This window comes from Centroberyx gerrardi, chromosome 17 (assembly GCF_048128805.1).
Source record: "Centroberyx gerrardi isolate f3 chromosome 17, fCenGer3.hap1.cur.20231027, whole genome shotgun sequence".
Lineage (NCBI taxonomy): Eukaryota > Metazoa > Chordata > Actinopteri > Beryciformes > Berycidae > Centroberyx > Centroberyx gerrardi.
Window position 1 is genome coordinate 6397095 of NC_136013.1, and position 473035 is coordinate 6870129.

A 473035-nucleotide genomic window follows, 5' to 3' on the forward strand; every position below is an offset into this window, starting at 1 on the left:
TGTTCAGAGGGTGAAACAACCCCGTTATCGCTCCCTGTCAGAGTGATATCTGGGGAGATTTATTGGGTGTTTTAAGAGGTCAGAAGCAGATTGCATGCTATGTAAAGCTTGGGCCTTTCATCCTGTCTTGCACTCATGAAATACATTTTATTCAGGGACCCACCGTTGCCTTTTTCCCCCCATTCAAACCATACTGGCACATGTTTCACTGCAAACTTCAGAGAAAAATGATAACCGCATTCAAATGGCTTTTCTGTTTTTCTGTGATGTATTACCGATGCACGGCGATGAAGACTGAAACAATGCAGATTGTTGAAGAACACCGAGTTCCTGAGTTTCATGCAGGTCTAATCGCACTCAGCTGGACGGTTCTTGCTTTACCTGAGTTCACACACACAGGATGGCAGATCTCTGATAGCAATTCACCTCCATTTTGAGCTGAGAGAAAGAGAAAACTACAAACAGATGGCAGTGCAAATCTGGATATTTTATCACGTCTTTAAAAAACAATATAACAAAAATGAAGCTCTTCACAGCAGGTGACCAGTGTCAGATGAGGAATCTTTTTTTTTCTGGGATAGAAGACTGTAATCTAAGCTTCTATACAGAACATGTTATTTTCACCCATCTTCCCATTCTCTGGCTGAAGTGCCTGCAGACCCATTTGGGGAGGATTCACGCCCCTGCTGAACAGACTGAAGCGAATATCACAGGTGCCCGAATTCCTGAACACCCAGGGGGGGAACTCCGGACCGTCTGGACCGTGAAATTCCTCTTGCAGCATGTGGAAGATTCATTTCCCCTGACTAAAGGGGCTCGCCTCCAGCCCCTCTGATGCCACAGCCAGCTCCTCAGCGGCGGGGCGGACAAGGGGTCGCCCAGCGGGTGAGAGGTCGAGTCCCAGCCAGCTGGGGTCAGGAGGGTTCAGGGCGACCGCAGCTCTCCTCCCTGACTGTCTGAGGGAGAGAGCGTCACATGGGAATTTCTTTCTAAGTTACAGCTTCTTCCCTTGGGCCTGATCTGTGCAATATGGACGATGTGTTCCTGATCTGATATCTGACTGGTCTACTTGATTAATTTCTATTTTTACTGTTTTTAAAGTTTTTAATTAACTGCTTTTAAGTTTTAAATTTACTGCTTTTAAGTTTTAAATTAACAGCTTTTAAGTTTTAATTAACTACTTTTAAGTTTTTTAATTAACTGCTCTTAAATTGACAATGCACTTTGCTCACAGTGTTTTTTGCTCACACTCAGTTTTCATTCATTCATTATTTAACTGTTTAGATTACGTTTATTATTGTTTAGTTTGTTATACATCATCGCAGGGAGCTGTGAACACAATTTCCTTGTATTTGTACAATGACAATAAAACAAAATCTAAATCTAAAATCTTCTACAGTCTGAGCAATGCTTTAAAGGCTGAATCTGTGGTTGTCAATGTGGAACCTTCTGGAAATGTATTGGATATTTCTTGTCATAATGAAATTCAAGTGTCTGAGCTTTGTTGATGTGATAGCTATACTTGAGTTTTGTATGGATTTTTGATGCTGTAGAAGGTTTGTTTGTATTTATAATGTTTGCGGAGCTAAACATGCCTGTTTTATGAGCTTATTTTCCAATTAGCGGTCAAATTCTCTGTGATTAAATGGCGACCCGTCTGCTGCCAAAAGTATGCTGGGACAGGCTCCAGCCCCCCGTGACCCAGAAGAGGAACAAGCAGTAAAGAAAATTAATGAATGAATTAAAGATTATGCGTATACGGCAAAAATTTTGTCCAATAATTCCCGGATTGAATCTTTAAGCAACATTAAGGGTCTTAACTCACATAGTGCTGTCTGCCTTCTCTTCTAACAGACCTATATTATTACTTAAAAACTTCAGTCGTAGATCTTGGTACAGAATAAACAAAATAAAGAGATTGGAAGCTTAGATGCTGAATACATGCAGTTAATACTGTACATAGATGCATATTACACAAGCCTATCCTGTGTTCGTGTTTTGCTGTTTTATGCACTTTTGTTTATTTTTGTTCTTATTCAGATGGGATAAATGTTCATCTTTTACATCTAAGGTGCATCTAAGGGTTTTTTTGTGTTTATTCTGGGCCATTTTTGGAAGTCTTTCCCCCCCCACTGTTTTTCTAAGTGGATACCTAAATCTTGGAATCACAAAGATCAAGAGTTTTTTTTTTAACATTTGAGCATCATTTTGAGTACTCGGAGCAGATAGCATAGCACAGATTTCACGCTCTATATAGAAACACATTCCTACATGTCAGATTAAATCCAGCCCTCTAAGTGCAGGACAGGCTTTAACCTGTTCACAGCTCTCCTGAGATCCCACTCCCTCCCTCAAAGCACTGTAATCCAATCAGGCACCTATATATTTCCTTTTGCTGGTCACAGTTAAACTGGCTTTGTTCCACAGAAATCAATTACAAAATCCACTGCATGTATACAAGAATATCCTGTTTTGAACTTTGACCTGCGATCTCTTTCCTTGACTAACTCTTCAGAATACCTCGGAGGCATTTTTCCTCTTTCGCAACTGTTTGTGAGGAAGAACCTGTAAGTACCAACAGGCTGTGTTGTGTATGGATGAAACAACACTAGGTAGCTTACAAAAAGGGTAAGCCACCACAGAAACAAAACCTCAGACTCCATTACAGCTTGGTAAGAATGCCTGTGTGTGTGTGTGTTTGTGTGTGTGTGTGTGTGTGTGTGTGAGGAGGAGGCAGCGTTCACTCCTTCAGTAAAAGTCCTCAGCAGGTTTGGACACGTTGAGCAGCATACAGGTTCAACAGAGTCAGAGTGCTGCGTTTGAAAGATGCCCTTCGACAACAGTGGAGTACTTGATGATAACTATCTACCTGCAGAGGTGGTAGAAGTACATAAATTCCTTTCTCAAGTAAACCTAAGTCGAAATATAAAAGGTCTTAAATTTATCTAAAGTATAAAAGTAAAAGTAGTCCTCTAAATAAGGCATTTCTAATGTACTAAACTGGTTCTCTGTTGAGCGTTCCTCTGAATCCCAGATGAGAAAGAGTCTGCACCTCAAATCAACTAACATTAATTCGCTGCTCTCTTGTTGATTCTCTCTTCTTCGTGTTGCTTCTCTCTCTCTCTCTCTGTCCCTCTCCCTCCTTTCTGGTGTCGCTTTGGTGTACAAGCATTTGCCAATCACATTTGGCACTTGATCAGCTGCTTCCGGGATGGAAGCTGTCTGATGCGAAAAAAACAAACAAAAAAACCAAAAAAAACCATGCGTAACGAGAGTAACAAGTCTGTTTTGAAAATGAAGTGAGTAGAAAGTCTAGATTTTTCTTTAGTGAGTAAAAGTAAAAAGTCTTAAGTGAAAGAAAAACTCAAGTAAAATACAGATACTTGAAAATCTTACTTAAGTATAGTAACAAAGTATTTTTTTTACTTTTGTTACTTCCCACCTCTGACCATGTGTTTCACTGTCCGTTTGCACTTTACTGCAGGCTCTCGTGTTTTTGCACCATGTTTGCAGTTAAGTGCACACAGAGAATTTTCCAGTATTAATAAGTGCTGATTTTTCAGTTATTTGTCCACTCATAGAGCTGGTATGGCTTTGGAGTGGATATTCATAACTATCTAAAAGAGCTAAATTAACTGATGGGTGTGGACTTATACTGAATGTGCAAAATATTAGGGACACTTCTCATGAAGTACACTGATGAGGTGAATCCAGGTAAAAGTCATTATCCTTTATTGATTTCTCTTATCATACCAATCACAAAGGAGCAGATGTGGATAAAGAGAACCAGACGAGTCAGAGAAGGATTTTGAGACAATTCAGTTTTCAGATTGTGCAAAAAGGGCTGCAACTCAATATCTAGAAGACGCCTCTAATATTTTGTGGCATAGTGTTGATTCTTACACTCTCAGAGTTAAATTAACACTGACAATTTTGCTGTGTGTGTACAGTATGTTGATGCACCAATACCAAGTTCCTGTACATTTATTTTACTTGGCGAACAAAGTGATTCTGATTCAGAGGAGCACAGATGCATGATGCTGTCTGCTATCCAGAGAGTTGGCGTTGTTTCATGAATTGCAACACTAATAGGGAGAGGAAAAGCTTCACATTCACTGTTCTGACCTGTCTGACTGATATTTCCCCTCTGTCACTGGGGTAATGGTTTATGCGCTGTTTCCCTACATTCCCACACTAAATAACGAGCGGGAAATTCCCACTTCTCACTCCTCACAAGAGAGTGCAACATTTAAACACATCATATACTTTAACAGCCAGTTATTTTGAGAAATGGAATCTGGTTTTCTTCTGTGTGCGATCCAGAAACTATCAAAGTCTCAGCATGCGCGACAGATGCATGAGATGTTTGGGCGCCAAATGACTCTGCTGTTATTTTTGTTGTTCTGCGGTCCGTGCCAACCCAGCGGAATGATAATAGTGGGTTATTTGAAGATTTGCATGCCGACCGGTTTAGGCCTTGGCTGAACTTGGAGCTTTTAATTGGAGCGCAGAGGGATTTGTGTGCGGCTAATTATTTGGCATCACTGTTACATTTTGGGAATTTAGCTGTTTCTCTCCGGGGTTTTCGGACGCTTTGACCACACACATGGCTGCTGATGGACACACTGGCTGTGGTGGGGATCAAACTTGTGACCGTCTGGTTCTGGGACGATGTACAGTATCTACCCGCACCCTGCCACAATATGTGCGGCCATATGTATTAACTTCAGAGTTGTCCCAAAACAATGAGGGGAAAGCATGACGAGGACAAACGGAGGACAGCGAGGAAACTGAGGAGGGCTTTCGTTCTTTTCTGCACTTCTAAGCTTGGCTCCTTCTCCTCTATTTGACACCAGACACGCCATCAAAAGCTTATTTCCCACAGTAACCATAACCACACTTTTTTCCTTCCAGTGATAAACTCCTCGCTTTCATTTCTTTGGTGTTGCCTTCACACTCTTAACAAATTTCACGTTTCCTGGAAACTTTTTAAAGCTACTGGATCTCATCATATGTCATCCACATGGCACTCCCACAACGGAAGTTATTGTGTGTTAGTCAAGTTACAGTACGTCAAGTCAATTTAAGTCAGTTGGGTCATGTCAAGTTAGATCAGGTCGAGTCAGGTTTGTTTTTAGAGCATTTTTAGCACAAAAAGGATTTTGTTACAAAGTGTTTTAGTGAAAACAAAGGAGAGAAAACAGGCAAAAACAAGGAGAATAAAAACAGAAGATAGAATAAGTGCATCACAAACTGCAAGAAACATGACCAGAGCTTGTGTGTGTGTGTGTGTGTGTGTGTGTGTGTGTGTGTACTGTAGGTTTCAACAGTGCTGATTCTTCACATGCATTTTCTATCATGACAAAGCTAAAAGGGTATTACTGTATCACTAAATGGCATTCTGTATTACAAGCACAATTCTGTGTATACTGTAAAACGAACTGCTTGACTTTGAGTCTAATAGATAGTCTGTGGTTCTGGAGGCTGGGGTCTGACCCGCGGAAAGTGCTGTGTATGTAGTTAACATCAGCATGAGAGGGCCGCTCTCCAACCCACCGGTTGTGTAACAGCAGGCCCGGAGCTGCGGCGAGTCTCTATTTGGATGGAATGGAAGCGGTTTCCTCCCAAACGAACGAGGGTGGATCCAGTCGAGTCCCGACGAACTGGATGCTCCGCTTGATTTCGATGCTCCATCCTGGGAACAGAAACAAAAAAAGAAAAAGAGAAAGGCAGATTCCACCCAAGAGGAAAATGTTTGCATCATCCAATAATGCAAGCCTGAAACCATAATGCCTGTCAGATGAATAAATGATGCTGCGGAATGTGAAAATCTGTTGTTTTCAGTGAAAATATACATGGACCATGGAGACTAATCCCGCAAAGTTGTTGCCTCTCCAAACTTCCCCAGCCTGAGTTTTGAGTTACAACAAAAGCATGTTTCCCCCCGCCAAGACAGCCATCAAGATTTTCATCTGAAAATTTAGGGGCTGTCATTGGTGTCTCAGGTTCGCGATCCAGTAAAATATCAAGGACCTTGTTTGTCTCCTTCCTTGCTGCTGAGAAATTGAGATATCGATGCATCAGGAATCTTGACCGCCCCTACTTTATTGTTTCTACTCCTCTGCAGCCCCCCTGCTTTTTGCTCTACAGTATTCCTCTACCTGTCCCTCAAAATTTGGACACACACTGTAACATCAGCCGGTCCACAGCAGAGTCCAAAAGTTTGAGGTTGCAGCTCGGGCCGCGCCGCCGCACAAGGGCTAACACACGTCGGATTACGCTAACACGCGCTTCTACTCCAGGAACAGACCTCACAGTCACCAGGTTGCTTCAAAGAGCGTTTAATAGCTTGTTTCAGTCATTCATAGCGTAAATTTCCTCCAAATGAAATGCACACACAGCCTCTCAGATAGGAATAGGCACAGGAAGAGAGCTGTTTTGCTAAAGGCCTAAAGCTGGAGCCGGTTTGCCTCGGTGACGCTGGGGATCGGCCCAACCCAGCGCGGGATCACACTGCTCTCTGGTTCCTAGCTGGAGGAACATCTGGTTCTGTTTAGGCGCAGTGTTTATTCCACGCTTCGTTCCAGGGACTGTTTGTAATGCGTTCCTGTGTCTGCAGAGCTGAGAGTCGAAGAGGTCCCAAAGACGGGAGTTCAGCCATGAGATAGCGAAGTTAATGCTCTCCCTATCCTCGGGACCGTCCCGGAGCCTCGGTTCAAATTGATTTAATCTTTCTTATCCTTGACCGTCAGATAAGATCTAGTCTCTTCCATCCTTCCTCTCCAGTTTCTCCTCATTGTCCTGTGGCTGTTTTTAGCATGGAGACAGGTTTTTAAGTTCTACATTTAGACGGCGGATTTTCTTCATTCACCCAAGCAATGGGAACCGCTACCGGATAACGCAACCATTTAAAAGCAGGCTTTTGTTTTAGGAGGGGAAAATTGCAGTGTTAAGGCCTTGAAATAGAAAAGTGGAGGGCATGACACATACTAATTTCCTTTGCTCACAACCTATTTTGTGTTGCTCCGAAAACCGAAGAAAGTGACAGAGCTATAGAGAGAGTTCAGAGCTATAAATTTTATTTTTAGGGAAGTGTTGTGACACCAAGTGTTGTGAGGGATGCAAGTGGAATACTGCAGCAGATATGTGACTGATGGACATCCTTCTTCATCAGGCCGAGTGCCAGCCTTAGCTTCAGCCCAAACCCAGATCCTGAACCGTTCCCATTCCAAACACAAACACAATTTATAGTCTATTCAGTGAGTCTATCCAGTCGATCCAAAGATTTTTTTGCAGTTGTCAATCCCCAAGGCGCGCACTGACTTTACGGTGTCGGCCCCTACTACATGGAACAGGCTGAAAAATGAAGACTCTCATCTCAATGAACAAATTTAATGTCTTTGTGAGAGATAATCGGACTCTGTTCTTGATTTTTATAGGTTGTTTCCTCTCTGCTCCTTGTCTCTGTGACTGTCTCTCTGGGTCAGAGGTATTATATGTTTTAACTCACTGTTTTGTTGTTTTTAGAATGTATCTGATTGTTTTGTTTTGTTTTATTGTCTTTTATAATGTTTAATTGCTTCTGTTACTACTCCTTATTTGCTGCTGTCTTGGCCAGGTCTTCCTCTCAAAAGACCATTCCCATTCCCATTCCCAGCTCCAGCCCGGACCCTCGCGTTATTCCCAGTCTGAGCCTAAACCTCCAGCTCCAGCTCCATTCAGCACTCCCAGTCTCCCAGTTTCCTGGCCCAGTTTTTTCAAGGCTACAATCTCCTTGACAATCAGCAGGATGTAGATGACCTCAGCCAGCCTTGGATCAGGCAGTGTGACCTGCAGGCCTATCAGGGACACAATATACCATGTTTTCAAGGAAAAGCCGTAAACATATCTACAGCCGAACAGAAGGCAAGGATTGTTTACTGAACCCTGCGGCCTCCAGCCTCGGTGCCAGACTGGCTGAAGCAGAAACAGGCAGACGCAGACTAGTAGCTTGAAACAATCAAACAATGCTCTTTACCACAAATTGGGCTGTGGTGATAGAAAGGCACCATTACAGACACAGCAGCAGGGCGTCAGTCGCAACATTACTGCGCACACAGTGCAAACAGGTGCAACCCCTTTGATAAACACAGCAGATCATGTGTTTATTCAAATTCACTTTGGGGGTTTTAAGCATCTCTTAAACAGACTGTTGAATAATTCAAATCTAAACTTCATGTTCTAAATGCTTAGAAAGAACTTAGTCATGGAAATTTGCTTTGTGTCAAAGATTATAAATATTTAGGGATACTCACCACTGTACGCAATGTAATATAAAGTAACTGAATAACATCTCTTAATTCTTGCCTCATTAAAATGAATGCATTTGTAGTTCTAACTGTGACCTAAGTAAAACAACAAGAAAAAAAAAGACAAGTTATCTCAAATATGTACCTGCTAGAGTTGCAGCAAGATTAACCAACTGTACATTTTTTTTTTTTGGGCTTCTATGCAACTTTTCCATCAAACTAAGTGAAACATACCATGAGGAAACTGCAGAGGAGAAATACATTTTTAGAAACTGTCTGCTGGTGTTAATCACTCAGGCATTGTAGTATCGAAGCCCCTGGAGGCTCATCACTACCAGACATCAAAGGTTTTCATTAATGCACACACACACACACACACACACACACACACACACGCACGCACACTAGTAGAAAATAAATCTGGCAACCAGTCAAGATTTAGTTTTCTGACAGGACAGAGAGCACTCAGGTAGAGGGGTCGGACCACAGGTGCTTTGAAGCAAGCTGTGTGTGTGTGTGTGTGTGTGTGTGTGTGTGTGTGCGTGCGGTGGGAAGGGGGCCGGCTGGGCTGGACTTGAGAGCACAGCATGAGATCACACAGTGAGGGCCGGAGGTGGATTGGCTCCCAGAGAGGAAACAGGTCACAGTTAATCATTCCCTAATGTGTTTTAAGAGGAGAAACTACAAGAGGCTCATTTTTTTTTTTTTTGAGTTTTCCAAAAATACTTGGACAAGAGTGACTAATCACAAATAAATATTGGAGTGTCTCCCCCGCCCCGCTCATGAGTAAGATCCCTCAGGTGTTTGGACCCACCCAGTGAAACTCTGGTTTACAAGTTGTATTTGCAGGTTAAATGTTAGAGTGTCACATAAAACTGGGAAAACTCAGGGCACAATTTACCAGAAAAACCCTTGAATTTATTTACTTTTGGGGGAAAAATGAATTAATGTTCAAATATCTCTAAACATCCATATTGGTACCCAGAAGATAACACATAAAACTGTGTGGTCCTCACTGGAAAACAAGTAACACATAATAGACATTATTATATATATTATATATATATATATATATATATTATATTATAGATAAACTCTGCAAAAATAAAGCATTTATCACTTAATTTATTCCATTTGTTTTGTCCAAATGGCTGGGACTGTTTTTACTTTATACTGTGAGTTCATTGTTCTTTGTGTTTTATTAGTCTGTGTCATTTGTTCGCTTTTATGTTTTTGTGAAGCACTTTGTAACTTTGTTTTGAAGAGTGCTATATAAATAATAAAGGTTACTGTTATTATTCTGAGATGATCTTTGTCAATTGGCTTACAATGAAACAAAAAATATCTGAGGACTAAGGTGTTTTTGGGACCCTGCCCAGCGGCTTTACATCATTAACATGAAAACAAAAATCTGTCTTTGAAGCAAAGGTCCTGCTACAGACAGCAGGTACAGTTTACAGTGTGGAGCGCACAAGGTGGGTGGCGCTCCCACGGGCTACTGTTCTCCCTAATTAGCCCATTACAGGATGATAGAGAAATAGACCGGCCTCTGGGGGATTAATAGCTCACAAAATTGCCTTTGTTGATCTTTATATCCCACCGATGACTATCCTGCCAGCTATCGTAAAGCACATTTACGGGGGGAAGGGCAACGCTATAAAAAATAAGCCTTTAAAAACAAATAAACAGTTACCAGGGCCGTAATTACAGCCTGTCACACATATATTGGGTTATATGGGATAGAAGTACGAGGATGGCTGTTTAGATTGGTGAAAAAGATATGATGATCAGCTGACAAGCACAAACAAGGAAGAGGCAGGTAAAAATCTTTAGACTATATTAACTATATTACTGCTTAATGATAGCCTTTCACAGGATGCTATACAAAAGAGTTACACAGGAGAAACCGAAGCAAAAAAAAAGGGGGAATGCCAGTGATTAGAGGAGGAGGAAGAATGCGTTGTCTCCTCTCATGTCTTGTCATGTCGGATGTAAGAGGAAGGACACTCAGGATATTCTGCGTCACTGGGACGGAAATTAAGGAGAGCCAATCAAAAGTCTAGAAATCCAGCTGTGTAATAAACACCTGACGAGCAGATGACACAACACCTCCCTCCCCATCACCAGGATGCTGTTTAATCACGTACTGGGAATGTGCCTTCAGGCATGTTGTTCTATTTTGAAACAGGGACCTTTCCTTGTTATTTTGCCCCATCACACCTCAGGTGTGTCATCGGCTCGTCAAGCTCTGTAGACTATCAGCTTCTTCATAGGAAATCAGGATTTTCAGAGGCATATCCAATGAGTCACGAATTAAGTCCATTTTCAGGTCATTCAAAGAGTTAATGTTTCTGAGAAACTGGCACCAGCCTCCAGCTCGCATTTGTTATGCTAGAGCAACTCAATAGACCTTATTCACCTGGCGGCCATTTTGAACACTCGGGGTGGGAAACTCTACCAGGAAGATTGTCATATATGTAAATTTAGCGTTACTTCAACAGATAAATGAGGACCTCAGATAGACCTAACAGTTATCAAATTACAACAAACTGGCAGGGAAGTTAGCTAGCTTACTAGTTAGCCAGCTTATTAGTTAGTAAGGTACTAGCTAGCTATGTAGGCTAGCAATCCAGCTAGCGATAATGGGCCAAATATATCAAAATGTGAATCTATCCTCCATATTCTTGAGATCCATTGCTTTCTAATATGTTTTTCATTGGGAATTTTTGAAATGCTAAACATTTGTATGTGCGAAAACGAGTGTTAAAATGAATGTGTGTGAATAAGGTCAATAGGGTGTGTAAGCAATTCCATCGCTATAGTAATAGCAAGAATACATAATAATACTGTTTGTGTTTTAAGAATAATAGATTCATACCTCACTGACTTACACTGTCATCGCTTACAAATGGTAACAGCTGCGTTGTCAGAAACAAAAACTCTGGCTTGAAAACTTTTTGACTGTCCTTAGAGGAGGCTTCGCTAATACCAAGGGGCTTCTAAAAATCCTGAGCTGATACATGTTTGATTTCAACATATTTGTGAAATGAATATGCAAATTACCCCATCAGTAGCCTACAGATCAAACCAATTGCCTGTCTCAGCAGTTATTAGAGGGTTGGGGATAATCTGCGGGGCGACAGTATGTGTTCCCAACTGATAGATTGAAAGACATAAGGATTTTGTCATTGATAAACAGTGTGTTGGGATGTGTTTAGATAGAGACGTGGCCAGCTGCTGCGCCGGGCGAGCCTCCTGCCGGCTCCGCAGAGGGAGGCAGAGCACAGCGTGAGTCACACAGCGCTCATTTCATTCACTTGGAGAATCATAATTCTTCAATTTGCTCATTATGTCTGACTAGGAGCCAGGAAACTTCCACTCAGAAGTTTGGTAATAGTGCTCCGTTGTCATGAACAGTCCCCCTCTCGTGTTTTTTTTGAAGCCTATTGCCCGTCCGTATGAAGTACAAAACACCTTGGATCACGCTGATCAATGCAAAGGTCTTTAGATGTGACGTGACATTGACTTTCTTTCAAACAGCCCTTTTGGGAATTTTGAGCAAATGAGGCGAAAAGGGAGCAGCCATCTTACGTAGTTTTGTGGAAAGTCAAGTCCAGTCAAGCCAAATTTATTTTTAAAGCACTTTGAACAAACATCACAAAGTTCTTTGCAAAGAACAAAGGACACAGATGAAGATGAAAACAAAAGATAAAAACACAAGAAAGAGCAGGCACATCACAAGCTCCAAAGCTTGTGCGTGTGTGTGTTTGTGTAGGCATGTGTGTGTGTGTGTGTGCGTGTGTGTGTGTGTGTTTGTGTGTGTATGTGAAGCATCTTAATGAATGAAGAGCCAATCTTTTCCAGCCATTAGCAGTAGGTTTGTTGTACTAATAGAGGCACCCAATGATGACAATGCAGATTAACCAGAGAATTCTATTTGTAAGGTTAATGACAGGTGAAATTACTGATGGAAAAGAATAGCGTGCTGGTTCTCTGCCTGTCTCTCATTAATGTCTCTTTCATATTGTTTTCCTATTCCAAAAGGCTTAGGAGGCTACGGAAAAACACTGTACTGAATATGAATAATTAATGAAGTGGATTTCATTTCCTGATTCTGATAAAGTTTTGTTGTCGGATGACATTTAAATGAACACAATTATCTGTCTACACTGAACCGTATAAAACAATTAGCAAGCAACATGAACTACCAACACCAGATGATAAATGGATTCATTTAAAGGCTCCGGCTTCAGAATGTCAAGCCACCAGACAGAGAATCATTGTGGAGAAAAAAAAAAAAAGATATGCAAAAGCCAGAAGATACGCGCTAGTAAGTGCCAGTGAATATCAATGAATGCAACGCTCAAATCTCCCCTCCACTCAAACAGACAAAGCCGTTGAACTGCTCAAAGCAGAATAATTTAGCCCTGCAATCTTGCAATTAGCAAGTGCAGCGTTTGGCTGCGGCGAACAGTGGATCGTTTCAAATGTGAGCCCCAGCCTGACTCATTGCATACAAAGTGGCTGTTTATGCTTCATTCTATTTCTACAATGTCCAAAATCACATTTTCACTATTTGGTGTGGAGTGTGGCTGTTGAGACAATAGCAGAGATGCCCTTACATTATCTGAGTAAAATAAAAACTGATGAAGCTTGAAGTCACATTTCCATTGTAAACACATGCACACTAATAAACACACGTATAGAGGCGGGGCTAAGCAGGAAGACCTGGGCTGCAGAGTCATCCCCCACTTGTAAATTTCCATGTATTTTTAGATCATTGGCGAACCAAATCTAAACAACGGTACTTTTTGTAGCGTGTCATGATGTTAACCATTATGTATGCTGTCTAGCAAGTCATCTATGACATATTTGGCTGTCTCGGATGTCAACAAACTGTAAAATGGTAAATACTGATAACACTAATAACTTTCTTACTAATAACTTTGTGATACTAACAAGCACAAAGAGTGACTGGTGCAATTGATGGCGAATAATGAGCCAGTCATGCTCAGATGGGCGGTGTGTTCCTATTGCGAAATGCTTTGGGAAACGATTTGAGCTTATGTAACACCCCACATCAGTAAAACCTTACCTGAGGGGTTAAAACAGCCTCAAAACGACGTGAGACACATGATCAAAGCTGAGCTGCTTTACTTCCCAGCATTGGCCACTCTTGTTTTTTATTGCCTCAGTCAATCTCGAGATTACTCTCTGCTTTCAAGGCGGGGCAGGGAGCCACAGAGCGAGCGGAGCCGTTACTTAGGACTTAACGCTCTGTGCAATTATGATGAATTATAACGCAGGGAGCAGGAGATACAGAGTGACAGAGAGACAGAGACAAGAGACAGAGAGAGAGAGAGAGGCAGAAAGACAGAGAGACAGAGAGAGAGAGAAAGAGAGAGAACGTGTATAATCCATTGCTGAGGTCTTTGCTGTTTTCACAATGGCTCTACAGTTCACATTTTATCCTAACAGTACCTTGGGCTGTGGTATATTGCTGAGAGCCAATCATGAGGCGACGCTGGGCTGTATCACCAGTCCCGGTCCCAGTGGGAGATGACGTAATCAGATGGTGATGTAATGGCCCAGCAGCGGGGGGGACCACAGTGTAAACATTAACCCCCACAACCCCCCTGATGTCAGACACGACCCTGCACTCTGTCAAAGTCAGGTCTCCCTATAATTACGGACGTGTGACGTGTCGGTACCAAACGAGCAAGTCCCCGTCTTTGTGCGCTCACTGTACTTAGTGGGCAGCAAGGTGGCCTCATGGTTAGAGAGACCGCACCGTCATGTGCTCTGGAGCAAGACACTGAACCACTATAAATATGAAATGTAAATGTTGAATAAAGGTGATTCTGATTCTGTAGTTGGTTGAGTCATGTACTGCAGACCGTTAAATGACTCTTGCCTCAATTGATGTATAAAAAAACCAAGAATGAAGCCCTTTAGTTGCCTTTGCTCCGCCTCTCCTCCATGGTAAAGCTGTCCTTTGACGACACTGTGTGCTTTACATTAGTGCTGTTGCATGCAACGTGAGTTAAGACCTTTAACAGTGAACACACAGCGGGACCAATGTGCCTCTCCCGCAGCCCTGAGGGGCCTCCAAACTTTTCATCCAAGCTGCTATTTTTAGCCCCTCTCTTGTCGACGTGGGACACATAAGAGGGACGCAGAAGATGCAAAGATCGAGCCTTTGTGCGAGCACATGATGCTCCGCGCTCCGCAGAGCAGGCAGAACAGGACGGTCCCATCACTCAATACGCCTCACAGCGCCTGAGGGTCCGACCTCTCTTAGCTGCCGTCCCCCAGCGCTAAACTCAAAGACTTGATACAACACACACACACACACACACTATCTATACGGCCCGTGTGAAGTGAGGGAAAGTAAGGTCAACTCACTTTGCCGCGCAAGGAGTGAAAGAGAGAATGCATGACACGATGAGACAAGAAATCTGGTCATTACAAAACCATGTTAAGTGCATGAGTGCTTGCTGAGAATTAGATTTTATACATGTGACAATATACTGTCTTTTCAAAAGTTCCTGGGAAAAACATCCATGATGCATAGCGTGCTGAACCCATTCAGATTTATATTAGCATCACTAAAAATAGCACCGAGTGGGAGGATTAAAAGCACAAACAAATATATTCCGTTTTTGATCCCATACATGACAAACAGGGCAGTTACATAAGTATGGCATGGTGGTATTAACATTAAGAATTAAGAGTTGTCTGTTATCAGTAATTACGCTGACTCATTGTCTAATCCTCGAAAACTTCACCCACCCACCCCATCTCAACACGTTTAATCTCAGCGCTGCAGTTTTCCTCCTCCAATCCCAGGCTCCATCACTATCTCCGCCTGTGGAGACACAACACACACACAGGGAGTCAAACATGTGGGAGGACAGTGGAGTTTGTCAGTATCGCCGTCTGACAGGGAGCGGTGGGGGAGCTTTCCCGGCCTGGACGACACACGTCAACGGGGCTTATAATCCTTGCAGAGACACACAGAGCGTCATATCTGTCATCCTGTCGTCCCAGCAACAAAAAAATGACACGTATGTAGGAATCCAGGGCCAAACAAAACCTCTGGGGTTGGTCTTTTGACTTGGGATTAGTGTCCTTTACAGCAGTGGTTCTCAACATGGGGTTCCGGGGACCATCGGGGGTCCTTGAGGGGGTTCCAGGGGGTCACCAGCAAATTGAGGAATTGTTAAACTTCACCTCTGTACAAGAAGTTAACTAGATTAATTAGAGAATGTAGAAGAATGACTATTTTGATCATAGTTTCACTGTTATCTCTCTACTTACGGTACAGATAGTCATGGAATTCTGGACAAAATCGCATCTAACAATAAAAATACTCTCAGATTTGCGTCTGAGAGACAAAATCTCATCAAATGGGGGTCTGTGGCCCTAATTGTACTAAATTAGGGGTCTTTGATATGAAAAAGGTTGAGAATCATTACTTTACAGGAGATGCAGCTCAGTGCCTGCGCCCAGTTTTCTCTCTCTGGCATCGCCTGTGTCGACTGTCAGGCAGAGTTTGAGGAAGTGGAGAGAGAGAGAGAGAGAGGGGCTCAGCGGCTTTCGCACCAGATTTTAGTTTCTGGACTTTGGACGAGGTACCGAAACCCAAACAGCTCTCCAGTAAAGCCAAATATTTACTTTCACCCCTTCTTTCCTTTTCCTTTCTCTACACATTCTCTCTCTATAGTGCCTCAGTCTGTTTTATCAGTCCTACCTGTCCTCTGTTTTGTCCTGTTGTCGCCATGTGGTGTAGATCGAGGTTTTAGTTTACAGAATACACTCAAGGACTCTGGGACTTTTGACTACAGTTAAGCCCGGACAGATAATAAACGCAAGGTTGCACAAGGATGTTGTGCCCTCACAGATATTGCTGTAGCCCGGCCTTGACCCGGCGCTGTCTGCTCGGCATACGAGAGTTATGATATGGAGAAGCCATGACAGGATTACAGCTTCTCGTTTGCCATTGTACATCATGTCTGCTTTGTTGGATGGTCTGCTGTGGAAAGTAACCGGACAGACGAGAGAGAGAAAGAGAGAGAGAGAGAGAGAGAGAGAGAGAGAGAGGGACTATGTTCACACTGCAGCTGAAAGTGTCAGACAGATCTATTGTTTTTACAACACATGGAATCTGAACTTTCTTTTCATTTCTGATTTGGACCTCATTCATATGTAGCGCTAAATCTGATATCTGTTCCAAAGCCATGTGACCGCAGTCTGAACTGTCGGATTGGAATTCATGTGGTTTTTCTCTCTCCATGGGACAGATCACTGTTGTCAACTCTACGTCCATTTGACTAGAAAAACATGGAGGACGACGACTCGAGTAGCCAGTGGAGAGACAGTGAGGCCACAAATTGAATTCGCATTTGGGGAGATGCCTCCATTCAAACAAAACTAGAGGGGGACTTGAAAAATGGCCAAAAGACTCCAATCAATGAAGTGACCATGGCTGCCTAACATGTCGTTTTTGGACCGCAATTTCGGCGGCTTCCATGAGAGACCGTCCAGATGTGACGTATTTTGTTGTTGTCCATTTGCGCATGCCAGTTATTTCAGGATGGAGGTTTGTTCAAACTGATATCGGCTATGGGTCATGTTCAAAAATGAATGCAAACAGTCAGACAAAAAAATCTAATGGAGCCTTAAGCCCTGCAGTGTAAACACAGCCAGAGAGAGATGTGTCGAGTCAGATTTGAGCCCACAATGTCACAAGGACACGTCACCTAGTCTGCTGAACCCTCCAGGATGTCCTGACAGCGGCACTTTCTTTCACTAGCTGCACACTTTCATGTATTCCCAGCACCCTGCAGCACATTTTCACATACACAGGTATTTTCATAAGCCTAAATATGAGTCATTTACGCCTCTGATCAAAATGTGCAAATATGGGGCGGAATTTTTGTCAATCAAAGATTTTTTCGGATTTTTAATTTCACTACCAGGACAGAAACACTGAAGCGTTTAAAGTGCAACATTCAGTGAAACCTGCCTCTGTCCATCAGGATTTCCACTCTTCCTTTGCACTCAGCCCCCAACTCCACATATTCAGAGAATGTTTTTATTGCAGTGAAGGGGGGGGGGGGGGGAGGGGGGAGGGAGTAGTGACAGGCTCAGCCTCACCGACAATACAGGGACCCAGCCTCAATATCCAGCAGATACTACGCTGCCATGATGACCCACCTGTGCTCAGTATGCACTATTGTTCACAACATGAAGCTGCATGCTTTGACAGTTATCCTTTGGGGTGATGAATTAGTTAATGCTGCAGTTGTGGTGCAGATACTGAGAGTTAACAATGGGGACTAGAGCAAACAAACATGCACATTCCACACATTGGGGGTGGGGAGGAGCTGCAGGAGAGGAGGGGGGGGGGGGGGGGGGGAGGGGGGTGTTTGTTTTGTTGCTCTCAAGCCTCCAGCCTTTCCATGGCCTCCGGCTCTGTGACCTGTGTGACCGGGAAGGATCAGCGATTACAATCAACACTAAACCCTGATACACACAAACACACATACAGCTGATATTCTAATCCCTGCTGTGGCGAACCTCTGCAGACCCAAACAGAGGCGCTGGACAAGGTTAGACCCGGTGATTTATGACTCAGGAACAACCGGTGACCTGTAGCGGGACAGACAATAACCCGCTGACTGAGAGCTGCTGCCGGGATTTCACCAAAAGGTAAACATCTTAATTCACGTTAATGAACTTCGGATGTGCTTTTGGGAAGTGACAATAAACTTCAGTCATTCAGAGCGCAGCTAATCACCCGTAACCTGGGTATCGGCTGCTGATAGACTCATCTCAGAGGGGGGAAAAGCTTCTCAAGGTGTCCTTCTGGAAATACCGTATGCCTGTGCATACAGCATCAGTCACAAGGCAACTGCTTGCTCAGTAACTTTTCACTGACACACTTTAACCTTGACTGCCAGACAACACACAATATTAATATATAGGAGATATTAATAGCGCACGTCACAGACTGTGTAGCAGCCCCAGGTGGCGGGATCTTGTCGTCCAGGAGAGTGCTATTTTTACTCCAGTATTCAATACATATTTACAATGCCTGCATGTCGCGAGGACTCGTATTGACATGGAAGAGATTTATTGTCAAGCTAGTAGTAAAGCAGAGGGCAAATATCTGGTTGTGACAGTAAAGGATGAATGACTAACCTTTGTTAAACCCAGATGGGACAAGGAGGTTGAATTTGGCTCAAGGGCAGCCTGCCATCCGTTCCCTCTCACTAACCTTGCCCAAAGGCAGAAAGGCCAGCAGTGACCAGCGTCAAGTACCAGTACAAGTACAAGTACCTCCATCCCTGGTTTTATCCTATGCAAGCACAGTAGAACGAGCACCGATAGACAGACACAATCAATAATTGTTTTCCCTTGTTATAAAAATGTCCATTAGCCATTTGTCTCAATAGTCTGTTCAATAGTCTCCTGTCCTGCTCTTTCAGTGGTCAGACAGGGCAGACATGGGCCGTGCACACATAAAATTTGCATCACACAATACAATTCAGCATGCATTCAATACATACAATGAATAATTTAGCACAACAGTCAGAGGTCTTTACAAAAAGAAGCCCGATGCTCCAGGGCGGCGCAATTTAGGAGTTTGGTTCCAAAATGAGATATCTGCCATTTGAAACATGACACCAATTTTATTGATGCAAATTGCTTTATTATTACTTTCTTTTGACTGTCTTGTTTAGGTGAGCTCCCCTCACAAGCCTCTAGGGGTTTGTGGATCTCACCCGCACAATTTTCTTCACACGTGTTTTCTGTCTTGTAGAATGATTGTTTCACTGTGCAAATAAATAACTACAAATAATACTCTGACAACATTATTGATGGTGCAAAACTGAAACAAATGACACAAAATGCACAAATGTACTTTTTAAAGGATAAGTAAGCACTGATATAACACAATTGTGATTCAACCTACACTGAAACCTTTTACACTTGCCACATTTACTGCTCTAAAATCCCAGTGTCTGGTAGGTCTTTCCAGGGAAAATCGTCTGGAAGTGATGCGTTTTAAGTTTCCAGCTGCAGCAACAGCCGTTTGTTTGTAATAAATTGAAACTTCATCAACAGAAAATCCAGCTAAGGAGACGTCACAGTACTGACCATAATGTTTGTGTGCAAGTGCAGTGCAAAAACGCCACAGCGATGACTGCTTATCAGTAAAGATGTCGCCAAAATGAATGACATTTTTCCCCAACATGGGTAGCGCGTTGGACCACAACTCCATTCTTCTAAATGGAGCCGACTGTATGAGGAATGCGGCGTCCGCTGAGCGCATGGCAGCGCTGACAAAGTGCCAGGTGGCCGCGAGACCCGGGGAACGGGGACAAGGCCAGGTACGACAGCTGGTGCTCAGATCAGGCCCGTATTGACACGCAGCCACCGGCGCGACCCCATGCTGCTACATCAGCCACGTGGATGCCATATCAAAACAACAACGTCCCTCTGTTCCCAAAACACACATAGCATGCATACTGTATATACCCCGGCTCGTTTTTCCAGAGGACGCTGCACAAACCGAGACAAAACATTCAGGTTGATTCTCAGTGATGACAGTCTGCAGAAGATAAGCAGGGATATAGCAGAGTAAACCGCTCATTTAATATCACTCATGAGAACTATTCAATTTTTTTGTTGATGTTTGAATTGAAAATTGTAATTAACAAGCACATTTTATATGCCTATATTATTTATTTGATGTGTTTTCTTATGGTATGCTCTGCGACTCTTGGCCTGGCAATGACATGTTTTCTTCTTCTTTTCTTCTTTTAAAAGAAGACCACATTGGAAATAAGTTTTGGAAACTCTATGTGTTATCCTCAGTGATTTTAATTAATGCATGACTGATGGCTGTGCATTATTTTTGATTATCAAATAAACAAACAAACAAAATTGTGATGCACATGGGTGGATGCTGAAATATTGTGTAGTTTTGAAATATTTTGCTCAAGTAGAAGTACTGCTCAATTTTTTAAAAGTCAGAGAAAGAGTGTTTGCCAAGAAGTAAAAGAGGGGTTCACTAAAATAATGCGACTTTTTGAACTGACCAAAACCGATTGTTTGCAGAAGATACCAGAAGCTGGTGCCTTGCCAATATAATGATGCCTTCTGTGTTCGAGCTGAGTATGTTGTGGCATAGGCTTACATAAGCACATTGAAAGAGGAGACCAGTATAGTGTTACCATTGTGTATTCTTTTCACTGTACCATCTGGTGCCTCTCACCCCCCCCACACCCCCTTTCTCTCTCACTTTCTTCCTCTTTGTTTACTTTTTCCTCTCTCTCTCTCTCTCTCTCTCTCTCTCTCCATGCTGTGCCATCCTCCAGTGAGAAGTGCGTCGAGAAAGGAGCTGGTGACTATGCAGATGTGAGTGTGACTTGAAAGTTTGGCCCTTTTGTCTCAGCAATACAGGAACAATTGTCTCGGCTAAACAATGAAATAATCAAGGTGCTGTTGGCTTTTGTGAATCGCTCTTTATTAACCATGAGAACAAACGACTCTTAGTTCAAATGTTCAAATCAGCACAAGGGTGGAAAAAACTTCTTAGAGAATTACTTGGCACTTACTATCAATAACTGCATCACAACACTTTGGTGTGTATAATAATTAGACAATATAACAGGCTGTCTAATCTCTGCAGCTCTTCTCCATCATTTCTATTTAGCTTTACAACGCCATTACTGGTGCTGGTGGAGGACTTAATGGTCTCTGAGACAGCGGCGGAGAAAAGCTTTGGCACAATAACTTAAATCAATGCCCTCATCCGTTCCTCTGCCTGCAGGGATCGCTGCACTATTCTGCTCTTCTCCGACTAACTTTACAACTCACCGGAGGCTCCTCTGTTCAGAATTACTGCTGCACTTTCTTCCCAACATTACGAGACGAGGAAGTTCATTCTAAAAAAAAAAAAAACTTACAGCGAATTGTATTACAATATTGCACTCCAGTAGAATTATTGCGCTCCAGAGTGCACCTACTACCCTTCCTTTCACCATAATAACACTTTTTGTTTTTTCTCCTTGCCAATACCCCTCCCCTATTTCCCTGATATTTCCCTAAGGGGTGAGAATATTGAATCAAGGCTCTCATCCAGCTGACCAGCCATCTGCCCCATCGCCTGAGAATAGATCTGTCTGCAAGAAGTTGTGAAATAAACATGGCCAACAATATCACACAGAGCAAGTCGAAAAGATAGCAATGCGTGACCCGGTATTCAAAGCAGGGAGGCCTTCCCCTCTCCTGACCCAACATTGCTCCATAAGCTTGGTACGCATCCTTACATAAGAGAACACCAAATGACCACAATTACAGAACATCTGCTGGGCTTTGATTTGACGCACGCCTTCTCAGATTCCAAAGTCAGCTCCAAGGAGTTTGGAGAACAGATGCTTGTTGTCAGATTTAAACAGCAGCAATTTAGAAGCATTCTTTCCGAGGCAAAGGGCAAAATGTTCAAGCAGTCAGCAAGTTCAAATATTGTTGTTGACATTCATAAGTGTGTAGTATGCAGACAGATTCAATTTCACGGCTAATTTGGGGAACGTATAGCTGTAACGCCTCAACATCTCCCAAAAATACAAAACCAAAAGGCTCACAGGTTTGCTAACCGCATAAATGTGTTTCTGCACTGCACTTCCAGAGATCACCTGTCAATCAAACAGTGTGTCCAGCACTGTGGCGTCTTTTTCCTTGGATTTTCTGTTGATGCAGTTTGAGTTTCTGTCGGTGTCGCTCTTTTCTTTGTCTGTTCAGCCATGGTGGCTATCTCTGCTCATGCTAACTACCCAGTTCTTCTTCTATTTATTCTAAACAAACTGCTGTTGCTGCCTCTGTTAACATAAAACGCATCACTTCCTATGCGCCAGAGGATTTTTCCTGGGAAAAGAGACCTACCAGATGCCGAGTGTTTAGAACAGCAAAATGTAACAGGTTTCATGAACTGGGTATAGGTTGAATCACTATTGTGTTATATGAATTGGTAATAGAGATATTAATGTATATGAAAATATCTCAGATTATTACTTTAAATATCTGACAAAGGCATAGGGAACGCTTGGAGGTGACAATAGCTGCGTGTGTCACATAAGCCGAGGGACGGGCTGTTGGCAAAGACTCTCCATGATGACTGGAGCCTGGGCCACTCATCTTCCCCTCGGGAGAGAGAAACGCAGGGGGAGTTATTTCAATTAGTCGGATACTGCCACAACAAAAAGCCCAACCCGCTCCCCGCTGCACTCCCAGCCTGGCCAGAGACGGCTAATCAAATCAAGACAGGGAAGAAACGCACACAAAGACTGGAAAGCACTCGCTGGATTGAGAGGGAGCGAGAGGAAGGACAGCAGCGGTGGTGAACATGACAAGTGTGTCACATTTGGAATAGCACTGCTGACAGCGTTTCTAGATCATATTTAGTGTAGGCTTTATAGAGGACAGAAAGTCTTTGCATGAGTGCAGGGCTGTGAGAAACTGGTGGAGAGAGTGGGAGAAAGGAGAGAAAAGTGTCTTGGACTGTGAATAAACATGAATGAAAGAGCTTTGAATATGGTGCTGTATAACTTAATGGGTAGAGAAAGGTACTAACACTGACCGGGTGAAGGGTTTGACTCTCACCTGTACGAAAAACTGAATCACTCATGCTACTGCACAGCACTCCCAATCCTCCAGAAAATGAGATATGTTATGTCAAATGTCAAGTCAAGCAAGATTACCATTTTTCGACTTGAATAAAACTTGAATAATCTGTTCTCAGCTCTGAACATTAGAGTAACCTGAGCGGTTTGGTGTCTGAGCCAGGGATTGGGGATTTGTGGTCTGCAGTTTTTCTGAAGTTAATGGTCTCTGTACGGCTTTGTTGTTCTCAGGTCCCTTTCTGATGTCACTTCAAAGCGGTGGGAGCCGGGCCAAAGGGGGTTTAGCCGGGCCTGACCAGGCACACTTCCGCGCCCCTTTTCATGTTTGGCACTCCATTTCTCTCTCTCTCTCTCTTTGACAGGCAGTCGGGGCAAGAGTCTGGGCCCCCGAGCGCTAATTACAGGTCAGCATGTCAACAAAGAGGGGCTCCCCTCCACTTTTTGTCCCAGGGTTGACATCATGAAGGGGGAGGAAGAATCTTTAGAAAAGGATTCAATAAAAGAGGAATTTATTTTAATAACCACTAGAGAAGAATCATGTTTATTTATTGCAGTTGTAGTCCACTGCATTATCTTAAGTGCCTTACCCATTTTCTCAACTTATGCAAAGGTGTTGGTGTTTTAATATCATAGCATCCCCTTGGCTTCCCACATTCTTGGCCTGTTTTGAATTGCATTTCAAGTGACATGATGATCTGCTTCAGACCTTGTAGGAACAATATGTCTCTTTTGTCAACAAAGGCTAGAGGACATCTTATTATCTAGTCCAACAATAATTCAACATATAGCAACACAGCAATTTGTGGTGGGAAAGTGATAGGTAATGCACCCCACTGTGGGATTTATTGTCTTTATTGCCACTAACTGAAGTCCTGTAGACGTAATAAATTATTCTAAGAAAAAAAAATCACTGTAATATTTATATAATATCCGTATAGGTTGTCTGTGGTACTCAATCATAACCTTTTCGTTCTTTATTATTTTTTTTATATCCTATGGTATTAGGATTTACTGTCTACATCCATTATAATATCCTTCTAAATTTGATCTCGGGGTTACTACAGTTGTTTTTCGCGAGGCCCCGCATCAGAAATGGCACAAAACAAAAACAGCTGCAGATGCAAGGCGCCGGTGATCCGGATGCAAAAAATAAACCGCCCTGCATCACAAACTTTTCTGAGGAGACGCCGTTACTATTTCTCCCCGCCGACTTCCAAAATTATGCGGCACTGCTTCAGCAGCGGAGTCGGGAGGAATGGAATGAGAGGCAGCCGTGGGCGATACCAAGTCCGGCTTCGATGGGGGGAGTTAGTACGTGCGTTACGGTTTTTCACGACATTAAAGTCCATAAAACGACACTAATACGGTCGTTTATAGTGTTGAAGTAAACACTAGTGAACTATTATTTTGTGTTTATGACCATTCGTTTATTAGTTGATGATTCAAGCAGTAGGAAATCGTCGTCGCCCTGTTTCGGCGGTTGGCTCTTCCACCAATTGCACATGTATTCCTGTCTGCTTGTTACGGTTCCAGCAGGACAGAATGTGGCTCTCGACGAAGGCGGCAGCCCAACGATCCTTCTCCTGAACTTACCCAAGTCTATTATAAGTTGGATTTCTCTCTCTTTTTTTTTTTAAGAACGTAAAATAAACCGGTTGGATTAACACTCTTAAAGGGAATAATTTGTTTTCTTATGAAAGGTGAGTTTTGCTGTCCTAGCTACATTCTTTGAATATCTTTATCCGTTTTTATTCGTTTTCTCCTGGGACCTAACGACTTTTCCTTCGTTTTCAACACCTTGAATCCTTCTTAAATGTGTGAAGAATGAAGTCAATTGTTGTTGCTATTTGAATAACATTTAATTGAGGGCATTTTGACCTCTTTAAACCAGTAATAAAGCAAAGTTAGAGCAGGCAAGTTGTCTCGGGAGAGTCTTGCTTTACCAACGGTGATGCTGCCAGAATATTTTTCAGGGAATGTTGCAACGATATTCCGCCACGCGTTTTTTTCCGTTTACTTCTCGCTTGCGTTTGGTATCTTGGTATCTCTGTTAAACTGCAGACTCATAGTTAGTCTTGGCAAATGACTGAATAAAGTCGTATAACCTATGGGAAGTTATCTCTTTAAATGTTTGAGCACTTTTCTACTGTCTTTTCTCTTCATCACGTTCCTTTCACTAACCACCCGCAGACGGACTTGATATGCTGTACAAAAACAAAGGAAGGATTATTATAGGAATAGTATATTGATTTATTTTTGTTGTGTAAGAGTAAATTATCAAACCCCTATAGAAACAATAGCCTAAATCCCCCCGTGTAATTGTGTAATCGTGTAATTACCACTATGCGACTAATGCCCCACGCATCCAACAATGTCAGCCTTGGCGTCCCGTGGAGAGTAATGCCTTATGAATGTCAAAGCTTGGAGGGTGTAAAATGATGTGTAACCCAGCTAATCTTCCTGTTTGGAAGTTGGGAACTCTCCTCTACTTTGCCATCAGTTTGAACAATCTGTTCAAAGTTGTTTCAGTACTCAGGAATGCCAACAATTTCCCCTCAGTTTAATATTAGACCAGAGAGCTATCAGGAACAAAAGGCAGTGGTGGGAATCCTCAGCTTTTCCTGCTAAGTTTTTGCTAATTATTATGGCTCTTCAGTTTGATATAGATATTCAGCCCCTTTTTCAGATTAGGTAATCTTTTTCAATCCTGTGGGGAAACGCTTGAGGTCAGAGGTCAGGGTCAGAAGGACAGCACCCCTGGAGCTGGGAGGGATTCAGTGTTTTGCTCAAGGGCACTGCAGCAGGGCAGATGCTTTCCAGTTCAGGGGTTTGAACCTGTGTCCTCTGGGTGAAGGATGGTCTCTCTAACCACCAGGTCACCCTGCCACCCATATGTCATCTACGAAGTAATAATGAGTGTATTACAGTGTGCATATCTGTTTATTTCAACTGAGTGACTTCTCAAATTTACATTTTACAACTGAAATCAAGACTCTTGGCTTGATCTCCTGACATCAGTACTATTTAGGGATGGGACGATATGCTTATCTCATGAGATGATTCGATACGTGATTTGAGGTCCGTGATTCGATACAACCACGATACGATGTGATAAATAAAAGTTCAGTGACAAAGTATGACTTATGGCTTATGTCTTTTCTGAGCCACAATGTCATTACAAATAAGTGCAAGTGCAGATAATATAATTTGGATGGAGAGCTTGAGAAATTGTGATGGTCAAACTCTCTCATTTGTGATTACTGCAGCGGAATGAAATGTAGCTAATACCGCGATTCATTTTTCTGCCCCACGATACCTGTAGTCACATTTTTGTATTACGAAAGGCGATATTGAATTTCGATATATCGACCCATCGCTGGTGCTATTACAGTCAGTCAGCCGGGATCCCATCTTGGGATCTGCAATGCTTGAGACTCGTCCTGTACACATGGCGGGCTAATCAGCTACCTTGTGCGGCCTATTCCTCAGCATACACAACACGCCAGGTCTCTGCTCCAGCTGTGGAGGAAAACGGAAGAAAAACAACTCGTGTTATTGAGATCGCGACAGAGTCCTGGCTGACTGGTGTAACAGAGGAATGAGAATGGGAGAGAGAGAGAGACAGAGAGTCAGAGAGAGAGAGAGAGAGAGAGAGATGGTGCAGGTGCTGTCTGCACAGGAAGACCACTGCTGGAGTGTAGGAAACAAAAAGGAAATGTGAACAAAGGTGGTTGGTGTGTGTCTGTGTGTGTGTGTTCATGACTCATTCTGTGTGTTTGTCTGTGTGTGTGTGTGTGTGTGTGTGTGTGTGTTGGATGGGATGACCCATAACTGCATGAGGCAACCCTTCTATAACTTCAATAAACACTTTTCTATCAGGATCTGATACGTTTTTCTATCAAGGTTTGTGGAACTCCTTACCTTCGCCTTTCTGTGTTATTTAGAAACCACATATGGCACTGCTTGTCACATACACAACTCAGTAAATGCTGGTTCAGTTGTTTAGCTGAAAGTAGCCTCAGTACCACATTTTGGCTACCAGTCGTTTCCTCTGTCTAAATCCTCAATGCCACTAGCTGAACCAAAACCATAGCCTCAGGCCTGGCTTTCTCCAGTGCTAAAACTCTGCAGCGAATACAAAAACTGGTAGATGCACTACCTGAGCTGAAGAAGAAGGCTTTTGTGGTGCTATACATAGGTAACTGGAATACATTACTGTCTCTCTACTGCTGTTTCCCTCTCTTTCTTCATCTCTCTTTCTGTTTCTATCGCTGTCTCTCCATCACTGCCTGCCTTTCTGTCTCTCTCGCTCTCTCATCGCCTTGTTTTCTCCCTCTCTGAGCTTCCACCCATGTCGCACTTCAACTGTTAGAGAGAGCAAAGGTGCCTGCGGCGAGTTGACTTTAATGTTTTAGTAACAGAGACACAGACAGAGAGAGAGAGAGAGAGAGGGCTCACGCAATTTGCATTTTCATTGACACTAGAGATAACCTGTTTTACACATTTTACATAATCGCATTCTAGCAATGCAAATTCCTCCAGGAAAGCCAGGTACGCTCCTGGGTTCGATCATCTGTGGAGCGGATTTTCATACCTTTTTGGGAGGTTGTTTATGAAACGCTTCCTCCTGAATTTATCAGTCAATCTACCTGTGACTTTGTCCTAGAGGATAAAGTGTAAGAAGAATCATATTTTGAGTCCGAAGACAATGCAAGTCAGGAGTATGGAAGCCATGAGAAAGGATGAGATTACCGTTATCGCCATAGAGGAGAAATCCTATCTCTCACCCCCCTTATTGCATGTGCTATCTCCACTGTGACTATGTGGGTGTGAATACAGTCAAACATCCTCCTTGGTGTAAGTTATACAGGTGCCCCCGGCTCTCCGCTCCTCTCCTGTCAGTCTACTCTGTCTAGCCCATATCGCTGCTTTTGGATGAAAACCTTGTGTCTTAGAAAAGGTTTAAGGAGCTGAGAACAACAGACTGACAACCGTACATAAAAAAAGAGTTTTGACTGGATTTCATGGGCGTGAGGGTCATGAAACTTGCTCTACGTATAGGGGACAACGGCAACCCAAAGACATGAAAACCACCAACATTGGAGTCCCGAGGATTTTCCGCAACTGCAGTGATATTCCTCACCCTGCGCCGTAGTATGACTCCTCATATCCATGTCTCAAGTGTGCCATGAGGACTGGAGACTGGAGAAGAAAATTGGGTCAGTTCTTCCTGCGTTTGTCTCCCTCTCTCCCTTTTCCTTGGATTGTGGTTTTTTTTTCCTCTGCTTGCTTTCTTGGCCTCCTTAGTGAAGCTTGAGTCCTTTCAAGGAAGTAAACCAGAGAGATTTAACCTGCCAGCATCCCCTGAGGGGCATCAGTGGCTTATCTCATGTGCCTCTCACTGCAGCAGGCAGTGTTTCCTGTGGAGTATTTTGTAGATTTTGGTCAGATTGGCAGGAGGTGGGCTTGTTACTGAGACCCAGGTTCACTCCTGGGCCAGTGACAGGACTGGTTCCACTAGGTGTTGCAGTTTAGGAATAGCTCTTAGCTGGATATTTATATCCTGATAAAACAGTTGTGCTGTAATTGCAGTTGTAATTCTTGTTTGTTTTTTGGGGCAGCCTGAGCATTAAGGCCAGATGATGAATTGGTATTGTCTTTACATACATTTTCTAGCCATGGGGGCAATTTTCCAGCTGTGGAGGACTAACGTAGCTAAATGATGATGCAAGGAAACACTGGCGCTTTACCAAAAACTGGGTGAGGTGCTTTCATGCAGCTATATATTCTTACACAATCTGGTAAGCCTCAAAAGCTTCCAACTATCTTTTACATTCCATAAAACATTGTAAACAACCTCCTGTACACTATGTTTTGTATGCAGTTAAAACATTTTATTGAGAAAAAAACGTGTGACTCTCCTCAGGTATGAAGTCGTAAACAATAGGAGATAATCGTATTACAAAAGCAGGAAACGATCAGATCACCTGCACAATCCGTGCCACAAAACGGAAGGCCTTTGTTTGAAACAAAACAACAGGGTTTGGTTGGGGTTAGTTATAATTGCAGTTCCTTTTTTAACCCTCTCCTTTAAGGCCGCTCGCTCTATTTCAAGCATATGTAATGGTCGGGTTGGCGTCTCCGCAGTGTATTGCGCTGCAGTTGCTAGTTTTGCGGGTTACTCATGCACGTCCCGGACCTGAATGCTGGGTGCCGTAAGCCTGCAGGGTGGGGAGCGAGGGGAGCAACTGCTGACTTTGTTCTAACATGTCTGGCAGCTCTGGCGGTTTGAGATGTGAGTGAGTGTGTGTGTGTGTGTGTGTGTGTGTGTATATGCACGCATGCTCACACTCCCTTGCTCAGAGCCACATGGACGCCAGATGTTATGAATGTTGAAATCATTTTTCCATAAAGGTAACTGAGCTTAAGTTGTACTTCACTGAGTTTTGAACTTTGTTACTTGAGCTCTTTGTTACTTTTTTGTTACTTGAGATGAAGGACCTGCATTTTCCACCTGCATATTGCTCCATAACAACAGGTTTATTCCTTAAATAATAAAGGAATGTGATTATTTTAACCTTAATCTATGCAGAGAGGGTTTTCTGAGAATGCATGCTGTTTTTCTTTGCACTCATACCCAGTACAACCAGTCTTTTACTGTTGGCCACTGAGCGGCGGAGTTCACTTTCCCCACCCAGATTTGTCACAACCGGTCTGGGGATTCGAACCAGCTTCCTTCCGGTCAAAAGCCTGTTTCTCTAAGGCCACCATTGTCCGTTTTATAATGATACCTGCTGCAAGAATGAGAATCATTCACCAACCAGGGAGGCGCTCCTGTTTCTTAATCCCAAGTGATGCCAAGACAAAGGATGCAAGGATGATAGAAGTCAAAAGCCAAATGATCCGGGAAGTCCTAAAAATTCCTTTCCAGTGAGGTAAACTCTACAGTGAATTCAGATGTTGTGACTTGAAATGTTGCAGCGGTGTTAGTATGAGTTGTATTGTAGCTTAGCCTAATGCTACACATTATCCATTCCTCCATTTTTCTCTCTGAATTATATAACAGCATGCATTACAGCACCATGCTGTGTACAGGCCTGACCTTTAGCCGTTAATGAGCATGACATTTGATCAAGGAAGACTCCCAAGCATTTACTCTTCCGATCTTGGTTTTGTGTCTATAAAGCAATATAATAAGATATGAATTCACAATTTTATTAGGTAACTCTGTCAAAGATCTCTCTCATTCATGAAATTCTTTATTCAGGAGCAAGGTTTGTCTGTATTGTGGATACTTGCTATAATTCAGATCCCTCATATCATTTGACCTGAGATATGTCGTTATAAATCCTGTTTAGGTTCTCAGACTTTTATTTTGACTCTGTGCCAGAAATGGATTGTTTATCCTCCCTGCTAGCTGGGTGGAAATAGAAGAAGAATTTTAACAGTCAACATACAGATATCTGCCAGATGATGTTATGGACTGGGGATCGTGGGAATCAAGGCCTTAGATAGTGCGGTGTATTTTCCTTCTGCCTGACTTTTTTTTTAGATTAGGCTTAAAGTCTATAAATGCACACAGGTCATCCAGGTGTGGGGTTGCAGCTAAAAGTGCTCCCAGCCTGACTTTATGACACTTAGCGTCACTCACAGTTATTTGTTTTTACCATCTCACAGTCTGTTGACAGCGGAGGCAGCCAAATATATAAAGGACGACATCACCAGAATCAGAATAACTTTATTGCCAAGTATAATACGTGAATGAAAATTTGTCGTCCCCTTGTTTCCTGTACGTAATGACAGGCATTTCCTGACATCATGACAGGCTAACAAGAATCCAGAATAGATGTTTAGATTTGGTTCGCTGACAATCTAAAATTAGTGGTTTGGGTGGTCAAGCGTGTCACCCACTAGTGTGTTTATTCCTGTTTTTTTCCCCCATGTAGGCCCGCCTAGTGTGTATGTATAGGTTAAACAAGGAAGGGAAGTCTCTTGGGTTGGCAAGCCTTACTGTGACGGCTAATGCCATCTTGTGACCAATGTGATTTAGAGCTACTTTTCAGCTCAGCAACATTTCTCATCAGCTGAATAAACAGATCTCTTGGCAGAAAACAGGGTAAAAAAAAATGACCCGTTCCCGCTCGGCTCCAGCCGTTGGCACTATTTATAAAAGCTGTGCCCTTTGAGGAGAGCCCTTTAAATATTCTAGCAAGGGCAATTTCTGTCTGCCTCTGCAGCTCATGCAACAGGCCTCCTGCATAAATTTAGGCTTTTCTTTATCTCTGTGCCATTCACACCCAGCCCATTGCAAGGTCCTTTTCCTTATTTACAACTGAATAGTTCAATTTCAAAATGCTATTTAACCATTTTGAAAATAAATAAATAAATCATTACTTGAAATGCATCATTTCATATCTCAATATCAAAATATAGAGGGTCCAGTCTGTGAAAGTTACCCACAACCTTGTTTTACCAAGTATCATAATTTGTTTAATTTTGTGCTATCCATAATTTTATTAGAGGAGTAACTTTTTCAAATGGAAATTTCAAGCTACATCCTTCTCTAGAGGCTACAGGTGTTTGTTTTGGCAATGGAAGTAGTTTGGTTGTTACATCCATTAGTTGGCATCAGGTATCCCTACCGAGACCTGAGCCAAACAGTATTTGTAGTATTTTTAAAGGTTGTTTTACCCTATTGTGGTGCCTTATCATATTTACAGCTAAATGTTACCAAGACAAAAGAAATGGTCATCACAAACCCCAGTTCACACCATACAGTCCATAACCCCACATGCATCAATAATGAAACTGTTGAACTGGTTAACTCCTTCAAATATCTTGGACTCACTCTGGACAATAAACTCAGTTTTGATCAACACACCACTGACATCCATAAACGCAGCCAGCAAAGACTTTCTGCCATACGAAAGCTTAAGAGCACTTTCTGTCGCACCTCACCTTCTGTCACTACTGTACAAAAGCATCATCCAGCCCATCTTACTCTAATGTTCACCCTGTTTCTTCACCATGCTAACTGCCACAAACAAGAACAAACTCACCCGCATCACACATAACGCCTCAAAAATCAGTGGACTCCCCACCCAAAACTTCTCAGACCTCAACAACAGAGCCCTAACACACAGAGCACTCACCATAGCGCACGACCCCACACACCCCCTCAATCCACTCTTCTCACTCCTCCCATCAGGTCGCAGGTACAGGTCTCTGACCTGGAAATGGTCCCGTTTTAAAAAGAGCTTTGTCCCCTCTGCTATTGAGGCACTGAACAAACTGCCACGCTGAATGTTATGTGTGTTATATGTATATATGTATCTATGTATTTATGTGAGGCCTGTAAAGCTGTGAAAGCAAATTTCCCTTTGAGGGACAATAAAGTATTGTACTGTATTGTAGGTTTGCCATAAAGGATGACACAATGAGTGCCAGAAAGTTTAGACCACAGGGAAATATTTGAAAGTGAATTTATTAAACTTTTCTGGAACTGACAGCCTACACTACCTGAATGGCCCCGATGCAGTAAACCCCACCCATCTGGCACTGCAAGCAGCTTAAACCAAACACAAAGAATTATTTGCAAACACTGTTCGACCCAGGTCGGTCCCTAATATCCCAGGGATTATGGTTGATGTGTGCTAGTCCAGGTCTCAGGATGCTGTCAGGGGGTGTAGAGCGCGCTGGCAGAGTCGGGGCGGGACATGGAGACGGTGGTGGTGCTGCTAGTTGTGTGCATCAGGAATCAAAGGCCTCCATTGTTGGAATGAGAAGCAGATGTTAGTGAGGAATTCTCCTGACTGCAGCAGTTTTCGTTTTTTTTCATGCCTGCGCGCTTTGAGTGTTCCCTCACTCCATCTCCCTCCCTCTGCCTCTTTTCCTATATATCCCTCCTGTGCTCTCCTCTCCTCCTATTTTTTTAGCTTGACACATGCTGTACCTGAAGCTATTCTTATGTCAGCGCGGTGACAAGTCAAGCTTGTCAGTCGCTGCTTCAGCCTCCATCTCTGCCGAGCCTATCCCTCCTTCTCCAACCAAGGGGGAGTTTGCTTTGGCTCAGCCGTCATCTTCAGTCCTGGAACAGTTAGACTTAGAGGCACTCCACCCTTCTGATGTCAAACAAGGAGGGAGAGAGCGAGAAAGAGAGAGACTTGGTTGTGACAGAGGCCCTGTCTCTATATCCCTGTGTGGGATTTGGTGTCATGCCTGCCTCCGAGGCTTGCCACGTTGACAGAATCCCTTAGTCCCGCTGTTTCAGGCTGAAAGGCAGGAGGAAGCAGACCTCGGTTGGCTGCTGTGTGTGTGTGTGTGTGTGTGTTGCTCTGGACGGACGCTGGTGTTGCATCCCTCTTTGCAAGGCAGTGAATAGGGGATGGAAGGCAGCAGTAATTTCATTATCCAACCCTCTCTCCCGCACACAAAGTGTTCCCGGTGCAGCATGTGTAAGGGAATCCACCCTTTCATTTCAGGGAGACTGCGGACATTCCCCTCTGTGGTGATGCCTCATGAGTCGACTAGACGTGACACAATAGGCCTTTAAAACCATCAGTAATGACTGCACCCAGTTATGTCTGAATTACCCCCCCCACTCGCCATGCCAAAGCAACGCAGGCATCCGCTTTCACCATTAACATGCAACAATGTAATAAACAGGCGCAAATTGTAATGTTACTCTGGAAGTCAGGAATCATATTTCTACCTGAAAGCGAAATATGATTCTGACTTCAATATAGAGACGGCTTCAAGGGCCGTTAACTTTTCTACATCGGAAAGCGACCAAGCCGGATGTGTAGCGCTCTCTCCACCCTGTTCTGTTCACACATCTCAAACATACGAAGGCGAAATCAAGATATCATTTTTCACTGGCACTCCTGGAACAATAGGGGAATCAAATAACTAATCGACGTGATGCTGTTAATTAATTTTCCCAGTTGCCACATCTTCAATAATAGATGGTGTAGGCAGGCAGTGTTGTGGACCGACTTGGGTTAAATTGGTTTTGAAAATAATTTGTAAATTTGTTTTAACCCGCTTAGCATAGGAGATGAGTGGGCTTTACTGCATCAGGACAAGCCAGATAGCATCAATTAAGTAGATTAAGTAGTAAATTTTTTGTGGGATACCTCACCAATCTGGCGGCCCAAGCAGGTTAAAACTAACGCTAAGAATTATTTGCAAATACGACCTGTCCTGGCTCTGGTTGTAGCTCCGCTGGAATCACTCTCAGTCTCCACAGGGGAGGAGAGCGAGGGAAGGAAGTGATCCAATTAGATGGATCTCACTTCTAATTAACCCCGGTGCCATCACACAGATCAGCTGTTCTGTAGTAGAGCCTGACATATGGTGGTGGCAAGAGAGCAGGAAGAGAGCAGAGTGTGTGTGTGTGTGTGTGTGTGTGTGTGTGTGTGTGTGTGTGTGTGTGTGTGTGTGTGTGTGTGTGCTTGCTTGTGTATGCATCTGATGTGCGTCTGCATTTTTGTGTGCATGGACATATGCGTACATGTGCGTATGTGTGTGTTTACATGTGCATGTGTGTATGCATCTGATGTATGTATTGTTTTGTATGCATGGATGTTTCCCTGTGTGTGTGTGTGTACGTGCGTGTGTGTGTGCGTGTGTGTGTGTGTGTGTGTGTGTGTGTGTACAGTGCAGCAGTGGTGTGTTTACTGAAGGTCAGCAGCAGCACAGGGAGCCTTCCTGGTCATGGCTCATCAATAAACTTTGCTGAGTGGGTTGTTGTCCGCCACACTGCACATCCAATGACCAGCTTTAATGAGAACGGACGCTATATGTCAACAATATATGTATTTATACCTGCTTAGTCCAAAGTACTCTCTGTCTTTGCCGCAACAAACCAGTGTTACGTGCTGACAGCTTGTGTACTGAATGGCTAAAGCATTTTATGACTTTGCAGCAAAAGACCAGTCCTGCAATATTACCATTGTTTATTGCTATCACACTGGTTTACCCTGTCGCCCCACTACTGGCTTTGTTTACATAACAATTTATTGATTTTAAGACCAATATTTTGATATAATAATTTTGATAGAAGGACTTATTGTATGTGACTTTTAACTAATTGTTTCTGGTGTCTTTTGAGGCTTGTTTGCATTTGCAAACACTGGAGTGAAACCTGAGTTTTGAGGTACGATGGTTTAAGAAACCTCCAAAAAGAGTATCCACATACAAGTCAGACTCCTCAAGAGTGTATGTAGTGAATAAACCCCTAATTTAAATAGTCCCATACATTTCCTGATTGTACCTTTTCAAATGTTAATTGTTATTCACAGTGTGAATAACAATTAACATGTTATACCAGCCCAGTATCTGTCCTATCTGTTTTCAATGACAACATGGCTTGAAGGTGAGACACTTTTAACAGGAAGAAGTGATGATCAGGATTGATTGCTCTGTAACGTTCTTTTGTCTGGTCTGAGACTTTTCACACCTTCTGAAGGTGTCACCCGGCCCCGGGCACAAACCCTGCTGGGTTACTTGCTACTCACAGTAGCACTGTTAATGCTGTAGGTGTGTCTGTGTGTGTGTTTCTCCCTCTCTCTTTGTGTGTGTGTGTGAGAGACAGAGAAAGAAAGAAAGAGATAGTTGTTGGAGGGAAAACAATGCCGTTGCCCTTTGATAACAACAGATTCTATTTTGTGTAAGTTAGTTTTAACAATCTTGCTCCTCCCATCAAATAGAAATCCCTCTCCCTGATATCCCATTGGTTTACACTGTTGAATGATCCCTGCCCACGTTATGTCTCGCCCCAATATCCTGTTTCAACAGGAAATAAGCAAGCTGTTCTCAAAAAATCCTGTTTCATTGTCACTTTAATACTTTCACCAAATGTGTTTTGCAAGTTGATATTCCATTTGAGTGTCACCTCCGGAGGGCCGATTCATGCAGAGTGGAAAAGTTTAAAGAAGGTGAAGAAGAGGGGTTGGAATAGACGGAGCTGCAGTCTGGCTCGTGACAGCGGACTGTCACGTTCCAGAAGTCAAACAGCTTAAAGCGTGACAGCAGTGTCAAACAAAACTAAACTACAAAACAAAACAAAACTGGTGCCAGGGGCAAAATATGGAACTTTTTTGCTGTTAGACGGCCAACGCCCAACCGACATCAAAACCCCTGTGCAAAAGTTGCTAAGAAACTGTCCAAGTGCTCGATGGCTTTCCTTGTTTGCCGCGGTATCGCAGTTGCATCAGACTTTCAGATATTAAACTTAGTATTGAAGTCAAAATTCTGGTATTGTGACAAAGTTTAAAGTTCAGAGCTAGTTTTGTTGTGTTAAATAGGGAATCAATCAATTTCAGGTGCGAGTCACTGGCTCGACATGCCTCATTTTATCTCTCTCTCTCTCTCTATTTCTCTCTCTCTCTTTGCTTCCTTCATTCCATCATTTCTTTTCATCAGCTCCTCTCCAGACAGATGTTCACATGTTCCCCGGGAGTCACTCACATTCCCCTGTCATGATGTCACATATTCATGGACACTAGAGCAACATCAATAGGAATGCTGTCCCCTCTCTCTCTCTCTCTCTCTCTCTCTCTCTCTCTCTGTCTTGCTCTTTATTTGTCTGACTACTTCTTTGTCTCTCTCTCTCTGCCTCTGTCTCGCTCTTTCTCTTACAAACACGCATACACACACACACACACACACACACACACACAACACACATAATCAAAAGTCCTCTGTGTTTCTTTGTAGCTCAGGTCTTTTTCAGCGGCAGCATATCTTCTGCAGTTTTGGTCTTTTCAAGTCTTAATTGCAACAAAATCTCCACAATAGCTCACAAATATTCAACATTTTCATCTCAGCCATGCAGCCACCGCCTACCTCTTCATACCTCTTAATACTTCGTACCTCCTCATACTACTGAAACATGCTTATCGCACACAGAAACACAAGACTAATGTGAAATCCTGCTTGTGTCTCCACAGTGGCCGGCTGCAGCTCGTGTCCCCATGCCCCGTCTTGTGAGTGCTGTTCGGCCTGCTGAGCCCATAGGTGCTGGTGTGTCTGTACTAGGCTGCAGCTGAAGCAGGGCTACAGCTACTGCTGGTGGTGGTGGTGTCGGTGCTTGCGGTGGTGGAGGCGGGTCGTCCGAGGGCCCGGAGCCCGGTCGCAGGCGGAGGGGCCTGTCCTGTCCCAGCCACACGAAGATGAACAAACTGAACTTCCACAACAACAAAGCCATGCAGGACCGCCGCTGTGTCTGTGTCTTTCTGCCCAACGACGACACGCTCAACGTCATAGTCAATGTGAGTAGAGATGTAAACACTGTGCAGGGCTCTAAATTAACTTTTTACTTACTTCCAAAACTTAAGCACCAGCAAAAATTTAAGGAGCATCTTTTTTAAGATTGAAAAATAGACAATTTAGTAAAGTCATTGCAATTTTATATCCTGGATGTACTCTATGTCTAGAAAGTAGAAACATATTTCAACACTGATTATTGACATAGAATACCACACAATAACATATAATATTAATAATAATGCACATCACATTTCGGTTCATCAGTTGTTGACATGGCTTCCATGCTCTTTGCCCTCAAAGTCACATCTCCACATCTCAGCTATCATAGAAAATCCTGACTGTCAAGCTGAAACAAACTGGCCAGTGGGGAAATGCTGTCTGTGAGTGGCACTGCACTCATGTTCACTGAGTGTTGGACAATTTTACACATCTCTGACAACTACAAAGTGTCAAGTTACTGTCCAGCATACACTGTTACAAACACATGCACACACTTTGGAGAATAGAATAAGCTTCACTTACATTTTGATAACAGATAGGCCTAGTAGTGAGTGTCTTTTGGCCAACAGTGGATACTTGAGAAACACTGTTTCTTATGAGAGGAAACTTCGGGAAGGGGATGTAATTTTGGCCAATTAACAGCTTTGAGGTAAATAAAATGAAGTTGGTGTTTGTTTGTCTAGAACAGAACAGACAGCAGGAGAGAGTATGTGTAGGCGCAGCAGTGTCCCCAAATTTTATTTCCAGGTCACATAATGTCAATGTTGAGCACATTTGCAACCAAAATGGTCGCACCTTAGAGCCCTGCTATTGTACGCTTGCATGTGTGTGGGTGTGTGTGCTTTACTTTCTGCTGCAATGTAGAAATACACCTGTGTTATCAGCCTAAATCACCAAGTTGGGATGAAACAGAGAAGGGTGTAACTGAGACCCTTCTCCACCCACAAGAAGTGACAAATAAAAATGTAAGAGGGAAATACAAACTGTCCTCTAAACAGCAGCGAGTGAGCGCTCCATCTAGAGAAAGATGAATTCACCAACATCAGAGCTGTTGCCTCTTTTATCTTTGGTATCTTTTGGTATAAAGACAGATTGTCTGGATTGGGAAAACATGGGCATGCTGTGTGCAGTTTACTGACATCACATTACAGGATTTCTGGGTTGCCTAGTGCAGCTTTAACCTTTCTACTGTTTATAAAGTATAATTACACAGTTTTAACAGTTTGGATAGTCTAACTTTAACTTTAACTTTGAACTCATTAGGTATAATTAAGTACAGTAACAAGTAGTAACACTTTTGACAGTTTAACAGTGTAAGTTAAAAAGCTGAAAGAGAGCTTCCTCTAATCTCCTCCTCATCCTCAGGTGAAGACCTTGTGCCAGGAGCTGTTGGTCCAAGTGTGTGACCTCCTGAGACTGAAGGACTGTCACCTGTTTGGACTCAGCGTCATTCAGAGTAAGACTTCTCCTCCACTTCCATGGGGAATTCATTCTTCAAAAACAAGTGATTCATTTGGGGGAAAAAGAATGTCTCCTACCTCTGTTGGTTAGCCTACATATGTCATTTTTGTGGTGTGTTGCATGCAAACTATCTTCAGTGTTCCCACGGGCCTTGGAAATCCTGGAAAGTTTGTGGATTTGATAAAAATAAAAGTAGAACGCTTTTGAACCTTGAAAGCTTTTGAAAATGAGTGGATGACGTTGAAAATACTTGATTTTTCATGAATATGCCTCAGCTCTCTGGACCTCTCTTCGTTCCGGCATCGCCACTTCACATCCAGAGGAAAACCCTATGATGGATATTTGTGTTGATATAACAGTAGTGTTCAGTTTTGAAATTACTGATTTCACCATGATTTCTTGACTTGACAAGATCATGAGTAAAAAATGAGACCTGTGATGTCTAATTGTCATGTCTTTCCTTCGAAACATTTTCACTTTTCACCAAACAAGACGTCGAAAGTCATTGGAAAGTAATTGAATTTGATGTCCAAGTGAGTGTGGGAACCTTGTATCTTGTATCTTGTTTGCCCTTTTCCAAGCGAACAAAACAGCCATTGTTTTCTGTGATTGTCCACTTCACACCTCCCTACCTTTCAAATCTATTGGAGTCTGTCCATTCAGTTGTGTGGAAGAAGGGTAATTTTACTCTTAAACTACACAGATTTCCCAGTGATTGGACAACATGTGGTTGCTCACGTCACACATCTTATGGCGTACTTGTGAATGCATGTCACAAAAAACTACCACGGCAACATACGAACAGTTGAACCAGGCGAACCCTGTTGTTTTTCCTCAGACCAATAACTTGGCTGGGGAGCCTGAATCTGCCCTAAACGCAGCATCTCTCACCTATCTGTCATGGCTGTCTCCCAGGGGTCTGGGCCACCTCAGCCTGACTGGATTCCATTGTGCTGCGAGACTAAAGCTGTTTTACGGTGACGACGGGGCTCGGCGAGGGTCATATGTATGGAATGAGTCACCGCGTCTGTCCCATGGCGGAGCAGACAGTGGGTGACAGTTGGAGGCAACTGCAAAAGGAGAGCAAATTGCAAGGGCAGTGTTTTCAGACAGCTGGCCTCCAGATGAGCCAATGACAGCCCAGCAGGTCAATTGAGCAGGAGCCAATGGGTCTGATTGTGGGACATTCCTGAACTGCTTGTCTGAACAGCGTGAAATCCCCTAGGCAAACAGAGGCCGCCCACCCCCTCTGTCTCACTCGCTGTCCCTCTGACCAATGCATCCACAGCCAGGCCCGCACACTAGACACTGCGGCACATAGCATTCAAAAATACTTCTTTGTTTGTTTGCCTCAACCTCTTTGGAGTGCTGGAAAGATGGGATTTGCACAGTGGAAAATACAATTAATGCCCAAAAGCTTTGACAACCACAGGAATGTTTGAAAGTCCATTCAGTGTACTTTTCTATGATAGCTTAACTGACGCTATCTGAATTGCCCTGATGTAGTAAACCCCGCTCACCTGATAGTCCTAGCAGGTTAAAACAAATGCCAAGTTAGTGCCATTTCTCCACATTTCTACACATTGTATTTGAGCAACTCGATCATATCCTGATTAAGGTCTTATCCAGGATAAGCTGTCTTTGCCTCCTCATAGGCCTGTCACAAATAATATCCATGTGTACAAACTAAAAGTGACATAATATTCTGAATATTACCACAAAAACAGAACTTGGACCACAAAAACCTACAGTTAGGTGTTTCTTTGCCCAAGTATCCAAGATAAGCGTATCCTAGTCATCATATTCATGTTTCTAGTCATCAGAATATGAGCATTACATGCCCAAACACTTAAGTGGAATATACTGTATAAGTCTCCTGAAAACGAGTATGTGCTTGTAAACACACTCACTCTTCCGGACAACACTCACATACCAGTCATCTACTCTTCATTACAGTCACCGCATTTGACAACAAAAACACGCCGTAACATACTGCCAAAGAGGACCTGTTCCTCCTCTCCGGTTGCCTTTGCTTTTCACCCTGCGTTTTTTATTTGTATAGAAACTCCAGAGTTGTAAGATCAGCAGGGCTGCAGCTCATGAAAGGCGTCACTTAAAGACCAGATTAAGACGTGACAGAGAGAGGTGAAGAAAGGAGAAGGAACACCAGAGGGACTCGGTACAATAGAAAATGCCGAGGCTGTCTGATGTGATCGCTCTGAGGCAGCCTTTGAACTAAGCTCATTCAGTGGGGATTTCTCTGTGCATCGGGGCTACACATACACGCGCACACACGCCCGTACGCACACACACACACACACACACTCACACACACTCTGATGACACAGAGGATGAGTGTGTCTTCTAAACCTGTGCCTCTCCTCCTCCAGACAATGAGCATATCTATATGGAGCTGGGCCAGAAGCTATCCAAGTACTGCCCCAAAGAATGGAAGAGAGAGGCGAGCAAGGTAAGAAATCTTGTGGTGCAGCTCTTGTATTATTTACTTAAAGTCACAAGTTTAAAAGTGAGCAGTGGACAGTGAGTCTCTGTTTTAAAGCTACTCTAGGCAGCTACACTAGATTTTTATTATGTAAAAATACACCCATTTTATCTGCCTAGCTCTTGAAGTGGGGTTGCAACAGAGAACAGCATCCCATCCCCACTAATTGATACCATGTAGATTTGTCCAAATAAAATTTGAGACGCCATCATGGAGGCTAATAAAGAGCTTTAATCAAAAACTGACACTTTGATCTTTTGCCTCATCTATTTATCCATCTATCTTTAGATGTGGAATCCTTATTTCACTGTACATGAGTCGACAGTGAAAAAGACCTTTAACCTTCAGCTCATCGCCCAAATATTTGACATACTAATACATCAGTTGTAACTATTGCTTGTGTAGTTTGACATCTATGGTGGACTCTGCATGCAGTAGAAAATAAATAATAACAATGACTTCCCCTTGTGTGTTTTCCAGGGCATTGACCAGTTTGGGCCTCCGATGATAATACACTTCAGGGCTCAGTATTATGTTGAGAATGGGAGATTGATAAGGTAAGTAAAGCCCTTGGACTGATGATACACATTTTGAGCGAATGTGCAGTAGTTAAAAGTAATGTTGGAAAGCAAGAATGGCAGTAACAGAGGGCAAGAATGACCTAATAACTCTGTGTAGATATAAGCTATGTTGTTGTTTATGCATATTTAGTGTCAGTATTAGACAAAATTGGCACCTTCCAATGTTTGAATTCTAGATATAGTTTGCAGACAAATGTTGGTTAGTATTTTTACTTAAAGGGTATTTAGAATTATGAGAGAAAAGCCTTAAAACAAGAGCTCTACCTGAAAGTCCCTGGATGGGCTGCATGTATCTGTCATCACTCAGTTACTGATGCACCAATTAACAGTTAAGTTCATTCTGCTTCATTCTGTCTTCCCTGCAGTGACCGGTCGGCCAGGTACTACTACTACTGGCACCTGAGGAAACAGGTGCTGCTCTCCCAGTGTATCCAAAGGGAGGAGGCCTACTTCCTCCTGGCAGCCTTTGCGCTCCAGGCCGACCTGGGCAACTTCAAACGCAACAAGCACTTTGGGAAGTACTTTGAACCCGAGGCCTACTTCCCCCCGTGGGTGAGTATGTCTAACGCGTCCCGTATGTGGCCTGTATGAGCCCCTGTGTGTCGAGCTTGTCAGAGGAGAAGAAGGGAAGATTTAAGATCACTGACCAATGCCCTGCTCTCTTTCCTACCTTCATTTTCCCTCTAATTCACATCCCCCTCTTCCTTGTCCTTGTCCCTCTACTTGCACCTGATCACGCTCCTATCTTGTCTTAATAGTACAAAAAAATCCTATATTTTCTCTGTGACTCTTACACCGAATACCTTTTCTATCATACATGATCATTTTAGGAACACAGGAATATTTGTAATAGCTTTTGTTTGTAGCTTTTTCTGCGGTTACATTCACTCCAAATTGTTCAGGAGAAGACGGCTAGATGCCTAAAATGTAAATTGAATTCATGATGTCATGAGAAAAAAACTTTTATTCTACAATGACAGTGTCTCTCACTGGTTTTTAGATTATTGTGTGCTGGTGGGAGGAGCAGAAAAGACCGTTAATGAAATGTGAGAAAGACTGTAAAGACTTTATTGTATTGTATTGTTGGTCTGTCTGATACTGCAGTGGGTCATAACAAATGTCCTTGCAAAAGACATCAATTATTTCAATGAGTCTAAGCTGTAAGGGATAATTCAAGAAAAAATAAATCAGTGTATGGGGAACACTGAATAATGTCTAGATGGATCAGCATCGCTAAACTGAGAAGCTTAACCATTCAGTGCAGCTCTGGTCCAGACCGTCCAGCCAGGCAGCGTTCAGCCTGGCCTTCAGTCTGTATGTGGGTCTGTAGCCACCTTCAATTAATCATACCGGCCAAACACTTTGCGACAGCTCCACATCTGAGCATGTGGGATAATGAGAACTGGGACACTAAGTTTATTTTTGTCCCTGGAAGTGGCACACACACACCGTTTTTTTTTAATCTTGAGAAATGCTACGGCTTAGCTGACTATTCTGGCAACACCCGCTTCTCTCACCACCATCCACCCCCACCCCCACCTCTGGTCAGGACAGCCCCACCCGTCTGATTGCCCTTCACTTCCTGCGATTAAACTTCTGCCTCCTTATCACCACTTGAAAGCGGCAGTGACAGGAAATTGTTGTTTGATCACGAGCGGTGAACACTATCCTACAGTAAATCTCCCAAAGATTTAGGTGCTTACAAAGCTTACATACAAAGTCGTACAAAAGCCACACGCGAAGCCTAGCGAGTGTGTTTCCGGTTCCTGCCTCTGGCTCTTGCTCAGATCTCAGTCTCTCCAGGTTGGGACATCTGTTTGCCCTGTGGCGGGGTGCTTCATTAACCTCACTGGCAACCTGGGCTGCCAATCTGCCACCGAGCTGCATGGGCTGTAATGAGTCTGTGCGACCCGAGGCCTTTGCTCCGCAGCAAGCGAAGAGAACTCAGTTTGTTGTCAGAGGGAGCCTCACGTTTCCCTCCCTCTCTCTTTCCCCCTCAGGTGATCGCCAAGCGTGGCCGTGAATACATCCTGAGACACATCCCCAACATGCACAAAGACCAGTTCGCCCTCACTGCGTCCGAGGCACATCTCAAATACATCAAGGAGTGCGCCCAGCTCGATGACGTCACTGTCCACTACTACAGGCTCTACAAGGTGAGAGATGTGACATTTAGGACACAGGATCTATCCTTTGTGCTAATAAATTAGTCTTTTCCAACACAGATGACACTGGGTGATTCATTTCTATCCAAGTTAAGCAAAATTTCTATGTGCAGATAACAATACCAGCATACTAATTCTATTGCTTTGCTATTTTTTTCAATTATTTGGCCATGGTAGCATGTGATACATCGACTTGACTCATTGGATTTGAGGCTGCTAGTAATATGAAATGATTCTGTATTTTACTTTATTAGATTCAGCTTGAGTTTCTCCTCATCTGCATCATCTCATTTTTTTAACAGGACAAGAAGGAAGTAGAGGCATCTCTTACATTGGGACTGACTTTACGTGGTATCCAGATATTCCAGGTACTGTTTCTTACTTGGCATTGTAATGAGGATTGCCTTTTCCCTGATTTTTGTATTCCTGATTTCTGAAAGGAAGTGGTGTAGCAGGGCCAAGCTGCAGTTGATCCTTCCTGTCATCCTGACATTTTAATTGGCTGAAAAGCACTTATTAACGTTTGATCTCAGACTTATGATGTGTGTGGTCCTGTGTTGCAGAACGTGGGGTCTGTGAGACAACTGTTGTACGACTTCCCCTGGACCAACGTGGGCAAACTGGTATTTGTGGTAAGTAAAACATTCTTAAATACGTCGTCACAAGTTTTTTTTTTTTGCCCCCGGAGAGACATTTTTCAGAGATGCCATGTTTCTTCGCTCATTCCAGCAGTGACGAAATCCAAGCATGCCCCGGCTTATGGCCGTGTTTGTGAAAGCCTCGCTCTTGCTCTTGCTCAGGGTCGTGGAAATTTTTACGCAGGGCTTCTCTTCTCCACACTGCCGTTTTATCTTAGCCCTGCAACAGCCCTCTGGAACTAATCAGGGATTTAGAAAGACTTTCCCTGCATGTGCACACACACACACACACACACTCACACATACACACATACTGTGCATACTGTATGCATGTGTCAGTGTAATCAAAGGCGGTATCTTCACATGATCTGCATGCCTCTTAATGTATATATTATATCAATTATCATCTGTGTCGCTGTGCCCTCAAAAGGAAAGCCTGTTAAATCTTCTCATCTCTGCTCTCTGAGTCAGCCTGTCGTTAAGCTGAGCGCAGCAGTCGGTTAATTTGCTTTCATAGGGTTTCTGTTATCGCAGGAAGGCAGAGAAGCTTACTATATATCTGTTTCACTCTGACGGATTCACGTTTACTGCCAGTATTAATCACAATCCAGAGAGGAGGCCATTATCGCTTATCACTGCTAAAAAAAAAAAAACCTTGTAACTGTAATTTTGGAGATTTTTCTGTTTTTTATAGGCAAGTTTCATAACTATAAGACGCCTTGCAGTGAAATTTCAAAAATGCTCGGTTGTCCCAAAAAGTTAGACTTTTTCAAAATAGAAGGTTTTCATCCGGCAGTGGTGAGCTTTGCTTTGGCCTATTTCGGTGCAAATGACCGACGCATCTGCCGCTCCATTCACGATAAAGACATCCTGTTTTGCTCATTCTGTTTTTCGGCGGTTTAGCTGTTGGCGTCGCGAGAGTGAAACAGCAGTGTGCGCGGCTGTGGTTCCTCTGTGGACGCGAAGGGCCTCTCATGGCTCCGTCCCACCCTTCTGCTGAATAACAGGCTTTCTCCTCTCTACTCCACCCATGAGCGCGTCATCCAGCACCGCTGCCACCACGGCTGCAGCTACGGGCGAGCGAGCCAGAGAGCGAGGCGGGGCGGAGGGGCGTGTGGGTCAATAAACACCAGATGTTGGGATGGTTTCGGGGGGATTCTGGGTTTGTGCTGTTGGCGGGGCTGACTTCGGCTCTTCCTGGGTGTCCAGTCATGGGTGTAGACTTTCAGGAGAGACAGTTGAACTTGTCCCTTTCAATATAAGGAGATGGAAGAATTCCCCCAATTATTTCTGCCACAAATGTGTATACTGTACTGTATTACTACTCGCTCTGTGTTTTTAGAAGCATAGTTGGCTTCGGTCACAAGCACAAATACCTGTTCCTCTTTAAAACAATGGAGCCCTTCTCCTAGTTGTTTGCAAAGGCTTTTAAATTTACTGCCATGTTTTGATTAAGGTTTGATTTTGATTAAGAATGAAGGTTTGCCCCTCGGATCAGGTGATAAGTTTAGCGATGTCTTACTGTATTTCACATCGACCAGTAATTCTCCTCACTCTCTCTCTTATCTGCATATTTTTCTCATGTAAATATGCATCTTTTGTTTCAATCTTGTACATGAAGCAAGGGAAAACAGAGTTGCGTTTAGGCTCCTATGATGGCCATAGCATGTCAGTGTGATTTGCTGCCTAGACTTTGATCCAGAGTGTGTGTGTGTCCCTCCCAAAGCTGAAATGAAACCTACGCCTTTGTGTCCAGCGGTGTTGGATCTGAGGCTGGAGAGGAACTGAGGGGGCGTTTGTCTGGACCTTGCCTGCTCTCTGGTTGATGCTGGTCTCTTTTATGATTGTTGGATAGAAAGGAAGCAGGGCAGGGCTTTCTTTTTTTTTTCCGATGTGTGTGGGCTGTTAGGGAGGTCTTGGAGAAAGGGGGAGAAAAGAGGACTTGACTCCCAGCTGTCATACTCAGAGGTTAGATGGACTGACCATGTGTACTGCATGAAATAAGAAACTTTTCTGAGGAGTGGCTGGACACCTTTTAATAACCTGCAATCTGACACCACTCTACTCCTGTGTGTGTTTGGTCTGGAGTAGAGTTACTACCAGTAGGGGAGCCGTAGATTCTATGTGTGTGTGGTTTTTGGGTTGTGTTTACCTGTTTTTCAGTGTATACTTAGATGATTAATATCACCGAGGAGTTTGTCTGCGAGAGAATAGAGAGGGGATACTGAGTGGCGACATCTGAGTCATTAAACTGTTTCCTTACTGTATTATTATTCTTTAACTTCTCAGAAGTAACGTTATATATCATCATGATTTAGATCATAATTATCTATACACAACCACTAGTTACATATACACGTAGGAGCTGAGTACGCAGTAACGTAGACCCACCACTAAAGAGATACTGACACACACACACTCATAAACATACACTAATACATTGGGAAAACAGTGATTGTTACATTTACTGTTTCACTTCAATTACTGTTTTATCAATTACCAACTGTAATTGAAGCTTTGGCAACAGCTGAACTGGACTGAATAGCTCAAGCTCATAGTATGTTGTCTCTATTTTTTAATTTGTTCATCCTTGGTAGATTTGCGGCTGCTTACTCATTCAGTTGCACACACCCTCACACTGCCCAGTACAACTACAGTGTGTTTTACTGGTGGCCACTGGGAGAAGTTTGAGGTTTACTGCAATGCTAATGCTGTTGAGGGAAAGGAGAGCATTACTCTACTCTACCCAGCCGGTCCAGGGATTTGAACTGGCAACCTTCCAGTCGCAAGGCCACCACTGCTCTGAGAATATTATCTTATGCGTGAAAGCGACTGTCAAAAAACTGCCAATGGGTTTTTTTTTTAAGAACTCATTTCCCTATAGTATAAAGCTGAATACTCAACTGCCTTTTATGTGCTTCTATACCCGTGCGTAGGCTTAAAACCTACTTGCATTCCGATAGTTTCTTTATAAATGTCTGGATAAATAAAGTGAAAGCTCAATTCTGCGGACAGAAAAGCGCAGTTGAGTGCATTTTCACGGGGCTTTAAACCCACCCATTGCCTTTGAAAGTCCAAGCCCCTGCAGAAATGTTTATAGGTCTGTATTGAAAACACCCCCGCTGACACTAAAGACAGCTGTTATTGGGTCGAGCCTCTGCCAAAGGCTCGGGAGAAAGCACAAGCCCACCATTTTATTCAGGGTTTTTCCGTGCATTCAGCCAACATGTCCTCTCCTTGGAAAATCATCAAAACCGGTCGAAAATGGTCTGTTCCGTTCTCTGTATGAAGAAATGAAGAACAGATATGTGAACTCATTGTCGTTTCGTTGTGTTTGGCTATAAGAGCGGCTGCAAAATATTTTTCAAGAAGAGACAGACATCCCTCCTCTGTGGTTTTTCCTGCAGGCCTTTCTGGCACTTAATCAAAGATTGTAAATTCACATTCCTTTTTGATAATTTTATATTATTAACTGCTGCTCAACTGTATTAAACTCGTTTTTTTCCCTCCTTCCACTTTCTCAGGGGAAGAAGTTTGAGATCCTTCCCGACGGTCTCCCCTCGGCTCGTAAACTCATCTACTACACAGGTTGTCCCCTGCGCTCCCGCCACCTCCTGCAGCTGCTCAGCAACAGCCACCGCCTCTACATGAACCTGCAGCCTGTTCTCAAACAGGTCCGCCGATTGGAGGAGAACGAAGGTATTTTCTACTGCGTTTCCTACGTTCTTCGTTTTATTTCCCTTTTGTTTACCCAAGGAATGTTTGCCGAACACATGGACTCCGTTTCAGTAATGCCCTGCATTACTGAAACGGCATCTGAAAGCTGCCCAGCGTACTTTGATCGTTCGCCACTGAAACATTTGGGGGTTAAAGGCATGTTAATTTCAAACATGTTTGGAGTGATTTCTTTGAACTCTGGAGCGCTTAGTCCTTTAGTTCAAGTAATTGGGCAAGTAAGATTCGAACAGAGAACGCCTGAAAAAGCGGATCTCAGTCTTGTTCCAAGTGAACTGCAGTGCGGTTGAGCGGAGAAACAGGAGGAAAAATATACAGAAGTTTAGTCACTACCACTTTGGGTAGAGCAGTGTAACAGGTAGCCAATCAACAGCCTGTTTGATAGAGTCATTGTTTTGCTTTGATTTAATTTGCTCACAGTCAGAGAGTGTAGGTTAGTCAGCACAGGAGGCAAATTTTGAGAACAGGCAAATACCAAAGACTGTATATAACTGGGATATTCAAATGTTATTGCCTCAAAATGTTATCCGCCAGAGTGTTGAGTAATTTTAAGACAAATGTTACCAGATTTTGCACTTGGAAGGTGTTAGAAGTTGGACCATATGCAGTGTGTTGAATTTATTACAATATTTATTTGAATTCCTCTGTCTGATCCCTTGCAGAGAAGAAGCAGTACAGGGAGTCGTACATCAGCGATGCTCTGGAGCTGGACATGGAGCAGCTGGACAAGCGTTCCCGGGCCAGCGGCAGCAGCGCGGGGAGCATGTCTCATCACAAACGCCTGTCCCGCCACTCAACCACCAGCCACGGCAGCTCTCACACCTCCGGCATCGAGACGGACAGCTTCAGGGCCCCGGGCCAGGCCCCCCACAGGCCGCTGCGCACCTGCAGCTCCTCCACGACCAGCCATGGGAGCTCACACACCTCCGGCATCGAGAGCAGCGGCAAGGAGCGCATACTGGATGACGACGGTAAGAGGGAAAAAGAGTTGATGTGTTTGATTGTAAAATCGTGAGCTTAGAATTATAAGGTTCTATCTGCCTTCAGGATAGTTCTGAGATATTGAGCTTCAAAGTTTTCAGCATCCATTGAGTTAAATGGAGATGGGTCCTTTTGTTTTAGAAATTACAGACTCAAAAATCATTATTTTCAAAAAATAACACCACACATATGTCAACAGGCACTCATAGAATAGGTTCATGCGACTAACTCAGTTTTGAATGAGTCCATCCTCAAGGCATTTAGATGGTAGCCAAAGATTTTAAAACAGTGAATAACAAGCTTGTCTTTTTTCTCAAATGGTCACAGTCTCATTTAGTAGTCTTTAAACCCAATCTTAAATTTCCTTTACGGTAATAATTTGCATAATCATATAAACTTGTAAACACAGGGTGTCTGGTAGGTCTCCTTTCCCAGGAAAAATCTGAATAGGATAGGAACCTGTGGATTACCACTTTAAAGCTTTAGTTATCATAGGGATTTCGTAGTGTATTTTAATAATTTTAACACAATCTCATCTTCGTTACCGTAGAGATTGAGATGCTGGTGGATGACCCCAAAGACTATGAGGAGCTTCATGAGATGGCTCTGGAGCTCAACCAGGATCTGTGTATCCACATCACTGAGGACATGCTGACTATGTCTCCTGACCAGACCAACGGATACTCAGGTACAGACACTCTCTCACTGCCCCTGCCCTATCTACACTTATATTTACACTTCAGGTATTTAGCTGACGCACTCATACAGATTGACTTGCAAAGAGTGCAACAGTAAAATAAGCTTTAATTCCTAGCTTGCCAACATTACAAGCAGCCAACAATAACGAGTGCAAGGGTCAAAGCCACAGCACCCAGACAGTAGATGTAACAAATGTCACTGAGAAGAGCTTTTGCTGTGAAATAATGTGACATTTGTGCTGTGAAATTTGTCATAATTCAATTCAAAGTTAAATAGCTGCCTCCTAGCTAGTGCACACACTCACAGCATTCCTTCTTTTGTGAAATGCTGATGTTGATCAAGAGTTGTCACGTAGCTGAATGTGTTTCTATCCTCTGTTCCTCAGGACTTATAGTGAAAGATGTCAGCTCCTCCACCTCCAGCTCGTCTGAGACTGTGGTCAAGATGAGAGGCCAGAGCATCGAGTCTCTTCCGCAGGTAATTCACAGTTAGAATTCAAGGAGTTTCAAGGCACTGTTTGCTCTGTTGTTAAAGACTATTCAGCAAGGAGAGGAACAGATGTGGGCTACAACACACTCCTATAAATCTCACTACTACTACAGTGAGTGAATAAAACTATAATAGAGGATACAGAAAGAACCAATACAAACACAATACACAGCAACATCCAGACACAGCAAATAACTACCGTGTTGTGGAGAAGTATTTGTTTGTGTGGAGAAATGTGTTAAAGGAAAAATCCACCCAAAAACGCTAAAACACTGTTAAAAAACAGCTATTGGCGATGTTCCTCGCATTTCTGGGCCCACTGTGGATTACTGGCCAAACATAGATACACATAACATCACACTGAGATATTTCCAGTGCAACTACAATGGAGTTTGATAGCAGATAGCACCTAAAACATCAACAGCAAACATCAGGTTTTGGTGTCAGTCCCTAAGAATCAAACAGCAAGGGCTTCTTTCTAGACTCACCGTTTAGCACCGACATTCAACAATCAAACAAGGAGAAATCCATCGTAAAAGAAGCAGAGAGACCAATTTCTCCACTGACAGTAGCCTCAATAAACCAATAATCCATAATGCAGCTGCAGCCACAGCTTGCACCTTTGTGGATCTGTTGTCAATCGTGTGTGAAATACAGCACCGTCTTCGACAGCTTTTTTTCTAGTTTGGACAACTGGGCAGGGCATTGTTCCCTCTCCAGTCTCACTTTTTGCTTGACTGGAAGTTCTGGAAACGTACTACACTATTGCTATCACTCTCTCCACCTACATATATACAGCAGGTTGTCTAAAGTCATTCTGTGAAACAAAGGAAATCACTAGCTGAAGTAGAAGTAGATGAAGCAGGTTGAGGGAAAGTTGGTACATCATACTTTTTCATAACGCTTGCTTTGCTACTTTCCACCCACAGACATCTGCGTGCAGGAAACCTCAGTCGTCGACGGACCGGCACAGCCAGTCACTCGACGACATCCGGCTCTACCAGAAGGGCTGCCTGCAGTGGGCGGAGCTCTGCCAGGACACCGCCCACAGCTACACGTTCGGCTGCGCCCAGGAGCTCAGCGACGGCTGCGGCTACCAGGGCCTGGCCGATCAGTGCGCCGGGATGCGCGGAGAACAACACCCCTTCCCCATCAAGAGAGCCAACAAGTACTTCTCCCTGGACCTGACCAGCGACGAGGTCCCGGAGTTCGTGGTGTGAGGGGAGGGGGGCGAGGCGGAAACGGGCGACCTTCGGGGTGATCTTCTGCTCCTCCCCGTCAGCACCTCAGGGAACTGGGAGGGAGAGGAGCGTTGGAGAGGATGATACATGGTGGTTTCCATACTTGGCAGTGAAAAGCACCGATGAGTAAACTGGCCTTAAGTTGTCTTAACTCGGCCCTCCCTTCGCTTACCACTTGAGATGCATAACACTTAATAAACGAACAGACACCGAGAAGCCCGTGGAGGAATCTCGCCGGAATGGGAATTTCAAGAATGAACGCCGGGGTTCGAGAGAAGCTGCGTCTTCGAAAAACGCGGCCCGTGCTGCTCGCCTGCGACACTTCTGCTTGGGAATGGAGTGTGAAAGGAAACGTAAGGGATCGTCTCATCTTCAGAGAGAGATGGAAAAAAATCTTCATTATTATTCAAACAAAACTTTGCCTGCATTCAAAGAGCATGTCTTCTCCAAAGCGGTTTGAAGATCTACATGTTGTGTGTGCCTACTTTGACTAATAACCTGTATAAGGTCACAAACAGACTGCGCAGACACATGCACGTGCCCACACACACACACACACACACACATAAAGAGCATATTAATGTTTTGCTGTGCAGGATATCCATATGTCACACAAAGGACAAGATAATTATGAGCTATGAACCAAAGACAAGCAAACGCTGAAATGGAAATACCTGAAATTTCAACTGTTTTCATGTCCACCTTATTCTCGTAGTGTACAGCCAATAAAATGACTTCACCATACGAGCCCGTGACAGAACACTACACGGTCATTGCGGGAGTGAAACTTGACCGGGACGATGAACATTGGGTTGACCTTTAACCCTTTGAGAAAGAGCGGCGAAGTCTCCCTCCCTCTGCCGGTTTTCCTTCTGCGCAGCGTTGCCACTTCATTTTACCTCACCAGGAAGTGCAGTGTGCCAACTGTCCCGTCACAGACTGGATTCTCAATAACACTCATGTGAACACACACCCAACGTGCCTTCATCACCCTACTATGCAGGTGTCAAACCTTTGCCTTGACAATCACACACCCTCACCTTAGTCACGGGGATGATTCGAAAAGATCCAAGCCATTTTAACTGAAAGCTGTCCTTAGTCGGTGCTCAGTTTGTGTCTCATTGTGGTTAAAACGTTGTACACACACCTTCAGCAGAAGAACCTGGGATTTGCTCTCAAGATGATTTTAGCTATTCAGCATCTTAAATATCAAAAGATCCGATCATGATTTCAGATTGTGCTTCATGTCCTGTGAAACGTCGCTCGACACAGCAGAGTTTCCTAAGAGGAATGAGGCTGAGTAAGTCTCTACATGTCCTTACTCGTGTCGAGCTTGTGGCGAGGAAAGCTTCCCTGTAATATAGATACAAAATGGAGCCCGGTTGGCCACTGGCCAAAAAGAAAACTGACATTTTGACTTTGTTCCACGCATATATATATTCCTTTTTGCTCAGTTGTCTCGATTATCGTTACTTCACATCTGTTTTGTTTCGTCTATTATTTCGAACTGGAATTTGTTGCATTTTTATTTTTCATCCCATCATTTTACCCGATTGAAACCTTGTATGTGTTGTATTTTTGTATGGATTGTTCATGACTTGTATATGTTGAAAAGTTATTCTGTGTGCGGTTGATGTCATTCAGTATTATAAGCAATGTATGTGACAGTATTATGGACGTGTGATGTCAGATTCACATCTTTTATATCGTGGCTCTTTGTACCGAACAAGAAAGACTGGTTTTAGCATTTTATCTCACAGAAGATGCAACTGAGAACTCAACATTGTTCTAGTTGACACACTTATTAGTTACATCGCTTTTCACCCAGGTGTTTTTACTCATAAATCACACAGCTCATATTTAACGTACTACAGAAGGTGTAACTGAGGACAGAAGGTTGTTGTAGTTTACGACAGATAACAGTTAATTGTTTTTCACACTGTTTTTACTTATAAATCACACACAGCTCATCCTTAAATATGCCGCGATTTCAGCTTTAAGATTTTCTCTGATTCAAATAATTTAATGGCTTTGTCTGGAACACTAAGTGATTTGAAGAAGATGAAAAAACACTGTTATACTTCTGTTGGAATGAGCTGGAAGAGACATGAACATTATCCTGACCGCAGAATTATAAGGTTCCACTTGACATTTTGATTAAAAATGAGTGATAAAAGTAATGTAGTTCTACAAACAGGCCTTTACATGTGGTGGAAGAGATCATTCAAGTGGGTAAAAAAACACAAATTGAAAAAAAGGCCACATTAATTACACATTATGGGATGCTAAACCTTTAATGTCCGCTCATGTTAAACCTTTAATGTCCACTCATCGAAACTCATGTGCAGGTCGGACCTTATAATTCAAAGCTCAAGAGTTTGTGTGTGTGTTTGTGTGTGTGTGTGTGTGTGTGTGTGTGTGTGTGTGTGTGTGTGTTGGTAAGCAGATAGCATGAGCTGAACCGAGGCCAACAGTCTTTTAGAAGAAGTCTGTAGATCAGCAAGGAAACGGAACATTTTCCCCTTTTTCCACACAGCCGACAGTGTCTGTTGGGATGATTAGAGTCGGGGTTCTCAAACTATTTTGGGTAGCTGACCCCATGATGAGGTCAGAAAATTCCTGTGACCCCAAGATTTAAAAACACATGAAATTCATATTGTACTGATATGTAAAGTAGGCCCACAGAGCAAAAAATTGTTTAGTTTATCATTACGACAGAAGTCCAGTTCTAAGCTTGTCAGCTGTGTAAAGACAAGCAGTACGGCTTTTACGTTTGTCTCTGCACACTCCAAAAGCTTTTATTTTTGGCTGTAATTTTTCACTTCAAAACAATTACAAGACAATATTGAAATCTTTTTAGATGACTGATTTTTCAACTGATCCCAGGTCAGTATCAGTGAACCCCATGTAGGCAATACAGCATTTCAAACAAGGTTTAAAGAGACAAAATACGTTTATGAATTTGATACTGTTATGTAATTAAAAACAAAAAGATAAGGTTCTATATTTCTTACAGGTTGTTGCTTCCACTGTTTTCAACTTCTAATTATTTCTACTCATAATGGATATTTTCTAAAAACTCATTTTGATGAATAACGATGTTTCTTCTATATTAAAACAGTATGTGTCAAGGTACATAGCCATACACCCACAACCCACATCCTTAGTCTTCATAATTTGTTCTAACTTCTTTCTCTGACTTAAATACATGGTCATACTTACACTATGGAAGAGTCTGTATGTCTGCACTATGTGTCCATAATCCTTTCTGTGAAAGGATCTCCCTTCAGGAAAAAATGAATGATTTTTTTTGTCACCCTATAGTGAAAAATGATTTGTTATTATGAAGTCTGGTCCGTGCCTTCTTGGTACTAATGCCCTCAATATTCAATAAAAAGGTACATTTATTTGCCAAAGTTCTGCTGTTCTTCTCTGGTGATTTCAAAGTTGTTGTGGCAAGTTGCAATACGTTTTTAGCTTATTTATTTAACCTTTATTTAACCAGGTAGTGGGTGGGATTAAGAGTCTCTTTGAAGAAAGACCTGGCCAAAAAGCAGTATAGTATAACATATATATAATAGTATAACAGAAAAGAATACAAACAGAAAAAATAGAACATGCACATCGATGAAGGCTATTTTTCAGGTGATGGACAGAAAAAAGTAATAAAAAGAAATAGAGTCTGCACTCTTAAGTTCTTGCTCCTTGGTAAATTTGTTGTGACGTTTCAACTCCCTGGCCTTAAACCTGCCAAGGAGCAAAAACTTCAATGTGCGGACTCTGTTTCTCTTCAAAATGGCAGAAAAACATTCATGAAAGCTGCAGACAAACAACAACTAAACTGCAATAATTCTGGTTATCGGGTAAAACTGTTTGAACATTAGTCGTCAGTGAGTTGTCTCTTGTTATATTAGGATGTGCTGCCCTCTAGTGTAGAACAACAGTTACTTCCCTCCAGATGTCAGGCTGGCCAGATGGAGGCAGTGTTGTCTGACAGTGGAGCGGAGACACAAGCAGGGGAGCTGCTGGTGCCTCCTTTCCACAGCAAGGCAAGGGCCAAATAAGAGATTAAAAACCCTTTATTAAATTTGATGCATAAGCGCAAACAACAACAACAAACAAAAAGAACAACAACAAAAAGCAAAAAAAAAGTCTCATAAATTGATTTTGTAAGAAATTTAGTAACTTAGATAAAGAGTAATTGTGTGCAGAGTGCAGTGGAAACCATAATGAGGCTCTGCTATAGGTGTGTGTATTTAGAGGCCTGCTATGTGTTTAGGGCTATGTGAGAGAGAAATGCATATTTACACTGTGTGTTCTTCAAACATGGAGTATGTGTACATTTTACATTGTTTGAAGAGATGATAACAGCTTGACAGACTGCACTTGTCTTTTATCAATCCTCTGTGTAGATATTCCTTTTTTTTTTTAGACACAAAGACAGCGCTGACTGCTTTTCTTCCAGGCTTCTGACCTTTTAATGTTTAACAGAAGGCCATCTATGATAAAAAACAAAGAGTCAATATATAAAAAAAAAAAAAAATCAATGGTCTTTTTATACTCTGTCCATGTCCAAGCCTGCCTTGTTGAGAAATGTTGATCAGATCACCAACAGAGGGATCGATTTGAAATCTAAGAGTAAAAAACATGGATGCTTTCTCCAGCAGGCTCCGCCCCCTTCCTCTGACATAGATAGTCTCTCTCTCTCTCTCTCTCTTCCTCTCTCCATCGCTCTCTCTTTCCTCTCTCTCTCTCTCTCTCTCTCTCTCTCTCTCTCTCTCTCTCTCGCTGCCCCTCCTTTGCTCTTGCTTTCCCTCCAAGCTACACAGCTGTACAGGAAATCAGTCATCCACCATCCACTGCTGTCGCCATGGCAACACAGAGGGGAAATCCATTCTCTCTCTCTCTCTCTCTCTCTCTCTCTCTCCCCCACCCCTCCTCTCTCTCTCTTGCTCTCTCTCTCTCTCTTCTTTTGTCTTGTTGAATAAGGTGTAGCTTGGTTCAGTCCACATCCATGTGTTGTTTATTTTTACATCCCAAACCAAGTGAGGTCATCTTGTGCCGACCTTTACAAAGCTTTTAATGTTAGACTCAGATGTTGTCGTGGTGGGAGGGCGACGTGATGATCAGATTTGCTCCATCAAGATCTATTTTTTTTTTATTCTCGCTTTTACATCATGGTGGTGTGACATTCTGGGAGCAGAGACAGATGCCAGCTGAAGCTCTGACGCTCGGCTGTGTCTCTTTTCTAGAATTTTCTCCTCCCGTTTGCGTCCTCTACTTCCTGGTTCCTGCATCGTCGCTCAGCATGCAGCTCCCTACATCTGCACCTTATCTCCTCATCTGTAGCAGCACAACCCAACAGTGTGTGTGTGTGTGTGTGTGTGCGTGCGTGCGTGTGTGTGTGTGTGTGTGTGTGTGTGTGGGCGATCATTGGAGACACGTGTTGGAGGCGTGTGCACATGCAGCAGGGTATTAGGTGACAGTGTCTCCAGCGGTGGTGACCTCTCGGTAATCCCATGGGGCATTGGGGCAGGACAGGCCCGGCCGGGCCAGCAGCTGCTGGAGGAGCCAGATGGTCACAAATCACAAATCAGAATTGAAATCCCCCCCACCCCCCCTCCCTCCCCACCAGCGTTCACTCAAACTAACCCCACCCACCCCGCACACACACACACACACACACACACACACACACACACACACTGCTCATACAGAACCATTAAAGCATCCTCAGGCCTTCATCCCCCTTTCCCTCAGCCTAAATATCACTGAAAACCTTGTAATTAGAATTTTGGCGATTTTCATATTTTGATATTTCCATGTTTTTTGTTCCTCTCTGTGTTGAGAAAATTCTACGACCCCTCAGGCTCATGAAACCCTTTCAAAACCCACTGGATAAACTCAAAAATGCATGCAAAAGTTGACATTTGGGAGATAAGATGTGATATTCAGAATTTCACCCTGTTATCTCTGCCTCTCCACTTCCACCCTAATGCATAACAGCCCTATATGTGCAGCAGTGGTAATGGTATTTTTTTGCGATAATGATGGAGAATATGGTCAAACTTTAAAGCCACAGTATCTGCCCATGGCCTCTTTAAGGTGGATTAACTGCAGCACTTAATAAACCGGCCTATTAGCTAAAACAGCCACACTGACACCACAACAAGGTTCAGAGATGATCCGCTGAGCCGATAATAAAACACAGTAATCAGATTACAAATAAACAAATCTCTCGATTTATCTGGTCCCCGGCGATGGAGGGAGGGGCCTCGCCACCGCCGCCGCCGCCGCCGCCGCCGGCAGCGCTCAGTCGGCTGTGCCAAGAAAGCCAGAACCGAGCTTAACGCACCCAGGAAGGGCTATCACACTTCACTGTCACATCCTGGAGAGAGAGAGAGAGAGAGAGAGCCTTCCTGTGTTCAACTCTACCGGAACTATGACTCACTAATTCTCTCTCTTCCTTCTTTCTCTCTCTCCCTCCCTCTCTCTCTCTCTCTCTCTCTCTCTGTGTGTGTGCTGTAACTTCACGCTGAATAACATCTGCATGAATGGAGCTGAGGAAAATGTGATTCACAGAAAACGTGATGTTCAGGCAGTAGGGCGAAGATGAGTAACATTGCCCAGCTTACCTGCGTACATGAAACACACACACACACACACACACACACACACACACAACAAAGCAGATGCATGGACACACAAACACAGAAAACACACAAACATGAGCGCACAACGTACACAAACAACCCTGACACGCCCACCTGCATCAACATGCACAAACACACACACATGGACACACATGCACCCCCCCCACTCCCTCACACACACACGCCACCACCCCTTGCCTTGCACACACACTCACAAACGCATGAAAACAGATGCATGCACCACACACACACTTGATCTCGCCTAATTGAGTGTATCCTGTACGTGCAGAAAATCCTCTGCATGTAAACACCCAGCTGTGAATGAGTATACGGGCACATACACTGTGTGTGTGTGTGTGTGTGTGTGTGTTTACACGTGTTGTTGTGCTTTGGGGTATGGTCGCTGGGAATTTCTTTCTTTCTTTTTTTTTGGTTTTTAATCTTCCGTGGCTTTAATATACGAGCGGTCTGAAGATTAAAGCCTTTGATTACAGGAGCTCAACTCTGACAGGGGCCATGTGTGTGCAAGAGAACAGGGTTTGGGTTCGATGGTGTGTGTGTGTGTGTGTGTGTGTGTGTGTGTGTAGGGGTTGGAATCATCGAACTATAGCCCTTATCTGTCAGGCTGAAACTCCGCCTCAGCTGCTAACTCAAAACAGAGTTACTGTAAGAATGGAGGGGGGGGGAAATGAGTGTCAGAAATACATGAAGGGAACCGGTGTGAATATCCATGAAGAAATGAGATCCAGCCAGGCGGAGGTATCATGATGAGAGAGGGCCGGGGGGGTGTCAGCCGTCCTGGTATGCGTTTGTTTACTGTAGGTGTTTAGAAAAGACAGTCCCGGCTTTTCCTGTGGAGCCCGGGGAGACAGAGGAGCGAGTTCTGATAGCAGAGTAGGAAAGGAGAGAAAAAGAAAAAGAGAGAGGGAGGGAGGGAGGAGGGTAGTAGCTTCTCGTAGCCGGAGCGTTTGTGCTGGCTGAAGGGTGGAGACTCAGAGCAGCAGTGGGGAGGGAGGGCGTCTCTCAGCTGGAGCAGAGAGAGAGAGAGAGAGAGAGAGAGAGAGAGAGAGAGAGGGGAGTGTGTGTGCATGCGCTCGCCTGACTGCCTGCCTGCCTGCTTGCCTCACTGACTGGCTGACTGTGTGTGTGTGTGTATGTGTGTGAGAGACAGAGAACGGGCGAGGGGAGAACGCGTGGATACTACTCCACAAGACTGGATGTGTTTGGCGTCACCGGAGGAGAACACACACACACACACACAAAGGTAAGCCTCAGATAGATATATATATATAACCAAAATTTTGTCTTTTTTTTTAGCATTTTTTGGCTTTTTTTTTTCCTCCTGTGGCGTCCGGGATAATGGGATCCAATACAGGGTGTGTTTCAGAGGAGGGGGTGTTTTATGTCATTTTGTCAGACTGATGCCACAAGCTGGTTTACATCATGGAATCCCCTCCTCCCTTTAAAATCTGAGGCTAAAACCTCCTCGCTCTGAGGTGTGCTGGACTCTCCTGCTTTATTTTCCTCCCCATTTCTGTTTCATATATGTGTGTGTGTGTGTGTGTGTGTGTGTGTGTGTGTGTGGGTAAGAGAGGGGGAATAAGAGAATGGAATCCCTTCCTCCTTCCCAAAGCGTTGGGCAGATCTTATAATATGGAGCCAAAGGAATTAAGGGCATCTGTTTCGGGGGGGATATTTGCATGAGTGGGGGATGAGAGACGAGAGGAGAGAGAGAGAGAGATGGAAAGAGACAGAGAGAGAGAGAGAGAGGCTGGGGGAGGGAGAGGAAAAGAGAGATAGATGCTGGAGGGAGACAGGAGGGAACAGAGACGGCAGAAAAATCAGAGAGAGGAATCCCACAAGGCTCCTGTGAGGGTTTTTTTTTTTCCGGCCCGTTCCCGAAACCTCCTGCTTCTCCGGGCCGCGAGGAGAAAGCAGTCGACCCGACCACACAAGCTCCTTCACCTGGGGTTGTACTGGCCGTATCAGGCAGATGGCCGGGGGCGGAGGGGGGGGGGGTGGAGGGGAGGGGAGGGGGGGGATGTTTTTATGTTGCTCACAGACAGATACAGTCATGCATTTGCAAGGGAGATGGAGAAGACTCAACCGGCCGTGTTACATGTGTGTTTTTTTTTACGGTGCCTGGTACTGGCATGTTCATCAAAATTCAATCGTCTCCGCGCGGCACTGTGTCACACACACACCGGCCACAGTCACACACACACACACACACACACACACACACGCGCGGCGAGTCGGGCGTCACAATTTTTTTACACAGGAGCTCAGGTCCGGGCGGCTCGCAGCTCTCATGACACGGAGCAGGAGCTGCTGCAAGGCCACATATTGTTTTACACACAGCGATGTTGAGGCTAGAACAATGATACACAAAGTATTAACAGAGCAGAAAGAAAAACAACCTAAACCTTGAGACTTTGGAGCACAATGGAAAGTGTTTGTTTTTTTTTTGTGTTTTTTTTCTCCATCAAGGCGAAAGGTATACAGAGAGAGTGTGGGAGAGGGAGGTAGTAGTAGGAAGGAAAGGGAGCGAGGGAGTGAGACAGAATGATGGAGGAGTGAGGAAGAATGAGCATCCACGCCTTATTGACTACTTTGACCTCTCCACTCCCTTCTCTGCCTTCAACCAAAAATCCATTCCTTATTTCCTTCCAAGTCGGGCCAAGACATGTGGAAGTCTCCAAACCCGGGGCTGGGCTTCCCGAAAGCATCTTTTTGGCTAAAGTCATCTTTGTTCCATTGTGAAACCCATTGCAGTAACATGGTTTTACTGCAAAGACTAACTTGTTACTCAGTGATCTAATGGACACATCAGAGAGAGGGGAAGATAAGGCAGAGGGGGATAAATACTCTATAATGTGTGTTATTGCACCAAGGGCTTTGACCTTTGTACTCCTCAACATTGTTTTTATTGTATTTAAGCTTATTCTACTGTACTAAACGCCTAAAAAGTAAATCTAAGTTTCTGTCTTGTCTGACAGCTAAATGACAGCTATAATGTATCTACGATGCCAAAACAAATTCACTTCCATTACTTCTCCCCCGTACGCACGTACAGTCTGAGCATGACGGGGTTTGTGTGCCGAAAAAGTCCGAGCAGCTCGCTCTGCTAGAATCTAAACAAGTCCGGATGTTTGTAATATTGTTAACAGCCCAGGAGTCTGGCGGTGTTATTCTTGGCATGCTGATTGATTCCAGAGGAAAAGTATGTTCATGACTCCTCACTCTCACAGTTCGGGCGCAGTAAGAGTAAGTCCCACTAATTTCCCCCAAGTTAAAGCCTGTGCAAGAGAGCTTAATGTACAGAAATGTGTAGAAACCAAAGAGTTGAACCCATCACACATCACACACAGGACAGGAACTTTTTTTATCCACCGAACCACAGCGGCCGATGCCAAAATACACCAACCACTTGCGCTGTTTAACCAGCCAAATATGATTTTCAGAATGGAAACGAACCTCCAGACGATGGCTGGTTACCTGCCAAAGTGGCTGGTGGAATTTAAAAACCTCCCAGTCAGTCACGGCCAAAATTCACCAACATTTGGCCGGTGGCTGGTGTTAATTTTCCACCCCGGTCGCGCCACACATGCGGTTATTCTTATGTTTCTATTACGCCGTAATCATTCGTGTGACAGCGGTGTGATACATTGTTTCTACCCTAGTGACTGTGCTGCTGTTGCGAAACACATATCAAAGTCAAAGGTTTTCAACGTGATTCTTTTAAACGCTTGGGGAAAAAAACCAACTTCCTCATTGCTTCAATCTCCACTAACAAAAAAAAAAAAAAGAGCCCACGCTGAGCCTCGGTCGTTTGATTTAATAAACATAATAGAGCACCATTTGTGTTCCCCGGAGCAAAAGGCCTCCTCCCTGCTGCCTCCTTGACTCCCGTGGGAGGCATCATTTCCTGGGCCACTGCCCCTCCCCCCCCACCTTGGAGACCTAGATCTACCCCCCCACCCCTCCCAATCCCTCAAATGGCAGGATGGGCAAGGCATACTGTGTGTGTGTGGGGGGGGGGGGGTGGCACAGATGTCTGGGCTAATCGAATGATCATGGGCGGTGGTGGTCCGGCCGAGAGGCAGCAGTGGGACTCAGTGGTTCAAAACCCCAATGTTCAGCTGGCAGCAGAGGGAGAGAGAGAGAGAGAGATAGACAGAAAGAGTGAGAGAAAGAGAGAGAGAGAGGAAGAGGTGGACAGAGCGAGACAGAGGTAGGGTTATTGTATTATTCTATGATTTGATGCAAAAACTCTCAACATTATAGCACGCTGTCTAGTTGTAATAACAGCTGATACATCAGTTGATGGGTTTTGTAACCATATCTACTTTGGAAAGAAATGTTCCCTGATGTTCATTGCTCAATATTTAAGAAACACAAATGATTACATGTTCTAAATTGTTTGTATTTTATAAGAAATGGGCTCAACTTCAGTAATACTTACTTTCACACGTAGATTTTCTTTTGCATTCAATTTTTCAAAAGCTGGACATCATGAATGAAACAAATGTGAACCACAAAACATACGAACCCCAACCAACACAAGGGTAGACACAGCAGCATTATATTGCTGTATCATTAGCACAACAGAGGGAGTCAATGTTGTCTGAACGTCCCAAAATCCGTTTCTTCCTGTCATCACTGTTCACACAGCAGGGTCAGAGTCAATACACTTTCAGCTCAGGCAACTCCAAATGTAAACAGGAAAGCTGTTGTTTGATTATAGTACATCTTGAAAATCGACATACAAATAATTTCTCACTATTGTTATTATTAGTATTACTATTATTATTGTTGTTGTTGTTGTTGTTGTTGTTAGTAGTAGGAGTAGTAGTAGTAGCAGTAGTAGTATTAGTAGTAATAGTGGCAGTGGTAGTAGTAGAAATAGCAGTAGTATTGATAGTAGAAATAGCAGTAGTAGTAGTGGTAGCATTAGTAGCAGTAGTAGTAGCAGTAGTAGTAGTAGTAGTAGTAGTAGTAGCAGTAGTAGTAGCAGTAGTAGTAGTAGCAGTAGTAATAGTGGTAGTATTAGTAGTAGTAGTAGCAGTAGTAGTAGCAGTAGTAGTAGTAGCAGTAGTAATAGTGGTAGTATTAGTAGTAGTAGTAGCAGTAGTAGTAGCAGTAGTAGTAGTAGCAGTAGTAATAGTGGTAGTATTAGTAGTAGTAGTAGCAGTAGTAGTAGCAGTAGTAGTAGCAGTAGTAGTAGTAGCAGTAGTAATAGTGGTAGTATTAGTAGTAGTAGTAGCAGTAGTAGTAGTAGCATTAGTAGTAGTGGTAGTATTATTATTAGTAGTAGCAGTAGTAGTAGTAGCAGTAGTAGTAGTGGTAGTGGCAGTAGTATTGGTAGTAGAAATAGCATTAGTAGTAGTGGTAGTATTATTAGTAGTAGTAGCAGTAGTAGTAGTGGTAGTGGCAGTAGTATTGGTAGTAGAAATAGTGCTAACATTACAAGCATCCAAAAAGGAGTGCAATGGTAAAGCCAGTGTCCAGAAAATATATTTAAGACAGCACAGAACCGTTCATATCCAAAATGCTATTATTCGATATCTTGAAAGTACAGTGGATCTAGTCTGTGAAAGTGTTTTTTGAGCTGTCAGTCATTTTCTAAGAATAGATTCCCACTTTTTTCCAAATGGTGGATACCTCATTTTGGAACGAAACTCTTCAAACGTTGGCTGTGTCCCTGACATGTTCATGTATAATGGGGAACAGAGCGCTGCAGGCTGAGTGATGTGAGCCAGAGGCCAGCTTCAGGTTTGAGTCCAGCTTCAGGTTTGAGTCCAGCTCCAGGTCTGAGTCCAGCTCCAGGTCTGAGTCCAGCTCCAGGTCTGGGTCCAGTCTGAGCTGAGAGCTGAATAGTGATGGAGAAGGAGGCTCAGCTGTCAGACTCAGCATCGCGTCCCCAGACAATTACGGCCTGACAGCAGGCTCTCTCTCTCTCTCTCCCGCTCTTTCTCTATGTGTGTTTGTGCGATGGGAGGAGTGTCCTTTCTCATATTCAAGGGCAGAGACCCGTGCTCTATTACATTCAACAGTCAATATCCTCTTGATCACGTTCATTAATAACTCCAGCGGTCAGTTTCACGTTACTTCTCCCCGCTGCGGTCACAGGAAAAGACGCTCAGGAAGATATTACCGTTGCATCTTGGTCTCTTTCCTCCATCTCTTCCTGATAAGCTTCTCTTCTTCTTCTTCTTATTTTAGCTTCTTTTTTTTTTTCCATTCTGCATATCCCTTCCCATCGATTTAAGATGGTTAAATCTGTGTTTAGCCAAGCGTGCCCTTCACCACCCGTTGTTTCGCAGAGACATCGCAGGCTGTACCTCATTGTCCTATGACACACTGAGGATGGCACAGTCACTCAGTCAGGCCTCGCAATGTTGTGGACTGTAAGGGAAGCATTCTGCGTGTGTGTGTGTGTGTGTGTGTGTGTGTGTGTGTGTGTATATACCACTGCCATCTCATGAAAACCTCACAAAAGTTCAACTTTTTTTTCAGAAATAATGAAAGGCAGCCTTGTTTTCAGATTGATGCCTGTGCATTTTTGAATATCCACAATGGGGTTTTGGATCAGTTTCCTGGGTCTGAAAGTCAAAAGAAAAGAACCCACTCAGCTCATAAAGCACCGTGTCAGCGTTTAACAAAAATGAAAAACACAAAAATTGAGTTAGGAGGTTTTTGTGTGATAAAGAGGATAGTATCCCCCTTCCTCACAATAGTTACGACATGCATAACCCTTATCTTAGAGAAAAACAGAGATAAGTCAATTCCTTACCTCCCTTTACTAATTCTAAACAAGGCAACAGTAAACATCTCGTCCCCCACATATGATTGAGTCCCCATCTGGGCCAATCAGTAACAAATATGTCACCTTATTTAGAGCTGTAACTGTAGTTCACCCTTGGGCCAAATAGTGTCATTGTGAATGCTGGATGCAGTGGTGAGATGCATCATTTCCCCAAGTTTCGGCAAAATCTAAAGTATACAAATGTTGTAGCGCCCCCCCCAATTCAGCCAATTAGTGCAATTTTTAAAATGCCAGAACGGAGCCAAGAGACGCATCATTCCCCGAAGTTTCATCAAAATCCGATAGGGGGCGTCCGTGATATTGTGCGTGACATACAGACAATTAAACAAACATTATAGCTCCCCTCCCTTTGGCCAATCAGTGTAGTTTTGAAAATGCCAGAATGGAGCTTCGGCAAAATCCGATAAGTGGATAACTGGATTTTGTGTGTGATGGACAGACCGAACGGAACCAATCCATCATCCCTCCTCCGATTTTATTATGGGGGACAATAAACAATACACCAATGTTTGCTCGTATGCGAGTACGTACTGTATATACGTGGCCTCCAAAACGAAGCCAGCTCCATTGGTCCCAGTTATCTCTGAGCAGGGGCCCCGTTCTGCCTCCCCGCCGTCCCTGCAGACCCTCCCAGGTTAATCACTCGCTCTCCGGGGTCCAGATGGCTGAGCCAGGGACAGATTTTTAATTACCACGCTCTGATTTCACACCCTGGGCATCGCAGAGGACAGAACACTCCCTGCCTGGCCGCCTTAATTTCTCTCCTCGGACGCCGTAAAGAAGAAAAAAAAACCACACACAAAACAGAATAATGGGTGGAGAGGCTGGTAGGCCACTGTGACAGTGGTAGCAATTGCCATTATGTGGGCGTGTGTGCACTACAGAAAGAGAGAGAGAGAGAAAGAGGGGGGGGGGGAGAGTGAAAGCGAGAGAAAGGGAAGAGAGGCAGAGAGAGAAAACGAGAGTGAGAATGAGGCAGCGTGTGTGGGAGTGCGCGAGAGATCGTCACTCTCGACAGGCTAGGAATTATATTTTCCTCACCAGGATGTTTCCTGCGGTGCTTAATCACCCTTTAAGTCAACGACACCCAGAGTCAAGCAGCAGCTATAATCACATCTGTGGAGGGCCTCGTCACGAACACACACTCCCTGAAAACCAGAGGAGGAGAGGAGGGGTGGTGGTGGTGGTGGTGGTGGTGGTGGTGGGAGGGGGGGGGATTGGGGACGTGAATCTCCAAAAAGGCAAGGGAAGAAGAAGGAGAGGCAGACAGGCTGGCAGAGGGAGGCCAGATGCCCCGGGCGGAGGCAGATGATGGCGGCGTTAGCGGTAGGATGGAGCGTGCCGGGGGTCTTTCTGTCATCGCTAAACACCCGTCTGCGTCGGAGGGAGGAGCGGGGAGCAGAAGGTTGGAGCGCGGGAGAGAATCGGATCACCGCTCACGTCCCATATTCCATCTCTCTGCCTTTCGTCCTCTCCGTACAGTTCAGTTCAATGTGCTTTACTGGCACAAAAGTAGAGAGCAATATTGCCAAAGCATCAAGATTAAAAAAAAATGTGTTTGTACATTCATCAGTCTCTCTCTCGTCCCCTGATCTTGCTGCTCTGGAACATAATTCAAATATGATGACACTAACAGTTCACAGGGAAATCAAATTCAGCAACAATATTTTCTTTTTTTTTTTTTTAAGAGGAGTCGGCAGTCTTGCCTCCTCAAACACTTTAGTTTTTTGCAGCAGTATACAGTATACTGTTCTAATGGTGGAGAAAAAGCAAGAAAGTAGATAGTGAGAGATGTAACAGCGGAGTCAGGACTTGGAGCCATTACTTGCAGATTCAAACAATGGACTTGAGACTGGAAAGTCGCCAGTCCGAATCCCCGGACCAGCAAGGAAGATCTGGGATGAGCGAGCAACACGCTTCCCACACATAGGCATAGATTTTGGGGGGAGACAGGGGAACATGTCCCCCGGTTTCCCAATTATTTCTGCCTCAATCATATATACTAGATTCTTACTTGTTCTACAGTTTTAGAAGCACAGTTGAGTTTTACTGAAGCACATTTTGTGATTGTCTTTGGTCACAGACGCAAACACTCCTTCCCTATAAAAAATGTAACCCTTCCCCTAGTTGTTTGAATCTCCTTGTAATGCTTTTAAAGTCATCAGAGGTTTAGTTTAGCAATGTCTTACTGCATTTCCCAATCTCTCTCTTCTTCACACACTTTGTATATTTTGTTTCAATCTTGCCGATAAAGTGAGGGAAAACAGATGCATTTAGGCTCCTACTACGCCCATATTGTGTGTGTGTGTGTGTGTGTGTGTGTGTGTGTGTGTGTCCCAAAACTGAATAAAACTTAGGCCCTTGCTCCTGTATCTCCACTGCCTCCAAGGTTCCCTTGGGCAAGGTGCTTAACCCTTAATTTCTCCAGTGGAGCAGCTCAGTAGACGACAGTAGAGGCCTGTAGTTGCACTGGGCGACTCCCAGGTGTTAATGTGTGTGTCACTTAATGAGTGAAGAGCAGGATGTCTCTGTGAAAAAGCATGTGTTCTTCCCTGGGTAAATAAAGCGTGTAACGAAGCAGTCACAAGTTCAGATCATGCTTATGAGCAGATGAAGTCACCAGGATGTCATCAGAGAAACTGTTTGTCAGCTGTGCTACACTGTCACCACTGTTATAATCTGAGAAGATGATGTTAATAATGGTCATCAGTCGTAACTGGGTTATACTAAGTAAGTTTCCAGATTTTACTGTCTCTGATTATACTCCTGATAAGCCTTACGTGTCTAACTATTAAAATATACAAGCACTGACGCACGAGTTTGGGTGAGTTTACTATTAAAATACAGAGTATAGAGTTACAGCTGAGATACACAGTTGCAGGATGCATGTAACACGGGATTGATGGAGGATCGCAGAGGAAAAGATTTTCCATCTTTCCCAAACTGGACATGAAACAGTGTATACTCACAAAACGACATAACTCTTAGACAGAAGGGTTCTTCAACTTTTTCAGCCTGAGACCCAAATGAGAAATTGACTTCCCCATCCAAGAGTCAGATTTATGAAAATATATTAGTTTTGTTATGTGAAGATCCACTAAACAGTCCTGTCCTTCTACCCACTGGACTATCCCAAAGTTTAAGAGTCACTGCTCTAATAAAATTATTACACAGCTTGCATAACGCAGTGTAACAGCGTGGATTAATGACCCCAGTGAATCTGGAATGGAGGCACCACACTACAGCAGAATAGCCTGCTCACTGTTTTGTTTTTTACTCTAAGTAGTCCCAACGTTGCTTGAATATTCTGGCTCGGGACCGCGCCGCTTTTCGCAAGGTTGCGTTAACGGATGCTTTAGCATTGCTTTAACGTTGCGCGCTGCCATGATTTACGGCGGTGGAATTCCCTTCCTCTGCAGATCTGCTCTTGCAGAGTAATTGGCCCATTTATCAGAAGCAGCAGAAAACCGAGCCACAGAGTCACAGATGCATTAAGAATGAATCTGTTGGACCAGAGAGGCACACATACAGAAAGAGAGAGAAAGGGAGAGATAGAGGGGAAGAGAGAGAGAGAGGTGAACGGGTCAAGTGCTTGAATATTTCGAGTATCAACAGAAGCTCAACGTGAAACCATAAACTAATATTTCCCTTGCAAAGTCACGCCTTGCGTCTCCCTCTGTAGCGTGTGTGTGTGTGTGGTGTGTGTTCGTCGGGTCTCTCTCCGCTCCCGAGCCCCTGAGTGTGTTTTGTAAGAGCGAGCTGTGACATTCTGACACACAGTGATCAGAGGCGACAGGCTGCACAGGCCTCGTTGTAATTTAGCTGGAATGCAGGAATGGAAGCGTGCAGAGCTTGTGCCTGTGTTCACCAACGGCCCGCCCTCTGAATCCCACTCTCTTTCTACCCCTCTCTCTCTCGCTCTTTCTCTCTCTCTCCCTTCCCAGAGAGTGGGGCGGACACAAACTGCTGACTGAACTGCAGGCAGACACCGGGGCAGAGTGCGGGGGAGTAAGCAGACAAGGTAAGTCAAGACAGAGAAGAGTGGGCTGTGTGTGTGTGTGTGAGAGCGTGCACCATAGCACAGTCAGGGTAAGGGCGGGACCCAGTATGAGAACAGATACATGCAAGCATCAGCCGTTTCTCATAACGTTACCGCATGAAATTGGGGCGAGATTTCACACATTTTGAAATAGTGATGGCACAGCGTACTTTTCTTCTTTTTTGTGTGTGTGTGATTGCATTTTACTTGGAAAGTGCTGCAAAATTGTGCAACAGCGAGAGAGATGGTTATCTGCTCTGAATGAATCGTGACAGCTTCCGCAAAGTTGTTGACAGCTGACACAGTGGAGGCCTGTGCGTGTCCATCCGAATGCATTATTTATCAGCGCCTGTTTAAAATGTCACACTTATCAGCATGTTGACACCATGTGCAACATCTCAGGACGGTATTTCGGGCAGCTGTCGGATAGGACAGGGAGCACAAGAGGTTTTCGTGACGCAGATGAGCGGAGTGGCAGATTCATGCGTTCGTGAGGAGTGAATTTTTTATCCTGAAACAGAATTCACATGTATTTGTCGTATAACCTCGGACTGCCTCATCTAGATTGGCGAAGCATCTCCCAAAGCTAAAAGCCACACAGGCACCAGTCCAGTCTGGTTATTGTGTATTTGAAACCTCATTAGTTGCCTCCAAGGTAGCAGCTATTCTTCCTGGAGTCCACACAGTCATGGGCAGACAATACATGCCACCATCCCCTCACCCCTCCCTCTCAAGATAGGAAAATGTCAGTGTGGCATTTTTGCATGCCCCGCTGACAATAAACAGGAAAAAAATACTTTGTGGGCACGGTGACAGTGCCCTCAGAATGATTTCATCTATCCTAAATGGCAAGTAACCGCTTTGTATTTCGTTGTTTTGCATATTTTGCACAGCCAAGTATGCTTGTTTTGACAATTCAAGTTTAGTGACAAGCTATCAGAAACACAAAATCGATTTAGATGTCGTTTAGATGCACCAGTGATCTGAAAACCGCTTTCTTTCATGATAGTTTTCTGGATGTGTTAGAGTGTGTGAAAGGTGACCGTCTCTGCATGTATCGCTGCCTTGCCATGTATTTACGGAGCAGCATCATGAAGTGTCTCCTGATGGCATCATACAGTAAAGCCTTGACTCTCTGGAGGAAGAGTGGTTTTATGTTCACAAGTACTGATTAAACTGTCCAGCGGCAGGAGAAACATTATGTGAAACCTGTTTTGGGTGTTCTTCATCCTCACACCCCTTTGCTCCTTTGAAAGGAGTAAGCCACAGTTTCCCATCAGCTAGTAAACTAATTACTACAAAATGATCTCCTGTCAATTCTACACAAAGTAGGCTACTGTACCACAGTGTCTGATTATTTTCTGTAAAGAGCGAAGGCCTACTTTTCCGTAGACATCCCAGAAACCTTAAAGAGTGACATCCATCCCTATCAATAGGCTGGTGATACGCTGGCCTGTTTTGACGTCTCCCATGAGTGTTGAAACAATATTATGGCCTCGATACGAAACAAGCTAAAGACTCATTTCTGCTTGGAGGTGTCAACCATGCCCTTGTAGTTAGTCCCTGCCCTATTTCGGTGAGGGACAAAACTTAGTTTTCCACGCAAGAACCTCAAGAAATTTGCGTTATACTTCAAGTCTCATACATTGAAGTCACACATTCAATTTCAAACATGACAAAATAAAAATTACACTGAACGCTCCGCCCTTCACAGTAGGATATTGGAGGAAAGTTGGCATATGGCCTCCACAGAGGGGCACCAGATTATAGTATTTTCACCCCACACAAATATCAATACATTGGACCCAGCAATCTGTTTGAAGGAATTATCAATCCAAAAATCCACTCCAGCTGCATCACACCAGTTGGTCTAATCTCCAACAAGGTCGAAGATCCCTTAATACTCGGGCTATCATTGGAACAGATACTGGTGCTGCTACTTCTGATTGCATACTATCTCTATAATGACACTTCCCTCAATATCTCTTCTTGTTGAATGAAAGCTCTTTAATTAATCAAGTAATTTATTTTCTGTGTAACATCTGCTTTTCTAAATCAAACCATGTTCCACTGATTTCTTCGGTACAAAAAAGAAGAAAACTTGACTTCTCATTTGAAGAATCCAACATTTTGAAGCTTTTCGATAACTTTCCATTCCGTTTGATGCCTTTAAAATCAGTACTGATACCGTTTCAGTACCGACAGCGATTGCTTTTCGATACCCAGCCCACTTTAAAACAGATGCCACTATGACCCTATAAGGTGACGCACTCCTGAGTGTGAGAACAACCAGGATCCCTGAGCTGCAGCGACTGTAACACTTGTGTTTATGTTACGCTGTTAATACCACGTAGTCTGCTGCATGTAGTGCTCATCAATCCTCTTCAGATTGTCATTTGGCTCGCACTGACATGGGATCAAGGTTTCCCAGCTTGGTCCTGAAGACGTCTTTCAGTTCTAACAATGATGGGAAATGGATTTTCCTTCAAACCTGTATTTTAAAACAACGCTCTTTTTCCAGCAGCTTAAATGACTCCCAAAATGACTTGGAATAATATACAGTACAAGCCTTTTAGCTCCCGTAAGTAGACACACGCACCACATCTACATTCGCATAGTGCTCCTTCCAATGCTTGGAAAAACTTTGTCTTTTAAATCATGAAGGGAATCTCAGGTGTCCAGTGCATAGCCAGACTAATAAATAAAGTGAAACCAGGCGTAAATACAGGGTGAGGCATGGTGAGACACTGCAAGAAGCAAAACCTTCTGTTCAGGAAAACCATACGACTGTTAGCTGACTTACTCTACCTACCTGCACGCAATCCTTTATCAACTGCAACCACATCAGTGTCCCAATATTAATCCCATTAAAGTGACTATGTGACACTGACCTCAACAAACAAAGCAACAAAGCAACGTGATCTCATATAAATTCGTGAAATGAGCACGAAGTGAATGCAGATTATAGTGGACACGAATTACGTGAAGATTACATTCTTCCACCACAAATTGGATTCTGTGACAATAACACAAATTAACGTTTAGGCAAGTAAAACAACTTTGCTTAAGGTTTGGGTTCAGGTTATGGTTAAGCAACTAAAATAACTTGGTTAAGATAAAGGAATGGCTTTGGTCCTGGTTAAATAAGAAAAAGCTTAGCTAAAAATTAAAACTTGACTCACAGTAGAAATCTCCTTGGTAAGAAGCTGGGAATTGAACAGTAAATGCATCCGCCCATCCACCACTCCTCTGACACGGCATGATGGGAATTTAACATGAGCTTCCAGCCGGAAATGCAGGTCAATTTTAGCTATGGCTGGTACGTTTGTCTACCCTACCAACCACTTTGGCATGTAGTCAAATATTATTAAATCTAATTAGCTGGTGAAACAGAGAGACTCTAACTGGTGGGTAAAAAAGTTAGTTTCCTCCTGTGTATTGAGGTTATAGTTGCTGAAGCACATCAGGCTAATGACAGCAGCAGCAGCAGCTCCTGGCCTCATGTCACGCTCTCCCTGTGCGGGCGCTGCGTGGACAGGTGTGCCACCGTGGGCCATCGATATTTCTGCTCCAGCGCCTCACTGAGATCAGTCTTAACCCCACGCCGACTCCAACCGGCGTGCATACGGACGAGCGGCGGGGGGGGCGCAGGGAGGACTGATCAGGCACCGGGGATGATGCTGTTTTAGATATTATATTATTACGTTTATCAAAGAGGGTACAAAACACAGACAGAGGAGGGAAGGAAACTGTGTATCCACAGTGACCAAGGCAGCAGTTGTATCTCAAATTTCAAATGTTATTTTCACTATTTCATCAGCCAACAGGATTATTAGAATAAAGTAGGACCTGCAAATGATGGTCAATGTGGCTGTTAGAGTAGACTAACCTAGAGTAAAAGTAAAAACCTCTATCGAATGAAAAAGTTGAACATACTGTAGTTTTGGATACATGGATACACTGGCATCCTCTACTGGTGAGTCTACTAGTTCTCCAAAGTGAGTATCACTCAGTATATGATAATAATAAGAAAGCAGTATTTCTGAAATAAGACTTGTATTGATACCTAAAGCTAATGAAGACAGCCTGTTCACATTACAGCTTCCCTATAGACTCTGCATAGACGCCAAAGATATTGATAAAGATGAACAATGATGTGTGTGTGTTACAGTGACACACACACACACACACACACACACACACATAAGGCATTGTTGAGGCTATTTTTTACATGTGCTGCCTGCTCCCTTACCTTGCATCAAAGACAAACTACATCAATTTATTGATTTATCGTCCTTGACACTAAGACACTCTAAATAAGAACAATCTCTACGACCTTGTGGCATTCAGAAAATCGCTACAATCAGCGCAAAGCAACTGTTTTTTTTTTTTGTGTGAAACCGATAATGTTATTTTTCCGTCGATATATCTAGTTTTAAATATAGTGATGGATAAAGCGCGGCCCCCTCAGTCTCGCTTCCCACTTTCTCTCCCTCCCCCTCACTGTCACGGGCTGCCTAGCAACTGACACCATAAATAATATGCCTGTGGTTTGTAAGTGTGTGTGTTTGTGTATGTGTGCGTGTGTGTGTGTGTGTGTGTGTGTGTGTGCATATACACAGGCATGTGATAATGAACAGGGTATCTGTTACTAGCACTCCTATTTGCATGCTTGCCATTTTGCAGTGCTTTCCCATCAATGGCACACTGTGTCTGAATTTAAATGTTTGGGATATTAAAATGTGTTTCTCCTCTGTGTAGACAGCGAACACAAGACCTAACTGATTAGGCCCATGGCGAGCAATAACACAGCCAGCATCGCACAAGCCAGGAAACTGGTGGAACAGCTGAAGATGGAGGCCAACATTGACAGGATAAAAGTGAGTTCAACTGACACAACATGTCCATATAGTGACGATGGAGTCACTTAAAGGGAAGGTTCAGCGATTTTATAAGCCCAACCTATTAATCAATAATTTATTTATTTATTTTGGTTTTTTTTTTAGCACAAAAGAGTAATTCAAACAAAATATCCATAATGTATACCAACATCATAAAGAGCATGTGCAAGGAAGACCAAAGAAACCCCGAGGGGCTTATGGAGTGTCTCCCTTAATAACAATCATACATAATTACAATATAGTGTAATGAAACCCACAAAAAGTTTAGAAAGAAAAAAACAATATAAACAAATCAATAGGTAAAGTAATACTGTTAAATAAATAGAAAAAAGTAAAAGAATATTAAAAGAAACCGAAAAGAAAAGGAAAAGCAGAGTAAAGGAATAAAGAGAGAAAACAAAAAAAATAAATAATAATATCATCATCACTAATCTTAGAATGTGCCAAAAGTTTTTACATTAGAGCTTGCATTTCTGTGAAATCACCTCCTATTATCATTTGTTAGCAATGCTAGCACAAGTCAATGGGGTATGAAACCATAACTCTTAAAATCACTTGCAAGCCATTCCATAATACCTCCATAGCTGTAGTAATAGTAAAAATATGCAGTAGAACTTGCTCAAAGCACTTGAATGGGATTTTGAAAGCAATGGTTTCATACCCTGTTGTTCTGCACTAGCATTGCTACTAAATACTAACAGGAGGGGGTGAGTAAATAATGACTGAATCTTCATTTTTGGGTGAACTATTCCTTTAATTAGAGGCGGGTAGGGACATTCTTCTCTGTTGCAGCCCCACTTTATGATTTTGGACTATTTCAGAAAGGTTATATTACGTAACAGTCTTGCCTAGTGCAGCTTTAAATATTTATAAAGACAGGGGGATGAGTTATCCGGTGCCTAACTTCACATTTACTGTTTTTATGCATAATGTGTGTCTTAAATGAATGTTTTTCTGTCTGCCGTGAGAGATACCCTGCAGGAGTAAACAGAGTTCATTAAAGCCCATGAAAACGGCATCTTTACTTCCTTAATTTGATATATTTGCTGGATGTTGGGGCGGGACATAACGCAGTGAGGGATCATTCAGAAGTGTAAACCAATGGAATATCAGTCAGGGAGAGAAAGGCAGTTTTATTTATATATGGGAGGGGTGGAGGGGCGGGACTGTTCAAAAATCTGTGATGTTTTATTGGTTGGAATTTATATTAACGCCTACTGGTACAGCATGATGTCACCATTAAAGATACTCTGTTTTCTAGGAAGTAAAAGTAATAGGAGTGAATTTTAAAGTGAATTGAATTGAATTCACTTCGTCTGTATTATTGATACGTGTGTGTGTGTGTGTGTGTATTCACAGGTGTCAAAAGCAGCAGCAGACTTAATGTCGTACTGCGAAGCCCACGCCAAAGAGGACCCACTGTTATCACCGGTGCCAGCGTCGGAGAACCCCTTCAGGGAGAAGAAGTTCTTCTGTGCCATCCTGTAAAACGCTGCATGGCCCTTCAGCAGTCTGCTCATTGTGGGACTTGAACGCGGACGTTCAAAATACGTAGAAATCTTCTAGTAGGAGGAGGAGGGCACGGCCATTATTGCCCACCCCCTCCCCCCCCTTTCTCGAACGGCACCTAAAGAGTGCAATTTAAAAACCGCAGAGTTAACATGTAACCATTTAAGGGGTTGTGATTGCTTTTTTTTGAGGGGTGTGCAGCATGTTGAAGGGGGTCTGTGCTTTTAGATGACACACGGGGGGAAATGTGGCGTGTGATGATAACCCAGAGACGTGACGGACAACCAATCAACCAACCAATCGAGTCTTCAGGTTGTGATGTGTACAAAAAAACAAAAAAGACAAAATGAAAATAAAAATATTTTGTGGTTCTTTTGGAACTTCCAAATGTTCTGTTAAATGGTTTGTTGGTGGGTCGAACACTGTAGGACAGCAAGCAAAAATACGCCTACCACTAGACGCCACCCGATTATTGGAATGTTTTTTTTTTTTGAGTTGTTGTTTATTTTATGTTCATTTCAACTTTACCTATTACTTAGATAGCTTTCTATAACTGTATGTGATTACTGAAAACGGCTCTGTTCACTTTTTTTTACACCAACAGATTAGTGAAAGCTTTTTTAATGGGAAGTTTGAAACATTCGACTCTGTGATTCTCTTTACAAATACCTTTCTGCAAATCAGTCTCTGTGTATCGACATCTATCTGGCAAATGTGATACAGTTTGTCTCCTTCAGATACAAACCCTCTTTCTACTATTTGTATAAAATGACTAGCAAGTAAACTGTGCTGTGCTGTGAGTTCTGAATGTTTGTGTTTGTATCATTAACTATTGCATGAAATGGACAAACAAGCTCTTCTCTATTTCTTTTCATGTGGAGATTGTATGGAAAAGGGCAGCCTCCATCTGGAAGTGCCAAAAATATTAAAATAATGATTCAATATGGACTCAACAAGGACATCTCTCAAATGCAAGGCTTTGACTGGTGACTACTGTAAGCTCTCTGCAACGCAGCCTGTTAGGCGAAACAAGTTGGAGCAGCAATTTCACTGACTTAGTTGGTTAATTAGGTAGTTAAATCAGTGTTAATGAAATAATCAGAACCATAAATAATCAGAACCTCACCTAGAATTGACAGCATCAGCTGTTTCAATTGGTTTGGTAAGGATTGAATAAGATATTTTAGATCTATTTATTAATCAATGAACTATATAATATCTCTGTTTCAATCATCTACAAACAACATTTTCACGGCCTCCATGTGACACCATTTTGCTGCAGGGGATGTTGCGCCCCCTGCAGGTGTTCAAGTGCAAAGGCAAGGACATTATAGTTGCCAGTTTACCTGACATGATTTGATTCCATGTCATTTTAAGTGTAATGGTATTAAAAATATGATAACCACGTTTTTGGAGGTAAGGTCATTTTCATGAGGACTGTTTCTGGTCCTGAGATGAAATTATTTCACTGAATAACTCACCTGGGATGAGACAGTAACTGCATTTGCGGTTTGTCTTGCAATATTACTGCTGATACTACACCTCGACTGACAGCAAAACTGAAGGAGTATACATACCCAATTACACAGCTGTGATATAATTATTGGAGTGTAAAAAGGTTTCTGTCAGAAGTGGGATTCGAACCCACGCCTCCAGGGGAGACTACGACCTGAACGTAGCGCCTTAGACCGCTCGGCCATCCTGACTTAATAAACACTGACTCTAAAAAGCTATTTATCCTAAAATGTCTACATTATGAATCTGACATAATTGTATACTTTTTATAAATGTTTTATATTAAATATAATAAGTATAAGAACACCGTTAAACAATGCGTATGGTTACACGGCCGCTAAAAGCATGACTTTGCCTTATAAAACTGCTGTTCTGAGATCAGCAAACCGATCCCACATTGCCAAATCCATTCACATACTGTAAGTTAAAGACGGCCCCATATTTTTCGACACTTCAAAACTGATTCAGAATCGGCAGCTGTTCGCTACCTACAGATGCGACATAGGGAAGCACTGCCCGGAAGCTATAGGTTACTGCTCTAGCTAGCACCTAACTTAGCTTAGTTAACTAGCTTAGTAGGTAGCAGCAGTTAGCTAGCGTAACGTTCATTCCACACCGAGGTTGGAAACTGTAAGTTTACAGCTAACTACTGTCAGGGAAACAATGATTTGCCTCTGTTCCATACGCAACAGGGTTATTAGCATAAGTTAAGTTAGCAGTTAACGTTAGCAATGTCATTAACAACAGCCTAATCGAGTTAAGTATCGTGGTTAACTAACTGGGAGGTGGTCTGAATCTGAGTCTGGTTCCCACCGCTAGCTAGTTTACGGGGGCACTACCGTTACTCCATGCATTGGACTACGCTTGCGAGATTGGCTCTACCTTTTTGGCTATCTTTTCTTATCTTTCCTAAAACTAGGTGGAGTCTGGAGAGGCCTGGATAGTGTGCTTCAACTTTAGGCCTGTCTCTGTTATTGCTGGAATAGGCCTACAGTGCTGTTGTCAAATTAATATCTACGTTAGCCTAGCCAGTATGCTAACGTTAACTAGTAAAAGAGTATGAAGCTGCCAAATATTGTTTGGAGTAACATCGCTAAATGTTGAATTGGCTTACACTGGCCCACGTGTAGTAAACCTGTATTACTCTGAATCTTATACTTTTATTTGCTGGGACAAAATCTAAAGACCAGGTTCAAATGATTTTTATGTTGCATGTCTCTGGCCGCACCCTTATGGTTCATGGTGCTGTCGACTAACCTGGACACACTGCCTCCCTGTAGTGCTGATGGACTGACAACAGTTTTCGACCGCATTTCTTTAAATGTCAGTTGTTAAATTTGGGGATAAGGTATTGGGCCGCGGGAAGTTAGATGAAGCACCAATCTCTCTCTCTCTCTCTCTCTCTCTCTCTCTCTCTCTCTCTCTCTCTCTCTCTCTCTCTCTCTCTCTGTCTCTCTGTGTCTCTCTCTCTCTCTCCAAAATGCAGAAATTTCTCTGCTTAACTCAGAAAAAGTTTAGATAATGTTTAGTGTAACAAAAGAAGTGAACATGTCAGAAACTAGGGTGTGATTATAGATGTTGATTTGAACTTCCGAGGCTGTATTTATTAACAGCTTTTTGTCGTGTAAAAACATTTCTAAAGTCAGAGGTTTTCTGACTTTAGAAATGTATGAAAAACTTTTGCATGCCTTTATTGCAAGTAGATTGCTCTCTTTTCCATCTTTATGGGAAAAACAACACGAGTGGCTGCATCTAAATGTTTGAAGAATCTGGAGTAGGACAAGAAAAGCTGAACACATCACATCTGTTCTTTGATCGCTGCACTACATTACAGTTGACTTTTAAGAGTCTGCTGCTTGTCTACAAAGCCCTTAATGGACTGGCTCTGCAGTGCATTTCTGACTCGCTTACTAGATATGAGCCGACTAGGACTCTCAGGTTTTCTGGTCAGGATTAAATCAAAATATGGCAAAGCCCATTTTAGCTCTTAGGCTCACAGTTATTAGAACAGCCTGCCAGAGGAGCTGAGGTTCGCCCCAACATTCACCTCTCTAAAACTTTTCCATAAAGCCTTTGACTAGGTTTTATCCCTGTGTGTGAGAGACAAAGTGAGAGAGAGAGAGAGAGAGTGTGTGTGTGTGTGCGTGTTCTTGGGGGAGAGAGAGGGTTGCTTTTATTATTATGTAAAGCACATTGAGTTTCTTTGTGTGGTAAAGTGCTTTACAAATAAAATTTGACTTGACTTGTCTCTCTCTTTCATCCTTTCTTTCTCCCTCTCTCTCCTCTCTTCAGCTTGACGAAGTGCAAAATGGCGTCCGCTCCACCACACAACTTCTCCTGGGTCGAACCAGGCAAGCTGGCTGGGTTGGCGCTTCCCAGAATGCCGGCCGACTACCGGTATCTGCTGGACAACGGCATCAAACACCTGGTCTGCCTGTGTGAGAGGAAACCACCTCACCATGACACATGCCCGGAGTTGCAGCTGCACCACATCAAGATAACTGACTTCACTCCTCCATCACCAACCCAGATTGATAGATTCCTGTCCATCGTGGATGAGGCTAACTCCAAGGGTGAGGTAAGGATCTCACACTGTACTGGATGGCGGTGCTTGTAAAATAGTTTCTGGAGACTGTAGGGTTTAATCTAGGACAGAAAATGTTCTGTTCTCTAGTTTCCAGTTTGCTCTGACTGATCCAGTGAGCCAGGAGTCCAACTGGCAAAGGACAAAAAAAAAATATTTTGCAACCTTGCAGCTCCTCCAAGGTGCATGAATCAAAAGGAACCAAAGGAATGGAAAAATCTCTTTCATAGCCTTTGTCAGGGTTACAGGATTGCATACTATACATGCAGTTTTGTTACCCTGACAAAGGCTGTTACAGCTGAAATGCATTGGTTTTTATAGCTTAGTCAATTGTTCTCCAAGAGTAGCTTAATTTTTTCATACAGTGTTTCATCAATTAGGGCTGGGCGATAATTCAATATCATTGTTTATCGTCTTTCAGTGGAATCATATTGTGGTGAGATGGTGACTTTTGGAATATCATGACACAATTCTGCTGTCTAAATTGATGATGACAAGCACATTTTATTTAAAAACTCTGACAAAATGAAGTATGGTAGGAATATTATTTGAACATTTCAGTTTTGTTTGACATCACACCTAACATTACCATTTGGTTCAATGCAATGAACATTAGATTATTTAACATGTTATTTTGTGTACACAAGCCATATTGTGATATACTGTATATCGATAATCGAAAAAAAAAATCCTTATGATTATCATGATATTGATTTCAACCATATCACCCAGCCCTAATACCAGTGCTTAAAAATAATAGGCAAATACCCGTCTCATAACAGAACCTGCAACACACCGTAATGCTAATTTGGGAGGTGTGTGGTATGATAGAAGATTTAACAAGTGAACTGATGGTGTTGTCCCTCTTCAGGGTGTAGCAGTTCACTGCATGCACGGCCACGGCAGGACAGGCACCATGCTGGCCTGCTACCTGGTGAAGAAGAGGAAGATCGCGGGTGTGGACGCCATCAACGAGATCCGGAGAATACGCCACGGCTCCATCGAAACTCACGAGCAAGAGAAGGCAGTGGTGCAGTTTCATCAGCGCACCAAATAACTAATTTTTACACAGGAAATAACAGTTCTGCACTTGTTAGGAAACGGAAGTGGCAATGATTATTACAGTTCAATGTGCAATAAGATTTATTTTTAAAACAAGCATATAATAAGTGGAGGAATATTTTTAAGTGCCTCAACGATGCTAATTATAAAGGATTATTTTTCTTATCCATCCGCTAAAATAAAGCAAACAATAGAAAATTACGAAAAATGGTACAGTAAGTGTTTAGAAAAAAAAAATTACAAGTTTTGCACAATAGTACTAAACTAAAACATTAAAATCTAAGATAAACACATTCATAGTTCAGTCAAAACACTACAATACACTGCTTTTTCTACATGACATACTGTCGTTTTGCTAGCACATCATTCTTCTTCTTTATATAAAGATTGTCTTCATCTTTTGAGGTTTCTGTTTACAAGGTTTGAAGCTTAATCTAGGCACTGGACGCCGGGGGAGAAGAGTCGTTGACGCTCCTTGAACGTGAGGTTTTCAGGAGCCGGTGCTCTCTTGATTTTCCCCTGCTGGTTTCTGTAAATAAGTATTGATAATAGCAGAAATACTTGAATTTTATTACTTGTCGAGAATCGTTTCTGTTGACGTAAAATGCTAGCCTGTGCTATTTTAAAACAAAATATATTTATAGAATGTAGTCTATAGATTTATATTTTGTTTTACTCAGGGAAGTGTTTAGAATCGAATTAATTGCACCAATGTCTCGCATAATTTTAAATAACGGAATAAGCTAATGTAGTAAGATAGTTGTGATGGTACACTACTGTGCATGGACATTTCTGTAATATTAAGTGATCATGAGAAAAATGCTGTATAAATACCACAATTGCCGTTTTAATTTGATTCAATTCCAACATTATGCTTAAACACAAACAAAAAGTTAAAACTCACTCTTTTGATGCCATGTGGTGAAAGTCTTGAGCAGGTCCATTTGATCTTTGATCTGGAAACATTATAATTTAAATCAAAAGGATGTCTGATGAACACAGCCTCTTTTGAAAGGATCAGACTAACAGCGAAATGCCTTTTCAGTAATGTTTGCTTCTCTGTCATGCATTTGTCATTTACCAATACACAGGACCTGATGTTGCAATCCTTTGTGCCATAATTGTGAAGGATTGTGTTCTTCTGGTTATCATACCTGTGGTTGTCTTTGCCTCGTCGTCCCTTTGGGAGAGATGAGTTCTCGCCTGCTCTTCCTTCAATTCACTGTTTTCTTTTCCTCCAGAGCTCCTCTTGTTCTGTATGTGGACAAATGAAATTATTAAAGAAATGGCCAAAAATATAAATTATTCTGACTTTTTGAGTGTCTGCTTTACTGTATATTTACATAGATAAAGCATTATATGAAGTGCATGTTTTATAGGACATAAGTGTAGTTGTAATTGACTAGAAACACGTTTGTCTTGTGACACTAAGCACCTATAGTGATTTATAAGTGTAATGATGCTTATTTATAATATTTTATAAATATTTGCATACAATAGCTTATAGAATATGTTTATAATGTATTTCAGCAACCCCCATCTAGGTTGGGAAATGCTTGGAGTGGATCACTTTATTTAAAGCAAACAAAAAGTGGTTTATAAAGCAGAGCAAACATCTAATTTTATTTAAAGCAAGCAGAAACACATGAATAGTCGTTCATAAAGCTCTACAATACAGTACAATCGTGGAGTCATAATGTCACATAGGGAGGGTTGTAATAAATATATACATAAATGTAACCCATTATGAAAAAATACTTCTAAAACATTAAAAGTGAGCTTTATAACCACTTATAAATCACTACAGGTTCTTATAGATAATGTCATAAGACATTATAAACATGCTTATAGTGTGTTATAGCTTCAATTATAATCTCCTTTAAACATGTACTTAATAGAAAGTGTTATCATGTTGTCATGTGAAAGCCTCATAACTCCAGTTTTGGTTTAGTTTTAACTCCAACTGAAGGATTACATGTTCCTCTATGGGTTGAGAAAATTCTACGACCCTTGGGTTTATGAAACCCTTTAAAAAACCCAGAGGATAAACTAATAAATGCATGGTGTTGGATCTAAAAACAAGCCTGTTTTTCTTAGAGATAGGATTCTCTCATCCAACAGTGACAATATGTAGTGATGTTAAGAACACAGTGTTGATCTCATCTTCACCTGTGCTCTGTTATCCAGTTGCTGTAGCGTCAGCATCATGCCCATATCCTCATCTTCCTCCTCCTCCTCCTCATCATCACCTCCATTCTGCTGGAACTCCTGCAGCCTCTTCTGGAACTGCCACTCCAGGCTGAGCTTGCGGAGTCTGTCGTTCTCCTCGGCCGTGCGAACGGCTTTGGCCTGCAGCTCCTGCACCTCCTGCTGCAGCAGATCCACCGCCTGGAGCCTCTGCTGCTTCTCCAGCTGCTCCCGGGCCTCCCTCCTCCACGGATCCATCGGCAGGCCGCCGCCATCGGAGAACTCCTTACTCATGGCGAAATACTGAGGGTCTTTTTGTCTCATGGGACCGGCACCTGGCTTCTGTTGAGCAGGAAGATGCTGGAAGGAGACGTGTTTTGTTGGAGTGATGCTCGATTGGGGTTTTGCTGTTTGTTCCCTGCGTGTGATGGGTTTTTGCTGAGGCAGCTTCTTGATTGCAGAAGTGGGACATGCGTAAATATGATTGGCTTGGATTTGGGAACTCTGCTTTTGGCTTCCTTGAGTTGCATGTCCGTGTGGCTTCAGATTTTGGGTCAACTTCACTGTCAGCAAAGAAGAAGAACTCTGCTGGAAGGTGATGAACGGAGGATTTGATTTTGCGTCGACCGCTCTGGATAAAGGGATGTCTATGCGAATCGGCTGGATTGAAGGTGTTGGATTTTGTGACAGAGGGGTTCTCCACAGGCCAGTGCCACTTTGGCGCCCACTCTGCTGGTGTTTTGTGGGAGAGCTGTAATCGGAAAGGATGTCTTGAGTAGAGGCGCTCTGGCGAATTGGGAAAGAAGAGTAGAGGCCGATGGTTTGATTTGGACTCTGCTGCTCCAGTACATGATGTCTCTTGTCCAGCAGAGGGCCTCCGCTGTCCACACACAAGTTCTCCTGTGAGACGGCTTGACGCTAAGGGGAGAGAAATATTTAGATTTTTTGTAGCATTTTGTAATTATGCATCATTTTATTAACACAAGTGTAATTGGAGAGTTTGTTCCAAATTGCTGTATATCCATTGGAGGTAAAAAATGTTTACTGCTTAATAAGAAATCTGTATGATCAGTGATACATTAGTGGCACATTAAAAGGTGGTTAAACTATGACCACCGGTTGGTGATCACCATCATCCTCAAACCAAACAATGCAAACAAACAAGGTAACCTGTATTCCACAAATGAAAAGGTGAGTTTAGATGGGTTTACCCTCCATATAACTGCATTGTGTGCAATCTCTTTTGTAAGCAAGGGATCCAAGAGAGTTAATAGATTTAATAATACTCATAAACATTTTGTAAGTGTAGATGTCACATTTTTCCAAAAGTGGATATCTCAATTTGAAATACAACTCATCAATTACAACACAGTACAAACATTAGATGAAGCAATGCACATTCAAAGCAAGATTAATATACTTTACAGTAGTTTTGTTGGTTGTACTGTTTGCTCCAAAAGAGTTCCTGAAACATACCATATAGGTCCTCTTGTTGCTCTGTCCATCTAAAGGCCTCAGTGACACTTTGAAGGTTTGCACTGGTTGACTGGATACAGATGGTATCTTCTTGTCCTGGGATCTAGGGGTTGGTAGCGTCAAGTATTCCCTCTGATATGTCTGGGTATAAAAAACAACAACAGGATTGCTCCTTTTGTGACAAAAAAACATTTAATAACACAAGTTTTCAAACTAGTTTTAGTATTTAGCTGACACTGTTGTGTAGAGTGACTTGATTGCAACAGTAGAATAAGCTTTCATTCCTAAATCACAAACATTACAAGAAATTAGATTAAGAAAACTAGAAAAATCTCACATCGGTGCAAAGGTTGATGGAGGAGACGGCAGAGATTTGGGTTCCTGTCACAATTGGGTCGACAGGTTCTTCTCCATCCTCAGGGACAGAGTCTGGTGAAGTACAGACAGAGGAAAAACCCTAGAGTTGTTTGTTATATGACTTACCCTCAAGCACTCTTTTAAGCAATTTATGAGCCCAGCGGCAAGAAGCGATCAAAACAGTGAGTACACCCACTTGTCATATTTGGGTTGGACCGATAAAGCTGCCTGTTCCTCTGCATCATCTGCTCTTTCTTTTTTCTGCAGGTTCCATGCTGGTTCTCCCAATGTTCTGCAGGACTTTGATCCACACCACTGTACAGCAGGAGCGCTTTACCATTTGGCTTAGCGTGGCTGTGGCTTTTACCGCCTTGTAAAACAACAAAGATTTTAATCAGATAATGTAGAATACAATGTGAAGAAACAATGTTTTAATTCGTAAGGGATAAGGTCAGCGATTTTGGACCTAATTTGTCTCATACATACCTGTAGTACTTGGACCCACAGACAATATTGGCTCCCAAGTCAGCTGTCGGTTGAAACGGTGAGCTCCTGTTGCTAGCATCTTGCAGCTAACAATGAGTCCAAATGCTAATTTTATCAGCACTCATTTTAATTTATGTTCTTTGCAACTTTTCCATTTACTCTCAACTCCCCTGTGGAGCCTATAAATAGCTTTTTGGAGATATTTTGATAAACCCCATTTGGACTCATTGTTAGCAGCAAGATGCTAGCAACAGGAGTTTGTTGTTTCAACCAACAGCTGACTCCGGAGCCAGTATTGTCTGTGGGTCCAAGTACTACAGGTATGTAAGAGACAAATTATATACAGGTCCAAAACTCGCTGAACTTTCCCTTTAATCTGTTCATACCTGTGTTCCTTACTGAGGTTGGTTCAGTTAGCAGAGCCTCCAGGCCGTTGTAGCTCGCTCCGAGCTTCGCAACCTGCAGGGTCACAACTGGGCCGGTCTGCATCATGATGGCTGCTGCCCTACAGCAAGACAGGGTCAGCATGGGTCAGTACTGGACTAATCTTCCATTTCATGCTTTCATATTGTCATAGAAGTATATACACTTTTTTATCAAATGCTTCAATTTTGCTTTATCTGTCCATTACCTCCAAACTTTGTCATATAAGAATAGTTTTGGGACTCTGGATAAGACAGTTATACAGTTACTCGCTTACTGTTTCATCAGTTAATTTAAGTGCTTTTCCTTACATTATCTGGGTCTTAATAAAACACAGCTTTTTCATGTAAGATGAGTTTTCGAACTATAGATTTGGCTGTTATCTAGCTACTCACTGTTTTATCAATTTATTTAGGCGTACTTATGTGTAGCTGTACTCATTAGGTGTACTCATGTATGGTGAGTTTTGAAACTTTGGATTAGACTTTTATTTGGACACTAGTTTCATCACTTAATTTATTCTATTCATTACATTATCTGGGACTTGATAAAACATATAAAGTTGTTCATGCAAGACGAGTGTTTTGAACTAGAGGTTCGGCTGTTATCTAGCTACCTTTCTTGGTTGAGGCCGACCAGACTCTGACCATCCACACTCAGCAGCTGGTCCCCAGCAGTCAACCTGCCATTCTGCATACAGTAGAAACATGTAAGACATGTTATCTTATTTTGAGCTTTCCTTTGATAATTGCAGTGAAATTATTGCATATTTTTCACATATCAAGGTCAGCTGAATCAAAAATGTGTTAGAGCTCACCATCTCTGCTGGTCCTCCCTTGACAATAGATTTGACATAAATCCCAAGGTTACCTTGCCCTGCTCCCTGTGGCAAAACATGGAGGGAAAGACAAATTAGTTGAGACATTTAGCAGATAGTTTTGGTGTTTGAATAGTTTCAGCTAATGAAGGCATCAGAGTAAGAAAAACACATCTTGTCAGAGTTGAGGCAGTAATCCACTTCACCTTGGCAGCCACAATGCTGACTCCCATTCCACTGTTCAAAGGTTTATTCAGTGTGATCGTCACAGTCTCCGGCTCTCTGCATGCTGCCTGATGGAAGAAAGAAACTACAGTATGTTACTGCAGTAGAAATGTTTTTTTGTTTTTTTATCTTGAGTATAAATATCTAATTTCTTATTGGGTAAAAGAAACTGCAGTTATACACTGTAACACATTTGGGACCACAACCCAACAGAAGTATGTGTGTTTGTTTACCAAGTGTGAGCTCTCTGCAGGAGAAGTTGCTTCACTGAAGAACACGGTCCAGTTGCCTTTGAAGTTGGGCTGAGATATTAAAGAGCAGAGACCTGGAAGAGCAGGACATCATACAATACAAATAGCATGTAAATAAAAGCAAAACATTTTCGGAATAGTGTAAATTTAAGCTTTACTCTCTTTAAAAGATCCTATTTTCATGTACCTTACATCAGTCTGACACTGCTATAATATACACTATAAATGTAAATCATAATGATTTAACTATATCAGTTTAAATCAGTTTGTTTTTTTTACAAATGCAATGGCGGGTAAACACTATTTTAGGTGGGTTTACCCCAGCTACATCCCTGAATATTAGGATTTCCAAACTTTATATGACTGAATATTCAGAATCTCATACCTTTGAAGCAGATTGGCTCCAAGAATTCCCTAAACCCCGGAGGGATTCCTCTCACAGTGTCACAGGAGTATCCTCCCTCAGGCAGCAGGAAGGGCAAGTGGAGGTGAAGGCTCTCCTCCAGCAGGACGTCCCGCCCCTCACTGCGAACCAGGTTATCTGCCGAGGCCTCTGCCGCCGTCACTACAGCGTTGATCAGATCCTGGAGGGCAGATGACAAATGTGTCATTCTAACATCTAGATCGGCATTTTTCAGAGACATATAGCCTACTCTGGTTGCTGTGACCTTGAGCAAAACACTGAAGTGTTGTTCTGTAGCTGACCCTGACCTCTGACCTCTCTGGAGGAGGGAAAGAGAACAGAGAACTTGCTTACAGGGACCAATAAAGTATAGCATTAGTAGTGGTAATAGCAGTAGTAATAGCATTAGTAGCAGTAGTAGTAGTGGTAGCAGTACTGTTATTATTAGTAGTATTAATCTTTATTTCTCCAGGTTATTCCCCTTCAGATCAAAGATCTCTTTCACAAGAGAGAACTGGCCTAGAAAGCAGCAGCATATTTAGTTACAAACAGAAAAACAACAGGAGCATGAGAGGAATAGAAGAAGAAGAAGAAAGAGGGCGAGGGGACTCACAGGGGGGATGTGAGGCTCACTGGCTGCATACAGGTAGCTGGTTAGCAACGTCTGCAGCTGCAGTGAATTCAGCTTGAAGCAGGTATTCAGGATGTCCTTCACATCTTGCATGGAGTACTTATTCATGGTCAGGAGCATCGTTGCCTAGAAACAGCCAGCCAATGTGATTTTAGCACCTTTTGCCACCTTAAATACTGTATTTTGTGACACTGTAAATAAAATATGTGATAGAAACTGCAAAGCACCAAGACGTTCAGAAATGTATTATCTCACAAAACAAATTCATAGACAAACCGAAGAAAACAATCAAATGCCTTCTTGCCATTAATGATGTGTGTTCAACTGATATGGGTTTTTGAAGGCTGATACCAATACTGATATTTTAGTATTGAAGATTCTGATAGGCTTTAAATTTTACCATTTTTATGCCCCAAAAGTGACAAGTACTCAGTGTTTACCCCATAATTTTATTCTTGCAATGGTGGAAAATTCTCTGAAACAGCATTTAGACCATCATGGGACTCAAAAACTCTCCATTGAAACCCAGACTAATTAAATTTATTTAGGTGGGTTAGTAGCTGTTTAAGGCAGGGTGACTCCCCACACCTATTTGATTGTAGGTGAAATTCAATGCCTTTAAATGAAGAATTAACAATTGAACAATACTTAAAAAATGATCAAAAATGATGAAAAACTGCAGGTTTTTATAGACTGTTTTAACATAACTGTGGTCAGGGAGGAACCTGACACTAACTGGCCGATATCTGATATTTCATAAAAGCCCAATATCTGTCAGATAAATTGGCAAACTGATATAAAACCCTAGTTTTTACCAGTACCAGACCTGGATAATGTGTCCCAGGTGGCAGTCCGCAGCGAGCTCCAGGCCCTGCCTCTCTGCCCAGGCCTCGATCGCAGTGAGCCTCTGGCGGAGGGCCGCTCCCCAGTAGTGGGAGCACAGGCCCAAGCCGCCGGCCTCCGGACCCATCAGCTGGTTGAAGAGCCAGGCGCTGATGAAATGGAAGAGCTGGGAGAAGAGCTGGATGGTGAGGGCAGGGTTGACCCGGCAGCGGCGCAGCAGAGACATGGTGTTCATCAAGGTGTTCAGTACCATCTCTGCAACAGATGCCAAAACTTCACATTACTAAATACTATTTCATAAAGGAAACAAAATCTGTCACAACATTGCAGCTCTCCCACGGTTCTTGAATCAAGTGGTGAACTGAATAAAATGAAAAAAAGATGAATTATTATTTTTCTGTATTTAATTTGAAAAGTGCAGGTTTACCGATGCCAGCAGGCAGTCGACCATGTTGCTCAGGATCAATCAAAAAAGTCGGTAAGTGCTTCCTGAGCTCATTCTGTAGACACTGTATCAGACACCTTGGGGAATAAAATGCACATATATCAGATATAGTCACCAATATTATACATAGGCTAATACATTACAATCAGTGTGACTCTTTTCCTTCTTGAGGCCTCCAGACAAAGAGCCACATAAACCTGTTTTGAATTTGTTTGACTATAGCCAACATACTTACTTACAACATACGAATCCAAATACTTTAGCGTGTGAATGCTTCACATCACCTGAATGTACACAAAACTGTAACTTCCAGCGTTTAGATAATGACATTTGAAAACATCACTCATCTGAAAATGTAAAATTGACTGAATATGCACCATTGTCTGAAGGCTTCAATATGTTTACAGTCAGGTTCAGCACAGCAGTGTGGTTGTCTTACTTGTAGGCTTTGTGCACCAGGTGGGACAGATCCGCCTGAGCTTGCTGCGTGAGCGGGCTGAGATCCTGGTCATGCTTGAGGAAGTTTAACAGCTCAGAGGAGTTGGCCATCCAGAAGGCAAGAGCACCGGCGATGGCCTGCTGCTTCTGAAAGGACACACACACACACACACACACACACACACCAAGCAAGAGTGTAATGTAAGCTCAGAGTAAATGCAACTACAACATCTGACAGATGTGCATTTGAAGTGTTAGCATTTCTAAAATACATCACCTGAAGTTTATGATAGAGAATCCTGTCTGTAAAGGTGTTATAATTTTGTCACTCATAGACTTAAGTTACATGATGTCCTTTTAAACATAATAAATTGCCTTGAAGTTTCTGTTAGGAGTCATTTTAGGTGACAATAAGTGACACCCACTCCTTATTTCACAGGATGGGTGTCTCAGTTTGGACCAAAACTCTTTTTATATGCTCTGTATCATTTATTCAGTTTCATCTGCTGCTCAGTCTACACAAATGTAACAAAGTGCGAGGTTTCCTGGACTTGCCTGAATGACCTTCTCTGTCAGGCCCACCATTTTGTTTGTGATAGAGGAGACTCTGTGTGCCTGTCTTGGGGGGAGGGAGCCTTGGCTGTAATGGCGTTGGAGAGCAAAGCGCCCCACTGCATAGAGGCTGTATGCAGGTGAGAGCTGGAAATGAACTGTGGAGCTGTTGGTGTAATTTATGACTGCGGACAAGAAGGCTTCCTCCGCTGAAATGGAGAAGACGCCAACAGGGGGCAGGAGAGGATAACGGGAAGAGGAAGGCAGTGAGCTCACAACTAAGTATTTAACATGAAAAAGACACTGTGAAAGAAACCCTTTTTTATTTCATACTTACAGTTATCACAGAATTTAATTCCAACTGGTAATCCAGGTTGATCTAAGAAGTTAGGCCGAAGACTTCCAGTGTTTATTATTCCTGCATTTTTGCACAAAACATGGCTAGTCAAGCAAGGAATCCCTTGATTATGTACAAATAATACAGCTTACAGTCATCATGATTTTGTTATATAACACAGTGCTCACAGACTCTTGATTGGTCCCCTCATGGCATCAAATTAAATATGCACATTTGTGTGGAAGCACAGCGCTTGTTATGCACAAGGTCATGCTTACGCACCCCACTGCACTGTTTCATTATAATATCTATTTTCCCACAATTTGCAGATTACTCACCCGGGTCAGACTGCCTCCGCTCTTGCTGTTTGTTTTCTGTGCACCGCTGGTCACGCTTTTTTGTCTCAGGGTTAGAGACGCGGATGCTGCTGCTGCTGCTGCTGTTGTTCAGTGGCTTTTCAGTTGACCTGGATATTTGTTTAAAAGGGTAGGATGTTGTTCTGTCGGTTAGGTGTGGCTCGAGGCCAGAAATCTGAACAAAAATGTGAAGAGTGAACAGGCGGGGGGAGATCTTACCCGTTCTCGTCCCCCGCAGCCTTGTCAGGAGACTTAGTTTTATTCTTCTCTTTCTTCTTTTCCTTTCTCGACAGTGTCCTCTTGAAGTTTTGGATCACACCTCCTTTTTCCTTCTTGTCATGACAGTTGTCCTTTATTGTTCAAGAATATACAGACACATGCAAAGAACAGAGGCACGAGATAAGAGTGAGCTACAGTACTTAAAGCACAGACTAAATTATCAAATAACATGTTCTGAATTGTCAAATAACACTAATAATTTATGCATGCAGATGAGCAGGTTGATAGGCAGCCTACCTCCAAAGTCTGCTTGTCATTCCTGAGGACAAAACGTCCGTCTCTGTTGTCTGAGTTCCAGTTTAATTGTACAACCAAAGGTTTCTCATCGAGACCCAATCTATGTTCTTATTCCACACATAAAAAACAGAAAAATGGTTACTGGACACTAGACAGCTGAATAAATTAAATAACTCAACACAGTATGCAGTGCTAAAACCTGAACAGTTTTACTTTACACTATGCAGTGCTAAAAAACTCAACATTTATAACTGAACAGTTGTATTGATTGTTTGTGTTGTATTGTTCGACCAGCTGGCATCAAATGAACAGCCTGAATGAGCAGTGGCTTGTCCAGGACACTTTGAAAGGGGATCAGAGCATGTTGTTGGTACAGTTTTAAGGATTTGTCATTTTAGATGCATCTGTGTGTCTAGTTTGGGACAACACACACTTATGTTTCTCCTCACATCCTTTCCAGGGAGGGTATGAATCCTGGCTGAATCCTCTAAAGGTGAACAAGACATGTTCAACCTGACCGGCATCTTCATTGACGGATAATGACAGAGACGCTTAAAAGGCCATTGTAAAGTTATTAAACCAAATTAGTCTGGTCAGCGGCATTGTCCCTCTGGCCCATGAGTCTCTGCAGTCACTGAAAACCTGGATAAGACGTGGAATTTGTATTTTCCAGGCCTGGAGACATTTTGGAAAGCACCAAGCTTGGCTGATGGTAGATCTACAGTAGATGCTTTGAATAACAACCCAAGTAACATTTCCTGATTAGATAAGTCTCAGGTGATCGCTGTAGCTCGCCAAAATGAGACCTGGGATATTCAAATCAGGCATTCAACAATAAAGGGAATATTTGAACAGACAGGAACAAATATTTGCCTTGTAATTTATACTGCACGTGATGGAAGTCATGAAAAAGAATGCACATGAAAACCATGTACCAAAACCATTGTGGTTTCAAATCACAGTAACACACACAGACGTGTTGAAAATGATACATCCCTATTAAGAACATATGATGATCGTAGTTCCCCCCCCCCCGGACACGCAGCTGTCAAAGAGGCAGCCAAAGAGTCTCCAGTCAGTTGAGTTCTTACCCTCGTTGGTGTGAACTTCATAAAGGGAATAGCAAGTGGTCAGCATCTTCATATCAGGCCTGAATTTCTCTGACAGAGTTTCAATAACCTCTCGAGTTGAAGAGCTGCTACAGACACGCAGGCACTTGGTGGCAACGTTGCCCGCAACAAGATCCTCAAAGTAGAACCGCATCACACCGTGGAACTCCTGGTTCTGCAGGGAAGAAGAAACCAGTAAACCTCTCTTATGTGTTTTTCTGTCCTGTGTTGCCTTTTCCTTTCTTGTGTTTATTTTCTCTTTTAACTGAACTTCTTTCTTTAACCTTTGTAAAGTGAGATCATGTTGTTAAATGCACTTCAAAGTCACAATGAAACCATATTTTGTGACGTATTTCCTGGGTCAGGATATAAGGGGCGGGATCATTCAAAAGTGTAAACCAATGGGATGTCAGTTAGGGAGAGAAATGCAGTTTTATTTGATGGGAAGGGCAGAGGGGCGGGATTATTAAAAAATTCTGTGATGTTTTTATTGGTTGGAAATCTTTACGTACACCTCCTGGTACACGGTGATGTCACCACTAAAGATTTTCTGTTTTCCAGGAAGTAAAAGCAATATGAGATTTTGAAAAATAGAAGAATTTACATATTTTTTCTCATATTTTTAGCATAAATTGTCAAACAGGTGTGGCCTATGGCTTGAATGAGCGAAAAAGTAATTTTTCATTTCATTGTGACTTTAAGACAAATCCTCCGTCAATTAAATGCTGTTTTGAATTTTAGATTTGCTTTCCTGTGTGACTTTTCCAAGACCCACTTTCTGGACAAACTAGTGTTGTTAGGAAATAGGACTTATAATCATATCAACCTCATCAAATTGATGGCTTGTTGGCTCTCCCAAACATTCAAAAATCCACTGGCCTTTCAAGTATTAAACCAGCCAAAAAAAACATCCAATGAACTTGAAACTTGAGCTTGAAAACAGATATTGATACTGTAATATCAAAACAGTTTCATGAGATCTGCAGTTGGGGCTAGACAGGAAACATGATACTATACATACCATTTGGTTGACACTTTAACCTCAGAGCATTACAGTACCATGCATCTTTATGGGAATTAAACCCCTAAGGCCTGGCAGTGTTTGTGCCACACTCTACACATTGAACTGTACAGGAACAAAAGCCAAAATCAAACACACTCAGTCACATTACAGTCTACTCAATCGCTGATGCTTGCCTTTCCCCACACATTATATGTTCCTCTGTCAAACCCCAATCACACACAATTGGCATACAGTCCCATTAATCTAACAGCAATAGATTTCCAGCACCAAACACAGCTATAGTGATCAGAGCCTCTCATCTCTTGAAAAAAAAGATCAGCCTGTTCATCATGATAAGTGTGTTTTTGACCCTTATGTGTGTGGTAACCTTTCATTAATGAACTAAATAGAGCGGGCTTATTTCCTACTTCAAAAACTTTGCTATTAACAGCCGTGCAGAATAAAGGTCAGTCCAAACAAAAACAGAGATTTCTTTTTTTTCATCATGCAGTTGACGTATGAACGCTCCCCCCCGTCTGTATGAGGTCCACTCACCTTATCAGGTTGGCTGATTTCGAACAAGTCCAGTCTGTTGTTGTTCCACTGTCTGATGACATTGGATAAATTCTCTCGTCCTTCTTCCTCTGGCATTTTCGCACATTAACCTCCGAATTTCTGTTCGACTGGCTCCTGCGGCTCTCCAGAGAACGAGGAATAGAGGAAGAGGAAGAGAGGAATAGAGGAAGAGAGGAATATCCCCTAACGGACCTCTTTGTTGTCCTGTGTATTGTAACCTATTGGGACCCCACCCCTTCTTCAATATACTCCCCATTAGTCATCAGCCATCAACTCATTCTACTGTGTAGTGAGGTCTTAAACATAATTGCCTACTCCATCCTCTGCACCCCAACCCCCCCTCCACCCCTTGCCCTCATTTAACGGGTCAGTGGATCCTTGTTATGCGAGGCAAACTGTGTCCTAATCATATATCAGTCACAGCGAGGCAAATGAGTCCCATCTTTATAAATACACCACCAACTTTAACCTTTCATTTTCTCTTTATTCAAGTAGAATTATTGCAGCATTTCCATGAGTGACACCTGGATCTTGACCTATAAAACTGTTTGCTTGTGCATCTATCTATCTATCTATCTATCTATCTATCTATCTATCCATAATGAAGCATTTTCAACTGTACTGCAGAAATAATCATGTGCTGCTGTCCCAGAGTCATTTTCACACTCTGCCCAAGTCCGCCGTGAAAGCTTTCCATCCTCCTCTCTCTGCGACACGGATGTTTAACGCTCCAGCGAGTCCCACTTCTCATGCATACCAGTGAATTTCAACACAATTTATGGTTACAGGTCTCCCCATTCAGTCAGCACTATGTATGTGGGGCAGCTTTTGTTGATCGCTCCCAAGCTTTCTGGGTAAACTTACAATGGAACAAAAGCCTTAACTTACGCACCCCACCACAATTAGATATACAGTGTACAATATAAAAAACACAAGGACAATCAAGGCTATTGTTGTCTGGATGTTAGAAAATGCAGAGAGGACAACTTTCAATATGAAAAACACATTCTCTTGTAGTTTCTCCCATGATCCATTTGAGTAAACAGGTACTAGGCTAATGCAAATGCCCCTTAGCAAAATCCTGTGTGTTATTCATTTTAATTAATTATTATTTAAGTCTGAATACTGCTGCTGTTCTGTGAAACATCTGTAACTCAAATTTCTGTGATATTTTTGTGATTTTTAAGTTTCATGGCTTCAGGGAAGGACATACAAAACAGTCTGTAGACTTTAAAATAATGTACAATCCTCAATCTGAAAACACTTAATTACTTAATTCCTGAAAATGTGACCTTTTTGAGATGTGGGGTTTTCATCCAGCAGTAAAGATAGCGTTGTTGTCGTGTGAAAACCTTGTGGAAGTTCTACAACCGTTGGGCTCATGAAAACCTTTCAAAACCCATTGGATAAACTCTAAAACAAATGGTCGTCGAGCTGAAAAAAATAAAGCAGTTTTTCTTAGTTCCTGAACCGCTGACCATTTGGAGATATAAAGTTTTCACCCGTCAATGATGATATGCAACTTTTTGTGTTTTCATCGCCTAATGTCTCCTGTGTTGCATCCCCCTTAGAGCACAGTCATCTATTTAACACCTTTAAGGCCTCAGAATATAATAAGTCTGCATCACTAAGAGTTGTTAACCAACTGAGAAAAACAGGTGATAACGAACAGTGCAGTAGTATCACAATAGAGCAAATATAATGATGATGATAATGATAATGATTGTGGTACAGTAGGACATTATGTGCATTGTAAACGCAGTACATGTGTAGATTTTCACAGTATGCGGACAGGATAATGACGACAGACTGAACTCTAAAAGTCTCATCAAGTCTTTGTTCTCCCATCATATAATCGAGCTGCTTCCCTCTGCAGCCTTTGACTTGCATTTCCCCCTGTCAGAAAGAAACAACGTACAAGAAAGACAAATTAGAGGCACAAGCATGAATCTGCCTTGCAAATCTGACATTAATAGTTAGTCTGGGTTTACACGCATATTTTTGTCTCTCAGATATCGCAGACTGTCACCTTCTCCCACACCTTGCCTGCTAACACCCATCCGCCCACACTTCCACCCACGCTTCCTCATCTACTTGTACCTGATCTTGTTCCTCTCTTGTTAAAAAAAACAAAACACTTTCCTGCCTCATTTATTTAGCTCTCTCTTCTCTGTTTTAAATGAACAATTTAGCTACACAGGAATATCTGTTCGATTCGATTTCTGCTGTTGTTTTGACCCTGTCATTCTTTAGTATTAGTTGCTTTTAATGTTGCAATCTATGAATCTAAGCTTCTTAAAACATGCAATCATATAAGTCGCTCTGGATAAGAGTGTTACCTAAATAAATAAATCTAATGATGTAACTGTGATAAAATCCCTTACCCGCCTAGATTCTCCACTTCTTCTATGGTTTCTGGCAGGGCAACGCCTCTCATCTCAGGCAACAGCATTACCAATCCACTGTACAGGACCGACATCACACCTTAAATACATGAAATACATTTTTTTCAGGGCAAGGACAAAAGATATCTTGAACATAATTATATTTGCTGTATAAGAATGTGGGGTAAATAAACTGATTTTCCAAGAACATGGTGGCAGATAAAAGAAGCCTAAATCTCTTTAAAATTACCATAAAGAAAAAGAGGGAGCTCCTGCCAGATACTGGCCAGCCTGTAGAGCAGGAACGGGGCAACGATTGCTCCCATGTCACTGGCTGATGAACACACTGACACTCCCAGGTTTCTGTGAGATAGCAGAAAGGAAGTCAAGCCAAAATCAAGTAAGACATTTTAGTCATTTTGTACATTGTTATTGTTTAGTTCCCAGTTCCCAGTATCTTAGCAAACCTTCCACACTAAATTCAGTTTAAGAAAAAATGAATGGAAATTGGAAAATATCCATGGGAAGTGAATTTTAGAGGTCAAACAGTTCATCTGTGATACGAAAAAACTGTATTTGTCCATTTGACCTATAGTTCCACTGAAACCCATCAAGATATCACAAAAACACAAAATAAGAGTATCCAAAAAGAGGTCAATCTCTTCAGCTTCAAGTTCAGCCATTTTTCAAAAGCCTTTTCCCTCGTTGATTTGAATTTTCCTTTAAAATATGTTCTGGCAAAAAAACACTTTTCAGGTCTTCCTCTGGGTATTTTCCTGATAGTCTGATACAACCACCGAATTCAACTTGTTTAGCACCTTGCATAGCACATAATTAAAAAAAACAGCCTTCCTTATGTACCAAGGCTCACTGGTTCCATACCTGAGAGGTGTTGGATACATCTCTGTGTTGGCAAAGTTCACTGTCTCAAATCCAATTGCAACAGCAAGCCTCCCAATGATTGCAATTGATTTCTTCAACCAGGCAAAATCTTTAGGGACAACACAGAAGACAGGATGCATTAACATGGGAACTCCCCAAAATACCATGTTGTATATTTTGAGATGTTTTTGAACTTAAACTAGACATTTTTAAAAGTACAACTGATGTAAATCACAAAAATATCATATTAGTTCTATGAATGATGAGTTTTCCAAAATATTCGATTTTTTGGAAAAAAGAATCATTACCTGAAGTTCATAAGTCAATATCTCTAAAATAGAGTATCTGAGCATTAGAAGCATTATCATCTTACCAACCACAGACTTAAGTTACTTACTATCCTTCAAAAATGATCACAATGCATTTTCATTCATCATTTTGTAAGGAAACTCCTCATATCTTCCCTCATGTGTTGCCACGGTTACACCTACCCATGGAGACGAAGGGGACGACGAGGCAGGCGACGCCCCCGGTGAAGTTGGCGGCCGCCATGAGGGAGCGGCGTCCGACCCGGTCCACCAGCAGGTAGAAGATGAGGCCGGTGGGAAGCTCCGCCACGGCAGAGATGAAGAAGTCCAAGAAGAGGTTGTCACCTGTGATGCCCAGGCGCAGGACCAGGCCTTGGAACACAACAGTACTTGTAAACCTGGATAAGGAGAGAGAAATAGTGAATATGTTCATATCCAGGTATATCAATTATTGAAAGAAATCATTACCTGAAGTTAATCATTCAATAATACATATCAGAAATTCAGAGTATCTTGTTGTTGATGTGGGTTTGTCAGGGATATCTCAAGAATATCTCAATTTCAAATGAAACACTTCAAGTACTGTTGAAAACAACAGAGGTGGACATCATATCCCAGAAGCAGTGGTTCTCAACCTAGGGGTCGGGACCCCCCAGGGGGTCGCAAGATCATTTGGGTGGTCGTGATTTGATTATGGGATAGGAAAAAACATATATCTACCATACAGATTTACTATCATGTCTATTTTTGGGGATTTTTCTCTAATTTTCACTTTTTTCTTGTCAAATACTGAATAGTTTTAAGCCTCTAGGCCTCTGGTAATTAATCAAATGAAACAACCTGGAAAAGGGAAAAGCATTCTTTGGTTGAAATGCAAATGCACATGTGGGCATTGCTTCATTTTAAGGGGTCACAAGCCAAAAAGGCTGAGAACCACTGTCCTAGAGGAATGGCAAACATGTTATTTTTTCTACTATAAACCAGAAGAGGATTTGTAATAAAAGAGCATGTAGTTGCCACAGACTCACTTACCAGGCGTAGGTTAAAATGAGCGTGTTTTTCCTCATATTTGGTGTCCTAAACAAATCCATAACTGACACAGGAGTCACCTCTCTCTTTTCCTCCACAAGACCGATCTGAAAAAGATGACATTTAAAGGTAAATCCGATTTACATTCTGAAAGCGCTTTCACTTTTTTGACACTTATCAAGCGTCCCTTTTAGTCCAGAAAATGTGCTTGTTTCTAGGTACGGCTATCAGCAAGTCACATAATCACATATTTAGAGATACTGTCACCTCAGTTTACCTCTCGGAAATTCTCCGGTAGAGGCCTTCCGTTGCTTCTGGCAATGTTTTCAGCAATCCTCATGGCCTCTGTTGTTCGTTTTTGTGATAATAGCCAGCGGGGAGATTCAGGAATAATCCTTTAAAGGAAGATAACCCACTGCATTTGAGTCAATAACAGACAACATTAATTAAAGCTCACAGAAAAAATTAACAAAATGTGGCATCAGTGATAAGATCAGCATAAACTATTACATATTCATGCATTTAGTGACTATGATTGGCAAAAACTAGAAATGACCAGTAGCACTTTAGTAATCCCACTTATCCTGGGATGAGAAAGACACACTATATATACAGGATGTGTGAGTATGACATGTAGAGTATGACATATTTCTCTCTATGTATTGTGCTCTCTGATTCTGATCAGTGTATTCTCTTGCATGTGTTTATGTGTCCCAGTACCAGCAGTATGAGAGGAACAGGAAGCAGGGCAGACTCATGGCCAGCTGCAGGCTCTTCCAGGAGGACAGGGAGTAGGCCAGACCAGGCAGGATGACCATGCCGATGGAGTAGAAAGTCCGACACATAACAGATACAAACTTCCTGTTGTCTGATCCAAAGAACTCAATCACTACATGAAAAAAAAAGAGATGTTTTAGCTGACAAACAAACCTCTGGTGTATATATTCAACTACACAGATGATCAACAGACCTGAGTTAAAGCTACAATATGCAACTTTTCAGATATTAAAATATCAATAAATAAATAGAATATACATTATCAGGCTGTGTCTGTCTGTGACTCTATGTGTACATGTCTAAATCCCCATGAAACTGGCTTTTCAATGATGTTTGGGATGTTTTTGCCATTCGCTGTGGGTGTGGCCAACGGTGAGCTGGGTTACGGCTGTCAAGGTGAGGCTGGCCGCCACCGCAGCACAGTCAAGTTATAACAACAACAATGGCAGAAAGCAATAACTAAAGGTTTTCTTGAATCTTAAACGTGTAGCAAACAAGACTCAATCAAAAACACGGTGAACATTGACGTTGTTTTTTAATTGCAGATTGCTTGCATTTGTCTGCTTCTTCAGTGCCTGTTAGCTTTATGGATCCTGGTTATGTGTTGAGGTGTGAACTTGACCAGCTGAGGGGGAGGAGGGCAGGACTCACTATACACTTCCTACCTGAAGGCAAAAAGTTGCATATTGTAGCTTTAAAATAGTATTTGCAAAAAATTCCTTGCATTTGTTTTAACCTGCTTAGAGCACCACATGGGTGGTTTTTGCCACGTAACTGTCCTGATTTGCTAAATTCCACACACCCGGTGCTCTGAGCAGGTTAAAGCTGCACTTCAATACCCTGAGAACATGTAGCATGACGTCAGTAAACTGCACACAGCACGCTTACTTATTAAGCAGTGTGTGTGATGCTTTATACCAAAGGGACGAGAGAGACAAGAGATCTAATGTTGGTGAGTCCAGTTTTCTCTGGACAGAGTGCTGCTCGCTGCTATTAAGGAGACAGTTTGGATTTCACTGTGAAGTGTCCATACCAACACCAGAATTTCATTTAGGCAAATAGGGCGAATCCACTACCACTCAATTATGCGAGATGGGACACTCTTCTCTACTGCAGCCCCACTTTGTGATTTGTGACTTTAAGAGAATGGGTCTATTTTTAGATAAAAATCTTTCCTAGTGCAGTCTTAAAGAAGGCGCTAAGAATTATTTTCATTTCCACTATTGGACCGAGGTCTGATGGTTGAACGTACCCAGCACATAGGTGGCCGTCCACGCTCCCTTTCCACAAAACCCTTGCAGAAATCGAAAGAGGAGCATCAGCGGGTACCATGGCGACAGCATAACTCCGACTCCTGACACGCCAAGGCCGAGCATCGATGCAATGAAACATGGCTTTCTGCCAAACCTGCGAGAAGAGCAAGCAAATGGTTAACTATTTCAGAATCAGTTCAGGAGGGTAAATGCACAAAGAATTTCAGGTTAATCACAGAACTATTCAGAATACAGTGAGATGTACACAGGGCAGTGGGTAAAGGGAGGTGAAAATAATGATGTTTTCTCTGTTCTACTTTGTGTAGAAAATATATAAAACTAATTGCTGCATCACATACCTGTCTGCCAGGTATCCAGTGACAAAAGCTCCAATAAAAAATCCACATGCGAGGAAAACTTGATTCAGATCAGCCAGCCAGGAATTCTCACAGACTAATGAAAACTAGAAGAAGAAAAACAATAAGGACAATTTCACCCAAAACCAGAATTCATGTATGCTTTTTCTTGTAATCTTGGACAGTGACCAGTAATTATGATCTGTTTCCCAAAACTAAAACAAAAATGACTAAATGTGACAAAGAACAAAAGGCTGAACTTGTGGACTTGTAGAATGATGAATTTCAAATCAGTGCTAACTTTTCTGACAAAGAAATAACATCAACAGTCTTGGCTGACTTGTTTCAGGCTGCTTCGTGTGCACAAAGTTATTAAACATCACATGAACATTACATGTGAATTATGTGGTGAGGTGATTTTTCTCTTAGATAATCAATTTAGGGATGATAATCATCATGCAGGAGCAATAGAAGACACCATTGACATAATTTAGCAGATCTGGACACTGCTTTTATTATTATAGCTGGATCTTTCTTGTTTGTAAAGACATGACCAGATGAATTTTGCCTAGACATGGTAAGCTGCCACATATTTCAGATTTCTATCATCACATGACATGTTCCTAGAAAGAGAATATACCTACCTCAGAAACAATAGTGCTGTGAGTTTTATCAAACACCCATCCGCTGTCACAAGACACTAGCTGGGTCACATTAGAAGTCACCAGCCAGTCAAGCTCACTGCATTTGTTTTGGTTTTTGCTCCAGTCCACGTCGAACCTCTCACAGCAGCTGAAGGATCCCGACTGCTCGGAGCGGGGAACAGAGACTTCCCGCGCCTCAGCCTCCGTCCAGCCGCACTGCTGCTGCAGCTGCTCAGATCCAGGACTCCGGCACCAGTGAGCCGGAGTGTGGCCTAAGAAAACAACCCCAACCAGGACAAAAGCAAAAAGCACCAGCGGCAAGGAACCGAGCACAGTGATTCTCTTTTGAAAAGGCCCAAAATCTCCGATGTGCACAAACAGTTCATCCACACCTGCCATCTCTGCTGATTATCTCCAGTCTGACATGATAAGTCTAGATATGATGCCAGGTCTGTCTAAGCATCTAAGTAAGTCTAAGGAGAGACAAGTCTTTAAAGAGAAGAGGTGGGGCTAAAGTGCTGATCAAAGTCTCACTCTTATCGTGAACCCTGGGCATTATGGCGCTGAACTCCACTCAAAACTCATTAGCCTACTTCTTTTCCAGACTAATGCAAACCGTAGCAGTTACCAGTCATCTTTTCTCTGAACAGAGTAAGCTTATCATACCATAAAAGGTATGTTACAGCACAGGAGCAGGGGTGTAGCTATAGGATTTATGGGCCCTAAGCACAGGACGGGACTGTGCCTCCCCCACACACACTTTAGGGGCCCTCCCTCCTCAGTTTGGGGTACTGGGTCGTCAGCACCCCTATCCCCCCACTATGGCACCCCAGCACAGGAATGCCATTCAAACATTATAGCACACATTTGCATAGACTGCATCAGACTGGGACATCAATATAAACATTAACGAAAGATGGGCAGTTCAAAGACATAATCTGCCACTCAGTTCTCCTTTTCCAAATACCGAGAAAGAGCGACACAATGTCTTTCCATGGTATAGCTGACTTCATAACCGTTCTGTTATGCAATATTCTGAGAAATTCACTCAATTTATTTTCCTTGCTTGACCTTGAGCTGTGCGATGAGTATGAACACTGAAAAGACCACAGCATGCGCATGTGTCATTGCACAATGTTTTTATTTTTCCTCTCATTGAACACAGGTTTTTACAGGAGAAGCATTCCACACATGCCCTTGCTCTTCACTGAGAAAGTGTTATTAAAACCTCAACACTAAAGAAGTGAATTCACAATAATATAAAAATAATATTGCATCCACAACGCCCTTTACTATCATCATTAGAAACAGCATGAATTTCCTGAAACATCTGGATTCAATCCCCAGACTTCAGTCACAGTCCGTACATCTGTTCGCACAAAATATCATTCAAGTTTGAGATTAAATAAGTCATCAAGCATGCATCTTAAACTGGAAAACCTTTCAAAATGTTAGCATTGCAGTTATATATCCATATTTATTTATAGAACTCAGTTCGTAGAGAAAATGTAACTCAAGGTGCTTCACAGAGGGATGTAAAAGACCTTATAGTGAACACACATTGTTGATAATACTGCACAATGACATGTATAAACAGCTTCTCAGTGGGGATTCAATTCATATACAATGGATGTGATATCAATTTGAATTTCTTCTGGTCATATTAGAGAGAGTACCATGTTAACAAGGTGCTGTGACAGTGTGCCGCCCTTCATCTTTTACTAGAAAGCTTTTGCTGGTCAGTTATACAGGAAGCTATATGGTAATTGTAGCCTAGATATTAAAAATAAATGACATAGCATCTTAGTATTTTCATACGGTTTTAAGGTGCTGATATTAGACATTGATAAGATTCATTTGCTACCTTGCTGATAAGTCAGTTGTGATTCATCAATAGATCGCTGCATGTACTGTATAGGGCAGCCAAAAGAGGAGTGTCACTGGCAACTTTCCAAACATGGCTGTATGATTATGTTGAGCTATAAACTGCATACTGACTACAATGTAAACCAAAGAGAAATGATTTACTCCGGTGACGGGTAATCATGAACCGACAGTACATAACTGAATGTTATAACCAAACGACCATGCTCTACACAGAATTTTGATGCAATATAGTTTTACAATTGTGACGACAATCACAACCAATTTTAATTAAAGATTTATATTTTTTTTTAATCAAAGTTTCATTCCAAAGTGAGAAATTCATCACTTGAAAAAATGTAAAACCTACTCAGACAAAATGATTGCTGGCATGAAAGTAAAAGTCACTTTATGGTATAGTAACATTTTAGATGATCATCTGTGCTTTGAGTAAAAAGGTTGCCTTTTTATTTTCCAAATTGCTTATATAGTATTTTGTAATGAAACATTTCAATTAAACTTCTGTTCCTTAAAGCTCAATGCCAGTGTTGCCACTCTGGTCCTAACCTTGGTACAGAAAATGTCTCATCTGATGTTTCTATTTTCTTTTATTCATCTATATTGAAGGTATTTAACCTTCATCATGCAGCTAGTATGTCCTCCACTGAGGGTCGGTCTATGGGACTCTGACAGCAGTGAGAAAACAGCACCCTCCCATGTTCATCCAAAACAAAGTCTCCTCCCAGCTGAAACATACATGGAAAATGAAATCAACAAATTAATTAGAAATAAATCTTAATATCCTTTTTTTTCTCCGTACATGTAAAAATTGAAATGACCACTCAAAAAAGGCGTGGAGTGATGAACGTATTACATTTAAAAACAAAAACAAATTTAAAAACCCAATTTTAGGCGAGTGGGTATTTGAGTGTACATTGACATTTTATGTTTTTTAATAAAACCTTTACTTATCCAGGATAAATTGTCTGAGCGCACATGCTCTTTTTGAGCAAAGCCCTGCTTCAAATTCATACAGTTACACAAATTTACACCTGTGTTCTTCCCGCTCATACTTTACGAAAATCCTCTATGGAAGAGGATTAGGGCCACATGAAAAATGTATTTGAGTTATGAGATTAAAGTCAGAATTTTGAGAAATTCTGAGAACAAAGAATTCTCAAATAAAACTCAAATAAATCAGAATTCTGAGGTTAGAATTCTGACTTTATTCTCAGAATTCTGACTTTCATCTCAGGATTCTGACTTGACTTTCTGAGATTAAATTCAGAATTCTGACATTATTCTCAGAATTCTGACATTATTCTCAGAATTCTGACATTAATTTCAGAACAAATACATTTTTCACATGTAGCCCAAATTCTCTTCCGTATTTCCCAGCTGGTCCTGGGATTCAAGCCGCCAGTTTCCCAGTCACAAGCCTCCCTCTCTAACCTCTTGCCTAACACTGACCCCAACTTCTCTGTTAGTACTCAAAGCTGTAAGCTTTATTTTACCTGGAACATGTCATCTTCAACAGATGGAAGCCCTCTTGGGAACTCCATATTGTCCACCACATATTCAGCATAGAGGAGCATGTTGCTGAAGTTTAACACTTTCTTCAGAGATGCTCCCAGGCCAAATATACTGTATATCTGCAATCCCCAAAACAATATTTATTACCACCAGGAAAACTATGAATTAGAATCTGCATTGCCTTCTGGTATTGGACCCTCACCTGTCTGTGTGGGTCCAGCAGCATGTCATACTGACAGCCGGTCTCCTGCAGCCAGTGTGAAGCTCCCTCCTGACAGCCAAACGACACGACCACCACTCGTATTGAATGTGCATCCAGGGATCTCTGCAAAACAAATTTAAAAAATGCATTTCAAATATATACACTATTAGTGAAAAGTTTGGACACACGCATTTTTCTTTATTTTTACTATTTTTCACATTTTAGAATAATAGTAAAGACCTCAAAACTATGAAATAACACAAATGGAATTATGCAGTGACCAAAAAAGTGTTAAACAAATCAAAACTATCTTATATTTTAGATTCTTTAAAGTAGCTGCCCTTTGCCTTGATGGAAAGGCAAAGGCTTTGGAAAGAAATTCATACATAGGCATCAACTTTACTATTTATATTTATCTAAGAAACACATTTCAAGCATTTAAGCATAAGCCTTCAGATCAAAATGGCTTTAAGAGAATGAAAAACATAGTACATTCAATCAGGTGTGTCCAAACGTTTGACTGGTAGAGTATATAAAAAGGTAAGTAAATAAGTAGCTAATTCATACAGTATCTAATTGGCACAGAGAAGTGTATCATATTGCCTTTAAAAATGTTCTTGTGATAGTCTAAATGATCTGGTGCTCATAGCAAACCACTCTGAGCAGGTCAAAACAAACAAAAACAAACGCTAAAAAATTATTTGCAAATACTGGCCCATATCTGGTGCTTACCTGATTGGTCTCCAGATGTTTCAGATGGAGACGGCAGAGAAGACAGGAGAACTGACGGATTAACACCAGCAGAATCTTTTCACCTTTCCCAAGGTATTTCTCCAGCGTCAATGTTCTGCCAAACAGAGAGAAACAGGCCAGGCCCAATAACAAGCTTGTATAGTGCAGGTGTTGTAGTTATGGTTTACAATATAGGTTATAATGATTTTTTGAGTTACTAAGCCTAATGAAACTCACTCTCCGGTCCTGGCATTAAGGAGCGGTGTGTCTGGTGAAATCCATCTTGCCTGCTGGCCCTGGTCCAGTATTTTAGCACTCAGATGTAACTCATCATCCAAATGCTGCAGGAAGGCATCCCACTGCACCTGTTTTAAATCCGGTACAATCAATAAATATAAAAACATGCCGGGAATGACCTTGTTGAGAATGTTTTTAATACTGACAATGTTCAATAACTCACTTCCAACTGCAGAAAGTCTTCCACAGCATCCCGCAACGCAGCACACCTGCAGAAGTCGTGCAACAACAGCTTTTATGGGTGTTTAGTTCAAAGGTCACGGGGCCTGTGAGTGTGACATCATGCTATTTGCTGAATAAAATGAATGTGTGCACATGGAGGCTTACTTTTGCCCTATTAGGGGTCTCTCAGCAGATTGAATTTTGGCAAGGTGAAATGAAACCAAATGTGATCCTCTCTAGTTTTTAGCATTATAATGGAGAGCTAAACAATAAAGCAAAATTGCCTGAAATGTAATTGGAAGCCATAAAAATAATTAAATAAACTAAAAAAAAATCACATCAGGGGAGAATTAAGGACCAATGTTTCCTCGAAGCATCTGTGCAAGATAGTTTGGTGACCTACTGCATGTCTAATAATTTATTACATTGATTAAAAAATGATGTCTTGTCAGTCATCAGTCATTTGTATTTGTACCCAGAAATTAAGCTTGGAAGTTTTGGTGGCAAATGCTAATAGATGCAAGCATTTGCCATACTTTAGAGGAGAAATATTGTTTTTATTTGTTCTTACTGAAAGCCTTTTCTCCATATGTCCTCTGCATCCCTTTTCCTCTTAACAGACAGACTGTGAAGTGAAAAAAGAGAAGTAAACAATTCCTCTCTGCATGCCTAACACTGTCAAACTGAATCTGTGTCACTGCTATGAAAGCTCATACATCCAGATTGTATTTACTAAAATATATTTTACATAATAATTTTACAGTAGGTCTTTTAATTAAATGATAAAAAAGCTTTATCAGTTGTAGGGTATTGATGGGGTTACTGCTGAAAACCTTCTGTATAAAGCTGCACCAGCTTCAATCAGACCCAACAGTGACTGATTTTGCTCAATGCGGATTTTCTTCCTGATGAATTCCTCAAGAGAGCCTGTGAGATAAAATACATGTTACTGCGTGAAAAAGTTACCGAACAGCAGTGTGTTTGGGCTCATTTTTCACGTTTAATGATTGACAGGACTGCTGCTCTCCACACATGGCCGGCCATAAATTGCTTGCCAACTGTTGAACATAGTGTCTATTTTTATGTGCACTTGTCCGGCCTGTCTGCAAAATGCAACCTACCTTCCTTGCTCTCCTTCATGGCGAGGTCCAGCAGAGCTTTTCCATTTTCAACAAAAGTAATAAGAGCTTTCACACAAGAAAGTGTAGTTTGGTCCACTCCCTCAGCCATTTCTTTGTTTGAGCAAAGATCTGTGATAATTACATGAGACATTCAACTTCTTATCAGCACGCCGTGTAGAAACAACCTCTGCTTTCTCTCGAAGTCCATCCTGGGCAGCTGCTGGAAACAATCAATAGTCTCAAATTTAATGTTGTAGCTCAAACTAAAAGGCAAATATGTCTTCTAACTAGTTTTGAAACCAGTTTATCCAATAATTTAAACCAGTAACCAGTAATTTACAGTTCTTTGCAGGTTTTTAACTAGGAATGGAAATGAAAATGGATAGGATTTGGTTCGTTCCTGATATCGCCATCATCATACAGAATGAATTATTTCAATTTAATCTGATCTTCCCTCCAGTATTTTATAATTGAGTGCAAATAATATTTTGATTAATTGGGTCAATATCTCACCTAGTGACTTATCTCTCTTTTCCAGCAGACATGAACGAACGAATAAGCATTTCAGCAGCTGTGTGTTTGGGTAAAGGCTAATTCAGTCTGTCTGGCCCATGATAGGGTGATGAGAGCATAGATGTTTTGACCTTTTGGGACTAGACACAAGGGATTTGATGCATTTAGATGCATCATTTGGCTTGGCCTCTTGGTCTATAGGTGGGGAGTGAGGGAAAGGATGTCGGCCTGTTGCTGGAAGATATAAAACAAGTCTTTAACCCTTTTTTTTAATCATTGGTTGTTTTGCACTTGACATATCAGGAGCAGAGACTGAACACCAGGCCAACATTTCTCTTTATTGCTATGAATCTCATATGAATCAGTTTCGATGACAATGTTTTCACAGTAGTTTCCACATTAATCAACTGACTCCATTTCCAAATCTCTCTGTTCTTGGGATCCGTCCGCCTCGGCTTCGTGATCGACGCCGTTCGCCGGGACGGAGACTTCCTGGGTTTGTTCGCCGCTGCTCTCCTCTGTGTGCTGCTCCTCTGGGTCCTGGGCGTCCTCAGTGAGTCCGTGTGATTGGCTAACACTCGTGTCTTGGGAAAGCAGCTCTGCAGGTATAACATGAGAGATTGTAAAAGAAGCGGCGATCTCTTGCAGTCGGGCCTGCTCAGATTTCAGCTTGGCCAGTTCCTTGGTCAGTGGAGTCTGGACGGTGGGAGTGGCTGTCGGGGTCTCAGGGGGGGCCACAGAGGGGGCTGCGGCGGGAGGGGCGGCCTGATCCGTTTTAGGTTCCTCAGCGGGGGTCTCCGGCACCTCAGGGCCCCCCTTCTCCGCTGGCTCAGATGTGTTGACATCCACATGACCGCCGGCCTCCTGCACCTTCTGAAAAAGACTCTTCCTCTCCTCCTGCAAAGCCCTGCACAGCTTCTCCAGCTTCTGGTTTTTAATGGTGAAAAGCTCAAACTCCTTCTCCTTCAGTGTTTTCTGGAAGGAAATGTATAGAACATATCAGTAAAATTGTAAATATCTAATGTATGTCATTTTGGATCCAAAGCACATTTTTAGCAGAGCATGTGTGGGAAACAAACCCTGTTGCTGCCCTCTACATATTGAGCTGTACAGGACCGTATAGTTTATGAATGGCTGAAAAACTGTTTCTTACATCTGCCACCATGTCAACGAGAGCCCTGTTGCAGCCGTCAAAGCGACTCTTCCATGACATGCACTCCTTCTCCAGCTTCTTCATCTTCTTGGACATCTACAACACACAAAATACACCATGTGTTACGCCATTCACAATCAAAGCCACTTCTAAAAATAGCTACCAAAATGAAATGTAGGATTATGTACTGTAGTTTGTTTGTCAAGATGACAAGAAAGTCCATATGGGTAAGAAAATAGACATAAAATAAGGCTTCTCTGGTGTTTCGGCTTAATTTAAGAACCAAAAAAAAGAGTTTGCCAAGCTGTATATTTATTATTTGAAACATGTCAAATAAATCAACCAAGATATGTTTTTGAGAGTGTTGATTTCCCTTCTTTCGGTTCTTTGTTTCCTTTGAAAGCCCCTTGGGATTTTTTAAAATCTCATCTGCAACACTATGTACATTTTGTTGTCTTATTTCAGTTTTGTTTTTTTTTTCTTATCATTTTTATATCTGCAACTAAATAAATAATCTAATTTATGGCTGTGAAACTCAGTGAATGATGTTATTTTAGTAATATAAGGGTAATTTCTTCCAATATTCTGCAGTGGATGCATGAGAGAGCAGCAGCTCTTACCTTGTCCATGTCTTGTTTGAAGCTTGCATACACTCCATTACTCTTTGATACTGTTCCCTGGAATTCATCAAACTTCTCGGAGTACACAACGAGCTGAAGAGAAATGGTGGAAAAAAAACATTATGCCTGTAGGCAGGTAGAAAAAAATGACTAACAATTTTGTCCATGATGCCCTCTTACTGTACCTGGGCCTTCATATCGATTTCTTGCTCCTTCATGACCTTCACTTGCAATTTAGACTCCGCAGTCTGTTTTAGCAGCTGTGGAATATTGAAATTTTCCGTGATTTTGAGCATTGAGAGATTAGAATTGCAAATGCGATATTAAAATGCCTGTAGCGCTCAACAAATGTGAAACACCAAACTTACATGCTCTTTTTCTAGCTTGCGCTTGTCCTCCGCCTCCTTCAGGAACAGGTTTGCCTGTGCAAGTTTGGTTTCCAGCAACTTTTCTTTCAGATCTCGGTGCTTGAAGACCTTTTCCAGGTTCTGAAAGACATTCACATGAATGAATGAATTTATGAGTCATTTTCACAGCCAATGGTGTTTCATAACTTGGGCTTCAGCTAGGTAAATGTTTGTTATTATAGGCAACATTTGCTATGTCAAATACTGTAACCAATCAATGTAAGACCTGGTCCAAATGGTATTTGCAAATAATTCATTTGTTTTAACCTGCATGGAGTACCAGATGTGTGTGCTTTACACTACCAGTCAAAAGTTTGGACACACCTGATTGAATGTACTATGTTTTTCATTATCTTAAAGCTGTTTTAAAGCTAAAATAAATAAAGGCTTATGCTTAAATGCTTGAAATTTGTTTCTTAGACCATTATAAATAGTGAAGTTGATGCATATGTAGGACTTTTTTCCAAGGCAAAGGGCAGCTACTTTAAAGAATACAAAATATAAGATAGTTTTGATTTGTTTAACACTTTTTTGGTCACTGCATGATTCCGTTTGTGTTATTTCATAGGTTTGATGTCTTTACTATTAGTCTAAAAATGCAAAAATAAAGAAAAATGTGGTGTGTGCGAACTTTTGACTGGTAGTGTACATAAGTACAATTCAGGCGGGTCAGGTAAGTTGTCAGGTTGGATGTGAATCACAGACAAACATACTAAATTCCCTTTCAAATACTTTCCTGTGATTGTAGTGTATTGTCCTGTGTAACAACAGCATCTACCTGATCTACACCTCCAAGCAGGTTAAATCAAAGCCTAAGAATTATTTGCATGTTATATTTTGAACCCATGTCTGCTCAATGTGTGGCAGGAGCCCATACCGCCTCTCTCTGGTCGTATTGTGAAATGAGCCCCTTCAGTTTCTCTGCCAAGGCGCTGTTCTCCTGGCAGAGCTTGGTGTTGCGGTTGCTGTGTTCCTCGATCTGGGCCTGAATTTCACTGAGCGTTCCCTGGAAGTGGGTGGTGATCTCCTTCCTCTTGAGGTCGTCCTCCCTGCATCTCTGGAGGGTTTCCTCCTGCATTCACATGATGGATGTTAGAACCCAAAACAACTGGATGCAGTGGAACTTGTACAAAATGCATTTGCAATTAAAGCCTGAGCAATAAACAAGGCAGTTTCAGAGTACTGCAGCATCCCATGTGCCAACCAATGCTTAAAGCTGCACTAGGCAAGATTTTTATGTAAAAATACAACAAACATATCAGCTTAAGTCACATAGTGGGGCTGCAGCAGAGAAGAGTGTGCCATCCCCCCTAAGAGATGATGTAGATTCAACCTATTTGCCCAGATGACAGTCAGGTGTCGGGTATGATCGCTGGTGGGAAGTGATTGTCTAATGCAGCTTTAAGCCCTTGAAATGAATAATACTACCTCAAATTATTAACAATTATAGATAATCCATGTCCACATGAATCAACAAAACCAAATGTTATAAATTTAATTGAACACATTTGTGATGAGCCCTCAGGAATGACTGGTAACACTTTACAATGAGGGTACATTAATTAAGGGTTAGTTAATGTTTAATAAGGGTTAGTTAATGTTTAATAAGCATTAATTAAATAAATTAATACCTTAGTTAACATGAACACCATTAGTAAATGATTACCAGACACATTAGTTAACTGTTAATTAAGGGTTAGTTAATGCTTATTAAGCATTAACTAACCCTTAATTAATGTACCCTTATTGTAAAGTGTTACCAATGACTATATAACAATGTTTTTGCAGAACATAAGAGCAGAAGTCACAGGATCCTGCAGAAGAAGTGAGGTACCTTTAGGGTCTTGTTGTGCCTCTGCAGCTCTCGGCACAGCCCCTCCAGTTTACTGCGAGCCAGGACGGCCCGGCTGTGTTCACTCTGCAGCTGGTCCTTCTCCTTCATCACCTGGAACAACTTCTTCTGCAGAACCTTCAGCTGCTTCTGATCGCTCCGATGCTCCTCCAGCTACAAAAACACATGTACTAGTCCACACACACACCAATACACACATGGGCGAAGACGTACCTAACCACTTCCCAGCACCTTTCCTTTCATTTTTTGTTACTTTTACATGTATCTGACATGTCTTCCACTCACCAGCTCAGCATGCTTCTTGATGATGGCTTCCAGTTTCTGTTCTGGAGTGCCGAGTTTGTTCAAACTTTGCATCAAAAGCATGGCCTCCTTCCCTGAATATCCAGCACACAGAGAATGTCACACATGTTAAACATCGGACCTCGGTCAAATAATTCACAATTTTGAGCTTAGTTTGTTTTAAACTCCTTAGAGTACCAGGCGGGTGGGGTTCACCACACATGGATAAGTAGATTATAAAGATAGTGTCAAGTAAGTATGCTAAAATGACTTTGGAATGCCCATCTGAGATTGTCTCACTGCAAAAAAAAAAAAGTCAATTTTAACAAGTCATTCAGCCATCAGATCTTATTTTATTCTTAATTAAACCAAGAGAAAAATTCTGGCAGTGAGGTGAGATTGTTTCCATTGTTTCCAATGTAGTTTCACTTATTTCAGTCATTTTCTAGAAATGAGTGTCAATATTTTGTCAGAATAAGGCAGATCACTGCACTGCTATCAAGAAAATGACTCTTCATTCTACAAAATTCTTTAAACAAATTGATTTGTATTGGAAACAAGTGAAATCTAACCACACTGGCAGATTTTTTCACTTATTTTAAGAAAATTACGATTTTAGGAGTCAATAACAGACTAAATGACTTGTTAAGATAAAGATTTTTTGCAACGCTTAAGTTAAATGTCCCATATGAAAAATATCTCCACCAATTTGGCACGGAAGTAACTGAAACCCAAGCCATAAAAAAGGTATTTGGAAATACTATTTCACCTGCAAGTCTGTTGCGGATGGATGCACTCACACACATTACAGCTCTGCTTACACACCTATCGGTTTCAGTACAACTTCGACTTGTGCTGACAGTGCTGAATCAAACCCACCTCGACCAAAATCGATAAAACATTATTAAAAAAAAAGAAAAAACACCTAGGTTTTTGAGCATCTTCTTCTCCAGTTTCTGGTCCTTGCGGGTGTCTGCCTCTTTGACGGCTGTGACCTCCTCGCCGTCCTCTGGCTCAGCGGGAATCTCAGCGGCCTGGTAGGTGCTAATGATGTCCTCCAGCTGCTGGCCCAGGTCTTCTGTCAGGTCAATGTGCCGACCCTCGGCCGGCTCCGCCTGGGGACCCACCGGCACCGGGCTGCTCTCCTGACAAGCCTCCATTATTCTGAGCTAGGACTGAGAGGAAAGCAGGCGGTTTTTGTGATGGACCTGAGAACAAAATTGTCTGTTTCACCTCATGCTGATATTGTTGTCCAAAGGGTTAGTCCCTCATGATGCACTCTGACATGTTAAAAAAAAACGTCCATCTTAACAAGTCATTTAGTCTCATATTCAGCCTTCAAATCTTATTTTTCTTAAACCAAGAGAACAATTCTGCCAATGAGGTGAGATAACTCCACTTGTTTGCAATGTAGTTTCACTTTTTTCAGGATTTTTTTAGAAATGAGTGTCAGTATCTTGAAACAAGTCAGAATAAGGCAGATCACTGCACTACTATCAAGAAAATGACACAGATTCTTGGAACAAATTCATTTGCATTGGAAACAAGTGAAATGATCTAACCCCATTAGCAGATTTTTTCACTTATTTTGAGAAAATAAGTGACAATACAATTTTAGGACTCAATAATAGACTAAATGACTTGTTAAGATTTTTTCAAGCAAACCCATGTGACAGGATGTAAGCAGCTCCTTGATCTGCTCGATGGCAGAGGTAGCCTGAAGTTTAGAAGAATGGATTTGTGACTGGAAGTTCGCCAGTTTGAATCCCCAAATATACTGGGAAAACATGGACAGGGGAAGTGGATGAGACACAGTCACCATGTGCCACCATGGTGCCTTCGAGCAAGGCACTTACTAACTCCTGAATGCTTAATTCCTGCAGTGAAGCAGCTCAGTCGACAACAGTAGAACCTTTTTTCATAATTGTAGTTGTTTGTTGGCGCTCCATAATACACATCGAATTTTCTTTGAAGCATTTCAAGCAATACAGTGCAATAATGTCATAGGATTGCATTTTTCCTTGATCTTGAGAGCTCATTACTCTAAACTCATGAGACAACTGAGAAAAATTTGGAGATGCTTAAGGAAAATGTCTACTTTTGAATCCCCTTTTAGGCAAAAATCTGAACACACCATTCACCACCAATCAGCACCAATCAAAGTCATTTCAAGGCTCATCGGTGTGCCATGCAGATTGGAAATAAGCGATATGTTCAATAAAACCTCAGTATATGAGAATCTCAGAGCCTGTTTGCCGCTTGTTTTTCTGGAGGCTCATAGCCGGAGCCCGTTTATGTGCATAAAATTAGTCTGCCTGTGCAGCCTTCACACTCCCTGCTTTCACAAGCAGAGCGCATGGCACCTGTTCCAGACCCACAGTCTATTTTAGGAACTTCTTAATATGGGCAAGTTATTTATTTATTTCTAATCCACTCTTATTGATGTCAATGTCAGTGGTTGTGTGCACAATAGCTGCACTTTCCAACTATTAATAGTCAATAAAAATCAATGTTGCATAACAGACCCCATCTATATTCAATATTTTAAAAGAAGACGGTTAGCTATTCAAATGGAAATTCAACTATAAATAAAAAAAACTATAAAGAAACAGGCAAGTGAAACCATGATTGATTTCTTCACGCTGTTCAAGGAACCAATACCGGCGGTGCATTCCCAGAGAAATCAAGCCATTATTAAAAAGGACAATGTTGTGTCTATTCCTAGAGACAATTATCCTCCCTGAGCACTTTCACACAAAGACATAGGCAAGTTACACCGAATTCAACTGCTATCTTATTTCTAATCTACCAAACTTGGCAAGCTTCAGAATTATAGAAGAAAACAACCAAATTCATTCCAAAACAAGCAAGCAATTAAATACATTTAAAGAATAAGAATAGGTTCGGAAACCATGTAAAGCATAGCATTACTGATTACTCTATTTATTTTTTTATATTATTTCAAGGTAAATGTCTCTGAACAAGCAGGGTAATGAGCAAACAGGGTCTTACCAGGACCAAGGGCTAGAGGGGAACAGGAAGAGTGGCGAGGGGCTCGGACAGGCTGCCACCACAGATACAACAGCTGTGATAAGACCACCTCAAAATAAACTAGAGGAGCACAGCTCACTCTAACAAGAGAGAGAGAGGGGATTGAGATATGTCTCTGTCTGTCTCTGCCTGTCTCTGCCTGTCTCTGCCTGTCTTTGTCTCTGTCCAGGACACACCACTAAAACACCTACATATCTCCTCCTCTGCTTGTGAAACTACCAGGAAATTACCCCATATTATAGCATACAGTAACATATAGTAGCTGTGTGAGTAAGTGGAGAAATGTGTGTAGTGCAAGAGTTCACAAACTGTTTTATCTTTATTATAACACCTTGCCTGGTAACATCTTAAGCGGCCATTTTATGCGATGCCTCTGCTGCTTTAAACCAACCCAGTACTAATTTTATTTTAAGCTGGGATGCTGTTAACAGCCATATAATTATTCTAACAAATGGGCCTGACAGGCCTAGTCACTGAGAAGGAGAGAAAAAAATGGACTGTCTCTCTGATTGGCCAGAATTAGCACAGCCCTCCTCCCCGGCCCTGAGCAGCGTGAAAGGAGGCAGTTTAATGCACTGTGTGATTAGAGTTACAGTCATTTCCTTGCTTAATGTATGCTTAACACACGCAGTATTTACTTACAGTACAGTATACTGCGTGTGCCGCTTGCTTGTAACCAATACACAGTAGGAATTATGCGGTTATGCCGAATTCGATGCAGACAAAAAAGACCTCAAATGGTTGAATATTATCCACAAGGTGATAAACTATTTTTGGAAGCATTCATTTATTTTCTTGTTCCATGTTATGACTGCAGTAATCATTTTTCACCAGAGGATGTCACTGGTATGAGTCTCTTGAATTTTTCACTCTGGAGATCTCTCCCCCCCCCCCCCCCCCCGCCTGCCTCCAAGATAAAATGGGAATGATTTCATCTGAGAAGCTTTCCTTGTGAGCTCTAATTTAAACAACTGTGAATTAGGCAAGGGGAAAGGTGTGGAAGCCATTTTGAAAAGTAGAGTTAAAAGACACGGAAGAGAGAGGAAGCGTGAAATAAGCTGCAACACACATTCTTGGGTTAGAAGTATATTCTTTTAAAACAATTTTGAATTTAATCTTAAAAAGTAGAGCACCAAACAATAAATTCCCCATAGCATAAAAGAGGCACTCCATCCTGACTATCCAGTTTTGATGCAAATAGCTAAACAAGGGATTGGCTACTGAGGTTTTTTCCTCAAAATCTTAGCTGAGAGGTAAATGATTTGTCCTCTGTGTTTTTACAGGGAATTTCTTAGACATGAGAGGCACAATGCAGTTCAGTAAATATGGATACACAATAAAACAAAACACAAACACAATCTGAATACATATGCAAAAGCAAATAAAAGGCTTCGCTTTCCCTTCACATTTTATGAACATTCTGCACCAGTATCACAACAAATAAAATTACATAACCATGAAATCATAGTCTCTTAATAAAGAAAACACAAAATTAAAGCAGTGCACCTGTAAATTTTTTTTTTTTTTATGTAAACATGAGTGAACAAAGTGTTTTCTGATTTTGAAATCCATTCTCAAACTGGTAACATAACCACTTGAAGATGTGAATACACTTTTTTTTTTTAAAAGATGACACACACGGTGTTAGCGATCAACACTGTGCTATTTTCTCCTCCATAAAACCTCCATTACGTCAATTGCAGACATTTTACCTCTTAAAGAGATATAAACAATCCACATAAAAAGTTTTCAGAATTCAACACTGCAAAAATAGTTTGAAATCATAAAAATACACGTATATATACAGAGAAGAAATAATGCATTTGGTGAATGATTAATTACATTTTGAGCTGAAGCACAGTAATAGTCGACCAACTCACGCTCGTTAACATCAATACTTTAGTATTAGCCTACTTACAGTAAGTGATAATGATTTATCCAGTTACACTTGAAATGCAGGAAAATGTACTATCGACTGATCATCGTAGCCCCTTGAATTTGTGTGCAACGTTTCACACAATGAGAAACTTGAAACTTGAAAATAACTGGAATGTTTCAACTCACAATAGAACATAATATGTTTTACTCCTCCCCCACTGACCTAGTCAGTTAGTTATCAAAGATGAAAGGATGAAAGTGCATCGTCAAAACTCATGAAATGCTTATGGTCGTCTGTATAAGAGAAAAAAAAGCTGTCTGTTTAGTAAAAGCAAAGACATGAGATCAAAAGCAATGCCAGCGTGGCTCACTGCATAACTGCATCACTGCTGCATAAGTACAGATATACCATATAAATAGTAGTCAAATATTTACCAGTATCAATAAGTGCTTACGTTCTAATATATAAATACATCTTACAGTATACATAATTACATATTAACTTCCTCTATTTTTGTGCAATAGCAAATCCCATGCATTTTATCAAGATAAAAACCACAACATTAAGAAAAATGCAACATAAGAAACATTTTAAGATTGGTTTACATAAATCAAGCTGCGTCTATCAGCGAAACCGGCCGAACGAATCGAAAGCTTTCCTTTGAGCGAACTCTCCGACGACGACACTCCACGTCTGACAGCTCTGAATAAAGTACCTCAACGTTTTTCCTTATTCAACAAGCTTTTGAAAACAAAATGATTAAAGCAAAATAAAGGCACAGACCCTTGCCGCTTGATCAGAAGCACCAAACCGCACAAGAAGCGTCTACTTAAAATTTGGTCAGACTGTTTTATAGTACACATACTTTCCCCCTTATAAATAGTCTTCATTTACTGCACTACTGCATCACACCTCGATATGATTACATTAAACAACAGTCTATTTTCAAAGTACACGTAAAATACACTGTTTGTATGCATCTAAGAAGGAGTATATGTTAGGGACATTTGTACAGAATTCATAAATATAATTTATGTGCAATTGTACGCAAACTACTATGTCAAACAAAGGCATATTAGCATAATATCTTTCCATATTGCACCTGCACCCAATAATGATTCAATGTTCTCCACCCTGCTGTCATCCTGCCGCTCATCCAATCATTTCATAAAGTCTCTGAAGAAAAGAGCACATCGGACCGGGCGCGTTGCTTCTTCACTGCGAAGGTTTGATCTCCACTCAGATTTAAAAACCGGCTGTCCGGGGGTATGTGCGAGACCAGAGGAAGTGTTATTAGAGTGCCTCTAATGGGATAAGGATGAGGTTATGTGCCTGAAGGGCTGAGGATGACAAGGTTGCAGGTGGGGGCTGCACTCCGGGAGCTGTCAGTTCCTGGATCTCTTCAGAGAAACACAGAGAAAGAGAGAGAGGGTCTTAGTGAGGCTCCTCTGTGGTGATCTTCAGCGAGGCGATGGCTTTCATGCAGGTCTGGACGTTCTCCTCCTGTCTGCTGTCCCTGACGCCGGGGTCAAGGCTTTTCTCCTGAGAGCGCTGAGCGGCCTGGTGGGAGGACAGCTGGTCCTGCTGCTGGCCTCTGAAGTCCTCCCCGCCCGCCTCGGGCCCGTGGACAGACCCCTCCCCGCTGCTGCACCGCTGGCCCTCGCTGCTCTGGGGGCTCGGCGCCGAGGAGGGGGTGACATCAGTGCCGGAGGAAGGCAGGGAGCGCAACATCTGGATGCCTCCGATAGGAACCATGGGGAGCAGACTCTGGGCCTGCTGCTGGGAGTGAAGTGGGAGGTGGCTCAGGATGTTCTGGTGATGAGAACTGGCAGCACTAGGCAGACTGGGAGCCAAGCTGCTCCTTTGATCCTGGAACAACATATTGGCAGCATTCAGAACGGTTTCAACATCGCCAAGCTAATTCCTCAAATGAAAATAAATTACAGTGTGAAAAAAATGCAGAAACATGAGAAATACGGCAAATTCAATTATCCAAAATAAACGTGCAATTGAACAAGGTGCAGAACACCGTCAAGGCACATACCAATTCCATTTCAAAGGCGCCGTGTTGTTGAGCCAAGTCGATCTTCGCCTGATGTCTGGTTTTATCGCCGGTGCCTCTGTGCGGGTGCGAGCCCCTGCGCGGCGAAACGGCCCTCAGCACGACCCTCTGCCTGCCTCGCACTGACGACTCTCGCTTTCCCACCAGCTCCGATCCAGGAGACAGGGGTCTTTCGATGGAGACCGGGGAGAGGTGCTGAATGGGGGTGAAGTTGGGGGAGCTGGGCCTCAGCGGGGAGGTGTCCCATCTGGGAGAGGAGCGACCACGCGGGGAGAGTTCTCTTCTCGGGGACGGGTAACGCAGGCGTGAAGGAGAGGGCTCCCTGATAGGAGACTCCCAGCCAGGAGAGAGGAGGCAGGAAGAGTAAGGGTCAAAAAGGAGGCAGCCTTGGTCTGGAGACAGCATAGTGAGAGAGTCTTCGTCCACGGACCGCTCTCTCTGCTCCGCCGCGAGGACGGCCCGCCTGCCGGAGGCCTGGTGCCGGCCTTCGACGCCCGGCAGAGAGGCGAGGGAGCAGCCGTGGATGGCGGCGGTGGCGGTGACCGACAGAGAAGTGACTCCGCACGGCTGAGGACTCGTGCTTCTGGAACGCAGCTTCGGAGTGGAGTCGCCCTCGTATTCGTCGTCGTCCTCGTCGTCTTCGTCGATTTCGTCCACGTCTTCGTCCATGCCGTCGGAGTCCTCCGCATCTGAGAACTGGTGTTTGGTCGTGCCTGCCACCCCTGTCTTGGACTCTTGCTGGATGTCATCTACTTTATTGATGAGAAGACAAACATCAATTTAGCAGAATTGATCACACTTTGATTCATGCATGCATAACATTAAGGAATCTCACAATATACACTACCAAGTTTGGACACACCTGATTGAATGCTTTTTCATTATCTTAATGCCATTCTGCTCTAAAGGCTTAAATGCTTGAAATTGTTTTTTTAGACAAATATAAATAGTGAAGTTGATCCTATGTATGAATTTCTTTCCAAAGCCTTTGCCTTTCCATCAAGGCAAAGGGCGGCTACTTTAAAGAATCTAAAATATAAGATAGTTTTGATTTGTTTAACACTTTTTTGGTCACTGTATAATTCCATTTGTGTTATTTCATAGTTTTGATGTCTTTACTAATATTCTAAAATGTGAAAAATAGTAAAAATAAAGAAAAATGCATGTGTCCAAACTTTTGAGTGGTAGTGTAGTTCGGTATCTTACCATGCTCCTGTATCTCGGTGTCATCCATTGTAACTGACACACCCAGCTCAAGACATTTCTTCATGTGCGCCTTTGACTTCATATGTTTAGTCAGGTTTCCTGCAGATGGATAAGTCATAAATAAGTAATAAATAATCATCCATAGATTCAGCATTGGTCATTTTAGTGTAGAAGACTTAGGGAATGCCCACCTTTAGTTTTAAAAGCAAAGTTGCAGACCCTGCAGATGTACGGTCTCACGTCTGTGTGGGTGCGGATGTGTTTTTTCAGCATGCTCGGCTTCTTACAGCGGATACCGCACTCCTCACAAATGTATTTCCCCCGGCCTCGACCTCTGACATACACATAGTCTTCGTTGGACTTGTACCTGAGGGATGGATACAATCTTTTTACCTCTAATGAAGAAAATAATAGTCCTGAAAACATATAAAGGGAAAATAGCATAGCCCTTCAAGCCCTTCCTTCATAAATCATTCACGAATATCATAATATAACTACTGTATTTGCTGTCAGGACAAATGACAAGTATCATGATAAGTAATAGCTTGACTGACCCTCCCTCGAAGATCTTAATGCGTGTTGGCACTGTTTGGGTTGTGGAAGCCTCCCTCTCTTTCCACTCCTCCTTGGCGGTTTTCACTCGGCAGCTGATGTCTTTCACCTTCTTCCCATAGGTGACGTCCACCTCTTTGAGCTCCGGTTTCCTCTGCAGCTGAGTCAGATGAACAAACATTTTGTTAACATCCAGTTTAAGCACAGGCGATATCGACAATGTAACGTGATGCTTCCAAGAGACTGTATGTTACACATGCAATTACACAGTGAGAATTGCACACATGCATAACTCTGCTGTTGTGGAAAAAGCTTGTGTCTCCAGTTTTGTGGATTTTCGTGTTTTTTTCTTGAAAGCTGCACTAGGCAAGATTTTAAAATACACCCATTTTATAAACCTAAATTGCAAATTGGGGCTGCAACAGAGAAGAGTGACCCATCCCCCCTAATTGAGACACCATAGATTCACCCTATTCGCCCAAATGAAATCCTGGTGTCTGGTATTTTCACTGCCAGGAAATCTTGGCGCACAGACAGCGATGAATCGAAATACAAAACTTTCTCGTAAACAGCAGTGAGAGAGCGCTCCGTCCAGAGAGAGCTGGACTCACCAACGATGGCTGAGCCTCCTGCCAAAACATTTGGAGTTTGCAGTTTGCTGACATGATGTTACATTATTTCTGGGTAATGAAGTCTATCAAAAACTATCAAACTATCAAAGATTCAAACAGTTATCTCTCGCTGCCACTGGGTGCCAAGGTGCAAAGTTGCCTAGTGCAGCTTGAACTAAAAGCTTTGCATGGTCCTTTATGGGCAGAGCAAGTTTCATGACACTAAAGCCTATGAAAACCACTCAAAGCCAATTAAAAAATGTCATAAATGCATGTTTATTAATCTGAAAATAAGGCTAAACTGACATTTTGAACATGTGAGGAAGTGGTATGCTTTAGAAACTACACAGACAGGGGATCATTTTCTCACCTGTTCCATTGTCTGCCTCCATAAGATTAAGGAGGAAACCAGTTTCCCCGTGCCAGGCTGACACATGGCAGCCACAGTGTATATAACCTTGTCTCCCCTCTGTTTCGACCGCAGGAGAGCCAGGGCGGCACTGGTGCTCAGATCGGGGGGGTTGGGGTTGTGGGGACTCACACACCAGGTGGCGTACACGGAGGAGAAAGGAGCGTTGCTGTGAGAGCTGCTTGGCTTGGTGTAGTTGAGATAACACCAGCTCACACCTGTCGTTGTGCGAAGACTTGGAAACTGAGATAACAGTCTTGAATGCTCGTCTGAGATCAGGATGTCTTGACTAGTAACCAGCTGCGCCACCATGTCCATCTGCACCCTTTTCTCCATGCCAACTTCTTTCACTTCACTGACTGATATCATGGAGTACGGCGGGGAGCTGGTTTCCAGAGAGCTGCTCTCCATAGCTGATTCAACGCCATGGTCAGTGGTCTCTGTCGCTTTTTGCTGAAGTGCGATGAATTTGCTTCTATGTGAGTCATCCTGAGCGTGAGGTGTGGATGTACCCTGCATCTCTGACCTGTGACCTTTCTCTTCAGCCAAATTACATTTCCCCAACTCCACGGCGCTCAACTCCTCCACAATCTGACCAAACATTTTTTCCTCTTTCACACGTTTTTGCTGTTTGACCTCCATGAAAATGTCCAGGCTGCTGGCTGGGGATAGCATGCGTTTGTTTGCGCCGCCGCTGGAGGCGTTAGTGGTTGAGATAGTTCTGGAGGTCAGAGACAGAGGGATGCCTGTCTTGAGCTTAGCGGATGACAAATCGAGGGCTTCGACACTGAGGGTGTGCGTCGAAGGTGTCCTTGTGTAACCTAATATGTTATGAGAATCAAGATTTCCAGACAGACGGGAGATTTGGTTCTGAGAGGTGACTGTAGTGGAGCTAACACCGTCATACTGATTGTCAAAAATCTGCGATACAGTAGTGTATGTAATGCTACCATAAGATGGCACGTGAGTCTGGATTCTAACAGGGACTAACAGGCTGGGATGGGACAGCTGGGGGCATGTATTCCCAGTGGCAAATATTGGCAAAGTCTGTGGCAGCAGCGCAGTTGCAGTGAATGGAAGGGTGTTGCTGAGGTACTGTGGAAACACATGTGATGGGACTTGTGTTAATTCAGCGTCCATATTCAGTGACTCCTGCCGCACCAAGTTGCCCCTCCTTCTCTCCTTCACAGCGGAGTGGCCAGTGCTGATGTCCGCGTGTCTAACTTTGGATGTTGGAGAAAGGCTGCCATAGTCAAATGATATGCTGCGTACCTCTGGGAACTCCTTGCGCAAGTTGCAAGGCGCCTGCTCCGAGGAGGAGCGTCTCATTTCATGTTGTTGACGCTGGTTGAGCACAGAGAGGGAGTGCCCGCTTCCCGGCACAGCTAAGAGCTCTAGCGGTTTGCCAAATTCATCCTGCCTGGCCGGGGAGACCGACTTAAAGCTCTCCTCCCTGTCGAAGGAGAAGGTAGAGCTATAAGATAAGTTGCTGTCTTGGCTCGGACTGCGGGAGAGACTGGTGCAGGCAGACTCGAAGCTAGATTCACCAGAGGAGTGCTCAATGTCAGCTAAGCGTAGCCTTTTCTTCTTTGGAGGGAGCTTTTCCGGGGGGAATTGTGCTAAAGTTTCGCTCCTTTGTGGCCACTGAAACTCCTCCACGTGCCTCTCAGGCTCCTTCACCTGCACCTCTGGAGCTTTTTCTGGACTGTCAGGCTCTACTGTGACCCTAATTTCTGGGACTTGTATGTTGGGCTGTCGCACTAGTTTGGGCCCCATTTGAAATGACTGGCCTAGTCTACTATCGCTTCTTTCCATCTCGTACGTTTCAGTCGGCTCCATAGATTGAAATGAAATATTTTCCTGCCTCTGCCCATGATACTTGTAAGATTCTGACTGTTCAGAGTGAGGCCTGTTTATTGAGTTTGTGTGTTGGATAACAGAAATTACATTCCCTAAGGTTTTTCTACCAGAAATTTCAGGGCTCATGGATATCTCCATGTCACATCTGTCCATCTGCGTTTGCATACTTGGAGAATGTCCTTTCGCTAGTGCTATAATGCCCAGGGCACCTTGGCTAACTTGTTTTGAATCATAGTCCTTGGTTGAGTCAAACATGTCCTCACACTGTTCATGATGGGCCTCATATTGACCTGGTAAATCCTCCTCTTCCCTCTTCTCTTTCCGACGCTTCCGTGTTGCCAGCTCCATTGCGTGTCTCTGATGGCTGATATTAGACGCCGCAGAGGGGTAATTTTCCATTTCCAGTCCTGAGGGTGAGATGCCACTCTCAGTCATCTTTCCATGGCTGTCAGTGTCTGTGTGTCCGTCATGTGCAGAGAGTTCGAAAGCAGCCTGCCTCCTGAGTCTCCTCATGCCCCCGGTGCTTGTCCTCTCGTCAAAAGAGTGGCTGCCTCTGAGGGCTTGGGGCATACTGAGACAGACTGCTGAGGATGTTGGCATCGAGTTGCTCCTGATCAGAGGCCCCATGTCAGAGCCGCTGTCTAACTGCGGCTCTTTTACCTCCTCCCTTGTGAATGACTTTGTGTTTATTTTAATCGATTCAACAATGTCTTTTTCTTGGGTGAAAACGCGGGAAACGCCTTTCTCCGACCGCTTCCCGGTGTAATCGCTCGAGTCCGTGCTGCAAGCCACAAAAGCCGTTGCCTGTTTAGGGCTCGGCCTGTAACACTTCCCAAACATAATTTCTTGATAGGACTTGGCGTTTGTATTGGGAGGGCCGGTCTGGTGCTCGGCACTCTCAGAGCGCGAGAAGTAGCCGGAGTCGGTGCTGCCCTTGCTGGACTGACTAGGGAGGGAGAGATTTTGGTCAGAGTCGCTGCTTCTTTTCTCGGAGAGCCGGAGTGCAAGCCTCTGTTTGATGGTGCAAGATTGAATTGCACGGCTAGCCTGAGCAACAGCAGGAGGTGCATTGATTTCTTGGAGCTGGGATGAACCATCCTGAGCTGACATCGATGTGACTCCCTTTTTCTGAGCAATGAGATTTAGTACTTTTACAGCAGTGTTATCTGATCCCTCAACTGGAGAGTCCAACAGCAGCAGCGGGTCATTGAGAGTGTCCTCGTCCGTGTCTGTGCTTTGCTCAGCATCAGAGTATAACTCTCCTTCCCCTTCAAAAGACCCCTGGTCTGTATTGGCATTGTAAGAACCAAGTTCTGAGAATGGCACTGTTCCAGCTTTGACCGAGTGAGCATGGGATTTTCTGTGTTTGTATAAATTACTCTTGGTTTTAAAGGAGAATCCGCAGGGGACACAGGGATAGGGCCGTTCCCCAGTGTGGGACCGAATATGTTTCTTAAGCACACTGGGTTTGGCACATGCCCTTCCACAATAATCACAAACATACTTCCCAGGCTTTTGTGGTTTCTGTTCCATCTTACACACAGTCTCTGATAACTGATCCATCCCTGAATGGGAACACTGTTGGAGGACCTCGGGCAAACTGGGGGACTTCCTGTGGGAGGCGGATCCACAGCCGCCTGGGGACTGAGCGCAAACCAAGTGACCTACAGCTTTCTGTCTGCCAATGGGAAACGGCTTCGCCCCCTGTAGCGGATATGAAGACAACTCATAGTCTTGATGGCTTGTGGCGTGGGGCTGGGAGTGCTGATCTTCTAATTGCTGTGATTTCCCTGAGTCAGACATTTCTTTGAAACCACATGTGTTTCTGCTCTGACCTTCTTGCAGTTGTCGGTGCCACCCCTTGCCCTCCAGCTCGACGGATGGGCTTCTCTTAGTCTGCGCAGCCGTTGGCTCTGCTGTGCATTTTTTCTGTGCAACATTTCTGTCCTGACCCTCTGTGGAGCTTTTCACCCCTGCAGTAGTTTCAAGTGACTCCATGAATCCAATGTCACCTTCTTTGGGATTGATTTTCAAGGACAATATCTGTTATGTAACTGTAGTAATATTATCATTCATGTGAATTGATTGCAGGGAAGGGTCATCTGAAAGAAATCACAGATAGACAGATTGAGAATTAGTGGACTCAAATATCTAATATGATGATAATCTGATATGTCTGTGCATTAGCATAGGCTTAGACAGTCCATGTAATAAAACAATAGTTTCTAAGTTTCAACAAAAGGAAAAATAACCATTATGGCATGCTTTGATGGATGAACAACAATGATCAAGATTGGGACCGCTGAACCACACATAAGGAGGTTATAAAGAAGGAAAATGAGGAAAAAAGTCAACCGTCAACAATTCCACAGTTAAAATTGAGTGTAAATCCACTCCCTGAGAGTGAGGGCTATTCAAGGCTGTTTCCCAAAAGTCCTCCTAATAAAATTGGAGTATAAAATTCATAATGAGCTCCATTCACAGCAGGAATGGAAAAATCAGTCTCTTTATACCAGCCTCTAAAATACCTACAGTACCTCATCTTACCCCTGGCAGATGCCCTACATTTACTGGAGCCTTGTGAGTGTGTATGTACGTGTGTATGTGTGTTTTTAGGCGCATGCACATGTGTATATCTGCGCATGTGTGTGTGCATTTGTTTTGTGTGTGTGTGTGTGTGTGTGTGCACAGATACTGTAGAGCTGACATGAATCTGATAGGGATCTAATCCATCCCCACAGCACCATCCTCTTTCAGCGAGCTTTGGAGAGACTCAAAATGAACTCCTTTTCCTTAAAGTGATATTTCACTTCTATTAGAACATTTACATTTTTAAGTGCAAATAGCTCTATATGAGTTAATAAATGGTCAACCATCAACATTGGTTTCTCTAGGAACCTCAGCACCACTTTCTTAGATTTTTTTGGAAAAACTAGTCCAAAAATACTGCTTTAACACATCTATGAATAAGTAAACTTGCATCCAGGTAATATTTCTTTATTCTTTGTCCTGGATCTAACTTTTCAATTTCAGTTTCACCTGTTTGCAGCTATCAATATTGAGAGCTATAGGGAAAAAATCTTCTACACTTCAATAGAGGTTTGAATGCTGAAAACTGAAAATGGTCTACCCAAGTAAAATACTTTACATTTTTTAAACACTGCAGAAGATGGAGGACTTGATACCAATTTTGTAATACTTGTGCTATAAAAACAACTGTTGTGTTAAAAACTAGAAGTGGCAGCAACACAATTTCAAAACATCCTACTCGCCCAGTGACCCTTAAAATGTCTGAGTGCCAAGTGAGCTAGAGTGTGTGTGTGTGTCTATGCATGCCAATGCACATAGGTGTCATTGTTTACAAACTAGACCCAGAACAGTCATGTTAACGAAATGTCAGATCATGAGCCTGTCGCTATCAAAGAAACTGTACTACCTGCACCCCACTTTAATGTCATACCTGCACAAAATGCTGAAATGTTCTTCTATAAACATATTCCATTCAGTCAACACTTTTATCCAAAGCAGCGTTTTCAGTATAGTTGGCTCCAGTGGGAGTCGAACCCCTTAACCTGTCTGTGTTAGTGCTATACAGTTTACACACTGAGCCACACAGGACCACATACTGTACATACCCATGCAGGACTCACAAAAGCAACAATAACACTCATCATTCCCTGGATAAAGTGGATTGGTGTGCCACTACACTTTACTTGCATACCATGGGGATGTGTCTCTGAGGGCATGTCATTTCCATCTTCTCAGTATCAAAGGCTGCGTCCTCCCTAACGAGGTTATGTAAGATTATCTGGTTCAAACCCTCTGAGTTCCCCTTAATTAGGACATCCTCCGACTCTCGCTCTCCCTGCCGCTCTTTCTTTGTTAGAACACCACACACTCCTCAGGCATAAACCAGAGGATATGAATCCAAGGTGACTCTCAAGATGCCGAGAGATGCATAAAAGCAGCTGTGAGCATGATAATCCCCTATTCGCATTTTGCGAATGGCAAAATGCCTCCTTGGCTCTTTACATATGGCTCAATAGCTACGCAGTCAGACGGATTTGAGGGCTTCTTCCTGAGGGGGATACAGGGGAAATAAGGCAGGCATATGAAGGATGGGGGGTGGGGGGGTGGGGGGGTGGGGGGGGGCGGCGGTGGGGCTGCCTCGGACTGGAGCGGTCCATGTTCCAGCGGGGAGGTTTACAGAGGTAAACTAAGTGGGGTGCCTGGGGGTAACAAAATTCGGAGGCCTGGTAGGGAGCTCCCTTTCAAGGTCGGTCTGACCTCATTGCTTAGTTTCCATCCTCTCCCGGCTGTGAGAGGAGGGAAGGGGAATATGGGTGCAGAGTGACAGAGAGATAAGACCCTCAGAAACAATGCATACCTTTGAACTAAGCTCGATAGAGAGGGAACAGAGCCGACACATTCAGCCCCTCTCCTGAGTCACACTGACAAGTCCACTCAACACGCTGGAGTTTTTCTATAGGAACTGTACCCACGGTCCCTTTATGGTGAATTTCCTCCTGCTCCTGGTAACAAACACTAATCTACACAAAAATATGTGACACAGCAGCAATGACGTGCCACAACAGGAGGCAGGTGGGTGGCAGTAGGTGTGTTTCTGGATGACTGTGGGCAGACTGTGGGTGATTATGTGGTACAGTATGTTCGCATGGATGGACAAACGACTTTACGGCTACATTCATGTGGACAGCGGACATCGGTGAAGCACATCCTTTACCGCTTTCCACATGCCAGAGGACAATGAGCAAACAAATGAAGGCTATGGAGAGCATCGTTATGCCACTGCATTACATCATTAGAAGCTAAGATGGCCATTAAAGGGAACAGGCATGAAGCCTTACACTGACAACAAATCCATAAATATCATCCGTAAATGACCGGCTTCAGAGGACCTGGATGGTCTAACCCCCTGTGATACTGTAACAGCGGCACACAGCACATAGCATGCAGAATGAATCAACAGTGCTCAGTATGACATAAAGCACACAGTCTGATGGGAAAAAGGCTCCGCTCATACAGCAGCTGACATTCAGATATCAAATATAATCCTCATACAAACCTGACATTTGAATAGTCCCCTGTCCCATATCGACAGTCACACGTGACATTCCTCATATTGCATAGTCCATTTTTCCATTCTCCTCATGTCTGGGTAACAATAATGAAATAAATTAGCAAGGTAAAGTCCCATCAGTCATGAAGCTGCTGGCTGACTGGGTGTACATTAGAAGATCTATTGATGCGAGCTAGTCACCAGAGAAAATACCCAACCGTGACGTGCGGACCCAGGCACAAAAATAGCAAAGGGGCCCTGGGAGGGATTACACAACAGCCCACGTTTAAGGACGCTTTTCCTCTCTCTGTGTTTCAAAGCACAGCAGCAGCTGCCTCACACTACACACAAAGCGGCGAGTCGGATATCACGAAGCAAAGGGCTAAACATCGCCGTCCTAGACAGCCACAATTCATTTCAAGAGTCAGTGATTTAGTTTAATATCAGCCAGAATTTGTGTCTGTGTGGTCTGGATGAAAACAGACACAAATTCCTTTAGGTACACAGACTCACACATCTTCCAATACCTATTTAAATATACAGTAATAAATACACAAACCAGTGGGACAGAAAGTGTGAATAATACTATATGGAGAGCACAAGAGGAATTCAAAAAGAGACAAGCGCTTTGAAAGAAACTAATGGCATGGTACAACTCTGAATATACATTTATCACAGAGCGATTATGTTCAATGTGTAGACTGACATGAATTAAATGAAAAGGCAGCATGGGGCTCGTGAGGATGCTGCAGAAATGAGACATGTTCTCTGAATTACAAGACACCCACAGCCTGTTTAGAGCCAGTTCCTCCCGTCACGACAGGATTCGCTTTGTGAATGGAGAGTCGTGATGAGGGTGTCATTAACATGGCAAAATTAGGACAATGCTGCAGATTATGTGCAGCTGCAAACCTCATCCTGTCAGTGAGATGTATGAGTTCAGTGTGAGATGGTGTTATTACAGCCTCGACATTAATGTAACAACTTTGCAGCAATCAGTACTTCCTGATTACATCATTTCACAAAAAAGGAAATAATATGCTACTATTATTATAAGCACAAAGCTGGAGACTCTGTTGTCTTATTCTACTGTATATTCAACAGTAAGTTTTTATTCACAAATTTAAATTCTCCTCTTGTAAACGCAAATGTATTATATTTAGGATTGTGATTAATTACTTAATTAAACCATTAAGACTTGTTAAACAATAGGAAAACAGACTTCTGCAATAGCCACTAACTCTTAACCTTTATATTCATTTCTTCTCCTTTTATTTATTAACTTTTTTTTTTCTACCTGTAATTTATTTTTTACTATATAATGCATCATATTTTTCATGGAAATTATTCATTTTATCTTCTTACTGTATTATTATTTCTTACATCTATGTTATGCCTACTGCTGCATCTGGAAAGCGTTTGATGAACTCTTCTGCAATAAAAAGAAAGGAAGAAAGAAATCCTTCCTGATCAACAAGCTATTTAACCAATTTGTATGGGTAACATTCAGAGGAAATGTGAGCAGGACAGGCAACTAACTCTCTGATCCACAGGTCAAAATGATCAGGTCGGGTCAGGATGATTCGAAAATTCAATAGCCAGACAAATAGCTTTTTAGATTAGAGGAGACTGGTTGTTTACCTGTCAGAGCATCTTGTAGAGTACAAGACAAACAGGCAAATTTGACATTTTGAATAGATTTTTAAATGATGTTTGGGTATCTGCCAAAGTGGCTGGAAGAGTAAACTACCTTACCTGCAACAATCTAAATTTAGCAGCGTTTGTCTGGCAGTTGTTGTTATTTTTTGCCCCTGAACACAACACAAACCAGGTCTTTTCCCAAATACAAACAATAACCAATATGGTCAGCGTCCACCTCTGTCATTTGTGTGAAACTTTGGCCTTTCAACACAATACAATTTACACAACTATAAATACTTGACCCGCTTTGACCATCCTCTTCAGTTTCACTATGTGCCTTTGGGTGAGAACAACTGGGTGCCTCTATGAATAGGAGTCCTTGGATATGGGTTTGCACCAGCTGTGCTTACTATGGTTAAGGGAAATTTAAGAGAGGCTTACTCGTAATGTAAAGCCTAACACAGCATGACAAAGGTTTTCCTGCTGAACCTTATGTAACAACTTAAAGTCGGACTTAACATCTTGAAAGAGTTCAAAATCCAAACTATAATTTCACAGCACATTTCCTTTAGAAAACAGCAACACAAACTGTGCCAAAAAGCAGTGAATGCAGAGCCTGTGTATCGGTGCAGTCCTTCCACAGTATGGAATTGCAGAGAGCTATTATTAGATATAGCCTATAACAAGCCAAAGATGAAGTTGAAGCTAACTAACTGCACTGCAGCTGAGATCCATTATGCTGTATTCAGTATCTAGAGGAGCTGCACTAAAATGGCTGATACTCAATGTGCAGTGAAGGTCAAGTCGCCCGTCTCTATAAATATAATGGTCTGTCCCCCAGGATGTTCCACACTGCTTGGCATTTCCACTATCTAAAGCACACGGCTCTGCTGACCGCTTCAAATCTGCCACAAATTTGCATGTGATTGAATGCCACACATGCACCCTACTACTAGCAAGCCTCTAATGATATTAGTGCTAAAACAGATGGGAGGGGAGAGTGAGAGTGAGGGGGGGGGGGGCAGGAGGGGGAGAGACAGAGAGAGAGAGAGAGAGAGTGAGAGAGAGAGAGAGAGAGAGTGAGAGAGAGAAATGTTTATGAATGGAAGGAATGAGGTTTTCCTCCCTGCTGGCTGTAGTGGCTGTCATATGTCTGACTGAGATATCAGTGACAAGCGATACTGAACACTGCGGACTGAATAAACGGGTCACACAGATGCCAATAAACACTGTATAAACAATATGTGTCATTAATCCATTCAGCTATTCGGTCACTTTTTCATTAATTACCCAGTGAATTCTTTCATTCATTCGTCTCTCCTGAAGTTAGCCTCCCAAAAATAAAGGCATGCTTGAGCCATTATCACAGCAATACCTGAAAATAATCTGACATAATTGTGTGTTTCCATAGCAACAATGCCAATGTCTGTAATGGTTTCCCAGTTCCTGACTACATAATTACTTACACAGTTTAATGGCACCGAGACTGCAAAATGACTGAAGAAACGGGGCTTAATTCATGTCAGCCGCTCAGTAGATCAATATGTGATAATGATTACTGCTTTAGAGTTGTAGGAAAATGCAATAACAGGTTAGGCCTTTAAGTAACCTGTTGTAATACTGAAATGAAAACAGTTGCAGTGCAGATAAGAATAAAGGAATTTGGGGTATAATAAAAAAAAAAATCAAACATCCTGTGGGTCTATAAAATAAATACTGCATTCATTGTTCTTTGTCTGTGGAGCAGCTTCAGATTTTACATTTTAATGATAGCTTCAAGGCATAGTTCTCTGGATTTGGGCTTTTAGTTTGAGAGTTTCTGGTGTTCACAAATACTGATTCAGCTGGTCGAGACAACAGGAATAATATGCATTCTTAACATTCAGAGGTTTCCACTTTCAGTCCCTTACTTTGTTATAATTTGGCAATCCCACTGTATGTGCAATCCATTGTGCATCTGGCCACATCACTACAGCTTCCCCCCCCCCTGTTGTTGTTGTTGTTGTCGTTGAGGGGATCAGTTTTCATATGCAGGTCCAGACTGGGGATAGCCTGCTGATGGGGGGAAACGCATGGACGTGAGAACCCCTTGCAAACCCCCCACCTTCACGTCATGGAACATTTGCAGAACAAGGACCTCCCACCTTTAAGGCGTGCAACAGAGAGCAGACACAACAGTGAGATCTGCCCTGCGCTGTGCTGCTGGACCCACAAGCTCAGGTGACAAATAGACCTCTAACTATAGGAGCGGTGCGGGAAGGAGCATAGTCACCTGGGAAAAAAAATAAATAAAAAAAAAAGTCATTTCCTCTGTCCAACCTGCAACGACGAGGCTTACCGGTCGTTTTTACAACATGCAGATACCTTCATTTGACCTACATTTTTCAGATGCATTGTCAGTGCAAAGGGGGGCCGGTCTCTTCCTGGGTCTGCAAACGCTGTCATCTCGTGGGCGCGCGGTCAGTGCGCCGTGGGCGTGCTTTAAAATGGCTTGCACGCCTGTGGTGTCATTATAGGTGTGGACAGCAGGGGGCGCTGTAAGGACACACAGACTGAGCTGACCAGTGCAAAATTAAACCTGACTGACAAAAATGTGATGAAAGCGTGATTCATTTTAGGATGAATGAGTTATAAATCCAGTAGGCATTCTCTTGACACCTTAATAATTTAATAGATTAGGTTAATAGATTATTTGAAAAGATGCTTCAGTTATTTTATTTCAATATTCAATCAGGTATAAAACATTCATCACATTTAACAGTGCTGCAGATTGCATAAAATCACATAAAAAAAAAATCTAGGATTAAAAATCAAGTATCTCTGAATTTAAAAAAAAGAAAAAAGAAAAAAAGTGCAGTTACACAGTGACAAAAATCACCTGAGGCGAAAAAGTTTCAAGGTTTCAAATCTTTCTGAATGTTGTTTTCACATCTAAAGTCCCATTTGTTACATTTATCCAGCAGGTTACTGACATACAGGTTAAGATACAGCATAACACTCTTTGATCATAATGGTAGTTTAATGCAAAACACTGATAATTTATAAAAGTTTATTCATCATTCCCTGCATGATTATTTAAAAAACACCATCCTTTAAAAAACTGAAATACATTTGAGTGCAAGTTAGATATAGTACATTTACATACATTTGGGTTTTGATTTTGCAACAATATCCTCAGGTTTTCAGTTGGACTGCAAACTGTCAGGATGGACACATCAGATTTATTTCGGGGGTTGCGCTCATTGATTAAAAGGTGTAAGCCCCGGCTCGTCCCGCTGCCCGCCGCTCCGTCCGTTCCTCTGCAGGTTCTCTGGTTTCCCTTTAAGTGGCAGCTGTCAGCCTGAGTGTCCAGGCCCACTGGCACGGCATCTGACTGCAGGACAGCTGAGGCAGGAGAACCCGCAGGCCGCCGGGCTTTACAGGCTCCCACCTCACAGACCCGTGACCCAGCAGCACCAGCTTTTATAGAACAACGAAAGCAACACACAAGCTGAGTTGACATGGGGAAAAATAAAGAAATTCTCCAAGAACTAGACAGTCAAAAAAACGTAATTCCCAAGATGGAACGTGGTTATTGGAATTTCTACTAGGGTAGACCAGTTTTCTGATATATCAGGCCGATATTGTCCTTTTATTATCATGTTGTCATATTTGACTTTCCCAGTGGTAGATACTAGGGTTAGACTGATATGTTGATATGCTGATATATTGGAACAATATTGGCTTTTTATTAAATATCAGATATCAGCCAGTCATGTGGTCATGTGAGGTGTCATCCACCTCCGATATGATAAAGGTTCCTCCCTGATGACAGCTACAGAAAAACAGCCTGTAAAAGCATGTGATGTGGTTAAGTCATGCCTCACCTGAGTCTCTCCTTCAGTAACCACAGGGTCATGCAGAATCACAGATCCGTCACTCGGCCACTCAAGCAAAATGGCAAAGATAGACTTTTCCTGCGGTCTGTACGTGTACCTGTAGAAAATGAATCCCATTTGTGAGCTTTCTATCTATTCAACAATATGTAGGCTGCTGTATGAGCATGCGGAAAATATAATTAATGATATCTGATCTTCTTATGATACTATCTTTTATAACAGGCATGAAGTTAACAGGATTTATAAAACTGAGGAAGCCTTGGTACATAAATTGTGTACACATGAATTAGTGATGTGCAATCGAGGTGTGAAGAATCAGTTGGTGGAAACCCCTCGAGCCACTAGATAGTAGTGACTTAAATCTTACTTTCCATCTAAAGGACCGTTTCTTCACTCTGTTCCAATGGAGGATCTTAAAAACAGGATATTTGGAATAAAGAGAAAATATATTTTGATGTATACTGTAAATTTCCTAACATCTAGAGGCTGGCGATGGAAACGAGTGTAAGCTACAATCATTGTGATACATCTCATGTGTTTGTCGCTCTGTTTGTATCTCCTCCGATCCAAGTAAACCAAACGTCGCTGCTGCAAAGTATCGATTCTTGCTGCACACCAAATCTCTAGAAAAAGTTCCTTTATTTTACATGAGATAAAAAAAAGAGTAAAATAAGGGAACTTTTTCTAGAGATTTGGTGTGTGGCAAGAATGTGCCACACACAGTGGCGCGGGGGCTTATCAATTTTTCATGATGTAATGTCGGCACAAACGCGAATGAGCACCCACCAGACGTTGGAGGTGACGGTGTCGTTCTGAACCCTCCAGGCCGTGGTGTTGTAGATCGCCTCCCCGTTCACCTTCAGCCACTGGCCCATCTGCCTCAGACGCTCCTCGAAGATCGGGGCAATCCTTCCATCGTGCGTGGGACCGATGTTCATCAGCAGGTTTCCCCCACAGGACACAGTCTCTACCAACATCTGGGACGCACAGGCAGCTCACAGTTAAAGGTGCTATACTGTATGTGTCGCATTTTCACATCAATAAATCATTACCACATTCATTTTGAGACATTAGTATCATTTATGTGAACAAACGAGACCATCGCTGAGAGGATTGGCAGCCTCTACTGGTTTCTACGCTGCATTTTATATTGTGTGCCACCGGGTTTGAATTTCGCGCAGAACTCCTGGACTGCAATTAATAATTTAATTTTCCAGTGCAAAATTGTGGCAAGTGGCAACATCCCCTTTATGAAAGGAAGCAATGAATGAAGTTTATAGGAAATCTTAATTTTGGGAAACACTAGCACTAACAATACCACTGGCATGAGATAGAGGCTTGACCATGATCTCATTTGTTTATGGTAATCATCACGTCATCAAGTCATCACAATTAATTTGACAGTGATATTATTAATGTAACACCTTTGACATGTGGAAAAGATTTCTTCTGTCTGTGTACGAGTTTCATATTAACACGAGAGAAACAACACACTCAATTGTAATGCTTAACTTAAATTTGATGCATGACTGCTAGATCCTCATAAACAGCGTAATAATAAAACTGTTGAATGTTGTAAAAAGATGAATGACATTCCTCATGCACAATGAGGAAGGGCTCTCCCTGAAACATCTGTACATTAAACATTTCACTAACAAGGTCATGGTGAGCAAAATATTCTTTTCTGTTATTAAGACTGTCTGATTCCATTTCACACTGAGAGGTAATAAAATACACTGAGCCATCATGTGGATTATTATTATGATCATTTTGAGTTCAATTTTCAGTTTATCTCAGTCATTTAATTACACTACATGAGTTGATTTAGATGGATCAGTTGAACATAAAACAGTTTACAGGTTAATCATATTTCCAGCTCTCACCGCCACAAGCTGCTCGATGGTGAGGTAATCTCTGAGTGGAGCGTTGCGTCTGTAGCCCCAGGACTTGGTGTCGATGGTCATGCAGTTTTCCCATTTGTGTTTGAGCAGGTGTCCAGGCTGGTAGCGATCAGCACAGGTGTAATATCCTCCGTGGGTGCAGATGGAGCCGTAGCCCCACCGATCATTTGTCACCACCGTCTCTCGCACCGGGCTGCAGGAGAACAAACACTTTTCATTCACAGTTTTTTATTTTATCAATGACGACAAACAGGTGAACATCATGCTGACCATGGAAGTGATGACGCAAAACAGTAGAATGAAAACAATCACCAATGAATTCAGCTGTTTTTTCATCACCTGTCATTATAGAGCCAGGCTAGGAACCCGGTGCTGTTCCAGTACTTGTCAGGTGCGTCTCCATCCCCGTCGGACCACAGCACCTCCGGTTTGTACTTGGTGACGATCTCGTAAAGCTCCGGCAGAGTTTTAGTGGTAGGAAAGTAGTCGGTGGTGAAGACGTTGGCGGCGTCCTGTTCGAAGAGCGGGTTGAACCACTCGAAGAGGGAGTGATACAGCCCCAGACGCAGGTCACTGTGAGCACGAAGGGCGCTCGCCATTTCCCCCACCAGGTCTCTCTTCGGCCCAACATCCACGGCGTTCCAGTTCCAGGAGTTTTTGGAGCCCCATAGTGTGAAACCTGAGAAAAACATAGAGAACACAATACAGATCCGGTGTGTCTCGATGGCTATGGCACTGCAAGGGTCAGGGATTTACAAATGCACTAGTATGCACAAGTATGCACTTATGGCACTGTCTGGCACTTTGAATAAGCATCCATCTTACTGGCAGTGTTATGTTGTACCAGGAAACTGCCAAAGATATAAAGGCTCATTCACATCTAGAACAATAACAATAAAGATAAATGTAAACTACAATGATACCTTGTTGAATTTGATTGGTTGAAAATGTTTTACCCAAAAAAATCGCTCTGAGATTAAACCAAAAATATAGTTATAGTTTTTTTTATAGTTTGTACTGGGAAAAACAGACACTGTATCTAATTAGAACGATTACATTTTTTCATTGGAAACAGTTATAGTTATCTTTATAGTTATTGTTCTAGATGTTAATGGGCCTTAAACTAATCCTGAGTCTCATTGCCAATAAAGTAACCAGGCCTGAAACAAGCAATACATGCATACTGAAAACGGAATGTAGGCCGAAACGCACTAAAGGGCATCTGCTCATACTGTACCTTCATGGTGTTTTGTGGTTAGGACGATATACTTTGCTCCTGATGAGGCGAAGATGTCTGTCCATTCCTCAGCGTCAAAGAACTCAGCGGTGAACTGTGGTGCAAAGTCTTGGTACGTGAAGTCTGGAGGATAATTCTTCTGCATGAAGTCGACATATGGCTTCATTTTTTGCTTCTGCCAGTACCACCTAGAACAGAAAAAAAAATGCAATATGGGGTAGGGGGAGAATGGGGTAAGATGAGCCAAATTTGTATGCTATTGCCTATGTATACTTAAGTTTGTTGAGAAAATGTAGGACCCACAACAACTATGCTCCACTACACCTTTATCAAGAAAGTATAAATAAAATAGACAACAGTCCTATGTTTTCTCTTTATGATCTTTTTTTAAAACCCAGCACCTGAAAACAGCATGTGCATATAATTACTACTGGTTATACTTAAGGTTGTTAGTCATCCAAAGGTAAGTAAATCATTTTCTGTAACTAATACAGTTTTAGAGTATGACACATAAATGAACGACCTTTTGGCTCTCATTACCCCAGGGTAGAGTAGGTTGAGAATAGGGACAGAGCCAGTTGAGCCCATTGGGGTAGATGATACACGTAATTTAATCAGTAATTTTCTGACCATATTGTACTTTATAAAGCCCCAAACTAATATATCATAGGCCAAATAATATCAAATATATGTACTTCCATTTAGATTCAAAAATCAGGACATCTTTAGTTTAATGAAATCACTAGATGAAGCAAACATTTGATTCTTTGACCTGGATCTCTTTCTACTTTCTCCAAACACTCTCCTCCATCACAGAATCGGTTAAATTAATTATTATGGGCTCAATTTACCCCGTTCTCCCCTATTCTGCACAGTTGAAATCACCTCATCAAAATGTTATGATCACTATGAATTTGTAAAAGTTTACCAAAACCACTCGCTGCCAAAGCTCGGCACAGAGAAGACTCCCCAGTGGATGAAGATGCCAAACTTGGCCTGGTCATACCACTCAGGCAACGGTCGGGAGTCGATGGATTGCCAGTTAGGTTCATATTGACATCTACCGGTGCTGATCATCAGTATCGATACGACTAGAGAAGCAGCGATTAAACCTCGCACCACCATTTTCCTTACGAAATCAACAAATGCATCAGAGGACGTGCAGGATATCACATGATGAAGCGAAAATGACACTAAAACATCAGGCACAAGACACAAGAGGGGACTATACAAAGGGAATACGGTGGGAGTGGACTTGACTTTATAAACAAGGAAGTTAACGGCTTCTTGGTTCGTTGGGAATGTTTGATTTTCGTTCTCATCGGGTGATTCGCTGGTAGAGTTAACCAATCAGACTGAAGAAAACTCCGCTCACCCGGGCTACGCTGCGTTCCAGATCTCGCGCTCCAACTTCACACATGCGCAGGACGCCCTTTCCCAACTGGCTAATGTTTTGAACCGCACATTTGTCCACATGCATGGCTACGTTGACTGCCACTGTCATATCTCTGCGGGGGATTTTGACAAGGTATGACCACACTTTATACGTATGCCTACAGGTAAGTATATTATCTTTGAAATAACGTATGTGGTGTAAACGTTTCTTCTTCTCTTTGTCAGGATATAGACGAGGTGATTGAGAATTCAAAAAAGGTAAGCTACGTTAGCTAGTAGTAGTAGTCACCATGCAGGCTAATGTTTACTACAGATGGTTAATTCCTTTGCTTCATTCCTTAGGCTGGACTGTTGGCTCTGTTAGCTGTGGCCGAGCATGCTGGGGAATTTGATAAGATCATTCAGTTGTCACAGAGGTAACTCTCAACTGGAATAGCCTGATTTGTGATCTGCTACATTACTTTTGTCAGCTTTAACCTACTTTTCACTTACTTGTCAGGTTTCCAGGTTTTATTTTCCCTTGTTTAGGAGTCCACCCTGTTCAAGAGGTATCCCCGGAGCAGCAGAGGGGGGCTTCTCTCCAGGTAGGGATGCTCTTTACAGTTCACTGGATTATTTATGGCTTCTGCAATGTTATAGTCTCATGAGCCAGTTCAGTTTTACACTATTACAGTCAGTTTACTGCAGAGGAATAAAGGACTGTTTCTTCTTTCTCTTATGCAGGATCTAGATGCTGCTTTACCCATCATAGAGAAATACAAGGAGCACCTTGTGGCTATCGGGGAGGTAAAGATTCACTATCACTGTCTGATGTGACTTTATCTGGGATTTCTTCTCTGCACACCCTGTTGTGAGGCTGAAGATCCCACGTCTGTTACATTTAGCTTGTTTGTTTCCCCATCTGTTAACAGGTGGGCTTGGATTTCACCCCCAGATATGTCAGCAACGAGACCGATAAAGAGAGCCAAAGGCAGGTGCTCATCCGTCAAGCAGAGATAGCCAAGCATCTGGATCTTCCACTGTGAGTCATATAACTGATATAAACTAGTATCCGAGGGTGGAAGTTATTTCTTTAATGTCACACTGCTGCTGCTGTAGAATGTTTACTGTGATTTATTATGAATGTTTTGTGGTTAATGTCAAAAAAAACAAAAACAGTTCCAAATCAAACGAGGCTGCAATTTTCCATCAGAGGATAATTTTTTGAACAGCGTCCTAAACAATGTATTCTGACATCATGCTGAATCCCTGTCCTACAAATCAAGCTGAACAATGGAAGAAATCCCTCATTAAATTCAAAATTCATAAATCTTAATATTTATAGTCTAAAAAGTATCTGGCATTTTTTCCAGTGCTTACAGAGACATTAAGCAGAAAAATAACTATGTCCACATGTATCACAATTGCAGCAAATATGTTTTTTTAAATCAATATGATGAAATCCTCCAAAGACATCGTTTACCCCCAAGCCAACAGAGTCCATAATATTTGTTTTGTGTGTTATTGTTAGAAATGTTCATTCAAGATCAGCAGGAAGACCCACCATCCACCTCCTGAAGGAGCAAGGTAAACCGCATGGATCACATTCACAATATGCCTATGGTCAAAAGCTGTTCACTTAAATATCTGAGAAGTAAACTGCAGTGCCTCTGAAACGACACTAGGGGTCGAGAAAGTCCTGCTTCATGCTTTTGACGGGAAACCCTCTGTTGCCATGGAGGGAGTGAAGGCCGGATATTTCTTTTCTATTCCACCATCCATCATAAGGAGTGAACAGGTACAGAAGACAGCTTAATGTTTTTTTAAATTTAGACTGTCTTATGAACCAAACTGCTTTAACCTTCCTCTCAGTAACACAACAAAGACAGTACATTCTCTCCATCCTTCACTTTTTCCATCTTTGAAACTACACACACTACCGCACCCTCACTTTCCCTATAATTTAATTTTCTGTCAGGAATTTATTTTACTCCTTTTTGTTGTAATTTATGCATTTTGTTGTTGTTGTACATGTTCTTCCCTGTTGAGTTTTGTTGTCATTTAACCTCCGTTATCCAATTCAGTTTTGGCTTTGTTATGTTATTTTTTCATTTTCTTTTTTACATTTTGGTTCGATGTTTTTATAACTGCTTTGGGTTTTTTTTATTTCCCCTACACAATTTGCAATTTTCTGTCTCCTCTTTCTATATTTGATCATTGATATGTGCAGCTAAATAGACAAACCAAAACTCTGTGATATGACAGTACCAACATAAGTTACAAAGCAGTATAGTATGAAATATCTTCTTTGTTTGTATGCAAGCATTTACAGTTCAACTAAAACTGTCAGGTCTCTTTAGACAGCACCAACATGTTGACTTTGTTTTCATTGGTTGGCATTATCAACATCAAATGTTAATGATTGATGATGATTTCTTTGTGTATTTTCCACTAAGAAGCAGAAACTTGTGAAACAGTTGCCGTTAGAGAATATCTGTCTCGAAACAGATTCACCTGCTCTGGGTCCAGAAAAACAGGTAAAGTGTTTTTTGTTTTTTTTTGTTGTTTGTTTTTTCATAAATCAAATAAATGTGCTGTTTTCTGGTGCTGTAGTCCATATGGATGATACAGAACTATATGGTTATGATAACTCATTATTCCATGTTTCTTTTCAGTTGTAGTTTTAGTTTGTCATCTCAGTGTTTTTTGTTTTTTGAGGTAGATGTTTGTGTAAGCTCCATGGGTTTTGGTTTTCTCTCGCCTGCACTTCTTTTGTTCTGTCTGTGTTATATAATTTTTTACATGAAACTAAAAAAAACGAATCTTACAAATCTCACAAGTTAGTGTCTTGAAAAATGCCTTTCATTCTATGCACACTCGCATCACACTCCTCTTCTGAATCCTAACCTGCAGGTCAGAAATGAGCCCAGAAACATCTCGGTCTCAGCTGAGTACATCAGTAAGATCAAAGGTCTGCCGCTGGAGAAGGTGATGGAGGCGACGACACAGAACGCTCTGCGACTCTTCCCCAAACTCAAGTCAGCCATCAGACCCTGACACAGACTTGGAAGACTGTCTCTTTCATCTTATAGTAGAGAATTATCTTTAATTATATGCCAAAACATTTCTGTAACCATGCTGTATTTTTTTATTAACTAAATATGTGACTCTGGTAGAGCCAGGATGCTCTAATACAGCTGAAAAGTCAATAGATAAGCCATATAATAAAAAGCTAAACCACCTGTACATTGAGGATATAAGTCTAATCGACCACTGAGGGACATTTCTTTTCCAACTACATTCAAGATATCTGAAATAAATAAAGATAATGAGATAATCATTAAAGACCTGTTGACAAATTGTAGTTAATTCCTTCATCTTTTCACAAACCTCTTGTCAAATGGAATGACAATGGTTTGGGGTTTTGTTTTATAACTTTCAAATTACAATCAATACAATGCCAAAGTCAGCCATGGTGACACCTAACTCATTAAATGTAGGCTACTTCGTTCGTAAATCGAGTAATCATTACCTTATTTACATTGTTTTCCATTTTATATAACCCATCCACTAATCTAAGCACAGATCTGATATCAGAGGTCGGTCCATTTCCTCTGATAGAGGAGTTTGTCCAGGTTGCAGTGTTTGGTTGCATGTTGCCGCCCTTTCTTTTGGAGTAAAAGGTGTTGGCTGCAGATATGTAATAAAGTTCCTCATGAATTTCCTATGTGGCGAGATGCCCAATAAAACAATCTCAAAAGATCAGCTGGCATAGATTCAAAGCAATGCCATCAAGTCATATCAAAGCATATCAGCCATAAAGCTGCCAGGACTAAGAGTCCTGGATCAATCACAGCTTCTTGGCTCACAGTGGTGTGGAGTGATGCTGCCTTCAGGTGCTCCTCATAAGCTCCAACTTCTGAGAATCCTCTCTTGTACAGCACCTAGTAACGTTGGTTTTGAAAGGCGCTATATAAATAAAGTTTACTTACTTACTAGTGCTGTAAATATGACTCGCTATTAACAAGATAAACCCTTAATTAATTTATCAGTCAAAAGTTGTTTTATGTGTGTGTCAAATATTAATCAGGGAGTGAAAATAGAAACATACAACAATACTAATTATTTACGAAGAAAAAGTATTACAGAAAAATATAAGAGTGAATGCAGTATATAAAAGTAAATATAATTACATATAACAATAAAATGCATCAATTTTACCGTCAGTTATTGACAGGCTTCCGTCATTTTTCCCTTCAAGACGCCCCCTCAGCGTCACATCAAGGCTACTCCTGTATCACATAAAATACCAACTTTCCCAGCGGTAGACATATTGATTATATATTGGTTCAGTCTTCATTCAAAGGTCTAAAATATCCCAGAGTTTCCCCATACTATTGAACAGGTGTGGTGTGTCACCCTGCCTTCAGGAGCTTCCAACCCACCTGAAAGAATTGCATTGGGTTTCAATGGCGTTTCAGAGGCTTTTCCACCCTGACAAGAATCAAATTCTGAGCCATTTTTTGGCATTAAAGTGGTCAGTTTTTATAAGATATTGACTATCAGCACAAAATACCAGCCTAAAAATATCGGCATCAGCCTTCCCAAAACAAACAAAAACACATATTGGTTGAACCCTAGTGGAAACAACTTTTGTTGGGTCGTTCATATGCGTTGTGATCGAAATTCCGCTATTACCTAAAGCACCTGAAGGCAGCATGTGTCCGGACGTCAGGCGTCACGCCATGTGGAGCGACTGACAGGCTCTGCAGCCACTGGGGAGGTTTGTTGATACTCGGTGGAGTCGCTGAACTTTGCTTCATTGGTCCGTGTTTATTAAACCCCCCGCGGGACGGGACGGCTCCGGGAGATTTGCATGTCCTTCACTCTGCTCCCTCTCTCCCTCTCTCTCTCTCTCTCTCTCTCTCTCTCTCTCTCTCTCTCTCTCTCTCTCTCTCTCTCTCTCGTAGTAGAAGAAGAGTTTGTAAGAAATCGTGTCAAGTCAAATCAAGGTGAACGTCTACTCGTGCTGCTGTTTGACAATGCGTGTGTTCACGGTCATCTGCAGGTCGGAGCTGAGAGGACTTCTGCTGTAAAGCCGTCCGTGTCATCGATGTTATAATTACTGGAGTTTCTGAGTGAGTAGAACTTCAATTTCCCTCTCTGTGTCACTTTAATGTTTTATTAGCAGACAGTGCAAACAATCATAAAATCATTTACTTAATTGTTTTTTCAGGGTGTTTTTTTCCAGTGTTACTTTTTCGTGCATGTTATTCCCCTTCTGCTCTCCTTATCACACAGCCAGCCAAGTTAATATTGCACTTTAATCTGTATTTGATCAGGCTGTTTTTTTAAGGCAAGCTACAGTGTGGCGCACATGCAGTAAAGCTCTAATCCCAGGTTTAAGACAAGCATGGGAACATAAACTGACGGTTCCTGTCACCTACATGAGGCTGAAATCCAACTTTGCACACTAAAACCATCACTGTACACCTCAAAATTTAAAACAATCTGTTGTGCAAAACAATCACCCCCCCCCCTCCCCTTTCTGTTATTCTGGGACAGGACAGCAGCATGACAGGTGACAGGGTGGTGCGGAGGGGGCTGGCCTGGGTGCAGCAGGTGGCCAGCAGGAGCCAAACAGGCAGAGGCCAGAGGCTGGTGAACTTCCATCACGCCGCCGGCTTGGCAAGGGTGAGCGTTCGACCGTGAGCCGGCCCCCGTCCCTCTCCGGCACGGGATCCAGTTTCACAAACACCTCAGATAACTTCTCTCTCTCTTCTGTCTCTCTGACATCCTGACCTCATCCACGCCACGACAGTAGTGTCTGTTTTGTGAGACGAATGATGTTCTTCCAGAAATCGCTGAGGAGTGGGGTTCAGTGGAGAGTTTTAGTGTCCCATGATGGTCTAAATGCTGTTTCAGACACTTTTCTGGGTTGGACACACTGAATCCTTGTAATTTTATGCCATGAAAGTGGTCAGTTTTAAAGATATTGACTAGGGTGTAGGGTTCGAGTGATACAGGTTTCTGAAGGCTGATACCAATATTTTGTGCCAGTTTTTTCTGGGGGCATTTTCGCTTTTGTAGCACAAAATGGAGAGAGACAGGAAAGAGAGGGGGAAAGATCCTGAGCTGAATTCGAACCCAGGATAACGCGGTTACATGGTATGCGCCTTAGACAAAATTTTGTGTTGTAAATTTATATTTTGCCATTTTAATGCCGAAAAAACTCCCTAAAATATTCAGTGTTTCCCACAGAATTGGAATCTTTGCAAGGTGTAAAAGCCTCCGAAACAACTTTTACACCATCATGGGACACTAAAACTCTATTAAAACTATTAAAACCCCCAAATTCTTAGATAGGTTTTCATGCTTCTTAAGGCAGGGCAAGTCAGGTTTAATTAATTTCCACGTTTTACAGACTGCCACACCTGAAACTGTTGAGTAAAATTATACGCTCACCTCCATCATATCAGAGATGGACGAAAATGACACACTCTGATTATAAGTTTTTTATTGAAAGTCCAATATCATCCCTAATTCAGTGCAGTAATCTGAGGCAACAGATCAAACGTATGAATCGTGTTTTGTTTTTTCATCCAGGAGGCGTTCAGGAAACAGCAAGATGTCTGCCTCCACAGAGCCACGACAGCTGCATCTTTTCACAGATACTCCACCATCGCGGCGTGTTTCACTGCCTCTGAAAACGTAAACGCCGGACGGGGGACCTGCGTCGGACGACCCGGTGCCAAGAGGCTCAAGTACCAAAGGGACTGGTCTAGTCGAATGTTTTCTGGACACACAAGGTTATTTAACCAGGACAATCCCACAGTAGGAAGGCTGACACCAGAGGATATCGATAAAGCGAGGAACGCCAAGAAAAATGACTCCAAGCAACATAAGCAAGTGGTAGCCGCTCTTAACACCTTTTATCAATATTTGATTAATATGAACAAATGCTCCATATTTGAGTACGTGGTTCCATCCAGCTTTTATACTAACCCTTCCTGTCTAATGCCAACATTGCACAGGAACAATTGTATTCGTCCTTTATGTATTATTTTGTGTGTTTCCTTTTGTTCCAGCTCAGTGAAAGAGCCAGAGAGCGGAAGGTGCCCGTCACACGGATAGGGAGACTGGTGAATTTTGGAGGTAGGAACGCTCATCTGTGAATATATTATCTGTCACGTTCCACTTCCTGTTTTAGATCACGATCAAACAAGTGTGAAAAATAATGTTTATTTATATAACTGTTTATCACAAGCATGTCTCAAAGGGCTTTACATACCATCATAAAATCAAACAAACACTTTTCTGAAAATGGTTTAGAAAGTGCTTTACAGACCAGCTTAAAATCAAACAAGACAATAGAGTGGCAATAAAAACAACAGTAAATAAAAGCAATCAGAACTGTAAGAACAGTAAAAAGAAACAAAATAAAATCAAGCAAAAGCACATTTATAGAGAAATGTTTTTAAAATGGACTTATTCATGTATGTCATATACATACTAAATCACTATACTGTATACCGTGCTACATCATATATACATACATACATATACAGTACATTATACACCATATACATACCATACTACACACTAGGGGCAATTTAGAGTCTTCAGTTCACCTGACTGTAGATCACTCTCATATTCCTCTTAGTGACTGTCAGGTTGCCGGTTTGAATCCCCAGACCTGCTGGGGGAGTCTAGGGAGGGAAAGTGAATGTGTAACCCTCTCCCCTCCGTCAACAGCTGCTGTCCATGTGCCCCTGAGCAAGGCACTTGACCCCCCCAGCTGCTCCGATCTGAGTGGCTCCATAGCCAACATTACAGTACAGTACAGTACAGTACAGTGTCTGTCCTGGGCGGCTGCCGGGTGTCAGTGTGTGTAACTGTGTGAATGTGAAGCAGAGCGGTGCTGAGAAAGAACATGCAGCCTCAGCAAAAAGAAAAAAACGCTCCCCAGACAAATAAAGGTTAAAAAACAGCATCTTCCATATTGCTTTAGTTGTGGATAGGAAGTTTCTCTCATCAGTTACCAATATAAATAAATATAAACTAATCAAAAAAAACTAAATAACTAACTAAATAACAAATAAAACTGTGTTTAGTAGTTTTAGTTTTGTTTGTTTTTTGTTTTTAACCAAATGTTTAGTTTTAGTTAAGTCATTTGATTTAGTTTCAGTTCTAGTCCAGTTCTAGTTCTAGATATAATGATAGAAGTGAAACTAGTGAAACTTACTAAATAGAAGTAAAATGTATTTACATTAATTTTTCAATACATCCTCAAATAACGTAAAGTTGGGATCTGTTTGGTTTCACAGATGAAATCACTAGCAGGTTCAACAGCAATCTGAACTCACACTATTAAATTCACAATAATCCCAAAAGAGAAACGCCTTTGCCTTGGGAATCTGCTTCCAGCGCCAGCGGGGTGGAGCGATGATGTCTAGTAAAAATAACCAAAAACTCTGCACCCAGAATTCATCTCTTTTTTTTTACCCTGCACATAAACAGCCAAAACATAAGACAACAACTGAAGTTTTATTTCATTTTAGTCAGTTTTACAAGCAGACAAGAAGGTTTTAGTTTAGTTTTTTTTCCTAATTTTTACAGTCAGTTCAGAATGAGTTTACCATCTTCTTTAACACCTAGTTTTTCTCGGTCATAACCTCGGTCACCAGTTTTCTGGTGCTGGCGGCAGGGTGTGGGAAGTGCTGACATGTTCTTCGCAGGAATGGAATTACAAAGTATCTGTAGCTGAGAAAATCTCTGAGAGACTTGTCTGACCGCCAGCTCCTGCCTGACCCGCCGGGGAACCCAACTAATATAAAATGTGTTGTCAACTGTCAGCGAAGGGCAGCACGCTTAGTACCAATCATTCCCCCCCCCCCACCCCACTTGGTGTAAATTTGCTCCTGATCTCTCATGGGCTGTTGTCCTGAGAGTTTAGAGCTGGTTACTGATTACTCTTATCTTCATCTTCTCCAGCGCTGAGCGAGGTTTGCTTGTGTTTTTCTGCTACTGTTATCAGATCTAAACAGCGATAAGAGCAGAGCTGTGGGTGTTCAGGTGCTAGGCTGTGCACGGCATTCGTAAAAAAAAAAAAATTAAAAAAGCCTGGCATTGCTTTGCTTTAGAGGTGGAGCAGTTGTATTTCGCTTTCAAAGATGTCAGTCTATTAAGAGAAATTTTGTGTATTGATGTTTTTGTTTTTTTTGTAATGTCTTTCTGCAGGTCTGGCAGTTGGACTCGGCATCGGAGCGATTGCTGAAGTGGCCAAGAAGAGTTTAAAGCCCCAACAGGAAGGTGGTAAAGTGGACGGTTTTGTTTATGAGGGGGGAGTGTGTGCGTGTGTGTGTGTGTGTGTGTATTATGAGTATCATGTATTATGAGTTATCAGTGGCCCAATATCTGATCTCACATTAGAAAGTGTTTTCCAGTGGTATTTGCTAATAACGATCAGAGCAGTAGCCAGTTCATCGTAGCATCCTTACTGAATGATGCATTTTTTTTTTCAGGAGATAAAAAAGCCATACTGGATTCAAGCGCCTTCCTCTCAGAAGCCAACGCTGAGAGAATTGTCCGGACACTGTGCAAAGTCCGAGGTGCTGCACTTAAACTGGGACAGATGCTCAGCATTCAAGGTGACGAATTATCCAAAAATGTACCGTGCAGATACTCGAATGGATCAGAATCGCTTTAATCGGGAAGAAAATGTACAGGAATTCATCTTTGGCGACACGTCTTCACAGTACATACCGACATAACATGGTACAACGACAACAAGACCTCACCTACAGTAGAAAGGCATACTGTGGACAGCAAACTACATACATTCCTCTCATTAGAAATAAACATTCATCGTTCATCAATGACCAAACACATACTGAGACAGTCAACCGGTGCTTCAACTTCCCAGCAAGCTACACTGCTTCACCCTCTCTCTCACCCGTGGCAAACAAAATCCCCGGACCAACAGGGAAATGTCATCACCTAAAATAAACCGCGGGCCAGCTGAACACAATAAGTGCCATACCAGTCGAGCTATTGTAGGCAGCCGGGCCTAAATTTGCTCTGTAGAAAATGACGGGCAGTTTAGGCTGCGGGACACCGAGGTCTGTTGTCTCTACACAACATACTTACAGTGCCGTGATGCAGTTTGACCTTCTTTGATGTCCGGCGCCATATTTTCCAGTTTTCAGCACTTTTAAAACTAATTCCCGATAGCTAGTATCAAGCTGGTTTGCTTATTTGCTTAGTATTTTATCCCGATACAGAACTGGTGTCTGTTTCACTCTGTTCCTCTACTATTTTCTTCCTTCTGCCCTCTCAGATGATGCATTTATCAACCCTCAGTTGGCCAAAATCTTTGAGCGTGTCCGACAGAGTGCGGACTTTATGCCCACTAAACAGATGATGGTACGGTATGGAGAGCTGTAGCCAATTAAGCAAAAGTCAGTAATCCATTTCATTCAGATAAGCCAAGTTTCTCTCCTCCTCTCCTCTTATTCTCCGCAGAAAGCCGTCAGCAGCGACCTCGGCCCAAACTGGAGGGACAAGGTGGCGTATTTTGAGGAGAAGCCGTTTGCGGCCGCATCTATCGGTCAGGTGCATTTAGCCAAGATGAAGGATGGCAGAGACGTCGCCATGAAGATTCAGGTGAGAATAGTTTAGTCTATTTCTGCAGCGATGGAACGTAGAAGCAGAGTGGAAAAAAACCTGTGATAAAATACAATGATGTAAAAAAAACTGCCTTTTCTTTTAGTACCCTGGAGTCGCCAAGAGTATCGACAGTGACGTGAATAATATCATGGCTGTTCTGAGTTTAAGCAATGCTCTGCCTGAAGGTAACATTGTTGTACAGTTTTTTTTTATCATTTTTATGATAACTGTTACTATTGTCTAAGTTTGATAACCTCTGCTACTGTCAATATGCTAAGCCATACATGCAGCTTGAATAGTTCTCAGACTGTCATGATTTAGATTTTATTCCCATTTGCTCTGCACTCTCTCTGTTCACAGGTCTGTTTCCCGAACACCTGATTGAGGTTATGAGCCGTGAGCTGGCGCTGGAGTGTGATTACATAAGAGAGGCCAAATGTGCCAGAAAATTCCAGTGAGTTGTTCACACTCAGTCTTTTTTTCTTAATTTTTATTTAAATTTTCAACACCATGAAATACAGCCTTTTACATTCATATAATATAAAATACAACATAAAATTGCTGCATTAACACAAAACAAAACAAAACAAAACAAAAAAAACAACAAGAATGCTCCTCCTGTTTTAACAAATGGTAATCTAAACAAAATGGAGTATATTAATTGCAATAGACACAAAATATAACAAGTATTTAGAAGAAAAATAATTTAAAAAATATTCTACAAGCTTAGAAACTGCATTGTCCACAAAAATTAGTCATTCACTCGATCATCTGTTAAATCTAAGTCCTTAACATAATTAATGAAGGGCATCCATATATTCTCAAATACACACTGTTTAGCCTTTGTTCACACTCAGTCTTACTATGCTGGCTGACTCCAGTCACCTTGTCTTAGTTAGGACTCCACAGTATGGGGCCATATACCAGTATCTATTATTTTGATGAGATATTGTGATTGCGATGACTTTCAGTATTTCAAATGAAAGTCATCGCATGTGTGCTTTTTATGTTTTGTTGACATCTTTGGTGCCAAGCGCTCGTTGCTGTGGTGTTTCTGCACATCCCAGAGATCACCTGTCAGTCAAACAGTGTGTTTCTGTAGGTGGCTTTTTTCTCTTTTCTTTGTCTGTTCAGCTGTGGTGGCTATCGCTGCTCATGCTAACTACCCAGTTCTTCTTCTATTTATTCTAAACAAACCGCTGTTGTTGCTGCCAGAAACACAAAATGCATCACTTCCTGTGCGCTAGAGGATTTTTCCCAGGAAAGAGCCACCAATATCCTCATGACGTATAGTATTTATGGGTTTAGATGAGGTGTGTCTCTTGTTTTACCATCCTTTGCCATCCTCTTTCATGCTGTGATATCAGTATGAAGATGTGCTCTGCTGGTGACAGATTTATCTCAGTTCTGGGGGTTTGTTTGTGCAGAAGTGCCCTTTAACTCCGTTGCTGTTTGTGTCCCAGGGAGCTGCTGAAGGATCACCCTTACTTCTACGTGCCTGATGTGGTTGAGGAGCTGAGCAGCCAGCATGTCCTCACCACAACACTGGTGCCCGGTTTCCCTCTGGACCAGGCCAACGACCTCTCTCAGGAGCTCAGGAACGAGGTACGGCCGGTTCGAAACACCACACCGCTTACAGTAGAGTTCACACCCGCGCACTGCCAAGACGCCGCCGGCTTTGGAAGTGTTCAAGGTGACGAGCCAACTGCTGAGACGCCACCTTTAAAACCCCGGAGTCATGTCAGCAAGTCGTAGCTTAACTTCCAGCAATCACCATTCTGCATATTCTACTTCTCAATATTTTAGTCATTTCACACAATTCATCAGTTCAACATAAATAATAATAAGAATAACTTAATAAGAGACAAAAAGAATAACAATTACAATAAAACAAAAATATACAGAATATATTGAAGAAAAGAGGCAAATAATAGTTAAGACCTTAAAAACAAAGATAAAACACAGGTAAATGGAGTAGATAAAAGAAAAAAATCTTCTAAAACTATGAGAAGGCCTTCATACTTTCGTTTTAAGAAGTGATTTAAAGGATGATACTGATTTTGCTTGCTACATAAAGTGACATATACCTTACATATACCAGGAGCACCATGTTTGAAAAATTAAATATTTAGTCATCATATTTTACTACATCTCAGTAATCCCTCCACTCTTTTCTCTCTCCTCTCCTCGGCTTCCACTAGATTTGTGAGCAAATCTTGATTTTGTGCCTGAGGGAGCTTTTTGAGTTCAGGTACATGCAGACTGATCCAAACTGGTCCAACTTCTTCTTTGATCCACAAGCTCACAAGGTAAGTTTGCCATGATCAATTAATATGCATATGTTGATGTGATAGTTCCCATTGCACTGAAGTCTGTTTAACCTCTTCTGTGTTTCAGGTTGCTCTGTTGGATTTTGGGGCAACGCGAGGATTTGATAAAAGTTTCACTGACACCTACATCGAGGTGAGATACTGAACCAACAAAAATCAAAGAAAAGATCAATTTAACTGTTACATTGGTTGGAAATTTGTCTAACTTCACAAGAAAGATTTTATTAGGACCATTAGGAAGGTAGTTGCTATCATGTTTATTTTGAAAAATCAACAATTCATAACCCCCAAGCATGCCTTCCATTCTGTTTCATTTAATTTATTATATGTCCATTTTGAAAAAAAATTGCCATCTAAAATTCATCAGTCAACATTTTCATATTATTATAAATAATTATAAAATTAGGTGTTTTTTCATTATCATTAGTTATTTTTTCTATTTTTTTCAAATAGTGTATAATTTATTTTGGAATGAAAGTTTGCATTGACCCTACACTTCTGTCATCAGGTTATCAAGTCAGCTGCAGAACAGGACAAAGAAGGTGTGCTGCAGAAATCCAGAGAAATGAAGTTCCTCACCGGCTACGAGTCGAAGGTGATGAGCAGAAACTTTACCTTTTTAAACTAGAATCCAAACTAATGTTTCATTACTATGAAAGTAATGAAAGTTTGACTATTAATGGATATTAATTAATTGCTGTGTATTGATGTAATATAAAGCAAAGAACAATACCAGCATAAACTTTACCTCTCTGAACTATACATTGTTTAATTGGTATTATATCAATTAATGTTTAATTACTATGATTTTAGTTGTTTATTATTTTCTGATGCTCTGTAAGGTGAAGAAGCAGATCAACAGAATCTTAACTTTCTAAACCAAACATTAACTTAGAGTTTGATTACTTTGAAATGTTTAGTTAGTATGAAACTAACATTTAAAGGGGCATTATGAGCTGTACTGACCCCTGTTGGCGACCAGTTGTAACAACATTGATAAAACTTTGACACAAGTCTCTGGCACAGTGTCCCTATCTGGTAAAGTAGTCAGTCACTCCATCAACCCCCCAAAGGCATATTGTGGTCATTCTGTAAAAAATCCTACTTACTGCCCCTTTAAAGATTGTTCATTAACTGCTGCTGTGCTGTCAGGCGATGGAGAACGCCCATGTGGATGCAGTGATGATCCTCGGCGAGGCTTTCTCCTCAGAACGGCCCTTCAACTTCGGAGCCCAAAGCACGACCGAGCGGATCCACAGCCTGATCCCCGTGATGCTGAGGGAGCGGCTCACCCCGCCTCCAGAGGAAACCTACTCCCTCCACCGCAAGATGGGCGGCTCCTTCCTCATCTGCTCCAAACTCGGAGCTAAAATAGCCTGCAAGAACATGTTCCAGGAGGCCTACGCCAAGTACTGGAAGGAGCCGGCCCACTAGAGATGGTCACCTTGTGAGAGTGGAGTAGCGACCGGTCTCCTGAAAGCATGTTAACACTAGGATCTTCTAGCATCCTTTGTTCATTGGTTAACGATTGAACTTAACATATCTTTATTAGTAAGATTTGGGAAACGCCGTCCAGATAAAGTCCAAAGGCCAAACCTGGGCCATCGGCCGTAGGAATGTATTATGCCAGGTTTTGTGTCGAGAGTTTATTGTGATCTGATCTACTGTATAATTTATAAAAGTATATGAAAAAATAGAAAGCCCCTATAAGGAAAAATGTCTGCCTATTAAGAGCAATTTCATATTTGTGTGCCTTATATTCCAGCGCTCATATTAACTCCTCTTTGTTTGGGTGTTGTCCAGCACTCATATCCAGATTACAAATATTGGATACACACAGCAGAACAGCATTGTTTTTCAATATTGTGTGAAGATTTTTTGAATGAATGTAAATCCCTACTGTAGTTAACCTATAGTTGTATATACTGTATGCCTAATAATTATGTGCCTGTACGGTTTGAGGAAATATATCCCATCTGACCATGATTGTCAATTGAAATAAATTGACAGTTGCAACAACAAAGCAGCTACACACCTTATCTTGTATTCCAGCGGCCAAGATCAAAAAACAAGTACATAAAACAAAATCTAAAAGACGATCTTCGGGCAGGACACTCCACAGTTTTAAAATATACAATTTAAAATATACAGTATACAATATATATAATTAATTTAATGTTTATTCAACAAGTCGTGCATTAAAAACAAATTCTTATTTACACTTCCAGCATATAAATATAACAAAATCACTTTTTTTTCTGCAGGTGTTGCAATTTTCTTTGTCTGTTCAGCCATGGTGTCTATCGCTGCTCATGCTAACCACCCAGTTCTTCTTCTATTAATTCCAAACAAACCGCTGTTGCTGCTGCTGGAAACAAGACGCAGCACTTCCTGTATCAGAGGGAAAGACATACCAGTCACCGGGTGTTTAGAACAGCAAATGTAAGAGAAAATGTCACAAATTATTACTTTAAAGCCACAGCAACGAACCTCAACCGGCTGAAATTCTGCTTCTAAGCTGTAAGAACAAACTTAACTGTTTGTTGATGAATGAAATGGAGGTGTGAGCTTTAGACATTTAAATAAAAACTGTTATTCTCTTAGAAAACTCAAGAGAAACAGCCAAATCTTTATGGTTCGCATGAGGTTGACTTTTGTCTATCTTGATAGAAAACTCAATATTGAATGAAACAGGAACTTTCAATGCCTGAACCCCATATATGGATTTTGGAAAGTCTGCTATTTGCTGGTACACACGTTTTTATATTGGCTGCATTTACACACACTCGTGATTTTGAACTCATCGCTGCACAGTTCAAATCATTTTATGGCTTTCTAGAGAGGGAGAAACCATATGGAATTCCTCTCTGTGTGTCACAAAAATATGACATCTGTGCCACTGGGGTTAAAAATAGATTGACTTCAGTGAACCTATCAATCTTCATCACTGTCTCGCCACACTCACTCGTTCAGTCTGCCAGGTCTTGGCACTGTGTGCAGTCGAGCATTTCTTCAGAGTAACGCTCCACTTGGATCGTGATGCTGGAGAAGCCGAACTCAGACCGGAGCAGCGTTGTTGCCTTCGTGAGGACAATCTGCGTATCGGCATCTTCCTCTGAGGAAAACAAGTCAAAAGCCATTTGTTAAAGTTAGGAACCAGCACAGTTAGGGTTTACAATTCTGTTAAGCAATGAATGTTGACTCAACTTGTTTTTTCCTCTCTAAAATATGAAAGAAAGGGTAATTTTTTTAATGTTTAGTTTATTTTCTTCTCAGCGCTGCCAACAATTTAAATGATTTAATCTAGAGAAACCTGTGTATGTTATGGATCTCAAACTCCTATGCATCAATTAGTTGGATGTTGAAGGGTTAAGTACATAAAGTACCATCCTTAAGAAACTCCTTAATTATTATTTTGACATTTGGAAAGACATGTACAGTGTTTATCGTCTATTTTGGTCTTGAAAAGGACTTGATTTGCTCTGGTCTCGGTCTTGATTTGGTCTCGACCCCTTTGGATCTGGTTTTGACTCAAACTCGACTGAACCTGGTCTTGGAATTGACTTGGATTCAACTAAGGTGGTCTTGACTACAGCCCCAGTTAAGTGGAGGGAAAAATGGAAAAGATATTGAATGTTAAGATAATACACAATACTGATAATGCTGTTAATCCTAAAGTCTCAAAACTCTGCTGTACATCTCAGCCTCTATACTTAGACTAGAACGAGGTGCAGTTGTGCTTAGTAGAGTTCTGCAAAAAATCTTCATCTTAACAAATCATTTAGTCTATTATTGAGTCCTAAAATCCTAATTTTACTTAAAATAAGTTAAAAAATCTGGCGATGGGGTTAGATAATTTCACTTGTTTCCAATGCAAATCAACTTGTTTCAAGATTTTTTTTGAATCAAGTGTCATTGTCCTGATAGTAGTGCAGTGATCTGCTTTATTCTGACTTGTTTCAAGATATAGACTCTTGTTTCTAGACAATTCCTGAAACAAGTGAAACTGCATTGGAAAAGTGGAGTTATCTCACCTCATTGGCAGATTTTTTCTCTTGGTTTAAGAAAAATAAGATCTGAAGGCTGAATATGAGACTAAATGACTGGTTAAGTTTGTTGTTGCAGCAGTGAGCCCACCTATGGCCACGTGGACAGAGAGCAAAGAGTGACTCATGCTGAGGCCCCACATGTGCAGATTGTGCGTAGCCTTGACGCCGCTCACAGACAGCAGCGTTTCTCTCACAGTGTTGAAGTTTAGGTCCTGAGGCGAGCCTGCGGAGACAAAGTGTCCGCTCAGCAACAAGAAGGCACTAATAGTAAACTGTATCGACTCATGATAATGTCACATAGTAAACAAAATGTGTATTTACCCTCCATGAGTATTCTCAACACATCCTTTGTGACTGTGAGTGTTGTCCCAAGAACAAGGACGGAGAACAGGAAGGTGCAAATAGGATCTGCTATTTTGAACTCCGGCTGTGGGTCATACAGAATTTAAACAACACATGTTAGTGTGGTAAATTATAAAATCGTGTGATGTCTTTTGAGGACTTGTCAACTAGGGCTAGATATACGAAAAATCAAATTAGGATTATTTAACAGAATATTGCAGCTTTTTTTGTCTTGTCATATATTTTTTAGAACTTTAAAATTGTTTAAAGAAAAGTGATTTTGTTAAAAAAAAATAGATGTTAGTGTGCAGGATTTACTGAGTTTGAGTCTGATTTTCACCAATATTACTTTCATGGACCAAACATTACCTGCAGCACTAAAACACCTTGTTCAGAAATCCAGTTTGCAGCCTCTACAATTTGGAAATTGCAGAAGTTCAGATTGTGATTTCAATTTTTTTTTTTTTGATTAATTGTTCAGCTCTATTGAAAGAGCTGGTTGTTAACCGGGTTTGCACCCCTGGGAGTGTTCCTGAGAGTTATGAAGGAAGTGAAACACTGAGGGTGCACAGTCATTCATATTACACCTTCAGTTTTTCAACTGCTTGAGTCAATAATCTTTAACTTTATAACAGAGATGATGACCCATCGCTAACTGCTGATGCCCCTTTAGTGGTTTTGTTCTGCAGCTGGTGCTGACACTGACCCAGAAGTGGATGATGGTGGCAGCCAGCAGGACCCCGATGCTCTGCAGCAGGTCCCCCACCACATGGATGAAGGCCGCCTTCACGCTGGCGTTGCCGTGGGAGTGGGAGTGGGAGTGGGAGTGGGAGTGGGAGTGGCCGTGACCCCGCTGCTCCTCATCCTTCTGCAGCCGGCTGTAGGGAAACCCGTGGCTGTGGCCGTGCGAGGAGCCGGACTGGTGGAGGATGAGGGCCATTCTAAATAAAACAAAGTCACGGCTATTTTTAGATGACCATTCAATCACTGCTGAACACCGTCACAATACACAATACACCAAACACTTGCAGGCTTAAGTAAACAATCCTGACAAACCAGAAAGGCAGCTCACACTCACAGGACGTTGGCACCCACAGCGCAGCCCGAGGTTATGAGCATGATGTGGCTCTGGATCTCGTAGTCGTCCTCAATGATCCTCTGTACGGCGATGAACACCAGCACCGCGGTCACAGCCCAGATAGACAGAACGGACAGCAACACACCCAGAATCTCTGTTTAACACAATAACTCAGTAAGTCTACCAACAGACAGGAAATAGTTATCTGTATACGACAAAAAGGAGAGGAAGAAGAGACATGTAGTTGAGTTTACAATCTGCTTTACGGGAGTGCATCTAAACAAGAATAGCAAAATATATAAGGAGATAAAAATAGGAAACATATTCAAAAGAAAATGGGGCAAAAGACAATAAACATAAAATGACTTTTAATGAGATTAAAAGTGGGAGAAATGAACAGCAATTCCATAAAAGCAAGTCTATGAAGATACATATTAGGAAGTCCTTTAAAAGATGACACTGAATTATTAGCCTAACTTTGTCATGCACAATCACCTTTACTGTTGAGTCTAGACTGAGGGACTTTAAACATGATCATTAAAATATTAAAATCAATTCTATATCTAACAGGTAATCCGTGGAGTGAGTATATATAGTGTCTTCATTTGGCACCAGTTTAAGTCCCATCTGCTGCTAGAAAACTGGGTAAATCAACCAAAATACAAAAATGAATAATGAAACTTGAATTTTAAAGGAAGGATACCAAGGCACTTGATTTACTGATGCAAACAAACCAACATATTGTGACCCACAGAGATCTTTACCAGTGTTGAAGGCCTCTGCATTTATTTTTACAAGTGGATAATGACATTTTTTGGGGGTAAATCAGTAAAACAAACTGATAGTTAAAGGTCTTGTGATCTAACCTGCACGATGCCACCCAAAGGTCATGGTTTTAGTGTGCGGTCTGGATGAGACCCACAGGGAGAAGATGCTCATCGCAATGCTGGCGAAATCAGTCAGAAGATGAGCTGCATCTGTCATTATCGCCAGACTGTGTGCAGCGTAGCCACCTGCGGAGGATTGGAGGATACAAATCCCTCACACACTTTATATAGAAGGCATGAAGTGAGGCGCTGGTGCTTCAGCCATACAGTAAAAAACCTTTTCAAACAGTCCAGGGAACTAAAACCAAGAATAAACGGGGAAAAAAGGTTCAGGATGGCAGAGAATAAAGATGGTTTAAGGGATCAAGTTTCATTAGCATTGAAGGGATTGAAGTTTCCTTGAAGTTTCATGTTTCGGAGCACTGAAACACATAAGCCACTAATGATGACTGAATGGATAAAGTTGCTGTCTTGAGCCTTTTTTCCCCCCATTTATTTAGGAGGAACTCAATAGCCATATTACACAGCGTGAAATTGCTTCTTTGCATGAGATATATGTACAAGAGTGTGCGGCACCACCATTTTTTTTACATTTATTTTCAGTGCAAACCACTAAAGAGCATAGATATTAAACCCACATATGAAAAGGGACTTTTAGCAGCTTGGCAGTACTTGCATTTTCAAATGGAAGGAATTAAAAACACGAGGAAATGAAAGGGGAGAGTTGTTTACCAAAGTGTGACCAATGTCACAATGACACTCATAACTCAATGCTGCAAATGAAAAGCAACAAAGGATGTATTATTTCTGAGAGATGTTGGAAATGAAATGTGTGAGGGAGCACGCAACACTTCAGAAAAACCCAAATATCAGACACTAATTTTGATGGATTTTGATTTACTGTCATTTTCCCAATGTTCTCCTATCATGAAGACCAGGCTGGCCGGTTCTGCAGCACATTATAAACTCCAATCAGACTCACAATCACTTTCCAAAGAATTTGTCTTTGGAATGTGACTTGACAACTTATCCTTATACTGACACACATGGTACAAGGACAAATTAAATGAACAGTGGAGGATATACTAGGGAACGTAAGCTGCCATATGTACGTACATATCACTCAAGATACTGTATTTACGTTCCACATGGGTTCACTTTGGGTGGTGTGGCCTACAGCATGGTTGCAGCTGTAGAGGGAAGTATAGTGAGTGAAACCACACGTAAAACTAATTTTGACCACTTTGATCTTACCAATCACCTCTCCTATCATGAAGACCAGGCTGACAGCGCAGGCGATGACGAGCTTCCTTCTGGCCAAGCGCCTCCCTTCACTGTCGGACCACGACACCGCGTCCCTCTCATGGCAGTGTCTGTCAGACTGCCACACGCCGTCAACACCGGACGCCACTTCACCAAACTCTGTTGCTGAGTCTGAATATTTTCCCTCCGGCACACCGTCATATGTCCTGAGAGAGAACGAAGGGTATCTCAGGCCCTCAGAAGTGACTGCATCTCTCCAAAATGTACAAATAAGTGATATACAGGAGATAGTTTAAGAGTAAAACCATGAAATGAAAACGATTTGTGCTGAATATGAGCATATAAGACAGCATAAACACAGGTAATGAAGTCATACCACAGAAGAGGCTCTGAGCAAGTTGAGGAATGGCCCTCAGAGTCTGTTGATAATTCGAGGGCCTTCATAGCATCATGTGACAATCCCTTTCCTTTCCATGAAGTCCACTTCAGTAAAGTCACTCACTTTGTGTTCAGCTGCAGCAAACTGAGGCTCAACAACCTGCCACCTGCTGTAACATGTGGAAGCGCACAGCGGCAACACTGATATTATCTGTAAGGGGCGGAGTGCAACAGCAGCCAATAGCAGGTCATTGGTAAAGGCTGGTAGGTGCTGCAGGTGCCACAGTAGCAATTTACAAGCATATAAACAGTCACTAACATCAAACTTCACAAATTCAAAACCCTGAAAAACAAAACACCTGATTGTCATTTGTAAAGTATTTCCAAATGGCATATAGAGACAGATATGAAATCAAATGTAAACTAATCTTGGAAGAAGGACACTTATGAGGCCACCGCATTTACAATATTACCCAAGTTTATTTGATCATACATTTTACAGTACCAAATTGGAAAAACTCTGAAAGGTTGAAAGGATGAAAGATAGCTGGGAATGTTCGGAATAACTCTTGAGAGAAAGAAGGGATCGTTATTCATTTAAATCTTTGATCGAAAGACTCAGAGCCTAAAAAGATTACACTTTATACCAATTAAATGTATTCACTGGCACTTAATACAGTTAACTGGAACAATGTCTTTATATTTTATACTATCCAGTAAATTAAAAAATGTTGAGTATTGTATGAGTTTCAGTCCAGTGCAAACTTAATAATAGTATTTACAAATTATTCTTATTCTATATCCTGCTTGAAGTTCCAGATGGGTGAGGTTTACTCCATCAGAACAATTCTGATGTCAAGTGCGATATCAGCCACAGAAAACTATAAGAAACTGACTTTCAAATACTTTTCTGTACTTATCTAAACTTTCTAAATGCATTGTCTTGACCTGTGTGGCAAACTCTCCAATCCAGTATTCCAAGAACAAAACAAATAGTAATAATTATGAGCAAATACAATTTGATCGAAGTCTGTACAGATCATGCATTTGGAATGCAAACAATCAACATTTCTACACACAGCGGAGAGAAAAACTGAAGGCCGCCATAACTTAAGGCTGTATCTTCATATATGCTAAACAGACCATTTGTAGTAAAACTTCCAATCAAAAATATATCTCTGAATGCACATAAAAATACAATTCCCGTATTTACCGTAATTTCACAAGACTGTAGTTACAGCCAATAAAACATCTGACACATTACAGAGAGTTGTCATTGTCTTTAAAAGAGTCCCACCACCAGGTCAAATAGGGCTAATCAGTATGATTTATGACAATAAAGTTCACACAGAACAAAGTTTCCATTATTGTTCTGTGTCTTATAGGCCCTGTTCACAAACATGGCTGCCCTACTTCCGCAGTAGTTCTCAGCATTGCCAGAAATGTTAAAAAGGGAACTTAACTCTGTCTGTGATCACTTATTTTGTGTTTCAACATAGTGTATAACACAATACAGGTGTTATCACTGACAGATCTTTCTGCTCCTGTTGTCAGACGACGGCACAACTATTAAAAAAACGGTTTGATTGAGGGTCACAAAGTGCTAACAGTACAGAAATTACCGTTAGCCTTGGTTAGCCAGTTAGCATGTTGTGACCCTCGATCACAGTTATTTGCGCAGTCGTCTGACAGCAGAAACAGAAAGATAACAGAGACCTTGAAACACAGAATAAGTGATCACAGACAGAGTTATTGGAGACAGAAAATTGGCTTTTTAACATTGCTGGCAATGGTGAGAACCGAGCTTTACCCTGCAGAAGTACGTCAGCCATGTTTGTGAAAAGGGCCTATTCCCAATCCCAACAGAGGCGATGTGCCAGCTTGGCTTTAGTGTCAAATGTAGGAGGAAGTTTGCTTTTAATAACATGTTAAGACAATAAGATACACACTATGGGCCATCTGGCAATGCCACCAGTCTCTCTTAATGCCTGTTAGCATTATGTTATTAATTCTCATCAGGCTGTTGACAGTGGAATCAGCCAAATATGCAAAAGAAGGCATGGTAAACATCATAAAACGCTAGCTAATTTCAGCATATACAGTACATTTTGCTATACTGATGATCTACAAATATGTGGTTTAGATTGGAAACTATGGGTGTGCACATATTTTCCTGGTTAATTCCTTTTTTGCCACTACATATGTATCTATACTAAATCTATATTACCACTCAGTCTCGCGGAAAAAGTGGCATAGACTCAAAAACCTGCACCAGCCCATATGTTGCCTTCAAGATACTATAACACTTCAGCCACCTTGTGTCTGGGCCAAAGTGTTGTGTCAGACCGTCATGGCAGCGGAAGCAGTTACAATGAGCTTGAGAGTTTAAAGTGCACATGAAAATCGAGCATTCAAGAACTCATCACAGGCATTGATCTGAATTTACTCAACAGGCTTTCGTCATTCGTCACGGCAGTGTGGATTTTGCCCGTAAGTGAAAAGAAGTAAAAAGTTAAAAAAATAAATATGTGATTGGATGAAAGCAAACACAAACCCTAAGCATTAGGAAAAAAAAAAATTGGCACTATAAAACAATGGCACAATCAAATCGGTGCTATATTCCTGTAAACAAACGCCCCCTCGATGACAAGTGCATTTTCTGCATGTCAGCCGCAGTCTTTTGGGGGGGGAAACAACCACATTTCAACAGAAACCGCATTTACAATCGTCACCGGCAACTTTCAGACTCATCACCATGGCAACTGATGCTGACATGGTTTGAGGACTGCGATACCGCCGCTCACTGGCCGGGCCCCGGGCTGCCGTTGGTCGCATGGGGCTGAATCATGATCGGCTCGTTGTCACCTGCATGGGGAAACACAGGCAGGTGTAAAAACAGTTGGTTTCGAATACAGTTTCTATAATTCTTAAAGCAATATTCCACTTAGATTTAACATGGGGGTGGATGCAGCTGGGAAGAGTTTGTAGCGTTTGGATTTTTACTCCCCATTCATTTGAATGAAGCCACAAAAATAACCTGAAAACTTACATTTAACATGTTTGTGAACAGATTCAACAACAGATCCTGCTACTGTGTTTTTTTTTAATTGACAGTTGGTGGAACATTTTAGAACATAATTTCGCCAAATAGCATTTTTATTGATAGAAGAGAACATAGCGGAGGAATACCATTTAGGAGAGATAGTTCCTGTTTGGGAGACTTTTATTTTTAAATACTAATTTTAGTGTAAACCAAGAATACAATTACAAAATAAGGACAGACCCAGGACTGCTTTATTGTCTTAAAATCGGGATCTGTTGTTGAATCTGTTGACAAACGTGTTAAATGTACATTTTCAGGCTATTTTCATGGCCTCATTAAAAACACTGCAAACGCTACAATCTCGTCCGAGCTGCATCTGATCTTAGTGAGTAGTTTTTATTCTGTTTTTCATGGCGGTCAAGTGCCAAATATCCCCCATGTTAAAACTAAGTGGAATATTGCTTTGAATTAAATCCTCAGGAAAATCAGCAAGAGGTAAATGTTAGTTTTTAAAATTATAACCAAGCTAAATTTCAAAGGGAGATTACTGCATGATATTCAATCCCATGGTAGAGTTTTCATATCTATAGCAAAGATTAATCTCAGTGGGAGAAAAGGATTAATTCATACTGAATCTAATATTAGCGTGGTTATAACATTGATGCCACAAGCTTGTAATGTTGTTAATACAGCGCATGATATCGGACGTTATAAGGCACGAGGAAGCATGAACAATACAAGAACGGAGCAAATGTTAAAACAGACCCGCAGACAGACGTACAGTATGTATTGTGCATGAGATCGACTTACACGATTTACAAAGCAGCACAATAAAAGCCTTGAATCAATATTTCACTTTGGCAGCAAGATTTCACTTCTGAGCACCTGCAGCCTCCATAAAGCGCAGGGATCTTTCACATCTGGCATCCCATGTTTTCCCTCTGTACTCAATATGATAATTGCAAGCCAGTAAAATTACTTACGTCACCTCAGTTAACTTTGCTTTTTATATGTGTACCAAGTAGGAAAGCAAATGACCTGTGGTGACTACAAATCCTCAGGGTCACCGGTATTGGAGGATGCCCAATCATGAACTCCTACAAAAAGGTATGGCAGCTAGAAAGTGAAGATGTTGTGCCAAAGTGAAACATCGCTTCATGTCCTGCCAGTTATGTAAAGTCAGGCAGCCCAGCACAGCCTACACTCAGGACAATGAGCTGCATCATGAGCTTCACCTGAAGGGTCGGTGGCGTCACTAGGGCTCGGCTGAATAACTATTACATCGTCACCTGTGGTGAAACAAGATGAAACACTGAGCAAACCCATGGCACTTACCAACAAAGAAAACAACTCACTGCATTGGATAAAAACACGTAAATCAAGCAATATCCCAAGTGAAGTATCCCCTACTTCTTGACTCTTTGGGTCAGATTAAGCCTCCATTAGGCTGCCATACAGTATAAGGCAGAGATGTGACCAAGTCAACTTTGCTTGAGCAAGTCAGTCTCAAGTCTTGAGGTACAAGTCTCAGGTCAAGTCCGAAGTCTAAATGTAGATTACCAAGTCAAGTCCAAGTCAAGTCCATGTCATTAATGTCAAGTCTCAAGTCTAAATGTAGAACAGCAAGTCAAGTCAGAACAAATCAAGAGTCCAGTATCAATTTAATATCTTAAAGAAAACTAAATATCTAGGACTTTTCAATGCAATATGGTTTTAATAGGATAAAAACTTGGTAAGAGCATCATGAGTTTGATTTCTATAATCAGTTTCAACTTAATCATAAATTCAATCATTCCATACAAATTCAGAAAACAGAATTTAAATTCAGTCGTCTGCTGGAACAAATCTCATCACTTTCAATCTAAGTCATTTACACAAATATAAGATCTTTTGTCAAGACTTTAGAAACCTTTTCAAGTCATCAAAGTACAAGTCAGAGTCAAGTCCCAAGTCACCAGAACCAAAGTCAAGTCTCAAGTCTTCTCTTCATGCATCAAGTCAAGTCTCAAGCAATTAAAACTGTGACTCGAGTCCAAGTCATGTAGCTCGAGTCCCCACCTCTGGTATCAGGCTTTCTTAGAGAGCCCCCGTCTTGAATATTGGGCCAGGGCAGCAACACTGATTGAGTTCAAGAAATCGCGCTGTATGTGTCCATCTTTGTTCACTTTCCAGCATAATGTTATTCCCAATGTTCATCACAATAAATACTTTTTTATTTAGTTAATGCTGCACTAGGCAGGATTTTACTGTGTAAATCCCATCCCTACTAACTGAGATACTGTAGATTCACCCTGTTTGTCAAAATGAAGTTCTAGTGTCGGGTGTGGACACTTCTCCACTCAAACTAAGAGACAAATCAAAACTTAAGGGTGAAATACAAACTGTCTCCTAAACAGCAGTGAGCAGCGCTCCGTCCAGAGAAAGCTGGACTCTCCAACATTAGATCTTTTTCCTCTCTCGTCTCTTTGGTTTCCTTTAAGCATCACAGACCAGCCAGCTTGGTAAACATGAGTGAGCTGTGTGCACTTTACTTTTGTCACCTTACAGGATTTCTGGGTATTAAAGTTAAATCAAACAGTGACATCTAGCTGCCATTTGGAGCCACCAACATCCAAAGTTGCCTGGTGCAGCTTTAACCTCTTTGTTACATTTAATTTAATATTTCAGCTAAGCAAGTATTCACAAGAACCATCATCTATTATAGAATATTTTTACTGTGCGATCCTGTCGTGATGCTGTAACATGTCGGTTTTGATTTTGATTGGATCAAAACGACGAACTCACTCACCTTCACCGTTCTCAGATCTGATCTGCGCCTCCAGGTCGTCAGGATCCATATAGACGCCGTCTGCCTCGTCCTCGGGAGTCTTGCACCTCCCACAGCAGAAGCAGCAGCAGCAGAAACAGCAGCAGCAGGTGAAAATGCTACAGCACACCACAAGCGTCTGGCACAGGGCAAAGGAAATGAACGTCAGTCAGAATGCACTTTTGTATCTCAAGTTTACCTACTCTTACAAAATATGAAATAGCACAAGGTTACACTAAATGTCAGTACTTTTTAAAGAATAGAATGTAACTTCAGTCCGTGGTTGACAAAGTGATATCACTTTTAGAGACAGGATACTCTACATTTTCATATATTGAATGAGGAACTTCAGGTAACTTCAGAGAACTTCTCAATATCAGTTCTCTTAAATCGTATTTTAGGATCATGATACAAAGCAATATTAGAAGATAATGGGAACAGGCATTTTTGACATTACTTCAGACCAATAGTATTTTCCATTACAGTTTTTTGTTCTTGTTTGTTTGTTCATTTGATAATCAAAAACAATGCACAGCCATCAGTCATGCATTCATTAAAATCATCGAGGATATCACGTGAAGTTCCTAAAACTTATTTCCAATGCGGTCCTCTTTTAAAAGACAAGAAGGCTAAGGCAACATGTCACTGGCTGGCCGAGAGTCGCAGTTCATTCCATAAGAAAACACATCAAATAAAAAATGATAAAAATCAGACATATAAAATGATATTGCTAATTACAATTTACAATATTTACAATTCTTTTTGAGGACACTATTTTATGTCAATTTTAATATATTAGCCTACATCTGCAAATTCCAATCACTGTCTAAAGGCAAAATCTCCATGTTCACAAAATGCTGCACATGTATCATCATCATCATCATCATCAGAGTGAATACAATAAACAACTGGATTTTGCTTTTAACACACATATAAACAGTCATTTGTTCCCGACACACCATCTAAACATAAGCATGCAAACATCCGCTCACTCTCTCCCTCTTTTCAAAAGCTTGGTCTTGAAAACCACTCCAGCCCAGCTCCCAGCATGCCTCTCACCTTGAACCAGCACTTGGACATGAGCGAGTAGTACTTGACGCTCTCGTCCCCAAACTGCTCGGCTATGTAGAGGCCCATGGATCCGTACTCGTTGTAGATCTTCCGCTTGTTCTCATCGCTGAGGATGGAGTTGGCGTTGTTGATCTCCTTAAACTTCTCAGCAGCTTCTGGATTGTCTGGGTTCTTATCGGGGTGATGCTTCAACGCCAGCTTCCTGCAAGCAGATGAGTGAGTGTTTCTGGGAATTGTAGGCAGGCGTAAATCCTGACAACATCCACTGCTGTCAAGTTGTGTCTTATAAAAGCAGGGTTCACTACACCAGTGATTCTCAACCTTTTTCATATCAAGGACCCATAATTTAGTCCACATTAGGGTCACGGACCCTCATTTGATGAGATTTTGTCTCTCGGACTCATATCTGACAATATTTTTATTGTTAGATATGATTTTGTCCAGAATTCCAGGACTATCTTTATTGTAGGCAGAGATAACAGTGAAACTCTGATCAAAATAGTCTTTCATCTACATTCTCTAATTGTGTTCACTTCTTGTAAATGAAATAATGGTGAAGTTCATCAATTCATCAATTTGCTGGGGACTCCTTGGAACCCCCTCAAGGACCCCTGGTGGTCCCCGGACCCCACGTTGAGAACCACTGCACTACACGATACATAAACTTTCCAGGAACAAAGTTATGTTTTAACTCCCTGCAGAAGTGCTTTAAAGGTTTTATGTAAACAGTTAAGCTTCATTAACCTGATTCTTAATATTGTTTAGTATATAAACATACCTGTATGCCTTCTTTATTTCCTCTGCAGATGCTCCCTTCTCCAAGCCGAGGATCTTGTACAAACTGTCCCCCACTGTGGACATTTTGCGCTGAGGTCTGTTCGGGTCTTCCATGTTTTAGGCTTTTGCTGTGACATTAAACAAGCGTGAAAGTAACTAATTACATTTACTCACGTTACTGTAATTGAGTAGCTTTTATGTGTACTTGTACTTTTTTGAGTAAAGTCAGTAATGTTACTTTTCCTTAAGTATGTTTTTGCTGAAGTATTGTACTTCGCTACATTTTAAATCACATCCATTACAGAGTACAGATTTTGGGGCTCTCATCATCAGAAAGTGGACCATCTTAAATTGACAAATTGTGGAGACACTCACAGTGAACGATCAGCCGGCAGAGAACAGAAGAATCTGGCTTTACTTTGTGCACTTTATTGTGTAATTTCCAAATTTCCCAAGTAAAAGAAACCAGTTTGAACTCGGTCCTCTCTTCCTTTTAGAGTTGCGTGGGAAAAATCACATCTAACATCTTTTCTAAAAAGTGACTCAGTAACTTTTACTACTCTTACTTACCGTTCATTTTACTTCTACTTCAGTAAAATATCAGCAAAGTAACAGTACTTCTACTTGAGTACGACATTTTAGTACTCTTTCCACCACTGATATTAATTATTGGCTACAGCAGCCTGTATAGTCAAACTACTAATGCAAGTTTGAGGCTAAATCAAAGAGTAATGTTAACTAAAAGAGAACAAACAGTAAAGTTAAGTCAAATGGGAGGAAACGAGAGTTAACGTTAACAACAGAGTACAGATTTGTAAGTTTTCGTCCATTCTTCTGTTCTGAAACAATTGTATTTACCTCAAACGATTTAACTGTTGATGAGTTAATTTGTTATTGTTCTGGACACTTTGACTACACTAGTCAAACATTACAGAGTCGTTCCACAACATATTAGCTACTTAGCCGGGATGCATGAGGAGGAAGTCTGACATTGACGTTACAAGTTAAAAGTTAGATCTTATACATACTGGATAGATAAATGTGGTTGGCAGAATCATAGACTTCGAAACTTGTCTGCTGGTTGTCTTAACGTTTGTCGCATGATCTGAAGCTGGCACAAGGTTTATCTGTTAAATTACTCTCACGACCGAAGAAAATGTTCACTTGCTCAAATCAGGGTAGAGAATGCAGGAAGTTTCAGAAAAGGAAGAGAAGAAGAAATCCTGTTTCGTCACTGGTAAATCTGGTGTGCGCGCTGCTGCGTTCAAAGGCCGCAGGCGAGGCGACGCATAACTCCAATAAAAACTGCACGAACATATAATATACATTACAAAAGTAGGTATACATTTTAATATATATTATTAATGCTCGGTGTATTATTCAATATTTTTCCTGTTTCCAGTTACACCTATTATTTTCAGACTATTGAATGTTGAATTATTTTGTAAAAAGGACTAAATAAGTTAGTCACACTGAAATGAAAAATGACCTTTTCTCATTTTTAGCTCATTCTATCATACCATACACCTATTTGACAATTTTTGCGCCTTCAAAAAATGACAAAAAATAATAATTTTATTGTATTTTTATATCAAAATCTCATTACGTTTACTTCCTGGAAAACAGAAAATATTTAGTGCTGACTTCATTGTGTACCAGGAGGTGTAAATAAAATTTACAACCAATAAAACCATCAGATTTTTTGAACATGAAATAAAACCTTCTCTTTCTAACTGATATCCCATTGGTTTACACTTTTGAATGATCCCTCCCAGTATTATGTCCCGACCCAACATCCTGTTTCAACAGGAAATATATCACACTAAGAAAGCAAGATGCTCTCAAAATGATACAGATTTGTTTTTCATTATTATTAAAAATTGTATACCTACTTTTGAAACACCGAGAAGTAACAGTGAAGTTGTCTAATATGACATGGCAGAAGAAAAGGCAGTGTAAAGTAATCTTCGGACAGTTTTATTTCATAAATTGTAACAATTTGCATGGTGCATATTTAAAATCATGCTCCATACTTGTGTGAGACATACTCTTCTAATACCACAGTGTATTGTAAGGCCATGTTACCTCCTGGAAGACACCTTAAAATAATAAATCAGTGATCAATCCAGTGATTAGGCTACATTTCTGTAAATATCAGTGAAGCTGTTAAATCACTGAGTTTCATGACTCTGTGGGATCACATTAATGACAATCTTCCCCATGTTTCTGTTGGCCTGCATGTACTGATGAGCTTCTGATGCGGTCCAGGCTGAATGTGCTGTCAACCAGCGGCCTCAGGGAGGCAGGCTGGGCCGAGAAGAGCGGCAAGACTCACTGTGACAAATCCCTCACCAGGTCCGCTTTATACCGTGAGGGGAAGATGCAAAGCGAGGATGAGTTTCAGGATAGCCGAGTGACAAAAATGTAAATACAAGAAATGTGTCGAAATGAACATGCAAATTTTGCCACATTTCAAAGAATGAGGCATAGAGTGAGCAGGGAAAGATGGAATTGTTGACATGAGTCAGCGTGTTTGCATGCAAACATGGCAAAGAATACTTACAGTTTTAAGAAGACACTCAAGAGTGAAATGATGAAATTGACCATGTAAACTTTGATTTTATTTAATTGCTATTATTGCTATTATTTTATATTTTTAAATAATACTTTCATCACTGGATTTAGTTTGAATTAATTTGTTTCCTTTACCACTTTTTTTTATTACTATTGTTATTTTCAGCATTCTGTTATCACTGATTATTTGTATTGTATTGCTTTTTTTGTGAGGACCCCAGGAAGACTAGCTGTCATTAATTTGGCAGATAATTGAGATCCTAATAAAACAATAAACAACAATAAACAATACAGATGAAGAAACAGCTGCTGTATGCTTCTGTATTGCTCTTGACGTCTCACCTGAAGGCTGCTGAGCAGGCGGCCTCGCTTGGACAGCAGCCTGCCCAGCAGATCTCCCTCCACTCTCTAGTCTCTTTCCCCCCATGGTGCCGTACAGCACCCACCTGCCATCGGTGGCTAAGCAGCTCAGATTCTTCTCCCAGGCGCTCCCACCAATGCAGTCAAGGATGACGTTCGCTCCCCTGCCTGTGAAGAGACAGCAGAGTTATTCAGCTGAAGTGAAATTAAAGCAAGAGACTGTCCTTCAACAAGGGAACCTGCGTTCAAGCCCCAATGTCAGCAAGCATCCGCCCTGCTGATGTCTCCATGGGCAAGACACTGAGTCCCTACCAGCTCCAGGGGGCGCTGTTCTGTAGCTGGCTCTGACCTTTGACCTCCCTGTGGAGGGAGCAGGCATAGACAGACTTTCCCAACAGGAATCGATAAAGCATCATTTGTTATCATTAAAGGGGTCACAGTAGTGAAGTGAAGTCATGGCCACTTTGCACCAAAGTTCGCCAAAAAAAATACAAGGAGTATCACTTTATAAGAAAATATTCATGCATTGCAAATGTCAGGAGTAAGGAGTTGAGCTGTCTTATGTTCTTACAGCCACACACCTTCAAAATCACAAACTCTCTCTGCAAAGTCTTCCTCTTTGTAGTTAAACCCGGCGGATGCTCCCAGTCTCTCAGCCATCTTCAGTTTCTCTGCGCACCAGCACTGCCTCGCCATCCTTCACCTGAGCTGCGGAGGAGAAGACGCATCATCCCCACCGTCAGTTGCGTGATGGGTGATGGGTCAATCAGTGGCTCACTTCAGCTTCTTATGAGCATGCTCAGAAGGCGATTTGAAAGTGAGGATGGCATGTCTCTTGTTAACAAGACATGTAGAATATAATCTTGTCCCCATGTTAATTATAGAAAAGGGAAAAATAACAGAAAACAATACTTTGTTTGCATTTAACCTGCTTGGAATACCAGATGGGTAGAGACTGTCATACAGAACAAAATAATGAGCACCAGAAAGTTCTCCTTTTTCTTTCTTTTGCTTTACTTTTCTGTGAATGACAACTAACATTACACTACACTACCAGTCAAAAGTTTGGACATTTCTCTTTATTTTTACTATTTTCCACATTTTAGAATAATAGTAAAGACATCAAAACTATGAAATAACACAAATGGAATTATGCAGAGACCAAAAAAAGTGTTAAACAAATCAAAACTATCTTATATTTTATATTATTTAAAGTAGCTGCCCTTTGCCTTGATGGAAAGGCAAAGGCTTTGGAAAGAAATTCATACATAGGCCTCAACTTCACTATTTATATTTGTCTAAGAAACACATTTCAAGCATTTAAGTGTAAGGCTTTAGATGAAAATGGCTTTAAGATAATGAAAAACGTAGTACATTCAATCAGGTGTGTCCAAACCTTTGACTGGTAGTGTACTTGAATTGTCCTGATGCTCTTCCATTTATGTAAGGTGGTTGCCAACACAATTTGGTGTGCATACGCATGGCTTTTTAAGGTGTCAATGCTAATCCCCTGCTGAAATATGAGTATTTTATGATAAATACCGAGCACAGTGGCTATACCTATGAGACGCAACAGCTGATATGCAGTGAGCCAAGCCTCTGGGGTTGCAGCCGCCTGGCAGAGAGTGAGCTGAGGGGAAACGGGCGTATCATCCTCCACAGAGCAAAGGCCATGACCCGGTCGCCCGGCTTCCAGCCTCCTCTCACCCCCGGGCCGACGGCAGCCACCCTACCCGCTACCTCCCTGGGGGCGGAGGGTAAAGGCCTTGCCTCTATGGAAAACAGAAAATAAGTATTGTTCAATAAAGTTCATATACGCTGTGTGTAGGGATGGGACGATATGTTTATTTTACGAAACGATATGATTCGATTCGCGAAATGGGGTTCACAATTCAATACAACCACGATACGATGGAATAAATAAAAGTTCACTGACAACAAAGTATGACTGTGCAGAATTATTTTTCTCTGAGCCACAAATCTTTCTAGCAATGGCATTGGCTTGCTAGAATGTAAACAACAATTTAAATATGTCATTACAAAGTGCAAATAATATAATTTGGATGGTGATCTTGTGAAACTGTGTGAAACTGTGATGGACAAGCCGTCTCATTTGTGATTACTACAGCTGAATAAAATGGAGCAAAAATCACAATTCATTTTTCTGCCCCACGATATGTATTGTCACATTTTCGTATTGCAATATATTGAATTTCGATATATCGTCCCATCCCTAGTTGTGTGTCGGAATCAGAATCAGAATCACTTTATTCGCCAAGTACAATAAATGTACATGAGCTTGTCTTGGTACATAATGAACAATTCAGAGACAACAGCCCATCACATTTAAAGGGGGACAGCACTGGACCCCAGTAATGTATCACTGTATCCTACCTGAAATATGTCGGCTGCCGCATGAACTTTAATTAGGACTTCTCCATCTTTAGGTTGAGGTCTGGGGACAGTCTGCAGTAGCATGTTTTCTGGACCTCCTGGTACATCAACACACACTGCCAGCATCATCTTGACGAACTAAAGCAGCAGCTGGACTACAGCAGGGCCACAAAATAAAGTAAATCGTATTTGTTATTGTGAAATTAAGGTGTCATGATTTGGTTACAGTGATGTATTTTCACCTCTTTGATATGCCAACAGTGAATGCTTGAAGACTAATTTTAGGCTTAAAGTAATAATCTGTGACATTTCCATATAAATTAGTTCCCATCTTGCCGCTCTCTGATGCTGATTAATGTAACACAATGGTGATTCAGCTCATTTCCAGTTCATGAATGCTCTTTCATTTGCTATTCAAATACCTGGCGTTGGGCAATCCCCTGCTGCACAGTAAGTGATGTGCTTTGCATTCATGGAAACAACAGCAGTTTGTTTTGGAAAACTTCATCAACATAAAAAAAGCACAAAATATGTCACCAAACCAAAAAAAGGAGAGAGGGTGGGTGCTTTTAGTGAGGCATCTGCCGTTCCTGTATTTGCTGCCAATCCGCTCCAGTGGCACTTTGGAAAAGAGCTGGCACCATTCTGGCATAAACCGTCAGATTGAATATGTAAATCACACAGATACACACATTTTTTTTATTACGCATTTTCATACACAAAGGCCTATTTGTATTAATTTTGCATTCTCACAACACATTCGAAGAAAGAAAAAATACACACGGATTGATGTTGAAGAGCATAAATTTGGTTCTTACTAATTTGCTATGTTGCACTTTCATTAGGCTATATTCTACTTTAATAAAAACATTTTTTTACATTGTTTGATGACAGCTGTTTTTTGTAAATCTAAGTGATATTTTTTGTTTTGTTTAGTTTTTAAGTACCTTTGTTGATAGAGGTAGATATATGAGACAGATCTATCTATCTATCTGGTTACGTCATGATTGTTTTTTTTTGGGGGGGGGGGGGATCAGAGCAGCAGATACAGTTTCGACAACACTCATTATGTAAAATATGTCCAAGTACTGAAAGAGAACTTACCAGCTGAATGCAAATAAGTCACTGTCTTATCCAGTTTCAGACAATTGCATGTCTTTATATAAAGCGATGCTGGCCCCGATAACTTTACTGATTTACCAGTCTGACAAGGCAGGAGGCTTGGAATTACCAGAGGACAGATTTTCTGTTAAAGGGATATTGCACCACAATTTGTAGTGTTTGCTTGTGAAAATCATGGTCATTGCCAGGAAGTCCCAGTGAAGGTTTTTGAAGACATCCTGAAATTGAATCTCTCTAAAGTTGTAAAAGAATGTGACAATGCACAAAGACCAACAGCACACTTGTAATTACCACCAAACCACACTGGCATTCAAACACAATAGGCTATTACATTACACATATTTAGACAGACACAGCAGCAAACACGTCTCTACAGCTCTGATGCCTCTGGGGGAAGGTGCATATCAGGTAAGAACATCCAATGATTTAATTTGAAAGGGTAATTTAACTGGAATAGCAAACTAAAAATAGGACAGACCTGGATAGTGAATTTGACTGAACACCCTTTCCTTCAACAGCCTCTAAACATAATGGATCAAAGCTACAGAAGACCTAGGTGTGGGCTGCAAAAACACTTGAGGCTGATGAACCACAAAGAGGACGTAGATCTCCAGCGTAAACTGCATCTTTTGGAAATAGAGTACAAGTACACTCGCAAAATGCTGCAGCAGAGAAGAGACTCGCTGATGTCGGAGCACAGAAGAGTACTGATGTTAAAAACGTGTGAACCGAAAGCCACAGTCAACAAAAATATGAAAGAGATAGCTGAGCACAAAAAAGCTGAGACTGACTTCAGGGGGATTCGCACGTCTGACGGCAGGAGATTTCATTCCAGTAAATCCCAAAACCATAACAGAGGATCTGAGCTACAGGGAGAAAGGCGGACTACATCAGCGCCACCAGCATCAGTCAAACCCACGGGCAGCGTCCAGTGGAGCCTCTCTCTCATGCAGCTGAAAAATATTGCAACTATTGACTCGATATCAAAAAGAGAACTGGCCAGCCAACAGCAGCGTGCCAGAGAGGAAATGGAGAGGCTCAAATCTTTTCAGAGGGAAGCTTCACACCAGAGGGTCAAAGCTTTCATCGAAAAGCTCAACGACACTCACAAAGTAGAATTACTTATGCAATCTCCATAGAGAAACCTGATAGTTTGGAGTTGGTGACACAACTGTGTTTCCTAGGGACAGTTTTGCAAACACGACTTAGAAAGAGTTTGCAAAATAAAGAAAAAGAAATAGATTAACAGATAGTGTTTTATTATTAATAATGAGAATAAAGTATGTACATTATTTTTTTTTATATAAGATGTAACAACAACGCTCAGTTTTGTACATATATGATGCATCATGTCCAATGAAATTAAACAATATTCTCCATCTTCCTCATGGTTACCAAGGCTTTGTGCACAGGAGTCTCCCTCAGCAGGGTGACATTTTTCTTCCATTGTGGAGAACCAGGAAGCTCCTTGTCTGCAAAAACAGCGCACATAGAAACAATTAATTTTTAATTAATACAAAGAAAATTAAGTTACAGGAGCCTATGCCTTTTGGCGTTGTTGTATTTTCTAGTTATCCATATATCTCAACTGATAAACTTATGTAGCAGCTAATTTAATAACTGACAAATAATGTAATAACTTGTCAGAATGTAATAAAATGAGTTGAAAATGTAATAAAACCTGTTATTGTAATAAATTCCTGGATAATGGATAAAATCTTATTATCACATTAAACTGGCATTAGACTTCATAAAGGGTGTAACATATTTTTAACTCATAATGTAATTATACTATTGACTAATAATATGACCGACTCGTAGGAATAATAAGAATGTAACAACTACACTTACTACATTACTAAACAATACTATTATATTAATATCCAGGAATTTGTCAAATTAACAAGTTTTATTACATTTTTCGACCCATTTAGAGGAACATTTTATTTCATTTTTATGCATTACTACATTATCAGCTGCTACAACTTGCTTAACCATAATCAATAATAACTACAGTACAAATAAAGGTGGTGGTTGACTGGCTTTACATATGTGAGTCTGAGTCTATGAGAGTTATGTTTATGTTTATAATGTATGTAAATAGTTAAGTAAAAGAGATTTATATATTGAGTTATGATGGATTAGAGCTCAAAATGGCACAGTCCCAGTGCAAAAGTCTGTTTTATTCTCCATTTTCTGGCATTGGCTACATCGTTGTATCTACAATACATGATTTTTAGGGTAAGACATCTCTTTTATTACAGATTATATATGCTACTGTGGCATAGCCCGCTGTTTGAGCTGGTAAACCGTCCTACAGCATATCAGTCCTACCTTCACATTCAATGCTGACCCGTGTGGGAAGGCATCTGGCGTGGTCGGTGTAGTCCAGCGTGCAGAGAACAGCAGTCTTCTCCCTCGGCACAGTGAACATCAGCACCAGTATGGAACACAACGCATTGCTCTCCATCACTTCAACAGACTTATGGAGCTCCTGTGAACAAACCAAAGGACAGGGCCAGTGTGTTATTCTTCCTGAACAAACAGCACACATACTATCCTGCTATTACTATCATAATAGTTTCACTTCTTATGAGAAATTATCACACATTTGAAATGGTACACCCAGACCAAATCAGTGGCCAGCAGTGTAGTCAAAAAGTTACAGGTACACAGAAGATACCCACATCCTCCACTGGTCATAATACAGTCAGACTTCCTACACATTTACAATTTCAAGTGTGCTTGTGTACTTTTTCAGTGTGTAACAAGTAACATTTTACTGATCCATAGAACAAAATAACCATCTGTGGGGGGTTAATAGGGTTGTTGACCAATACCAGTGATTCAACAATTGGCCAGATGCTGAGATTTCTGGTTTTAAAACTCACTGTCCAACCCAAACTCTCCATTTTGGAACAAAAACTCTCCATCCATTGGAAGTTAATGACACTCTAAATGAATGCCACTTTAACTTTACCAACAATTACCACAATTTGTGAAATGACAGCTGACCTACAGCTACACAAAATGTATAATCAAATGTGTATTTTGACTGAACAATAATATTTTTCTCTTCTTTTTTGCACAAATTTTACATTTTTCAAGACCTGCAAATCATCAATTTTCCTTTACATACTTTTCAAGGCTTTCTAGGCTTGTGTAGGAGCCACCTATAAGCCTAATTACCACTGCCTTATCGGAAGGTGGGGGTCACAGTACACCCAACTCCTCAACTACTGCTGTACCCCTGTCAGGGACCTTGTAAAATATTATTCAACTGCAAAAAACAAAGCCATGGCACCTTAACAAGCTTCAACTGTTGCTTGCGACCGGCAAAGGCATTGAGATGCTGGCTCAGGGCGTCCAGAAAAGCCCTAATGTCTGTCTGCATGTTGCTCTGTTCAGCGAGGCTGTTCAGGGGGATGAACAGGGGAATGTTATGGCGGCTGATCCTCAGCGTCGCCGTCAGGTCTATCTCCAGGTTGTAGGTGTCCAAGTAGACGCCCTCGTAGGCAGTGGCCAGTGAGACGCACACTCCTTTGCCTTGACGAGTCTTTATAATGTCGTACCCACCTAGGGACATCAGCGAATGAAAGAGAGGGAGGCAGGGAAAAGAGAGAGAGAAAGAAAAATTGAGAAATATAACCAAGTATGTATGAAAAGAACCTAGAAACAAGCAAAGTGATAACTATCTGGTGAAATGCCTCATTGTCAAATATATGATACATAATAAATAAGTGAATTAAATGAATAAACAAATAAATAAAATGGTTGGCAGTCAATACCAATGAGGTGATGAGCATGCAAAAGGTCTTTCAGTTGTATGTGTCTAGCCATCAACCGTAACAGCTGTGAGTTCTCTGAGCCATCATCCATTTCCTCCTCCTCTTCATGTGTATTTTGGTCCATAGAAGTCCTCAGTTTCTGGAGACACTGTGGCATAGAGGGGTAACAAGCATAGACAAAAACAGCCTCACCATCACTGCTTCAAACAACCAGGAAACATCATTTGTACATTTGATCATCATCATGAAATAAATGACAAATGTTCTTACTGTGTGAGCTTCTATGTTTGCCTTCAGTTGGTCTCTTTGAATGACGAGTGCCTTCATGGTTGCCTTCAGCTCCTTCAGTCGATTCTGCTGCTGAGGAGGTTTGGCGTTTCGGTTCCTCGCTTGCACTTCCAGCAGGCTCAGATGACTCAAAACACCTGGGGATAAAATACTTCTATCAAACCACAGATCACAGCAATAACCAACGGCAGCAGACTGACTGACTAAGCTGGCTAACGTTAACTTACATACTGTACGGTACCAACGCAGCTAGCTTTAGCTAACGGTTCCAACGGTTCCAACAAACTTTACAAGCTAACAGTTTGTGTAAGCTGGCTAGCCACGGGCAAAATCACCTTTCGTAGACTCTCCCTCCATGGTTTGAGAGTCACTTTCTTTATTTCGTGTCTGATACTGAGCCAGTGAGGTGAAAAGTTCCGCTATCGTGAATTTATTTTAATTTTGGCGGCTGCTGCAACGTCATTCGTGACGCTAAAGCTTCAACCCCGGAAGCAAAATCAAAACAACGCTGATCACATGGAGCCAGCGACCAAGCTTAGCCAACTGGTATTGGCTACATCGTGTATGGATCTGGACACAACAGGCGATGAGAAAATAGATAAAAGTTGATCGGATAGAAAAAGCATTCATATTATTGTCTGACGTTATTGTTTTCTTGTCGTCAGGATCACCAAACTAGTTTTTTTTAACGTGGCGCTCTTGAACGCGACCCAGTCAGCATGGTGCCAGTGACAGCCCCACTCACCTCGCTGACATGAGCGGTTAGTAAAGGTGAGGCTTCCTTATGAGTTTCCTCGCTCAGATCTTACTCACTACTCTAATCAGACCTCTTTCGGGCATGTTACATTGTTTTGTCCAAGTTTATTTTTTGTTAAAGGTAATGTGTTTTTTCCTTAATGAAGTAAGTAAGCTGTGTTGTCTAAGATTTGAGGTCACAGAGTGCACAGTAACATTTCCTACGCAGCTCACATTTGACTAACAGCATTAATACTGTGTGTTATACTGCTGTGCAACCGAACGAAAAATCACTGTAATATTCCTATAATATTCTCATAGTGACTTATAGTGTGGCTATGGTACTCAACAGTTAGTTTAAAGTGACCTTGCTGTACTTCATAGTATTTTGTCTCCTGCGGTGTCCCCAGGGGAATGTGGTATTTGCATAGTATCCTAAACGTATTATAGGATTAACAGATATTTTCCATACAGAGCAATAACGGCACAATAAGCGAATTTGAGAAAAGTGACTTCAAAACTTCCTGTCACTCAGAAACTATTGCTGGCAGCATTTATGGGTCTTATGGTTTTGAAATCTAAATCCAATCACGGCCTTTGACCTTAAAAACACACAGAAAGTAGTTGCTGTTTGTCTTTGCAGGGCAGCATGCACAAAGGCAGCAGGTGGCAGATTATATTGGAGAGCCTCCCTCTGTGCTTTTCCAAACCAGTTATTATTTTTGGATCACCACAAGCAGGGTAAAGTTGACAGAGGGGTTGTGTGACCTCGGTCTCTTATTCCAAAGATTGGAGCTTAATGTCTCATGCAATAATGTTTTTTCTGCAGCAAACCTTCAGGTTCAGATGACGGTAACGCAGTGATCTGATCTTTCTGGGAAGGAATGGACTCTGTAATAGCTGCTCAACTGGATGATGAGGGTATGTAGGGTGTGCAGGTTTGTTTTTGATACCGGTTGGTTGCAGTGATTTAGTTGTGATTGTGTTATAAAAAAGGCTAGATGTAGACTTATATAGCAGGCTGCAGCTTTTGGTGTGTGTGTGACGTATATGTCCGCAAAACATGCTCTCTCACGCACAGATATTTAATCAGTGTTTTCCTTGTTCAAGGCTGCATGGATCTCCTGACGGATGGGTGTGGACAAAGACACTTCTGATTCCTCTAAGCTGTGTAACTGGAGGAGAACTCGACTTTCTCCAACCGCAGCCAGCACTTGGAGACTATCAAGATGGACCCATCTGTCCAGAAGCACTTCACTGTTGTCGACTATGTAATATTTGCCATCCTGTTGGCCGCCTCCATGAGCATAGGGGTGTACTACGCGGTTTCGGGTGGCCGTCAGCGCACGACGCAGGAGTTCCTGATGGCGGACAGGAGCATGCGCTGTCTTCCTGTTTCCCTGTCGCTCATCGCCTCATTCCAGTCGGCTGTGGCCATCATAGGAGTTCCGGCAGAAATCTACACCCACGGTACTCAGTACTGGTTCATTGGCTGTGCCTATATTCTGGGCCTCCTCATTCCAGCCCGTGTTTTCATTCCAGTGTTGTACAGACTGCATCTCTCCAGTGCTTACCAGGTACGCCTGTGCTGATTTTTTGTGGCTGTCACTGCTTTGAATGAATGAGAAAGTATTTGGCTTCTGCATCTCCTTCAGATTTCACGTTGATGTGTTTCACAGTATCTTGAGCTGCGCTTCAGCAAAGCAGTGCGCATCTGTGGAACTCTGACCTTCATCTTTCAGATGGTGGGTGCTACACTAGACATAATAAAGCATTCAAATATAGTAAATACATCTATTATTTATTACCTTCATGTTTCTAGAAAGACTGATTTGTTTTATTGTGCCACAGGTTATCTATATGGGAATCTGTGTGTACACTCCTGCCTTTGCACTCAATGCAGGTATTCAAATTTCATATTTTGCATAGGCTCAGTAAATTTGAGTAGACAAGGTTTTGTTCAGTGTGTTTCTCTGTTTTCTATTTAGTTACAGGATTTAAATTATGGGCAGCAGTCTTGGCCACTGGACTAGTGTGCACATTGTATACAACTATGGTAAGTTATTTGGAATTATTTTCATAGTTCATACACTACATTTTTATTTAGTTATTTGAAAACTGAAACTATCATCATCACCACACACTCTGCCTCATCCAGACTGCAGTCACATCCATTCTCCCACTGCTTTAACTTCTCATCAGTCTCTTGGTATCAGATGTGTTTTTTTAGCATCCTATCACTCCCAACTCACATCAGTCTTCAGGGCCTTAGGGTGACTTCACCCTACTGCATGCAAGTCAAACTATTCTGCAAAAATGCAGCACTCATGATCCCATGGAATTACATTTCCAGATGGAAAGCTCTAACTTAATGGGAAATCGATCTGATAGATGTTAAATCTTCAAGGAGTTTTGAAAAATCTTGCAAAATGATTGATAGCACAAAATCTAAATGAGCTGTGGTACTTTTTACAGCATAGTGGCTACCTTTAGTCCTGGGTTATTACAGATATAGATTTTAGTAATGATTTTTACTTTACTTTATTTTCTGGAAGCCCTTCTGTTCTGTCAGATTCATCCCTGTGTGTTTTGTGTGTTGTGGACAGGGTGGGCTGAAGGCCGTTATCTGGACGGACGTCTTCCAGACTGTGGTGATGTTCACGGGACAGCTGGCTGTCATAGTGGTGGGAATACAGCAGACCGGAGGAGTGTCTGAGGTCTGGAGCAAAGTCTGGGAAGGGAGCCGCATCTCCGGCCTTGAGTGAGTCCAGAGTCCGTGTGTGGAAGACAAACATTAGGGCAAACATAATCATGTTTCACAATAGTAAAAAGTTAAACTGTGTATTTTGTATCAAATCACTGGAAATTCCTCTCATATATATACTCTCTATATTAGTACTGTGTGAAGTATTACATCGTATTGAATCACATCGTATCGAATCACACTGTAGCATGACCTATAGTATTGGTATTTTATCATGAGTTCCTCACCAACATCCAGACATTATTTTCTGCCATTTTGAGAGAGGTTTTTGTGGCACCCTGTTGCTTTTACAGTGAATCAATGCAGGACTGGACACTAAACCTCCCTTTAGACCTGCCATACTCTACGCCAGTGATTCTCAACCATGAGCCGTCGAGGCCCAAGAGTCTGCAGGTTTTTATTCCGATCAAACACTACAGCAGCCGACGTCACTGACTAACACACCTGCAACCAGAGAGAGGGAACTAATCAGCGAAACCAGCTGCTGTAGTGTTTAGCTGTAATGAAATCCTGCAGACTCTTGGGTGCCATGCTCCTCGAATGATAGATAGAATAGATATTATAAGATAAGATAGATAAGATATACTTTAATTGTCGCCTTAGGGACATTTGTCTTGGACTCTGTGCTGTAGTTCCACAGTGTGCAACATAGCGAAACAAACATAAAAAAAAAAAAAGATTGAATAGTGAGTGATGTATGTAGAGTGATACAGTATGTGTAATCCAAGTTGTCAGTATTTCTTTACACCAACGTTTTGACAAATTCCTGTACATCTATCAAGGTCCCCACGGGTCCTTGAAATCCTTGAAAGTTTGTGAATTTGAGAAAAAAAAATCCAAATCAAATTCAAAAACTTTTTGAAAATAGACATAAATAGACATGGGTCATTGAAAGTGCTTGAATTTAGAGAAGTTGTTGAGAAGTGTTTACACATTCAAGCCTCTCTCTTTTTAATTGTTGTCTGTGAGCTTCTGTAAAGCCTGCTAGTTCTCATTATAAAAATTCTCAGTGTTATAACAGTAATTAACCTTGATCCGTGTCTCAAACTATGCCATGTTGGGTCCTTGAATTTGAGGGAATTGGGCCTGGAAAGTCCTTGAAAAGTCCTTTGATGTTTAAGAAGGTGTGGGAACCCTGATCTATTTAACTTAGTAATTAAAGTGATTCTAATTCTGCTTCTGATAGATTGTATGTCTGTTCTAGGTCTGTTGTTCTAAAGTGTTAAAGTTTAGTCTTTGTCTCTCAGCCTAAACCCAGATCCTACAGAGAGACACACCTTCTGGACCCTGGGGGTGGGCGGAGTCTTCCTCATGCTGTCTCTGTACGGAGTGAACCAGGCCCAGGTGCAGCGATACCTCAGCGCCCGCTCAGAGAAAGACGCCGTCAGGTACTGCAAGATGCCCGCTAAACTGCAGGAGGTTCTCAGATTGTGTATAAAGCTTTCCAGAAGGGGTGAACGGGGTAAAATGAACCACTTTTTGCATTTTGTGCTGCTACGGCAAAATGTGTATTTATTTCAAACAGTAATTGCTGTGTATCGTAAAATTATGGTTTTTGGAACATTGAAACAGTTTCTGTAGCTAATATAGTTTTAGAAGTGTGACGCATAAAAAAAAAAAGGTGGTCTTTTGGCTCAACTTATCCCACAGTGGGGGTACGTTGAGCATAAGGTAAGGTAAGCATGAGAGCGTAAGTGATAGTTTCTCTTAGTTTAAAAAGGATAACAGCACAAGTTGGTTTAACACAACTGTCAACACAGTGTGTGTGTGTGTGTGTGTGCGTGTGTGTAGGTGTGTGTGTGTGTAGTGGTCAGATCAACTTTCCCTCAAACACTTCCTTCACTGCTCTTTTTAGATCATCCAATGAGGCTGAACCTCTGTTTTGCATCTGTAGTTTAGTGGCATAATGATATCTGCTCTGTAATATTAGAAACTACCACTTGAGCATATATATGTGTTTAAAACTACATTTTAAAACAATATAGCTGGTCCCGTGGCTGAACTTGCCCCAAATCTAGTGGCACATTTTACCCCACAGCCACCATTTTGACTAAACTGCTTCACACAGCCACTGAGGACTACAGTTATGCTAAGTTTATGATCTCATATTGTATCTTATGAAGCCTTAAAATAATATAAAGCTTCAAAGCTGCAAATCTTTTCCATATTATTACCAGTCAGTAAAGTCTTGCAGCTATATTACTATTCTTGTCTTTATGCCTTCCTATGAGCACAATGTAAACTTTGCTTTTAGATAAGCACAATATAAATATGTCAGAAGACTTGAGGAAGGGATTGATATATAATGCATGCTGCTCTTACAGTAGATCCGCAACATTTTCATATGAACGAATGTTTGTTTTGCAACTCTATTGCCAGTTGATATTACACAATAGTGATTCAACGTACTGGCAGTTCATAAAAGCTTTTATATTTGCTCTTCAAAACACCTGGCGGTCATTTCACAAAACAGGATGAGCAAGTCAGACAGATAACTTTAAAACGTGATATCAAGTGTCTTCTGAAATTTTGTTTATTATTGTCAGTTACCAACATGCACGGCTGAGTCATCTTCCTAAACCTGATATTCAAATTTCATTTTACAGATTCAAATCAGTATCATACAGTATGTAACACATTCCTGATTTGTGAAATAACCGCCTGCTCTCTGGTAGCTCTTTCCAGGGAAAAATCGAATTGATGAGTGTGTTTTTTTCCTGGAAGCAGCAACAGCGGTTTGTTTGGAATAAATACTGTAGAAGAAGAACTGGTAAAATCCAAGGAGAAAGACGTCACAGTACTGGACACACAGTTTGATTGACAGGTGATCTCTGGGATGTGCAGTGCAGAAACACCACAGCAATGAGCGCTGAGCACCAAAGATGGAGACCACATATAAGAGGAACTTGCGGATTACCACTTTAACTGCTGTTTCTTTTTCTGTCTCTCTCGCCGCAGGTCTTGCTACATGGCGTTTCCCTCGCTGCAGTTGGCTCTGGCGCTCAGCTGTGTGATGGGACTGGTCATGTTTGCGCGGTACTGTGGCGAGGACCACTCCGACAAGCTGGGCACCTCTTCAGGAGACGCGGTTAGTGGGGATGCTTCTTCCCGTTTCAGTGTCAAAAACCACTGAATAGTATAGATAAGAATGGCGTGATGTTTTCATTTGCCCCGCTCTATTTCTACGGGCAAAACAAAAAAATCAACACTTTCTGTGGCAGCTTTTTCTGTGCTCTTAAAATGTATGTGAAATGTAGTATATGGTGTAAATAATTTGTTGTTACCTTTTCACAGAACTGCATTATCATTAAAATGTTTATTTGAAGTCACAAAATGCTAACAAGCCAGCAAACTTCCGTAAAAACTTCTGTTCAAGAGAGGAGTCATGTTAGCATTTTGAGACTTTAAGAAAAAACATTTAAATGGTCATGCTGTTGTTTGACAACCGTGAAAAGGTAACGACAAATTATTTACACCATATACAGTAGATTTCATGTTAATTATTAGAACACAGAATATGTTGATTTATTCTTTTGCTCATAGAAATTGAATGGGGTTTCGCACTTGTACCGCACTTTGCAGGACGTGGCCTTTTTGCCATTCTTATCTATGTTTCATGTGCTGGGAATCAGGGATATGGTTTTTCTTTTTTCAGGGATTTCTTCTGTTTTTCCTATGTGTACGGGAGATTACTGGTTTCCTACTAATTTTTCCTGCTTTCCTGATCCTTAAGGATTAGTGTGAAGTATTAGACTCATGTTTATGCAGAGCTATGTAAAGACTCCTGACTCTCCACAGACCCACAGTAGAACTAAGATGCTGTTATGTCATCATGTTCAGTTACCATAGTGACAGCACGAGTAGATGCACACTTATATATAGTATGTATTTATTTATTTATATTATAGTATGTCCTTCCAGCATGTACTGTATGTACTGTATACTGCTGACTTTGGACTGGATGCTTGGTTTTCACATTGTCAAAGAGTTGTATTTTTGTTTAATTTTTCCATGGCTATTAAAAATGTTGCAACAACAGAAGTTAAAGTTGAAGCAAAGTGTGTATGTATTGTCCGTGTTTTCCACAGATGGTGTTGTACTTTGTGATGGATATGCTGCAAGGTCTTCCTGGACTGCCTGGACTTTTTGTTGCTTGTTTATTCAGTGCAGCTCTCAGGTATGGGACTTTCCTCAGTGTTAATCTGAAAGAATTACGTGAAGTTTTGTATTGAACCTAACACTAATACTTGGCTCACAATGTGCGTTCATGTGCTGGTGGGAAAGTCCGACATCCAGCGTTGCATTCATGTTACTTTGTCGGAAAATCAAACCCGGAAGACGTACAATAAACAAACACTGACATCCTGCAGCTTAACAAGTTAATAATATGTGTGTGTTTTCTTACTGTTGAGTTACACAAAATTGATTTTATCGGCTTGTTAAGAAGGTTAAAGGTCACCATTGCATCATAACTCAGAAACTCGGGTGGCAAAATTTTCGCTGAGTTTCCAACTTAATCATCCGACTTTGAAGTTGAAATTCATGTGAAATTTCCAACTAGCGGAAATTTGCTTTTCCGATATATCCGATAGCACATAAATGCACGAATACACTGTAAATACACAGCGTATAGTAACAATGCTGCCTTCTATGGCACAGAGCGGCTAATTCTGTTTAGGCAGGTTTAAGTGTCTCTAGTATTTAAAGGATGGCATTGCTTTTGCTCTGCAGCACCATCTCTTCTGCCTTTAACTCTTTGGCCACGGTGACGATGGAAGACCTCATCAAACCGCACTTCCCCGCCATGACAGAAGCGAGAGCAACGCTGCTATCCAAAGCCTTAGGTTAGCTCTTTGAAGGCTTTACTCTTTATATTTGTCTTGCAATTATTATCCAAAACAGTTATGCCCTGTCTGTGCAGATATTACAATTAACTGATATCTGCATGACATTGTGTGGGATACATCATATGGAGTAGCAAAATGATGAATACATTATCTAAAGTTCAAGCTTCTCTCTCCTCATTTAGCGATGTCCTATGGGCTGCTGTGCCTGGCCATGGCATATGTAACTCACTTGATGGGTGATTCAGTTTTACAGGTAAGCACACAGGATATATGATCAAATAATAACCAATATTTCTCACCACATTTGCATTGACTCTTGACATCTAGAGCTGAACAATTAATGAATGAATGTCAGCAATTTCCAAATTGCAGAGGCTGCAATTAATTTCTTAAGAGAAAGGCGTCCAAACTGGATTTCTGAACAAGGTGTTTCAGTACAATACAACTACAATATCGGTGAAAACCTTTCATCATACTCAAACTCAAAACTTTTTGCAAAATCACTTTTCTTTAAACAATTCTAAAGAAAAGAAAAAAAAAGAAAAAAAAATGATGTCAAGAAAGACTAATGACATGAATTTCAGTTTAAATCACAATTGCAGTATTCTGTGAAATAATCACAATTAGATGCTTTTTGTCGACATCGTTCAGCCCTACTCTTGATATGTTTGACCTCCAGGTGGCTTTGAAAATCTTTGGAATGGTTGGCGGTCCTCTTCTCGGCCTGTTTTGCCTTGGGATGTTCTTCCCGTGGGCCAACTCCACTGTAAGTTGAAGGCTTGTGTTTAATTGGTTGGCTAATGGGATCTGTCCTCCTGAAAGCTTTTGTTTTCCTGTTTTTGTTTTTTTTCCAGGGTGCGCTGGCAGGCCTCGGGGCGGGCCTGGCCATGGCTTTCTGGGTCGGCATCGGGAGCATCGTGACTCGAAGCTCCGGCTCCAGATCCCTGCCTCCGGACTGCAGAGCCATGCTGCTGTCGGCGAACGCAACTGCTGCCGTTCAGACTGCGCTCAGCACCGCTGTGCCTGCCGCTCTGAGGTGAGACACGCAGCGCTGCAGCTCATCATTCATCTTTGAACTGCGGTCGTTTAAGAGATATAAATCATCTCTGTTTGTTCTTTAGCAGGCCCACGGGGCTGCGAAGATTTTATTCGTTGTCCTACATGTGGTACAGCGGTCTCAACTGCTTCACAGTCGTGCTGATCGGCCTGATAATTAGTTTCCTCACAGGTAGGGGCTGAGTTCTGAGCAGATGAATAGACAATCCAATACTTTTTACAGTAGATTTGAATGTAACTTTATGCATTTATGAATTTTTTTTTGAGGCCCAATGAAAGAAGAGGATGTGACACCAGGAACCGTCTATCCCTTGTTGGGGAATCTGCTGTTTTTTCTACCTGAACACCTCAAACAGAAGCTGTGCTGTGTGACTCCGCTGGGGCAGAGAGTGAGTAAAACCACCCAAGAGATTCTTTCTAAACTGAGATATCCGCAGAAAGAAATGTGACACCTCCTCTGACAAAATGATCATTAAAAATAAAACCCATGATTGAATTTTAATGAAGTAGTCAGTTGTCTTGAGATCTCTTCTTACAAAATAGTAACATTAATTTAGAGGATGCAGTCAGTTTTTGTGTTTTTTTTAATGCTGAGCAATGTCATCAGGTAACTTTTTTTCCCAAAATGGATAAGTAGAGTTTTGGAACGAAACCATAAAATTAGTAGCAGCTGTCCACTATTGCAACAAACCGAGATCATACTCAACTGTGTTTTAATTAGTAAGTCCCATGTCAAGACTACTCAATATCTGAGGTAATTAATTCGTAGCCTGTTTTCTGCCTCTTCCCTGTTTTTAAGAGAGTTCACAAAGATCTGAAGTATTCAAGTCCTAGTTATGAATAGTTGCTGACATCAGTCAATTTGTCTACCTGTTCTTTTGCCTCTGTATTTATTAATTTGTTTGTTTGTTTATTACAGCCATCAACACAACAAAGGCAGCCTTCACAACACAAGCAAATCAATGGACTGTCCGTCCCAGAAGAGGACGGACCTTCACAGGAAGAGAGGGAGAGATTTCTTCCTAACTCTCACTCAGCTTTGGTGGAGCATGAAACAACTGTGTGATGTCATATTATCTGATGTCACACAATACTAAGCACTTGGACTAAAGAAAGATGAACATTTTTGGTTAATGTTTTTTTTTTTTTGTGTTGTCTTGCCTTTGTGATGATGACGTAATTTTGCATTTGCACTGTCACATGAAACATGCTGCAACAAGACCAAAGCTAAACAACTTATGTTTTCTGAAGTCAAAGGTCTATCGAGTTCATATTATTTTCCACGGCAGAGAGATTTTATTTTGCCGCCGACTGACATCTGCCATGCCCTTAAGACAAGCCACAGCTGAGCCTTGCGAGTCTATTACTGTATTGCTGATAGTCAGAGATTATCAGTGATGAGCGGTAGAACATGTTTGTTTTTATATATTCATATTTGTCAACTTTAGATGCATGACCACTCTGTACACAGTAAAGATGCTTAAAGGTCCAGTGCAATGAGAATTGCATTTCTCAGTTTCATGGTATAATTTAACAAAGGACCTGGTGTACCCAAATTATTATAGCTGTCAGCAGCGTGGAAATTTGACTAACACCCTAACACCCTAACACTAACACCCAACAGAATCAAACAATTTAGAATTCCACTTCCTGGAGCAAATGATGTCACCTACAGTTCACCCAGGTTTTAATGAATGCTCTGATTGGTCGACAGTATGCATACTTAATCAGGGGGCCCATAGTCTGTCAGACAGCCAGCCGTTACTTGCCAGACTAACCACAATCTCTGTGCCTCCATTGAAATTCCAACACTGGATATTTGTTCTCCAAAGATAGAAATATTGGCACAATCTTAGAGAAAGTTCGACTCTCACTCAGTTCTAAATGCTTTCTACCATCTAACCATCAAAAACTGAAAAAAAATGATGCTCCTTGTGTTAGAAATCAACATCAAACTTCTCCTGACTGAGTTGAAATCATTGCACTGGATCTTTAAGATTCAGTCAGGTACTTGCTAGCAGGACACTGCTGTATACACATATAAAGAATACATTGTTGTTGTTCGATGTGTTATTGTTGAACACACAGTCTACATGAGAGAGAATCAAGACGTTTTATACTCCCTATATACTTGATACTGTATACTAAGTGTTCAGCACTACTGCGGCTGTGTGTCATTTCCCCTGTGAGACGGTGCCTCGCTTTTTAAGAATGTATCCGAGTGAATTGTGTGTTCATGTCCAATGCCGTTCTATTTTCTAACAAGGATTAAAGAATGATTTTGTAGTAACTCATTTTGCATCGTTTCATCCTCTTATCCTTTTAGTTTTCTGCAGCTGGTAAAAATTGGTAGCCTATATGGTAAATGTCACATCCAAAGGGAGAGCCCCATATTTATAAGATATTTATTTATTTTTATGTGAGTGTTTACTATTGTGGTGTTTACCACTACCTCCTACTTAACACCTAAGGCTAGAAGACTGGGCAGTATTACAAAATCCATCCTATTAGTTGTCATTATAATTAGGGTTCAACGGATATGGTTTTACTGATACTGATATTTTTAGACTTAGAAGAAGTTGCCAATAGCCAGTATTTTGTACCAATATTCAATATCTTTAAATTTGACCATTTTATGCCAAAAATCTACAAGTATTTCAGTGTTTCCCCCAGAATTATACTCTTGTCAGGATGGAAAAGCCTTCATGGGACCATCATGGGACACTAAAACTCTCCACACCTATTCAATGGTATGGGGAAACTTTGGATACATCAGCCCTTTAAATGAAGAATGTATTTATATAACACATTATTGAACGATGAATGAATAAAATGTGCAGAAAATAAAATAGCAATTCACTGCAGGTTTTACAGACTGTTTTTATGTAACTTTTGTCAGGGAGAAACCTGACGAGATGCCGATATCTGATATTTAATAAAAGGCCAATATCGGCAGACAGATATGTATCGGTCTGACCCCAGTTGTAATTCTCTTTTATGATGTTTATATTAACCTGCCTGTGTGAATACAAAGCTAGATCAGTAACAGAATGATAGAATATTTAAATGAACAATGGCAGAATAATGGACTAGTGTTGTGGATCCCAGTTTATTGATACATACAGCATGTTTCAGGTTTTGAATATAGAAATAAATTCTTGTTTATTTGTAGATATCCAAATGGACTGATCCCTCACAGGCTCCTTTGTACCTCTAATAATTACGATAACAGAGAACAGTCTTACATGTTTCATACGCTTCGAAACAAATTTAATACCATATAATTAATAATATTACTGTGTTGTGCTGCCATTGTCGCCTACGTTATGTGTATATGAAATGTCAACTGGGGTCCTACTAAACCAAGAGGACAGTGCTCCACCCATACTGTACCCAGACAGTAATACCAGACAGTTATACCCATATTCTACCCATTTATAGTAACATAAACAAACAAAAGACTCTCTTAGTTATAGTATATCTAGGTAATGACTTATTGACTACTTTATAGACATACAGACTGCCTACACTTCATTCTGACGCCATATTCTGCAGCTGGGCAGGTTTTGCTTCACACTGTGTTCCTGCACAAGTCTGGGAAAGTATGGAAAATGAATTGGATAACTTCTCTGCTGGTACAGTTTCTGAATTTCAACCCAGCAGGATCAGCTGTCCCATTGGGGGCCATGTTATACTGTATGTCTACATGTAAGGGGGTACAGTTGTGATCAGTGTTGGGAATGAGCGTGGAGAGGGATCTGGCCCTGAGAAGCCAGATATTCACTGATGAGCTGACAAAAACAGAAGGGAAGGAGCGCTGCATCTGCTCCTTAATGTAGAATGGACAGGAGCTGTTTTAATGTAAGAAACAGCTGAGTCAGAACAGGCCAATGCATGGGAAGTTTTTGTAAATATACATTCAAATCAGTAGTTCCCTGCAAAAAATGAAAATGCCTTTATTTCACATGGCAGTCAACGCTTTGGTGCAGTGTTTTTAATATATCCTTGCCATGTGAAATAAAGGCATTTTAAGTATGAGCAATGAGACTGAGTGCCTTAGACATTAATACGACTTAATGACCCTAATGACATTCTTGCTCTTACACACCCATCCATTCATCCAAGCAAGGTTTCCACATATAGGCGTTCACCCAAACGGCACATGTTGGCAGCTTTGTCAGATCCTGTGTATTCTTATTTATCAGGTTTTAAAGTTTTAAGTTTGGGACTTGTGCAAAAAGTCTGGAAAAGTATAAGAAGTCCCAGCACACTCGAGGGCAGGTGTATGGTGTTTCATGGAGTCGCACACCCACTACCGTTTCACATTGCCATATTTGATCTGGTGAAGAATAATTTTCTGCTGTAAAGTGATATAGATTACAGTCGTTTTGCCCAGCCGCTATCCGCACACATCAACTCCAAACAAATTGTTGAAATCCATTCAAGACATTAAAGTCTGGAATATTATGAGGAATTGTTAAATGGGAAATGTGTGGAGATCCTGCCTGTGTCATGTTGGCATCACTTACAGTATCATGTTCAGTCTCCATAGCCTCCATTTTTGAAAGTCAAATTAGCACAAGGTAATGTCCATATTACTTTGCATGTGTAGCTACTCTAATCCGGACCATCATGCCAAAAATGCAAATAGAATATTTTCTGCAGACACTAGTCTACTGCAGACTTTTGGATGAGCTAGTTACTTTCAATATGGTTCTCTGGAAACTGTTTTTTTTTTGTTTTTGTTTTTTTCATTTCTATTTAAGCCACAACATCAGCTCCAGCGATCAGTTGTCAGTAGGATTCATTGGTGCAGAGAAGGACAAGTCCCTCTAGGATCACGAGAGGCACTGTGACAGTTCATTGATACGAATCAAGGAAGACAGGTTAGTGGATTTTTCTGAATTGCCTATTTTAATAAACTTCATAATCAGGGTGTCATATTTCCTACCATACACATATTAAACATAATACTTGAGTTCAACAGTTCCATTCCAAAATGAGATATCCATCATTTGGAAAAAAAAGTTTTTGCACTTTTCAAATGATAGTGGGTAAGTTAAGTCCTTCACTGACAAAATGCTAAACCTTTTATAGACTGGATATTTTAGAGATATTGAGATATTGAGTGATTGAATTGTATATTTAAGCTTTTGGAAATGTACTCTTCTGCCAGATTACGTTTTTTTGTTTTTACTTCAATCATTGAAACCACACCCTTACTAATAACACACAGTAATTCATTTGTCATACCTACTATCATGTCAAAAAGAAAGTTTTTTTTCCTGATTGGGGTTTTTGAGGGTGCTCAAATTTACACAAACATGTCCATGTTGATGTCCCCCCTCAGTTTGAATGTGCGTAATGCAGGTGACAATAACTAATCCTAATTTTTGGATTGATTTTGTTTTCATCAGTACTGTGTAGAGACACTGTCCCAGCAGCAGGCATGGAAACTGAGAAAATGAACTGAGCAGAAATCCTGTCTGCATGCCTCTTCAAAACAGTTTTTTGACTTCTTTTAAAAACGAATCTATTGTGACTTTTCAGTGAATATTAGGCTTTTTTTCCCCCCTAAGATTTGAATTTTTCTTTAAGTGCAGTCTTGTTTTTGCAGTTGCTCCCAAAATTATGGAAGGCAGCCTATGTGCTTCCCTTATTAAAGGGTGGAGATCCTTCAGATATGAACAATTACCGCCCAATTTCCAAGCTCTCTATTCTTGCTAAAATATTGGAAGCTCAAGTAAATTGTCAACTGAAACAATTTCTGGCAGATCAGAACATTCTAACAGATATACAGTCAGGTTTTAGAGCAGGGCACAGCACTGTTACATCAACTATACTGGTATTAAATGATATTGTTAATGCCCTGGACAAAAAGCAACATTGTGCTGCTTTATTTGTTGATCTGTCAAAAGCATTTGACTCTGTAGACCATGGACTATTGCTAAATAGACTAAGTGATACTGGAATAGGGGACTCAGCTATAAAATGGTTCAGGAATTATCTTACGTGTTTTTATAGATGGTCTTAAATCAGACTTTTTAGAGATTTCCAAGGGTGTCCCCCAAGGTTCGATTTTAGCTCCTATTTTATTTTCTATATTTATAAATAGCATTGGGACTTGGGCAAGGACTTGCAAACTGCTAAATTGCACCTTTACGCGGATGATACAGTGGCGTACTCAGTTGCCCCTTCTCTGAGCCAAGCCATTAATGAGCTTCAGATAGCATTTCAACAGCTTCAAGTCTCACTACATGGGCTGAAGTTAGTTCTTAATACTAAGAAAACCAAATTCATGACTTTTTCTAGGACTCGTTCCCAATCTACAGGTAACACAAATCTCTACATTCTAAATGGGGACTCAATTGAAAAAGTGTCATCATATAAGTATTTAGGTATTTGGTTGGATGACAAGCTTTCTTGCAAAGTACACATTGAAAATCTTGTGAAGAAGCTGAAACTAAGGATAGGTTTTTATTTTCGAAATAAGGCTTGTTTTGGCATGTCAGCCAGGAAAAAATTTGTGCAGGCTACCTTTTTAAGTGTTTTGGACTATGGTGATGTTGTCTACATGCATGCTGCCTCTTATACCTTTTAGATTCTATGTACCACAGTGCTCTACGATTTATAACCAATTCTGGTTCTCGTACTCATCATTGTACGCTTTATGATTTGGTTGACTGGCCGTCACTGAATCTATGTAGACAACTTCATTTGTAGATTTTTGTACAAGGCCATGCTGGGTAAACTCCCCTCATATTTATGTAATCTCCTGACGCAGACCTCCAGCAGTATTCAGCTTCGTTCCACCAGGTGGCTTCCTTACCAGGTTCCAAGGGTTTGCACTGAGCTGGGGAAAAAAGCCTTCTCCTACTTTGCTCCCTGGACTTGGAATAATCTGCAGAGCATACTACATCTTAATAAACTAGTCCCCTTGGAAAAATTTAAAGCCATGTTAAAAGTCCATGTAACTGAGAAATGCAACTGCCTTAATTGAGCTGGATATAGTCTCTTCCTTGTGTGTTTGATGTTTGTATTCCCTGTCTGTTGTGTTTTATTTCTATTTAAACTGTAACTGGTGTGCTGTGTTGGCCAGGTCTCCCTCGGAAAAGAGATTTCAATCTCAAGGGACTTCCTGGTTAAATAAAGGTTAAATAAAATAAAAAATATATATTATTCTGATTGTACAGTACATGCATTATGTGCTCTCTCACCTTACTTACTTAATCCTCTTCGTTCCCTGTGGAACATAAGGCTGCTCTCTCACCAGTCTAAGTTTATTTAACAAAATGACACTGGAGTTTGTCTAATCTGATGACCAGACTGGCGCTAAACTGCCAAACAGATCATAAATCTTCCTTTCTCTCAAAGGAGAAGGGATAAACTGTATTACACCCTGTGTGTTATGTGCTGTTTGTCCGTAACAACTTCCTTGTCAAGAATTGGCAGTTTTTTTTATTTTATTTTTTTTATCATAGGCCAACATAGATTACTCCTTACCCTCTGTCTTTATCCACAGGAGCAGAATGTGGACTTTTATATTTCTGTCTATTCTGGGACTAAACACCTGTCAGGTTAGTCAGTAACATAATGTAGCATTACACATTGGAAATATATGTTGAAATTCAAAATCGCAATATGTAGCTGTGTTAAATGTTGTGAATCTACTCTTGACTTTTTCAGGTGTCTGGACAAGGTAAATTGATTTGTATGATTTTTAAATGAATCTTTGAAAATTGCTTAGAATTTGAAATGTTCTACTGAGGGAGTAGAATATCCTGTTTGATGTTAGATACTTTAGGGTTTGTTTGTATGTATTGATATTGCACTGCATGACTCAGTTACTAACATAATATTGTTTGTAGATAGATATATTTGATACAATCTGTTATGCATATTTGACCTCTTGAAATGTATTGGATCTAATCTGATGTTTGCTTGTTTGGTTTGCACGTTTCAGGGCCTTCAACACAAATGCATTATGCCGTTCTGGCAGTAGAGGAAAGTGCCATCGAAAACATAACTAAACTACTGAATGATTTTATTGGGGGAGAGGAATCTGAACATGTGCAAGTTACGAGCATTAAAATGACAACAAGTAAACATCTATCTAATATTGCAAATTCTGCCTAGTCTGATTCATTTTGAATGAAAAAACAAATGAGTAAAATTCTTCTTTTTTTTTTCTTTTTTTTTATAATGAGAATGTGAGATTCTGCAGCATGAAGCTCAGTGTTCCTGCATGTCAGATCACAGCTGGAGCAAAGAGCTTTGTGAGTCTCAGCAGTGTTGTGACAATGAGACGTGTAGTTTCTCAAAAACACCACCTCCAACGTGTCATCCAAATACTAGAGGTACTGGGATATCTTTACTGTGTGTGTGTGTGTGTGTGTGCCAGTAGATGCATTCATGCATAATGTTTAAATAATAACATAGATTAACATAGATTCTTTCTCTTTACAGTTACGATCAATGGATCAGTTGTTCTGAATACAGTGCAGTATCTTGGCTGTCTGGGAAACAAATTGTCTGCCGATTTCAAAACATGTCATAACAAATTGTTAACAGAGGTATGTGTGGGGCAGGGCAGGTTATTTGGAAAATACGGTAAACTAATACAAACAATTAGGAATGAACGGCAATAACAATAATAATAATATGAATTTAGTTTCTTATCTAATTCTGTCTGCCTATTTGCCATAAAACAATGGCTATACAGCAGCATTAAAAGTGAAAGACACATCTTTTATTTCCTTTGTACACAAAAAACAAGAGATTGGCTCCTATCTGCAACTATAAGAACTTACCTTTTATTATCATTGGGATAATGTAGTTATTAACATAGGTATTGTCTTTTATCAGTAATATACCTATGTGTGATCAATGCCAGCCTTTAACATTAATGAGATGTTTTCTTTCAGATGAAAACAGTGTACAGCACTTTGACCGGATTTGTCAGTTTGACAATTATGGAGTTCAGGTACTTCTTTGTTTCCCCAATACACAAATCTCCAGTAGTTTTACTGAGAACTGTTTTGAATATGTGACCGAAATTTTGATTCTTATTTCACTGAAGGACTGGAAGTATCATTGCAGATTTTGAAATGACTATTGACGACAAAGTCTCAGCGAATGATCTGGTTCAAAGATCACAAACCTTGAGTCAAAAACTGAACTCAACATATTCCCTGGAGACTGCAGGTAAATCTGTTAAATGAGCAGTTTAGTGACTGATCGCTCAACAACGTTAGACATACAGAGCCAGAAAGTGCAAACCATTAACAGTAGCCTATTGTTTTCTCCATTCACACATATCACTGACTATGTAGACTCCATATATCAATGCTCAGTGACACTCAGAAGTGTATTCCATGCCACTGGGAGAGATGAGGGTTCACTTGACCAGTCTCATAGCAGGAAGACTGTTTTCTTCATGTAATTTTAAAACTCTTTTATCGCTGTCACAAGTGCAAGATGATCTGGGAAATGTCAGGCAGAGAAGTGTGTCACTTATTGTAAATCAAGTTATAGACGTCTAAACTCTACAGCATATCTTAGGGATGCAGCCTACTCAACAGAGGTGGGGACTCGAGTCACATGACTTGGCCTCGAGTCAGTTTTAATTGCTTGAGACTTGACTTGATGCATGAAGAGAAGACTTGAGACTTGACTTGACTTGTACTTTGATGACTTGAAAAGGTTTCTAAAGTCTTGACAAAAGATCTTGATTGAAAAGTGATGAGATTTGTTCCAGCAGACGACTGAATTTAAATTCTCTTTTCTGAATTTGTATGGAATGATTGAATTTATTGAAGTTGAAACTGATTATAGAAATCAAACTCATGATGCTCTTAGAAGTTTGTATCCTATTAAAACCATATTGCATTGAAATGTCTTAGATATTTAGTTTTCTTTAAGATATTAAATTGATACTGGACTCTTGATTTGTTCTGACTTGACTTGCTGTTCTACATTTAGACTTGGGGCTTGACTTGAGACTTGTGCTTCAAGACTTGAGACTGACTTGAGACACGAGCAAAGTTGACTTGGTCACAATGGTACGCTCTTATTTTTTCCACAGGTCTTGTCCATATAAATGTTCCACTTGGCCCCGTGCCTTTTAACAGTCGTGAAGTTTTAAAATGCACGCGACAAGACGACTTGAATGTAGATCCAGTGTGGCAGCTGACAAAAAAAGGTCGAGTATTTGACATAACTAACGGCACCGAGTCTCACCTGGCGTCAGTAGGAATGGATGCCACACTCACACTTAAAAACACCTCAGAAATCTGGGCAGGTATATTTGTTTCAGCTACTTTATTTACATTTGAAAATTTACTGTAGATATTTGTATTTCTTTTATTCTAATTAGGTATTTGATTCAAGCCACAAGTGTGAAGATATATGGCCTAAACTGTACCATTTTTTGCAAACCATTTACAATAATTAAATGGTTTGACACTAGATATCTTAATCACTGTATGTTTTGTGACTCTTACCCCTGTTTCATTTTAGGACTGTTTACATGTGCCTACAATCAAAAACCTATGTTTGGAAGCATAGTTCACAAAGCCACTGCAACACTGGATGTAGCGCACCTGCCAGATATTCACATTAGTAGTGAACCTCAGTTTCCACGCTGCAAAAGTTCAAAAAATTTAGTGGCTGTGAAAGTCATATGTGAGATAAAGCCTAGCAATGACAGTTACAAGGTGACATGGAGTGGTGACGGCCACAAATCAGACATAAAACCCTGTAAGTACGTTTCTGGCCTCATACTTTCTCATTGTGCAGTGAGTTGTGCAGTTTTGTTTAACTCTAGTGCATACTTGTCATTGCCACGCATGATAAATCATTTCAATTCTTGCAGATAACGACCCTATTGCAGCTGATACAAACGTTGGCTGTATCCAAGATGAGGAAAAAACAGAACCAGAAATAACATGCACGTTTACAAACAGGCGCCAGCAAAACCAAAGTGCTACAATTAAAATAAATGTCATATACGGTATGTTTTAGTATTATTTCAATGTTCAAATTTAGTTTTGATCACCACAGAAAACAATATATGATATTAAGATATGTTATGCCTCAATGATTTGCCATGTGCCAAAATTTGACATGAACCGATTTTGTAATAAATGATAAATCAAGGCATTCATGAATTTGTAACTTGAAGTTGATAATGTCGAGCTTTTCTTTTTCCAAACAGAAAATGATCTTTTTTGTGAAGCTGAAGGTGGGTGGGCAGACACTAAAGCTGGCTTTACTGCAGTGTTGAAATGCCAGAACAGGGCTGGGGACAGACAAAGGAAATGCTCAGATGAGGGAAAATGGAAAGATGAGGAATCATTCTGTGTGAACCGGGACCTGGACAGTATACTAGAAGAAACACGTGTAAGCCAAACTTCAAGCATCACTGACATTTTCACTCATTCATAACTGATGGCTTTTGTTCTAAAATGACATATCCATCATTTGATTAAAAATGACTCCTACTGTTAAAAAGTATTATTAGCACAGAATAAAAACAAATTAAGGTACTTATCAAAGGCTAACTAAAGTTCTTAGTTGGCAAAATGACAATAACAGGCAGGAATCTCTATATTTTAGATATATTGTATCGTAAACCTTAGGTTATGATTATTTTTGTTGAGTTGTTTGAGTTGAAATCCTCAGTTATAGCTCAGAGCTTAAATTTTGACATCCAATTAAAGAGGTTTAATAATTATCTCTGTCGTTACAGATTGTTGACATAGGACTTGGAACAATAGATAACAATGCTGCATCCGTATTTTCTCGTCTGAAGACTGCCACTAACAACACAGAGAGTATCAACACTTTTTCCAATGTGAATGCATCCATTTTCGTACTCTTCGGTATGAAAGACAAAATAAACCATATATTTAATGAATCAACGCTCGATGTAAGTACTGGAGAATCTTTGATAATCTTTATTCAGTGTTTTACTAGGGTTCGACCGATATGGATTTAAAGTCAAATACTGATATTGGACGATATATATTTACCAATATGGTAACACTTTACAATAAGGGTACATTAATTAAGGGTTAGTTAATGCTTAATAAGCATTAACTAACCCTTAATTAACAGTTAACTAATGTGTCTGGTAATCATTTACTAATGATGTTCATGTTAACTAAGGTATTAATTTATACATTATTTAAGTCATCTTTATAAACTATTAAATAATGTATAAATTAATACCTTAGTTAACATGAACACCATTAGTAAATTACACATTAGTTAACTGTTAATTAAGGGTTAGTTAATGCTTATTAAGCATTAATGAACCCTTATTAAGCATTAACTAACCCTTAACTTAGTGTACCCTTATTGTAAGTGCTACCACCAATATTTTGTGCCAATATTCAGTATCTTCAAATTAAACAATTTTTCTTGCCAAAAAAATCTCAAAAAGTACAAGTATTCAGTGATTTTCCCCAGAATTTGACTCTTGTCAGGGCGGAAAAGCCTCTGAAACAGTATTTAGACCATCATGGGACACTAAAACTCTCCACTGAAACGCTAATGAAATTCTTTTAGCTTAGCTGCTCCTTCAGGCAGGATGAGGTAGGTTTCACTGCAGGTTTTACAGTCTGCCATCCATGAAGCTGTTGAGTAAAATCATATCTTCACCTCCATCATATCGGCAAGGCCAATATTAGTTTTTTTATTAAAAGGCCATATATCCGTCTAACCCTAGTTATTACTTTGCTTATTATAGTCATATTGAATGCCACAACTACTAGGAAGGTTTTGCTTAACTTTAAGCACACAAGTTGTACTTAATTCAACTGCAAGTGAATTGCCCTCCTCTCTTTTCAGAACCTTCTGCTATCATCCAGCAATATCCTGGATAAATCTCTTGAAAAATCATGGAAGGATGACAAAGGCGGCAATTTGTCACTGGCTGAAAGATATTTGAGTTCAGTTGAGAAACTGATTGAGCTAACAGATGTTGCAAGTGCCGCTAAACATACATCAAATATAGAAGTAAACACATGTAATGGCACGCACAGGTCACATTGCTCAAATTCAGTGTTCAACGTCAACGTCTCTGTGGACGGCGCAGACTCTGGCAGTGTAAAGACAACAGGGTTTAAACAACTGGAGCAGTATTTTCCCCAGGGAGAAGAGTATGAGCCCAACAGCATCGTCGTGTCAACAACCACCGAAAAGATTCTATCAAGTCCCGTTGTTAAAATCGACTTCCCGTTGCTCAAGCCGAGACCTCGCAACCACATGATGGAGTGTGTGTCATGGAATGAAACCAGTAGAGAATGGTCAACACAAGGCTGCAAGTGGGAGCCTTCTAATGAACAACACTGTCATTGTGAGCATCTGTCCTCGTTCGCCATTCTCATGTCAAAGCAACCACTGGAAGTCAAATTTTCGAACCTGATAACCTACACTGGACTGTCTGTGTCCATCATCTCACTCATTATGTGTCTGGCAATAGAAATAATGGTCTGGAGTTCTGTAGTCAAGTCAAATGCTTTACATTTACGCCATACTGCCCACATAAATATTACTCTCTGTTTGCTGATTGCAGATATCGCTTTTTTAGCATCTGCTTTTCCCAAGAAGATTTCAGAAAGTTGGTGTCAGATTTTTGCGGTGTTGAAGCATTTCTGCTATCTGTCCATGTTCTTTTGGACACTGTGCCTGAGCTTGACGCTTCTTCATCAAACGGTTTTGGTTTTCCAGCATCTGAGCAAGAAGACCTACATTGTACTGTCAATTCTGCTGGGCTACCTGTGTCCCTTTCTGATTGTTGCGATCACCTTCATTACCAACGAAAGCGGTGCCAAAGACTCCTACTACTCCGATGAGTCCTGTTGGCTGATTTATGCTGGAACCCTAAAAGGGTCCATCTATACATTTCTCATACCACTTGGTGTAATTGTTTTAGTCAATTTGTTCAGCATGGTGGTGATAATCATGACGCTTTTGGAAAGACCTAAGACCACAGCCAACAGCTCTCAAAATGAACATAACGCTTCCAAAACTCTCCTGAGGTCAGTTGTTTTCTTGACTCCAATCTTCGGGGTGACGTGGATTTTTGGATTTGCTGTACTGGCTGTTGACCTCACCTATGGACACATAGCCTATGTTGTCAATTATGCCTTTACCCTACTGAATGCATTCCAGGTATGGTCCTGCAGTCAATAATATAATCTTCAGCCAAACACCTAGACATATGCAAGCAGTACTTGGTCAGTAACCTGTGTTATATAATTTGCAGGGCTTCTTCATTTTGTTGACCACATGCTTGGGTGAAAAAACGGTGAGGCACCTTTACTTCTTTAAAGGAGAAATCCATCCTAAAACACTTTAACGCTGTTAGAAAACAGCTGTTTGTGATGTACTTTGCATTTTTGTGCCCATTTTGTTGTCTGGTGGTATATTTTTCTTATTAACGGGCGAACATAGACAACGTGACGTGACACTGAGATATTTCCAGTGCAGTTACAATGGAGTGTAATAGCAGAAAATCTGTCAGCGATCTAAAACATCAACAATAAACGTCAGATTTTGGTGTCAGTCCCTCAGAATCAAAGAGCGAGGGCTTCATTCTAGACTCACCGTTTTGCACCGATATTCAATAATCATACAGGGAGAAATCCATCGTAGAAGAAGAGGAGATACCACTTTCTCCACTGACAGCAGCCTCAATACACCAGAATGCAATGCAGCTGCACAAGACATGTTGCGTTTTGAGTAAGGGGCGCTGGTCAAGTAGATGTGGCAGGCTGAGGGAAAGAGGGTTCACCAAAAAAAGTAAATTACAACACATTTTCACAAAATGACTCCTGGAATACACCGACAGCGTAAGAGAATCTGAGAGTGGATTTTTCCTTTGATAACTTGATAGAGTAATGGATTAGACCATTGACCACAGTACTACAGAATCAGTATAACCATTTTAATCCAATTTTAACAGGTACGTGATGCATGTCTGAAGAAGATGCATATCACCAAAAAAGTAAGTTAACAGTGCAGCGTGGCAGTGTGTTTTTCTTATATGTAAAACTACAGTGTGTGTTGACAGCTGACTTGATCTTGCACATCCCGCTCCTCTCCTCCGCAGGGTCCAACATCAATCAGCCAGAGCTCCACAAGCTCCACATTGAAGAAGTGAAAATTGTTTCAAATCTGTGTATCACTACTACTACTACTACTACTACTACTACTACTACTACTACTACTACTACTACTACTACGTCACTACAAGCTACATATTAGCTACATAAATACATCAATATGTAATGTAAATCATCATGCTGTCATGGGATGTTGGCTTATTCTGTCTGTGGTGGAGGTGAAAGCTCATCATACTATGTTGTAACATTTTATTTGTGCGATATAACTGTTTTTTGATTGGAGAAATGATCTACAGGACGCAGCTGGCAAACCTGTATTCTATGATTCTTTGATATTGTGTAATAAACTCCAGATTAATGATAAATATGGTGTGAGCAATATAGTGCATGTTTACCATTTTGTCCTAAAGCCTTGAAGTGTTGCAGAATCACTGCCAACTGAGACACTACACTACAAAATAATTTTAATAACAATAAGGCACTTAAACTTAAAAACATAAGTTTAATTGCTGCCGTAAAAAAATATAAGTTGACTAAAATAGTACTGGACAGTTGGGGCAAAGCTCATTTGTAAAACTCGCTGACTTAAGTTCAATCATCAAGTGCCAAGTCATATTGACAAATGAGTAGTAACTAACTGATGAACAATGAGGACAGTTTTAGTGTCAGTTTTCATGTGTAAAATCAAGATTATGCTATTTGTCAAGAAGCAAGCAGTACAGTCTGCACTAACATGTAATAGAGACAGATACGATTGTCTAACACACAATTGTAAACTTTTTGAAATATTGAGGGTTTCAATTTTTCATCATGATTATCATTATTTTATTTTTTATCAGAAACAGATGATTCACCTTACATCTATGTAGAGCAAGTCTATCCTTTAACTTTATTCAAATAAGAAAAAGGAGAGTTAAACCAAATGCAGTGCATGCTGGGAAATATGTTAATAGCTATAACCTTCCTGACTCAACTGTCATTATATGATCAGCTAGAGAATGCTTGGTAAAATGTTCCTTTAATTTTAAGTCATGAACTTGCACTATGAAGTTTTACAGTGCCTACAAGGATGTCTATCTTTGTCCTGTTGATGAAATTTCTTTGTGTAAAATCTTGTTTTTTTGTTTTTTTACTAGAGGTGTTGCTTCCTAGTGTTGCTTTTTGAGATCCTGTTTTCTTCATTTTCTTTGCCCTGTTCTGCCCACTCCTCATCTGTGTCATCCACGGAAATGCCTTTATGGGCTGCCATCTTGCGGTAGGCCTTGGACTCCATCTCTGCACTGCAACATGCAAAAAATAAAATGAAATAAAAAAGAATGAAAAAGAATGATAACTATTCAGGCAATTTAGATCCATAAGCTATTGAGCTATATATTTGAAAGAAAATGTAAACGTACAAGGTTATCACAATATTTTGAAGCAATGGGCCTACTGTGCAATAGTAGAATGGCATAAGCAAGACAATCTACAGTATTTTTCAGAATTACCATAGAGAGAAATGAGACAGAATATAAGCCTAAAATATCTAAAGAAAAAAAACACTAGTAGCCTATATTTTTAAATAACACAATGGGGTTTGTAGTGTGTCAGTGGTACTGTAGACTGCTGTCTGTGAGTTGAATGTAACTTTTAATCTGCTATGTATTTCTGTAGGATTTTAGGTCCAATCGTACCTGCATGTTATTTTACCGTTTTGCTGTCCTTCTAAAATGTATTATAGGATTATTAGGCTATAGGGATTCCATATAGTGTTTCATACTTCTTAAGGAAACGAACACAGTCTTCGTGTCCGTATATCTCGGCTATCCGTATGGGTTTGTCTCCGGAGCTGTCCTCCTTGTCTATGGGGGCATGGAGGGAGTGCAGTAGCCGCAGCACAGCCAGCCGGCCGGACTCCGCCGCGAAGTGGGCAGGAGTCCATCCATGATCCGTCCGCAGACACGGCCGGGCCCCGCTCTCTACGAGGAGCCTCACCGTTTCTGTGTGTCCTGCGAAAAAATGCATTAGGAGGCTACAGTAAAATGCGACACTACATTTGAGAACCCAATGTTTTTAGTGTTTTACCTTTATTTAACCAGGCAAGTCAATGAAGAAGAAATTGTTTTGCAATGATGGCCTGGCAAAAGGCAAAATGTGTCTTGATGGAGAATTGGAGTGAAAGGTTTTATTATTGTTATTATATCAGAGACAAGATGATGGCTAGTTTGCAGAAGGCAACTGAAAGCACAGTGAAAACACTAATGCAACATCATTAAAAGCAATTAAAACATGCGGCAAAAACATACGACAGCACCAATAGAGACATTATCATTTAGCAGAGAAATGTGTGCCTGTAAATGTCTGTGATAGAGGGAGATGACATTGTCCAAATTCAGAGCTTTTTGCAACTCATCCCAGTCACTGTTACAGTCAATAAGGGAGTATTCGAGACTTGAGAGGTGTAATTTGAAACTGATGATATTTAAGACCTGCAAGTGTGTCAGAGGAAAGCATGTATTTCCACTACAATGACCCCACGCACCAACTACCTTTAGCTGCAGCCCAGTGAAGAGGTGTCTTGTAGTTCCAGTCAACGTCTCTCTGATTGGGATTGCATTTATTTTGCCTCAGAATTTCCTCAACTTGGTCAAAATCCCCTGCTGCTGCTGCCTGGTGCAACTCTGTCATTTCTTTTAAGGCAGAAGGTTGCCAAGCAACATTCATCAACACAAGATGCAATAAAGTCCCAACCTGGAAAGTAGTAAATGGCACTGCTGCCACCTAGTGTACACATGTTGCGTTGCGAACCAAAGTGTTTTTATTTATGTATTCATTCTTTTTTTTTAAATTTGTAAATGGTACTAGGTACATTAGGAACAACTAATTTACAATAACATACAAACATAATATTGTGCAATATTTTGCCAGATGTTAGGAAGACAGTGGATTTACATCTCAAATCATCTGTTCATTTAAGAGTGAAAAGCTATCACCATTTTTTTCCTTCTTTATAAGGCTTTCAATGTTTGACCAGAATAGGCCTAATTCACTGTATGGGTATAATTGCAAAATAAATGGGCAATACATTCAACATGATTTTGGTGGAAATGCACAAAGGAGTAGTGTCAGTTTAGAATTTTGACAATGTTTTTGTTGTGGGATAGCATTATGTACAGTTTTAAAGAAAACCTCTTTTACCCTACAGTAGGAAATTGTTACACAGACTATACCTTCCCCCATTCTACAGAAGTTGCAAACCAACAATGTTTGATGCATTTATAGTATGTTGCTGCAAACTATTGTTTTACCCAATTTCTTGCCATCTCTGCAAGGTTTTTCTGATGAGTCAAAGTCGAAATGCAAATTTAAATCCCATATCATAATCCATAACCAAACTTGATCAGTGTCATCTCAATATGACTGGGCTATGGGATTCTTGTGTACAACCACACATAGTTTACGTTAATGGAATGCAAGAGCAGCAAGAAGCCTCTCATTCCTAAGGCCATAATGGAACACAGCCTCTATCAGCCAAACTTATAATCCATTTTAAAAACAAGCTACACTGTTTTATTTGTTTGTTTATAAGTATATTTATTAACAATGTGAGCATTAACAATATGGCAGAATTTTAATTTCATTGGTTTGACAATAACGAGTAAAAATCCATGTTCCAAAACATGTTTTATCAGTTGACAAGGTTCAGACTATATTGTCAACTCTGTTTTTCCTCATTGCCACTTATCAGGATCCAGTTCTGAAACAAACAATCATGAATTTAGATTACTTAAACAACTTAAACTTGAACACTGAAAACATGAAACTCATCCATTTCTATGTTCTAGGCATTGCATTGCATAACTCACTTGTGAAATAATAGAACTATACAGACTAATTAATCCTTCAATTGGTTGCCAATGAAATAACAAAAAAAAAAATGGTGTTACTGCAGTAGGTTTGTTGTCTTATTACATAGAGAAGCGCCCTCATGCCATTTTATTTTGTTGTTGTAGAATACATGTCACAGGATGGAGATAATGTTAAAAGTTAAGTCTCATACCATTCAGTCAAAATGGCTTTTGGTGATTGTGGGTCTAACACTCTTGTCCATGGCCTGGTCCAATGAAGATAAGACACCTAATGGAATGAAATAAATGAATGAATATGACATTTATTAAAGGCTGCAGTTTTTCTACAGTTTTAAAAAGCAACACAAAGTATAGTCTACTAACCTGATTGAGGGCTTTCTGCCATGGCATTCTCTGTGGCAAACCCTTTCCAGTATTTCTCCATCACTTTATTCACAACCATATTCCCATACTCAATTTTCACTTTATATTGAGGAACTGCAATCTCCAAATGATCCTCCATGTTAAACATTGTCATGTTGAGTGGTATATCAACCAGAAGATTGTAGAAGTCATCTAAAGCCCTGTCATCCCAGGTGCCTTTAGAGTCGTCAAATCCATCCAAAGAACACAAAAAGGCCTGAGGAGCCGTCTCAAACAGGCTGGGAGGAAGTGATCTCACATCCTTGATGTCAACATCAGACTCATTTCCATAGTCAATAAACAGAACAAAGAGACTATTGCCAGTTTTGCGAATGACCTGAGCTCGATACCACTGTTTGTCACTGGCAAAGAGAGCAAGACAGGGACTCCCAGGACCCAGTGTCTCCGGGAACATCGTGCGCTGCTCGGACTGTCCTAGTTCCTGAGCGAGCCTTGACACTTCGTTGAGGTCCTCCATGTTGGCAGGCTGACACCAGAAGTAGTGGGGTCCCACAATGCAGGATGCGTATACTTCCTCAGTCTTGTTTTGGGAAATGTTCGGCTTCTTGTAGCTGCAAATATTCATATTTCCTTGAGGGCAATTAAGTTGCGTCATATTTGACTCAGTTTGACCACCATTCAAGGTTTCTGATTGACAACTTTCTGCCATGGCACTCTCTGTGGCAAACCCTTTCCAGTATTTCTCCATCACTTTATTCACAACCATATTCCCACACTCAATTTTCACTTTATATTGAGGAACTGCAATCTCCAAATGATCCTCCATGTTAAACATTGTCATGTTGAGTGGTTTATCAACCAGAAGATTGTAGAAGTCATCTAAAGCCCTGTCATCCCAGGTGCCTTTAGAGTCGTCAAATCCATCCAAAGAACACAAAAAGGCCTGAGGAGCCGTCTCAAACAGGCTGGGAGGAAGTGATCTCACATCCTTGATGTCAACATCAGACTCATTTCCATAGTCAATAAACAGAACAAAGAGACTATTGCCAGTTTTACGAATAACCTGAGCTCGATACCACTGTTTGTCACTGGCAAAGAGAGCAAGACAAGGACTCCCAGGACCCAGTGTCTCCGGGAACATCGTGTGCTGCTCGGACTGTCCTACTTCCTGAGTGAGCCTTGACACTTTGTTGAGGTCCTCCGTGTTGGCAGGCTGACACCAGAAGTAGTGGGGTCCCACAATGCAGGATGCGTATACTTCCTCAGTCTTGTTTTGGGAAATGTTTGGCTTCTTGTAGCTGCAGATATTCATATTTCCCTCACTGCAATTAACTTGCGGCACAGTTGACTCCGTTTGACCACCTTTCGAGGTTTCAGATTCAGGACTTTCTGCCACAGGATTCTCTTTGGCAAACCCTTTCCAGTATTTCTCCATAACTTTATTCACAACCATATTCCCATACTCAATTTTCACTGTATACTGGGGAACTGCAATCTCCAAATGATCCTCCATGTCAAACACTGTCACATTGAGTGGTTTATCAACCAGAAGATTGTAGAAGTCATCAAAAGCGCTGTCATCCCAGGCGCCCTTGGACTCATCAAATCCATTCAAAGAACACAAAAAGGCCTGAGGAGCAATCTCAAACAGGCTGGGAGGAAGTGATGTCACATCTTTGATGTCGACTTCAGACTCATTTCCATAGTCAATAAACAGAACAAAGAGAGTATTGCCAGTTTTACGAATAACCTGAGCTCGATACCACTGTTTGTCACTGGCAAAGAGAGCAAGACAGGGACTCCCAGGATCCAGTGTCTCCGGGAACATTGTGCGCTGCTCGGACTGTCCTACTTTCTGAGCGAGCCTTGACACTTTGTTGAGGTCCTCCGTGTTGGCAGGCTGACACCAGAAGTAGTGGGGTCCCACAATGCAGGATGCGTATACTTCCTCAGTCTTGTTTTGGAAAATGTTTGGCTTCTTGTAGCTGCAGATATTCACACTTCCTTCAGGGCAATTAAGTTGCGTCACATTTGACTCAGTGTGACCACCTTGGAAAAATGTCTCTGCCAAAGATATGTCTTGGTCCTCTAGAATGACGTCCCAAACATTTTCTGTCTCCTGAGTGAAGATGCATGTAAAGGTCTTTTTAGGATTCTCTGCTGTGGCTCTTTTGAATATTAATGCTGCTTCCTCATCCAATTTGTCATGTTTGTTGTTCACACCTCCAAGACTACAAGGAATGCTGAACTTTGGACATGTTACCAACTCTTGGTCAAGGTAAGAGGTTTTGACACATGGGATTGTTGCTTCATTGCCAAAGTCTATGAATTCAACATGGACAGTGTTGTCCTCAAGTTTGTGTCTGACAACTGCACGATACCAGGAACTGTCATCAGGAAATTCTGCCTTCACCAAATCGCCAATCTGGAGGTCATCAAAATCAACTGGAACACAGAGTGATTGGGGTTCATTTAGCTTCTTCAAAAGAGAGTGCATTTCATTTTCTTCCTTTTGCAACTGAACAAAAACACTGAATGGATTGCTGAAATGTGAAATATACACCTCTGCTGACAATCCTTGTTTTATGAGCTTCGGTGGTAAATCTGTGATTCTGGCACTACTAGAAGTTTTTTTTCTTTCATCCAAAGTCTTTCCAAGTTCACCCTCTGGCACGGAGACATGAAGCATGGACTGTAGAGTCATCTCTTGTTCAGCTCCAACACACATTCCATTGCTGCTATGAACTTTATTTTGTTCTGTCATCTTCCTTAATGGTGACATATTCATGTGCTCCTGTGTTTGGCACTCCTCCCTTGGCACACTAAATGTCTGTTTTGAGCTCTCAGAAAGTTGCTGGTCAGTCAGCTGGACCAAGCCAGTCTCCTTTCTTTGTTGTACATTTGCTATCATCTCTCTCACTTTCACATTTACATTCAGGGATCCATCACAGAGTTCAACGATTAGCTTTTCCTTTGCGTCTTTCGCCACCACCGAAATAGTAAAATAATGGCCAAAGGCAAGATCTGCAAACCACTTGTTGACCTCCTGTGGTACATCTGCTGGAACATTGAACAGTCCAAGTGGAACCGCCTGCACAGGAACAGATCTGGCTGTACTAGCTTCAACAGGACAGGGACAAATATCAGATTTATTCACTGCAAGGGTATCACCATAGTCCACAAAGTGCACCTGAAGGTTTGGAGACATTGCTATTATTTGACCTCTATACCACTGATTATCTGTGTACTTAGCAAAGCAAACACTGTTGAGTCCTAGAGGGGGATCTGTGCACTGTGGCTGCCTCATTAGTTGCTTAACATTTTCCATCACTTTGTCAAACAAGTGGGAATTCCTGTCCAGCTGGCAATAGAAGTGATTAACACTCTCTGAATAGGTTATCCACACCTTTTCTTTTCCACCCACCTCAGTGTTATGCGTGGAGTAATTATATGCATCAGACGTGACCAGAGGAGGGACTTGCATGTGAGCTTCACCCTGTGTCCATTTCTGAGCCAGCATCGTGCAAGCACTCTCAAATGGTGTTTCAACATCTACCACGTGAAGCGACAGACCTTGTGAATCAGGCATCACAGCTTTTATAATGCATTTCAACCCAGAGTTTGAGGAAGCAACTGAACCTACAAACTTCTGAAACTCTGCTAAGGCAGCACTGCTCCAAGTAGCGGCAGCGGGATTGGTGGGATGCTTCAGACTGAATAAGCAACACTGAAAGGCCTGGGCATTTAGCTGTAAGAAACCTGGCTCAATCGGGCGCAGGTCTTGCATGGGGACCTTTCGAGTTTCACCATAGTCTACAAACCTCACATCTACAACAGGGGAGTGGTGATCTGCAATTATCCTTGCTCTGTACCACATGCCATTATCTGGATGACGGGCAACACAGATGGACTCAACCAGTGACTGACAGTGGGAAGAGGCATAATGGTTTTGCATGTCTTGCATGAGGAGTCTGAGAGAGTCACTGTTATCTGCTGTTTGACACCAAAACTTTTCTAGACTTTCAATGCAAGATATTTTGACATTGACAGCGCTTTCGATAGGGAACAAATGCTCATGAAGAACATTATGCGTCACAGAGGGGTAACGTAGAGAAAGATGCCCATTGCTCTGCATTACAGGGTCTGGGTGTTTTTTGATTTGTATTGCTTCAGATTGTTTGCCAAAACTGGCATCATCATCTTTCCTGACATTGACTGGTAGGTTCTTGGAGCATGGCAACATATTTTCTTGTAATCCATCAACATTTAAGTTGAAATCCAGGCCGTGTTCATCTCCAAGTGATTTGAGAAATGATGCGGTTATGGAATCAATGTGGACATTTGAATCCTGTTCAGTCTTTGAGTCCGGAGAAAATCCTGCCTTCTCTATAAAGCAACTGTTGATGCATGTATTATCAGCTGTATAGAGCGTGACATAATAGATATCTTGAGGTATATTATAGCGTTCAAATTTGGCCACGACTCTCTGATGCTGGAGCACCAATTTCAGGTTATCAATTTGGTCAGCAGTCCATTCCATGCCATTTTCTTTTACCCCATCAAGAGAACAGAGATATGTAACAACTGGCATTCGCAGGAATTTTTCATGCAGTGGTCTGATGTCTCCTACTGGGACAAATTCAGTCTTTCCATGATCCACATGCAACACTTCTACAGCACCATCGCTAGTAGCAACGTCTCGCTTTAATACAGAGCGATACCACTTGCCGTTTATCCCTCTTGCTGCACACGGGGTGCCGCAGGCCTGTGGTTGTGCCTTTCCAGAAGTTGAACTGTCTTCATAGTGCTGTTGGATCTGCTCTGATAACGTCTTCAGCGCCTTGGAAAAAATTGAGACTTGACAGAAAATGTGCAGTGGATCATTTACCTCTGTAATTTCAACTGTCTCAAATGTATCAGTTAGCAGTTCTGGGTACAAATATTGGCCAAATATCTGAAGTTCACTACCAACATCATGGTTCTGTTTCTGCTTTATACTGCAGGCCTCAGAAGCCTCTCCTTTTGGTAAATGTAGAGATGCAAGTACAAGGCATTTAAACTGGCCCATATGAATCTTCCTTGCAAATCCAACCTTACAAAGGTGCTTGGAAACAATTGGTATGTCAAGTAGAATTGTCCTGTCTGGCATCAGCACATCCTGAACCAATCCATTGAATGTCTTGCCAGGCAATGACTTCAAAAACTTTGTGGCTCTTTCAGACCAGTTATTCTCAAGGGACAGGACATTGGCAAGGATACAGGATTCAATTTCAGGAGGCAGGAGAAAACTGTCACTTTGGCCCCATGCTAAGATTTTACTTGTGGCGATATGGGATTGTCCCTGGTCGACAAGAAAAACATTGTACGTTTGACCGTGAATCGATACGATCCGAGCTCTGTGCCAGGTTTCATTGATGTGAACTAGACAGAGGTCCCCAGGATTTCCCTCTGATTCACAAAACGTCTGTTTGGGAATCTGATTTTCCTCTCTCATTTGTTCATAGACATGTTTCCGTCCATCATCAATGTTAACCCATAATTCCACAAGACCACAGCTGGGGTTTAAGTTTACCCTTGTGATGAGAACAGGTACTTCTGATCCAGGTGTTGGAAGTCCAGGAATCGAACACATTCTGAAGCCCAGGTGTAAAATTCACCTGCAAAAATTGAACAGATAAATGTATTAATGTTGGAGCAAAATACCATACAGACCATAACTAACTCCTGTAGAGGAATGTGCACTAAAAGCACTTAAGAAGAATGCTACCCACCCATTTTAAGAATTCATGTTATTTTTGTGCCCAGGGATAGTTCAGCCAATGTCTTTTCTTAAAAGTTAGAAATCCTTGAATTTGTGATGTCACTTGGAAAATCCGGCACTGCTCCATAGACAATGAATGGGGCGCTGACTTTGCTGACCTGTAAAATTTTTGTGCCAGTTCATGCACCCAAATGAGGTTTAAGTTCTGGTCTGGTAGCAATGCTAGAATGTAAACTTCAACTTCATAGCCATAAGATGCTAAGTTGAGTTGTCACACTAGCCTTGCTGGAAGTATGAACCAGAATTTGAACCTTATTTGGGTGCAAGAACTCACACAAAAATCTTACGGGTCAACAAAGTCAGCACCCCATTCATTGTCTATGGAGCAGTGCTAGATTTTACATCCCAGTGACATTACAAATTCAAGGGTTAGTTCTCAAGTTTCTAGCCATAGAAAAGAGTGGTGCATGTTCACAAGTGACTGAACTGTCCTGGGGCACAGGAATAATATAGTCCATATGATTTTTCTTTTATTGATGGGAGATCCCCTTTAATTGTAAGTGTCCCTTTAAAGGTGTGCAATCTGGGGTTTGCATGTGGCCACTAAAATTCACTTAAATGTCCTTGATTTGGGGAAATAACCTGTCAATTTGATAATGCAAGGCAGTAACCATAACTTCATTTTTGTGATTCCAAATTTGATGTTGTTGTATAGCAAATCCAACGCCCTCCATGCAAAATCGCCAATTTCAAAGCCATATCTTTAAATAAATATCAGCAATCGAGTAGCATTCAGGATTAATGTTATTATTATTAATGTCCCTAACTGACGCCCCTGGAACAAACCATAAGCATGGTTTTATTTAGATTTTTAAGGTGGAAAATTCGGTGTTTTACAGGAATGCATCGACAAATGTATTCATGTTTTAATATTGATCAACAACTTCCAGCTTGTTATGAAAGATTAAAGGCTGCTGGATCGCAAAACAATCGCTTTATCTTTTCTCACCGGGTTTGATGTGGACGACACATCTCGTGTTCTCCTCGTTAAATGTAATTGGGATTCAGTGGCAAGGGGGGGGCGGCAGTCTTCTCACATGGGCTTTTATCGTAATTGCACCCACCTTCCTCTGGGCGCTTAGGCCTACCTCTTTTTTTTTTTTTTTTGTAAAGCATAGCAAATTTGGCAAAATGTAGACAATATACAATATATCGGAGGCAGTATGTTAAATATATATAAATGAAATTGTTTAAAAAAAAAAAAAGTAAGAATCATACATACAGGCACGTTAAATTTCTTGATATTGCACAATGTACCTCTTAACTTTTTTTTTTTTTTTTTTTTAAGATTTGAAAATCGATGTGGTTTTATTTTGTAAAGCGCACACAGAAGTGACATTGCTTCCATAATACTAATACTTCCATGTGCCAGTGTTACACCAGTTCTTCATGTTTTCTGTTCCTTGTTTGAAAGCGAAGACACACCCACTAAAGTCACAACTGCAGTTACAACATGCTCACCAGGAAGTCTCAAACGGTGCGTATGACAATGTTATGTTTTTAGGCTACACAGGCAAGCGTAGAAGGCGAAGTCTATAAACTTGTCATATTTTTTTCAGTCAAATAGGGAAACTATGCCAAAAAGTTGAAGTGTTTTTATATTCATTAAGAGCTACATGCATTGTTGTTTTTTGTTCTAGATGCATTAACCTTACAACAAGGTTAGGTCTGCTTTGTTCAAATAAATCTTCATTTTGAGGTGAATCAGACAGAATACATTTGCAGAATACAAAATCAGGCATATATGTTCATCTACAGCTTTATGCCTTGAATTACACCTGTTGCTGCAGTGGTCTGCCGGTAGTTTGGCTTCCTGGATAGAAGACAAAGAGCCCACATCTCTTTCTCACAATGCTGACTCTGGGAAACTGTTTTATATATTGTTTCCCTGTTCAATTTCTTCAAATATTATTGTGTAGAAACTGTGTCACTGCAGAGGCCATCGGTTTAGAACAGGGAGGAACTGGGAGAACTTGTTTGGCATCAAGAGATGAAAACGAATAACAAAAGGCTGATGTTGCAAGAATACACTTAAATAATGCAAAAAGGTGCTCAGAGTTCATTTAGCGCGTTGTTTGGTGATTTAATGCCTGCAAATATTATTCTTGAGGATGTCCATCATAAAACTTACAGAACTAACTACGAAACTTCAGACTGATACTTGACCAATCATGAATGACCTAAAGAAAGGAAGTCTGATGTCTGCTTTCTGTGTCTCCGCTACCTTATTCTATTTTCAGCGACTTGTTTCAAAATGAGTAAGAGGCAAGGCAAAGTTATCAGTGATGTGACATCTGTCAAGAGCCGTAGAGTGGAGTCTGTGGTTACCCAAGATGCACCAGGCGATACAAACCATCAGGGCCCGTCCTTCAACGACCTCACTGTGTCTCCCACTGTAAGTCATGAAGTTCTTCATAACGTCCGTGCTGTGTCTGCGTCTTTGCTTGGCACCAGCGTATTTACCGTTGAATATTGCTTTGTTTATGTGTTTCCAGGGAGATATTGGCCTCATTGAAAGCGTCACTATAAAGAATTTCATGTGTCACCGCTTGCTTGGTCCGTTCCAGTTTGGGCCCAATGTGAATTTCATCGTCGGCAACAATGGGAGTAAGAAATGGATTTCTGATTATTGCCATGTAATGTACTGTTGGCTTGAAACTATTTGTAATTACCTCCCAACCCATCCAGGGCGATAAACCAAACCACCTGCCCTACAAAGTGAAAGAGCAGCAGCTGCATGAGTTGTGAAACTGAGAAACATGACAGTTTACATTAAAGTTTATCTGTCCCAACAATCATTTAGTTAAGGGTGTATTTGTTGTTGATTTGAAAGCTAAACCCTGGTCATGGCTTTGTATGGCAGTGTAGTCAACCTAATGCAGATGGATGGATGGATACTTAGTTTGTAACTTACTTATTTGCTTGCCTACTTACTTTTTTTTTTATCGCTGGAGGCAAATATACCACTCCTGGATATGATTCCTGGAGTTTTCCATGTAATTAAGTATTTCTTTGTTGTTGATGTTTTTCCTGAATGATTTAATTTCCAGGTGGAAAAAGTGCCATCCTGACTGCCTTAATTGTAGGCCTTGGTGGGAAGGCCACTATCACAAACAGAGGAGTGTCACTGAAGGATTTTGTGAGGAGCGGTGAAAAGTAAGTCAGAGTTTATAATGTCAGACAAAACCATATTATAGAAAGTACCAATACAGACCAAAATAGACATTTTTATTACTCAATGGAAAACCAGTGTGTGGCATTATTGTGTTGTTGGTAATGGTGTAATTACATTTTCGTTACCAATGGTATATTGGTGATAGAATACCATCTTCTACTCTATTCTGTAGTACTGCAGATGTAACAGTCAAGCTGAGAAACAGAGGAGCAGACGCCTATAAACGGGACGTTTATGGCGATTGCATCTCCATTGAGCATCGGATCTCAAGTGACGGCTGTCGGACCTGTAGGCTGAAGACCAAATCAGGTAAAGTTTCTGACTTTGTACAGCAATAAATGTTATAGATAATGTTCATGTCAGGGTTGATTATTGCCTCGTACCAGTGTGAGTCTCTTGGGAACACTTGGGAAGGAAGACAACCCGTTTTAATCAGACCTTTGTCCCCCAAGCTGTATACATTCTTGACTCTAGGTTAGGAATTTTCCTTTATGAACCTGAACGCATTTTACGTGCGTGGCACTGCTGCACATCGTACCATCTGTCTCATTTGTTTACGTTCACTGTTGGCACTGAAGGTTGTTATATCTTGTAAATGTCACAGCAATTTTTTATCTGCGCTTAAACAAATTCCTGGCTGTGTGGCAATAAAACGGACTTGAGCTTGAACTGTGCTTGCCAGTGCGTTGGAGTTACTGATTGTTGTTGAATTAGGGAAAGAGGACAGCTTTTCCTGGGAAGTGTGTTTAACCGTCCAACCGCTTCATCTCTGTTAGATAGACGCTGGCTGTATTCGGCATGACTGCTGTGCCAGGCTTTTGTCTTTCAGTTAGGTCACCGCTCTTTATGAATGTAATGCTTTGCTGCTGAAACATTATCTTTTTAATGCTTATCTCATATGTTTACAGTGGTTTGAATCTCCCCATTTGTCTTGTAACTTGTATTCCAGGGCAACTCATCTCCAACAAGAGGGAAGAACTGACCGCCATTTTGGACCACTTTAACATCCAGGTATTTATGTCTGTCAGGTCAAGTCATTTTTTCCGCAAAATATTTTCAACCTCCACTGGTTTTCATGTGGGCCAGTCGTGGGAAGATATATTGAGGTTGAAATGTTGCTAAATAAACTTGTTTCATCCGTTGGCCTTTTAAATCAAGCACATAGTCCTTCACTTCCTCTTTGCTGCAAATATTTTTTTCCATTCATTGTCATGATTGATTCCTTGAGGCCTCAGCAGTACATTTGCTCTGTGTGTTACAGCTGGATAACCCAGTCTCCATTCTCAACCAAGAAATGAGCAAACAGTTCCTGCATTCAAAAAGCGAATCAGACAAGTATAAGGTACAACACCACAATGTACATCACAAGCTTGGAATGATAACGTTGCAACTGTGTGTTCAGAGAAGCTTTCCATGTTGTAAATTTGCATTTTCACACATTTACACAAACTAAAATCTAACTGGAGCCACAGATGTAGATTTGTTTGTAGAGCAACATGGGACAGCGAACTCATTTTCCATCAACAAAACGCTCCATAGAAATGTCTCTTAACTCCATGCTCCCTACGTTCGATTTGTTTCTGCCCACTGTCCTAATAAACATTTTGATTTGACCGCCATTTTTAGTTCTTCATGAAAGCGACTCTACTCGAACAGATGAAGAGGGATTACATCCACATCAAGCACACTAAAACAGTTACAAGAGAGCAGGTTGAGAGACAAGAGGAGGTACTGTGTTTTCTCTTACTATTTGTTGCATTAGATGCAACAAAGGCAGTGGAAATTATTGATAATTTATCATAAAATTTAATGAGATTTCAGAATGATTTGTTCATTGTGTAGCGTTTATTTTCCGAGGACCACAATGGAAACTGCAAGTGTTTTCAGTGTGTCTATGCTTTTTGTGTGGATAATTGAACATGTATACTTCTTTTTGCCCAGAATAAATCAAATCAAATAAAACGTCACAAATGTTTGTGTTCAGTGCCTCAAGGACCTGAAGCAAGAGTTTCTCCAGAAAAAAGAGCGGTTTGAAAACTTGTCGTCCTTCAGTGAGATGAAGGTGGCTTTGGAGAATCTGAAGAAAAAGATGGCATGGTGTCTGGTAAGAGTTCATCTGTTACCCGCTGAAGGAGAATTCTCCCCAAAAAATGAATTGTAGTTTAGGGTTAGGTCATTCTGTCAAAACAGACATTTTCCTAAAATTTCCTAAGATTTTTATCTGCTGCTTTTTAAAATATGTGTATAAGTTCTCAAGAGCAAGCAAACTTTCATGTATGTCTAATAAGTATCTATAATTATGAAATATGTAACTGTTTAATATAGGAATGGGAGTATCCAATCCATAGCATTTTTATTTGTATAGCACCATTCTTGTCACTGTTACAAAGTGCTTCACAAAACAAATACAAAATACAGCAGTAAAACACAAAGAAGCATCAGACAACAGAATAAAAAAGTAGAATATAAGGAAAAGATATAAAAGAGGATGTAAAATCAACAAGTAGACAGTAGAGAGTGACAAAACGATTATACAGATTATACAACTGAGCCGCCAGGACACACAAAGACATCTACTTTTTAAAATTAACACCCTATAAGTCAGTTTTAGTGGAATTCCCCTTTAATCAAACACGCTAAGCTGTCTCCGCTAACGAACCAACAAGAGAACTGCATTTTAGTGAAGTCAAAGAAAAGAAAAGTGAAAGAATGCTTTATCTGAGATTTCCTTTGAGCGCGTACTTCTCAGTCAACTGCAGTATGTGCTGCACTTTCATGATCGTTTTCAATCACTTGCAGGTCAGAGAAAAGGAGCAGCTGGTGCAACAGATAAAGGAGGAGATTGAAAAGGAAGAGAGTAACTGCAAACACCAGGATAACCTTCAGCTCTGTCAGGTGAGACTGAAGTATTCCTCTTCTGGCGACCAGCATATATACTGTACTTACTTTACATGTTTAGATGTCTTCCACGGAAAAAGACTTGCAAGTACTTTGTTTTTCGGCATTGTCTTCAAAGGTTTATGTGCTTTCTCCCATTTTTTTTTTTCCACCCAGACGAGGGTCATACAAGTAGAGAAGAAGCTCCAGAATGTCAAATGCAAGATTGACAGTCTCAGAGAGGAGCAGGAGTCTCTATCGGAAGACAACCTCAAGCTGAAAGAGCAAGTGAAGGCCAACAGCAAAGCTCACAAAGAGCAGGAGGTACTGCAGGCTTACTTTAGCGTGAAGGGTCACACCTGGTTTTGTGTGTCCCTGTGTGCAACTCTTTGGCTATTCAGTTTGCACCTGAAAAGATGGGATTATTTCAAGTGTACGTGATTCGCATCGGTTGCTGTTGTTTTCCTTTTGCCGCAGCTTGTTTACTTCCGGGCTTTGAACAAACTGAAGCAGTCGGAGCAGGAGCAAAACCTTCTTCAGGGGAAAATTAACAAGGCAAAAACAAGGTGGGTTATTGTAAATTAAAAGAAAAAAAAAAAAGATTGTCAATGAAGTTTTCTTAGCGTTAATAATGGGATAAGATGTGCTGATAGAAATCTTAGGCATGCATTACATTGGGTAAGCAATTATAACATCAATTTATTAGTGAAACGCTATTAGAGATCATTTTGAAATCCTACTTTTTTCACTGTGTTTTAGTGGGAGCCTGAGCAGTGAGGGGGAGACGCAGTATACAAAACAGCAGCAGACCTTATCCGCTCTGAAAGAGCAGCTTGGAAATCTCGAGTGTGAGTGTGCAGAGCTGAATCAAGACATCAAGGACAAACAGCAGGCGCTCTTCAAAGGAAAGGAAGAATTGGACAAGCTGAGGTACAAAGAAAAGATATTTGCTTTCACACAAATGTATTATCAAGGAGCTCAGCGTGTGGTATGAGTGTAATTTGATCGAGAGAGATCATTACGCCGCGCCTCCAGTGAAATGTTGTGTTCAAGTTCTATTCATATCGACTAGGCTGGAAGAAAAGAATATCCAGGTTTCTTTTGAGGCCAAACTGAAGAGGAAGAATCAGCTGCTCGCCAGTCGATCAAACAAACTGAAGCGGTTCGGAGACAGCGTGCCCGACCTGCTGGGGGCCATCGACGAGGCTCATGCCACGGGACGCTTCCTCAAGAAACCTATTGGTCCAATAGGTGACAGATCTATTTATTTTTTACTCTTCTTTTTACGTGTTCGCTGCATTTCCTTTCTAGATTATTTAGAACAGTTCTGTTATTCTGCTCAATTTACCACACACCAAAATAAGTATTTGAAGAGTTCATTTCCAAAATGCTGTTTATCTGTTTTGGAAAATTAATCATTACTTGATCATTCAATATTTCTAAAGAGCAAGTGTCTCTACAGAGCATCTTATCTGCTCAAGTACTATCATTTTGTCAACCAAGAACTTAAATTTCCTCCTATCCTGTAATCGTATCCGTCATTTTATGAATTTGTAGTGAAGTGGCAAATTCAGTTTAAAGCAGGTGTTAAATGATATATATTATAGTTGATGGTTTAAGTCTTCATACAATGGGGCACATCTGCTTCAGGCTGCTTGTTGACTTTCCTCTCAGGAGCGTGCATCAACCTGAAGGACCCGACTCTAGCTGTTGCTGTGGAGTGCTGTTTGAGGAGCTTCATGAAGACGTTCTGCTGTGACAATTATAAAGACGAGACCGTCCTGCAGGAGCTGATGGCTCGTTACTACCAGAGGGGCGGCAGGCCACAGATCATCGTCAGCCCTTTCATTGAGAAAGTTTACAACATTCACAGACGGTCAGCAGCAGGATTTTTGTTTATTTTTATTTTTTTTTACGGTTTAAATTCAATCTCCTGGTTATTTTTTTGTCACATTTGCTTTTTGGGTGTTTTTTTCTATACTCGTGCAACTGAAAGACGCATTTTAAAGCTACAAACTCTTTGCTTTTCTGCTGTTGTGTTTTTTAGGAGAGCCTATCATCCAGAATACCCATCTGTGCTTGACATAATCAGCACAACCAGCCCAGTCATCACCAACTGCCTGATTGACATGAGAGGGATAGAATCAATTCTGATTATCAAAGTTAGTATCTCATGAAGAAACGTTGAATATTGCATGGCAGTACACTCTTTCTAGGAGTGATGTAGCAATTGCTGTTTATTCCCAGTTGCAGGACTGCATCGTGGCATTTGTATCTGAGCTGTTTTGGTGTTTAATCGTAGGAGAAAGAGACTGCGAGGAGGATCATGCAGCAAAACCGGCCTCCTAAAAGCTGCCGTGAGGCCTTCACTATGGAGGGCGATCAGGTGTACACAAACCGCTATTATACCTCGGACTTCAGCATGGCCAAGTATCTTGGCGGGGACCTGGAGACGGAAATATGGTAACTCAGCCCTTTTTATGTTACAGATGAGCTGTGAACAAATTTATGACAAAAGTGAGGGGAGAAAGATTCCTATAGGTTTGTGTGATGAGGCCTGGAGGGGAAGGAAAAATCCACCCTAAAACACTGATTAAAAACAGCTATTGGAAATGTAGCATGCATTAATGGACACATTCTGTTGTTTGGTGGTGCATTTTTCTTATTCCCGTGGATAACTGGCCAAGACGATGTGATGTGACGTCAAGATATTTCCAGCGCAGCTACAATGGAGTTTGATTGATCTAAAACAATAATGGTAAATCAAAGAGCAAGGGGCTTTTTTCTACACTCTCCATTTTGCACCGATTGCCAGAAATGTGTCAAATACAACGCACTCTTCGGCTGCTTTTTTGTCATGGCATTGTTCTCTTTCCACCCACTTTTTCTCGACTAGAAAAACGTATTACCCTATCGCTATTGGTCTCACCACATACATAGAGCACGGAGAAACCCGTTTTCTGTGCGTTGTCATTCTGAGAAACATAGGAAATCATTAACTGAAGTATTAGTCGATGAGGCAAGTTGAGGGAAAGGTACACCAAAACAGTAAATTACAACACTTTATTGCAAAAAACAACTCCTTGACTGCACTGAACATCTCAAATTGATGATATCTAACAGTGTAAGAGTATCCTTCGTTGGGTTTTTCCTTGAACACTTTGGCCTAATTACAGACAAGATCACTTTTGAACAACCGCAGTTGAAGTGGCGGTTGCTTGTGATTGATTTGGAAATGTGGTGTAATTGATGCTGACTGTTATTTTGAAATGTGGTAAAAATCAATACCATCTGTTCTTGGGAAGTGTGGTGAAATTGTTACTGTCTGTTTGGAAATGTGTAAAAATTCCACAGCATGTTGTTTGGAAATGTGGTCAAATTGCTACTGTGTGATGTTTGAAAATGTGTCAAATTTCTACAGCATGTTGTTTGGAAATGTGGTCAAATTGCTACTGTGTGATGTTTGGGATCGGGCTGAAATTGATGTTGTCTGCCGCAGTATGGTGGAGTCGGACCTGGAGAATTACAAGGCTCAGCTGTCCAGGTTTCAGCTCCACCTGAACTCTGTGACGGAGGACATCCAGTGCATGGAGAGCAAGCTGAACGGCACCATCATGACTCTGAAAAAGACTCTGGTTAGTGGGCAGGCTCGTGCACGGAGGGTGTGCATGAGAATGTGGTCAAGACTTAGAGTAGGCCTAATGCTGACTGTTCGGTTTCCACTCCCAGCTCTTTATCATGTCGGAACCTGAATCATGAAACTTCCAGTCAGAATCAGTCAGGAGTTTCCAAACCAACCCATACTCTCCCACACCCACCACACAAAATGAGGCCTCTAATCTTGGCTAAAGACTAAAGACAAATATACTGATAAAACACGGCAGTTTTGAGTCCTTGAGTTTCACCAAACAAGTCCTTGAATTTGGTGTCCAAGTGAGTGTGGGAATGAAAATTATTGATGAAAATGAATGAAAATTATTTTCCTCTTCTATCTTTTTTGTTTTCAATGCAGGCCTCTGGGAATCAGGTCAAGGCAACGATAACCGAGCTGGAGAATGTCGAGGAGGAACAAACTGATGACATCAGCTCCTTGGTGATCCTTCAGTTTTTATTTGTCCCCCCCACCTCCCAAAAAAGACATTAACCCCTTGCACCATGACTTTCCCCTTAGGTGTCCCCTTAAGTAGCTTCAAAGTTATAAAAACAATTTTTTCCAGACTGTATGACAATGTCACATGCATATTTTGCTCATTCCAACGCTTCAGTGAAGCTATAGCTGCTATAGTGAAATATTCAAACCCAAGATGCAATTTTTTTATGGCTGCACCATTACATCAAATAGAAAAATCTAGATGTTTGTGCACCATTTTATACCCATTTTCCTGCAGGACATATTTGGTATCTTTGGAAACCTTGGGATCTGGACTAGAATTTAAAATAAAGTTCTGTGGGTTTGAACAAAGCTTGGCTGCAGCACATGCGTTTGTAATGGTGATCCCGCTGGTGGGACTGGCAGGAGTGGAGGAAGGTAATCCCACCATGGATTATGTTAAGTGTAATGTTTTTAAATCCCCAAACACTGCAGGAAGAAGTGGCCCAAGAGAACCAACAGAAAATCGAGGCAGAAAACCAAACTGTTCATGAAGCGAAGAAAGAATTCGACAAGCACAGGAAGAAGGCAGAAGACATCGACTCCAAGTACTCCTGTGTTAGAGAGAGGATAGACCAGCTTTCTGAGGAGATGGAGCCGTTGAAGGTGCAGTATCAGTTTGTTCAGAGATCAAAAATAGTTTCAGATACCAAAAGATTGTAGACAGCTCTTCAGTTTTGGTGATTTTCATGTCTCTTTAACTGAAAGTGTACATGGTCCTTTTAGGATTTAGCTTTTTTTTTTTTTTTTTTTCACATTAGAGCCCATGAAATCTATTCATAACCCAGAATATAATTTTTTTTAAATGGTTGAAAGCTGTGTTTTTAATTCTTGAAATCTTGATGGTACACAGTTTTCATCCGACAGCAGCATTATTCTTTTGGATTATCCTCTCTGGTGTTCTGAATTAATCCCTAATGGCACAGTCTGAGGTCATGACAGCTTTTAAACTATCCTCCCTAACTAGTGATAAACAATTTTTTTTTGCTTGTTTGTTTTCCCCAATAGGACGAGCAGGTGAAGTTGGAGGCCGAGTGTGGAAAACATGAACGAAACCTGAAGATTTTAGAAAACAAGCTGAAGGTTCACGAAGACAACATCCAAGCTATGAAAAATGAACTTGCTCAAAAAGAAGAGGAGTTGCAGGTAACGATTTCCCTCCAGTGCTGAAGAGTAAAGTCTGACAAGAGCAGTGCTGAAAATTTGTATTTATTTATTAAACTCCCATTAGCTACTTCATGTGCAGTTCCACTCTTCCTGCTGTCTCCACAGGCAGATTGGAGTTTAGCAGTACAAACATTTCTCACAAATGGAATCATCTCATTGGTTGAGCTAAGTGGAGCCAAAGAACCACAGTTTTTCTGGCTATGTGACATCAGACTGAAGCTCAGTTATAAAAAAAGGCCAGGGGTAAGAGAGAAGGTACAATAATACAATAATACACAATATTATGAAGCCTATAGACATTTTTTATAACCAATTCTGTAAACCACTTTAGTACAAACCTGTTTTGTTTTTGAAGTGCTATATGAATAAACTTGAACTATAGCACTCTTGGTATTAACTGAAAAAAAATGCAATCTAGCCAAGTTAGCTAGTTAACATAGCGTAGCTGACCTTCCAAGTTCAAACTAGCCATACTAGTCTATAGCTATCTAGGTAAGCTAGTTAGCTAGCTGCTGACCTTCCAACATCATGAATGCCATGGTCATGAATGAATGAAAATAATAAGTCTTACCATTTATTTCTTTATATATTTTAACCGTAGTTCAAGTTTGCCAGTTAGGCTAACTTGCAGTCCAAGCACAAAACTGTTGATGTTTAGCTCCGCCCACTGAAGTTGAACTCAACCAATGAGATGATTTCTACCTCCAGAGTAGGCTAGATCTGTCTCCAAGAAATGTTTGTACAACTAAAATTCCAATCTGCTCCACATATAGATAATTCATCATCCATCACAACAGTGAGCTGATTTGTTAAAATTTTTGTGTGAGAATGAGATGTTAACCACAGTGTTGACATGGTGACAGGAGTACGTGTCCAAGGCCTCAGAGATTAGTCCTGAACGGCAGCAGGTGGACCGCAGCGCCAAGAGCGTGGACACAGAGATCACCAGGCTGAGGAGGAGGATCAGCGTGCAGGAGAGCAGCCACGGAGACCAGGAGCAGGTGGTCAGGTACAGCAGGCTCCCAAAAACACCTGGGACTGGTGCTATTTCACTTTACACCAAACATGTCCCAGAGGCAGAGCGGCTCTGGAGGCAGAACCTATTTTTATTGGTTACGAAACCAAACCCCTTCATTTTATCCCAGAAGTGTCCTTAATTTCTCCATTACATAAACATGAATTATCCATTAACCGCTTTAAAAAAGTAAGGTTAGTATCATGGGTTTTTAAGGGATTTATTCATGGGTTGATTCATGGAGACACTAGTAATTAAGGGATTTTTCATGGCTTTTATGCATGGTTTACAGGGTTATTAATGAGTTATTAATGGAACGTTCCTGTCTCCCTGAATTTTACATTAAATTAGAGCGTAAGCAGTCAAAAATTAAGGGGTGTTTAAGGTGGTTTTGATGGGATCTCCTCCATTAATAATAATTTTAAGGGATTACTGGTTCGTAGAGGTATCTCAGTGGGTGGAGCCAAAGGATCACAGTTTTTAGCAAACTGGCAAATGGCAAAAAAGGAACTATGGTCAAAATATAAACAAGAAATATAAAGATTGTCTCTAAATAGCTTGGATGGTCAGCTAGGCTAACTAGCTAACCTAAGATAACTTTTTTCAGGCAGTTGCAAGAGAGCTAGGCTTCAAAATATTAGCTACCTCTCTTACCCCTGTGTTTTTCACTCCTCATCCTAGTTACTTATAGCCAGAAAAACTGTGGTTCCGCCCATTGAGGTTTAACTCAACCAATGAGATGATTTCTGCCACTGAGAAATGTTGTATAACTAAAACTCCAATCTGCCCTTTGGCCATTGCTAAATCATTTGCTGGGCTCGTTTCACACATGCGCACTGACGGCTGAAATACCCCCCAAAAATTGAGGCTATGCCATTTCTTCCCTCTGCCCTCATTAGGGAATATGCCGAGGCCCTCGCCGTCTACAGAGACAAAACCAACCAAGTGAGAGATCTGAAGAGGTTCATTGATCGGCTCGATAACATCATGTCAGACAGGCAGAACCGATACAAAATAATGCGTAGGTAAATGACGGTTCAGTGACTTTCAAAAAACAACTTAGAAATACATTATTATAGTGTTTACTTGCCTTCCCTGCTTTTGTCTGATGCTCTCTTGTTCCTAAAGGTCCCTCTCTGTCAGGTGCAAGTTATACTTCAATAACTTCCTGATAAAGATGAACTGCTGTGGCTCTATGATGTTTGATCACAACAATGAGACACTCTCAATCTCGGTACGTCCATCTATCATCATTATTGTCTGTATAACATCATTATCATTAATGTTATTTTTATGAAATGCACACATAGAAAGTTTGCTCCTGCATTCGTTGGGACACATTTTTTGCAACATATATCCAGCTGTATGATTATTTTTTATGTAGCAGTTAACATAATGAAGAGGGAATAACTTATGACTTATATTACTTAGTGTTTTTTATTCTTCTGTTGTATTGTTTGCTTGTCAGTTTATGAGTTGATCATTTTAGAATTGCTGTTGTCATTGGCATAGAGGGTCATTCCTATGCTGGACTATTTTTGATTTTGAAATTTTAATGTAATGTAATGGTTTTCATCTATTTACGGTTTTTAATCCATTTATTGTTTTAATCAATTTATTTTATGTAAAGCACTTTTGAATTGCATTCTATGTATGAATGGTGCTATATATATAAATTTAATATTATTATTATTTGAATATAATACCAATTCAGTGAGTCTTGACTAACTAACAACGGATAGACACAGCAAAATGCAAAAGTGCCATATGAACAATACACAAGTCTATGTTGTGTCTCACACACACAGGTAAAGCCTCCAGGCAGGGAGAACGACGGTGTGAGTGACATGAGGTCTCTGTCTGGTGGCGAACGCTCCTTCTCCACTGTGTGTTTCATCCTCTCCCTGTGGGAGATCACCGAATCGCCCTTCAGGTGCCTCGACGAGTTTGACGTCTATATGGTAAGTCTGCATGATGATAGCGCATAAGGTGTCAAAAACACAGCGTGATCTGACACACACGATTTGTGTAAAACCAAGAGACAACCACCAAGGGATGTGTCCTGATTTAGATTTCACACACGCCTGGCTTTAACTCACTTTGATAAACTAATCCCCTTCATTTGCTATATAGGATATGCACAATCGGAGAATCTCATTGGATCTCCTGCTAGAGCTGTCGGAAAGGCAGCACCTTCGCCAGTTTATCTTCATTACACCCCTGACCACTAGGTGACCCTCTTCCTAAAGTCTTCCTCTGTGTTTACATGTTGTTCCTTCCATCACTTTAAATCTTTGTCTGTTGTGCATGTTTTTTCCAGTTCAGGTCCCCTCCTTTCTGTCTATTTGCTTGTATAAAGTCTTTAAAAGCAGTGTCTGTAGCATTTGATGATGTTCAAATGTTGCCCATGTTGTGTGTCTTTTCAGCCATCTACCCAAAAGCAGCCTCATCAAAATCCATCAGCTTCAGGATCCGGAAAGAGACAGGAGTCAAACAGGAGATGAAGACCAGTGACAGAAACTGCTACACATAAAAAAGTGTGTTTATATGCACATTTTATAATTCAGTATTATTGGGGATAGTCAGTTATTCTTTGCAAGAGTTGGAGGTGGTGTTAGTTTGTTTTCTGGGATAAGTTCAGGGCCTTGTTATTAGAAATCCAAGTATGATAGTTGGGATATGCTGGTATTGGCTGTAAATGTATTCAGTTTGTAGTTGTTGTTTTTTTGCAGACTGTGAATGCTCTGTTTTTATGTTCATACTCAGAATACTCTGTTCATTCATCTATACAGATAGATAGAGAGAGAGGAGATATGTGGTTGGAAAGATGCATGTAAACAGTTTATTGGATCTTAATCACTGGGATTTTATTCAATTATGAACTGAGTGAGTGAACTGATGAACTGATTGTAAAATGACATTAGTAGCATTTGTAGGCTTTTTTTTAACTGTATAATCTGCAGTATGGTGGCCTAATGGTCAAAGAGACTGTTCTGTAACTGGAGGGTCACAGGTTCAATTCCTGCAGGACAGTGAATCCCTACCTGGTCATGTAAGCTGCTCTGGATAGGAGTGTCAGCTAAATGACAAAATAATGGTCAGAAATGCATAAATTACTAACACAGAGGATTGTGTGTTGTATGAAACTTAAACTCATGTATTTTCAACCCAATTTTTAAGCTTCTGATGTTCTAATCTGACATTAATACGCAATAGGCAAGATATCCTGCTCAAATTTGCTTCAGGCATTTGTTGGTGCGTCATTTTCGACTTTTGTGTGTTTTTACAAAAACATTGTAGACAAAAGCATAGTGCTGATAGCGACTCAGTAATGGTTATGCAATTGCTGTTTAACTGGAGTTATGTTTGTTTTTTGGTTGTTAATTTTAGGACTGTAGCAACTCTAGAAAATTGCATTAATTTACTTATCATAATTGATATAATTACTTTGTAATTATATTTTGATGGTCTTGTGCAGTTGGTAATATGAATGGTCTATCTGTAATTTCTTACTTCTCTGCATGAGTTGCAACAAAAAGGATTGCATGTGAAAATGTTACAGTGGAAATGTTTTAATACATTTTGCGGAATTTCTTTTTTTTTTTACCTCATGAATTTGGTATTAGACAAGAAGACTCCACTCTGTGAACCCGTGACTCTACTCAACCTCACAGTGTTAATGTTTGTACAACAGGCAACTTGTCTCTTCATCAGTGAATTGGGTTGATCATGTAAGGGCTCTGTAGCATACAAGAAAGATGCCAGTTGACACTCATCTTATAGCTGTGAACTCAAGTGTTACTGTTGTTGCAATAAACTTTGAGTAGAAATCATGGCTGGCCTAAGCACTTTTGTACGGAACATACTTGATAGCAGTAATGCAAATCGCAGGGAAAATACATAGATCCAGGACTGTCCATCCATCCACGGCAACATACATAACTAAAATGTGCATCAGTCTCAACGCTGCACAAATAATTAAATGCCATCAGTCATCACTACCAGCTCCATTAACTGCACCTGCTAGACCATGTCTTTTGAAAAAGCCCATTGATGTTTTATTCATTTTAATCACTACAGAATTAATTTTGGGTGCAACACATGCCACATGTATAAAAGAACAAAAGAAATACAGTCACTTGTATGTTGATTTTTCATATTCGATATAAACATTTACTAGACAAAGATTTTGACATTGCCATTGGATTGGACTGTATAAATAATAAAGACATAACAACAATGTGGGGTTTGGTCTCAGTTATGCTGTGGATAGAACAGTGAAAAGCTCCTGCAACCTCCACTACTGTTAAGTGGACTACAAGCAGACACTCAGTCCATGCTTGCATAGCCTAGAAATGGGAAAAGCAAAAGTGTTGAAATGAAAGAGAATTTCCACAATAGCTTTAACCTACATAATCCAGTTGCCATCTTAACACTGAAACGCTCTTTCAGAGGCTTTATCAAGCACTTCACTCGAGGATCCTGCATCATTAATGATCGCTGAAAACTGAACAGATTAGAGAGATGAGACCTTCAATAAAAAGTTTTTCTTTACAAAAAGTTTTGTACGTAGGAATGCAGTGTGTCCAGTAAACATATGTGAGGCTTTTTCCTTTAGTTGCATTGGAAGTAGAGCCCCTCTCACAAGGCCCCCTAGAGGATGAGCTCCAAGCATTAAGGTCAAAAGCCAAAGATTGTATTCATTTTGCAGTGCTCTTCATTTCTGTAAACATGTTGATATGTACTGTGTGAAGTTATCTGAGTCTTAAATCATATAAGCAGTCTGAAAAATCCAGCCAATTTTGTATTATCTTGGGGAATACGCATGAGTACTGTGCCTAATAACGGTGGTGGTAAATTTGGCCTTTCCCTAGATTCGGCGGCAACAGTACGACAAATCATAAGGGGACGGCGCTCCGCAAATATATTTCTACTCATCCCAGAAGTCACTGAAGCAAAACTTAATTCAACGTTTACGTGACGGCTCTTCCTTGGAGATTAGCCCACAACCACAACCCAAATGTCTGTCCTTCAAAACTCAAGTGGCACACATACACATGTATCAATGGAGGGAAGCATGCTCCCACGTTAGGTGAACTAATGGGTCTAATGAGTCACATACTGTACATCCCATGCAACAATACTAAATGAATTCTGGAGGGTTTCTCTTTTTATACCCACCTAAGGATGCAAAAGGTAAGAGATTATATTTTTTGACACATAATATATGCATGCAAAGAACCTACTCTTCTTGGTTCCATCGTGTGAAAACATCTGGAACAGACAGGAGCCTCTCTATTCTCCAAGAGCTCAAGACGTCTGGATAGTAGAGACAGTTACAATTATCATAGGAATTATTGTTTCGTTACTATTATGTAAAGCATACAGTAGCTGCAGCAGTGAACATTGGGGATCCTAAATACTGCAGGAACATAATTTAATGCAGTGCTCCACTGATATACAAGCTAAGGTTGAATGAGAATGTATAGGGTTACTGTGCACAAATCACATCGGCATGTTTTGAAATATAAATGTATGATATCATATAGCTATATTCAAAATTATTCAGCATTTGACATTCTCATGCATACGACCACAAGAAGCGAGTCCATTGAAAAATAGTCCAAGCATTATTTTTTTTTCCTGTGGAAATGGCAGAGAACCTAATGAGACATTAAAACATGTGCTGCTGTCCAGAGTGTGTAGATACAGGCGGGAGAGGAGCGAGCTCACTTCTGCATGTCACACTGCAAGAGGAGCACGATGGACGGGTCGCTCTTCGCCGCCTCTTTGAACTCCTCCAACGAGATCTGGTCGTCGTTGTTCTTATCCATTTTGCTGAAGATCCTGTCCACCCTCTGCTCTGGTGTCAATCCGTCCTCATTCATCTTCATCATGATCACAGTGCCCACCATTTTGTAAATAGCCTGTGAACGTGGGTGAGGCACAGTGAGAAGTTAGCCAAGGGTTATGGCTTGTTATGCAAATCAGCAAAACCTACATTTGTTTATGCTGCCAAGGTTAGGTGTTTGATTCCTAACCACCCATGCTAAAAATGTATGGATGTAGTTTTTGTTTAGGATCTTTTGAAAAAAACTAATATATTTATGTCACTACACAAGAGTTGTCAATATACTCCTGCACCAATGACATACTCCTGTACATTTACTATACTGATTCTGTTTCCAATACTGAAATGTGATAATGTAATTCAATAGAGCTGCAGTTTGTCATTGGTGAACTGCCTCCTGTAATCAAGAAATTGTCAGTGCGGGTGAGACTGATAACAGGGTAACAGAGTGAGTCCTTCCCTAAATGAGGGCTTAATGATTTGATAATCCCTCACCTCAATTATCTCCAGCATCTCCACCCGGGTGATTTTGCCATCACCATCCAGGTCATACATGTTGAAGGCCCAGTTGAGTTTCTGCTCAAAGCTGCCGCGGGATGTGATGGACAGAGCGCAGATGAACTCTCGGAAATCGATGGTGCCGTCGCTGTTTTTGTCAAAGGTTCTGAAGGCGTGCTGTGCAAATTTTGATGCATCACCATAAGGGAAGAACTGCGAATCAGAGAGAGACGGCCTTGTTACTCTTCAATAATTCAGCAAAGGCTGAAAAAGCCTTCGCTCTTGTGATGGCAACAGTAAGAGTATAGCATCCACTTCAAGATACTTACACAAAATGGCAAATAGTAATGCACAATTAAACTTCAAAGCCTCAAAACTCTCAAGCCTTTATGACAGATGCACGAGAAGCAGAGGGTAAAGAGGGGTAGCGGTTCACACACCTTGACATAAAGCTGCTGGAACTCATCCAGATTGAGCCTGCCACTGGGGCAGTCTTTCAGGAAGCCTTTGTACCATTGCTTCAGCTCATGTTCATTAAACTCTGTGTTCTTCACCAGATCCTCCATCACCTCGGGAGTCAGCTTGCTGTTCTGTTTTCCCATGGTTCCTGTGGTGCAAGAACACGTGAATAATGCATTTATCTATGCTTCAGCGATGGCAGCATGAAAAGCTCTAGCACAGAGAGCGAACCGCACCTTTTAATTTTCACTCCAAACGCGGGAACGCTGAATGTGTGTGTGGGTTTTGATGGGCATCGAATGTTTCCCTGATGCTTGTGTTCTATTTCTGTTCCCTCAGCCTGTTTGTGCCAGTCTGTGGCCTGGGTACACACACTGACCTGGATCATCACTGTCAGCAGAACCAGTTCATCAAATGTTCGATCGGTGCTATCAAGTTTCCATTACAACCACTGTTGTATAACCTGACAATGACAACAAAGCATCTGCATGCCTGTAAGAGAAACACTGCTGCAGGACAATGTACAGTAACCCACAGAGCTGAGTGAGAACAACAGTTCCCACCAAGGAGCACACACTGTAGCACTACATCTGGACTGCTGGGGTAGCCAAGGCTGTTTCCTGCATAATTGATTGGTCAATCAATTTAGCCTAATGATTGAGTAATAAGCCTATGTCACCAAGCGACTTAGCTAATTGTGGCAATAAGGAATCCACAGACCAATCGGCCTGGATTCGTTTGTTATTCACACAGAAGGCCCACAGTAGCAATCATGAGAACTTCAGCAGCAACACCAAGGCAGCCTGTCAAAAGCCCTGAATGCATTAATTATTGACGTATGATGTGGCAAATGAGAGAAAGTGGCTCAGGATGCAGCAATTCTCAATACATAATGTAACAAATGAGACAGCAGAATCTTATTTGAACACATTAATTAATGCTGTTGTGAATGAAGAAGAATGTCCAGCACTTGAGACAAACATGGTCCACATCTCTTTGCAGCAGCATGACAGCAGGCTGGACAGCTCTAAGAGGACTGCATTGGCTTGGGCCTCTTACAACAAATAGCAGAAATGTGTGGTGCAGCCAAAATCAGTGCAAAGCACAGCTTTTAGGCTTCATCAGCTGCGTATGATATAACGAGTTCTGACGAGCCCGGTTGGTAATTATAAAACTGAACCTAGGTTTAATCTCTAAAATAGGCTGCAATGAATGACCTTGAGGACAAACATTTTGCAGGAAGATGACAAAACGAAATTGTTCATGATGGGCTGAGAATACGGCTCGTCGTGTCATCATGTAATTACCGTCTTTAGTGAAATATCCGCCATATATCACACAGGCCACAGGTATGAACGACTTGTTCTATCTAAATAAAGGTAACAGCTGCTATTTTATTCCATGCTTTGGGCAATGACATCTGAGTTATGCTGTTAATGCTAACCGCCTCTGTGAGAGCAAGAGAGACGCTGCTGCATTCCGATAGAAACGACGCAGTGAGAGTATTTTGAGATTAGATCCCACCATCCTGTTTCTAATGACATCTTTCCATGCGCATCGGCTGAAAAAAACATGTCAAAATTTCATAACCAAACAGGCCTATTTTTAAACACAAGACAGCTCTCTCGGAGCCACCAGAGAATCATGCGAGAGGAATAAAAGCCAATTAAATGAGCTAATTCTGATGACATTTCTTTAATTCGTCAAATTATTCCTCAAGGTTTTTTTTCTGGTTGTTTCCAGGAAAAACGCAATGCCTTTATTTTAAGGGATGCGCAGGTGCCAAAACCTCTCCCCGATAGCATGTCAGCCCTCTCCCCATTCCCATTCATTCAAATGGAGAAAAATGATTAAAAAATAAATAAATACGTGATACATTAACATAAGCCATTCATCGCTCACTCCCTGTATAATTTCAAATAGGCATTTGACAATCTGACATAGGTTAATACATCTGCAGGCAATTACTTCTTACCTTATTATAAATTTGGTGATATCGGAATAAATCTGCACCGGCTCCTGCAACCCCTTCCGATGAAATCGTTTGCCCAAAAGGGGATTTATTCTCACACTGCTCGCCTTCTTAAAAACGCTGGATGAATTTCTCGATTTCCCGACGTTATTCCAGATGAGGCGCAGCAGGGACCGATCCCACGCCAGTCTTTGGTTATGCGACTATAGGAGCACGGCGTCACCCGTGTGCATCACAGCCTGATCATAAGTTCACTGTTGCTCTGCTCAAAACCCTGCCCGCTGTAGGTTTAGGTGTAGCCCGCGTCGTTATAACCGCACGGTGGTATAATGACGCTTTTCACCATGAGGATTGCAAATCTTATTTACACCATCAGGGAATAAATGTCCTGGGTTATGAATGATTCCTCTAAACTGTGTGCGTCTATGCAACATACAGTACTTTGATGACATGCGTGTAATAATCTATCACATTGTCCAAATAATACATTGTCAGTGATGACTAATTGCTCCAGACATTTTAGCCTATATCTGTTTAAACCCTGTAAAATGTTTAATAATCCTAAAAAAAAAAAAAAAAAAAAGCCCCTGGCCAAAAATTCATGAGGCTTTTTTGTTTTTGGCAGACATATTGAACGCCTGATTGTGCCCAGTTTTACTTCTTGTTACATGAAATAGACTGCTGTGGGTGTCTAAATGATCCATGAAGGTGTCCTATAACCTGTCCACAGCAAAATAAAAATGATTTTATTAAGCACAATGATTATTTTATTATAGAATAATCATACCACTGGTTTCAGTCTTACCATTCATTTCACCCAAATGACATCCCCAAATGTTTTAATGCCAAGAAACCCCAAATAGATGTGCATTAGACCTCCATTTGATACGATTTTGTCCTAAGGAAGATTTTTGTGTGAATTTGTATATAATTATGTAACAGTCTATACTGTATTTGGGCTGATAACCACAGTGGGGAGAATGAAACCTATCATTAAAGCAGTTATCCTTATATTTTCTCTCACTGAGCGAAATTATAGAGGCAAACTACTCCTCGTTTTCACTGGGGACCTCCTGGGAGCCCCTCAAGCACCCCTGGAGGTCCCTGGGCCACAGTTTGGGAACCACTGATGTAGGTCACCATTCTGTGTTAAATCAGGCCTAAATGTGTGTTAAAGCACGCTCAGATGAAGTCCCCAGCCAAATAACTCTCAGATGCGTGGGCCCACGTCCAAATCTGGATCCGTTTAGGGGTTTTGGGTATGAAAACAAGTGATAATATTGTGTATTTCAATAAGCCGAAAACACACAAGCCTTGAACACAAAATGAAAATGGTTCATAAGACAGAGAAATAAATAGTCTTTCTCACACACACAAGCTCAGATTACTTGATTTCTTAATTTAATACTCACATACGGTACAGTATACACATAGGATTTCATTTACATCTCACAAACACAAAAGCAAACAGTTAAATACATAGATAACTTTAGCACCAGTATAGAGTACTGATCCACTCAGCTTTCTCTAAAACTCTTATTCATAATGATTTTCAAAATAAAACACCTTAGCTCGATCTCACTAGGCATGGCTTACATGTAATATTTTTACAGCAGCATTCACTTACAAAGGTTAATTGATTAAAAAAGGATGCATACTGTACACCAAAGTGGTATACAAAAGCAATACTATATTATATACCCATTTAGATAGCCATTTAGGTTTTCTCAGTGTAACATTTAAGTGTTTGGTGTATATTGACAACCTCTGTATCAACACTGATGCTTATTAAAAACATAGAAACATATGAATTAAAAACCAGTTCTTATGAGTATATATGAAGAGGCTATGGGGATAATTGGCATGTAACAATCTTGCATATTGAAACATAAATATTATATCACGTTCACAATGCTCTCATTTTTCTCATTATATGTAACAAGAGAGTCTCTGTCTTTCTATGTAGGCTATCATTTTGTTTTATTTAGATTATATTGTTTTGTATTAAAATTATATGAAAAAGAATGATTGTTTTACTAATCACATGGAACCATTACCTTGTTTTTATAAAGTAATGTGAAAAAATAGTATCAAAATGAATTTTTTTAATCTCTCAATCAAAACAGCGTAGCAGTTGATGCACTGTTTCTCAGTAAAGTCATATTATATTATGGATATGTTTTTGAAGATGCTTGTGAGTTTTGAGAAAGTGAGACTAGTCTTCAGGATATAAAGTGTTTTCTGTTATACATTTCTTATCAAATGACAAATCAGCAATTAAGCAGCCTGTGTTGTGCAGTTGGGAGACGAAGCTCTGTCACTGAAACTGCATTTTCCTTACGCTGGCCTTACTGATTACATTATGTTAACATGTGTATGGAGGATGCATTCCACAATCTGAGAGTTGTTAATTAAAAATCTGTGCCAAAACCAGACTATTAAATGAGAAAGGGGTGAATTTGCGATCGATCATCACTACATGACATCATGAAATGCAAAAACCATCAGCAAAATGTATTGTTGGATTCAGAAAGCTTTCAGAACTTGGTCTGCTTTAGTTTGTCGATGTGGTAGCAAAGCTTCAAGGCTGGCCCCAGCTTCAGTCCAAGGTATTTCATGATCATGTCACTCTTTAGAAGTAGCAAGGCATTTCCATCTATCTCCTGTGAAAAGCAGAAGTTCACGTCAAATCAACAAGAGACGGCTAACCGTACCACAGTACAGACTACATTTCTATTCACCCATATTCTGCTGGATGTTCATTCCAGCCAGTTAAATCAACAGTGAAATGAGGCAGGCTGTCAAGAACGCAGTGGAAAAAACAACCTACATGTTTCCTAAAGACGTCTGCGTGAGGGCCGAGGGCCTGGGGGTCCGCATCCCTGATGAACCAGACGACGTCTTCCACAGACCAGGTGGATGGGTCCTTATTGGGGGGGGCCTTGGACTCCTGGGACTCGGGAGATGCATTATAGCCTCCTGGAAGAATAGCGAGCAAGATAGAGAGGTAAGATGAAGGAGTTTCTAGATCTTGATGGTGAATCAAACAACGATAGATTGAGATACGATGAGCTTGAGTTGGTTTTGCCTCGGACGGCCTCTTACCTGTCCTGTTGCTCTCCAGGAATGTGTTGGGGCTGCTGGACGACTGCCTGCACATGCCCATGGGGGCGGAGCCGTTGGAGAACTGCTGTGACGAGCGGAACCCATAGGAGGACTTTGGCGAGTAGGAGGAGCTTATGGAGCTGAAAGCAGAGTCGCCGGGGTCCACGGAGTAGCGTTTGGCGTCTGACTGGTCTAGATGGTAATCCTCAGCCATAGATGTTTCAGCTGCGTTTGGCGGGACACAAAGACACGTTAAAGACAAGATGGAGGCTTCGGCGATGGGCAATCGATGGCAAACTCCCTCTAGATTCAGGTGTCAACCCTAGAATTTGGTTATATTTGTACTGTAGCTTCTATTACAGAGACAAAATGTAGAAAGTGGAATACCATCTGACTGGTAGGAGCCACCGCTGTGCTGGGTAATGGGCTGATCGCTGAAGAGGTTTTCACAGTGCAAGCTGCGGCAGAGCTTCTTCAGAAAACGTAGCACATAGCCGATGCTGTTCACCACAGGGAGACTCAAAAGGTGCTGCTTCCCATCAAATGTGGCTGAGAGAGCAAAACATAGAAACACTTGAAAAAACACATAACAGTTAAGATGCACTTGATTGCTAATTAGGTCATTTTTGCCCTGATAATGATTGGGATGATTCTCAAAGCCACCTTTAGTACAGTGGCGTAGCGCTAGTTGCAGAAGTGGTTATACTGGTATACTGTAATCCTATGGGAATTAGGCAAATGTGTGGGTGTAGAGGAAACTGTAGCCATCCTCCATAAACCTGTGCAAACCCTCAGCTACTTTGCTTATGTCCAAAGATGATCAATCAATAAATATCCTTTTAAATTTGCTATTTTGCCTGTGTATCAAAAAGTAAAGAAACTGATATGAGTGCATCTATCGACTAAACAGAAACACCTGAGGAGGAGGTTTGTAAGATACCTGATATTTTCTCTCCCCCATAGCCTTGTGTGAGCAGAGTGAACACTGCTTTCTGCTGGAAGGCGCTGTCGATGCAGCCTTGGACGGCCTGCTGCAGCACAACAGAGGGCCTGTCGGGCCCAAAGTGATCTGGGAGTTGCTGAACCTTCTTCCGGTCCAGGTTGGGGCCCGTGTTGGCCTGCTTGTTGATGTAGATACACACTGATACAGAGAGGCAGATAGGCAGAAATACAGGTAGGTGCAGTATGGGAGAGAGAGAGCGAGAAAGAGTGGGATAGAAGAGGAGAGAGTATGAGATGTTCACCTAAATTACCTTGTTTTTCCGTTTAATGTGTTTAAACAAATCAGTTTTAAGCTATTCAAATGCAGGCTGTGTTTAATGTCGCACCTGAGTTGGCCAAGACAAAAGGCCGTTAGTGCTCCTTATATTGGGTTTTGTGTCCTACCTGTGAGCACCTGGGGCGTGGCAGAGTGGGGGATGGTGGCGGCATCTTGAGGGATGGAGCTCATATCAGGCTCAGGAGTGCTGCTGGGCGGAGAGATAGCCAGCGGCGTCATCACCATCCTGGGTTTGAGCTGTGAACGAAGACATGTTTGCGTTCCTCTGTTTATTTTGGGCATATTGTTTATTTATGCATGCTAAATCCTGTAGAGGCGGACGCTGGATTTGTCTGCAAAGATGCTAAATTGAAACCTAATAGTAATGCCAAATCGAAAGCATAGTTTTGCGCTTCGTGCTGCAGATGATGACTGTGTCTCCACTGACAAGTAAAATGGAAATATTAACAGTAATGACTTCCCTGTCATAGCTGGTTTACATGTAGCAGCATTTCCATAATATTTGACTACAGCAGAACAAAGCCTAACAGATGTTGAGTCTCTCTCTGTAACACTGGGGTCTCACAAAATCTGAAGGGCATGAACACTGTGTCTGTGTCTGTGTGTGTGTGTGTGTGTGTGTGTGTACACATGCATTTTTAAACAAGCTGCATCCACAGACTATATCTCATCCCCATTCCCCCATCTGGCTGACCTTGAAGCCTGGCTTTCTCCCCCTCTTCTTTGGCACTTTCAGGGGAGGGAGGGATTCAGGGTAACGGTTGGGAAAATCCATTTTGGCGACATTGCGGAGTGGGGGTCTCCCTCTCTTCCTGCCCGGTATCTTCCCTGACTGGCTGGGAATGAAGGAGGGAGTCACTGCAGCTGATTGCATTTCACTGTTGCTGTCTGATTTCTGTGCTGTTGCTGCAGGTACACTCATTTGGAGCTGGAGGTATAGGGGGGGGGGGAACACAAAGGAGAGATAAACAACCATCGATCTCAAACAGACACGTAGAAAACCACAGCGGAAAGGCGTAAAACGTGTACATTTGCTTCTCATCGTTTCCCATCAAACCTAATCCACAACAACCGAATAGCACATTATCAGAGAGCACCATTAGCATCAATGCAGAGCAGAGAGAGTGGACGCATAATGGCTTGGTAGGGTATACAACAGCAACACAGTTAACATCAGGAGCTTGCAGAATACTCAGCTGGGCAATGCAGTGAGAGAAGCAGCATTTAGTAGAGCACCGTAATCAAACAACACAAAGGCAGCCATGCATGAGCTGTGGAGGAAACAGCACCTCCATCCTGCTATGATAACACCATACACCAAGGGGGCTTCTATTACCTGCTGTCTTCTATTGTGAATGCCTGAGAGCCAAGCCCTTTTGTCTTAGGTCCCAGAAGCCTAAAGGTGACTATAAAGCAAAAAAAAAAAAAACAACCCTCACAATGCAGTGAAAGCCATCTTGCTCTAGCTGTATCTGTTTTTCCCCCTGCTCTCCCCGTCCCTTTAGTTAATGCTGCTGCTGCTGCTGCTACTGCTGCTGCTGCTGCTGCTGCTGCTGCTGCTGCTGCTCGGCACACAGGCTGCAGACATCTCATTAGACTAATGCATTCAGCAGTGGCAGAGGGAGGGGGAAATTGACTTCACCATGGCTACCCAGCTATGAATTACCGTTACGATGACAGCTTCCACCCTAATCTTAAAAAAAAAAAAACAGCAGCCACAAGAAAAGAAACATGTGGCACATCTCCCATTCAGCAGAATGAGAGCTAACCGGAAAGAATGAACTGCATTTCGTACCCCCAAAATGATGACATACTGGTATGATTAATCTTATGTTAAGCAGATTTCTCATGCAAACACAAAGACCACGGGAGGATATGTAAACAAACCATTTTTGATCAATAGGCACTCACCATCCAAAACAGATATGGATTGGAGGAGTATCCCTTGTCCCTTGCTGTATTTCCTATATTTGCGTGCTTCCAATAGCAGAGCACGAATCTCAAAGCAAGGCGGATTCCACTGTAATACTATGTGTGTGTGTGTGTGTGTGTGTGTGTATGTGTGTGTGTGTGTACGAGAGAGACAGACAGAGAGAGAGCGAGTGAGAGAAAGAGAGTGTGTGCCTGCACGAGAGAGAGAGAGAGAGAGAGAGAGAGAGCGAGAGGGAGAGAGAGAGAACGGCTCCTCTGTTGTCATGGCAACAAGCCTGTAAGCCTGTAACACCCTGACGGTTATCTCTCATGTTTTGTCTGCAACTCAAGCTCAGTACTGGGGAAATCTAATTAGACTAAGGACAGCCTTGTGCTGCTAATTACAATGGAAACGTTCATTTGAAAGTATGAGAAAGTATAAATATTATATGGGAATTCTTTATCTGGTAACACTTGACTTTTCAATGGCCTTATTCCAGTGTATTAACCTGTGTATTAACCTATGGAAAAGTATTGTAAGTACACAATATTACTGTGTAGGTAGTTGATGAAAATCTCCCTAATACATAATGTACTTACAACAGTGTAACAACATGTTTTAATGAAGCCATTTGAATGGTGTGTATTGGGGAGATTTTCATCAAGTACCTACACAGTAATATTGTGTACTTACAATACTTTTCCATAGGTTAATACACAGGTTAATACACTGGAATAAGGCAATCTTTCTCTCTTTCTCTCTAGTTTGTGTGTGTATGTGTGCATATATTAGTGGATGTGTATTTATATATGTGCATTTGTATGCTATAAATTATTCTGTTCTATTTTAGTTTCCCTATTATAGTGCTTCTTATATACACTCCACTCTTTGTAGTTGTATCTAGCCTACATTAAGGTATGATTGCTAATATTCACAGTGCAACTATCTAATATTATAATAGATAATGATATGTCAAGCATATTTTAACACATTTCACATATAAATGGGGCATATCTGGCCAATATATTTTATCTGCTTTTATTTCTCTGTTTTGTATATATTTTTTCACATCAAAAACAATAGGTTATTGCAGTGTTTCCATTTTAGGTATTTCATAATTTTGATACAGGGTATATTTTGTAAATTTAGCCTAGTCTAACTCACTGTGCAACAACATAATTTATTTATAAGGTGATAAATTAGTCTACCATGTATCTTAGTATAGCAATAATATACCAGTAGGTAGGCTATGTTAACTACACTCACTAGTATTATGGCTTTTGTACGGTTGCCAAAGCAGATGTGAGTGGTGTATACGCTTATGATTAAATAATGACAAGAAACAAGAAAACATAAAACAATAAATCTCGGATTGGATTTATCAGCACGGTTGCAACGCATTTATTTTACCGTCACATTTCTTAGCTTAAATGTTGTATTACTATAATGTTATTACCGTAGGTTATTACACATAATTCTCCAAAAAATAGTGGATAATGTGAACGAAACGTTGCCCTCTGTTGGCGGATAGCGAGGTGCAAGTTTGTCTGTTTTGTTTGCTAATAAAGTTTTATCGACAGAATTTGAAACCAAGATGGCGGCGTGCATACCGCTGTCTGTAAAAATGTCACCCTTAGTTGGACCGGGCTTACGATATCTTTTGAGGGAGCAATACACCTCGCAAAAGTTTCTAAAGACTTTGACAGACCTTTCCAGACGAGGTGAGACTGTTATTTTGGTGAGTCGTTTTGTGGCCACAGTGTGAAACATGTTTACCTAGAGGTCTAATGATGTCGACTAGATAGTTCAGTGCTGACTGTAACTTAACGTTAACGGTAACTGCTATCTTCAGATCGTAAATCTAGTACATTAACTATACGGCTGTAAATGTTTGACCCGCTGGAAAAAAAAAACCTACCTTGTTGTTATCACCAGTCGTGTCTTTATCCTTAAAGGAAAGTGAGCTGTCCTCCCAGAATGACCTACCGGCAGTTCAAACTGTCACTAGTCTGACAAAATTAGCTTCTCACTTGGAATGAGCTAAGTTATCTTCAAAAATCAAGATAGCTCACCCTGTCAGGCAGGAAAAATCTATCCGAATGCACTTCTACCTCCATAAATGTGGCTAAAACATGGGTAACGCTTCCTGACAGGACGGGAAAATGAATCAAAATGCGCTACTACCAGACACTTATCATTTATCTTTGCTACTACCCACAGAAATGTGGCTAAAACATGGGAGAAAATGAATCAAAATGCGCTACTACCAGAGACTTTTAATTTATCTTTGCTACTACCCACATAAATGTGGTTAAAACATGGGAAGCACACCCGGACAGGAAGGGAGCATCTATCAAAAAGCGTTACTACAATAGACTTTTAATTTATCTCTGCTACTACCCACATAAATATGGTTAAAACATGAGTAGGATACCCAGACGAGAAGGGAACATCTATCAAAATGCTCTACCTACATATAGTACATGTGGTTAAAACATGGGCAGCGCATCCTGTCGGTCAGAAAATGTTTATCAAAATGCGCTTCTGCCCACACACATGTGGTTAAAGCGTGGGTAGACATCCTGTCGGCCAGGAAACTACTCTCAGAATGCGCTACTACCCACGTAATTGTGGTTAAAACACCTTTTCATCCCCCCTGAAAACGCTTGCGCATGCGCACATCGCACCGGTAGGTCATTCTGAGAGGCAGCTCAAGGCTGTCACTGTACTTGTCAGTAGCTAACCTTTGGACATGGTCCACAAGAGTAACATTAGCGTGGTCATATCAGTAAACTCTGGTATGTTAAGATTTGAGGGTTAAACAGTCGTTCAAGTCAGCCAGCTGATGTGTCTTTATTATCTGTGCTGTTGTTTCCAAGGCTACACTGCAAATGCACAGCAGGCAGTGGAGGACAGCAGTGCCAATGGCGGCTTCACTGGGCCACTGGAACACTACAACAGTCTTATTAGGGATGGCTCGCTGCGGGAGGATGAACATCAGAAAGCAGTGCTGCAGAAGCTGGAGCAGATGCACAAAACCCTGAGAGGATACAGCAACACGCCAACGTCTTTCTTTTCGAAGGTAGTTAGGTCTTTGCATGTTACCTGATGCTTTCATCCTATGACTAATGAATGAAAAAATTAATGAGAATCTATTTTATGATTCCCCCCCCCCCCCCCCCCCCCCTATATCTTTCAGTTTTTCACAAAGCCTAAGCCTCCTAAAGGTTACTACATCTACGGTGATGTCGGTAAGTATTGTAAATTTAAATTGAATTCCTCTGACAAAGTTGTCGATTATGTGTTGAACTGATACGTTCCTTAATTTGTTTGGTCTTTATTGTGTCCAGGCACAGGGAAAACTATGGTGATGGACATGTTTTATTCACATGTTGAGACTGAAAAGAAAAAGAGGGTTCATTTCCATGGCTTCATGTTGGATGTGCATAAAAGTGAGTACATTTTGATACCATCAAAATATTGTCAGTTAACCAAATCTAAACATCTATTTTGTGTATTTGTTAGCCTGTGTTAATGATAACTGTGTACATTTAATGTTTGGCTGTCTGCTTTATCAACGCTCCGCTGTAAAATGGTGCGAATACATTTATAATGCTAACAGGCTTTAAGAGTCTGGCAGATTTTGGTATCAATTTAGCTGTACTGTACAAATACTTGGATTGACGTAGCAATCCAAGTTAAATGTAGCAACTTTTCATCCTGAATGGCTCTCAGAATATTACAATAAAAAGTAAAATGGATGTTTGTTTAGTAGCGTGTATTTTCTTTAGCCAAGCAGCTTCCAGTGTTTATGTTTATGTTTCTTTGTTGTTTGTACTTCCTCTGAACAGAACATCCTTAACATCCTGAACAGCTTATAATACAGAACTAGAACAGAGATTGATTTTTTATTTTCACTTTTTGTTTTTTAGGGATCCATCGGCTGAAACAGAGCATGCCAAAGAGGAAAGCAGGGAAGATGGCCAAATCCTACGACCCCATTGCACCAGTGGCTGAGGAGATTAGTGAGGAGGCTTGCCTTTTGTGCTTTGATGAGTTTCAGGTAATTTGAATATTGACCCTTTGATGTTTTTTCTCAATGGAGCCATAGATTTTGAGATAAGCTGACATTTACAACATCATACATGTTCAGTGTCTGTGGCGTCAGTGGCAGTTGAACCTAATCTAACCTTGTCAGTGTTGGTGTCATGCTCTACTCACTGGACTACAGTAGGGCTGCAGCTATCGATTATTTTAGTAATCGAGTATTCTACCGATTATTCCATCGATTAATTGAGTAATCGGATAAGAAATACTTTTGCTTTATTAAAGAGCAATAGTAAATATACAAAAGAGAAAAGCTGTCCGCACGAAGCTGTCCATACGACATTGTGATTTACTGAAAACGAGGTGAAATAATAATTATTATTGATATTTATTACTAGGCCTAAATATCATACAAGTTCATAAGACTGGCTAATGTACATTTATTTACTATGTTGAAGGGTTGCCCTACACCTGCTGACCCTACTCACTGCAATCAAACTAAACTGAATATACCTGCTGTATTGGACTGGTGCATTTTAGGCTCCAATTGCTACTTACACCACCTGATATTTTGCTTTCTGGGGTATTTTATGCATCACTGTGAGGGGAGTAGGTGTGTGTGTGGGTGTGTGTGTGGGTGTGTGTGTGTGTGTGTGTGTGTGTGTGTGTGTGTGACTATCATAATAATAACATGAATGAAGCTCAGGCTTTCACAAATTGACTGCAGCATTTTATTTTCTGTGGTTATTTTCTTGAGCAAAACTTAGCTAACTTAGGGACATCATAACTAGCCACCATATTGATTTACGTTCTTAACTAGCCATTACATATAGCCATAATTAACGTGCATTCTTTACTAGCACTTCATCTCATCCCGTTTTAATATTAAGTGCTGACTCCGCCCACCCGGCCAGTTTCGGCGTACGCCGGTAGCAATTACAAGTGGACCCTATCCTACAGTCCCTGCTCTCAGCGGAGGGAGGGAGCTACGCTGTGTGTGGGAAGCGCTGTGACCGTCAGACCTCTCTGGATTAGACAAGCAAGTAGAGAAAACCGGCATCAGCCGAACCAATTTATTGCCAAATGCTTTGGGATTCAACACATTAACATTGCTTCCCATGGTCAGAAAAAGTCGGCAGATTTGTCGCTAGTCGCTTTTGAGAAATAAAGTCGCCAGGGGGGTCTGAAAAGTCGCTAAGTCTAGCGACAAAGTCGCCAAGTTGGCAACACTGGATCCGAAACTTTGGACACTTTCTGTCGTTTTCTCTGGCCTGTCTCTTCTCTTCGCCCCTCGCTATTTTCTCTCTCTTTCTCCAGCGCGTTGTGCAACAGTAATAATCATCCGTGCGAAACACTGAGTGTGTATATAGTTATATGGATTAAACGAAGCTTCGATGCAAAGAATTTGCATCGATGATTTTTAGTAATCGAGTTACTCGAGTTTCTCGAGGAATCGTTTCAGCCCTAGACTACAGTGACACAATTGATTTATTTGTAACACAATCTTCCAGGTCACTGATATCGCTGATGCCATGATTCTCAAGCAGCTTTTTGAGAACCTGTTCCTGAACGGTGTTGTTGTGGTAGCCACCTCTAATCGTCCCCCAGAAGGTGAGCAGCAAGTGGCGTGACATTTCCTCAATGCATTTTGTCTGCTGGAGTGCCTTCAGAAACTATTCAACCCCCCCTGACGTTTTCTGCATTTTGAGGCATTACATCCTGAATTCAAAATAGATTGAATTTGTTTTTTTTGGCACTGATCCCCACAATAACCCATAATGTCAAAGTAGATTTTTTGTTTACATTTTTTACAAATTAATTGAAAATGAAAAGCTGAGATGGTTTGAGTCAAGCATTCAACTCCTTTGCAGCAACACTACAAAATCCAAATTCCTTTGAATGTTCTTAAGATGTCTGTATAATTTGATTGGAGTCCATTTTTTATTATGTAGAATGTAACATATATGTCCCACAGATGACGGTGCATGTCAAGAGCAGAAACTCCAAAATGAAATCCAAGGAACTGTGTGTACAATTCAGGGACAGAAATGTAAGGAATCACAGATCTGGGGAATGGTATAAAACAATTTCTGAAGTTGTGGGAGTTGACTTGAGCACAGTAGGCTCCATCATTAAGAAATAGATCAAATATGGAACTACCCACACACTGTCTAGAGCTGGTTCCAACCAAACAGGACAAGAAAAACCTTGTTCAGGGAGGAGACAAGAACCTAACTGCAAAATACCACAAAATGCAGAAAAAGTTAAGGGGTGTTAATACTTTCTGAAGGCTCTGTACTTTTAAAGTTTAACTAGAATAATCAAAGCAAATGGGAAAACATCTTATGACCACCACTCTTTTTTCCTCAGACTTGTATAAAAATGGACTACAGAGAGTCAACTTCGTGCCTTTTATTGCCGTGTTGCAGGTAAGGAAAAGTAGAAGTAATTAAAGAGCTGTGGCTTTGACATGCCTCAAGCATATGTGCTGCAGTTAGAAATTAATGACAGCAGTTGCCATTTGTGATAAGCTTATTGAAACTTCTGTCATAATCTTTATATTTTAAAGGCATGTATTGGTAATCATTTTTCCCTCCCATGCAGCAATATTGCCAAACTCTTCGCCTGGATTCTGGGATAGATTACCGCAAAAGGAATAGGCCATCCGCTGGAAAACTCTACTTTCTGTAAGTAATGCATGACGCAAACCAATCAATAACTGTACTGGATTTATCTGGAATGTGTGTATTCAGGATTATTTTTGTTCACTGATCACTGCAAGCCAGTAGTATAAATGTTTGGTGTTTTTTTTAATGTTGCCTTATTACATTTTAATGCAGCTCAAGCGAGGCGGATGCAGAAGCTACACTAGACAAGATGTTCGATGATCTGGCGTTTAAACAGAACGACAGTAAGTGGATTTGCACATGAGCGTTTAACTTTGTAATGCTGTGGCTGATATTAGGGGATTTTCTTGTCCGTTTTGTTGCTATTGCCTCAGAAATTGAAACCTTTTGTATTGTGATGTGTTTTTACCATAATGCTTTTTCCCCACAGTAACACGACCAAGGGTGCTGAACGTACATAACAGGAAAGTGCGTCTGAACAAAGCATGTGGGACCATAGCAGACTGTACTTTTGAGGAGCTGTGTGACAGAGTAAGTGTCTCGGCCCTTTATTTTTTGTGAAATTCATGGAATCCACTGATGGCATAGGTCTACATTTATCATCCTTAAAAGAGTGCGACTGCTGATCTGGCTTCTTTTGGTCTTTCTGTGGCTGCACATTTTCAAATTTACTGTTTTGTTCCATTTATTGCTTTATTGGCAATATATTTTTAGCATCTGATTACCGACAGGACACACTGACAGATCTGGATGCACAAAAATCTGTTTTTTTCACATTTCTCTTTGTTTGTAGGTGGGCCACTGCGCTCAGACCAGTCAGTGCATTATTTTTGTATGAAATGTCCATTAATAAGAATGGAATCACACTCAATCAGTAAGGATATTTTTAAGCATAATTTATTTAATGATGGACAAAATGTTTTCGGCACTCTGGCCGTCATCAGTGTCCCAGGTTGTTCACATTGCTAACAGATCTTTAAAACCAGATGTGGAAGTCATCAGGCTTCTATTATGATTGGAATTATACATGGTGTTGACACAATCCAGCCATAATGCCCTAAAGAGCAATTTAAAGAGATGGAGAGGATGAGCAGGGACATGTATTTAAATGCATACACCCACAGGAATCTTATAACAGGCATTTTCAGGCCAAGTGTGGATGATCAAATCTAAAAAATCACATGGAAATGAAAAGTGTACAGTAACGTTAGCCAGTATAGAGTCCTGGCCATGGATACAAGTGATTCTAGATCAGAAATCCTACTCTTAATATGTTTATATTTATATTTTCCTACCTTTTAATATGTTTATCTTGTGTTGGTTTGGTTTTTACTGTCTGTCATTCAACTGCTGGCTACTACAACTAAGGTTCCCTTCCGTGAAAATTAAAGTTATTCTATCCTATTCTTGATAACTACAAGCCGTGGTACTGGTGACACCTAGTTGAATGGACCTGAGATAATTACTTAATGTGCTGTTTCAGCCTCTAGGGGCCAGTGACTACCTGGAGATGTCCAGGCTGTTTGACACCATCTTTATCCGACACATTCCTCTGCTGACGCTGAACAAGAAGACTCAAGCCAGGCGGCTCATAACGCTTATAGACACCCTCTATGACCATAAGGTACATCGCAGTTATTCATTTTCTTGAAGGCCTTCAGACACACTTGACCTATTGTAAATAACTGAATTTTAGCAGTGTTTTGTATGTTAATGGTTCATTTTGTCTTGATTGAGGTGCGGGTGGTGATTCTGGCAGATCACCCGCTGGAGGATATTTTTGTGCACGGTGGGGATCATGATCACGACGAGAGTCACATCCTCATGGACGACCTGGGGCTGAAAAGGGTAAGCGCTCCGACTTTGTTTTCTCAGCTAAACCTGTTTTTCATGTTCACTGCATACTCGGAAGTGGAAAATGTGGCTAATCAAACTGGCTGGAGTTGTTGGCTGTCAGTCAGTAGAACTTGCAACACAGGACTGAAAAGAAATCAGTCCACCAGATGTGTGGTGTGAATGGCCTTTTCTGTTGATTTGCATGACAGACTGAACTCCTTAAATATGCTGCTGTATATTAAAGTAGATGAGCGTATACTTAGTATTGAAACATCAAAGAAAAGAATCTAATGTACAAGGATTTTCTTTTTTTATTGTGTTTTTATTAGGAATTTGAAAGCAGATCTACATGAAAAGACAAATTCACAAACTTCCACTTTTTTTTTTTTTATTATAACAATCCCACCCTCTCTTAATTCCCCTCCCTCTCGAACAGTAAAATAATCATAATAAAATTACATTTAAAAAGAAAAACAAATGACAAGGCTGATATTGGAAAAAATATATTAATTAGAGCGAGCATCATATCCACAGTTGACATCTATACAAGGATTACAGAAAGACTACAATGATTTTCTATTTAATGAATTAATTTTAGGGAATACCATTAGGACTCTTTCATCTAAAGTAACATTTTAAGTATGGGTGGCCTCAGAGGGAATCGAACCCCTAACCCTGGCAGATGTAGTGCCATCCTGAGTTAACTCATTAATCTAATTATTACACTGTTGTTTTAACAGGACTCAGCCAGCGGCCTGTCCATCTTCACCGGAGAAGAGGAGGTGTTTGCCTTCCAGAGGACAGTGTCCCGTCTTACAGAGATGCAGACAGAGGAGTACTGGGTGGAGGGGGACAGAAGCACGAAATCGCAGGTGTAACATTCGGAAAAGTCACAGGCTGTACTCCACAAGTCTCCGATCTGCCAAAAATCAGCCAAGACAACACTACTCCTACTCATCTTATCCAGCTGGGCCCGCACAAACCGAACGGCACAGTCCAACATGATGTGTGCAAAACTTGTACATAGACTCGCTGCAAAGTATTTATTGACTTATTAAAGCCTTTTATCATTTTATTCTGCCATTGCACTTTACATAGTGTGTACAGATCATTTTTAAGATTAACCTTTGGGGGGTGTCATTGCTTTCAACTCTGTATTGTAACGGTCCAACTGTATTTACTTTTGTTTATCCCATGGGAAAGAGTTGGTGGACTTTTGGAAATGGAATCCCAAAGGACTTTTATGAGAATTTAAGAGGCATTTTAAGCTATCTCTATTGAGATGTGTTATGTTTTTGAAAAGTATGATGTATTTCAAGGAGGTGTATATGATTCTAACACTGTAAAATCTGAATACAGTGGCAACAGAATGGTCGGGGGTCTATTTCTGATTATTTATGGAAATGTTTTTTGTGAAATATTTATCTTAGAACATTTCACAGATGCATGGTACAATAACACTGGGTATTTTAATTTGTCTGGCATATAAAAGGGCACTGGAATCTCACTCAAAACATAGAAAGCAGGAGAGGAAGTGTTTTAGTTTAAAGGGCCATTAAATTTTTTTCTCTGTATCTAGTGTGATAAATGAGGCCAATAACAATTCAAGAGGTTCACATTACTGCAGTTGATTTATGTTTAGTTTGTTGCCAATGAGCATTACTCTTCTGCTTTATTAAAAAACAAAAATCACTTTAATACACACTGCCCTAAAAGGCAAAGAGCAGAACTGTGAGAGAAAAGTACTTAAGAGTTGTATCTCCTGTCCCAACAAAAGTATCAATAGTCCAGAAGTCGATTTATTTAGTAGAATTCGTGATTATCGTTTTTGTGGATATTAAATCTAAACCCTTTAAAGCACAAAATAAGTTACTGCTGTTTGCTATTTTAGAGCATTACTGTTTTCAACAACTGTGAACAGTGTGAAGGAGCTCAGATGTTTATTGAAGTTAGTAACAGTGTTGCAACTTTCAGCTTGCAACAACATAACATTGCACTGTAATAGTGATGCTGGCCTTATATCATTCCTGACCATATTTCATACCACAAAACACTCAAACAGTTAATGCTATGGTGACATGACAGTAAAGGTGCACACAACTGATGGCTATTATGTCATTGCTGTCAGGCGACATGTACATGCTGTCGCTTTAATTTCTGCCGGGGGGGGGGCAGGTCTTTTTCTCTCCACTTGGACACGGAGCGTTTGCGCCACCACAGCAATAGATTGAATGAACTGTTTCAGCAGACTGCTGGCCATAGGGGCTGCCATGCTGGACTATTCAAGATGCGAGAGATGAGCTGCCAGAATGCATCATTTTTAGCTCGGAGAGGCTGCTTTTGAGCTTCGACACACATTTCTCCAGCAGCTTTTCAGGAGCGGGGCCTATTGAAGCCAACCTCCGCTCCGCCTTGATGGTCTCCAGACAGCAGCACACTGGCAGCTCGCTGCACGGATGATAAAGAACTTGGGAAAGGAAACGGTCAAGATGGCAGCGGAATATACGGAATGATTAAGCTGATGTGGTGACACTAATGTTGTAATATTTTTGGCATGCATGTCGCAGGATCGCGATTCAGGACGGGCGCTTGTAAAGGAACGCCGTTTGGATTCCTTCAAGAGTCGCTGCTGACTCTTCCTAACTACACATTTCGCGAAATTGCAATGCATTTCCACAGGGGTGTGGGCTGTGCGCTGGAAATGGCAATATTTTGTTAATGCTGGTCATCCCGACCCGTTTGTCTGGGACGGATAAGCGTCTGCGAGAGGACAGACACGTGCTGGCCTGGGCTACAAGGTGGACATTTGCATATCGTGCATAGTAAATTGTTAACGAAGCCAACCGACAACATTGATGGAATGCGACCTGAGTGATTTTCTAACCCTTTGTGCAACGACCGAGATATTGCGATTAACATGGCCGAGGCATCGCACAATGAACCTCCCTTAAATGTTGAAATAGATCCAGATTTCGAGCCCCAGAAAAGGCCACGGTCCTGCACTTGGCCCCTGCCTCGTCCGGAGTCTGGTGCGGGCAAGCCCGGAACAAATGACACTGACGTAATCCCAGAAGAAGAGGATGATGAGAATGACACAGAGAGCGGCGTCGCTCAGAAAGCCAGTGTTAAACCCCGGGAGCTGAGCGGCACCTCGCAGCCCGTGGAGGTGCAGGGTGGCTCCTGCAAGGAGGAAGGCACCGACGGCTCCCCTTCATCCACACAAACCCCCGCCGCGGCTCTCAGCGGCTCCGCGTCCCAGCAGCTGAGGAAGTCCTCTGCCCGCAGGAATGCCTGGGGCAACTACTCCTATGCAGACCTCATTACCCAGGCCATTGAGAGCTCCCCCGAGAAAAGGCTCACATTGTCCCAAATCTATGACTGGATGGTGAGGTCTGTGCCATATTTCAAGGACAAAGGCGACAGCAATAGCTCTGCTGGCTGGAAGGTGAGTGGTGACATGGTTTCTGTCATCATAACAAAGAAAGACCATACTGTGGTGTGAAGGCACACAAAGCATCAGCCTCTCATTGAAGGAGCAAGGTGCAACACCAGGTTGTTGTTGTTTACAGTGGCATATGACTGATAACGATACCACCTCCATTTTCAGGGGTTTCTTGGTGTTATAAGGTTCCTTTTGACTCATATTTGGGTGTCACTCGTGATGATCTGATCGTGATCTGAAGTACTAGTGTTGTCTGCATTACAGATAATAAGTGGACAAATGTGTGGCTGCCTGATAGGCACAGGGCGAGTCTGTGCTTTACTGTCAAATGACATCTAACCCAGGCCAGGCCAGTGTCAAAACACAAGGGTACAAGGCTAGTAGTCTGTACATTATATTGCAAATATAATGTACAGACTCTTAGTTCTGCACCTACAAATCTAAGCACATACAAATCCAGTTCTGGACCTCAGTTAAAGGCAAGGTAGTTACTATAAAGCATGACAATTAGACTCAAAACATGTAGGCAATGCAAAGTGAATGTGACTTTCATCTGAGCTGTACACACTAGTGTAGTATTGGGGCTTCTTACAAGCTGCAGTAGGGTCCTGCTTCTGTTTGATTTTAAGGATTAGTTTGGCCTGGAAAACCAATTCATCTGTCATGGAATCAAGTCTGATGAAAGCTCTGAGCTTTGCAGGATTTAAATGGGGGGGAAAAACTCTGGAAATAGGTTTGTAATCCTGCACAACTGTAGATGTGAGATGCAGGCCTATTCTGGGGTTTCTTCAGTGAACTGAATAATCTGCACAATATTGTCAGTTTAGTTAGGTAATGTATTGGCTTGCTGGTTGTCAGTATCTCAATCCATTCAGGTTTGCATGCTCCTGTGCTACCAGAAACGTTCAGTGGCTGCAAACAAATATTGTCTCACACAGGAAAGGGTTAATGTTAGGGTTTCAGAAGTGCTGACATCAGCATTTCCTAGGAGATGCTTTGTAGCCGTGTGTGACATTCAGCAATTAGCTTAAGGTTGGTCATCTACACAAGGGTTGGGAGGGACAATATGCATAAAGTCCTAATCATATCCAGCTTGAGACTGAAGTACAGTAAATACAGACCCACCCCCCTCTCTCCCATTGGGATACCATGATAACACAATCCGTTTGATTCCAGAGTCCATGATGAGATTTGTGTGCAGCTTTATAGGTTAAATTTTCCATATTGTAATTGGATTGTCTTTAATTCAAGCTGAATATTCACTCCCTATGGATGTGTTTAGCACTGTATAATGTGCTGCTCTCTACACAAGCTCTCATATTAGAATACCAGCACTAGCATCATAGGCCAGCCAGTGGCACTGGCTGCTGGGTGCCACACCATCTTTCATGTGGCCAGGGCACGAGAATCAATCAGCCGACTATAAATTATGTAGGTCAATGTGTAGCAATGTGAGAGAAGTTCACTGTTTCACGTTGGATGTGGCTGTGGCTGAACTGGCATTGCTCCAGTCCCTGCTCAGAACGAGGCTTTGCTCAAAGGGTGCTGCAGCACTGCTGTGACTGTGTGGGGGAGGGGAAGGCAGGAGTTTGCTCTTTGTGATTTATCTTTTAAATGCTATACGGCTCATGCTGTATGTACCAGCACAGTATACAGGAAACAGACATTTCCCAGTAGCTGAACAAATACAATATGTCTAGCCCTTTCTTTTCAGTAGGCCTAGTAGTTACACAGCATACTGTCCTTTTACCACCCAGGAAATGACAGGAATGTTGTGTAGGTCATCAGGTTGTTATACATGCGGTCCTGGTTTACTGTATATCTTACCAAACCGTGGTGCAGCTGTTGCAGCCTTGATGGTGCTACTATTCGCTATAATGAAATGGTAAACATTATGTTGCGATATTTGTCTCGCTTTACTAATGTGTGTCAGTTTTGAAAGACAAAGGCTGCAGGAGACGTGTCAGCACATTAGGCTGTATAGTGTAGCATTTAATTGATACAGGCTAACACAGTTCAAGCCTAGTTGACAAATCTGATATCAGATATCATTGTTGTTGACAGTGCAAGACACTTCTTGGGGGGGAAATGTCTGAAATAGATATGCTCTACTCAATTTGATTACTTGGAACTTGTCTCTACTGAAAACAAGCTATTCTCACTCTCCCCATCCATATATCCAGCCTGACAACAGAAAGTCTTTGATGTTCCTAGAAGCAAAGAAAAGACAAAATGCAATTCAGGGGATTTGAAGGTCTTGTTCTTATTACTTGGTTGACCATAAGGAGCCAAAAGCACCCAGGGTCTTTTATTGTTAGATGCACCTAAACAAACATTTAAACAGCAGAAAGCTTAAATGAAATTGGACTGCACAGTTAATCATAAAACATTTGAAACTGCTGAAGGGCCAAGGGCTCAATCCATTTTACACGAGGCGGCATAGTTTGATTAGTGCACAGTGATTTTGCACTGGATGCCGTATTTCTTAGTACACAAACTCAGTGCAACCTCAAAACCAATTCTTAAATACCAAATACAAAATACAAGGAGATTGGTTAAGTGGTGGTGAAAGCACACATGTTCTGAAGGACCAGGGTTCTCACCATATAGAATAGGGACATCAATGCCTATAGTTTTGCTGTAGTTGGCCTAAGTCAATATTTCGCTAGAGTTAGTCAAAACTGTCAATTGTGGGTTGGAGGTGTACTTTCAGTATGCAAATAATGCATAACATTTCCCCTTATGTTTACTTGCCCATGTTTTCATCCAAATTCAAAAAGAGCAAATCTCATGAGCAAAATGTTTCCATCATATATCAACCCAGCCTATTGGTTATGAAAACGGAAATAGAACTAATGGAAATGGACAAGTTCCCTGAAGTTGCAGACCGGTCACTGATACTGTAGTGGAAGGAATGGGCATGGTTTTGTGAAAGCCACCAACACGCACACTAGTGAAAATGAGTTAAAGATTGGGTTAAGTGAGAAATCTAGCCCAACTAAATGACCATTGGTTTATTCTGAATGGTTGGCAAATCCCATCAACCTTGCCAGCTAACTTAGGTGAAGCAAAAAAAAAGAAATAAGCTAGGAGGCACCTGAGCATTAGGTCTAAGAGTCAGTCACATGTGTGTCGTAAGTGATGAAAGTGCTTGCTAGGTGACCTAATCCTGTAATTGGCTTTGAGCAAGGGCTTTGCTAGAAGTTTGATGTCAGCAGGCCATTGCCATTGACTCATAGTATACATGAGAAGACTGTGGCCAATGCTTGATCTCCCATTCATCACAAAGAGAGCGCCTCCCTTCAAAGCTGCGTTTAGGTTCCATGGTGTTTTTGTTTAGACTGTTTACATCCCTTTCTAATTGGAATGTGTATGTATTTGGTTGTTTAGTGTTTGACTAGTATAGTCTTCTGAGAGATGGACTATGGATTTAAATAGGACCTCGGTTCACTAAAGTTAATTCAAGCTTATGAGGATTATACTGGACCTCTCCCAGAACTGTCCTATGAAGTTGGCCTTTCCACTGCAGAGATCACTGCAGTTTCTCCTCTGTTACTGCAGTGTCATTTAGTGTGGGCTGAGCATACTGGCTCCAGCTGTTTAATTTTGTACATGGTTGGGAATATCTCCAGGGAAATCCTGTAGACCTTTCATAGCAGCCAGAAATAGGTCATGGTGTGAGGTGCAAGGAAGTCTCTCTTAGAAGACATTTTGATCACCTGCAGTGTTAGCATTGTTCACAATGCTTGGTGCTGATAGTTTGTTTAGTACCAAAAAATAAAGCCTGAAATAGGCCGACAGCATTGAATGTTGCCTGTTTATAGTCTTCAGTTTTACTCATAGTGGAACGTTGATCACAAACGCATTTCTTACCTTTATACAAAGTACATAGACCTATAAGCAAACTACTGTATATAAGACTTTCCAAACTTACATGAATAATAGCTGCACAGCAAGGCTGCTAATCTATGTAAAGGTTTAAAATGGTCCTGTAGGTGTGTACAATTCATATTTTCATAAGTGCTTTAAGAAATAATGCTATCATACATAAAAACATTTTTTATAAAACCTGAATATGTGCATTTCTAAGTCTGTCTTTATGCACTTTCGTTGCAGAACTCCATCCGACACAATCTATCCCTCCATAGTCGTTTTGTCAAGGTCCAGAATGAAGGAACAGGGAAAAGCTCCTGGTGGATGGTCAACCCAGAGGGTGGGAAAGGAGGCAAAGCTCCACGGCGACGGGCTGTATCCATGGACAACAGCAAGTACATCAAGGGTGCTAGAGGCCGTGCCACCAAGAAGAAAGCCTCGCTGCAGGCGGCCCAGGACGGCAGCTCAGAGAGCTCTTCAAGCCTCTCCAAATGGACGGGAAGCCCCACCTCCCGCAGCAGTGACGAGTTGGATGCCTGGACAGACTTCCGCTCCCGGACCAATTCCAACGCCAGCACACTGAGCGGCCGTCTCTCCCCCATCCTGGCCAACCTGGAGCTGGACGAGGTGCCTGACGATGACTCGCCCCTCTCCCCGATGCTCTACTCCAGCCCCAGCAGCATGTCGCCCTCCACGGGGCCCACGGGCCTCTCTGACCTGGCAGGTACCATGAACCTCAACGACGGGCTCTCTGACAACCTGATGGACGATCTCTTGGACAATATCAGCCTGACGGCATCCCAGCAGCCTCCTCCTGGAGAGGAAGAGAGTGGAGCCAATGGGCAGGGGAGCTCAGTGTTTACGTTCAGCTGCTCAGGAAGCAGTCTGGGTAGCCCCTCTGGCAGCTACGGGCCTAACTCTCTTTTTAGCCCTCCGTCCATCACAAGCCTGCGGCAATCACCCATGCAGACCATCCAGGAGAACAAGCAGACCACCTTCTCCTGCATCCCTCACTTCAGTGATCACCAGACCTTGCAGGATCTGCTCAGCCTGGAGTCCCACAGCCACAGCAATGTCATGCTCACCCAGTCCGACCCTCTGATGTCGCAGGCCAGCACCGCCATCGCTCTGCAGAACTCCCGCCGCAATGCCATGCTGCTCCGCAAAGACCCTATGTTGGTGAACCAGGCTGGTGCAGGTCAGGCCCAAAGTTCATCAGTGCCTGGTTGGCAAGCTGGCTTGTCAACCTCTGTCAATGGAGGTCTGGGGCTGAGCAGCGACGCTGGCCACGCTGATGCTAAGCAGCAGCACCTGAAGTCTCCCAGCAAGAACGCCTCTATGCAGCTTGGCCCGGGTCTGTCCGCTCAGGACCGCTTTCCTGCCGACCTGGACCTAGACGTGTTCAATGGCAGTCTTGAGTGTGACATGGACTCTATCATCCGCAATGAACTGATGGATGCAGATTGCCTGGACTTGAGCTTTGATTCTCACCTCACCTCTGCCCAGAATGCTAACAGGAATTCAGGAAGTTTCTCCAGCTCTAAACAGACCTCACCCCAGAGTTGGGTCCCAAGCTGAGAAGTTCTGTCAGCGCTCAGCGTGGTTTAAAAAAAAAAAAAAAGTGGGGAAAATGTATATTGGGGATCATTGTCCTGCATTGTGCAACTAGAGGGAAGAAAGAACATGTGAAAGTGTATTCATGTAGTGTGTTTTTTCCATTATTTTTAATGTCAGGCATTACGTTTGGTACTGTATTTTAAATGTCTAAGACACACAAATGGTGTCTTTGCAGTGGAGAAAAGATTTCTTTAAAAAGATCAATGTCTGGGCAGCGTGAACAATGGTATTATTGACTGGAATGGAATTGAAGGAGATTTTGTTAAAACAATATGAAAAACGTCAACTCTTGCTAGTCTCAGGGAATCACTCATATCACAAGGTGATACATGGAACTGATGATGAATTATGTTTTCACCCTGCTTTTTTTCCATTTTCACGCCCTTTCGTACCTAAACCAACACGTTTTTGCCAAACCAGCTGTCAGCCTATGGTGGGTGACAGCCTGTTTACAGAACAAGCTGCAGAGAATGTTACATTATTATGTTCCAGTGGAGGATACTTGATAAGCTTTAAGTTTCTTTGAGAGACGTAGCCTAAGTGGACTAAATGATTAAAAACAAAAGTGTTATTGCGAAGCTTTTTCCCCCCCCCCCATTGATGCACCGAGTCATGCACCAAATATCGATCTGTAGAGGTAAAATGTTATCAAGATGTGAAATGATCTACATTGTGTGGTTTTGTATGTAATGTTTTATTTTTATTTTGCGAATTTTACCCTGTGATTTTAGTGACATTACTGTGAATTCTGTTCCTTCTGAAGAGGTGCATCACTGAAGCTCTCGATAATACGGTGTTTCTGCTGCAGCTCCCTTTCCTTCACCTTGCCCCTCCTCTTCCACTTACTGCAATATTGGAAGTACTGCTCAGTATACAGAGTTTAGGACAGAAATAAGGACAGTGTTTAACATGAACATGATATTAGCTATAGTTGACACCATTTACCATTTAGTAAGCACTTAGGACTATTTGGTACTGGAATAAAATCACCACACTTGAGATTCCAGAGCACTCAAATACAATATTTCAGTGTTCGGTAATTCGAAGGAGTACTTGGTGCTATAAATAAGAAGATAGCAGGGAGTGGCTGCAAATGGAGCGGCATTAGTAGCCTCCCTTTGTTATCAGCACTATAGCAGGTGCTGGGTAATAGTGTTTTCAACCCTATGAGGACGTTGTGTAATATCTTGGCAGTTTGCCATTTTAGGTGAGAAAGAACAACCACAGTATTTTAAATATTGCCAAAATATTTCTGCATTTAAATAAGTGGAAATAAGGGGATACAGAGTGTATAAATATTAGGATCCAGTGCTAAGGGCAAACAAAATTACATCAGCACAGTTTTTGTAGGAACAGCAGGATTAATTTTTTTTGTTTACATTTTTGCCAGCTGGAAACAGCCAAAGGGCCTTTCAGTGAATTGGTGTGCTCATTAAATTGAACTTGACCATCCATGTTTCAGGGAACATATCTATTGAATTTTTTGTTTTGTTTTTTACACTGAGATAAAAGCATTTCCATTATGCATAGTGTGGTGAGACTAGGTATTGTGGGTAAGCACTTCTGTTTTGATGATCTATTCAACTAGACCTACATTTTGACCACCTAAAACAGGCATTGATTAACACAGGCAGACAATGGCAAGTGGTGCCTGAAACTGTTTAAATATTCCATTCAGCACTGTACACACCTTTAGGGTTGTGAAGAAAATCCAAATGTTATGCCCTGTCGAGTTAAACTGATGTTGGTGTGACAGAAATATTGATTTGTTTGATCTCATTGGCTTAGTTTTTGATTTTGCAGTGATATTCTGCACCATTATGCTTCCAAATATAGGGTTTTTTGTAGCTTCATATGGTGGATTTCAACCTAAAATGCAACATACTGAGTTGAATCATAATGGTTTTTTTCAAGGTCACTTTCTCTGATCGACAGTATTTTTGAGTAACACCCACTGCCAATGTCCATACATCGTTTCTTCCTATTGCTCCTACAAAAAAAGACATCAAGTTGACATTGCCAGGTGTATTTCCAATTCTTATCTTGGTTGTATCAGAGATGGTGCATGTAAATAAAGCTTGAAGAAGCACTGAATTTCTCGAGTTTTTGATATACCTTTTTTTTTTTTTTTTATCCCTAGTGGAATTACACAGCTGCAGACTTCACTCTGCAACCACAGTGGAGGTGATTTGCTATTGGATAATCACATCATGAGCTAAGAACCAATCATATGCTGTATCCAAGAAGACTGGACCTACTCTGACTCTGAAGTCAAGGTTTTTTGAATACGGGATGGAAGGTTGCTGAGATAAATGCTGCTCAACAATTGGTGCACCATGCATATTTATATATTCTAATAACAAATTACTGTCACAGCGCAGTACAGTCTAAAAAGCCCAAGAGCATGGACAACATACTGTATCAGCCTAACAGAGGAGGAAACCATGAAACGTCGGAGCCCTCTACAGATCAAATGCAGTCACTGTCTTGCTGCTGCGCTCCTGTGTCAGGATGGAGGACAGGGAATGGGAGAGGAAGCCCGGTTGCATGGAGGCTCGTCTCCATGGAAACCCCACAACAAGTCAGCATGGCAGCACAGAGATTTGGCAGCAGTGTTTGGATTAAAAGAAGCCGTATTTTTTGAGTGTTTGAAATGTTGAAGACATAACTTAGAACGGCTGGATCTCAGTTTCCCAGTTTCTAAACATCTTATAGTCTTAAATTTGCAGTTCTGCCATGTCGGATGTGTACAGAGTTTCCTCCACCGTTAGAGTGGAGCAGATGCAGGCAGAGTTGTCGGATCAACTCTCGGCACTCAGGGCAGAAATTGAAGTGAATGGATTTCCTCTGGGAGTAGCGCCTTCCAAATCTTACAGGTGTGGAAGCCTGGCTGAGTATATTATGTGTTTATATCAGTGGTTTCAAATCATTTTTAGTGTTTGTTTCAATCTGCCTGGAGTTCCAGATACAGTAGGTGGGATTTACCACATTAATCTCAGGTAAAATGTCAATTACAAAACAGTAAACAAAACTAAATTGACTTTTTAATACTTAATTGATTTTCTAAACCAATTGTTATTTGTCCTATCTGCTAAATCCCATATCCCTTAGGCACTTGTATATGCCAGAACAATCCATAAAACGTATTTGTAAAGGCTATTTGACCCAGGTCTCATGTATTTAATATGTTTATATTGATCCCTGTCTTGTTTACTCATTCTGAGCTTTATTTCAGTTCTGTTCCACCTCCAAAGGACATTTCCTTCTTCCGTGTGGAGAGAGAGCAGACACTTAGGAGGGGACTTCAGGTGAGAATGAAAATCTGTTCCTGCTGTTATTCTTATCAAGGTCACTACGCTGATCTAAAAAGTCTGGCGGGTATGGAAAATTAATTTAATTTCTAGGTCATGAAAACTTTTGGAGTTGCATGAAAACTCTGGGTAATGTGTTATATAATGGTTGACCCACTGTCACTTCACATATCGCCATGGAGTTGATAGACAAATGGAGGAATCAGGAATCTACAAGCTTATAAACGTACACTGCCTACACTGAGTTTCTCCTCTCCCTCTGGGTTTTAGGTGGCAGGAGCCTTGCCGGTTTTGTCCCAGTCCAGCATCATGCAGAAGGAGCTGGACAGCTGCCTGAGTATGGAGTACAGTCCTGACAGTCTGCCTCTTCTACTGCACCAGGTGATGACAGTAAAAACACTCGGTCAAGACACACAAATCCTAAATCGAGGACATGTAGAACAGAATGGAACTGAATAGAGCAGAAAATTGGTAGTAGCAATTTTGGAAAAACACTAGGTAAAAATCTGTTTTTAAAAGTGATTTAAACAGATTTACTTGTTGTATTTTGTTTTTTCTCTAGTTCTACACGGACAGATCATATCACTTGGCTCAGGTCAAATATCTGCTCATGCTGAGATGGAGGAGATTCTGCCGTCACACCGGCGTCATTGAGAAGCTTTATCCTCATTACAAGGTGACAACAAGACCCAAGCCAGCAGTTTAAAATTGACTAAGTCTCACAGGAGTTTTCTTCTGGTCCACCTTATGTGTGTGTGACGTCCCAGCTCATGCTCTGCTGCTGAATCTATCACTGCTGCAGGGGCGTCCAGTCCTTTTGACATGGAGGGTAAAGGACCAAAATATAACAAGGGCAGCCCCAAAGTAATTTCATTGGATATTAATTATTTAGAAATAAAATGAGCATAAAACTAGTTCTCAAATTCTCAATTCTCAAAATGCTTCTTAGATGGTGTTTGATTAAAATAGGTCAAATACAGAATATTTTTCACTGGAACATGATGATGGCCATTTTTAAAAAATATATTTATTCTGCACAGTCAAGATACAAAGAAGCCATACAGACATGGCATGAAATAGGACACAAACAGGTATACAAAAATAAAATACATTAACATAACAGGGGACATTACAAAACTTAAATACACTTTATAGCTGGAAGAAAATTCAATAAATATAAAATACTGTGGTTTCCTTGGCAAACAGAAGGGAGGTTTTCTCTTTGTTTTGTTGCTCTCATAAATATGAAATTTATCTAGGATAAAAATAGGATTCATTATAAAATATTGGTTTTCATATCTACTGTAGCAGGAAGCTGAACAAAGCATTTTTGAACAAAATAGAAATCTCCACAAACGTTGTCAGTTATTAACCTGGAGACATCTTTCCATTGCTTTTGCTATATTTATTAACATTTTTGTAAAAAGGAGGTCAGATTTACTCTATGGATCTCAATTTGTGAAACCCTGCTTTTATCCCTTTTCTATCTCTTTCCTCTCTTGCAAAGAATGAGTGTACTTGAGAAGGGCAGACAAACCACTCACCATTCACAACAAATAAAGGAACCATGATGACTGATTTCAGAGAGAAAGAGGCGTGACATTCATGATGAAACTTATCATCTTTTCATTGCCTATAAACACGACTCTTCAGCTCTGTCTGTCTTCACCGGATCCGATCCGTCTTGTTTCCCCTCAGGATCAGGTGTCGTATCTGATGCAGGAGTATGAGGATGCGGTTCAGAGAGCGCGCCGACTGGCAGTGACGAGGGAGAAGATCCTGACCGGGCGAGGAAACGCCATCAACCTCGTCACTCAGGATGATGTGGTCATTTACCTCAGATGGCTCGTCTGCCACCTGCACTCCGTTAAAACCATTCATAACTTCCTGAGGGTAAGCACCCGGGGGTGATGGACAGTTTTAATGTGTCATGTGCATGTTGTGATTCTTATCAATTAGAATCAGGAATCAGAATCAGGTTTATTTTCACCAGGTGCATTTTCACATACTAGGAATTTGACTTGGTGAGGTTGGTGCAGTGCAATATACAGACATTTAGACGGACAAACAAGCAGCAATTACAAATTAAATTTAAATATCAAATGTCAGAGACAAAGAAGTAAAGAAAGAAGAGAAGAGAAGAGATTCCTGAAAATATATACAGTATATACAATGCAGTAAGTGGGTCTTTTTACAAGGGCTCAGTAGTAAGTTGCATTTAGTGTTTGACAAAGAACCAAATATGAATATGAATAGGTAGTGTCACTATACAGGGAATACAAATATGATAGATATGACTATGTATTTACAGATGTACAATTTGTATGGAATTGTGCTCAGAGATTCAGTGAAATTAGTTTCTGTCATTCAATGCATTTGCAATCTTGATTTTTGTATATGTCTAAGTGTGTTTAATCATTTTGATATACTGAAAAAAATCAAAACCTCGCGCTCAGCCCCTGACTTGCAGATCCTTTGCACAACTGGTGAAGACTATCGGTAGGTCGTACACAAATCAATACATGATGCTTATCTTCTTTATTTTGTGCCAAAAAATAAAGATTTATCGTTTTGTGTGCGACCTACCTATATTACTCATCATTTTTATATATTCAAATAAATAAAAATGTGCCGTTCAAGTAGACTTATTCATTTAACAGGTGCTGCACTACATACCGGCTTGTGAAAGGAACAATAAGGAATCACAGGCGAACTTCACAAAGGATCGCACTACTTTACAAAAGGCTCAACATACTGATGGTGAGAGACAAACTAACACTATCCTTAACATCTAGATATAGAGACACTGACAGTAGTTAGAAGGAAAATCCAGTAACAGACAACTGCTGTAACAAAAAATAATGCACACAGTAAAAACCATGATGAAACAATAAAAACAATGGCATAATAATAGCAGTAAAAGTAGTAGAGGTACAATATAGCTATACGGGCATAAAGTTATGTTAAAAATAAATGTTTAAAATGAAGAAAGCAGGATAGATAGACATAATAGTATGCAGTGCACCAAGTAGAGATTTCATACAATAATTCATTACTCACTACATTCAACTGCAGGACTGGCAGATAATGTTCCCATGCACACTGTTAAACTGGAGGAGTTTCGTCCTGAACTGCAGTCCTTGGTCTCCTATTTCCACCTGCACTATGACGCTCTGAACATCAGGACCACTGCAGACGAGATGGAGTTATTCAGCATGGTAATACTGTTTGATCTACTACACCACTGATATATAAACACATAAAGTCCCTGCAGTAGTCGTGCCTGGGAGTACCACTGTACATCTGTCTGACATCAATCAGTGAAAGGATATACATATATATTATTAGATATCGAATGATATATTGAATGTTTGTATAGGTGTCAAGGGAGTTCAGAACGATCTTCAGAAAGCAGGAGCTGATGAAGACTTTCCTCCAGTACGATGGTACTGAGGTCAGAGAGAGCGAGTGGGGGAGGAAGAGCGGCAGCATGGCTCTGAAGAAGCAGGCCAGCTGGATTCCCTTCATTCAGGTCTGGATGGAGAAATCCAAAATCACAGTCAAATAATATTTCCAAATACTTTTAGTAGTTTATTTAGGCCTATCTAGGTGCCTGATGGGTTGGCTTTGTGAGTGACAGAAAGTTTAGACAATCACAGGGAAGTAGCTGAACGGCAATTTAGTATAATTTTCTGTGGTTTATAAATTAATCTATACTACCTTGATGCAGCAAATCCACCCTGTTTTTACTATATTTTTCACTATTTCTCAGGTTTCAAGTTGTGAAGGCCTTCCAATTGTATGTGCTCGAGAAAGGTTTGTAGGCTATATGTAATAAAAGTTTTGGAGGACAGAGGATATTTATACTGTTTTGATTCTGTCCTGTAGGTTAAGCCCAAGCGAGATCCATGGCAACAGAAGCTCATCACAAAACTGAAGGAAAAGAAATGTGTTGACGAGTTACTGAGGATGCACTGCAAGTTTCTTCAGGTAACAGTTCTTATAGCTTTCAATCAACATCATGTCTCCTTTAAAAGTGGAAATATCACAAGACAAGTATTGATGGGGTTGCAACTTCTGTATTACTATACTATAGCATATACTAATAGCATGTAATACATATACTAATACATACACATTACTAATACTTTATATATTTCTCTGTGTGTGATTGAATAGTTGCAATTTGCCAGTGTTTAATTATTTGCTTTGGTAACATATACTGAAGTATTTCATGCCAATAAAGCTAATTTGAATTTAATTGAATGAATTGAATTGTGACATATTATAATTGTTGTCTATATTATGATTAAGTGATGATACATTAATCGGATGTGGTTCAAATAGTATTTAAAATAATTGTTAGTTCTTTAATCTGCTTGAAGTACCAGAGTTGTGGGGTTCAGATTAAACCCCACCAATACAATAAGTACCAGAAATATTTATGCTATTTAAAAGTTAATTTTTTACACTTTTCTGTGATTGATAACATATCTGACACTATCTGGACTGTCTTGATGCAATAACCTCCACCCATCTGCTGCCCCAAATATTTTAAAACAAATACTAAAACTATTTCACCCAGACCTGCCACTGATACAGAATATAACTTAGATTTTTATCACATAGCTTTTGCCATATGTCTGGTTTTGAGTTCTCTCCATATTTTGATCTGTATCTGCTCTGCTCAGGTCCCTGATCTGCTGCATGTGGGCGAGGCTCTAAGAGAACATGCTGCTCATGTGTGCGACTCACAGGCCATAAGCTCCTCATCAGTCTCACACACCGGTAACACAAAACTACAGAAGACCTCCGAGATCTGGACCAGCATTTACAGCGCTGCCAGTCTCGCTCAGGCAAGTTTCCTGCTCAGAGAGGTGTGAAAACATTCTCAGCGTTTCTCAAGGTTGCCTGTGTTGGAGTTCATGTTAAAAGTGACAATTTTCTTGTTAGGATACACGCAATCATTCATCTAGATGTGGAGTCAAAGGAGGCCAGGATAAACAGAGTTTGAAGAGCAAAACCTCCAGCGCAAAAGATGAAAGGTGTGTAATATTTTTACAGAGAAAATTGCTTTGCTACAATATAATGTGGCAATATTCCATTTGCAGGACAGTCATGTCTTCAGTCAACAGCAAAGAATTGTGAGTAAGCTCAAGTTAGACTTTTTGGAAGTACGCAGTATGGATTTCACATCAAAAGATGAATAAGCAATTGTAGTGTCAGCTTTTAATAATCTTTGTTTTTATGCATTGGTTGCATTTTATTGTTTTTTTCTTGATCTCCTCATTAAACCATGTAAAAAATGACATCAGCCATTTCTTCAAAGACCAAATACTTATACCTCTTCCTGCATATTACACTAAGGCATCTTTTGGCATTTCAGCTTTCTGTGCCTCTGCTCCTTCTTGTAAACACAGCTGCTCTTACATGGACTGCATGCGGCTGCTGGGTCTGGATGACAGTCTGCAGGAAGGCACCTCAGATCCCGTCACAACCAGCGGTGCATACCTGTCCCTCATTTACCTGCGCCACCTCAAACTCAGAGAGCTCCAGGTGAGGCGAAGAGCTGCACATTCTGTTTTTTGGTTAGTTGAGGGTGCTTAGATGTGTATTGGATGATGTTGGCTTAAAATAATCATTAATATAAGTGATCTTGCTTCAGTGAGATTTAGTAAAAGAGCTGATTTAGATAAGTGTTCATTCTCTGAGATCCTGTTCTTATTCTCCCTGTCCGTAGCGTATCTCTCTTGGGATGCTGAACTACCTGCGCTCTGTAGAGAGGACCTTGACCTTTGACCTGGCCGGTCTGCGCCCGGAGGGAAGAGAGCTGTGCAGCACCGCAGAAGAAGCAGGCTGGATGAACGCAGCCAGGGGGGGCAGCGGGGGGGCAGGAGGTCTTGGCTCGCTCCACTTCAGCCACAACACTCCTGTTGACTACAAGGTGAGGACATGTCACAGTGTGTCACAACCTATTCGTGGGATTCAAGATAGTGAAAATAGTCCATGCATTTGGTGAACTGATGACTTCAGCTGCCTTACTGTCGCACAAACATATATATATGTGTATCTTCTAAGCATGTATGGGATATATGCTTAGAATATTAGAAAGAAATGCTTAGAAATGCTTGGAATAAACGCTGCACACTGCTTCTTATGATTCCACAATTTCTTAAAGCTGCAAGAGGCAAGATCTTTATGAAAAAACACACCCGTCTTATCATCTTAAATCATAATCGAGAAGAGCATCCCATCTCTCCTGAGTGAGAAGCTGTAGATTTGTCTTATTTTCCCAAATGAAAGTCCGGTGTCAGGAAAAGTTAGAAACAGTCTTCTAAACAGCAGTGAGCAGCGCTCTGTCCAGAGAAAGCTGGACTCACCAACTTCAGATCTTTTTCCTCTTTCGTCCCTTTGGTTTCCTTCGGTATAAAGCATCACAGACCGGCTGGTTGGTAAACATGAGTGTGCTGTGTGCAGTTTACTGACATCACTTTACATGATTTCTGGGTACTGAAGTTCAAATTTTTCAAACGGTTATCTCTCGATGCCATTTTGGGCAGCCAACGTGCAAACTGACCTATTGCAGCTTTAAATTATGTACAATGGTCCTTTATTTTATCCTGTGTGAGTAACTAACCTACAAAACCTGCCTTAAAGGTTTCATAGGGGTGTACAGGTATGTACTGTATATTCTCTCTTGTTGCATCAAAGTGCATATATGACTTCTTCATATTCCAGGTCCATTGCTCAGAGTTCATGGAGTTTGCAGAGGTGGAGAACCTTCATGATTTCTACAGCGCTGAGGAGAGTTTCATACACACCCAGGACCAGAGAGGGCTGTACATCGTGTATGATGCCGCTCTGAAGGACCTGCAGGAGCTGGAGAGCATGCTGGCTCTGGTTGGCTCCCACTACATCCAGAGAAACAGCAGCAAGCAAGTGGGAAAAGCTGAGGCTTCCTTCAGCCCGGCAGCAGACATCCGCTCCTGGGCCGGGGCGGATGCAGACCGCGCTGCAGTGCTTCTGGACTTGTGGACATGTGAGACGGAGTTTCTGGAGAGCAAAGTGCAGGTATAGTGATAATAATGAATACTGTAGATAGATGTGATCATTTAAGTCTCTTAGTTGGCTGTTTCCTCACTTGCTTACTAGCTACGATGAATCATTTCCCTTTGAGCATAGATGGAGATATCATTTACTTTTAACTAGGCCTGGGACAATTGCCGATATTACTATACTGTATATCGCGGTAAAAAACAATAACAGTTATGACACAGACACATTTTTATGACCCTGACCACTGCGGTCATCATTGATGTTTTATTTTTCCCAAAAGAGGGAGCGCTCTAATAAATTGTTATATTTATGTTGTTGTTAAAGTGGATGCAGGCCAGTAGTAATTTATTTGAGATACTTTTGACTTTATTTTAGATGCTGCTATTTCGATCTTTATTTGTGTTGTTTAAAATTATCCTATCCTAGTATTTTATAATTTTGCATTTTAAGAAAAAAGTCAAAGATCTTGTGATTGATATGATAAATTCATTTTTAAGTAATTTAAGCATATTACAGTTCTGTTTTTTAAAGTTTTCATCTTTTTAATGATTATCAAGATAATATTATATCAAAATAATTTTGGTCAAGATTAATCATACTATGAAATTTTCATATTGACACAGGCCTACTTTTAACACTTAAATTATGGTTTCCTGTTCACATCAAGCTCTTAAAGTCTTATTAATTGTTGGTATGAATTGCTTACTAGTCACATTTCTCAACTAGAATATCTGTTTGCTTGCCTACTTTCTCACTTTCCAAGGCCAGTCCTCCTGGAGCAAAAACCAGTTTCTCTTTTCACACTGTAACCTTGTGTTTTCTTATTCTCCAGCTCTTGAACTGTTACTATGAGGCCTACCAGCACACGTCGGGGACTGAGGAGAGGTTCGCTCTGGCTCAGGTTATCACTGACATCATGCACAGCAGGCCACAGCTGGACCTGAACCAGGATTACTTTGTTCAGGCCTACAGGGCAGAGATGGCCTGCCTTCAGAGCCACCAGCAGCTGATCAGAGCAGTTCTGGACTGCCAGGTGAACGCAAAAAGCATATATGAATTAAATCTGTTTACTGTAGTGTTCAGCTCCTTTTTTTCACACCAGAAATTAAGTCTTAAGCCTGCAAAGACCCTACAAGTGTTTGGTTGTTTGTGTTGATGTGTAAATGTGCAGAAGGATGAGTGCACATGCGGAGGTATGAATGTGAATGTAGTGTGTGGATAATAAAACTAATTGTCTTCGCTTTTTTAAACACATAAATTGATTGATTATGTTGATGTTTAAGCAGCAGTGGTTGTATGTCCAAGACAAATTTCCCCTTTGATACTAATACAGCTTATCTTTATTTAATATTGTTGTAATGTGTAGTACAGCAAACTATATGAGTGTAATCTATACCCTGCATATTGTGACAGACTGTACTGTTTACCTCATCAGATTGAGCAGCAGCGGCGGCACCTCCAACGCATCTGGAGAGACGGCCAGACAGGCTCCGTTCAGGACTACGGCCTTCCACCAAACTATGTTCCCAAACATCTGGTCTCACCTGGTGGCAGCAGGCAAGTGATAAATACAGCAGTAAGCTCAAGTACATTGGAGTTGGTGTTCTCCAGAAACTCACTATTTCCTACGTGTGTGTATGTTTGCATGCAAGGGTGGAAATAACTAATTACATTTACTCATGTTACTGTAATTGAGTAGCTTTTTTGTGTACTTTGAGTATTTTTTTAAGTCAGTAATTTTACTTTTACTTAAATACGTTTTACTGTACTTTAATACATTTTAAATCACATCATAAATTGGCCAATTGTAGAGCCATTCGCAGTGAACGATCAGTCAGCAGAGAAAATAATCTGGTTTTAATTCATCTGGTTTTACTCTGTTTTTGCACTTGTAATTGTAATTAAATTGTAATTTCCAATTTTTCAAATTAGAAGAATCGAGTTTGAATTCTGTCCTCTCAACCTTTTAGAATTACATGGGAAAGATCACATCTAACAAAGTTCTCTTTTCTAAAAAAGGAACTCAGTAATTTATAATCTGAGTACATTTTCAATTAGATATTTTTTACTTTTACTTAAGTAGATTTTCACACCAGTACTTTTACTTCTACCTAAGTAAAATATCAGCAAAGTAACAATACATCTACTTGGGTAATTCATTCTAGTTTTCTTTCCACCACTGTTTTCATGCATCTGTCTGTATGTTTGTGTGTCTCTGTCGTCTCTATGGTTTATCCTCCTCTGTTGTCCTGTCTGTATCCTGGCTGCAGCTCTGCACTGATGAACACATTCCTTCTGGAGGTTCACCCGTCCCTCTGCCTGGCTTCTGAGGTGTATTATGGTTTATCCCAGGCTCACACTGAGCTGTGTCAGCTGCACAGAGCCAGGGGCGTCACTGAGAAACTCATCCTGCGACAGAAGCTCCTGCAGCAGGCCCTGCAGAGCTGGAACACCCTGGCCTCACCCGGGTCCTCATACAGCTCGCAAATACAAAAAGATGTACGTTTTTGTCTTTCTCAGGAATCTATTCAAATCACATTAAGCACCATAACTCAGTTCTAGTTTCTTTTCTTCCCCTCACAGTTGTACTCGGATGTGTTTTTTGAGGACCCGACGTCGGTCCAAGATGTGGGTCTGTCTCTAGTAAGATCTGCTGAGGAGAAGGAGATGAAGCAGGGACGGGAGAAACAGCTGCATGCAGTGGAGACGCTCTCCAAGCTGCTGGAGCTTGTAACCCTTCGCCACCGCCTGATGGAGTCGGCCTCTGAAACTGCACATCTGGCACAGTTAAGCGAACGCGCACAGTGGGGTCAAATAGCATTCTCAAATAATTCTTACCACATAGGACAATACATATGTGAATTGCCCTGATGAAAACCCTACATACTGTAAGTAGGTTAAAACAAATGCTAAGAATTATGTGCATGTACTTCTTTCCACAGGTCTGGTAATATTACACCCTGACATTATCCAGTATCATTCATTAAGTTCAATGTCTTGGGACACATTTGGTAGAAATCAACACTGTTGACTCTTTGAAGGGAGTTGCCTACTTGTAAGGGAAACTCTGTAACATTCAATAATTCTTTAAACCCCCCTAGGCTATACAGGAACTTGACGTCGGAGCTCGGATTTGATGAGTTCCACCTGTATCTGAGGCCGGTGCAGTTTGAGCTCGCCGAACAAAAAGACAAAGCAGAGCAGAAGTCTGTGTTTATCACGGCCCTGCTGCAAGACAACAGCTGTGTGGACAGGTATTTTTTCTGCTTTAAGTCCCATAAAATTATAGAAACACACTGGCCATCTGAGCATGTGCAGGGTGCTGCTAACTTTGTCATGATGCTACCAGTCTTTCTTTTTGCTTGTTAGCATTACGAAGTGATCAGTTCTTACCACATTCTCTTCTGTTGACAGCAAAGATGGACAAATATGTAAAAGGAAATTGTCTAATTGAGGTCATACCTATATTTTGGACTTCTCCATATTTTTCATGGACTTTTTGGAAGCCACTCTGTAGTTCTTGGCAGAGCGCCCAGCCGGGTTATAAGGAGCCGTATCTGCAACACTCTTCACTAATATAGAATAGATGTCGATTTGTCTCACAGGCAATCTAAAAATATGTACTTTTGAAGGGAATCTCTGAGCAGATGTGTGTATCCTTCTAGTATGTTTTCCCTCTTAGTCTCGCCTCTCCATGTGCACTGTATCTATTGTTTCTACTTTTTTTTTTTTTTACTGTATTGTTATATACATCACAAGAGCAGTGCAGTGTGTTGCAGAAGGAAATAAAGTGTGTTATCTGCCTCAGGTACACTCCATCCAGCCTGCCTCTGAGTATCCAGGAACTGGATGAGAACCAGATTGGGAGATTTAGCTTCAGCTCAAAAGAAGCCGTTGTTCATGTACGTTCAAATTAAATACTGGGGCTTTTATTGGCTAATGAATGAATGAATGAATGAACAAATCAACCAATTAATTCATTTATTCCTTTTCCCTGCCTCTTCATAGCTTATGAACAGACGCAGTATAGAAAACCTCCAGGTGACTCTGGCCTGTCAGGTTACACAGAAGAATGCCTTGATAAGTGCCGTGAAACAGGCGTGTTTTTGCCATTGGGCAGAGAGTGTGACCGCTTCAGCTGAGGTGTGTATAATGCATACTGTAACATGGGTGAATTGCTGTTTAAATATTGCAGTTTGATTTGCGGTCAGGTTATTTCAGATTGGTTTCCATTTCATTCTTAAGGGTCAAGAAAGCCTTCATTCTGGTAGAGATGCAAAATCTGCACCAAGATTTGACTCCAAACTTGGAAGTGACACTGACAGCTTGCAGGAAAAGGCCGACAATTTCCCCTCCAAAGGACCCAAGAGAGCTGCCACTGGAACCAAGGAGAGGTCATTTTCACCACTGAAGAAGAAATCACGTTAATGACGACTAACACTGTTTTTGTGCTGTAAATTCGACTCTTTAATGAACCGAATCTTGTTTCTTATTCCAGGCTGATGGAAGCCTTTGTGTCCCTCCAGCTGGAAAAAGTGGGCCTGCGTGACGAGATGCTGAACTCGTTCATTAAGAAGAAACAGGCAGCGGGGGGTCTGATAAAACACCCAGTGAGTTACACACAGCGGTGGATCCTCAGGTGGCCGAGCGGGGTGATAAATGTGATTCTCTACCCGTGAAGTAAAACTAATTTCTCTCGCACCGCAGGATGAAGCGGCAAAGATCAAACGGAGGCTAATTCTCGAGTTTCTAAAAAAGTAAGTCTATTCAGAGCAACAGCATTCCTTTTGTAAATCCTGGATATCAGATGGTTCATGGATGGATCATGTTAGTTCTACTGATGATTCGCCTGTTTCGCTCATTGTAAGTCACTTTAGATAAGAGCATCAGCTAAAATCTTGTGTCTGCCATTCTTTCCACAGATTCAGCGTACATATTTCTCAGTATTGTGTGAGAGCGCAGATTATCGCACATCACTACAGTCTAACCTCGCTTTTGGACGACATACCATCCGTCCGCCAGTCCCACTTCATGATTGGCCGAGCCAGCGAGCTGAAAGTCATTTTGGATTCAGAGGTTGACCTTTGCCCTGACCCCAGGTACAACCAGCCTGAACCAGTGTGATGGGTTTCTAGTGTCCAGTACCAGGAAAAATGTACAGCTTGCTTTTATCATACATTATAAAGAAATATGGGTCTTGCCAGCGGGAGGAAAAGGGGGAGTACTTTGAGGGGGACAGGCTGTAGGTGTAGATTTACTGTAAATACGACCTCCAAACTGGGAAAAGTCATTTCCATCAACCTCCTAATTACAAGTAGGATATGTGGAATTTTTTTGGGGCTCTGATATCTCTCACTTGGTGTCTTAAATTGCGGAGGTGTGTCAACTCATAGCAGGGAATCTACCCATGTCGGCAGTCCAAGATAATAAAAATCTAAATTATCAGTTATATTCACACTAATAAAATCCAGTCTACTTATGAAAAAAGAGAGTTATGTTTGCTCCAGTTCGTTTATGGTTGATTTTAAATTCATAGATAAAATTATTTTGGATGTGGGCATTCCAGTGCATGAAATACGTGAAGGCTTCCAAGTTGTTGCAGTGAAATGTCATCCTATTCTTATGCTTCTTCTGATATGACATGAACGCGGCGTGCATTACAATACACCGACCACTTTGCTTTGTGTCACTTCGTTCTTTCAAAAGTCTGTTTGTGGGCGTTTGATTGGGTGTGTTCCTGGGTCAAGCATTGGGTTTGTTTAACATTATTTATGTAGACCTAATTTACATTTTATCATTTTAGTCATTCCATTATGCCCAAATAAAATCCATAATTATATGTCTGGAAAATATAATTTTATATGATAATTATGCTTTACTCTAGCAAGCTAGCTCGCTAAGTGGCTACCCCTATTTGGATGTGATGGGGTAAACATTATTTGTTTAGACTGCCACAGATAAAGTTAGCAACTAAACTAACTTTTTCTTATTTCACCACTTTCCCCCATACATTGTTTTATTTGTCAAGATCTTTATAGGCAGGACAGAGATAGGTAGGCCTAATATAATTTGGGAAAACCCGACACAGCCACCTTCCTTTTTCCATTCAAAGATGGAATGGAACTAGGAACAAAAATGTAATGGTGTGAGAATTTGAGAGTCAAATTTTTGCCCACATGTGATTTGGTCTCGCATCACAACCATCATGCATATTTGCATAATACTAAAAGTGGCAGGTGGGGAGTTTCGGGCAGTTTCACATCTTGTGAGGGGGCCCCAGAATTTCCAGCAGCACCCTTGCTAAGAAACTGCACACACACACACACACAGACACAGACACACACATCATTCAATGCATGAAAACACAGATGTGTTTGTGCAGATCACCAGCAGCTCTTCCCCTGAACAGGAGCTTCCAGCCTCGGCCCCGGCAGTTGTTGTCTGCAGATGGAAAAACACTCCTCAACCTCTGGTACATCCCCCACTTCTCTGAAGTGCTCCGCATGTTCAAAACACTGGATATTTCGGTGAGACGCTAAAGCCCATCATCAAAACACTATTCTGCAGTAGAGTACGTCATATGTTCCCTTGCTTTCACTTCTATGCTTTTTTCAAGAGTACAGATCATTTCAAAGGCTAGAGTGCGTGACCTCGATAAAATAGTGTTCATGAATAATTAGTAATGCTTGCTTTTGTCTCCCTTGGGTACCAGATGGGTGGGGGTCTATGAGAACAATTCAGATAAGTTATCAGTGTCACATAAGAGGATCCTAAAGTCACTTTCTCATACTTTCCAGTGATTGTCTAAACTCTCTGTCACTTATTTTATTGTCCTCTCGTTCCATCCATCTGGTTCTCCAAGCAGGTTAAACAAAATGGTTTTGTTTTTAGAATGCATTAGAATGCTGTATTCCTCCATTTTCTCCAACAGGCGTGTGACAAGGCTCTCCATCACACTCTGGAGATAGTGTCAGCCCTTCATGACATTGTCTATTACCTGGTGAGTTTCTCCAGACTGGGAAACACAGGAGAGTCCCGCAGCCAGAGGAGAAGACAGGAGGCGGCCGGCCCACATCTGGCAGCGGACTGGGGGGGAACTGAAGGCATCGGTAGGTCGACCTTACAAACAGAGCCACTGGTAGTACTGGTAATACTGACATAACGTCAAAAACAAAATACCACATATGTGTGCATACTAAGGGCAATATTCAAGTGTTTCACCTTTTTCATGCCAGAACATTTCCAAAATTGACACGTATTCAGTGTTTCGTCCAGAATTGTATTCTTGTCAGGGTGGAAAAGCCTCTGAAACCGCATTTAAATCATCATGCGACACTGAAACTCTCCATTGAAACTCATGCAAATTAAATTATTTCAGGGTTAGCAGCTCTTTAAGGCACCAATTCAATTTCAGGGAAAATCTGATCTGATACATTAGACCTTTAAATGAGAATTATATTAAGAAAATATTATTGGAAAAAAAAAAAAAAAATCAAAGTTAAATTGATATCCAGTATTTAATAAGACCAATATAGGCCTGATATATTGGCATAGCGATACATCAGTCTAACACCAGTGCATACGTGTTCAGATGTATTCCAAAAATATATCATATTATATATTTGATTTAACCAACTTTTCAATACTCTTCGACATACAGTATTTACATGTGTAAAAATATTAATTTGATAAATGTATTTACTAATATCAAACTAATATATTGATCAGTATGTACGTGTATGTGGAAAATCAGATGACTGTAATCTCACTACATGTTTCTCCTCACCTCTGGGTGCTACAGGAGCAGAACTACAGCAGATCCAGCGGCAGGTCGCCGGTCTGTCTGATCCCAGCAGACCGGAGGCTGTCGGCCGTCTGCTGCGGCTCCGCAGGCAGGTGCTCCTCCTGCAGTTTGACACGGCTGTCAGGCAGCTCATCAGGTGAGCTGGGCTGGGAGACGTGTGGCTGCTGAGATGTTCAATATGCTGTGTATGGGTGCATCTATACAGCGAAGAACACCAGGTCAGCTGAATGTCACCATGAGGTGTCACTCCTCATTCCAGTTTGCTGCTCCCAGTGACTGGAATGAGTTGTACAAGCCTCATGAAATCGGACAAATTCAACTTCTGCCTTGAAAAATGATTGCAGATATTTACAGGCACACATGCGACTGTTTCTCAGTCAAATGAATACACTAACTTCTCTACGGGTGCTACTGTTTTTGTTGCATGTTTTAATTGGTTTTTGTGATGTTCTTGTTGTTCCTGGTCTTATTTGTTATGCTGTTTGCTGTCTCCAAGTCCTTATGTGTGTTTGTCCAGCTTATTCCTGTGCTGCTTTACAGCTACATTACTTTTTTTTATTGTGTTTTCTGCATACTGCTAGCTTTCTTGTCTTGTCTCCCCATTTTGTTTGTTGTTTTTTTCCTTTCCCCCAATTCCCCATCAAGAGGCCTTTTGCCTCTTGCCAGGTCGTCCTTGTAAATAAGAATTTGTTCTTAATTGACTTGCCTGGTTAAGAAAAAAAAATTGTTGCAGGAGGCCTGATTTAGTGGCTTTTCCATATTGTCTAATTGTGTGTGTTTGTTCCATGTTTAAAGCAATCTGTCATTCCCTGCTTTACTTTCTTATTCTACAGGAGCTGGTAATAGTAAAGTTGGGCTTAAAAATTGTGTTGTATAATTGTACTGTAGGGTGATGATTTAGGTCAGATGCAAATCAATGAATTATTTGTTTGAATTATGTCCTTATGTTATATTGTACTCTCAAACCTCTTCCTTTGTCATGTTTCTGTCCATCAGGGAGGCGTTCCTCTCCTCTGGTGACATGGTGTCTTACCAGAGTGTGAGTGACAACATGGCGGCCGCCCTCCCTCTGCTGAGTGACAGCATCCGAACAGAAGTGTGCAGTCCGCTGCCTGTTCCTCAACCTCTGGACGCTCAAGGCTGCCAGGTTTGTTTAATTATATCATATCAAGTCATGTATGCCATTTAGTGGACACTTCTATACACTTAACAGGACTGTGAGTGCTTTCATTTTGGGTTGGGGCGTCCTCAGTGGGATTCAAACCCCTAATCCAGAAGTAGAACAAGGCAAATGTGTAGAAGATGTGTAGAAGTACATGATCAAGATCAAAGGAAATGTACAATATTGTATTCTTCTCATTTTGCCATCCTCTCCAGGCACAAAGACTGTATCCATGGAGAAGTTTTACAGCCTGTCACGGATTGCTCCCACTGGATGTTTGGGACGTCCCGCCCATCGAATACTGCATGCAGGTTCACTATCTAACATGTTCCTGTTTTTGTTTTTGACATTTCTCTCGCTTGGATTTCACTTGTTCAAGTTCAAATTTAGTGTCACGTTGAAATATTTTAGGGATGCATCTATTGGAGGTTGAAGTGTACAGCACTGAAAAATATTAAGGAAAACACCTCAACAATCCAAAATGAATATAGACTCTCTTAATAAATACATACTTAATAAATGCACAAACAATATTCAGTATACATGTGTTTGTGTGCAGCTGTGTCTGAGCGGTCTGAGTGAGCGCAGCAGACTGCAGGCCAACGCAGCGCTCCTCGGAGTGTCTCTGCTCATGGAGGACGTCCTGAACAGTGGAAGGAGGGCGGAGCCTCTTCGTCTCCATGGCAACAGAGATGATTATGGAAAACCTAATGTAAGTAAGAGTATGTTTATAAGCTGTTACGCAAGTTATGTATGTATATATGTATCTATCTTTTTTGTTTATTCATTCATTTATTCTTTCATTTGTTCATTCATTCACTCCTTCATTCTTCCTTTATTTGGTGCAGTAGTCTCAGTGAAATTAAAAAGAGGGACTTTTCAGAAGAGACCTGGCCAAGAAAGTACCATCAATGACAAACTTATAAAATATATTTTTCCTTTTTTATACATACATATATCAATATGTATGCATAATATTCTCTACTGTATAACCTTATGTTTACAAATTGTTATATTTTTATATATAGAACACATTTAATATTTGGTAATTCATATTTAAGTAAGAAATCAAGACTGCTGGTACCATCTATTAATAAGAATTGTAAATAAATCCATATAAGTAATGTACGCTCTTTACTGTACTTCCACTTTTACAGTCTACTTGGAGTTGTCGGCTGCATATGTTTATATAACCACATAATTATTTAGATTTTATTTTATTGCTTTTATTGCTATTCTTTTTTATTGCTTACTTTATATTCTATTTTTGTACTTTGTACTTTTTTTTCTCCATGCTACATTCTATCCTATCTCATTACTTTTGCTGCTGCAACGACCCAATCTCCACATGGGGATCAATAAAGTTTCATCTCTCATCTCATCTCCTCTCATATCCTCTTTTCTTTTCTTCTCTTCTCTTCTCTTCAATTCTCTTCTCTTCTCTTCTCTTCTCTTCTCTTCTCTTCTCTTCTCTTCTCTTCTCTTCTCTTCTCATCTTATCTCACATTACATCCATGCCTTGGTGAACGCAGTGAGGCTGTGCATTGGCCTTAACTTAACTTACATACGTTTGTGTCTTCATTCCAGGAGGATAAAGGCTGTTTGGAAGCTGAAGAAGAGGGAACATGTGTGTCAGATGCTGTGGTTCCTCTTCAGGATCCGGTCCAGGTCCAGTCTGTGCTGAGAGGCTTCCTGCTGCTGACAAAGCAGCTTCAGGTCTTCAAGGAGAGCTGGGCTCGAAGACGTCTGGGTGTCGAGGTGATCAGTACGCCCAGGCTCTATAGACAGTTTGTCAAACTTTACAGGTAAGAACCTCACTTCAGAAAAAAGTGAGCTTTTAAATAGAGTTAGATGAAGATATTGGCCTTTTAGTAAATGTAGGATTTTTGCCAGTTATGCCGTGTGTAAAACCTACAATTCATTTTTTTTCTTTGTACATTTTATTTATTAATTGAATTGTTCAATGATGTTTTTTGTAAATTTAATCTTCATTTAAAAGGCCTTATGTATCCCTGAGTTTCCCTGCCATTAAATAGGTGCAGTTGAGAGTTTTAGTGAACCACGATGGTCTAGATGCTGTTTCAGATGCTTTTCCTCCCTGACAAGAATACAATTCTGTGGGGAAACACTGAATACTAATTTTTTGGCATGAAAATGGTCAAATTATTTCTTTAATGCGAATTGAATTTTACTTGCTTTTCAGAGCTGAAATCTTTGACCCCAGCATGAGAGCTTTGGCTCACCAGATGGGAAAAGAGAGAGAGTACGAGGCTTTCACTTCCAGCGAGCAGTCTCTCCTGCCCCCTCCTGGAGCTTCAGAGGTTGATGTGAAGCTGTGGCAGGTAAACTTCTGCAATTAAACCTCACAGTTACGGCCTCATGTCTTCACAACAAGACTTCACAACTAAACCTTAATAACAACAATAATATCTACTACTACTAATAACATATTTTATTTGTATAATGCTTTTGAGTGTGCTCAGACGCACTTTACAAGGTTACTAATACAGTTTATTTTATTTATTTTGCACACGTTAAAACAAAATGTGTGGGGGAAAAAAGTGAAATAGAAAAGAAATATAAGGGTGCAGGGAGGGGAGGTGAGAAATCCACTCAGGGCTTATAGAGACCTCACTTAAAAAAAATAAATAACTCTGTCTCAGCTTCACAGACTGCTGGAGAGCACTGAGTGTGACCTGATCAGAGCGGTTCAGAGGAGGATCAGCAGAGAGCTGACGCTGGTGATGTCAGAGCAAACCCAACGAGACACAGGCCTCCCCACAGGTACCCAAACACTACAGAGAGTCTCTCATTTAATACCAAAGCTCAAAGAAAACATGCCTTAAAAGGATAGAAGAGAACCACAGTAAATATCTCTTGTGTCTGGGCAGAGCTTTGGAGAAAAGGCCCAGTGAAGTTCAGTCTGTCTCCTGAGCGACCGCAGATAGTGGAGACGTTTGTCCAGCAGCTGATGGAGGGAGCTGAGCGGGCGGAGGGACAGGTGGGGAAAAAGTTACTCTACAGGCCAAGCTATACACAGAAACTGGAATCTGTCTTTCCACAAATACCTTGTAAATATGGTTGGGTAGTAACGGTATACTTGTACTGGAGCTGCGTATACAAAAAAATGTATCTGTATTCCATCACGTTACCTAAAAAAATACAGCATTCTGATTACAGATACTTGTGAAAAATTATAATAATAACTTTATATAGCACTTTTTTAAAAACAGAGTTATGAAGTGCTTTACAAACACATCAGATTAACAATCAGAAAAACAACAGAAAAGTAAGAATGGAATTAAAAAGAGGCACGCAAATGTAAAAACAAAAGAACATAAAAAGAGTGAATCAAGTATTAAAAGCAAGTCTAAAAAAGTGAGTTAGAGTGAATAGTGAATTAGAGGATTACTTCTGTCAATACCTTTAAAGTGAAAGCAAGCTGTTCTATGTCTTTATAAAATGTGGCACAGAAGAAAATTTGTGTTTGTATGCAAAGCTGAAATTTTCTGAACTTTTTTTTTTAATTTTTCACTTTTTCTTATCTGTAATTTTATACCTCAAATATGGCAAAGTAATCTGAAAGTGCATTACTGAGTTTGGGTAATTCCTTGGATTACAATACTGACACTAGTTTTGATGAGGTAACTAGTAACTGTAATGGAATACATTTTTAAAGAAACCTACCCAGCCCTGCTCATAGATACATACACACAGAGCCTTATACGTATGCATTTACTCCCTTGTCCTTGCTGCATTGCTCAATGGGACTTTGGCAAGGCTGGTGGGCACAATACATATAACACCAGCCTGTACTGTGTTATATTGTATAACACAGTACATATATAACACAATTGTAACTATGTGTTGTATTTTACATGTACAGTGTGACTTCTGTTTCTCATGACCGCCACTTATGGCTTCAGGGTGGGACAAAGAGCATTACTGCATTTTCTAATTAACCTCATTGTTCTTGTGCTTCTATTCAAATTATATTTTACATACTGGGTGATGGTTTTTTCCAGCTGAGGGTCTCCGAGGCTCATCTCCAGCAGTGTCTCTCTGCTCTGGGCTGTTCTGTGATGGAGCGAGAGCGCCGCAGCTTTCTGCTTTACTCACAGTTTTACGAACAAATCCTGCAGCAGGAGACTCGGCTTCTGTACCACAGAGAGCAGGTACTGTGTGGATTTGTATGGAGTTTTCCCGGGAAAAAACCAACCAGACACCGGGTGTTTAGAACAGCAAATGTGAAAGCTTTCTTTCTGGTGTATGATATTTAATTTATTTATATGAAAATGTTGCGGGTAATTACTTTAATATGTCATATGTTGTCATCGTTGAGTTTATCCCCTTTACCATTTTTTTTTTAAATTTCAGGATTTAAAGAATCTTGAGGACTCTCAGTTTCAGACAAGCAACCCTCACAAAGAGGTACCTGTATACTTAGATATATCTTTGGGACACACACACACACAATAGAGAAAAACATGTCAGATAGTGTGAATTTAATCCTCATATCAGGTTTTTTTTTTACTTTATGTACTCAGGGGATGTTAGCTGAGCTGCTTTGTGCTCATACAGTTACACAAACTCACACCTGGGAGCTTTCTTCTATTTCTATCGCCTCAGCTCTACTGAAGCAGCTGGGGTTAAAGGGTTAAACTCAAGGGAAATTTGAGTTTTTGCAGGGGAGGAGAGTGTTTCTTGTCTCTGTCTCTCTCTTGGTAACGGTTATAACTTGGGTCCCATAATATAAACAGTGTTGATTTACTCTGATCTTGTTCCACAGGTGTCTGTTTTGTGTCGTGGGATGATGCTGCAGATCTCGGCCCTGCAGGCGCGGATCGCTCAGCTGGAAGAGGAGAACGGGAGTCTAGAGAAACACCTCCGTCTCAAGTTCAAACAACGCTACGACCCTTTGGTCCGCCAACTCTTCTCCACTTGCATCAAGCTAAAGGTGTGAAATTTTATCTCATACATTTTGCATGTTATACAAACGAGTTTCTTTCCAAAATGAGATGTGAGATTCATCAGTCAATGTGTCAAAAACCCAGATGATGCTATTTTCATAAAACTGTTTTGTAAGCAAGTCTCAAAATGACTTTAATAGTAACCCATATTTAATTTTTTTTGTTGCAAAAGTTATATAAACCTCCCTATTTGCTCTATTCTTATTTGTATTCTATGTTTTTTCCCACTGTATCTACTGCTACTATTTGCTGCTGCTGTTTCATCTCACTTCTTATTCACTCCTTGACTTTTATGATCTTTATTTCTCCTTGTCATCTGTCTGTATCTCAGGCCAGGCTTGATGAGAACCAGCGGCGAATGGAGCAGGATGTGAGCGTGATGGTGAACAGAATAAGGGAAGAAGGAGTGGACAAAATTATCAAGCTCAAGAAGAAGTACGGCTCCACCAAAGACAACGATGATCTCACTCTCACACAGCTGAAGGTACAGTAATACAGTCGGTGCAAGAATCTGTTCTATAAAAGTAGATAGGCATCTGAGTTTGGTCTCATAGGTATAATATAGGTTATAATATACTTTTTCTTGCATGAACTGAATGTTTACATGTTTATTTATGTGTTGAGAGACTTTCATGACTCGCCTTGAAACCTGTTCCAACCCATTCTACAATTCAAAAATACGTGTCAATGAGAAAATATGCATTAATTTCTTCATACATACATTTTTACAGATACTTTTTGCAGACACCTACATTGTCCAACCAGAGCGTTACATTCATAACTCACACTCCTCTCTTTTCTACTGATTTTCAACCTGTTTGTTAGAAGGAAGAAGTCCATGAGCTGAACATGGAGAGCAGCCAGCTGACTGTCCTGCTCTGTAAACTGAAGGCTCTGGCTCACTGGAGGCAGGTGGTGGGTCAGGGAAAACTACACAGTCAGCTGCTGCAGAGTCAGCAGGTGAGGAGGAGGATGGAGAAAAATTGTTAGGAAATCAAATCGCACCAAACCTTAGGTTACATTCCCTGTGGAGAGGAAACAAGTGCAACACAGAGAATGTGACATCTTTCTTTGTTCTATATTTTTATCTATCTATCTATCTATCTATCTATCTATCTATCTATCTATCATCTATCTATCTATCTATCTATCTATCTATCTATCTATCTATCTATATTTATCTATCTATCTATCTATCTATCTATCTATCTATCTATTTATCGTTCATTTCATTTTACACACATGCTTTTATTTAATTTGCTTTTACCCATTTTATTTTGTTATTTTTCTGCCTGTTAATCTTGTTTTGTGTCTGTAATTGCATTTTTAGCGCTCATTTTACCAGTTTTGATTTATTTATATATATATATATATGTAAGTTATCACTTGTAAAGCATCTTGTGACACTTTTTTGAAAAGTGCTAAATAAATAAATAAAGTATTATTATTATTTTGTGTTGTCCAGAGAGAGATTGCCTGTCACACAGAGGCCCTCAGAGTGAAGATGATGTCAGAGGAGGAGGTGGTTTCACTGCAGGAGGAGCTGGAAGCCACGAAGCAGGCCTTGACCCGGTGTGAGGCAGAGAGCAGCAGCACCAAGAGGCTGCTCAGCAGAAAGGTACACACACACGAGAGCTGCTTGTGCATTTGCATATATGTTTCTTAGTTACTGATGGTGTGTAGAGCCAATAAAATCATGTACTTAGAAGCGAATAGAGTCCACAGAGTTCCCTTAATTTGCAAGTAAAAGTCTTCTTCATCTGACATGTTCAACCCATCAGGGGGATCAATGTGAAATAAACCAGGATTTTTTAATGTGTGTGAATCATCTGTAAATGTATGAAAATGCCAATTCTTGTAGATCTTCTTTTGTTTACATCTAGTTACTACTGCATAAAATTCAACTGATAACTGTTTTCCCATGAATGAACTTCTACAATTAGTCATATCTATTAAAATCTATAACATCTACTTACTCACTGACTTAAAGCTGCACCCATCTTATCAGCCTGAATCACAAAGTAGGGCTGCAATAGAGAAGGGCGTCCCATCCCCTCTTAATTGAGATGCTGTAGATTATGGATACTGGCGGGAAATCTTCTCCACTCAAAGGAAGTGACAAATTACAAAAGCGAAATACAAAACTTGCTCCTAAACAACAGCAAGCAAGTGCTCTGTCCAGAGAAAGATGGACTCACCAACATTAGATCTTTTGCCTCTCTTGTCACTTTGGTTTCCTTTGGTGAAAACAGATCAGCTGGGTTGGTAAATATGATTGTGCTGTGTGCAGTTTGCTGACATCATGTTACAGGATTTCTGGGTATTAAAGTTCAAACAGTTTTCAGCTACTTCTCACTGCCATTTACAGCCGCCAGTGTGTGAAATTGCTGCATGCAGCTTCAATTCATTTACTAATTATCCATTAATACTTGCTCAAAGACAGAGTTGCTCCAGGTGGCCAGGCATCAGTCTGCCCAGGAGGCCCGGAGCAGGCAGGAGCTGGACAGCCACCGAGAGCAGAGCCTGGACCAGATGAGAGCCGACATGGAAGACAGAGACCAGCGGCTCCAGGCCCTCAGAGACCAGCTGGACAGAGGCAGCAGGAAGAGCCAGTTACAGAGGCAACGCAGCGCCAAACACATCCGACAGGTTCATACATGACCTCATTAGACAGACGTGCTCCCGTAACACATGAGAACTGTATATGGCTGCTGTCAGAGAAAAAACACATCTGCATAAACTAGTTTTTCAAGAATGAAGGAAAAATGCCTCTTTTCTCATTGGAACCTGCATTTTTGAAATCGCACAATGGGGTTTCAACGGGTTTGAAGAGCCGTATGATTATGAAACTCGATCAAAACATAAATGAAAAGAAGAGAGGAGTGCTTCAGTTACGTTTTGGTGTGCAAAGGAATTAAGGTGCTCTCTGGTTTGAGGTTGTTGCTTAGTGAAAAAATAAGCTTCAAGACACTCTTCAGGCAAAAACATTTAAGCCTTTATTTCATGGCTAGTTTAAAAGAACATATTGGGAATAACTCATGCTGTGGCTTTCTTCATGGAGTAGCACCAAACATGAAGAACAACATTCTTGACCTGAAAGGCGGCTTGGAACTTTTTTCAAAACAGATATGACTTTCAATTCATGTAAGCAAAACAAGGAAAAAACGAAACTTTCAGTTCAAGGAATAAAATCACAACTGTTTTTTTTTTCTGTAACAGCTGCAATATGCTTAAGTAATTTATCATTAATGTGAACGAGACTACTGCACCATTACCCATACTGTGTTGGATCTAGGTGAAGAGCCAGCTACACCAGGAGCGCTGCCTCAAGCAAGAGGCTTTTCAGCAGGTGGATAAGCTGCAGAGCCAGGTGAACGACGTTGAAGCAGCTCTCTCCAGGTGCGCCTCTACGCCAGGTAAGTGCCTGGGAATTTGTTTCTTTGCATCTGAGACACATATACAAGTGTGCGTTTTACCAGAAAGGTTAAAGCGCAGGCTAAGTCAGCAGATAGGGGTTCAATGTTTTACTCAAGGACACCTCAACAGGGAACAGTGGTGGAAAAAGTACTCAAATCCTATACTTAAGTAAAAGTAGCAATACCATAATGGAAAAATACTCCAGCAAAAGTAAAAGTTCTGCATTCAAAAGTTTGCTTAAGTACTAGCAGTAAAATATACTGCAGTATCAAAAGTAAAAGTACTCATTCTGAAGAACAGTCTCTTTCAGTGTTAAATTATTGATGCATTAACCTGTAAGAATATTTTAATGTTGTAGGTCTAACTGCTCCATATACTCAACATATTTTATGAATTTATTGTATGTTTTGCATGTAAAACCTTATTCTGCAAAGCAACTAGTCACTACTGCCATCAGATAAATATAGTGGAGTAAAAAGTACAATATTTCCCTCTGAAATGTAGTGGAGTAAAAGTCTAAAGTCTCACAAAATGGAAATACTCAAGTAAAGTGCCAGTACCTGAAAACTGTAGTTAAGTACAGTGCTTGAGTAAATGTATTTTACTTTCCACCTCTGACAGGGACAGATACATTAGGGATTGAGCCTGTGACCCTCAGTAGGGTTTCTCTAATCCCAGGAGGGTTTTTCCCTTTGCTTGAAATGACTCCACTTGCTATTTCACTCATGATTCTCTTTTTCTGTCCTTTCTCTCTTCCATCACAGGGCAAAGCAAGACTTATTACACTGCGTCTCTCAGCAGATCGAGTGCTAGAACTCCCTCAGCAGGTACTGTTCCCACCGCAGCATCATCATCTTACCTTCATCTCAGAAAAACCTGGGGAAAAAAAAAATCACATTTCGGCATGAGCGGCACTTTATTAACTTTATTATCTTGTGAGCAATGCCTTGATTTGTAGCTGCTCGTGTACTTCAGGAGTAAAATCAAGGCCATCAGCGTGTTCAGATACTCGAAACCCTTCTTTTGATTACATTTTAAATTCCATTATAGATGATATTTTTGCCCAGCGGAGTGGAACAGCAAAGCCGAGGCTCTGTTCTCTGTTCTATTTCTGTCTCAGGTCTGCTAAAGGCCAGTCAGCAGCCTGCTCTCCAGCTCGGCAGCCATACGAGCGACGCCACTCTGCAGGACTTTGCTACTGAACCGAGCCACCAGAAAGCACCGCCAGACGCTGCCTGGAGCCATTTTAACACCAAGCTAGACAGACCCAAAGCAGTGAGTATACTCCAGAACAGCAGTGGAGTGCACTTAACTAAGTCCACCCAGCAATTAGATGGTCAAGTTTCAAAAGAATATCGCAGCATAGTCGGTGGAAGAGGGCAACACTTGCTCAAAGTATAAAAATAAGTGTCCAGCAGCAGTGCAGTGGACAGGACCCCCTCCACTCTGCACCTGCTGTGTTTGGATCAACTACCAACACAACTTTCTCTCCTGCTGCTCTCTCTCTCGCTCTCGCTCTCTGTAAGCCTTCCAGTTGTCTCAGTAAAGACAAGTGCACTGCCCAAAAATTACATACAAACATATTTTTAATGAGGTAATGCTGTTTTCATACTTTGAGCAAGGGTCATACCATCCTCGGATACATACACAGAAGAGTAAAACTGAGTTATTAGAGAACATGCTTAGTATGGCTGGGAGCAGCATGTTGTACTAGGCAGTCGGAGCTTAATTTGTGTCTTTGTTACTGTTTCAGGATCCTTCTCGCCTGCGTGTTGTGACTGCTGAGACGCTGTTGCCAAATCTCTGAAGTGGAAGCCTTTCAAATGTAATTGCGTGGCTTAAAGTTGTTACAGTTGCGGCTCACCCATCAGTAAATTAACCCCGGGTTAACTTGTTGGGGAAGTTAGCCGGCTGTTAGTTTGTGTCTGCTGTTTTACATGCAGTGTGCGTGCATGCAGTGTTTTCTGTGCTGGCCTTTGCAAACCGAGTTGAATGTCGAGTGTTGTTTTCTTCAGGCCTACTGTGTGTTTTTACTTTGCAGCAGGGTGCGGTGCGATTCAGTATTCAGCGTTCACCATGCTGTTGCCAGTGCCAAGATCTAAACCTGTCGGAGGGTTTTGTTCATTTTCATTCAACAAGGCATTTTATTGTCAATTATATTCACAGCGGTTTAAAAACTCATGTGTCTTGCCTTCAAAAATCAGTGCAGCAGCATTATACTGCTTTGGTCCCTCTTTCAGTCTTTCTTTACACTTGCTTTTTCATATAAAATCGATTGAATAATAAACCAATTTCTATCCACTGCGAATAAACAAAATACTGTCAATCAGTTTCAATCAAATACTGTATTGGATCAATCCTTGATTTGATCAAGGAATATCTTAACAGTAATGTTACTTACTATTATGATTACTTGTGCATCAGTTACATTATCAATGCAGGGTTCCCACACTCACTGGGACATCAAATTCAAGGACTTTCAAGGTCTTGTTTGTTGAAATTCAAGTACTGAAAATTGGAATGTTTTGGGGTAAGACGTGACATTGGTCAAAATTAGACACCACAGAGGTCTCATACTCATGATCTTGTGAAGTCAAGAAATCATCAAGTACTTTCAAGGCCATCCGTTAATATTCCCAAAAAACTTTTAAGGCCTTATTTTATTTTGATTTTCAACAAACTTGGGAACCCTGTCAATGTAGCAGCATTATCAGTTGGGAAGACAAATGGATTTGGCAGCCACACACACACACACATCCACAGTCAGTCAGCCTGAACCAGCTCTCCACCCCCTCAGCTGTCCTGGGGCAGACTGGTGGTGTACAGGTAGGAGACGGTCCCTGCCTGGATCTGGAAGGTCTGCCCCTGGATGTGGTGGCTGGAGATCTGCTCACTGGTCTGGCTGATGGAGATGGGCTGGCTGCTCTGGCTGTTGATGTGAATGGCCTGGCTGTGCTGCTCCCGGCCCACCTGGCCCGGCGGGGGCCCGGGCTCCTGCGGGACGGCCAGCTGCTGGACGGGCTGGTGCATCACCTGCAGCTGCTGGACGGGCCGCGGCGCTATCTGAAGCGGCTGCGGAGGACCGTGGTGCGCCTGCAGGTGCTCCATATCCTCTTTACTCAGGGTGATGACGTGCATCTGCTCAGGCGGGCCGCTGTGGGACATCTGGCCCTCCAGCACGCTGATCGCCTGAATCTGTGGGCTCTGGTCCACCACCCCCCCCTGGGCGACCAGAGCCACGTTCTGCATGTGTCCCGCCGGCTGGGTCAGCAGGGTGAGTCTGGAGTGGGCCGGATCTGCCGCCTCCCCCTCCGTAGTGATGATTCTGATCTCCTGTTCCTGGCCCGGAACGAAGTTAATGTTGTCCACGTCTCCCGTCACCACCAGCTGGATCTCCTGCTCGGAGCTGGGGGGCAGCTGGTACTGCTGGAGCTGCAGGATGTTACGCACCTCCTCCGGCGCCGCGGCGGTCGGCGCCGCCGCCGCGTCCGACGAGGGCTCCGGCGACGAAGCTCTCTCCTTGTTGTGGGTTTTGGTGTGGGTTTTCAAATTGTCCAGGCGGGTGAAGGAAAGGCTGCAGAAGGAGCAAGTGAACGGTTTCTTCCCTGAGTGGGAAGCGACGTGTCGTCGCCTCGCGCTCGGATCTGAGAAAGACTTGTTGCAGATGCCGCAGTCATATGGCTTATCACCTCTGCAAAGGAGAAGTATGTTTTCATTAGATAATATTGAGTAAACAATTAATGTTGATCTGTGTGCCGTCACACTACTCTAAATTAATAGCAAGATATAGTCATTTATCCCTCACCTGTGAATTCTGATGTGTGTCTGCAGTGTGCTCTTGGCTGTAAAACACTTTCCACAGATCTCACAAGTGAAAGGCTTCTCACCTGTAAGAATAATAATATCATCATCAACTGCAGCAGCAACTGTTTCCACATACTGTAGATTACACTGAAATGGTATTAATAGTCCACTTATTCACAGATCTGTTGAGGCTTAGTCTGTATTTACCTGTATGAGTTCTCAGGTGCTTTTTCAGCTGAGCCGTATCCAAAAACTTGTGATGACAGAGGGCACATTCTGGTAATGATTTGCCTTTAATAGAAAGAATACATTATTCAGCGCATACTGCGATTGCATTAGAATGACACCGCTACTCTTGGTGGAGTGATATGACTCTTACCGGTATGAACTCTGTAATGGCTTTTCATTTGCCTCTTCTGAGTGAAGGTCTTCCCGCATTTATCACAGCTGAAGGATTTCTGTTCTAAGGATGCGGGTAAAAAAAACAAACAAATAATTTACAGTGTGACTTGCAATATAGCAGGAGAGAAAAAGAAATAGAAAATGATGATTAGCTCACAAGTGCTAAGTGGCTGAAATGTTGTCTGCTGATGAAAGGAAATGCTTCTTCTATTAACTGCAAGACGCTGACTGATAAATAATTACCGATAGATGCTGACAATGCTGTTCCCAAGATAACTCATCATAATACGCCCTCACTACATTCATTTGCAGTTATAAAATACATAAATATTCTGGGATTTTGTTAGAATTGTTTTCACCGAAAGGTTTAGTGTACAGTAAATGTGAAAATCTGAAGTAACTGTTTCAAATTTTCACTTTTATGTGCAGATGAGTTATTGGTGGAACAAAAACTAATAGATATTTTGGTTAAAGGCCTATTCTGACTTAACATAAGCACACAAATGTATCAGTCAAGCCCTAGTAAAGCCACTGAAACAATAGCATTTATGATAAACCCAGCATGTGATCAGACTCTACCTTCATGCAGGTTCATGTGCTCCTGCAGGGAGTGCTTGGTGGCAAGGGCTTTGGAGCAGATGGTGCAAACGAACGGCTTTTCTCCAGTGTGCATGCGCTGGTGAACCAGCAGAGTGTGCTTCTGGGTAAAACCCTTCCCACAAACTAGGCACCGGAAGGGCTTCTCTCCTGGGGGAACATTTAGAAATACAGTTAGGTGAACTGGCATAAATATGTGTAGGTGCAGTGTAGTGTAGATGAGTCTGCTGGAGGTGTCATGGGCATAACTCAATGAAAACAACAGGAAAAATACATCACTTAGAAGTAGGGCAATATATCATATAATATCGATATTGTGATATGAGACTAGATATCGTCTGGGATTTTGGTTATCGTAATATTGTGAAATAACTTAGATGTTACTTCTTCCTGGTCTTAGAGGCTGCGTCACAGTAAAGTGATACAATTTTCTGAACTTATTAGCCGGTTCTGGCCGAGTAAAATGAACAATGATTGGCTTTACCTGCTCATCATATCCATATTACTATTACTGATTACACAGAGGTGTGACCAAGTCAACTTTGCCCGAGTCCCAGGCCAGTCTCAAGTCTTGCGGCACAAGTCTCAAAGTCTAAATGTAGATTACCAAGTCAAGTCCAAGTCAAGTCCACGTTATTACTGTCAAGTCTCCAGTCTAAACAAATGAATCAAGTTTGATTTCTATAATCAGTTTCAACTTCAGTAAATTCAATCATTCCATACAAATTCAGAAACAATTTAAATTCAGTCGTCTGGTGGAACAAATCTCATCACTTTCAATCTAAGTCATTTACACAAACTTTTGTCAAGACTTAAGAAACCTTTTCAAGTCATCAAAGTACAAGTCAAAGTCAAGTCCCAAGTAACCAGAACCCAAGTGAAGTCTCAAGTCTTCTCTTCATGCAACCCAAGTCAAGTCTCAAGCAATTAAAATTGTGACTTGAGTCTGACTCAAGTCCAAGTCATGTGACTCGAGTCGCCGCGTCTGCTAATTATTACTAATGATCATTACTAATTTTCAAAATCTTCTTGTGTGTAAATATCTTATGAAAGCAGGAATACTCATCCCCAATAAAATATTGTGATATTTGATCTTGTCAGTATCGGCCAGCCCTACTTCTTAGAAGATGCTGGACTAAGAAAATCTCACAGAAAAATGAAAGTGCTTGCACAGGTTGTGTTGGAGCACAGAAGTGTGCAGGCTCTTTCCTTTTCTCGCTGAATGAAACACCTGTGATGGAAGCTGCCCACTTGGGTTAGGGTTAGGGTTAGATAACTCCTTTTATGTGTCTAGGGAAAGCTGATGTTCTACTACACACTAACAGTTACACACACTCCTCACACGGCACCTCAACAGCAGCTGTTAAGGGAGAGGAGGGTGTTTCTCATTCACTTTCCCCATCCAAGCATCCAGGATTTGAACCATTGACCTTCCATCCTCCCTTCTCTTAATCTCTCGGCCAAGGCTGATTACCTGTATGAGTCCTTTGATGTATCTTTAAAAAGAGGTGGTTTTTAAACACCTTCCCACAGTCCTCACATCGCGCCTCAGTGTTGGGGTATTTCCTCTTCTTGCCTCTCTTCCCCGGCTCTCTGCTTCCCGCCGCCTCGCTCCCCACCTTGTAGCCCTTATACTTCAACGGCGGCCTGATTTTGCGTTTGCTCTGCCGGCTGCGGTGCGACCTAGGGTTATAATCTGCATCGTCCGAGTCTTTAGTTTGTGCTTCAACCAGATATTCGTCTCTATCATCACAGTCAACAGTGGGATCATCTACAACCTCCTTTGAGCTGTCAAGTGATGCACTTCTCCTCCCTTGGTTCGATTCCTCCTGCAAAGCCTCTGGCGTTATTACAGGCACGTCCAGGTTTTTCCTCGGCCGTCCTCGTTTGCGTTTTGACTGATGCGGCACCTCTGCTCTGTCCGTGTTTCCCTCCTCACCTCTGACCCCTGCAGCGGAGCCTGAGGTGCTGAGCTCAGCGAGGGCCTTGACAAGGTCGCTGACCTCCAGAAGGCGGGCCATGACCAGGAGCTGCTCCAAGGCGCTCTCCTCCACAGACACCCGGGCGCTGTAGATGAACTCCAGCACCGCAGCAAAGGTCCGGGCCGCCATGCCGTCCAGCCGGTAGGTCGACTGGCTGATCTGGTCCTCTGCTGTGAACATGAGGGAGAAGTAGTCGCTGCTCGCTGCCAGCAGGGCCTTGTGCGCCTTGAAGGGCACGTCTTCCACAACAAGGGTGATATCGCACAGCAGGTCCCTTTTCCTGAGCTTGTCAAATTTGCTCAGGATGCTGTCCTTGTGTGATTCTGAATGAAGGGCCATGAGCGATGAGGCTGGGGCCGGTGTTGGCCGAGACATTTTCTCCCCCACAGTCACTTCTGCTCCTGTAAGTGATGAGAGGCAACTCATGTCAAGAGAGGGCAACAGTGCAGAAAACTACATGAAAGGAGCAAGTACACATCTGTCTGTGTAAGTGTGCATGTGACTTTACAGAGAACTCCACTGGCTAATATATTAGATTTAATAGAAAAGCTCTCTTGAAAACATACCCCATAAAAGACATGAGAGTTCAGGCTGCTAAGTTAACCGGTTTGCTGCTGTCTCAAAAGTCAAAAAAACGCGTGCAATGATGCATGTGTAACCAGATTCAGGTTTAGCACGCAGGCTACACTGTCTCAAACAGTGGTGGGTCGCCAGACGTAGGCCACGTCTAACTGAGATGGCAAAACGTGCAAATGAAATAACGCACCGAATGAGCGAAATCAAAGCAATACTGTGTGTGGGACGAACCCAGAAATCCCGAGTCGCACAAACCGCGGTGGAATTCAAAATACTGAGCTTTTAGGACCTTACCTTGTATTTTGATCGGGGACGGAGGACGTGAATATGTTATCGCGAGAGGTGTGGTTATGAAAGTAGCTCCACGCGCTGCAGTGCGAGCCGACCTACATGTGCTGCGGATAGCACGAGCGCCCGCCCTCCAATGGAATTAGACCGCCGCTTGCTCTATAGATCAACTGTTGAATTGCTTGCTTTAAGTAGGCTTTAAGCGATCTATTTTTTCTATGGAGATTTGTCCAGAATATTAGCAACAACAGAAGAAACGATTGATGCAAACCTGCTTATTTTTGCTCTGATGCATGTTTATTGAATAATCAATTAATGGCTGCAGACGCCTCCTTCAGGACCTGACAGCCAGCTGGAGAGCGAAGCAGCCGGCGGACTATCATGGATGGGAATCTCCATTCCTATGCAGAGTTGTTGACATCCAGGAGGCTGTGACTTGCATCCAAACAAGTTGGTACACAAGTTTTACACCGTTTTGTGATTTGACTTTGTTTTACCCTCTACAGTCTATGGGTTGGACCGTAAAAGCAATTAATTCCATAAGTGAACTCATTAAATATTTTACAACATTCTACTTGACTGCACACATCAGTGGGCTACTTCTATATTATGTTCTCAAAATTTCCATGCACTGCGTTGTGGTGTTTTTACAGTCAAGAAAAAAATCAATTAAATAGGCTAAGGCAACGCGTTTTTTTTATGGTTGTGGGTAATACAATAATCAACGAAAATACATACATTTTACGGCATTTTGCGCCTAAGAAAGGTTCTTTGAATAGACTGCACCTTTAGTTGTCGAAAAAAATTACTTATTTTGGCAAAAGCGTCTGCTAAATGACATAATGTAAAATAAATAACCCGAAAGATAAAATATATTGACTGCGACGAAAGAAATGAATGCACTACTTTTTATTTAGTTAATTATGCAACGTCTAAGTTATGTAATGCATTACAATGGCAACAAGCCATTGTTACCGACCTTTGCACGGCCCAATCGGTGAAGCACAGTATGTTTAAAGAGTCACTCGTGACAAAGGTTGCTCGACCCAACACTCTGCCACCTGTGTGAGACGCAGCAGGATCGGGTCCACCATGAAGAGTGTGAAGGTCGTGGTGGTGGGAGCAGGTGTGATTGGCCTCTCCACGGCCGTCTGCATCGCCGAGGCTCTTCCCTTCTGCTCGGTGACTCTGCTGGCTGACCAGTTCAGCCCGGACACCACCAGCGATGGGGCTGCTGGGATACTGTTCGCTGCACAGTTTCCAGGTATGCACAAGTCTGGTTTTTCCACCTGACACTCAAATTATCAGGCTAAAAATCATTTGCAAGGCAGAAATTCCCTTGTCTACTCCTCTCTCTCTCTCCATCTTCATCTCTCTGCAAATATATTCTATAGAGATTATTTTTGCTGTATTTGCCAATCAGATATTCCTTTGGAGAGACAGAGACGCTGGTTCAAGGAAAGTTTTGAGCACTTGTTGGCCATTGCTCAATCCCAGCATGCATCTGAAGCTGGAGTGCTGCTGAGCTCAGGGTAAGAGGTCTTCTTGACTGACCCAGTGTGGAAAAGAGGTTGATATTCTGCCAAGGTTACTATTATATGATCTCTTTACATCCAGTGATTTTTGATTTATATATTTTTTCTTCTAGGTGGCAGATTTTCAAGGAGGTCCCCGCTAAGAAGGAGCCCTTCTGGTCGGAGTTTGTGCTGGGCTTTCGCCTCATGACCGCCCGGGAACTGAAGCGGTTTCCAGATCACAAGTTTGGCCAGGCTTTCACCACCATCAAATGTGAATGTTCCAGCTACCTGCCATGGCTGGAGCAAAGGTTCCTCCTCTAATTATTCATAGTAAAACAGAGTGTGTCATTATCATCAGGTCAATATACTTTCAGTTGAACTACTCCAGGATTTTCTTAAAAAAAAAAAAAAAAAGCCTTTTGCCATGAAAAGATTCACAATTAACACTTAATTTAATTAATTCCAGTGCAATTTACATTTTGAATTCATTGACTGAAATGGAATCAAACCCAATCATGGCCTTTATAGATATGAATATAAACAACTGTTAAATATGCTCTCTATGACAAGTTATTTACATAAACTCTTTTCACTCCTGTTTTCTTAAGGTTCAGAAAAGCTGGAGGCCAAGTTGAACAGAGGAAAGTCAACAATCTGCAGGAATTAAGCGAAAGCTACGACATCATTGTCAACTGCTCTGGCCTGGGCTCCAAAACCCTGGTGGGCGACCTCCAGGTGCACCCGGTCAGGGGCCAGGTCCTCAAGGTGCAGGCCCCCTGGCTGCAGCACTTCATCAGAGACGGAGACGGAAAGACCTACGTCTACCCCGGCGTTGACAGCGTCACTATAGGCGGCACGAGGCAGGAGGGCGACTGGAGGCTGGAAGTGGACGAAGGAGACACCAGGAGCATCCTGGAGCGCTGCGGCAGGCTGGAGCCTTCGCTGAGCACCGCCAAGGTGCTGAGCGAGTGGGTGGGCCTGAGGCCGAGCAGGAGGAACCCGCGGGTGGAGAGGGAGCTGGCGCTGCTGCAGGGCCGCCGGGTGCCGCTGGTCCACAACTACGGCCACGGGGGCTGGGGGGTGACGCTCGCCTGGGGCACCGCCCTGGATGCTCTGGGGCTGGTCCGGCAGTGTCTTCATGAAATGCCTCCACAGGCTAAACTGTGAACAAATTCTGCTGCTAAATTCTACTGTATTTGGTGCGAACAACACTTGCCTTTAAAGAGCAAATCGACACTACATCACATAGGGCAGGAAATTGCTTCTCCACTGCTCTCGGTTTGAAACTTTCAAGCATGTTGCTGTTTTCAAGCATGTTGCACTAGTGGCCACACCCCAATCAGGGATGTCAAAGCAGGTATTTCGCCAAAACCGAAATACCTGCTTTGACATCCCTGATTGGGGTGTGGCCACTAGTGCAACATGCTTGAAAACAGCAACATGCTTGAAAGTTTCAAACCACAGAGCAGTGGAGAAGCAATTTTCTGCCTGTTGATTTGCTCTTTAAGTAAAGAGATCTACTAGCAGAGAGATGCAATTCATTTAAAGATAACAAATGCAGACTTACTGAAATGTGTCGAAGAAGTGAGAGAAGAAAAGCAAGCAGTCTTATTTGGTTTTTACAATGTACATAAGGGAAATGATTTAGGGAAACACATTAGTGAAAGCAATGGTGTTTTAATTTACTACAAAGAGTGATTATTATACAATTTATGTTTGGAGACACTGGAGCTGATCAGGCAGCATCTTCATGAAATCCGTCCACAGGCCAGACTGTGAAGAAATTCTGCTACTAATTTCTACTGTATTTGGTGCCAATAGCAGTTGCCTTTGAGTGAAGAGAGCTACTGGCAGAGAGATGCAATTCATTTAAAGATAACAAATGCAAATGCAGAGTTACTCAAATGTGATGAAGTGATGGTACAGAGCTGACTGTCTAACCGTATTAATCATCAGGAAAACACTGTACATTAATGAATGTAATGGCATTTACTACTGAGAGTGATAATAAAAATGATTTGTTTATGTCTGATAATTTAAAATATGACATTGGACTCATTCCCTCAGCAACGAATGTTTCCAAAATCTGCAATTTCTTACTGTAGGTTGTCTTTATTGCTCATATTAATTGATTGTATCAACTACATTAAATTATATTCAGTATTTTCCAATGCTTCTGTGCTTGCATGTATTTACAGGCGACATCAGTTCAACAGTTAGGTAACAGGGATCAACAATGATTCTTAATTGTAATGCTTTGTCTGGCAGTATTGATTTTTGTCACATTATGAAAGCTAGTTGACAATTGCAGTAACCATTATTCTAGAAAAGCCAGTAATATACAGTAATATACACTTGAACACTTGATGAAGTCCATGTAAAACATCTTCCGTTTGCCTCGGCTTCTATGTAGACGTGCAGGAGGCAAAAATCTGGGATCACATGTTCTCAAGAGGATCCTGGGATTTTGTCCGTTGACACGCCTCGGTCAAACCTTTTATTGGCACCTGTAGAAAAGGTGGGAGAAGGCACATTTCAGATCTGTGACACATGAATGAGACACCTTAAAGGCAGATTTAAGAGTTCCTTATTCAATAAAATGAGGTTTTGATGGATGTGGGATGGATTGGTGACTCACTGCCAAGCGATGCTGCTTGCGGAGCTGCTGGACTCTGAGCAGGTCCATGGCAGAGGCGGTCTCCCCTACAGACTGGTTCAGCTGAGCGGAGAACATCTGAACCACAGACTGGGGGATTCCATATCGACCGTACTGCAACAGGATACAGTTATGTGTAAATCATAATTTAAATGGATAGGTCAATAATATAAACATGACTTGACACTGTCTAAGCTTTGGGTGAATTTCCTGGACAAGGATTAAGCCTAGTGAGAGACTAAGATGTTTCCTAAAGTTGAGATTTCCATTGGAAGGAACTTTTTGGTGTAGGAATAAGCATAATTATAATAACAGCTACTAAATAGTGATGGCATTGCTCCAAGTCATTTACATGTATGCATTTACACCTATTTTATGTTTTATGGTTATTGAGGAGAATGTTGCTTCTGTTAAAATAAGCTCATCCACTTTTGGTGATATTCATGTTTTCACTGCAGCTGAAGGATTCTTCATTGGTAGAAGTTTTATGACTTTAGGGTCCATGAAACCCTTTGATAAGCAATGGTAAAATTTCATAAATCCATGGTGATCAATTTGAAAATATTTTGTTTTTTCAAAATCCCTGGAAAATGTACTTTTTGAAGATTCAAGGCTTTAATCCAACAGCAGCAATTACATCTGTACAGTGACAGCGTACTGTAATTTGAAGCCAATACCTTGTCAGAAAAGGGCTCCATTGTCAGATCGATACCCTGCAGCTGGAGTCTTTCCTCCAGCGGGGACTCCAGGTTCACCGAGTTAATGAACATTTTCTTCTTTCCCTTCAACTTCAGCCGGCGGGCTTCAGAATTGGCCGAAATTGAAAGACCCCCCTTCTCCTCCAAAGAGACGTGGTCAACGTAGGCGTGCATGCAGGCGGTTTCCGTCGGTAACGGCTCTCTGCATGGGTTTGACGAGGAAGGAGGTGCGGCTGCGGGATGATCGGGCCTTTTTGCTGGGACTGTGGGGGGCGGGTTGAGGTGTGTGCGTGCGGATATTTCTGCCTGTTTGTCCGTGTTTGAATTGATGCGCACAACACCACATGGTGCAGTCAGAGGTTGGGAGGGTAGAAACGTGGCCTCTGGGTGTCTGGGTGTCAGATTCCAGTCTTTGGGGCTGAGGAGTTTTCTGTTCTGGACTCCTGTCAGGGAGAAGCATCTCCTCAGCAGCCCTGGTCCTGCATTAATACCTCTTAGCTCCATGCAGCTCCGGCTCCGAGCCACGGCTTCACGGGGATGATGACCGCTCGCTGGGCTTAGGGGACTTAAGCTGTTCTTAGGGGGTCTTAGCGATGGTGAGATACCAGGCAGGCGTCCTGGTATACTGTGGAGAAAGGTCTTAGTAGGACAGGAGGAGGTCGGGGTCAGGGGGAGGGCGGGGAACTCGGGGGACGGGAGGTGGCTCGACTCGAAACCGGACGAGGACCTGCTCATGGACGAAGGCGTCTTTTTGTCCCTTCCTGAAATGAACAAGTGCAGTGTGTGCAGATCATGCAGATTTCAGTTAACTGTACATGCATTGGATGTGTTCCACTTATAAGAAAGAAAACAGCAGTGTGGCCAGTGTTGGGAAAGAGTAGCCAGTGTGGAAGGATGCCCAAGAAAGAGATGTATGAAAAAGAAAAAGTTCAACTCAAAAGTGTGAAGAATGTGCGCTAAAAAATGAGTGGTGAATGAAAAGGAAAGAAGCAAGCAGTCCAGTCTGGTGAAGCATTGAGCAGTTTATTCCTCACGCTCAACCATGACAGTAGCACACTTCAGAACTGTTGAGACTATTGTAGATATGGTTAGTTGAACTTTGACCTTTAGTTATGTAACACAAACTGTTTATTGAACTGATCTGAGCAAACTTTGTTATAGTCTTTTCAAGGTTGTCCTCAGTATGCATTTCAGTGCATTTACAATTATAAAAAAAATGCCACATTTCAACAAGTATAATTATACCATTTAGTAAATGTTTTTTTTATTATTCTGCATAATGCAGTTTTCAGGCACATCATAAAATATTGTGCAACAATATATTATACTGAACTAGAAAAATATACACACAAAAACAGCAAAATCTTGAGAGAAATATACTGTACAAGTGTGGAAAATAGGCTACATCATCCTCTCCCCACATGGCCTTTAGACATTCACAAGAGCCTTCAATATACAGTCAGCACAACTCTTTGTATTTTGACATTTTTTTTTAAGACTTAACCAAACCAAATAACCACAATAAGAATGATATAGTTATGAATAAAAGCAAGCATTCACAGTAAATATGTACTGCAATTACTGGAAAGTGTTTTTAAAACTATTTTTATATCTAGAGTTGAAACACTTTTTTCTTTTCTTTTTTTTTAACTCTTGTCACACAACAGTCACCATGTTCAGCAAACGCAAAAAACCACCACGCGACTCACAACGGCAGATCTATTTGTGAGTAGACCTACAAGCGGCTCTACATATAAATTGTACAGGTTTCTGAGAAAGGTCTTTAGAGATTACTGGTCAGGATAGGATGATGCAAGTAAGCTCTCCAGTCCCTCAATAATAAAGATGGAGAAGGTTGCACTTTCTCTTCTCCATTTTCAACACTATAAAGAAAAGGTAATTCTGGTAAAGAAAGGCAATGGCATGTCAGTTCTCAAATGCATTGAAACAGATGTGAGAGTAGAGATCATAAGAACGTCGTTTGATTCAATGATGCGGAAACAGAATAAAGTATGACAGTATGAAAGAATAAAATGCTAGGAAAAAAAAAGTGAGCGTCGTAGGCAAATGAGGCGACAGCAGAGTCTTTCCAAAAAAGAGCATGAAAACTGAATCTGGCGGTCTGGAATGCTCAAGCATGAAGAAGAAGAAGAAGAAGAAGTGAAGACCACGGCAGTCTTCCTAGTGAAGGGTGGGGCAGGAGGGGACAGTGGTCACAGGCGACTCAGGCTGTCATTACCGTTCTCCAGGTTCTCGTTGCTCTCGTAGCAGCCCGAGTCGCGCGGGGAGTCTCCCGCGAGGCCGCGCCTGTCCAGGAGCAGCTTCTCCTGGGAGCCTCCGGACTGACTGCCTCGCTCCGGGTCGCTGCTGCCTGCAGAGCACAACACCACCAACAGGGGGCCCACAGTCACATTCAGAGATCCAAGGATAGACGCTGCTAAAGCACACTGTGTTTATAATCTGTGTGTGTTCTTGTATTTCTACAAAATGTCCTCACAAGGATAGAAAGATGCGGAAAATACTCCAAACTGAGTAGATTTTGCTGGTCCTCAATTCTTTAAGGGGCTAGTCTAGGGTTAGGACTTGGGTTTAGGAGTAAGATTACAGTTAGGTTTAGTTTGGGGGTAAGGGAGTAAACATTGTCAATGAAGGTCCTCACAAGTACAGTAATACAAACGTGTGTGTGTGTTTGTGCGTGTTTTACAGATTGTAAGCCAGAAAAATGGCCAACAACACTTTACAATGGCCTTATTCCAGTGTATTAACCTATGGAAAAGTATTGCAAGTACACAATATTACTGTGTAGGTACTTGATGAAAATCTCCCTAATACATAATGCATTTACAACACATAACACACCATTTGAATGGCTTCATTAAAACTGTTATTAAACCATTGTAACAACACCGTACGTTGTGTACTTACATACTTTTCCATAGGTTAATACACAGGTTAATACACTGGAATAAGGCCATTGTAAAGTTAGGTTTTACCAAAGGGCCAAATATCAAAATTCTTCTCAGTTTACGCAGTAAAAAGTAGCTGGTCTATGTGTAGGAGACGATACTTTTTGCCTCCTTACATGTCCATAAATCATGCTGAACCTCTGGAATATGTGAATCATGTTCAGTGGCTGTAAATGACGCATTTTAAATGTATTTGTTCATGTGTGTCTGTACGTTGGAGTCGTGTCTCAGTGTATATGCGTCTTTCTGAGTCATATGTCTGTTATGAGTCAGCAGTGCTCAGGTTTGGTGCAGCACCCTGCGGTTGCCTGACCCACCGTCGTACTCCTGCAGCAGCTCGACGGCGGTGAGCAGCACGGCTCTGTGCTGCGGGTCTCTGATGTTCAGCTCGTCCAGGTCCTCCTCCTCCAGCAGCTTGAATGTGTCCAGATCCTCGTAGCCGTTAAACAGGAAGGTGGGAAGATGCTCCTGTGGAGAGAGGGGAGGAAAGGCAAACAGGGAAGTAAGAATTAAGTAAGAAGCCATTAGTGGTGGAAATTCATTTGATCATCCACATTTTGGGTATATTTCATATTTGTTCTGGAATAGTTTGACTTGTAGATGGATAATAAGCATTTTAGAACTTGCATAACCCACTTTAACTCAAAATTCAGGCCCGTTTACTCCAGTTAACAAAACCTACAAATGTAAACAAACATTTATAGCCTCAAAATACATATAAATCACATGTTTAGCTGTCACATACTGCCGGTCCTTGTATCAAAAGCTCAGACAATGAATTTCTGAGTGAAAGAAATATCTTCAATACAATAAATCCCTGTGTAAACAGTGGCAGCATTACGGTGACAGAGTTTTGACTCACACTGCAATGTGGATCAGGCCTGTAATGTCTTCTTATTTTTTCTGTAATAAATTCCTCCCAGGGATCAATTACGTATCTAATCTACTCCTATCTCCACCTGTATTTCTGATGATGTAATTAGTTCAATACTTTGAGGTTGATGCGATCCAGGAGCTCCTCAACAGAGGTGGGCTTGGGTTGCCGGGCCTTCCTCCTCCTGCGGGTCTTTTTGGGCTTCACCTCCTCCTCGTTCAGGACGTCCACGTAAATGAACTTGAAGGTGCCGACTTTACCGTTCAGCAGGCCCATCCATGTTCCCATCGGAGGCTTGCTGATGATATCGATGACATCCCCATTCTGCAAAACAAGACCAGTGATGACAGGTTGGCGAACAGTATGACACACTAGATATGGTCCTGATGTTCAGTGTGACTGTGAATAAAGAATAATATAAGAGTAAAATGAACTTAAAGGGGTAATAAATGAGATTATAGCAACATATTTGGTGCTAAACGCTCGTTGCTGTGGTGTTTCTGCACTGCACTTCCCACAGATCACCTGTCAATCAAACAGTGTGGGCGGTACTTTGACGTCTTTCCTTGGATTTTCTGTTGATGAAGTTTGAGTTTCTGTAGGTGGCGCTCTTTTCTTTGTCTGTTCAGCCATGGTGGCTATCACTGCTCATGCTAACCAGACACTGGATGTTTGGAGCAGCAAATGTAAAAGCTTTTGTGAACTGGCTATAGGTTGTGTTATATCAATTGGCGATAGAGTGGCAAAATGGAAATGTATTTATATAAAAATGTCACAGATTATTAGTTTAATTAAAGGCTCAGGAGTTAAAGTAACTATAATTTACTGAAATTCTGGCCTCTATCCTGTCCTGCACAATGCTCTGCTTCCTTTTTAAAATTGTGTTATTATGACCACAATAAACATGTACAGATATCAAACACACAAGTTTAAAAAAAAGTGCTCTGCTTTCTCCTTTTAATCAACATTTATACTGTATTCTGTGCAAATAAATAACATATAGGATTTTAAAAAGTTATAATTTTACACTAAAGTCATCCTGGCTTGGGCACAGGAGCCCAGATTGTGTGTTCTGGAGCTCCTGCTGGCTCCCTGTCCTCTGTTCCAGCTGGCACCCCATCCCTCCCTGAATGTAACCCCCAGAAGGTATAATTTGATGTGTGCATTGTGTGTTTTATTGACCATACCTTCAGTTTGAGGGAGTCGGTGTCGTAGGGACTGGGAGTGAAGTCAGTGTGAACCAGAGCGCGTCCGCAGAACGGCCCGCGGTACGGCAGCTCGTCCTCCTCCCCGTCCTCCGACTTCACGCTCTCTCTGTTGCTGTTGGAGGAGTCGGTGGTTCCCACCGTCTGACCGCCTGCACAAACCACAGAAGAAGAACGCGCTGCTTCAAGGCCTCGAGACACCATGGGTCAATTAGTATTTGCAAAATATTTTCAAGATTTCTTTTAATCTGCCAGATGGGTGTGGTTTGCCACACAGACAAACCATAAAGTTTAGACTATCTCAACGTTGATTTAATACTTTACTGTGATTGGAACGTTAATCCGGTAAACCCCACCCATCCGGTGCTTCAAGGCCAGGTTAAAACAAACACTGACAGTTTCTTGCAAGTGCTATTTCACCCAGGTCTGGCACACACACCCACACACACACACACACACACTTACTCATGGAGCTTTGTCCACTGAGGGAGCTCCTAAGACTCTCCACAGACCCTCCTGGCTTCAGTTTGGGTTTTTCCAAAGAGTCGGACTCTGTGTGAGGCGAGTGAGGGCAGCTGGAGATGCGATCTGGGCTCGACTAGGAGACAGAGGGAAAAAAAAAAGATGCTTACCTTCACTTTGCACACAGTTTACAACAGTAGCACAGATTGGTTAATGTTTTATAACAGTAATAATAAATTCATTTTTATAGCTGTTTTTCAGGTCCGAGCACTGCGTTCAATAAAAAGAAACACAAAGTGAAAGAAGATTCAGTATGTAGAGTATGATTTGAATGTACAGTAGGATTTGTAAACACACCTGTTCAGAGAGAGAGCAGTGGTATCTCTTGGATATGCGTTTCCTCATGGTGTCTCTCACAGACTTGACCTTTTTGCCCAGAGAAATGCGAGATGTTGGTGGAGACTTAACAGCTTCTCTCACACCGCCGTCTCCATCTTTCTTCTAATTTATAAACACAAAAAAACCCCAGAAAAGTGGCAAATAAGCAAACAAGGACATTACCATTTCTTTTTATTTGATTCAGTCTACAGATATTCAGTAACAAGAATGACTACGTACAGTGATATCACAGTCACAGTTGACTGAGTGCAGTGACCGGTTGGTCAGATCAAATCCTCCGAAGCTGCAGGTTCTCTGTGAATCAAAAGATAAAATCAGGACATTTACAAAAAGTGTAGGGTAGGAGGACCAGGTGGCTTACTTTAGGCAATACTCAGAAACAAACATCCATGGTTCAGTTTGTGCCATTTTTGTGAAATCAATCAAATCCATATCGATCGGTGATGGTACAAATGGGTTCAGAGGCAGAGGCCGAAACATGTTGGGAGTCTAGTCCAATAAACTGTTTATTACTTTTACTTTTGCAAGAGATAAGTGTGCGGTCTGCTACTTTTCTTTTGGATTTAACTGGACCTTTGACCTGCACCTTCCTTGGGTGTCAACCTTTACTACTTTTTTATTACAATAAGGAAAAAATAGGATATATTACACACGATCAGTCTGTCTGTCTGAAATTGGCTTTTCAATGATGTTTGGGACATTTTTGCGCATTTACCATTTGCTTTGCATAAGTCCCAGCAGTGAGCGGGGTTGTGACTGTCAAGGTGAGGCCAGCGGCCACAGAGCAGGGAAGACAGAGCAACAACAACCATGGTGGAAAGCAGTAAGAAAAATAAATACAGCAAAGCTTGACGTGCCACAGACAAGACTATTGCAGATCGGCTGCGTTCACTGTCTGCTTCTTCAAAGCTTGTGGAGGCTTTATGGATGCCTGACGTACTGATACTGATACTGTTTCTACGTAAACAGCTCATCAAAATGAGTGACAAGTTTTGGGGCAGGAACTTTACCACCTGAGGGGGAGGAGGGCGGGACTAACAACACACTTTACTGCCTTAAGGTGAAGAGTTGTGTATTGTAGCTTTAATACCGCATCACTCGCCAAAAAACTCTCCCTCAACAAAGGCTTCTCTGTACTCACCCCATGGTGGCTGAGCGGGCTGAGCGCCCAGCGTCGCAGCTCTCCTTCGGTCACTGAGCGGGCGATTTTGGGCTCTTCTTCATTGCAGCCCTCCGTCTCAGACAGGGAAGAGCCGCTGCCTCTGCCCGCCTCCCTCGCCTCTCCTTCCAGGCCTTTCTCCTGCAGGTGGGAGGGGCTGCAGCTGGACTTGCTGAAGGCCTTGAAGATCTTCTGGCTGCTGCAGGTGTCCAGGCTGCTGGAGGAGGGTGAGGTGGTCAGGCTGTCCGAGTCTCTGTCGTAGGTCAGCTGCTCCCGCAGAGCCGAGGCCAGCGAGTCCACCGGACACACCTCTCCAGAGGGAGGCCCGTCTATACTCAGACCCTCTGGGGGAAAAGAGGATAAGAGTAAACATGTAATAAAATCTAAAAAGAACAATGTAAAAGGTAACACAAGCCTCTCATGTTAGATTTCCTTACAAATAGGGTTAGACTAGGTTTGTAAAACCTGCAATGAAATTTTTATTTTCTTTGCACATTTGATTCATTCATTTAATTGTTCAATTATGTTTTTTGCATTAATTCTTCATATAAAGGTAATAATCTATCCCAGAGTTTCCCCTACCACTGAATAGCTGCAGTGGGCCACCCTGCTTTATGGAGCTTATAATCTACCTAAAACAAATTAATTAGAATTAATTTCAATGGAGAGTTTTAGTGTCCCATGATGCTAAATGCTGTTTCTACCCTGCAAAGAATAACATTCTGGGGGAAACACTGAATACTTGTCATGGTTGTGACTTTCTGCCTTTCTTCATTGTCTAGGTTTTGTATTTCTTTGTGTATTATGTTTCCCTGTCTAGTTCTTTTAGTTCTACCTGTACCATGTTTCCTGTCTGTCCCAGCTGTGTCTCATTTGTAATCACCCCCCATGTGTATATTAGTCTTGTTCCCCAGTCAGTCTTGGTCGGATCATTGCTTTCTGTTACATGTGTCAGTTTATGTGTGAAGAGCGCTCGTCTCTGGTTTCCTGTGTCACCTGCAACCTGTTAACATTAAACACCCAGTCTTGGGGTTTAATCACCACCTGCCTCGCTGTCCTGCATTTGGGTCCTCACCACACCTCCACGTAACAATACTTGCAATTATTTGGCATGAAAATGGTCAAATTTGAAGATATTGAATATCAGCACAAAGTATCAGCGACTCCACTCTAAAATTATTGGTTACCAGCCTTCATAAAGCCATACTGGTCGAACCCTATTTACAAAGACTGCACAAATGGTGAAAGCACACACTGAAAACAGTTAAATCTTACGCTTAGGGAAACATTATTAGACCAGCACAATCGCTGATATTCTGATCATATTCAGGGTTGTGGTGTGTCACACTGTTGTTGCACCGTTTTCCCCTGATGCTCGTTCTCACTGCAAACATCTACTTGTTTTTGTATCTTTGCTGCGAGTACCGCTAAATATCCACGGACATAAAAACGCATGATGCAATTTATCTCCTCATCTTTTTTTCATAAAGTAGCATCACATTACAGTAAACAGAGCAGAAAGGGCAGTAATGAGGTAGATGATGCAGAAAATGCTACAACACAACTAAAATGGCTGGCAAATCCACTCGGACTTTATGAGAAGTGTGCCAGTGTATTTCGTACCCTCTAATCCAGGCTTCTTAGACTCATCGATTCTGATCAGCTTCTTCTTCACCTTCCGGGTGGAGTTGACCAGTTTGTGGAGTCTCCTGAAAGTCACAGATTCCTCCTGTTCGTTGTCTGACAGCTCACAAGGCTGACAAGAGAGAGGGAGGTAAGACAGAGGTCATTTCATCACGGAGTTATAATTCAGTTATAATTCAATATGATGATTCTACAGCAATATTCACAACCAAGCAGTTGTAAACCCTTGCTGATGATATCGATGACATCTCCATTCTGCAAAACAAGACCACTGATGACAGGTTGGCCAACGGCATGACACACTACATATGGACCTGATGTTCAGTGTGACTGTGAATAAAGAATATTATAAGAGTAAAATGAACTTAAAGCAGTAATAAATGAGATTATATCAACTTCAAGCATTGCTGTGGTGTTTCTGCACTGCACTTCCCAGAATCCACCTGTCAAACAGTGTGTTCAGTACTGTGACGTGGATGCATGTGCGCTCACAAATTTCAAAGCATGTTTTATATGATTATATTTCTCCTCTGTGTCTGATTAGTCATTGTCAGCTTGTTCTCACTCTTTTATGCAGTTATAAAGTTATGTATACGGTGTACGTGCCGTAGAAGCTGCAGCAGAAACCACGTTGCTCAATATAAATATGAAATTGAAAACCACAGCGGTAACATGCAAGCACCTGTTCTACATCCTCTGCATAACAACTGTCTCACTTGAGCTAGAAGGGGCTTTTCATGTGGGAAAACAAAAGGCTTGCGACTTCAAATCACTTTAAGCTATGCACACAAATTAAACTGAGAGCTTTCAGTAACTTTAAGCACTGCTGCAAGCAAGTCTCTATTATCTACATCATATCTCACGTTGAATATTCCCAGGTAATGAATAAAGTATAAGTGTTGTACCGTGAAACTATCTCACTGACACCATCAGTGGTACATTGAAAATGTCATGTTATGTTGAATTGAAAGCCGACTGTGCATACTGCATACTGTGGGTTTTCATCGGTTGACCAAAGCACAAGCTATTTAAAGCCCAGAATACATGAGAAAGGACAAAGTGGCCATCAGTTGTAATATACGATTCTAAATTCGATGGAGATGGTTTTGAAATTGAAGACGGAGTGAAACAAATAAGTAGGGGGCAGTGGGAGGTGGACATCAGACACACACACACATCATACACAGAGAGAGAGAGAGAGAGAGAGAGAGAGAGAGAGAGAGAGAGAGAGAGGAAGGGAGAACACACACAGAGAGGAGAGGAATAGTGAGGCCATCCAGACAAATCTGAAAAATGTGCCCTGAACCTGAGCCCCCTAATCACCCCACCCATGCATAAAAGAGCTGTGGCCTGCATAACAGGCTCTGTGCTGAATCCACCCGCTCACTGCAGCACAATAGGGGGTTAGCGCTTTGACAGCGATGAATAGAAGTCCACCCAGCGCCCTGCAGTTGGGAGAGGGCCTGGGCTGCCGGGCTTTAGAGGGGCCCCGGTTCACAGCCAGGACAGGGACAGAGGGAGAGAGAGAGGCGCTGTCAACAGCTCAGCAGCCTTGGCACCGCTAAATCAGTGGCCCTCATGCACAACACTCTGCCTGAAGTAGTGATTCAGCATAAAAAACACACACTAAGATGCTGTCAAACGGGGGAGTTTAGGGACTTACGTTGCAGCTGAGCGACTCGTTTGTGGCAGGACTGGAGGCGTCGGTCCAGTCTGTGGGATCGGACCTGCAGGTCTGTCTGTTCTGGATCTCAAACTCCTTGAGCTGCAAAGGGAACAAGAGACCGTGTGAGCGTCTCAGCACATGATGCAGAGCTGGAGGTCACTGTCTGTACTCTGTCAGCTGATATACTGTTCATAATCGAGTAGCTGGCACACATATTACTACTTCAAAGAAATGATGAAAAATGCACTCTTCTATACATGCAAATATAAATGTTCTTTTCAACAACATGTTTTGACTATTTTCAGCATACTGGGATCTTATAAACTAATATAGCTGAAAATAAACAGCGAAAACTCAACATTTCACGTTTTATACACTGACAATTTGCACATTTTCGGTGTGCATTGTTTTTTGACTTTTAGATTTGACCTATAGATATTGCAGCCAACGGATGAAAACCTTTTGCAGTCTCCAAAAAGTCTGCTTCTCAGGATTTCAGTGAAATTTGATTTCTCTTCTTTTTCTCTTCACTTTTCCTTCTCTTATTTTGATGGAAAACCATGCATTTTTTAACTGAATAATTGGTTTTGAACATGTTTCATGTACCCTACTTTGAGGAAACATACTCAGCGTTCAAAGGACCAGGTAAAATTTCGATTCAGGTTACAATAACTGGAAATTTTGGTCCAGCTAGGCCGTTAGATCAGTGGTAACGACGTGGCCACCTGGGGTGAGTTAGTTAGTTTGTCCCTTTACTAGACAGGAGCCTCAAAGTTTGAGCAGAAAGAGAAAAACACAGAAACTGGAACTTTCACATGACAGCAGCAGTATGTGGAGAGGAGGATTCTGGGATGTGTGACATCATACCCGTGCCAGGGCTTCCTCTACAGAGATCATATTCTCCTTCACCATCATCATCAGCTGGATACGCTCTTCATCACTCATGGTAATCTCACTTGCCACGAAACCAACATCATCACCTGCTAGGAAAAAAACAAACATGTAGAAATACAAAGTGCCAACTGACTAAACACAACAAAGATGAAGTCTGGTAGCTTTGCTTTCAAAATGCTTTTTTAACATCCAGATCATTTTTACATTTTAAATAAAATAAATAAATAAAAGTTAAAATATGTTGACGAGTAATCCTTATGTATTTATATTGTTCATGATGCATTTCTTTGTGCACAGCAGTGTGCAAATTTTTACATTTTAAATAAAATAAATAAATAGGTTTTTTTTAAGTTAAAATATGTTGTTCATGATGCATTTCTTTGTGCACAGCAGTGTTTTGTGCCTCTTTGACTCAACAAACCTTTTGAAGTCTGCCGCATCACTCCTTTCTGTGACTTTCGGAAATTCTGCCAAAAAGACTTGTTTTTTCTCTTTCCATCCCATTTTCCTACACAAATATTGAATTCAATTTAGTGCAGAGTAAAAAATAAAATGCAAAACACCCTGGCCTCAAAATTACACACAATTACAAATATCCAAATCACAGGTAAACAAATAACTATAATGTTATCCTCTGGGTTATTCTCGAAATAGAGAATACAAAAAAAGTAACATCAACTACAGAAAAGGCTATATTTAGTATTTTAAAGGATTTCACTCCATAATGTCATAGCTATTCTCAAAGAAGAGAGAAGTTGGGTTAACTAAAACCTGGCAAAACAGTTACAGTAACTTCAAACAACTACCGATATAAACAAAAACAATTCACTTTTCAAAGTTGCATTACTTAAGGTTTCATTTGCTTTAAAAGAGCTAATTCTCATATAATACAACATACATCAGTCTGATTCTATTTACGATAAAGTATACTATAAATTTAGATAATGAAGATTTATAGAAAACCTTAACTTACCCCCTGATCCATCATCAGAGCTGGACTTGTGCACAGGGAACCTAAAATTCAAACATAATATTTACTCCATTTGAACTGTAAATTACAAAAACAAAACAGAACTCAAACAGAAAACACGTCCTGGACGGTGCAGTACCTGTTTTCCAAAGCTATTTTCTTCATTTTCCCTGTTATCCCACCATCTCCCTCAACATGTCCCTCTATCTTCCCTTCTTCCACCAGTTACAATTAAAAAAAATGTAAAAAAATCACAAAAGTGCTCTGTCCCTCATGACTCTAGCTTCATAGTAAAAAGGCAAATCAAAGTATTGAGAGCAGATGAAACAGACTGGCGGCTCTTGGCTGGTGAACAGAGGTCAGCGCTCTCCGGCCCTCGCAGGAACAATGGAGGCTTTCTGACGTCCAGCCGGGGTTTTACAGCAGCACCGCCGCTACCGTGGCCCCTGCATTCCCCGCACACTTTCACTCTCTCTTTCTTTCTCTCTCTCTGTCAATCTATCTCTCTGTCTCTCTTTGTTTATGTGTGTATGTTTGCCTGTCTCTCTCTCTCTCTCTCTGTCTCTCTCTCTCTCTCCCATCAGCTGACACTTGTTGCTACAGTTAGACCGATATATTGGTTTGCCGATACAGTACATCAGGTCGATATTGGCCTTTTTTTTTTTTTTTTTTTTTTTTTTTTTTTTTTTTTTTAAGAGGTTCCTCCCTGACAACAGCTACATAAAAAAATCTGTAAAACATACAATGAAAATACACATTTGTGCATGTTTTATTTATTAACTTAAATATTCAATTACTGTATTTTTTTTGTAATTAATTCTTCATTTAGAGGCACTGATGAATCCCAGAGTTTCCCCTATCATTGAATAGGTGCAATGGGTCACATTGCTTTAAGAGCTGCTAACCCTAAAATAATTTTATTAGACTGGAGTTTTACTGTCCCATGATGGTCTAAATGCAGTTTCAGAGGCTTTTCCACCCTTGCAAGAATAAAATTCAAGGGGAAACAGTGAATACTTGTGCACAAAATCTGCAACTTAAGTCTAAAGATATCGGTATCGACCTTCAAAAAACCCATATCGGTTGAATCTGACTTACAGACTATGCAGCAGGTGAAACCACACAGTGAAAACAGCTCATTCTTGTGCTTGGTCAAGCATTTATAAGAGCCAGCAGAGCACCTGATATTCTGACTCTAGATCATATTCAGGGTTGTGGTGTGTGTGTGACGCCCCTGTTGCATATTTTACAGTAAAAATTCCGGGGGAAACAATGAATATTTGTAATATTTTGGCATGAAAACAGCCAAGTCAAGTCAAATTGATTTGTATAGCCCTTTATCCCGGTTACAGCCTCAAAGGGCTTCACACACCCATATTTTCACACAATAAATGAAAAACGACACCCTTAAACCTTATTAGGGGAAAAAAAAAATTGAAGAAACTGAGAGAGATTCCCCTTCCAGGACGGTCCGGACACAGACTAAATATTGATAACAAATGGAACATCAACAAAATACACAGAATAGAGACTATAAACACATTTAAACATATTGAATATTGGCACAAAATATCAGCTAATGGCAGCTAAAGTCTATAAATATCTGTATCAGCCTTCAGAAGTCGATATCGGTCAAAGACAACTTGTTGATGATGTTAGTAGCGATCAGCTCTCACTGGCCTCATTCTGCGTTTATCCCAGTAGGGGGCGATCTAAACCGCCTGTGAATCCTGTTCCCATATACAAGTTATGAAGGGAGATTTGGCTGTTGTGTCATTCTGAAGTTGTGTTCTTCATTAGGCCTGTTTGTAATGATAAATCCTCACAAATATGGATGTCGGAAAACAAATTTGAGCGTGCCGTCTCCTTAAAAAGCCTAATCAAATCAATATGTCGCTATGTTATTAGTCATAACCCCAAATTCCCTCTTTCTCTTTCCAATGACAAAAATATGACTAATCTTCGAAATCCAATAGAAACAATAGGGGGAAGGAAGGAAGTGTGGAGGTTACAGGGAAATGCTTCATAAATGTGACTGGAGGGGGCACCGGGAAGCAGGGGAAGCGCACGTGTCCACATGCTGACATGGAGGTAATAAATGAATCTCAGTTCTGCCTCCAAAAGAGATACGACTCATTTTAAATACTAAATATGATGCATGATAAAACTATTATTATTGTGCCTGGACATGGTGCAGTGTTTATTTTCTCCTCTCCTAAAAGCAAATTCTGTCAAAAGCTTCTCTCCTGCGTCTTCCCTACTCAGTTCAACTCTTGAGCCTTCCTGCTGTCTGAACAAAGACAAAAACACTAAAGGTAGTGGACTTCCCACTGTTTAAAAAAAAAAAATCAATTATCTCTGTGTGAAGCTGTCACGGTGATGTCTTACCTTCTCTCGGTCTCTGGAGTGGACGTGGTGCTGCTGAGTCCCAGGGATTCCTGAGGAGATGAAACCAGTCAGGCGGGAATACAGAAGCAAGTCTCCAATTTAGAAAACTGTTTTTGGAGGTTTGCATCTCAAAATGTGAAGAGTTTCGTTTCAAAATGAGATACCAAGATACTCTTGCTTATTTATAGCAAAAATCAAATTATGGTGCTTTCTAAAGGATAGCAGGTGTATTAAGTAGTTGATCAACTGGTTTATATAGAGTGAATCATCTTTATTTTAGAGATAATGAAAGATGAATTTCAGGTAATGATTTTGTTAGAAAATTGATAGCATTTTGGAATAGAACTCTTCATTTGTATCTCTTTGGCAGAAAGTCCTGCACATCCCACATGTCACATTTCACAATCCTTTAGGATGTACTTCCTAATATTTGAGGACAATCTCATGGGCATCTCTCTCTATCACAGTCAGCGAAACGTGACTTTGCAGTCTGGTATTTCAGTTTTCCTTGAGATAATCATGACAAGGCAATTCCTCTGCATCTCATCGGCCTCTCTGGTGACGCAGAGCAGGAAGCAGCTCCTCCTGGGGCCTGACCAGGCCCTGACCAGGCCCTGACCAGGGCCTGACCAGGGCCTGACGCAGGCAGAGCCGGACACTCACCTGGATCTGAGAGCGGAGCTGCAGTGATGTGGCCACTGAGTCAACCTTTCCCTGAAACACACAGGCAGGGGAAGTGGAGGAGTAAATTATAGTGTCATCATAGCGCTGAAATAGAAATAATATTCAGTTGACTGAATGGCCAACCCACGCTTCGCAATAACACTGGTGAACAGTGTGTGTTTACGATTTAAGCGACTGCCATAGTACTAACACAGGTGTTTAAACGCAACTGAATTTCATAAATGTAAATATATCTAGATTTAATTTGATTCAGTGATGAATTGATTTAGATTTAGAACAAGCATTTAGATTTTACTTATTTTTTTAGTTTTAGTTGTTTTTTTTTAGTTTATTTGACAGGGACAATAGACAGTAATTAAAATTTCGGTAAACATTTATGAAAGTGTGGCATGCTACTTATTCCTATTGAAGGCTTAGCTGATGAAGACTGTGATATACGGTCTGTTTGACTGCTGTTGACAAAATGTACTTAAAAAAAAAAAGAAAAGCGTCTGCTACATGACATAACAACAAGAGTTAGCCAAAAAAGGCTAGTTTTCATGTAGTCCCTAGCCAGATGTCATTAATGGCTACCTAGAATTAAAAGCAAATATTCAAACCACAACTAGAGGACAGCATTAAGACGGATACATAAGATGACAGGCAGCAGAGTATCGGTGACAGGAGGACAGGACTTCAGCAGATAGCACATAAGCATACAGTTATGCTCACTCTTAGACAGACAAGTTAAAAGTGTTAAATTGGCAAGATGGCAGCAGAAAAAGCCCTAATTTAGTGCTGCCATGTGTGATTATTAGTGAACCAAGATCTCAACTGACTAGAAAAAGACTGAAAAGAGTTAACACCTGCGACTTAATTCTCAGCTGAACACGACACTGTATACAAAGTTATTTACCATCTCTGCTTCTTGTACTACTTTGCGTTTGCGTAGCTCCTCCATCCTTTCACACACGTCACTGAGAGAGGTGCCGTAATACTGCGAGTACTCCTCAGCCAGGTCATCAAGGTTCCCCACCGAGCCATCCTGAAAGAGACGAGGAGGGGATTCAAACATATATATATAAGGTAGAAAAGGAAAAACGACACCCTGCGGAGGCTGAACAAGATCCCAAACAGCAGGAAAGCACAGTAAACACTGACCAACCATTGTTTCAAGCCACCAGCACACCAGGAAACACAGAGATAAAGACCCAGGAGAGTGTGTGTGAGCTGTGATATTGCTACTGTCCCTCTTCACCAGCTTGTCGTCTTCCTGCCCAGCGACCCTTCCCACTCAGATGTGACCCCCCCCACCCCCCTCCCGGCCGTGTGACGCAGCTACGCCTCTCGCTCGGTTCACAACAGTCATCAGGAGTCGACTTGAGAGGCCGCGGCTCGGTCGACCGTAAATCACGAGCACCAGAGTCACTCGGTCAGATGCGTCTCTGTCCCGACACACACAGCAAAAACTCCTCTCGGTTTCCTACCATTGTGCTACCTGAAGTTACGAGCCCCTCGCCATGTGGGAAGAAGACAAATAAGTGATACATCATTTCTGATTTTTATGACCTGGTGACCTTTGAGACCAAAATACACACATAAAGATCCAGGCCAGGACAAAACAGTGACAGAATTTTTTTTTTTACTATGAATATGACCGATTTGAAGAGATTTGACCCTGTTTGAGGCTGTTTAAATGTCTCAAGCTCACATAAATAAATATCTCAAATATTTTAACAAATATTAGCATTTATTCCCCAGGTGTGTAAATTTAGTTCGATGGGAAATGGAGACATAAATTCTGCCAAATAATATCAATTTACGTAATCCATAAATCTCTTTCTTTTTTGTTTTTTTTGAAGAAACGCATATTCCTGCACTCATCTACATTAATGAACACTGCAATCAAGCAGCTACTGCAGAGCATCATGTGAGCCTTTCTTTAAGTCTGTGAGTTAAATAACAACACATGATGTGACTTGCTACAGATTATCTAGAGTTAGATGAGATGAAACTTTACTGAACCCTGTGGGGAAACTGTGTCACTGCTACAGTGGAGAAAGGGATACAGAGTATTGAAGATAATACAACAAAAGAACATATTGTGGATAATACAAATAAATGAAGTGCCTTATCCTGCATTATCATGAGCTGAGCCTGGACAGACAAACACAAGCTGTCTCTTACCTAACTGTGTCTGATCTTTCAATAATAGGGATCCAGCATGTCCATAAACTGTACCACACATAATTATTATTATTATTATGCTTTGCTCATGCCATTCCCTGAAGGTATGCAAATGTGCCTGCTCAAAACAGTCCTCCGCTGTGAAAAGTAATACTGTGGGCTCACTTGTCTCGTGGTATGATGGACTGTGACTGGCTCAACTGTCCAGAAAAGAGGGCCATTCATTTGCTAAATGACATGCCCCGGGGTCGAATACGGCCTGAAAATCTGGCTGCTTTTCATCCAGTGAAGAAATGAGGTTGAGGCTGGCTGAGAAGCGCTGCGCTGTGCCTGGCAGCAGCCACTCTTCTGCTCCAGACTGCCACTGATTCACATAAACAGCCTATTGTGATGCAGCCACATGATATTGCATCGCCCTGAGTGCTTATTAGGCATGGTGCGTGTATACATCCCCGTTATACACAACAGTAAACAGGGCTTCACTGTACGGAAACAGGCCGGCCTGAACTGGAAAGCGACTAAACAATATGACTTCCATTTTCATGCAGGAAATACTTTTAAATGGGACTTTTGGGAAAACATTCCAGTGTGCTTTATATTTTCTTCTATCTCCAAATTAATGGTCTCCAAGCCAAAAACTGCAGCATGAGACATCAACCACAGAGGCTTGAAAAGGAGAGTGTGGTGTCGCATTTCTTGGGAGTCGAGCATCTCAGAGGCAGACAAAAGATCCACGTGCCCCCGGGGCCCCGAGGGTCTAATGAGTGTTTTTACAGTTCCTCTGCCTCGTCTCGGCCATTTAGGAAACCAGACCTGGGTCAGAAAGTATTAGCAAACAATTTGTAGTGTGATCAAGATAGTGTGGGTAGTTTTTGCTTCACAGGTCAACACAAAGAGCGTCAAAAAGTTTACACAATTCAAAAGTCAGTTTAGCATAATTTTCTATGATTGACAACTTATCTGATACAAAATGTCCTGATGGGGTAAACTCCACCCATCTGGTGCTCCAAGTAGATTAAAACAAACATTGAGAAATATTTGCAAATAGCATTTGACCCAGTTCTGTAAGGAAGTATGTTATGGAGAATACCACATCTGGCCTGATGTAGCAGAGCTGCGACGACTCCAGACAGACTCTCTAACACAGATCAACTGAAATGTCTGCATGCTCACATTCTCTCTAATTCAAACAGACATTTCTCAAGTTATGGAATAAATCACTCTAATAAGCTTCATCAAACACACGTGTCTGCTAAAGCCTTGTCATTCATCTGGCGATCACCCGACTGCCTAATTTCAAAGGAATTCGTCAATATGAGACTTCAGCTCAGCAGAGTAAGACGCATGTTGACAACATCACTGGCAGTGCCATGAATGAGTACTGTAGCTGTCTTTAAACAAGACTACTGACTGCTGTTTCAAAAGATCATGTGAGAACAAGCACTGACTTGTTTCAACTACTTCTACTGAACTGAATCTCTTCATCAAGCCACAAAAAAATAAACAGCAATTAAACACTAAAGTGAAAGTGTAAAACACACGGTGTAGGTTATCATCTGAAACGAGGCTGTATAAATTAAACGTTTTAGTCCCAGTGAATCTACATAAAAATACCAGCCATAACAGTTGGTCCGCATTCCCGTGCAACACAAAAATACACTCACCACAAACAGGCATCTGGCTGCCAACAGTAGCTACCCAGCACTTCAACTCCACTGCTGGACGTTTTGAAACTTAACTCAGTTCAGTGAATGGAGGACAATACATCCTGAAGTCAAGGGGAGGGGTGTCCGGCACGCATAAATCAGAGGGAGTTAGTCGTGGGTGTGTGTGTGTGTGTGTGTGTGTGTGTGTGGAGGGGGGAACCACATATGACGCTGGAGCTGCTGGGTGGGGCGCTCTGCTCTCTCCAGCTGCGGCCCACAGGGACTGGCTGACTCACATGTTCAAATAAACCACCACCTCTGCTGAGTTTTAGCGTGTGAGAGAGTGTGTGTGTGTGTGTGTGTATGTGCCTGCATGTGTGTGTCTGCAGCAGCGTTAGACCGATATATCGAGCCAATAATGGACTTTTATGAAATATCGTATGTCGTCCCCCGCTGATGTGATGGAAGTTCCTTCTTGACCACAGCTACATAAAAACTTTATATCTTGCATACAGCACCTTATATTTAGTATTTAATTTTTAACTGCCACTGGTCAACTTTTTAACTGCATGAGATTTTACTACATGTACTGTGTTGTCTTTTTATGTGCACTTATGTTCCTATATGCACTGTATTGTATCTCTAAGTGAGCTATGCACCAGCGAAAGACAAATTTCCATTATTGCCTGCACTAATGGACAATAAAGTTTTCTTGAATCTCTTGAATCTTGAAACTGTCTGTATAACCTGTAATGAAATTTTATTTTCTTTGCACATTTTATTTGTTTACATGCTGAATAATGGGTTTTTTTGTGAATTAATTCTTCATCTAAAGGCCTAATGTAAAGTTTCCCCAACCACTGAATAGGTGTAGTGGGTCACCCGGCTTTAAAGACTAACTGCTTTTAGACCAACTAAAAGAATTTCATGGTTTCATAGTTTTAGTGTCCCATGATGGTCTAAATGCTGTTTCAGAGGCTTTTCCACCCTGACAAGAATCCGATCCTGGGGAAAACACTGCCTTCCTTGTCATTTTTGGTATAAAAATGGTCACATTCAAAGATTTTGAATATCGGCACAAAATATCACCTACCGGCAGCTTCAGTACAAAAATATCGGCATCAGTATCAGCCTTAAAAAAAAACCATATCGGTCAAACCCTTTATTAATGAATGACTGAGTGAATGAGGGAGAGAGAAGGGATAACTTGGCATGTTGTCTGCTGATCCTGTGCATTGTATTTATGATGCAAATAAAACCAGGCCCACATCAGAGTGTGTTGGTGGCTAAGCAGGCACACTGTGGCAACATGGCAGGTTTGACTCATAACCAGCCCTCCTGCTGCCATCTGTCCTGTCCTTTTCCACTGTGTACTATCTTATAGAGAAGCAATGCCTTAAGAATGATCTTACAAGGCAAACAGGCCAACACAGAAAACATAACATAAATATAAATATGTCTAAACGCTGAACATGCAACTTTTTTTCCCCCTAATTTCTCAGCTCAACACTGGCAGACTGTGCACCAGCAGATGGCAGCAAATAGTTACTGTACAATAATATGCTTCTGTCATTTACTGGTGTGCTAATGATGAGACTGAGGGTGAGGATGGTCAGGCTGATGGTGCTATGAACCTTTGTGTATTTTAAATTATATATATGTTAAGAATAATGAAATTTCCACAGTGCCATCTCCAAGAAAATGAAGAAAAATCAGTGGGAACTAAATCTTTCCTGTCAAATGAAACTGTAGAAAAAGGAAGATGAAATTTAATGTCCAATTATTCTCAGTGAATAATATGGGTGTACTCTATTTAACATGCAACAGAATCATGCAGTAGAAGTATAAGCAGATCCAGAAGCTCCACCTCTGCTCAGTGCCATCCTCTGTCTACACATCAACAACAAACGCATCTTTACACATCCTTAAGGCATTAGGGGGTGGTGACCTCCTTCTTTGCCTGTGGTATCAATCGGCGAGATTACGGGTGGCGAAATCCTTTGCATCTTTGTCTGATCGTGACCCAACTGTGTCTAATCTCCACCTTCAGCCATCAAACCGCAGACTCCAGAGCAGCGAGAGGCGGCAGGAGGCAACAATACCAGCATTAGATCGGTGGCAGTCGGTGGAGCCCGGTGGGCGGAGGGGCTTCGCTCCGCACACAAGGTGCCAAGGGCTGAGGCGGGCGATGCCAGAAAGGGCAGTTTTCCGCCTGGCTGCACAGCGGCGGGCGGCTCGTCACCTCGGTGCACAGGGGCGAGGATGGACGCCGCTCCTCTGTCTGTCAGCCAGATCCTTTCATATCACCGTCAACTCTCCTGATTTGGTCTGTGCCGAGCCGGAGTGCCGGAGCACTCGTCTGAGCTTTGACCCCCTGGGAGATCGCTCTACCTTGAAGTAGAGTGAGAGACAGTTGATGTGTGTGTGGAGAGGCTCGTCCTTCTGATCACTGGCCTCCGTATGGAAAAATTTTGATAGAGGTGCAGATACTTCGAATTTGATGCCCGGCTTTTTGTGACAACCGTCTTAGTTGAATGAAAGCACATGTTCCCATGCAGTAAAGTGAATTATTTTCTGCGTAACATCTCTATAATCATCGCTGTTGGGTGAAAACCACATATCTCCACAATGTGACCTTTTCAGAAACTAAGAAAAGCAGCCTTGTTTTTTTTTTAGCTTGACCATCAAGTATTTTTGAACGTATCCAACGGGGTTTTGAAATGAAATGGTTTCTTAAGCCCAGGGGTCATAACATTTTCTCAACCCACAGAGAACCATGTGAACTGCTCTTCTAACAAGTCTATTTCCTCAAAACATGGCTTGAAAACTTTAGATTCCACTGTAAAAATCCAACATTTTAAAGTGTTTTCATACTTTTTAATGCCATAAAATAGATACCAAACATCAGTATGGTACAAATACAGTAGGTATTGCTGATTTATACCCAGCTCTATCTTTAATCGCAAACAGATTTATCCGAGTTGTGTGTTGAGACCCCAACATATAACAAATGGTAAAATGCAGCATTTAGAATAATTATGTATTAGCATTATGAAGCCATCCAGTGTGTGTGTGTGTGTGTGTGTGTGTGTGTGTGTGTCTCCCCAGAGGCCGGGCTCGATCGACAGCCCTGCTCGGCCCCCCAAGGAGGATCACTGGAAGAGCTTAAGCATTCATGTCTGAGTGCTAAGTGGATTTTGACAAGTCCCAAATGAGGGTTTGATGAGAGGGGTCGCACTGTGACATGCATGCCGCCAGTCACAGATACACCGGCTGCATATCAAATACCTGGCCTTGTTTGAGTTGCATTAGCAAGGCCTGCAGTACGGCCACTCTGCTCCCACTTCTCATCCCTTCAGTCACTGAGCAAATAACTCTCACTGCTGACAGACAAAAGATTTCTCATCATCTCATACTGAATATTGGATAGACAGAACAGAAATGATTGCAAACTGGTTTTTGTCATACTGGCAGTTAAAAACACCCACCCAGATCCATTAGTGGATGGTGACTTCTTTAAAAAGACATACAATAAAACAGGACCCACTTCCAAAAAGCAACTTAAAAATAAGATCATTGCTGTCTGTTGGCATGCAGTAAAACAAAAATGACGTCGCCACTAAGGGAAACCAGCCAGGGGTCCGGATTAAAAAACAGGACCTGAGTGAAGCTCCAAAGAAGATTAAGAGGGTAAAGAGGAGGCAGAGAGGAAACCTTTTGTCCAAAGCAGCAAATCTTGCAAATCTTGCAAATCTGATGGGGGATTTGAAACATTAGCTTAACACAGACGCAGAAAACCCCTCGGAGATCTTCAAAAAGACCTCCACTATAAGATGCAGCAGAAATTCACGAATGGAAACAATATGTATGATCCGTCATTGTAAAGAAGAAGCCTGTGAACTGCTCTGGTGTTGAAGCAGCCTCTGGATTGTCCCTACTCCTTGGAGCATGTTTAATTCAATGGTGCTGAAATCAAATAAGAGAGACATCCCCTTTAAAATTCAGCTAAATTCACGCATGGAAATACTACCGTGTATTAAAAACCCTGCGGGTGGTTATGCGTTTGTATCGAGGCGGCTTGTGGATTGTTCCTATCCCTTGGAGCATGTTTAATTCAGTGGTGCTGAAATCAAATATGGAGACCTTCCCCTTTAAAATTCTGCAAAATTCACACCTGGAAATACTATGTACTTTATTGTAAAGAGCCCTGTGGATGGTTCTGTGTTTCAGTGAGTCAGCCTGTGGATTGTTCCTATTCCTTGGAGCATGTTTAATTCAGAGGTGCTGAAATCATTTCATCTGCCCCCCTACCCCCCACCCCCCTGCTCTGGTAATTACCCTTGTGTGACTGCGCCGCGATCCCCTGAGACACGGCTGCCAGCTCGCGCCGTCTCCGGCTGCATTATCAGTGCAGCAGCTCAGCCTCCGCAAGACCACGACATCCACAGATCCCCTGTGAGACGCAGCGCAGGGGCCAAGGGCAGCTGTCAATCATGCAGTGGAAGAATACGGGGGCCCCCAGAATGAGGTCATTCTAACATGGTGTGAAAAAAATAGCGGATTTGATCCAATCAGGAAAGGAAATACCCTCTGGACATTCCTCCTTTTGAAACTTTACACGGGAAAAACATGCAAAGCAAAGAAATTCCTGTGTTTTACTGATGTGAAAAAGCAGCACAGCCCTTTGCGATGTGATGGAGAAAAAAAAGACTAAACCTATGCCCTATGAAGTGACTAATGTAAGGAAGCCCATTATGGAGTCTCACGTATATGGAGTGGGTAGTTCACTCGTCTCAGTATTTGTTTTTCATTGAGACAATGGGAAAGCTGAGAGGGAAACAGAGTAGATGAGACACCAGAGAGAAGATTGGATCCTAATCCAGAAACAGGGAATTTAGCTACACCTGCACTGCCACAACCAAATCTATTATTATACTATGAGAATTACAGTATCAAGATCTTATTGAGACATATCTATCTCACGAATAGGGCTGAACAATTAATTGAAAGAAAAAACAAAATCGCAATGAACTTCTGCAATTTCCAAATCGCAGAGGCTGCAATTAATTGCTTGAGAGAGAGGGGCGTCCAAAATGGATTTCTGGTAATCTCTGGTCCATGAATCAAGTACAATATTGGTGAAAACCTTTCATCAGACTCAAACTCAGGAAATCCTGCACACTGAAATCTACTTTTTAAACAAAATCACTTTTCTTTAAACAATTTTAAAGTTCTAAAAAAAATGTATGACTAGAAAAACTTCAATATTTGTCAAATAATTACAATTAGACTTTTTGTCCATATCGTTCAGCCCTAACTACTAACTATTAAATTAACCTTCCATCGTCAGTCATAACCTGTTGTTTAGTCGGAGAGCCTGGATCTCTGCCAGACTTCTCCCCCCTCTCTCTTTGTAGATGAAGGACAGTTGGCTCGGCCCTCTGGGAGATCCATTTCTCGGAGAGCGGCGTCTTAACACTGCAGCGATGTACTTCAAATGTTCTGCAGACCCCGCTCACTGATTACACTTGGCTCTTTTGACAACCGCGAGCTCCGATAGACGTCCCAACAGAGCTGACGACAACATCTCCTGTCCGACTCGATTTGCCTCCTCCACTAGACTCTTAGATGTTGCATCTCCTCCTCTGTCATCCCAAGGACATCCACCTTACCAGCGCCACATCCATTAATGGCTGCTAACCGCCGCTAGCCGAGCATGCTCTGACATCATAAGAATTGCATGAGAATCCTTAAACTGGTTCTGAAACGGTGTAACATCCACGACAGGCCTCGCTTTCAGTGTTTGACATCTCCTCCTCTTCTTTGGCAGATGAGACTCTTGATCTGTTTACAGTAGTGAAGCTATTAAACCTTGATTTCTCGAGGCTCAAAACAACCAACACTCCCACCGCACTTCACTGGGGAATTGAGCTACAATCCTCATGTATAATTCATTCTGTTGCAATTTTAGATTCTGTTTACTACATTCTAAAAGCCCTCAGTGTTTTGGCTCTTGAAATGAATGGCATTAGGGAAAAGATCATTTTCCGATGACACATCGGTCCAAAAGTCATTAAAACCTGACATGGTGATTAAATATGCATCATCACTCGTTTGGGATTGATTTTTGTCTTGGTCGATATCTGGCTCTTTCATGAGGCCGGCATCTGGCCAAGTGTCACATTTTAAACACCCTCAAAGCCACATTTCCCAATCAGTGGGCCTTGTTAAAGTTTCACGTGGTTTAGAAATAAGATTCAGCAGTAAAGTACAATGAAGTGCAATGAAGTGTTGTAATTGTGCATTCTGCTATCGGTGTATAAGTGTTGTCACAGTAAAATATGTCTTCTACTGTTCAAGAGTAAAGTAAAATTAAATATGTTTTCACTTGAGGTAATTTGCTTACAATGAGGTCAACAAAAAAGGGTAAAGCTGACATTGTGTTCTGTAGTCTGATCTAAAATGATTTATGGCAATCAAGTTTCAGACAGCTGGTGTAAAAAGATAATTATTTGAATTTGAAGTTTGCTGTCAGTAAAGTTGGCAATTCTCTAGATTCGTATTTTGCCAGCATTGCCATATTTACTCGTAAGAATTAATAAACTGTAATTAACAATTACATTTTACAGTATATTCGCTGTCAGTTACTGCACTGCACAGCCTCCTCCCTCACAGAATACAGTTACTGTTGCTTTCAAAGCTGTGAAAAGATGACCGTTAAACAGAGGAAGTTGAACCATTTTCTTGAAGGTGCATTTACAAGATCTTAGAGGCCATGTTGTAAAAATATCACCCGAACTTTAATAATGCAGAATGCTTAAACCGTATTAAGTCAAGCATAAGGACTCGCGAATGAAAAATTCAATAATTAGAGTCATGCATTATAAACCGTCTCCTTGCAGCATATGAGTTTCCACACCATACACACACACACACACACACACACACTACATGCTGCGGCTCTTAAGTTAAAGCAAGTGGCAGGCAACAGTTAAGAGAGTCTTCCCCAAGGACTAATAAAAGAACTGATGAAAAGCACTTCATATCAAGTTTCATGATCGATATTTGGGGGACAATGAAAGATTAGAAGCACAATTAAACTCAAAAATGCTACATTAACTCACCCTGGTGTCCATACAGTTTTGTATTTTGGAAGAGTAAAAACCTTTTAGATATTTTTCAACTGACATGCACTAATACTACTAATGGAAACCCTGATCACCATGAGAAACTTCACTAAATATTCTCCCTTTAATTATGTGGAAAGAATTGGCGGCCTGTTTTCATTTAGTCGGTTCCATTTCCTTTTAGGTCGCAGCATTTTGGTATTGGACTCAGCTGAAAGTCCCTTCTCTCTGTTTCTGGTGGAAAAGCTCCTCCAAATTGGATCCTCTCCCTCTCAGCACCCTGTGAATTTTCAATGTTTCCTTGATTGAAAATCTCTGTCGCCTCAGTCCAGCCTGTTTGTCTTCATGTGCAGTCGCTGTCTTATTTCACCGCTTTCTCACTCTCTCTTTTGAGCCCTCCTTGTGTAGAAGCCTTGGTTTTCTTTGCATCTATTTTGTCCCACTTTCTGCTCTTTCTTTCTCTCTCTCTAATGTCTTTTCTCCATCATTTCTTCAAACCCGTCACTGAATCTGTCCGCCACTTCGGACTAAAGTGGGATGGATCCGTTTGCTTCAAGGACGCATAAAAAGAGACATTATAATGTACTGTATGTCATTATAAATCTCGTACACGGAGGATCTAAATTAAGACCCTGCATTCGGATATTTAATGCACATAATAAAAAAGGTGACTCATATATTGGGGTAGTTTGTGGTTTGCTGCAGGGCCTTTCTCCCCCACAGGTGAAATCGGGGCCATGAGAAGGTGAGGGAGAGACGGGACGTGGCACTAACAAGGACGAGAGCTAAAGGGTGATAAAACTTTTAGAGGCCATAAGGATGGGCAATATTGCCTTCAGCAGGGCAAGGGGAATAAAATCAATGTGGATAGTGAAGCAGGGTGTAAGGAATAAGAGTATAGCAATAAAGTACTGTTGGTCATAGTTATTGGCAAAATTGCTCGTCTTCTATTGCCTCAGAAACGCTCCAGTGTATCGTTGCCTTAAAGGAATACACCACATTTCTGGGATTGTCCCATAGGTCAACTAAGTTTACTAGTTTACCAAGTTTATTGATTCCGCCATTATGAGAAAGGAACGGGGAGGGGGTGAGCACCGCTTTTAAACAGCGAGGGAGGTAAACTAGGTAAAACATTTTTTTGGAAAGCTACTGAAAGGAACGGGAGGAGCTTCGTTCTGGAGCGGAATTTGACAACAAGCTTTAGAAAAGAGGTGAAAACACGTATGTGGACATTGGTTTTTATATCATTATGTCTCAATGAAATCTCCACATAGCGCACATTAGTTTCAGGATTGGTTATACGGTCTGATATCGCTTATTGCAGGTTTAAGTGATGAGAACATAAACACCAAAATCATCCATGTTTCCCCGTGGATCGTTCGTTCGGATGCTCCATGCTAACACTTTAGCATACACTATGCTGAGTGATGGTATCTAGTATGTCCTCATCACTTAAGTTTACCAACAGACTGTACTGTACTAATTATTGTCAGTCAAACCTCTTCTTATAAGCATGACACCACATATGTGAGAATAGCAGCCTAGAGGTGAGGTAACAGCGATAAGTCTTGTAGCTGAAGGCTGAATTATAGGAAGACGGCCGTCTGGTTGGTATCAGCTGAGAGTCTGCTAACTATTTTTTAGTTCAGCATCCCTTTGATAGCTGGGATAGTACCATAACTTCTTTAATTGTGCTGTTAATAATTTTGTTAAAGCTGGTGATATATTTTGAAACGCATTTCACAACTAGCTGTCAGATAGACAACATCCTTGTTTCAGTGCGGACTCAGAGACCAGCGGCTTGGCAGTGTAATTAAACATAAAGAGAGTCAGTCGGCCGGTTTATTTATCTCTGAAACTGTCCCTGCGCTCTGACTGCGAGGGTTTGGATCCTGCTCATGTTAGCATGCTGTCACACTTCTGTCTCCCCATATGGAAACAAAATATGCTCATATGTATTTTCAAAAATATTCCACATGCAGTATTCAGCTTTGGAATATGTAATATTTATGGCATATGTGTACATGTTACTAAATATATTAGTTTGATGAATATATTAAGGAAAAAAAGCATGTTTAAGTAATACTCGCACCAATATATTTCTTAGATATATCTGTTCAGCAAATATAAACTTGTGCATATTTATCAAAAATACTGAAAGAATACTGATTATTAGTATATGCTTTTAGAATATATTGGAACACAGTATATTAGGGATATTGCTTTCCAAATAACTGCCAGATTATTAACTTTCTGTACGGGTCTTCTCATTACTGTACAAAATGAAAATTAATGAAACCCGTTTAAAGGTGGACTGCCCACGTAAGTTATAGCAGTGCAGCGGTCACAGGAGAAACATTTATTTTCCGTGTCCATCCTGCAGATACAATACCTGTCATAAAGCTTCCCGTCGTTCCTCACAGAAATGCACATTCTGCATTTCCTTATTGCCTCCCTATCGCCGCTATCACCAGAACACCCACATCCTCCGGTTTATGCTGCCTTTGTACAAACGGGTAGAGAGTGAATATGAAAACAACAGTCATCAGGAGTACGAGGAGATCGACTAGCAGACACCAAACACACATTTTCCCTCTGCAGTATGGGAAATCCTACTTGATCAACATGCTGGGAGCCATCATTTGTGTTAAAATGTCAGTTATCTACTTGAAAGGTGTTAAGTGACTGGAATTCAAAGCAGACAGTCTGCAGCACATACAGAGACGTAGGAAAGGACGTATTGGAACTGTAGGGCTGCACAATAGTTGCTCCGGTAGAGACGATTGGAGAATTGCGTTTTTTTCTCTCTCCATTCACTGTCATTATATGTTGCAACAGGTCTGAAAATCACACTTCTAGCACATAAACGGACGCAAACGAAGCAGATTATATTATAGACGATATATATAAAAAAACAACTAGTCATTCTGCTGATTTTTTTTAAGTGATTCGCTTTCTTTATGTTATTAAACCAACAAGTGTAACATCAAAATCCAGTCAGAAGAATTTCAGAGTTACACAAGATTTAATAACATAAAGAAAGTGATTCACTTAAAAAAACCAAAAAAATCATCAGAAGACTTTGGGGTTATATCATGTCCAGGAAGCTACACAACCTAAGGTGCTACCAAAGTTCAACATCACTTCAATGTCTTCCCCTCTTTGAGAAAAATTGCACACTCTTGTGATTTGGAAATGAAAATAGTCAAAAGTCAACTGTCTTTTTTTCTTATTTTTTGTTGTAATGCACTCTACTTCCAGGGACAGAAGATATACACAGAACACGTGCTTCAAGGCACATTTCCCTCCGTGAAAACAAGACATCAAAGATTTGGCAAATTCTCAAATACATGACTCCGGACTATTGAGCTCATACTGGATTTTCCACGGTCGGTGAAATTTGGCAAGCACGGCTGGCACTGAAACAGATGCTTTCGCTATTTGCCAGCGATGCTGAAAATAGCTCTGCACTCCGCAGTACACACTGTACCCTGGGCATCATTAGATCATACACTCAAGGTGAGTACCGCAGATGTCACTCAGACGTTAACATCAAAGTTACCCGGCGCAGAACTGATTTTAGCAGTTGAACTGTCGGTGATCGTCTCACAGGGAGACGCACCATCAGACTCACTGTGCTGTGTGAGATTACTGGAGGTAATGTGGGATCTACAGGCACTGGAAACCATCCTGCCCATTGTTAGAACAGCAGTTTGGGGATGATGTTATATTCATGGACACAATATAACTCAGACCTCATCACAGTCACAGAGTTGTATGAAAATTGTTAAGTGGACATCCATTAAAACAGTTTCATCACTGGCAATGGTCCAGACCCTGTCCTGTGGGAGAACTGGGTAAATAGGGCAAAATTAGGATCCGGTCTGATGGCCACAAATTGGAAATTATTTGGAGAACAGCTGGGGTTTCTTGATTATTTCCGCTCAGGCGTTCTGAGTGATGTTTGTAGGTAAAAAGCAAAATTGGTATAAAATAATGTCTAAAACAAACACTGCGCTGCAAAACTATCCATCGTAACAAGTAGATTTAGGAAAGTATTGCGTCTACAAAAAATATCCACCATAACAACTCATTTATTCTAGTATTGAGCCTTAAAATCCTTTCTTTAAACAAGTGGAAAAAAAACACTGCCAGTAGTGTGAGATCATTTAATTTGCTTCCAATGCATTTTCATCTGTTTTGTGAATTTTCTTGAAAAAGTGACAATATCTTGAGACAAGGTGGATCACTCCACATGTACCAAGATAACGTAACTTGATTCAAGAAAGTTGTTGAAATAAGTTTATTCACATTGTAAACAAGTGAAATTATCTCACACCACTGGCAGTTTTTTCCCACTAAGTAAACTCAATACTAAAATAAACGATGGATACTGTAGAGAAAATATGTACTGTGTGTCTGGACTGTCTGTCATACATAGACAAGATGCTATTGTTCCTTAGACACACTTATACAACATCCGTACTAGGGCTGCAACTAACGATTATTTTCATTGTCGATTAATCTGTCAATTGTTTTCTCGATTAATCGATTAGTTGTTTGGTCTATAAAATGTCAGAAAATGGTGAAAAATGTCGATCAGTGTTTCCCAAAGCCCAAGATGACGTCCTCAAATGTCTTGTTTTGTCCACAACCCAAAGATATTCAGTTTACTGTCATAGAGGAGTAAAGAAAACAGAAAATATTCACATTTAAGAAGCTGGAATCAGAGAATTTTGACTTATTTTTCTTTAAAAATTACTCAAACCGAGTAGTTGACAACTGATCGATTAATCGTTGCAGCTCTAATCCGTACAAACACCATCATGAGACGATACTGGGGGGGGGGGGAGCTTGCAGGTGGCTGTCCTTGAAGATATAAGACTGGTTAGTCTGACCCTTGTCAGAGAACTGCACCATTCCCTTTGCTATGATGTACTTCTCTCCATGCAGCATGTATCATTAAAGAGAACACTGAATCAGAGGACGGCGAGCTTGTCTCTATTATCAAATTATTCATCAGTTGGCGTCACGAACAGGATCCCAACAGGAGTCTAGAGGAACTCTGGTGAGTAGTTTCTCCGCTCTGACGGGATCCACAAACCTGTATTGAGAATTGAAGTATTTCTTGAAGTTTATAATTGTAATCGTTTAGATGATCTGTGTATTGTTCTAAAGGAACAATTACAAGTCCTATAGGGGCTGTGGGGCCTGCCTATGAGGTGGGGTAAGACCACTGGAAAGAAATCTATGCTCCTCCTAAGAATCCTTCATGATCTCATCTAAACTGATTTCCTTTTGAAAGGAAAAATTGAGGGAGTCACTCTCAGATAAGTTATAGCGCTATACACATATACGGAAACTCCATAAGGGGGGTTTCTAAGCTCCGGTGTTTCCGGGAGGTCTTTTAAGTAGTGATTATCTTTGAATAGGGTAAGGCACACTTAATCATATACTTGAAGCGAGGAGAGAATAAATCGGCTGTAGGCATTAACAAACTGGAGGTCAGAGCAGAATAACTGAAATCCTCCAAGTGCACTCACATGGAGAAGAGAACAAGGGAAGAGACAGCTCCAACTTTCAAAAGGACAAGAAAGAAAAGACGAGCAAAGTCAAGCTATTTTAGATCAGCCAAATGAAAGATGTTTTGCCTTTGGTCTTAGATATATTATTATCGGCCTAATTAGATATGGATAAAAATGAGATTCTGGCACAATGACTTACTGTATGGTAAAAAGTTCTCAATTTTCACACTTACTGCTCATTAGATTTTAAACAATTTGGAACAAAATCATAGATTATATGCATGTTTAAGAATTCTGGTCGTGAATCTTGTTATAATGATGAATTATGCTGCTACTGGCACATATATTGGACAACCTTAATTATTTATGTCCAATTACTGGCATCGGCCCCAAAAATCATGTGTCATTCAGGCTCCAGAAGTGACAAGCGCACCATGAGCGATAGTGACTGGCCTGCTGGCTGCTGCGGTGTGTCATAAATCTCAGGTACTGCAGCTCAGTCTCTGGGGCCAATCATCATCCTCTGTGACCCACAGAGGAGTCAGCTGATCGCATGTCTCGCGCCGGGGGTATTGGCATGTGTCACCACCACTTTACACAGTTAGTGAGTGATCTGCAGGCTGCAGCGAGGCACTGAAGGAGAGCAGAGAGAGAGAGAGAGAGAAAAGGGCATGTTCCTTCCGTTTTTGTCTTGCGCGAAGCGACCGTGGAGGTTTACCGGATTTCATTCTCTCTGACCGAGTGCTGTTACATTCGGCAGTACATCCCAGACAATGAGAAATACTGTTTTTCTTTGGTTTTAATAAAGAAACAAACAAAGAGACACAGAGATACTAAACTAACAGGGAAAAGCAAACACTACAGCACTGCACAAAAAGGGCAAAGGAAGTCTTTGAAGCATGGATTTCTCCAGAAAAGTAAAAAAGAGAAGAAAAGATAAATAATACATGCAGAGAGAGAGATATTAGAAGTAACAAACTGCAGGAGTCTGGTAATAGAATACTTAATGACTTCTGTGCTGGGACCAAAAAAGCCATTAAGAGTGTACTGCAATTTGAATTTAATTACAAAAAAATAGTATTTATGTTGCCAGCTCACACATTTATATAGCCAAGGTTTTATTTTTACAAGGAAAGGTCCAGGACAGCCACAGTAGCATATTGCAATCAACTGCTGTCAACTGTTGTATCATAGCACTTCTGACAATTATGTCGTTTTTTCCCCCCGAGAAATGTAGGAAAATCTGTATCTAGCAGCTGTTAACCCACAAGGTAGGTATGCTTGAAACTTTCTAAGTACAAACTGTGGTATCATCAAAAGATGATGGTGGAATCTATTCCTACATCGACGCTGCAGGAGAGCATCATGTATAAAACCTGCATAAATCAAACATAAGGGTTAATTGGGAGTGCCAGGATAAGTCATTGCACTTTTGTGCATAAAGTATTCTCTGCAGGACGGTTTACTCTGGCTCCCTTGGGAGGAACACAAGAGGCAAAAGATCCAAGAGAACAACTTGTATAGCATCACAAAACTTTCTGTGCAATATACATCAAAACAGTATGGAGACACGCCATTAATATGCCCATTTTTTTGAGCTACATAGTGATTAGGCTTAATAGAAGCACCCAGTCACGTCTCCCATGGAGCACAGAGAAGAGTTTATTGCCCATCCTGCAGGCCATTAAATGATAAATGTCTAAACTCCTTGAATAATGGATCCAGTATATCACATGCTAAAGGGTAGACGAAGCATAAAAACCTTGATAACAGCATTAGCGGATATATAAAAGTATGGTTTTTTTTTTACCATACAAGACCAAATACGGTAAAGAAAGAGGTTTTATGAAGAGATATGTGATGGTTTTATGAAGATATCCACTCCGAGATACGTCAATAAACAGCCAAGCCATGCAGCAGAGGCAATCTTCGACTTCACAACACGCAGTAGATTTACATCCATGGCTGAACCTGTGTTAGTTTGTCTGTGTCTCATGTCATCCCAGTAAAATGTCTTGCACTTTGAATCAATCTTTCTGCAGGAATGATTCTGGAGAGGAACTTTAAAAGCTACGAGCTAAATGTCAGCGGGTCAGACCTCTCCCTTGTGTACTCCCCCGCGAATGCTTTGTACGAGCCGACTCTGCTGACCCCATCCGAGATCTGTTTCATTAAGACGGACTTTGAGGAGTAAAATCTGAAAGTTCAAGTTGTTATCAGCCGAGGTTTCACCAACGTCTCAAAATTGAAATGACAAGCAGAGGAGAGATTCAATTACCACTATGTGACCGAGAGATAAAGACCCACAGGCAGCTCAGTAATGTGCTCAGACGCTTCAAACCTATTCAAATTAAACAAGAAAGTGAGTCTGAGTGCTACTGTAAATATTCCCCACAAATAGATGCAGCCTGCGGGAAGACGCTGACACAAGGGGGCAAACAACACTTCACAAACAAGACTTCTTCTAGGAATCGCTCTCACGTTATCTCAGGAGTTGTATTTGAGGAATCACAGACAATATATAAGATGAGGATTGAGGGTAACAGTCGGTACAGTAGCCTTCGATGTGTGCTGCCAAAGCCAAAAATCTAAAAATCTAAATATTTTAGCCAGATTTGCTTACTGTGTCTAACAGTTGGCATGTAATTGCTAGGTGTGAAGTCCCTCTTTTGCATTTTACAACCAAAACTATTATTTATTCTATTAACACTTGCTGCAGTCAAGTGGAACTCTGGTAATTTTTAACACAGCAAGTGAAGCATCTAATGAATACATTTTTTACAGTCTCTGACTCAGACACAACAAGCTCAATGTTAAGGAATAAAAATGCATATTAATAGACATTAATAATGGTGACGAGGCAGGAATTTTTCTTTATGAATTGCGAGTTGATGAGATGTTTACTTGCACGGAGTTGTAGGAACCTTTTAGTCTGTGCTTCGATTCATAGTACAGTGGTTGGTAACATTCAAGAAATAAATACAAAACTTTGTTGATTCACGCAAGAAAAGACTGAAAATGTACCTTTCGGTTTGTCTCCTGGAAATACATATAGTAAAAATAAAATTACATTTATATCATAAGCTACTACACAAAACTAATCTGTTTCATGTTGTGACCAGATCTCGATCAAATAATTGCAAAAACTTCTTCCATTTGTTTTAAACTCCTTGAAATACCAAACGGGTTGGTTTTTCCACATGGGATAATAATTCAAATGCCAGACATTTTAGACAGTCACAAGCTATTTTAAGTCAGTAATATTCACTGGACACAGCTGGAGGCTAATTTTCATCACAGCTTATGTGTGTCGTAGCTGTGCTACAGTAGCTTGTTCCTGCCACATTGGTAGGATTTTGGGAATGTACTGTGAGTCTGTCCTGGTTCAGCTGGATCGATCCAAGATGGTGACATGCCAGCCAAAAACTAATTGTGAACCATTACTGTAGATTTTTCTAAACTGAAACAATGAAATGTAAAATCCCAAATAGGATCAAATCTATAAATTATAGCCAAATTTAAAGACTTTACAACCAAGGTGACTAATTCAATGATTTGTGGCATTATATTTGCATTCATTTTGGGTCAGGCGACTACTGGAACATTCTCCAGCTCTGTGGACACTTGGCTCCAAAGACACGCCCCCTTCCTGCCCCCTGGGTAAACTCCACCCATCTGGTACTCCAAAATGCTAATTGTTAGCAAATACGACTTGACCCAGGTCTTGTTGTAGCCTACTGCACCAAACTGACCCGTTTCACATTGGTTTGTGAAATTAGGTTATGTATTTTTCAATATTTTTCAGGATGTTGTTTCATTCATAGAGGGAGGACAATGTGGCTGCCTCCAAACCAGGCCACCATCCACAGCCCTGTCACTGAACTTAAAATTTAAATGCCAAACAAAAGCTTTGCATAGTACATAACGGTGACAATCACCTCGTGACATTTAAGAAACTTTCTGGAAGGTGGAAACTGTCTACTTGGATGATACTCACGACGGGGTTCCCAGCAAAGACAGAAACCAAGACCTTAATGAGTCATATCTCTCCTTTCCCAAATATATTTAGTTTAATATTCATTAGGCAACTGGCTGGAGGCTCTACCACTCTCACATGTGAATCACCGACAAGGACCCACCAGACACGGGGACAGGAGCCTGGTGCGGTGGCACATTGGCCTCATTGTGCCATATGGAGTTTTTCAGCTCATCTGCACTAATCCCAGTGAAAGCCCAGGGAGCACCAGCGGGCATGCCAACCCCTTAAACCTGCTGGTGTGAAGGTGAACCCCGAGCGGCAGGATCTACAACAGCTGTCATGTCTGGGTAGGTGATGACGGGAGACCGCAGCCACTGGGCAGCAGGACAGGCCCAAGTTAGTCTCCAATGTAACCGCTTATGGGCGTCCTGCCAATCCGCCGGTTCAAACTCTGTACTCAACCACTGCTCACCCCATAGGGTGTCATTGAGCTAATGACTACCCAGAATGCCCTGCTGCTCAAACACTAGTAATAATACAATGCAGTGCAGACAAAGAACCTGTATTGTAGTTTAATCTGAATAAAATCAAAATCGCAATATTGTACATGTTGCAATTAATTGCTAAAGAGAGAAAGGAGCGTCCAAAATGGATTTCTAAACAAGGTTTTAGGTCTGAACAAGGTTTTAGAGCTGCAGGTGATCTTTGATCCATGAATCAAGTACAATATTAGTGAAAATCTTTCATCACACTCAAACTCAGTAAATCCTGCATACTTAACAAAATCACTTTTCTTTCAACAATTTTAAAGTTCAAAAAAATGTATGTCAAGAAAAACTTGTGATGATATGAATCACAATTTAAATGGCAATTGCAATATTCTGTCAAATAATCATAATTCAATCTTTCAGCCCTAGTTTGAATATTTATTTATTTCCTTTATTTTACCAGGTAGGTTATTGAGAACACATTCTCTTTCACAATAACGACCTGACCTCACAGTGTTTTTTGGCATTATATGTATGGTTGAAATTGGTTTTGAGGCTCAGATGTGAAGCATCAGTGACCCAAATAGCTGTATGATCCCAAATGATTTCTCACAGGGCTTATTCAATCTGCTCTGTGCCTTTGCATAGGTGAGGCAGAAGTTAGGATGGATTTAAAGTGCTTTGCTAGTATTTCCTTTTCTTTTTTGTTTGCAAAATTCAGAAAAAGTGATAAAAATAGTTTGGTCACTCAAGCACCAAAGCCACCCATGTGTCCAGTATTTACCTATGAAACGTCATTGTCAATGTCAAGTTGCATAATAAAAAGCCTCAGGGTATTAATGCTTAACCCATAGCATGACAAGTCTCATCATATGTTAACATGTTAGTCACATCATATGTTAATGTAATGCAACTTCTATATCAGGCTATGATGATATCATGAATTTGCTCTGTTGGTACAAAATGAACTGCAGTGATTTGCATTCCACATCGTCTCATGATGCTGCAGTCTCACGGCTGCATATCATGCATCAGAGCATTAAGGAAGCCGGATATGTGGACAGCAAACACTGCAACACAATGTCCTCTGGTTCTGTGTGACATTATGACGTTCAGATCACACATCAAGGTCAGTCATTTGCCTCAGAGTGCAGTCTCTCCACCACCTATCCTCTGTGACTAATGACTGCACAGACAGGGCGTTTCCTAATGGACACAATATCAGATTGAACTCAGGTGGTAACGCTCAGAGAAAAGCTTTTCTCGCCAAAATAGTGACAGAATTGCATTTGGCATGAGTGGACAATATAGCATGAGTGAATGCTTGACTGTATCAATATACAGCACTCTGCACTACTGCACTCCAGGAGTTCTACATTGCACGGGAATGTAATTTTGGTTAAAAAACAAACAAACTCATAATAATGGCATGCAGTACTCATTTCAAATCTCATCTCATATCCAGAAATAACCCTTTGAAGCAAAGAGAACATACATTACGCCTTGAGGACGCTCATTTGTACTGGAAATGTAGTGGAGGGGCAGGACCACCACAGCCAAGCTGTTCTAGCGTCAAACAGTGAAGTAGGGATCCAGTTTTATCTTAAATCACTTAACGTGTTGAGTTAAAAAACATATAAGTTCAAATTTAATTTCTACACCTTCATAGAGAAGCTTTAAAGCTGCACCAGACAAGATCTTTATGCATCTCATCAGCCTAAATCACAAAATGGGGCTACAACAGAAAAGGCCGTCCCATCCCCCCCAATTGATCCCCCATAGATTCGCCCTATTTGCCCAGATGAAACTCTGGTGTTGGGTATGGACACTTCTCCACCCACAGGAAGTGATAAATTGAAATTTAAGAGCGAAATATAAAACTGCCTCCTAAACAGCCAGGAGCGAGCGCTCAGTCCAGAGAAAGCGGAACTCATCAATGTCAGATCTTTTGCCTTTTGTGTGCAGTTTATTGGCGTTACATGATTTCTGGGCATGAAAGTTCAAACAGTTACCCCTGCACTTGAAGCCGCCGATGTTGCCTAGTGTAGTTTTTAAATGACATGATTAACATTCATAGCTTCTTCAAAGTGTGGGGGTTGTTCTATTGACGCGACACCCGAGCAAGCAAATGTATGTGGTGTCACTTGCTGTCCCATCTGGAGTGGTCAATAGTCTGGGAAGAACAGTGTCATACAAATGTAAATGTGGCTAAACATCTGAGAACATCGGGTAGCCACTGACAATTACTGCATGAATAATTAAAATAGCTGTTCATCCCATTAAAGGGGAGTGTATTTCAATGAATAACCAATTATCTATGAAGGCATCCAGCAAGTGTTGCACCCGTAAAGTCAATGAAGCATGACAGGTTTTTTTTTGTTTTTGCAATTTTAATGAAGGCTCATTTTAAACAATCGTCAAACAATCAGTCATTAGGCTCATAGTGGAGTCTCAGTAAGATTCAATTGTTGTAGCGCTATCTGTACAGGCTTTTATTATTTATTTTTTTAAAGAATTTGGATACATTTCTACATGCATTTTTATATTTAAAAACATATACAGTATGTATTTGTTTTGTGTATGACCCATCCTCTGTGCCTCTTTGTTTAATAGAGAGTGAATTATATATGCATAATGTATGTATAATGCATGATGCTATTTAATGTTACATTAGAGGCTTATAGGCCTTCCACGCCTGCAGTTCCACAGCAGAGACAGGCTGAAGGTTTGTGAGGACGCCCTGGCACTTTTCATTATTTCATTAAAGTAACAGAGTTGCATGTGTTGGAAAATGGATATAATCAATGCAACAGTAAAGATGATTGTGGAAATGGTATTTGCAAACGTTTTATGAGGTAAGAAATTGATTCCACTTGTAGACTAAACAACAAGAAGACACACGGTCAAGGTAAAAATGTAAACAAAGAGAGTCATCCTTTGGGAAACTCCGTAACATGAAATATCTTAAGGTATATGAATGTTTCCATTCCAAAATTTGTATTTTCAGTATAGATTCCTGTTTCAGTCCTGCCTTTCCCATGCTAAATAACTATTCTAAACATTTTGAGTCCATCTGATTTTCTAGAACACAACACAAGCAGGAAACTGATCTACAATCAAACAAAACAGAAGGGACGGATACAACTGTGCCAGAGGGGACTCCTAATCAAAAGGCCATTGATTGAATCCAGCCAATTAACTCTACCACTGCACGAACACTGCAGTAGTATTGTAAATTATCAACCTGTGCTGTTGGCAACACAGAGAACTGCTAGTGCGCTCTCCAAACACACTGTACTTCTGGGGTAAACCATCTTTTTCAGAATTAAAATAACTTTCTTTGACCAGTGAACTAAATTTGCAGGAATTGGTGACTTGAGTGCAGGGAACTATCGACCACTTGCATACTGGCACACATCTTCTGGGGCTCAATAATTCCTCTGGTAGCTACTTGCTCTGAGATAGTAAACAGAGCAAAAGGAAGAGCTATGCAGACAGATGCCATATGACTTCACAGAGCTGGCAGTGAGGGAATACGGGATTTAAACATGCTAGCATGTTTGGCCCACTCAAGCACCAAGCAGCATAGGTTAAGCAGTTCTACCATGTACATATCTAATTTACCATTTCACTAAGCCACTTGGCTCATACTCCAGAGGATGTTTATAATGTTCATACCCTGTCTAGTCTGTGTTTGCAGCCTGGCTACTGTATTTAACCCCCAACTCCAACATGCAACCACTGTGGAATTTGAGGAATCGCACAGTGAACGCACAGTGTCACACTAAAGTGAATAGCTGGAGATATCCCAAAAGCAGAATTGAGAAGACGCAGATGACTGCAGCAGAGAGACTTGACGAAGACTCTGTTCTGTATTCAACAGCTTGTCATTGTCCTCCAAACACGAGCACATTAGCTATACGTAGGTTATCCTCTTGGGTCTTGGCAAGCACATACATACTGTCAGGGCCGTCTTTCTCAAGTCCACTCTCAAGACCACTCTCAAGACCACTTTTGTGACGTCTGGTCTCAGTTTCAAGCCTTTTTAGACTTGAACATGTCTTGGTGTTGGCCACTGTTGGATGGTTGCTTGACTTTTTCCTGATTACCAAAAATCGTATGCATTGATTAGTTGGATGTTGTAGAGTTTAGTACAGAGCTTCTGCTGATAGATCTACATCTGTTCATCCTTAAGAAACTCCTTAATCATAGTTTTTACATTTGAGAAGACATGTACACTGTTTATTACCTATTTTGGTCTTGAATAGGACTCAATTTGCTCTGGTGTCGGTCTTGACTTGGTCTCAAACCCACTTTGGTCTTGACTGAAGCTCAACTAGACCTGGTCTAGGAATTGACTGGTACTCGACTAAGGCGGTCTTGACTACAGATCTCCTCTTTGAATAATTGTGTGGAAACAATAAAAACAACTAATTCTAAATCTAATCAAATCCAATTAAATTCAAAGTCGCTGCTGTGTGTTCACCAGTTATATTGGTGATATATAGGAGTACTAGTCCAGAAGAACCCATGTTAAGAAACCCCTAATTAGCAGTTTGAATCCATGCTACACTCTTGCTGTACATGTACAATATAGCTTCCTGTTATTCAAAGGAACCAGTGTGAGCTGAATGAACTTGAGTGCGATAGAGGAACCATTAAATCATAATTTGAACTGTACTTTGCCTCTCCCATGAGGTCAACTTCATTAAGTGTGTTATTGACCTTTTTTTGGTCTTCAACATTTTGATCTTTTACATATCTAACCCCCAATTAGCAGCAATTTAGAATAAAGATTCCACATGCCAACACTGACTTACAGCACCAACCCTTTTTGCTAAGCACTCCCCACAAAGACTATAGTAAACAACGAGACATAAGAATGTAAGCAAGAGAAAACATCTACATGAAACCCTCCGGAACTACACAATTAAACACCACAGAAGAGAAACTTAGCCCAACACAAACCTTGTTAGTTTTCAACAAATACCTAGTGGAAACTGACCAAAGCCTTCTGTCGCAAAGTGCAGCAGTGTCCTGTGACAAGATATAAAAAGAATGACGATCAATATTTCACGATGGGCATTACGCTTTATCCGGAGATGCATAGACTCGCAGTGCGCAACAGTTTTGTTTGCCCCGATTCCTTCAGTTGATAACGCAGCACCAACCTTAATGGTTTCACAGACATATTCATATTTTGCAAGCACTATCACTTTCCTCCCTTGCTCTCCAACATTCACCTTAGGTACAAGTCAGAGTCTTATAGTACAAACTACCATACCCAAGATCTCCACTCATCGCCATCAACTTTCCCCTAAGGCAAGGCCTGCTCTTCTCTTCAGCAGCAATTTCTTTTTTTAGAGGAACTGGCTTCTTCACTGCTATTCTGATCAGTAGTAACACTGCTGTACATTATTCAGAAAGCGGCTACATGTATTCAAATTTGATGTAAGAGACAGGCAGCTTGGGAACACTGGCATAAGATGAGAGACGAGAAACAAAACAGATCACAGTTAGATTTAAACCTTTAATGGAGGTCTAATTTAGAGAGGTACACACTCTGCTCATAAACTCCCGTCCGCATACTTTTAGGTAACAGGTGAACCAATTCTAAGCATCTATGTCCTTCTGTTAGCCATGTTAACTTCTAAGTATTTGGCTGTCTGATATGGTAAGAAGTAGGGTTGGGCAATTGGACGAATACATCAGGGATGGAAATCCCCTTGCTGATTTTTTTGTTGCTGATTGAAATTACCTTGGTCATTTAAGATATAGCCTAGTCAGTGACATGGGGAAGCAAAAATGGGTCTAAACACAGCTGACATTTCCCACAGTCTTTCTCAGGGTGCACTGGTTTTATCCCATTTCAGTATCTTGTGCTACTGCTTCTGGGAATGAACCACCTGATACCTGATCAGGGTTTTTCTTGACTGCAAGGACTTGTACTAACAAGCGTTAAGAGAGACTGGTAGCATTGCTGATGAGTTATCTGCACCCTGCAAGCATCTGGATGACCCATGTGTATCGAAACAATTATTGGCTTAAGGTTGTTGGACTGTTTTCAAACATTTTCTCTGGAGAAACACATTTTCACAATTATACAGCTGCTTTTTCACAACGACATTGTATATACCTGTAATTTCCTGTCAACTGTATGACTGAGGAAGGTCCTTATGACTTCATTCCTTGTGGTCATATGAACAAAACCATAATCCCTGATGCATTATACACCATAAAATGGAGGATGACAATATTTGCTTCTTTACATTTCAGTGACATTTTTATGCGGTTGTCCTTTTAACAGCAAATGTAACCTTTGAGCTTGGACAGAAACGCTGCTGTAGCTGCAGAGACCCAGACAGCACGGGAACAAGCTTTAATTGAAATAGGTCCTGCGGTCAATCGTGTATTCAATCTCAGATATATGGATTTACCTCCAGATATATGATGTCTGAGAGATAATCGAGCAGCTGGGTACAAGTCTAACCGCTGGAGGCATTGCATGCAAACATTTCACGACACATAATGTAATGTAAACACACAGCAGCTTTGGATTTAAGTCTGCAGTAATGCCAAGAGCATTAACATAACTAAACCATCATGGATCCATGACCCCAGTTGTCATGTATGGCCAGTTGTGTGTTTGTTGTCATTGCTGTATGACATTGACACAAAGATCATGGTGTGATTTTTTTTTTTTTGTAAATATTGCAACAGTGAAATTAATTTCAATACATGTGAACACAGATTTTTCTACACAATTTATTTTTTGGCACTTTAAATGTTTTTTAAAATGGGTGGGACTGGGGATGCTAAAGTTTACAATTTGGTTCCTTTTTTTTTTTTTTTTTAACCAAAAATCAACTTTATTTGTAGGCCAGGGACTCCACACAGCACTAGTTTTTACTTAAGGAAATTGCCAAAAAATACATTCCTCTCTAAGAAAAATTGCGGCTTCTTGCAATTTGGAAATTACAGTAATAATAATAAATATCAGGATACTTTTTCCTTTAACTGTGCAGCCCTGGTGTTTGTGTTCTCATTTAAGTAAAAGCAAAGTCTAGAGTCAAAAAGTGGAACCTACTGTTTACACTTTACTGAATTTGCAACACAGGAACATAATCTATTTTTGGTGAGGGGCAAAAGAAGAGAAACGTAACACACTGGCACTGTGTCTGAACCCTTGTCATGTGCGGCACATAGCAGCACTGTGCCAGTCCTCTGAGCATAAATCTCAGCATCCTGTTTACAGTAACTTACTGTGACTGTGGATCAGTGGACTAATGTGCAGACCATGTACTCTTGAAGTCATGCGATCGAATCTGGCTCAAAACGTCTGTTGCATGTCATCTCTCTCCGAGTTCAAGATTTCATTTGTCCCAAACGGGAAACTTGGCTGCAGCAAGGCATAAAGCCAAAAACCCATAAAATACACAAAAACATTTCGACAGATCAAATGAACAATGTAAAGTGCAGAAAATGGCCAAGGAAGCAGGGGCATTGGGTGAAGAGTCTCCAGTATCTGTTACAGCTAAACAGATTTAAGGTACTTGGAATAAATGAAAACTGAATCAAACAGTCTGCTTTATTCATCTTATGGCAACTAGGGCTGTCTATGATTTTCTAGGTTTTGTGTAAAACCAGGCTTACATAGATATCAGTGAGAGTAGGCTACTGGGTGTCAATGTATGCATTTCCTACTTTCAAAACACTGTTGAGCTGGTTTTTGTTTTTCACACTCAGGTTTCCAGCCATCAACCGTCATCATCCAGACATTGTTCTATTCATTTTAAAAACATCAAGCTTTCCTCGAAAATACAATCTCTGTGGGCCCTTCTAACAAACAGCATCAGGATTAAGTTCAAAATGTATTTTACATGCAATGATAGTTCTGAAATGCTTACAATATTCCACAAATTCAATAATCTGAACATTGATAATAGTTGCAGAGGTCTCTCTTTCGCTATCCCCCATCTTTCCTGTCCTCTCACTGCATACCATCTAAAAAAGCAGAAATGCCATAAAAATAATCTTCAAAAACCTTTCTAGTGACTATAGTGAGTGACAGTAATCTAGCAGCCATGACATTTCCCATATACCTTTCATATGAGGCGTAAAAGAAGACTCACTGAGCGCCAACAGTTCAACATAAGCTTATCCTAATCCACTGAGACTTAAAAAAAGGAGGCTAAAGGGTAGAAGTGGGGGGAAAACAAACAAATGCACTATAGCTGCTCCATTTCACTTGGATTTCTTGGAGTGAATACATTATGTATGCCGACATGTTGAGATTAGACACATTAAATATTCTCAGAAAACCAAATGCAACATAATGAGGATAAATTTAAAAAAGGGTTCTTTTCTGAAGTTTATGTGGCAATGAATACAAGAATTGCCATATTCTATGCAAATGGATCAACAGGGAAGCAGCTCAGCTTACGGTTTGTTGTGGTTGAATACATGCAATAGTGTCAGTTGATTTGTCATATGAAATTCATAAGGGAGGAGGGTCCAAGCTGCTGTGGACTGTGGAGAGGAAGATGGGAAAGTGGGTCATAATGTGCAAGCTAGCTGCAGTATTCCCTGCTCTACAGGAGTGTGACCCTTGGCTTTCTTCCCATGTAATTGCCCATGGCCTGCCCGAAAGGTTGAGCGCAATGCTGTTATTACAGTATGAAAGCTTAGCTTGCATGGGCACACGTCACTGACAGACCTTTCACTGAGCCAACCAATACTACACAGCTGGACGGAGACAAAGCCACGAGCGACTATTACTACCAGCGGACGGCTGAAGCAATAACAGACTCTGTGGGGAAGCTGCAGCAGACTGTTGCATGAACAGGGAGACCAGAACTGATTTGTGGCTCTTCTTCTCGCTGGATATAAGGATGCATCCCCATTGTTGTTCTTCAGTAAGGATTTTCACAGTAGGATTAACATTAGAAAGGACAAATCGCAATCAGTTTTGAATTTTAGAATTTGAGATTTATTTAAATACGGCAGCTTTCGAAATGTCCCTCTATGATCTTTCCTTGACCCACTTTCTGCACAAACCAGTGTTGTTAAATTTTCAAAATCGTGTAAGGAAATAGTAGTTGTAATTATGTTTACCTCGCTTCAAGTGACAGCGTGTTGGGGTTGTCTTAGACCCCAAAAACCCATCAGCCCTTCTAGTGTTAAAGCATTCTCGCATGTCCCCTTGTGACTCAATCCTCAATGGGAGAGAGCTAGCAAAGGGCACTGGATCCTAATAATAACAATAAGATATTTACATGAAAATAACAACAAAAAATGATGACGACCAAATCAAAACCAAACAGTAAAACTTTCCAACATGATTACAGGGTTACATAACAAAACAGACAAATACAATGTGAATATAAAGGTTAGAACAATTACATAAAAGCCTGTCTGTAGAAATTTGAGTTAAGCAGTGATTTATAAGCTGACACTGATTTTGCCAGGCCAAGCTCTAAGGCCCGACCTTTAGCCTTTTGGTCATCTTTGGTATTAATATGTATTTGTTTATTACTGGACAGTATCTAACATCCATTGTAGAAAAGCACATGTGGAAAAGGGGCAAAAAAAAAGATTAACCCTGACTCGGATAGACAAATGTCATATTATGACACACTGCACAAGCTAGAACAGTGGCGTAAGTCTAATCCCTTGGCCCTGCAGGCCACTAATGGGCAAACACATCAGACAGATGGACTGGAGCCTGCTACAGTCAAAAGACTGAAGCGTCTCTTCATTATTACATCTTATCCAAAAACAAACCACAATCAGTCATAAATATTTGTACAGCATGCAGTTTATGTGTAAAGAAACTGCATTTTACATTAAATACAAAAGGTACGAACAGAAATAAACATACAGGAGATGGTAAGAGAAATTAAGACAAGAGCACTATCCATAGAGCAGACAGACCACTAGCCACACAAAGGATTTAAATTTCACCTACTACCAATAAACGTTTTCAAGTTCTTTGTTTTTCTATTAAGAATTTAGTGTACAGTGTCTCACAGGTAATCTGACAGGCTTCTGCAGAAGCCAAAAAAGCTAAAAGCTACTTCTACTGCTTTTGACTTTGACCTGGGAATACCTTCCGGGCCGATGCCAGACGACCTGAGAGACCTAGGGGGGTTTATATCTGACAAGCAGATCTGAGGCAGATGCATTCTGGTGCTACGGGATGTTACTGTAAGTGCTTCGTTGATCTGCAAAAGAACCTTGAAGTCCGTCCCAAAGCCGACTGGAAAACCTGTGCTCAGATTTAAAGACAGGTGTGTACGCCCTACTGTGTCAGGTTTCCTTGGTCAAGAAGACTTGTACTTTTGCATTTTGGATGAGCTGCATGCAACTTTCAGTCTTCTTTGTGAGACTGGAAAGCACTTTGAGATTCACTATGAATGAAAAGTGCAATACAAATAAAATGCATTATTATTATTATTATTATTAAGTATGAAGAGAAGATGAGAAAGAAGAAAAAAAATAAAGATGAAGACAAAGAAGAGGAAAGGAGGAAGAAGAAATGCACTAGCTTCTCAGGCAGTCAAACAGAAAGCCCATGGCTCATTTCCACATTTTTGGAGGACTATGAATCAGTCTGCTTTCTATTGTTTGTTCGCTTGTTTATTCGTCCATTCGCCACATGCAATATCTCAGACACTGCTGACCAGTTTTTTTTTATTAAACTTGGGGGAATTATGGAATGATTGTTTGTCCATGTGCCACATGGTATTTTCCAGAAATCGCTGATTGGATTGTGACAACTTCACCACTGTACTCCAGCATGTTCAAAATCACACTGATTGGTCCAAGGGGGGCGCTTCAATTACAGGTCCAACCAAGGTTACATACTTGATACTGATTGTGTGTGTGTGTGTGTGTGTGTGTGTGTGTGTGTGTGTGTGTGTGTGTGTGTGTGTGTGTTAGGTGATAGAATGCTAATCTGGTGTCTGTTTATTCAACTTTCAAAGTTCAAATCAGCATCTGTAATCACTCCATATTTTCTGCTGTTTGCTATCTGCCAAGCTGTAGTAACTAATCTTGCACTTCCATGTAACACATGATAGAGCAAGAGTGAAGTTTGAATAGCTGCGACAGAGGTCTTAAACTGAGAACCAATTGGGCCAGAAAGTGGAGTCTAATTTCCAAGTGTGTTTACTAAGGTTTTGTGATAAGCTTTGTTCAGAGCAGCCAACATACACAGAGCTTATACTGGTCAGGTCACATAATACCTTGGCAAGTGCCATCTTTGTGTTGTGGCTGGCATTAAAGCGAGACTGGAAGTTACCGTATGGTCAGTTTAAATTTAGATAGCCGCACAGTCAATGTTAAGTACAAACAAATGTATGAATTTCCCTTATTGAGTCAATCATTTCTTTGTTTCGCTCAGTATGCAAACAATGTTGAATGGAAAACCCTTAACAATTGACCAAGATCAATACTATGTCATATGACACTGACGCCTCCTGCGGAGAATCTGGGGCAGCAGTGGGCTGTAGTAGAGCTGGCATTATCTCTGATGAAGATGGGGGCAAAAACCATGATCAGTGTAATGGCTACATACTGTATGCAACTGCAGAACCAGAGATGATGAATTTCATTAGTAAAACCACCAGGATCAGACGGCAACATCAACTAAAGTGACAGAATCCTGTCTAGAAATTCATTCATTATCTGCCTATGACAAGTGTGTGTCCAGAGGGGACTAATATCACATCCTCTCTGTAATGACTCTGCTTAATGCAATGCATCAGAGTCGGTCACATGATTATTTTGAGCCATATGACATTAGCGCAAATGTATTGAGAAAGACGGAGCACTATAAAGATCTCCAAGCATGTATACAATCTACAAGCTGAAACGCAAATATGACCTATATTTCAAAAAGAATACAAGACTAGTAAAATATACTATTTACAATATTTCTGGTGATGAATGAAAAAAGCACAATCCCTATTACTGGACACATGAAAATCCCTGTATGCAGATAGTTAGCTTGAAGGTGTCTAGCTAAACAGAAGGTGTCACAAACAGCAATTGGAGTTGTATGAATTGATACAAACTATATAGAAATTGGTAAATCAAACAATTAAGTGAAACAAAACCAATTAAATGTATTTCATCTAAAGAAAAAAAGAGATTCTGGAGAACATGCAGAATACAGTTACTTTATACTTATGAGACGGCTTTCTTTCCTTACAAGCCAGTTCATTCATACAATTCACCCATACAATTTCCTGATGGGGTTAAAGAAAAAAGCTTTGCATTGTGCTATCCAATCATGCAAAATCAGAACTCTGTATCGCATAAATAAATAACAACAAAACAAACATATGACTGCCTCTGAGTAATGGTGCCACTTTGATGGAGAAGCCTTTTGCCTCCAGCAACGGGGTTCCTCTGCTCCACTGACTGAAAATACTTGCTCACCCTGCTGAAATGGCCCATCTTGCACATACAGTAAAAATAGCCCAGCAGAGAGGCTCGGTTAGTGAGTAGTAATGGAACGTGACCGAGGACCAAGGTCACTGTAGTGGTTCAAAGACATCCAAGAGCCTGGTTGTGACTTAAACGCTCACAAAGAGAGAGAAGGGTGGGAGCCAGGAGGACACTGGAAAAAGATCCTTATGTAAAGAAATTATGCAAGAGCCAAGGCAAAGTTGTAATTTAGGAGATAGTTTTCTAGATGTCAAGTGCAAGTCATTTTCACTGATTATCTCAAATGTTGTGCGCCAGATCAAAAGAAACACCTAGTTTTTTATCATTATCCAGAATGTCAACGCCATTTAGCATTTCTTACTTGTTTTCATATTCTTTGCTGTTTTCATATTCTTTGCTGTTTTCATATTCTTTGCAATGATTGTGCAATGAGATCTAGGATGAAGTCAAAGAATAGTTTAGAGCCAATATTTTGTGATTTTTATTGTCTTTATATTTGACCATTTTCATGCCAAAAATGCAAAGAATTCAGAGTTTCCCATAGAATTTTTTTCTTGGCAGGGTGGAAGAGTCTCTGAAACAGCATTTAAACCATCATATGACACTAACACTCTTAAATGAATAAGTAAAATGTGCAAATGTGTACATTTTATTGCAGTTTTCACAGACTGTTTTTATCTAGTTTGTGGTCAGGGAGGAACCTCCATCATATCAGAGGTGGACCAATATTTAATAAAAGCCCAATATCAGCAGGATATCTCGGCAAACTGATATATCCCTATATTCTACATCTTACAAAACTAAATAAACTACTGGCCACACCTTCATGTTGGCATGTTTTCTGTTATTCTCAAATGCAAAGAAGCAGCCGATAAGAATGGCAGCCCAAAGAATTCAATGGGCTTAACTGGTCCTGAGGTAGCCTTGTATTAAACTTCCTCTCTCAATTCAATTGCCTTTTGCGTGTGTCTGCCACAAAGCAAAAGAGGCTTTTTTTCCACCCCACATTGATTTAAATTCAGAGAGCACCGCATACTTCCAAAGACCTGCTTAGCATTGTTATACAGGGAAAAGAGAAGCCACAGAGGGGGAAAAGGCTGCAGACAGAGGAGGGTTTCAATAGGTGGGGGTGCAAAGAGAACTAAAAACAAGTAATTACACAAAGGTATTTTCAGTTGAAAAAAATAAAAACTCCCTTCCTGAGCTTACATAAAGTCCAGAATGACAATGGAAATGGTCTGCTGCTGGATATAGATGTACTGAATCTATAATAACTGCAACATGGTGATCATTTAAAATTAGCTTAATCATAGAAAAGGGTTAGGGTTAGGAAGGAACAACAAGCCACTCGCTACACTTGTCCTTTACCCTCCAGTTCGCTGACCCTAGACAATCCTTATCTTAAACGCACAAATGTAGGTCAGTGATTATGCGCTTGACGCAGGGTTTACATTATACATAGCACAGTATTCACTCTGGCAATAAATATTCTGTGTGAATACCATATGCATCTGTGATATCGCTGAGCGGTAACACAATGTGGAGCTGGAGCGCAGCGCTGCCCGCCACAATGACAGTTGTACACTTCTGCTTTTCATCCAGGCGGCATCTTGTCGGGAGGAGAGGAACAGATCCCTCCTGCATGAACGCAATGTCTGAGTGACGGGAATTTACAGAATCCCAGACTGCGAGCCGCAAGCACGTTCACGGCATCTTAAGCTTTTGAGTGCTGTGTGCAACACTGTTCTACCCCCCCGGCACCATGAGTGCAATAATCCAGCAATACTGCAGTAATGGCCCGCTGGTTTGACCTTATCTATATCGACATAACATTAATAAAGTCCATAAGTATAGGCTTACAGCACTGTACATGATAAGCCAGGAGACATTTGGTAATGCATAGAGGCCACAGGATTACACTGTATGAAGCAAATGTCTGTGAGTTTGTTATGGACTCGGCCTAATATACAGTAGTATATAGTATTGTTTTGGATAGAATTGTGCAGTAATATGGTAAATATTCCTTCTAGAGCATAAAGCAATAGAGAATAAAGCCTGAACACTGTGGAGGTCAACTCACAATCTGAATACCAGCTATACATCTATCCTAAATGTGATGAAGGAAGTAATGAGTTAGGCTGTTGTTTTCAAGGCAGTATACAAGATCAAGCACTGCGGTAAAGAGGAGAAAAACTGATCGATGTGTAGTAAAGTCTCACATCGACCATCTAACTCCATAATCACTCAGGTCCTTTTGTCCTGTGTAAAGTTGCAGTGGTCCTCACAGAAGCACGGGTGCTGGTTTTAAAACCAACTTTGTTCAACAAAAACAGTTCCATTCAATCTCCCATTTTGCGGCGACAAAGGCAGAGACAGCTGTCAGCTGCTGCGGAGCTTGTGTATTTGCCAGGCTCTATTCAGCCGGGCCTTTCTTCTGTCAAAAGGGGCCTGCTGGTTTTGCTTGTCCTCGGAGCCTCTGGCAGAGCAACACAGGGAAATCTTCTGAGCAGCTAAGATTTGCTCCCCACTCTCTGTGAATGTTTTCAGGCCAGGAATCGCAATGAGGCTTTTTGGGGAGATGCGTCCCATTGTCTGGAGAGCTATGGAGGGAATCCTTCCCAACAGGGTTCCGGTACAACAAACAACTACCCACACGCCTTGCTGTGAAATGACAAAGGCAATCATTTCTATGCAAGTCTAGAAAGCTTGTTAATTAAGGTGATGGGCTCTTGCTAAAATTAACATGACCATATTTTTTGATAAAATAATTTTAAAGCTACACTAAGCAAGATTTTTATGTTAAAATACATCCATCACATCAGCCTAAATCAAGATGTGGGGCTGCAACAGAGAGGACCGTCCCATCCCCACTAACTGAGCCCATGTAGGTTCATCCTACTTAGCCAAATGAAATTCTGGTGTCGGGTCAAGAAGTGACAAATCAAAACCTCAGAGCAAAATACACATGCAGCCAGCGAGCCAGCGCTTTTCGTTGATCTTTTGCGTCTCTCATCCCTTTGGCATCCTTTGGTATAAAGCATCACAGACCGGCCTCGCTGCCATTTGGATCCGCAAATGTGCAAAGTGACCTACTGTAGCTATAAAAGATGCGTAGAGCAGTTTCATGAAGCCTGTAATTTTCACCGACGTAAGGGTGTTTGTGCTCTGTATCATGATTTAAAAGGGAAAATTCAACCTTTAACAAAATTCTGGTTATTCATATGATCTTGAATAGGTCAAACATAAACGAGTTTAACCACAACCACAAAATGCTAGAGAAGACTGTGAACTGTAATGACAGAACCTTTAAAACTGAAATATCATTTGGGTGTATAACTTTAAATATTCTAAAACATTCTGTCCTGCTGATATCACAGGTAAAAGATTTCTACTGATTGAACTGTGCAAGGAATACAATTCATAGGAATATCATGGGAATTCTGTTTTGGGTTGTTTTTTCCACTTTAGGTCTTCGCTTTTCCATGTTGCCCTCATGTAAAATCCATCCTGTGAAAAACCTCAGTACACTCTCAACGAAACACTCGTCCTGGCGCCAGCAGTTAGGTCACTTACAGCTCAACCAGCTTTAATCGCATTAATTGTTTTCTCTCCCCCAAAGTCACTAATCGGTCCTGCTGGCCCATGTGAACTAGTCATGCATGCAGGATAGTCAGGCAGAAAAGTACATTGCTCAGTGAGAATTGATTGCACTACCGAGTCCACACTGAGAAGCAGAGCCATTGTGTAATTAATTACAGATCCATTTCACAGATCCAAACCGCAGGCATTCCTGAACTGCAGACAGAATAGGGCTTGAGTCCATGCCATAATCTCATTTGAACTCACCTAGACCCAACATGATTTAGGCCAATGTCTAGTTTCTGTTATGCAATTTTGAAAAGGGATAAAAAACTGTCTATGAACTGTAGCCTGAGGAGAGGCAGCTCTATCCTAATTGACTTTTTGGTATATAGAATGACTTCATATTCATGCAATCCTAATACTCAATTTATTAGGTAAAGCAATATGCAATATAGAGTCAACTAGAATATCTCAGGATGTTGCAAACTGTCTCTGATTGCCATTATTGGCAAGCAGAGAGCAAGCGGGTTATTATTCTACTAGCTTAGATGTTACCAAGCAAGTTATTCTCAATACAATTAAACCTCAAAAGATAAAAACACCAGAGTGGCCAAACATTTATTGGCAGAGCCAGCAGTGCTTCATTTTGCACAGGAGAACATTTCTAATTCGACAGACTCCAGCCTCAAGCTCCTGTACATCCCGAGTGAGAAATTGGAAAGCAGAACTGGCCCACATAGCTGCATTCTGCTACCTCTTATATTTAAAAACAAGTAATTACACAAAGGTATTTTTGGTTGAGAAAATAAAAACTCCCTTTGTGAGCTTACATAAAGTCCAGAATGAGCATGGAAATGGTCTGCTGCTGGATATAGATGTACTGAATCCATAACTGTTTCTCTGGACAAAGCTCTTCTATGCTCTTCTGAGGTATTTCTGAACATGGTGATCATTCAAAATTATAGCTAGACAGCTTAATCATAGAAAAATGCCGAAGGAACAACAAGCTACTCAAGCTCCTGTACATCCCTAGTGAGAAAATGGGAAGCAGACCTGGCCTACATAGCTGCATTCTGCTACCTCTTAATGGAGTCAAATCTGATGAACCTGAAAGGCCAAACTCTTCCAAAATGCTATTAGCACACAGAGCAAATCAGCCTGACCTGGTTGTTGTCGTGCTCCTTTTAAAATCGACTCTTCACTGATGAGTGCCTCCAAATCAAGCAGGTACTCTGTATGCACACACTGGAGATGAACGGATCATGCAAGTCTAGAGAATACAAGCGCCGAAGAAGATCAAACGGACCAAATTTAATGAGCCAAAAAGGTCGGCCTATTTTCTGAAGAAAGGGAGAGGAATTTCATTGTACTTCAAATGTTAAGAAGACAGTGTAAGGCTGGAGAACCAAAGTTAAAGCTAAACGATTTGATAGTGACACACATTTGTACTGTAGAGAGCTTGTATTTCTGCCATTGCGTCAACCAACTACTCCAGGCCCACAACTAGCTACTATCCCATTCACTATTCCAAAATCTCTTCCAGTAACATCTTTAAGACGTTTTGCCTGGTGACCGAACTTAAAACCCCAGCATGCAGCACGGTTGTGCCGACTGAACTTTCAGAGCTGGTGGAGATTTTAAGTCTGAAGAATTGGAAGACGCTTTTCCAGACAGCTGAATCCGACTGCGCCCGTATCGGCCAAAACCTCCAAAAAGGTCAGAAGTGAATCATAAAGTGCCTCTGCACTTAGTAGTTTGTAGCCTCTGAATCTTTCATGAACAGTATGTGCATGTAGCAGTAAATCTGGCCACAGCCATACAGTAGGTACAGTGCAGCCATCTTAAAGCGCATGCTGCCATGGGATAAAGGCACAAATAAACTTTTTCAGTAATATCTGAAGTAAATATGAGTAAATATGAAAAAGCTGCACATAGATGGCACTGTTTTCTCTATGGGTAAATGAGGCTGTGGGATATGCAGGCTGTTTAGAGGCACTGTAGTAAAGCTGGCTCTATGATCTGTTGTGACACACAGGTCAGCTCAAATCAAACTTAAACTCAGACTGTGGGGCCTTTTGGACAGCTGTGTCTGGCTCACCAATTCCTCAGACTGCATCCATTCATTGTTAATGAGGAGCGTTTTAAACTTGTATCCACTGAGGAAAGACAAAACCTTGAAGAGGATGAATGTGCATTAAAAGAACAGGCTCTCTTCCGGGCTGAGAGCCATTCCTGTGTTGTGTGCCTTGTGCCTTAGGTCTGAAAGTGGAACCATTTCCTGGGGTGGCATCCAGCAGTGGAACAGCAGGGATTCAATCCGATGGTATGCTACAGCGCAGCTCAAACTCATTCATATCACCAGTGTGTGTATGGATTAGAGCTGAACAATTGATCGAAAAAAAATCAAAATCGCAACATGAACTTCTGCAATTTCCAAATCGCAGAGGCTGCAAGAGAGAGTTGAGAGTTGTGTCCAAACTGGATTTCTGAATCAATCAAATGAATCAAAACCTTTCATCTTACTCAAACTCAGTAAATCCTGCACACTGACATGTTGGTTTTTTTTTTTTTAACAAAATCAATATCAATATCCTTCAGCCATAGTATGTATTGTCTAATGGTAAACATAACTAAACATGGTGATTCAATATACTGCGATATAATTACTAGTACTGCTAGTGGAAATACTAATACTACTGATAATCAAATCCAGAATCCGGCAATCATGGCTTCCTCTGATAGTGACAGATTGTTGAACCCGAGCCAGACGGGCCACTCAACATTTCATCCGACTGGCCAAACGTGGAATGCGTTATGGCCTAAAATGCGTTTTGTGGATGCCAGAGCTGAATCACTGCCCGCTCTCTCAGTAATTTTACATTAAGTAACAGTCTCTGCAGACAGGAACAGACCGGACAGCAGCCAATAAACCGAGAAGATCCCCCGACGACAGGCAAAATGCCACGCTGTCAATCATGTGTCATCCCTGCAGTAAACATCTGTCACTGTGGGATGTGGCAGACTGATCCACGGGACGATCCATTGTCCTGTTGACATCGGCCTTCAGAGGTCAGGGGATTTTTTTTTAATTCTTGCTTACTAGTGTGGTTTTATCGGATGTACATACAGTACATATTGGTGGTGTGCCATTGTGGATTTTCAGGCTAACCAATGCTCAGAATGAGAAGCCCCCAAGTACTCGTCAGATTTGCATATGGCTTGTTTCTTCTCCTGACTGTGGCTGTTGTCATCAGTCAACCTACCTGGTAGAATTGCTGCTTTAAAACTGTTTTAATGCGATTGTACAAGACTGTATTTCAACTTAAGCCTGGTTTGGTTTCAATATGACTATGAGTTCATACATTTTTAGCATGGGTGTCAACAGAGGAAACAGAAAGCTCAACACTGACATTGTTCTACCCACTTTGCTCCAGACAACCAGGTTAGAAACCCCCCCAAAATCATAGATATGTTACCAGTGGGGTAGCTATAACAAGCTTAGCAATTTAATGAACCTGTGTCCCAGGCTGGAAATGTTTAGAAAGTCCTGTACTGGAATAAATTCATATAAAAAGGTGAAATATAACATTGCTGTAATGAATTCTGACCCAGACAACAGCAGCTTTACCAGCTTAGACTGTGAGATTTAACACAGAACTAATAAACAAACCTACCAATGATTAAAACTACTATAAATTCAAATCATTTCAGTTTTCAGCCACTGTGGAACCAAAGCAAGTTTAAAATCCTCCTTGGAGCAATAGAGAAGAAATCTTCTGGCAGTCAGCACCATCAAAGAAATTCGACACACTATTCATCACATAGATAACAAAGTAAGCGTACTAAATTGTATGAGACGGCTTATGACGAGCCAGCATTTAGTGTCAACTGACTGTAAAAAAAAAATAAAATAAAATTTAAATAATGGCCTACCTTGTGGGTATAAGGTGCGTCTCCGAGGTTGATCCCATCTTTTGCAAGTTTATCCCTAATCAATATCTTCAGCTTCAGTTTGGGATACGTCACAAAGTCGTTGCAGTCGGTGAACCTAAGGTTGTGGTTTCCAGGACAGGAGGCCTGGTGTGTTCCTCCTGAGTACGACCTCGGCTTCCTGGAGCCATTTTCTCTCTCTGAGCGTTGAGTGTGGAGGCAAGAAGAAGAAGAAGAAGAAGAAGAAGAAGAAGAAGCATCCAGGGGCTCCAAGGTGAAATAATACCCAGGTGCTTTACTTCTGTCCTCCTCTTTCAGCTTGTGCACCGCTGAGAGCAGCCTGTGTCTGTGGTACTGCACCCGGACCCCTATGGCGTCGAGGTCCGGCTCCCCGATTTGTTTGCAAACCTCCAGATCGTCGTACCCGTTGTCCACAAACGCCTCCACATACTGAGCCAGGTTGAGCTTTGACAGCCAGTCGAACACCAGGTTTGGCCCTTGGCTCATCTTGAGACGGGGTGTGAGGAGGCTTACCTTAAATACACATCATCATCATCATCATCATCATCATCATCTCCATTCACATTACTGAAGGCTGTCCCGAGGCAATCCAGCGCCCTGCTCCATCTCCCGTCCCACTCTACTTGTGGTAATTCAAGTCTCCAAAATAGAAACATCTATTGGTTGTAGGCAGAGCATTCGAAAACACAGTTGATACTCATTTGGGGACAGCAGGGATGGGCCAATTTTAGATGTTCCTTTAGTTGTAGAAGTCCTTTAACTGGACAGCTTGGGTTCAAGCCCCATGGTGCCCTTGAGCAAGACACTGACTCCCCTACAGGCTCCGGAGACTCTGCAGTGCAGCTGAACCTGACCTTTGACCTCTCTGGACCCTGCAAGCGAAGAGAATTTCCCTATGGAGATCAATAAGCTATCACATTATCAGCACATTATTGTTTGTAATGCTTCCCAGGGTTTTAGCATCAATTAAATGAAAAACAGTGGATCATTTCACTACAAACTTCTCAGTCAAAACAGTCCAACAGACGAATTATCTCCTTCAAATTGTGTTCAGCTATCAAGTTATGTGCAAGTCAGGTGGCTCTGGTGGGCTTCAGTGACGCGAATAAACCGGATTTTTAGAAATAAAAAGTACTTTTCTTCGTCTCACACGTCAACGGAGTCGTTTCTCGTGCAAAATGAGAAAACATGTAAAGAGTTATTCTGTGTCAAAGCTGAGAAAAATAAATACCCGGTCGGTCTCCCGCAGTTGGCGTCCTCAGGCTGAATCCATCCCTTTTGTTTCATTCATCGCAGCGGCTGCAGAGCAAGACGTCCAGGTCGATCAAACGTTCATCCGTAGCAAAAATGAAAGATTGCCGGACTAGGCGTGAGACTGAGTATAATGAGAAAAGGTCCCGAAAAAATAAACAAAATACTTTCTCTACCTGTTCGGAGTGCACTTGTTGTGTCTTACTTTGCCTGCCTAGCACCGTGTTTAACTTTATTGGCTCTCTGCTCCATCCGCCAGGCAGTCGGTGTGATGCTCGAGCCGCGAGCTGCAGCCACAAAGCTCGGGCTAGTTTCCCCAGTGGTCGATGGGATTTCTGTGAACACCGGCGCCCCCTGCAGGTGCTGATGGGGCAAGGACGCCTCATGAAAAACATTTTTTTTTTTAAATAAAATAAAATATTAAAAAATTAAAAAATCAAAAATAAAATACATTAAAATAAATAGTATTCAATTAAATTAAATTAAATTATTATTGTTTGTATAGGACCCTTTTTAAAAAGAGTTTAGAAAGTGCTTTTAACAATAAAAAAAAACTCAAAAAAAGAAGTAAAAACAAGAAAGCACCACAAAAACTTTTACCAATACACAGGAGTTGATAATCCAGGGCGAGTATTCATACAGAAGCCCAGTTCAGATGTCAAAAGAATGATGTACTAACCTATCCAGTATAGGGGGTAAAAAAATATATATATAGAACAGTAAAAGCAACAGGATAATAGAAATCACAGGAGAGCAAGTCTATAAAAATGAGTTTTAAGAAGTGATTTAAAAGATTATATATTTCTACAGGAAGGTCCTTCCAAAGCCTAATGGCAAAAGCCTGGCTTCACGTGAAAACACTGAACACAAAAATTAGACAAGGAAATATCTTTCTATGTTGTTTGGATACAACTTCTTCACCCTAAAGATAAAATAAAGATAATTCTGTCTAAATGTTTACAAAATAATTCTGTGGTACAAAATGGGGACTCTGTTTGGTAGGGTAGCCGATCTGACCTCTGACCTCCCTGTGGAGGGGGGCAAGACAAAAGATAATTTCTTTATGGGAACCAGTATGATAAAAATAATATTATAAAAACTGACACAGAAAACACAAGACAAAACTCATTATGATTTGTTTTACATTTATTTTCCATTGCACAATAATATCTATATATACTGTATCTACATAATGTCTAAATTGTTTGTGGCAGCAGATTAAGTCAGACATCCATGTGAAATTTATTTTAATAAAACTGTACAAAAATCATCTACTATGAGAAAATACTGCAACTCCACAGATATTCATCCCAGAAGACAGATAGATGGAAGTATGGCGACTGAGAAACCCTCGAGCTCTCCTGCACAGAACTGCACGCCTGTACGCTTCGATTCCGAGTGCAGGGTGAGCAAGAGTTTTCATGAAGCAAACAGTAACAGAAAAGTATATATCCAATAAAATAAATATAATCTCTCACACTTGTACAATTGGCATGATCAAATGAAAATGGGAGAAGTGTGTGATGTGTGATGAGAACTTCGGTTTTGTTCAACTTGGTGGTAAATACAAATGCCAGAACAGACAATTTCTAAGAGGGATAATACATGGTTGTTTCAAGTTTGTAAACACTTAATATCATGCATCCTTCAATGTGCAATAGGAGACCATTTAGGACATATATGTTGCGAACTGAAGCGCTTCTAGTCGAGGCCACACTGTAGAAAGACTCAGCGGCCCACCAAGAGGAGATCTCCCTCCTGCAGTAGCAAAGCTTGAATCCAAGATGAGCATGTTCAATATAATACCAAATGTTTATTTTCATGTTTGGATAATGGATAATTATGCACAACCATTGTTTGGACATTAATGTGAGTTATTCTATCCCAAAATTACATTAAAGGTATTCATTTTTAATAGATTACTGAAATTAAAAGTATATTTATATATATATATCTGTTCTCAAATATATAAATATATTATAATATCATTAACATGACATTGAAAACAAATCTGAGAGCGAAGCAATCAGCATAACTGGCAAATGACATAGATAAGCATAAGTTCTGTCATGTTTTGGTCCTTTCAAAAACAAGAAAAACGGGACAGAAAAAAAAATACATTAAAAAATCATACTGGCAAAATTATTCTAAGTACAAAAAATAGTGCAAAACCCACAAAATCGCTCTTTCAAATGGGTTTATCTCAGTAGTATACAGTAGAGTAAGAGTGAGGTTAAATTCTGCCATCTAAAAACAAAGGGTTTTATTCCAAAAAGCTACATATCCATCTTGGATAAAACATTTCATCATATCTATAACTCAGTATCTCCAAAGTCTAGATGATTCAATCCTCTAAAATGTGGCCGTTTTTTATAAGAAAAGGTCTCAAACGTCTAACAGGATCACTATTGAGTTTTACTTCATGCCGGCAATCATTTTCCAGAAGTCGATGTTACATTCTTTTGCATGGTGGATATCTCAGTTTGGAATGAAACTCTTCAAATTCACTTTTCCTCTCTTCTGAACACATGTACAGCAGTATGGGACGGTACTGAGGGTGACGAGTCCACAAGAAGAAGCTAAAGCCAATCTATTTTTTTCCCCCCCTACACACACACAGACACACAGACACACACACACACACACACACACACACACACACACACACACACACACACACACACACACACACACACACAGTAGACTTCTGGACTTAAAGAGTGTTATCAAAGAAATCCAGACTGACACTTGCCATTTGAGGAAAATCAAGACAACTCTGTGAAATTAAGCAACTCTTTGGTGTCAGAAAAGAACATGGCCGCTAACGTTATGTCACGTCGCCTGAACCTGCACTATCAGATTTGTGTCCAGCTGTCCCGTTATTTACAACATTTGGCAGCAATCTGGAGTGACACAAAGTCTTGTCTCTCTTTTCAAAATAAAAGACCAACAGATAATGCTCCTACATTGACACAAATAGCAGCATATCCTTGCACCTCATAAAAAAAATCTAATTACAATAGAATTCTAGTTAATCACATTGAAAAACACTGTCAAGCAAAAACAAAAATCTCAAAAGACCTATTGTAATACACTGTATCTATGTAGTATTATAAATATTGGCGCCCATACACATATTCCTGAATATATGTATGTTCACAAACACACAGATATACACATAGGTAGAGGTTAGCATATATGCGTCATGAGAGGCAAAGGCAGAAGAGAATTGTTTTTAAGTGAATGGTTCAGAGAGAGATGACCAATGGCATTGTACTGAACACTTTGTGGCGCTTGGTCATTTCTACTGGCAGCTACGAATACAAAGACAGCATTACCATTTCCGTTGTGCTGTAAGAGACACATGCTTTTTTTCCCTACACATTGAAAAACAAGGCAAACTTCAACTTAAAACTTCAGCTATGAAAGAATGTCAAAAATAACAACAACATGAATAATCGTCTACAGATAGAATCTTTATCACAAAGAAATGAAAATTGTAACCAAAATATACATTTATGCAATCTAATCATGTTAAGGATAAACTTTCTCTTGAACACATCATCCTTCACACACGTGACGCAGCTGCAGCCCCTTCAAAGCTACAAGAATAAAAGACCTTCAGGGGTTTCCCGGCTTTCCAGTGTATCGACTCTTCATTTGTCTGATAGGTCAATGTAAACTCTTTCAACAAGGGGTAAACATTTCCAGCACACTGTTGTGCATTTAGTTGACAGAGAAAAAAAAATAAAAAATTTTAATGCCCAGCACACGAACTTAATTTACTTACTTTCTACTGTATTGTTCCAATAAATAGGCTAATTTAAAATAAAACAAAAGTGACTCTCAGAAAACGCGCCATCGGTTTGTCCCACCTAAAACAACTTCACTTGTAAATTTGTAAAAAAGAATGGTGTGTGATTAACTAGTGAACTACCAGCCCTTATTCGGTGAGAGGCGATAAATTCATCATCTCTCTGTCCATATTCCTACTTCTCTAAGTGCTTGAAAGGTCCTTCTAAAAAATAAAATAATATTAATAATAATAAACTGACATAAAAGACGGACGGAGGACAGAGGTCGAATCCTCAAAATAATTTAGAAAGCAAAAAGACGTCAAGTCCTTCATTCACCCAATCATTGCTATAGATACTTAAACCTTACTGACTTGACTAGATTTGAAGAGGGAGGGGTTTCATCAGACTTTTCTCCTCGTTTAAGTCCACTGTGTTTGGTAGACACCATAAAGGGCAGAGAAAGAAAAGAGAACAATTGCAATCAGGCCACCACAAGTAGAATTGTCTTTCCTCTTTCAGAACAAAACAGCAGTGTGTGTAGATATATATATATATATATTTATGAGATATATATGAGTGCGTGACTGATGGATATGAAAGCTCCCCTCTCTTCTGGTCGTTGAGAGTGATGGAAAATGAACATTGCCCCTCTCAGATGAAATGGAAAGAGATATTCAGAAGAGCTTCTCTTTTTCCATTTCTTTCCATCCTCGTTACGTCGGGTCCGCAGTGGTCCTCCGGTGACTGAGGTAATGCAGAGTGTGTGATATTGTGCTGAGAAAATAAAAAGCATCAGTCTGTTGAGCAGAACCCCCGTGGAGAGAAATGGAGAAGAGAAGGAGAGGGACCTGCAGCTCCTCAGAGAAAGTGGTGCGCATGATTACAGAGTCCGACACGCTCCACAAGCTGCCATCAGAGCTGGTACCACTTCTTGTCTTTGTACTTCAGCATCATCTGGGGGCAAAGAGAGGATAAAAGGAGAGTGGGTATGAGAAATAAGGACCAAAGTGAGAAAAGTGTTTCAGGTACTCAACACGGACGCCGGGGGCCGGAGCTTACATCATGAGCGTGTTTGGAGAAGGAGTCTGCGCTGGCCATCATGGCTGCCGTTCTCTCCTCCAGCTCGCCCAGTTTCTGCCCTCTCTCGTCCAGGGCTATCCGGGCGCGGGCCAGCTCGCCCACCACCCCCGAGGCCGCCCCCTTCATGCCCTCCATGCCCCCCGGGCCGGGGATGTGCTGGGCCAGGCTGCGGGAGGCCTTACCTGCAGCCGTCTCACCAACTGCCAGAGACAGAGAGAATCCAAGGCGAGGGGTTAACAAATCCTGTCATGTCATATTAAAAATAAAATACGCAGTGATAGGATGCCCTAGTAGTTAAAGAAAACTGTCCTGTAACTGAAAGGTCGCACTTAGCATCCCTACAACAGCCAATATATGACAAAGTGTGCTTGAGCAAGACACTGAATTGTCTAAAATTAATCAGAATCAGTATTATTGGGCAAATAATAAGTTTTCACATACAAGGAAATTGACTTGTTGCTCACGTAGGTCACATTTAACACAACACAAAATAATTAAAGTAGTATATAAAAAAAATAAAAATACTAATTTAGGAAACAGGTATCTTTTAGAATAAGTATATAGAAAAAGTAGCATTTAACTATAAGTAGTAAATAAAAAATTACAGATAGAAATTTAGGAAATAGGTCTCTTCTCAATATATTATACACATGGTTCTCTGTTGGAGCCTGACTGATGGCACTGATAGGAAGCTGTGGAGGTCAGTGATAGAAAAAAAAAGGAAATATACACAGTATGTAAATGTAAATGTAAGAGGCTGAAGGTAACATGATGTAACACTGCAGGAGGTCATGCACTCACAGAGATCCTCCCTGTCCAGAGACTGAGCTCCTCCTCCGAAAAGGCCTTTGAAGAAACCTCTGTTCGGAGCCTCTGGTGTCTCCACCGGGGTAAACAACTCACTAAGCATCTCCTGCAGAAGACACAGATGTCAACAAATGACAATTTTAATGTACGTTCTCCCTGTTGACACACACACACACACACTCTGACTTGCAGTTGTAAAGCATTATTCATATCATTTAACTTGTTTTATACCTTGTCTTTTAAGGTGCTGATATATGCTATTAGATACAGGAACGCATTTTTTTTATGTTTGCAATGAACATAATTATTTGCACATATTATCATTTTTGGCATCCTTTTGAATGACCTCTGGGGGAAAAAATGTACTGGATTGCAACAGTAAGTCTTTCTCAATATGCGTTCTTGTGCTCTCCATGAAACATCTGACATAATATCTAAAGCACGGAAGACAGATAAAGCCAACCGAGGATGCATCAGATAGTTACTTGGCCGACGAGAATGAATGGAAAGCCCCAAGATTCACTGCAAGAACGACGCATCATGGTCACACAACACTATAGTCTACAGTACAAGTAGTGAGGCACACAGTCCAACTCAAACTGTGAAGATGCTTCTCTGTGCTCACGTCGTTGAGAAGTTTGTTCTCTCCAAGACAACTTGGGAGGAACGTTCTCCACAAGGCATTTTTGGATTTGATAGTCACCTAGTGTGAGATGTGCTAACCCTCATGTATTTAAACTTGTCAAAGTCTGACTGATGGACCGGTTAAGAGCGTCGGACCTGCAGGTTGTCGCAGGTCTCCTGGCTGTAGGTGATCCTCTGGATCTCGGTGGGGGAGGTGAGGTACAGAGCCTGGCCCAGGTTGGAGAAGCAGAACGTCCTCGCTATCCGCATGTCAGTCAGCGGCAGGTAGTTCACATCCAGCAGAGGCCGTAGACTGGGCAAACTGTGGCCACAAAAACAAGACAGACAGTATAAGGGCGCTACATAGCTGACCGTTTAGTGATATGCTCCGATATAGGTTTTTGAGGGCCAATACCCATACCAATATTTTTGTATTATAACTGCCAATGGCTAATATTTTGCATTTTTTCAATTTTCATGCCAAAAATACAAGTATTCAGTGTTTGTCCCAGAATTTTATTTTTGCCAGGGTGGAAAAGCCTCTGAAACAGCACTTAGACCATCATGGGACACTAAAACTCTCCACTGAAACCCAGGATAATCAAATTCATTAAGGTGGGTTAGCAGCTCTTTATGGGATCATATCAGTGGTGGATGATTGGCCGATATTCAATTTCCATAGCAGCAGCTAAACTTTATTCTTGTCTTCTATAACCAATCTCTGTAAAGCACTTTGGTATAAAACTGTTTTGTTTTTTAAAGTGCTATATAAATAAACTTGAACTTAATTAAAGGACAATTTTGGCCCGATATATTCGAAATTCCAGTTGAAATCTCGGTCAAACCCTAGATATTATTATTAAGGTATACAATGGCATTAACAAAAACTTTATATACTGATATGGTAAATTATGGAGCAAGTGCTGAAATAGCCTCACATATTCTCTGCAGATTACAGTGATAAAGAATGTCAAAGGGACCTGGAGCAGTTATTTTAAATCTACACTCCTATTCTGCAAGGAACCAGTACAGGCCATTAACTGTGAGGAATTGCAACAGGTGTGTTGAGCGTACCTGAGAGTCATGATGTGCCCGTTAGCACAGAAGCAGGTGATGCAGTTGGTGCCGCCCATCTGCACGACGTCGGCCCGCAGCACGAAGGAGCTCTCTGTGATGTTGTGTTTGTAGATGCAGGTCTGGGACGGCATGGCCACCACCTTGGCCTGCTTCTCGGAGCAGACCACGGCGTACTGGCTGTCCTGGCCCTCCTGGGAGGAGGGAGGGGAGGCCGGCCGGCGCCTCCGGCTCTTCTCCTTCTCCTCGTCCGAGGCGTTGGGATCGTACCACGACTCGTAGGAAGGGGGCAGCAGAGCTCCAGCGGCATCCAGCAGGGCCATCGTCAAAACCCCTCCTTTCAGTCTGACCAGAGTGCCTAGACAAACACACACACACACACACACATTTCTTCCTCTTCTGCGCTCTCACTAATGCATTGGAGATATGGCCTTAACACTGTGCACATTTTTTGGTGCAATAAAGTGATGCTAAAACTAAAATTGCCATCTTTCCACTCTTGCTAATACAAACATACTGTAGACACTTTACTTATTTGCCTGTTTTCTTTCTTTTTTAGCCCCATTTTTAATTCATGTCTGACATTTAATTGTTTATCATACAGACTTATTTATATTTTACTATCTATAAAACACCCTGCAACTCTATTTTGAAAAGTGTTACACAAACAAGGCTTATTATCAATATTAAAGCTGCTGCAGGTGAGTTCATGAAAAGTTCTCTGGAAATTCAAACCAACACAAGGAGTGACACGCTTCCCACTCCTAGTGAGTGACAGGAGGAGTGATTGACAGGAGGGAGTCCCGCCTTCTGCCTCAGACTTCTCCTCATTGGTCAGATGGGTTTCCACACATTTCTCTTTGAAATGAGAACAGCAGAGGAACGGGGCTACCGCTGTTTCTGAAATTCTGACATATGATCCTGCTCCTGTCTTTTGCCACCAAACATGGCGATTTATTTTTCTTACTTGTAAATAAATGTTAAATCGATAAAAGTTACCTACTGCAGCTTTAACTTGACTTCTGAATTAAGGTGCAATAAGTAATAATAAGTATAGTATAGTATAATAAGTAAGGGGAGACTTGTGTAGGAGAAGATAAGTTCTACTGATGTTCGCCAATAAAGGTCGATAAATGTTACAGATGACTTAATGCACCTTTAAACTTCCTCCAATCACATGCAGACAGCACACAGAGAGCGGGTGAATGACGTCCAGGTGTATTAAGCTGCTTACCACAGGAGGAGATGCCAACCGGCTGCTGCAGCCTCTGGTCCCCGCCGGGCGGCAGGCTGAGGGCCACCAGCAGCACCGAGCCCTGCGTGGTCCCCACCAGCAGACTGGGGCTGACCAGGCTGTCCGTCTTCCTGGGGAAACTCTCGCAGAAGTGGAAGGAGGAGATGGCCTCTCGGGACTCTCTGTCTATGCTGGTCACACTGGAGCTACGCGAGCGGCTGAATGAGTTGTCCTTGGCATCTGGACAGCGGTAGTGGGTGGGAAACGCAGGACAAAAGAGAGAGAGAATGAGGGAAATGATAAATGTGAAATGAAAGAGGCATATAGAGAACTTCCTCATGCAGACGAGAGAATAAGAGCTGTTAATCGCACATAAAACCACCAGTGAACTGGCAAAACCCAGTGAGATGTTAGAGCTTTGTATGCTTATTCTGTAACACATGCCAGTCTTGATGCTGTATCATGATGTCTAGTGTAGATTTGTTGCATGGTTAGAATGGCACACAACCTCAGTCATATTGATGACTTTTTTGGAAATCACCCAATAAGGAAAAAATGACAAAACCCTTCATCTAGTGTCACCCAACAGGCTTTTTGACATTGAGATGCTCTTGCACTGATTCACTTCCAAGGATACCATTTGCTTTGTATAGTTTCCAATTCACTTTTCTGCTAATTCATTTGACAACAGCAACATTCTCAATGTGAAAAAAAAAACAACTTGTAAGATATGCATGTAGTACTACAGTGCCTCCCAAGAAAGGACTGATAATTAAGGACCAAGAATTATTCATGCTCGTTACTGTGCTGACAACAGCTGAAACACAAGCTTTTACCCTCTTCAACAAGGCTAATGAGGGCTCCCAACAGAAACACAAAAGATTCAAAAAAAAGGATTCAAAGAACAGCTGTGACACAAAGGGGATGGGTGGACACACCGCCTGTGTGCGTTTTTCAGAGGAAAAACTGTGAACAAGAAAAGCAGGATTTTCAACTCTGAGTGCAGTCAGCACAGCGGAACTTCCTCAACAAAAACGAAGGAAACAAGTCATCGTGAGAGTGTTAGTGTCGAAAGACTAAAACCAACTCAGAAAAAGATCCCCAGCAGTGGTGGGGGTTAGTACCAGTTATCCCACTTCAGCCCAAGTCAGACCATGGCAGGTCCACTCACTGGAGTCGTGGGCTGAGACAGATCTATGGAAGTCCCCCCTCAGGGACATCCTGGCCTTCTCCTTGCCCTCCTTCATACAACAAAAGCGCTTCGTGCAGTGGAGAGAGCGCCGTCGTCGCACCCTCTCCTCTGCTCACAGTGCAAACAGAGATAGAGTGTCTCAACTTACATCGTCACAAGACAACAGCAGTCTCACATTCAGGCTGACATGCTATTAGACAATAAGCAACGCTCTCACACAGACATTTTAAGACGGTGACTTCAGAAGTGAGAGGACGGTTCAAATAACAAAGCAGTGAAGCCACACCTGCAAGGAAACATAATGGTGCTTGGACACTGAAAGTCAACACAGAGTTACGGCTTACCCAGGTCTGGCTTTTGCTCAGTAGGCGAGCTAATTTTCCGTGACATCCTGGCTGTAACAGAAACAAATACCCCTACTTTACGAAAATAAAAATGACGGCTAAAAATGGTAGGAATATATTTTGCAACAATCACAGGTTGTTTAAATAAAACTATTAATCATGTTCAGCAATTTGTGACATCTTTCACTACTGTGCAAATTTAAAGGAATTAATACAATTAGCAGGCAAATCATTGAGAAACTGAACCATGCTTTAGAATCACATTTAGGGTGGTGATACACAGGACAACTGTTGAGGACATGTGTATCGCTGTTGTCACGTGAAAACCTCTCAACTCCAGTTTTGGTGATGTTCATGTTTTAACTTCACTTGAGGGATTATAATAGTTTCTATGGGTTGAGAGATTTCTACCACCCTTGGGCTTATGAAACCCTTTCAAAACATCATGTTCAAGCTAAAAGTAAGGGTGTTTTTCTTAGTTCCATTACATTTTGGAGATATGAGGTCTTCACCTGACAGCGACAATATACAAGACATACATGGGGCAACTCTTATGGGCAATAGTGCCCACCAAGACTCTGCATTTTTGCTTTCATCAGAGGAACATTTTGTTGCCGGGGAAACATTTGAACAGCTTTTTGACGCCGTTTCCCACCGGGAGCCTTGCCCGTCTACATCACCCCAAAAGTTGCCTGGTTCGGTCTACCACCACCCTTAGAGAAACCCTGAGAATAACGAATGACACTGAGCTGAGAAGCATCACAGACAGCCACAGGGCCTGTAATGTCAAACAAAGCAGGAAGCAGTCAGGAAATAAGGTAATTAGAATTCAGTGAACATAGTTATGCAAAGGGAGAAGGAGGAAAATAAATCAGTGAATAGTCAAGTAGCTTAAATAGAAGTGAAGCCCTGCAATCAAAAACAAGGCGCCGAGTACTGTATCTACAATCAGAGAGAGATAATTCACTTAAACAGAGACTTGGTTAGACATTAGTATTGTGAAGAGATGAACGAAGCAGATTTTCTATGCTGAGTAAAAAAAAATTAAAAATGATTCTCAATCCATAGAACGGCCGTACAACGGACGTACTTTTGGTAAAAACTGCATAGAAAATCTGAGACCAGACATACAAAAGATGTCCTTCTATCTCTATCATGCATCATTTGATAACTAATCCTGATCAATTGAAAAAAATCAAATACAAGAACCCAACACCTTTATGATTAGTAAAAATATACTTCTTAAATGCACTTCTTCCTTTTATTGGCACAAGATGCACAGATTGATGCTGGATTAAGGCACAGTGTGGTTAGTTGAACGCTGTCATTTAGAGAGAAAGAGAGAAATAAGGAGGAATTCATTTGGATCATACAGTACCAAAGTCATTGGCAACCGTCTTGGAAAAGCGTCTGCTTTTGGACTTCACTGTAAATATGGTTCAAAAAGACAAAGCAGATGACATCAGCAGTTTTAAATGCTTGATTTCATGGGGGCATGCTGTCATGGATATTCTTTGGTTTGCTAATGCCATACAGTACCCTTCTCTATGAACTTTTGTTGCTTTCGTTCATCATCAGAATTGCAGGGTGAGGTAGATCCTATATGACAAGCAACAGCGTTTGAAAAATGTATTTCAAAGGATCAAAGGATGAATACTCTTTTGTAAGAAGCACTTAAAAGACTTGAGAGACGTTTACCTGAAGTTGGCGATTTGCATCGATCTTCTGAGGCGTTGGATCCGTCGTTGGAGTCGCAGAGCGCTGTGGGAGGCACAGAGCTGTTAATCAAACATGCCTCGCAGTTTATCCTGCTCTTGGGCTACTCTTACCAACTCCTACTAAAGCTATGCCAATTCCTGCAGTACGTGTGGTGAGAGTAATTAGCGTCACCTCTATAAACCAAGGCAAGGGTAGTCAATCATATAGTACAGTAAATAAAACTCACTTCACAGGTACGGATCTGTTGACCCAAGGTGTCAAGGCTGTTTGTCTAGTCAAGCAGCTGGCAGAGCTACAGAATTCATCTGACCATCTAAATCTTGGGCAAGTTCACATATGGAAATAAACTAAACTTTCTCAACCCATCACAACTAAAAATACATTTATAATTATTCTAGCGCTTACAGACACTACAAATCTAAAACCTTTTACAGCTTCAAATTACTGCCAAATATATTGCCAGTCCCTGTATCAAGAGGTTTAAAGACAATAATTCAGTAAATCACTAGGTAAGCACAGCCAGCAGTGGGGAGAAAGTATTTTAACAGGAGGCTACAATTACTACAATTACTAACTGGGCCTTTGATACTGGCTGATGTACTGTGAGATACAGGCTACTGTTAAAAAGCTTCAGTCATTACCAGTCATTGTTAGATGGTATTGTCATGGGTCCTGTACTTTTACGTATTACTCATAGTAATATATGTGGTCTAGTGCTACAGATATTGGTCTGACAGACATTGGACAAAAAGGTAAGACTTAGAGAGGAAATATGACACTGAGAGACATAAGAAGGAAAAGAAAGAGTCTGACACAGCGTGACTTACTGAAGTGAGAGGAGCGCAGTTTTTTCACAGACTCAGTATACAAGTTAGAAAGGCTGGACATGCAAGACGTCACAGTTGGAATGTCTTTACGAAATCACAGAGAGAGACCAACAGTAAAAAACAGTGAGACAGAAAAAAATGACTGAAAATCATAAGCACAGAAGAGAAGACAGCTGTGGAACTCAAGAGGCCAGGTGCTGGACTCACGCAAATTCAAATTACACAGCAGATATTTCTCAATGCTGTTCTCGTAGTTTGTATAAACTCAAAATGGTTTTTCAGTCTTGAATCTAGCACCAGGCCACTGAGACAGGAAATGAATGAATACAAAAAGTGAATGGTAGCATGATAAGGAATAGAGAGAAAAACACATTAAAGACATGACAGAAACAACAAAGCTCAAACAAAGCAAGTCAACAACGCTTATACATCGTTTTGACATTAAAACGGGATCCACTTAAAAAGGTATTGCGGTCGGCAGCAGAGCAGCAACGGCTAACTCATCCTCTCTAAGTGCACAGATCACTACTAACTAAGCATGCTCCACTGTCTTTTCACTGTCCAACTGAACAGATGGAGAATCTGCCAGTGATGCCCCCTGTTGAGGGAGAGGAGCTACTGCAGGGGGCGGAGCTCATGCTGCGAAGCCAAGCCGGCTGCCAAGTGTCAGCCCCGCCTCTCTAGCTTTACCTTTAACACCCAGAGCCATTCAGCTAACAAGGAATATGAAATTAGTAAGAAATCAATAAGAGCATTGACTTCAAGAGGGATTAACGTCAAGCCAAGCCAAGCCAAGCCAGTGCAAGCAGAGACACGTCACAGGTGGAGTTTCTTTACAAAATCGTAGGGAGAGACCCAACAGAATAACAGATATTGTTGTCGGAGAGCAGCTCACCTCCGGAGGGCTGTCGTGTTTTGCGGGGCGAGCGCGGCTGCCTCTGGTAGGGGTCGGATGGGCTGTACAGCTCCGTCGTGCCCATGTTCAGCAGCAGAGTGTTCTGGAGGTAGTCCACCACAGCCAGACCATTACTGTTTCCAAACACCACACTGTAACACAAGGGGGGGAGGGGTGTGACATCCCAGGAATGAAGAATCAGACACCATTTTTATGCACTGAAGCTTTGCATTGTTGTCCTTTAATCCTTACTATGCTGCTTGCACGGGATGCGGGCTTTATCTATAGTTGCTCTACAATAACGCCTGGTTTATGCTTTCTGTGTGACAGGAAGCAATTAAAATTTCTTGACACGCTTTAAGCTCCTTATGAATGCGAGCGTGCAGACCGTGGACCTTGGCAATCAGGCTTTTCACTCGTTCATGGCGACCACGAGCCTGAAAACTACAGTGACACACTTTGGTGACGCCGTTTGAAAATTCACCAGCCCAAATCCCCCCCCAACAAGGAAAAAAAACAAACCCCACTGGAATCAGCCAGCGGTTCTGGTTGCTCTTCGTTCAGACAACCCTTGACGGAGGCGCGACTACATAACTGTGATGTCATCCAGGTTGTTTAAAATTTCAGGTGCGCGACTCTCAAATGCGTCCAAGCGCCCAGTTGTTCCGGCAACAATTACATCATTTTGTTTCCACGTTTTGTTTCCACATGAAACATGAACCAGGCTTAGGTCACTCTGGAAAAGAGTGTCAGCTGAATGCTTTGAGTCCACCGGTGAATATGTATTGTTATATATATGATGAATATGTAAGTATACTGATGTACCGATATAATCAAATCAAACACATTCAGCATTTCTCCCTTAGATGTGGCAACGATATGACTGATATGTGTGTGTGTGTGTGTGTGTGTGTGTGTGTGTGTATGTGCATGGACACTATGGCAACGGTTACACTTGTCAATTCAATGCGATTTTTATCATCCAATCACAACAGGATGCATTAAGTGTCAGGTTTGGATGTGCAAGAATCAGATTTTGCTGACATCACTACTGGATCTTCAAAACCAGATACGGAAGTGGCCTGGCTGAAAAATATTGCTGGAAATCTGTGAAATTTGGACGTAATCCAGACACAATGCATGCATATTATACAAGCAATGTAAAGAGATGGTAATGCGGATGTTGCACTCATGAATCGTGGACTGGATTCAGTGGCATATTTTAAAAGAAGATGTTTATTCTGAAAAATACATATAAATACAAAAGTGAGTCGGCTGGCACGGCTGGTACATACAGTTGCCTCTACTGGTAATCGCCAACTAATGTATTATATATGTATTTTTCAGAATAAACATCTTCTTTTAAAATATGCCACTCGGACACAGATTTAGATCAATGCAGCCACAGGAGACGCCTAACAGGCATTTTTCAGGAGAAGTGTGGACAGAGAGTGATGCCATCTAATAATAATTTAGAATCCGATCTCAAAATATGACAAGTGTAACCATAGCCTTCGAAAGTGGGAATGCTCAACATATGAAACATTTCTGCGTGTGGTGTTGGTCTTACAGGCCGTAGGAGGAGTTGACAGCCAGGCTGGTGATCTGCTGAGGCGGCTCCCCGCTCACCCACACCAGTTGGACCACCAGCTCCACCTGGTAGCCCGGAGACTGCTTCAGCGGGGAGCTGCGCACCCTGCATCAAACACACAGCAGCATGAGACAGCAGGCTGAACTTCACTGGCTTTCCTGGAATAAATTAACAGCTTCTGGGGGCTAGCTATGCTGAAGAATCATTCCCTATTACGATAATTATTGTTATTCCCCCTTTTTCAAGATACTGTCAGAACATCTTCATCTTTCTCAGCATTTTCTTTATTAGGAGAACGTTTTCCCAGGTATACTGAGGTGTGAACTCCAAGTAGGATTTCTCCAATATTAGGCATTTTTCTGACCTACTCTCTTGTGACTGGATGATTGGATCATTGTTCTGCTTGCCTACGGCTTGTTTGAATAATTAATGACAACCATATATATAATATCAGGTGTGGCTTATCCAGAATTTATGGTCTCTGACGTTTTCTGTTGTGCACTTTTTTTTTTGCACATTTTTTGTCACCTTATGTAAATGAATGTCAGTTCTTTTTGGCATCAGTTGGCCTCTTTTGGATTTCTTCCTTTTTTATAAGTGTGTCAGTTATTGTTGGACTCTTTAAGTGTGAATTCCAACCTTTAATAGACATGTACCACTACTCTGAGTCTCTGAGTTAACCCTTATTCACTCAGGTGCTCTTTTCCAGCAACACCCTGCCTCACATTTATACAGTTAGAAGTTAGTCACATTCAAGAAATATTATATCTAGCAAAAAAAAATACAAGGCAGGTATGTAGACAAAGTAAGGGTCCATACTGCAGGCATGGTATGTTGTCCCGGGGCCCGTCAGAGGAGTTGCTGCCTGTGGAGGGCTGGCTGGGAGGCTCGCTCTCCTGGGGGCTGGAGGAAGCTCCGGGGGTGGGCAGGGTGGGGGTCTGCTCCCCTCCTGGGTCAGGGGACTCCACGTCGCTCAGCTCACACTGCATACGCACCTCCAACAGCTGAGAACACAGCAAAAAATATTAATACTTCACAAAAAGACACCTGTTCATGGCAACAAAGTGGGTTTAGTGTGAACTACAAAAAGAACTAAGTAGGCTAATGGCAACCTTTTAAGTCTCAGTGGCACTAAAGCAGCATAAAACCATACTTGTACTACCACTGAGCATCAAAATAGAGCGTAAAATATTATATTTTTACGCACAATGTGAGCAGAATAATACATCAGGGGGATTTTGCTCCCTCAGAAGCTCAATACTCTCAAAATTTTGACATTTCATTGTCAGACATGAATTCCACACTTTATCATAGGATAAAAATAACTGATCTAAGAAAAACACAAAACCCCTTTGAGATGCTGTATATCCAAAGGAAAGAAGCTATAATAAATAAAGGCTTTAAGAAGGCAGTAAAGGCTCAGTGATATGTTTGAGTCAAGTCAAATTTAGTTTCCCAGTGGGGGTGTAGTCTGGAAGTATATGTATCTCTGGAGTCACACCAGAACCTTCTCTCCTATGTTTCCCTTACTCTGTCTCCCTCTCAACTGTCCTACTGTCCCAATAAAGAAAAAAATACTAAGGAGAATGGACTGCCCACTCTCAGAAAAAAACCCTTCAAGAATCAGATTCAAATAATGGTCGGTGGTGAGAGGTGAGATTTCCCCACGACGTTGATTTAGCCTAAACTCTGCAGGTTTCTGATGCAACTTTTACCTGCACGACCTCAGTGGTGACTTCCTGTTTGCTGAACCTATAGATGATGACGTGGGCGGAGACTCCGGCCACGCAGAGCATCCTGCTCTCCGGGCACCAGGACAAAGTCTGGATGGCAAACGGGTCCTCCTCTACGATGTCCGTACTTGGCTTCTCCTCCTTACCGCGGGCCCTCTCGAACACCTTGGCAGTCTTCAGCTTGTACAATACTTGAAGCATTACTTTGAGAAAGAGTGGAGAAAGAGGTTAGAAAGGTATTGTGATCTACTGTCTACAGTTAATGTACCCGTGGTAGCAAACAGGGCAAAATACTCACGTGCAGAAGCATCCCAGAATTTGATTGACCCATCAGCATGTCTGTTTATTGGGGAAGAAAGCAGAGAAAATAGAATATAAGCCGCCCTGTTCACTTTGAGGATTCAACATTTCCATGCGTATCAGAGTTGTGCGTTTGATTTCTCCAAGGCTTTAGATTTATACTCACCCTGTGATTATGATCTCTGGGTAGCTCTGTGTGCCTTGGCCCCAGTTTCCCCCACTAATGGGCCATTCCTATGAAAATGAGATAAACAAGTTAAATTAATGAATGTATTCAATCAATATGAAATTAGTTTTATGCTACAGGGCAGGCTGCTGCAGTGCTTCCAGCTTAGTAGCACACAGTATGTTTCTAAAAATAAACTCATGCTACCTAGGAAATTGAAAAAGGAGCACATGTACAACTTTTGATTCATAGTAGAGATGGGTAATTGCATTTCCTCTCACAGACCTAAAGGTATATTCAGACATTTAGCTCAAATACGTTTTTTTCATGTATCCAATACGAGTTTTTTTGAACAGCCCGAGTACCACAAAACCACATGGAAACTCAACCACATTAGCAGGTGGTGTGAAATATGATTCAAATCTCATCTCTGAAAATGCAATTTAGTCTGGCCACTCGGATCGGATTTGGAAGTGTTTATTTGGGTTTTTTTTCGGTCACTCCCCATGCAACACATATTTGATGTCACACATTGAAACAAGTAGAGCAGAGAACAACAGGCATGGAGGAGAGCCAGCAAGAGAGTAGCGGTGCCAGGACAAGAGTTGTTGGACAGAAAAGAAATGTCAGCATGAGCACACCTGTGTCGTTACTATGACAACCAACGTCGTAATGGCAGCAAATGATTATACTCTCTGAACACACAAATCTGATCTGGTCGCTTGTAAATTACAATATGGACAGCCTGCCTTAAAGATCAGATTTGAAAAACAAACACAAACAAACACCGCACACTGTAAATCTCTTCTGTTCGCTCCTATATTTTCCAATACAGAAGCACTTATTCTCTTGGAAACAAATGTCAGTGTAGAGCAGTGAAGTGTCCAAAGCATTTATCATCTATTACCCAGAAGAGCGACCTACCTTCTTGCTGTAACCTTGTCTCTTCTGCCGGCTGCCGACAGAGTAAAGTGCAGGAATCAGTTCGGCGGGGCAGTCGGCGAAGTATTCACAGCAGGTGACTGGTGACTCATGGATGGTGAGGGGATATGGATTCTCAAATATCGGATACCTGTCAAGACGATGAGCAATACGTCAGATTTGAAAGAAGACTGCATTAACTGCATTAATGTGCTCTCAATGTTCCTGCTGTCTGTCAACTTGTCAACAAACTTCACTGCTGATCAATCTTAACTATTCTGACTGATGAACCAACAATTTAAACAATTAGAGCAGGCTAAAAACAGACATAATTGACAGCTCTTTTGTGTATGCTAAAACATGCACCAGAACAAACCCAGTGATGGATGACTTAATATCATTTTTCCCCTGCAAGTTTACTAAATATGAACTATGTGAATTGCCCATTTCTACTTAGACAGACGACCCATAAAAGTGTTATATTTTGCTCTGGCAACTCTGTATATTAGGTTAAAACTAGCATTTCTCTCATTGTTTTGTGCTGTATATCAGTATATTGTGTTCAGTCTACAACACCCACATACTAAGATGCACAAAAATACACAAAAACACTAATACTACATTATAATTGGAAGGCCAAGTATTCACCCAATCTGTCCGAGGTCAATTACAACTAAATCCTTCTCCAGCAGGACCACCACAGCATAAGGCTCCTGGAAGTCTGGCAAACAAAAGAACACAAAACAAACAGGGATTAATGATGTTATATCACTGCTCCCAATACAGATCCTGAAACAAATAAATGAAACCTGCCCAGAGCAGAGTGTTGCAACGCACCATTTGGATACGGAGTTTCACACAGCGTGAGGAAATCTACGATGGGATAGTCCATCTCCAGGACGGCGGTGCTCTTGCCGTGCATCACAGTCAGGCAGGCTCTCCTCCCCACTGTATCGTAGGACAGACCTCCAGACAGGACCATGAATGGGTCCCTGAATACAGGAAACACACACGCGCATTTTAATTGTTTATTCATTAAATTTGTTTGTTATGATGGTGAAAAGCTGCTGCAGGTTTGATCGGTGCTAAGTGGGCATAGAGGGACACCAGAATTTTACTGTTGTGATTTCTCTCGAGATACTTTGGCCCCATTTCAAAAACACATCTACAATGGGAGGAGCCCAAGTTTTAATTCTAATGACAAACCCGTATTAAACCCTCTCATCTAATATATGAGCAAACGGCTTCTAGTAGATTATGGCAGAAGGGATAATTACTTCGGATCCAGTGAATTAGTAATCGTTTATGTCCATATCAATTCAGTAGATGGATATCATCAGAAAATGGACATGTACAACAAAACCTGCCTGTTGGATATGTGCTGTTCTGACAGAGCAACAGGAAAGGTCTACACTCAGCACAGGATATGGATTCCAACCCAAGTCGGTAAGACACAGGATGGGTGGGGACTCGCTGCCGTCAACCATCACACTTACCCGGCCCTTGTCGTTTTGTACTCCACTTTCAGGATAGGCTTGCATGGTTCTGGCTTCTTTCCATCCTTGGGCTGCTTTCCTAGTGGAGGTCAAATGGCAAAAATGCACATACTCAAAGGCAACTGTGCATAAATTCTTGCAAAGTGTGCACATACTGTACAGTACATATGGCATACATAGGCTTCACATATGGACATGGCTATAGTGATTCCATCTGGGGTTTTTTTTTTTGTACAAACACCTCCAGGAGCAGAGGTACTTATAGCCCCATAAATATGCTCTTCAACACGTAGGCGACTTCCATTCAGTGTGCCTATGTGTGTGTGTGTGTGTGTACATAAACAATACAAACTGTGTACACAACAGTTCCTACCATGTGGTGTGATGGTCTGTGCAGGCTTGGCTGGGGCTCGTACATTCCATGTGGTCAGAGTGCCATCAGAGTGGCTGCAAACAAACTGTTTACCCTCATGGTGCCACGCTACTGAGTGGATCGCCTGGAAAACACACAGCAGCACGTCTCAATGGGAACAATACATAGAGTGCATGAGAATGTTTAAGAAATACACTGACTCTTTGGGCATAATAATAAGCTTTTTTTTGCAACTTATTGTCGTGCGATGAAAAGATTGGTAGCAGTTTCACCTCTGTGTGTGTGTGGTATTTCATGTGTTATGGTGCCAACACTTTGAGATGATGTTACATTAAGCTAGCTGGTGCAGTCCATTAAACGAACGCAGAGCGCTAAAGCATTAGCATTCACAGCGGCAAGCTTAAATACCGGACACACAGACAAGAAAATGCTTCTGATCTTCTCAGCGCACAATAGTAAGTAGATCAAAGAGCTTATCTGCCAAAAGGTGCTGAATTCCTTTAAGAGGTCGTTTCCTTAGCACAATATGCTATGACAGTGGTTCTCAACGTGGGGCCCGAGGACCCCCAGGGGTCCTTGGGGGGGTTCCAGGGCATCCCCCAACAAAATGAGAAAGTTTATTTTTGACTAGAAATATTCCAATTAGGGAATGCACAGTAAAAGAATGACTAATCTAAACATAGGTTTCACTCTCACCACTGTTATCTCCTTCGCTACTCATTACTCAATCAATAGCAACAAAAATATGGGGGTCACTGGTACTAAATTTTTATCAAAAGGGGGTCTGTGGTCGAATGTGTAGCTATTTGGGGGATCCGTGACATGAAAACATTTGAGAACCACTGTTCTGTAACATATGTCATGAAAAAGATACTGTAGATTATGCAAAGCCTGACAAGACCCCACATGTTGCTGAGACAACAATGAGAAACCCCTGAACTACAATCCCCATATGGACTGAGCGGAATGGAAATAATGTCTTACCTCATCATAATTGTAGCGGTAGTCAGCTTTTTTGCACCTCAAATCCCACAACACCACTATCCCGCACTCAAATCCAATCAGAAGCTGCAATAACAAGAGAAGCAAGCACAGCTCCACTGATTGCTGTGAAACCACATATTGCACATATAACTGAGCCTGGAGTCAACCTGACTGCATCACCGCTACCTTTGATGTTATTCAAAGCATTCATGTCTTCAAATAGGAGAATATTTTACAATTCAGGAGCTCCAACTCCAACCGCAGATACTCTTCAACTGTTAGATATCATCAGTTTGTGATGTTCAGTGCATCTCAGGAGTTATTTTGTGACAAAGTGCTGTAATTTACTTTTTTGGTTTACCCACTTTTCCTCAACCTGCCTCGCCTACCTCTACTTCCGTTAGCGACTTCCTACGTTTCCCAGAATCACTTTCAACAACACCCAGAGACGTGATATGAACTAGCATTAAATTCAGATGGGTGTATGGGCATATAAATACAGCTAGCTCATGAACACTGGGGTGAGACAGTTGACTGCGGCTGCACCCCATACTCAAAACGCAACATGTCTTGTGGCTGCATTGCATTCTGGTCTATTGAGGCTATTGTCAGTGGAGAAATTGGTATCTCTTTGATTCTGAGGGACTGACACCAAAATCTGCCATTTACCACTGATGTTTTAATTAGTTATGCTAGTAAGTTACTAATTACTAGTACTAATTAATTAGTAATGATCAGACAAAATGAGCCCATAAACGGTACATTGCACATTGTACAATATATATATTTCTTTATGTTTTAGGGTGTATGCCACGTGCTATGTAGCGGACAACTGTTGAGTACCTTTCCTTCATCCATGGGGTTATCACTGATGTGGACGACGGGCCCAGGGTGTGTCTTGGTGGATCTGTGGAGGTTTTAGTGAGTAGTGAGAGGGAGAGAGAGAGAGGGAGAGAGAGAGAGAGAGAGAGAGAGAGAGAGAGAGAGAGAGAGAGAGAGAGAGAGAGAGAGAGAGAGAGAGAGAGAGAGAGAGAGAGAGAGAGAGATTTTAAGTATATCTGCCTTTTGTATATACACATGGAAACATACTGTGCTGCTTTCAGAGAGAGAGAGAGAGAGGGAGATAGAGAGGCATGAAATACTGTACAGATGAATAAAAGAAGGAATCATTGGTCATTTACAAAGGAACAGACCATGTTTGTAAGATGCAAATGAGCATCAGAAGGAGACATGACGTGAGAGACAGAGAGACAAACAGAGAGAGAGAGAGAGAGAGAGAGAGAGAGAGAGAGCAGGGTCACATGAGGGTCTGTGAGAGATTGCAGTGAGGCAGCGTGCAGAGACAGCATCACCGTGGCAACAGAGCAAGGGGCATGGCGGAAGTGAAGGTCTGGTCTAAAGAAAGCGTCGCCGCCGCTGAATGTGGTCTGGCTCCAAAAGCTAATGATCTCATTGCTGTTGATGAGTCGATATAATCGGTGATGCAGCGGTGAATAAAAGGGAGGGACGGACTGGAATATGAACTCTGGTCACCACAAGGCAAAAAAACACCAATATAAACAACTGTTTATTACGTGTATTCATATTTTCAGTGTGGTAGTTTCAGAGTTTATCTTTTATTTACATTTTAATGTAACTTACATCAGTTTAATACTTTGCTATAATGAATACTGTGAATTTAGATCATAAAGTTTTTTATTGATTTCAAAAAAGGTACAAAGGTTAAACTTTATTTCACAAATAAAATGACAGGTAAGCTTAGTTTATGTAGGTTTACCCTCCACTACATTCCTGAATATAATTATTAAGACGATACGATATCTATGTCCATTGCAGGTGACCTAGTAGAGTGTGAGGCTACTAGTCTGCAGACACAAGTTACAGCTCTTTGCATGCAAACTATGATGTAGAAACGTGTGTTGAAATATCAATAATATGTTGTATCAGAGAATAGAGAACTGTTGGAAACAATTGAATAATATGCTTAAAATATCACACTAATAGCCAGCAGCTCTTTTCTATAATCATGCAATTTACATCCCACAATTCAACGGCCAAAAGCATTTCTCATCCCTACTGTCTGTTTCTAAGACATTAATCTGAGCAGACGGCACACTCTGGTGCTCTGACACCTCCGAGTCCCACATCTAAGACAGCAATCTACCACCTAAACACATATTACACTACTTCCAATTTTAGCTGCCAACCAGTGTCTGAAATTAAATTTTTGGCTCACCTAACAAGGGCTGGTACGCTTAAAAAAAAAAAAAAAATTACTTGGCAAGAATAATTAATATACTGTATATTTTTCAAAGAAATATGTCACTCTACCTGTTTTCAGTGCTATTTTATCTACAGAATCAGGTGCTGTGTTTTCATTTAAAACTTGCTCTCACTTTTACAATGGATCAAGTTTGTAATTCATCATGAAGTGCAACAGAACTCAATATAACCAAGGCATTCAAAAGTTACCAGCCAGTGTGGCCAGTAACCATTATTGATTTACCCGTTTCTCCTTGTAATTGTTTTAATTGATTTTAGTGATTGTAATCTTCTTTTCACTTACATTTCTACTTATTCTTGTATTTCTTTTTTAAATCTGTGCTTAGATGTACATGTGTGTAGAATATTTATGCGTGTATATTTATAGATTTCTTATTGTTTTAGTTTACTTTGTTTACTTATTCTTTAGATTTAGATAGCCATTTGATTTGTAATAACCCTTTTCATTTGCTCTCTGCAGCATTGTAAATGAGGTTCCAGCTCAACGTTCACCGAGATTAAATAAAGGTTTGGATTGGATGGATTGGATTTATTTCACTGGAATTTGGCACTTGGCAGGTGTTCATTTCAGACCCTGCAGCCAGTATCGTACAACATTTACCAATACACAGGATCTGAGTGTATTGTAGTAGTGAATAAAACCTGACTTGAATGTGAAAGGGAAAGACAGGACTGGGTGGCATCAGGTATGTCACTGGGGTTGTCAAGTGGGCACTCCCTATCACAGATGTTTTGTTGAATGAGGCCCAAAACGCCTCCAGAAGGCTCAACAGAAACTTCTGGCAGAACCGCCACCTCCATGCCAAACCTCAATAATGATCACACCTATACTCAGCTGCATCTGCACTTGGGGTTATACAAAATACCCGTATCTGCGAACACAGGCATGCACATTCCTTTCCATTTCACAGCTTCCTGGTTTGGATGTCAACCGCACAAGTGCAGAACAAAGATATGCGACAGAGAAAAAAAAAAAACGACGGTTGGAAAATACAGACTCACAGTTCGATGGCTTTGTTCCACATGATGACGTAGCCTGAGAGAGTGAAGGACTCCACGTTGACGATGTGGATGTTTCCTCTTTCCGTGCCGATGTAAAGCCATTTGCTCTGGAAGGGCAGGTGGCAGTACGTGATCCTGCAGGATGAGATCCAGGTCCGTCACAACTAGTCTTTTCATTATCTCATGACTCAATCACATCAAAGAATCATCGTCGTCCCTAATCATCCCGGTCCAACTGGAAGGAGCAGCGAGTGACTAAGGTTTAATTACAAAGGCCCTGCTCTGTGTCACACTAATGAAGCCCGACTATATATAGACCAACAGACTGGAAGAGTCGAGTAAATACTGGAGTCTTTTCACAACTGGTAGGAATCATGCAAGAAACATTTACAGTGCCATATAGCTTGGGCTGGTATCTCTCAAAATTCACAAGTCACATTAACTACTTTACTGTGTCTGTCTATCCATCTGTCAAATGTGATAGCTCAAGTGATTTCTCAGACACCACTAATCTGATTTTGACCAAAATCGGAGGGATGAGGCATTTTGACACTGTGCTCTGGCATTTAAAAAATTACAATGATTGGCCTGCTGGGGACGCTATAATTAAAACTTTGAAAGACCATAACTGCTACATATTATGATAAAACTTGGAGGGAGGATGCATCTTGTTACTGATTGGCCGACATGTTTACTTGTTAGATTTTAGAAAAAAAGAGCCTCAAAATGATGGTTGGTTAATTAGATGAGTATGACAAGACAAACTAGCATTCTACCGTTAATCGCATTTCCTATTTGGTTACAGAGAAAAACATAAATTCTGCTGTTCCACACAAATGGATTATTTTTCAGCAAGTGATGGCTACAAATCGGTAATAAAACACTGAGAAGAATGTGGCCAGCTGTGATGACTGTCCCCAATTTTCGTTCACATTTCGCAACAGTGACGGATGCACCATCACTGCAGATGGAGAAGTAGCAAGAAGAACACGTTACCTCTCCCTGTTGAACTTGAGAGAATGCAGGATAGCGGGAAGCTTTTGTCTCAGGTTCCACAGGTGGATGCTGTCATCAGCTAAGGCACTCACCAGCGCCCCCTGTGGGTCACAAACAGGGGCATTTCATACACATCCCATAGATGGATACTTGCAGAGATGATATATGTTGTGGCGTGGCAGGGGCCGTTTTATACAAGAGCATCATGAGCACACAACTAAGAGGCCATTACAGAGGCCTATGGGTCACAAAACTAACATTACTGTTTAATCAATGTGTTGGCTAAAAGCACATTTCACACAGCTAGTAGTGATTCATGGCCTATAAACATTGAATAAGCACCAGTATACGGTGTCTAAGGTGCCTGGCAGCAAGAAGACAGGCCATGGATGGATGGATGGATGGATGGATGGATAGATGGATGCATGAGACAGTGGATAAGCTGGGACTGAAGAGGAGAGAACAAAAGAAAACCAAACTAGGAACAGATAAAAGCAACAAACCTCGTTGATCAGGAACTGGAGCTGGATGACAGCAGCGCCGCTCTCATGCTGGCAGTAGCACTCCACACCCGCACGGCCAAAGCTTCAAATCAGCTCAGTCAAGGCAAAGTGGACAGTTGGCAATAAATTGAAAGCAGAAATGTGGACAAACACTGCCAAACATAGACAACCTGATAATACTACTTAATATTGTCTGTTTGAATAATAGCTTATTAAGGAGGCAACTGGATAAATTGCAGATGGATCGCTCCATCAAATTAATAATAATGAAGACCTATTTCATGTCAATAGCATAGCAAAGGTTCTCCAGCTCTCCTTTTTCAAAACTGCATATGTTTTCAGTCAGCATTCCCAAACAAGCACTGGCAAAAAGATAAAACAAATCAAACTAGTGAGTTATAAATAAAATCAGTGGGCCCTGTCTGCCTTATTTATTCATATCTCCATGCGTCAGCCAGCATGGCAGCAGCATGATTAGTTGTCTCTTGGCTTAACTCTCACCTCTTTCTATTTGAATCTTAAGTGCAGGTCAGAGGATCCCCGCCTGCTAAATCTGTCCACACAAAATAACCAGGCCGCCCATTTAGCCAACAGTAGATCCAGCCTCACTCTAAACTGTTTGTGAACTAACAGAGGAGCCAAAATTACGCTGACTTGCATGTATGGCAAAAAAGGGAGACTGTGGCTACAGCGGAGCACAGCCATGCAGGCACCGTGACTGTAATGTATCCCACAAACCTCCAAACACTTGCAAAAAGTAGAGAAGAAATGCGGAGCGAAACGAGGATAAGGTAGGCTATTTCAAGCAGCCTGCAATCAAACTCAAATGAACGAGATATGTGCGGCAAGTCATGCACATTAAACAAAGGATCACTAATCCTGATGGTGACAAATTCACAGAATAGTTACTTTTATAATATTGATTTGAATGAGGCAATATACCACAGAAATAGCACAAAACAGCAAAAAGATGAACTGGCCCTAAAGATAATGAGGTACGCTGCTTCCCATACCATTAATGCAATCATACCAAATAAAAACTGACAGACTGTCCGGTTCACTATAGTTTTGACTCCATTTTGAGCTGACAGACTGTAATGAGATATGTCTGAACAGGATTAGCAAAGCTGTGACCAAACAATCCCTCAGTGCCTTAAACAAACTAAGGTGGGGTTGCAAGAGACCGTTTCAGGACCGGCTCAACAGTGGGCATCACTTCTGCAGAAGGATGGAGGCAAACACAGACTTTCAGACGCACGCCGGCGCCAGTCAGAGGCTGTTGGCAGCTGAACTGGCTTTCACCCATGACCTTTCTACCCGGCTTTAGCTCCTGGCTCCGCAAATTCTGCACAACATTTGTCAGAATTATTAATGGGTATCATGCCTCCATAGGTCCACAATGGGGCCAGGATTCATTAAGTCTACTTCATAGCTGCTGGTCTCGCATAAATAGGAACAGAGTGCTAATCTAAAGAGCAAAAGCTGTAATATGTAACACTGTTGTGCATTTGGTTATTCATGTTCATTCCAACAGCCTTATTCTTATTGATACAAGGTTTATTTTACTATGTGCATCATTGCATCAAGTCAAATTCCTGGTAAATGTTACTGTGCCTTGGGTCTGAACTGATTCTGATTCAGTGTGGGTTAATGGAGCTGCTCAGCCGAGCTGCTTTCTGGACCAACAGGAAATTAGGAAGATGAGTATCAAAACAAGATGCTATCAGTGTGGTGAGTAAGTCGAATATTCTGTCTGAACTTCCTCATCCTTTTACGCTGAACCGTGTGATCATGATCAAAACCATGCTGTGATCATGTGAGCTTTCTGCCATTGGCAAATCTTCAGTCTAAAGCCACAGTCAGTAGCTTGTAAATTGAGACTGAGAGCTTCTGCGTGCCTCTGGGATTTTATGGGCATAGGAAGTCATTCATAGACACCCTACCTATGACTTTGCATGTAACAACATATCTTGCTACGGCAGGGGAAAAAAAGGTCACAATCAGCATCATGGTGCTGCATAATGTATGAAATGGTTCCAGTCATCATCTAACATGACTGGGTTCAACTGGTTTGCCAAATTCTCAAATGAAATCACCATTCAAGCGCTTATCATCTATTTAATTCTTCATATTAGAAAGAAAACAAGTAACCTAGACCAAATGTGTTGAGTCATGAACCTTAACATCGTATCATAAACCCTGTACTGTGTATCAAACACACTCTCTTGACCTGGTGAAGAATTTCCAGACTGTCCCTGAGAACATGAGATACCACATTCAAATGTCACCCCCTTCAACATGAACACTTCCCCATTTGGTAAACCAGTGCGGTTCACCACACAGCATTTCAACATCAGCAGGTTTCGTGTGTAGTCAACTGATAATCATCAGGGCAGGAAGTTGTCTTAATCATACCAGCTCAGAGATGAAAAACAAGAAAACGCTCTTCTTAGCAACTTTGCTGAAACACTGTTGAGCGTTGTTCAGAATTAATGCAAAAGGAAGGGCAAACTACAGGCAAAAACAAACTGGTGATATTGGTTTATAATTTCAGTAGCAGTTCTGCATTACAACCACATCAACCCAAACCTCTGACTTCCAACATGACCAGTCTACTGAAAGGCTATAATGAACTAAAATGCAATGTTGTACAATTTGGAATTTCCCTTTTTGATACATGTAATTACAAGCACTTCATTTGCAAATTAGATTACACAGGCAGGGGATTTGGGCATATCCATTTGGCCCAGTTTTATAAGTTCCACATATTTCACTGTCCCCAATGACCACCATTCCTCTGGGGGTCATAAATGAGCTTCTATTGTACTTTCAATCACCAGTACTTCAGTACTTTTAATCGTTGCTGTTGCTTCAGCTCCAACAGAAAAAAAAATTTAAAAAAATATATATATGTAGAACACAGTTGATGTTCTGTAATGGCCAAAAGCTAAGGACAAACATATTAAGTAGAGCAGGGAAATTTCTACGATAACACACTGATTAAAACACTGTAGTAGAGACAGATCTTGTAAAAGTAGACATTTATTGCTTGTAGACATCTCATTGAGCTTATGTCTACTGAGCTGTGGCAGCATTTCCAAACTCCAGGGGCAATGAGGTGGATCGATACAGCCTGTCTTTTGATAAATGGACCAATTGCCTGAATGACAGTAATCCCATCAGCTCCACCGTGCACATTAGGACAACATGGAAGCAATGTGTGTTCTTTGGGAGTTTCCCTGTAAACACAACGCTCTCTTAATCTCGAGAGTGGATAAAGACGAGGATGGAGCCACCTCTAATGATGATCTAAATAAAGCAGATGGACCTCCCGTGCAGGATATCAGCACAAAGGAAAATCCTGAGCATATACACTAACGGGCCAACCCCGAAGACATCAGGTAAACAACATCGCCCGGGTACGACCGAACCATCCGACATGATCGTTAATGGTCTGGAATCCAGTAGGCGTTTTTGTTACTGCGGCTCATACGAGTTTCTCGGTTAGTTCTAAAAACAGATTTTTACCGCAAATATAAACACAAATCAAAAACTGTCTTCCAACCGCCCGAGGGCCTTACAGCACGGTAGCAGCTTGATTGTGTGTGTGTTGTGCACGGTCTGACAGCCGTGCACAGCAGGTCCAGTGATGTTTACAGCACATACGAAGTGGCATCCTGGCACAGACTGGGCAGCACAGTTGATGAGGTTGGCTCCTCGGCATATGGCGGAGGAGCTGTTCATGCTACTGCAGAGATACCACTAATGAGCCTGGGTCCTCCTGGAGAAGGAGGCTGCTGGCTGCAGAGAAACACATCCTAGCTAGTCTACCTCTGCACCCACCACGATTTTTGTTTTGTAGTGCCGACTGACAGGAGCCAAAAAAGGTCACTTACTGTATTAATTTCCCAGATGATGAGGAATGTTGAGGGGCAGCTTGATCATGTAACATTCACTGAAAGGACATCAGGAAGTGTGTGTTTGTATGTAGGTGTGTATGGGGGGGGTGTGGGATGTAGAGAGAACATTCAAGCTTTGCTTTCCTTGTGCGACTCCGTTCATTTTCATATGCCATGAAAAAAGGATACAGCCTCAAAGCTCCACTCTGGGTCCCAACGGCCAAGATTTTCTGCACAGGGTCAAAAGCCATTGAGGATGGTTGATGTGGGAAGCCATGACGCACAGTCTGTAGGAAAGAGCAGAATTTATATTAGACCTAGAGTCAGCCAATCAATCAGCACAGTCAAAATGTTTTGGTGACTAAAAGCTGGCATTACTGGAGGACAAAAGAATTGAGCATTATCATAATCATAAGCAGTGTAATCCATCAAAATGTGTCTCATTATCAAAATAAATTTGATAAAGCAAAAACATTAGAGCAAATGGAGAATGGAATAACTCATCCACTCTGACATCCACCTGTCATGTTCGTACGGTAAAGCCTCCAAAATATCAGAAAAAACAACAAATAATTTACCCTTCTAAACATTTAGATTTACAGTCTTGGGATGTATTTAATTGCCAGTATCTTATAGTGGGCATGAACAAAATGTTACCACCATCAGGCATCCAACATGCCCAGCCATCCGTGAACTCATCCAAATACAGCTCGAAACAAAATGATGTAATAGGTAATGCCGTGCCCCTGTAACCTGGGGGACCTGACCTATTCTGATCCCAGCTGGGGCAGAGCTGGTGGGCTGGCACTCCGGGATGTTCAACACAAATTCACACAGGCAAAATGCAGCCAGCAGCCCAAATAAGCTACAGCAAGGCTCTAGCTGGCTCCTGTACATGACTAAAATCAGTTTGGACAATCATGTGCGCGCTTTACAGATCAAATAAAAGCGACTGGTGAGGCCAAGCTTAACTCAAGATGATCTGAGCTTCCCTGCTTAGCTAAACTGCAATGACTTGATTAGGTTAGCTAGCTAACTTATGTCACTGACTCGAGGCGACAATTCAGTGCAATGCAAACAGCCATGGTGCTATGACAGCCTGGCTACAACAAGGCAAATAGGCAGCCAGTCAGCTGATTAACACACAGTCCCTGCGGAGGTCTGGACAGCTGTAATAAACCTGTGCTTTATTTAATCTCGGATACATTTGCAGTGTGTTTTTTTTTTTTAGTGCAATATACATGCAGTCAAGCCATTTACATCCTAATGAGCAGTGCTGATAGAGATAAGAACAGCGTTAGTGTTTGGTCACGCGCTGTCATCTGACTGTGTCGGTCGTCCAGCAATATGCAAAAACAGTCTGTTAGCTGCTATTAACGGAAGCCCACCTTGCAAAGCTGAAAATGCTCCGACTGAAGAGTCTCCTGGATAACATCGTTTTCCCTGGTACCCGGTGGTGCCGCTGCGGAGGAGGACGAGGAAGCCGCTGTCAAGCCGTCCAGCACCTTCCTAATGTTAAACTTCTTCATTTTCCTCCGGTACAGACGAGACGGTTGAAATCGGGAAAAAAGATCAACCGAGCTACCATAAATTGGACAGGGGGGTAGCTGCTAGCTAGTTTAGCTAAAGACGCACAGTTAATATCTTGCTCTGTTAATCTCACATGTTACGGAGGGTGTTGCCAACGCACTCTCCAAAAGCACCCGAGTTACGCGCATATACATTGATTTAGCGAGTCTTTTCCGATATCCGCGTTAATCCACCATTTATGTGGCCAGCTTTGGCGTTATTCGATCGGGATCAACCGTTTCCGCGAGCTGTTTCCCAGGGCTCAGCTGGTAGCAAACTGGCTACGGAAACGCAGTGAACTGCAGCGGGGATTGAGTCTGCGCTCTGCGGACACCCGGATGAGAAGCTGCTCTGCTGACAGCTGCTGTCAAAGCCTGGTCAAAACTTAAGAGAATTAAAAAAAAAAAAAAAAAATTACGGTCAACGAAATAAGATATCTAGCAACGTTGCAGATGTAGTTTCAAGCAATCCAAAAAAATTGCAATTTAATGTTCCTCGTGAATAGGCGTCCCCTCAAAAAGATCTATACCACAGAAATCTGATACAAGCAAAGACAATAGTCCTCTTTCCCATATAAAAAAGCTGGTGTATTTGTATACCCGCTCTAGGAGCTATTCTTTTGTGTGTCCGTGGAAAATGGGCCGTATTTCCTCCTTCCACTCTTTCCCCAAGGAGGAAGAACTAGGTTATTTGTCCTCCTGAGGGTTAGAAAACGAACCTAAATCCTGCAAAAAATGTCATTTTTTAAATTTTTTTATTCAGTTGGCTATGTTTTTATTGGGTATGCCATTTTACTGAGTATGTCATTTACATGGCCACCTGGTCAGAGGTTAAATTAGATTGCTGAAGATAGGGGGAACACTGATTTTAATTTTATTTTGAAGTTCATGTGATCGATCACCCCCAACTACTTTGGATGCAGGGGAGCAGATCTTGTCTGAACTGGCTCCTGCAGCCAGTAACACAGCATATCCTCAATATTCCCCTCTGAAACACCAAGTAATGGTTTTGTCTTTGCACATGCAGGCCTTCTACACTAGATGGCGCAATCTACCAACATTCCCATCCAGTAATCTAACAGTGGTATTTTCTGTTGAAAAGCTTGATCAGGAAGAGGACTCTCCTTATAGCCAAAATCCAGCACCATGGATAGAGACACATGGATGGCTGGTGTCTCCAGATGGCACAGGATATTTTTTACTATCAGTAATCAAATACATAGACATGTCACACATTTTTTATACATGCTCAGAAATACCTAATTTTCATGCAGGAGGGACTCGGCTACATCAAAGAGTCAGTTCAATATATGACATGCCTGTGCAGTGAAACACCAGTCTGGTATTTACGTGCTTGAAACCGTCTGCTTTCCACAGAGAGTAAATAGTTAATTAACATCAGCCTACAAAATGGGTCATTCAAGACACAGTGAGAGTCACAGAAGGGCATAAAATAGATGCCTACACTGCCGACTCTTTATCAACCTATTCACAAGTTTGGCTAAATTGAAATTTTCATGCAATCATGAATATATGAAAGAAGCTGCCAAAGAAAATGCACACTGGAGGGCAAGATAAAATAGGGCGATATCAATAATGCACAAGTAATGGGATCTGTTGCACATAGCGGGACTCTCATTCAGACTGTCATATTTATGAACAACAAGTTATGAGGCTGAGCCTTTGTGTCCAATGTGAAAAAGTATTGGGGCCAGCATCCCTGTATGACTCCTGAATCTAGGTCTCTGGTATCTGGGACATATATCCATAATTAGCAGTTGTGTGTTACTTCTCAGTCACTCCCCCTTAGGCACACTTGCCACACAAGGTAAACTACCTCCCTGGCTTTTATGTTGCAACTCACTTGATCAGCAAAGTGCATACATGGTTTACCAAAACAATATGATGTATTACAGACTAGGAGATATTCCAAGGTTAAAGAAATCAGTTTGAATAAATGTGCCTGACATACCTGGACAGAGCCTGAGTGTGGATAAGAGCTATTGGGTATAGGTACCCAGCGGCAAGGATGTAGAACAGATCCCTAGATGCACAGCAAGGACACTGCAAAGTAAAACTACAGGACAGCAAAGAACAGATGGGTGTGCAAAAATAACCCCTCTAATATACAACATGTCAGTGAACATAAAGGACAAGGTTTCACTCTCACCAAATGTCTAAAAGACAATTCATCAGGTATTATCTCAAACATACCAATAATTAATGGCATCCTACCACTTGCAACAAGAAGATTAAGTTTGAACTGAACAATTCACTAAATTGAAGTAAATGAAGTGCTGACCTTTGACCGGTGTGAAAACTTTCATTTAAATTCATCACAATATGAAAAAACCTTTTTGTGGAGCTCAAAGTAAACTGCAAGATGTGGTAAAAATTTGTGCCATTGCAATGGAACTGAACTGAGGTTTTTGACTACTGCAAGTTTTCAATCTGATTAACAAATAAATGTCATACAGACAAATAATGCAACTCAGAGAACCCATTCAATGAGTCAAACTGTATTGGCACTTCTAGGTTTGTCATCACAACCGATAATGTCAACCTCACAAAGCTTGATAGACAGTGTTGTTTACTGGATACTGTGGAAAACAATATGAACAAATCATTAATGAAAGGTAGCGCAAATCTAAAATTTGTAATGTATTGGTCCCAAAATGCGGTCTGATTACAGACTACATGTCAGGGTGGTCAATTTTATAAAAAAAAACTAACAATTGCAACAGATTATCTCTGTTTGAATTTGTCCTCTATCGCTGATGACTACAGTAGATACGAGTCCTCTGCCCACCCAATATAGCACACTCAGAAGCACAGTCCTCTCTGGAGGGTGTAGCAGTGTGTTGCGTTTTCACATATTTCCTCCAGAAAGCATCCACCAAATCAGGTCACGCTGATTGCTTTCTCTGCTATTGGCCATATCAAGCCGGGCTGCGATGCTTACAGTGTGTGATAATCGCCTGGTCTTAGCTCCTCTCACTGTGAAGTGATTAGGAGATAATTATATGCATGGGTTGCATAACAGACGAGTACCACTTGAACTAAGATGGAATAGGTTTTCAGTTACTGAGCAATATTTGACAGCTTCAAAATACAAAAATACTAGGATCTATTTTTTTTCTTTCTTGTATGTGGTTTTAGATAATGTCAATTTTGATAATTTCATACTTTCTGGCCACTCGTAATAGTAGGTCATCCATCAGCAGGTCTTGGATGTAAAGGGAGTGTCACACAGACTTTTCCCAGCAGGCTGTGTGTCATGCTGTTCTGTTTATTAGCTTGCTGACTGTATCAGTGGATTATCAGAGAAATGAGCTCAATCGTCTCCACAGAGGTGTTTATGAGACAACCCACGCAGTCCACACAATATTGAGGAAACAAGCTAGTATAAACAGTACAAAAAATAAAATTATAAAGGCACTGACTATGTGTAACATTTAGCACAACAGCCTATCAGCATTCTGAAATAGCTTCTACTGTACAGTCTGTGGATTCATGGCTTGGCATCAAAAAACTGCTCTTGTTAGAGCGTTTCACCAATAGCCGCCTTTGTCTGGCGCTCTGCCCCAGAGCCTCGGTCTCCAGCAGCACAGTGATTGGCTCTGAATCTCCCCGGGCGCCTGGTTCACTTTGATCCTGTCCCCATGGTACTCTTCACTGGACAGGCCCGTGTCGTTCAGCATCATTTGCTTGACAAGGAAGGCACCTGCCTCATCAATATTTATGTTGTCCTACAAATGGTGAGGGGAATATGATTTTTAGAACATGGTGTATGCATCTGTTGATTATAAGTGTTTGGCTCTATAGTACCAGTGTATAGCAAAGTGTTTGAACCTTGACTTCAAGCTGTTACTGTATATGTTAATGTTTGAACTCACATTTTATGAGTATAGTTGCAGTGTTAAAGTTCAAAGATATACATCATGCAATTCTACTTGTAAGCTGAGATTCACTGGCGGCTACACACAGGCAGATTGGAGTTTAATAAGTTATACAAAAACTTCTCAGGCAAAAATAATCATTGTTTTTTCTGGCTATGTAACATTAGACTGAAGCCCAGTGAAAAAGGCAAGAGGTAAGAGAGGAGGAAGCTAATATTATGAAGCCTATAGCACTATGCTACTAACTAAAATAAATGCATACTAGTCATACTAGCCTATGCTATCAAGGTAAGCTAGTTAGCTAGTCTGCTGACCTTCCAAAATCATGAATGCCATGGTCATAAATTAATTAAAAAAAACAGAAGTCATGGCTATTAATGTTTTTTATTTATCTTTTGACTTCCTTATTCAAGTTTTCCAGTAAACTGACTTGCTTCTTTGGCTCCGCCCATTGAGGTTTAACTCAACCAATGAGATTATTTCTACCTCCAACTTGATTGTATGACTAAAACTCCAACTTGCCACACACATGTTGCTCTCTAATAAACACTGACACAACACACACCTTTGCGGAGGTCTCAAACCAGCCCAGGAAGCTGTTCTCCTCACAGAAGCGGTCCAGAGAGGAGGCTTCTTCTCCCTTCCCGTCTGTCATGTCACATTTGTTGGCCAGCAGTACAGCAGGGACCGGGCTTCCACTGTCAAGACAAACTTTGCTATCTAGGTCCTGCTTCCACTCTGAGGCAGCCTCTAAGGTGGACCTTTTTGTAATGTCAAACACGACTAATGCTCCCAACGCCCCCTTGTAGTAAACCCTGGACATCTTCTTATACTGCTCCTGGCCTTGAGGAAAGAACAAATAAAGGGTAATTCATGCTGTGGCCCCACGGCTCTCTCAAATCTGAGTCCTTTTTGGCAGGGGTCAAAGTTAATTCACTTTCAATTAACTCAAAATCAAAATTGATCTGCAATTTACATAATGGCATAAGCATAAGGGTCTTTGTTCTCAATAATTTCTTCACAGATTGAATATGGCAGAAGGTTTTTGAATTTTGAAGAGAATCTACTTCTTGAAATTAATTAATTGAAAGTGAATTGGCCCCAACAGCTGTTTTACAGTAACGCTACTGTCTGTTGTGTGACTTGAAATCTCAAATCACACTGTAAACGTTATGTAACGCGTGTGAGACAACAATAATTTTCTGAAATAAAATGGTATGTTTCCATGGACACTGGTCAGGACTAAAATTAGATCTGAGAAAACATTGGGGAAAGGGCTCTAGAGTTACTTGTTAATCGCCACAGAACAGGCTGCAGTTTGTAGGGTGCTGAAAACGCTCCTGTGGGCTAGAAATGAAAAATAAAAACTTATGGAGCTTGGACAGTTTTAGTAAAATCACAGCATGATTTAGCAGGTTTTGCATTCCAGCACAGTGCCATTTTTGCGGCAGGGACTATAGTCTCAAAGTGGATTTGATGTTAACCTCACTGATACAAATTGAAAGATTAATCAAACAACATGATTGCAACAATGAATTCATAAAGTTGATATCCAGTCCCTCTGGTGCACCATTTGCTCTCACCTGCAATATCCCAAAGCTGCAGTCTCACCACTGTCTTGGCGTCCCATTCTATGGTTTTTAGACCAAAGTCAACTCCAATAGTTGCTTTGTATGCTTTGTCAAAACGTTTGTTGACATAACGCAAGATAATGCTGCTTTTCCCAACACCCAAATCCCCAATGACTAAAACTTTAAACAGCTTGTCTGTGCATAATGCCACTGGACTTCTCGCCATGCTGCAGTAGCTCTGCTATGAACGAGCTGAAGGTGTGGAGACGTGCAGGTAAAGACCATGTGAACAACAAATCTGTTTTTCCTTTTGCTAACCCATTGTAAAAGTAGGTCTGCTTCACACCAGGTTATCAGGCCAGTCAAGGAAGTGTGTCCATTTCCTGTTTGGACTTCTGGCTTTAAACCAAAACCATAAACCATAAACCTTTGAACTTTGTTATTGGAATATAGGCCAAGACTGCAGACTAAGTTTTCACTCTGTGCTCACCATGAAAGACAGAAGACAAAAGCATAAAAAATATTTAATTTACTCCAATCAAACAAGTATCTTTCAAATGCTCTACAGTAAATATTTGTTTAAAATGGCAGACTTAATTTATATACTGTATGTCAGGCTGGAGCCTATCAAATAGCTTATTGAGAATATCACTAATGGTAACAGTAGTACTTCATCACATTATACAGTTGATAGGCTATTAAAGTCTTAATATTTAGGAAAACTGATTGGTGTACACAGCCAAAGACACAATAGAAGCATACACAGCTAATGAAATCTTTCTATGACTGTAATGCATCTAGATATCAACTGAATACCAAAATATGATACACAATTCATACATTCACAAAACATTTTATAGTAATCTTATACAATAATCTATACAGTTATGAAATCAGATGTCTGATTATAAAAGATACAAATTTGAAACTAGTTTAACTTGCATTTCAAGACCATAGAAATGGGATAAATGTACAAAAGAAAAAAATATCTTAATGGCAAGGAAAACGTGGCACTTGAACATGTCCTCTGCTACATTCGTAATACAGTCAGCGCACTGAACCGGCAATACTGTATCAATCAAAAACTCAGAAATTCACAGATAATTGTTTTTGCTTTTTTTTTTATCTGAACAGGCAATCTTGTTAAATTTGACCTGTTAAATTGCCCCAAATTAGAACACTGTCATCATTCAAAATTCTGAGGCAAACTGCACTGTAGTTCTTTCTTTTTCTTATGAAGCATACAATACACAATGTGTAACGTAAAGACATGTTTTTCTAAAAACATTGTTGAGAAATTGGATTGTTTGGCATTACAAACAAACTATTCACCATTAAGTTGCCCTGTTTAAAACCAACAAACTCAATTGCTTGTTACGTCACCTATATTGATCAAATAAATTGTCTCTATACTACTTCTGTGCTATTTATATGACATTAGTTCATACATGTACATACGTAGACAATCTTAGTTGTTTGTCTAATAAGCACAAAGTCTATATTAACTTAAAAGCTTATGTTAGAATAGAAATATCTGTTTGTAATGGGCAAAATCTTCCACTATTGTAGACAACATCTATAAGAATTTATATAAGAACATGGTGCCTCATTGCTCACCCTTATCCTGTAAAAGCTATCAAGTTATAGAGTGAAAAATGACTTGTGTCAGACCTCTGCATCACTTTCTCCTTATACACTCATCATATACAGCACAAATCATTATCAACTACAAAATATTGTACAGCTCTTAATATCTACTGCACGCCCTTACAGGGTTGAGGAGCTTTGTTTGTAGTCTCTCAGAATGACAGAGGCGTATGTCACATTCGGAGGAGTGCACAAGATCGACTCGGACACCGGTGAGTTGGGGAAGGGGCTGACCGGAGGACCCACGCAATCTCGGAAAGGGGAGGGCGGCATCAAAGCCAGAGAATCCTCCATGGCTAATTTGACCTGAACCAGCTCCTCCTCGTCGTGAATCTGGGCGTTGTCGTACATGTAGCCGTGGAGGAGGCCAAACTGCTCGTTCTCCATCTCCTCCTCCTCCAGGGGGGAGGCGGGGTCCTCGTCGAAGGGGTCGAGTTGCATGGGCAGGACCTGGTGCTGCTGGATGAGGTGGGCCTGGTGGTAGACGGGCATGCCGCCGCTCACCGCCTCGGGCATGCTGATCATATCATTGAGCTGAGGGATGCCGCTGTTGAATTTGCCCACCACCCCCTGCTCCAGGTGGTCCATGATGATGCGTTGGGGGATAATGCTATTCTGCTGCAGATGCTCGGGCGTGTAGAGCTCCACCTCCTCGCCCAAGTCTTTCATAGGCCCACTGGCAGGCATTTGCCCGTGGGCCATCATGGGGGGAGTGACGGGGGGGTTGTATCTGACCGGGTCAATCTCGTCCTCCTCAGCCACATTGTACAAGGTCTTAGTGCTGAGGTCTGAGAATTCCAGGGCTGTGTTTTGGTAGGTATTAGTTAAGGGTTTGATGACAGCCATCTGATTGGAACCTGCCTCCTGTCTCTTCACATGCACTGACAGTCTGTGCCACATGTGATCCCCTTTTGGAGGATGTCTTGCACCTGGTTCAGACCATGACACAGACTTTCCATTAGAACTATGAACAAAATAAAGATGGCTGTTATTTCACAGGAACCCAGAAAAGTGGAGACAACAACAACATTTCTGGTTCATGTAAAAAAATACTTCATGAATTCATATCACTGTGTCACATCTGAGTGTGGAGAGTTAGCTGTATTTATATTTAAATTCAAAATGTCAATCAAATATGAAATGAAGAGTAACATTTTATATGTAATTCATGTAATTTTATATGTAATATTCTGCATTTGTGATCCCACTTGTGATCCCTTAGCACACAGAGATGCTTGTTTTAATTTTACCAACAGAGCAAAGGTTAAAATGGCTGTGCGAATTGAGTACTGACCTACATCCGTCACACTTTACAACAGGTGTCCCTATAAGAGTGAATACAGTAAGACAACAGGTTTCCTTTGAGAGGGAATTACAGTAAGACAAAACCAGCATCCCTGAGGTGCCTCAGGAGCAGGACTCACAGACTCAATTACTCAGTGGACCCACCTGCCATTTCCAGTGTTCTTCTTCCGCTTGAACATGTTGAGCAGGCTGTTGCTCCGGCAGGCGATTTTGCCGTCGCCGACGTGCATACGCACCACGTCGGAGGTGGTGAACGCACTGCGCACATTTCGCTCTGGTTTGGCGATGATGATGTACATCTTTGGCGTGAACATACAGCCCAAGGCTACAGTCACACTGAGGCTCACTGAGAAGGACGTAGTGATGATCTTGTAGTTGCTGCCAAAGTAGATGGGCACAAACGCCAGCCAGATGATGCAGGTGGTGTACATGGTGAAGGCAATGTACTTCGCCTCATTGAAATTTGCAGGAACGTTGCGGGTCTTGAAGGCGTAGTAGGTGCAGCTCATGATGAGCAAGCCGTTGTAACCCAGTGGAGCCACAACACCTAGATTGCTGGTGTTGCAGATCAGGAAGACTTCTCTGATGCTGGGGTAGGACTTTATGGGTTCAGGAGGCTCCATGATAATGAGGGTGACCTCCAAGGTGAGCTGGGCGCTGATCAGGATGGAGGCGATGACCACCTGGGCCCAAGCACTCATGAACCTCGGCTTCCTAGTGCAAATCTTCTTCTTGCTGCCCGCCAGGATGCGGGCAATGCGGTTGGTTTTAGTCACCAGGGCAGAGTAGCACATGGCGGCTGAGAGTCCAACAAGGAGCCTCTGGAGATAGCAGGAGGCCACGGTGGGACGGGCGATGAGGGTGAAGGGACAGATGTAGCCCAGGAAGATCCCTGCCAGGATGATGTAGCAGAGCTCCCGGCTGGAGGATTTGACCACAGGCGTGTCTCGGTACAAGACGAAGATGAAGGCGACAAACGATGTGACCAGGATGCCCAGGCAGGAGAAAACCACCTGGACAATGGATTCCGGATTGCTCCACTCCAGGTACCGCAGGGGAATCGGCTCACAGCCTGGAAACAGAAGGGAAAAACATGAGAAGAAATACCAAAATAGCAGCATCTTACATGTGCAACGAGAAATACCAAGCCACTGTATTCTGAAAGCAACTCATAAAAGTTTTATATTTTCAGTATCAGCTTGTTGGATAGGTTCTCAGTTATAATCTAGAGGAAAGTGACGATGTGATTTTTGCGTGATTTTTTTCATGAAAAGAGAATGAAATTAAAAATTCCATATATTAAGGCTATATTAGATTAGAAACATTCAAAATTAATCAAATACATGTGAGCCTGTGAAAATACACTAAGTCTTAAAGTAGGTTTTCAGCTCAACTATAAATAAACCCCTTTCTAGTGAGCCATGGCCAGGCTGGGCTGCAGCCAGAGGAGGGGGAGGCTAATGCAGCAGGACAAAGTAAATCACTGCGTTTTGCAATGGATCCAAATTATCCAAATCATTTACTACTATGTCAAGGACACTCTGAATATCTGAGTTATGTTGTTTTAATTTCTGCCAAAAAGTAGATTTTTACAGTAATAACAAATATTTAGCATTATTTTATCCAAATTGGGTCAGAAAAGTGTACAAGGATAATTTTCATGTCAGCCCTGTGCTCCGCATGTTCTCCCAATGTAAAAAATGAAACAGTTTGGAAGCTCCTATTAAGAAAGTGTCTTGTCTTTGAACAGCACAGAAGGCCCTTGAAAGTGGGCCAGAGGAGTGGTAAGTGAAGTAGGGCTGCTGTCGGATAAAGTGGTGAAGATGATGAATGGTTCTCAGGTGTCATGGGAAAGCTTTGAAAATAGGACAGAACAGGTCTATGAAATAGCACTGCAAAAATCATAGCAGGACAAACTGTGCGGAGCACAGGTGGGGGAGGAGGGTGAAGGCTTGGAGGAACTTAACTTCCTACGGTGCCTTTAGTAAGACCACTGAAGCTCCTATTATCTCTGAAAGCATCAAACATGCAGTATCACAAAGGCAAGGAGCCTAGCCTGTGGCCAGTGAAGTAACCTATATCCATCTGAATCTATTTTTAAAACTTGTAGTGTAAAAAAAGCCCCTGCTCTAATCAGGTGGGGCTTATGTTCTTGTATGAATTTTGTTGCAAAAGTTGATTTTGCAGCAAACACGCTCCTCCCTTGAGGAAAACCAGTAAAGTGCTCTGCCAGCACTGGCACATTGTAAAATGTGTTTGAAGCAGGAAAGCGGTTAGACAAGAAGACAAGTAGAGAGTAAAAGAGGACAAGCGTACCTTCCAGTTCGTTGTCGGGCCACCAGCCCAGGTCGCAGGCCTTGCATGTGAACTCATCCTGGACAAACTCATTGTCCTTGCAGGCAGTGCAGATCCAGCAGCAGCTCACCTCTCCCTTCCTGATCACCTGGATGACAAGAAATGCAGAGAAATGCACTGAATGACACTTATCAACAAGTATCTCTACTGTATGTACCAGTCTGGTTTCATGTAAGAGAGCGGTTCACCCCTGTTTAAGCATTCGTTTTTATGACAGTAACATTGAAGATAGAAAGGCAAAAGAAATCAAGAGGACAAGAGATGTGACAATATGGCATAAGCGTCACCAAAAGGCAGCAGTGTGGTGCATATGCTGCAGCATAGTGAGAATAGGGAGTGCCTCATCCTTTTGTGTAAAAATTAATATTTTATGCCAGCTAGTGCACACGACTACTGTATTACAATGCTGCTACAGTGTGTGAGTTCAATGATAAGATGTATGGCCCAAACAAGTATTGGGGCAGGCATAAGAAGAACAATAATGAAATGATTTTTCCCTTACCTTGATCTCTCCCTTGGAGCATGGCTCACTGCACACAGAGCGGACCATCTCACTGCGGTTCATCTGAATCATGTCGTCGTCGATGCTGAGGAGGCCCTCGTGCCAAGAGCCGACGTTGATGTAGTCATAAACTCCAGACTCCACAGACTGCAGGTTCATAATCTCATACCTGTGTGTGGACAGAAGGCCATGAGTTAGAAGAAGCTATGACTGATCAAGGCTAACCACGGCTATGAATCTTTTCTTAAAGGGGCAATAAGTAGGATTTTTACCGCCCCGTAGCGCAAAATGACCATAATATATCTGTAGGGGGTTGATAGGATTCTTGATCAATAACAGTGATCCAGTGATTACTTTGCCAGGTGCTGAGATTTCTGGTTTTCATCTCACTTTCCGGCCGCTACTCTCCCAATGCATTGTGATATAGTTAGACGTTTCTGTTGGATCCCTGCTCTACTAAGCTTTCTTACTCGTCTATTATCAACTGTGCCTTTGTTTTTGTTTACAGGCCACTGTCACCGGGTGGGAGCTGTGCCAGAGACTTGTGAAGGAGGAGACAAGTTCTATCAATATTGTTGCAGTAGAGGTTAATAAAGGCCATAGATTACTTAATGCCCCTTTAATTACAGTGGTGACTCTGAAAGCAGCTGTATTATAAACTCATTTAAAATGCTTCTAAGATTTGCGCACATTGAATCATCTTTTGAATCACTTTTAAAAACATATTTTTAGAGACAGGCTTTTATATAACTTGTTTTTACCTACTTTCATTATTACCAGCAGTGGTTTACCTATTAGTCGAAATACAGCCCAACGTCAGATGACAGGGAATATAAGGGAAGTTTGACGTACCTCCCAGGTGAGTCCCCGTTTTCGTCGAACCATATGTCCTCTCCGGAAACACCCGCGAAGGAAGTCTTGAGCAGGAACTCCAGTAACTGGCTGCCGTCAACAGGCTCCATGGCCTCACACAGCCCCACATGGCCGGGGCAGAGGTGAGTGTGCATGTCATGCAGCCCGTGGGCCATGGCATAAATGGCGTTGATGACGAAGCCCATCTTGCTGTCTTGAACGTAGTTGTCCTCCAGACTTTCATAACCTGCCCAAACATGAGAACTTGATAAAGAGAACGGTCTCTTTCATCTTGGGCAAACTTGTACAGGAGAGCGTTGCAGGAGGTACTTCATTGCTGCAAGCATTAGCATGTTATGTATTACGCAGTATAATATTGCATATAATATTCTAAATCAGCTCTAAATTTCATGTCTATTATATAGTTGTGTCTTGCATGAAATAACATATTACAAAGGAGTGATAGGGTGCTCACAGATTAGAATTATTCTGTGAATGCAGGCAACAGGCAACACGCCTCTTTGCCTCTGTGGGCGAATGCTTTAAGACTTGAAGCACTAGAATATGGCTTCAAAGAAACCTTGTTACCATGGCAAGACTATACCCATTTCTGTTTTCACGATTCAGGACTCAATAGGTCTAAAACACTATGCCACTGAGATTATGTCTAATCAGGCGAGAAAACAAACCAATTCTACTAATTTACTTGGATCGGGCTTTCTCTGTTCATTGTGTTTTTTCCTCAGACAAACATGGTGGGTGAATGAGACAAGAATGATTGATATTCTGATACAAACAGTGTGTGATGTTCAAACACACCCTATCATTTCAATGTAATGCAAGCTAGAAGCAGTACAAGCATGTATTTAGTTGCTCTGTGATTATTATAACCAACTTCATATTAGTCAACCATGTCATCAAAGACTACACCATAGATTCAGTTGGTTTTGGTACAACAATGGACCATGTACATACAGTTGGCAGCTCCTTGGGTTGATGATAACACTTTTTTCATACCCATCCCTTGGTGCAAAGCTTCCTGAACACTGGATGCATTTGTAAATTAGCATTCTGTGCACCAGAGCGTAGGCCACTCTGGCACCAAATTAGATGATCTGTAAATTCAATGCGTCGCCAGAATTCACAAATGTACATTCATAGTGGTATCAAGACTCCAAGTTAATAACTTGCCACAGCATATTAATTTAATCCAGAAAGTGAGTACCAGGCAGTCTATCAGTGCCAAAATATGACTTTAAAATTATTTGGCACATTTGTTATCTTTCCCTTCACCATATCTTTCACCAGAACCTTTTCAAAAATTCCTATTTAATATATTATTCTCTATTCCAATGGAAGCAAAGTGTCTTGAAGCAACTGATAATGTAATAACTGAAGGATATTGTAATAACTTGTCAAAATGTAATAAGATTTCTCTCTAAATAGGCTGAAAATGTAATAAAACCTGGTAATGTAATAAGCTGCTGGATAATGTAATAAAATCACATTGTTACGTTAATCGACCATTATTATTTCATAGGGGGCGTAACATATTTTTAACTAATGATAATAACACTGACTAATAATATGATACTTGTAAGAAACTTTACATTGTTATTATTACATCATCAGTTAAAAATGTTACACCCCTTCCCTATCACAGGTTAATGTAGGCTAATAATGTGATGCTATTACATTATCCAGCAACTCATCACATTAACATTTTATGACATTTGACAAGTTATTACATTTATTTGATCATTTATTATATTATCAGTTGCTACATGCGTCCGTTTTTTGTTAACTGTGTGTCAGATTGGATTCACAAATGCACCCAACAAGACTTAACTGGGAAGTAACTGCATGATACTTGGGGAGGGCTGAGTTATCCAGGGGCTGACACGCTCTGTGAACATCATCCATTGCTGATGTGTTTGTTGCCAGGCGGGCTAAATCGAGTAATGTTAATTAAAAGGGACTCAGGATGGCGCACTAACCGGCTACGCAAGCAAACACATAACCAGTAAATTCAGTGGGGTAGCAGCTGGGAAAGAGAGCGTCCGATGGGAGCTACTGGTGATGACCTACTTTAACCGCTCCTTGGATTTGACCCTCTCCTCGCTTACTGAGAAATGTAGCTTAAGTCATGATGAAATATGTCAGCATGCAAGCAGTCGGATTTGTCAACTGCATGATAACTGAACCCTCTCTGTCCGAACTCAAGAAGACACATTTCACATACATTATTTCACATGAGTAAAACTGTACAGCAAAGGAATACAATGGATCTGCATATATGCATTTTTTCATTGCACAGTGGCTTTGGCTATTATGTGCCAACATGCAACTTAAGCCAGACCAGCCAGTTGCCATCTCACTCAAATGTTATTGGGCTGTTTTATACAGCGATCTTAGGACCAGGACGGCTGTGAGAGCACACAGTGACCAGACCAGAACCAATTGTTGAGCTCTCACTGTGGTGAAGGAGAAATAGAAGGAAAAACATCCCAATAGCTTCATATATTAGAGGTCAACTGAGATTAATGGTGTATTTAATTTCAGAAAAAATATGAAGATTATCACTGGCCCACTTAAATCCCAACATGAGACTTAATATCAGTCAACCTCTATGTATATTGCCAAAGTGAGGTGCATTATGGTTCCATTCAGAGAGATACACTCACCGTCTTGGAGCTCTACACCAAAAAACAACAACAACAACACAAAACAATAGAAGTGACAGAACAGCAAACAATAACTCTGTCTCCATTTATGAGAGAGAAAGAAATACTCTAATCACTGCATTGAACACAAAGTGGATTGTAGGAATGGATGAAAGCTTGAGGTAGTACGTGAATAAGAAGGAAGAGAAGCTCTATTCTTGTAAATCATATGCAAATACCGCAAAGGAAATAAGATTAAAACAACAGCTGAAGGGGAGATGCGATGGCAAAAACAAATTCATTTGAAGAACCTTGAGTGTTGTTAACTGAAATGTATAAGAATGATTTTGTTTATTGCTGCATGCATCATTTTATATTTACGTTTATCAATACATTTATCTCTGTAATTGTTTCTGGAATTAACGGAATATTTGAGAAAGCGGTAGCAACAACCTCATAACTTAAGTTTGAAAACGTAAATATACAGGCTTGTATTTTATATGTATAAGCAATATGTAAAAAGTATTTTTTTTTTTTTTTTGGAAACATGCTTGTTGAGCATTGTTTCAAGGAACCAAGAACTTCAGCTGATGCATTTACTTTCTTCCTTTTTAAGTGAAAAGAATTTAATTTACCTAGGTCATCCTCTGTTAAGCCGAGTGTCACAGAAATGAACAATATGAAAAAATATGTGTTATTGGATTGACTTGAAGAGGATTCTACCCTGTGGCAGTCTAATTCATAATTAAAGAAAGTGTTCCAGTTTATGGGGCCTTTTGGCATCGTCCTCTGGGCATTGCACACATCAGAACAGTTCAGAAAGACAAGCTGATGTGCACACTGGCGTAAAATGTAAAACAGGAAAAACTGCAGGGAAACATCATAATTGCCTGACGAGTTTGTTTATCTACCTGAGCAGTTCCTTGCATAATTGAGGTTCTCCTGCGGGTGTCCGTAGAGGCGGCACTGAAACCGGTACTGCCAGAACTCGGGGAACCACGGGTTGCGGGTGTTGGTGCTGAGCCTGAGCTTCAGGAAGTAGTCGTCAAAGGAGGTGACCTCCTCAGACTGCAGCTTCACAGTGATGCCGCCCATAGCCTCCAGCTCGTATCCCTCCACCACCTCATCTCTGTCTGCCCAGCCGTCACTGAGGAGAGGAGCACACAGCCACTATTACTAACACAACCAACACATGCTTTAGGGTCTTTAAAAGATTCAGTGTAGTTTGATCTTGATCTTTTTTATCTTTTTTTTTCTTTGATTTTCTCTCTTTCTCTTCTCTCTCACAATGCATCGTCAGTGGCATTGTCACTGGGCATTGACACAGCGAAGGTTTCTCATTAATTCCCCTGCATCTTCCTTTCTAATTTGATAATTACCTGTTGTGGGTCATTAAATATAATGAAAACTTAACTCCAAAAACATAACTCCAATTTTGGTGGTTTTCATGTTACTGAAGGATTACATGTTCCTCCATGGGTTGGGCAAATTCTATAACCCTTGGGTTTATAAAACCTTTTCAAAACCAATTAGATTAATTCAAAAATGCATAGCCGCTAAAAACAAGGTTGTTTTTCTTTCTTTCTTTCTCCTAAAAAGTTGACATTTTGGAGATATGAGGTTTTCACCCGCCAACAGCATTGACTCATGTAATTAAATAAAATGTTGACCACATTATTTGAAGTGGCTCAAAATGGGTTGTTGGGATCTGCATTAGTGAGCGTGACACAATGCCATTATAATAAGGTTATGAAGATGGTGCTGTGTTTAACCTTCTCTGCTGTGTTTCCCTTACTTTGTCTCCCTTTCAGCCTTCTTGCTAAATGCCGTAGAGTAGCTCACTGTACTTGTAGAGAGAGAAAAAAATTCTCCAAGTCCACAGATACAATCACAAGTCCAGTGAGAATTCACAGATCAGGACTGTAGCAGCACAGTCTGGTCTGGAGAGGAACATGCTCCCCCCCCCCTCCACACAGACAGAGATTCTTCAGTGTGAATTTGTGACAGTGCTGGTCACAGTTCAACAAGAGACTGGTTTGATATATACTGTAAGGTAATTTATTTTGTAAAGGGCTTAGATGGGATTCAATTATACAGTTAATCTTCTCACAAGAGAGATGAGACAAAAAGCTTTTGTATGATACTTGAGGTTTGAATCACACCCAGTGAAACCTCCCTTTATTTGTGATTTTCAAATGCTACTTGAGTATTTTCAGTGCTCGAGCATTTTGCATTAGGCATTGTTGTGTCACTTTGGTTGCATGAGTCAGACATGAAGGAGGAAAACAATGCATATGAAGAAGGCTTAGACAGAATAATTCAAGGAATATTGTGCATTCAAAACAGAATCTACTGCCTAAAAATCAATGAGGCACTGCACAACATAAAAAGATTACAAATAGGGTTTTGTGAGAGGAACTTCAAGTGCACAACTGCAATAATCGAACAATACATTAGTGTGGGAAACTGAAAACATGCAATGATCGACCAATATAGAAAACTGTAATACCTAAGGTATCCCATGCCAACAGTGGGGTTAGACCAATATATCATATTGCTGATATGTCGGGTTGATATTGGCCTTTTTTATTAAATATCCGATATGAGGCAGTCAGTGTCGTCCACTGCCAATGTGATGGAGGTTCCTCCCTGGCCACAGCTGCATAAAAACAGCCTGTAAAACTTATGTTCTTTGCGCATTAGTATATTAATTTAATGTTCAGGCTTTTAATGTCACATGATGGTCTAAACGCTGTTTCAGAGGCTTTTTCCTCCCTGCCAAGAGCAAAATTCTGGGGGAAAAACCTTAATACTTGTCATTTTTTGTCATGAAAATGGAAAAATGTAAAGATGCTGAAAATGAATTGTATTGAAGCTATCAGCTAGCCAACAGTGCATGTTTGGTTGAGCTGGCACTTCAAGAATGAACTGACAATGACTGTCCACAGCATCAACAGTACCTGGCCATCTGCTTCCCAGCATCACACTCCCTCTATTCCAACACACTGTTGTGCCAAGAACCTACAGCTCTGACGTAAACACACGCAAGTAGTAGTGCAAACCGCTCTCTATGTAAAGCTGCATTGACATAAGTCTGAAGGCAACTCTGATTATCATATATTTATGAAAGCATTTAATTTGAGGGATGGAGGGGTGGGAGTATAATCAAAAGACTTGAATCTACATTTCTGATGTTGGCACACGCAAGTAGCAGTGCTTTGTTTTATGTAAATCTGTGAATGATATCATCTTCTTATGAAATGGTTTAATTTTGTGGGAAGACATACACAAAGCAGAACAGATTCATTTAAATGTTTGAGAGAAATCTGTCAGGAATACAACAATAAATGCTTTGGATTCTTCAAATTCATTGTTTCATCACATCCAAAACAATGACTACTTTGCTTGACAGTTGAGCAAACAAGTTCCCCGTTGTTAGAGATGAGTGGGATCTGAACAGCCATTTCCTTCATCCTCCACACAGCAGAAGATGGATGGCTGATGACCAGCACCTCAGGCATTTTGATTGGCCCGTTGCACAGGCCTGCATGTGTTCAGTTACTGCATTGCTCTAAAAAACATTTTCCTTTTTCAGTAGTCTCCTTGACCCAGAAAAAACACACAGCCGCACCAAACTCACGTCCTCCTTATCTTCCATGGAGACTTTACTGGCAGTGCAATTCAACTGGAAGGAGTCAGAGGGACTGGAGGCTTTTAAAATGCTCTGCATTTTTACACATGCATTTCATCATGTGGGCTTCAGGAGTGGATTCTGACCAGTAGAGCTTAGCCCTAGCTCTCATCAGCCTTTGTGAATAAAATCATCATTCATTAAAATGGGCTGCTCTCAGTAAATTAACCATAACAAGATTATATCGCATGCCCATTTCAGGTGCAGCAACTCTTCCTGACAGGACTTGAGGTGAGCTGCGACGCCACAAAGAGGGAATGTCTGGTATAAGTGCTGATATGAGCTTTGATGCTCACTACTCCTCATTCCCCAGCTTATGCTGGAGGTGCTGTCCCATATTAGCCCATCCTGCCTGTGATCTGACAGGGAGAGGGAGAGCTCACGGTGTGAATGCATTATTCATGACTGAGCCTGACTCAAAGCATCTTCTGCTTTCAGAGGAACTCTACTCCCGGTAGGAAAAAATTATTTCAGTTCCATATGAACTCTGTGTATACCATGGTGAGTCTTGTTGAATATTATAACAGAAAATGTAACATCAGTATTTCAGTGTATCAGTAACATCAGTATGCCTGGATATATGATGGATATAATGTACAATAACCTCCCTTATTCCTACAGATGGCATCACTCCATGGAACAAATTGTTGCTGTTATGAGAAAAATATGACTACAATATTGATTTCTTACTGCCTGGTTTGCCTGGTCATTTATGTGTTGGCCCTTAAAAACTTACTTTTTGCAGAGTTTTGTGCTTTTCATCCAACAACATTGCTGACAAAGCTAATAATCTGGAGGGAAAACATTCTGTAACAAACCTGCCAATTAGGAGGAACTCCCCGGCCACGCCGAGCCGCCTCATGGCCATGAGCAGCCCTCGGACTGTCATGCCTTCACAGAAGCAGACAACAACTCGGGCTTTGGGCAGACGCTCCCGCAGCTTCCTCAGCAGCCTGTCGAAGTGCTTCTCCCCGGCGTTGCTGTAGATTTTGTCAGAATGGGCGATGCACAGGCCTTCTTGAGAGGCGAGCTCCTTGAAGGCTTCCATCCCACTCTCCCCATAGTTACCTGAGAGAAATGGGAGGAATCGAGAGTTTCATTCATAGGAGAAAGAAAAGGCTGAATGGGGCTTTGATTCATAAGTTAACATCTCTGTTTTCAGTATTCAAAATTATGTGATTGTCTAACATGGCCTTGGTTGTTGTTGTTATTATTATTTAACCTTTATTTATCCAGGGAAGGTTTGCTGAACTCACATGCTCCTTCCCTCAGCAATTCCCAGTTTTACATTCATACATTCAAAACTTCGAGCGGCCCAATACATCCCCAGTCCTCTTTTTTTGGCAACTGAGCTGCTCCACTGCAGCAACTGGGGTTAAGTGCCTTTATTAAGGCCACCTGAGTGCGGGAGAACATTATTCACTTTCACTTTCACTTTCCCTGTCCAAACTTCCCCAGCCGGTCCGGGTCACCAGCCCACTTCTCCAACCGTTAGGCTAACGCTATGTAACAGTGTTCGTGTTGGGAAGAAGTTTCATGCTACAGGGTCACTGGGAAACTTTGCAAATTATTCAGAAAGCTTTAGTGTTCAGGCTGTAATCAGTCTGCTTCTGATATATCTACTTACTTATTTTATTGCAAAATGACATGCAGATCCTCATCACAGTAAACAAAGAGGGCCTGCCACGGGTTTTGATTGGATTTTTATCAGCTCATCACAAACTCGTCTCAGACTCCCTCAGCAAAAACAGATCAGAGATTTGCAACTGCTGCTTTATGGGTAATTTGGATATGCATATTAAGGGGTTATGATGCCACTCTGGCTCAACGCCAAGAAGAGGTATCTTAATTATTATAATCTATGTCACAAATTAGGCTCTTATATGCTCATTTTCAACAAATCCTCTGTTAATATGTGATGTTATTAATATATGTTGAAAAGTAATGCAAAAGTGTGATGTTCCAAAATGGGTAGAAAAATCACACATCCTTTTATGGAGTAGCTGCAGAGCGTCAGCCTAGACTGAAAATAAACATTTAACACAAAACAGGGCAGCATCTTTTTATAGAGGTCAACTGCAGGTTGCAGCAGCAGCTGATACTATCTGCAGGATCAACTAATTAAGATTACAGTATGTCCATGGAAAGGCAAATAATTCCGACAGATGTCATCATGCAAATGCTTCTTTCATAGCATTTCCTTTAGGCCTGGAACTGCTGGAACAAAGTACAAAATCATTTCTTGTTCTTTTAACTGACAATATGAACTACTGACCACACTATTCCAGACAGGAACCTCATATAATAAACTTTATAAGCTTTATTTATATAGCGCTTTTCAAAACAGAAGTTACAAGTGCTTAACAAACATAAAAGAAACAAAGCAAAAAAAATTGTGTCCTTGAGGAAAATAAAATAAAGAGGAAAAATAAAATAAAATAATCATGGTCCATGGAGAAGCAATGGTAATGTTTGTGTATTGGTAATTTTGCAATCAGTGTCCCATTATAGGTTTTACAATGCAACTACTGAAATGTAACCCTATATTCTCACATTCAACAAATGGAGTGTTGGCAAGGTAAAGCAGTCTCTAAATTCTCCACAAAAACTACGGCTTACAAAGCATATGTGTTTCTCAGTTTGTTCTAACATGGAGGACACCATTCTCTCTTCTGCCCCCTCAAATTGCCCTGCTGTGCCTCTAGTAATATCATGTGGATGGGCCTCAGAAGTCAGACAACTGTCTGCAGCCACCTGTTGTTAGAAAAACAATCTTTCCCCATGGGTATAGTTCCTGCCATGGGTCCTGATTTAAATCAGACCTTTGCTTTAAATCCAACCAAGCTGGGCGATAAGACTATACAGACAATATTGCTGCAGAACACAACAATACTGCTAAAAACGATGATAAGCTAATGCCCCAATGATGGACTAAGATGGATTAAGATGGACTAAAACTGAATGCCTCCAGAACCTTCTCTCCTGCGTCTCCCTTGCTCTGATTCCCCGTTAACCTTCCTACTGCCTCAACAAGAAGAAAAAACACTATGGTCCATTCTCCTTCAAGAAAAACGTGTCTTACCCTCTGTGTGCACTGCTGACACATAGGTCCAGTTGTACCGTTTGACGATGTCCAGGAGGGCCCGGGCTTGGAGAGTGTCTGAGGGCACGACCCTGAGGAAGTACTTGAATAAGGTTTTGTCGCTGAGGTCAATACTGGTTGCGGAATAGGCAATCTGCGGGATGTTGAACAGCTGCAGAAGGTTTTGGACTTGAATTGCAACCGAACTGGAGCCGGGCCCGATGACCCCCGCGATGGGCTTCTTGGTTGACGGCGGCTGGCTGGACGGGACTCCCTCGATGCACCACCTGGAGCCGTCCTTGTCGTCCCGGATGGAGATGAGGGAGTCTCTGATGAACTCGATGCTCTGCTCCAGAGCCACCGAGGAGTGCCAGCAGGAGTCCCTGATCTCACAGCCCAGGGTGATGTTGGGCAACAGGTTCGGGTCCGAGTTAATCCGATCCAAGGTGTGGAACATGGCCTCCACCCTCTGGATGCCGTACTGCTCCCGGATCTCCCCGCATTTCCTCTCTGCCACCTTCTCCGCAGAGGGTTGGTGGTGAACAGAGAAGAGGGCGCCGATTATAATATCCCCATCCATCCTGGCCACCAGGCGCGAGGCGGCCCGCGGCACCAAAGACCTCTCATGCTTGCCACCGGACCAAACAAACGCCTCAAACAGTAAAATGGGGAAGTACAAAATGCTTAGTGCAGTCAGGTAAATCATATTCGACACTGTGTCACGGCTGTTGGTGGTAGAATCATGTCCACTTGGCCATAATGGACGTCCATCTATCCTCTTTTCTGTAACACAGCAGTTAACTCAGCCACTTCTCCTTCAGCGCCCTGCATATGAGAGACACGCTGTATTAATTCCTGTTCTTTACACTTGCACCATGCATTGAATTCATCCAACTGTTGTTTTCAGTCACATCATAGTCCTCTAAAGAATTGTTGAAAGCAGGAATATCCTCATTTTATCACAAATCATGCAAAGGAGTGTGAAAACAGACTGACATAGATACAAAAATATATCAAAAACATGCAAAAAAAAAGGCAAAATTAGAAGTGTTTTTGCTATACAGTACACAGCAAAAAGAGCTCTAACAATACATGTCAACAGTGATCAAATCTGATCATCTTTAAAGACACTAAATGATGTGTGTGTGGGATTCAAAGTTATTTCTATAATGTGAAGCTTATTAGTTTCAGCACCACGGACAGCGCTCAGCCTCCTCTGCTGTAGTTGAGCTTCTCTCAGCTCATTGCGTTTCCTCAAGCTGATCAATTTCAGCCTGTCACTATGTAAACTTTACCCCCAACGACAACAATAAATCACATAACGCTGTATTATTATATTTGAATCCTCTTATTACCGTTTGACAGCTGACTCCAGCTCCCCAATCCCAGCCACAACTGTGTCATCATTTGGGACATATTTGTTATAAGATCGTCAGCCGACACGTACATTCCAATTAAAGGGTGAAGCTTAATTGATCATGCTGACTGAATATTCGATCAGGTTTGGGAAAATGTTCCCATTCAAGTATCTGCAAAGCACCAAAATCTAATTGACATTCTTTACCTACCTGCACCAGGCAATTCGGGACATAGCGTCTCTCTCTCTCTCTCTCTCTCTCTCTCTCTCTTCTGAACCAGACAGACTGGACTCCAGCTTCTGCCGAGAAAACACTGTGGGCTTGTGTGTGTGTGTGTGTGTGTGTTTTTTTTCCTCCCTCTCTCTCTCTCTCTCTCTGTCTCTCTTTCTCTCTCTCTCTCATCCTATGCTGATCATAAGGTGCCCCCTTCTTCTCCTCTTCATCACTGCATCTTGAAAGCGGGTCACCCTGACTGCAGTGCCCCTGATTTTTGAAGCCACAACTCTTACACGTCAGTGGATGTTTCAGAAAATGCAGCCGTTAATGACATTTTTTTTTTTTTGCAAAATACTTAAGAGACCAAGACATGTAGGCCATTAGGGAGGGGCGGTAGGTAAGCTGAAAAGCCAAAACAATAAGACAACATCTATGGAAGATGGGTGTGTCTACACTCGTAATTAAAACTATAAGGGCGCTGTAAAAAACTTCTAAGCTCACGTACATTAGTCCCGCTGCGTGGCTCCCAGATGTGATGCACCCGCAATTCACCGCTGCAGCGTCACCAGAAAGCGCCGCCTCTGCTGCCACCTGGTGGTTCAGACCCGGTCCTGCGCCCTTATCGTCCAAAACATTCTCCCCTGCTGCTCTTACCTCACTTCCTGTGTTTAAAAATGGCGTACAGCAACACTGAAGTCGAAAAATGAAAGTGTGTTTTGCTGCATTTCAGCATGATTATCTGGATTTGCTGAGTCGGAATATCATCTGATGCGGCGCTAGAAGCCGGAGCGTCTTTGCGGGAGGCACAAAAAGTAAAGGTGTTTTTTTTATTCGCTTCTTTACAGTGGGAAACCAAACCGGGTGGACAATAAATTTCAAAGCCACACAGTGTGAAAGTGTTGCATTTTGTAACAGTGCTCATACATTGTAGCGCTCCTGCTGTTCGGCTCCCATGTCAAACTTCCTGCAGGGGGAACATGCAATGTGCCAGACAGTAACATTAATCCAACAGACTTATTGAATGAGTGTGTGCTGTAATAGCTGTGATTGTGGATACACTGCATGGGAAGTGTGTAGTGATAGAAGTTATTGTTAGATTTCTGCTTACATAAAACGGTGATGTTACCATGGCGCCGAAGTCCAGTGTCATACATCTGGTTTACTGCTGGTGTCTGAAGCATAAGCAGTAGAAGCTGTTGGTTACAGAACTAGCAGCTAGAAATGAATAGTTTCATTCCAGCATCGGATATCTTCCATCCGCCTGATACCTTCTCTTAACACTAGAAATGGCAGTTGGTATTGGGGGTCTAAGAGAAGGCCAACAAGCCATGAATTGAAGGGGTTACTTCCAGTTGTAACTACTATTTCCATATATGATTTATGATGAGTTTTGTACTGAAAGTGGGTCTAGGAAAGGTAATGCAGGGACTAATGCTGGGCAACAGTTTAATATTATTGTTTATAGTCTTTCAGTAGAATCATATCCAGATGGAATAATGATTTTAAGAGCATCATGACACACAATTCTGTTATCTAAATAAATAATAAAAAGCAAGTGCTAATTAAAATCTCTCACAAAATGAGATCTGAAACAAATTAGGGAATATAATTAGAAAATTGCAGTTTGATCATACTTTATATTCCCATGCAGTTCAATGTGATGAACTGAATCAGTTGAATCAGTCAATGAATCAGTTTGATTAATTAACATGTGATGTCACACATGAACATATTAGCAGATTTCCTATGATTATCATATTAGTTTTGTCAATATCACCCAGGCCATAGGAGGGGCATTTTGAAAGCTGAGATATTTCAATTCTGAAATTCAAAACATTTCACAATGGAATACTATTGAAGCTACAAACCAACCTAAGAGCTTTGTTTATGAAATATTGAGTAATCAATTTCAGGTAGCGTTATTTTTCAATAGATTCACAATTTTTGGAATTAAACACTTCCATTGCTTTCCTCGTAGAATTTCAAAATGAGCAACAGGAGAAAGAGGGCTCCCCCGGTGCGGGTGGACGACGAGGCCAAGAAGAGGCTGAACTGGAACATGCTGGAGGACCGGAGGAACGAGGCGATCCAGGAAGACGACCAGGCACCAACCTGCTCCCTCCTTCCTGATGCCCCCGCTCCGGTCCGCTCCCTCCTTCCCACCGGTGAGGACGACACGGAGGCCAGCTGCACCGGCTCCCTCCAGTTTGCAGATGGAGGAGAGGAACTTCCGGGCACGTCGTCGGACTCCACCTCTGCCTCGGTGTCCCTGGCGCTCACGGTGGTGCCGGCTCCGAAGTTGGGCCACATCTGGAAGTCCCTCATAGGGGAGTTCAGCCTCCGGCCGGCTTGGCTCCCCTCCGACTGTGAGCAGAGAGAGTTCACCCTCCTCAGGATGGGCGACCAGCTCTGCCTCAGCTACACCAGCTGCGATGAGAGCGCAGGACTGCAGTCGAAGCCTCTCGGTGACACTTGCACAGCGGAGTGCAGCCTCAGTAGGATCCCGCTGGAGGAGCTGGACTGGCTGCAGAAGAGGAGGGTGGTGCAGCTCTGCCACCAGGCCAAAGAACAGTCAGTCAAGGTGTGTATGATAGAATCAAGAAGAATCACTCTTATTATTTATTCCACTATGTACAGTGGTTAGATTCTAGGTCTTCATCAAGTAGCCATGATAAATTGACACCTGATGAGGATCTAGACTCTCAGAAACTGTTGTGCATGTTTTAGTAAATGATGGGAGCATTGTAAACAATGCATGAAATACATAATTTTATCCTGTTTGTTCAAATGTGTTTATGAGGATATGTGTATACCAGGTGTTTCAAAGGTATACAGCTTTTAGTAATAGTAATGAATAACAAGGCTGTGCATTTTTAGTCATTTTAGTAATTTTCCTCTGCTCAATTGTCAAATTGTGCCTGGAAACAAGTAAAGTATTTAATAATACCGTCAGTATTAATAGTGTATATGAAAATGTACACCTACTTTTAAGACAGGCTGTATTTTGTTGAATGTATGATATAGCCTACAGTATCAGCCATGTCGCATTAATGAAGTAGCTTGTTCAGTAACTATTCAATCCACATCTAGTGATGCTCATTCATGTGCCATCGTAACCTAAGAGTCTGCATGTTTTCATTCCAACCAAACACTACAGCTGCTGATTTCACAGATTAGTTTCTCCTCTCTGTGTGCTCATCAGTGAAATCAGTAGTTGTAGTGTTTGGTTGGAGTGAAAACCTGCAGACTCTTAGGTTACAATGGCACATGGTTGAAGATCAGTGGCTCAAACGGTTCCAATATGTATATGTATATGTTCCCATTGTTTATCTGCTTCTGGCAGGTGGGGATATACCTGCTGGAAACCGGCCTGGGAAAGCCGGAGTTCCTCAGCGAGGGAAACGCTCGGCTGAAGAAAGCAAATCAACTAATGCAGAAGTTAATGGAGTATTTCTATGATTTCATTATCCCTGGTAAGTGTATATTTCCAATGTCTGATTCATGCTGTGATCCATGTTCTCCCGTAACTTCTGCATAAAACGTAGTAACTGTCTAATGCTTGAACCTCTTGAAACATGGATAAAGAAATAATAACAATACGCCAACTTCCTGCCTGGTCAAACTTAGTATTATCCGCTTTCTTTCTTCTTGTGTTTTCCCTGCAGAGGTGGTAGAGAACGAGGAGGAGGAGTGTGACACCGACCTGGAGAGGCAGAACGTGGAGGAGCTGTACGACTACGTCAGGCACCTGCACCAGGGAGACAGCCAGGAGGTGACCTATGACGTCCAGCACAAGGCTCTGATCCCGGTGCTCCGGCCCTACCAGAGCCAGGCTGTCAACTGGATGCTGAGGAGGGAGAAATGCAGGAACAGTTCTCCTAAAGGTAGGCGCTTGGCTCGTCTTGTCTGGTACGGCTGTGCGTCCCTGCCCTGCTTCCCCTGCTGTACACATAAACCTCCTTTTGTTCGGAACTGTGACTGGAGGATATAAGAATACATCACTTTTTAAGATGGAGAGTTTCCCGGAAGAGGGATTTAAGGTCAGGGAGGGTTGAAACCTGCAGGTACCGAGGTCGAAATCTCATGTAGTTTACTGCAGATAGTTTCAAGAAGGACTCATTGATAACATATACTTTTTTTTATTTAACCTTTATTCAACTAGGAAGTCCACTTGAGATTCAGAATCTCTTTTACGAGGAAGACCTGGCCAAGACAGCAGCAAATAAGAAGTAGTAACAGAGCAATTAAACATTATAAAAGACAGTAAAACAAAACAAAATAGTTAAATACGTTATAAAAACAATAATATCTCTCACAAAGGCATTAAACTTGGTCTTTGAGATGAGTTTTGCATAGCAGCAAAACTCTCACAAGATCGTATTAGTGTTATATGCTACATGATTGAGATTGTGATTTTATTATTTCCCCTTTTCCTCACAGAACAATCGCTACATTTCCTCTGGCGGGAGTTGGTCACTTTGTGTGGAAAGAAGTTGTTTTACAACCCTTTTACTGGCTGGTAAGACCTTACTTATGAATCCCCTTATATTAAACGCGTCCTTTTGTGTCTGCACAGTTATCTTGCTTGTTACAAGTATCAGCGATGAGATATTTCAACTGATACTTAAAGGTTTTTCAGGATTTTAGTTTTTTCAGCAGTCCTTTTTCCCTTGTTTTTTTGTATGGCATCCCCAAATAAACCGATTGCATGATATTACCTTTTTTTTGTCCAGTCTGATCCGGGAGTTCCCCCTCGCCGGCGTGGAGTGGCCTGGTGGGATCCTGGCTGACGAGATGGGGCTCGGGAAGACGGTGGAAGTCCTGGCGCTCATCCTGTTTCACACCCGGCAGGACGTGGAGCAGGAGGCCCTCACCCTGCCTGTGGTGAGCAGCAGGAGGCGGCTACGATTAAAACACTGACTGATGTCTTTCTAATGATGATTACATGGCAACATACATTCAATTTGGCCTTTTTCCTCCTGGCTTTTATTTCTTCGCCTTCATCACATTTCTGTTGTAGATGATTCTTTAACGGTAACAGGAACATTATTTACATCTGTTGTCTGGGTGCTATGTCTGTGACGTTTGCATACCTTACTATTGGTTGCTTGTAATACTGGTGATGTAGGACAGCCGTTCTCAACGTGGGGTCCGGGGACCACCAGGGGTCCTTGAGGGGGTTCCAGGGGGTCCCCATTAAATTGATGAAGTGTTAAACTTCGCCATTATTAAATTAAGAAGTTAACACAATTAGAGAATGTAGAAGAAAGACTATTTTGATCAGAGTTTCACTGTTATCTCTCTTCCTACAATGCTGATAGTCATGGAATTCTGGGCAAAATCATATCTAACAATAAAAATATTTGCAGATTTGAGTTTGAGAGACAAAATCTCATCAAATGGGGGTCCGTAGCCCTAATGTGGACTAAATTAGGGGTCCTTGATATGAAAAAGGTTGAGAATCACTGATGTAGGATTTTAAGCTTAGTCTACCGTTCCACTCATTGTAAGTTGCTCTGGATAAAAGGCATGAGCTAAATGGTGAAAATGTAAAATGTGATGAACTTATAGGATTTATTGCCTCTTGTTTTGTAGGGAAAATCTGTGAATTATTTCGTACCTCCTCCACCACTAGAAAGAGAGGAAATTATCCACTGCAAGTCAGAAGCTCAACCGAAAATGAAAATATCCTACCCAAGTAAGTCACTCATAATGTTCTCAGATATATACAGATTTTCCTTTTATTAGAGATTTGCTGTTCATCATTTGGTTTAATGGCATTGCGACTTAAGCTCAAGATGTTGTTCATCTTCATGCAGCCGTGCGCGTCATGCTGCTCACTGCAATAAAGGAAATGAGATCTGGCAAAGGAGCCTCTGTCAATGCCATCTTCACCTACATCCGCACTACTTACCACTACGACCTCTTAAAGAACCGCAACCACATCAGGAAGACGCTGGCAAAGCTGATAGATGAGGGCCTGGTCGACCGGGTCAAAGGTCGCGGTTTGGCGGGTTCATTCAAGCTGGGAAAGAACTACAAAGAATCAAAGAAGACAACGGCGGGGGCAGCCAAGTCTGTAAGAATGAAAGGCTTTGAGTATGTATGCGTTTTGCTACAATTATTACTTTGTTGTATTGTCTACTATTGTCTGTTTTCTTCTTTGTTAGAATTCCAAAAACAAAGAGAGCACACCCAAGAGAATGTCCCAGAGACGAGCAAAGGAGAAGTTGGAAACGGCCTCACAAAGCTCTCCTGCAGAAGATCTAAGGGATCTGAACTCGCCTACATCTGACTGTCCTGTAGCAGACGAAACGGAATCAAAGACGGAGTGGGATGAAAGTCTAAACGAGAAAGCGGATCAGTCGGATGACATGCTGGATACTTCACAGAACCGACCCCCGGTTTCTGCGACGGACCCCCCAGTTGGAGGCGAAGACACATTAAAGGTGTCCCGGGATAAAAGTGAGTCAGGTACGCAGGGGTCGGAGAGGATGGATGATCTACCTGAAGAGAGGGGAGAAGCTCCGCGGCTCGGTCCGCCGGAGGAGCCGTCGCCCCCCACCAGGGCGTCCGTGGTCCCCTTCAACACCCCGGACTACCGCTTCGAGTGCATCTGCGGTGAACTGGGCATCGTCGACTACAAGGCCCGCGTCCAGTGTATGAACTGCCAGCTGTGGCAGCATGCGGAGTGCGTTAACTACAAAGAGGAAAGCCTTGAAACTACGCCTTTCTACTGTCCGCACTGCCTGGTAGCCATGAAGCCCGTGTCCACCGGTGCCACGCTCATCATCTCCCCGAGCTCCATCTGCCACCAGTGGGTGGAGGAGATCAACCGCCACATCAGCTCCTCCTCACTCCGAGTGCTGGTGAGAAGCTAGATGGATGTCTGACATGTCATTTGGTAGCGTTTTGTGAGTGCCTTAAAGCAGGGGTTCTCACATGTTTTCATGTCACGGACCCTAAGGAAACGCAAATGAATCCCACAGACCCCCATTTGATCAGATGTTGTCCCAGGAACCCCATATGGGAAGATTTTTGCTGTTGCTGATTTAGTTTTGAATCTGTGTTTTATGTATGTTGAAAGATTTACAATGAAACTAAACTATTCCACAATTTGCTGGGGACCCCTTAGAAGCTCCTCAAGGACCACTGGGTGTCCCCGACCTCACTTTGAGAACCACTGCCTTAAAGTACCACAAGTGCATTTTTATCATGGGTGGACCCAAAGGGAATCAGATCCCTAATAATTGGTGCCATTCTCTTCCCACTGAGCTATAGAGGACCAGCGTGGGAGGTGACACTATTTCATCTGGTAGTTAGGCAGGTAGACAGTTAATTGGTGTATATAAAGAACATATTTAATGTAATTATTTTGATTTATAATTAAATATGTTACAGCCATAATTGCTGCTAATCATTTGCAAATTGTGTGCAGGCCTGATAAGAGTTGAGAAGTCATGTTGCACCACAAGATAACATTACTCGCATGCAGCTCTGTATCTTAAGTACCTGTTAGTTTTACATGATTAGGAAGAGTGGTGCGATGTTGTATTCTCTGCAGCAGCTGCTCTTTTACGCTCCATTTGTTGCAGCTGTTTTTAAATGTTTAGCTATACACATGATTCAGCTATACACATGATTCAGATTCCGCAAACCTAATTTCACCACAGTGGCAAATTTTAGTTTGCCTTTGTGCATACACAAAAGTGAATCAGGAATACAAAAACAGACATAAAAACATTAAAAACATACATGCTAGCTAATCTTTTCACTCAGTCTAGTCCAGGGCCTTAGGGGCCTAATATGAGATTATGTCAGCTCCATTCAAGATTTTCGGTGGTTTGTCACAGATACAATAATGCTAAATATTCAAAATGTTTACGTTAACATAGACGGTTCTACTTCAGCTGGTTAATTATGAGCTGTCAGTCACACTCTCTGCATGTTGAGCTGTGTTTACCTGCAGTTCACTTTGTCTCAAGTCTAGACTAAGGGCCCATTTATTTACCATCAACTTTAACTCTTGTGCCCTTCCTTCCCTCTTCTGCCTAAGAGGCCACTGAGAGTCTCTTGATAAGCACTTTCTTTCTTCTTGCACGTACACATACATTGCTCTGGCCTCCTATCTTAAAATTGTGATATATTTGTTCTCTGTCTTTTTTACTTGCATTTGTTTGTGCCCTTTGTTGGTTGGTAAAACACCTGCTGACAAAACAGTTTTGCTAAAAGTGCTTTGCTAATACATTTGACTTGACTTGTTTCATCTCAGGTTTACCACGGTGTGAAGAAGCATGGATTCATCCAGCCGCACATGCTGGCCGAGCAGGACGTGGTCATCACCACCTACGACGTGCTGCGGTCGGAGCTCAACTACGTCGACATTCCCCACAGTAACAGCAAGGACGGGCGCCGCTTCCGCAACCAGAAGCGCTACATGGCGGTGCCCAGCCCCCTGGTGGCCGTGGAGTGGTGGCGCATCTGTCTGGACGAGGCTCAGATGGTCGAATGCACCACTGCGAAGGTCAGTTGGAGGGCCGCTACGCCCTCATTCAGTGCAGAAAGGTTCCAGTGAGTCCAGCATTTACAGCACATGAAACTGTGTATGTACAGTATGTGCTCACGATGCTTATTTCCTCATGGGGTTAGAAATCAGTACTTGTGAACTGGCTAGTTACACTATAGGCAAGTAAGGCTTTTTGGCTTTCAGGGAGGCTTTTGTACAGTCCAAAAGTAGTTTTCTTATTTGAAAATGACAAATTAATTGACAATTAAATGACGAATTAGAGATTATTCCAATCATTTTAGTTTGGGTATTTTTCTAGGAACCCCTTATCCATATTAGAAGACCAGTCGACCCTAGAATTGGGAAATTCTTGTTTATCCATATGTTGTATCTGTGACATCAAACCTGTGTTTTGTATGCCATGTTGTTTGTTTGTTTGTTTGTTTATGCTCCCCCTTCCTTCCCCGCAGGCTGCAGAAATGGCTCTGCGTCTTGCATCTGTCAACCGCTGGTGCGTCAGCGGCACTCCTGTCCAGAGAGGCTTAGAGGGTGAGTAATACCTACAAATCCATTATATGAAAATTACCCCCAAGCATCAAAGCAGGCATAATGTTGCAGTAATGGCTTCTGCGATGGGACTCATTAGCCTCTCTACAACTTTGAAAAATCATCAAAGCCTGCTTGTTAAGTCGAAATGAAATGAAATTATCATTAAAAGTAACAAACTGTTCCTCCCTCAACTGATTTTGTGCTCTGCTCAGATCTGTATGGCCTCGTTCTCTTCCTGGGAGTCGACCCGTACTGGGTCAAGCACTGGTGGGACCAGCTGCTTTATCGGCCTTATCGTCGTGGAAACACCGAGCCTCTATACAACCTGATTGGTCAATTACTGTGGAGATCAGCTAAAAAAGATGTCATTGATCAGGTGGGATTATAACGGTTCTACAGTTCTATGTGACTATGTTATACTATGCTTGATTCTCTGTTTCCAACCTTTAACATTATTATTATTAATTCATTAGTAATAATTAAGAAGAATTAAGAATCTCCAATAGCTGAAGACAGAAACAATCAGTAATACTCCTGAGGTGCACGGAAATCTTCCTGGGGTCTGCATGATTAATATTTAATAATAATAAATAATAATATCTATATTTGTGTAGGACTTCTCTAAGCAAAGTTGCAAAGTGCAGTAGAGAGTAGCCTCATAATTAAAGAGATAATTCATGCTGCTCTCAGGGAATTTTGTGAAATGAGCACTGTCTTAAAATGCAAATAACAAATACATTTTCAGCAAATGTTTTCCTTATTTAACTATGACCAAAACCTTAACCTAACCTTTGCCAAATTGTTTTAGTTGCCTAAACTGAACCCTAACCTTAATGGAAGTGTTTTTTTACTTGCATAACTAAAACGGCGTGTTCAATTGATGTTAATGCGTTCCAGAGTTTGTGCTCATTTCAGAAATGTTGTGAGACTGCGTTGGATGATCTGTTATTCACCATTGTTTCTTATTCTGATTTTCCAGATCCAGATCCCCCCTCAGACAGAGGAGGTGCACTGGCTGCACTTCTCCCCCGTCGAGGGCCACTTCTACCACCGGCAGCACGAGGTCTGCTCCCAGGACGCCCTGGTCAAACTCAGGAAGATCTCCGACTGGAGCCTGAAGCTGGGCAGCCTGGACCGCCGCACCGTCAGCACCATCCTGTGCCCGCTGCTGCGGCTGCGCCAGGCCTGCTGCCACCCGCAGGCCGTGAGGGGCGAGTTCCTGCCGCTGCAGAAAAGGTAGATACGAGCCCGATGACTCTTGGTATTATGTGGTCAGGGTACTTATAGGAAACAGGAGAGGTCTTTTTCTGACGGCAGCTGCACTGGCTAATTAGCAATCGTAACTAATCTGAATAGAGTATCACGGGATTAGTAACGGTAATAGACCACAATAACCTTCTGGCAAATACACAGTGTGCAGCTGTGTTTATTTAAAGATGACCCCTTTCCGTGTAATTTGTGCTGGAGGGTTTGTTAAGTGGGTTTGTCTGTGCCCCCTCCCCCCCCCCACAGCACCATGACGATGGAGGAGCTCCTGAAGTCCCTGCAGAAGAAATGTCGAGTGGAGTGTGAAGAAGCTCACAGACAATTGGTGTGCGCTCTCAACGGCCTGGCTGGAATCCACATCATCAGAAGTATAAAACCCCACTTCTCCTCCGCTCACAGTTTCCCATGGGAAACAGTTCAAACAAACACAATCCATGACCTCATCATCGTGTCTCCCAACACTTTTGTGCCCGAGATGTTTTGTTATAGTAGGTCTCAGTAAAGCGATATGTATGAGTATGAGTGCGCTCGGGACGGTTGGTTGAGTGTCGCTAATGGCGGCCGTTGCCTTTGCCACCTGCAGATGAGTTTTCGGAGGCGGTGGAGATGTATAGAGAAGTGCTGCGCTCATCTGAGGAGCACAAAGGCAGACTGAAAACTGATTCTTTACAGGTATGTTGGCCTCGTCCCATTCATGTCTTTCTCATTTGTCTCTGATTACCATATGAAGAGATTCATTCTAAAATTAGATAGTCCCCATTTGACAAAAAATCTAGTCTAGAAAAATGACTGATGGCACGAAAGTAAAACAAATTCTGGTAGTTTTTAAAAGACAGTAGGTAGCTTAAGTCCTTGGTTGTAGAGATATTGAATTATGGAAGTTATATTTTCAGTCTTTTTTTCAGTAAAAGTGTAACAAATATACAGTATAAAGAGGCCAGGGGAAAGTTTCTGACATTACAGGATCACTTTTGTCTTTTTCACCATCATGGTAAAACAGAGGCTACATGCTACCCACAATTTGATGGAACTGCTGAGTGCAAAGCATCCTGGGATACCTCCTACACTGAGAGATGACCGACTGAGTGAGGAGGTAATTCATAAATTATTCTCTCAATCGTAACACATTTTATGCACTGAGGAACTTGCAGTCATTGACCTTGTGGATACTGCTGTGAAATCTCCCCTGTCCATATATCCTTATGTTGATTCTTTTAATCAGCCTTATTATACTAAGTGGCTTTATCATCTCTTTTATTTGCATGTACCCTCTGTCCTGCAGGCAGAGCAGCTGCGGCAGCATTACATGACCAAATACAACTCTGAGGTGTCTGACGCCCATCAGGCTCTGCAGCCTGTGCTGCAGAACATCAGAGAGCTCAAACGCAAAGTGAGAACTCCTTTACATTTCACATTTACTTAATGTGTTGCGTACAGTGGCATGGTATCTGATCTGGGACATGACTTTATGTTGTCTGTGTTGTTTAGGAGTGACAAGTCAATAAAATATGTGTAACTATTAGGGTTAGGCTGTTCTACTGAGAGATAGAGGCCTTTTATTAAAATCAGTCATGTGGCTGAGCAGAGAAATCATTCCAGTGTGGAGTGGGAGTATTTTACTCAACCAGCTTCAGTCTGTAAAATCTGCAATGAATCTTGACTCTCCTTGCATTAAGGAGCTTTCGACCCACCGTAAAAGAATTTCATTAGTATGGGTTTCAATGGAGGGTTTTACTGTCCCATGATGGGCTAAATGCTGTGAAAAGTAAAATTCTGCTGGGAAACACTGAATACTTGGACAGATATATTGAATATTTCGTCATATATTGGCTATTGACTCATTTAATGGCCCAGGCAATAATTACACGTTTTTCTACACAGTGACTTGATTGTTTGAAATATGGAAAGAAAGTATATGACACCTAAAATGAGTTTTACTTGCTGTTTGAGGCTATAAAGGTTTAATGTTTGGACACATTTAAGTCAAATGGATTTCAAGAAATGGCTAAGAGAGCTCAGCAAGAACAAATGGTAAATGGTAAAATTTAGGTGGTCAAATAAATGTAATAATATATCTAACATTGTCCCCTGTGGGTTGTTTTCCTCCAGGTCAACCTGAGCTCTCCCTGGTGGCTGGATGTCATACAGAGGGCAATCCAGTGCTCCATCGACGACGACCTGGTGTCCCGCATCCACAACGAGCTGACATCCAGCTACAAACAGCAAGCCAACAAGCTCTCCATGGCTGACAAGTAACGTCTATTTTACCAAATGAGATGACAGTTGATGGTTATCCTTAGACAAACGTGTGCTAAAAAACAGGAATGGGTGTACTGTAGGTTCCGTGACGGCCGCGGTCTGCAGTTCCTCCTCACCACACAGATGGGGGATCTGACGAAATCCCAAAAGACTGTGCAAGACGCAGTGAAGAGGCTTGAAGGCCCGGCTTCCAAAAAAGTGATTGACGAGGCGACCATTTGTCACCTCAGGCCCGTGCGCCTGCCACTCAACAAGTAAGACATCCGCATGTTCCACCTCCTTTTTAAATTTCGGGAATTTACAGCCTTATTTTCACATTAACAACCATGCATTTCTGAAATGTCATGTGGTTTGAATGTGTCTCAAAGGCCTTAGGGTCATGAAACTTGCTCTACCTGTAAACGACCAAGTAAACCTTCAGCTAAAGTAAAGTCATGAAAATCCGAAAAATTTGAGTTTTTAGGTTTCCACAATCAAATATAAAGTATTAACAATTTTGACAGTGTCTGTTAGTCAGATCTGGTACCTTTTCTCAGCCTGTTATATAATTTTTTTTTATTAAACATGATTCACTCTAACATTCTTCTCTCTTTACACATTTTAGTTGTGTTTTTTGCAAAGCAGATGAGCTTTTCACAGATTATGAGTCCAAGCTGTTTTCTCACACGTAAGTAGAGGAATATTTTCAGATCTGTCAGACAACCGTTGAAATAGCATTGAAAGCACATCGCTGATCGATCGGAGGAGCTCAATTATCTTTGCGTCGTCTCGTGCCTCCCTGACAGGGTGAAGGGTCAGACGGCCATCTTTGAGGAAATGATAGAGGATGAAGAGGGGCTGGTGGACGACCGGCTCCCCACCACCAGCCGCGGCCTGTGGGCAGCCAGTGAGACTGAGCGGACTCTGAAGGCCGTCCTGTCGTTCGCCAAGGTCAAACGCATGGACCCCGAGCTGGTGGAGGAGGGCAACACTTTCATGGAGCTGTTCGAGAACTGGAAGAAGGAGTACAAGGTGTTGTATGCACACTTACAATCCCCCTCTCCGGGTTCAAACAAGCCTCGCAAGAACGTCATTGGTTTAAAAAGCAAAGTGGGAGTAAACTGGGATTATGACTGGTAAAGATAGTCATACCTCATTGTTTCAGTTACAATGTTTCCAGAAAAGTTAAGAAATTTGAATGGGGTTGAATGGGGTAATGACACATCACTGCATGATGCCTTTAATATATAGGGGAAAAAAAGTCCTAGTCTATATGATACTTTATTCAATATATCATCAGTATTTTCCAGAACCTTTTTATTTCCAAAAACAATTTGAGTGATTGAGAAAAAACGGTTGATTTTGTCCTTGGTGTCCATTTATTATGGACATTTTACAATGTATTATCAATACTTTTGCATAGTCTCAAGGTCATGGGGCATTTTGTACATGTGGGAACATCATCAGCTATCAATTATATAACGAACTGGTAGAAAATTGTTGATATGAAGTCTCTCCTGAACACCAAAGCTATGTTGTTGTCCTCACACTGAATGTACAAAATATTAGGACAAGCTTTCTAATATTAAGTTGTAACCCCTTTTGCCAAATCCATATTTTAAAAGTCTCAAATGTTAAAAAAAAAAAAAACTTCTTTACCCTGTCTGCTGCCCTTTCACCTAATCTCCCATCCATGACTTGAAGTGGATTTGATAGGTAAAATCAATAAAAGAGCATAATGTTCACTTGGATTCACCTGGTGAGTCTGTTTCATAGAAACACCTAATATTTTGCTCACACACACACACACACACACACACACATACACACACGCTTTAAAGTGTCTTTAAGGTTGATTGGGACTGTCAGAAATTCCAGTGGGTGGGGAGTTTTTAGAGTTGAGGCTGGAAAAGTGAGTTTTGAAAGCCTGGTGAAGTCATTTTTGAGACATTGATATTGATCAATCAACCCTATCAAATCCTCATTATGGTCATTTTGTATTATGGGGCTGTAAATATCAGTGCAAATACTGTATTAGTAACATTATGGATGGTGGAAGAAGCAGACTGGGATGAAAGGACCTCTGTCCCTGCTCAGGTGCTGCATGAGTACTGGATGGTGCTGCGGAATCACGTGTCGGCCATAGACGAGCTGGGCATGGCCACCGAGAGACTGCGTGTCCGTCTGCCTGACGAGCCGAAGCCCAAAGTGCTGCACATCATAGAGCCGCATGAGGTGAGCAAGAGACAGTGATGCTGCTTTCACACACACACACACACACCAACCACCTGGCGACATCACAGCATGCTGATGAGGCTCTATCCTGTGTTAGAGGTTATTCACACCGAGCCTTGAAAACAGGAATCTCCAGTGGGTTTTCACCTTATAACATCATCAAAAGCAGATGTGTTTATATACTGTGTTATATGTGTTATATACAGAGTTTGACTTGGCTCTCAACCCTGATTTTGATCAGTGTTTCTCAATCAGGGGAACGCGGACCAAAAGTGGGTCACAGGACGGCTCTGACCTAGTCGCAGACATGTGCGCTGAGAGTATAGCATCTTTTTTTTTTGTTTTTTTTTTGTGATGAGTATATTATTTTTACCATTTTGTAGAAAGAAAAAAATATAAGACATACAGTAAATTGACCGAGATATAAACAGAATCTCGCATAAATAAGTACAGAAAAGACAGAGAACAAAAATAAAAAGGTGACACATTCAAGTCTAAAGAAAAACAGAAGGTCATACAAAGAAGGCTGCATGTATGAATGGGCCTGATACTGCAGGTCAGAAAGAATGAACAAAACACCCCACATGCAAGTATACCATCATCCAAACAAAAAGATTTGCCACCCCATTCATACTGCTTACCGCTGAATTCTGTCTAGGATTGTCATTATGATCTTTAAAAGCTGCGGTTTCTCAATGAACTGCAGTATAATTCATGTAATGAATGGGCTGGCTGTTATCTAATTTATGTAATGGATAAGCACCCTGTGTACTGTGTTATATTTGTGCACTGCTGGGTTTCTGGGTATGACAAATTCCCTTCAGCACTTCTAAAGTTATTTTCCGCCTATTCAATTTAAAAATAAATCCTGCAGAGGTGGAAACATCTGAACTCACTTTTTCTGTGATTCTGGAACCAAAATGAACACGTACGTACGTAATACGGCTGGTTTGGTCCTGATTCAAACCGGTTGAGAACCACATGTCTAGACCGCAGAAAGATCAGGGAGGAATTACACGCTCAAATGCTACTCTGACCTAGTATTGGACACAATTGTTTTTTTTGTTGCAGGAGGTTTCCACTGCCTAAACGGCATTTTTATTGCATTCATAACCTCTTTCCCCGGGGCCATTCTGCTTCCAGGTGGAGCAGAACAGAGTCAAGCTTTTGAACGACCAAGCCGTGGCCAAGTCTCAGCTCCAAAAGAAGCTCGGCCAGTTTCTTTATCTCACTAATCTGGAGAAGGTAATGCATCGTTGCCGGTCATTTTAAAGTACATGCATTCTCCTCTAGCTCATTCAGGAACTGTGTGGCATGCTTCACTCCAAATAACACGAATTCCCTTGTTTCAGTCCCAGGACAAGGCTACTGGAGGGCTGAACCCCGAGCCATGTCCCATCTGTGCTCGGCCCCTGGGACAGGAGGTGGGTGTTGTTTTGAAGAGCTTGTTGATTTATAAAAGGATTTCTGGATTAATCAGAATCAGACTCAGGCTTTATTGGCCAAGTATGCAACACATACAAGGAATTTGACTTTGGTTAAAAGCCCCAGCTCCTGTTTCTTACATTCATACCACACTAGCATATACATACATTCATACATATGCACATACAATGGCATCAGAGTCATTAATCTGGCATCAGTGCAGGATGCTGAGTGTGATTATATAAACAGAGTGCAAAATGTATGCAGTAGTGCAAAAATAGGTATTATTTACAGTTATAAAGTGATGAGATTTGTGATTAGGGATGCAGGGTGTTTACCCACCTTTTTCATCTTATATAAACCTTTCTAACAGACATAATTGTATAGGGTATAACAATATGAGTCTCATGTCAGTTACAGAAAAATATGATCTATTAGAGAACATAAATGATAAAATACTATTCTGAAAATTCCACAGATTTTATTTATATAAAATGTCTGTTTGGTGGCTGTTCATTACATCATCTCTGGTTATGATTTCTCTGACTATCTTGAAACCTTGAAACACTGGGTGAGCTTTATATATATATAGATATAAAAAAAAAAAAAAGCTGCTCCTGCCAGACAGTCTGGACAAAATGTGTCTGCCAGGCAGGGGAGCAGGAAACAGAACACCTGTCTGTCTGTTAAACTGTCTTATCAAGACTGGCCAGGGATTGTAATTACATCTAGTCTGAAGCCGATTCCTTCTCCAGCAGGATTTATGTGTTTAACATTTGGCATTTGGTTGATTTTGCGTGCGCTGTAGGGAATGCAGAGACGCTTTCCTGCATGTTTAAAAGAAGATTCATGATTCCCTGCAAAGTCATTAGTCGGAGGAAAAATAACATGATTCGCTTGATTCAACTTTTCATCTTTTTTCATTGCAGGGTGAATTCATGAATATTAAAGAGGTGTATGCAATCATCCAATTAATGGGCGATGGGCATAGTAATAGAAGGACCATTCTTTCACACAGCTGAATGGAAAGGCCCATGCAGATATGAACTGGGAGGTGTGAAGTGATCAGTCACTGAAAACGATGGATGTTGTTACAGAAAAGTTAATGCATAGCACACCATGGAAATATTAAAGTGCCCAAACTGAAGTAGCAGACAGTCTGTTCCCCCCAAAGAACAACTTTTTAAAGCATGAATCCCCCATAATGGCTCCGTTTGTAATCATCATTTAATTTCCCCCCGTCTCTCCAGTGGGCAGTGCTGACCTGCGGCCACTGCTTCTGTAACGAGTGCATCGCCATCATCGTGGAGCAGTACAGCGTGGGCTCCCGCCGCCGGGCCATCAAGTGTGCCATCTGCAGGCAAACCACGTCACACACTGAGATCTCCTACGTGTTCACCGCCCAGTCCTCCAGTCTGGACCAGGACATCCCAGTCAAGGTCAGACGGTGACTCCGCCCCTTTATGAGGCACAGAACAAGAACAAGAACCGGAGTTGTCAGTTAAATTTTTTACGAGAATGTCAGTTATGGCTGCATCCTGACCTCAGAATTAATAGGTTAGGTTACATCTGCCATTTTTGTCAAAAATGAGTTATTCGGATGATGAAGCTCTACCAGCAGGTCTTCAAATATGGCTGAAATTAGATTTTTGAAAATGTTAATTGGATAAAAAAAAAAAGCAACTTACGTTTTCTCAATGGCATGTAAAATGTAACTCTCAATTTCCCAAAACCTGGCTTAACAAAGATTATGATTCCCAGCACAGGTTTTATTTATTGATGTATTTTATTCATTTATTTGACAGGGACAGTGCACATTAATATACAGTATATTTCTGTAAATGTGCCAGAGTTCGTCAAAAAAATAATAGAGCAAGCATTTCACTGCACGTTGTACTTGTATGATTGTGCATGTGACAAATAAAACTTTGAACTTTACAGGTATGCACATACACATGACTTAACATCGGCAGTATGACAACATTATACATAAAGCCGATGAATAGTAAAGCAGAGCATTGGTGACAGGACAGAAATTTAGGCAGATGCATATCAAGGCGTGTAGCAGAGTATCAGCATCAAGTGATAATATAATAACCGACAGATAATATAATTGGGCAAAATGTAATAAAATATCCCTCTAAATCGGTTGATAATGTGTTAAACCTGTTTAATATAATAAATTGCCCAGTAAAGCCTCCTCAGATGAAAATATATTACCCCTCGTAAACAGTTATGTAACAATGTGAATGTATTAAATTCTTAGGAAAAAATGTATTACAATATTGGTCTAAAAATGTCATTACATCATCTAGCAAACATTTTGACTCATTTAGATGAACACCTTATTACATTTTGACAAGTTATTATGTTAACAGGCAGTTATTACATTATCAGTTGCTACATCCCTTATTATTGTAATTCAACACAGCTTACTATACCGATGCTATAGATGTCAGGCCATTGATTATGTATCAGTGCTGTTGCGTAACTTTCCCCTGCCTGTGTGTGTCAGGGAAGCCACTCTACCAAAGTGGAGGCGGTGGTGAGAACGCTGAAGAAGATTCAAGTGACTGACCCCGGGGCCAAGTGCCTCGTCTTCTCCACGGTAACTGTAAACTATCCCCCGTCTGTAACATAAGTGATTTTGACGATATCGGGTTAGGATCCGACTCATTTGTTTCTTTTCTCTCCCCTTACTCAGTGGCTGAGTGTCCTGGATATCATCGCTAAGGCTTTATTTGACAACAACATGGAATTCTCACAAATCAATGGGATTCACAAATTCCAGGTTTGAATTTGCTTCATTGCCATTTTTTACATATACGTACTGCACATACAACTACCCAGCCTCTGGTGCTGCATGTGTTTCATTCATCCTTTGTGTTATTATATCCTCTGTATATGTGTTTGAACCAGACCTGGGTCAAATAGTGTTTACATGTAATGCACAGTGTTTGTTTTATCCTGCATGGAGTACCGCTACCACACCAGATAATGTCTGGTTAAGTTGTCAATCAAGGAAAACTCTAAATTGACTTTCAAATACGTACCTGATTGCCTATATTTTCTAGTAGTGTTAGACTGATATATCTATATGTATCTATCTAGCTACTTGGAAAGAGCAAACCTCGACCAACGCATAACAGTTCTCCAACTTGCTGTTACACCCAAAGACATCATTCCTATCACTTCAATTTTAAGTTAAATTGATTTCTTGACTCGCAAACACACCCTTAGGATTTGGATCTGGTACTCCAAGCAGGTTAATCAGATGCCAAGATCAAGATCAAGATTTTTTGTAAGTACTGTACTGTACTGTAACTGGTGCATCATCGACTTCGCTGTTCCAGGAGAATCTGAGCTCTTTCAGATATGAGGAGAAGATCAACATTCTGCTGCTTCCTCTCCACACGGGCTCCAACGGGCTGAACATCATTGAGGCGACTCACGTGTTGCTGGTGGAGCCCATCCTCAACCCAGCGCACGAGCTGCAGGCCATAGGCAGGGTGCACCGCATCGGACAGACCAAGTAAGAGACTGGAGTGTGTCAGTGGAGAGCAGTGTTTCCCACAGACCTTTTTCCTGGTGGGATAGAGGGGCTTCGCAAGCAGCATTTAGGCCATGTGTCTCTAAATCTCTCCATTTAGACGGAAGGTAACTAGGAAGCACTGAAGGTGCTGCTGAGTTGCAGCCCCTTTTGCACAATCCACATCTCAAATGTCTCAAAGCTTAAAAATCCTTCTCTAACTCATCTGCTTCTCTTTATCTAGATCTTCTCCTTTGTGATTAGTATAGATGTAATAAGGGAAATCAATGAGAGATAATGGCTTTTACCTGGATTCACCAGGTATGTGTCCCTAATATTTTGTACATCAAGTGTCATTTCTCTTCTCTCTGTCCACCAGGCCCACATTCGTTCACAGATTCCTCATCAAATCCACTATTGAAGAGAGAATGCAGACGATGCTGAAGACCGCAGAGAAAAGGTGAGTGCCACAGTATAGAGTAATTTGACAATATTGTGCCTAAAATGTGTTAATTCAGAGGTAAATGTTGGCACTGAAGCGTAGTATTGGGCATACCGTTTCAGACGCTGAAGTCGGAGCACTGATAAATGTTTTTATTCTAGTCACAGCAGCACAGCCATGAAGCACTCGGAGGCGGCCGTGCTGACGGTGACCGACCTCGCCGACCTGTTTACAGAAGACAGCGAACCTCTGGAGTGAATCCGGCCGCCGCACCACACAGGGAAACCCACTCAAGATAAGCCGGCAGAGCGAGCTCACTCTCCTCACAGTGGTGACAGAAGTACTATATGATTTTGCACATTCCACTTTTTATATATGAATTCCAAAGGTTTAAAAAAAACAACAACAATATTTTAGCAAACCAGTGACAGCAGACTACGATGAGATATTTCTTAATTGTTTTTTTAGAATATTTAATTTTGAATTTTAAATCTCTTTGGAGTAGATCTGTATTCGGCTCACTTGTTCTCATGGTTTTAGCTGAAAAGTTGCGAGTTATTAGCTCAAGAACTACTTCACTTGTCAAAGTACATGTTTTTGTGATTACATTTGACTAGATTGTACAGTAATATTGCTTGTGTTGATCTAATATGATGTTAATTATGTGCATTTGTATACTACTTCTCTGTAAGTCTGTGGTGAGCATACATTTTAGAAAAAGACATTGGAGAATGGAGGATTTCAAATGCTTTAATCACATTATTGATTGAGGTATTTTCACAATTGTCAAGAAATAAAAGACTGTCTATGGCAGTGTATGAATCTGTTATGACCAGCTCTTTTTCTGGGACATTTCAGTCAAAAGCATTTACTGTGGTTTATTTCCATGTCCAGGAAGCAGGAAGGAAGCCATTGGCCTTTACAACAGGAGCAAAAGTGAGAGATTTTAGTAGGATTCTCTTCCTCCAGAGAATCCTTTTTGAGCCAGTTGTCTGGTGAGACAATACCAGACAATCCCGTCTAACTCCTACGCTTGTCTTATTTGCAAGACAAAAAAAAGCACAAGAAGTGTCTTAGAAGCTAATCTTGTAAATGAATCTCATAAAAGCTGAAAAGTGTGAAGAAGTTTTCTTCATTTCCTCATTGCAGCAATTATCTCATCCCTTTTTTGATATCAGCGCTACAAATTGTCTGGGATTCAACATCTGCTGGTTAACAGATATGCGGCTGTTTATTACATTTTCTGTGTTTCAAAAGCTTTTGTAAATGTGCTGGAAAGAATCTTTTTTCTTTCTTGTGTTTATGCTTATGTATTTTACGGCCTGTTCCACCACACACACTCGCGGGCCTTTGGCATCGTCAGTGAACTGCCCTTGACTCGTAATGGGTTTCTTTTCGTCTGACTGACTGGGATTCCCGCACCAGTAAAGATTTTGCCATGCCCTTTAAAACGTGCAGACAAAAGATGTAGACAACAAAGAGTGCCAGCCCAGTACTGTTGTTTCTCTTTGCATGGTTACCAGACTTCTTGTTGCTCCCTGTAGTATGAAACGGTTGTAAGATGTTTACTAAGAGGGCATCGCCGCAATAGGCGTTTGCATGCGTGTTACCTTGGACTCCCCTCGGTTCCCTCTATTCATGTGCGGAATCTCATTGTTGGTAGGGACATCATTCAAGCTGGTGTTTTAAGGCTGGAGGGAGGCTCCCAGTTCATTAGAGCTGTGTTTCGAGGGTTGGAGTAAGAGGGGGTACTACGTCTTGTGGTGACAGCGAGCTGCGGTGAATAGTCCCAGAAGATTCACAGATTTGGGGGGAAAGGGCCAAGAAGGAGCGGAGTGCTTGAAGCGTTGCGCCGAAGAGAAACCAGAGGGAGACTCCTTGGAAGATGGCACCTGCCAGTTTGGTGTTTGCCTGGCTACTGTTCACCATGAGGATGTTCACCTCCGCTGTCTATCTGGAGCCTGAGGAGGCGGGTGAGCTCACACCTCAGATCAAACCGCCTCTGGGGGCTGATCTGTCAAGGGTCGAACATGTTGCTGTTGGAGGGAAAATTTTCAGAAAGTCTTCGGGACTTTAGAAAGACACTTTTTTCAGATTGATGACTATAGGTTTAGACTGGGTTTCCCTGGCTGCAAGAACCATGAAACATAAAGGACCATGTAAAGCTTCAAGTCGAGTAGAAACATGAAATTAATCAAAATGGGTTCTTCCACAACAGCAGCAATGTGTTTTTGCATTTGACATTAAAATGTAATTGATATCTATAGTATATGTGGAAAATATATAGATAGTCCATGAGACTTAAATGTATGAAAATGCACAATGTAAATAGCTTTATCTATATTTATAATACCATTAGATTACCTGAAAGGAGTAGTTACAACAAATCCTGTAGATTGGTAAATGCATCGCTGTGTTATCAACCTCTTAGTCTGCAGATCCTTATTTATTTTCAAATACTGTTTGGTCATATGATATATTTTAGAGTAATTGATAGATTGAGGCTACCATCCAGTAGTATATATTGATATTACTGATAACTTGCCTGACCTTTGTATCCAATTGTTCTGATATGTTAGACTACCACACCCATCTGGTACTCCCTGCAGGTTAAAACAAGCCGCACAAATTATTTGCCTAAATTATTTGCTTCCAACCCAGGTCAGTTAGTCTGTAACAGTTTTCAAAATTAGCCGTATCCTGTGTTAAAGTCATTTACATTACTTTTAAATTTTAACAATTTGAATAGAATATTATTTCTGAGTGAGGTTTAACCTGTTTTTATCTTCCTCCTTTCTCTTAGAGCTCAATGAAACTGTCATTTGTACCAACGACCATATGGAGGTTGTTATTCCCAGCACTTTTTTCCTCAACAAAGTGCCTCCAGTTTATGTAAGTGAACGCCAACAAAACTCAAAGTGTTTTGCCTGGTACTTTGCGTACCGACACCCTAAATTATTTCCTTACTTGCTTTCCTTGCTTTGCTTACTTAGGTTTGGGATTTGCATTTAAATGATCCAGAGTGCCGCGGTGTTGAGGTCGGAGAAGACTATGTGTTCAGCATTAAGACAAATCTCTCTGACTGCGGAACTATAATGGTATGACCTACAAACTTTTCTTAAACATTTCCTTAAAAGTGATGTATTCTGTGCAGATTGCTGGGTCAGGCCATGTCCGAGGGATTTACGACTCCAACTAATCAAATTGTGCGCGTGAACTCAGTCGTTTAGAACACCTCTAACAAAAGAAGAAGACACTAGCATGAAGACAAACTACAGTCGGTATCTCCATTATTGGCAACATAAAATCCCCATCATAATAAATTATCTATTTTACGATGTCCATGGTTGTTGTGGGAACTGGCCCCTGTCTGGATCTCTTTAGTGCCAAAAGAGGAGCTAAATTGGTGAGGCAATTGCACTTTACATAACACTAAAAATAACTCGAATAACTTAAGACTAGAAAAGCCACTTTTTTCCCTTGTATGACGCAAGTGTGGACCGTGGGCCTCTGCGTTCAGATCGCCACTATGGAATTAGCTCATAGCAAGCACAATAAGGTGGACAGAGAAAGGCACATACTCTGAGCCCAGACAGAAAGGAGCAGAGAGAAAAGAAGGGGAGTGGCGTGTATTTCAAGGAAGAAGGGTAGCGTTGTTCCTTTTCCCCGTAACAGCCCAGGACTTTATTCAAAGCAGCGGAGGGGTGCCTGAATGGGCCTGTAGTTCTAAATTATCAGGATTTACATGGAAATGATGATCGTGTGTTAAGGTCCAGTGAATAGGCAGGCCATAATTCATTAGCCAACTGATTATTTTCCTCCAGCCACTCTCATGGAGCGCCTGCGCTTCCCAGACGACAATTTCAACATTGGCAAGGCATAAATCCGTACTTCAGAACATGAGTGCCCTTGAATTGCTTGCTTGGAATGCATAGAGGCTTTTCTTGTAAAGCGAGTAAAAGGTTAACACAGCTTTGAAGCGGGAGGAAATCTCCCTGTACCCCACCTCAGCAGTTTTACAAGGCTTTTTGCATAGCAGTTTGAGGGAAGTAAGCCCGCTCTGGATTACATGCTGTTGCTAAAGGAGAAGAATGCCGTAGCTGTCAATCTTCTTTTCACCTTGAACTTAGAACCTTTTAAAACCCACTGTCAGAGAAGAAATGAGTGAATAGTTAGGTTTAGAGGTCGGCCATATCCAATGAAACATGACGGTGCCCTCGGTCGTGTCTCTCTGATGGTTTCGCACCGACACCGAGGCTTCGTATTTCCCTGTGAAAAGTGCAAGTGTCAGTGGGGTTCTCTTGCGCAGTAATGAAGACCTGTTCCCCTCGCTGTAGAAACTAGTCATAGTGGGGGGTTGTGTGTTTACCAAGAGGTAGTAAAAGATGTCTGGACCGTTAGGGCATGGGGCAATTCATCCTGCTCAATAACCACAGGTCCCATCCTCCATTTGCGCTCGACGGGGGCCCAGACAAACCTTGGACACAACCTTTACACCCGTCTCCGTTTTATGGTTTCACCTACGTCAGTAGACAGCAACTGAGCATTGAACTGTATCACTCACATTTACGGTGTGTGAAAGGATTATATCTGTTGAAGTTATGGCTTGGGAAAGAGTGTCCCAAGGTGAGGCCTAAAGGGTGCGGGTACACCACTCTCTTTCATGGGCTACCTGGAGATGTGATGACCTTTCTCCTGTAGCTTTCAATCTGATTCCTATAGCTGGAAGATGCTGTGAAACTACCTCTATCTTACATTTGCCCTACCGTTTGCCCTGCTATTACACTCACCTCACTACAGCTGCAGCCATGATACTATATGCCATGTTTCTCAAATGCTTGTAGCTGAATATTGAATGTTGAATGCACATGTAGTATGTACAGTGATACATATACAGTGTACTGCTGTCTATCATGTCTTACACTTTACCTTTGCACTGTATGCAAGGTACTGCTGGCCTTGCACCATGTAGGATCAGTACTGTGAAACTCTGTAAGTCTCTGCACCAATGTCACCAAGAATTCAGATAATTGTTTGCTGATGACTGTTTCAAGCCAGAAGGGTCAGCCATCCCCTCAGCTTATTATTGTTGGTAAAATTCAGTTTCTCAACTGATGAACGGGCCACTTCAGCCTATGATTGTTTTTGCAGTTCAGCTTCTGAACTGTTGAGCAGGACACTTCAGTCCAGCAGGCTCAGCTGTCCAGTTAGACTACTGTTGAGGCTGAAAGTGAGGTTAGACATTGCTGGAAGTTGTTGTGAACCAGATTAAGTGGTGTTCAAGTGTAGATAAAGGGTAGATTAGTATAGTTCGGTAGGACGGCAGAATTGTTGAGCCGTCTGGAGGTTTCGTGAGCCGAATTCAATGAAACATGTAAGGAGAGGTGCCCACTTGATAACCCCAATGACACACCTACTATCAACTTCCCTTTCCCTTAACACCCAAGCTAGGTTTCTGCATTGGTTCTCAATCCCAATGCCACCCAAAACAGCACAAGGGTTAGTTACATCAGATTGTATAGTGTGTAGTGTATTTGCAAAAAAAGTAAAATTTCGAGACATTTATTGTACATAGCGATTGAAATGATTCTTATTCTAATTCTTTTCCGATTGACCCTCATGTTTGTCTTGTTTTCTCCTTAGGCCTCAGATGATACACACATCATGTTCATCAACACCATACGCAATAACGACTCAGATATCGTTACCAGAAACTACATTAACATAACGTTTGTATGCCGCTACCCCATCAACTACATGGTCCAGCAACCCAACGGTGAAAACATGATTAGAGTGGATGTCAGGTAAGCATTGGTTTCTTTATCTAGAGGACAATAGATCTGTTAGTTAAATTCTTTGGTGTTAACTTGTGGCTCTATAAACGTTCTCTCTATAGAACCATCACTCTGAACACAGAGGATGGGAACTTCTCAGTGTCAATGTTACTGTACAAAGATGAGGCCTTTGAGGACAGGTGGACCACCGTGCCGTCACTCACCCTGGATGACGACATCTTTGTGAAAGTTTTCATGGTAATCTAGTATTCCCTTTCCATAACTATCTTCATTAAAGGGGCACTTCGCCAAAAACAAAGCCGCTTACTATGCAGAAACCTCACACATATCCCCAAACTGTAAATAATCGTCTACATTTGGTTCGAGAGTTAATGAATCTGAATTTGTCTTTCAACTGGAGAGATTCAGACACCAGTTATTCAGTTTGGTGTTAACTACAGCTCAGTGAATGAATAAAAACATTGCTTAGCTTAAAGTCTCACTGAATGATACTGTTGGGAAAATATGGTTCAAGCTAGTTTCAGTTTGTTTCACATGCGTAGGGCTCTTTAGGAATTAAAGAATTTAAAGGAATTAAATAGCACAAAGCATTCCAACTAAATGTCAATTGAACTTAAGACCGAAACAAAAATCTTTCTGGGGAGAATTCATTATACTAGTAGTGAATGGGACAAAATAGAGTTTGATGTATTCTTACTATTGACTGCTATTTTTGGACTTGGTTAAGCATGTTGTTATACTATCTTAAGCAATGTGTTGTGCTGTGGGATGTTCCAGGCCCTCTATAAATGGGAGAAGGGGGACAAAAAAACTGAGTTAGAATGTATTGTGGGTGAAATGCCCCTTTAAGATTAGCCCCAAGATTGTGTATGCAGTACGAATAGAAGTAGGAATTAAAGACTTAGAGAATTGAAAGGAATTAAATGCCAAAACAAAGCATTCCAACTAAATACCAGTTAAACTAAAGACCAAAACAAAAATCTTTCTGGAGAGAATTCACATACTAGTGAATGGGACAAAATAGAGTTTGAAGTATTCTTGCTATTGACAGCTATTTTTGGATCAGGTTAAGCACGTTGTTACACCATGTTAAGGAATATGGTGGGATGTTCCAGGCCATGCTGGAAATCTAACACTCCACCCGTGACTAGACAGTAATTTGAGTGCAGGCCCTCTTCTCCATGTTGTTATAAGAAGTTGATATCAGTGCTTTTATCCACATGGTCTACAAGCCCCCCACTCCCCCACCACCACACACACACACACACACACACAACCCCCAACACACTCCCGCAAGGCCCCTTTCCTCACATCTCCATCTCCTCCCTCACCTACATGAAAGACTTGTGCCGATTCCAAATGTGTCTCTCCAGCTTCCAGAAACCCCTTGCTACAGCTGTTGTTTACTTACTATGAATTAGCATCTGATGACCTACTATGGAAAATTGTTTACCTTGTGTGAAGAATGACTGACCATCGCCCCAACTCCGTGTGTCTCCTAGATACCAGCTCACTTGATGCTGCGTATGGAGAGATGTTGGGCTACACCCACCAGTGACCCGTACAGCAACATTCAGTACACTTTCATCCAGGACAGGTCCGTTTCAAGACAGTTTGAACAAAAGCTGATGTTATTTTACAATGAGCAACCACACCTCTGCAATTTGTAATACTGCATGAATAACAATAATATACAAGCAAATAGCAGCACTGAATAGGAGAGTTTTTATTGCTGTCTCACAGTTTATGCATGCATTGGTGCTTGCAGCAGGCAAGGCATCTGTTTTTTTCACTTGGTGTCTCACAGCTGATAAAAAAAGAATTCTCTCTTTGTTTTTTATAACATCGTATTTAGACGATATGTTGAAACATGCACTGTTGCCATGTTGTTTCATCACACTGGCAAACAGCACTTAGTCCTCTTACGAGAGCGCTGTTGAAATCTGAAATAAGAGAATTAGTTGCTTAGAGAGCTGGCCAGACAACAACTCTCTGGGCCCGGTCATGTGACCGCTGTCTGAGGCCATATGCGTTTCAGTTCAACAGCTGTGCATGCCCTTGACAACCCGGCAGTATTTTGTACTGTTAGCAACGGCATAGCAATGAAATGCAGAAGGATTTCACAATGCCAGAGGGGAAAATACTCAAACAAACCTGTCTCTTGCTGTGTTGAATCACTTGAAAATAATGTTTGCATTATTTTGTTAGCTTTGCAATAAATCACACAAGTTAAATGATTCAGTCTGTTCATGAAATGCTAGAGCTCTCCCTCATCGTTTCTTGCTGTGAATGTACTGTATGGCATTCTACATGTAGATCTCACTACCACCACCCCTCCCTCTCTCGCTCAGCTGCCCGGTGTTGTCAAACGAACAGACACTGACTGTGCTGAAGAATGGCCAAGGTCCAGAGGCCATGTTCAGGATACAAATGTTCAAGTTTGTGGGCAGCTCTTACACCGACGTCTTCCTTCACTGCAACGTCCAGATCTGCCACAACACACCGGGGGTCTGCCAGCCTGTGAGTCAGCTCATGTCATACCCATTCCTCAAATTGGCAGGCAGAGGCCAGTTCAGACAAGCAGCCTATGTGCAGCTTATGTCCTTAATATAGACTCAGCAGCCTAGAATTGTTTTTCAGATGGATGAGCTAGTAGCTAAGCTGCCTTGATGCAAAATCTATGGGGACAGTGGTTCTTATTGTAGTTGAATTAACGCACTGCTTGACAATGAGGCTGTGTTGGCAACTTGTACATGACAATGAGGCTGGTAGCCCCTCTGTTTCTGTCATTCACTGATGTGTTTGCCAACACAACCCTTTGCAAAAACAGAACTGTTCTGGTGAAGATGGATTAGCGAGGATGCGGAGAGACATCCCTCTGTCCCATACAGTATCTTATGGACCAATCAGACGACTTCTGGGAGAACGGGACAAGCCCAGTCTGAGTATGTTCCCACTGATACCTTTTGCACCATCTCTGTGACTCTTATTGAGTTCATGTAGAGTCATTCAAGTGTTCACACTTTCAAAGCCTTGCAGATGCTAGATACTGTATGCAACAATTGATATGCAGAGTGGGATAACTGTCTCCTTTTCTCTGCAGATGCAGGAGGAGTCCCCCCTGTGGAGACCTTTGTCCTCGGAGGGCTGCTTGTTGTCTTGCTGCTGGTCACAGGGGTGTTTGGGAGGCTATGGCTTCGCTCCAGACGTTCCTACCCAGCGCAGGAGGCGCAGCTCACCCTGTCCAACATTCACCACATCTCAGAGGTGGCCTCATGAATCAGGGGCCCTTGCAAACAAACAAATGGACAGACAAACACATGCACGCACACACAAATGTGATTTATGATAATAATGAAAGCCTTGCATATATTTCTCTGTTTAAAACTAATTTCTTGTTTTGTAAGAAAGCAACAAAACGTAATAAAGATTTCTCTAAATGCTGTCCCTGATTCTTTCATTGTAAAAGTACCTATGTGATTTGAATTGCCTCGCAGGAATTTGAATCCATTAGAAAGCCTAATAACCACGCAGAGATGTGTGATGACATGTATAATATCCTCGGGGTATTCCCCAGCCTGTCTATTTCAGTGCGCTCTCATAGGTCTGCGTCGCTTAGCCAAATGTTACTGGTCTTTTGCTTGATGACGTGATACTCTAGCGCCCCACACTTTTATGATCAACACAAACGCCGACTGGCAGAACAGCGAAGGTCTCATATAGCAAACTAGAAACCAGTCACAGCCTGCTCATAAGAAGACTTGAGTCTGTGACAGTGAGCTGTTTTTGTAGGTCTAGTTTTCGCGTTATTTCTGAGAGTTGAGGTAACGTCAAAGATAATAAAAGAGGCTTGGATTGCCCCTTTATTCGGGTAAGCAGTTTTCTAAAAGCTAACTTATCAGCTAACTTAGCTAGCTAGCCACTGTAGCTGCTAGCTAATGCTAGCTTGCTGGCCATGTTGTTGATGTTGTTGTGCTTTTGTGTAACAAAGTTTTGTGTCCCATCAGATCAGCTTCGTCAGTGGCGCAATTACCATGCAAACGAGCTTTTATATGTTAAATAAGTTTCATTCGTTATCCCTAAGATAAACTTTTGTTGTTAATTGCCAGAACCAACTGCCGGTCCTGTTTGTGTTTTTAGCTGTTTGCTAATTTGCCAGCTACGCTTGCGTAATTTAGCTAGCTGTTGTTGGCCATGGCTGCAGTGACTTGGACAATGGCTCTTGTGTGTGGCACTGCGGTTTGGACTTTGGGCTTGCAACATCGCTGTGGTTCTTTAAATTATTATTTGGCGTATTTCAGTTAGTTAGACACATCATCTTACAAATCCCTTAACACAAGTCTAACCAACCTCAGAGGTGTTTAACCTCATGGGTCTATTTTTGCTGTTAGGCAAACAGTCTGCATAGCATGTTCAAATTCTTAAGGTTTTGTTGTCAGACTTGTCATCAAGCAACATGAATGGACAGTTGCTTCTCAGAGTCAGAGGTGAGGGGTCAAGTGTACCCTAAGTGTGACCCTGGTGTGACCATGTAACCTAAGAGAGGAGTGTTGTGAAATGTTATTGAACAGCTTAAAGATTTAGTAAACATGTTTTTGAGAGTACATGTCTAGGAATTAAGTCACAGAATACTCTTAAGGCATGAGACTTCACGTGTTTCACGTAGGAGGGTTGCAGAGATGTCAGTGGGACAATGTAACGGTAGCATGGTATGATAGCTGGCCTTTCACATGGTTATATGTCCCAACACTTGACTGCTGCCCTGGCTTACAGCATGAAAAAAATTGATGGTTACGGAGGCATCAGTGCAATTTCTCAAGATTTATGAAACAAGTATTTTTGCTTGCCTTTGTTTCAGGGTTGAAAACGTCACCCCTTTTTCCTGGAAGCACCACTTGGACAAGGAGCAACAGCGTGAAAATGGAGAGCCTGCACACCCACTGCCTTAAGTGCATCAATAGAAGATGCATGACAAGGCCAGAGACGGGTGTTTCCTGTGACCTCATTGGCTGTCCTCTTGTCTGTGGGGCAGTTTTTCACGCATGCAAAATAGAGGAACATCGTCTACTGTGTCCATATGAAAGGGTGCCTTGCCTAAATAGCGGATTCGGTTGTCCATTCACTATTGCTAGGATCAAGATGGCAGAACACCTTGAGACGTGCCCAGCAAGTGTGGTGTGTTGCACTATGGAGTGGAACCGCTGGCCTGTGAGCTATGCTGATCGCAAGTCCTATGAAAACTTGAGCAAAGACTTTGATGAGGTGGAGCAGCTAGACATGGCCTTGGCCCTGCAGGATCAGAGGATGCTGTTAGAGTCTCTGAAGGTGACAACCAATGTGTCAAAGAATGGAGATAAGCAAGTTGATGAAAGTGACAAGATGGCCACAGCATCAAGTCTACCAGAGACAATGTTGAGTAATGGAACAGTGGACATGGAAGAAGAGCCCTATAATGAGTTGTATAAGGCCTCAGTGGAGACGAGCAGAAGCTTAGCAGTTGCCTTGGACATCCTCTCTAATTCCAAGGATGTCAATGTGATCGTAGGAAATTTAAATGGGGCAAAGACTGATAAGAACGGAGCGCTTCACAACGGAGAAAATGGTGATAGTCATAGTGATTTTGCCGTTGAGGATGTGAAGAATGTAGATATGAAGGAGAGTGACTCTGATTCAGAGTGTGAGCTCGGAGCAGTAGGTGGAGTGGATTGTGCAGTGGGGACAGATGGGGAAGAGGACGAGATTAGCTGGGTGGAACAAAATGAGTTTGTTGAGTTGTTTGTTGAAGACGAGAAGGATGACATTATCAACGAGCCAATAAATAATTCCTACTATGTCAGGCCAGAGATGCCTTATCATTCCATGCCTGTTGTAGCACTGGAACCCCCTGTGCCCCAACCAGCACCACTTTCACCTCCAATGCCGTTCCTGCTGCCTGAGCATGTGCGAAATAATTTATTACAACACCTGCCCATTGAACTCGGGTATAGATGCCTGGAGCGTAAGCTGCAGAATGTAGAAGTGCTTAGAGGAATGAGTGTGTTTACATTCAACGGACGACGGGCTCTGCTGTCAGACCCTTACTTGTTTCGGGCAAAGATGGAGGACAAGGCAGTAGACACATCTGACTTGGAAGTTGCAGACGACCCCATGGGCCTCCACGGCATCGACCTCATTACCGCAGCTCTGCTCTTTTGCCTCGGTGACTCACCAGGAGGCAGAGGAATCTCAGACAGCAGGTTCGTCGATGGCTACCACATTGACTTTGGTACGCAGACGTTCTCCTTTCCTTCGGCCATTCTTGCTACCAACACCATGGTGGGAGACATTGCTTCAGCGTCGGCCTGTGACCACGCCAGCCCGCAGCTTTCCAACCCGAGCCCCTTCCACACTCTCAGGCTGGACTTGGTGCTTGAATGTGTGGCCCGATACCAAACCAAGCAGCGCTCCATGTTCACTTTTGTGTGCGGGCAGCTGTTCCGGCGGGACGAGTTCTCCTCTCATTTCAAAAATGTTCACGGGGACATCCATGCTGGACTCAATGGCTGGATGGAGCACCGCTGCCCCCTGGCCTACTACGGTTGCACCTACTCCCAAAGACGATTCTGCCCGTCTGTACAGGGTTCCAGAATCATCCACGATAGGCACCTTGGCTCTTTTGGAGTGCAGCCTGGTCTACCCTTGAGAATCGGGGACAACCTCCCAAAAAACACCTGTCGCTTTGGCTCCCAGTGTGACCATCTCAGCAGTCTTCCGTTTGAGCTGTTGCAGCATGTAGCAAGCTTCCTGGACGGCTTTAGCTTGTGCCAACTGTCCAGGGTGTCCCGCACCATGAGAGACGTGTGCGCTAGCCTGCTCCAGATGCGTGGCATGGTCGTCCTGCTGTGGGAGAAGAAACGGCGTGCTGATGGGTCTTCTTCGTGGCAGATAACAGATAAGGTGAGTCCTTGAGTGAGTCATCTCTTGCCAATGTAACAAACACATTATGCAACCGTTAGTCTAGGTAAGACGTACAATAATGTCTGTCGCTGCATGAGAAGTAATGCGTTGATTCTCTGTTGTATGTCAATCAGGTGTGGCGATTCAGCACAGCCTTTGGTACAGTGAATGAGTGGAAGTTTGCCAACATCGCCAGCATGGCTGACCATCTCAAAAAGTGCAAGTTCAACACGATCGCACGTCGGGAGGAGGCAATCCCTCTGCCATGCATGTGTTTCACCAGGGAGCTCACAAAAGAGGGAAGGTGTTTACGTTCAGTCCTCAAGCCAGTAGCATGAGTCACTCTTAAAGATACAGTCAGCTTTTTGGGACTTTCTTAAACTGTCATAACTCAAAGTACAGGTGTATTTTACTCCAGTGTTTACAAACATTAGAAATTTAAGTCTCTTCCAAACCTCAAAATACCTGAGAAACTCATGGTTAGCTGTCATATACTGTTAGTCCTTTTTTGTTTCACAGTGGAAAAACAAATTCTCTCCAATCCCATAAATGACGATGTTAACAAAGCCAGTGGTGGGGCAGTTGTGTTTCAACAGAGGCTGCCATACTGCAATCACAGACTGGGACTATAAACAAGCAAATTAAAGTGCTAGCCTTGTATCTTCCACTCTAATGGATATACTAATACCAATGTACTGAAGATTTACTCTTACATACTCTGACGATGTGTAAATAATCAGATGTTTTGATGTAGAGTTTTTATTTTTATATCAAAAAGTCAGTACTGTGCTGCATTGGAGATGAGAGTAGAGCCTTAACTTATGATACACTTGATTTCTAGTCATGAGGGGGTTCTGAACATCTCACTGAGATTTCTCAACTGCTTCCTGCTGGAACAGTTTACTGGTATCTTATCTTGCACGGTTTTATATCTTACCTTGATACCTAGAGAGTGACCATACATGTTATGCTCGAAGCTCATAGTTTTCATTTAGATTTCATGGCTTTAATTCTGCATTTTAAGATACTGACCAAACATCAACTGTACACATTGCATGCCATTTTTAAAGGCTGAACATGTTCAATGTAGCTGTTGATTTCTCTTAACCAGCATAAGCATGCCAACTCCATTTTGACTATTTGGATGTTGGGTGTGTTGTGATTCAGCAGGTGGCACTGAAGCCACTGTTTGGAGAACAAAGGTGGTGGGCCATCTACCTTTACGCCTATCTCACTTCTGACAAATGTGCGGGCATGTTGTACAGGGTGGGACTAGCCACCAGCCAAATGGCAATAAATGTTGGCTGTGGTTGGCAAGTTTCTTTATTCTACCAGCTACTTTGACAGGTAATCAGCCTTTGTGTGGAGGTTACTTTCTATTCTAAAAAGCAGTTTGGCTGGTAAAATAGTAAACGTACTTGGTGAATTTTGGAATCCAGCAGCGACTGTGGCTAGTGGGCAAAAAGCTTGGTGTCTTTCCCTTATGTCAGACCTCAAAACCCTGCAGGCCAGGTATGAAGAAATATAACGGGCACATGCTTCCCTCTGGTAATGAGCATCACTAATTATGTTCATATTTGTTATTTATCATGGTTGTATTTTTAACCTTTTTTTTTTTTGGCACTACATGTCCACTGTGTTCAAATGTTGTTAGTGTCTCAGGGTTGTAGCATGAAGCTGCGTCAATAAGTGCTGGCCATAACTAGCAGTAAATTGTGTGTAGTCTACAAAATTGCTGAAAACTACGCGATGAATTGTCAGCTACTTGATTATTGTGGGGTCTTAGAACTGACTGGTGTACCACTCAGTATTGTAACCTAATTGTGTGTATTGCAGTGCTGGACTAACAATTTACATGTCTTCAAGAGATGTTTGTCATCCATCAGCGTCCTAATGTTTTTATGTGAGTAACTGAATTAGGCTGTCAGCTGAAATAATTGAATGTGCCGTTAAAACATGAAGTCATCAGTCTTGTTTAACTCCTATAATTATATTTTTGGATATTAGATCTTTTTAGTTTGGATAAAAAAATGCGGTTTAACAAGGTGTGAACATATATGAAACATTTTGTTCCCTTATGTGAAGAATAGCTGCAAAAGGTTTTGCGATGTTGTGTGCGAAATAGGCTGAAATTGACACTGAAAAATAACCAATAATTGGTGAGAAAAGTGGAAAGGTTTTGATATTCTTTGAAAAAGTTTTTGTGTGTTTTTGTTTCATATTTTGGAAGAGTTTGTTGTAAAGCCCAAACATTATTTGAACTCTAAGCTATCTTTTTATTCTTTTAAGACCCTCCTTGTTTGTTTTATTTCTTCTTTTTTTTACTGGTACTCTTATTTGGGATGACAAATTTGCCTCTGTAAGATTGTCTAGGTTTGTATTTGAAATATTGATTTGCACATGATGGTATGTACTGTAAATCATAGTGCTGGGGGTTGATTTTGCTCAAATAGTGGGAATTGTTTTCCCTCGTGTTCTGCATGTGAGTGAGATGTCTTTGGAAAAAAAATTATCATTCAGCCCAATCGCATACTCTTTTATACCATTTATTTCTCAGCGTCAGTGCATCGGGGTTAGTACATTTTCATAAAAACTGTTACATGCTTTTTTTTTTACTTGTATCATAATTGACTCCAGTTTGAACTGATCACATGTTTAGGTGCACACTCCATGCCCTCATTCTTCAGGCTTAAGCCTTTGAAATGTGTGAATGGATTGGGGACCTGAGCATTAACTCAAAGGCAATATCTTGGTCTGTTGGGGTTCACACATAAACTTGCAGCAATGACACAAATATGGCATATTTCAACTGTAGCACAACTTTTTTTTTTTGGTTTTTAGGGATGGCAGCAGTCTTTACAGGTGCCTGGAGTGTATCAACATTTTCATCAGCATTAAAAATTTAAGTTTTCACTCATGCTGAAGTGTGTTTTCATCCGAGTTATGCCAGCATCATAGTTTGACTGTCTGAAGCATTTTAATAAAGAGTCTATCAGTTTTTAAAAGTCGCTTTTTGACCTTTATTGCAGCCATGTGCCATCGAGGCCCAAGTCTATGCAGGTTTTCATTTCCAAGAAACACCAGCTGATTTCACAAGTTCTAAATTTCAGAATATCCTGGACAAATTTACAATGTACTGATTCAAGACAGAAGTCGTTTCAGTAATAGGTGTATACTTACCAAAATGCCCTGTTTGTTACGGTCTTGCATTGCCTGTGATGCCTCTACAATTCCCAGAACTTTCCCAGATATTCCCCAGTGTGGGATTAATATTAAGTACTGCTACTGCTGCTACTACTAGTTCTCCTCACTGGTTGAAGTTGTGCTAATCAGTGAAATCAGTGGTTGGAATGAAAACCTGCAGACTCAACTACTACTTTGTTGCATTGAGAAAAAAAATGTAAGTGTACCAGTTGAATGCCAACAAGTCCCCCAGTTTACAGCTAGATGGTGCCAGAGCGGCATATCTTCATAAATTGCTTGTCTTCATAGTTCCTGTATAATAACCCGTCTGTCCGAACAGAAAAGCCCCTTTTCCTATTGTCCTTCAACTGTGATAAAACAGGATATGGTTTTGTTTTAGATCATGATTTAAGTTATTTTTAGATGATGCAGTATCTGCATAGCGAGCCATAAATGCAGGATAAATGCGTTGAAATGTTACCTGAGCTACGTCCTGCAATGTAAGTGCCATAAAATCACTGTTTCAAATGGAAACGAAACTTAAGCATAACCCTATCTGACAGTTCTGGCTTCACCATAAGCTGCGCTCGGAGAGGGAGAACAATTGAGTCAGGTGTTGTGGCAAAATGTGTTTCACCTTAAAAAAAAAGGTGTTTCCCCTGGCGGTGTACCCTCGTCTCGTGTTGTGTTGTTGACCGCAGAACAACTGCGGGTGACGCGCGCCTAATAAATGATAAGCAGACACATTTACAGACTGACAACTTCACTGAAGAATCAATGGATGCGTGTGGTTTGAGGTAATGAGATCAAAAACACGCGTGATTTCCGTCCCCTTTTGAAAAGCCAGCGTGAGGAAAACCATCAGCAGAAAACGGAATGATTTTATTTTCCTTCCTTTCCTGGCGCGAGATCGAGGCGAAGAAACACAACCAGGGGAATCACATTTTTTTTTAGGGGGATAGAAATTCTGTCATAACACCCTGCTGTTGTGTTTTTTGCAGAATCCTCAGCTGCGACCACACAGCGGCGGGGATAAGCTGTCGCAGTTGCAGCGGTTGATCTTCCAAACCAACGATTGGGCCTGATACAATACAACCAGAGTGATCAAAGCGCTTGTTTCCCTTGGTTTCACTGTACAGTTTGTCTGATTAAAATTTCCGCAGTTGTACCAGGAGTGGGGTTCGAACCCACGTGGACAAATGTCCATTGGATCTTAAGTCCAACGCCTTAACCACTCGGCCATCCTGGTGGGTGTATGTTGCAGGGGGACAATATACATTTAGTAAAGGTCAACAAACATAAGAATAACAGGTGGAGTTACCTAGGTAAACAGACGACATCACAGAGCAAATAAAGCTAGCCCTGCTGCTAGTCGATGCAGACCACACGCCATATAAGGCTATGTTGAAAGTTTTAATTCCAGTTTGGTACCCATTTCAACACTGAGTCATTGTGAAAACATCCAGTGGTGTAACTGATGTAGATGAGGATGGTCTGACACAATTCCTATAGCTTCCAAAGGGCCAGTTTGAGCTTAAGGAACAATACTTTAACACTACTAGTCCCTTATAGCTGTGGTTCAAAAAGAATGGGTCTGGGAATCCCCCCATGGGTACTTCATGGATTGCCACATACAGCAAAATGAAGACCATTTTAATTTCACTATCATTTCATTTAGACTACCACACAGTACAATGAAATACAAGTAGTATTGTGACCACAGTTTTCACACTCTACTCTGTTGTCACGCTGCCTCGGGACAGAAGACCATTGTCTGTATCTATTTAGATGTCCTTATGTAGCCTATATGTAAAGTCCTTATGTAAGTTTGAGAAACCCTATCCTATAATGCTGATCTGACTGACTCTGGCCCTGTGTGAGTGCTCCTCAATGTACTCAGGCCAGTTAGGGAACCATAGGATTGGGGATACTATTGCTCACACTGTTCCACTGCTGACAAGTAGAGACAACAATATAAGGAGGTCTGAATTGTTGTGAAGCAGACCTTGAGAAAGAGCAAGCCCTGGTCTGGTTGTCAACATCCATACCACTGGGTAGCCAACATAGAGGATAGTTGCACAATGCATACAAATCAATCTTGTTTCCTCAGCTAGGCTAACCACAGAGGCTATGTTGTGTTCACTTAATTTCTAAACCTTGTGTGTGGCAATGGTTGAAAAAACAGAAAGAAAGAATACACACTCACATAGTCAAAACTATACATTTAAAAAGCCATTGTAAGGCATTTATTTAGAATTGTAAAATCACATTTTATATCACTTAAATATGTCATGTACAGAAACATTTGCTCTTAAAAAGCAAACTTAAAGCCATCAGTTCTAGTACAAAGCTGAGAGCTACTATAACTAAATTCGTGCTTAGATATTTGTACAGTAGTCATGCAAACACTGTTCTCATTGATGATCAGGAAATGGAACACCGTATATATATCACACTGTACACATTTGCATATGGACTTGTGGTTTGTAGACACTAGGCCTTTTCTGAGACCAGCTCGGTGAGGACATTGATATGAAATACACAAACCAAAGCATAACATTTAAGGCATAGTTGCATAGGAAGTTGATTTGAATCAAGCAGCTCTAAAAGATATTCTCATGGCTATGGGGACACTTTAGATGCGAGAGTAAGATCTCCACTTGAGAAAAAAATAACACTGATACTGTCTCAATTATTGCAACAAGGGCAACAACAACATAAGAGACGTCTGCACGGATTACTCTTCTTGTACTTCAAAGCCTTCTTGATGTGAGCTGTGGACTTGACAACATAGTCCTGAGTAGCACATACATTTGATTCTATGTTGTCCATCATGCAGCCCTGCTCCTCCACCAGCAGGGCCAACTGGAAGAAGAGGTCATGAATGTCCCTGATGCGGCCCTCCAGCTCAAGAAGCTCCTTGTGGCGATTCTCAATCTCTGTGAGAGCGGAGCGGGCAGTCCTCCCTTCGATGAGGAGGTTGTCCGAGAACACGTTCCACTTGCCCGTTTCGATCATCTCGTCTATCTGCTCTCTGCTCACTTCCTTACCCATGATCTCCGCTTGCCTCTGGATGCGGGTCTTGCAGTTTTCCCTCTGGACCATTTCAGCCTCGTTGTATTCAGACATGGCATCGTGGAAGGCACTGGTCAGGCAGACGTACTGCGAGCGCACCATGCGCACCAGAGCTGAGCACTGCCCGTGCTCTTCCTCCAGCTCCTTGCTCCGTTTCCCCAGCTTCTCCAAACGAGCATAAATGGCCTCCCCTCTGGCCTTGATGTCACGTCCCAGAGCATTGGAGTCTCGTTTGATGCTGCTTATCCGCCTGACAGACGTGAGGAATCTCGTGTTCTGCTTTCCGAGGCGTTTCACGTCCATTTTGAGCAGGGAGATCTCCTTCCGCATCAACTGGGCGTCCTTGAAGATGCTGTCCATCACGTCCTCTCCATCAAAGACAATGGCGTGTTGCTCCAGGTCGCCCTCATCCTCAGCGGTGCGGTGCTCCTCAGGCCTGCTGGACACCGCTGCAGGCTTGGGAGTGACACTCTGCAGGTCACACAGTCTGTCCCTCATCTCACCTGCAATGAGAGCGAGGAGCTTTACTGATAAGAAACAGTTATGGACACATCTCCATCACCATCTTGTTTTAGTCAGTCTTGCATAAAAGACAGCCTTACTATGTCAATTAAATATTATCACCTAAGGGGGGCATTTTTTCCATTAAACTCTCTCTCTTATCTAGCATCCGTTTTTGAAATACTCTAAATGTAACTTCTAAAGAGAGATGGATAAACTCTTCAAAAGGAAACTGATACTTCCTCTGAGTCGTGACGTCCTCCTCGCTAACACAACACATAAATTACAGGGCGTTGACTTTGATATCTGGACAGTTATTTCCTATTAAGACCAACTGTTACACAGAGTTCAGTATAATTTCCTATTAAGACCAATTGTTACACAGGGTTCAGTGTAATGCAGTTATTGTTCTTAAAGTGTTTTACAAAAGGAAACATGCCACAGACTAACACATCTAAAAGCATCCTTGGCTATGACACATCAAAATCATGAGCACACAGACACGTCCAGCTTATGAAAAGGAGAAACTTGAACAAACTATCTTCTTCATAGAAATCAACCTGTAGGCCTGTGGCACTATGGCAAAGTCTGAGAATCTGTTGATCGATTATGTGAGCCTATATCAGCCCTAAACCGATAATTAATGAACATATAGATAAGTACACATGAAACATACCTGATGTTAGGTTCCAGCAGTCCTATAAACTCGCCAAAGCAGAAGAGACGAGCACAGAAAGAAGCATTTCCCCTTTTCGCTCCGTGATATTACCAAGTTTCAACATGTACAGGAGTCAACCCACATCATGAGATCCCGCAGACAGACTCAACTACTGACTAACACGACGCAGCCTGCTGCAGGTGTTAATGCGGAAGATCACGCCTTCTCGTTTGGTTTCACCCCACATTTCACACACTTTACCACTTTTTGGGTTGATGACCTGGAAGGTGGAAATCCACCAGTCATCTCCTCGTCGTTCTTTTTTTTTTTTTTTTATATATAAAACCGCACAGGTAACGAGCCTTTGCGCATTTGGCACTTGCGTGTAAACCGTTCGTTTTGGATCTTCTTCATCCTCACTGCCTTCCGATTTGTGAATGGGTGACCATGTAATTCATACCCCGTTTAAATAAACTTTTTTTTTTTATATGTGTTAAGTGTCAGCTTGGCGAATGAAGAGCTACACGTTTATTTTCTAATTTAGTTTTTATCACTATTGTCAAATCATGTGAGTCATATTCCACTAATAACATTAATATACAAAAATAATCAATAGACCTAATGATCATAACATGTAAAGCAGCAACAAAACAGTTTCTTGAAGGTATTGTTCTTGTATTATAGGCTTGTAGTGTAGCTTTTTCCAAATGGACTCGAGGTAGACCTAGTTAATCCAACTAGACCTAATGGTCATTACATGGAGAGCAGCAACAAATTCATGTCTCAAGGGATTGTTTCTGTATTTTACAGTGTGTCTTTCACCACGTGGACCAGAGGTAGACCTGCTTAATGCAACTAAACTGGCCCTCACTAAACCTAATTTTTATAACATGGAAAGCAGCAACAAAATAGCTTCTTGAAGGGGTTGTTTTTATCATAAGTAGTGGCATTTTCCAGATGGACAATGGCATCCTGGATGGTTGCCTCAGTGTTTTGGACATTGATCTGGATGTTTTCGACGGTTGCCCCCTGCTCCTCTGTCAGCACAGCCACATCCAGGAACAGTTCCTGGATCCCCTGGATTCGCTTCTCCAGCTCCTGCAGCTCCTTGTAACGGCTCTCAATCTGTTTGAGCGCTGAGCGGGCCGTCTTCCCCTCCGCCTGGACGCTGAACACGTTCCACTGCCCGCTCTCCATCACCTCCTCCAGCTCCTCCTCGCTGACCTCTCTGCCCACCACCTCCATCTGCCTCTGGATCTGCCTCTTACAGGCCTCCCTGTGGCTCATCTCTGTGTCATTGTAGTTGAACATCACCTCCCGCAGAGCGTTGCTGAGACACTGGTACTGAGTTCGAGCGATGCGCGCCACCGGGTCGGTGCTGCCACGCTGGGCCTCCACTTCCCTGCCGAGAGCGTTCATCCTGTGCAGCCGCTGCAGCACAGCTTCTCCCCTGCGTTTGATATCTGCCCCGATGGCACTGGAGTCCCGCTTTGTGGCGTTGGGGTGAGAAGTGTTGTTCAAGGTCTGGTAGTGCACATCCCTGAGGTCACTGATGTCGTGTTGGATCTGCTGGATCTCGAGGCGTATCTGCTGGGCCTCCTGGAGGACACCGTCCAGGTCCTGGTCCTGGTCCAGGTCCTGGACAGGGTTTGATGCTGCTGACGCTGCTGCTGCTTCTTCCTGCTCTGACAGGTCCTCCAGTTCCACTGTGCTGAAAGCCTCAGAGTCATTCTGCACCTCTTGCAGGTGCTTCAGTCTGTCCCTCATATCTGAGAGGACAGATGACACAAAAAGAGAGAGCGAGACAAAGAGAGAAAGATTTCATGTGGGTGTGAGAAAGTGCCTCAATTTATCATTTTATCATGTATGAGAGATAGAGAGAAAAGGAGACATAAAAAAGACAAAAATTGCTCACCTCAAAAGAAATAAACAATGAAAGAGAGAGAGAAACTTATTGTGGGTGTAAGAAACAAGCTTGCACTATTCCTGTTTTTAATGTTTCCTCAGTCATGATTGAAGACCTTCATACATCTCATGCACAATCTTGCCAAAAGCAGTCAAATATAAAACTTTTGTGATCAAAACATTTAGCAAATATGAATATTTTCTATCTGTCCCCCTTTTCGGTATCAAGTAATCTCCGATGAATGCACTTGATCTGCCATGACATTTAATCTCTCTACAGAACTCACCAAACACGTTTTCCAATCTGAGAGAAAATCTAAGTTCGTATGAAAACATTTCAGCTTGTACATATGATTTGGTTTGAAATAAGTGTAGGTACTTCAAGTTTAAGTGTTTTCATTGACACCAAGCAAATACATATCCACCAAAAGATACAGAATCAGTAACTCTGAACAGCCTGACATACAGCAGTCATCAACCACCGACACAAAGAGGAGGAAGGAAATACTCAGTCGTGTTAATTGATTTCTACAACATTGATTTTCCTCATGAGAATGAGAGTTCCAAATTGCTTATTTCCTTTTAGGAATATCAGCTAAAATGTCTCTGAATTGTAACCAGGTACACAGGAGATAAATCATTTTTCATTGTATTCAACAAAGGTTTTCCCAGGAGAGTTGATGAAAAGTGGGCCTGATTTTGCAATTTCTCGCCTACTACTATATTTTCAGTTCAGAAATGTGATCCAAAAGGGGCATCACAGGTGAACTTAATTAATATGGTATATGCAAAATTATAATCACAGGCTTAATTTGATTATACCTTGTTTGTATTGCAGTTAGTTCCCAGATGTGCTTGGTATCTGCAGAGGGCTTGCAGATATTTCTTCTCCTTCTGTAGTACAAAACGATCATGGATATGGCGTTCAATCCAGTATGCAGTGCGGTGGTTATGGAAAGAGTGAGTGAGTTTTTAAGAAGTTAACCATCATCATTGATACACCTGCTTAAGAGGGAAGATTTTAAGACACAAGCCCTTCTGCATTCCTCTTACATCACATGGAAGCATGGAATGACGCACAGTAAGTTTAAGCCATGCCTCTTTAGTATTTACCATGAAGATGACGACTGATATACTGTATATACGAGTATAAAGCTCATCTGCTTTAAAGTCATTCCTTAAACAGTTGTAAATTAAACCATGGTAATCATATGACTTCTTAAAAATTCTCCAGGCATCTGTCATTTTACTTACTTTCCTTTTGATAGATTTCTAAGATGTTTTTTATGTGCAATAACACAATATGTCATGAAGGACTGTGAAAAGAGACTATAAATCCTTCAATGTTCAGCTAAGGCCTCATAGGAAAAAAAAGCGAATACGACTAAGATAACATCAACTAGCACAGATGTCACACACTGACATTGGGCACCAAAAGAATGTGAGAAATAAAGAGGAAGTATTTGCGATATCTTCCAAAGGGGTGGAACTGAAAAAGTTAATAGATGATAAAACACGATGACGTTACAAACTGCCTGGACGCAGAAATCAGTCTGCTTTGCCATTTGTTGGGTAATACTTACTGTGACCTTTCATTACAGTTATTATAAATTGACATGTGATAGAGGGCTCATACTTATAAAACATTTAGTGAAACTACCAACTGTCAAGTGATTCTTTAAAAATCATATGATTAATGTGTCATCATTTGTGCTGAGTATCTGTCATGCAGCCAGAAAAAGAAGCTGAAATGTTAGTGGAACAAGGAAGGTAAATGGTAAGTTTATGTGTAGGAAGTTGCATGACACAGTCATCTCCACACGGCCAGCAACGGTATGTGATTCGTAATTTCCATCGGCCTCCATGAGTTTGAAGAAGTCTCGCTGCGCTTCATTTCTCAGAGGGGATTTTCAGCAGTGAGGTCTCACCAAACTGGAGGCATTGCCGTTCACACATGCTCCTTGAATGAGTAATGGACACTTTATTCAGAAGAAGAAGAAAAAAATAGCATGCCTGAAACCACCAGCCTTGAAACTTCCCTCAATAAACCACAAAGCGAGCATCAGATAAATGTACAAGTAATCTTTTTTTTCTATTTCGGTGACTCGCCTTTTGTGTCAGGCACCTGGTCAGGATGGTCATGGGATGTTCACACACTTTACCTGATTGCTACTTTACTCTGACTACAAAAATGATTTTACTGAAATAGGTTTGTTGTTCATTTCTCAATTCATCACCTGAAAAACTTTAACACAAATCGTTAATAAAGAACATAGAATGTTGAAGTAAATAATGAAAAATCATTAAAAAAAACAAGTACACAATATCCAGACAGCACATGAAGTTTTAAATCATTAAGTTTACACTTTTACCACAAGATGGCAACAAAGCTTTGGATTACTTGCATGGAAGATGTGTTGTTTCTAATCCTTAGTGTCAAATTCTAATCTGAAATGTGTATTTTTAATTGAGGCACAAAGTCTGTACAGAATCAAGTATATACTGTCCATGCATAGTGGTGGAGTATTTCTTTTATTTTTTTCCAAAAGTCATTTTACCAGAGGCTAGATGTGGAATCTGTCCTGCATCAGGCCACACAGTTCATGAACTTCTCCAAGGTGGATTATGATCCCAACAATACTTTTTCTATGCAGTAATTGGTTTACGTAAACTGAACTCTGAATAACAAGTTTATTAGGGAGGAAAGGTCGTATCCCTTTGTAATTAAGCATTAATAATTTTTATTAATTATGGCTATATTGACACAATGTAGTATTTAGTGGTCTTAATGTAATGCAAAGAGGAACAAAGGTCTTAAGGAAGTGGTTGATATGAATTCTTCTGGTTATTTGGGAAAGTAAAAACATAATGAAGGCAAGTTCCGAATCCACGTATTTACCAATGTACTACATTTTTATTAGAAACACACCTACTACTATAGTAGAACTGAAAAAATATAATTTCATGACAAAAGATGATTTTTTTTTTTTTTTACATTTTAAATCATTTTTCAGTAATTTTGATGGTGTATAGCAGTGGATATAAGAAAACAAGTCGCACGTTAGTATTTCAGCCAAACACTGCATTAGGTTTGTACCTGTACTACCAGGACCCAGCTCAGTCCAACAACCCAAAAAAAAACATTACAAGGCAAATACTGTATACTGGCTTCCATGAAGTCTAGCTCAAATCAAGTCAGCCCTTTTCAGTCAGCTGGTTCTGATTTGAGCCCAACAAAACTGTGTTGCACAAGTCTTAGATGTAGATTTCCCTGTCAGGGACTTTGCATGTGATCATGTGAAAACACTCCTCAATGCTGTTCAGTGGCTAAAAGTACAGACTGAGGTAGTGCTGGGAAACTGTGAGTGTGTCAAGAATGTATCCTTAATCAATTAAGGAGCCTCAAATCCCTAAACACAAGACCTAATCTCTATTTTGGTTCACTAAAAACCAAGTAGGCCTCTCTGCCTCTGTCACCATGGCTTGAATACAGTAACTTGGTATGCATTGGTAAATGTAGGAAAGGTTATAGCACATACAGGCAGACTGAGTAGCTGTTTTGTTTTCAGTTAGTTGTTTGTCCATTTCATGAAACAACTGTGGGAATGAACGTGTTTCATCTGTTAACTCTATTTTAGTTGTTCTCAAAGGGCTTTACCAGCAAATTTTATTACAAAATCAATATTACACTAAAGCGGGTCAGCAGAACAATATTGCCACTGTAAAAGTCCAAATTTTGCTTTGACCAGCATTGTCCACCACTTCTCTCTTTCCGTGCGGCTTGTTGTTGAAAAACCTCATGTGTAGCTTCAACTAGAAAAACATTGCCTGAAGAAAATGCATGTGATTTTGTGCAAATATTTGACACCTGTTGACACTGTAAGCATTTTAAAAGTGGAATGTAGTGTCAAATTTGGCTAAGTCTTGAGAACGTTGAATGTTTATTTTTTAACTGAGAAACTATAAATATTGTCATTATGCTAGAACACACTGGATCAGTATGAGATACAAAGTTGAATGGAGTTTTTACTTCATGCACTGGCACAGTTCTAAATTTCAAAATGCTCACTATGGCATACTGATCAACCGTTCATAAACCTATAATGATGACATATATAGTTTTTCATTCAAATTTCAACATGCTCAGTATAACATGCTGATTAAGGGTTTTCAAGCTCATAATGATAACTGTTACAGTTTGAGTTATAAAATACATAGACATCTAAAACATCAGTCAGTATGTTGTGCACACACGTGTTCATATACATATGTTCTTGCAGGCATGCACATACTGTACATTCTCATGCACACACACACATACACACACAATGATAACCATAACTTAGCCACATTTAACACTACATTCCACTTTTTAAATGCTTACAACGTCAACAGGTGTAAAATATTTGCACAAAATCAAAACTAATTGGCTCGTCAGCTGACAGCAATCACATGCATTTTCTTCACGAAATGCTTTTCCAGTGGAAAATGTTGTTGAAGCTACACACAGACATCTGACTTTATACAGAAATTGATATTAACTCATCTATCTGTTTCACTTATGTTCCTTTGGGCACATAGATTGATATACAAATGTTAACATTACTGATATCAGCTGCATTAGGTTGTTAGTCTCTTTAACATTGCATGTTTAATCTGATTTGTTATCCAATTTATACCAAAGTCTAGCTGTGGAGCAGCAATTTGTTATGGATATTGGATAACGTGACACACATATGACAGTACGTTACATTTCATATTTCTGCCTAAGACCATTTTGAGAGTCTGGCATAAAAGTCACACCCCTTATGCACAAAGCTGGAGCAGGATTACTGATGTTAGATCACTGTCAAAGGTCACATGTCCATTTAACCTTAAAAGAAAATAAGGGACACTGAGCAGCACACATCAGTGCTTCTGTTGTAAAACATTGCAACCAGCTTTAAGATGTGCTGTAATCCGACTGTTTATACTGCAAAAAATGTCCATCATAACAAGTTTTAGTTTGTATTTAGTCTTAAGCTATAATTTTTCTTCTTTGTTTCCTGAAGCAAGTTAAAACAATGCAAATAGCATGAGATACATTTTGTAGTATGGACAATTTTAACATTCTCCTGACTGATTTTCTTCTCAAACATTTTAGCAAAGGACTTTAGTGTACTTCTTTCTCATTTACCCCAACAATGCCTACCTCCTCAGAGTAATGTAGATCAGATTTCACCACAGCTGAATTTTTATAGAAATACATACTGTAGATGTGCAAAGTGGGAACAGAACCCAAATGTAAGATATCAAAAGTCTGGCGTTTTATGGGTTTCATTTAGATTTTAGTGCACAGTAAGAAATTCTGACTAAGCATGAAAAATGACTCTTTAATTAACTTTGTATCTGTCCAAACACATTTGGCACCCTGAAATGGAAAGACCATGTACAAAACAGACTGTAGCTCCTTAACTGTTCATCCAATATGGTTTAAAAGAAAAGAAAATTAAGACAGACAATTTATAATTTAACGCCTGAGGCATTCAACAGAGCCAAAGCATCAAACAGTTTGTCCAAATACGTAATTATCTCACAGGTGAAGACAGATATATTGATGAATAAAGGATAGCCATTTTGAATCAATAATCCTCTGCTATGAATTCTGGGGCCCGTGACAAAACAAAAATACTATCAGATTAATTAGAAGAATTAATCCATGTTATAGGGGAGCCACTCAGAGGGGCCCCTCTGAATCTGATCACCCCACCACACACACACACACATAGGCCCCACCCTATTGCTTCAGGCCTCAGGAGGTAGGATGCTGTAATCAGTGGAGAAAACATCAGCAGTTTCCAGTTACCCGAGCTGTGAGTTGTGACTCTAATTAACTGAACTTATTAGCTTAGTACTGGGATTTGCACAGAAACACCAGTGTCTCGGAGCATCTGATCAAATTAACATGGATGTTTGTCATGTGTTTGGAGATGTTTCTGCGCTCCCTTAAGATCTGGCTTTCCAAAAGTGATATTTCACTGCTGTTTAAAGTAAGCCTGTCCCCAACTTTAGCACAGTGGTGAATGAGGAGATCACCCCTGGCATGCTGCAGCAAATTGGCCTATCATACTGGACTGTTGCTTAGTTAAAAGTGGCTGTGCTAACCATTCAGAGGTTAGTTAATGTATCCAGTTAGCTCACTTTTCCTATTCCAAAACTAGATTCTATTCTTTGAAAAATACTCCAAATACTCTACAAAATGATCACTAATGTGATAATGGCATGTAAATAAACTGATTTGACTGTGGGATATAAGTAAAATTATTAGCTATCTTTCCATGCTTTGCTAAGAAATAGCAATATTTTTGAGGATGCAATTATGTCTAGCATTTTTGAAAATATTGAGTAAAGAATATAATTTTTTTTCTAAATTGGAGCACTTTCGGCTTATTTGGGATGAAACCCTTCTGTAATGTTCATTGCTAATTCAGAGGTAATTCAGAGGTACAGACCACTACTAAGTACTGTACTAAGCACTATTTAGTTCTCTAAAAAACACAAACATGGTAGTGTGGTCCAAATCCACGCTAATGTGTTATCCTTACAACAATATTCCTCTATGCATAAAGACACTGAATACAGTCTGAAGTTACTTTACTTTTAGTTCCAGGTCATGCTTTTCCAGCAACGTTGCCCACTTCTAAACATTAAATTATCAAATAGGTTCTTGGAGCGTGGGCAACATGAAAGAACCGAGACAGACTGCTTCATGTGTAGTTGCTTGTTCTGCTCGTGATATTCTGTCCACATGCCCCTGTTTAATCTCCAAATGACATTATGATAAAGTCTGTTTTCCAGAGTAACATTTGACCAGTCAGTTGATTTCCATTTTCAAGTAAACTTCTTGCTCCACTTTAAAATCTTCGTTTGGTGACTTACATAAGCTGACATATGATTTCATTTTTGTAGACCGATAATCACAATTGTGTTTGTGTGGTTATCAGCAGGCATACTATAAGTAGCCGACTGCATGTCCATTTATCCATGCATTCAAGTCATAGGTTCAAGTACAGTGTAAGATCTAATCAACTCTATTTCCAGTATAAGTAACAAATAGTTTTTCCAAACGTTCCATGTTAAACTATGCAACATAATATATATGAAAAGTTTTGTTCTCAAAAATGATTACAAAAACGTGACACCTTCACTTCCATAATGATTGAGAGCACAACATAAAACAAAATATGGTACTTTTCAAAGGATAGTAATTTAAGTCTTTTGTTGCCAAAATAATAGCACTTTAACTATAATTTAGAGATATTAAAGGATGAACTTCAGATATAGAATGCACCATAATGAATAAATTAATAATGTAAAATGGAGATGATGGGGAGTTGTTCTTGAGATATAGGACAGATAAAACAAGAATATAGAGGAAATTGCTCAGAACACCTTCAGCTTTTTACCTTCTCAGAGCCGGTTTACATGCATGGACAGTGCTTAAACTGCACATTATCCCACTGTAAAGTACACCTGGGATATGTGCAGGATTTCAGTGTTTGCTCACAGTAATGTTTCCAAGGACTGCTACAAAAACAACCACTGAAAATCGCATCATTCTGCCGTTATGTTTCACTGTCACTTGTGACAAGGATGTGGTGCTGCACATCAAGGCTACAGTTTTGTCCACAAACAGGACAACTGTGTCCCATTGACACCTCGTGCACAGTGATGTGATGACATCTGCTCGCTGCAGCGGTTACGTAAACATGTTTATTTACAGCAAGTACTGAACTCAGATGTTGTGGGAGTGGGTCCAAGATGGTCATGGTAGGGGGGGATAACTTATTCCCGTGAGACTGACCAAGACCCAACAGTATTACCAGCAATCAGTTTCAGAGTCATGAGCTATGACATGACGATCCTCATAATGAGATTTGCTCGGTGATTTAACGGACTAGATGTGCAGCTTCCCTTCAAAAGGGTCAAGTCGGTGCTACGCAATCACCTGAGGTTTTAGGTGCCAGTACACAAATACATAAAAAACAGCAGCAACAACAGCAACAGTAGTAATGCATTAACAATAACAAGTATTTTTACTAGTAATAAGCAGTAGTGGAAAGAGTACTGTAAGTAGCCTACTGTAACTTTGCTGATATTTTGTTTCTTTGACAAAACTGTCTGCTAAATGACATAATGTAATGTAATGTAATGTAAGTGCTGATGTAAACATGATGTAAAAAATACTTAAGTAAATGTAAAAAGTAGCTCACATAAAATGTACTGAGAGTAAAAGTTACTGAGTTACTTTTTAGAAAAGAGAATGTTGTCACATCTTTCCCATGCAATCCAATTCTAAAAGGACAGAGTTCAAACTCATTTGTTTTAATTGCCTCCACCAACAGAGTTGGACAGCGGTTATGTTTTCGCCCCGTTCCGTCTGTTTGTTTGTTTGTTTTTCTGTTAGCAGGATAACTCCAATAGTTATGAACGGATTTGCATGCAACTTTGTGGAAAGGTTGGTCATGGGACAAGGAAGACCTGATTAACTTTTCACACTGATGGGTGTGGCAGTGGGCGTGGCTTCTCATAAAAAAGCTCCTAACTTCCGAACAGATTCATGCAACACCATGAAACTTTATGGAAATGCTGGTCATGAGGCAAAGAGTTATGGACTTTTCACACCGACTGGCCAAAGCGGGGTGTGAAAGTGGGGTGGCTTCTCATAAAAAGGCATATAACTTCCGAACGGATTCACATAACACCATGAAACTTTGTGGAAAGTTTGGTCATCAAGTAAGGAAGAACTGATTAACTTTTCATACCGTTTGGCCAAAGAGGGTGTGGCAGTGGGCGTGGCTTCTCACTAAAAAGGCATATAACTTCCGAACGGATTCACATAACACCATCAATCTTTGTGTGCCTATCAGCAGACATAAGAAGAGGCAAACCATCTGTTATTGGTCCAATCTAACAACATAACCACCCTGCCGTTTTTTTCCAGTGTTAGAAGGGCGGCCCACTGAACATATAGTGTTGATTGGCCATGTAGTGTTGTGATAATCGGTTAAAATAATTAAAAGTGGCTAGAATTTGAACAGTTGGTAATGTGGCATGGAAGAAATTAACTTTTGGTGAAAATCTGACATGTGGAACTATAATATATTAACAATTGCATAGCGTTTGGCGGAGGTATGCGCTCTACTGAGTGCTATCTAGTTGTCTGACCGTTGACTGTGAATGGCTCCACAATATGTGAATTTACGATGGTCCAGTTTCTCTTGCTTATGGAGAGCCACAAAAACTCTATAATAGATATGATTTAAAATGTTCAGTACTTCAGTAAAAATGTACTAATGTAAAAGTAAAATTACTGACTTGAAAAAGTACTCAAAAAAAGCACAAGTAGCCTACACAAAAAGCTACTCAAGAAGAAGAAGAAGACAAAGTAGGCCAGAAGAAATGTTGATCTCAATGGTTAACATTCTTGAGAGGTAGCAGATTATGATCAGGGGCCATTTATAATCAAAAAGTAGCCTATATCCTCTCATTAGCTGAAATAATTAGCTGAAAGTTTGTTTGTGGATTTTAAATCACACAACCTGAAAACTCTGAATTTCTCATTCTGTGATTGAGAGTCAGACAATTGCCTGGAAAGTAAAAAATAATGAGTCTATTTGACAAATGTGCAAATTATTACACAGCAAAATAGGGCTCTGCAATATATCCTAATGTGCTTTAAGGCTCTTTGCATTTCCATGGACAGCCCAACAAAGTAGGCTACCCATAATAAGACTCAGGCACCTAAACACATTCTGCATTCCCAGCAACGAGTGACGATTTTTTTCCCCCTATTCAATCATTGTCCCTTGAAGTGAACCTGCACCGGTGTGTGTCCAAGCTTCTTACTCGGATATTTGCTTCAGTCATTTGAGGACAGGCTATGTTTCCTCCGCAGGTTTTTTGATGCAGTGAGAGGCGTGCCGGACCGGGCCGGGCCACACTCATATAGGCTTCATGTGATCCTGCGGGGAGGTGTTTGATAAAAAAGAGTTTTCAAGGTCCAGGCTGCACCATTTGAGATCGGACTGTCTCACACTCCCGGAGCTATACCCCCGTTGCCTTTTGTACGCATTTGGGATATTTTCAGCACAAGGCTCATTCCGGGAGAGAGGCGCTGCAGTTCCGATAATGGGAGACACACAATCTGCGCAACGGGAGGGAAAGGAGGCTGCAGTGGCTGAGGAGGAGAGCAGCCAAGTGGATGATGTTCAGATAGAGCAGATTATTGAAGACATCGAAGACAAGGTAATGCGTTACTTCCCGCAAAGATTCGGATTGCCATAACTGACTCCTATCATGTTTATGTCTACAAACTTTCATGTTGAGCCTAATCAATAATCGTGGATTCTCTTAATTAGCTAACATTGAAGATTTTTTTTCAGTAATTATAAACCTGGTAATTGCTTAATATAGAGTCAGCCTGCAGGCAGTGATTGTTGTTGGTCTTCTAAATATGCTGAGGTTGGTTTTTGTTGTTAAAGTATCAGGACAGTGCTGGTGCTGCTTGCCAACATATCCATTAACCCTAAGATAAGAAAGTCCTTGTCCAATTTGGATGAACGGCTTGGAGCCCACCCAGCTATTCTCTAGGAGTGATACTTAATTTTAATTAAAAATGTTAATTTATACTTTTTTTTTTTTTCTTCATTTTTCAGCTATGTTGTAACTGGAAGCAAGCATCCACTTCTTCTGAGTTTGTCTAACTGACAACATTAAAGGCAGTTGTATGGAAGCATTATCACCAAACCATCCTAAGACATGAGGTTGAAGCTAAAGTTGTTGCAAATATTATGTTTATGCCCCCTGTGTTATTGTTACTCTTGCAAGCTGCTAAATGCTGACTGGCAGTTTTGGTAGTTTGAGGTGTCTGCCAGGAGCTGGGTTTCTCTCTGATGAAGATCCAGTTTCCGTCTTGCATGTTGCAATGGTTTGGATTTGTTTCAGATGAAAAAGGAAATAGCATGGAGGAATAATGACCTTCCATTCTTGGGGGAACCTAAGTAAAGCTCTTTTCCCGGGGGACGGATGGAATTTCCCCTTCGCTGCACTCTGCACAAGGCTACATCGATTATTTGTGTACGACATCACTCGGCCCTGCCGGGCAGGAAGTCAATTAGACAGCACTGTCCTTTGAGAATAGTGAGAGCTATTACTGTCATATGAGCTATAATAATTATTATATTGGGCTGATTTCATTGCTTGACTTCTGTGACTTTTGGGTAATTCGATTTCTAAGGATGGAATAAGTAGGCTCAATGCAGAAATTTTGTCTTGAATAGTCTTAACATTTTAAATTAAAATCTATTCAGTTTTTAAATTGCCAATGGGATTAAATAATTTATCTTGTCCGCAAAACAACTCAATTTGTTTCAAGAATTTGTTTCAATCCAGTGATATTATCTTTGACTAAGTGCATTGACCTGCCTTATTTCAAAATGTTTGGGTTTGGAAGTAAAAATGAGCAAAAAGGCAATGAAAAATAGGTCACAAATAATGAGTTATATATATTTTTTTCTAATGTGTGAGGTCATCTTTATTCTAAAAGAGATGACTGTCACACTTATACCCTTGGTTGCAAAACTATTTCAAGTCCCAAAATGTTTTGGTTTTGTACATTTTAATTCAATCCTTATACTTCAAGCATTAGTCATCCATGTAAGCCACATTATTCCACATTAAAAAAGCAGTGTTTGAAAAAATGCTTTGACTGCATTGCTTTGACATCATGTATCTTATTTGAAACAATTATAGTGAATTTAGTGAAATATATCAAACAAACTTAGAGGAACTTAGGTTAGTTTTGCAGCAAAAGGTGTTGCAACGATCTTTATTAGAATACATTTTATCACACAGGGCACTGTGTGGAGGGAACTGTAAAATCCAAAGCCCTGCTTTAGTTTAGGCTGGGTAGGCCCACCCAGCCTTCCTCAACAGCTGGGGAAAAAAGTTTGTATGAGATAAATTCAATTTTGTATGAATATTTTTTATCTTACTCTACCTTTTATATCTATAATGCAATCATTTGGTTGTATGGTGTAAAGAATAAGGCCAATTCCTGATTCATCAAAAAAATCACAACACTCTTAACACATTGTTGAAAGAAAGAGACGGAGGAACAATGCTGTAATGTGTGTCAAAACATGACATGGCAAGACGTGAAAACCATGGCTGGACGTGGGAATTGATCTTACAACCCTATGTAACCATTAAAGTTAACTAAGAACACAACATTTTACATCATTGTATTGGTGTAGTAGGTGCAGGGGGAGGGAAAGTCTCACACAAAGCTGGAGCTAGGAGCTGCCCAATACAACCACAACCACTCTTTTCTGTGCTACTGGATTAAATGTTGATTCAGTGCTTTAATCAAGGGCACCTCCACAGTAGTTATTGAGGGAGAGTGATTCTTTTTCCACTTTCCCTTCCCACACTAGGAACTCCCAGACTCAGGGATTTGAGCTTGTGATCTTTAGGGTTCTCTAACTATGTGGCTACCATCACACCCAACCAACAGTGACTGGATCATGGACTTTATTTACAAAAATAGGCATTTTGAACTCTCAGTTAAATGAATTCCCTTGCTTGCTTTAGTAGAAGTATCACATCCTGATACATGGGTTTGTTTACTGTGTTTGTCTGTTTCTTGCAATGCTTTTTTAACTGAAGCCAGTGTACATGTAAATACCATCACACACTAACCAATGTTCAAGATTGTCTATTTAAAGATTGTAAATGTTCTTATTTTCAATGATTTGGGCTTCCACACAATATAATACATGCCAGCAAGCAATGTTGTGCTTTTGAAAAACAAGATCAAAGGTACATTGTACATTCTACGTTCTGTGCTTTATTTCAGCCTTTCCAAAATAATGGGCAGATCTCTGGGATGAATGGAAAAACAGATGGCTCTGTAGCAGAAGTTAATGGTCACTGTGAAGATGAAGTTGTTGCAGAGGGTAGGTACTCACAGTTGTGATTTATTATTTATCATATAGAATTTCATGCTCTCATCTTCTTGATCATCATCTTGTATTTTCATCCCTTGCAATCCATTCAATATGGAATTTAAGAATGATTCAATATTTGTTTTCTTTTCTCAGTCTGTGACACAAGTTCAGCCATGGTTTCTCCAGAAGATGTTCTAGAAGCAGAAGAGCCACTTAAAGATGAGGAAACACCATTAGAAAATGTTGAGATAAATGAGAAGGAATCACCTGATGCTGATGAAGCAGCACCACCAGATATGAATGAAACGGAGGCAAAGCTGAATGAAATCAATGAAGGTTTTAAGAGATTTTTTAGTAACATTGGTTTGAAATTGACGGTTAAGAAAGGCTCAGGTGAAAAAGATGAAATAGCATCAGATGTGCCCATTGAGACCAATAAGGGAGAGCCAAGCAGCCCAGATGATGTCAAAGCCACCACTAAGGAAACCACAAGTGATAATGCTGAACAGAATATTGATCTGAACATGGCACAAGAGACTGATAATGACTCAACAACTTGCCCTACACTGACAGACATGACATCAGGAGACATTCAGGAGAATGCAGAGGAAAAAAACACAGAAACAACAGAGGCCAAAGAGGAAACTACATCCGCTAAAGTTGTAGAGGCACTAACAACCTCAATATCTTTAGGTGAAGAGGAAAAGACACTCAGCAAGGAGACCACGCCTGAAAAAGAATCGGACGCCACATCACCTAGTCCTAATCCAGAAGAGGTCATTTCTCCCATTAAAAGGTTTTTTACAACAGGAATCTTTTCTGGTTTACGGAAGAAGAAGAAGCCTGCAGAAGAGGAAAAAGCCACAGAGGAGACAATTGGGAAAGAACTGGTAGACATGAGGAAACAGGAAGCTGTAGCAAAGATGGAAGAAAGTGGGCAAGACCAACAGCAGGTAGAAGAGATTAGTCTAGGTGTTGAGACAGCTGAGGTTGCGCTGGACCATAAAGAAAACAAACTTAAAGAGGAGATCCTGCCTGCAACATCAGACACAACTTCGACAACTGATGCTCCTGAAATTGCCCTTGGAAGAAAATCACCTCCCGGAGAACCATCAACGGTTATTGTCAGTGAACCTGAAATTCTGAGTTCTCAAGAGAAGGTCAAAGTTCAAGGTAGTCCTCTAAAAAGGCTGCTGTCTGGGTCCAGTTTAAAGAAACTCTCCATAAAGCAGAGAGGCAGGAAATCAAGTGACTCAAAGCTGACTGACTCTGGTGAGCACGTTTCCGATCACCTCCTGTCATCTACTGAGTCAGCAGAGTATCAGAGAGAAGAGAGTCCTGTACGATCCCCTGGAGAAGTAGCAGGAGGAGAGGAGGATGGTACCTGGGCTTCCTTCAAAAAACTTGTGACTCCGAAAAAGCGCGTAAAGAGGTCCTCCCTGAGCAGTGAAGAGGCAGGAATCTCAGGCTCATTAGAGGAGCCAAAGCCAAGTGAAGGTGAACAATTATCAGATCTCAGCACAGAAGAGACGAGGAAAAGAAAGGATTCATCTGTTTCATGGGATGCCTTTTTGTGTGGATCAGGAAAGAGAAGGAGCCGAAAAACCTCTGACTCTGAGGACGAAACACCCCGAATTGAGGGAGATAACAGGACAGATGGTGAATCTAGACATGGTGCAGAGTCACCGCTAGAAATCTCTAATGAGGGAGATGAGCTTTTAGCTTCTTCTACTGAGCAAGCAGGAAGTCCTTCAGAGGGTGATGGAGGGTCGACATGGAAATCACTTAAAAGACTTGTCACCCCAAAAAGGAAAGCCAAAGATGAGGAGGAAAGCAAAGATAATATACCATCTGATAGTGAAATGAATAAAGATGAGTCCTCCTTTTCAATAAAGAAACTCCTCCCAGGACGAAAAAAGAGGAAGTCTGCTGAAAAGCAAGAGCAGATATCTTCAGATGAGGCTGATAAGGAAGTAGGATCAGATGATGAAGACTCTGAGACACCAGCTGTAGTTCCCTTGTCTGAGTTTGATACATTTGAGAAAGAGGATCAAGTACAAACACAGGCAGTCATAGAAAGCCATATGCCCAAAGCAGTAGACCTTGAACCCCAACAAGACCTATCTGGTCAGATGACTGAACCAGTCCTCCCTAGTGATAGTCTGCATACTGAACCCACGAGAGTCCAAGACAATGATAATGCTTTAGAAAATCAGGCATCTACAATTCCTGCTTCAAATGAAGAACTTGATGACCTAACAGAATGCATCAGTAAACATCAACAACTCAGTGACATCCCAGAGGAGGGTATAATTGAGGAGAGCATGGCTACTCCAGCTTCAGTCACCGAGGAGGTAGCTAGAGATGACACTATAGCGGAGGATCTGATAGAGTTGACATCTGAGGCTATTACTGCGCCAGAGCCTATAGATATCACACTTGCAGATGAAACTGAAATGGTCTCTGCAGTTTCCCAGTTGACAGAGTCTTCAAAAACATCTGGCAACACAACACCAGTCCCAGCAGACTACGATGTCAAGGAAACAGAGGCCCTCCTGCATCAGGTTGTTGAAACCATCTCCATAACCCCAAATGCAGTCCCAGTATGTTTAAATGAGCTAAACCCAGAAAGAATAGTTGGCTCTATCTCTCATCAAATACTCGCCACATCTGTACAACAAGAAGCAACAATTCTGGAAATACACCAAACATCAGATGTAACTAGTATATGCATAGGTCTCAATGCTGAAGAGTTTGATGCAATTAATGAACTTGCTGCATCAGCTCAGACAGAGTGTGTATCTGAAGTCACTGAGGCTATTTCTACAGAGGTTGTATCTGAGGTTACTACTGAGGAGTTTGACACTGCTGAAATTGCTGTAGATGAAGTAAATCAGGCCCATGTTTCACAGGCACAAAAAAGCGTAAATGAATTTGAAAATACTGATGAGAGACAACCTCTGGTGGAGTGCATGTCTGAAGTGAACGAAGCTGTGTCCACAGAGCTATTGCCTGAGGATGAAAAAATTAACACAGCTGAAGTTTCCATAGATGGGGCCAATCAAGCTGAAATACAACCCACTGAAATGGAACCCCATGAAGCAGATTCAACTGCTGCTGTAATAGATGAAATTGAGAATGAAGATGTGGTACAGACAGATCAAGCTCCATTGGAAAAAGACTATCAGGTCATAGAGTATGCCATTGATCAAGTTCAAGTTGAGGATCAAGACCAAATACCTGAAGTGGTGGAGGAATTACAAGCATTAACAGCCATTGATCAAGTTCAAGTTCAGGATCAAGACCAAATGCCTGAAGTGGTGGAGGAATTACAAGCAGTAACAGCCACTGATCAAGTTCAAGTTGAGGATCAAGACCAAATACCTGAATTGGTGGAGGAATTACAAGCATTAACAGCCGTTGATCAAGTTCAAGTTGAGGATCAAGACCAAATACCTGTAGTGGTGGAGAAAATACAAGCATTAACAGCCATTGATCAAGTTCAAGTTGAGGATCAAGACCAAATACCTGTAGTGGTGGAGGAAATACAAGCATTAACAGCCATTGATCAAGTTCAAGTTGAAGATCAAGACCAAATACTTGTAGTGGTGGAGGAATTACAAGCATTAACAGCCATTGATCAAGTTCAAGTTGAGGATCAAGACCAAATACCTGAAGTGTTTGAGGAATTACAAGCATTAACAGCAGCCACTTTAAATTCAGAGGAGGGTAGTGCTCAAGTACTTGAAAAGCAAGTAATATCGGAGGACATCCCAGCAGCAGAAACCATTACAGATGAACCCAAACAGGTGGTGCATCTCATTGAAGTAAATGTTGACCTAGAAAAAGAAGATGAACTCCCAAGTATTACAATGGATGCTGCTAAAGTTGAGCATGTTCCTGAACTAGAAGTATTAGCATATGTTGTAAAACATGTCATAGATGAAGGGGAGGGTAGTGCTCACGAACTTGAAAGGCAAATGTTATTAGAAGACATTCCCAAACCAGAAACTGACAACGCCATTACCTCAGTTACAGATGAAATTGAGGGTGAAGCTGTGGTACAACTAGTTCAAGCTCTAGAGATAAAAGAGGATCAGATCATAGAAAACACCACTGATGATGTCCCACAAGATGTTCAAGTTGAGGATGAAGACCACATCCTTGAAGTGGTAGATGAGTTACAAACATTAACAGCTGTTCACATAGCCTCTGTTAATCCTGAGGAAAGTAGTGTTCAGGTCCTCGAAAAGCAAGTTATATCTGAGGACATCCCAGCACCTTGTGCAGATAATGACTTTGCCTCAGTTACAGATGAGCCCATACAAGAAGTGCATCTCACTGACATCAATGTTGAGGGAGAAAAAGAAGGTGAACTTCCAGTTGTTAAGATGGAGGCTGTTGTAGTTGAGCATGCCCCAGTGATGCAAGTAATCACAAGTAATCTAACAGATGTAATAGTGTCAATACCTGATACTGCCATGGTGAAAACATCGGACATTCAAGAATCTTTGATAGACATAGTGGCAAATGAAGTAGAGTCCAAGGAGGCAATTGAGTCTATGATGACTGTAACACCAATTATTAATGATGATATAATTGAGACAGCAGAAGAAAGCAATGTGGTTGTGATGATGCATGTGCCATCACTACAGATTGAGGATAATCATAGAATTCAAGTGCAAGCGGTCAATGTTGATTTACCGTCAGCTGAGACAACTGTTGAGACAATGCTTGAAGTGGGAGTATCAGAAGCCAAAGACGTCATAGTTTGTCAGGAAATCGATAATAAGGTAGAGAATCTCTCTGCCGCTCTGGAGATTGAAAAGGAAATAATCAATGAGGCAAATAAGGTTATTACTCAGGACGTTACTCAACATGTAATGGAGAACTTACCAGAAGCATTACCTGAATCGGTGGTTGTTCAATCTTGTATGCAGAATGAATTTGTCATCCTGGAAGAAGTTGTAGAACTGCCAATTGCTGTACCAGAAGCAAGTAAGATGGCTGAAAGTGAATTGGGTGAAGTAGGAGATCAAAAAGTGACAGAGGATAGCACTGGGACATTTAGTGAAAGACAAGCAGAAGGGCCTGCTGTCACCAGTGTTAACTCTGCCACTGCAAATGAACAGGAAGTGTCTGAAGATCACATGCACCCACCTCACATTCCAGGGAGTTTAGATGTCTCTATCCATGGTCTCAAAGAGGATTTGGAGGAAACTAAAGTTGAACAGGAAGCATCTGAAGATCACATGAACACACCATCTCTTCCAGGGAGTTTAGATGTCTCTATCCATGGTCTTAAAGAGGATTTGGAGGAAACTAAAGTTGAACAGGAAGCATCTGAAGATCACATGAACACACCACCTCTTCCAGGGAGTTTAGATGTCTCTATCCATGGTCTCAAAGAGGATTTGGTGGAAACTAAAGTTGAACTGAAAAAAACAGATGTAGGTATCATAGCAGAAAATGCAACATGTTCATCAGAGGAATTAGTTGTGAAGAAACTGACAGAAGACATAATGGACACACAAAGACCACAAACTGTCTCTTCGCTGATGGTTACACCCAGTAACACTGGACTAGTAGTACCTCAAAACACTGGATTAATTACATCAGTAGGTAATGTGGAATCCCCCTCAAGCCTTTCTTTAGAATTCAAACTTAATATACAGTTTGGGCAGGTAAAGGCTCCAGCTTCCCCACCGCCTATAATAGAGACAACCGAAACCCTGAAACAGATAGATGTGTCTGAGGTTGGGGTTCAGGTAACAGAAGCAGTAGAGCCTGCAAAAGAAATCGAAGCAGCAGAAAAAGCTGACAGCCAGAAACAGAAAGAACTATCTGAGGTTGCTGTTCAGGCAGAAATCACAGAACCAGCAACACAATTAGATTCAACAGAGAGAGCCGTGATCCTGAATAAACCAGTGCTGTTTGAAGTTGGCATCCAAGCAGTGCAAATGGCAGAACCAGTAGAGCAAATCACGTCAATAGAGACAGAGATCCCCAGTCAGGCAGAGTTGTCTGAAGTCAGTGTCCAGGCAACAGAAACAATACAATCAGTAAGCCAAATAGAGACAACAAAAAGAGCTGTGTCAGCCAGTCAGCCAGTAATCTCTGCAATTTGTGTCCAAGAAACAAAAGCAGTAGAACCAGTTCAACAAATAGAGGAGGAACATGACCAGGATGTGTGGCTGGATGCTGAGGAAAATATCAACACTCAAGAAGGGACAGGGAAGTACCCTCTTGAAGCTGTGGCATCTCTAGAAAGTCAGACAGAAAATTACCTAGCAGAAAAAGAAACACTTGACCATAAGTGTGAGATGGTTCAACATTCCCACATTGGGGAAGGAGAGAGTCAACAAGAAATGCCCAAAACAGGAGGCACATGTGTACTTGAGAGTGAAGGTGAAGATTTTGCTACTGCACTTGAGCATCCCGAAACTGCAACTGCAAATGTTACTACGATGCAATGGGATTAATTCTGTTCAACTTCAATGTCAGCAACTGGTAAGCCTCTCCACTGAATCTTGTTAGTGTCAAAGGAACACACAATTTTTGGGAGATTGGCTCGTTGATCAATATCCAAGGGAATTAATGTATTGTTACACTTTTTTTATTTCTAGGTTGGACAATCAAAAAGAGGGCCATTCAAGCTTCTGGAAGAGTTTAAAAGGCCATCATAGAGAAGGATAAGCTACAATAGAGGACAACTAGAGGAAGCAGCATTTTTCTGCTGTTATTTGCCATTATGTTCAACCAAAAGTATTAAAATAATCAAAAGTATTTTTTTATTTGTAAGATTATTCCTATGCATATGATTTCAAAACATGAGATTCATGAGTGGGACCTAGCAGGAGAAGCACCAATCAGAAAAGTGCTTATCTTCTCAGGGGGGCATAAAGTATGCGATTTCAGAGGTGTGACACTGAACTACACCATCCACCATCAATACATTTACCCACTGTTGTTTGCTATGCAGCGTAATTTTGATTAGTAATCATATCAGTTTCACTGTATGTACTACCTATGTCTCTTCAATCATAATTCATGTTTCCTTGAAATTATCTCTGTCTCATTCTCTCTCCTTTAAGGTAATGTATGTACAGGTATTAGTTATTTCTAGATTAAGACAATTTGTTATCCACTCTGGCCTTTTTATGGAAAAAATGTTTCAGATACATTGTGTAAGTGTTCTCAAATCATAACTGTAATTCATATTAACATAAAATATGTGACGCTGGTACAGCACATCATTGAAGATGTAATGTTAATTGCTGTTTATTTGACATTTCTCTGCTGACAAAATGTAGGCTACTAGTATACTGTAGATATTTCACAGCACTTGATATGTAATCATTATCTATCTTCATAGACTGTGTTGTCATTCAGTAATATATGTTTAGTCATTTCACTCAAATACATTTTATTATTCCAAGGATCTATGCAGGTGAGCATCTGAACAATGGTTAACCAATAGGCAGACCTAAGCATATACTGCAGCAATAAGCAATATGGTATTAGATTATCT

General features: G+C 41.4%; 37 protein-coding genes and 1 non-coding gene across 53 annotated transcripts; 16 read left to right on the forward strand and 22 right to left on the reverse strand.

Annotated features, from left to right (window-relative positions):
• The first annotated feature begins 24529 nt into the window (after nt 1–24529).
• frmd6 (FERM domain containing 6) lies at nt 24530–55142 on the forward strand. The gene is made up of 14 exons (XM_071896442.2): nt 24530–24681; nt 36934–37254; nt 38618–38708; nt 41104–41183; nt 41697–41773; nt 42163–42349; nt 43798–43953; nt 44265–44330; nt 44526–44594; nt 48125–48299; nt 48998–49306; nt 49867–50004; nt 50401–50492; nt 51434–55142. Exons 2-14 carry the CDS (start codon nt 37156–37158, stop codon nt 51722–51724), a joined length of 1830 nt encoding a protein of 609 aa, XP_071752543.1. The 5' UTR covers nt 24530–24681; nt 36934–37155; the 3' UTR covers nt 51725–55142.
• A 4358-nt stretch (nt 55143–59500) lies between these two features.
• On the forward strand, nt 59501–76618 carry LOC139908901 (guanine nucleotide-binding protein G(I)/G(S)/G(O) subunit gamma-2). Its single transcript, XM_071895768.2, has 4 exons — nt 59501–59662; nt 69172–69248; nt 74028–74146; nt 75527–76618. The coding sequence occupies exons 3-4, from the start codon at nt 74060–74062 to the stop codon at nt 75653–75655; spliced, it is 216 nt and encodes a 71-aa protein (XP_071751869.1). The 5' UTR covers nt 59501–59662; nt 69172–69248; nt 74028–74059; the 3' UTR covers nt 75656–76618.
• A 1053-nt stretch (nt 76619–77671) lies between these two features.
• dusp23b (dual specificity phosphatase 23b) lies at nt 77672–82139 on the forward strand. Its single transcript, XM_071895720.2, has 3 exons — nt 77672–77821; nt 79484–79769; nt 80647–82139. The coding sequence occupies exons 2-3, from the start codon at nt 79500–79502 to the stop codon at nt 80830–80832; spliced, it is 456 nt and encodes a 151-aa protein (XP_071751821.1). The 5' UTR covers nt 77672–77821; nt 79484–79499; the 3' UTR covers nt 80833–82139.
• On the reverse strand, nt 81228–94363 carry afdnb (afadin, adherens junction formation factor b). The gene is made up of 25 exons (XM_078289628.1): nt 94248–94363; nt 92672–92864; nt 91581–91687; nt 91284–91414; nt 91047–91174; nt 90709–90789; nt 90375–90580; nt 89821–89966; nt 89364–89458; nt 88920–89191; nt 88076–88219; nt 87445–87643; nt 87042–87133; nt 86790–86876; nt 86584–86649; nt 86383–86456; nt 85730–85848; nt 85054–85227; nt 84838–84929; nt 84501–84641; nt 82987–83942; nt 82266–82272; nt 81992–82091; nt 81742–81793; nt 81228–81366 (listed from the first exon to the last, which is right to left on the reverse strand). The coding sequence occupies exons 1-25, from the start codon at nt 94341–94343 to the stop codon at nt 81267–81269; spliced, it is 3858 nt and encodes a 1285-aa protein (XP_078145754.1). The 5' UTR covers nt 94344–94363; the 3' UTR covers nt 81228–81266.
• A 2285-nt stretch (nt 94364–96648) lies between these two features.
• Nucleotides 96649–102300, reverse strand: slc22a3 (solute carrier family 22 member 3). The gene is made up of 10 exons (XM_071896884.2): nt 101902–102300; nt 101261–101364; nt 100901–101055; nt 99592–99760; nt 99149–99266; nt 98875–98978; nt 98026–98240; nt 97535–97643; nt 96903–97015; nt 96649–96752 (listed from the first exon to the last, which is right to left on the reverse strand). The coding sequence occupies exons 1-10, from the start codon at nt 102298–102300 to the stop codon at nt 96649–96651; spliced, it is 1590 nt and encodes a 529-aa protein (XP_071752985.2).
• A 2105-nt stretch (nt 102301–104405) lies between these two features.
• On the reverse strand, nt 104406–107830 carry LOC139909697 (prostamide/prostaglandin F synthase-like). Its single transcript, XM_071896896.1, has 8 exons — nt 107812–107830; nt 107524–107617; nt 106692–106737; nt 106469–106596; nt 106232–106346; nt 105500–105622; nt 105279–105416; nt 104406–104510 (listed from the first exon to the last, which is right to left on the reverse strand). The coding sequence occupies exons 1-8, from the start codon at nt 107828–107830 to the stop codon at nt 104406–104408; spliced, it is 768 nt and encodes a 255-aa protein (XP_071752997.1).
• Nucleotides 107831–108641: 811 nt separating this feature from the next.
• txlnbb (taxilin beta b) lies at nt 108642–115714 on the reverse strand. The gene is made up of 10 exons (XM_071896283.2): nt 115651–115714; nt 113564–113813; nt 112642–112733; nt 112339–112509; nt 111382–111576; nt 110466–110585; nt 110283–110357; nt 110098–110190; nt 109478–109573; nt 108642–109299 (listed from the first exon to the last, which is right to left on the reverse strand). The coding sequence occupies exons 2-10, from the start codon at nt 113796–113798 to the stop codon at nt 108724–108726; spliced, it is 1653 nt and encodes a 550-aa protein (XP_071752384.2). The 5' UTR covers nt 113799–113813; nt 115651–115714; the 3' UTR covers nt 108642–108723.
• A 3140-nt stretch (nt 115715–118854) lies between these two features.
• On the reverse strand, nt 118855–129409 carry hivep2b (HIVEP zinc finger 2b). The gene is made up of 7 exons (XM_071896368.2): nt 129355–129409; nt 122370–126322; nt 121391–121548; nt 121028–121203; nt 120837–120935; nt 119613–120382; nt 118855–119437 (listed from the first exon to the last, which is right to left on the reverse strand). Exons 2-7 carry the CDS (start codon nt 126264–126266, stop codon nt 119003–119005), a joined length of 5535 nt encoding a protein of 1844 aa, XP_071752469.1. The 5' UTR covers nt 126267–126322; nt 129355–129409; the 3' UTR covers nt 118855–119002.
• Nucleotides 129410–133706: 4297 nt separating this feature from the next.
• Nucleotides 133707–139192, reverse strand: fuca2 (alpha-L-fucosidase 2). Its single transcript, XM_071896454.2, has 7 exons — nt 138934–139192; nt 138006–138193; nt 137108–137447; nt 136751–136961; nt 135654–135844; nt 134856–134964; nt 133707–134448 (listed from the first exon to the last, which is right to left on the reverse strand). Exons 1-7 carry the CDS (start codon nt 139128–139130, stop codon nt 134311–134313), a joined length of 1374 nt encoding a protein of 457 aa, XP_071752555.1. The 5' UTR covers nt 139131–139192; the 3' UTR covers nt 133707–134310.
• Nucleotides 139193–139458: 266 nt separating this feature from the next.
• Nucleotides 139459–142724, forward strand: LOC139909364 (putative deoxyribonuclease TATDN3). 2 transcript variants are annotated; one of them, XM_071896413.2, is made up of 10 exons: nt 139459–139533; nt 139626–139658; nt 139743–139816; nt 139900–139984; nt 140124–140186; nt 140312–140421; nt 140911–140966; nt 141065–141177; nt 141836–141916; nt 142293–142724. In XM_071896413.2, exons 1-10 carry the CDS (start codon nt 139480–139482, stop codon nt 142434–142436), a joined length of 813 nt encoding a protein of 270 aa, XP_071752514.1. In that variant the 5' UTR covers nt 139459–139479; the 3' UTR covers nt 142437–142724. The 2 variants fall into 2 exon arrangements, with proteins under 2 accessions (XP_071752514.1, XP_071752522.1); XM_071896421.2 differs by having other exon boundaries at nt 141839–141916.
• A 1664-nt stretch (nt 142725–144388) lies between these two features.
• On the forward strand, nt 144389–154521 carry coq8ab (coenzyme Q8A, genome duplicate b). 2 transcript variants are annotated; one of them, XM_078289335.1, is made up of 15 exons: nt 144389–144517; nt 144945–145073; nt 145986–146291; nt 146468–146534; nt 148620–148691; nt 148904–149029; nt 149719–149804; nt 149904–150044; nt 150151–150232; nt 150408–150501; nt 151511–151652; nt 152249–152356; nt 152445–152510; nt 152886–152972; nt 153530–154521. In XM_078289335.1, the coding sequence occupies exons 2-15, from the start codon at nt 144954–144956 to the stop codon at nt 153809–153811; spliced, it is 1779 nt and encodes a 592-aa protein (XP_078145461.1). In that variant the 5' UTR covers nt 144389–144517; nt 144945–144953; the 3' UTR covers nt 153812–154521. The 2 variants fall into 2 exon arrangements, with proteins under 2 accessions (XP_078145461.1, XP_078145462.1); XM_078289336.1 differs by having other exon boundaries at nt 145989–146291.
• Nucleotides 154522–154539: 18 nt separating this feature from the next.
• LOC139909089 (proton-coupled zinc antiporter SLC30A2-like) lies at nt 154540–160490 on the reverse strand. 2 transcript variants are annotated; one of them, XM_071896041.2, is made up of 9 exons: nt 160313–160490; nt 159928–160142; nt 158713–158859; nt 157847–158000; nt 157475–157709; nt 156748–156853; nt 156515–156649; nt 155343–155492; nt 154540–154768 (listed from the first exon to the last, which is right to left on the reverse strand). In XM_071896041.2, exons 1-8 carry the CDS (start codon nt 160378–160380, stop codon nt 155347–155349), a joined length of 1206 nt encoding a protein of 401 aa, XP_071752142.2. In that variant the 5' UTR covers nt 160381–160490; the 3' UTR covers nt 154540–154768; nt 155343–155346. The 2 variants fall into 2 exon arrangements, with proteins under 2 accessions (XP_071752142.2, XP_071752133.2); XM_071896032.2 differs by having other exon boundaries at nt 155309–155492.
• A 313-nt stretch (nt 160491–160803) lies between these two features.
• On the reverse strand, nt 160804–169190 carry dnajc5gb (DnaJ (Hsp40) homolog, subfamily C, member 5 gamma b). Of its 2 annotated transcripts, XM_071896130.2 has the most exons (6): nt 169040–169190; nt 168013–168139; nt 167223–167436; nt 166146–166302; nt 164593–164646; nt 160804–163179 (listed from the first exon to the last, which is right to left on the reverse strand). In XM_071896130.2, exons 2-6 carry the CDS (start codon nt 168123–168125, stop codon nt 163115–163117), a joined length of 603 nt encoding a protein of 200 aa, XP_071752231.1. In that variant the 5' UTR covers nt 168126–168139; nt 169040–169190; the 3' UTR covers nt 160804–163114. The 2 variants fall into 2 exon arrangements, with proteins under 2 accessions (XP_071752231.1, XP_071752239.1); XM_071896138.2 differs by lacking the exon at nt 164593–164646.
• Nucleotides 169191–170182: 992 nt separating this feature from the next.
• On the reverse strand, nt 170183–173468 carry tp53i3 (tumor protein p53 inducible protein 3). Its single transcript, XM_071896904.2, is given in 10 exon segments — nt 170183–170267; nt 170269–170371; nt 170903–170993; nt 170995–171113; nt 171527–171621; nt 171623–171653; nt 172506–172610; nt 172613–172687; nt 172690–172717; nt 173340–173468. Coding segments are annotated over 10 exon segments (861 nt in total).
• A 2251-nt stretch (nt 173469–175719) lies between these two features.
• Nucleotides 175720–178952, reverse strand: cenpo (centromere protein O). The gene is made up of 6 exons (XM_071896995.2): nt 178873–178952; nt 178520–178674; nt 178250–178397; nt 177766–178037; nt 176796–176955; nt 175720–175933 (listed from the first exon to the last, which is right to left on the reverse strand). Exons 1-6 carry the CDS (start codon nt 178892–178894, stop codon nt 175824–175826), a joined length of 867 nt encoding a protein of 288 aa, XP_071753096.2. The 5' UTR covers nt 178895–178952; the 3' UTR covers nt 175720–175823.
• A 91-nt stretch (nt 178953–179043) lies between these two features.
• slc5a6b (solute carrier family 5 member 6) lies at nt 179044–189980 on the forward strand. 2 transcript variants are annotated; one of them, XM_078289614.1, is made up of 17 exons: nt 179044–179308; nt 180102–180193; nt 180383–180849; nt 180952–181017; nt 181124–181175; nt 181261–181328; nt 181879–182033; nt 183284–183424; nt 184995–185124; nt 186125–186213; nt 186768–186880; nt 187066–187136; nt 187563–187649; nt 187738–187919; nt 188005–188111; nt 188207–188328; nt 188859–189980. In XM_078289614.1, exons 3-17 carry the CDS (start codon nt 180502–180504, stop codon nt 189003–189005), a joined length of 1878 nt encoding a protein of 625 aa, XP_078145740.1. In that variant the 5' UTR covers nt 179044–179308; nt 180102–180193; nt 180383–180501; the 3' UTR covers nt 189006–189980. The 2 variants fall into 2 exon arrangements, with proteins under 2 accessions (XP_078145740.1, XP_071752021.1); XM_071895920.2 differs by having other exon boundaries at nt 188008–188111.
• A 2761-nt stretch (nt 189981–192741) lies between these two features.
• On the forward strand, nt 192742–203440 carry adgrf3a (adhesion G protein-coupled receptor F3a). Its single transcript, XM_071896910.2, has 17 exons — nt 192742–192825; nt 195462–195516; nt 195626–195638; nt 195903–196040; nt 196147–196296; nt 196406–196512; nt 196864–196922; nt 197019–197143; nt 198024–198239; nt 198458–198697; nt 198813–198950; nt 199155–199339; nt 199689–199868; nt 200792–202117; nt 202212–202253; nt 202911–202952; nt 203058–203440. Exons 2-17 carry the CDS (start codon nt 195469–195471, stop codon nt 203106–203108), a joined length of 3060 nt encoding a protein of 1019 aa, XP_071753011.2. The 5' UTR covers nt 192742–192825; nt 195462–195468; the 3' UTR covers nt 203109–203440.
• Nucleotides 203441–204202: 762 nt separating this feature from the next.
• ankrd66 (ankyrin repeat domain 66) lies at nt 204203–205737 on the reverse strand. The gene is made up of 3 exons (XM_071896923.2): nt 205599–205737; nt 204830–205058; nt 204203–204350 (listed from the first exon to the last, which is right to left on the reverse strand). Exons 1-3 carry the CDS (start codon nt 205735–205737, stop codon nt 204203–204205), a joined length of 516 nt encoding a protein of 171 aa, XP_071753024.2.
• Nucleotides 205738–207276: 1539 nt separating this feature from the next.
• On the reverse strand, nt 207277–211416 carry tdrd6b (tudor domain containing 6b). The gene is made up of 2 exons (XM_071896937.2): nt 209899–211416; nt 207277–209316 (listed from the first exon to the last, which is right to left on the reverse strand). The coding sequence occupies exons 1-2, from the start codon at nt 211414–211416 to the stop codon at nt 207277–207279; spliced, it is 3558 nt and encodes a 1185-aa protein (XP_071753038.2).
• Nucleotides 211417–214548: 3132 nt separating this feature from the next.
• Nucleotides 214549–229319, forward strand: smc6 (structural maintenance of chromosomes 6). 2 transcript variants are annotated; one of them, XM_071896111.2, is made up of 27 exons: nt 214549–214579; nt 215343–215497; nt 215598–215709; nt 216153–216258; nt 216450–216586; nt 217227–217288; nt 217539–217619; nt 217904–218005; nt 218262–218381; nt 219077–219172; nt 219332–219478; nt 219632–219720; nt 219914–220084; nt 220227–220405; nt 220829–221030; nt 221202–221316; nt 221457–221617; nt 222654–222789; nt 223167–223247; nt 223740–223910; nt 224313–224450; nt 225335–225480; nt 226386–226511; nt 226615–226720; nt 227295–227447; nt 227620–227717; nt 227913–229319. In XM_071896111.2, exons 2-27 carry the CDS (start codon nt 215357–215359, stop codon nt 227998–228000), a joined length of 3264 nt encoding a protein of 1087 aa, XP_071752212.2. In that variant the 5' UTR covers nt 214549–214579; nt 215343–215356; the 3' UTR covers nt 228001–229319. The 2 variants fall into 2 exon arrangements, 1 of the variants encoding a protein (XP_071752212.2); XR_011784505.2 differs by lacking the exons at nt 227620–227717; nt 227913–229319 and having other exon boundaries at nt 226386–226507; nt 227295–227432.
• Nucleotides 229320–231215: 1896 nt separating this feature from the next.
• On the reverse strand, nt 231216–232437 carry vsnl1b (visinin-like 1b). Of its 2 annotated transcripts, XM_071895851.2 has the most exons (3): nt 232276–232437; nt 231833–232048; nt 231216–231413 (listed from the first exon to the last, which is right to left on the reverse strand). In XM_071895851.2, exons 1-3 carry the CDS (start codon nt 232435–232437, stop codon nt 231216–231218), a joined length of 576 nt encoding a protein of 191 aa, XP_071751952.1. The 2 variants fall into 2 exon arrangements, with proteins under 2 accessions (XP_071751952.1, XP_071751961.1); XM_071895860.1 differs by lacking the exon at nt 231833–232048.
• Nucleotides 232438–236463: 4026 nt separating this feature from the next.
• LOC139908985 (sex comb on midleg-like protein 4) lies at nt 236464–242684 on the reverse strand. 2 transcript variants are annotated; one of them, XM_071895890.2, is made up of 8 exons: nt 242481–242684; nt 239345–239578; nt 238758–238887; nt 238312–238512; nt 237759–237920; nt 237372–237596; nt 237097–237245; nt 236464–236929 (listed from the first exon to the last, which is right to left on the reverse strand). In XM_071895890.2, the coding sequence occupies exons 2-8, from the start codon at nt 239570–239572 to the stop codon at nt 236804–236806; spliced, it is 1221 nt and encodes a 406-aa protein (XP_071751991.1). In that variant the 5' UTR covers nt 239573–239578; nt 242481–242684; the 3' UTR covers nt 236464–236803. The 2 variants fall into 2 exon arrangements, with proteins under 2 accessions (XP_071751991.1, XP_078145570.1); XM_078289444.1 differs by lacking the exon at nt 242481–242684 and adding an exon at nt 239987–240091.
• On the forward strand, nt 242151–250567 carry afg1la (AFG1 like ATPase a). 2 transcript variants are annotated; one of them, XM_071895909.2, is made up of 13 exons: nt 242151–242283; nt 243442–243644; nt 243762–243813; nt 243913–244014; nt 244495–244625; nt 246121–246220; nt 246980–247038; nt 247214–247296; nt 247450–247520; nt 247667–247767; nt 248720–248860; nt 248974–249084; nt 249813–250567. In XM_071895909.2, exons 1-13 carry the CDS (start codon nt 242157–242159, stop codon nt 249948–249950), a joined length of 1419 nt encoding a protein of 472 aa, XP_071752010.2. In that variant the 5' UTR covers nt 242151–242156; the 3' UTR covers nt 249951–250567. The 2 variants fall into 2 exon arrangements, with proteins under 2 accessions (XP_071752010.2, XP_071752002.1); XM_071895901.2 differs by having other exon boundaries at nt 242181–242300; nt 249813–250564.
• Nucleotides 250568–251989: 1422 nt separating this feature from the next.
• Nucleotides 251990–257965, forward strand: foxo3a (forkhead box O3A). The gene is made up of 2 exons (XM_071896488.2): nt 251990–252517; nt 256631–257965. The coding sequence occupies exons 1-2, from the start codon at nt 251990–251992 to the stop codon at nt 257963–257965; spliced, it is 1863 nt and encodes a 620-aa protein (XP_071752589.1).
• Nucleotides 257966–260740: 2775 nt separating this feature from the next.
• Nucleotides 260741–287190, forward strand: ccdc162 (coiled-coil domain containing 162). The gene is made up of 45 exons (XM_078289629.1): nt 260741–260880; nt 261240–261312; nt 261586–261696; nt 261878–261991; nt 263014–263208; nt 263976–264075; nt 264391–264541; nt 264703–264847; nt 265204–265305; nt 266007–266171; nt 266269–266360; nt 266736–266871; nt 267056–267259; nt 268054–268386; nt 269204–269404; nt 269807–269928; nt 270642–270870; nt 270955–271157; nt 271473–271625; nt 272180–272273; nt 272380–272514; nt 272704–272765; nt 272870–272981; nt 273079–273128; nt 273294–273470; nt 274781–274898; nt 275303–275480; nt 276173–276311; nt 277172–277322; nt 277553–277648; nt 277897–278049; nt 278925–279142; nt 279541–279679; nt 280001–280121; nt 280229–280338; nt 281363–281512; nt 281715–281768; nt 282127–282294; nt 282639–282791; nt 283133–283267; nt 283773–283925; nt 284747–284956; nt 285603–285723; nt 286489–286551; nt 286845–287190. The coding sequence occupies exons 1-45, from the start codon at nt 260741–260743 to the stop codon at nt 287123–287125; spliced, it is 6510 nt and encodes a 2169-aa protein (XP_078145755.1). The 3' UTR covers nt 287126–287190.
• Nucleotides 287191–288421: 1231 nt separating this feature from the next.
• zbtb24 (zinc finger and BTB domain containing 24) lies at nt 288422–292884 on the reverse strand. Its single transcript, XM_078289668.1, has 7 exons — nt 292488–292884; nt 292002–292439; nt 290510–290677; nt 289908–289991; nt 289736–289819; nt 289530–289611; nt 288422–289415 (listed from the first exon to the last, which is right to left on the reverse strand). The coding sequence occupies exons 1-7, from the start codon at nt 292882–292884 to the stop codon at nt 288518–288520; spliced, it is 2151 nt and encodes a 716-aa protein (XP_078145794.1). The 3' UTR covers nt 288422–288517.
• Nucleotides 292885–294465: 1581 nt separating this feature from the next.
• On the forward strand, nt 294466–296057 carry ddo (D-aspartate oxidase). 2 transcript variants are annotated; one of them, XM_071897025.1, is made up of 5 exons: nt 294466–294637; nt 294797–294905; nt 295022–295198; nt 295499–295625; nt 295758–296057. In XM_071897025.1, exons 1-5 carry the CDS (start codon nt 294466–294468, stop codon nt 296055–296057), a joined length of 885 nt encoding a protein of 294 aa, XP_071753126.1. The 2 variants fall into 2 exon arrangements, with proteins under 2 accessions (XP_071753126.1, XP_071753119.1); XM_071897018.1 differs by having other exon boundaries at nt 295499–296057.
• Nucleotides 296058–296551: 494 nt separating this feature from the next.
• sash1b (SAM and SH3 domain containing 1b) lies at nt 296552–354958 on the reverse strand. 2 transcript variants are annotated; one of them, XM_071896258.2, is made up of 20 exons: nt 354455–354958; nt 314451–314579; nt 313535–313585; nt 312872–312921; nt 310487–310527; nt 309935–310021; nt 309487–309599; nt 308617–308718; nt 306933–307065; nt 305292–305653; nt 304370–304444; nt 304109–304252; nt 303755–303887; nt 303272–303441; nt 302202–302408; nt 301528–301678; nt 300484–300615; nt 298224–299005; nt 297529–297660; nt 296552–297397 (listed from the first exon to the last, which is right to left on the reverse strand). In XM_071896258.2, exons 1-20 carry the CDS (start codon nt 354956–354958, stop codon nt 297329–297331), a joined length of 3567 nt encoding a protein of 1188 aa, XP_071752359.2. In that variant the 3' UTR covers nt 296552–297328. The 2 variants fall into 2 exon arrangements, with proteins under 2 accessions (XP_071752359.2, XP_078145557.1); XM_078289431.1 differs by lacking the exon at nt 354455–354958 and adding an exon at nt 317386–317487.
• Nucleotides 354959–356851: 1893 nt separating this feature from the next.
• Nucleotides 356852–387698, reverse strand: stxbp5b (syntaxin binding protein 5b (tomosyn)). Of its 5 annotated transcripts, XR_013507279.1 has the most exons (30): nt 386952–387698; nt 385753–385850; nt 381665–381746; nt 381162–381262; nt 380166–380300; nt 377724–377787; nt 376881–376964; nt 375897–376020; nt 375524–375602; nt 374865–375019; nt 374676–374748; nt 374031–374178; nt 373107–373174; nt 372939–372979; nt 372623–372843; nt 371727–371911; nt 370887–371012; nt 369317–369468; nt 367574–367636; nt 367415–367474; nt 367254–367301; nt 365876–365926; nt 365511–365639; nt 364340–364579; nt 363106–363463; nt 362188–362353; nt 361402–361513; nt 360580–360800; nt 358396–360474; nt 356852–358329 (listed from the first exon to the last, which is right to left on the reverse strand). XR_013507279.1 is itself a non-coding variant. In XM_078289340.1 (29 exons), the coding sequence occupies exons 1-29, from the start codon at nt 387090–387092 to the stop codon at nt 360433–360435; spliced, it is 3567 nt and encodes a 1188-aa protein (XP_078145466.1). In that variant the 5' UTR covers nt 387093–387698; the 3' UTR covers nt 356852–360432. The 5 variants fall into 5 exon arrangements, 4 of the variants coding, with proteins under 4 accessions (XP_078145466.1, XP_078145467.1, XP_078145468.1 ...); XM_078289340.1 differs by having other exon boundaries at nt 356852–360474; XM_078289341.1 differs by lacking the exon at nt 367415–367474 and having other exon boundaries at nt 356852–360474.
• Nucleotides 387699–390682: 2984 nt separating this feature from the next.
• Nucleotides 390683–392827, reverse strand: rab32b (RAB32b, member RAS oncogene family). Its single transcript, XM_071896961.2, has 3 exons — nt 392614–392827; nt 391596–391873; nt 390683–390880 (listed from the first exon to the last, which is right to left on the reverse strand). Exons 1-3 carry the CDS (start codon nt 392825–392827, stop codon nt 390683–390685), a joined length of 690 nt encoding a protein of 229 aa, XP_071753062.2.
• A 1541-nt stretch (nt 392828–394368) lies between these two features.
• Nucleotides 394369–409407, reverse strand: grm1b (glutamate receptor, metabotropic 1b). The gene is made up of 8 exons (XM_071895620.2): nt 408699–409407; nt 406435–406684; nt 402837–403072; nt 399263–399509; nt 398411–398579; nt 397870–397996; nt 395698–396625; nt 394369–395212 (listed from the first exon to the last, which is right to left on the reverse strand). The coding sequence occupies exons 1-8, from the start codon at nt 409402–409404 to the stop codon at nt 394369–394371; spliced, it is 3507 nt and encodes a 1168-aa protein (XP_071751721.1). The 5' UTR covers nt 409405–409407.
• A 1547-nt stretch (nt 409408–410954) lies between these two features.
• On the forward strand, nt 410955–431260 carry shprh (SNF2 histone linker PHD RING helicase). Its single transcript, XM_071895871.2, has 30 exons — nt 410955–411084; nt 412251–412853; nt 413616–413745; nt 413938–414156; nt 414713–414791; nt 415006–415156; nt 415868–415970; nt 416092–416351; nt 416443–417141; nt 418545–418796; nt 419249–419327; nt 419540–419703; nt 420307–420563; nt 420840–420961; nt 421177–421265; nt 421594–421686; nt 421876–421983; nt 422703–422845; nt 422933–423106; nt 423457–423519; nt 423638–423863; nt 424929–425066; nt 426210–426311; nt 426419–426490; nt 427742–427930; nt 429007–429099; nt 429196–429282; nt 429845–430023; nt 430400–430480; nt 430624–431260. Exons 2-30 carry the CDS (start codon nt 412260–412262, stop codon nt 430718–430720), a joined length of 5043 nt encoding a protein of 1680 aa, XP_071751972.2. The 5' UTR covers nt 410955–411084; nt 412251–412259; the 3' UTR covers nt 430721–431260.
• Nucleotides 431261–433245: 1985 nt separating this feature from the next.
• LOC139908722 (pancreatic secretory granule membrane major glycoprotein GP2) lies at nt 433246–439669 on the forward strand. The gene is made up of 8 exons (XM_071895523.2): nt 433246–433354; nt 433456–433560; nt 436106–436266; nt 436359–436494; nt 437760–437854; nt 438609–438777; nt 439088–439202; nt 439361–439669. Exons 1-8 carry the CDS (start codon nt 433301–433303, stop codon nt 439534–439536), a joined length of 1011 nt encoding a protein of 336 aa, XP_071751624.1. The 5' UTR covers nt 433246–433300; the 3' UTR covers nt 439537–439669.
• A 343-nt stretch (nt 439670–440012) lies between these two features.
• fbxo30a (F-box protein 30a) lies at nt 440013–445293 on the forward strand. Its single transcript, XM_071896162.2, has 3 exons — nt 440013–440128; nt 441116–443193; nt 443328–445293. The coding sequence occupies exons 2-3, from the start codon at nt 441178–441180 to the stop codon at nt 443529–443531; spliced, it is 2220 nt and encodes a 739-aa protein (XP_071752263.1). The 5' UTR covers nt 440013–440128; nt 441116–441177; the 3' UTR covers nt 443532–445293.
• A 2249-nt stretch (nt 445294–447542) lies between these two features.
• On the reverse strand, nt 447543–447625 carry trnal-uaa (transfer RNA leucine (anticodon UAA)). Its single transcript has one exon. It is a non-coding gene; the product is annotated as a tRNA-Leu (tRNA).
• Nucleotides 447626–448607: 982 nt separating this feature from the next.
• Nucleotides 448608–450867, reverse strand: stx11a (syntaxin 11a). The gene is made up of 2 exons (XM_071896150.2): nt 450629–450867; nt 448608–449954 (listed from the first exon to the last, which is right to left on the reverse strand). Exon 2 carries the CDS (start codon nt 449947–449949, stop codon nt 449065–449067), a length of 885 nt encoding a protein of 294 aa, XP_071752251.1. The 5' UTR covers nt 449950–449954; nt 450629–450867; the 3' UTR covers nt 448608–449064.
• Nucleotides 450868–451161: 294 nt separating this feature from the next.
• Nucleotides 451162–453511, reverse strand: LOC139909642 (syntaxin-11-like). The gene is made up of 2 exons (XM_071896827.2): nt 453338–453511; nt 451162–452379 (listed from the first exon to the last, which is right to left on the reverse strand). Exon 2 carries the CDS (start codon nt 452375–452377, stop codon nt 451487–451489), a length of 891 nt encoding a protein of 296 aa, XP_071752928.1. The 5' UTR covers nt 452378–452379; nt 453338–453511; the 3' UTR covers nt 451162–451486.
• Nucleotides 453512–462685: 9174 nt separating this feature from the next.
• On the forward strand, nt 462686–467985 carry akap12a (A kinase (PRKA) anchor protein 12a). Its single transcript, XM_071896962.2, has 5 exons — nt 462686–462802; nt 465414–465513; nt 465658–466995; nt 467029–467558; nt 467974–467985. The coding sequence occupies exons 1-5, from the start codon at nt 462686–462688 to the stop codon at nt 467983–467985; spliced, it is 2097 nt and encodes a 698-aa protein (XP_071753063.1).
• Nucleotides 467986–473035: the final 5050 nt, after the last annotated feature.

Coding starts and splice junctions, on each gene's coding strand:
- hivep2b (XM_071896368.2), bottom strand. CDS start 126,266: ATGGAGTCACTTGAAACTACTGCAGGGGTGAAAAGCTCCACAGAGGGT. Junction 121,204..121,390: donor ATTAAGATCTTCGAGGGAGG/GTCAGTCAAGCT, acceptor TCCATCCCTCAG/GTACAAGTCCAACGAAGACT. Junction 119,438..119,612: donor GCGCCTTTGAAATGGAATTG/GTATGTGCCTTG, acceptor ATGTTGTTCCAG/GATCAAAGGAGCAGCTTGGC.
- dusp23b (XM_071895720.2), top strand. CDS start 79,500: ATGGCGTCCGCTCCACCACACAACTTCTCCTGGGTCGAACCAGGCAAG. Junction 79,770..80,646: donor AGGCTAACTCCAAGGGTGAG/GTAAGGATCTCA, acceptor GTCCCTCTTCAG/GGTGTAGCAGTTCACTGCAT.
- txlnbb (XM_071896283.2), bottom strand. CDS start 113,798: ATGGAGGCTTGTCAGGAGAGCAGCCCGGTGCCGGTGGGTCCCCAGGCG. Junction 112,734..113,563: donor GAAGATGCTCAAAAACCTAG/GTGTTTTTTCTT, acceptor CTGGATATTCAG/GGAAGGAGGCCATGCTTTTG. Junction 112,510..112,641: donor TCAAGAAGCATGCTGAGCTG/GTGAGTGGAAGA, acceptor GTGTTTTTGTAG/CTGGAGGAGCATCGGAGCGA.
- grm1b (XM_071895620.2), bottom strand. CDS start 409,404: ATGATTTACCTGACTGCACTAAGCATTTTGTACTTCCCCATTTTACTG. Junction 396,626..397,869: donor GCCCGACAACGAACTGGAAG/GTACGCTTGTCC, acceptor TTCTGTTTCCAG/GCTGTGAGCCGATTCCCCTG. Junction 395,213..395,697: donor AAGAACACTGGAAATGGCAG/GTGGGTCCACTG, acceptor TTTTGTTCATAG/TTCTAATGGAAAGTCTGTGT.
- slc5a6b (XM_078289614.1), top strand. CDS start 180,502: ATGGACCCATCTGTCCAGAAGCACTTCACTGTTGTCGACTATGTAATA. Junction 180,850..180,951: donor ATCTCTCCAGTGCTTACCAG/GTACGCCTGTGC, acceptor TGTGTTTCACAG/TATCTTGAGCTGCGCTTCAG. Junction 187,137..187,562: donor TGGGTGATTCAGTTTTACAG/GTAAGCACACAG, acceptor TTTGACCTCCAG/GTGGCTTTGAAAATCTTTGG.
- tdrd6b (XM_071896937.2), bottom strand. CDS start 211,416: ATGCAGAGCAATGGGCATCTTTCTCTACGTTACCCCTCTGTGACGCAT. Junction 209,317..209,898: donor GAAAAAAAACTTCTAGTAGT/GCCAGAATCACA, acceptor GGTCACACTGAG/TCAAATGTGACGCAACTTAA.
- sash1b (XM_071896258.2), bottom strand. CDS start 354,958: ATGAGCCAAGGGCCAAACCTGGTGTTCGACTGGCTGTCAAAGCTCAAC. Junction 310,528..312,871: donor ACTCCAGAGACCGAGAGAAG/GTAAGACATCAC, acceptor TTTGAATTTTAG/GTTCCCTGTGCACAAGTCCA. Junction 304,253..304,369: donor ACTGTGACTGTGATATCACT/GTACGTAGTCAT, acceptor TTTATAAATTAG/AAGAAAGATGGAGACGGCGG.
- stxbp5b (XM_078289340.1), bottom strand. CDS start 387,092: ATGAAGAAGTTTAACATTAGGAAGGTGCTGGACGGCTTGACAGCGGCT. Junction 375,603..375,896: donor ACAGACCATCACACCACATG/GTAGGAACTGTT, acceptor GACCTCCACTAG/GAAAGCAGCCCAAGGATGGA. Junction 371,912..372,622: donor TCACCACTGAGGTCGTGCAG/GTAAAAGTTGCA, acceptor CTGTGTTCTCAG/CTGTTGGAGGTGCGTATGCA.
- ankrd66 (XM_071896923.2), bottom strand. CDS start 205,737: ATGACAGAGTTGCACCAGGCAGCAGCAGCAGGGGATTTTGACCAAGTT. Junction 205,059..205,598: donor TCACTGGGCTGCAGCTAAAG/GTAGTTGGTGCG, acceptor ATTTTTTCGCAG/GACACACAGAAACGGTGAGG. Junction 204,351..204,829: donor TGTGTTCGTTTCCTTAAGAA/GTATGAAACACT, acceptor TGCATGTTGCAG/TGCAGAGATGGAGTCCAAGG.
- ccdc162 (XM_078289629.1), top strand. CDS start 260,741: ATGTCGGATGTGTACAGAGTTTCCTCCACCGTTAGAGTGGAGCAGATG. Junction 267,260..268,053: donor ACACTCCTGTTGACTACAAG/GTGAGGACATGT, acceptor TTCATATTCCAG/GTCCATTGCTCAGAGTTCAT. Junction 275,481..276,172: donor GGGGGGAACTGAAGGCATCG/GTAGGTCGACCT, acceptor TGGGTGCTACAG/GAGCAGAACTACAGCAGATC.
- adgrf3a (XM_071896910.2), top strand. CDS start 195,469: ATGTGGACTTTTATATTTCTGTCTATTCTGGGACTAAACACCTGTCAG. Junction 198,698..198,812: donor CAAATCAGACATAAAACCCT/GTAAGTACGTTT, acceptor CAATTCTTGCAG/ATAACGACCCTATTGCAGCT. Junction 199,340..199,688: donor GTATACTAGAAGAAACACGT/GTAAGCCAAACT, acceptor CTGTCGTTACAG/ATTGTTGACATAGGACTTGG.
- zbtb24 (XM_078289668.1), bottom strand. CDS start 292,884: ATGTCTCGGCCAACACCGGCCCCAGCCTCATCGCTCATGGCCCTTCAT. Junction 290,678..292,001: donor ACATCAAAGGACTCATACAG/GTAATCAGCCTT, acceptor ATGTTCCCCCAG/GAGAGAAGCCCTTCCGGTGC. Junction 289,992..290,509: donor GCACATGAACCTGCATGAAG/GTAGAGTCTGAT, acceptor CCGCATCCTTAG/AACAGAAATCCTTCAGCTGT.
- LOC139909642 (XM_071896827.2), bottom strand. CDS start 452,377: ATGAGGGACAGACTGAAGCACCTGCAAGAGGTGCAGAATGACTCTGAG.
- rab32b (XM_071896961.2), bottom strand. CDS start 392,827: ATGGCGAGAAGTCCAGTGGCATTATGCACAGACAAGCTGTTTAAAGTT. Junction 391,874..392,613: donor GCAGCTTTGGGATATTGCAG/GTGAGAGCAAAT, acceptor TCTTTCCTCAAG/GCCAGGAGCAGTATAAGAAG. Junction 390,881..391,595: donor GGTTTGAGACCTCCGCAAAG/GTGTGTGTTGTG, acceptor CACCATTTGTAG/GACAACATAAATATTGATGA.
- foxo3a (XM_071896488.2), top strand. CDS start 251,990: ATGGCCGAGGCATCGCACAATGAACCTCCCTTAAATGTTGAAATAGAT. Junction 252,518..256,630: donor ATAGCTCTGCTGGCTGGAAG/GTGAGTGGTGAC, acceptor CTTTCGTTGCAG/AACTCCATCCGACACAATCT.
- frmd6 (XM_071896442.2), top strand. CDS start 37,156: ATGAACAAACTGAACTTCCACAACAACAAAGCCATGCAGGACCGCCGC. Junction 42,350..43,797: donor AGGCCTACTTCCCCCCGTGG/GTGAGTATGTCT, acceptor TTTCCCCCTCAG/GTGATCGCCAAGCGTGGCCG. Junction 44,595..48,124: donor TGGGCAAACTGGTATTTGTG/GTAAGTAAAACA, acceptor CCACTTTCTCAG/GGGAAGAAGTTTGAGATCCT.
- shprh (XM_071895871.2), top strand. CDS start 412,260: ATGAGCAACAGGAGAAAGAGGGCTCCCCCGGTGCGGGTGGACGACGAG. Junction 423,864..424,928: donor ACTGGAAGAAGGAGTACAAG/GTGTTGTATGCA, acceptor GTCCCTGCTCAG/GTGCTGCATGAGTACTGGAT. Junction 426,491..427,741: donor CTCGGCCCCTGGGACAGGAG/GTGGGTGTTGTT, acceptor CCGTCTCTCCAG/TGGGCAGTGCTGACCTGCGG.
- LOC139909364 (XM_071896413.2), top strand. CDS start 139,480: ATGCATGGCTACGTTGACTGCCACTGTCATATCTCTGCGGGGGATTTT. Junction 139,534..139,625: donor CTGCGGGGGATTTTGACAAG/GTATGACCACAC, acceptor TCTCTTTGTCAG/GATATAGACGAGGTGATTGA. Junction 140,187..140,311: donor ACCTTGTGGCTATCGGGGAG/GTAAAGATTCAC, acceptor ATCTGTTAACAG/GTGGGCTTGGATTTCACCCC.
- cenpo (XM_071896995.2), bottom strand. CDS start 178,894: ATGGAGGGAGAGTCTACGAAAG. Junction 178,675..178,872: donor GGAGGGAGAGTCTACGAAAG/GTGATTTTGCCC, acceptor TTTTATCCCCAG/GTGTTTTGAGTCATCTGAGC. Junction 175,934..176,795: donor GGTCAGCATTGAATGTGAAG/GTAGGACTGATA, acceptor CTGTTTTTGCAG/ACAAGGAGCTTCCTGGTTCT.
- LOC139908901 (XM_071895768.2), top strand. CDS start 74,060: ATGGCGAGCAATAACACAGCCAGCATCGCACAAGCCAGGAAACTGGTG. Junction 74,147..75,526: donor CCAACATTGACAGGATAAAA/GTGAGTTCAACT, acceptor GTGTATTCACAG/GTGTCAAAAGCAGCAGCAGA.
- vsnl1b (XM_071895851.2), bottom strand. CDS start 232,437: ATGGGAAAACAGAACAGCAAGCTGACTCCCGAGGTGATGGAGGATCTG. Junction 232,049..232,275: donor TCCAGCAGCTTTATGTCAAG/GTGTGTGAACCG, acceptor TCTGATTCGCAG/TTCTTCCCTTATGGTGATGC. Junction 231,414..231,832: donor AGATGCTGGAGATAATTGAG/GTGAGGGATTAT, acceptor CCACGTTCACAG/GCTATTTACAAAATGGTGGG.
- afdnb (XM_078289628.1), bottom strand. CDS start 94,343: ATGCCAGAGGAAGAAGGACGAGAGAATTTATCCAATGTCATCAGACAG. Junction 89,459..89,820: donor CTGGTGCACAAAGCCTACAA/GTAAGACAACCA, acceptor TTATTCCCCAAG/GTGTCTGATACAGTGTCTAC. Junction 87,644..88,075: donor GTGAGCCTCACATCCCCCCT/GTGAGTCCCCTC, acceptor TCTGCCCTCCAG/GATCTGATCAACGCTGTAGT.
- ddo (XM_071897018.1), top strand. CDS start 294,466: ATGAAGAGTGTGAAGGTCGTGGTGGTGGGAGCAGGTGTGATTGGCCTC. Junction 294,906..295,021: donor GGAGTGCTGCTGAGCTCAGG/GTAAGAGGTCTT, acceptor TTTTTCTTCTAG/GTGGCAGATTTTCAAGGAGG. Junction 295,199..295,498: donor CTGCCATGGCTGGAGCAAAG/GTTCCTCCTCTA, acceptor TGTTTTCTTAAG/GTTCAGAAAAGCTGGAGGCC.
- smc6 (XM_071896111.2), top strand. CDS start 215,357: ATGAGTAAGAGGCAAGGCAAAGTTATCAGTGATGTGACATCTGTCAAG. Junction 221,031..221,201: donor GTTTACAACATTCACAGACG/GTCAGCAGCAGG, acceptor TGTGTTTTTTAG/GAGAGCCTATCATCCAGAAT. Junction 223,911..224,312: donor AGGAGATGGAGCCGTTGAAG/GTGCAGTATCAG, acceptor TTTCCCCAATAG/GACGAGCAGGTGAAGTTGGA.
- akap12a (XM_071896962.2), top strand. CDS start 462,686: ATGGGAGACACACAATCTGCGCAACGGGAGGGAAAGGAGGCTGCAGTG. Junction 465,514..465,657: donor AGATGAAGTTGTTGCAGAGG/GTAGGTACTCAC, acceptor TTCTTTTCTCAG/TCTGTGACACAAGTTCAGCC. Junction 466,996..467,028: donor ATTAGAGGAGCCAAAGCCAA/GTGAAGGTGAAC, acceptor ATCTCAGCACAG/AAGAGACGAGGAAAAGAAAG.
- LOC139908722 (XM_071895523.2), top strand. CDS start 433,301: ATGGAGGTTGTTATTCCCAGCACTTTTTTCCTCAACAAAGTGCCTCCA. Junction 433,355..433,455: donor ACAAAGTGCCTCCAGTTTAT/GTAAGTGAACGC, acceptor TTGCTTACTTAG/GTTTGGGATTTGCATTTAAA. Junction 438,778..439,087: donor CACCGGGGGTCTGCCAGCCT/GTGAGTCAGCTC, acceptor TTGCAAAAACAG/AACTGTTCTGGTGAAGATGG.
- LOC139909089 (XM_071896041.2), bottom strand. CDS start 160,380: ATGAAGGCCCTCGAATTATCAACAGACTCTGAGGGCCATTCCTCAACT. Junction 160,143..160,312: donor TGCTCAGAGCCTCTTCTGTG/GTATGACTTCAT, acceptor GTTCTCTCTCAG/GACATATGACGGTGTGCCGG. Junction 157,710..157,846: donor GCTGTGGGTGCCAACGTCCT/GTGAGTGTGAGC, acceptor TGTTTTATTTAG/AATGGCCCTCATCCTCCACC.
- fbxo30a (XM_071896162.2), top strand. CDS start 441,178: ATGGAGAGCCTGCACACCCACTGCCTTAAGTGCATCAATAGAAGATGC. Junction 443,194..443,327: donor CGTGGCAGATAACAGATAAG/GTGAGTCCTTGA, acceptor TATGTCAATCAG/GTGTGGCGATTCAGCACAGC.
- coq8ab (XM_078289335.1), top strand. CDS start 144,954: ATGACAGGTGACAGGGTGGTGCGGAGGGGGCTGGCCTGGGTGCAGCAG. Junction 146,535..148,619: donor GAGACTGGTGAATTTTGGAG/GTAGGAACGCTC, acceptor GTCTTTCTGCAG/GTCTGGCAGTTGGACTCGGC. Junction 152,357..152,444: donor TTGATCCACAAGCTCACAAG/GTAAGTTTGCCA, acceptor TCTGTGTTTCAG/GTTGCTCTGTTGGATTTTGG.
- afg1la (XM_071895909.2), top strand. CDS start 242,157: ATGGCGGCGTGCATACCGCTGTCTGTAAAAATGTCACCCTTAGTTGGA. Junction 246,221..246,979: donor CTCTAATCGTCCCCCAGAAG/GTGAGCAGCAAG, acceptor TTTTTTCCTCAG/ACTTGTATAAAAATGGACTA. Junction 247,039..247,213: donor CTTTTATTGCCGTGTTGCAG/GTAAGGAAAAGT, acceptor CCTCCCATGCAG/CAATATTGCCAAACTCTTCG.
- fuca2 (XM_071896454.2), bottom strand. CDS start 139,130: ATGGTGGTGCGAGGTTTAATCGCTGCTTCTCTAGTCGTATCGATACTG. Junction 138,194..138,933: donor TTTGGCAGCGAGTGGTTTTG/GTAAACTTTTAC, acceptor TTTCTGTTCTAG/GTGGTACTGGCAGAAGCAAA. Junction 136,962..137,107: donor GCCTGGCTCTATAATGACAG/GTGATGAAAAAA, acceptor GTTCTCCTGCAG/CCCGGTGCGAGAGACGGTGG.
- dnajc5gb (XM_071896130.2), bottom strand. CDS start 168,125: ATGGAAGACCCGAACAGACCTCAGCGCAAAATGTCCACAGTGGGGGAC. Junction 164,647..166,145: donor CAGATCTGAGAACGGTGAAG/GTGAGTGAGTTC, acceptor GTTTCACCACAG/GTGACGATGTAATAGTTATT. Junction 163,180..164,592: donor TGACGCCACCGACCCTTCAG/GTGAAGCTCATG, acceptor TTCCCCATGCAG/GTGACAACGAGCCGATCATG.
- LOC139909697 (XM_071896896.1), bottom strand. Junction 106,738..107,523: donor GGTGCAGCTTTATACAGAAG/GTTTTCAGCAGT, acceptor CGACTTCTGCAG/GTGTGCTGCGTTGCGGGATG. Junction 105,623..106,231: donor AACATCTGGAGACCAATCAG/GTAAGCACCAGA, acceptor TTTGTTTTGCAG/AGATCCCTGGATGCACATTC.
- stx11a (XM_071896150.2), bottom strand. CDS start 449,949: ATGAGGGACAGACTGTGTGACCTGCAGAGTGTCACTCCCAAGCCTGCA.
- slc22a3 (XM_071896884.2), bottom strand. CDS start 102,300: ATGGCAGGTGTGGATGAACTGTTTGTGCACATCGGAGATTTTGGGCCT. Junction 99,267..99,591: donor CTGTTCCTCTCATACTGCTG/GTACTGGGACAC, acceptor CTTCCTTTAAAG/GATTATTCCTGAATCTCCCC. Junction 98,241..98,874: donor CTCATTTTAACCTACGCCTG/GTAAGTGAGTCT, acceptor CTCCTTATCCAG/GTTTACAAGTACTGTTGTGT.
- LOC139908985 (XM_071895890.2), bottom strand. CDS start 239,572: ATGAGTGTACCTGCAGCAACAGCACAGAAATCAGACAGCAACAGTGAA. Junction 238,888..239,344: donor GGAGAAAGCCAGGCTTCAAG/GTCAGCCAGATG, acceptor CTTCGTTCACAG/CTCAAACCCAGGATGGTGAT. Junction 237,921..238,311: donor TGGGGGAGAGAAAATATCAG/GTATCTTACAAA, acceptor TTGCTCTCTCAG/CCACATTTGATGGGAAGCAG.